This window comes from Saccopteryx bilineata, chromosome 2, assembly GCF_036850765.1.
Source record: "Saccopteryx bilineata isolate mSacBil1 chromosome 2, mSacBil1_pri_phased_curated, whole genome shotgun sequence".
Classification (NCBI taxonomy): Eukaryota; Metazoa; Chordata; class Mammalia; order Chiroptera; family Emballonuridae; genus Saccopteryx; species Saccopteryx bilineata.
The window spans coordinates 50,394,412-50,971,127 of NC_089491.1; the positions used below are offsets into that span (position 1 = coordinate 50,394,412).

Below are 576,716 nucleotides of genomic sequence, written 5' to 3' on the forward strand. Positions count from 1 at the left end.
AATCCTAATCAGTCCACCATGCCCAGGAGTGATCCATCCAGTCGGTGATGAGCAGGGAGACAGGGCCACATACTATGAAAATGACCATGGTGCCCACCTCTAGAGCCAGTGAACAGAAAAAAAAGATATTTGCAGAGAAGTAGAAATCATTGTGAGAGGAGACACAACCAAAAGTATCTATGGGAAAACAGTCCTTTTAAAAAATTGAATTTATTGGGGTGACATTAATCAATAAAATGATATAGCCTAACCAGGCTGTGGCGCAGTGGATAGAGCATCAGACTGGGATGCAGAGGACCTAAGTTTGAGACCCCGAGGTCGCCAGCTTGAGCGCGGGCTCATCTGGCTTGAGCAAAAAGCTCGCCAGCTTGGACCCAAGGTCGCTGGCTCCAGCAAGGAGTTACTCGGTCTGCTGAAGGCCCACAGTCAAGGCACATATGAGAAAGCAAGCAATGAACAACTAAAGTGTCACAACAAAAAACTGATAATTGATGCTTCTCATCTCTCTCCCTTCCTGTCTGTCTGTCCCTATCTACCCCTCTCTCTGTCTCTCTGTCCCTGTAAAACAACAACAACAAAAAACAACTAAGGTGTCGCAACGAAAAACTGATGATTGATGCTTCTCCTCTCTCTCCATTCCTGTCTGTCTGTCCCTATCTATCCTACTCTCTGTCTCTGTAAAAAATAAAAATATAAACTTAAAAAAAATAAGATAGGTTTCAGGGGTACATTCTATAATTCATCAAATGTATATTGTATTGTATTGTGTGTTCACCACACCAAGTCAAGTCTCCTTAAAAATAAAGAAAGACTCCTCTAATGAGGACCTGCCCTTTTAATATTTCAGCACCAAGGATACTCAAAACAGTGACTGGCAAAGATACCATCAACATTTTTTTCTCCATTTAGCTAAGGAGATCATCAGGCTGTGAATTGGCCTGGGAGAGTAGCAATCTGTCATACCCAGGAAAGCCGCCAATACCCTGGCCAAAGGCAGCTGAATGCTAAAGAGCCTTAGAATCATGTACTAGAAGAGAAAATCGGTGACACTCTGTCCAGGGGACCTGTACATCTTCCATATGGCTCTATACAGGTACACTGGTACCCAATGACCAATCTTACAATGGAAATAGGTGTCCCATCCTTTGCACGGGGCACTCGTGGAGAACTAGGGAGGGCTAGTGAGATAAATGGGGCCTTGCACTGGCTCTGCTCACTGCTCTTCCTGTTTCCACACCCATACTATGGGGCAATGAAAGAGCCATTGGAGAACTGGCCAATTTTCCCTCTCTGATTTTGATGCAATAGTAGTAAGCAAGACTGATCCCTTAGATATAGTAAGCACCACGCTTTTGGGGGCTTTGACCTTAGCATGAGGGACTTGGGGAGCAAAGAGTATTTCCTCTCCAGAGGGTTGTCATGTAAAAAAATCTAAATTACTTTGCATACCAAGTATAAAGAAACAGGTCATGTTGATTAGATGGAAATGAATAAGACATTGTCCCAGCCCTCTGGGATTTTACAGTGTTTGGGTGAACACATGTAAACTTAGAGTGCGGAGTTAGATTTTCAGTGTCCTTTCAGTTCTACACTTTTATAATTTCAAGATATGATGCATATTCCCTCTGTATAATGCTTGTTTAGGAGACCAAATGTACAATATAGAGTGCCAAATTTAACAAGCTATTTCATGCCAATGTCAGCAGTCCCTGTAGGATAGAGATTTGAGTATCTACTGATCTATAACATCAACTACCTGATTACGACATCAAACACCAAGTTGGATGACTTAACAACTTATATGAGAAAGTACCTGGCACTTCCAAATGCACAGCTCCAGGCTATGAATCCTGAAGACAGATATCTAATGGGAATAATTGCTCTCATGACCATGTGCAAGTCTGGTGATGATGTTTTATTCTATGGACTAAATTAGTATTTTAATGTCAAACAAAGAGAGATACATGAAAACAAAGTAAACATTAGTGTCACTCCCTGTCTTGTTGGACTGGTCAAGGTCCAGACAGCCACCCCACAACAATGAACATAAATAACAGAGAGGTCAGTATAAACCCATGCATATTAGCATTGAGGCCTGAGTTGGTGTGTTTGCTTTACAGAAAGGACTGGCTTTCTACTTTGGTTACCTGATCCCACTCTAGATTCTCTGAGGGGACTGGGTTCTTAGGAGCCATTCCATGCCATGTGCCTGGGATTGTCTCAAAGTGCCCAGTCTGTCCAGCTTCCTCCCTTAGAAAGTTAACTCTGCCTGACCAGGCAGTGGCTCAGTGAATGGAGCGTCGGACTGGGACATGGAGGACCCAGGTTTGAAACTCAAGATCGCCGACTTGAGCGAGGGCTCATCTGATTAGAGCAAGGTTTACCAGCTTGAGCCCAAGGTTGCTGTCTTGAGCAAGGGGTCACTCGCTTGCTGTAGCCCCCTGGTCAAGGCATATATGAAAAAGCAGTCAATGAACAACTAAGGTACCACAAGGAAAAGTCGATTCTTCTCATCTCTCTTCCTCCCTATCTGACCCTATCTGTCCCTCTCTCTGTCTCTGTCAAAAAAAAAAGAAAAAAAAAGTTAACTCCAAGGCTCATATGATTTCAGCTGATAAACAACGTTTTATTAAAACTCAGAAGCCTCAAGCCTCAGGTACCTAACTATCTTTGAGCCTCTCCAGTTATATTCTACACACCTGAGCAGATCCCTTGGCGTGAGCAAATGTGAATCAAGACTGAATTAGCCACACCACTCTTGAGACTGCTACTACTTGTCCTGATTACTGGTAGAAGAGTCCTCCTCCATCTCAGTTCCAGTGCTGAAGTCTCAACTTGCCTCTGTGTTGTGAAAAGTACCTCTATGTGTGTCTTCACAGAGAACCATAAATATGTTTATAATAAATAAATACCAATGGCATCTTATTTTTCCTTTTCCCCAATGTTGTATCACCAGAAATGATAGCACTCTTAAGGTTTACGCATGTGAGTGTGCTGCCCTGGTTTTTTCTGAGATATTTATTAGAATCTTGAGAAATTAGATGCCTAAATTGTATATGAATTATTTATACAAGTTAGTGAAATTACTTAATCAAAATGTAAAAATGATGAACCAGTAATCTTATCTGAATTACGTTAGAAAATTATCAGCTTGGGAATGTGTAGAGGTTGCTGTCAAACACCATAAATTACCATGCAATGTTAATTTGGGGGTAGTGTGAACTTCTAATATTAAGTCATATTAAACTCTGAAGTCAGATTAAGCAGACCAATCATGCTCCAATATCATCCCTCCCTTCCCTGAAAACGTGGAAACTACTGATCTTTTCACTGTTTTCATAATTTTGTCTTTTCTAGAATGTTATAGACTTAGAATCATATAGTATGTAGAGCCTCTTCAGATTGGCTCTTTCACTTAACAATATGCATTTAACTTTTTTCCATATCTTTTTATGGTTTGATAGCTTATTTCTTTCCATTGTTCGTATGTATCAAAGTTTATTTATACAAGTCTTGGTTTATTCCAAGTTTTCTGTGATCATTCAGTTTTTTGTGTGATTATAAGTTTCCAGCTTATTTGGGCGAATTTTAAGAAACGTAATTGCTGGATTATATGGTTAGAGTATGCTGAGTTTTGTAAGGCACTGCCAAACTAAAATGTCTTCCATTTTGCATTCCCAGAAGCAATGAGTGGCAGCAATGAATAAGAGTCCCTGTTATTCCACATCCATGTCAGCATTTGATATTTTCAGTGTTTTGGATTTTATCCATTCTAATAGGTAGATGGTTGTTTCCCACTGTTGTTTTAAATTTGCAGTTTCTCATGATATCTGATGTTGAGCATCTTTTCATATTCTTTTTTTGGCCACTTATATGTTTTCTTTGATGAAAAGATCTGTTCAGATCTCTTGTTCATTTGCAAATTGGGTTATTTCTTTTCTTTTTGTTTTAAGAGTTCTCTATCAATTTTGGATATCAGTATTTCATCAGATACATGTTTTGTAAATATTTTCTCCCAATATGTGGCTTTTCTTCTCATTCTCTTAACAGTGTCATTCTCAGAGAAGTTTATAAGTTTAATCAAGTTCAACTTTTGCTTTCATGCATCATACTTTTGGTGGTGTATCTAAAAAGTCATTGAGCCTGACCAGGTGGTTTGCAGTGGATAGAGTGTCAACTTGGGATGCTGAGGACCCAGGTTCAAAACACCAAGGTTGTGGTTTGAATGTAGGATCATAGACATGACCCCATGGTTGCTAGCTTGAGCCCGAAAGTCACTGGCTTGAAGCGCAAGGTCATTGGCTTAAGCCCAGGGTTGCTGGCTTGAACAAGTGGTCACTGGCTAGGCTAGAGCCATTCCATCAAGGCACGTCTGAGAAAGCAATTCGGTCCTGGCCAGCTGGCTCAGTGGTAGAGCGTCGGCCTGGCATGTGGATGTTCCAGGTATGATTCCTGGTCAAGGCACAAAGAGAAGCAACCATCTGCTTCTTCACCCCTCTTCTTCCCCTTCCCTCTCTCTCTCATTCTCTCTCTCTTTCTCTCTCTCTCTATCTCTCTCTCCCTCTCCCATAGCCATGGCTTGATTGGTTTGAGCAAGTTGGCCCCTGGCACTGAATATGGCTCCCTAAAGCCTCTGCCTCAGGCACTAAAATTATCTCGGTAGCTGAGCAATTGGCCCTAGATGGGCAGATTTTCCCAAGTAGGGGGCTTGCCAGGTGGATCTCAGTTGGGGTGCATGTGGGAATCAGTCTCTCTATCTCCACTCCTCTCACTTAAAAAAATTAATTAATTAATTCTAAAAAAAGAGAAAGAAATCAATGAACAACTAAAGTGCCCAACTTATCCCTTTCCCTTCCTGTCTGTCTCTCTCTCTCTTGCTAAAAAATTAAATAAATAAATAAAAAGACATTGCAAAATATAAGGACACCTAGATTTTCTAATAATAGTAACTCTCTCTCTCTGGTAAAATATACATACATAAAATTTATCATTTTAACCATTTTTAATTGTATAGTCCAATGGCACACATGAATTCACATCGCTGTATATCTAATAGATGCATTTTAAATATATATATATATATATATATATATATATATATATATATATATTGTATTTTTCCAAAGCTGGAAATGGGGAGGCAGTCAGACAGACTCCCGCATGCTCCCGAAAGGGATCCACCTGGCACACCCACCAGGGGGTGATGCTCTGCCCATCTTGGGGTGTAGCTCTGCCACAATCAGAGCCATTCTAGCACCTGAGGCAGAGGCCATGGAGCCATCCTCAGCGCCTGGGCAGACTTTGCTCCAATGGAGCCTTGGCTGCGGGAGGGAAGAGAGAGACAGAGAGGAAGGAGAGGGGGAGGGGTGGAGAAGCAGATGGGCGCTTCTCCTGTGTGCCCTGGCCGGGAATCGAACCTGAACTCCTGCACACCAGGCTGACGCTCTACCACTGAGTCAACTGGCCAGGGCCAAAAATATATATTTTTTAATTTCAAAAGTAATGTAGGTTATTTTTAAAACTTTAAAAATACAGAAGAACAGAAACTATAAAGTAAAAATTACCCATAATCCCCTTTCCAAGATACAGCTATTGATATTTTGATTATAGCCTTCCAAAACACACACAAATACACACATACTCCCTTTATGTATACATAAAATCTATAAGAAACATGTTTAGGATCATACTGTTCACATTTTATGATAAACTGCTTTTTAATTAACAATGTCTTTTATTTTATTTTATTTTATTTATTTTATTTTTAAGTGAGAGGAGGGGAGATAGTAAGATACTCCCACATGCACCCTGTCCAGGATCCACCGGCAACTCTGTCTGGGGCACACACTCAAATCAATCGAGCTATTTTTTAGTGCCTGAGGCTGATATGCTGGAACCAACTGAGCCATCCTCAGTGCCTGGTGCCAACGCACAAACCAGTCAAGCCACTGGCTGCAGGAGAGGAAGAGGGAAAGGAGGGGGAGAGAAAAAGATGGTCACTTTTCCTGTGTGCCCTGACTGGCAATTGAACCTGGGACATCCAATGCCAGGCCAACACTCTATCCACTGAGCCAACCAGTAAGGGCCTAACAATGTATTTATTTATTTATTTATTTATTTATTTATTTTGTATTTTTCTGAAGCTGGAACCGGGGAGAGACAGTCAGACAGACTCCTGCATGCGCCCGACCGGGATCCACCCGGCATGCCCACCAGGGGCGACGCTCTGCCCACCAGGGGGCGATGCTCTGCCCCTCCAGGGCGTCGCTCTGCCACCACCAGAGCCACTCTAGCGCCTGGGGCAGAGGCCAAGGAGCCATCCCCAGCGCCCGGGCCATCTTTGCTCCAATGGAGCCTTGGCTGCGGGAGAGGAAGAGAGAGACAGAGAGGAAGGGGGGGGGGCGGAGAAGCAAATGGGCGCTTCTCCTATGTGCCCTGGCCAGGAATCGAACCCAGGTCCCCCGCACGCCAGGCCGACGCTCTACCGCTGAGCCAACCGGCCAGGGCTCTAACAATGTATTTTATATTACATTACATTTTCTACTATATTTGGCATTTTTTTATGTAGAGGGTTATTTATTGTTACCTTATATTTCATCATGTGGATATAGCATAATGTAGTTAGCCAATTCCCTAATATTTGACTTGGTTTGATTTCTAGAAATATTCTTACTAGGTCAAAGAATGTACATGTTTTTCAGGCTTTTATTTGTTTCTTTATTTTTTTAAATTTTTTTAGTATCACCAAATGCTGTCCAGAAAAGTGATGAGACAATTTATTTATTTATAAGAGCATGCCCATTTCTTTACACTATCACCAATGCTTGACAATTAACTAAAAAGGAAAACTAAATCTCCACCAAACAAAATGCATCAATTCAGTTTGCAAGATGGGCAAATAGGAGGAGGGGTTATATTCAGCAACCTGAAGTTCAAAATTAAAATAGTCACCTTCTAAAAGCACCAAAAGTGGAGAAAATGTAAAGGCTAAGCTGAGAACATGAAAAGTCATGACAATTTTCTTAAAATAGTAACATATTTTTTAAAAGAAAAACTTTATTGCTTTAGGCTGTTGAAAATATTTAAGTTTGACTTTCTTGACTAGAATTAATCAATATTTAAAAATACCCAATGTTTTAAGCTGTATCTTTTTCTCCAAACCATTTAACTGTTTAAGTCCTGAAGCATGTAAAATGTTAGTTGCTGCATTTTTAACTTGTTGAGGGTCCTAACCACAGCTGAATTCTCAATGATTTGGGTGTCAGGACATAAGAACACACAGGACAAGACTTTACTATCTTCAGTTTTGCAACAGTCACTGTGGGTTGGACGCATCACTATTTTCAACCCTTTCAAGAGTTTTCTTGCCTGACCAGGCAGTGGCGCAGTGGATAGAGCATCGGACAGGGATGTGGAGCACCCATATTCGAAACCTCGAGGTCGCCAGCTTGAGTGTGGGCTCATCTGGTTTGAGCAAGGCTCACCAGCTTGAGCCCAAGGTCGCTAGCTTGAGCAAAGGGTCACTCAGTCTGCTGTAGCCTCCCCTGGTCAAGGCACATATGAGAAAGCAATCAATGAACAACTAAGGTACTGCAACAAAAGAATTGATGCTTCTCATCTCTCTTTCTTCTTGTCTTTCTGTCTCTATCTGTTCCTCTCTCTGTCCCTCTCTCTGTCTCTGTCACACACAAAAAAGAATTTTCTTAAATGATAAAAGGAGTTATTTTTCTAGTACGAATGATATTTTTCATGTGAAAATTATATAAATAATAAACTAAATATTAAATTATGATTTTCTACTTTTGGTCCCATTAGTTGAATTGACCACCAACACATAGAAGACTGCCTCTAAGAGCATTATTTTTTTCTATTCCAAATATTTTAAAGAAATCAATCACCTGACCCATGATGGCGTAGTGAATAAAGCATCAAGCTGGAAAGCTGAGGTCACCAGTTTGAAGCCCTAGGCTTGCCTAGTCAAGGCACATATGGGAGTTGATGCTTCCTGCTCCTTCCCCCTTCTCTTTTTCTCACTCCCCTCTCTCTAAAATGAATAAATAGAGACAGAGGCAGGATCAATGGGTCCAGAGGAAAAGCGGACAGAGGGAAAGGGGATGATAGGAAGGAATCAGAAAAAGGAAAGAGATTGGTGAAGTTATACACACATAACACAACGTTATAGAGAGCAGAAAATCTAATCCTGGAGGGATAGGGGGAGGGCGTTGCAGGGAGGGGGGAAAGGGAGATGTTGTGGGCAACACGGGGGAGGGGGAGATGCATTCGGGGGAACACAAGAATCTATGTAAACACAATAAATTAAAATAAAAAATAAAATGAATCAATAAAAATCTAAAAAAAGAATCAGTCAAAAGTTTTCCTGGAAATACATTATTTTAACATTTTAAATATTCTATAAATGCCTCATATTTTATTTATAATATTTGCATGTTCTCTTGCAAGGAGAGGATTTATAATAGTTCTTGTAGTTGAACATATTCTTTTTTTCATTTTTGCAAAGGGAATAAAACCTTGGAAGGAATCTAAGTTCTAGGGCTCTTCACTGTCAAATATTGTTAAGATGTGCAAGCTCTTAATCCTTGGCATGCAGCTATTTAAGTGATCCCATGCAGACAGAAATTGAACCACATTCTTGTTCAGGTCCTGCACTTCACTAGAATCCATCCACGAATTAAGTGTGGTATTGACTATGAAGCTCGGTTTTATAACTCTAACCTTTCGCGAAGCAGTTAGGAAGCTTGATTTGTAGACTGCATACTGTTAATTAGCAAAAATGTGTAAGTGTTGGAGAATGTTTATAACTCACACATTCTGTATGCGCTGACATGACATTTGCATGGTGCTATAGTAAAAAGAAAAATGACTTCCACAGAATTTACTTGATTATGCCATTCTCCCAGCTTTAAACTGGACAAACTACTTCTTACTTAGAAATCTTTTGGAAAAGCTTATTATGAAGAGAAAAACCACACGCTTTGTTCTTGTTCACTTGAATGTGAAATTAGCATATTCATGAAGCTTCAGAAGATCCTCCCAAATTTGAACTATGTCTGAAATGTACACCTAGCGAGCGCTTCCTTTCCCCTGTCATCTTGCTGGCATCGCTGCTGAAGGTCAGGAATTCTACCCTACACAATAGCAGAGACACAGCAGGTGAGCTAGCAATACTTGGGGGTTGTAAAGAGCCTGGGAAGCTCCTCCAAAAACATATTCATCATTTTGTCATCATCTCCAGAATAAGCTGCTTGGGTGGCATTTTACTTACCTTAAACAAATGTCCTGAAATGTTATCAGATAAACAGGTCTCATGATGTCATTCAGCTCTTTGACATTTGCTACTACATATTTGGATGCTTACAGATGCTTTTTCTCCCAGCATAGCTAAATCATGACAACTTTGGGGACTAGCAATTTGCCACCAACTATCTAAAAGTACAGATTTGAAGAACAGGTAAGGTGACAACCCAGAGAACCTGGACATACTAGAATTCATACTATTTGGTCACGAGCTCAAGGTGCAGCTGTTGCTGAGTTTCAGCGACTACACATCCCCCAGTCTCAGCACCCGCCACGTCTCTGCTGCTCCTTCTCAAGGTCAGTTGGAACAGGACTTCCAGTCTGCTGAAATGTAAGTTCCACCATAGGTTTCAGATAAAAGAGAAGTTAGGACTCCAGGTAAACTGTAATTAAACATCTTGAATCTTCCCTTCCTTCATAGTATTTCCTCTTTAGAACTTAGGTTTGGTTATTATGTATCTGGTGGCCACTGTCAATGCTCACCAAGATTTCTCACCAAATTTCACTACCTCCTGCGAGGCGCATGGTCCCTTGAAGTTAGGCATGGCCATGTGGCTGGCTCTGGCACAGGGAATGTGAGTGGAACCATTCAGTTACTGATGCTGGGCTATCCAGTCCTCTTGCCCCACTGCCACCACCGTGAATGATGCAAATAATGAACTGGGATTTTAGAGTGAGGACAATGTACATTGGAGCCTTCCTGCTGATGTACGTCGAACATGTAGCATGAGAAAGAACTAAAATTATTTTCTTTTAAGCCATTTACATTTAGGATTTTTGTTGTTCTTACTGCAGCAAAACTTAGCTTAATTTTACTGACATACCTTTCCCTAAACGAGATCTATGTTTCAGATCATTTATTCATTTATTCGAGCCTCAAGTCATAACTTTTTCTCATTCCACAAGTATGATTCCAGGCTACTTCCTTGCTTCTGTGTCTAACTCTTGCCACTTCCTGATCTTGCAGACCAGATCCCTGCCTGGCTAACCTTATCAACAGATCTTACGTATACTACCTCCCTACCTAATTCTTCAGTAGCACTCATTTTCTATTCCACACAGCTGGCTCTCTCCACCTACTAGCACTTCTTTCCATAACCCTGAATTGCCACAGCCTCTGCTCGGCCCCGTGGATGCTGTATTCGATCCATAGCTGTGCCTTCTCGGTCAGTTCTAGGCAGAAACAGCTCCTACACTGCACACCTAGTGTCCACCACTAATTCAGGCCTGGGTCTTGGCTTCCTCTGCTCTGTTTGCCCTGCAAGACCAGGTAGCATTCCTTCCAGAGTAAATACCATGTGATCAGTAGCAGCCATGTGGGAGGAACAGACGTGAAGGCTAACAGCATGGTCTGGCAAGTGGTAAGAATGAAGGAGTTTAAGATGAAAGAATAGGATCATCTCTATAGTTTTAAAACATGTCTATAAGAATAGTCGGTAATTTGATCTGCTTCCTCTGTCCCAGTCATGACATTTCTGACTGGGATGGCAATTCAGGAATACTCATAAAGGTTTAGACAAGGATGTCCATGATAGTGCACTTTATAATAGAGGGGGAAAGTCAGTACTTAAACATGCAGCAATGGGAGAAAGGTGAATATAAATTATTAAATGCTCACACGATGAAAGAATATGATGTTATAAAATATGTAAGGATGAGAAAACATATTAGGTTACTAAGTAAAAAAAAAGAGTAGAAATTCAAAATGGGATGTTACCTAATCCTTGTTGTTTTTAAAATTTCATATTTATGTTTGTATAGAAATAGATAAATATATATATTATATATAATGCTAAATTTTATTTTCCTTCATTATACTCATTGTATTTCCTAAATTTTCTATAAAAAGCATGTCATTTTCTAATTAGAAAATAATGTTATGAAATATGAAAAGAAACATGGTTCCTACTTTGAACATGGGCTCAACCATTGCACTGAGACCAGGAGATAACTCTTCCATGTTCTTTCTTTCTTTGCAATTGTGTAGCCTCAGGTTTCATAACAATTTCTTTCTTTCTCTTTCTTTCTTTCCTCTTTCTTTTCTTTCTTTCTTTCTTTCTTTCTTTCTTTCTTTCTTTCTTTCTTTCTTTCTTTCTTTCTCTTTCTTTCTTTCTTTCTTTCATCTTTCCTCCCTTCCCTCCCACCTCCCTCCCTTTCTTCCCTCCCTTTCCTCCCTCCTTTTCCCCTTCCTTCCTTCCTTCCATTTTCCCTTCCCTTCCTTTCTTTTGACTTGCTCTATTTCTCACACACAAAAAATGTTGAACAAAATTACTAACTACTAATAAAATCCATAAAAAAACAGAGGTGTGTGTGTGTGTGTTTGGTACACATCTTATATGATGTTTTGTATATAAAAAGAAAGATTCTGTAAGCATATATAATAAAACAATAAAGGACTTATCTGAGAATGGTGAAAAAAAAATCCATAAAAAATATAAAAGGTCCCAGAAATGATTTTTCTGGGGATGCATAACCAATACTAATACTTTTTAAATCTTGTGTTATTTAAAAAAAAACAAAAAAACTCACCTGTGAATAAAGCTTTAAAACAATATATCAATAGGTTATTTTTCTTTTTAAGTCCAGAAAAATATTTGCAGAATAGATAAATATTATGAATGATTAACTTTGAAGAAATCTGGTTTTTGGAAACTGGTTTTAATGAAATCCAGAACTGAACATCACTGAGCTGATCCTGTTTAAAAAGGGAAAAAAGAATGGTCAAAGGCTGTTCTTACCTACTTCTTTCAAACAGTACATGGGACCATTTGGCAGCAATAGCCCATCCCCAGCTCCCACTGACTTGCTTTTGAGCCCAACTTTTTGGAGATCAGCATCAGGTCACTCTATGATGAAATTCCCTTTGAGGCAATGTACCAGATTTGAGCCCTGCCCCTGATTCTGTTCTGTTAACCTCCCTTGAACCTAATTCCCCAGGGCACTTGGCCTGTTCCAGGAACTAGAGCCAGGTTCCAACCTTCTTGCCTTGAGGCCAATTTTCCTGATCCTCCCTGCCTTGATACAAACTGGGAGTTACACGGATACAGGAATGAATAAAAATGATGAAAAGAATGAATGAAGTTATTTGAACAGTGAGCTCATGCAGCCGTAATCCTTGGACACTGTGCAATATTGAACTGCCTTGGACAGAATTTACAGTCATCAGATTTCAGTGGGCAAACTAGTATAACCCTACCCTCTTGCTGCACAATCATCCCCACCCTATCACCCTAATACCATGCCTGTCAACTCCAGTTCTAAGTCATATCAAGATTGGTCCCCATGGTTAGCTCAAAGAGTTTGAGGTTAAGTCATTCAGTGACATAACAGTAGCCTTTGCAAGACCGTCTATTTTTACCAAATTGACAAATGTGGCCAAAGAATAACTTGAAAAAGATTTATTGAGCCCTGTCTGGGTAGCTTAGTTGGTTAGAGTCAGTCCAAGACTCCAAGGTTGTGAGTTCAATCCCCTGTCAAGGCATGTACAAGAATCAACCAATAAATGCATAAATACTGTATTTCTCCATGTATAAGACACTCCCATTGTTGGGCAGATAAAATATATTATGCTCACTTTGTTAAAGATGGCGCTGCCCATGTGGAGGCCGTTGCCCAGGTGATATTAATGTGTGTCTCTGTGGGCTGTGGGCAGGCAGGATCATTGTAGCCTGGGGCTTGGTTTTAGGACTAAGTCTTTCCCACCCTTTTTGATGTGGGGTGGTGCAATCCCATCATGCCTCAGAGAAGTGACTTTGTATTAGAGACTTCCCTATTTTGTATATTGGATTAAAGGTTTGGGTTTCTACACTATAAAATAGGGGCAGAACAGGAGCTTGCTCTCTTGGTTCCTGAGATTAACATTAGAGAAGAGAGCAGAGCAGAGAGCAGAGAAAGGCCATGTGGAAGAGGCTAGGAGAAGCAGCCAAGATGGCGGAGTGTTGAGTGAGAAGCCAGTTAGTGCAGAGTTTGTGCAGGGAGAAGGAAGGAGATGGGGAACAGAGGTGAATAAGTCTGGTGAGCTAGAAACCTTTGATTCTAGGAAACTCGGATAGGTCAGTAGCTTTGTGAGCACTGTATGTGAGTGGGTTTTGGAGCCCAGTGTGTGTTTTTTGCTTGCCCGCCGGGTGCAAGCTAGGATTAAAGACTATGGCCCACCAGTTTTTGGCTCCATTGTTTCTTTACCGACTGTCCGAATCCAATGCAAACCTGCATGGGCCAGGCGGCTGTGATAGTGGCCCTGGCCTTGGATACTGGCTTTACACCCATGTATAAAAAACACCTTAATTTGGGGGCCCGAAATTTGAAAAAAAAATGTATTACATAAAGTTATTGAGCTCAAGTTTTATTCAACATAAAATTCATACAACTCCTCATCACTGTCAAAACTCCCATCCATTAGCTTGTCCTCCTCCGTGTCTGATGATGAATCATTGTCTTCAACAATGAGTGCAAAAATAAGCATGAAAACACAGGAAATACAAGCAAAAATCTACAAACACTGTATAAGACACACCCAGTTTTTAGACTCCAAATTTTTTGAAAAAAGATGCATCTTATACATGGGGAAATACAGTAAGTAGGACCACAAATTGATGTTTCTTTTTCTCTCTCCTCCATTCCTCCTTCTCTCTCTAAAATCAATAAATAAAAGTTTTTAAACAATGATGTATTAAGGAGATACAAATTATTTTCCTGCCATTTTACCAATATTCTGCCTTCCATATAGTCAGGGCATCAACCATGGGATCAACCTGCCATTGAAGTATTTTTCATGGAGAGGAAAAGGGAGTGACTCTGGAATTCTCAAATAACCTTTCTTGTTCTATTCCTGCCTGGAAGACGTGTAGGATCTGTACTCCTGGAACTGCAGTTAGTGGCATTGGCAGCCTTGGGCCCACCCCTGCGGGAAGACACACACTGGAATAAATACCTTTGGCACAATGTTTGGCTTAGGAGGCGTTTCAGAGCCAACACCAGGCATCTAAGCAATCTGCCATCTCATTGGCATTCCCACATGCCTCAAAATTCTCCAGGCAGGCTGAATAAAAAAACCTCACAAGACATGTACTTCAGGTAAATTCTAACTATAATTTGGGTGCATTTGAGTAACTTCAGATCTTCAGATATTCATCACTTGGCAAGACATAGAGTCTAAGAGAAATGGTGTGTGATGATTTTAAAAAGATTTAAGCGCCTGACCTGTGGTGGTGCAGTGGATAAAGCGTCGACCTGGAAATGCTGAGGTCGCCTGTTCGAAACCCTGGGCTTGCCTGGTCAAGGCACATATGGGAGTTGATGCTTCCAGCTCCTCCCCCTTCTCTCTCACTGTCTCTCTCTCCTCTCTCTCTCTCTTTCTCCTCTCTAAAAATGAATAAATAAAATAAAAATAAAAAGATTTAAGCAGTGAATTGTCTGAAAGAATGCCCATGAAATTGCTCTACCCCTCCTTAATATGGTGCTTAGTTTTTAAAATCAACTGAAATGTATTGATACTTGTAAAGCCAGTAGCAACGACCACCATCACAGCTGCCTGGCCCATGCAGGTTTGCATTAGATTCAGACAGACAGTAATGGAAATAATAGAGCCAAGAACTGGTGGGCCATTAGCTTTAATCCTAGCTTGCACCTGGCGGGCAAGTAAAAACACACACTGGGCTCCAAAACCCACTCATTCAGTGCTCACAAAGCTACCGACTTATCCGAGTTTCCTAGAATCAAAGGTTTCTAGCTCACTAGCCTTATTCACCTGTGTTCCCCATCTCCTTCTCTCTGCACAAACTGGCTTCTCCTTTAGCATTCTGCCATCTTGGCTGCTTCTCCTCTCCTCCACGTGGCCTATATCTGCTCTCCTTTCTCTGCTATCCCCTCTAATGCTAATCTCAGGAACCGAGAGAGCAAGCTCCCACTTTATAGTGTAGAAATCAAAACCTTTAATCCAATATACAAACAAGGAAGTCTCTGATACAAAGTCACTTATCTGAGGCATGATGGGATTCCTCACGAGAGTGCACCACCCCACATCATGCAATCAGTTAAGGGTGTGGGGAAAAGCTTAATCTTAAAACTAAGCCTTAAGCTATAACCACTCTGCCTGTTTACAGTCTGTCCCCACACCCAATGCAGACTATAAGCGAGCAAATATATATATCATATTTAAAAACTTATTTGACCAAAAGTACTATATTTGGAGATTTCCCCCTAAAGGTACAGTAGCAAAAGTGCAGCGTGTAGCCTGTGCCTTGACCAAGTAGATATTAAATGGGACTTCCTATCTTCCTGGGGAGTCTTTGGGTTTTTTTCCTAAGTAATTGGTAACGTCCTTCTCCTGATCCCTGCACAATGTTACTGTTCAGGTCTGGCCCACATGCAACTGAACAAGCCCATCCATCAGCAGGTATCTTGGCTCCCTGTAAAGAAAAGGGCAGTTTTTATTTGCTTTGGGCAAGCTACACCACGAGACACCAAGCAAAAGGGTGTCTCACATCTTCGGAATGCAGTTTGAGAAATACATATGGAACAAACTTAAGATGTAGTCCAACCATGGGTCTTACGGATTTGTGTTAAAAGAAAGCCTGGGATATGTCAGACGTACTACAAAGGAGGCCTTTTACTGAATTCCAGTTTTTATGTATTATTTAAATTCCCTATAACAAAATGACTTTAAACTTTTTAAAAATTAGCTTTATCTATATGGCTTATTATATAATTAAAATGGTGTTTATAATGATTTTTAGATAGAGGCATAGATTTATAAGACTCTCTGAAATTATTAAAGCCTCAGACTAGTTCATAATGATGAAGAAAGAATACAGTTAGAAAACAAAATCACAACATGTATTCTGACCCCAAGTCAATCCCATAATTTTAAAATCAGTACTGTAGTTTAAACAAAGATAGGGAAAGAGACTTTTCATCCATTGCTGGTAAGAATATAAATTGCTACCGACTTTCTACAGAACATTTTAGCACTATATACCAAAGCCTTTAAAAGTGCATGTTCCCTGGGCCAATAATTCTACTCTGTTAAATTTATTCTAGAGACATGGAGGTACACACAAAAATTTGTATACCAGGATTGTTCATTGCAGCATCGTTCATGATAAATGTAAATGTAATTATATACACATAAATATATAAAAATACATATATAAATATATAAATACATATATATTATATATATATATAATATGTATATTTCTGGAAGTCTGCCAAAAGACTATAACATGGGTTGCTCATGGGGAGGTGAGAGGTTGGTAGGCCGTGGGAGAGAGACTGACTTCTTTTGTAAAATTTTGTTGTATTTGAGCATTTTACCCTATGTCTGTATAATAAAAAAAAATTACATACCAGTATGTATTTTGTTATTTTAATTTATAAGTAATTTTGTGTCTGTTCATCTGAATAGAAAGGATACCTAACAAAAAACTGTAAAGAAGAACAAGGCTTATCTTTGGGTGGTAGGATTATGGATAACATTCATTCTCTCCTACATGCTTTTCTGTATTTTCTGCAATCCCCCCACTACCCCTGCCACCTGAACATTCACCATTGAAGGAAAAAAATTTTAATTAATGAGGGGAAAAGGGAAATAAAAGAATATCTAAAGGTCTGATGGGACAATGGTTGGGGGACAAAGCCAGCTCGGTTCTGGTGAGCCCTGAGATTAGTACCGGCCCTGTGTTAAGCAGAAGAGGCCGTACTTCCCAGGGGGAGTAGGTAATTATGGCTCCATTATCTACCTACTGGCTGAGGCCAGCACATATGTAATTAGTTTTATTACTATAACTCAGTTATTCTCAATCTTGCCCGGTTATTGGGATACCTGGAGGCATTAAAAAGAAACCCAAATCTAAAAATATTTTATTTTTTATTTTTTTCATTTTTCTGAAGCTGGAAACAGGGAGATACAGTCAGACAGACTCCCGCATGCGCCCGACCGGGATCCACCCTGCACGCCCACCAGGGGCGAGGCTCTGCCCACCAGGGGGCGATGCTCTGCCCATCCTGGGCGTCGCCATGTTGCGACCAGAGCCACTCTAGCGCCTGAGGCAGAGGCCACAGAGCCATCCCCAGCGCCCGGGCCATCTTTGCTCCAATGGAGCCTTGGTTGCGGGAGGGGAAGAGAGAGACAGAGAGGAAAGCTCGGCGGAGGGGTGGAGAAGCAAATGGGCGCTTCTCCTGTGTGCCCTGGCCGGGAATCGAACCCGGGTCCTCCGCACGCTAGGCCGACGCTCTACCGCTGAGCCAACCGGCCAGGGCCAAATCTAAAAATATAACCAGCCACACTCCAGACCAATTAAATCCAAATATTTGTGGTGAGAATCCAGCACCTACTATTAGTTAAATTCTCCCAGGTGATTTTAATGTGCAGCCAAGAGTCACAACCATACTTTACCCTGGGGCTCTGATCTAGTTGAAAATGCAAATAGTCCTGTTAGGGTGCTGGGACTTATTATCAGGATGTTATGGGCTTCTTGAGAATAGGTAAAAAATTAAAGGAACACATTGACCCTTCCCAAAAAGATGAAAAGTTGTGAGACCAATAAAGCTGGAGTCCCCCCTGGGACTTGTTTAATTTAAAGACAGGGGAAATCAGGAATAAAAACCAAAATGAGAAAACCCAAGTTCTCATATTGCTTTTGCCTTGTGTGGCTGCAGAACCGGAATCAATTTTTCGACTCTCTAGGTATGACCCTGATGGAAAATGTGCCAGTTGGATCAGCTAGGAGGTGTTGAAAGTGGCCTGAAGGCAGAGGAAAGAGGAGGAAGTGTGGCGTCCATGTCAGTCCACCTCATCAGCATACCTGCAACTTTTATAGACAGGCTTTTGAGGACACTTTATTTTTTAAGAAATGTCCTGGATTTACAAGAAATACCTTGGGTCACGTGGCTTCTTAAGTCTCTTTATTCAATAGTCTTTGCTTCTTAATGTAAGCCAAATAGTGAGCTGAAAATATATAATATGCACTTTCCTCATCATTTTGGGGATTTGATTTTCCTGATAGCGTGGGTCTTTGGAGAGGCTGTGGAAACTGCTGCTCAGTGTAGACAATCATTTTAATCCAGTTCTTTTGTTCCAGTTCCACAGGGAGAAATCTTGTATATTTTTAAGTTGTAATGAATAAATAATCGTCCACAGCACATTCGTTTTCTAGAGTGAAACATTCTCCACTTGTATGCCAAGTCCTGTACAACCTCTCCACCAGGGCCAGAATAGGGGAAGGTGAGTGAGGCATTTGCTTTATGTGCAAACTTTGAGGGAGCACCAGGCACCTTAGTAATCAAGATAAATAATATGTTAAGGCAATTAAAAAATAAATTATGCAAAACCCAATGAAAAGCAAATTATCAAATTTTTAAATAAAGGGAAATTAATAGTTTTGTGTGGAGCCATATAGGCGCCTAAGGCAAAAAAATAGTTGTGCCTCACGACTCCCTATTCCAGGCCCCATTTTTTTTTTGTTGTATTTTTCTGAAGTTGGAAACGGGGAGGCAGTCAGACAGACTCCCGCATGCGCCCGACTGGGATCCACCCGGCACGCCCACCAGGGGGGGGTGCTCTGCCCATCCGGGGCATCGCTCTGTTGCAACCAGAGCCATTCTAGTGCCTGAGGCAGAGGCCACAGAGCCATTCTCAGTGCCCAGGCCAACTTTGCTCCAATGGAGCCTTGGCTGCGGGAGGGGAAGAGAGAGACAGAGAGGAAAGAGAGGGGGAGAGGTGGAGAAGCAGATGGGCACTTCTCCTGTGTGCCCTGGCCGGGAATCAAACCCAGGACTCCTGCACGCCAGGCCAACGCTCTACCACTGAGCCAGCAGGCCAGGGCCTCCAGGCCCCATTTTATGTTCCAAAGTTCCCACCCCAAATCTGGTTCTTAAGAATTTGTATAAGGATGAAAAGAAGGGAGAACATTGACAAATTTAAAAGAGGTCTTTGGAAATGTTTGTGGCTCAAATAGACTGTTGTACGCCTACGAGAGAGGAAAGGAAAGAAAAAATAAAATAAAATGAGAGATACCATTATACCTAATTTTGTGGTTAAGAAGAGATATTTTATACTCCTTTTTAAATTGAAAAGCTATTAACTCTCTTAATCTTGATAAAATTTGGAATGGCAGATTGAAAAATTTATAAGGATAGTAACCAATTGAAAGGTTAATAATAAGACAATTTTAATCATTGAGAAGGCAGCACAACAGATATATTAATTACTTATGTATTTTTCATCAACATGTGCTGTTTCATTAATTTATCACACACTGAGCAATTAACTTTGACTATATATTGAGTCATGATCTCAAATATATAACATGCATATTATTTGAAATGAAGTTGTGTCAGGAATATCATCTTACCTATAAAGTTTATTCTGGTGGAATTAATACATGTTTCTAGCTGGGTTTTGAACAAAAATGTTTCATCCCCAGCTTTCTTTTTTTATTTTATTTATTTATTTTTTTTCAGAGACAGAGAGTGAGTCAGAGAGAGGGATAGACAGGAACAGAGAGAGATGAGAAGCATCAATCATTAGTTTTTCATTGTGCGTTGCAACACCTTAGTTGTTCATTGATTGCTTTCTCATATGTGCCTTGACCACAGGCCTTCAGCAAACCGAGTAACCCCTTTCTGGAGCCAGCGATCTTGGGTTCAAGCTGGTGGGCTTTTTTGCTCAAACCAGATGAGCCCGCACTCAAGCTGGTGACCTTGGGGGTCTCGAACCTGGGTCCTCTGCATCCCAGTCCGACGCTTTATCCACTGCGCCACTGCCTGGTCAGGCCCCAGCTTTCTTGATATCCTAGTGATGGCTAATTTTCCTTGGTGAACTCACTTGAGGCAAAAATTTGAAGCATGGGACCAAGGAATGTTTTAGAAAGGGAGCCAATTTGGTGGATACCATCTGTCAGGAAAGAGGGAAAAGAAGCACACTGCCATGTATGACCTCTTTGATTGGAGGATCTCATTTTCATTCATTCAAATATGTTTATTAAGCCTTTACTACATCCCAGGCACTATTCTAAGTGCTGGATTTAGGAGTGAACAAAACAGACCCAAAACTCTGCTCTTATTGAGCTTTACATGAGAAAATTAAAGGGAGATAAATATAATGAGATAAATGATTATTTGATTTAGAAACATGGAAACAAAGAATGGAAAAGAAATCAGTTGCAACTACCTAATTAATTCTAAAATCTAATCTTCGTCCAGCTAATTGCCTCAGAGTGACCACCTGGAATGCTCACAGGTATATCATGTTACTAAATGAGAAGTGTAAGTTGGTCCAGGTCTTACAGCAATGGAGAGTGAATCAGGTGGGGGGAATGGTTGTCAGGTGGGCATATATACCTGGTATTGTGAGATCGTGACAGTAACTGAAATCCCAATTTCTTTGTGACTCTCTCTCTCTTTTTGTCACACATTCAGAGAGAGGGACAGATAGGGACAGAGAGAGACAGGAAGGAAGAGAGATGAGAAGCATTAATTCTTTGTTGTGGCACCTTAGTTGTTCATTGATTGCTTTCTCATATGTGCCTTGACCAGAGGACCACAGCAGACCGAGTGACCACTTGCTCAAGTCAGCGACCTTAGGCTCAAGCTGGTGAGCCTTGCTTAAGCCAGATGAGCCTGTGCTCAAGCTGGTGATCTTGGGGTTTTTGGCGACCTTGGGGTTTTGAACCTGGGTCCTCTGTGTCCCAGTCTGGCGCTCTATCCACTGCACCACAACCTGGTCAGGAGTGAGTCTCTTAATGTTTAAGTTCTAACAGCGAATTCAAAATTTTCAATAGCACCATTGAGTCAAGAGAAACACTTCTGTAGGCCAAAGACCACCAATTTTCACACTTGGTCTTAGGCAGAATCCAGCAAAGGCAGGGAGTCTTGAAGGGCAGGTGGCTCCAACTTATAGTAACTTCAGGGCAGGAAGGAAACTCTTATACTAGCTAAGTTATCCTTGATCCTTTGGATGCAGGAAGGATTTAGATCATAATTTGAGGTGACCTGATACTTCATATCTGATTTAGCACAAATGCATTCATTTGTTCATTCATTCATTCATATTCATTGGTAGCTGAAACACTGGTCTACTTCATTGAAAATTGTTCCCATGTGGCCAGCCTTTTAGGACCTTTCAGTCAGGTGGCACTTGGATGGCCTTTACACTGAGTCCTATGCTTCCTGTGAAAATGCTGACCTTGCATAAGCACTAAATAGGTAAATTTGACTAGTCAGAGGCTCATCTGGATTAATTTCTGAGGGTAATAGAGGAAAGATGTCATTGAGGTACGCTAGACATACTAGTTATGTTTAGAATTACAGTTTGGTGGCTTTGCAGTGTGGGTATTTTCTGTTTCAGAAGAAGGTGTTCTGTTTCATGCCTGGTTTTTCATCTCCACATGTTGACCCTAAAACCCCCTTTTTGAAGAATCATCTTTCTGTTGTCATGAAAACTGTCCTCTAGGTGGTGCCATTTGCAGCTCTCTGAGTTTACCTGGGCCTGCTAGGCCTGCCATCACCACCAGGAAGGCCACTTTATTCTTTGGCCAGACAGCTGTGCCAGCAAGCTCTGCAAAGAGCAGTTCTTTCCCAGCTCTTGTAGGATTTGCAATGCTTCAGGCTGACTTCTAATTGGTCTTTCAGGTTACAGTCATGTGCTTATTCATACTCCTTCTGGTTGCTCTGAAAGGTGGCCTGGATAAACTGCTCCTTCTGAACTCTTAGCAATCCGCTCTCTATCCTGTACAATAGCAGCAAGTGCTTCTCATTCCTCATTATTGTTTATTCTTTTAAGTATGTGGACTGTCTGCCCAAATAAACTATTAAGCCTTTAAGGACTTCACAAGTCACAGGTTTCTAGCACAGTGCACTGCCTGAGACAGGCAGTCACGAGTGTGTTTGTGGTTGATGGAGGTTCTGCTACCTGTTTGTTTATTCATCACTTATTATCTGTTCTAGGATAGGCACTCTTTTAGTTGTCCTGAAAACATTTATGAAAAACAAGTACTCTCAAGCAGCTCCTAATCAAGAGAGAGAGAGAGAGAGAGAGAGAGAGAGAAAATAGATGACTGCAGTGATGCAGTGTGGTATATGTGTGACACAGCCCTGCTAAGTGACACGGGGAACAGGAGCCATACAGGCTTTTCCTTTCCCAGGAGCTCCTTTTATATGAGTGTGACCTTTTCACTCTTTGATTCAAGAATCACTCTTAGTGACTAATCTATGCCTTTGACTGCTTTTCTTTTCCAGATCCCAAAGGACAAGGTAATAAGATCATGGAAATAGCTATCCAGCTCAGGAGACCACAGAAGAAGTGACAGTCTTCTCATGTTCCTCTGGCGTTCAATGCTCCAGCTTCTAAGGCTTTCTCGAATTCTCAAAATGGTTTATCACCTCACTGTCTGTTTGGGGTTATATGGAATGACTGACTTACTTTTTAGTAATATAGATACATATTTATTGAATACCAATTCATTCTTTAAGATGCACCCAAATGTCTTCTTTCCTGTGATGTCTTCTCCAGTTCTCCAGAACAGAATGAATTATTCTTTCCTTTTTATATCTTTAGATTGTTACTTCTATCCTGATTTTAATACAAATGGATTTCATTTTGTCTTTTGTTATAGCTGTTCACAGCCACATATCTCCCTATATACCTATTTAGGGCAAGGACATATTGTATTCATCTTAGTATATCTCTCTTCCTGCACTTTCACCTTATTTACACATCAGAAGCAAAAGACAGATAAGTGTTTGTTGATTTAATGAACTAGGACTTTGTAATATCCATGTTTAGTTGCATATTTTAAAGAGTATTTGCCTCTGGAATATGGTCAACAACTTCAGTAGTTTCTACATGGATTTTGTTTGCTTGATTTATTTGTATGCATATTTGCTTGGCAAATGCTTTCCAGATATATATGCAAAGATTTCTGGATAGATCTCAGCCCAGCCAGACTGGGAATTTTCTTTTCCTGTTTCCTTCTGGACACCATAATGGCTTTATCACTTGTAGAGCTTTGGTTTTCCTTACTTCCTGATTTCTTCCCAACATTTGAAAGAACATTCTATTATTGATTTGTTTTAGCCATTCCAGTATCTACTAAATGCCAAAGAATGTCCTTATGCTGGGGACTCAGGGGTAACAAAACAGACTTTGATTGTATTTCAGTGTATTGAAACAGTTTAACTTATTTCATCAAAAAATAGATCAATTCAGTTAAACTGGGAGGTTGATGGCACAGTCTGAGAGACATACTAAAAAATCTCAGAGGATCCTTCACTAGGAAACCCAAACACTTGAAGTTTCCTAACGGTCATTTGATTTTCTGGTGTTTTCTATGTCTCTGAAACCCATTTATATACATATATTAGAGGATGCAAACTTATAATTCAGTTTTCCCCCTGAATGTATGCACATTGAATTCAATCTTTCCTTTCATTAGTCATTTAATTTTAAATTTTAATATCACAGCAAGTGTAGAGGCTTTCTGGAGCCATTTACATAAAGGGAGTGAAGTTTGTCCTTTCTGCTCTCCTGCCCAAGTGAAATGTAATCATTTTCTAGATTAAATATCCTTTCAAAAAGGAAGCTTAAAATATAGATCTTATGTCTCCATAACTTGTTTGATCTAAATCCTGGCAGAGAGAGAGAGAGAGAGAGAGAGAGAAAGAGAGTGAGTGTGTGTCAAGGGGCGGTGGTAATGGCAAACGAAAGAAGGTAGTCACACATACACCTGTCATCTAAGAACCCTATGTAGGTTCTTGACCTGTAAGCGATAGTACAGGCATGACCTTACTTTACACTCCAGATCAGCAGGTTGCACCAAAGACATCTCAAAGAAAACATGAAATGTGAAAAAGGGATTTTTTTAATAAAGTAAAATTTACTTTCAATATCCCAACTTCCATTAAGGTAGGATGCAATATGAGTTTTACCTCTTCTAGCTATTTGACCAAATAAAATGCGAATGACCAAGGAGATTCGGGTTGTGTGTGTCATTTTTTCAGTCCTGTATCACAGCAAAATATGCTAACAACAATTTTAAGTAAACTTCCCCAGTCAAAAGTGGAAAAACAAAATACTAGAATAAAATTTTGCTGGGCCATCTTGGTTTTCCCATTTATCTATTTTACTCTGTTTCTTTTCTTTGACATTAGTTTGCATTTTCTCAGCAGTCATCCATAATTCAATCTCCATCCAGAAGGGTAAATTCTATTGTTTGGCTGTTAAAACATCCTGTGCCTTTTCAAAACCAAGAGAGCGCCTTAAAACAAAGTAAAACAAAACAACAACAAAATCCACACCCAAACCAACCTCCACGGCATGAAAAGTTGGAAGCTGTCAGGAAGCTCTTGGAAACTTGGGCAGCTTCACTTTTCTGCTCAGGACTTAGATTTCTATGTCCAGTAACTTTGTAAACAGTTTTGCCTATTAATCCTCTCGTTCCCCGCAACCTGTGATAATTGCTTTTCTTCCTCACTCACACTCGACGATTGCGTGTATCTTATTTTCTACGACTAAACTAGGGTCAGAGGTGAGGCGAGATACTTGGTAACTGCACGGCGTTTTAGAAATAGGAAAGGGAACTGAGGAGTGGCTCCGCAAGCAGGTCGGCGCTGCCCTGGGACTCGCGGGGCTGGTGGGCTGAAAGGCAGGCAGAGGCCGCCATATTCCTGCATTACCACTCCCGGGCAGCCCGGCGGCAGCGGCAGGTTGGCTGCGGCCCCGGCTGCGCCTCGGCGACCCGGCCCCGCCCCCCTCCGGGGGCGGCCGTGACCGCTGCGCCCGCAGGCCCCGCAGACGGTTCCGAGCGGGAGGCGCCCGCAGAGCCCAAGGGGCCGACCCAGCCTGGGTGCAGCGCGGGCGAGGCTAGAGCCGCACCGGGAGGCGCGCGCAGCGGCTGCGAGCCCAGGAGAGCCTTCCAGGAGCGGCGGGGCGGCACCGCCTCCCAGCTCCCTCCTCCCGCGCCCGATCCCTCCTCCTCTTCCACCTCCTTCTCCTCCTTCTCCTCCTCCTCCTCCACCTCCTCCTCTCGCCGCCTCCCTCCCGGATCTGTGCTCCAGTTCAGAGAAAGAAGAAAATGTGTGTGTGTGGCGAGGGGGAGGGCGAGCACTGAGCAGCCGCTCCGCGCCAGGCAATCGGGGCCGGGGGTGGGCGCCTGACGGAGGCGGAGGCAGAGGAGCGCGCGGCGGCCGGCGGGCAGTGGGCACGGGCAGGGCCGAAGGCGCCCGGCAGCCGTGTCAGGCGGCGGCGAACAGCGGGCGCGCCGGGCGCGGGGAGCCGTCGGCGGCTGCTCTCTGCGGAGACGCCCCGGTGGATGTGCTCTCGCCGCCCGGCACAGGGCTTAGGGGAGTCTCGGCGGCGACGGGGGCGGCGGCGGCGCGGGGGGCGAGGCGGGCCACCCGTTGCCGGGGAAGGAAGCTTGGGCGCCTGAGCGAGGCCGGGCGCGGCGTTACCCCCGAAAAAGCGCCCGCGGCCGCCTCCCGCGCCCTCCTCGGTCCTGCCCGCGGCCCCAGCCGTTCGTTCCTGCCGCACCCCCGGCCCACCTGGTGGCCTCGTCCCCGGCCGCGGCTTCCGCGGCGGTTCCCGGAGCTCGTCCCGGACTCGCGCCCGGGCGGCAGGGGCTCGGCGGCCACCGCTGCCTCGGGGGAGCGAGGGCGGGAGGGTGTGTGTGCGCGCGTGTGAGGAGGGGGTGCCGGCGGGGCTGCAGCGGAGGCACTTTGGAAGAATGACTCTGGAGTCCATCATGGCGTGCTGCCTGAGCGAGGAGGCCAAGGAAGCTCGGCGGATCAACGACGAGATCGAGCGGCAGCTCCGCAGGGACAAGCGGGACGCCCGCCGGGAGCTCAAGCTGCTGCTGCTCGGTGAGTGTCGCCCTAGCAGTTGCTGCGGGCCTCCCGCCGGGCCTCGGCGCCCCCTACCCGCCACCCCCTTTCCCGCCACTCCTGGTCTCCCGGGGCAGCTGCCCCCAGTGCCCCCGCCCCCGGGAGCCCGCGCCTGGTCATTACCCTTCCCTGGCGCGCCCCCGGGCGCTACCCGCACCCGTTCGGGCGCGCGCGCGCGCGCGCACGCACACACACACACACACACACACACACACACTCACACACGCAGAGGGCTCGGGCTGCCCTGCACAAACACATGCACGCACGCACAAGCAGAGGGGCCTTGGCCTCTGCCTTTGAGTATCCCTGAGGGCTATGCATTTGGGCTGTGCCTTTATCTGCTGTTCATCAGCTAAATGGCAGATCCTTTGGTGCGGGGCAGGTGCGGGGGGTGGGAAGGTGGGCAGAGGGGTTGAACTTCCAGTGTGGTGGCCGCGGCGCCCCGTGGGGTGGTGGAGTGTGGAAGTGTGTGTATGTATGGCGGGGGACCCGGGGGTGCGAACGGAGCCAGGGCACGTTGGGATGGCATGCGACTGGGTGGCCTGTGTGCATCCATTATCAGTGCATTCTGAGGTCCGGAGGGAATGGTGAAACAGTGGACAGACTCGCGACTGGATTCTCCAAGGAGTGATGAGGAAGGAGTTGGCCCCCCATGAAAGGAGGCTTTTATATTCGGGGGGCGGGGAGGCAAACCCAGTTGTGTCATGCAAGTACTGTCCCCTAGCCACCTGACCACCGAAAGGAGGGACCCCCGAAGAGTTTCTTGACCAGTGGATGATGACAGGCGTGTTTCTCGTCTGCATCATTCCTTCCAAATTAAGATGAGGGATAGGGGAGCGCTGTGTTGACAGCGATGGTATCTTTTGTTTAATGAGGCAACCCAGATGTAGGCCTGAATTCACAATAGTTATTACTGAAAACCAGTGCAGCCTCTCAGTTATTCTCATGGAAACAAATAGAAACCTTTTGTTTAAAACGGACAGCATTTTAATATCTTTGGAATCTGGGCTAGAAGGAAAACGGGAAGTGTACAGCAAAAATTTCCCTTTAATCTCTTAAGAAAACAACTCAACATTCTTTCTTAACACTAAGTTAGCAAGAAAATGCTGGTTCTCAATTTGGAATTCTAGAGATTATTATCTCTGAGAGAATGTTCAGAATCAACGATTGGGGTTCACATACAAGCCAGGGCGACATAACTCTGAACTATTGTGGTTGGAAGAGCAAACAGCTTTGCAGTACAAGGCCTGACAAATGCCTGCACTTGTGTCCTGGATATCTGCTTGTATAATAAATATGTTTCTCATACATTTCTGAAAGAAAATAGTGTATTGTCAACTCAGATTTGAGAACCATGCCCTTTCTTATCTTGAGCATTCCATCTCCTGGTTCAAGGAACTAATTGCTTTTTGGACTGAACTGCTTATGTGCTGGATGGTTTACAACCAGGAACAAAATATGATCAGGAATAGTTACAAATGGTTAATAATCAGGAATAGTTACAAATGGTTAATTCACATGCCATGCTTTATGTCTTCATTGTGAAACCAGATTAAATAAATGTGTACATGTTTATAAAAAAGGCAAAATGCTGGATAGAAGAATGGGCTTTAGAAAATGAAGCCAGGGGTGGGGAAATGGAATGGGAAAAATGAAGATCTTTTTAAAATTTTAATTTTCATTTTAGGCTACTGCTGATCCTGAAAACATGTAGTTGAATGTTTTCTGAATTCTTATGGTTGAAAAGAAAATAGGGCAAGAAAAATGTATAGGATGTTTATGTGCAGGATTAAGGGAAAAGGCATGTATTTTAGAGAGACTTGAGAACAGTTTTCTCTTTCCCTGTTTACAGCCTTGACTGTGCATTGGGCGTTTGAGGTCGTTCAAGCCAGTCCTGTTGCCTGAATGTGACAGCTCTGGGTTCCTACCAGCTCAGAATTAGAGCCAGGAGGGTTTGTCTGTCTGAGGGCCTAGGTTTCAGGGTCTGGGAGGACTTTTGGGGATATACACACATGGATGCTTAATTACATAGTGTATATTTGAGTAACATACTGTACTTTAAAGAATGAACATGGAGATAGGAAAATAATTAAAGTAAAACAATTTTACTGCTGAAGTGTTGGTAGTGTGGAGAATTTTTTTGAACTTTTATTAGATATTTGAGTAGAGTTTAACACAACCCCATCCCAGCCCCTAAATAAGGCCTGTTAGAAGTGGTAGAAAAATATGACTTTCATTTATCACTTGCAATTATTAGTAAAGTTACATCTTTCTGTCAGAAATATGATGTCTAGACATCATGTAAGATTTGCTGCAGCTTCATGTTGTAGGTATGCTGCTTTTTAAACATAACTTCCATAATACCTACATTATTTATATAGTAAATGCTATATTCTAAATGTTATTTTGCATGTGTGTGTGGGCACGTGATTGATTTCATGATTTTTTTTTCAGTCCAGGAGAGAAATGATGGTTGATTTGAGCAAGGGATGGTATTGGGGAGGGGTTTCCTTTGAGGAACTCCTGACCTCCTCTTTCATGAGTCTTTCCATTTCTTCTTTTATGATACCTATTCAAAGAAGGTTATAGGATGTGTTGTTTCACAGTGTAAAGAGTCACCAATATTTTTAATTATTGAGGAATCAGACTTATATTTACATAAAATTCCTGACACGATTTTAATAGAAGTTGATTTATTTGGCAGAAGACCCTTGTGTTTATTCACATAAATATTTATTTTACATATTAATGATATCGTGAAATTAGAAGGGAACATAGTTGGTTACTTGCGTAGATGAAAGGATGGAAGTAAAATTTGGCTGTTTTGATTTATATCCAGCAAGTATGCCAGTGTGTTCCAAATTTGGCAGTACTTACATGTTTTTATTCTTTTTAAAAAATAAACCCAGAAACCTACCACCATAAAATATCATATTTAATTCTGAATTCTTGTTTTCCTTTATTCATTCTTTAAATTTATTTTTATTACTGTTTATTTTCTTTGACATGCTTGAAAACTTTGTATTCTACACATCTATGCAAGGGAATACTTGTTTAAAATTTTTATATACCTTCCAGGTATAAAGTATGTGTATTTCCTTTAATTGATTAATATTCATAAATATAAAATAAATATTGCTATTGGTACATGGGCCACACTATATAACATGTCTTTAAGAAGTGGCTTTGAATGTCTGCTTCTAGTCAGATATTCATGTTGAAGTTTTTCCCCATTCCGTGAAGATACATTTTTTCCTATTTATCTGTTCTAATTTTACTTTTTTTTTTTTTTTTTTTTTACAGGGATAGAGAGAGAGTCAGAGAGAGGGATAGACAGGGACAGACAGAAAGGAACGGAGAGAGATGAGAAGCATCAATCATCAGTTTTTCATTGCCACACCCTAGTTGTTCATTGATTGCTTTCTTATATGTGCCTTGACCACGGGCCTTCAGCAGACGGAGTAACCCCTGGCTCAAGCCAGCGACCTTGGGTCCAAGCTGGTGAGCTTTGCTCAAACCAGATGAGCCCGCGCTCAAGCTGGTGACCTCGGGGTCTCGAACCTGGGTCCTCCGCATCCCAGTCCGACGCTCTATCCACTGCGCCACTGCCTGGTCAGGCTGATTTTACATGTTTTTGAAATCTGCATTCTTCAGATCTTAATCTTCAAATAGAAAGGATTACCAAACCTTTTTATTTGTTGGATTACACCTTTTGAAAATAGTTAGCTCAGTCTTAGATGGGAGAATATATGTTTTTGATCTAACTAAATTACATGTGTGATGGTAGATTTTCTTCCTCTTCTAGATTGGATGCTTATGAAGGTAGGGATTGTATCTGTATTGGTCACAATGAAATCCCAGTTTCAGGCACAATTTCTAACTTATAGAATGCTCTCAATAAGTATTTGTTGAATGGGTAAATATATTTATGACCCTCCTGATAGAAATCGGGAACATAAAATAACGAAAGAACTGTTGAGATATAGGGATATGTAATGGTTTTGATCTGTGGTAGATAAATTATGATCTTTTTAAAATAATTTTATGTAACTCTTTGAACCAGTTGAATACAAATGTATTCCAGGATAGGAAGTTTTAATGTAAAATGTAACATCACTTATCAAACCAGTGCTTTACAGTTCTGTGCTGGGTGCATTTGGGAATGATAATAGTCATGCTTTCAGTATGAAAGTTTAAAGGAAAAATAAAACAGAAACCATTCCATGTCTTGATTACTTTTTATCACGTAGAAGCTAGTTTAACTCTGTCATCTTTTTGACGTAAGCTTTTCTCTGTGGTCGACTCATCAGGGGACAGGTGGCGACTGAACAGGTTTTTGAGATGTACTTATCAATTACAGGAGGAGAACCACAATGATTGAATACAAAGTTTTTGGAATTGCAGGTAGAACATTTTATTTATTTATTTTTAAAGACTTTACTTATTCATTTTAGAGAAGCAAGAAAAGGGGGAGAAAGGGAGAGGAACAGGAAGCACCAACTCCCATATGTGCCTTGACTGGGTGAGCCCAGGGTCTCGAGCAGGTGACCTCAGTGTTCCAGGTCGACACCTTATCCATTGCACCACCACAGGTAGGGCACGCAGGTAGAACATTTTAAATATGATAGTTATGCATTTGTACTGAAAACTGTACAGAGCAAGAAGGGGCAGAGAAGGCTGGGAATGCTTGGGCAAATTTAGGCTGAGGGGAGAGTTTATTCACACAGTTCTGGATAAAAACACCCTCCCTGCTACCCCTTTGTAGAGTTCACTGGAGGAGGAAGACTGAGGATGTTGATTGCTGCCAGAGGTTAGCGGCTGTCTAGGGTGGCTACCCAGAACCACAGAATGAATGCACCCCTCTAAGCGGCCCTAATAACGGCGTCTCCCTGGAAATAGCAAAATATGGTGTTTATGGGGCTGCTTTAAGACCTAGCGGTTTTATTTTTTGCTGCCTTTGAGCTTTCAAGTGTTGAAGATGTTTCTAAATGTCAGGATTTATTTGGACTCATTTCCTCTTTTCTTTTTTTTTTTTGAAAAAAGTACTTATAGTTTATATTTGAAGACTGAAGTGGGAGCATCCTTCATACAAATCAGAACCATAGCTGACTTATAACAAAGCCTTTCAGAGTAAGAATTTTGCATTGTACCATGTGACTTCATTGTCTGGAGCTGCCATATTAACTGTCAATCCTGTGCTTATTGTTATTTCTTTATGTGGGAACCTTGGCACAAACTAAACCTACTGAACAGTGAAATTATCTGGTGTATATCTCTTCAAATATTTTTATGTAAGTTTAGAAAGGAGAACCGGAAGAATAATTTAGTAGCCATTTTGTTTACTACAAATAAATTTGATAGCCTCTTTTTCATTGAAGAAGAAACCCAGCTGCACTTTATAAGGATGACTTATGTTCAATTTTTAGAGATGCTTATTAAATGTAGTTATTACTTTTATTGCAGATGAATTTTTAAGAACCTGAACAGTTTTTGCAGTTGGGAGGCTGCATTGCTATTGCTAAACTTAGCAGAAAAAAGGAACCACTTTTTCTTCAGGATCCAGGCAAACTTATACTTGAAATGAAAGGAAGGTGATTTCCGAAAGATGATTTTATTCCCACATTTATATTAATTTTTCTTTAAGGGAAGGTTTTTCACTCTGTCCATATTAATGGAAATGTTGGCTGGGCATTGTAGAGGAAAAGTAGGAAGCTCAAATGGTACGTCTTGGAAGAGAGAGAAGCCATTTTAAGTTTAGGATTGCTTTCTCCCAAGAACAGGGAGGGAATCCATTTCTTCCCAACTCCCTTTAAGTCTTAGGTTGAGGGGAATACAGGTATTTGCGGAAACAGATTTCAAGTCTAATTTCCCAGTTGGAGGGGAGGGCAGCAACATTTTCAAAAGGACACTTTTATCATGGTTTTTAAAGGAATGTTAAGATCTTTGTAGAGGCCCTGGCCGGTTGGCTCAGCGGTAGAGCGTCGGCCTAGCGTGCGGAGGACCCGGGTTCGATTTCTGGCCAGGGCACACAGGAGAAGCGCCCATTTGCTTCTCCACCCCTCCGCCGCGCTTTCCTCTCTGTCTCTCTCTTCCCCTCCCGCAGCCAAGGCTCCATTGGAGCAAAGATGGCCCGGGCGCTGGGGATGGCTCTGTGGCCTCTGCCTCAGGCGCTAGAGTGGCTCTGGTCGCAACATGGCGACGCCCAGGATGGGCAGAGCATCGCCCCCTGGTGGGCAGAGCCTCGCCCCTGGTGGGCGTGCCGGGTGGATCCCGGTTGGGCGCATGCGGGAGTCTGTCTGACTGTCTCTCCCTGTTTCCAGCTTCAGAAAAATGGAAAAAAAAAAAAAAAAAAAAAAAAAAAAAATCCTTGTAGCATTAATCCTAGGGACATGTGAAATAGCAATAGAAGGTAAAATGTGTGGTTGTTGATAATTAAATCTGTGGCAATAACTGACTATAGTAAACAGTGAATGTTTTCTCTTGTTCTGTGAATGGAGAAACATTAAAGAAAGAGCTAGTATTGGGCCCAAACTCTATTTTGTGTGAACAGCTGTTACTAATAAAATTATAGGAAGTTGTTTGACAGTCACCTTTGATTTGCTGCATTACTGAAATGTAAAAATCTGTCTGATTTCTCAGCTAACATGCTGTAAATAGAAAATAAAAAGGACCTAAACGTGCTGTTGGAAGTGAGTTCATAAATCCTAGGTGATCGTGAATCTGGACTCTACAAACAAAAGCACTCATCCCTGTTGTGATGCTGAGAACCAAAGGTTGAATTTTCTAAATAGCTCTGTGGTTGACCTTTAGACCTAGTCATAATTTTGGAAATCAATGCTGAATATTTTATTAAAAACCTGTAATATTCAACTTTAAGAACAAAATGAGTATTATTTAAAAAAACTTCCTGAAGAGATTTCAAATTTATTTATTCAGCAGACACTTGCCCCTTACTGGAAAGTAAACATTTCCTCTATTTTTTTAAAATCAGAAATAAGATTTAAATAAGAAATCTTTGAAATAAGTAAGAACAGCTGCGTACAGAATGCTGGTCAAATGAACAAATATTAAGCACCTATTATGCACAAGATCATGTGCTAGATGAGACACTCCTTATTTCTTACTTGCCAACAGGAAAGGCTACAAGCACTTTTCACATTTCTTATTGTTTGACAGTTGACGCCCTCGGACTGACATGTCCTTCTGAGTATTATTATCCTTCCTGGTTTTTGCTTTTCTATTGGCTCTTAATACAAAGAAAAAGACAAAATAGTCTGAAGGCCATGATAGAAGATTTCCGGGGATTACACAACTGGGGAAAGCAGATGATCTTGAGAATTTGAACTCCTGAGTTATATATGTGTTATTTCCTTGGAGTGTATCACTGTTTTTCCTTTTAACTATGAGAACTTGTTAATGACCACTTGCTCTGCCTTTCTGACTAGATTGGTAGCTCCATGAGGCAAAGGTAGTGGCTCTTGTTTCTTTGTATCTCAATGTAGCACAATGCCTGGCTGGATTTACAAATACTCTGTTGTCAGTAATGGGGGGCAAATGGGCATAGGAGGGTAGGGGCAGGTGGGCAGCTGGATTCCCAAAAGAAAGTAGAGCAGCTGGAAGAAGTGAATTTAAACTTCTTGTTTTCCTCTAATGGATGTCATTCATATGTTCTCCATTTGCCACGTCTGTTGGCTGTTTTGTGGGCCACCTGGGGCACAGTAAAAGGAATTCTGTTTTAAAGATGAAATAGAAATCCTCTTTTTATCCATGCTGGCTTCTCATTCATCTCCAGCAAGAGTGATTCATTTGAACATTATTATATTGTTTCGGGTTGAAAAGCCAGTAGTGTTTATCAAGCAGTTTGAATGGAAATTGTTGCACACACAAGTTCTTTGAAATTTGAAAATTCCATGCACGTTTGTTACAAAATTAATCTTGGATTGTGAGCAATTTGATTGCTTTAGAAAAAAAATAGTTGTTTCAAGGAACTATGCAATGGATTGTACAGTTAGGAACTAGGATGTTATTTAGTGCCATTATATTCCTGACACCTTATAGATGGGAACAATAATTGATTCACAAATTAAAGAAAAAAGAATTGGAGTGAGACTTTTTGTCTCTGTTGCAGGAAGTGAATAGTGATGTTTAGAAACACACATGTCTATTTCTAAGAGATAGACTGGTGTTTTTCCCTTGGGAGAACCAAAATCATGAATTAATCGCCTCTTCCAGAATTTGACTTTTTTTCTGATCACCATAACTTGCTAAAAAAAAAAAATAGACTTTTTCCTTTGCTTCTTTTTTATGTTTTAAAAACGTTTTTTTTTTATCTCTTTTATTTTTGTTTCTTTTTTACGTTTTCTTTTGCTGAAGAGGCAACAGGGTCATAGATGGTATCTTCCACATATTTCCTGGTAACTGTAGCTGACTAGTTGTTTCTAGAGAGAAATGTTTCAGTGTCTTTACCCACCCCGTTATTCAGTCTTCTCTTTAATGCAACCCCCCCCCCCAAAAAAAAAACCCTCTCTATGTTAGTATTATGCACCCATTTACTCTCTCACCGCAGCTTCCTTAAATGCTAGGAAGTGTTCCTTGGATTATCTGAGGTACATATTGCTTTAAGATTTAGAGAACTTCCAAGTTGATGCTTCTTTTAAACATCAGGTGGCTGAGCTGGTGGTAAGAGAGGAAGTTGGAGGCTTTAATACATGAAAAGAAAGACACTTATGAATGTGTTTTGGTTGGATGATTAACTTTTTTTAGCAACACTTTGAACTGCAAAACAAAGTATGTTGTCATTGAATAAAATGTAAAATTCTCCTTTCTTTTCTGTAGGGCAGAGACTTGAGACTGTTGCTGATTACCAGCAGAGATTTAGTGATCCAGTGCTAGATAATCTATGGTGGGCATGATTACCTGCAGAGAGTTAGAACCAGTACAGTACTAGATAATCTATGTGGGCCACTGGGTTTCAAAATAGGATGCAGTATATTTGCTAGAAGGGGAGAAAGTGCTGAAGGCCTGTGTTGAGTAATAATGCGGGTTCCTCATTTAAGGATTTGAAAGTCCCCCTCTCAGTGACTTAAGAGCCTTAAAACATCTAATTGCATTTCCATACTGATCGTTAGGGAGGAAGACATCTGCAGGGGGCCATTGCTGTTTGTTATACCCTGTCAGTCTGAGGAAGTTTTTTGCTTTGTTTTTTTTAATGTAAAGATACAATGATATTTTCTTGCCATGTGAATTGATATTTTAGGACCTAGGCTTTTCAGAGCTTCTGCATTATAGCTTTTTTCTTCTTTGTCTGTAGATGGCAAAGGCAGTTTTTCTCTTGTCCTAAAGAGCTGACCCATTTCCTGTAACTTGTTCTAATAATACAGAATGACTTTAATTCTCATTCCCACTTTACCCTTAAAAGAATGCCAGGGTAGTTGTTAAATGTTCAGCTTTCTCGTCACTGTTGTAATATAGTTATTTTAAAAATTTGTAAATCATGCAAAAACAGTGGCAGACATGCTTTGTGAAAGTTTATTCAAATAAATGATTATATATTCCTTACAGCTCTGCATAGCGGTTTAGGTGTGTAGATTTTCCCTAAAACCTGTACTGAAAGGCAGTCAAGTACATCTGCCCTTCCTTTGTAATGTGAGGTGTTTAGTTAATTCTTTTGTTTCTGTAGAAACTTGCGGAATGAAGAGGTTGGACTGTATCTAAGGGCCATTTGAACTTTGGAACTTTCTCTGCTTCCCCTCTGCAGCTTTGCCCATCTTGGCCAATTTCTGCACAAACTCACCCCTAAACGGGGGGCTTGAGCCCCAGCCCTCTCCTGAAGTATTGGGATGTCCAAGGAGGCATTGCCAGGGCTGGTGGGCTCTTCCTGACCTCCCTCTCACTGTTCTCTGTCCCTTTGGGAATAAGTCCGGTGCCCTGCAGGCAGCTCCCAGCGCCCTGGCGAAGAGCTGTGAGCAGAGCTGGGTGAGGAGCAGGCACCAGCGAGTCTGTCCAGAGTTGCCCCTCCTGCCGCCTGGCATGCTACTGATAGTTTCACTGCCTTCACAGGGAATGGTATCAAACGCCTCCTGTTGTATCAGCATGGGTCTCTTGCTTCCTGCAGGAAGGGCAGCATCCTGGGAGGCACAGACGTGGAGCCTGAGAAGCTCAGTGTTCCAGTGCTGCCCGCTCAGGTCTGGGGGTCTTCTTAGGTACCCTTGGGCAGCTACCTGTGTGTGACTCACCACTACTTTTTATTTTTTATTTTGATTGATTGATTGATTTGCTTCATTGGGCTTTAAGAAAAGATTTACATTTGTTCACAAAGAATCTCTGCTGCCCTGGCTATTTCTTTCTTTTTCTTTTCTTTTTTTTTTTTTCAGAGAGAGAGTCAGAGAGAGGGATAGATAGGGACAGACAGACAGGACCTGAGGGAGATGAGAAGCATCAATCATTAGTTTTTCATTGTGACACCTTAGTTGTTAATTGATTGCTTTCTCATATGTGCCTTGACTGCGGGCCTTCAGCAGACTGAGTAACCCCTTGCTTCAGCCAGCGACCTTGGGTCCAAGCTGGTGAGCTTCTGCTCAAACCAGATGAGCCCGCGCTCAGGCTGGCAACCTTGGGGTCTTGAACCTGGTCCTTCCGATCCCAGTCCGACGCCCTATCCACTGCGCCACCACCTGGTCAGGCATGCCCCGGCTATTTCTGCCAGAAGCAGTGAGAGCAGGTTGGCCATTTGGACCTGTGCACTGTGAGTGCCTCGCGCCTCTTATTGGAACACATCTGGGGACTGCTTTGTATCTGGAGCCAGTAGGACCCTTTTCCAGGGCCTTCTGGGAAAGAGTTAAAATTCAGCCTTGGATGGACAATTTGTGTCCATTTCTTCTCTAATTATTGTGCACATATATTTTTTCCTCGGGACTTTCATTAAAACCAGAAAAACAGATAATGGTAAACATGTACATACCATGAAGTAAGGAATTTTCTTTTTTTGTTGTTTGCAAATCTATATCTGTATTTATGTCTGTGTCTGGATATTTTTTTGCCGCAGCCTCTGAACTGCCCTCAGTTGTCAGGGCCGTGGTCAGAGAAACTTGAAGCAAGCAACCTCCTGTGTCTCCAGTTCATTTTGGAGAAGGGGCTTTATGACCAAAGAAAGAACAGCTGGGCTGTCACCCTGCTCTTTCAGAAAGAGCTACACTGTGACAAGACCCAGTTTACTGGAGGTGCCAGGCAGGTTTTGGCACTCTTCGACCCCTGCTTTGCTCCTGGCACATGGCCTTGTCATTATCTTCTCAGCTGCAGGCTCACTTGCCATGATTGGGATTTGGAGCTGGACAGGTGCGGGGGGAAAAGGAGAATAGGCTCAGGCCAAGGAGAGTCATGGGGATGGAGTGGGGCTGGGCAGAGCAGAGGGCGCGTTCCAGCAGAGTGTGCAGCCAGGTCTGCGCCAGGCTCTGGAGGGAAGGAGAGGGGAGGAAAGGAGTGGCCCTCTGCGCCTTGGCTTGGTGTCTTTGATCAGGAAGAGCCAGGCCGATGCAGCTTCCTCTCGTGAGCGCCGCTGCCCTCCCGCCTCTCTGTATCATCGTCACATCTCCCCTGCCCTTCCTCTCCTTCCTCTCCCAGACTGTGGGCTGGGAGATGAGCCCAGGAGAAGCCTGGGCTGTCAGGGAGTCCTGTTGCGTGCACTCTCCCGTCCGTTCGCTTCTGGAGGTGGTTATTAGGTAGACAAAGCCCAGTTATATCAAGCAGTGTCCTGAAAAAATCCAATCACATATTAAAAAGAAAACTTATAACATGACCGTGTTTATTTCTTTTCCCTCCTGTCAGCTCTTTAAGGTGATAGAAATGTATCTGTTACTGGCTTGAGAATGAGGCTAATTTATGATAGGTTATTAGAATGTCTCTGGAGAGATCCTTGGCTAGGAGGTGTGCTTATACCTGACTGGCTTTCTCCTACTATAGAGCACTTTTCAGTTGCCCAAGGAAGTGAGTGCAGGGGTCTTCTGGTTACAACAGTCTGCAGACACACAATGTTTCAAGTTTATGACGCTCACTCCCATAAAAACTTTAAAAATCGGGACTGGAGTGTTTCGGTCTACGCCATTAGCATCGTACTCACGGACTACGTGGGCCAGCTACAGTATGGTTGCGTGCGCTGGAAGAATGCGCAGTAACACGGCACATGAATGAGGGAGTTGGCACACTCGCTTTTTGTCATTTTTTTCTGTTACTACAGTGCAGTGTACAATATAATATATTTATGTCCTTTTCCTTTTTCTGTGGCTTAGTGGTGTTTTTATGTTATGTTCTAGATTATGATTTTACAACTGTGTGAGGACAGGTAAATGACTTAGGCTACAGTGTGTTTCGACTTACACCAAAGTTTGGGTTACGTCACTGTCGTAGGAACTGGAACTGTGTTGTAACTGGAGGATCCCCTATAGTATTATGGGATATTCTTGCCAAGTGGAGCCATACCCAGGTGGGAATTTGTAGTACAGGCATACTCTGGAGGTATTGTGTGTTTGGGTCCAGGCCGCCGCAGTAAGGGAGTTTTGCTGGCGGAGTGTCTTGCCTTCAGTTTGAAAAAAAAAAAGCAACATCTATGTGAAGCGCAATCAAGCAAAGCACAATAAAATGAGGTATGCCTGTTTAGAAGTGGTAATCATTTTAGCCCTGGCCGGTTGGCTCAGCGGTAGAGCGTCGGCCTAGCGTGCGGAGGACCCGGGTTCGATTCCCGGCCAGGGCACACAGGAGAAGCGCCCATTTGCTTCTCCACCCCCCCCTCCTTCCTCTCTGTCTCTCTCTTCCCCTCCTGCAGCCAAGGCTCCATTGGAGCAAGGATGGCCCGGGCGCTGGGGATGGCTCTGTGGCCTATACCTCAGGCGCTAGAGTGGCTCTGGTCGCAACATGGCGACGCCCAGGATGGGCAGAGCATCGCCCCCTGGTGGGCAGAGCGTAGCCCCTGGTGGGCGTGCCGGGTGGATCCCGGTCGGGCGCATGCGGGAGTCTGTCTGACTGTCTCTCCCTGTTTCCAGCTTCAGAAAGAAAGAAAGAAAAAAAAAAAAAGTGGTAATCATTTTCAGCTGAGAAGGGCCCCTGAGTACTGGTGTGTTCACTTATGAGCTACTGACTTTTTGCGCTATCACACTCAAGCCCAGGGAGTGGACTTTTCTCTTAGATTATTCAAGGTACCCAAAGCCTACCTCTAGCTGTGAATCACATTCAAAATGGACTGCATTTGTCCATGATAGAATTGACCTAAGAAGATTTCTTGACTCATAATGTAGGCAAATATATTTTGAATAATTGGAGAGCAAAGATAGGGAGTACTGAAACAGAAGAAACTAAATCAATCTCTATTTTTATTCCCACACACTTCCTAATGGGCCCAGAACTAATGAATTACCAAAACATTGGCTGCTCTTGGAGCCAAGCTTGGCTCAGACGGATTCTGGAGATGCAAGGGCATTGATTTGTTCAAGGCCTAACAAATGAGATGTCCTGTAAACATTCTAGTTTCTCCTGTTATTCGTTAGGTCACCAAAGGAGTTATCTAGAGCAGATTAGAAGTACCTCAGAAATGTTAGGCACATAATGCATCTTACACTATAATGGTGAGTCCCACAAGTTTCCCATCTTCTGTGAGAAATGATACCTAACCTGAATATTGCTTGATCAGTTTTGGGTAAATAATTTATATTTCCCTAACCATACAATTCTTGGCAAAGGGTTGCATTTTAAGAGAGGAAATCATAGGACTTCATTAATATTTCTTTAGGGAAATCTTGACTCCATGTATATTTTTATGAAAATCATCAACTATATGTCCTTTGAGAAACACTTTTTTTTCTGTAGGGCTTTCCACTCCAGGCCATGCTTACTATGGGAAATGAGATTCTTGTCTAGGGTTTTTCTAAATCCCTGGAGTCTCTCTGTGAATTGCTACTCAAATAACAATGTATCCTTCCCAGAATTAAGTAAGGCATTGTGCATCCCTGTCCTGAATTACAAGATCATATAATGTTTTACTTTTTTCTATTAAAAATCTTCTTCGTTCATATCTAATGTATTTTCAGGCAGCATACTACTGCCTGAATTTATATTGTAGTTTATTCTCTTTTTGGAACGAAATAAGGAAGAGCATTTGACTTACATGTCCTCTGGTAGTATGATTGCTTTCTAAAATAATAAAAATGTTTAATAAAATTGTTGTGTTGAAGCAAGGAGTGTTCATATTCTTCCACTTAAGAATTTTCTTACTCTCAAGAAATATATTGTTTTCCTCTTAGCCTTTGAAAGAATGACAACCTGCTCTGTTAACTACATTTTTTGTGTTTCTTCAGTGATTTTGAAATTTTTACAAATAGTGCAATAGTTTTTTTATACAAAGTTTGAAAAAAGGGATTTAAAACTTATTCATAAATTTATTCAAAATGTACCAATCTAACATAAGAAACATGACTTTTTTGTATGTTCCTTTCTAGTCTCTTATTTTTATATGTTTTTTGCACAATTCTAATTACCCTGTAAAACCTAACATTATATGTTAAGTATTTTCTATTTGGCTATATAAACTTCATGTTAATATTTGGAATTGCTGTATAACGGATCGGGAAACTTTTTGGCTGAGAGAGCCATAAACACCACATATTTTAAAATGTAATTCCGTAAGAGCCATACAATGACCCGTGTACATTACGCATTATCCAATAAAAATTTGATGTTGTCCCGGAGGACAGCTGTGATTGGCTCCAGCCACCTGCAGCCATGAACATGAGTGGTAGGAAATGAATGGACATGAGAATGTTTTATATTTTTAACATTTTTTTTATTAAAGATTTGTCTGCAAGCCAGTTGCAGCCATCAAAAGAGCCACATCTGGCTCGCGAGCCATAGGTTCCCGACCCCTGCTGTATAATATAATTTTAGAGCATATATGTAGGTTTGTTATCTTTTATTGGACATTCAGGTTTGTCTCAGTGTTTCTATTTTCAAAGTAATGCTATGATGTATTTCTTTTTTGTTTTGTTTTGTTTTTATGTTTTGTATTTTTCCGAAGTTAGAAGTGGGGAGGTAGTCAGACAGACTTCCGCATGCACGCTACCGGGCATGCCCACCAGGGGCCGATACTCTGCCCATCTGGGGCATTGGTCTGTTGCCACTGGAGCCATTCTAGTGCCTGAGGTGGAGGGCATGGAGCTGTCCTCAGCGCCCCAGCCAACTTTGCTCCAATGGAGCCTTGGCTGTGGGAGGGGAAGAGAGAGAGAGGAAAAAGAGAGGGAGGGGTGAAGAAGCAGATGGGCGCTTCTCCTGTGTGCCCTGGCCAGGAATCAAACCCGGGGACTTCCACACGCTGGGCTGACACTATTGCTTACTCAACTGGCCAGGTCTGCTATGATATATTTCTTGGTGGAGATAGCATTTTTAAAAACACACACACATTTGTTAGAATAGATTAATAGACATGTTATTACTAGGTCAGAGGATATGAAAAATTTTATGACTTTTGATTGTATATACCTAAAAACTTTTCCAAAATGATTATATACAGTTTGCAACATCATGAGCAATATTGTGCGAGTATCAATCAGTTAGGCAAAAATAGTACACAGTTATAAATTTAATTTTAATTGATCACTAGTGAGAATAATCATTCTCCCATATGTTTGTTTCTAGTTAAATTTCTTATTTTGTAAGTTGTCTTTTCATTTCTTTTGCCTACTTATGAGGTCTGCACATACAAATGAAATTAGCCTTTTTTTTATATTTACTGCCAATAACTTAAACCCAGTCTGTTGTTTTTCTTTTTCTTTGTTTGGTATTATTTAATACAGAAGTTTTTAATTACTTTGAAGCCAAATCATTTGTTGGTCTTTTGTTCTTCTGCTTTAAAATAAAAATCTTTTATCTGCTTTACTGCTCCATGTAAGCATACTATTATTATGGGTAGAACTAGATCGAATATAGTGTGTGCACATCACTATTGTATAATTCTTTTTCTTTCAAAATGAAAATGAAATCCACAAAGAAGGTCACACTCTCACAGATTATATACCACAGACTGTTTTATATGTAATTGGCCTTTTTATTTTTAGCCCAGTAATATGCAATGGATATCTTGTTATATTGATATAAATCTTTTACATCATATTTTTGGCTTTTTATTGTTCGATTTTTTTGTTGTTGTTCTTATGTGTTTTGAATTGTACAGTGTTGTGCTATAGCTAGCTTGCACTTGCTCTTGAAAGCCAGTTGTACACATTTCTTCTCAACTCTGCATTCAGTAACTTCATTTTGGTAGCTTGAAATCAGCCACAATGGGTGTATTTACACCACAGAAATCGGCAAATGCTACAAATCAGGGCTTCCCCTCACCTCAGCCCACAGAACTACTTGTTAAATATTTGCAAGCACTCCTCCATCTATATACCTGTGTGTATAAGCACATCCCCAACTGCTGTATAATATTTAGTTTGATTCCATTAAAAAATTTATAATCAGTGCTATAGCAAATACTAAAGGTGATACATTTTTGTACACTTGTATAATTGCCCCTCCAGTTAAGGTCCTCAGTGTTGGATAATCAACCAAGTGATAGGCTTATTTTAAATTTTAATGCACATCACCACTTTGCCTTTCAGTAAGGTTGTATTGGTGTGTTTTCCCACTTCCAGTTTATGTTAGTGACCTTTTGGGTACATCTCTGCCATCATTTTGGTTTTGTCAGTAAAATGGGGGGAAAAGATCTTGTATTTATATTATATTGAATTAATTTTTATTATATAGTCTACAGTCTTTATTTTCTTTTCTAAACTATTTTTAAAAATAGGTAAAAATGCCTCAATTTATTATTTAGTTAGATGTTTTAAAATCACTTTTACCTTCAATTTTATTAATTTAGACATTTCTAGAAAATTGGTTGTTTTATCTACAGAAGGATCAAGTGTCCTAAGATGAATATATTCAAGAGAAAAAGACTATGGAAAAAGATCATATGACAAGTTTGGCTATGTGCAAAACTGTTCTGAAACACACAAAATTTTTTTTCCTTTTCCAAGTGAGAGGAGGGAAGAGAGACAGACTCCCATGTGTACCCGGCAACCCCGTCTGAGGCTGATGCTTGCAGCCAAGCTATTTTTATTGCCTGAGGTAGAGGCTCCAAGAAGCCATACTCAGTGCCTGGAGCGGATGAACTCAAATCAATCAAACTATGGCTGTGGGAGAGGAAGAGAGAGAGAAAGAAGAAAAGGGGGGAAGGGTAGAGAAGCTGATGGTCACTTCTCCAGTGTGCTCTGACCGGGAATCAAACCCAAGACATTCACATGCCAGGCACACTCTACCACTGAGCCAACTGGCCAGTGGTTAAGCACAACCGGCTGAAACACAAAATTTTTAATTGAGATGAAGTCCAATTTATCTGGGTTTTTTTTTTGTTGTTATTGCTTGCTTTTGGTGTCGTGTATAAGAAACCAAAGGTAAATTCAAGGTCATAAAGATTTGCCTCCATGTTTTTTTCCTAGACTTTGTAGTTTTAGGTCTTATAGCTAGATCAATGATATATTTGGTATTGATTTTTGTCTATGGTGTGAGATAGAGATTTGACTTCATTCTTTTTTTTTTTTTTTGTATTTTTCTGAAGCTGGAAACGGGGAGAGACAGTCAGACAGACTCCCGCATGCGCCCGACTGGGATCCACCCGGCACGCCCACCAGGGGCAACGCTCTGCCCACCAGGGGACGATGCTCTGCCCCTACGAGGCGTCGCTCTGCCGCGACCAGAGCCACTCTAGTGCCTGGGGCAGAGGCCAAGGAGCCATTCCCAGCGCCCGGGCCATCTTTGCTCCAATGGAGCCTCGGCTGCGGGAGGGGAAGAAAGAGACACAGAAGAAGGAGGGGGGGGGGTGTGGAGAAGCAAATGGGCGCTTCTCCTATGTGCACTGGCCGGGAATCGAACCCGGGTCCCCCACACGCCAGGCCGACGCTCTACCGCTGAGCCAACCGGCCAGGGCCTGACTTCATTCTTTTACAAGTGGGTATCTGGTTGTCCCAGCATCATTTATTGAAAAGACATATTCTTTCCCCATTGAATGGTTTTGGCACCTTTATTATTAAATGTTTTTGCCTTTATTATTTTCTTTTTTGCAATTTCTCTAGGTTTATTTGGTTGTACTTTTTCTATTTTCTTGAATTAAAATTCTTAGGTTATGGATTTTAATATTTTCTTGATTTGAATTAAGTTTAAAAAATAAAAGCATTTAAACTTTGAATTTTTCTACTTGTTGCTGTGTAGTACTCATTTATTCTTTTACAGACACTCTAAAATTATGATTTTGATTTTTATCTCTGAGCCAGAGTTGTTTAAGATAGTTTAAAATTTTTCAAGTATGATTTTCTTTTCAACCTTTGTTATTTATTCCTAGTCTTACTTTGATAGGAGAATGTGGTCTGAAATATTTTTACTTTTTAGAATTTATTGTAGTATATACAAGTCTTTTTTATTCTATAGACACATAAATTAAGTATATACATACATATATATATGTAATTAAACAAATAGATATACATTATTTAATTTTATTGCTATATTTGTGGTGAATCTCCTGAAAATTATATTGTGATTCTGTCAAGTGTTGAGAACTGAGCTGAAGTCTTCCATAACTCTAGTGTTTAACACTTTCTCTTATTTCCAGAAATGTTTGTTGTATGTAAGTACTCTTTTGAGGTGCCTAAAAAATGTCCACAAGAATTAAATTTTCGCCTGACCTGTGGTGGCGCAGTGGATAAAGCATCAACCTGGAAATGCTGAGGTCGCCGGTTCAAAGCCCTGGGCTTGCCTGGTCAAGGCACATGTGGGAGTTGATGCTTCCAGCTCCTCCCCCCTTCTCTCTCTCTGTTTCTCTCTCTCCCTCTCTCTCTCCTCTCCAAAAATGAATAAATAAAATTAAAAAAAAAAAAAATTAAATTTTCATCATTATAAAATTATTGTATTTCCTCATGTATAAGACGCACCACCTTCCGAAAAATTTGCGGTTTAAAACCTGACTGCGTCTTAGACAGTGGTTGTGGCATTTCAAATGCCATAGATGGAACTGAAGACAAGGCAATATATGAAGACAGTGATTCTTCATCGGACACAGATGAGGTCAAGCTAATGGATGGGAGTTTTGACAGTGATGAGTTGTATGAATTTTATGATGAATAAAACTTGCATTCAATAACTTTATGTAATTTTTTTTTCAAATTTTGGGCCCCAAAATTAAGGTGCGTCTTATAATGGGAGCGTCTTATACATGGGGAAATATGGTACCTTTTTATATAAGTTAATGCTATTTTATCTGAAATTCAGTTTTGCTAGGTGTTAATATAATTCTTTTGTTTTGATTTGCTTCTCCATGTATTTTTAATTATTCTTTCTTGTGTGTGTGACAGAGACAGAGAGGGACAAACAGGAAGGTAGAGAGAAGCATTAATTTTTCATTGCGGCACCTTATTTGTTAATTGATTGCTTTCTCATATGTGCCTTGACCGGGGGACTATAGCACAGCAAGTGACCTCTTGCTCGAGCCAGTGACCTTGGGCTCAAGCCAGCGACCTGAGCTTCAAGTCAGTGACCTGGGGTCATGTCTATGATCCCACGCTCAAGCTGGTGAGCCCGCGCTCAAGCCGGTGACCTCAGGGTTTTGAACCTGGGTCCTCTGCGTCCCGGTCTAATGCTCTATTCATTGTGCCACTGCACCACTGCGCCACTGCCCTACCTCCTGGTCAGGCAAATGAAGAAACTCTTATAAGAACAACATAAATTTGTCCATGGCTAGGGATATTTTTCTGAAGGTTCAAGTCTGTCCCTGTAACTTATTTATGGTCATTGGAAGATTAAACATATAGAAAACTGAAATGATCTTAGTGTGAATATTAGAAGGATATTGTGTCAGGTGGAATGAGAGTTGTACCTGTTATTCCAGCTTGTTTTCATGCTAGTTGTTTTAACTCGCCTTTTGTCCATTCTGCTCTCCTCAGTACGGCTTCCTGTTCAGATTCTGTGCATGTACTCGCCTTCTGGAATGGTTTGCTTTTCTCCTTCCACGTGCATCCCCCTTCATCAATGTTTTCTGTTCACCTCTGCTAGTGTAATGTTAGCGTTTGGTCTGGCAGCACATGTGATCTTTAACATTTCCAAAATGATTCCATAGTTTTGCAAAGTTCATACATAGAGTTAATTTATTTTCAGACGTTTCAAAACTCTTAATACTTTGATTTCATATTCAATTCCTGGGATAATCACAGGGAATCATTTCTAGGTAAGCCTAAAGAAATTCATTTGAGTGTTATTTTTGTCGTGTTGATTGCTTACTTATTATGCTTTTTTTTCCAGAAATTTTAATACTCGTTTATATTTTGTATCCGCAATTAAAACTACATATTTAGTATTACATAATTCTGTGTTTATATAAATGCCTATCAGATATTTCTTCTCTCAGTTTTAAATGTATCCTTTATTTTCATTTACTTAGGAGTTGATTGGATTAGACCTTCAGATAGATTTTTCACAAAGGGTCCTCAGATGATATATTTTCCTAGTTCTTGTGTGTTTGAGAATATCTTTCTGTGGTGGTCACATATTAACAACATGCGTGGGTTGAGTTCTTGGATTACACCTCTCTTCCATCCACATTGCTTGCCTCATGGTAGTTGTTCCTCCATTGTCTCCTGCATCTAAACTTGATGAGAAGCCTGCCATCTGCCTGAATATTTTTTTCTTTGTGATTTGCTTTTTATATTCAGATATTTATTTGTTTCTTTGGGAAGTTTAATAACTTTACCAGGTTATACTTCAGTGTTTTTGTGTTTTTATTATTTATCTTAAAACACTCTGAAAATATTTCATCTGTATATTTATTCTTTTATTTTAAGAATTTTCCCCAACTTATCTTTGAACATTTATTTTCTCTGTTCCATAAGAATTTCTTTTCCTCTTCAGGCACACCAGTCATTCATATATTGGATTTCTGTTGTTGCTCTGTCAAAGCTGTCAACTTTCCTCTAATTGCTTCATTTCTTTATTCTTTTCCTTGTGTAATTTGCTCCAATTTCTTATCTGCACCATTGATTTGGCAGTGGCTGACATATAAGTGTCAAGTGCTCACGAATAGGTTTTGAATGACTGAGGTGTCTGTCTGCTGTATGTTTTTGATGCATCAGATTGATTTTTTTTTTTTTGTATTTTTCTGAAGCTGGAAATGGGGAGAGACAGTCAGACAGACTCCCGCATGCGCCTGACCGGGATCCACCCGGCACACCCACCAGAGGCGACGCTCTGCCCCTCCAGGGCGTCACTCTGCCGGGACCAGAGCCACTCTAGCGCCTGGGGCAGAGGCCAAGGAGCCATCCCCAGCGCCCGGGCCATCTTTGCTCCAATGGAGCCTTGGCTGCGGGAGGGGAAGAGAGAGACAGAGAGGAAGGAGGGGTGGGGGTGGAGAAGCAAATGGGCGCTTCCCCTATGTACCCTGGCCGGGAATCGAACCCGGGTCTCCCGCACGCCAGGCTGACGCTCTACCGCTGAGCCAGCCGGCCAGGGCCCAGATTGATTTTTAAGCTCTGCTATGTCATTGTTTTTTCTTCTTACTTTCTTGGCTCTGACAGTTTCTTTCTGTCTTATTTTTTATATCCTGTTTTAAACAGTCCACATTTTCTTAAATTTTCTGGGTAATACAAAGCAATTTTACTCTATTCTTCTGTTTCCTAGAGTAAATCTTTCAAAGTTCTCGTCATATTCTTCTTAGCATGTTCTGTGCCTTCTCTTCATTTTTTGCTTAGGAATGTTCCAAAATTTGGCCCTACTGTTTATCCAAAAATAATGTGGGTAGAATCTCTTTGACTTTCTTCCCTATTTGTCTTGGGTCTGTTTGTGTTTTTCTCTTAGCCCTTGAGCTGGTAGGCTGAAGGATGGTCTATATTCTATTTTCAGCTCTTTAGTTGTCTGAGTAGGTTGTAGGGAGGACTCGGTGGCAGTAGGCCGCTTTAGTGCTTTGCTGGTTCTTTTGTTGTCTTTTATGACCAGTTCTGTTTGTTCCTCCCCTTTTGGGTGAGCCAGCTTCTTTGAGGAGAAATTATTCAGAATGGCGCCTCTCTGTTTATGGAATTTTTGTTCTCTGCACCAATTGGGTGTATTACTCTGAATTTTTAGACCACTTTGTGAAATTGATTTGCTTTTAGCCCTCCACCCTGCCTGGGCAGTGGAAAATCCGGGGTTAGTTGGCTGCTTAGTTTCTTTTTAGCCCCTCCACTGCTGATACAGGTCGGAATGGGGGTTCCAAAACAATGTTATTTGTTCTTCAAAGTTGGGGAGCACCAGAGAGTCTTTCAGAGCCTATGGTAATACTGCTAATACTCCTTCCCTAATACTGCACTATTTTACAGACAGGGGAGCTGGGTACAGACCCCCCAGCAGGTTTGCTCTATTTGACCCGTTTGTATTGTTTTTATTCTCTCAGTTCTTTGCTGTATTAATGTAGATAGAGTTTTCTCTCTCTTTTCCTTAATTTTTATACATTTTGAAAGAGAGAAAGGAAGTTGTTGTTTTAGAGCACTTTGCCTTCTTTCCAGGAAGTCTGCTTTATGAGTCTTGATGACTATAATTAACACATGAAGTCTTTGATAGAGAGTTGTAATTATAAAATCTCAGTTAAGAATGTGCTTTAGAGTCCAGGTTTGCACCCTATACTTGAACTGAACCACCTTTATAACATTCCTTTATTTATTTTTTGTTTCTTCCCCCGTCTACATTCAGTAGTGGGAACATCATCCCACAAGGGGAATTAATTCTCTTTATCATCTTTGTTTGTTATTTTTCATATATTGAGCTGAAAAAATTTTTCATAATTTTTCATATATTGGGCTGTAATCTGTCCTGAAACTACTTTCCCTTGGGGACACTGGGACTCTGGAACCACATCTATCTACTTTTACAAATAGCTGAAGTTGTCCTAGTGCCATGCTTGGGGCTTGCTTCCTTTATGTGAAATATTTAAGTTCATCTCTTCTTTTCTCATAAGGCAGGCATAAAATCTTGTTCTTTATCATCCAGCTTGTTTTGTTACTAAAAAAAAAAAAAAAGACCTGTAATGGAACCCAACACTTAAGGTATGGTTTTATGAAGTCACCGTAGATAGTATTTCTGCATCTTCTCTTGAAATGAGATATATGAGACTCCAGAAATCTTTGTCTTAATAAATCATCCCAAGAGATATAGCAGTTCTGAGGGCAAAGGGCTTTTGTAACTTTCTCTACCAGTGCCTTGATTATTATGATTTATTTCCTTTTAATACAGTACTACATTTCTAGGCTTGTTTTTGACCTGTGGTCATCTATGATCTGCATACAGTCCTCTGCATTTTTGTATTTCGCTTTATAGTTTATTTGTGCGGATTTTTTAAATTCAATTGCTGTGATGATTTCCTATTGAATTTCATGCTGATTCTGTGGGAACATCCTTCCAAAGTCCAGATCATTGAAACCTTCTCCCCACCCCCAGCTTCTAGCATTTGTAATCCTACCCAGTTCATTCTCAGAATGAACCTATTTATTACAATAAGATTCCACAGCCCATTATTTAATCTGAATCTTTAATTGATTCCAAGTCTTTTGTTATTCCTTTGTTGTTTAGCTAAAAGGTTATTCCTTTGTTGTTTATCTGAATTTAACCAAAAATATACTACCTGAATTTGACTACAATATTTAATTTGTGTTGGTATAAAAGAGAATAGAGAAATCAGTCAAGAGGAGGTACATCTGCTCTTCCTCAGCTGTGGCCTGGTCTCCTCTCAGAGTGAAATCAGGTTGCTCTAACCCAGTGAGTCTCACATCGCAGCATTTTAGGGGAGGGGATTGGGGTGGTAGCATCCTTGACATTGCACATTGTGGGTGGTCATTAATCTCTCCTTACATCCCCACGTTTAGGTTGCCAACCAGTTTATAATGGCCGTGATCATTAAGGAGGGAAGGAGCTTTTCTTATTCCTTGTGCTCTGTGAGTTCTAGTTCCATGTAGGAAAAAAGGAATATTGTTGGAGACACACATTTCATTTGGTACCTATTTGCTTCATAGCCAAATTGGCTTAATCTCTCTTTTTTCCCCCATTAAGGCAAATGGTTCTTAAGAAGAGAAAACCCACTTTTTATCAATAGAATTCTGTATATTGGTATCTCTTGCTTTTTGAAAGTTTGTGTTACGCCATCTTGCTTTTCTGAAAGACCTACATTAGTACCTGTTTTTGCTAACTGAAAGAAATTCAAGAGGATTTTTGCTTTAATGAAAAAAGGTGAAAAGCAGAAAGAGAGAGTTTAGTGTTTGTTTGTTTGGCAGCCAGCTGAGCCATTGTAGAGACAGCATGCACACTGCCCCCTTCACCTGCCCCAGCTGCTCAGCGGAAGAGTGGACCTGTCAAGCTCCTTGCCTGGAACCATGGTCGGCATCGAGCCCCTATGACTTTGAACTGTGTCTGTGCTTGATCTCCATCTGTTATGTGCATTAATTAGCAAGATGTGTCTTAAGGTCTCAGAGGGGCCTAAGAAAGCTTGTAAGGGTGTGATGCTTAGCATAAAACTGGACATAATTAAACGTTTTGATTATGGTCAGTAGAATAAAGATGTGTGTGCTCTGATTTGGGATTAGGAATGCTCAAAATTTATTCCGCATAAAGGAGTGGTAACTGCTTCTTTGCTTTACACCAGTGGTCCCCAATCTTTTTTGGGCCACGGACCAGTTTAATGTCAGAAAATATTTTCACGGACCGGCCTTTAGGGTGAGATGGATAAATGTATCACGTGACCGAGACAAGTGTCAAGAGTGAGCCTTAGACGGATGTAACAGAGGGAATCTGGTCATTTTTAAAAAATAAAACATCGTACAGACTTAAATATAAATAAAACGGAAATAATTAAGTTATTTATTTTTTCTCTGTGGACTGGTACCAAATGGCCCACAGACCGGTACCGGTCCGCAGCCCGGGGGTTGGGGACCACTGCTTTACACCATTTCAGCTTATGAAAGGTTTCATAGGAATGCTCTACCTTCAGATAGTGGGGGAAATCTGTACTTTATTTTATAGGATTTGACAATCATCCTCACATTTTACCAATTACATTACATATCCTCATTTAGGAAATTTGATCATTGAGTGGAAGTTGTTTATTCAGTATATGTTTGATTATTTAATATGAAATAAAATCAGGACTTCCAGTTCGATGGTGTTGGTTATGGTGAGAGAGGAATTGGTCGTAAATAATTCTGTTTCTTTTGCCATAAATTGAGAAGGGAATCTTGCCCTCTCCTGCCCCCAGTCTCTTAATTGAGTGGCCTGTGCCAACGTAGCTGTTACCCATGAGTAGAAGGCCCTTCTCCACAGTGGGTGAATATTGATTTCTGAACAGTAGTCAGCCAGAGCTATTGCCTTTTTCCAGAACTTTCAACAGAAAAGGTGACTGTGTGAAGATTGGAGTATGTCATCTTTAGAGGGGCATGCTTTCTCCCTGCTCATGTGTGTATAATAGGTCTTTAGGCTGCTCAAATACACTTTAATATCAATGTTTTTATTCTCATTTTGCTGGAAAAATGGACTCATCGCTTGTAAGATGTACTATCAGGAGTAAGATTATTTCTTCATTAATTTTGTAATTTACCAGAATGTGTTCTATTCTAATATCAATTACATAGCCTATTGAAATGCCTGAAGTAATTATTTTAAAAGATTTTATTTACTGATTTTAGAGAGAGGAGAGAGAGAGAAAGGGGTGGAGGAGGAGCAGGAAGCACTAACTAGTATAGTAGCTTCCCCTACGTGCTTTGACCGGGCAAGCCCAGGGCCTCGAACCGGCCACCTCAGCATTCCAGGTTGATGCTTTATGTACTGCGTGACCACAGGTCAGGCTGAGGTCATTTTTGTTTCCTTCTCTCTTACCTATCTGAATTATTCTAAAAAATGTTTTGACTTTTGAACCAATGTTTTAAAATTGTTTTATACCTGGATTTACAACAGGGCACAGAGTCATAAGTCCAGTTATGGTTAACAAAATATTACCTACCTTTCTGAGATTTCAGCCTTGCAAGCCAAGCCTGAGTTTTTAAAAATGTGCTGACTGTGTATGTCTAAACTATGACTGTGTTCCAAGATCCATGGACTCTCCCAATTTAGGGACCCTGGGTAGAAACATCCCCAGTTTACCAGAGTAATGCTTTAGGGGCTGCCCTCCTTGTAAATAAGTATGTTTCTCATGGAATTTCAGTGGTTAAGATTCCTTTTAAGAAAAAAATGTGGTTGTGCTGACATCTACTTTGAGCAAATGAAGCCTGCCAAGTTCATATCTGCAAAACTGAAATTATAGCTGAATGCATGGCTACATGAGTGCTTTCCCAACCGTCTTGTATGTTCTTGCATATAAATTTATGGAACCCATAGTAAATCAGATGGTGCAGAGGCCATTTGATTCTTTTCCCTGTCTCCCCTGTTTTCTAGTGGATGGCTTGCTTGAGCAAGGGAATGCGGGAACATATTTATCAGCATCTAAATCTGTATTTATACCATTATATTATTTCTTGTATTTAAAATTAAATATTTTCTAAAGGTTTTCATTTTCATAAGTGTTCTTAGTTTGCTAAAAAAGTGTTTTGGATTGCTGTATATTATGCTCTCAAGTGTTCGTTTCCAGCTGAAAATGAAAGATAAGGAACAAATATTAGCACTAATTCTTTTATTGGCATATTTTTTCCCTCATGATTGTTTCTTTCCTCTTAGTCCCTGAGTGATGAATAGGTTAGAGGCAAATTTCACTTATCTTGAAAACAAAAAGACTAAGTTTCTGTATTAGGGCTTTTTAAGTACAAACGCAGCCTGGCCTCTGAATATAAAATCAGCCCTGACTGCACAGCAGGGAGAATCTGTCTTGGCTAAGGTACTGCCTTGGCTAGGTACTACCTTGGCTAGGTACTCTGGCAAAGCTGAACAATCCGGATTGCAAAGAATGCTTGGCTCCTCTGTCATTTTCACTGGGAATAATAACATCACACACAGCGCTAAACCTCACTAGCGAAGAACTGAAATTTGCTCCTGGGAGGACAAGAAATGCATTCAGTCACCTTAGGTGATCTTTTACCCCTTCCAGCCAACGCCATATCTCTGAGGTTAAGAAAACTGTATTACATTGCAAAAATCGTCTCCCTGTGAGTTGGAAGAGGAGTCTCAAACTGCCTTTATTTTAGATGGTTTTAAGTTAGAACATATATGTAAACATCTCAACGTCCATCATAACTTTGAAGTAAATTTACAAAAGGCAGATTCCAGGAGACCTTCAGATAAGTGTTGTTTCTGAAAGCATGATAAAGTGAAAGGGGAAGAATACTATCCCAGTGTAAATGATGCTTAGGAGTGTGTTGGCCCCGGGTTTCAGGTGATTTATTGTTTTGGCAGGACCAGTCAGACACATGCTGAGAACGGGGGAAGGAGCAATAGTAGGTTTACTCTTTATTGTCTGGTAAGAGTTTTTCTTCTTAAGATCTTTTAGTGTTTAAAAAGTAATGTTTTTTTTTTTTTTTGGTTGATTCTAGATCTCAGTGGAAGAAGACAGCCCTAATGAATTGGGATCTTATGGGGCCAAGAGTTATAAACAGTGTTTTATTTTTATTGACATACTTGTAGGTAATTAGAAATGTGTAATTATATTTCTTGTTTTTATACACACATAATGAATTTGTTTTATATCGTTCCTGAAACTAGTTGACAGGTTAGAACAAAAATTTTTGAGTAGACCTTGCATAGGTACCTCTATCCTTGTATTTAACATACCCAACTTCTCCAAACTCCCCCAAATACCTATTGGTGATACTTTGCCTTTGCTAAACAGCCGGAGCTTTCTGTCAATAGCATGATTAGAACTCAGGCTCCAGATCGCGCTTGGTACCCTGTGCAGGAAAGAGTTAACATGGCGGGCCTGACTGCTATCCTCAGAAAGTCCTTCTCCCAGGACTGGCCTTTGGCTGGCATCTGGGAACTTGGATTTCCAGAGAGTTCTCACCACTTTCAAAACTGAATAGAGTGGCTCATGGTGCCTGAATTGTTTGTACAAACAATGCAGTTTGTGTTGAATACCTGCTTTCCTTTTGGGAGTCTGGAGTTTTGGAAGGTGTGAGGCAGACGGTGCCTACGTGACTGACCCCGATGGAAACCCTGGACCTCGAGGTTCAGGCGAGTTGTCCTGGCAGACAGTATTTCACAGCTGTTGTCTCAGCCTCTTGCTGGGAGAATTAAGTGCATCCTGTGTGACTCCACCGGGAAGGGGCCCCTGGAAGCCTGTGCCTAGTTTCTTTCAGACTTTGATTTGTTGTAATAATTCCCAGGGATGGCTACTGCATGCTGAGTCCTTCGAGGTCACTAAGTGAATCACTGAACCTGGGGGAGGGGGTGGGGGGCCCGTGACACAGATGCTATCTTCAGTTCCTGAAGGTCTCAACCCGGTTACCATGGAGTGCTCTGGGTCAGGGTGTTTTCGCAGGCTGGCTGTGCACCAGAGCTGCACCCAGGGTGTCGGGAGGAGCTCGGGAGGTGTTTGTGAAAGCTCTTTGAAAACACCAAATCACTGTCCAAATAAATGCACAGCGATACTAGTTTTTTCTTCTTCCATAATCCATTCTGGTCCCTGCTGTGAGTCAGACATTATTTTGTACTCATAGAATACTCAGTCATTTACCCTTCAGGTAATATTAGGTCTGTTTTTCTAAACTGAACCAGGCAAACTCCCACTTCTCCAGGGGCCTGAGCTTGCAAGAGTGACTGACAGATGATGGGGGGCAAGTAGACAAGAACTCCTGCCCTCCTTAAACTTTCCATGTTGCTGTTAGGGTTTTTTTCTTAAATTATATTGTTTATGATTATCTTCTGTTCAAGTTGTTAATTACTCTGATTAGTTGCAAATTAAAGACCAGGTAGCTTCATCTGTCAGTCAGGTATACACTCTCACCCTCCCTTTCTAGCTTTGTTTCTTACAGCTCACCTTCATGTGTCCGATGCGGGCTAAACTCAGGCACCAAGGCTTTTCCTTCCCTACATCTTCACATCTTTGCTCTACTCTTCCTTCGCCTCCCCCCCTCCCCCTCCCCCCTCCCCCCCTCTCCCCTCTTCCCCTCCCCCCTCCTCCCCTCCCCCCTCCCCCCTCCCCCCTCCCCCCTCCTCCCCTCCACCCTCCTCCCCTCCACCCTCCTCCCCTCCACCCTCCTCCCCTCCACCCTCCTCCCCTCCACCCTCCTCCCCTCCACCCTCCTCCCCAGCTCCTGCAGGTTGCCTTTTATCCCTCTATCGCTGCCTATGCAAAACACGTAACAAATGCTACCTCTTTCCTAGCAGTTCTGGTCTCTGTACTAGTTGGAGTCTCTTTTGGGATCCCACGACATCTTAATCTTTGTCAAGTGTCCCCGTTTATTGGGGAAATGCATGGAGCGTCGGTGGGAGAGGCCGCCAATGGGGGTGCATTGTTAAACCAGCCATCACAGGGGCAGGGGGAGCTCAGGCCTGGGAAGAAGCTCTGGGAGATGGTGTGGAGCAGGGCTTCTCAGATTCTAAATTGTAGGAGACTCAGCTGGGGACCACTTCACAGTGCAGAGGTAGACTCATCTGGGCTGAGCCCTGAGGGTCTGCATTTCTCACAAGTTCCTGGGTGACGGTGAGGCGGCTGGCATGGGTCCCCAGCCCACATTTTGGAGAACAGTGATGCTGCAAAGTCCTCGTGAAGGGCGAGGGAGATGAGTATGTATATACTGACTCTGGATGGTCATTAGTTGGGGGGTTCTCCTGCTACCTGGCCTGTCAAGTAGCTGTCCCTGACAGGAAGGAAGCTTCTAGGCAGAGAGGTGCACATTCCTGCAGTTGGAAGCCTGCTTTGGGTGGGTCACAGTGGGCTCCAGTGTGTAATTTGGTTATGTATGCACTTCTCGTGCCCGCTGTCAGCCCCTGAAGGTGGGATCTGCGCCTTGTTTCCTCTCCCAGAAGCACCCAGCACGCATCACGGTTTTGCACAGTGAACTTGTGCAGTGAGTGAGCGGCCTGCTGCTGCGCTGTGCTTGGGCAGGTGCAGTTCATGGTGAAGTCCAGTGGCACAGTCTAGCTAGTAGTCTGTCATTCCTCGTCTGAGGGTCTAAGATAGAGAACCCAGTAAGAGAGCCCCCTTCTCTGGGTCTACATCCCTGAAGGCAACAGTGGCTCTGCCCTTTGTGGGCCAGCGCTGACAGGCTCAGAGAGGAGCGGGCCGTGGAAGAAAGCAAAACTCACTCCTTTAAGGACTTAAACAATTCTAAGGCAGTAACAGAAAGGGGCTGGAGAGAAAGGATTCTGGTGAGAAATTGTAGGGGTAGGTAACTCTACTTCATTTAATCTTCCCTCTTAAAGGTACTGTTCATTGTTTCAGGAATTTTTGTTCTTTCGTTTTATATCTTGCTTCATATTTGAACAAATTTCCTATATGTGGGACAAAAGTTTGTTTTTCTAATCATAAAGGTTAAAACAAATCTTTGACCTGGTTGCTAAATTTTCTCTAAATTGTTAAAGTTGTTTTTCTTATGAATATCTACTCTCAAATTTGATTTTTCTGTTGACTCATAAACTCCAGCATTTAAAAAACTTTCTGATGTTTTATATGTGGTAAACACTAAGGCTGTAAGAGCTTCTGTAAATCTAGGTCTGTGGTTGGTTGAAAAGAAGTACAAGGCTTTCTCCTGGCCTGGAATTTATTCAAGTGAGGATCAAAGACCGTCAATGTGAAAATGATAGAAAACCAATTGTGTTTAGGGCTGTCAGTGACAACTGGATATCTTTGATTTCTTTCCACTGAGTTCTGATTTTATTTATTTCCTTTTGTCATATTGTGTAAATTGTGTGTTCAGATTCCTAGCTGTAAAAGTATAATCCTGTCACATAGAAGAATTTCTCTACGGACTGGCTTGTGTGCTGGCGTGGTTAGGGAATGCCACAGAGGATGTACAGTATTCTGATTGGTCCTTGAAAAGTAGGCTGGCATAGAGGAGACTTCAGGGGGATCAAGGACATGACAGCCATCGTTTTCCTCCATTGCCAAGGGCTGGTTTGTTGTCCAGATGGGGCGCCCAAAGTTGTAGAAGATACTTCTGTCTTTCAGTAAAACCAGCAGCTAAATCAGGATTCTTTATTCTTTCTTGTGTTCTTCTCTTTGACTATGTACATACTTTAAATATTAATTCTATAATCCTGTTGACTCTGGTTCTTTCTGGCCTTTGACCTCTGGTATAACCTCTTTCCACAGATCCTTTCTGTGAGGTGGCTTAGAGGGAGGAGTAAGTGAGAAGGGAGTTGTCTCTCAGTCAGTACGTTTGGGGAGAACGCATGTCTGCCCTCTGACGCATTTGTGTCGCTTACTGAATAGTATATTGAATGGTTGGCTGCTGAAGTAAACAGAATGCAAAGAAAAAAGTGCACATCACTGAAAAATGGAATCAGTTTTTTCCATATTGACAGATCCTTATCTTCTGGATTAATATACAACCATGATGCTTTATGATATCCTTCTACTTGCAGGATTGCATTTAAAACAGACAATTATGATGAAACAAACATATAGTACCCATCTTGAGTGGGTTGCAGAAATTATGTGACCCTGTGGAAGACGGGGTCCTCGGGTTATGACACAGTTTTGTTCCTACAACACTGACTTAACCTGAATTTTGGCGTAAGGTGAAACATACCCTAGCCTAAGTCACTTACCTATCCTAACACAGTTGTAAAGTCATAATCTAGAACATGAAAACACAAGTAAGCCACAGAAATAAAAAACAAACAAACCAAATATACTGTACTGTACACTGTACTGTAGTAACAGAGAAAATATCAAAAAACAAGTGTAAAAAAATTGTTTTACCTTATTCCTGTGTTTGGCTTCCACACTGGGAGGGCCCTTGCAAGGTGGGAGAGACTGACCTATTGGAAGGAGGAAGCTGGAGAGGCAGGAGAACCTGCAGAAGGTGCTGGAGATACAGGGTCAGGTGAGTCAGGATTGCCTAAGGAACATGCAGGAGACACTGGAGATGATTCTACCTGTGCTGCAGGTGTTTCATCTCGAGAAGCAATTTATGTAGAGGGACAGGATCTGTTGCAGGCCTCTCTACCTTCTTAAGGAATTGTTCCAGGCTAGTCTGAAAGGTTGATGATTTCTTTTTCAAAATCTGCCTTAACACTCATGTCTCAATTTTTTTCAAGTGTTTATGGAAGTGAGTGTTATAAACTCAAAACGTTGTATGTCAACGTTTGAGTCATAACCCGAAGACCCCCTGCAGAGTCTTCCAAGTTTGAAATTTAGTCCTGCTATTTGTTATTCATAATGTTGGTTGAGGTCCAAAGGCGTCGGGGCCACATCTCCTTCCTTTGTAAACTAAGTTTAATAATGTCTTTTTCTGTGGGTTGTAAAGAGTTGAAGAGGTGATGAGGTTGAGCAAAAGAGGAGATGTCAGCAACACTGGTTTCCTCTACTCCCTCCCAAGTGTCCAGTGAATAGAAGCAGGGGCCGGAGCAACACTTAGGTCTTCCCTCTCAATCCATTGCTTCCTGAAAACAAAGGTGCAAAGAGGCATGAAAATTCAAAGTAATATTTAGTTTTATAATTCAACTGACTGAGATTTATTCACGATTGCTGATAGCAGTGCTACTTATTAAGTGCATTATAATAATCCCCCCACTATTTGGGGATATTTCTGTTTCTCATCCAAGCCCAAGACTCTTAGTTTCTTGTTTTATAGAAACAGTTGTCAAGACATAAATGCTTTTATTCCATTTCTGTACTTATTTTCTGTATTCTGACAGAGTTAAATGCTCATCTGATACTCAAGTCACAAGGTTGCTGCAGCATTATTGAATTGTCTTCTGTTTTTAACCGTGTTTATTCTGATTGGTTGGTATGCCTGTTCTGATTGGTAGATGTATATTGTTTGTTTTTTTAAATATTTTGGCTCTTCCTAGGGACTACATGCTCTTAAACATTTTTTCCTCTGTAGGGTTCTAGGTTGTGTCTTCTAGGAGAAAAGGTTGTTCTAGTAAATTCTACCAAATTAAAAGATGAATAGTAAGAGTTTGCTGGTTTCTTATCTAAAGCTGTATTAGATCAAACATTTATAATTACTTTCTAGAATATATTTTTTTTTTTTTTTTTTTTTTTTTTTCATTTTTCTGAAGCTGGAAACAGGGAGAGATAGTCAGACAGACTCCCGCATGCGCCTGACCGGGATCCACCCGGCACGCCCACCAGGGGCGGTGCTCTGCCCCCCAGGGGGCGATGCTCTGCCCATCCTGGGCGTCGCCATATTGCGACCAGAGCCACTCTAGCGCCTGAGGCAGAGGCCACAGAGCCATCCCCAGCGCCCGGGCCATCTTTGCTCCAATGGAGCCTTGGCTGCGGGAGGGGAAGAGAGAGACAGAGAAGAAAGCGCGGCGGAGGGGTGGAGAAGCAAATGGGCGCTTCTCCTATGTGCCCTGGCCGGGAATCGAACCTGGGTCCTCCGCACGCTAGGCCGACGCTCTACCGCTGAGCCAACCGGCCAGGGCTAGAATAATTTTTAATGTTAATGGAACTATCTTATCAGTCCCATGTTGGAAGGCTAATTATTAATCTGTAATCTTAGCAAATTATTATGCTTGTTGGTGTAATCCATGTCAGTGAGGTGACCCGTTATAATTAATATATTCCTTTCTGCTTACTCTCCGTCTTCTGCATGTATCATTAAGCAAGCTTTCTTATTAGAGTTATAGTTATTTTAATGGCAACCACTTTCATCTGAATGGACATAAAACCCATCCTCAGCCACATGGTCTTCTTCCCTGTGACATAAATGTGATATAATATCTGCTACATAATCTTTTCTAGTGATATGTATGTAGACCCCTTTTGTGTTCTATGTCTGAACTGTTGGATCATTAGCAGATTGACCAGTGGACTGAGGTGTTTCTCTAAGTTCGATTCACATAAAACGGAGACCCATTTTTCACCTGTCTACGTTAGATTTCCCTGTAAGTTATCCCATAGTTTTCAATCCAGGAACAAAAATGAATGGTTGATGTTAATTAACCTCTTTTTACTTCTCTCAATTGTAATCAAAGGTGCTATGTTAGATTTTGGTTACTAATAGTTTATGCTCTCTATTATTTGAACCTTTGTTAGATAGTTTTCTAAAACAAAAGTGTCTTGTTCCACAAGCAAATTTCTCTGTTAAACATGTGCTTTTTGTACTCTCTAAGCATATTATCTTACTTTTTTCTTAAGTTATGAGTAATTCTGGTGAGGATTAATCAGTTTTGTCTCAAAGAAGGCTAGAGATACACATTTACATTTACTGTTACCTTGTATTAGAGTTTTAATAATCCCTCCCCCCCACTAGGGAACTAATCTACTTATAGGAAGTTGTTCTTTCTTTATTTGTATGTATTGACTTCTGATTTTCCCTATTGTCATTTTTCATTGGGTAATGTATGAAATTTGATTTTAGAGTTGGCTGCAAGTTTCATAAGAACAAATCATTTCTTTGTTACCCCCTTTCATCTCTTTAACCTCAGCTCTTAGCCCAGTGCAAGGCTCAGCACAGACAACTGGTAAATATTTGTTGAAGTAAGTAGCTCCCCAAGGCTTGCTTAGGTCTTTTTGTGTTCAGTCACCTGGCGAGAAAAGGAGGTCTTCAGACCAGTTTTGTCTTTGGAGGCCCAGTTCCTTCGTTCTTGTGCAGATTGGCATCATGTAATCTATTCACCACTGGAGAAAATTTTCTGTGACAGCAGACTCTTGGGTGAGTGAATTTCTCTATCAGCTGTTGAAATACTGAGCTTGGGGCTAGAAAAATACAGAAACAGTTGTCTCTGAAGCCTGAAGAGATTGTTTAGCAGAAGAGAGGGGAAGTACATAAATCAGAAAAATCTACTTTCTATTTCAGATCCTTCCTAGACATCTAGGCTGGCCTTCCCTTCCCGGATGAATTCTTTTGTTAGATGATCGAACTTGTAAGCCAAAATTATTTGCTTGTTGGTTCTGTTTGTATTTCAGGATAGGGATAATGCTAAACATCTACAGGTTGTCCACAGATATGCCAGACTGGTGGCCCTCTATTACAAATTCATATTTTAAGTTTTACTGCAGTGGTTCTTAAATAGAGTTAGTGAACACTTGTCTTTGGTTTCATACAGTACAGAGTCATTCTGATAATTTTACTCAGTAGTGGTTTGGTGAACCTCATTAATACTTTGATTTTTTTTTAATCTCACATGGTATATTCTTTTTTCTTGTGTATGTATACCGCAGAAAATAATTTTTATTTTTTATTTTTGTATCTTCTGAAGCTGGAAAGGGGTAGGCAGTCAGATAGACTCCCGCATGCGCCCGACCAAGATTCACCCGGCATGCCCACCAGGGAGCGATGCTCTGCCCATCCAGGGCGTCGCTCTGTTGCGACCAGAGCCACTCTAGTGCCTGAGGCAAAGGCCATGGAACCATCACCAGTGCCCAGGCCATCCTTGCTCCAATGGAGCCTCGGCTGCGGGAGGGTAAGAGAGAGACAGAGAGGAAGGAGAGGGGGAGTCGTGGAGAAGCAAATGGGCCCTTCTCCTGTGTGCCCTGGCCGGGAATTGAACCTGGGACCTCCGCACGCCAGGCCGACGCTCTACTACTGAGCCAACCGGCCAGGACCTGAAAATAATTTTTTTTTTTTTCATTTTTCTGAACCTGGAAACAGGGAGAGACAGTCAGACTCCCGCATGCGCCCGACCGGGGTCCACCCGGCACGCCCACCAGGGGGCAACGCTCTGCCCACCAGGGGGCGATGCTCTGCCCATCCTGGGCGTCGCCATGTTGCGACCAGAGCCACTCTAGTGCCTGAGGCAGAGGCCACAGAGCCATCCCCAGCGCCCGGGCCATCTTTGCTCCAATGGAGCCTTGGCTGCGGGAGGGGAAGAGAGAGACAGAGAGGAAAGCGCGGCAGAGGGGTGGAAAAGCAAATGGGCGCTTCTCCTGTGTGACCTGGCCGGGAATTGAACCCAGGTCCTCCGCATGCTAGGCCGACGCTCTACCACTGAGCCAACCAGCCAGGGCCTGAAAATAATTTTTAAGTAACTATATTCATCAGAGAATTTGAAGACATTCCCAGAAAGGTAATTGGTACATGTGTATTTTCTATAAAATCATATTCAAATCCAGTGCTCTGCACTTGTGTGACAGGGAGCTGTTTGCAGGGATAGTCCAGATGTGGAAAGCAAAGTGAACGTGGGATACTGTTGTCCCTTTTTTCCTTGGATAGGAACTGTGGTATCGATTTTAGTGATAATCAGAGTGGCGTTCAGCATGAGGCAGTGGTTTAGGCCAGTGATTTTCAACCTTTTTTGAGCCGCGGCACATTTTTTACATTTACAAAATCCTGGGGCACACCACCTACCAAAATGACACAAAATGACACTCTAACACCGTACATATTATACATATAGTTAATAATATAGTTTCTAAATGTATTTGTACTCACTTAGTGTGAAACCTGGGCCTGTTTCGATGAACACAAAAGGGATATCCTGGCAGGAATGGTAGAAAGACACACACGAAGCTCTTCCTCAACAGTTCTCAGTCTCTCTCTGTTTTTAGTTTTTATTGCAGTCAAGCTTGAGAAGCTCAGCTCACATAGACATGTGGTTGAAAACGGGAGCAATGTCAAAATAGCTTTGTTGGCCAGAATGGGGAACTCCTTGGCAACAGATAACCAAAAACTGTCCAAAGGAAGATCAGCAAACTTTAGCTTTAAACCACGATCTTGTTTCAGTTCAATGAGTTCCTCTTGCTCCTTTAAAGTCATGTCCTTTCCATCAATGGATACTGAGCTGTATGGGTCCCTAACCCAGTCAAGGCATTCTGTGAAGGCTGAAGAGAAATAAAATGACAACGTCTTCTCAAGAGTTTTCAAATGTCTGCCAATCACCTCGCACGTTGCAGCAGTGCTGCCATCATGCTGTTTCTCGGTGAGCGGGAACATCTCAAGGTTGCCACGCTGCATATGTTGTTGCCAGAGCTGCACCTTTAAACGGAATCCGTTCATTTTATCAGTGCTTGTAAGCAGGTTTTCATTTCGGCCTTGCATCCATGTGTTCAGTTCATTCAGATAATGAAATATATCAGCCAGGTATGCCAGCTTTGCACACCACTCATCACTTGCAAGCAGCTTTGAGTAATCGGACCTCTCGTTTGTCAGAAATACTTTAAGTTCCTCTCGCAACTCATACACACGGGCCAGCACTTTGCCTCACAACAGCCACCGGACCTCCCTGTGGAGCAATAAGATTTTATGTTCCACTCCCATTTCTTTACACAAAGACGCAAATAAGCGACATCTCAAAGGTCGCGTCTTCACAAAGTTCACTATGCTCACAACATCATCCAACACAGGAGCTAGATCTGCTGGTAAGGTCTTTGCAACAAGGGCCTCACGGTGCAAAAAACAGTGCGTAACAATAACATCTGGGTTTCTTTCTTTGACCCTACTTACGAAGCCTTTGATGCTCCCAACCATGGCTGTGGCTCCATCAGTGCAGACACCTGTGCAGTTTTCCCATGTAAGCCCGCTTTTATCAAGATATTCCGATGTGACCCGAAATATTTCCTCTCCTGTTAATTTTTCTGGCAGTGCCTTGCAAAATACGAAGTTTTCTCTATGGCTTCTCCATCCACAAAATGCACGTTGGCCAAGAGCTGACAATGTCCACTAATATCCGTCGACTCATCAAGTTGCAAGGCAAATTTCTTACTGATGCGCACCTTTTCCAAAACAACAGTTTCAATGTCCGCAGACATGTCATGAATATGTCTGGCAATTGTGTTATCTGAGAGAGGCACTTTAGCTATCTCTTTGGCCGCGGTAGGGCCAAGCATCTCATTTACAATGGCTTTACAAGCTGGCAGTATTAATGTTTCTGCCACAGTGTGGGACTTTTTTGATTTAGCTACGAGTTCAGCAACAAGGTAGCTAGCTTTGAGGGCTCTCTCGTTTACCTTTGTGGTTTTTCTCAAAAATGTTGCCCGTTTCTCATTGTTTGTATGTAAGCGTACAGAATAGTCCATCGGCTTGTTTTGATCGGAAGGATGTTTTGTTTGGAGATGGTGTGTAAGCTTGCTTGGCACCATGATGCTATGAAGCTTCTCACCACACACCAAGCACAGCGGAGTCGGTGCTGTCTCATCCTCAGTGAAAGTAAATCCAAATGAAAGATAGCTTTCGCTGTATTGCCTCGAGCTCACCATCTTGTCTTTTTTTTTTTTGTCGACCACTCATACTAGGGCCTTCATCTGGGTCAGAATTTTGTCCAGGGCCCTGTTCGGCATTTGCATTTTCCCTTCTCAAAAACTTATCCATCACTGTCACTTGCTCGTCTTGCTGAGATCCCAAATTGTCACAAAAGTGAATATGCCTGGCAGAGGTCCTTTAAATAAATTACATTTATTAAAAAAAAAGTTAAGTAAAAAAGGATAACCCCCTCATATATACAGTCCCATGTAACATCCCTCATATACAGTCCCATGTAACATCCCTCATATATACAGTCCCACGTAACATCCCCTTATAAATACAGTCCCACATAACATCCCCTTATATACAGTCCCATGTAACCTCATATATACAGTCCCATATAACCCCTCATATATACAGTCCCATGTATCCCCTCATATATACAGTCCCATGTAACCTCATATATACAGTCCCATTTAACCCCTCATATATACAGTCCCGCTAATAGATACTGGAGCTTTCATCAAGGTTGTGGGTTCAAATCAATTTGGCAAATACTCTCTCTATATAGAGACTAGACAAAATCAATTTTAGAAAATGTTGGGTACTTGTGTTACATCATAAGTCCTCAAAGCATCTCTACTGTCAGATTGAGAAGTTTGCTTTCTAGGTAAGGATTCTGATAAATACTAGAGTTCTCCCTGAGGTTGTGAGTTCAAATCCCATGGTCAGCTGGGTGCAGGGGCCTTGGTTCTGTTTGTTTTGATGGTGTATATAGAGATTTGAGCTCTTTAAGAAGATGACCCTTCAGGAGGCCATATGCAATGTAGATAACATTGTGATGCATTGTATATCACCCTCTGCGGGGGCCTCTTTTAAAAAGAAAAAGGTCAAATATCTATATACACCATCAGGATAGACATAACCAGCTGAGGCTGAGGCTTCATCTAGTGGTGGCAACATTTACCTCCAGTCCTGACCAGGATTAGAAATCGGGACCATGGGGAGGAGTAGCAGCTTCAACTACTCGCTGTGGCCACACAATGACAAGTGTGCGGCAGCCCAGAGCGGGGACCTTCCTGGGTGTGGATGAGAGGCGGCCTACTATTGGTTCATCGCTAGTGGTCGGGATGAATTCTAGAAGGTGATTGGTCAGTGAGCGTTCCCTGTGCCTCCACTCTTCCTGTCGCTGATAGCTGGAGGGATTGTGAGGGGAATGTTTATGTTCGGATGGAGGCGGCTGGCGGTGGGCTGTATCTGGCATGCGGGCCGTAGTTTGGGGACCCATGTTTAATTTCCCCACGGCACACCTGACCATGTCTCGTGGCATACTGGTTGAAAAACACTGGTTTAGGCAGTTCTTGTTCAGGATATTTCATAGAAACCAGATTCTCACTTCAAATCTGCTTTCTACTTAAAGTAGTTAACGTATACATTATTTTTTAAAATGCTGCCGACAAAGAAACGGCAGCTTGAGAGATGCCAGTGCTGTGTTCCTTCCTTTGGCGTCTGGTCCTGCTGGCAAACTGCGGGTGTATGCTTGTTATCAGTGATTGGGAACGCCCAGGGCAGCCTTCAACAGGAAGCCAGGCCTCTTGACCCAGCCTTTCCTTCTCAGTGAGTGGCCACTGGCTTTACACAGGCACCAGGAAGAGGGGCTGGTCTTTTGGTTTTGGGCCCTGGTGTGTGTGTGTGCATGTGCATGAGAGTGAGTGAGAGATTCTTTAATTTTGCTAGCCATTGTCATGTGTCATAAGTCACATGGTGTGGTTCATCTTCTCTTTAAGGAAGTCACTAACCATGTTTATTAACAGTGTAATGATCATGTACAGGAGCCTCTTCAGCTCTCCTCTTGAGAGGCCCTTTGGAATGAAATGGGCTGGGGCCTGGGGACTGCCTTGCTCACAGGGTACTCGTGATTAATGGCTTGGCATGATGACGGTACGAATCTGGGTCTCGAGTGAGGGCGTCGGGGGGGCCTTGACGGGCAGCCTCCTCGGCCAGGCCGTGCCTCTCTAGAGCTGTTACGGCAGACCCCTGCCAAGGCCCTGTGCTGGGGATCAGACACAGCTCTTGGCCACACAAGGGGGACCCTGCGCTGAGCTCTGTTGCCTGGTGAGGTATAGCGCCAAGCTCTGACGGGAAAGGAGCATTGCAGGCCAGACGCAAGAGACAACCCGGAGACAGAGAATTTGGTGGCAGCAGGAAACTGAAGCCGAGGTCACCGAGCTGCTAAGCCCTCAAGAATCTCTGGAAATAGGAGAGGCTGAGGTGGACATGCTAGTTGAATGTCGGAGGGGACCTCAATTTACAATTTATATAGATGAGTGACGGCATAATCTAGAGGCCTTGAGGAGACGCAGACGGGTTCCTTTGATATTACTGTTAGCTGCTCTGATGAGACAACTCACAGACCACCTTTTAGGGTGCCTGGGGTATGTTGGCTAAAGGTACGGGCTCTAGCATTGCCTATCCTGGCTTCGAATCTTAACTTCAGTATTTCTTACCTGTGTGATAAAGGATAAAAGTCACTTTTTCTTTCAAAGTTTCAGTTGCCTCCTCTGTAAAATGGGGGTAATCACAGTGACTGTTGTAAATAACACATAAGATATAATATGTGTTAAATGTTTTGCACAGGGCCTAGCAGTAAATACACAATAAAAATTATTATTAGCTGTTATGACTGTTCCGAAATGGCTATTGTTGATCTATGTCTGACGTATGTCCATAGAAGAAAAGTTGACAATTATTAAGAAAACCATAACAACACATTGCTTATTTGCTAATTTAGTGAGATCAGAACCAAGTGTAGCCTTGAGTCTAGTCTGGGTTCTTCTTGTGAAACAGAAGTGTTACAAAATTAAGTTTCAAGTGTGTAAGCAAAGGAAAGACATCTTCAGATCTTCATTTGACCATTGCTAGTTCCTGAGAACTGGGTACAAGTGACTTCATTGATAGTACTTGTGCTTGCTGTCATGTTTGCAGTGAAAATCAGTGCATTTTCCAGTAAATTGTAAACTTATCAAAAAGAGAATAAAAAAATAAATAAATAAAGGCCTAACCCGTCTCAAGTCCTGGCTCTTTCAGGGGAAGGAGGTAGGAAGTAGTCCTGGGAACAGCGAAGTGTTTGGTGCATACTGAGGACTGTTGTCCAGTCAGTAGCCTCCAAGGCCCCAGACGGCACTTTCCTGGTCTGAATCCACATTCCTGATTGTGTGCTGGTGGACAGAGGAACTGTTAGATAAGCTGATACCTCCTTTATAAGTCAGACATTCTTTAGCCTTCTTTGTATGCATAAGTAGAAAGTGTGGCAGACGGGTCACAAGATTCCTTTGTTGTTTTTTTTTAAAAAATTTATAGCCAGCCTTCTAAATGAAACCATGCTTGTTGTCATTTTATGAAACCAAAGTCTCTAATGATCTCTAGAAAATTCTCTATGGCATAACAAGTTTGTCTTTACATAGAATATCTTGTTCATGATATCTTTCTGCTCCTGGCCTTCCACCACCTTAACTCTATACCCTGGAGATAGATAGATAGATAGATAGATAGATTTATTTATTTATTTATTTATTTATTTATTTATTTATTTATTCTACAGAGACAGGGAGAGAGAGAGAGGGATAGACAGGGACAGACAGACAGGAACGGAGAGAGATGAGAAGCATCAATCATCAGTTTTTCCTTGCGATACCTTAGTTGTTCATTGATTGCTTTCTCATATGTGCCTTGACCGTAGGCCTTCAGCAGACTGAGTAACCCCTTGCTCAAGCCAGTGACCTTGGGTCCAAGCTGGTGAGCTCTGCTCAAACCAGATGAGCCCGCGCTCAAGCTGGAGACCTCAGGGTCTCGAACCTGGGTCCTCCGCATCCTAGTCTGACGCTCTATCCACTGCGTCACCACCTGGTCAGGCTGGAGATTTCTTGATGATACCTTCCCTCATCTTCCGCCCCAATTGTACCACCATTGAGCATATCAATATTCCTTTGAATTATAAAAATCAGAAGAAGTAGCCTAACACTGGGGTTAGGAGCATGGATGCTGGAGCCCTAGAACCAGAGTCTGCACCTGGGTCTGCCACTTTGTAACTGTAGCATCTTGGACAGGCTACAAGGCTTCTGTCTGCCTTGGCTTCCTCATCTGCGACTGGGGGTATTAGTGATACTATCTCATCTGTACTGTCCTTGCTATGAGGATTAAATCGTGAGTTCAGATATGGGGAGGACTTACATTCCTCAGGCACATAGTAAATACTATGTAACCGTTAACCTCTATTTTAGAGTATTGTAACAGTAACATTAGCTGCTGTAACATACTCCATATATCAGTGACTTAATTTAGGAGATTATTTCTCAATTATTTAAAGTCTAAAATGGGTTTTCTTGATTGGTGGAGACTTATCAAACCAAGTAGCACTTATTATTAATAAGGATATTCAAGTGTTAGAGTAGCTTTCTGGAAAGAAGAGAAATATCAGCTAATCCCAGGGTTAGTCGTATGTGGTCCATATTTAAGCCTAGCATCAAGAAACTACTAATAAGGATATATTTATAATATTGGGAATGCCTAGGGTTTTTCAGGTAAGGTTCTATAAAAGTCCTTATAGGAGGTAAGTTAATGATTTGAAAAGGGAGAAGGAAGTAAAAGTAAGCTTGCATGCAGGGAAAGAGAAGTAACTAGTCTAGATGAGAACGTGTGGTTCACGTTATTCATTATATTCATAGGGAGAGATGACTTTTGAGTGAACTGTTGTTAGTGATTAAGGAAGTGGAGCTAGAAACAGGAGTTGGTAAAAATGAAATTAATATAGGTGCTGGAAATGAGTAACAAACACATTTTGAAATAAATGGATCTGAAGTGATATTAGCCCAGGAGGAAGGATGGATAAAATATCCCACACAGTTCTGAAGGGATAGTAACATGAGTCATAGACTTCTTATCATAAAGAGAAAGCAAGCAGAATAATAGGGCTAATTAAGTCCCTGAAGAATATTAACATAGTCCTGGTATCCTGAACTAACTATGGATATACCTTGTCCAAATCTCAGCATATTTGAGTTTACAGAGCAGCAGCAATGCTACAGGAAAATTTATAAGTATTTCCTTTATAAGGATTTTACAGTATTCTTTTTCATACCTTACTAGTTTAAACATGATTTTATGACCCAACTTTAATACTAAATAAATCATTTTACAGTGGTATTTGACAATTATGTGTCCATGTAGCTAGACTAGTCTTGAAATGTAGTTATTTCTGTTGAAAGACAATTTCAAGTCATATTACAAAGATGAATACCTGATAGTGTTATACATTTACCTGCAGTTTTATTTGCTTTTTTCTCATTAGCTCGATACATGCATAAATCAACAGTGTTTATACTCCTTTGTTATTTGCTTTGCTTATACTAAAGATAAATGCTGAAAAATCCAGTATGGTCTATTATATTATATATCAATTGTTATTAGTATTTTATGACAACTAATTAAGCAGATTGAATACCACAGCGTATTTCTCCATTAGTTTTGTAATTTAGAACTTTGGAGTATAGTGAGAGCTAAATTAAGTTGACTTGCATTGAATTTAATGAGCTTCTAATGCAGACAAAGGTGCTCTTAATAAAGCTGCATATTTAACAATATTGGAATGTGTTTTGTTGGAGGATAATGAATGTTTTGAAATTAGAATAGAAAAATAATAAAAATCAATTCCACCTAAAATCATCCTATTTCCTTTTTTGTTTCAAACCTGCTGTTGGCTTTTGAAGAGCTGTAGGGACAATAAATTATTCCCATACTTTTGTAGAGGTTACTTGGATTAAGAATTTTTAGTTTTTAGTTTTTAGGAACTTTTCTTGGACCTTTGGCTATCACATAAAATTCTGAGAGTCTTACAAAATAATTTCAGTGTTTCTTATTCCTTCTGTTCAGAGTAAAACCCATGTCTACCAGGCAAGGTAGCATTTGGTGAGCACAGTCTTGCCAATCCATGGCTAATCTGTATGTGACATCAGTGCCAGAAGCTCAATGGAAAGTTTTTACTTTCTTGTGGAAATTAAAGTAATTGACCCATTATAAGTGTTTCTTCCATGGTTCTACTTTGCAGAGGAAAATGATAGAAAAATGTTCAGGAAAAAGTAAAACAAGGGAAGGGAGTTCTGAGGGGAGTTGAAAAGGCAACGAGCAGTGAAGGTGTGAAGATGGAATATTGAGAGGTGAGTCTGGGTGATTCCGTGTGCTGTGGCTGGTTGGTGCGCTTGTCCCAGCTCAAGACTGTGTGTGTATATATCATATTATTGACATGTTCTTGACTTGAAGCTTTTTCTGGTGTTGGAGGCCATTTCCATTCCACAGTGGTTTCTAACTTGTATAATATCTTTTTGCTGCTGTGGTAGAAACAGCGCTGCAATGGTAAAGCGGAAATAGGTCACCTTTTGGTGTAACAACCCTAGAAGTGGCTGATTTAGCCTGAAGAACCACATAAGCCACCTGAACATCCACATTCCATTTCAAGCCACCTGCTTTGCTTTGAAGGGACCTCTGACTCAGTCCGTGATTAGTCAGCTATAAATGGCAAACATTTTCAGACTCTAGTGGAGAAGCAGTTTTGCCGCCAAGATTTTTTGTTTGTTTCACTTTGTGCAGCTTCTGTTGTGGATACTTGAAAGCAATTTCTGTAGTTTGAGTGTGTAAGTTGCCTTGAAACCTGAAATTAATAGGGCTCTGGTCACTACATTTTGAAGAAAACTCATTTGCCATTGAGATAAGTGACTGCAGTAGAGATTTTTTGTACATGTTAAAAAGGCCAACATGGAGTTATGCAAGGAATGTGTTCTTAGGTCATGTGTGTCTAAGAAAGCAAGCAAATAAACATCTTCTCTTTGTGTGCTGAGAGGGAGGAAGCTCTGTTTATTGGCATATCATAATTACACTCAATTTTTGTGAATCTTTTTTTTGCAGCAAAGCCGTGATTTAATGAAATACTTAGGCAAAATTTTAGATTCCAGCATGTTTTTTATACTTACGTTGTCTCCAAAGAAGAACTGCTAATAATGGTAGATTCTCATATGATGTGCTTGTATGTATACATGCATACAAACACATACCTCATAGGATTCTTGAGACACTTATGCAGGGAAAAGTGTAAAAAGTCTGATGCCTTTGGGAAGGACTCAGGGAAAGGCTCAAAAAGAGACTGTTGTCCAACAACAACAAAACTCTCTGTACTTCCATGAGGCACCAAATTACCTACAGACTAAAAGCAGAGCTCAGAGGTTGCAGTAAATCTTTCTAAACTTCTCGTTAGCAAAATACCCTAAGCATACTTGTGCAGTTTTCATCAGTTTCTGTGAGTAGCCGAACCAGAACACGTGCAAGTTTAATAAATATGGAGATGTTATTTTGTAAATTTCCGATTTATGAGATTGTAAAGTGATTTTAGAAGGGAATATGTATTACACTTATGATGACAAGCAGTAAATCACGGGAGAAGTCATCTGTTTATTCATTTGTACCAGTGTGATGTCATTTATCCAGGTACATTCGACTGTAATCCTGGGTTGAAGGAAAATTAGTAATCATTTATTAAAACAAGCTTTAGCAGGCAGCTGGTAGCAGAAACACCTGATTCTAATTGCTTAGCAAGGAGGAGATTAACCCTTCCGTGTAACGAGCAAGTCCAGAGGTAGGGAGAGCTCCAGCTGTGCCAGCCCTCGGGCCTCTGGCCTCGGGGATCCTTTTGCCTTAGGCAGTTAGCAGACCAGCCACGGGGGGGGGGGGGGGGGGGCTTGCATCTCCATACCCAGAGGCAGCAAAAATAGGTCCCGTTTTTTTTCTCTTTCCTTGTTGGGAGCAGGGCCGATTTCCCCCGAGGTCCTTCTATCACACAGTCACCGCCAGTATTAGTATTTAGTCCTTCCTCCAGTCTCTGAGTCAGACCAGCCTCCAAGGTCAGCTCACTCTCCTGCTAGGGGAACCAGATCCTGGACGCAGTGATGGCCCTATTCAGGGTTCAGGATTCACACCTGAGCTGGAAAGGGCCATCACCATCCCTAGAAGTATGTGTGGGAGCGACTGATGCTTTCACAAAATTGGACCCTGCTAGCACAGTTAAGGAAGAGTGGATGTTAAATAGGCAACCAGAGGTATCTGCCTTTGTAAACAGAAAATGATGAAAAAGAATGGATTTTTTTTTCCTTTTTTTGTGACAGAGACAGAGAGAGGGACAGATAGGGACAGACAGGAAGGGAGAGAGATGAGAAGCATCAGTTCTTCATTGTGGCACCGTAGTTGTTCATTGATTGCTTTCTCCTATGTGCCTTGATGGGGCGGAGTGGGGAGGCTACAGCAGACCAAGTGACCCCTTCCTCCAGCCAGCGACCTCGGGGTTTCAAACCTGGGTCCTCCGTGTCACAGTCTGATGCTCTGTCCATTGCGCCACCACCTGGTCAGGCTAGGAATGGATTTTTTAAAAATATGAAACATGTCTTTTAAATAAAACCTTTGTTTTTTTACGTTACTTTAAAAAATACTTATTCTTTTTTAAAGAGAAGATATGTTTTGCAAAAAAAATAAATTATTTTGAAAATTTTGCCTAACAGCACAATGATCCAGGTATTCTTATGTAGCATTTGGCATAGGGTTGGAATTGAACATTATTTATCTCCATCACCAAGAACAATGGAGTTCTAAGTCCATAGCTTAGACTCACCTTTGATCTTTTTAGTGGAACTATTCTCATCCTTGCTAAATCTCATGAAGTAGTATCCTGACAAAATGCAAGTGTTTAGACTTTCAGCAGGTGTGTGTGTGTGTGTGTGTGTGTGTGTGTGTGTTTCTGAAGTGAGAAGCAGGGAGGCAGAGAGACAGACTCCTGCATGCGCCCAGCCGGGATCTACCTGGCATATCCACCAAGGGGCGATGCTTTGCCCATCTGGGGCGTTGCTTTATTACAACCAGAGCCATTCTGGCACTTGAGGCGGAGGCCATGGAGCCATCCTCAGCGCCCGGGCCAACTCTGCTGCAATGGAGCTTTGGCTGCAGGAGGGGAAGAGAGAGACAGAGAGGAAGGAGAGGGGGAGGGGTGGAGAAACAGGTGGGCACTTCTCCTGTGTGCCCTGGCTGGGAATTGAACCCAGGACTTCCACACGCCGGGCTGATGCTCTACGGCTGAGCCAACTGGCCAGGGCTGCACCAGCTTTTGAAACAGTCTCTGGTATTTGTACTTTAAAGGGGGTTTGGCAGTTAAGATTAGTGAGGAAGATGCTACTATGTCTTCCTAGACCACCTAACAGCATGAGGATTTTTGACAAAGCCTTGGGTTCTCTGATCATCATCACTACAGTGATAGTTCCAACCATCCTTTATTCATCACCTGCATGCTCTGCCAGTCTCCATGTTCAATGGATAGCATGTTGTTCATTGTTTTTTTAAGGAGGAAACAACTTGGCTTATGCTTCACATCCTACAGGCGGAGCAGATGGGAGTTGAAACCAGATCTATCTGAAGCCTGTTTCTGATATACTTCTCCAAAAGGAGGAGGATGAGAAAGCAGAAGTTCAGTCTTCTGGTGTTACAAAGTGGCAGATCAAATCCTTCGGCATATTAATTACTATGCGCCAAAATGCCTTTTGGTCACTGTAGAACAGAAACTATACTATTTCCTGTGTGCAAGTATTAAAGGAAGTTATTTTCTTGCCCTGCTTTTTTCCTAGTGTATGCTTCCCACAGCTGTCAGTTATCCTGTTAAGGCATAAAGCTGCTATATTACTGCTCTGTTGAGAACCACCTGGGAGCCTTTGTTGTCACCCTGAGCAGAAGCTAGTCATAGAAGACCTTCCTACTGGTCCTCTGCTTTCTGTGTTCCTGCTTCCCTCCATCCTCTGACATCGCCTCCTACTCTTCTCTGTCCCGACTCTGTTCCTTGCTCCATCCTCCTTGATGTTTCCTGAACTCACTAGCCTCCCTACCGTTTCTGGGACTTTGCCTTTGAAGTGTATTCATCCTAGACTGCTCCGCCACCTGAAATCCACTTGTGCATATCCTCCGCTCCTGCAAGCCTTTACCCAAGTTGCCTGCACAAGGAAGGACTTCCCTCACCCCAACTCCCTACAGCACATCCTACCTAACCCTTTCCTTTTTCTTCCTGGGAGTTTTCAGTACTATTTTACCTCTTGTACATTTATTTGCTTGGTGTTAGTCTCTGCCTACTAGAAGCTCCACGAGAGATTTTGTGCATGACTAGACCCCAAGTATTGAGAACAGAGCCAGGCACAATGTAGAGGCTTAGTAAATAGGGTGGGGCAAAAGTAGGTTTACAGTTGTTTGTATGGAAAAAATAGCATCATAATTAATAATACAAAAATAAACTCTGTGTTTCGTGTACTCACAACTGTAAACCTACTTTTGCTCCACCCTGTATTGTTGGCCAAATGAATGAGTGAATGACTCATTCGTAGATAGAGCCCTGGCTGAGATCAAGCAGGTGAATGCTGAGACGTTCTCACAAGAACATGGCATTACTAGGTGGGAAAATCTCCTTTAGGTGGTTTTACCTGGTTAATGGTATTCAGTTCTTTTTTCTCACCAAGAGTGAATCAGAGTGTCTGGTTGTGTTTAGCATATTTTACTCTGATATTCCTCCAGACGTGATATCTTGGTATAATTTTCAATTGCAAAAAAAAAAAAAAAAAAAAAGCTTCCCAGCCTTTCTGACTTCAAGCATTTTCCAAGTCTGAAGGCAGTCACTCAGTAATTTCCATGTGCCAGTGACTCTGCAGACCCAGAGAGACACTCAAGATAATATTGACATTTTGTAGTTTGCATGGTGCTGTTTGTAGATGATAAGCCAAGTGAAAGCAGAGCTTCGTGTGGAATTAGTTTCGTTTCTGCTACCCCAACAGCATGATGACAGACAAAGACGAGAAAACTAAGTCAGGCGAACCGACAGGTACTTCAAGAAAGGAGAAACAAGCGCCAGACTGAAGCTGCACGTGGTGACGGCAGTAACCAGCTTTGAGGGACTAGACCAGGCGTCTCCAAACTACGGCCACCACGGACTGCATGCGGCCCCCTAAGGCCATTTATCCAGCCCTCTGCTGCACTTCCGGAAGGGGTACCTTTTTCACTGGTGGTCAGTGAGAGGAGCACTGTATGTGGCGGCCCTCCAACGGTCTGAGGGACAGTGAACTGGCCCCCTGTGTAAAAAGTTTGGGGACCCCTGGACTAGACCTTGCCAACTTTGGTATCGCAAATAATTTTCATCATTCAAAAGAAGTTTCTTTGGTGATATGCCAGGTACTTTGCTCTAAGTACTAGGAATATGGTGACACACAACAGAATAAGGTCATTATCCTCTTAGAACTTCTAGACAAGTAGAAAACAGATATTTTAACTAGTACACACACGGGTAAATGAAAAACCACGATTAAAACTCCAAAGAAAAATAGCACAAAATTAGGCAGTGTGAGAAGGAGTAATGGTGGGAGGGGCCAGGGCAGATCTCTCCTAGAAACTTATACTTAAGGTCTGACCTTTGTGTAGGTGTGAGTCCTGACTTGACTTTAAGGAAATAATTTTGTCATTTCACTAGCAGCAGTCACAGTAAGCCTCAGATGTCAAACCCAGATCTCTGTAACAGAATGCACTGTATTGGTAAGTTCAGTAAGATTCAAAGGTTGCTGAGAAAGAGAATGGCTGTTTATATTAGAGCAAGACTGTTGCTTGGAGCAACAGGACTTTGTTGGATGGAGAGTATGTGTGCAAACAGCAGGTACGACCAGGATGTCAAGGCAGGTGGCGGCGGCTGTAATCTGCATGGCTGAAGAATAAGTAAATATTGCCCTGGTCATACTAGGGAATAGCAGCAGCAGTTGAGGTGGGTTATACTTTTTGGTTAAGGTGTCTGACTGAGCTTCAAATAGAAAGGCTATAAAAAAATCTAACTGTTCAGAAAAATAAATAAATAGAAAAAAACATGTTTATGTTCTTGCCTACTAAGAAGGTCAGAGTTCATTTAAAATTTGAATTGAATGACAGCTGGTTTTTAAAAATCCTGCTTGCATTAATCTAAGCAACACCCAGTCACAGTGTTTTGTGCTGTGAAACTTAATCCTTTGTACTTGTTAATAGTATGTAATATTTTAAATGGCCTGTAACTATACTTTACCCTGTGGAATATGAGTTTCTACAAAAATGACTGCTCACTTTTAGTTTCTTCAGCTTCTTTCATTATATAATGTGATCTGGGTTTCCACAGCAGGAAAACCAAATCAAAACAAAATTCCTCAGGTTCTTTTGAAAGCCATTTCGGAGCAAGTAGTATACGTCCATGCTGTGGAACTGCCGCTTCCCTGCCTAACACTGGGATGCTCAGATGGCAGTTCACGTTAATTTTGTAATTTTCTGCCTTTTCCCCTCAGCTGTTGAGTATCTGAGTATGTTTGAGGATTGCTATATTTTGCCCAAGAACTTGTCTCTTTGTCAATTCCCGTGATTAACCAAGCAGTTTCTCACCCTGGCTCTGCTCTGTGCCCTTCAAAGCAGAGCCTCTCAAAGTGTGGAAGGAACCCCCTGCTTCAGAGCATTTGTACCAGAAGCTTCGGGATGCTTCTGTTAAAACTACACGCTTCTGGCCCTGGCCGGATAGCTTGGTTGGTTAGAGCGCTGTTCTGAAGCATGGAGGTTGTCAGTTTGATCCCCAGTCAGGGCACATACAGGAACAAATGTTCCTGTCTCTCTCCCTTTCTCTCTCTAAAATCAATAAAAAAAACATTAAAACAACAACAAAACTATAGGTTTCTGGGCCCAAGCCCAGAGCTTCTAGACGTATAAACTCTAGGATGGAGATAGGGGTTAGCATTCCAGCTCAGTTCCCACAGGTCCTCAGAACTCCACGCTTATCATGATTCTGTCCCACACATTATTGTGATAATTCTGGACTGGCAGACAGCATCAGAAGTTTAAACAAGTCCACCTTAGGCCTCTAGCCTACACCTACTTATAAATATTACCTAAAAAGTTATTCACACCTGGGTCTTTTATTTTTTTTCTTTTAAATTTTAACTGATTTCTTTTCAGGATAGATTGATAATTTACCTGTGAGTTTTCTGTAGGTCAAGTTGTAGAGACGTTATGTGAAGGGAATTTTTTCATGATGTTTAAAAAAGGATATCTAAGACAGTCAAGGCATATGAATTTGTAAAAGAATTCTAAAGAAAATAGTAATAAAATGACTTTATCCTTTTAGGAATCTTGTATTTTTCCAGACTTGGGTAATTATTTCATCCACTCTGTAAGGCATTTCATCAAAATCAATTTTATGCATAGTTCATCTGAGATTCAACAACTTTGGTGCCCTGCTGGGATGCCTGATCACTTGGCCTAGCTATTTTTTGTGGGTTTTTTTCTTTTTTCTCCAAAATTCTATTTGCTTATACAGCAGTGATCCAGTATGACTTTTGAGGGGAGGGAAATAGTCTTCAGATGAAAGGATAGAAGGTTAGATCTTTTATTTCTGTGTCTCCTGGTGCTGAGCAGAATGACAGATGTGCAGCAGGATCCCGTCAGCCCTGCTGTCCCTGAAGTGTCTCCCCAGGAAAGGATCTCCCTGACTAAGAGTGGAACAGAGTGAATGGTCATTTGAATCACCAACCTCTCCTACTGATGATGCCAAAACCAAGGTCAGCCGTGCCAGGGATGCTGATTTTACTTGTATAGTCACGAATACCTTTTCCAAGTTTCTATAAAATGCAAGAAAAGGAGCATGGATTAGCTGCTCATAAAACAGCCAAACCAAGTACACAGGCAGGAGGGCCTTGAGAGAACAGGTGGAGTGCACAGCCACCAACCCTGGGGAGGCCCAGGCCCACCCTGTTCTCCCAGGGTCCATTGGGGCAGGTTGGAAACTGAGGGGTTATCGGGAGAAGCTGAGGCAACCCAAAGAAAGAATTTGGGAGGGGGGGGAGACACAAGGACACATCCACACGCTCCCTTAGCTTTGTAGCAGTGTGAACTGGCTACTAACAGGTTGACCTTAAAGAACCTTTAAAAAAATGATGCAGCGGCTTCCTGTGAAAATATAATGTTGATACTCGGCCCTCCATAAGTACATACTGTGTACATGGTATTACTGGATGTGAGTTAATGCCGTGATGTGAAACTAGCTGCTAAGTTAAAAACAAAATGCCTGTTTCTCTGTGGGAAGTGTTTGCACAATTTCTGCAGTCTTTTCGCATCAGTACTACAGAGAGCTGGGTAGTGTATTTGAAGAACTCAAGCATTGGTATGTCATATAGGTACCAATTAGAGACCCATCTATTTTTCTTTATGATGCTTCTTCTAAAAACATTTTATCTTGTAACATTATATGGATTTCGGCTTTTTTTTTTAAGCACAGAATCAAACATTGAATCCTGGTAGAGGAGTCAATCATGAGAATATATTTTTCACTAATGTGCAGTGAATATTTAACGGCATATTTTGTTACTCGTAAACACCTTCATAAAAGCTTTTCAGTAAGTTCACATTGCTTCTCAGGAACAGCTAAGTAATGTTTGTCCTTATAGTAACTTGAAGGCATGACCACAGTCTTCCCTCTCCCCCGTGTTGTATATGTCTATCTCATATTTTGTGAACCTCATGAAAAGATGTAGTTTCCCCATGAAAAATTCCTATGGGGTATCAGTGGCCCATAATTGTCTCACCATAATTGATTGGTCTTTAACCTGCCCACTGCTTAGATAAGAGGACACTTGTGTGCGTGCGTGCGCTTGCATTTTGCCAGCGTCAGCAGTCAGATGGTCCCCAGTATGTCAGAAGTGGATTTTGAGCTCATGAAGACCAGAATCATTTCCTTTTTTGAAAACTCTTTCTGAGACTAGTGATACTGCTTTGCTAAAAATGTCCTATAGAAAAGACTTTCTGTAAGCATGTAGGCAAACATGATGCATGTGTATGAAATGCTACGAGTAATAGCTGTCACACTTGGCAGAGGCTGTGTGATCTTTCTGTCAGGAGTGAGCAGTAGGTTTAGGAGTCATAGGACTTGGGTGGTTTAGATGTGGCCCAATCTCCAGGTAGGAACCTGAGTCAAACACCAAGATATTTTCCTTCCTCAGGAGGCCACACACAGAAGCATAGCACTCTCCTCAAACCTACACAGTCAGTTTAATTGTTAGACTCATAATTCAATAATATGTAATCACTTATGGATGGTTAGGCAGTTAACTAGCCATATGGGGGGTGATGTGAGATTATAATCAAGGTAAAATTGAGCAGCGGAGTAAGAATCTAGTGGCTTTCTGGTTCCTGGGCGATAGGAGAAGAGTTTTTGGAGCAATGATGTATACCTGGTTCGCAGGTTCTTGAGAAATGCCCAGTAGCTTTCCATAAGACTGGGAATATGAGAAATGATCATTAAATATGAGAGAAATGAGATTTAAGGTGGGACGAGCAAAAAGATTGAATATTTTCAAAGCACTTTTAGTTGGCTCCAGAACAGAACATATAACCTGAGTGTGGACAGCCAGCCATGAATTTATTTCATTCATAGTAAATGTTGCTTTTGTGTCTTTGTCTTTATAGCTATGACACTGTGACCTGCCCTGGCTTACTGTCACTATCCACCTCCTGCCACCAAGTCCTGGCTGTGCTTTCCTATAGGACAGGGTTTTGTCAGTTGCTTCCTATAGTGGAAGTGCTCAGAATGTATATGTTGAAGAGAATTTCCAAAATAGTTGAAAATATCACCTTCATAAATGAAAGGATGGATTTGGTCCCCCCCCCTTTTACATTGAGGCATAATTGGCATACAACATTGTATTTAGGTGTATGACATAATGCTTCAGTATTTGTATATAGTGTCATGAAATAATCACCATAAGTCTAGTTAGCATCTGTCAACATACATAGCTACAGAATTGTTTTTCTTGTAATGAGAACTTTTAAGATCTAGTCTTTTAGGCAACTTCCAAATATGCAATACACTTGTTACCTGTTGCCATGCTGTACACTAATCCCCATTACTTATTTATTTTATAAATGGAGGTTTATGCCTCTTGATTCCCTTCACCCATTTCATTCACCCTGTATCTGTGAGCTTCTTTAAAATTAAAAAAAATTTTTTTTTTTAAGATTCCACATAAAAGTGAGATATGGTATTAGTCTTTTTCTGTCTGGCGTATTTCACCTAGCATATTTCCCTTAAGGTCCATCCATGTTGTCACATATGGTAAGATTTTGTTCTTTTTTTATGGCTGAATAATATTCTGGTGTGTGTGTGTGTGTGTGTGTGTGTGTGTGTGTGTGTATACATATGTATATATAAGGTCTACCGGAAAGTTCTGTCCGTTTTTGGAATAAAACAAAATACAAATTTTTCTTACCATCAATAAACTTTATTAAATAATATATTTCCACACCAATCCTATCTTCCGAATATGGTCCAAAATGGTTTGCTGAGCTGAATTAATCCTTTCTGCGATCTCCAATGTTGTCAGAAAAGGATCTTGCTCCAACATGGTCTTAACAACGTCATCGATCAAAGATGGTCGCCCAGAACGTGGCTTATCAGAAAGGTCGAAATCACCTGTTTCGAATTTTTCGAACCATCTTCTGCATGTCCTATCAGAAACTGTACCTTCACCAAACACTTTCAATAAATTTCTACATGCTTCTGTAGCATTTCTTCCTTGTTAAAATTTGTATACAATACAGTGGCGTAAATGAACTTTATCAGTAGCCATGGGTACACTATCGCTTCACACATAAGACTGACGTGAATCAACTTTGTTTTAGTTAATTTGCTACGTCAGTATGTATACATTAAGTGATAAAAATAGAGAGGCACACATGCACCAAATAAACATGTGCTTACGCGTTGAAACTTGTTGTGATAGAAACGGACAGAACTTTCCGGTAGACCTTATATTTATACATACATACATACATACATACCTACGTGTACACACACACACACACACACACACACACATACCTATATATGATGGCCATTCTAACAGGGATGAGGTAATCACTCAATGTGGTTTCAATTTGCATTTCCCTGATGAGTAGTAAATGTTGAGGTTTTTCTCATGTACCTGTTGGCCATCTGTGTCTTCTTTGGAAAATGTTTATTTAGAGCCTCTGCCCTTTTCTTCATTGGATTGCTTGTTTGCTATTGACTTGTATGTCCTTTCCCTTCTTTTGCTTGTTAAAAGAGCATTTTAAATGTCTTTCTTCTTCTGTCTTGACTGATTAAAGAAAATATCTGCAGAATATTGACAGTGCATAGAAATACAAAGCAGATTTAAACATTAACCTTATGGAGAAACAGTGAAAGGCCAATGAAATAATTCAAGAAAAGGCTTACTAATAATGTTACATACTAACATAATTAAGTATATATATAAAATATTGTGCATTTAAGTGGTCGTCTAGATTCATCCTAGCACCTCACCAATCAGTTTTAAATAGAAACTATTTTTGTAAGCATATAGGAGTCCAGTAATATCATTTTGGCAAGAACTTATTTTAAATTTACATCACTGCTATAGTATGGATTAAGCAGGTTCAAATAAATTAAAGAAGAGAATATTTAGATTTCAGAGAATAAAATCCACATAACTGTGTGAGGTGGACCTGGAGCTAACTCCATGGTTTTGGGGAAGAAGTTTTAGTGACATGTTTCTGTGTATGATTCTTACCTGTACAACATGTGGAAGTACTTGTCCTGAATTCTAGAATTCAAAATTCTATAATCAATTTATATAGTGATTCATACAAAGCATTTTACTTTTAAAAAATCCCTATAAACTTGAATAAGTTGTGAATTATGGATTTTTATTCTTTTTTATAAGTAAAGAAGTGTCTTTTGTAATGACTTCTTATAAATCATCTTACTATATTAAAGTCTAGTTCAGAATTGTAATCAAAGAAGGGGCCTCTAAAAATTCTCTTCCAGGAATTCTAATTATTGTATATAAAAGATTTTGTAGTAACATTATATTTGACCAAATTTTTGTGTTGCATTACATGTCTTGTCTTCGTTTTGCACACTTCCTTTAGTTTCATGACTAGATTCTTTATAATACCTGCTGGCCACCCCACTCTTCTATTTCTTCTGAATAAATACATCCTGATGCTTGTCTTTATTTATTATAGCTAATTTGAGAGATAGCTGAGCCTGGACATGGAAGGTCTAGTGTTGTTACTAAGCACTGATTTGCAAGCACCAGGGACTGTCCTGGTTGTCTTCTACACATCATCTATTTCATCTTCCTGGGACCTCTCCAGTAGAGGTGGTGTTTTGCCTGGCTACAGATTTGGAATTAGAGGTCCAGAGGCCTTTAACTCTCCCAAACCTAGCAAGGAAAGTCGTTTATCCCGGATTGAAATGGCTTTGTCTTACTTCTAAACCATTGATTGCTTTTTCTGCTGGGCAACATTGCTTTTCCTGTAACTTTGCCTATTTCAGAAATCAGTTTTTCTTGGAACAAGTAATTTACTCTCTGCTAGGTGTTATGATCTGTTGTCTGTTTTGTAACACTGCCAGGTAAGTAATTTAAGACTATATGTGTTTTTAATTATTTATATATTGTTGCTTTTTTTTTTAAAGCAAATAAACAGTAACAAAAATCAGGTAGCCAAGATGCTAAATCACATAACAAGCCTGCAATAGGAAAAAAATAATAATGAAAAAGCAATAAAGTAGCCATGCTAAGTGAGTCTTTTCACCTGGTGTCATATCATGTCTCCCCTTGGACATGTGCCTTTATTGGCTTAATTGTTTAGCTCAGTAACTGTTCCCTTCTGCTTTCATAGTGCTGTGCATTTCTTTATTAGAAAGTGGTGAACACTGCATGGTATTGAGGTCATATTCTATAACGCAGTTTTGATTAAAAAAACCCATATGGACAGAAATATTGACTAAAATTGGTGAATAATTAAATGGTCATTTCACATGTTTTCTGCACATGTGAAAATTAAACTAAGGTGGTATAATTTTGAGCATTTAATGGCATGTAAGAAAAAAGAGGGCTCTGGCTGGTTGGCTTGTGGTAGAGCATCAGCCCAGCATGTGGATGTCCTGGGTTTGATTTCTGGCCAGGGCACATAGGAGAAGTGCTCATCAGCTTCGCCACCCCTCCCCCTCTCGCGCCTCTCTCTCTCTCTCTCTCTCTCTCTCTTTTTCTCCTGTAGCCATGGCTCAATTGGAGTGAGTTGGCCCCGGGTGCTGAGGATGGCTCCGTGGCCTCCACCTCAGGCTCTAAGAAGAGCTCCGTTGGCAATGCCTCAAGTGGGCAGAGCCTAACCCTTGGGCTTGCTGAGTGGATCCCAGTTGGGGCACATGTGGGAGTCTGTTTCTCTGCCTCCCCTCTTCTCACTGAACTTAAAAAAAAGGTAAGAAAAAGAGAAGCCATTTGACCTTGAGGTTCAGCCAGGTTCACGGATAGAGTATTTTATTTCCTTTTCCAGGAGTTGAGCATGCTGTTGGTCTGCAGGAAGTAACATGTACATGATAATAATGTTATAAATGTTGCTAAATAGTTTATAGGTTAATTTCCTTACGAGACAAGGAAGATATAATTATAACAACAGAAAAAAAACAAACCAAGGCTTACAAACCTGGCAATACAGAAAGCAGGGAAGAGCTCATGGAATTCTAAGGTTAGATGGCAGGGGGGAAAGAGACCATAGAGCAGTGTTAGTCAGCCTGGTCCCTACCGCCCACTGGTGGGCGGTAGCAGAGCAACCAAAGTATAAATAAAAAGATAGATTTAACTATAGTAAGTTGTTTTATAAAGATTTATTCTGCCAAACTTAGCAAAAATTCGACATAAAGTACTTGGTAAGTAATTATTATTATATGTTTTAACTTGCTGTAACTCTGCTTTATAAATTTTATAAAGTAAAGTTACTTCCCTACTTATAAATCACCATTACTGTGGAACCGGTGGGCGGTTAGAAAATTTTACTACTAACAGCGATACAAAAGTGGGCGGTAGGTATAAAAAGGTTGACTGTCCCTGCCATGGAGGGCCATGTTGGGGTGCTGTTTTCCTTCTCCTCCCTGGTGGGATGTCAGGAAGTACTGTGTAATGCTGTTGAAGTGAGAAATAGAGTTAACCAATTGAACGACTAAAAATAGCATAATCCAGAAAACTAGGGAAGAATTAGAGGTGAAGGAACTGTGAATGAATGAGTTAGATAGGAGGTTGGCAGGCAGTCATTCAATAGATTCTCTCTGAGGTTGACAAATCAAGAAGAGATACAAGGCTATTATTTGGTTAAACTGATAACCACTCAAGGACTCTGAAAGCAACATTAATGGAAGAGAGTGGAATTGGGGAACATAGGTCTAGAGACACTTGCTCCTTATTACCATCTCTTCAGTTTGTAAAAATTTAAGTACACACACATTATTTTAAAAATAATGTGAGATAAAAGAATTTCAGCAGTGGTGGTGATACACAGTGATAAGAATAACTTTCCACGTGTACTAACTGGCACATTGCTGTTTTACCTGGCCACCAGGCACTGCTGTGGCCAATGGCGGAGAGCTCTAGTTTCCAAGGAATTGAGACAGGAGTAAGTTGGTGGAGGGTAATAAATAACTGATTCCCACAATCCCGTTCAAATTCTCCATTTGCACGATTGAATCCTGATCAAAATGTGGTCCCAAACGCACCACTTTTCCTCAAAGGGGCAAACCAAAAGGCTCTTTTGACTAGAACCTGCCCAGAAAGCCTGCACCCGTGCTCACTAATGCAGTTGCTGCTTCCAGCTCCTGCTTCCTATTCTAGGATGCTGTGGCCATTCTGGAGAGCAGATGCCTGGATGTCTGTGCTGCTTTTGTTTTCTCTGGTCTGAGGAGTGGCTGAACTTCAGGGCACCAACTTCCTTCCAGGAACTTCCTGCAAGGGGAAATTTTGACTTCTCTGCATGAACACTCTAAATCCCTGTGGGTTGAACAATGGCTGCAACAGTTGTTTTTCAAGAAGAGGCTTGGTTTTGGTTTGACCTTGAGAAGGGTGGATTGTTGTGTTTATGGCACCTCCAGGTGGGCGGTCAAGGAAAGGCATCTTGGTGGGGTTGGAGCCCATCTGTGTGGCTCCAGGAACAGCAGTTTAGTGATGGAGTTTGGGTGAGGAATGGAGTCTGGAAAAGGGCTGGGGAAGAAACTTATTAGTGCCAACAGATCAATGATGCACCCTGACTTATAGGACATTTATGCCTTTATCCTTTTTTGCCTCACTCACTAGCCAACTTTTTTCTTTTTTTTTAAGTGAGAGGAGAGGAGACAGACAGATATCTGCATGCGCCCGGACTAGGATTCACACAGTAACCCCCTTCTGGGGTCGATGGCAACTGAGCTATTTTCAGCACCTGAGGCGGGGTCTCCACCGAACCATCCTCAGTGCCCAGGCCAATGAATCAATCGAGCCATGGCTGCAGGAGAGGAAGGGGGGGAGAGGAAGAGGAGGAGAAGCAGAATGTTGCTTCTCCTCTGTGCCCTGACCGGGAATCGAATCTGGGACTTTCACACATCAGGTCCACGCTCTACCACTGAGCCAACCAGTCAGAGCTCTAGCCAACTTTTTAACTAATCCCATCTTTTAAAATAAAGGTGGTAAAAGGGGTCCTCTGCAGTAAAAGGTTTCCCCAGCAGCTGGAAAATCCTGCCTAATAATTGTAGCTGCAGACTTCTTTTTCAGTAATTGATTTGCTGTTGATTTAGTCCAGGCCTCCAAAAGCCAAATGCCATGGTGATTAAGGCAGTTGGTTTTAAAAGAGTGGCACCATCTGGCTGGGGACTCTGGCAAACTAGTCTCATGGCTCATCAAAGTAGTTATTTAGCTTCAAATGTTATGTATAGAGAGCAGGTTTAAAAGGTTTCTAGAGCTTCCAGTGTTTCAAGAAAAACAGGGAAAATGGATTTTTTGTGAAATCTCTTGGATTTTAAATGTTGCCAACTAACTAAAAAAAAATTTAAACTACTGTCCAGACTTCAAATATAAGCCTGTTGGGTCCAGCCCCCTCCCTACCCCGTTTAAGACTTAACTTCTGTCTCCTGATTGTTTTTTTCTGTTTTAATTGTTGAAAAAGAGCTGAACATCTACTAGTCATTTATTTATATCTCACTTTGTCCCCAAAGCATTTTAACGATGCTCTTATTATATATAGTATAGCAGGGGTCCCCAAGCTCCGGCCCCCTGAGGCCATTTATCCGGCCCCCGCCACACTTCTGGAAGGGGCACCTCTTTCATTGGTGGTCAGTGAGAGGAGTATAGTTCCCATTGAAATACTGGTCAGTTTGTTGATTTAAATTTACTTGTTCTTTATTTTAAATATTGTATTTGTTCCTGTTTTGTTTTTGTACTTTAAAATAAGATATGTGCAGTATGCATAGGGATTTGTTCATAGTTTTTTTTATAGTCCGGCCCTCCAACGGTCTGAGGGACAGTGAACTGGCCCCTGTGTAAAAAGTTTGGGGACCCCTGTAGTATAGTATGTAATATGTTAGAATTATGTGAAAAAGCCAAAACAATCATAATAATTATATTTAATTATAATGTATAATTGGATATATATTTATATACTTGTTTAGTAAATGGAACCAGAATGAAACTAGATATACACATATATAACATTTCAGTGGACCTTAAATTGGGCATCAAACTTTATATTTCTGGCAACTTGCCCAACACCTTATGACCTGTATAATTTGTAGTGTTTTTAAGCTGTAACAGAGGCGCCTCTTTCTACTGCTCAGATTAGAAGGATACCTCTCAGATGAGTCTTCGAAGGAACACACCGAATCATATGAGAGGCACGATCCTCATGGCAGTGCGAGTCTTATAGGACCGTTCTTTCTATTGCCCTTCTTTTTTTTTTTTTTTTTTTTTTTGCATTTTTTTTTTTTTTTTTTTTGCATTTTTTTGAAGTTGGAAACAGGGAGAGACAGTCAGACTCCCGCATGCGCCCGACCGGGACCCACCCGGCACGCCCACCAGGGGCGACGCTCTGCCCACCAGGGGGTGATGCTCTGCCCATCCTGGGCGTCGCCATGTTGCGACCCTCCTGGGTGTCGCCATGTTGCGACCAGAGCCACTCTAGCGCCTGGGGCAGAGGCCAAGGAGCCATCCCCAGCGCCCGGGCCATCTTTGCTCCAATGGAGCCTTGGCTGCGGGAGGGGAAGAGAGAGAGAGGAAGGCGCGGCGGAGGGGTGGAGAAGCAAATGGGCGCTTCTCCTATGTGCCCTGGCCGGGAATTATTGCCCTTCTTTAAAAGGTTAGTAATATTGTGCTAAAGTTTAGTTAGAAAATGAGATTCTGAGGGGGTTGAGCTGTAAGTAAAAACTTCTGGGGGTAACTTAGGTGGTAAGGAGGCAGGTGGAGTAGGGTATGGGATAGTTAGGGAGACAAGTGGTTAAGAGCCCAGTCTCTGGAAGCAAAGGGGCTGTATTTCAGTTCTGGCACCATCTCTTTTTATTGGTGGAACCCGAGGTAAGTTCCTTTATTTTTCAAAACCTCAGTTTCCTCATCTATAAAATGGGGATGATGATTATATAATGGGATCACTCATAGGACAGTTGTGTGGCTTCACTGGTTTAGTTTGAATACCGCACTCATTGCAGCTCCTGGTTCCCTGTCAGCATTCCATAAACATGATGAACTGGAGAAAATGCTGGCAGGGGAAGTTAATTGTCAAAATGATTAAATGTGGTTAAGATTTATTTGTAGGATTTAGATGTTTTTTGTTTGTTTGCCACAATAAAAATATTTATTCCATTGTATCCCTGGTAACCAAAACTTTAAGTGCTTTTGTACAAGATATTTTACAAGGTTTTCTAGGATGGCCCCTGCTCTTGGGAAACTTGCATTTTGATTAACAAGATAAATCTGCACGACCAGTACAAGACCAGGCTCACCAAGTGCTCTCCCTGCTAGCTCAGTCATTCAGAGAGGGTTGTCACAGCAGGCCGATACCAAAGTAAGATTTTTCCAGTGATGGCCAACTTTATTGTTTTCAGGATAGATTTTTATAGTTTGAGTAATTCTAAATACTGTATAAGAATATATTCAGCTATATAACAAAGTGCAAAGATTTAACAACAATTAGTCATGCTTTGTAATTTATATTAATTTTATTACCATTGATTGAGGTTGGGCCATTATATGCATACTGTCTCTTTACAGAGAGTGCTTCTAGCTGGCTTTGGGCTGTACAGAGAGATGGAGCTCTGTGTAAGTAGGCAGGGTGCTAGGCGGCCTTGCACCTGGACTGAAAGGACAGGATGGAGCAGAACCTTTTACTGGTCCTTGTGGCCTTCAGAAATTAGGTGGCCTCTCTCTTTGTGCTTCAGTTTTGTCATCTATAAATTGGGGTATGATTGTACATATGTATACTTCATAAGGCATGCTATAAAGATTGTAGGGTCAACTATCTTTGAAGTCTTAAGAACAGTCTGGGAAAGAGTAAGCATACATATGTTAGTTTTTATCATTGGTTCCTCTTGGAATAATCAATATTAAAATTTCAAGGACTGCTGTCTGGTCAGGCTTGGGCATTGAGCCTGTTAGTTTCAGGATAGAATACAGCTAACTGTGCACATGGGATAAAAGCTCATAACTTAGACTCTCTGGACCTCATTAGCTTTGTGGCCGTGGAAAAGGAGCAGGGAGTTGGTAGATCCTTATTTCAGACCCAGATATTGAAAGCTCAGCCCCAGTCTCAGCTGCAGTTCTATTGCTCTGTGATGTATGAAGTTCTCCAGTCTCTTATCTGTAATTGTGAAACAGGCTTAACCTCTTATTCATGTATTCTGAATTTTCAGCCTCTTGGAAAGCACTGGAATGGCAGGGGGAGTCATGTTTGGGAAATTGACAGGTGAATGAGTTATATTCTAAAATGCTTTAAAAATTAAGCAAGAGGTAAATGTAACCACTAAATGTTATTGATTTGATTTCAGGTTTTCATAGGTATCCAAATCCATAGTATTCATCATAGGAGAAAATTAAAATTTTACCATATTATAGTAGCTTAAGAAAGTCTTTCACCTATTGATATATTTTGTGTTTCCTGGAAATCTTTAATATTGAGCATGGAGACCCAGAAAATGTATTCTCACCAGATTCCCCTTTCCCATCAAAGAATTGACTTGAATCTCAGGGTGCTCTTGCCTCCTTTTTTATGAAGTTCTGGTTTGTGCCCGTAGCTGTCTCTCACACACATCTGGCTTCAGAGACCTCCTTTTGGGACAACTTGCTCTGCCATGAGGGGCTACATGGTGGTAAAGCCATGCTCTGGCTGCAGATGAAATGACGTGTCCGTCCCTAGAGCGGCACGGGCAGGACAGGAGAGCCGTCTTACGCGGAGCCAGGCTGCCAGCCCAGTGTGTCTGAGAATGCGTGGATGATATCATGAATCCTTTTGAAGTTCGTGTTTTTCATGAAGAAAAAATGTTGGCTATTTTCACCCATTTATCCTTCAAATGAAATTTAGAATCATTTTGTATTTCTTTTTAATCCCATTGGTGTTTTGAATGTGACTGCACTAAATATGTAATTTTGGAAACATTTACAATCTAGGGACATGGTATGCCTGCCCTTTTTTTTTTAAAGCCTTCTTGTTCTCTTACCTCAGTAAGTGAAGAACGTATTTTATTTTTGCTTATATAGGGTTCCACACATTTCCTGTTAAATTTATTTCTAGATATTTTATGTTTTGTTTTTGATTGCTGTAGTGAATAGACTCTTCTTAAATTATATCTTGTAACTGGTATTTGCTGATTACATAAAAGTATGTAAGTGGGATTATGAAGCCCATGTACTGAATTGCCTGACAATGGAAACTGATGTTACCTGCGTTCATACTGTTTATGAACATACGACAGAAGAGTACGAGGAACTTTTTAAAGAAATTTCTTTTTTCTTTCATTTTCTGTTATGCCCTAAAATGTACGCTGGTTCTATCTTTGTCCATTATTGTATACCTAGTACCTGACTCAGGACTTATCGTGGTATATACTGAATTAATATTTGTGGAATATTATTTTTATTTTTTTAGCAAGAGAGACGGAGGGATAGGCAGGGACGGACAGACAGATAGGAAGGGAGAGAGATGAGAGGCATCAACTTGTTGTTGTGGCACTTTAGTTGTGCATTGATTGCTTTCTCATACTTGACTGGGAGGCTTCAGCTGAGCCAGAGACCCCTTGCTCAAGCCAGTGACGTTGAGCTTCAAGCCAGTGCCTTCGGGCTTTAAACCAGAGACTTTTAGGCTCAAGCTAGCGACCATGGGGTCATGTCTGTGATCCCACGCTCAAGCTGGTGAGCCTATGCTCAAGCCAGATGAACCCACGCTCAAGCTGGCGACCTTGGGGTTTTGAATCTGGGTCCGCAGCATCCCAGGTCGATGCTCTATCCACTGCACCACTGCCTTGTTAGACTGTGGAATATTTCTTAACTTTCTTAATTCTATTACAGAATTTTTAAAGTTGATTCTCTTGTCTTTTTAAAGAAAAGCAATTATATAATCCATAAGTAATAATTTTATCTCCTTTGTAGTATTTGTTTCATTTTAGGTCTAACCTTAATATTTTGGCTAGAAATTCTAGTACAGTGTTTGGTGATATTAAATTATTGCAGGAATCCTTATTTTTGTCTTGAATTTAATGAGAATACCTTTAGTATTTAACTATAGAGAGGTTCAGAAAGATTTTTTAAAATTGCATTAGGAAAGGTACTCTTATCCTTGGTTTATTAGAATTATTTTGTTTTAAAATTAGGAGTAGAGTCAGCATGCATATTGAAATGATTATTTGATTGTCCACCTTTATGGGGTAACTTATTTCTCTATTAAAGTGTGTAAAGGTGTCATTTACCTTTAATGAACACAGATAAACTTATAAAGGGAAATTACCTGCTGGTAGTTTAGCTTGGACCACATAAGGGTTCATCTCCCTGACTTGAATGGATGAAGAAAAACTCTAGCTGTGTAGGCACTGATGTTAACCTGGTTAATCTGATTAACTGCATTGCCCTTAGAATAAGCCTTGGGCATTCAGGGCACAGATGATGCTGGCATCCAGCCAGGCCTCAGAGGCTTTATAGATTAACCCCCAATTCCATCTTCCTGTCTCATTTACCTCTCAAGGCTGTGACCCAGCATGCGTTGTGTCTGCCTTGCCACAATCCCATCTAAAACCTTAGAGCAGCACTTTTAAAATTATTTTATTATTTGCCTGACCTGTGGTGGTACAGTGGATAAAGCATCGACCTGGAAATGCTGAGGTCGCCGGTTCGAAACCCTGGGCTTGCCTGGTCAAGGCACATATGGGAGTTGATGCTTCCAGCTCCTCCCCCCTTCTCTCTACCTCTCTCTCTCCTCTCTAAAAATGAATAAAAAAAAAATTATTTTATTAAAGTAAGATTTGTTTGCCTGACCAGGCGGTGGTGCAGTGGATAGAATGTCAGACTCTGGGACACAGAATACCCAGGTTCAAAACCCTGAGGTTGTCGGCTTGAACCCTGAGGTCGCCAGCTTGAGCACGGTCTCATCTGGCTTGAGTGCAGGGTCGTTGGCTTGAAGCCCAAGGTCGGTGGCTTGAACCTGAGGTCGCTGGCTTGAGCAAGGGATCACATGCTCTGCTGTAGCTCCCTGGTCTAGGCACATATGAGAAAGCAATCAGTGAACAACTAAGGAGCCACAACGAATTGATGCTTCTCATCTTTCTCCTTCCTGTCTGTCTGTCCCTCTCTCTGTTTCTCTTGTCTCTGTCACACAAAAAAAGTAAAATTTGTTTATACACACACACACACACACACACACACACACACACACACACACACACGAAAAGAAGCTCAAGGAATACAAAAGTATATAAAGCAGAGATGAAAATTTTTAATTCCATTTCCAAGAAACAAACTGCCATTTGTAATTTGGTATCTACTGCCATTTGAGGCTCTTGATGGTTAGTGGTTTTCTCTATAGGAACATGAATTAGAAGCAGGTGTCTTCTCTTCTGCCAGTGATAGGGAAACTGACATGAACTGAAAAGGCACCTTACTGTATTAAATTTCACGACACTTCTCCCACTAACATGCTGTTGTACACTTGCTTGAGGTCAGTGGTCTTAAGTGGCAGAGCTGGGATTTGGACCCAAATCTGTTTTCATGATGCTTGTTCCCCTCTTTCAGGGACCAGATCTGTCTGTCTAAATCTGCATTAAGATGGTAGTCATTATGCATAAGTAGCAATTTAAATTTAAATTACTAACAATTAATAAAATTAAAAATTCAGTGTCTCAGTTACACTATGTTTCAAATGCTTGGTAGGCACATGTGGACTGTCATTACTAAAGAACATAGATAATAAAGATCGGATAACATTTGCATCATTGAAGAAAGTTCTGTTAGATGACAAAGATGGAATTACTGAGATCTGGAAAAGCATGAGTGGAGGATTTCTTTTTTATGCTGCACACCGGCACATGTACTAGATTCTAATAGGCTAGATTTCAAAAGATAGCTAAGAGAAACTTGCTTGTTCTCTTAGAAGTCCCACTTGTTCAAGAAGTGTGGGACTAACCTGCTAGGTCCAAAACTTTAAGTGAACTATTGGCCACCTATTATATAGTATTTCTAGCTCTGCTCGGCATGGGATAAACACATTCTAGGAAATGCATTCACTGTGGTTTGGGTGGATCGGAAAGTGGAACATCTGGAACAAGAACATACTTTCCTTTTTATCTTATTGCTTTTCTTGGAAAAAGTGAAGGTGATGTATTTTTTTCTTCCTATATGTCTAGAAAACCAGCAGAGGGGGAGAAGGACCATTCCCTGCCACCACCCCGAGTTTTGACTGTGGCCCACAGCAGCTGCCTTTGAGGGAACCCAGGTGCTTCTCCAAAGGGTGTGTGCGCTGGGGCCTTTCATGGCTGCTTAGTGAATAAAAGTGGGGAAGGAGACTTGTGTTCCGGCAGATGTGGGTTAGCAGTTTGTAAGTAAGTGTGAGGAGAGTAGAAATGAAGGAGGGGTTTGTGACCATCAGTTTTCATAACGAGTTTCAAACCTTTAGCGTCCAGTTGGTCACGAAGAACTTGACACTTGACAGGGCACAGCAGGGGTGCTGGTTCCCTGGGTCTGTGGACTCAGGGCTCCAGACGTGAATGTGCTGCCTTCATGTATTTGAACAAAGAACTGCCTCAGATTTCTTTTGTTGACATGGCTAGAGGGTAAGCTATGTGGTTTTCCCGGGCTCCTGAAACTACTAAAGACCATTCTCCTAGGTGATTTTTAAAATTCTTGGCATATTAATAAAGCTAGTAGTAAATACTGGAGTAGATATATCTGTGTTAGTATTATCCTTTCTTCTACCACTTTTCTCTGTCAGCAAAGGATGGGTTGGACATCTCAGTTATTTATTAATGGACACATAACCTCATTTTATGACTTTTCTGTTTTCCAGGCCTTAATTTTATTTTTCCGTCTCAGGCAGGGTTAAACCAGTGGATCAGACTAATTGTACAGGGAGGCAAGATCTTGGCCAAGAAACAAAACTAATTCTTGGGTTTAAATTGGAAACTGATGGTTGCGTTAACCTTCAGGCCAGCAGAAATTCTTAAATTGCTGCTTTAGGGCCCTGGATGGTAATTCAGGTGTGTTAGGAAATTACGGGGAATCACAGGGTGTGAAATCATCGAGAGCCACAGTTGTATTTCCCACCTGCAGGTGGCAAGGCCGAAGGGAGCACATTTAGGGGTTGAATGAGACTGAACGGCTTGCTTGGCTGCCTTGTGGAGGAATTACTCTATCTCCCAGAGCTTAGAAATAACAGACCTGGGGAGTAGACTAAACGAGTCCATAGAAGTAAATATACTATCATTTCTTCAGGGAAGAAAATGCTGTTCTATCATGATTTTGTCCAAAATATTTTTCTTTGGGGTAAACTCTCGTGCCCTGCGATTATGCGTCACCGGGGAGAAGAATGCTGTCCTCCTGTGGGTGCCTGTGCTGATGGCATAACTTCCCCCAGGCTCTGTGAGTGGAGCAAAGCTGCTCACAGGAGGTGGTGTCCCATGAAGTCCCCACACTTAGGATTACTCACGCAGTCAGCACTGGCTCTGGCTTTCTCCCTGAGTTCTCTGAGAAGCGCAGCATATTAGTGTCTCTGCTTTGGCAAATAGTGTCCTTTCCTTTGGTTTCATAAACTTCGGAAGATTAATTTGGAATGAAATGTAATTGAAGGCCAATTACATTTGATGGTCAGATCTATTAGAACAGAGCCTTGTTGTTGATTAGGAAGTAGAAAGCATTTGAGATAGTGTCTGGGAAATACATTAAATGCATCAAATGTCACTGCCTTGTCTAATAGCCTAATTTAAATGACGTTTTCCTTTGCTATTGCATTAGGTTGTTCCAGATAGACTTCAGAATCCAGGAAGAAGGAAACTGTATGGTAATGAGCACTCAGATATCTTAATACACTTATTATCTTTGGTATAAGAATCGGAAAACACTTAAAGGAAATCTTTAGTTTTTGATTCTTTGCAGAGAAAAAAGGGAAATAATTTACCTTTTCACTGTAGTGGTTCATTTAGCCCATAGGGACTTAATTTTATCTGAAGTAGCCCTAGAATACTTTATTCTTTTTATTATTATTTTTTTATTTTTCTTAAGTGAGAAGCTGGGAGGCAGAGAGATAGACTCACGCATGTGCCTAACCAGGATCCACCTGGCAAGCGCACTAGAGGGCAATGCTCTGCTCATCTGGGGCTATTGCTCTACTGCAACTGGGGCCATTTTAGTGCCTGAGATGAAGGCCATGGTGCCCCCCTCAGTGGCCTAGCCCACTTGCTCCAGTGGAGCCTCGGTTGCTAGAGGGGAAGAGAGAGAGAGAGAGGGAAAGATGGAGAAGCAGATGATTGCTTCTTCTGTGTGCCCTGACCATGAATCGAACCCTGGACATCCACACACTGGGCCAATGCTCTACCACTGAGCCAACTGGCCAGCGCAAATACTTGATTCTAAGTAAACAACATCATTGGTGTCTTTGTGTCTGACTTTCTACACTTTTAGTAATTTGGATATCTTTTTAAAAATGGAGATACAATTTACATAACATAAAATTCACCATTTTAAAATGTGCCGTTCAGTGGTTTTTAGAATAGTCAGAGTTATACAACCATTGCTACTTATTCCAGAATGTCTTCATCAGCCCCAAACAGTCAGTTTCTGTTTCCTCCTCCCCCAGCCCTAGAGAACCACCAGTCTACTTTCTGTGCTTGTGCATTTGCCTGTTCTGGAGTCTTCACATGAATGGATTCATACCGGATTTGGTCATTTGCATCTGCCTTTGTTCACTGAACACAATGTTATTCAGGTTTATCCTTGTCACGGCGTCTATCAGTACTTCTTTCTGTGTTGGTTAAGAAGGGAAACGAGGGACCTGGTGTGTACAGAGGAGGCTGGAACAGACCTGTGCCAACAAGACTGGGACCTAGATTTTGAGGAGAGGGGCTGGTTCTAGGCACAGCAGGTGGCTGAAGCCTAGTAATTGTGCAGGTGACATTCAAATATAAAAAACTGAGACATGGGGATACAGTCCTTTGGTGGTGTGGCGTGATTATGATATAAATAAGATTCTTCCCTATACATGAGAAGCTGTGGTTGAACCACCAGGGCTATCAGGAGACGCCGCTTCCTACTCTGCAACTCTTGTGTTGAATCCCCTATCTATGAAGAGAAAAGCTTGGAAAAGAAGATGAAATAAGAAGAAGAAGAAGTAGGAGAAGGAGGAGGAGGAAGAGAAAGAGGAGGAAAAAAATCCTCTAGGGAGGAGGAATTGTTCAAGGAGGAAGAAAGTGGCAGCTGATGGACTGACTAAGCCCAGACCAGAGAAGGACTTGGCGCAGGAGTCAGTGTTGACCATGGCAAAGGCGGTGGGCAAGCCAGGGAGCTTGGGGGAAGGCAAAGGCCTTTGACCTCTTCTGAGAAGGTGCGTCCAGACACTGAGAAAGAACATAAACTATTGAAGGATGATGGGACCCGCAGTTGAGGGCCAGTACCAGTACTAGTATTGGAAAATGGACATTTCAAGAGGCAATTTGCAGTTACAGGCTGTATATCATTATTTTCCACAAATTCATTACCTCTTCCCCCTCATGGGTCTCTTAACTTTGAAATTCCTGACTTTATGATGAGTAAAGTTTGTTTTAATGTTTGTTATTGCCCTATTTACTTTCCCTCGGGTGAGGTTCTGGCTAGTGATAATATTCGGTGTCTGTGCCATTATGAGGCATTGCTGTAGTAAGCCGTGCCTAAGGAAAATGATTTTATTTCTTTTGGGAACCATAATTACCTTTAAAAAGTTTAAACTGTGCTTTGCAACTTAGTAAAATCCTATTTTTAAAGGAAAACATATATAGCAAAATATTCTGCTTGTATATAATATGATCAGAGTAAAACATAATTTAGGTTTTTATAGTTATATAGTTAGTTTGTTATAACACTTTGTAATGATAACTTTTTGGGGGATATAATTGATATACAGTATGCCATGCATATTTAACCTGTGAAATTTAATAAATTTTGTCATTTGTATACATCGCCATCATCAAGATAATGAACACGTTTACTGTAAACCCAAAAGTTGACTATTTTCTACTGTCCCAGTCCTATAGCCTTTGGGCAACAGCTGATCTGATTTGGGTTACTACAGACTAATTTGCATTTAGTAGAGATTTACAAATACAGGGTTATGCAGTATGACCTGTCTGGCCTTTTTTCCCCACTCAGTATGATTATTTTGAGATTCTTTCATATTGTTGCATATGTCAATAAATTAGTTCCTTTTTTTTTTTTTTCTGAGACATATTATATTGTGTGGATATACTACATTTTCTTTATCCATTCCTCTATTGATGGCTATTTGGATGGTTTGTTGGTTTTGGCTACCACAGTTAAGTTGCTATGAATATTTCTATGCTTTTTTTACCCTCTTGAGTAAAATACCTAAGAGTACATTGGCCGGAACACGTAGTAGGTTTATGTTTAACATTTTAGGAAACAACCAAGCTGTTTTTCAAAGTGGTTGGACCATTTTACATTCTCAGAAGCAGTGTGGGGGGTGGGGTCCCTTTGCTCCACATCCTTGCCAGTACTGGTGTGGTCAGTCCTTTTGATCTTTGTCATTTCAGTAGGTGTGAAGTGGTATCTTACCGTTTTACTTTGTATTTCCCTAATGACTAATATTGTGGAGTAGTTTTTCATGTGCTTATTTGCCATGTTTCTTTGGTGAAGGATGCACATCTTCTGCTTAATATTTTTTTCTTTCTTTTTTATTTTGGATTACTTGTTTTCTTACTGAGTTTTGAGAATTTTAATGTTATTCTAACTATTGATATAAGTTCAGATACATGCATTGTAAATATTTTCTTTTTGTCTGTGGTGTGTCATTTTATTTTAACAGCATCTCTATTTTAAAATTGAATTTGTTGGATGACCTGTGGTGGCGCAGTGGATAAAGCGTCGACCTGGAAATGCTGTGATCGCCGGTTCGAAACCCTGGGCTTGCCTGGTCAAGGCACATATGGGAGTTGATGCTTCCAGCTCCTCCCCCCTTCTCTCTCTCTGTCTCTCTCTTCTCTCTCTCCCTCTCTGTCTCTCTCTCTCCCTCTCTCTCCTCTCTAAAAAAATGAATAAAAAAATATTTAAAATTGAATTTGTTGGGGTGGAACTGGTTAATAAAATCATGTATGTTTCAAGTGTACATTTCTGGGATATATTACCTATACATTGATTGCATCGTGTGCCCGCCAACCAAAGTCAAATCTTCTTCTGTCATGATATATTTGGCTAACAGTTCTTTTGAAAAGCAGTTTTTTTTAATTTTGATGAAATCCATTTTATCAATTTCTTTTTCTTTTATAGACTATGCAATTAGTGTCATAGCTAAGAAATATTTGCCTAACCTAAGGTCATCAGTTCTCTCCAGTGTTTCCTTCTAGATCTAATGTTTGGACTTTGCTTTTCAGTGTTTCTTTCTTAACTTCTGTGGAGTGCTACCCTTCTCCTCTCACATCATTATTGAGCCAAAGATTCAGTGACGTCTCGGTCCTTGATGTGCTCTATAAAACTGCTTCCAGGCAGTTGTCTGGGCCAATCATGACATTCACCTTATTTGTGTCCCCATGTTGCCTATGATCCAACATCTTAAAACCATTGTTTTGTGTATTTTATTAGATTTCCTAGTTGTTTCCCATTGTTTGTTTTTAGTAATGTATAAATTCAACTGTGGTATAATCGATTAGGTTCTGAAAGTATTCATCTTGTCAGTTTAATTTTATATATGAAAATATCACGAGATACTTCTTTTAAATAAAGAGGATTTTATTTTTGTTAGTAGTGCATAGAAGGGAGCAGTACTTTCACGGTTTTGTTAGTTGGATCCTGAACTATATTTCCAATAGTAAAATGTATTAAAGATATTTCAAACAGAGAATGATCTCACATATCTTTTATGAAATGGTTGCTTGTACAAAATGATTTCTAGTCTCTGTACCCATTAGTGTGGCATTAAAAACATAGGCCTGAAAAATGAAGGAAAGAAAGTGAGCTCTTAACGTTTCTTGTTTTTCTACTTGTTCTAAGTGTTAGTGAAGGGATGTTGATGTAATAAGCTGATATAATACTTTGGATTCTCCGTGGTCTTAGTTTAGCTTGGTTATCCCATTCTTTACAAATAATATTTTGTGTTAAATTTATTTTTAAAAAATTTTTGGTATTCTTAATGATCTCCTACCTGGGGTCATGCAGGTCCTGAAGAGACTGCTCTCCCAGGGCTGGCTAATTCCTAGAACTAGCACACCACTCTCTGGTGAGTGTGCTTCTCGCATGAGTACCAACCAGTACATAGCCCATGTGTGCCAATTACCTCCTTTAGTGCTCTCATTGCGTGAGCCCCTATCTTCTTGTCCTGACATCACCCCAGGGCCTGGTACCAGGTAACTACGGGAGGTGCTCCACTCCAGGCCCACATGAAAGTCCCATTTTGTCCACGTCTTCATGTGAAAACAACAGTAGAGACTCTGGCCCATGCCTGCTTGCTCCCTCTGCCTCCTGACCGGCCCTGGTGCTCCCTGTGTGGCCCTACATGCTGTGATGTGGCTCTCCATGGTGTGGCATGGCCCTCCCTCGGAACTCTGAGTGGCAAATGGTCTTTTCAATGGCACTCATCCCCTGATGATGGCCCCATTATACTTGAATAAAAACAAAGCCCTGTGTGTACATTTTAAAACATATGTGAAAATTATATTGAAAAATATTAAGATGTATTTCCTAGAATAATCAAGTTGAATGAGTTAAAATAAAGTTAGGATTTGAGTTGAAAAAGAAAGGGATGCCTATCTTAATTTTTCAGTATCAGTTCTTTTACCCATCTCTTGCTTTTGAGGGGTTTGAAGAGATGGAAATGGAGAGAGGAGACAAAAATAATGAAGGAAAAGAAAGATAAGAAAGGGCAGGATGATTTGAGAGAGCATTTTAAGTAGAATTAAAACTTCCTCGACCCTAGTAATAAAACCAGAGTGTACCCATTCTTTAATGTTCAGAAAACAATAGATAATGACCACATTCGGTTCATTGTTATCTAATAACAATGTACAGAAAATGCTATTGAGTGAAGAGGCAGGGAATCCTGTACCCCCCTTGCCCAGCTTTGGAGGGAGGAGGCTGTCCAGCAGGTCGCACTTGGCCCTCACCTCAGCACCTGTGACCCACGGGACTGGGGCCCAGGCTGGACGGACAGGATTCCTGGGATTGTGGTGTCGCCTTTTCTTTGGGTCTTAATCTTGACAGTCTTTTTTTTTTTTTTTTTGTATTTTTTTTTTTATGAAGCTGGAAACGGGGAGAGACAGTCAGACAGACTCCCACATGCACCGGACCGGGATCCACCCGGCACGCCCACCAGGGAGTGACGCTCTGCCCACCAGGGGGCGATGCTCTGCCCCTCCGGGGCTTCGCTCTGCTGCGAAAAGAGCCACTCTGGCGCCTGGGGCATTGGCCAAGGAGCCATCCCAGTGCCTGGGCCATCTCTGCTCCAATGGAGCCTCGACTGAGGGAGGGGAAGAGAGAGACAGAGAGGAAGGAGAGGGGGGAGGGGTGGAGAAGCAGTTGGGCGCTTCTCCTGTGTGCCCTGGCCAGGAATCGAACCCGGGACTTCTGCACGCCAGGCCGACGCTCCACCACTGAGCCAACCGGCCAGGGCCAGTCTTGACAATCTTAGTTTCTAAGAATCTTGCTATAGAAAAAGTGATTAACATATATGTTAGATTTGTCAGCGATTATTTGGAAAAGATAGAATCCTTTGACTTTTTAAAAATATAACTTCCTTTTTAAAAAAAAAATTATTGATTTTTTTAGAGATAGAGGAAAGCATGGAAAGAGGGAGGGGGGAGGAGAGAGCGAGAGAGAGAGACACATTGATTTGTTGTTTCACTTATTTATATATTCATTGGTTGACTTTTGTATGTGCTCTGACCAGGGATCGAACTTGCAACTTTGACGCATTAAGACGATGCTCTAAAAAAACTGAGCTTATTCGGCCAGGGCAAATATATATATATTTTTGAGTAATTGTGAAATACTAAATCTTGTGGGGACTAGGAAGCTAGAAAAAGTCAGTGATTCTTAGTAATTACAGAGCTAAAAAATCATAGAGGGGCCTGACCAGGCAGTGGCCCCTGGTCAAGCAGTGGATAGAGCGTCGGACTGGGAAAAGGAGGACCCAGGTTCAAGACCCCGAGGTCGCCAGCTTGAGCGAGGGCTCATCTGATTTGAGCAAAGCTCACCAGCTTGAGCCCAAGGTCACTGGCTCGAGCAAGGGGTCACTCAGTCTGCTGTAGCCCCTCCCCCGGTTAAGGAACATATGAGAAAGCAATCAATGAACAACTGAGATGCTGCAACAAAGAATTGATACTTCTCATCTCTCTCCCTTCCTGTCTGTCTGTCCCTATCTGTCTCTCTGACTCTGTCTCTGTCACACACACACACACACACACACACACACACACACACACACACAAATCACGGAGGGGCTGAAGCAGTGAGTGATGAAGATGTGCTGGGTTGTGAGCTTTGGCCAAATATTCACAGCCTACTTATGTCATTTCCTCAGAAACATACTTTCAGGCTAATTATGATTTGCAAGTGGTAGTTTAAAATTTCATGTGCAGAACTGTTTCTATAAAATCCTGATTTGTGTTGGCAGTCTCTATTTTTATGTCAAGATTTATTTGTATTTGTTGGAAATTTTGAGTATCATACATTGAATACTTATAAATTTTATATTATCTCTAAATGTGAAGGATATAATAAGACCTATATAAATAAAAATTGTATCATATATAGAAAGTGAGAGAAAACAGACGATTGCAAACTAATGGTTCTTTGACTTAGAATACACCAGAAAATTAAAAAAACCCCATTTTATTATAGAATGAAAATTGGAAAAGTTGAATGAAGCATGAGACTTGGATATACTAGAACCCAAGAAACAATGTGAATAGAACAGAAAAAAATTTGCAAAATAAATTATTATAGATGGGAGAAGATTCTCTTTCATGTGTGGAGAGTCATCTGGGAAACTTTAAATGTTGACTTCTTTGGGAACTGCATGATTCTGACGCAGGTGTTTGTGTAACACACCTTTTAAAACCCGAAACCTGTATAATTATGTTAACCAGTGTCGCCACAACAAAATTCAATTTAAAAAATAAAAACAGTAACATTGAGGCTCATATAAAACATACAACAGTGTGACCATTTGTTTGTTTCTCTTTTTATTGACCTGTTTAAGCGCTGATAACAATTTGAGTACCTTTGAGTTGGGAAAGGGAAATCATCAAAGAACTGAAAGTTTATCAAGGGTTTAAACTGCTAGTCCATGGGTTGAAATGAACCTTCGGGCATATTTTGTTTTGCATACTTCCATTTGCATCTGTTTGCCTTCAGACAGGCAAACTATCTGTCCCCAGTCCCTGCTACTCCCTGTTGACCTGCACTCATGACTTCCTGTGTTTCCCTCACCTGGCTGGTTGTTACTAGCATTAGATTGTGACTGACCTTTGAGGGACTTAATGTCAAACATCTTGGCTAAGAAATGCTGGCTCAGTTAGAAAACATATCCCTAACTGTAGCAAATAATCAACCTAAGTTGGTTCTTTAAAAATATTTAGTAAATCTAACATATAATCATTCTTGTGTTATTTTTTACATTAGTGAATAGGCCAATTTAATGCACAATATTGCACAATCTGAGAGTTATTTATTGTTGGTTCAGTAGTACATTTTATGACTTGGGGCTATAGATGTACTTTTTAGTTACATTTTGTCAATTGTTCAAGCTAATCTTTATTCTCTTTGAATTGGCAGTAGGGTACAATGAAGGCATAGCCTATAACATGAAAACGGTAGGTCAATTTATAGAATTTTAAATTCTGACTCTTAAAGAGATTTTGAGAAATCAAAACTAAATAGCACAGCTGGCATTGATTAAAAATCTACAGTGCTCCAGATACAAGGCTAAAGACAGTTATTTGTCCTTTTAACTCTATCAACAAGTTTCTCAGTTAATAGCTACTCTGCTATTCCTCCTATAAATATGAAGAAACGGAGGCTCAGAAATATTAATTTGTCCACATTGCTTTTATAAAGGTAAACTTTCTTTTAAAAGACATATTTGTGAGGTTAACCATAGACTAATAACAAAGTGTTTGCTCCTGTAAGAACATGCCTGCCTATATAAGCTGCCACATGATTGACATATCAATCACATAGGCAGCATGGGCAGTGGAAATGTTCAGGTGGCAACAAGCACATGCCTAAACAAATCCTGCCCTCTCATTCTGATTGGACTTTGCTCCCTCTAATGGCTGCAGGACCTAGGTGTACTGTTTCTCTTTCATCCTGATGGAGGGGCCAGCCTAACACAATGTGAAATAAGGTAGGCTCCCTAATGCCTCCAATCTCCTCTTTCCTTACCTCTTTAGCATGCGGATATCTGATCTTTTTTTCATTCAAGTTACTTATGAAATCCCATCGCCGCTTTGAATCTGACCTAGTTGGAAAAAGAACAAGCAAATTCCCCATGCTCTCCTCCACCATCGGAGCATTCACTTCTCATTAGTGCTTCCTGTGTGAGAGTGACTCTGCCCTTCCTGTGTATAGTGCAAATAGTTACATGATGCACACCGGCAGGGACAGGGGCCTTATCTGTTGTGGCTATGATTATTATTATTTTATTTTCACACTGCCAGCATTTATTTTTATCATTCTGTTTCAGCTATACTCTCACAAGATTACTTCATTAGCTGTCTTCCTCATTCCAAGTGCTGCATCAGAACATTATCTTACCTGTCATCAAGTGTCCAACAACTTTATAGGATAATTTTGGACAACTCTAAATCATAAAGTCCACTGAATATTTTAGGCAAAGTTATCACTTCCTTTATTCCTGTACATCTAAAGGTTTAGGCTTAAGGAGCCAGGGAATCTAAATGTTTATCATACCTATAAAAAAAAGTTGAGAATAATCCATAAAATTCATCTACCAAGTCATTTGAAGTAGGCAAATTAAATGACTGTTTTAATCCTTTCATATTTATACTGAACTTTTAACAAATTGATTTAAGCTTTTTGGAATTACGGGGCAAAATTCTTGATAGGTTTACCAAATTTTACATTAATAGAACTTACTGTTATTTATTATTACTTACAGTCCCTCAAATTGTCTTTGCATATCAATAGAAACAAAGTATAACAAATATTTTTCTTTGACTTCGGGAAGGAGTAAATATTATAGATGCCTCCCGCCCCCATATTTATCTTGGAGTAATTGCTGAGAAATTTGACCATTTTCAGCATTGATAGTGTAAAATGTGTCATGCCTGCATCTTCACTGTTTCAGGCTTATTACCTGGCCAGCTCTTACTCTGTAGTTATGCAGGAGAGAACTGCTTTAACAGAAATCATGCATGCATTGGTCAGGACCAATTTAATGAAAATTGAGCATATTACCCAGAGTGCTAATATGGAATTTTCTCTGGACACCACTACTACCTTCCTTACAAGGACTTTATTATTGTGTCAGTGGTTAACACAGGAATGACAGGGTCATTGTATCAGCATAATAGCACTGTGGCAAGAATCAAGAGACCTTGTTACCAGGCTTGGCTCTGCCATTAACTTGTTTTGGATTTAATCTCGTTTCAGTAGCTCTGGGCCTCAGTTTGTATGTCTGCAATAAATGAGGGGTGTGAGGTAGATGATCTTGAAGCCCTTTTGCAACTCTAGGAACCTAATTTTGTGTCCTTTTAACTTTAACAGTTTTTGAAATATGACAAGCTTTTCAGTGCTGATCTGTGTTAATTAGGATGTGATGTTAAACCATCCAGGAAAATCTGAGACACAAGGGAAGTCACACAGTTGGTACGCTCAGTGGTGTTAGTGAGCCTGACTCTTGATGTCATTCTTCTGCTTGATGAAGCATCAGGATGCTTCTGAAACACAAGTCTAAAAATTCAAGTGCTCTCAGTTCTGTTCCTGAAGCCCTATGATGATGGCACGGTGGCCAAGTTGATGATGCATTAGGCATACCTTTCTTTTTGAAACTTACGTAATGAAAAAAAGATGACTTCCTGTTACTGGAATTCTCTAAAACCATGTGGTAAAGCTGAACATATTAGGAAGAAAAAAAGACAAAATAGCTATTACAGGAGAGTGGAAATCTAGTTACTGCGCCTTTTTTGTTGGAAGCCAGCTGAAGTCTGTCTGTGGTGATACTAGCCGTTTTCTGGTATCAGCGATGATGATGATGCAAGCAAAGAAGGAAAGTGAACTTTTCCAGATCACGTGATAAACTAAGGTGATAAGGACATGAAACAGTTTTCATTATGAGCTCTCAAAGACATCTTAAACCTTTTTCTGGAAGAAAGCATAATGTTATCTGCCATTCAGTTAAGTGATATACAAAATATTTATAGCCAGATTTTTGAGTTTAATGAGGATAGCGAATTGAAGAAATATTTGTCACAGTGAGGGATAACACCTGAACTAGTTGTTTCTCTGTGAATATGTGTTTGGGGATGATACATTCCAAGAACCCAAGGTGGTTTTAAGGGAAGGCCTAGCCATCGCAGGTATTGTAATTGCTACTTGGTCTGTCTCGTTGCCAGCCAGCTGTATTCTGTTTACTCCCTTAGTTTTGATAGCCACAGTACTTATTATCTGTTCAAACACAGGCCGATTAAATGCCATAAGAGGATTATTTTACTTCACAAAGCAGTCACACATAAACTACCCGCTTGTATTTTGTTTTTGTTTTTGTTTGAAGAAAGAAGAAAAGGCCTGCCGCTGGGCCTGGGTGTGCAGGGATTCAGTGCCTGGTCGGGCTTGTCGGGAGACAGGCCCTTGCAGCAGTTTCTGCTCCTGCCTCCTCCCTTTCAGATGTGCATCCTGTAGGGCTAGCCAGCCTCCGCCGGATTCCTTCTGGGAAAGGGCAAAGGGGAGACTGCGCCTTTACTCCAGGCAGCTTTCTCGTCTCATTTACACTGACTTTTGGATGTTGCCTTAAAAACACTCAACAATTTTCAAAGCATACAAATATTATTTTTTGTATTACAAACATGGAAATGACAATAAACACCCGTAGATGATTTTGTGGAGAGACAGCAGGGAATAATGAGGGGTTCCTACACTTTGATGCACATCAGAAGCACCTCAAGAACTCGTCAGAGTAGACCCGGCCCTCCACCTCCGGGGATAGGCTCCTTGAACAGCACATCTCAGGCTGAGAGAGTGCCGGCTCATCACCCAGGGTGATCCATCTGGTTGGCTCAGCAGAGGTGATGTTCTCGGGACTCAGCATGACGCAGCTGCTGTCGGAGTGTGTGATTTTGTCCGTAACCTAAGTTACATATATTTTCTCAATGTACTAAAACCTCTCTATAGTGAATTATAATTGTTCATTTTGATAGGGTTCTTGAAAATAGACTTATTTCCCAGCTGTCCCCATTGGAAGTGCCATGATTTCATGTTTTCCCAGTCTCACTCTTGTCTTTTGGTATGAGTCACTAGGACAGCATCTCATATTTTGCTCATTATTTATTAACCAGCTTCTTAGAAATTTACCTATGAATTATTAAGCAGTAGATGGAATGAAACAAGTGTTACATTTTAGTAGTCAAGTGGTATATTTTTGATTTAGCATGGTCAACTCTATTTGGAAAACACTATGTAAGTTAAATGCATACTGCCTAGTTTGTATTGAAATTTAATAAGTAACTTAAAGAATAGCTTTGTAAAATATGAAACTTTTTCTTTTCCCTTTTTGTTTTAGCGAGAGAGACAGACAGGATGAGACAGGCAGGAAGGATCAGACAGACAGGAAGGGAGAGAGATGAGAAGCATCAACTTGTTGCCGCACTTTAGTTGTTCATCGATTGCTTTCTCGTATGTGCCTTGACTGGGGGCTCCAGCTGAGTCAGTGATCCCTTGTTCAAGCCAGCGACCTTGGGCTACAAGCCAGTGACCCTGTGCTCTAGCTGGTGAGCCCGTGCTGGAACCAGGTGAATTCTTGCTCAAGCTAGCGACCTCAGGGTTTTGAACCTGGCTCCTCACAGTCCCAGGTTGATGCTCTATCCACTGCATCACCACCTGGTCAGACTAAAAGGTGAAACTTAATTTTTTCTGCAGTCTTAATTTTTCTTCATTTCCGAACTGTTCTAAGTTAACAATTTGAAAATATAATAAACTTAAGAGTTCATGGGAATAAAAGCATAGCTGATTATTGTAAATATACTTAGTTTATTTTTTTATTATTTGTGTACATCAGTATTTTTGTTGGAGAATGACTAAAAGGTGGGAGATAAGAGAGAGAATTTATTTTTATTATTATGATTATTATTATTTTGTATTTTTCTGAAGTGAGAAGTGGGGAGCCAGAAAGACAGAGACAGACTCCCGCATGCGCCTGACCAGGATCCACCCGGCATGCCCACCAGGGGGCGATGCTCTGCCCATCTGGGGCATTGCTCCGTTGCAACTGGAGCCATTCTGGCACCTAAGTGGAGGCCATGGAGCTATCCTCAGTGCCCGGGCCAACTTTGCTCCAATGGAGCCTTGGCTGCGGAGGGGAAGAGAGAGACAGAGAGGAAGGAGAGGGGGAAGTGTGAAGAAGCAGATGGTCGCTTCTCCTGTGTGCCCTGGCCAGGAATTGAACCCGGGACTCCTGCATGCCAGGCCGACGCTCTACCACTGAGCCAACCAGCCAGGGCCAGAATTTCTTATAAAACAATATCCTGTGTAGTTTTTATTTTTATTTTGGATTTGACATATGCTGGGAAAGTTCTTTGAAAGGTTGATGTTCTTCTCTGTTTTGTAGAATTGTTAGGTCATGTTCTACAAATTTTAGAACAACACCACCACAAGAACTTTTTAAATACAAAAATGAATATATTTATTTATTTTTGCTTTGAATTAACCCTCCTTTACGCATACATTTTTACTTTTTTATGTGGACTAGAGAAATACAAAATGCAGATCTTACCTAATTTCAGCCTTGCCAAGAGGTTACTTACAATAATAAATGGAGGATTTGGCTTATTTGAGTTTTTTGTCTTTCTGTGCACCCATGATTATCCTAATGATCATCAAAAATGCCTTTAGGCAGGTAGTTAGAAGGGATGGGGTGAGCAGCAGAGCTCTTTGTAGTATGAGGGCGGACACCAGCCTGGAATCAATGCCATCCCCTTGGGCCTGCGTCAATAGACCTGCTTTGTGTCATGTTGACTGATCCTTGGGACACAGTGGATACTGAAGAAGCTTATTTAGAAAATTTGGAATGTACACTTTTTTTTTTTTAAGATCATTTAGATCTTTTGGATCTGATGACTTTTCGAGATAAGCCCTTTAAAGGCCTTCTCCACAAACTGATTGTGGAAAGTCATAAAGTTTCATGGCAAAAGGACCTTGGAGTTCATCTTTGCAGCCTCCGCTCCTCAAAGAAACCTTAGTATCCAAGTGAGGGTCATTGCAACCGTGGACTGAGAACAGACTGGGCTTTACATAAAGAGGTTGACTATCTAGATAATAGTATTTTATTTATTTACTTATTTATTCACGTGTGTGTGCTCAAGAGAGAACAACAGGTAGAGGACCGAAGAGAGGAGAGAAGCATCAACTTGTAGTTGTGGTACGTTACTTGTTCATTAATTGCTTCTCATAGGTGCCTTGACGGGGCCGGGGCCGGGGCCGGGGCTCCAGCCAGTGATCTCTGGCTCAAACCAGCAACCTTGGACTCAAGCCTGTGACCTTAGGCTTCAAGCTAGCGACCTTTGGGCTTAAGCCAGTGACTAAGGGATTGTGTGGATGATCCTGTGCTCAAGTTGGATGAGCCTGGCTCAAGCTGCCAACCTGGGGTTTTGAACCTGGGACCTCAGATTCCCAGGTTGACACTCTATCCACTGTGCCACTACCAGTCAGGCTAGATGATATTATTTTAGATAAACAGCTAGGTAAGTAAATGTAAGGCCCAGAGATTAATTGGTTTTATATAACTTGTGAACTAACTCTGAAGGTATTTGTGAAAGGTGATTCCAAACATCTTTAGTAACGGCCCATGGATTAAAATAAGTGAATGAAGATAATTCTGGCCAAGGCTGATTATGTTCAACATTTTTTTTTTTTTTAGGGTTAACATCAAGTTTTATTTTATTTTTTATTTATTTATTTATTTTACAGAGACAGAGAGAGTCAGAGAGAGGGATAGACAGGGACAGACAGACAGGAACAGAGAGATGAGAAGCATCAATCATTAGTTTTTCGTTGCTCATTGCGACACATTAGTTGTTCATTGATTGCTTTCTCATATGTGCATTGACCATGGGCCTTCAGCAGACCGAGTGACCCCTCGCTTGAGCCAGGGACCTTGGGTTCAAGCTAGTGAGCTTTTTGCTCAAACCAGATGAGCCCTTGCTCAAGCTGGCGACCTCAGGGTCTCGAACCTGGGTCCTCGGCATCCCAGTCCGATGCTCTATCCACTGCGCCACCACCTGGTCAGGCCAACATTCTTTTAAAAAAAAAAATTTGTTTTATTAAAAATTTTTTTTAATTAATTAATTTATTTTTTTTAGAGAGGAGAGGGAGAGACAGAGAGAGAGAGAGAGAGAGAGAAGAGACAGAGAGAGAGAAGGGGGGAGGAGCTGGAAGCATCAACTCCCATATGTGCCTTGACCAGGCAAGCCCAGGGTTTTGAACCAGCGACCTCAGCATTTCCAGGTCGACGCTTTATCCACTGCGCCACCACAGGTCAGGCTAAAATTTTTTTTTAAATCTATTGATTTTAGAGAGAGAAGAATGCACTTATTTATGCATTCACTGATTGATTCTTGTGTGCCCTGACTGGGGACTGAACCTGCAACCTTGGTGTATGGAGATGACACTCGAACCAACTGAGCTACCTGGCCAGAGCTATTTATTGATTTTAGAGAGAGAGAAAGGAAGAAAGAAAGCAAGAGAAACATTGATTTGTCGTTCCTCTTATTTATGCATGCATTGGTTGATTTTTTAATTTATTCATTTTTAGAGAGGGGAGAAAAGAGAGAGAGAAGTTGGGGTAGGAGCAGGAAGCACCAACTGCTGTAGGTGCTTTAACCAGACAAGCCCAGGGTTTTGAACCAGCAACCTCAGCATTCCAGGTTGATGCTTTATCCACTGCACCATCATAGGTTAGGCATTGGTTGATTCTTGTATGTGCCCTGGCCAGGGATCAAACACGCAACCTTGGTATATTGGATGACACTCTAAACAACTGAGCTACCTGGTAGGGCTATGTTCAGCACTCTTATTTTATAGATACACCTTACACAGTGTAGATGGATATGAAGATAGAGGATAGAAATCTTGTCCCACAATGCTTTTAATCAATCTTACATAAAAAATGCAGATGATTTTTTTAAATGTAAAAGTTTTACTTTATAACCTGGTTTAAACATATATATATGATATATTGTGATTGTTTTCAATAACAACAAAGTATTTTTCATAGCTACCCAGTTTTGGTTTATAGGTATAATCTGATTTATTGCACCAAGACCCTATTGATTGATTTTAATTTTCACCCTTTTGTACCCCAACCATGAGCACATTGTACATTGTAGTGACTATGCCTATACATACATATATTTGTACAGGTTTACTGGTGCTTTTATAAAAAGTATTAAGTGAAAAATAAGTGCAGTGCGTGCACGTGGTAAAATAGTTCAAATAGCACAGGGATGAGGGGAAGAGGCTGTCTTCCCTTTCCTCATTCCCTCCCTTGAGATAACCACTTCTAAACATTTTCTTGTTTATCTGTACCGATGTTTTTAATACACCAGAAGGCAGATACTGAAATAAGCAGGATGTGAACTAGAGGGTGCAAACGGTGCTGGGAGTGTAGCTGTGTGCCTTGTGGGGAAGGTCTGATGGAGCACATGGCCACTGGTGTGGGTTTCAGAGGTAAAATTTAAATATGTTACAATGTATTTTCCTGGATTTCATAGTGAAAGGCCGCTAATGTGGAGAGATAGGAACAAATCCAGCAAGAATCAGTGTGGAGAAGATGTCAACAAACGTAACCTACTGCAGATAGGGAATGATGTAGTTCCTTGAAACCAGCAATTCCCTTTGTAGGGAACTGAGCAATTGGGGATGAGTTTAGAGCTGATCAACACATGGATATGAGCTTAATGCAATCGTTTATAATTGCTGACCGAAGAGCATCGTTTCAGGAAGGAAACCTGGCGAGAACATTACAGCATGTAGTTTAAACCAGATATGATGACGTTTTTTATAACGGAAGGGTCAGGGCATAATAGGAAGGTCCCTCTGTAAGAAATTAAGTGCAGGAAGGAGCAGTGGTGGGGAGAGAGGCTATTTTACACTAGATGGGGTAAGACTTGGCCACATGAAGCTGGAATCTTTTCTGAGGGTGGTTTCTTCTTACGGTTCAAGACAAAAACCAGACAACAGGAAAGTTGAGAGGGAATGGAGAATAGGATTTTGAGCCACTGTGGAACTTTCTTTGAACTTGAATATGATTAATGATATAGAAAATATAGAAAAGTTTCCTGCCCCCAAAGAGACTTTGCATGCAAGTCTCTTAATGTTTTTCTTTAAAAATATAGCAAAGTTCCCAGCTCTGTTGGACCTGGTATCAGCTCCCCACCTTCCGCACTTCTTGGGTTGTGACCTGGGGTGAGATTCTGGTGGTGGCCCTGCCTGGCCAGCGGCTTTAGACTTAAGAGGCTGGCACTGCTGCTGAGCTGTGGTATGGTCCACGCTGACCGCGGGCTCCTGCCTTGCTCCCTGGTCACTCCTGTGTTTCAGAATTTGAGTTCTGTTTTGGTTCCCACTGAGAGGAATAGTGCCATGACAATCTGCCTCACTCCTTTTGCTGGGCCTGTTTCCTGAGGTTCTAGGCTCAGCTGCTGTGGGATTATTCATTTTAAGGATGGTTAATGAATGAGTTGCCCAAATAAATGGGAGACCTCTTAGGCTGTGCCCAGGATATAAAACTTAACCTTTAGTTTAGGGTCATGATCATGATGAATGGGGTGACTGGGGTCCAATGCACAGTGGATGCTCAGTAAATAGTGACAGTCATAATTCTTTCTGTTCACTGTATTCATTTTACACATTAGCTCCATAGTTATGATAACTTTTTTTTTTTTAAATGATAACTTTTAAAGTACTGGTCCCACATGGGGAAGCACAATGACTAAAGCCCAGGCTCTCAGGACAGATAGATTCGGGCACTGTGACTAGCTGCATGGATTGGGGCAAGTTATCTAACCTCTGCTGTCATTTTCATCATCTGCAAAATGAAGATAAGTATGCCTATCTCAAAGGGTGTTTTTGCAGATAAAACACATGCAAAGCCCCTGACACACTGGTTGCTGCAAAGTAAAATTCTGTAACTGTATAATAGTAAATAAAGCCCAAAGCTCTTCACTAAGTAGCCTCATCTCCTATGTCTGCCCACACATCGCCATATACCCGGCTGCACCATCTCCACACTCCCCCAACAAGCAGTACTCCTTCAGGCCTCCAGCCTGTTTCACTCCTATTCCCATTGGCCCACATGCCCTTCTCTGCCAGGCAAATCTCCCTCATTCTTGTCCTTTAAGTCGGCCAATTCCCTGAGGCCAGTTGGCCATTCTCTTTATGTCTGTTATGTGATTACATTTCGATTACGGTTACTAATGTAACAAGAAAAATTACTTACTGGAATAGGGAGGATTGCAGGGGACAAGGACCAGCCTTTTGGGACTGTTCCCATGAGGCAGTGGCTATCAGCAGAGATCAGGCTGGGTGTCACTTCCCAGGGAGCACAAGCTTTGGGGAGGGTCTCAGAGTGAAAGAAAGGGAGGAAAAGATACAAAAAGCATGACGTGACTCTACCCTGTGCTCGTGATGTCCCCACATTTCTTCTCCAAAGTTACTAAACCTCACAAAAAGACATGATTGAGTTTGTGCCGGCATGTGTGTATGTGTGCGTACACAAAGACGAGACTGAAGTGTGCCATGAGGATGTTTGGGAAGGGTTCGGAAATGCCGAAAGTACTCAACTCACACTGAGGCTGTTTTACCCAGGTGTCAGAACAGCAGGAGGTTTCCATGTACCGTATGAGAGGTGAGTGTTTATATGACCATTTATGTCCTCCATTACACTCACTCCCCCATTAGGAAGTTCTCATGTCCGGGAAATCATAAGGCAGAGTGGTTTAGACTAGTGTTTTTCAGCTGCTGGTCCGCCAGAGATTAAAGAGTTAACCACCCTGATGTTGTATGAAGATTATAGACTCAGTGATCTTAGTTGAATTCCCTTATGCTAGTAACAGTGAACACCAATACAGAGCATGTTCTATTTTTTTGTTTTAGATTTTATTTATTTATTTTTAGAGAGAGGAGAGAAAGAGAGAGAGAGAGAGAAGGGGGGAGGAGCAGCTAGCATCAACTCCCATACGTGCCTCAACCAGGCAAGCCCAGGGTTTCGAACCAGCAACCTCAGCATTCCAGGTCAATGCTTTATTACTTTTATTACTCCGCCACAACAGGTCAGGCCTGAGTATGTTCTATTTTTTTGTTTGTTTGTTTGATTCTCGGTCTGTTGAAGAGACTAGTTTTCCATGAGTCTAGTGGTGGGGTGCATCGATCCTTATGCCCAGGGTTTGTATGCAAGGGTAGGGTTTTTTTTTTTTTTTTTTAATTTTTTTTTTTTAAATTTTTTTTACAGAGGCAGAGATAGACAGGGTTAGACAGACAGGAACGGAGAGAGATGAGAAGCATCAATCATCAGTTTCTCGTTGCGCGTTGCGACTTCTTAGTTGTTCATTGATTGCTTTCTCACATGTGCCTTGACCGCGGGCCTTCAGCAGACCGAGTAACCCCTTGCTGGAGCCTAGGGTCCAAGCTGGTGAGCTCTTTTGCTCAAGCCAGATGAGCCCACGCTCAAGCTGGCGACCTCGGGGTCTTGAACCTGGGTCCTTCCGCATCCCAGTCCGACGCTCTATCCACTGCGCCACCACCTGGTCAGGCGCAAGGGTAGGGTTTTGGCACTCGCCAGCACTGCAACATGGCCCATGTTTGACAGGGTTTCCTTTACTGGGTAATTTTGGGGTTCCCTTAAAATGTGGAATCTTAAGAATAAAACACATGATTCCTAGAGCTACATAGAAGTTTGTTCTGCTTATTCTAAATCCTTTACTGACATAGTGATTATTCTGCTGGCTGGCTGGTTGGTGGTATTATCTTAAGTGATCATTTTCTTCTATTAATAGGTAAATTAGTAATAAGGATATTTTATTCACCTTGAAATTCCTAGAACTTTTGTTTTTCTAGACGCATCAGCCTTAATAAAAATTTTCTAATTGCATTAGATTCTGATGCTTCTCCTTTTATGGAGCATCAGCCAACAGCATGGTTGTCATTCTGCAGTTGGTGATGGTACCACCTAGCAAGGCGTGCTAGCATTTTCTGTTTGGAACCAAGAAGCACATGTAATTCAGAAAGTGTGGCAACCAGATGAGTGCTGAGAAAATTAGTTAGAGGATGTAAACTTCGGCAATTTTTAGCAGACTTTAGTTTCTTCATTTATAAACCAGGAGGCGTAGGTCTGGAGCCTTTAGAAGATGCATTTAAGGATCCCTACCTAAGTGAGGTCTAGAGTTCAGGTATTTAAGAAATTTCACCACCAGTTCTTGGCTGTTTTTATGTTTTATAGGTTTTAACAGTCCTGTAAATTTAACCATAATATCCTTTTTTCCCATTTACAATTTATTAATAGCTTTAATGAATTGTGAATGACAGTTTAATTAGATCATCCATGTATAATTAGGACAAGCATTTTTTTTTCCCTAAGAGCATCTATTTTTCATTTCTGACTATGTAACTTACCTCCACCTAGGTAATTAAGCATTTTCAAAAGTAGGGAAACTTTTTTTTATCTTAATAAACATAAAGATCATTTTGCATTTTCTTGAAAAGCCACATGAATAAAATATGGAGAACAGTTTTGGCTGAGGTTTTGCATGTGGTCATAACCCAGACAAGCGTGACCTAAGGCAGGAGGTTGGTTTAGTTTAGCGGTAACAAAGCAGTGTGGAATTTAAGAAAATCTGGTTTCTGTTTACTCTTTATTTTCCTACTTTTGGTGTAAAGCAACATTACAGCCACTTCTATCTGTTTTGAATGCTAACTTTCAAAGCTGGCAAGTAGATTTTCATTACAGTGTTCTTATCTCTTTTGTGAAGGTGCCATATTAGACATGTAAAAAAAAATTAGCCTTATCTGATGGATGGCCTCCAATTAATAGCCAAGGAACCATTTGTATTTGGCTTTGCAGTGTGTTTTTGTACTTCTCTTTGAGTATGGGTGTGCCTGATATTCTGGGAATTTACAATACTTTAAACAAATAAGGAAGTCCCACTGTGAAGGCAGACTCAGAAGGAACTGGAAAGCTGACAGACAGACCTTTGTGCTTCCCCAGCTGCTGTGCTTCATTCTGGGCCATGGTGGATGGATCTCGACCCTCTGTGTTCTGGGATGAAACACCTCTCCCAAACTGACTGGCTCTCCCTTCTTTTCCCATGCTATCTTTTAAATTTAGGTCCTCCCAGGAATTGGGTGCATAATGGAGTATTTAGATGTTGAATATCTGAATTATTTAGGTATTTTGGTAACTTCAATCATTAACAAGTAATTATGCAATCAGCTAATTTAAAGAGGCAGTGTATCACATTACAGTCACTAAATATGTGACTACACTTTGCATGGTTAATCCCTCTCTGGATAAGCTGGGTCTGCGTCACAATAGCAGACCAACAGAGGTTGGAGCAGTGCTTCAACAGAAGAGGTGGCAGCTGACAAAGTTAATATGGGGTGTCCCTGATGCTCCACTCGCCCCAAACATCTTCCCCTATGACTGGACCAGAAGGGGCCTCAGAGAATGGGTTGCAGAATGGTTAAGTTCAATGGGGAGGCGGGGGGTGGGGGAGAGGCATAGTTTGGTTTCTGATCTAAAAGAGGGTAGATGAGGTGAGGCAGCTTGATGGAGCATGGATTACCAGGGGCCTTGGATTAATGAGGACAACCCATAGACAAAGCTTTATAAAGTAGCCTCTATTTATTGGTGATACATTTGGCCTCTGAATTAATTTAAAAAGATGATGAATGGAGCTCTAGATTACTTTGTTGAGCTGAAGCTTTGTGAGCCCTATTAAAATAATTTAAAATGCTATTTTTATTGTTATAACTTTTGATTTAAAAATACATTCAAGTGTACAAAATTTAGGAAATATGGAGAAGAATAAGAGAAAATTCACTAGTCTTACCACTAGATACTGTATTGTCAATATTACGTGTCTGTTTGTATTCATCTGTATGGCCAGAAGCCACAGCCAACATCACAGCCACCTGGCTCGTGCAGGTTCGCATTTGATTCAGGTAGACGGTAATGAAACAATGGAGCCAAGAACTGGTGGGCCATTACCTTTAATCCTAGCTTGCACCTGCGGGTGAGAAATACACACAGTGGGAAACATTTCCTTTTCCATTTAGGGTTCCCAAAGTCACTGACTTATCCGAGTATTCCTAGAATCAAAAGTTCCTACCTCACCAGCCTTATTTACCTCTGTTCCCCATCTCCTTCTCTCTGCACAAACTCTGCACAAACTGGCTTCTCCTTCAGCATTCTGCCATCTTGGCTGCTTCTCCTCTGCAATGCTAATTTCAGGAACCCAGAAAGAGAGCAAGCCCCCAGTCTGCCCCATTTTATATTATAGAAATCAAAACCTTTAAGCCAATATACAAATAAGGAAGTCTCTGCTACAAAGTCACTTATCTGAGGCATAAATGAGATTCCTCATAAGAGTGCACCACCCCACATCATGCAATAGTCAAGGGTGTGGGGAAAAGCTTAGTTTTGAAAAGATCTTAGTATTAAAAGGGTGGGAAAGGCTTAGTCTTATAACTAAGCCTTAGGCTATAATGACTTTGCCGGCTTATGGGCTGTCTCCCACACCCAATGCAAACTATAAGCAAGCAAACATATATATCATATTTACAAACTTATTTGACCAACAGTAAGTATTAAAGATTTATATTATGATAGAAATAGAAGGCACTTTTGAGTTTTTCTAGTCTGACTCTCTTATTTTATGTACTTAAAGGGAATTATGGCCTATATTTATGTGACCACTTAAGGTTAAACAATTTAATGGCAGAAAAGGGACTAGCCTTCATGGTATTCTTTGCTCATTATATCATATCATACTTGACAGATATGATTCTTTGTATACTCCTCTTTTCTGGACACATTGACATGTGACATATTCTTTTGTGGTTTGTATCTTGGCTTTAAAATGATCTTGAGACTGATTTGACTCATGAACCAAAACCCCTGAAGGGAAGCCATTTCTTTGGTCCTATTGGTTAGAATAATCTTCACATCTTTGTTGGTTTGAGAGCTTACAAAGTCAGAAATGGATTCCGCAGTGCCAAATATCTGCTACTTGAGGTTATTGGGCCTTCTTTGGTAACTAGAACTAGTGGAACTTCTACAAATAACATTTTATTCATAGATAGTATATCTACCCATTGCAAAAAAATCATCACTTTTAAAACATTATCTACTATTGGGCTAGATACTTTAAATGTTCTTAATTAGCAGTCACATGAATTCCAGCCCTTTCCTGGATAAACTTGAAGACCCTGAAACCCAGATGGGTAAGTAGACTTGCTCACAGTTATATAACTAGTGTGTTAGGGAATGGGTCCGAGTGCAGTAGATATTCCTAGGGTTTGCAAAGTCTGCTTAAAATTTAATTTAATGACTGTGCATTTGAAATTTATACAATGAAAAGAAAAAATGGCATTACCTGTATTCTCACAGCACAAACACAATGACTGGTAACATTTTGGTACATTTCAGCGCTTATATTTTAAAATGTTGTATGGGAGAGGAGAAAGTTTCCTCCATACTCACATTCTTTTGGCTTTTCTAATAAAGAGATATGAGGCAGATTAGCAAGAGAAAATAACCAAGTTTAATACATACATGTGTATGGGACTTGCACAAACAGGGAGTCAGAGACTCACATACATGAGAGGTTCAGAAACAAAGGGAAAATGAAGTGCATATAAGACATTCTAAGTTGGGGGCCTCGAAGTGTCATTGCAGAATGATTAAAAAAAATGCCGATGTTTAGTAAATAGAAGTTTGTCCTGCCCTACAGGTCAAACAAGGTTATCTCTGATACTCTCCCATCATGGCCAAGGCCCCTTATTCTAAGTCAGTGGTTCTCAACCTGTGGATCGCGACCCTGGCGGGGGTCGAACGACCAAAACACGGGGGTCGCCTAAAGCCATCGACCCCTGCTGGAGTCGTGACCCGCAGGTTGAGAACCGCTGTTCTAAGTAGTTAAGGGAGGAACAGGAGTTTCTCCTGAGCTCACAGCTCAAAACAGTCCCCATACCACAAACCCCCATAGTTGTATACATGAATCTTTTTTGGGTAAAATAATAATTGATCAACATTTTTACTTTGAACCACTACTGTGTTCAGGGTCCTGAGATCAAGGACTATTATTAATATGATCAATAGGGTTTGATGCACTTTCTATTTTGGGGTGTTTCCTAGGAAATCTATTGACAGAGTCCTGTTATTTTTTTCTTCCTTTGATTAGAACAAGGTCTAATGAAGTGAATGTTAGCCAACCATTTCGCAAATGCATCATGATACTCATAAAGCAGACTGATGGATCATGGCAAAATTAATAAGAAAATCAACCCAATATACCTGTTCTGATAAAGGCTGGCTATCTAGTAGAATTGTTGTTCCTTATATAATACTTGCTCATGCTTTAAGATTTTCTTGCCTATTTTATCTCATTTTTATCCTCAGAAGACAGGGTCTTGGGGAAGTCCAATGAGGTCTCTAAATCACCTCATTTTTTACTTCTGACTTAAAGTTCAGTATTCTTTCAGCTCTGTCACCAATTCTGTTACATCTGTGATGTGAAGTCCTCTGTAAGAGGGTAGAATATATTTATGTCAGTCTCTTTTTAACATCTTTTTTTTACAAAATAATCATTTTATTGAATTTAGAATATAAGTTAGCAAAAAGAAAAAGAGAAAAACTGCTCATGCCATCATGCAGAGCTAATTACTTTTAATATTATTGTAAATCTTTTCACCCTACCCATTCTTTATATATAGTAGATTGTTACCTGAGGTGTTGGTGGTAAAACTGGACTTCAGTTCTTGAGTTTGGCAAAGAAAGAATGCAGAGCCAAAAACTAAAATTAGAAGAGCAAGTTTATTTAGGAAGTCACAGAGGTAGTAGAAGTGAGCCAGCTGGGCAGTGCAGGCTCAGGAAACAAGTTAGGGAAGCAAAAGAAGGGCCTTTGGAGCCTAGGAGAGAGGTAAACGGCACCTGGGCAGGGAAGAGGAGGGGCAAGGGAGAGGCGGCCTGGCTCCTGAGTGGGAGAGCAGTGCTGGTCCTTAGTCCTGAGGGTTGTAAAGTCTGGGGGTCTTAGGGGAGGGACTCAGTAGAATAGTCATAAGCTTGATGCTGATGCACCAAAATGACATTTATTTGCCTGACTTGATCAGTCCGTGAGTGTTGTGGGCACAATTGGCACTAATTGGATTTCTGTTATCTATCTCACTGAGTAGGGTGATGTAAGCTATTTACCCTTTGTCTGAAAGAAGTGTAAACCATTTACTTTTAAGTGTGCTTGATTATGGAAGATAGGATTTTGTGATTTACGAGATGGCTGTAAACTGCTTGGCCATTTAACTGTCTCAGTTTCCCTATTCCACTTTTCCTGGCTTGCTAGCCTGTCCCAGTGTGTGCGCGTGCGCGCATGTGTGTGTGTGTTTTGTGTAAAAGTAAATTTTCAAGAACTGATATGTTTACATATGGATTTGTAATGCAACTTTTTCCATTTCAGTGTTATTTATCATGAACATTTTCATATTTAAATAAAGGTAATAAAATATTATTTTTCCTAGCTACATAGCCTCTCATGGTTTATTTTACTCATCCCCTATAGTTAAATGTTTTAGATTTTAATATTTTTGATTTTTTTTTTTTTTGTATTTTTCTGAAGTTGGAAACGGGGAGGCAGTCAGACAGACTCCGGCATGCGCCTGACCGGGATCCACCTGGCATGCCTACCAGGGGGTGATGCTCTGTCCATCTGGGCGTCGCTCTGTTGCAACCAGAGCCATTCTAGCACCTGAGGCAGAGGCCATAGAGCCATCCTCAGCGCCTGGGCCATCTTTGCTCTAATAGAGCTTTGGCTGCAGGAGGGGAAGAGAGAGACAGAGAGGAAGGAGAGGGGGAGGGGTGGAGAAGCAGATGGGAGCTTCTCCTGTGTGCCCTGGCCGGAAATCAAGCCCGGGACTTCCGCACACGAGGCTGATGCTCTACCACTGAGCCAACCAGCCAGGGCTTTTTTGATATTTTAAACCAATTATGGGATGTGTATCCTATATAGCTAATATTTGCAAAATTCAAAATTACTTCCTTGGGAAAAGTTCCCAAGAATGGAATCACTGGGGCTGAAGTCTATGCAACATTGTAATGATAGCTCTTGCTGAATTCCTCTGAGGAGCTATAGGTATTTGCATTTCCCCCATGTGGATAATTTCAAGTTTTCACCTTTATTTCTTAGTCCTGATTATGACCATTTGTAGGGCCAGTAGCCACTGCTGCCTTCACAGCCGCCTGGCTTTTGCAGATTCACATTTAATTCGAGCAGATCGTAATGAAGCAACAGAGCCAAGAACTGGTGAGCCATTTTCCTTTATTTTAGACTTGTACCAGCCAACGAGGAAGAACCAACACACGGGCACCAAAATCCATTCTTTCCAGTTTTCCTAGAATCAAAGGCCTCACTAGCCTCAGTCCCCTGTGCAAGCCTCTATTTTTGGCTGCCTCCTCCTCTCCAAACACGTGGCCTCTCTGTCCTACAACAACGTGGTCTCTCCTCAAAATGGCCTCCTAGCTCCTCCTTTTCAAACTTTTCAGTGAGAAAGTCCCTTCTCCAGCACACATTACCATAACCAAGCCCCTTCCCAAGCATGAAAGCAATCAGCTGTATCACGTGAGAGCATCATCACATGAGCAGCAGCCATTTTTAACAATAAGAGTGAGCAAAACCAGAAAATACAGATTTTACAACCATTTGCCTAACTCAAATTAAAAACAATCTTTGACAATTTAATAAGTGAAAAACTATTGTTTATTATATAAATTTATCTATCTATATTGTGTGTGTGTGTGTGTATGTGTGTGTGAGTGAGTGTGACAAAGACAGAGAGAGGGACAGATAGGGACAGACAGATAGGAAGGGAGAGAGATGAGAAGCATCAATTCTTCATTGTGGCCCCTTAGTCTCCTTAGTTGTTCATTGATTGCTTTCTCATACGTGCCTTGACTGGGGGCTACAGCAGAGCAATGACCCCTTGCGTAAGCCAGTGACCCCACACTCAAGTTGCATGAGCCTGCACTCAAGTTGGTGACCTCAGGGTTTTGAATATGGGTCCTCTGCGTCTCAGTCTGACACTTTATCCACTATGCCACTGCCTGGTCAGGTGAATTTATATTTTTAATACTGGTGAGGCTAAATTAGTTTTTTTGTTTTTGTATTTTTCTGAAGTGAGAAGCAGGGAGGCAGAGAGACATACTCCTGCATGTGCCTGACCAGGATCCACCCGTCATGCCCACTAGGGAGCAATGCTCTGCCTATCTGGGCCGGTGCTCTGTTGTAACTGGAGCCATTCTAGCACTGGAGGTGGAGGCCATGAAGCCATCCTCAGTGCCTGGGCCAACTTTGCTCCAGTGGAACCTTGGGTGTGGGAGGGGAAGGGAGACAGAGAGAAAGGAGAGGAGGGAGGGTGGAGAAGCAGATGGTCACTTCTCTTGTGTGCCCTGGCCAGGAATTGAACCTGGGACTTCCAGATGCTGGACCGATGCTCTACCGCTGAGCCAACTGACCAGGGCTAAAATTAGTTTTTAGTTGATTAAAGTTTGTTTTGTTAATGCCCATTATTCAGAGATTTTTTTTTAAAATATGATTTGCAAGTGCTTTTTATACATTTTACTGTAAATTCTTTGTAGTTTTTTACAAATATTTTCTCCCAGCATCTTCAATTTTATTTTTAATGCATTGTGTATTATGGAAGTTTATATCCTTTGTAGAATTGCTTCAAAGAGGTAGCACAAAGGAGGTCTCCCATTTCTGTGTGACTGTTTCACTTATTAATACTTTTCTAAAGTCTTGTAAATTTATAAGAAGACCTGATCAGTCATCCAGTATGGAATTAGTATTCTTATTTTCTTTTGTGATCACATAATAAGGAATTCCTTAAAAAAGGGCACAACTCTCTGATGCAAGCCTTTTTCCTGGCTTTCTTTCTAGTATATAAGACAATGGAAGTCCCAGTCTAGAGTGTGAGATTAATGTCACTCTAATATCTCTAGCTCTTGACCCTGTGATATGCAACAGAAGGGTAGTAGGACTTTATGCTAGCACTGACACTCATTTTATTCCATGTTCTATATTCTTCACCTGTTACAGCATCTCTTCAGCCTTTTGATGCTTTGTTGCAACCCTCTTCCATTCTTTTAGTTCCCTTTCTGTAAAATTCAAACTATCCTTGTGCCATGCCTCTGTCTTCTTAATGGATTCCTATGATAGAAACACATGGCCATCAGGCAAAATAAGTTAGAGTGCATTGTCCGACCTGTTGTAGCACAGCAGATAGAGCATTGACCTGGAATGCTGAGGTATCCAGTTTGAAATCCAGGGCTTGCCCAGTCAAGGCACATACGGGAAGCAACTATGAGTTGATGCTTCCTGCTCTCCCTCCTTCTCTCTCTTTCTCTAAAAAAAAATTAATAATAAAATCTTTAAAAATATTATAGTGCAAAATTTAAGTTAACAAAACAAATCAGAGGGCAACTCTTTAATGGACTGGGGGAATTGTCTTGACACCAACTGGAGGGTGCCAGATGTTGCCATGTCTTTGGACAGCACATGTGAATGCCCAGGGTACATCTTTGGATCACTTTGGACTAGTTCAAATCTAAAAATGCAAGGTCACTTCATGACCCTATCCTTAAAGGGCCATGAATACAAAAGTGCTTCTTCGTCCTTGTATTGGTAGATGTTTTAGCTTTTTAAAAACAGCCAAATCTTAAAAATTATTTTTGTTTTATGCTTCCAGGGGAAGTGAAAACCCAAATGATTTCCTAATGCATCTCACTATGGTATATTTGTTGAATCCTCGCAAATTAGCCTTTCGGACATGATTAGTTTTCAGAATTTTTGCTGGGTGATATTCATGCTAATAATGAGACCCTCTGCAGGTGCTGCGGTTTTTGATGAACATCAGCATTTCCTCCCATGAGAGGATTTTAAAAATGTGAACATTGCATACATAGGTTTGACTTGCTTGTATGTGAGTTTTTTTTCATGTTCTTTCTCAGAAAAGGGAAACATTTCTCTGAGTTTAGTTTTCATTTTAATTAAATCTCAGATGCTACAGGAACAGTGAACTAAAAGTCCCTACTAGCTTGCTAACCACTCTGCATGAGCAGACGCACTAATTCTTTTTTATTTTTTTATTTTATTTTTTTCTGAAGCTAGAAACGCGGAGAGACAGACTCCCGCATGCGCCCGACTGGGATCCACCCGACACGCCCACCAGGGGGCGACGCTCTGCCCACCAGGGGGCGGTGCTCTGCCCCTCCGGGGTGTCGCTCTGCTGCGACCAGAGCCACTCTAGTGCCTGGGGCAGAAGCCAAGGAGCCATCCCTAGCGCCCGGGCCATCTTTGCTCCAATGGAGCCTTGGCTGCGGGAGGGGAAGAGAGAGACAGAGAGGAAGGAGAGGGGGAGGGGTGGAGAAGCAGATGGGTGCTTCTCCTGTGTGCCCTGGCCGGAAATCGAACTGGGACTTCTGCATGCCAGGCCGACGCTCTACCACTGAGCCAACCGTCCAGGGCCAGATGCACTAATTCTTGTTTGGTTTTCCGTACCAGTCTCTTCACGATCCTGTCATTGTTTTATGCTTACTGGGCAGACGTAAAACATACAATATACAAGCCCTCCTTAGTATTCCTGATGTCATTATTTGAAAAATTGGGGTGATTTTAACTCACAAAGTGTGCGGTGTTCTGCAGTCTGAATATCCATGTATTTGTGAGGCAGCCCAGATCACAGCTTCTTGTAATTGGAGCAGCACTTACTCCCTCCAGCATCTTAATTCCCCTACCTCAGAAGATAATTATTTTTAGAGGCCCAAAGTAAAGAAGCCACATGAGTACAAGCAAAAAAAAAAAAAAAAAAAAAAAATCTTGACATATTAACCTTGAAAAAAGATTACTACAGTTTTTAGTCAACTCGTTTGAATTAGTGTTTGAATACCTAGTAAATAATAGGTCTTTTTTTTCCTGCCTCATGAGAAAGATAGTGAATGGTTTTTAACAGCATACAGAGAAGGAAAATTATCAGAAAATTTGAAAGCTGCAGGGAACCCTTGAGGTGAACCCCAGGTCAGTTCCCTCATCAGCAGCTCTGAGACCAAGTGACCAGTGCAATCTCTGTCCCCGGTGTGGCTTCAGAGGGTCCCCAGGTCTGCTGATGCACTTCCCACCCTACATAACTGCCTGTAGATCACCTCCTGATGAACACGAAATGAGATTGAAAGTGGCATTTCAGATCTGCCCGGGCCTCTTCCTCCACTGCAGATTTAATCTGTTGTTTTCTCTTAGAGAGGGCCACGTGAACCATTCTGTCCTGCCGAAGTGTGGACTGGTTTACCGAGGCTTTCAGAGTGCTTCCTGAAGCCTTTCACTTCCCACCCAGCGCATTTTTAAAGTATGCAGGTTAGTCGCACACGTAACTAAAAAATCTACAACGCTTATTTTTACATTCATGCTTTTTACTATCTCAAATAATTGATGTTGAAAAACATCTGTGGGTGGATATTTATTCTGAAGGATGATTCTTAACGTCATTATTAAGACGTATTTTTATGGTATGTTTATGCATTCCAAATAGTGTTAAATAAAGGTTCCGGGTTTTTCTAAATAAGTGTACATGTAGCAGAGTTGCCACTTTGTGAATAATTAGGAGTGTGTGTGGAAGTTAGAATCTAAAAAGTTTCATATTGTTTTAACATGAGGAGCTTTACCTTTATCGGAAATGAGATGACAGCCTGGTTTTGCAGTCTGCTCTGACTCATCCATTAGCATAAGGACTGGATCCCTGGCTGTGTCCTTGCTTTTGTTGGAGGCCTGGAGAATGGAGGACGCAAATCGTATCTTCTGTTTCCTGTGCGTCCTCCACATCAATGCACGGGGCCTTGGAGGTGTACAAAAAGTGCTTCTGGTTGAAATCAATAATCATTATAAACTGAACGAAATTCTCTCTACCCAAATCTTTTCATCTACAGGCTTCTCTAAGAATCTACGGCCTCTGTCCATCTAGCTAAGCTAATCAAGCTAAAAATCTAGGAGTTATCCCTGTATCATCTCTTCCCTTTCCACCCACTTCTCATCCATCTCCAGACTAGAACCTGAATGATTCCATTTTTCCCTATTATGTCTTCTGTCATTCTGATCCAAGCTACCATTATATTTTGCTTGGATTACTGAACTATCCTAATAGTTTGTCCTTACAATTCATTCTTTACTTAGTATAAAATCAAACCATTTTATTTCCTTGGTTAAAATTCTCTAAGCTGTTTAGTACACTTAGAATCAGATTCAAACTGGTCTGAAATACACACCCTGTGTGACTTAGCCTCTGCCTCTGTAGCTAACTAAGGCTCCCCTGCATCATCACCCAGGTTTCCCCCACCACCTGAGAAGCCTCGGCCACACTGGCCCCGTGGTACCTCCAACATGCCAGCCAAGCTTGTTCCCACTCTGGCCTCTGTGCAGCACGTTCAGTGCCTGGAATGCTATTCCATTCTAATTTTCTTGTGGCTTGGTATTGAATGTTCAGGTATCAGCATAAATGCATCTTCTTAGAAAGGCTTTCCCTGGCTTCCCAAATTAAAGTTGCTGCTCTGTCTCTCTGTATTTCATTACCCTTTAATTCTTTAAGGCAAGACATTCATTTCCTTCTGATATTTTATTACTCATCTACCTATTTATCTAATGTCATCTGCCTCTCATACTTACATGTGACCTTTGTGAAAGCAAGGACCGTGCCCTGTATCATGTGCCTAGAATAATGTCTGGCAGGGAGTATACGCCCAATAAAACCCTGAATAAACAGTTTAAGCTAAAAGTCTCCAAAAACTATAGCTTTAAGTGTTGAAATAATGGGGATAATTATCCCGTTGATTTTGGTGAATGGAGAATTAGAATCCAGGCTCAGACCGGGGTATGGTGAGTAAGGAACATGCTGTGGATTCAGTATTTAGTACGGCTGCATTAACAATCCTGTCTTTATTTAAAGTTGTGATATTTTGTTCATCATGGATTATATTGGCATTAATTCTGATTTTTAAAAATATTGCATTAAATATCATTGCTCTTAAATATTATTATTAAAAAAATAAGTAACATACAGTAGTATTTCTCTGGATTACTACTGTTTTGCCCTGCCCCCCAGTCCCGTATCAGTCTGTTCTCTCATTTTCCCACTTGAACTTTGTATTGTAAGTTACCGCAAGTATTTACTGAGTACTTCTGTGTGCCAGGCATTGCTCTTTACTTGGATTAACTCAGTGAAAACTCACAGCAGAGCTGTAAAGTGCGTGGTAGTATTCTAGATGAGGAAACAGGCATTGAGAGGACAGGTCACTTACCCAGGTCACTGAGCTGTACGGAGCAGGAACCAGGATAGCCAACATATGCAGAAATAGACTTATAAAGTGGGAGAGAGAATAGGATCTTCAACATCCTGGCATATTTTCTCTACCATTCTTGAGAGGCCTTTAACTGTGCAATGTGCCAGGGAGAGGTTGGTCTGCTAGCTGGGTAGGGAAGTAGAGGAGAAAGAGGAAACAGCGGTAGTATCAGGGAGCTGCTTTTGGAGAGCTGGTATGTTCCCTGTATTCTGTTGACCACCATTTGTGTGCACATCAGGGGACATGAAAAACCATGTGTTTGGATCAAACACTCCATTATATTTGTAGATAAATCTTCCACAGAATAGCTTTAAAGTGTAGAATTACTTGGGGAAAAAAGTTTTGGGGCTATTAAAAAAAATCATTGCACACCATACATAAAAGTATAGATTAGCCCTGGCCGGTTGGCTCAGCGGTAGAGCGTCGGCCTAGCGTGTGGAGGACCCGGGTTCGATTCCCGGCCAGGGCACACAGGAGAAGCGCCCATTTGCTTCTCCACCCCTCCGCCGCGCTTTCCTCTCTGTCTCTCTCTTCCCCTCCTGCAGCTGAGGCTCCATTGGAGCAAGGATGGCCCGGGTGCTGGGGATGGCTCTGTGGCCTCTGCCTCAGGTGCTAGAGTGGCTCTGGTCGCAACATGGTGACGCCCAGGATGGGCAGAGCATCGCCCCATGGTGGGCAGAGCATCGCCCCATGGTGGGCGTGCCGGGTGGATCCCAGTCGGGCGCATGCGGGAGTCTGTCTGACTGTCTCTCCCTGTTTTCAGCTTCAGAAAAATGAAAAAAAAAAAAGTATAGATTAGTTAAATATAAAATAGAAAGCCATAAAAGCCAGAATAAAATCTATTTATGGGGCTTTTTAAAAAACATAAACCAATTAAAGAAATCACATAAGAAAGCACAGATGAATTAAATACAAATTTTAAATTTACGTATCAAATTTTGTCAATAAATGAAAAGAAAATGACAAATAAGGGGCATATTTTTACCCAAGGATTAATTGTTTAAAAACTCAATTCTCGGAGAGCAATAAGAAAGACACTGAGTCCTCAAGTTAGAAAAATAAATAAGCCAGTTCACAGAGGAAATACAAATGACTAAATAGGAAATGAGTTTTATAAGTAAAGAAATAAATTAAAACAAAGATTTGTTTTTATCTGCTAAATTGTAGGTATTTAAAGAAAGTATAGCATTGGTTAAAAGAATGGGATAAAGAAGAGTCTGCTGGGTTTGTCAGCTGGTACAACGGTCTGTGGTCGGACTCCCTGAGCTTATTCACCTAGCTGCACTTCTCTGCTGGTCTTCTGAGGAAGTGGAAACTCAGGCAGAGGTTTTTCTTCAGGGTTGTTGATCACAACATTGTTTATAAATTGAAAACTAGAAATATTAGAAATGCGTTTCAACAGGGAAATTGTTCAGTGATCACACACCTATATGATTGCTTATCAGACAATCATTAACTGTTTCTGAAGAATATAATTAGTATCTTGGAGTAATTATCACAATATGGTAAGTGAAAGATAATAGCATTATTTCCGTTTTAGAACAGAAAAATGCATTTGCCTAGAAGAGTAGATTAGAAAAAAGTATATCAAAATGTTTTAAATTTTAGCAATTTTGAAAATTCTTATGTTTTTCTGAATTTCCCATAATAAATATTTATAACTTTTATGAATTGGAAAAGTATTTTATAAAAAGAAAACTTGTGAAGACAGATTAGGAGGCCTGGACAGACAGGAGACCTTCGTATATTCTAGTTCAGCTCCCTAATTAGTTGTCAACCAGCAGAATCCTGAACAAGTCACTTCCCCTCCTTGTAAAGTAAGTGAGTTCAGGACTTATCAGAAATTTGCTCTAAAACATACCCAGAAGCAGAAGAGTGAGCATTCACTCCTCAGGAAGGCAAAGATGGGGAGAGATTAGGCAGGTTAGCTCACAGTCACCCCCTGAAAAAGCTTTAGTGTGCTAACATAATATAAACTTCCTCTTCTCCAAACTATACTGATGCTGGTTTTAATTGAGATATAATTATTGCACCATAAAATCCATTATTGGAGCCTGACCAGGTGGTGGCGCAGTGGATAGGGCGTTGGACTAGGATGCAGAGGACCCAGGTTCGAAATCCCAAAGTTGTGGCTTGAGCGCGGGCTCATCTGGTTTGAGCAGGGAAGGCACACCAGTTTGAGACCAAGGTTGCTAGCTTGAGCAAGGGGTCACTTGGTCTGTTGTAGTTCCCTGGGTAAGGCAATATGAGAAAGCAATCAATGAACAACTAAGGTGCTACAATGAAGAATTGATGCTTCTCATCTCTCTCCCTTTCTGTCTGTCTGTCCCTATCTGTCCCCCTCTCTGTCACACACACAAAACAATTATTGTAAAGTGTACATTTTAATGGTTTTTGATAAATTTAGAAGATTGTAGAGCCAACCAATACTGTTTGTTTGGTTTTTTTAATTTATTTATTTTTTACAGAGACAGAGAGTGAGTCAGAGAGAGGGGTAGACAGGGACAGAGAGAGATGAGAAGCATCAATCGTTAGTTTTTCATTGTGCGTTGCAACACCTTAGTTGTTCATTGATTGCTTTCTCATATGTGCCTTGACCACAGGCCTTCAGCAGACTGAGTAACCCCTTGCTGGAGCCAGCAACCTTGGGTTCAAGCTGGCGGGCTTCTGCTCAAACCAAATGAGTCCGCGCTCAAGCTGGCGACCTTGGGGTCTCGAACCTGGGTCCTCTGCATCCCAGTCTGACGCTCTATCCACTGCGCCACCGCCTGGTCAGGCCCAATACTGGTTTTTAATACACAGATATTTGCCACGGCAAGATGGGTTTTCCAAGAAAATACTCTTGCACCTTTGCATAACCTTGGAAGCATTATCAGGTACTTTCCCAGGAGGATTTTACCACTTGGTGAGATGCCCAGGACTAGTGATTTTCTAGCTATTTTTAACAAATTGCATTTTCAATGCATTTTGCCTGTCATTCCCTTAAAAACAACTTAACTGGTTGAGTTGTTATTAATAGTCCTGGTTACTACTAACTTACCCATCTCTATTCAGTTTCCATCCACAGTTGGTGAGACTAAATTTAGTTAATATCTATTCTACTTTTAAAAACTGTCTACTACTTTCTGCCAGACGCTTTTGGGGATTAAAACGTAAGTATCCCCGGCCCTGGCCAGTTGGCTCAGTGGTAGAGTATCAGCTTGGTGTGTGGAAGTCCTGGGTTCAATTCCTGGCCAGGGCATACAGGAGAAACACCCATCTGCTTCTCCACCCTTCTCTCTCTCCTTTCTCTCTATCTCTTCCCTTTCTGCAGCCAAGGCTCCATTAGAGCAAAGTTGTCCTGGGCACTGAGGATGACTTCATGGCCTCTGCCTCAGGTGCTAGAATGGCTCTGGTTGCAACGGAGTAATGCCCCAGATGAGCAGAGCATCGCCCCCAGTGGGCTTGCTGTGTGGATCTCAGTTAGGCGCATGTGGGAGTCTGTCTCTCTGCCTCCCCGCTTCTCACTTAAGAAAAATACAAAAAAAAAATAATAATAAGGTTAATATCCCCAACTATCACCCTCAAAGGACAGTCTTTAAAGAAGAGGAAGTTATGGTGTCTTTTGTATTAGAGCCACTCAGTTTGAGGATCAGGTTTCCAGTTTGAGTGTGAGAAAATATGCAGAAGGCAGAATATTATATAGTGTGTAGCCTGAAACGTGGGGAGCACATGGATTGGATTTTGACTCAGTGTTGTTAAATCAGTTTCATCTCAGTGCTATTAATTTTTTGTAGGTATGGGCTAATGATGTGCTTGTGGGTTGAAAATTCCTCACTGAAAATTCTGGTTCTACTATATCCAAGCTTATGTGGATATAGCCCAAGTTCAGCTTTGGTGGTGCTGAGATTCCACGTTTTAGACTCGTGGCCTAAACTAGTGGGCCTTAAAAGTACAGTTACTTGCGTTGTAATTGAGCTCTATGAGACTTGGGTTTGTTCTTTGCTGTTCTTATCTGGGTGCTGGCCAATCCAGAGTGCAGGGCAGAGCCATTTGGCTGGAGCCTTCACATTAATTAAAGGCTTTAGATATGGACTTCTGATGGTTTGACAATATCTCCAAATACAGTCATCAGAGGCACTGGCAGGATGAAACAAGTATATTCATTGTACAGCTTTAAATACTACCATTTTTATAATTCCTTTTTGGTGTTTCTTCTTTTTCTTGGAAGCTTATAAAAAGTAGCAGTGGTGTGAGTCTCTCTGGGCCCATAAGATGATAAAGAGAATGGACCATGAGGACCCTTGAAATCCCTGACAGTGCAGTGATCGGTAATTGCTTTCCAGGGCCCTTGAACGGAAGTTGGGGACACCAGCATTCTTCAGAACAACGACAGTAGTAACTGACACGTTTGGAGGCACTGAGCAATTCTACACAGATTGTGTTTCACTGCTCTGTTGGTAAAAGTGTGGTCCAAGAATCCAAGTTAAGTGGGAGGGAAGGTATCAAAGAGTCCATGGTAGCTTTCAACAGTAAATAACAATTCATTGTCAATTAAGAAGTCAATATATTACTGAATTTAAAACTGCCATTCTTATCGCACTAGGATGTGGAATAAGAGAAACTGTTCTATCTTTAGAGCTTAATTGGACAGAACTATTGACAGATTATAATAGTTGTGCAAATAGGCGGAATAATCAGTGTAAACTCCAGAGATGCTTAGTATGAGCAGGATACATGGAACAAGTATGGATTTGTGGCTGAAGTAGTATGTGGAAATCCTCTTGTGTTGAAAAGATTTTGGCAAAAACTAAAATGGAAGCATCAGATTGTGTGTGTGAGTGTGCATGTCTAGTATGCTGTATTCTAACAGCTTACAAAGTGGTGCGCTCCACAGTAGGATATTAAATTCACATGTGATGTTTGTTCTGATGGAAGGACATGTGAAATGAATTGGGAATTGCTGTCTGTGCTTTATCTTCATCCAATGGGTAGGGAAGGAAAAAAATTAAGTATCCCTCAAAACCAATTATGCATGCCGGATGAAGAGGCTTTTTTAATAGCATGATTCTGACACAGTCTCATTTCTGGGTGTTTTGTTTTTGTTTTTTTTTGTATTTTTCTGAAGCTAGAAACGGGGAGAGACAGTCAGACAGACTCCCGCATGCACCCGACCAGGATCCACCTGGCACGCCCACCAGGGGGCGACACTCTGCCCACCAGGGGGCAATGCTCTGCCCCTCCGGGGCGTCGCTCTGCCGTGACCAGAGCCACTCTAGCACCTGGGGCAGAGGCCAAGGAGCCATCCCCAGCACCCAGGCCATCTTTGCTCCAATGGAGCCTCGGCTGCGGGAGGGGAAGAGAGAGATAGAGAGGAAGGAGAGGGGGAGGGGTGGAGAAGCAGATGGGCGCTTCTCCTGTGTGCCCTGGCCAGGAATCAAACACGGGACTTCTGCACGCCAGGCCGACGCTCTACCACTGAGCCAACCGGCCAGGGCTCATTTCTGGGTGTTTTGATTAGCTGGAATAAGAAAAGGCAGAGTACTTGCCCAAAGGTACAAATGACTTTTCTGGGGAATATTTTCAGTCACGTATACAGAGATTACTAAAGGAGAAAATCGGTTTTATGGGATTCACACCCTGGTCTGTTTTGATATCTTTATTAACATTATTAATTTGGTGGGAGACATAGTCAAAATATCAAGGAATGAGACACCCCTGCCCGCAGTGTGCGCGCGCACACACACACTTTTATATCATGGCTCCTCGCTAGGTTTTATTTTATGTATCTTTGGAAACAGTACATTTCTATTTCTTTAGATAGGTCAAGAGTTATTTGTGCCCTGTACTGTGAAAAGAGATTAGCCATCACTGCCTTGACAAAGCAGCCCACGGGCAAGAGTCTGCTTTCTTTCATTCAGAGTGAAATAATTGTGACGTCTCTCATTATACTTTCATGTGGCCTTAGAAAATAACATCATTTTATATAATTGGGGAATAGCTGTTTTTTTTTTTATAGTACCAAATATGTTTTTCATACTAATCCTGAATAGATTGTTGAAATGTCCATTTCCAACCCCTGAGAATCTTGTATAACTACAAAAATAGGAGAAGTACATGCTCTTTGCATTATACATTTGCTAAGAACAGGCCATTTGTTTCCATGATAGAAGTCTCTATGGAACAAAGAAGCTGAGTTTTTTGCTTGGTTTGTGGTTTAGTTCGTATACTTTCGTTTGGGTCCAATCCAGTATTATAGCAGAATACTATTTTAGTAGACTAGTTTTATCATTCTGCCTACAACATTTGCATCACACAGATTTTTCTCCTAAATGAAGCTTTGGTTTCACTTTGAATTTGCTACGTGATATAATGAAATTATAGTTTGAACATAAAGTTCTTGACTGAACTTTACCTGGGAGGGATAGCCAGTCAATTGGAAGATAGCACTGAGATTCAAAATGGGTCTCCATTAGTAAAGTAGTATTCAGAAATTCAAAATTAGGCTAAATGGATAAAAGTAGGGTATAGTCAAAGCCAGGCTAAGACATTTTTGACTGTGGGCAGTAGCAATTAATTACCCTGTATTTGTGGCAGCTGTGAACAGGTGGCCCTTGAACAACTTGGGTACTTAGGGTGCTGACCTTCCACACAGATTTACAGCTTCCCTTCTTCATACGTCAACCCCAACCACTGAGTTGACCTTTGAACAATGGGGGCTTGAACTGCTCCATTATAAGTGAACCCGCACAGTTCAAACCCATGTTGTTCAGGGGTCAACTGTTGTGACAAACTCAAACTATGCAGCTGAATGCTAGTCTTGAGCATCATGCTGGCCGCTGCCAGTTAGGTCATCCCAGCCACGATGTCTCACCTCTCCAGGGCCTTTTCCTTTGTATGGAATGAGGACGAACGCATCTACCTCACAGATTTTTGAGAGGATAGAATGACTATTTCAAAGTGCCTGGCAAAGCATAAGGGATTGAACACAAATTTCTTTCAGTTTCTTATACAAGGGAGGGTATATTCAGGAAGTGGAAACCACTGTTTCCCCTGCCTATACAGGAGATTGGACTTAGACAGGGGTGGGAGAACACAGGTGGAGGGGTGCACATGGGTGTTCTGGGGGGCAGGTCTGGGTTTATTGTACGTTGCGGGAGAGTCAGGAGCCTGGATTCTGGTTTGGGCTCTATCATTTCATCATGATATAGCCTTCAGAGGAGTGGTAAGAGTGTGAGTTAGTGACTAGAAGCACTTTATAAACTACAGAGCACCTTATCAACAAGATTTATCAAGGAAGGGCAGAGGAAGAAGAGTGTACCCTCCACTGCCTTGCCTTCTCACTCCTTCATCTTATACACTGCTCCGTCTTTCCTTTGGTATTGTAATAGGCAGGGTTGAGCGGAAAACATGGCATACTCCAGCTGGGTGACCGAGGAGAGTTTTATACAGGGACTGTTTACAAAGATGTGGGCCAGGTATAGGTAGCAAGTGAGGGCTGGCGCAGTAACCAGAGCCCCACAGCAGCTGAGCAAGGGCAGGGTGTCATACAGGAACCCGAGTGGATCACTCAGCTGGACTGTGGCCTCTTGAAGGGGACACAGCTTATCTGTGGTGTTCTTACAGGGAGGGAGCTGGAAGAATAAATGCCCCCTGTCCATTCTCCTGCTCTCTCTAGTCCCCTCCTGGTGTCTCCCAATCCCATGGACTAAATCCAAATGGAAGGTCTGACCTGTGGTGGCGCAGTGGATAAAGTATCGACCTGGAATGCTGAGATCGCTGGTTTGAAACCCCGGGCTTGCCCAGTCAAGGCACATATGGGAGTTGATGTTTCCTGCTCCTCCCCCCTTTCTCTCTCTCTCTCTCTCTAATCATTAGAGTCTAATGAATAAATTAAATCTTTTTTAAAAACCCAAGTCGAAGACTCAGGATGAGAGAGCTGTTATGTAATCCTTGCTTGTCAGCCTCCTGGGGCATCAAGCAAGATGAGAAAATGGATAGGGGAACTCTGGATGTGTCTGGGGCAACAGGAAATTATCTTACTTTGGAGTTGGTTTTTGGATTTCTTTTTCTTAACTCTTAATTCCTTCCCATTCATTTACCGATCCCACATGGTCAGAAGTCTGCATTAGTGTTATGCTTAGTGATTAGGTTCAAAGAATTGCCAAAGTGTAGACTGCTCTTGCACGGCTTAAGTGAAACGCTAGCCAGTGTATGATAGTTTATACTTCATCTTGTACTTGCTTTTTTTTTTTTTTTTTGTAGTTGTTGTTTTATTTTGGGGGGGTGAGTACAGAAGCTTGTTGGGTAGCTAGGAGAAGGAGGCCCTGTTGCCTGAGTCCTTTTCTTCTTGTACCATTAAACTCACACGTTAAGATCTCTTCTTATTGTGTAGCTCTCAGCAAGCTTCTGCAGTAGGGATAATACACAAAGAAGCAATCTAGATTTTTTTAAAAAATACTTTGTATTATTTAGGAAAATAAAGGTACTAGTTTCTTTCTGTAAGTTGTTGATTGATAATGAGAAACAATTTTTTAAAAATTTATTTTTTTTTGTTTATTCAGTGAGAGGAGGGGAGGCAGAGACAGATTCCAACATGTACCCCAACCGGGATCCACCTGGCAAGCCCACTAGGGGACAATGGTCTACCCATCTGGAGTGTTCCTCCATTGTTCAGCAACCAAGCTCTTTTTAGCATCTGAGGGGGAGCCCATGGAGCCATCCTCAGTGCCCAGGGCCAACTCGCTCCAATTGAGCCATGGCTGCAGGAGGAGAAGAGAGAGAGAGATAGAAAGCAAGAATTGAGGGCTGGAGAAGTAGATAGGCAATTATCCCATGTGTCCTGACCAGGAATTGAACCTAGAACATCTATACACTGGGCTGATGCTCTACCACTGAGCCAACCTGCCAGGGCTGAAAAACAATTTCATATCTTTGTTTCTATTAGAAGTGCTCCTTTTTAGATACTTTTTTCTTAACCAGTATTCACGGTTGAGATTTCCACTTAGCCAAATAACCTCACTAGATATCAATATAGTTGCTATGCAGAAAGATCTTCATTTTTATTTGGATACTGTACTCCCTGTATACCCCATTTTAAAATAAGAGACAGTATCTAGAAACTTTTAGGCATTTTTCTCTTATCACTGTCTGACTAGCATTTGTGTAAATGCATTGTCATTTCCAAATCCAAATCCTGGCTAAACAACCCCGCCTCCTGGAAGCGGTTCAGATATTTCTCAGGGAAGAAAGCTTTTTCAAGTGTTTATTCAAAAGATGGTGTTTTCATTGTGTTTCTTAGAAGATAGATGGTTACAAAGCACTATCAAAATTCATGCTGAGTGGCTTCCCAAGGAGTGACAGGTTTTTGTTTTTTTTATTCACCTATGCCTCTGATATGGACTCTCATTCTCTGATTTGCCAAGTGTTCACTGTAGGGGGCATGTCCACCTCTGGTGATGCCGCTCTGTTCTCCTCTGAGCAGGCTGTTGGGGGATGTCACGTCCAAGCTGCTGTTTCTATTTTAAGGGGGAAACTGTGGGACGGTATCATGGTCTGATGAGCTCCTGTTATCCATCTTTCAGGGACAGGAGAGAGTGGCAAGAGTACGTTTATCAAGCAGATGAGAATCATCCACGGGTCGGGATACTCGGATGAAGACAAAAGGGGCTTCACCAAACTGGTGTATCAGAACATCTTCACGGCCATGCAGGCTATGATCAGAGCCATGGACACGCTCAAGATCCCCTACAAGTATGAGCACAATAAGGTAGGCATGGCTGCTCACGGAACCCCTGGCCACACCGTCCGCAGCGCGCGTCTGGGATGCCTAGTGGGTTTTTGAAATGTTTGTTTTTCATCTCATCCTACATGAGACTTTTAATGGCTCAATAAATTGTTTTTAAATGTTTATTCTCAGATCTTTAAAGTTATAGCTATAAAAATTGGAGTTGTGTTCTTAGCGATATCAACAAGAGACATATTTGGATGTTCAACGATAACTATGTGTGGGTTTACAGTTGAGGGGCACACATTTCATTGGGAAGACAGTTTGTAAGTTCAAGACAATTGACCAAAGCAAGGAAATTCAGAGAAGAGACCTTGCCTCAGCCTCCCACTCTTCGTGCTTCCTTGAAAAAAAAAAAAAAAAAGAATGAAAATAGCTTAAGACCATTCTGTCTGGTTTAATTTTGGATTTTGTGACTTCCTTTCAGTAGTACCACAGGCTTAATTTTACTTCAAAATGGGCCCATCTGTCACTTGCAATAACCTTTCAAACACGTCTCTCTGCAGTTGTGTTAAAGTCACGGACACTTCTAAAATCATTCGACAAAAGGGAATTTTCAGCATTTTAGAAAATAAGCCAACTTTTCCAATATCCAGCATTATCTCTTAGTTGAAATAGAAAGCTAGGTTTATATTTAGGTGACAACAAATGCTATAATTGCTCATCCTCCAACGACTGGAATAACCAACCCCAAACAAGGCCCGTGCGTGTGACGGTGGCTTCGGGCTTGAGGGACGCTGCAGTTGGCCCACAGGAAGCTCCGCAGCGCCTGCGTTGACACCAGGGAGTGATGTCTGTGCAGAGGCCCCCGCCCTAAGGGAAGGGAATCTGTTTGGAATTTGTAGAAATGTCTTTATATTCTGTTTTTTTTCCTTTTTGTAAATCAGTACTTCCACTGATGAACACAGCCTTGTTCCTTAGGGCTTATAGGTGCTGATCTTTTAGAAAGCTGGTAAAATCTCTATTGTTTTTGACAAAATACTATATTTGCACCTACAGTTATTTTAGGGTCTTTAATCAGAACTTCCATTCCTCCAGAATTTCTGATAATCTACTTGAGGATATTTCCACATTCTAGAATCAGTGGTAAGGGAATAGCAAGCAGTTGGCATGCCCTGTGAGACTCATAAGCTGAGATTTAATGCATAAAAATGAATTATAGGTAAAATAAATGAATTCTGGGTACCTTCACTTATGTTACCATCTAGAAGTTTCTAACTATAGAAATCATATTAAAATCAGGCATTTCTGTTTCTTGAACGACACCTTGAAATTAACTGGCTGTTTCTTATCAGATGCTCCTCATACTTACTTAGTTTTTTGATGGCAACAAGAGTGTTTCTCTGCAGATTACTGAGAGACCCTCCACAAATAACCCTTCCTGCTTCTGTTCTCAAGAGTGAAAAGACCTGGGTAGATTTGTGAGCCAGGGACTATGACACCTGAACCAGGTGACACTGCCTGGATATCCAGTGTGAATTTAAAAGGATAGTGGTCCCCGTGCCCTGCAACAAATCTTGTGTAAGGAATTTCTGAAATAGGCAACATGCTTGTTTTGTTGCAGTTGTAAGACAGTTCTTTAGAAGAAAAATTTTTGTTAATGCCAGTGACTTTTCCAAACAACAATTGGTGGAAAATATGATGACCTGATGAATTTTGGCCAAGTTGGAAAATGTGTGGTATGATTGACATACATTTGTGTGACTACAGACACGTTGCCAGTTTACATCTTACAATAGTCTTCCTAAGTTATACTCCCTCCCCCCCATCATCTTTTTTGGATGCTCCAGAAGAATCCTTCAGAACCTTACCTTAATGTTAGATTTCCATATGAAGATCATTTATCGTAGTCGTATAGATGTAGAAAATGGAGTGGAGTTTATGCTTATTCATAAAATACATGGAAGAATACTTAACAGTGTGTTATTTAAGCCCTTTGTATCAATTCTAATTAAGTAGACTTTTCTGTTGAATACCATTCAGTTGGAAATCAACATCATAACAATCTATTAATACATTTTTCTCAAATATCATAATTATCCCATGAAATTTTCCCATGTCTCTTAGTTACATAACACACTTCCTAAAAAAGTGACATTCGTGTGTGCTGACCTCGGAATTAAACATTCTTTAATATGTTTAATTCCCATTAAGTCAGAATATAAATTACATTTGTTCCGTTTTTTCAACATCTATATTCTAATGCGTCACACTCTCCTTGCTTCGCCCATTAACTTCCCGAGCTCTGCCCACTTCTTGACTTTATTAATGCTTGTTAAGGAATTATGTCTTCTCCTTCCTGTTCCACCCAACTGCAGCTTTCTCCTAGAGTTCTTCTCTACTCTCCCCTGTAGTACTAAGTAATCCCACCTTCCTTTAGCAGAACCTCTAGTGGAGTATACATAATTGTCCAGCTTGTGTTAATTATAACAGATTTTGTATTGATCTGATTTTCTGACTAGACTCTCCTAAGCTGCTTGAAAGTAAATGTTAATGTCAGTTCCATCTTGGTATCCTTCATTGTCCTTGGCATTGTGTCTAGTACATAGTAGAGGCTCAAAAAATTTCTTGTTTTATGAATAGGTAAGTCATTTGTAAGCCTAAATAATTAGAAGTCTTCTCTTTTTGACTCCTAAGTGGTTGAAAAGATTATTTAAATCAACAAATAGCTGTAAAAAATGTTTGTCTATATAAAATAAATGCAGTGTGCTGTCAGGGATGCAGAAAAATTTAATTAGAGTTAGGCAGAAATGTATAATTCAGAGAGAAGCCGGGGAAGAGCTAAGGGAGGGCGCACCTGGCAGGAGGAAGGGTGAAAGGGAATGTTCAGAAAGAGGAATGTACGTGCAGTGTATAAAGGGGCCGGTTTACTTGGAGCAGACTTCTCCTGGAGGAGAACTGGAAAATAAGAACCAAAATACAGTGTAGCATGTGCATGTGAAAGGTTTCAAATCCAGGCTAAGAAAGCTGAGTTTTATTTTCTTGTGTTTATGACATTTATTTAATAATAATATTTTATATTTTGGTTAGAATTTTCTACAGAAGTTTTTGGTTATAATATACTTTATATTTTGTAAATAGTTTAAGGGACTTAGTGTACATTTTATTAGCAATTAATGGAAAGCAGTGCATTGTGATTTATATTATTTTGTGACACTAAACAAATAAAATGATTATTTTGTTTTTTTAAATGTTTCTTTGTACAGCCTGCCACATTGGCCATAATCTATGGTAATAGCATAAATAAAAACAAAGACTTCCCAATATTACCCAGCCTAACTTTATACTTGCTTCTGAGTTTCATATTTTATAAGGTATGGTATAACTTACGATTGATATAGTCTGTTCTAAACTGGAAAACTACTCACAGTTTTGTTTGCTGTGAAAATGGTTCCAGCTTGGAACACCACACCAGAATGTTGGAATTTCTTTTGCTCCTGTGTGTTCTGCATTGAATCAAGAGTCCCTCTGGTTGGCTGGGGGCTGGCTGGTGCACTTGCATTGGTCCAGACCACAATCACTGCCCTATGGCATGTGATGGCATGGCATCATATGACTTTTTGTAGGCCTCACTCAGTGTTCCAGAGATCACCAGTTCAGGAGTGGCTTGTAATAAATTCCAAAATTTTACTGAATAAAGATTTGTTTTTCCCCAAGAGTGTATCTACTATCCTATACTTGATCTGCCTGGCATGTGGAAGTCCCCAGTTCAATTCCCGGCCAGGGCACACAGGAGAAGCGCCCATCTGCTTCTCCACCCCTCCCCCTCTCCTTTCTCTCTCTATCTCTCTCTTCCCCTCCCTCAGCCAAGGCTCCACTGGAGCAAAGGATGACTCCATGGCCTCCGTCTCAGGTGCTAGAATGGCTCCGATTGCAGTGGGTTAACGCCCCAGATGGGCCGAGCATCACCCCCTGGTGGGCATGCCTGGTGGATCCCAGTCGAGTGCATGTGGGAGTCTATCTGTGTCTGTCTGCCTACTCCCCACCCCCTGCTTCTCACTTCGGAAAAATTCAAAAAAACAAAAAAAAGAGATGAACAGTTTCTGTGCTTAATACTTATGGAAGTAGCTAATAAGGTTCTGACCTCCCCCCCCTCTTTTAAAGATTTTATTTATTGATTTTAGAGAGGGGGGAGAGAGAGAAATAGGGACGGAGGAGGAGTGGGAAGCATCAAATCATAGCTCTCGTATGTGCTTTGACTGGGCAAGCCTGGGGTTTCGAACTGGTGACCTCAGCATTCCAGGTCAACACTCTATCCATTGTGCCACCACAGGTCAGGCTGACCCCTGATTTTTATGTACTTACTGTCTATTCCTGGCAATTAGCATTCTTTTTGCATTGGCTGCTGTTTTCCACATGCATGTGCCTTATTTTCTTGGTCAGATTGCAAATTACCTTAGAGTAAGCAAGCTTCTGGTTTTATAATTCGCTGTCTCCTCCACAACATGCCATAAATGTTGTAGGAGCTTTTATTCATTGAGCAGATTATTTGAGATACAGATCCTGGTATCCCTTAATCATTGCTTCATAATTTCTGTGAACTGTTCACACAAGGAATTCTTTTGGCCATTTCAAAGATTTGACAGGCCTCAGGAAGGCCTTTGCCAGTCCCAGGTGGAGAATCCGATGCAGAGCTTCTTCAAGAAGGGAGCTCAAGATGGTTACTGAATAGAATGCAGCTGCAAGCCAAAGTTGGGTGGACAACGTCACCTCTTTTGTTCTAGTTTCTACTTTTAGACTGTTAGTCCTGATAACTGCGGCTCATTTAGCACCTAGGCTGCAGCTGCCTTTGACTACCTAACCAGGAATGTGCAGGCCTGATAGTTTCTTTTTTCTCGTGGTTGCAAAATCCAGGAGGACATGTTGCTACAGTACCTGTTGTCCTCTGGGAAAGTTATTTATTTATTTGAGGAGAAGAGAGAAAGAGAGAGAGAAACATCAATTTGTTCCACTTGTTTATGCATTCACTGGTTGATTGTTGTTTGTGCCCTGACCAGGGATTGATCACCACACTCTGATCAACGGAGCTACCCTGCCAGGGCCTTTTCTGTGAACTCTTCTAAGAAAGGACTTGTCACAGGGAAAGTACCTCATTAAACACATTTACAGCTTTCTGAATTTTCTGTACTTCCTGAGAAATCCCAGATCGCACAAGCCATTTTTTCAGAATAAAAATGTCGACAAGAACATGTCAGTTTATTGCTGGTTTTTATCAGATGAACAAAAAAAATTATCACTTCTTTTGTCACCATAAGGGAATTTTCTTAGTTTACAAAATGCTACGAGCCTGATTTTATTTTAGTATTTCTCACCTGTATGATAAGCACTTAATAAAAGCAGAAATTAATCAGTATGCATTTTAATCAGTTTCTCAGGAGAGTTGTAGCAATCAAGGTTCTGTGCTGGCAAGCAGCCGTAACCAACACTGGTTAACCTAAGGAGACAGAGAACTTGGGGGCCGCTGAGGTTACTGGGAATTGAGGAGAAACTGAAGGACTAGCTCTTGGAAACCAGGGCAGGAACTCATCTGAGGAACTCATCTGTGAGACGGATGAACTCTGACCGTTTTCAGTCTTTCTCACTCCACTCAGGATTCACATTCCTGGGAAAACCTGCCTGGTTGGTCTAGCCTGGATTCTGGGCGCGCTCACTGGACAAGGCTGAGCAATCTGATTGACAGTTCCCGAGGGAAATGTGCATACAATTGGTAGAAGAAGGGGAATGGTACTGGCACATATCACAATTATCCACTGCAAAATCACAGTCAGTTTAGAAAATAAATTGGTACGTGGGTTCTCTGTCGAAGCAAACCCTTCAGTTTTGCTCAGCTTTTGCGAAGCCTGTCCAAAGTACGACTGCTTCTTCTATGCTTGTTCAGGTGGGGAGCAGGAGGGGGTTGAGGCCTTGGCGATTTAGCAACAGTTCCATACGAAGCAGCTGAGTTTGAGCCCAAGCATAGCGAAGCTGAGTTATGTTGGGATTGTCACATCTCCCTATACCTGAATTTCTTTACTCTCTCAGCCTGAACTTCCTCATGTGTAAAATGGGACAGATAAGAATAGCATTGTTTCAAGTGATAAATAGATAATGTGTATGACATTTTTTTACAGATGATTAAGAAAGTTTGGAAGTTATTATAAGGTGAATTGTCATCATGGAGAAAAGGAATAGTACTGATCTTCCATTTTTATTAAGAATAAAACAAATAATTTAAATGGCATGACCAGATTTAGGAGGTTTCTAAGGAAGACTTTCCTCGTAGTGACAGTCATTGAAATGGGATACCAAGGGAGGTAGAGCAATCTCCTTAGCTGGTCGTGTTCAAAAATAGAATGTATTTTTAACATGTGAAATTCTTTAAAGAAATTTTGCTAAAATAAGATAAAAATGATAGGCAACCTCTGGAATCTTTCCCAACACTACTTCTACGTGCTGATTCTTTGGTTCCTTAACTCTAACAGAGATGAAGCTGTTGTTAAAGTGATTGCATTATAATATAAAGCTCCTACCTTTTTTGAACCTTGTCCATTCCAGAGTACTTATAAAATTTTTTTTTCAAAAGACAATAAACAGATTTATTTTGAAAATAGTCTCTACCCAATGGGAGATTTTTCTTTCTTTGTATCTAAATCCCATAAATGATATTAGCAATATTTAGATAACTATTTAGTTTATTAAAAAAAGCAATGTTTAAAGTTCAAAATCAGATGTAGAATGGTGATTATGAGGGAGAAAGGGGGGTCAGGGGAGGTAGGAGAGGGTAAAGTGGAATAAATGCTGCTGGAAGGAGACTTGACTGGGGCAGTAAACACACAATACACCATACAGGTGATGTGTTACAGAATTGTGCCCCTGAAACCTATATAATTTTATTAAAGTGTCACCCTAATCAATTCAATAAAAAAAAAAAAATCAGATGCAGGTTTTGTGGGTATTGTTAGTGGTAGTTATTTTAATTGGATTGTTGGCTACTGGCCACCAAAGACAGCCTGCACTTTTTCACAGGGAAACTTTCTACTCCTGATTCTATAATGTTTTGATGGATTTTTCCCCCCTAATAAATAGTCTAAAGAAATCTAGAGACTTTTAATAACTGACTTGTTCTGTCAGTCACCTTTTTTGCTGAGATGGTTTACCACTTTCTCTTTCCTCTGAGGACTTAAGTCTTTTTTTAAATTTTTACAGAGACAGAGACAGAGAGAGAGAGATAGGGATAGACAGACAGGAAGGGCGAGAGATGAGAAACATCAATTCTTTGTTGCGGTTCCTTAGTTGTTCATTGATTGTTTTCTCATATGTGCCTTGACTGTGGGCCTTCAGCAGACTGAGTAACCCCTTGCTCGAGCCAGCGGCCTTGGGTCCAAGCTGGTGAGCTTTGCTCAAACCAGATGAGCCTGCGCTCAAGCTGGCAACCTTGTTCTTTTTTTTTTTTTTTTCTTTTTTCTGAAGCTGGAAACGGGGAGAGACAGTCAGACAGACTCCCCCATGCGCCCGACCGGGATCCACCCGGCACGCCCACCAGGGTTGATGCTCTGCCCACCAGGGGGCGCAGAGGCCAAGGAGCCATCCCCAGCGCCCGGGCCATCTTTGCTCCAATGGAGCCTTGGCTGCGGGAGGGGAAGAGAGAGACAGAGAGGAAGGAGGGGGGGGTGGAGAAGCAAGTGGACGCTTCTCCTGTGTGCCCTGGCCGGGAATCGAACCCAGGTCTCCCGCACGCCAGGCCGACGCTCTACCACTGAGCCAACCGGCCAGGGCCAACCTCGAAGTCTTGAACCTGTGTCCTGTGCATCCCAGTCCGACGCTCTATCCACTGCACCACCACCTGGTCAGGCTGCTCTGAGGACTTATTGGGAACTGAATCACTGCTGATTCCCTAGTACCTATATCAACTTTCAAAGTCCCTGTGCATACTTTCCTTTCTCTCTTAATATCTTTCAAATACTTCCTAGTCACATTATCTTCTCCTCATTCCTCTGTGTTCCATTACAAGTTTTTAGTCATTGTATAACCATTACAGCCATGTTAAAATAGACAGTGAATATGAGATTTTGTTAATCCCTTTTTCTTGGCTAAAATTAATCTATAATCCTAAGCATGCTATTATTTATCCAGAATAAGCACCTTGAGTTTAGTTTCATCAGAGGAAACTGAAGCAAAGGAAGACTTCAGAAATAAACTAAGGCTGTGTTCTTTTACCTCTTTTTGGTGGGGGATAATTTTTATATACAGGAAAGTACACACATCATCAGGATTGAGTCCATGTATTTTACCATTGCAACCACATTTGCATCTAGAGCCATTGATGTGAATTAACACGACCAGATGTTCAGAAGCCACCTCTTGCTTCCCTTCCAATCAGTACTTCCAACCCCATCCTGACTTCTAATAGATCAGTTTTGTTGTTTTTTGAACTTAGTTTGAATGGAAGCATGCAGTACGTATTCCTTTGTATCTGGTTTGTTTTACTGAACATTACATTTGTGGACTTCACCCTTGTTGTTGCTTGTCTTTGTAATGCATTTATTCCTATTGTTCTGTAATAGCCGTGTCCCCTGGAACTTTATGAAAATGTTTTATGTTTGTGCTATGCAATACAGTAGCCATTTGGCCATTAAGCCTATGAAATGTGGCCAGGGTGACTGAACAACTGAGTTTTTACTTTTATTTAATCTTCTAAATTTATGGATGACTTATGATTACTGTATTGGATAGCACAGTTGTATAATATTCCATTTTATGAATATGCTATAGTTTGTTTATTTGTGCTATTGTTAATATAAATTTGGGTGTTTCTGGCTATTACAAATAATGTCAATATGAACATTCTTGTTCCTGTCTTTTTGTGAACATAAGCATACATTACTTTAGGGCAATGATTCTCAAAGTGTGTGCCAGGGCACACTGGTGCACCGTAGAAGATTTCCAGGTGTGCCCTATGGTATTCCAGAGAAATATGTGCCTGTTGGGGACCAAAAAAACCAACAGGGCTTTTGGAATTTAGATTTTTGGGGGACAGAGGTGTGGGCAATTGGCTATAAGCTAACAGTCTGCCCAACGCCCCACCTCACTTGTCTGATTAGGTTGCAAAAGGCTGTTAAGCTGTGGTGCTGGATTGTTTACACTACCCCCCATGTTCCCCAGAAAGACTGGAGGCAAGTTTCTTCTATCTTTTGTTTGGTGTAAAGTTAAGATGATATGTATGGTGGGGTTTTTCTGCACTCAACACAATTAGAGTAAAAAGAGAGGAATTCTTCAATGTATTGATGAGGAAATGAGAGTTTGCCTTTCAAATATATGCCCAAAGATTGAAGAAATCACTAGGACACACCAGGCTCATGTTTCTCATAAACACAAGAATGAACCTGCCTAATTTACTAAATCTTACTAAGAATGTATTTATATATATATATATATATATATATATATATATAAAACTGTCATTTTTAAATTTTTAAATCTTTTTTATGAATTTTGAAATGCATACTCAAAAAATGTATCATAAAAATGTTTTTTAATGTTAGAATAAATTTAATTTTGTTGTATTTATTTTGTTTAGTTACCATAAAAGCACACTTGGACTTACTATTTTTTCTTTAATATTTGACTTTATTATAACATACTTCTCAGAAATTTGTATATAGTGTGCCCACAATTATTTGTAGGATTTTAAATGCACCCCGACTTCAAAAAGTTCGAGAACCACTGTTTTAGGGTCTGTATCTAGGATTAGGAATTGCTGATTCAGTTTCAATACATACAGGCTACCAATGAATTTTCCAGGATGATTGTACTAATTTACATTCCTACCATCTATAACATGAGCGTTCTAGTTGCCATTATCCTTAACGATACTTAGTATTATTAATCTTTTTATTTTAGCTATTCTAGTGGCTGGATTGTGGTAATTACGTTTTTGTTTTAATTTACATTTATGTGATAAGTAAGCATGATGAGCACCCTTTCATATGTTTAATGGCCATTTGCTTATCCTTTATAAAATAATTTTTACCTTTTTAAAATTGAGTTTTCTGATTTCTTTTTGTAGGAGTTTTTATACAGGATATGAGTCTCTGTAGAGTAAATATATTGCACATATTTTGTCTGTCTTGATATTAATTTTCGTCTTAGTTCTTTTATTGAAATTCTTAATTGTAATAATTCCAGTTTATGAGTTGTTCCCCTTCTGATTATTGCTTTTTGTATCTTTTTATAGTAATCTTTGTCTACTTTAAGATCATGCAGATAATCTGCTATCTTATCTTCTAAACTCTGTTGTTTTGCTTTTACATTTATATCTAAAATCCATTTCATATGAATTGTAGAGTATGGTGTGAGGGGATCCACCCTTTTTCTTCCAATATGGGTATTTAATTAACCCAGCTCATTTGTCAGAAAGACCATCCTTTACCCAGTGCAACATAGTGTCTATCACCTTTGTTACAAATCAAGTAAATATGTATGTGTGAATTTGTTTCTTAACTTTCTATTCTCATCGGTTGGTCTATTTTGCATACCTTTATGTCATCACTACATTTTATTTATGACTAAGCTTTGCAATGTATTTTATATTGTACAGTATAAGACATTGAGCTTTGGTTATTTCCAAGATTTCTTCAAGATTGTACAAGAACTAAATGTATTCACTTTAAATTAAAGGTACCTTTAAGGAAGAACATTTTTTCACTAATGAGTAGATTTGCTAGGTTGAATCCAAATAATAGAATTTTTCTTTATAATGCAAACATCTTTTCTTCCTTGGGCCCTAGTTTATTTCTTTATTCAGTCTATGTTGGCTGTCTAGCTCAGTACACGGATTTTTGCTTTTCCCTAGATTAACAATATGACAATTTTATTAGCAATTGCTTCATTTACAAAGGGTGGTGGAGCTGCTGTGTGGCTTTGTCACTGTTCAGTGGGTTCATGTTCTTTCCCACCTGAGCACTTCCTCGAACAGGAATGGAAGGTGCACTGTGATTGCGAGGGGGTTCTATCAAGTTCTCTTCGCTCGGTACTTTTAGGTTAGCATTGCACTGTGACACCCAAATCTGGCTGGTTTGGCACCAGAATTCCTTCTGATTTCCTATCTTCACTGTTTATTAGAAGGCCTGAACAGGCTCACCTGGCTTTTCTTTATTTGGTTTGTGGTCCCCAACTATTATGGAAATAGACCATCTAGAGTGCCTCAGTGTGAGGGCTATAGTCAGGTAATGCAAACTAGGTTTGCCCTTTTGTTAACAGTATTTTAATCCTACTATGTAATTTTTTTATTCATTTATATCATAAGAAGATATTGGGTAGCAACCCATTTAGGTGAAGTAGGGGAATTAAGCACAGGCAGAACTATAGACATATGTATTCACACACACATATAATACATCTGTGTACTCGTGTGTGATGTGCATTAGAAATGACCTTTGGGCACTATTTATGTATGTGGGATGGAAGTGAAACTGATGGAAAACCAGCATCGTCTCCGTATTGTACATTATAATGGCCGCCTTCAGATAACGTCTCCTGAGCTTACTTCCCCAGTCTGCCTCGTAGCCCATCTCATCTGGAAGTAACTCATCTCATGTGTCTGTGTTCAGTGCAGCTTTTCCACATTGGTTTGAATTTGATGAAAGGAAGAAAATTCACACTTAAGGGCAGAGACAGGGCTTTCATTATTTAAATTATCACAATATTTGGCACATGGTTTTACTCTGTGAAACAAATGAACAAAAGTATCTCCTGTGTGCTAGTCAACATAAACCAATTTGGTTGTTTTTTAAAAAGTGCTTTAAAGAGCATAAGTGATCTGTCCAAACACTGGAGAGCACTGCTTAAGCAATTCCCCTCTAAACCTCTTTCAGCTGCTCAGACCTTGGCTGTCCAGGACCGACAGCCACCGCACAAAGTCCATGTGGCATAGTTTAACACGTTTAGTAGGAAGTGGTGAATCTGGTCATTTGGCTGTTTATAGTTAACTCTTGGCAGAGCATCACATACATACTTTCTTTCTTCTTTTAAACCAAGTAATGCATGATTTTCCCCTTAATTTTAAACCAGTATGTCTCCTTTCAATTAGAGAGGCAGAATGTATTTGTTGAAATCAAGGAAAATGAATGCCTAATGAAGTCTGAAGCAATCTGGTGAGGGTCTGAGAAAGGCTAGCACTTTTTCTTCGCATTCTTACCCCTCTAAAGAAATAATTTCAGTTCTGGGCTTTCTTTTTGCTTTTTTAGACATTTATGGTAGGGCTTGCATAATAGTTGGCAAAGCAACAGTTTTGCTTATCTGAGTCATGTGTATTAAAGCCTAAAATCTTAATTGTTTCTAAGAAACTATACTCTTATTCTCCACTGTATTGTTTTGCCCTAAATCAGTTACGCTTGCTATGTAATTATGCCTTTAAATAGTGTATTGTTAACATACCAATCTTCATAAATATATGTGCTTGTATGTAAACACAAATATCAGCAAACAAATGTATACTTTAAAAAATGACATTTTTGTGTCCTGTTATATAAGGACACCCATCTTTCAAGGGATAAAAAAAAGTATTTCAGCCTGACCTGTGGTGGTGCAGTGGATCAAGTATCAACCTGGAATGCTGAGGTCACCGGTTCCAAACCCCAGGCTTGCCCAGTCAAGGCACATAAGAGAAGCAACTACTAAGAGTTGATGCTTTCTACTCCTTCCCCTTTTCTCTCTTTCTCTCTTTTTCTCTCTCTCTCCTCTCTCTAAAATCAATAAATACAATCCTTTTTAAAAATTATTTAATTAAAAGCTGTGATTACTAATTTTGGATGATAAGTTTATAAATTTATATGTTGAACCCATTTATTTTCCTGATTTTATGTTGCTTGAAGTGAATTTGCTAAGATGATGCCTGTAAGTTGTTGCCACCACTGGTTTGTAAGGTGATTATGCAATTTTCTTACATCTTGTATAATTTGTTCAAAATGAGAAATGAGCTGGAGAAGTGGCATTACTGGCATCTATCAAGAAAGTTGGTATCATTGCTGTGATGAACAGTATTATAGTGGTTGGTAGGTTATATATATACTTCTTTTGATGTACACACATTCTCTGTGGTAAAAAGTCTGAATGGTTTTAAGTTAAAAGGAAGGCTGTGTTGACAGTAGTAGATGTTGGCATGCCTGGGAGGTGGTAAACCATCAGTGATTCTATGGGAGAAGTGCAGTTTTCAGGTGATTGTTTCTGTGCATTCTTGAAGACTATCCTAGTCTTCGTTCTCTTGACCTTTTAAAGCCACCTGCACTGTCTGTTAACAGGTTCTGCCATGGCAAAGGTGGATACGAGTGTGTAGCTATTTGGTTTTAGTACATTGCAGCCAAAAGCCTCACTAAAGTTGGATGTTAAAATACTTTGGATTCTATTATTCTTCAATTGACCTTGATCCTGTAGTCCAGGTTGTAATGAAAAATTTAGTGTTATCAATGGTGTCAGAGTTTTAGGCATTTGGGCTTTACCAACACCAAATGATACCTACTTCATATAGTTGATGTGGGCATCAATGAGAGAATATAGAGAGAATATTTTAAACTTTCAAGATGATAGCATTGGTATAGTAGGTGTCCACTAAGTGGTTGTTGTTGAATTGTTCCCAGAAAGTGCTGGGTCAGGAGAAAAGCATGGGCCTTTGGGCAGAGTGCAGAATGTATTGAGGAGAAAATGCTGATTGTTTAAAGATATTGAAGAGGCTATGACCCCAGGATGAGAAATGGGTTCCCTTTATCAGGTCAGGTACACCAGTGGTTTCCCGAAAGCATTGGCCTGGCCTCGGATAGGACCTGATAGCTGGTCCAGAATGTAAGTCATGGTGGGGAATCTAAGTGAAACGGCTCATTGGACCACATTACCACTGATAACAAGGAGCACTGATAATTCCCTGATAGTCAAGGTAACTTGTTATCTTGACTCCAGGGTATTTGCAACATAGAGGGGGCAGCCAGTCCAGTGAGGAAAAGAGAACGGGGGAGGGAATGGAAAGGGGAGAAAAATAACCTTTGCCCAGTGCTTCTGGGCCTGGTGCAATGTCAGGTATTTAATATGCTCAAAAGTATGAGATGTAGGAAGTGGTATTCTAGTTTCACAGATGAAAATGTTTAAAATGTATTTCCCAAATCACTCAGTTTGTAAGTTTATGGGACTGGATTTTAAAACCAGAGTTTGGCTTAATAAGTCCCAAAAGATAACTCATGTACTTGACTCCATAAACACCTTTGGCGCCAGGACACATACTATTTAATTTCCTTATGAGAGAGAGTACGGGAAATTCTGTGCAGCCGCTGTTTTCCGCCACTTCAGCCAGGGCCGGAGGCAAGACTGCTGTGCTCGCCGATCTGTCCTTGTACCTAGCTCAGTGCCGATCCATAGCCAGGTGCAGCAAATATTATAGAATGGATGAATTGAATTAGAGTCAATGAGAGCTGTCTCTGTGATGCTACTATTATTGTGAGCCTCTTAAATTTAATTCTTATAACCATTCATTTGATTTCTGCTTCCTGATTATATTCTTTTTTTTTTTTTTTTGTATTTTTCTGAAGTTGGAAATGGGGAGGCAGTCAGACAGCATGTGCCCAACCGGGATCCACCCGGCACGCTCACCAGGGGGCGATGCTCTGCCCATCTGGAGCGTCACTCTGTTGCATCCAGAGCCATTGTAGCGCCTGAGGCAGAGGCCACAGAGCCATCCTCAGTGCCCAGGCAAACTTTGCTCCAATGGAGTCTTGGCTGCGGGAGGGGAAGAGAGAGACAGAGAGGAAGGAGAGGGGGGAGGGGTGGAGAAGCAGATGGGCTCTTCTCCTGTGTGCCCTGGCCGGCAATCGAACCCGGGACTCCCACACGGCAGGCTGATGCTCTACCACTGAACCAACCGGCCAGGGCCGATTATATTCTTTTTAAAATGTATTCTTTATATTTTTTTTATTGAAAACATTGCTATTTGTTTGATATCTAGTTAAATTAAAAAAAACACCTAAGCATTTTTTAATTTCTCTTTGGCCTAGAGGAAGTTTCAGACATGTGCTTTGCTTGTAGGGACTTGCAGTCTTATTGGAGGGGCAAAATATACTCAACAAAACTGTTTGTGTAATATTCAGTCAAGACAATGATTTCTACATAAAACGTATGTATTCTTATTTCCTTTTTGTAATTTCCCTTTCTTTGTCCTCCCCTTCTGCCATTCTGGGTATGCATGTTGTGGTGCATCTGGCACTGCTGGGAGTCTGTCGTAGTTCCACATTGCCTATGGAAGGATGTTTTATGGGAGCCAGGGAGGATGTCTGCACTGATTCTGCACTTCTGGTCTGCTACTGAGTCTTCATCTAGACTACTATACATATGGAAGACACAATCCTATGATAAACTTAGTCACAAATTAAGAAAGTGATGGGAAAGCTAATTCAGAAGAAAAATTACTTGGCTATGACGATAATACACACATAGCTATAATATGCAAAATTAAGATATTTGGATGTTTTCATAAGGACTACATCCCCCCCTCCTATTCCCAAATGGAAATATGTTGATTTTTATAAAGATAAAGATAAATGGTCCCATTGTAAAAAGAAAATTAAGATAACATATAAAAGCAAAGGAGGAAACTAAAATTACTTGTAATTTTACCATATGAGGAGGAAGCCATTATGAACATTATGATGTATAAACACACTAAAATTTAACTATGTGTATATATAGTTTCACTGTACCCTGTCCCAAATTCCCTGGGTCAGATTGTTTCTGAATCCAAAGTTTTTCTTTTTAGATTTTTGAAAGGTAATATGAGAAATATATACATACTATATATTTTAGAAAACCCTCATTGAGTAATGGGATAGTTTCCTCAAATATATTGCCATTTCAGCAGCAAAATACATTAATATTTACAATTAGTAGAATAAAGATTGTAAATAGCCTTGCAGCAGGCCATGAATGACAAAGAATAAAATTAAATGGATTACAAAAAAATCTTTCAGTTCTTAGAACTTTTGAGATTTCAGATTGTAGGAAAGGGAGTGTGGACTTGTATATAAATACTGATTGTTTTTATTGGATATATACCACAAATACTTTATTTCTGGTTTGCTTTTTCACTTGTACTGTAGTCAACATCCTTACAGGGTAAACTGCTAGAAATGGAATTGTTGGATTAAAATGTATACATACTTTTAAGGCTTTTGATAAAGATTGCTGAATTGCCATCCATATTATAGTGTAGAGTCTGAATATGCCTGTTTTTTTTACCATATCCTTGCTAATTTTGAGTTTTATTAATGTTTCAAATCTTTCAAATCTATTAAGTGAAAGTGATACTTTAGTTTACTCTTTTTTAATATTAATGATGTTGTTCTTTTTATAATTGTTTGGCCATAGACCTTCTTCTTGATTCTTTCTAGAGAATGAGACATTTTTAAATCATTAAGCTGGGGCTATTATAATTTTTTGGAGATATTAGTTGTATGTCAGGTGTGATCACTTGCATCGGTTATTTCATTTAAAAAGTTTGTTGTGGTGAAGAACAAAGGTCACTGTGGGTGTCAGTGAGCCCTAAGCCTGGTGTGCGTTTAATCCCTGGCTGGCATGTTGTGCCCATTCTCAGACACGGCTTATCATAGTGGCCCCTTGTTTAACATGGACAAGTATAATAGTACATAGGGTGAGGACTCTTTCGAGAATCATTTGGACAGAAATTTTCTGAATTCAGAAGAGGTACTGAATGACATTCACATATGAAGGGTTCAGTTTGAAAACTCTCCAACTTACATCATCAACCTTCGGTGATATTAAGCAAGTCTAGACCCCCAAGCCCTGTGCAGTTACCTCATACAGTTTTCTGACAGATGTAAAATAGTGTGGTCACATTGATCGTTCTAAGCAGGAATTTTAGTGTGTCATTCTTTCATTCTGTAGGTCTGAAAAGAGTTTTCCTAATCTTGAGGCAGTGGTTCCCAGGCATTGGTAAGGTCTGAAATCACCTGTGGAACGTAGTTACCAGGCGGGTACCAGAGCCCCGCCACCCAGCAGACATCTGAGCAGGCAGGTCTTGGACTGCTTTGAGAAAGGTATCCCAGCTCTGATTTTAACTAGATTATTATAACAATAGTATTAACCAGAGAAGTGATTTTATACTTATCAGCATAGGTATTATTATACTAGCAATACAGAGCATCATAAAATTCTTACTAAAGGTACTGTTATGAATGTTGTAAATATATCTGATAACTCAGTATTAGTCAAAGTTCCATTTTAGATGAATGAGGAACTTTTGGATTTGTCATCCTTAATATCTGCTCAAGTTATATTTCCTGGTAAGAGAGAATGAGTACTTGAAATAAAGGCCATTCTTAATTTTTGAACATAGAGGAAACAAATATGCAGTGCATTTTTATGATAAATCATTTTAGGAAGGAGATTAGTTTTCTTTAGTTGAACAATAGAATACTATAGGCAAACTAGAGATTTTTCTGTTGACATTATCTCACTGTTGTGTATTTTATTTCCTTACAGTTTGTGTTGTATGTATCTTTCTTTGTGTGTCTTTTTTTAAAATGAGCCTATATAGAATCTAGCAGCTTTTCGTTAGAGATCCTATCACAAACATTGTTCTAAACAATTGATGCAAGAAAGCAGAGCGAGTTTGTATCCTTTTCCAACATGTTGGTGTATTTTAATGTTCTGGAGTCAAAGAAATCTAAAAGAATGTTAGCCTACACCAACTGTAATTTGGGTCACCCCAAAAGACTTGCTAATTATTTGACCTAAGCACTAATTATTTTATGACCCTTGTTCTTAAAACATAAGCAAGTGTGAACTTCCTTAAGCTCCATCATTCAGATTTCTTTCTGTTCTGGAAATTGATTATTTGTGATCTCTATAGTCAGCTATTGACTAAACTAGAAGCAAAAGTATGCCAAAATGTAATAAGAGAGACTTTCTGTCCCAGTAGAAACAGGATGTATCATTAATCTTCTATGAACTTGCCCCAGCAAATGTTCAACCTAGCAGGGGAAAGGGCTCGGCTCTATCTTAGATCAGCAAGTCTGACCTGGCTTGCCAAATTATCCAAATAGATGCAGAAAGTCGAAAGTCATCCCATCACTGTCTTGTAAGAAATCTACATTTTGCCTTCAATTTCAGAATGATTTGATGGGATTTTTTTTGTTTTGTCTTAGTGTTTCCCTGAAACATGGATGATACATGTTGCCTGGCTGTCAGGTGTGAGGAAACAGAGGCACAGATTTTCAGGTGACCTCCCACAAGTCTTACAACCCTGGAGCTACAGTTAGAAAGATGACAATTCACTTTTGAACATCTGTTTTCTCTCCTTTAAAAATAAGGTGTATTCATTTGTGCTTTAATGATAGGTTTAGACTAGAAAAGCCAGTGTCAGACATTATTTTTCTCTCCACCCCAGCTTCTCCCGGGGCGGGTTACTTGCCTGCCTGCAGACCAGAGAGAGCCGCGTGGCAGCCACTGTAACCTCTGGGGAAAAGGAGTGGAATTAACGTTTAATGAGAGCTTCACTCTTAGCTATTTGTCCCCACCAGGTACCAGATGTCCTAGGACATCTTAGTGTCCCATTTTATCCCTCACACTCCCTGATACTATTCTCTTCCTTCCATAAATAAGGAAACTGAGGCTTTGTGAGGTGAAATAACATTCACGGTTGCAAAGTAGCAACCGTGTGACATCTCCAGATGAGTCTAACCCCAGGCTTTCGTCCGACCGCCATGACTGTCAGCTCCATTCTTGCTGTCCCAGTCCTGTTTCTGTGACCAAGCCTACTTAGGTGAAGTCAGACCTCGGGCTCCTCAGACCTGAATCCTTTACGTCCCGTCTCCTTCTCATCTGTAAGTGCGTGACCCTGCCACCCTGAGTGGACCTTTCTCCGGTGACCTCTGACCCACATTGCTCCTGATCCTTCCAGCCCCTGTCCTGACCAGCTCGGATACTGTCCAGGCCTTCCTGGCCTTGCTCTGACATTTCTTTACCTAGCAGACCATGGTGTCTGCCTGGAGAGTGGTGACAGCTATGGATTTTACTTCCTCCTGTGGTTATGAACTATACATGTTACTGAGGTCTAGGCCAATTTCAAAATGAGTAAAGCAAAAACTCCAAGGTTGCATGTCGAAGTGGTAAGTGACGTAAAACAGCCTGGGAAATAGGTGAATTCAGTTACTGTGGCTCAGAGCTGAGAAGGCTGCTGGCTGACTAGGCAGTGCATGTACCCCCTCGCGCCACCAGGGACACAGCCGGGGAGATTTCGAAGTCTCCGTGCTAATTGATCCTGGTTCATCCAGAAACAAGTGGTATTCATTTTCCTACCCCAGTTTAGATTTTGTAAACCTTATTCTTAAGTCTGAAATCAGAACACATCATGGATAACATTTTGTGGATTATTGATTTTTTAAAAAACAATTTAGATCTCCTGTCCTGTATTTTTTAACATTCTCATTAGCCTTTATTTCTTTTTGCACTTTACTTATTTATGTTTTTATGTTTTTCTGAAGTGAGAAGCAGGGAGACGGACAGACTCCTGCATGCGCCTGACTGGGATCCACCCGGCAAGCCCACCAGGGGGTGATGCTCTGCCCACCAGGGGGCGTTACTCCATTGCAACCGGAGCCATTCTAATGCCTGAGGCAGAGGCCATGGAGCCATTCTCAGTGCCCAGGCCAACTTTGCTCCAATGGAGCCTTGGCTGTGGGAGGGGAAGAGAGAGACAGAGAGGAAGGAGGGGGGGAAGGGCAGAAAAGCAGATGGGCGCTTCTCCTGTGTGCCCTGGCCGGGAATCGAACCTGGGACTTCCACATACCAGGCCAACACTCTACCAGTGAGCCAACTGGCCAGGGCTTCTTTTGCACTTTAAAAGTAAACATTTTAGGTGATGTCAGACCAGATATCTCATGTAGTACTATCATAACCTGTCGCCATATTCCTCTCATCTTTGTGTGCACAGCAAAATTCCCTTGTGGAAGTCTGCAGCGAGGCTGAGATTTTTAATAAAGTGGGAGGTTAATGCTAATAGCCAAGTAATATTATGGAAGAGCATGCTTGGTGAAACTTAAAGATATACCACAAGTATGATAAAAGGGTATTTTTTTCACCAGGCAAATTATATATTATTTAGAAATTGCGATGACAGTAAATAGCAAATAAGTTATTATACTTTTATATATTTGGAACTTGCATTAGGTATAAGAAAAGTCTGAAAGTAGCGTTTTGCTTTACCCAGTGGGTTATAATAAATTTAGTTAAATTTAATTCTAAAAGGTGGGCATTATTAACTCAATTTACAGGTAAAGAAACTGAATTCAGAAAGCTAGGTAACTGGGCTGAAATTGCAAACAGGGAAGATGGATTGAAACCAAGGGTTTTTAGGCCAGCTCTGTGAGGAATACAGGGGCAGGTAAGGTGCAGCCCTGCCCCCAGGGAATGTGTCGTCCAGCGAGGGGCACAGACCCACTCCACATCCAAAGGGAATGGGGAGCAGAGAGACACTGCCTGTGGAGGAGACCAGCTGGTGATATTTGCTCTGGATCCTGAAAGATGCGGAGGGTTCTGACGGAAGCTGGGAGTGGGAGAAGTTGAACAAAGGCACAGAGTGAGAAAGCATAGGGCTTTCCCCGAGCAAGTTTAGTGTGACGGACCAAGACAGCAAGGTGAGGCAAGTTTTGTGGTGGACTGAGAGGCTGGGAAGGTGGAGGGGAGCCAGATTGTGAGGGCCCGCCCAGTCCACCCTCCCGAGGTTGATGTCAGCTTCCTTGGGGGCTGCCCAGAGCCCAGGGCAGGATAAGGAGGCAGTGGGCATCTCTGTTTTCAGGATACAGGTGAGTTGGACACGTGGCACTGTTTGGAAGCGGGAAGGACACCTGGAAGATGGGGGCGATGAGAATTCCAAGCAGGACTGAGGGGATGGATGTGGGAAAGAAATGACAGTTTGAGAGGGCAACCAGAAGCAGAATTCAAACAAGTTTTTTTGTTTAGTCTTTTAACTTAAGGCAAGACCTGAGTGTATGGGTTGGTCAGTGGAAATTTTCTGGTAAAGAGGGAAGCTGTTGACCATAGGAAGAACATAACAAGAAACAGTTCTGGGCACTGGCCAGTTGGCTCAGTGGTAGAGTGTTGGCCCAGCATGTGGAAGTCCTGGGTTCAATTTCCAGTCAGGGCACACAGGAGAAGTGACCATCTGTTTCTCCACCCTCCAGTTCTCACTTCATCCCCCCACCCCACCCCCCAGCCATGGCTTGAATGTTTGGAGCAAAGTTGACCCCGGGTGCTGAGGATGGCTCCGTGGCCTCGCCTCAGGAGCTAAAACAGCTCATTTGCCTCACAACAAAGCAGCAGCCCAGATGGACAGAGCATCACCTGGTAGGGGGCTTGCTGGGTGGATCCCCGTCTGGGCACATGTAGGAGTCTGTCTCTCTGCCTCCCTGCCTCTCACTGAATAAATAAAAGAATGAATGAAAGAAAGAAAGGAGGGAGGGAGGGAGGGAGGGAGGGAGAAAGGGAGGAAGGAAGGAGGGAAGGAGAGAAGGAGGGAAGGAGGGAAGGAGAAGCAGGTGACTCACTGCTTTGAAACTCGTAAGTGAAAAGAGAATAGTTGAAGTTCACAGTTTCCAAGAGAGAAGAAGGCAGCTTTTGGCCGGCAATCCTGGTTAGTTTCATCAGAACTGGTAGGCAGGATTTCTGCAGGGAAAGAGGGGCATGAGTGAAGCAGCGGGATCAGGAATGAATGGCTGGAGGTGCAGATAATTGGGAATTGGTGAAAGGGAGTGAACATGGGAGGAGTTGCTGAGAATTGCTGAGCACCCCGTGTCTAACCATGGGCAGATGTTATCAGCTGCCCTACTGGGTAACGGTTTCCATAGTCATCATTCAGTTTTCCATGATAAGGGAGAACAGGGATGGCATGAATAATTTAAATCTCCAGCCAGGTTCCAAATCTCATGTAGCAATAAATGTGTTTGTTTTTTGCAATAAAACATCTTAGAGTCCCCTGGTGGAGTGTCAGAAGCATCTTTTTTGACTGGTATTTGTATATGTGGTTCTGCCCGATGTGGAGTCTGTGTGTCCCCTCACAGCTCAGTGACCCCAGGATTCCTGATTGACTTAGTAAAAAGAACTATGTTGAGCCAAGGAACCCCACTTCCTGAAGAAATATCTTTGAGAGGAGTCAGCTAACCCAGTGAACAAGTAGGTCCCAGAAAGGCTGAACACACCTCAAAGTGGGCAGTGTGGCAGCATGTAACAGAATTTAAATTATATGTGCTCTTTCACTAGCAGTTCCTCTCAAAAGAATCGACTCTGCTAGAATGAAAGCTGTTGTCCCTGCTGGATCAGCAGCACCTCGCCCAGTTCTTACATGCTGTATATGCTCAGTACGTATTGTTAAGTAAATGTGACCAAAACATCATACAAGTGTGCCGGCACTGTTTTCCGCCAGTGTTCTCTGAGGTCTGGCCAGATAGTCTCTCACCTCTGTGCTTCTGCTGTGAGTCCTCCTGCACTGGGCCTTTGCACATGCCAGCCACCTCCCCATTTTTTCAGATTCTTTTATGAGATGCGCTCATAGAATCGTATCCCTTTCTCTCTGAGCATTTATTCCACTTGTGATTATATTTGTTAATGTGATTCTGTAAAGAATCTTCATTTTCCTGAGAGCAAGTTAGTACTGCTAACCATTATGTCCTAAAGGCCTGGTGAGTACAGTATCTGGTACACAACAGGGTCTGCATGTGTGCACAAACACATGCGCACATATAGACATTAATTGTTAGTTAGGTTCTGTACCACATTGTTTATAATAGTAAAAACTTGGAAATGACCTACCTAAATATGTATCAATAAAGAAATAAATTATCCTATAGCCACTCTTTGGAATTCTATGCAGCTGAAATTAACAATAAAGTAGAACTATATGTACTAAACTGGGAAATCATGTATGAAATTTATTATTTAAAAAAATTGCAAACTAGTATGCATAATATAATCCTTCAAGGTACTTAATAAACACCCTTGTGGCAGGTTCTGGTGCTAAGCATTATATATAACTAACAACTAAGCTGCTCTGGATGCTTAAACTGCTAGCTGAGGCACAAGCAAGGAAGGACGTGGCCAGTTTACAATGTAGTATTATAAGTGTTATCACAGGAAACACTACATCATACCCTGGACAGGCGCTGTGGTCTGGATGGGTGAAGGGGGACTAGGAGGCTCCCTTGCTAAAGCTGCTGTTTATTGAGTGCCTACTGTGTACAGACCTCTGATCTGATTTAAGCACAGTCCCTATCTCCCAGGAACAAACCCATAAACTGTTGGAGAGGGGTGATAGCGAGTGTGTGACGTATTGTGCCTTTTATTAGCACTGAGCGACACAAATGCACAGCATGTGAGATAATAACCTCAGGTTGGAGAGAACGATGGAGAATTATCTAGATTATCCAGTGACAGAACAGTTGGCCTCTTGGCAATTAAGAGTGGCTGTATTTTATTGCTTCTGAAGATATCACCCTCCCATAGATTTAGGGTACATGATAATTCTGGGTAATTTTCCCATCCCACCTTCTTGGCCCTTCCTTCCATTCACTTGCTTTATTCTCAACGAAGCATGTCTTAGATTGCTTTCCCTTCAGAGAATGCCTTCTAAAATGATCACTGAGTTTTTATCATCACGGTCATTTCTGAAATGAGCAGTGGCTCTGCATGAGGGATGAAGGCATGCCCAGGAGCGGGAGAGGAGACCCCCGTGCCTTCCAGCCTCACCCTGCGGCTTGGCCGGCGTGGGCCCTCACCGCAGCCATCCAGATCCTGAGTGGCCTCACTTCATTCACATACACCTTTTATTTGGTGTTTTGGTTCACAGAATATAAACCAGGAGATGACCTTTATGGGACTCTCAGGGCACATACCCACAGGAAGCCTTGCTCAGGACCACGCTTAGGACCACTGTCGGGGCTCATCGGCCTTTGGTTCAAGTCCAGAGCTGAAGGCAAGCTGAGGGCAGATCAGGAAAGAGCTACAGCTGACAAATGCAAATGGCCATTCTGGAGTTGCGATAGGACTGGTGGCTTTACTGACAAAACTGGATTTGGCATTCAGACTTGGCCAAATCTCCCTGTTGGTTTTTTTTTTGTCTACAGACCCTGATAGTCATTACCAGTCAGAAAAGAGCTGGTAAGAAGCTCAGGCTCCCTCGCCCTGCTCTCAGCAAAGATTTAATAGCTGTGCCCTGCTGTAGTGATGTTTCATGTTACTAAGACTTCATTATTATTACAAAACATGCAATGGAGCTTCATCATAAATAATTAAAAACCCCTGACAAAGAAAATGAGCTGAGCACATTCTGTGATAGAGCAAACTGATTTCGCCCTGCATCACAGTTGTCTGTTAGCCTACTAATTCCCCAACTCCATAATTAACAATGGGCAGCTCTGTTCTTGAGAGAATTACCCAGGTTTGGCACTGGTGCCTTCTTTGTAATGGGGCAAAGGGGTGGGTTGGCTGGATTCCTACCAGTCTCTCAGTGTGCTTCCCATTGTAATTAAGGATCCTCGTAATAACAGACGTGTTTAGGCCTTCGTAAAGTAGATAACGCTGGAAGACAAAACACAGCTGCCCCTATGGTGTGTCATATGTAGTTGTTTTCTTTTTTGAAGACAAAAAGTAAGGGAACCAAAAATCTGAATGAGGCTGGAAGGTATCAGTTAGGTCCACTGTGTCCTGCTGGGCTTAGTAATAATTGGGAACATGAAATGAATAAAAATGATTTTAATGGAGCTAGTTTCTTCCTTAAGTTGTTGGCATGATGAAAAGAGGAAATTGAGGAGGAGCTGGTCTAGATTAAAAGGAACAAAATGCAGCGTGTGTCTCTTGTTTGGGTCCTGTTTTGAACAAGTAAAAAAAAAAGTAATTTTTAGATAATTAGTGAAATTTGAAGATAGACCAGGTCTGATAGCAAGAAATTATTCTTAGTTTTGTCAGGCTTGAAAAAGCACATGGTGGTTTTTGAAAATGAATTTTTATAAGCATGTGTATGCAGTTTTAGACATGCATATTAAAGCATGTGGGGATCAGTGACAACGTCGGGACAAAGGGGATTTGCTCTGAAATACTTCAGCAGAACCATTTTTTATTTTATTTTATTTATTAATTTTTAGAGAGAGAGGAGAGAGAGAGAGAGAAGGGGAGGGAGGAGCAGGAAGCATCAACTCCCATATGTGCCTTGACCGGGCAAGCCCAAGGTTTCGAACCGGCAACCTCAGTGTTCCAGGTCGACGCTTTATCCCACTGCGCCACCACAGGTCAGGCAGCAGAACCATTTTTAAGGCTGAAATAAGCGTAGCTAATAGGCTAGTATGATGAAAACTTGATTGTGGAAGGGTTATGGGCATTTATTTTACCATTCTCCAAACATTCATGTGTTTGAAATTTTTTGTAGTGGTCATCTTAAAGTAACTGAATTCTAAGTTCTTTACAAGGAAATAGCTACTGAGGTTTGTTAAATAATTTACAAATGTTCCAATTCAGCTTTATTTATTTTTTTTTTTACAGAGACAGAGAGTCAGAGAGAGGAATAGATAGGGACAGACAGGAACAGAGAGAGATGAGAAGTATCAGTCATCAGTTTTTGTTGTGACACCTTAGTTGTTCATTGATTGCTTCCTCATATATGCCTTGACTGTGGGCCTTCAGCGGACCGAGAGACCCCTTGCTCGAGCCAGCGACCTTGGGTCCAAACTGGTGAACTTTTTGCTCAAACCAGATGAGCCTGCACTCAAGCTGGTGACCTCAGGGTCTCGAACCTGGGTCCTCCGCATCCCAGTCCGATGCTCTATCCACTGTGCCACTGCCAGGTCAGGCCAATTCAGCTTCTTTGGTTGTAAATTCTTATTTTTTAAGTGGAGAAAATTCCTATATTTTTAAGTGGAGAAAATGGGTTTGTTAACTAAAGAAATGCTAATAACTCTTTTGCCCCAAATTTGTATACAAAAGCCGTGGGCAGGCTTCTATTTAAGATGCTTTACTGCCTCCTCAGACCTACTGTTCTGTAACAAATTGCACAACTACAGGTGTTTTCTAATGTAGGGATTTTCTGTATTTGCTCCTTGTCCATCCTCTCTGCTCCTTATCCTCTCCCACAAGGAGGAAGGAAGGGGAGCAGGAGCTCTCACAGAGAGGCTGTGTTGGCCTGCCCCTGCTCTTCTGGGGGCCTGAGACCCGGAGACCAAGGGTCTGGTCTCTGCGGAGTGTCTCCACCTCCCCTCTCGGCTCTGACACCGCCTTTCCCCTTCCCTGCGCATAGTTCGCCCTGGAATGTCAGGTAGCAGTGGTGGGATTCAGCCGGTTTGTACTGGTTCTGCAGAACCGAGACCTAATTTTTTGTTGAGTTCAGCGAACTGATTATTAAAATGGCACCTGTAGTCAGGGTAATCTTTAAGGTGGGTGCTCAGACTACCACCCAATGTGGAAATCACAAATTTACATTCCTTACTCTTTTTTAACATTCATCTGCGCAACAGCATATTCTAAGCGCTTGCAGCAATGTTTATTCCGTCCGTAGGTGAAAAGCATTATAGGATGCCAGTCAAGAAGCAATATGGAAATATCTTAAATAACAGTTTTATTGTTTTTTGTCAGGGATTATTTAATAGTTTTTCATTAATGTTTTTAAAATCTTATAACAAAATCTAGTTTTGTGTACGTCTTTTATTGTTCTTAAGTATTAAATGCATGAAATAATAAACTACCTTTCGGTGTATCATTTTTTTATATTTAAAACAGAGATTAGGGCAGAGAATCAGTTGTTATATTATTTGAATCTCACCACTGTCAGATAGCATATGATGCTCCACTGGTCAGATTCCCCATTGCCTTGACTTGGGTATCAGCACACACATACTCAGGCGAATCAGTCACATTCTCCGTGCTTCAGTTTCCTCCTCTCTTCAAGGGAGAGGATAATAAATAGTTAACTTATGGGGTGACGATGAGATTGGAAGCATGTGGAGCAATCATTCTTTCCACAAAGTACTCAGAAATGTGTGTCACCGTTCTTAAGTTTATTACTAAGTATTTCTGGAAAATGCTTAATGCTTATCTGATCAATGAAAAAAATAATTTGTTATTTCTTCTCCCCATCTTATCACAAAATAATGAAATAATTCTATTCAGTCAGTGTATTACTTACAATACTACTTTTACTGTTTGTTACAGTAAAAATTGACATTTATATAGTATAATTGATATTTAATTGACATACTGATTTTAAGGATTTAGTAACACTCTTATATAGGAGGTACGGTTAATGTAGAAAAATAGCTGTGTAACATGGCATTCTGGGAGAAACAAGAGCTTAGAACCTAGCGTACTTGTATTGGTATTCCAATTTTGTTCCTGTTAGCCAGTTCAGGTATTTCTCGAGGCCATATTATTCTCAACTCTGAAATGGTGAAACGTGAGGCCCACTGAGAGGTCCATTGCGAGGATTAAAAGAGCTGTGAAGCCCTCACACAGTGCCCAGATTGTAGGAGGCGTTCCATAGACGTGTCTGAGGTTATGACAGTTTAGCACAGTGTACTGTGGTGAGAGTGGGGAGGAGGAGGTGACAGACAGGATGAGGAACCCCTGCGGGAGACCACACCACCTCTGCTGAATGCTGAGGCTGTGAAATCTAGTGGCTCAAATGCAAGAATCAGATTTCCTTGTATTCTTCTCAAGGGACCAAATGAACAAGAACCTGTACCTTTACTTAAAGCATGTCCTCTAAGTACTTGTGTGACCATTAGTACTTGTACCACCTCTTTACCTCATGACCCAGCTGGTTTCCAAGCCTCACAGATTATCCATAATGTGGGCAGTTTGCCCTCAAATGATTAGGAATTGGATCGAACAAGAAAGCCGACCTTTCAGTGGAATTTTCTTGTGTACTACATTCAAATATGCACATATTCTGCTTTTTAATTTTTCTCCTATTTGAGAGGTTAAGAATTATAACAAGAGGTTTTTTTTTCTTTACGAAATCTGTATTGTTAACTAAATAACTGTATTATTTCCAGAGGGAATCTTTCAGTGCTTTTAATCCACTCATAGATTCGTATCTAAGCCCTATAAATGAAGAATTGTCTGACAAGAATGGCTACCATGTGTTTGATTTCCACACCAGTAATGTCATAGAACAAACCAGGTCACATTGACTTTCAACGATGCTCTTCAGCTTCAGCTTCAAAACATCGCTCATGACTATTGTTAAAAATTACTCTTTGTAGTGCTGAGGTACTTCATATCACTGAATGGGTGGCAATCACGAAATTCCCTCTTGTGAGATAGAACATCGTATCACTCTGAACACTGTTCATGAAAGTGGGCATGAGCCTGGAACAAACCAGCATGGACGTTATGGCAGCCAGCATTGAGCCTGTGAGTGTATGAGGATGTCCTTCTTCCTGTTCATTTTGCATTTAAGGACCAGTTGTAGTGTAGTGTGACTTGGGCCCACCTCCTGTATTGCCGTGCATCCAGAGTGGCAGAAGGTGCCAGTGATGGGCGGAGTGCTGCAGATGGGCTGGAGAGAGAGCGGAGGTTGTGACTGACTGGAGGCTGGAAGACTGGACTGTAAAGATAAGGTGAGGACAGAGGGCTTGAGTGTATCCAGTAACATTCTGGAGAACTCAGTGGACTTGAAATCTACTTATAAGGCTGGATTTAAGATTCTCTAGATGCCAAAGAAGGACAAGTGAAACCAGAATCCACTAGGTTTTTAAATAACAAATGTGGTGCTCAAAGCACAAAAAGGGCAGGGAGTTTTCTGGGTACAGAACCTTGGCTTCTGAAAAAAGGCTGGGTTTGGTGAAATGAGTAATTAAAGGCTTATTTCTCATCTCATCTCATGCTTGGGGTGGTGACCTGGCTTCAAAGCTCTAGTTCAAAGGGGTTTGTCCATAAGGATCAGTTGCTCAGAGTCTAAAATACGCTTGAAGAAAAAAAGAAAAACCTGGAAAATGAGGGGACAGGAATTGTGGAATCTGCTCCAACCAAATCACATTGGAAGAGCATGTTCTATTAGCATGTTCTATATTGTGGTCATAGAGGCTCCTGTTGGAAGAACTTGTGTGTTTTTAATGCTCTGACCTTAATATTCATGAGAACAAGCAAGGTGGAAAAAGAGTGGGCCCTTCCACACTTGTGGACGAGAGTGGATCTCGCAGACGAGGCAGAGGCGGGGCCCTGAGGCCGCAGCACTGATGGAGGCAGTGAGCAGCAGCACAGAAGAAAGCAGCAGGGGCAGGATGTACTGAGCTTTGCAAAAGGAACTTAAACACGAAATTTTTCTAAATACATACTGAGGTAAGGTGAGTAAACTGCTAGGATTTTAAGATTTAAAATTAAAATGACCATTTCCCTATTGTCTTATATCACTCCCCCATCTGCCCCCCAAAAAAGTTATATTGAGCAACGGAAAGAATATAACGAAAATATACAGGAATTATCTATTTGGAGAAAAGGTAAGAACTGCTGCTATAAAAGATAGCAAGAGATAGAATGTGTGTGGGTTTGGCCAGTGAGGTTGGGCAAGATGAAATGAGTTCCCTGAGAATATGTATGAGGATTAAAAAAATGGCAAAATGGGCCCTGGCCGGTTGGCTCAGCGGTAGAGCGTCGGCCTAGCGTGCGGAGGACCCGGGTTCGATTCCCGGCCAGGGCACACAGGAGAAGCGCCCATTTGCTTCTCCACCCCTCCGCCGCGCTTTCCTCTCTGTCTCTCTCTTCCCCTCCCGCAGCCAAGGCTCCATTGGAGCAAAGATGGCCCGGGCGCTGGGGATGGCTCTGTGGCCTCTGCCTCAGGCGCTAGAGTGGCTCTGGTCGCAACATGGCGACGCCCAGGATGGGCAGAGCGTCGCTCCTGGTGGGCGTGCCGGGTGGATCCCAGTCGGGCGCATGCGGGAGTCTGTCTGACTGTCTCTCCCTGTTTCCAGCTTCAGAAAAATGAAAAAAAAAAAAAAAAAATGTCAAAATGGTTACTGGAAAAAATCAAAATAAGGAAAATTAAAGCTGCTTGTTTTTGCTGAAGCACTGACTTAAGTGCATTTTATCTTTGAACATTTTTTTTTAAACTCATTTATTTACATTTTTGGAGTTTTTTTTCTTAAATTTTAATTTATTATGTTTACATAGATTCTAGTGTCCTCCCAAATGCATTCCCCCTCCTCTGTGTTCCCCACAACATCCCCCTTTCTCCCCTCCCCCCTTCCCTCCAGGATTAGCTTTTCTGCTCTCCATAACGTTGTGTTGTATGTGTATAATTTCACCAGTCTGCCTTTTCTGATCCCTTCCTATCATCCCATTTCCCTCCATCTGCTTTCCCTCTGGACCCATTGATCCCCCTCTGTCTCCATTCTGTTCCTCAGTTCATATTGTTCATTGGATTCCTCAAATGAGTGAGGTCATATGATATTTTTCTTTCTCTGCCTGGTTTATTTAACTTAACATAATAGTTTTCAGGTCCATCCATGTTGTCAAAAAGGTAAGATTTTCTTCTTTTTCACGGCCCCATAGTATTACATTGTGTATATGTACCATTGTTTTTAATCTACTCGTCCACTGACGGACACTTAGGCTGTTTCCATATCTTAGCTATTGTAAACAATGCCGAACATGGGGGTGCATTTCCTCTTTTGAATCATTGATGTGGTGTTCTTGGGGTATATTCCTAAAAGTGGGATGGCTGAGTCAAAAGGCCGTTCCATTTTTAATTTTTTAAAATTAATTTATTGTGTTTATATAGATTCTAATGTCACTCGTGTTCCCCAGTACATCCCCCATGTCTCCCTCCCCATAACGCCCTCCCCCCTTGCCTCCAGAATTTGTTTTTCTGCTCTCATCCCATCCGATCACCCTATCATCCCCTTTCCCTCTGTCCGCTTTCCTTCTGGGTCCTTTGATCCCGCCTCTGTCTTTATTCTGCTTCTTAGTTCATATTGTTCGTTAGATTCCTCATATGAGTGAGGTCATAAGATATTTTTCTTTCTCTGCCTGGCTTATTTCACTTAACATAATAATTTCCAGTTCCATCCATGTTGTCGCAAAAAAATAATATTTCCTTCTTTTTCATGGCCCCATAGTATTCCATTGTGTATATGTACCACTGCTTTTTAATTCAATTGTCCACTGATGGACACTTGGGCTGTTTCCAGACCTTGGCTGTTGTAAACAATGCTGCCATATACATGGGGATGCATTTCTCCTTTTCAAACTGTGCTATAGTATTCTTGGGGTATATTCCTAAAAGTGGGATAGCTGGGTCAAAAGGCAGTTCAATTTTTAATTTTTTGAGGACTCTCCATACTGTTTTCCACAGTGGCTGCACCAGTTTGCATTCCCACCAGCAGTGCGGGAGGGTTCCCTTTTCTCCACATCCCCGCCAGCACTTATTCTGTGTTGTTTTGTTGATGAGTGCCATTCTGACTGGTGTGAGGTGATATCTCATTGTGGTTTTAATTTGAATTTCTCTAATGATTAGTGATGTTGAGCATTTTTCATATGCCTATTGGTCATCTGTATGTCCTCTTTGGAGAAGTGTCTATTCATCTCTATTGCCTATTTTTTGATTGGACTGTTTATCTTCCTAATGTTGAGTTTTACAAGTTCTTTATAAATTTTGGTTATTAACCCCTTATCAGACATATTGTTGAATATGTTCTTCCATTGTGTTGTTTGCTTTTTTATTTTGTTCATATTGTCTTCAGCTGTACAAAACGTTTTTAGTTTGATATAGTTTCATTTGTTTATCCTGTCCTTTATTTCCCTTGCGCATGGAGATAGATCAGCAAATATATTGCTACAAGTGATGTTGGAGAGCTTATTGCTTATGCTTTCTTTAGGATGCTTATGGTTTCATGACTTACATTTAAATCTTTTATCCATTTTGAGTTTATTTTTGTGAATGGTGTTAAGTTGGTGGTCTAGTTTCATTTTTTTGCAGGTAGCTGTCCAATTTTCCCAACACCATTTGTTAAAGAGACTGTCTTTAGTCCTTTGTATGTTATTACCTCCTTTGTCAAATATCAATTGTCCATAAAGGTGCGGGTTTATTTCTGGCTTCTCTGTTCTGTTCCATTGATCTGTATGCCTGTTTTTATGTCAGTATCAAGCTCTTTTGAGTACAGTGGCCTAATAGTATAACTTGATATCTGGAAGTGTGATATCACCCACTTTATTCTTCTTTTTCAAGATTGCTAAGCCTATTCATGGCCTTTTTGGTTCCATATGAATTTTTGGAATATTTTTTCTATATCTTTGCATGTCATTGGTATTTTAATTGGCATTGCATTGAATTTATAAATTGCTTTGGGTAATACAGACATTTTATTTATTTTTACCTTTTTTAATTAAAAAATATTTTTTTTACAAAGACAGAGAGAGTTAGATAGAGACAGACAGACAGGAACAGATAGAGATGAAAAGCATCAATCATCAGTTTTTCGTTGTGAAACCCTAGTTGTTTATTGATTGCTCTCTCACATGTGCCCTGACTGTGGGCCTTCAGCAGACTGAGCAATCCCCTGCTCAAACCAGCGACCTTGGGTCCAAACCGGTGAGCTTTTGCTCAAACCAGATGAGCCCACGCTCAAGCTGGTGACCTCGGGGTCTCAAACCTGGATCCTCCGCATCCCAGTCCAGCGCTCCATCCACTGTGCCACCACCTGGTCAGGCAATACAGACATTTTAATGATGTTTATTCTTCATATCCATGAGCACGCTATATGCTTCCACTTGTTTGTGTCTTCCTTGATTTCTTTTATCAATGTTTTATAATTTTCTGAGTACAAGTCTTTAACCTTGGTTAAATTTACTCCTAGGTACTTTATTTTTTGTTGTTGTTGCCATAGTGAAGGGGATTGTTTTCTTAATTTCTCTTTTAGACAAATCATTGTTGGTGTATAAAATTGCCTCTGATTTCTGAGTATTAATTTTATATCCTGATACCTTGCTGAATTCATTTATCAGGTCCAGTAGTTTCTTGATTGAGACTTTAGTGTTTTCTATGTACAGTATCATATCATCAGCAAATAATGATAGTTTTACTTCTTCTTTTCCAATTTGGATGCTTTTTATTTCTTCTTCTTGTCTGATTGCTGTGGCTAGGACTTCCAGAACTATGTTGAATAAGAGTGGTGGAAGGGGGTACCCCTGCCTTGTTCCTGATTTTAAGGGGTTTGCTTTTAAGTTTTGCCCATTGAGTATGATGTTGGCTGTGGGTTTGTCATAGATGGCCTTTATTATGTTGAGGTATGTTCCTGTATTCCCACTTTGCTGAGAGTTTTGATCATAAATGGGTGCTGGATTTTATCAAATGCTTTTTCTGCATCTTTTGATATTATCATGTAGTTTTTCTCCTTCCTTTTGTTTATGTGATGAATCACAGTGATTGATTTGTGAATATTTTCCCAGCCTTGCCTTCCCAGAATAAATCCCACTTGATTATGATGTATGATTTTTTTCATATATTGCTGGATCCAGTTTGCAATAATTTGTTGAAAATTTTAGCATCTAAATTCTTCAAGGATATTAGTTTTGTTTTCTTTGTGTTATCTTTGCCTGGTTTTGAAATCAGAATTATGCTCATCTCATACAAGGAGCTTGGAAGTCTTCCTTCCTCTTGAATTTTTTGAAATAGCTTGAGAAGGATAGCAGTTAGTTCTTCTTTGAATGTTTGCTGGAATTCGCCTGTAAAGCCATTTGACCCAGGGCTTTTGTTTGTTGGGAGTTTTTTGATAACTGTTTTTGATCTCCTTTGTTGTAATCGGTCTGTTTAGGTTTTCTGATTCTTCCAGATTGATTTTTGAGAGATTATATTTTTTAAGGAATTTGTAAATTTCATCTAGGTTGTCTAATTTTTTGGCATACAGTTCTTCATAGTATTTTCTTACAATCCTTTGTATTTCTGCTCTTCAGTTGTTACTTCTCCACTCTCATTTCTAATTTTATATATTTGTTCTAATTTTATATATTTGAGTCTTCTCTCCTTTTTTCTTGGTGAATCTGGTTAAAGGTTTATCGGTCTTGTTTACCTTTTCAAAGAACCAGCTCTTGGTTTCACTGATCCTGTGTATTGTTTTTTTAGCCTCTATATTATTTCTTTCCACTCTGATCTTGATTATTTTCTTCCTTCTTCTTCCTCTGGGGTTTACTTGCTATTCTTTTTCTAGTTCTTTTAGTTGCCAGGTTAAGTTTTGCTTATTTGAGCCTTTTCTAGCTTCTTAAGGTACGCCTGTACTGCTATGAACTTCCCTCTCACGACTGCTTTTGCTGTGTCTCATAAATTTTGAGTTGTTGTATCCTCATTTTCATTTGTTTGAAGGAATTTTTCGATTTTTTCCTTCATCTCATGTTGATCCATTTGTTATTTAATAACATTCTTTTTCGTTTCCAAGTGTTTGAATGTTTTTCAGTTTTTCTATTGTTGATTTCTAGTTTCATGCCATTGTGGTCAGAGAAGATGCTTGATATGATTTCAATCTTCTTAAATTTGTCGAGGCTCATTTTATGCCCTAACAATATTGTCTATCCTAGAGAATGTACCATGAGCAGTTGAAAAGAATGTATATTCTGCTACTTTAGGGTGAAAGGTTCTGAACATATCTATTAAATCCAGTTGATCTAGTGTGTCCCTTAACACTATTGTTTCTTTGTTAATTTTTTTTTCTTGAAGATTTATCCAGTGATGCTAGTGGGATTCCATTTACGTGCTTGGGATGCAGCTCGGCTGGCTCCTGGCTTCCGCCCCCGCGGAAGGAACCATGCTCTCGAGTCCCACCGCCACCGCCCCCCCCCTCCAGTGAACACTCAGAAGTGTGGGGGTGGCATTGTAGCTTAGACCTCAGCACTCAATACTGTATCTCTTAGGAGCTCCCTGCTTCTAAGGGACTCTGCTCTGACTATAGCAGGAGAGCTTCTGTTTGGCTGGTGACCTGCTTCCCTTTGCTGGTATTGATGGTTCCAGGAAAAATGTTCACTTTAGATTTGGGGGATGATTCAGCCCAGAGGTTAGGGTGGCTATCCCTCAAAGTGTTTCTCGCTATGTCTCCTAGATTACACTCTCTTCCTGCTACTCCGGTCCTCTCCTCTCTCCCCGTCCCCCAGAGCCCCGGGTGACTGGTTCTGATAGAGGTTTCTGTGTGGTCCTTTTAAGACGAATTCTGGGTCTGAGAAGTCTGTCTTTTCCTCCCAAACAGTATCCTGACTTATTTTGCAGCTAAATACTATCCATATGCTTCTTCTAGTCTCCGGGGCTGCAAGGTGGAGCTTCAGTCCTGGGGCCCGGGACCCTCCCCTCTCTGCTAAACTCACTTCCTGCCACACAAATCCTTCTGGGCTGCTGCTCACTCCTGAGAGCTGGGCAGCCCTCTCCGTGGTTCCGCTTTCCCTACCAGTCTCAGTGTGGCTTCTTCGGTGATCTTTGGTTATAGATTTCTTTTGGTTTAGCCCAAAGTTGGTCTTTCCAGATGATTGGAACATCCGCCTACTCTATCACCATCTTGCCGCCCCTCAACACTCAATTATTTATAGCATTCAGAACATGTTACCTTATTCCTTCCATGCCTCCAGATTTTGCACATTCCATTCCATCTGCTCATTAGTGATTCCCACTTGTCACACTTTGCCCCTGATGAAGCTCTCTCCACAATCCACTCAAGTGTTCTCTCTTTGAACATTTTTAATGAACTAGAAAGTTAAACTGAAACAAGGATAAAACAGATTATGGAAATTAAAGCTTCTCTTCTTGTTTATGACTTCTGAATGAGATATTCTTGTTTTACCAGTCTCTGGCTAAATGATTCCCACACAAAGATGTTAGCTCTTTTCAAAACTGAGTATCCTGATCATCTCTCCTCAATACATTTTTGTTCGACTTTTTATTACTACTGAAATGCTATTTTATGACTCATTTCTAATTCTCTTATTTTTCTGCCCCTTATATTTTCAGGTTGAAGTTAGATTATTTAGGAAAGGATGGCTATTAAAACTTTACTAAGCACAGCTTAGCTAATGTGGGGTGTCTTGGGTAAATTCATGAAGTTTTTACCAGTCAAATCACATGACTTAGGAGCTATAAATGATTCTAGAAAGAGTGTTAGTGTTCTGCCTGCCTACCCAAATAACCAATACAAGGATGTGTACAAAGAGGCAACTGAATGTTTATTTCCCTAAGGGGATTGTATGTGTTGGAGAGGGAAAAAAATATGTTGAATGAAAATTTTAGTTAAAAACTAAAGAATAGAGTAGAACGTGTGTCAAGTAAATAAACCAGTATCTATATGGAGGACCCATTTGTATATTTTTAAAGTAGATAAAAGGAACAACTAGTAGTTTTGCTGTTTCAGTTCAGAAGGTAGGTAGGGTTTGGTATGTTATAGAATTTCCGTATGTAAAATTGATACACATTGACTTTGACTGAAATGTTATTTTATAACTTGAAAATTATTTTAAAGGTCAGAACAAAAACTCCAAAATGAGATGACATGGACATTTATTAAAATGTAGTCTATGGTAACTTAAGATCTGGGAGCAAATAGCAAAAGAATAGATATAGAGATGGAAGTTCTTTGGGTAAGAAATAAACAATGATTTATTTTGACAGAAAAAAAGCAAACTAATTTAATACAGCAAGCAGAACTCATTAGAGACTGTGGTAATAAGGGGAAGAGGAAAAAGCAAGAACCATTTCTGCCTAGTGTCAAGGGTCCAGCATAGGCAGCCATTTGGAAATGGAGCTTGCAGCATGACATGGAGTCTGTCCATAAGCCTTAGAGCAATGAGCCCTCTTTGAAAATATTCTGAAAACTTCCGGAATGCCATATTTACAAAGGTGAGATGCTAGTCACAGAACAGAAATGAATAAACAGCCTTATAAAAGATTAGGTAGGATTAAGTACATTTTTGAAATGTTTAATTCAATAAGTATATTTTGACTAAAATGGAAGGAATCAAAAATTGTTAGTGTAAGATATGATACATGGTCTTTTGAAGGAAACCCTGGACTTAAGGAAGTAGAATGACAAAGGGAGATCATGCTTCTAAGCAGAGTATAACATTTTCCTGGTTATTTTTGTTTGATTGTCTACTCCATGCCGAATGAAAGTGGAATCCTGTGCACTCTCCCATTCTCTGTCCTCTCTGAGGGAGCGAATGGCTTTAGTGCTGTGATGCATTAGACACTTAAGAGACTTTGCTGGGCTAATATTTAATGAATGATCTGGGGGCTTCTGCTCTGCTGTTCTGATTTGCAGGAATGATTATTTTCCTCAGCTTTCTCGTAAACCCAGGCCAAAAACTTGTTTACAGAAGGTGACATTCTTCTTAATCAGTATTCCTTGTATAGAATAAGCAGACGATTTTTTTTTTTTTTTAGATTCAGGTACCTTTTTATTTTTTTAAGACTGACAGAACTCCAAACACAAGATAACCAACCCCAAGGAAGTATTTTTTAGGTTTAAATTATAGTCATCTTGCACTGTGTTGTGAGGGGATTAGTGACATTTAAACTATTTTCACTCTTGTAGCTAAACACTTGCCTCCTTCCTGCCTTTGCCTCGCCACCTCCAGTAAAGTTGTTCAGCGGAGCTATTATTACTGTACGTTCTTAATTAGATATTTTCTTTGGGAAAACTTTAAAGGCTAAGTGTTCCAGAAGCTACCCAGAGATTAGATTTCTGAAGTCTTTATGATACTAGGAAGAATTATTGCTAGTTATCCAGAAAGGAGAACCTCAAACTTTTTAGTCTTAATATTTCTTTATGAACTTTTATTTTTATGGGCTGGCTAGATCTATTGGTGTTTACCTTATTAGAAATTAAAATTGAGACACTGTCAAAACATGAGCACACATTCCATTAGCCATTAGAGTAATGGCATCTTTACATGTCTTATAGCCTCTAGAAATCTCTACCACACAGTCAAGAGAGCAGGTGAGCAGTGAAGGCACCACATGCCTTAGTGTTCTTTTTTATTCTTTCTTTTATTCTATTAAGTGAGAGGTGGGAGGCAGAGAGGCAGAGACAGACTCCCGCATGTGTTCCAACCAAGGTCCACCTGACAAGCCTCCTACAGGGTGATTTTCTGCCCATCTGGGGCCACTGTTCTGTTGCTTGGCAAGTGAGCTATTTCAGCGCCTGAGGTGAGACCATGAAGTCATCCTCAGGGCCTGGGGCCAAATTGCTGGAACCATTCAAGCCATGGCTGCAGGAGGGGAGGAGAGAGAGAGAGAAGGGGAGGAGGAGGGGTGGAGAAGCAGATGGTCACATCTCCTGTGAACCCAGGACTTCCACACTCAGGGCTGACACTTTACCACTGAGCCCACCAGCCAGGGCCCGTAGTGTTCTTGTAAAAACTATTAGGCCTCCTCACCTCCTCCAGGGGCTTCAGCAGTCCCCAGGGACTCCCAGACCACACTTTGAGAACTACTGACCTAGAGTAATTGCTAAGACATAAATCATCACATGAGCTAAAGGGCCAATACTTGGATTATAATACATAAGTCTTTAGTAAAAGCTTATTGAAAGGATGTGGATGAAAGGATACTAGTAGTGACGTAAAATTCAGTAAAAGGACAACAGAAGCCCTCAAGAATATTATTAAATGTGTGTATATATCACACTTATATAATTATTATATAATACTAAGTAAATTATATACTAATATATAATACTTTAATATGTATTAATATTCTCTATAATTAGGAATTTATGTAGTATTAAGGATAACAATATAAACATTCTGCTTCAGCTGTGGGAAGACTATGGGATTAAGATCCTGTGAAGCTCAGGCTGTGATGGCTGGCACAGACTAGGAGTGCGCCCTGACTCATGTCCCCAATTTAACTGGCATTCCTCACCTATATGCATGAGCACAAAACTACATACAAAGCTGCAAAACTGGTCTTGTCTTTGCAGACAGAAGTTTAGTAAGTAAAGCAAATGAATAAGAAATAATCTGATGATTTATTTGAAGTCAGTTTATGGCTGAGCCCTAGAAACTTTATTTTACTTGATAAAGGCAAAAAAACCACCCCAATTAAATTCATGTTGGTATTAAATTATAGACTGACAGAATAGGTGAATTTGCTTTAAGCCCTTTATCTTGAAACGTTGGAAATGTCTTCAGTTTTTAGTAACAGTGAATGTATCTACCAGCATTCAGGCATCATGATTAATTTATTTGTTAAAATTATTATGAAGCTCTTTCTTAAACATGAGAGACCTAAATCAGCTTTTCTAGGAAAGGAAAGAGATTCTCAATTATTTTTTGCAGGTGGAGTGGAGTGGAGTGGGGTGGCAGAGAATGGCTGAAGTGGTAGCTTTGCTGAGTGTACCCATGTTTCATTTGGTCAGATTCAAGATTCACAGCACTACTGAAAGTAGCTTCTACAGCTCTTTCTTTGCTGCAGAGCCACAGACTATGTTCAGTTTTCAATCAAGTTTATTTCACATCACTTACTTTTTCATTTGTCTTATAAATACTTTATATCAGATGATATATATTTGGATGCTCCATCAACCAAATCATTCCTGCTAATCAGTCCCCTTTATTTTTAAACCAAGGGAATCCATTTTAAAAAAGAACTCAACATTTATTCCAGGAATCTGTGGAACATCGTTTCTGTGCTGTAGCAATGCATATTGCTCCCACTTTCTGGCAGAAATGGTTGGATTATTAGAAATTAGCTGCTAAGATGCTTTTTTCCCCCCTGAAGAACACAATCACTGTTTTAAAAAATATTCAATATCATTAAATTGTGTAAATATATTTCCTGACAAGTTTTTCCAGATTTATTTGATTTTACAAATAAAAGATGGCACTGCCTTTTTAAATGCCGATGACAGTATATTAGAACACTTTAGTAGGTTACTAATAAGTATTAAAAGTTTAAATCTTAAGGGGAAGATTTTTATGTTCTTTTAATATCAATGATTATTGAATTTGAATTTAGTTTCAACAAAAGACATATTGTCAAGATGGTAATGCCATTTTATTTTGTCCTTAAAGGAAAAACTCTCATTCTTCTCTGTACTCTGCTTTATACTCAATACTTCTTGCCACCAAATGTGGTGATTTCTCCTGCCAAGGAATTCTGGGACACCAGCTGGATGTTCCACAGTTCAATTCAATTCTGACACTATCTATGTGGAGTTAGTGTCAGAATCCCAGGTTAAGGATTCAGTCCCATTAGACTGACCTCCATCTCTACTTCAGATGCCAATCACAAAGTTATTTAGACTTCTGACCAGCTGGCTATAAATCAGAGGTTTTCATAATCTTGTCCTTAAGTTTGACAATTTGCTAGAGCAGCTCACAGAACTCAAAACAAAATTTACTTACTAGATTATCGGCTTATTATAAAAAGGATTACTATCATTTATTATAACGCAAGGCCAGCCGGAGAGATGCAGAGGGCGAGGTGTGTGCACGGGCACAGCGCTTTCCGTGCCCTCCCTTGCCAAGTGTCCAAGGGTGCCGCCTTCCCAGCCCCTCCCGGAAGCTCTCTGAACCCTGTGCTTTTAAGGATTTTTCAGGAGGCTTTACTCAGTGAATATTATCGATCAAATCATTGGCCATTGGTGATCAATTCAGTTGAGGGGCTGAAAATCCCAACCCTTAAATCATGCCATTGGTTCCCTCTAGCAACCAGCCCTCTTCTTAAAGTTGTCTAGGTGCTTTCCAAAATTCATTCATTCACCTGAACTCTGGTTTGGTTCAAAGGGACTTGTTATAAATAACAAAAGACCCCTTTCACCTTTATGGCTTTTACCACTTAGGAAATTCCAAGTTTTTGGAACTTGATGCCAGGAGTAGGGATGAAGGACCAAACATGTATTTCTTATTGTAAATCACAAGATCACAGTCCTCATCCTTTTCTCTTTCTCTCTCTTCCTAGCAGTTCTCTCTTTCACTTTAATTTTAGGGAAATGTAAGTTGTCCAAAATCATGAATGATTTTATGGAGTTTGAAAAGTGGCTTTAATTTGGGGACTTGGTATTTTCAAAATCATAAAGGCAAAGGATAGTCTTTGCAAGCTGTAAATGTAGAATACCGTAGTTCCTGGGAAAGTTTTAAAAAATCTAATTTATACATGTTATGCTTTCTCTTTATGTTTAAGCTCGATTACTAAAACACACTTAAACCCTCAGGAAAGTTGTGTCATAGAGGGAAGACTCTGTTTCTGTTTGTTTTCTTTTCTTTAACCCCTAGAAAGTAGGAGGAAAAAAGTTTATTAAAATGTACTAAGCCCTCAGCAGAGCTCTCTCAGTATTCCAGTTCTTAGGATTTTGTTTTCATCATCGTCTTTATTTTGCTGTGTACATAAGTAGTGCTCAGCCCTGGGAGCCTGATGCCTCCTGAGAAAGCAAAATTTACACTTCTGTCAGTGTATTCATGAGTGTGAGCCCTGGGAGGCTCAGGAAAAGGCCCGACCTTGGGCACATCTCCTCATTTCCTTAGTCCCAGTTTTCTTATAAAATGAAGCAGTGGGACTCCCTGTCTCTAAAAATCCAACCCAACTCTGATGTTAACACTCATATTAAGACAGGTTTAGACAGCTTGTTATGGGCCAGAAATCTATGTGGTATTATTTAGTCTTCAGAAATCCAGCAGATGAGTACCACTATTTCCTCCATTTTGCAGATAAGGTTCGGGGAAGTTAGTGGGTTTTTCCAGAATTGCAGAGCTAATGAGTAGTAGAGCTGGGGTTTCAGTTCATGGCTGTCTGATATCAGTGTTTTCTCCACTATGCTTACTGCTTCCAAAAAAGGGAAAAGTCATTGGCTGCTATTCTTAGGGCTTGCTGTATACCAAGCGGAGTGGTTGACACTGTGTGTATAGCTGTATGATGTTAATATTATGTCAGTTAATAGATACGAAAGTTGGGGTTCAGAAGTAATAAACTTGTCCACCTTAAGGTGATTCTGCTGTAGGATCAAAAGGCTGAGGGCCGCTGCACCAGGGAAGGAGCACTCTCTTCTCTTAGCAGTGTGGCTCGCTACAAGACGAGCATGGGTATAGGGCCAACTTGCCAAAATTGGGTTTTGAAATGTTGCTTTTATCTTTCACTGTTGGACACACAGCATCTCACTGTTCTAACTCAGGGGTTGGGAACCTATGGCTCGTGAGCCAGATGTGGCTCTTTTGATGGCTGCATCTGACTCGCAGACAAATCTTTAATTAAAAAAATAAGAACGTTAAAAATATAAAACATTCTCATGTATTACATACAATCCATTCATTTCCTACCGCTCATGTTCATGGTTGCAGGTGGCTAGAGCCAATTACAGCTGTCCTCCGGGACAACACCAAATTTTTATTAGATAATGTGTAATGTACATGGGTCGTTGTATGGCTCTCACAGAATTATATTTTAAAATATGAGGTGTTCATGGCTCTCTCAGCCAAAAAGGTTCCCGACCCCTGTTTTAACTAAAGAAATTATCTGATTGTAAACCTCCCTTCACTCTTCCAAAATAAGGTCCGTCTTGGTGTGGTATTAAAGTACACAACCTTCAGAGGGCCAGTTCAAGAGTCAGATACCTTGACAGGTGGGTTTATTGAATTCCTCCCATTTAATAAACTTCCTCTCTCTGGAAGCAGCTACCGTGAATTTTGCTGTCTGAACAGCTTAAAAACAGAAATCAATAGCAATCTTTTGCTCTTAAAAAGAAAAACACAACCAAGGGTACAGTATAAATGGTATCCAATGTTAAAAGACAGTGAGCATATAGGGCTTTTTTTATGAAGAATCTTAACAGTCATTTTTCATTGAAGATACAAAGTCCCGAATGACAGAATAACACATCCTCCTTAAAGCTTCCCTCTCTGGACCCCAACCCTTGCTAAGGATTGCTGAATTCTGGCAAGTTTCTTAACAGTGTCCTTGGGACAGCGGTCCTTCCCTAGTAAATGGAGGCATTTACAGTTCAGGGAATGCTGGCAGAAACTTAGGGTGTATTTGCAGGAGAATGAAGTGCCATACATACACCTCAAGACTGAACAGCCACAGCCTGCCCTTGCCGGGAAACGGCGGCCTTTCCTAAGAGTACCAATGGACGGCAGGAGGTATTCGCTCCAGTTTCTGCCTCAATTTGGGAAGTGGCAGTGGGGTGGGGCGAAGAAAATATTCTCCTGGCATCTGTTGTCTTTGCAGCCAGGAAGAACTCAGATTCCTAACTCCTTATTCACCATTATGGAAAGTTTCACTTTTGTGGCAGCTTGCTTCATTCATTGTTTTCTTTCATGCTTTAAATTTTTTCCTCTACTTCAAATAAACCCCCTTTGGGTTTCGTAATCATTTCCCTTCTCTCTTCCTCTGAAGTAGGGCAGAATAGAGATGTTGGGCAAAACGGCCAGCACGCTGATGAGACACAGCTGGGGTGTAGCCTCCTGAAGGCAGCTGGCTCTCCAGGAAGATAAGAGGAGAAAAAGGCTTTATACGCCTTTGGAACTTTCCCAAAACAAGTACAAGAGGAATCACCCGCACAACCTAATGGAGGGAATAGAGAGGGAATATATATATATATTTTTTTCTCTACCCCAGTTCCAACCCTGGGAGTATTTCTGAATGGACAGAAATGGTAGTGGCTTTGAGCGTTTTCTTGGGCTGGCTGCCTCTTTGGCAGCTGCATGATTTGCTTCTCACCTAGAGCAACCACCCATTCAGAGATTTATCGGTCTTCAGGGAAGTCTTCCTCCATGTCTGTTTTGAGAGCATATTGGTAAGTCAAACACATCCTCTTGTCTTCGGCCAGACTCAATTTTCTGAGACACCAGTACCTTGAGAAGAATTTGAGAGCCTATGACAGTGTTAAACTTGGTAGCGCCTGTTTCACAAAGTGTCATAATTATTCTGGTGGGGGTAGGCGGGGAGCAGGAATTGGGCAGTTTGGGATTGAGAGTGAGTTGAGGAAGCAAAGATGGGGGTAGGACTGCATGGGAGGTAAACAAAGTTTCCTGAGAGACTGAACACGGTTCCTGCCTGGGTTCACAAGTGATCCAGAGAAGTGTATTAGACCTAAGTATCAAAAAGAACCAGCTCTTTCTTTCTCTCTATGGCAAGGAACCGCTCTTCCTCCGCCATCTTTAAAAAGCACTCTACCCAATTCTTCATTTCTTTCTGTCAACGAGGGAATGAGAACTCCAGCAGTGAATTCTCCAGGTGTTTAGGTGCTGCTGAAAAGGTCCTCAGACTCCTACACACAGTATAAGGTGGTGTCTTCCCCAGCCACTGCAAAGGCTAGACAAGCACGTTAGGCAGAGGCTGGAGGCACTCTGTGGAGAGAAGCAGGGTAAAGACTGTATTGATACCAAGAAGTTGTCTACGGCCATACCACCCTGAACACGCCTGATCTCGTCTGATACCAAGAGGTGGATATTTGAGGTTATTAATTGTATTTCTGTTAACTAATGGGATTCAGATGGGAAAACATGTCCCCTTCTCTTTCCAACTACTGTTTTATTCCCAGTCACCTAAACATCTTAATTTTACTAATCACCTTCTGTTCTCCTTTACAATAGTTTCTTAGATAAGTAAGCTGTGAACTGAGATGTTTGCATTTTGATTTCATAACTTGCTTTTTTCTCAAAAGGGTGCTAAGTCTATGTTGAGCATGCCTTTGATAACTGTGGATGATAAGATCAGTAAGTAGACTTACTGGATTGAAAATCATTAAATGCTCAGTTTGTTTCACTGTTGACTCAGTCTCATGATCTTATGTATCTCATCTGCAAGCGGACACTTTAAAAACCATTTTTCTTTATTACAAAAATAATTAGAAAATACAGACAAGTGAAAAAGAGGAAAAATTCCTATCAAGTGTCACTTCCCAAGACCATGAATCATGAACACTTGTGGACAAAGGATTTGCAGTCTTTTTTCTTATTTCTTTGCTTTTCTCTTACCAAAAATTGGATCCCAGCATGCCCTTTGGTGAAAGTCATTGTGAATGCCTTCCCATGTCATGTGACCATTTTCTCTAGCCCTGTTAGGGGCTGTGCAGTTTCCCATTGTACGCCTATAAACAGCTTGTACAGCCAAACAGATTGTTAGACATTTATATTGTTTGTAGTCATTCACTAAATAAGCAATGCTACACTGAAATTCTTGAAAACTGTTTGTATTTGCTTGATTGCAACCTTTAGGTAAATTCCTAGAAGGGTTATTTGCTGGGACAGACATTTTGCAAATGCTTTTGCAACATTGTCCTCCAGGATGACTACTTTTCTAGAATTCAGGGTTCATTTTACGTCACTTAAGGTACAAGATGTGGACCAGCATTTCTGCTCTCCCATTTTGTGCATCATTTGGAGAAAGGGAAAAGAATTTCAAATGAATTCATGTCTTAGCAAGGTCTGTTTTTTACAAAACTATGTATAAAGACATGACAATGCATTTAGAATACTATTGAAAATAATTCTTGGTAGCTAATTTGGTCAGCAATTGTTCCCAGAGCATGAATACTCTGTACATCGTTGGTTGGTGTCCATTAAAACTCAAGGAAATACAGTAATTGTGGATAAAATAGGCTGTGAGTGAAAGGGCCAACCATCTATTACATCTGTTAAACATAATCAACTGAAGGGATACCATTCATTTATTTACCAAAGGGATTTTGAGCCTGTCCTACATGCCATGGGATGTTCTGGGTGCCCAGGTACCTCAGATGGCAGCCCCTGCCCTTGTGCAGCTGACATTGTAGTGTGTCTTGTAGTTGTGTGTGTGTGGTGGGGGTGTAGAAAATGCACAGCAGTCTTTTACATAAGTATGTTAGGAGATGAGCAATGTTGTGAACAAAACTGATAGAAATGTGTAAGGGGGATGGGGCATATTGGGCAGATGAAGGAAGATGTTGGCCTGACTGAGATGTTGACATTTGGGCCAGGACCTGCAGGGGGAAGGAAGTGAGCATGCTGAGCCCACAGTGAACCTGGTAGGGACACACCAGCAACAAGACCCCGAGGCAATGGCATGCCCTGGGTCTGGGAGGTCAAGGTCTTTCCTGGCCTTCAAGCTGTTGTTCCACACCATACACACACACTCAGAATGTGTTCCGCCCCAGTCCTTTGGCCCTGTAGAGCAGTGGTCCCCAACCCCCGGGCCGCAGACCGGTACCAGTCCATGGGCCATTTGGTACTGGTCCGTAGAGAAAGAATAACTTACATTATTTCCGTTTTATTTATATTTAAGTCTGAACGATGTTTTATTTTTTTTAAATGACCAGATTCCCTCTGTTAAATTCGTCTAGGACTCAGTCTTGATGCTTGTCTCGGTCACATGATACATTTATCTGTCCCACCGTAAAGGCCAATCCGTGAAAATATTTTCTGACATTAAACTGGTCCGTGGCCCAAAAAAGGTTGGGGACCACTGGTGTAGAGCACTGTCTTCAGCCACAGGCATGTCATGCATGGGCAGACCCTAGGAAGCGTGTTCTTTTCATGGAATGACAAATGTAAAACACACTTGATGTCTACCTGTACCACCAGGGGAAACTAACAGTAAACAGTCCCAGGAGAAACAAAAAGCTCTCCATGATGCATGCCTGTTCTCTGTCACACTCAGCTAAATAAAATTTAGGATGCCATGAAATGAATGGACTAGGCTTTTCAAAATTTAGTAAAATACCTAGGCAATATATATTACAGACAATATATTTACTAAAAATATATATGTATATAGATTATCGGTAATCTAAATTATATACAAAAAGTATAAATGATTCCATTTGGAATTAATTCTGGTGGAACTATAAAAATTATTGTGAATCCCTAAATATGAAAGGATCGTCCAGGATATCTTTGTCAACTCTCTTCCGTTTTACTGCAGAGGGGACTGAGGCACAGTACTGAGGCTGGTGCTCAAGCTGGTGTGAACGAACCATTGTGTTGCTGTGAGCCTCGTTCACAAAGCCGCACTCCCTCTATCCCGCGGCAGGTCACTCCCAGAGCCACAGTGCTTCTGTCAGGCCTCCTTGTTCATTAGAAGGACTGACTGATAAATACATTTCTCAATACCATCAATTATGCAATAATTTCCTCTCCCCTTTCCTTGATGTGATAATCGATTTTCTACTTGTTGATGTGCTGTGTGCCATGCTTGGACACTAAACAGATTACTGATCTTTTTGTATTTTACTTGAAGGAAAATGTAATGCACACATCATGAAAACCAGATGAAGCTGGGAAAATGCCTCTGGCTGGGAGTTCTCAAGTTCAAACTCAGTGAGCTGGTTAAATGAGAATTTTCAGATCTGGTCTGATTCATTTATAGACACAATCTAAATCTTTCTATTAAATCTCAACTCTTTCAGATCTCCTTCGGTGGCTACTTTGCAAGAAAACATTTTTAATCAATTTAAAAAATATTTTATTCCTTGTCTACAAATATCTATTAGATATCAAGTGATTGTTTGTCAAGAAAATGATCATCAAAGCTACGTTTGGTCTGCTAATGAGTCTGAACAGATATTACTCAAAGGCGCAGGTCCAAGAAGAACAATCCAGCATCCAGTAAGAACAACTTAAGAATGACTTTCCATGGGAAAAAGAAAGATAGGCATTTAGTATTACAGATTAAGCTGCAGTCTTTTCCTGTGTCATTTCCAGATTTTTCAGGTGCTCTTCACTTGTCATCACTTTTCAGACTCATTATTTTGTTCATCTTACAGTAACAAAATACTCAAAATCTCATAAACTTAAAAATTTCTATCTCAAATGTTTTGCTTAATGGCACTGTAACAGGCCTTCATTTTTACATTCCTCTTTTTTCAGGAGTTTGTTGTGATTATTTTTTAAAGTTAAATAACTAGAGGTTGGAAAGAGACCCTGGGAAAGGCAAGGAAGTCAACAGATTTAGTGCATTTTATGGCCCAGGAAGTGTGCCAGCATTTTATATACAATACATTTCAGTCCTTTAAATCATATATGTTACGAGCCTCATTTCAGAGATGAAGAACTCAGCCCATGAGGACTAATTGCCCATGTCATGTAGCCTGTAAGGCACGAGGTGACGTCTAGTCTGACTCTTTTGAATTAACAGCACGTAATTTTTCAGCTTTCTCTTTCTTCTTCCTTTTCTGCCATTGCTCTAGCCAAGACACGGCCAACATACGGCACAGCCCGCGTAATGAGTTTATGCGGCCCACGATTAAATTTTTAATATTCTCTGCATGATGCACTGTGGAAATGAAATAAGTGGTGCTTTTAAATTGTTACACGTAAACTATGGTATCTAACCATTGTACAACAATGAAAGTTAAAATCTCAGCTACTCAGAAGCGGAAGCATCTTTGATTATTGGAAATCGAGATATTTAAGAAGATAGTGATACGCGGAAAAGAATTCCGCATGTGACTAATCTAGGGTTAAATTCCAATAATTAGTCGAATGGATTCGCAATACTTCTTTATTTTTTAAGAAAATTCCATTATAAAGATTTTTTTTTGTTAATTTGTTGTACTAAGTTACTTACATTTATTCATAAACAAATTACATAGTAAAATTTTGTTTACTTAAACGAATCATTTTTGTATTTAACATTTTTTAATTTTAATATTTCATCTGGCCTGTGAAAAAAGTCTTCTTTCTAATCTGGCCTGGGGGCAAAAACTGTTGGCCACTCCTGCTCTGGCCGTTATCCCTAGTTTGAATTTAAAAATTTTAAAAATCTTTCATTGCTTTGCATAATTCCTACAAGAGAACCAGAACTGTATCTGTCTAGTGCTTCTGGGAACTGGCAGTTAGGTAGAGACTAAACAAAAGCAGTCATTCACTCAGCAAATATTTATTGATCATATGCCATGTTTGAAAGCTGTGCTAAGTGCTAGAGTTAGAGAGGAGAATGAGACTTCTGCTTCTGTCCTTGTGGAACACCAAGGCTCCTGGGAAAGAATGACATGGCCGTTAAAAGTGTGGTGACCAGAGCCCTGGCCGGTTGGCTCAGTGGTAGAGCGTTGGCCTGGCGTGCAGGAGTCCTGGGTTCAATTCCCGAACAGGGCACACAGGAGAAGCGCCCATCTGCTTCTCCACCCCTCCCCTTCTCCTTCCTCTCTGTCTCTCTCTTCCCCTCCTGCAGCCAAGGCTCTATTGGAGCAGTTGGCCTGGGCGCTGAGGATGGCTCCATGGCCTCTGCCTCAGGCGCTAGAATGGCTCTGGTTGCATTAGAGCAGTGCCCCAGATGGGCAGAGCATCACCCCCTGGTGGGCATGCCGGGTGGATCCCGGTCCAGCGCATGTGGGAGTCTGTCTGACTGCCTCCCCGTTTCCAATTTCAGAAAAAGAAAAAAAAAGTGTGGTGACGAGGGGAAGCAGGTGATTTGTGGGAGAGTGATAGAGAGTAAGCTTTGGTTAGTGGAATGGACTGAAATTGCATTGGACATTCAGGAAGGGGAAAAAGTTGACCCCTGAACAACACTGGGTGAGGGACATCAGCCCTGTGTAGTCAAAAATCCGCTTATAATTTTAGACTCCCCCAAAACTTACGTTCAGTATCTGGGGGTTGGTTCTAGGACCCTTCCTCCCCCTTTCCCCCACCACACACACAGATACTAAAATGTGAGTGCTCAAGTCCTCTATATAAAATGGAGGGGGTCAATTCATACAATTGACGCTCCACATTTGTGGACTCCCAATTGTGGATCGAAAACAGTATAGGTATTTATTGAAAAAAATAACTCTGTGTCTAAGTGGACATGCGCAATTCAATTCTGTGTTGTTTAAGGGTCAGCTGTAGTTGGGACACATGTATTGAAGCTAAAAGAACTTGAACTGCAGGGCAGTAAATAATTACAACAGAGAAATAGGTGTTGTGGTGTGGGAGAGTGTTGCTTGCAGGCAGTTTAAGCCCATTTTCTCCTACCCCCAATGCGAGAGAAATATGTTATTCCTGTTTGATGAGATAAAATGGGACCATAATAGTTTTACATGAAAATTTTAAATTAAAGCAGGTTACTTTAATTATATCCCACCACTTCTGTAACAAGCTTTATTTGAAGAGGATAAACGTTTTTTACTCACCTATGTTTTTTCCCACTTGGCAGATTCCCCTAATTTGAAAAATAATGCAGCAGTTTCTCAACAAATATATAGAATTACAGTTTTCCAAATTGCGAGTGTCCCTTGAAAACACCTGTTGAGTTTCACCCATTTTCATTGTCATACGGGATGTTGGAGGAGACATTCTGTTACGGAGACCATTGTACTTGGTATTTATGATGCTAAAACAAATTTCATGAAAAACTGATAATACGAATAACCTTGATAATGATAGCCTTTGTAAAATGGAATAGGGAATATAAACAAATTATATGAGAGTACAGAAGATTTGAATAGCTACCACAGAATATTCTTTGGAGGAATGCAAGATAAGCATTACAAGCATTATTGGGTAGAGAAAAATGGTACGGGTTAGTTGCTTCTACCCATTCACTGATGCTCTCATTCTTCTTGGGCATGTCAGTACTGAAAACAGTTAATCCCAAGTGCTCCCAAGTATGAGTTTTTTTGGCTAGTATGTTGAAAATAAATTTAGTTGAAAGGATTTATTACCGTTCATTTCATACTATAATAGATGTGAAGATCTATTTCAATTGATTTTTTTTTTTCAGTTACTCTTTGTGGAGAATTTTGGCCTTTTAAGGTTATACTGTGTGGTTAAGAGGTAATGAAAGTCAAGTTGTGGGGATTTGTGTTGTAGATTTCTCACACTCCTACAGCTCTCCACTGTGTTTAATGGCTTTCACAGAGACTAGAGTAGATGCCAGCTCACTGGTTCATTACTGAGTGACCTGGGGCAAGTCCCAGTTTTTTCCTCTGTAAAACGGGGATACTAATAATACTTACCTTATTGCGTTATTGGATGGCTCAAAAGAGATAAGGATCGAATGAGAATTAATGTCCATTGCTTAACGTAATGCCTGGCATTTAGTAAGCAAATTCTTTAATAAACATTAGCTGAAAACATTGGGTTTAGGACAATCCTGTAGAGGAGCTCTGTTCGCCTGTCCTCATTTTAGAGTTAAAACCAACAGCAGCAGTAGCAACAACTATAGTAGATACCTTTTATTGAGCAGGAGAAGTGCTAAGTGCTAGTACAGTATGTCATTGCTCTCTATAACCATTGTGAAAAGGAGGTTTGTGGCCAGTTTGTTGAATAGCGTGATTAAGTAACTTGCATAAACTCATCCTGCGGTTGGTACTTAAAATTTAACTCAGGCCTATCTGAAGAATCCTTTTTCTCAATGGGTAGTTCGTACTGCAGCCCATAGGAGCAGAGCTGCATCTTGGCCCGGTATTCCCTGGGGGAGGTGACTAGCGTCTGCCATCTGTGCCTCTGATCACTGGGGCCCTGTTCTTCGGGTCCCATGCCAGTTCTCCTTCCACTTAAGGGGCTGACTGCTTTAAAAAAAAATCAATAGTGATATTTATGTTTATTGGAAGGTGTATATAGATTATGATATTTGTTCTTCACTTATAGCCACGCTCTAAGGTGTCTTTTAAAAATAATGAAGTAAATAATAATCCAGGTGGGGTTCAGATATGGCAGAAAATTGTATGGGTGTGATGGAAGTGACTGAATTTTAGGAAACTGCTGTATATTATGCACCTTTCTATATGTAGGTTTTTCTCCATTTTTTCTTCCTCTTTTCAGCCAGCCTTCCCCCACCCCCGTACTTCTCCCCCACTGAAGAATAACAATAGTGAGTTGAACTAGTTAGTCTGAGTGTGAGGTGGATATTGGGTGGATTGATTGGGATTAAAGTTATTTTATTTTATTGGGCTTCCATAAATTCTGCTGTCTGTCTATCATGGCCTTTGTGTTTCCTCTCATTTGGAGAGGTTCCTGTTTGCAGGATTGAAGTGTAACGTGATGCCTTCAGCATTGTGGCTTTGGTGATTCTCCTAATAACCAGGAAAAGGGTGATCAGTTTATGAGTTCATCTTCTGAGGCTCTTTATTGGCATTAAAATTGGCTCTGATTTATGAAAGGGGATATTTTCCAAGGCGATTCCCCCATTCCCAAGAGCTCCATGGAGATCACATTTGCAGGAAGTGAATCCATAAAGTAATTAGCAGGAGAGTAGACGGATCTGCCAGCAGTGAATAAATACTCCAGCTCTCGGCCAAGCTTATGGGCTTGGCTGGCGTTCCTGCCTTTGGGGATGGTTAGCACAGGTGATTGTTGCTGAGCCTGGTAAAAGGTTAAATTATATTTATGTTTACACTTACTTTAACAGTGAAGACGTGGGTTAATGTAACCCCCATGCCCTTTGACTGAAGATACTCACTTAGGCTGTGTAAAGGACTTACATGCTAACACAGTGGACATTCTTGGACACAGGTAACCAGCTGGCCATTTTTAGGCTGAGAGATTGTGAGGGACATTGGTTTTCTGCAGCAGTGATGAAGTCATCTCCTCTTCTTTCCTTTGCTGTTTACTCAAGCTGAACCAGAGAGTTTGGTTTTCAGTAATCTCAGCAGGTCAAATAAATCACTCTGAACTGTAAACTTTAGATCCTGAGTGTAAGTAGAAATGGTAGGTACCAAAGTTCAGGGGACTTGGGGAGACAGAGGGAAAGTCCCCTGCCCCAAAGGCTCCCTCCACACTCTTTGAAATGACCTGGTCCTTTCTTTTGAATCTCTGGGTGTCTAGGTTTATCTGCAAAGCCCTGAGCTAGCATATTAATACAGAGCTGATTGAGATGGGGTGGGTCACAGTACAAGGTGATAGGAAGAGCACCTTGGAACCGGGGTCACTGCCCCAAGAGTTCATGCCGAGGCCAGCCAGAAGAGGGAAGTGGGACTGTGAAGAAAAACTCATTTAACCTTTTAATGGACATATTCAAGGCAAGTCTGAGCCCCATATACTGTGTGAAGGGCGTATTGCAGCCTGGCTGTTGTCTGTACTTAAGCAAAAGGAATGATGGCAGGCTTTAGACTCATCAGTGTATGAACCACCCGTGATCCTGATTATCTGAACACCAGTGCAACAGATGCTTTGTTTATGTCCTCAAATCGTTTAATTCCTAGGCACACAACTGCTTTGGAATATTTGCTTCATGTTGCTCCCAGAGCTCAGAAGCAGTGTTTGTGGCTGCCTGTCATTATCTTCCTCCAGACATTTCTTCTTCCCCGGCCCTTCCCACCACTTCCTTATCCTTCTGTCTCAGGAAATGCCACTGAAATAAAAACACCTGCCAACAAAGTCCTAAATGCATTATTTGCAGTAAGAGAAGAGCAGCTTTGTGATTTGATTCCTACATATGCTTTCATTTGGGGGGAAATTTTCAAGTCCTTGGAAGCACTGCAAATAAATATAAAATAAAATAGGCATCTCTGCCATTACCCCTGTTAGTGAATACATAAGCATTTATCTCCCTTGGGGTAAAGTCAAGCCTGCAGAGGATAATGAATATAATAAGGTTCCTTTCCTTTTTGTACCCAATGGGTATCAGCTATTATACCTTGTATGTGAAAGCAGATAAAGCTATTTCATTGTGCTGGCAAACATCTGCTCCACTAGTGTTACTGCAATTCCGTTTTCTATTCTCCAACTGGCTTCAGCTAAGTGGGATGTTGGAGTGTTGTAATGTCCTCAGGATTAGACTCCAAGGAAAGAATACAAAAGCTTTTTCTGTTATACTTCCCAATACGTTCCTTCCTCCAGGGAAGTAAATTTACCTGCTATTCCCTTTCTCCAGGGCCTTTGTGGAAGCATTCTCCTGACTGGAATATCCTCTTACTGTCCTCTAAGCCAGCTCTCCCTTCTGCCAGATTTCACCTGGGAGTTTTGTTCTTTTTGCATTTGTCCATACCCTTGGGAGAGTGTCCAATCAGTGTGCACAACCTTTAGGCGTATTGTGTTGTTTTCTTGTCTCCATAAAACCCCTTTGTGTGTCTGAACATGGTATATTAGAAGAGGCTGGTATCCTGTAAAATGCACAGGACCACGAGTCAGAAATCCCGAGTCTTCATGTGTGTGATCTTGGACTTTGTCTCCATTTCTCGGGGCTTCAGTCTTACCATCTGTGAAATGGAGGATAATTTCTTCCACATCAGTCACACAAAGTTGTTGTCAAGAACTGTGTGTGTGCTGAAGTGGGTTAAAATGTGCTTTGTAATCTGTACCTAATGTGGAATTTTTCTTGTGGTGTGAGTTTCCTAAAGTCAGAAACAGTTTTGTACCTAGTAGGTGTTTGTTGTGCGGCAAGTTCAACTTACAACAGAGCCCCCTCTGAAACTAAGCCTTGGCTTCGATGGCTCCAGGGAAGGGAAAGCTGCAACTGAAATGCTAATAGAAACAAAATAATTTGTTTTTTGGATTCTAAGCTACTCATATTTTAGTAGTTTAAGGATAATTTGACAGTGATTTTTAGGAATTTTCACAGTTAATTTTGATATGTAATTTTTATTTTAAGTGTACACTTTACAACCAAACTACAGTGCATTGGCATTCCATTTCACATAGTTCCAATTATTAACTGAATGTATACTTAAGAAATATTAAGTCATACATAGTATAATATAACATAGAAGGAATTATAAGGCTGAAAACAAGTAATGATATTTGCTATTCAGGACATTTTGGACACTCAAGCTACCTTTTATTTGATTTGGAGAAATTAAAATATATACAGTTTGTATTAACCCTGAAATAAAGTGTAACTTTACATTTAGCATGCATGAGATAATAATTTAGGACACAGCAGTGTTTTGTCCAAACTTTCAGTTTCCATTCCTGCCCCTTGAACATGCCATTTATGTAAACACACACACGCACATCAGGGAAATTTCAGTGGAGATCAGATAAGCAGAACATTCCAAGTTGTTCTATAGTAGTACCTTTGTGTGTGTGTGTGTGTGTGTGTGTGTGGCAGGGAACTAGTCTCTGATGTTAAAGAATCATAGGTTCCCAGTTATCCACTCAGGTAGTAATGTTCTGCAGTTTTATTCGAGATCATAAGAGTAATATTTTTATGGTGGGTGCAGGAGAGAGGGAGCCACCAGGAAGCAGCATTTCAATACCTTCCCTCTGAAGACAACATTACATGGGATCAGAAAAGCCCATGGCTCTTGAAGATCCCTCTGATATTTCTTGAACAAAGTCTCTCTATCCCTTGTTCTTTCTCTTCTTCTTCAGGAACACCTATGATGCGGATGTTATTTCTCTTCATGTTGTCACAGAGCTCTCTAAGAGTTTCCTCAGACTTTTTGAGTCTCTTTTCTTTTTTCTGCTCTGCTTCCGTGCCTTCATTTATTTCGTCCTCTAACTCGCTGATTCGGTTCTCAGCTTCATCCATCCTGCTTTTAATTCCTTCCATTATGTTCTTTATTTCTGATATTGTATTTGTCATTTCTGACTGATTCTTTTTTATTATTTCAATGTCCTTTTCTATATTTGCTATCTCTTTATTTAGGTGTTCGTAATGACCATCTATTGTTGTTCTAATATCTTTGAGCATCCTAACAACTCGTTATTTTAAACTCTGCATCCGGTAATTTGGTTATATCTGACTCATTCAGGTCCTTTTCTGGGGATTTCTCTTGATTCATTTGTGTTGCATTTCTCTGCCTTCCCATTTTGTCTGTGTAAATCCCTCTGATATTTCTTAACAGCTCTTTCCCCTCCAAACTCCTGAAATAAAAAACAAACAAACAAACCCAAATTCTGTTTGTGTTTTAGAGAAATAGGAGAAATTTAAGCCGGTCTCAATGTTTCAAAAATAACTGTTTTTGAGCTCTACATTTAACCCATCTCATCTGAGCAGATCACCTGGCTGGCTGCTCTCACCCCTACTTCCCAAGCATAATGCTGGTAGTGAATAGTGGCTATGATTTGGAAAGAAGCGTACAGTGCTGAGAAAATGGATGTGATTTACTTCCGGGGAACCTAGAGGATCTGTCTACAAAAAAATAGAATGGTATCACAAGAAAAAGGAAACAGAATTGTCTTTTGTCAACTAATTTTTAGTTCCTTAGCTACCATATATATCCTGTACTATGGTACATATTGTAGGCAGCATCATGACTAAGCTTTAAACATTTTTTAAAAACTAACTGTGAGATTATTTACATTTAATAAAATGTACCCATTTCAAGTAGACAGCTTGAGGTTTTATGATGGGGGTAATGTCTGTGCCACTGGTAGGCAGAAAGCTAGCATCCAAAAAAGGCATCAAATTTTCTTTGACATTTTGAACATATGTTTCAAACTGCTTCCTCTAACCTCATTCATATGTAACAAATGTGTTTATCAATATCACATAACTAAATTATTCCCCAAGGAAACTATTCAAAAATTTTCCATTAGCTGATTAAGCTCTTGTGGCCAGATCATATTTTATCCTAGTCTTAAAAACTGTTATATCAGCATATTATCTTCAAGAGTTATTAAAAAGAACCAAGTGATGAATGGAAGTAGTTATTTATTTTGTTCTAGTTGTGTTTCTTTCTTTAATTGAATTATTGGGGTGACATTGGTTAATAAAACTATGTGGGTTTCCCATGTACAATTCCATAGTATATCATCTGTACATCATGTGCTCACCACCCGAGTCAAGTCTCCTTCCTTCCTAGCTGTGTTTCTGGTTGCAGGTGATTCGAAGATCTCAAAGAGAATGTCTCTACTATCGTAATATTACTTAGAAGAAAATCTCTCTATATATATAGATATTTAAATTACAACTATTTTCTATTTAGTTATCTAGTCAATTAGAAATTCTAAATAATTTTAGTGTTCTCCATGGTTTAAGTGGTCAGATAAAGTTAGTGGTAAAGAGGGACCATGTGTTAGGCCTGAGTGAGTGATGGGAACTGGGAAGGGCATTCTGGGAAGGGGATGGGGTGGAGTAGAAATAGGACAGTTAGGTCCATTCAGAGTAGAGTTCATCATGATCCTGCTGAGGAGTAGGGATTCTAAAATAATACAGGTAGGCAGTGGCCAAATTAAGGAGCATTTTATGGGCTACAGAGTGAAGTTTGGATTTTATTCTAGAAGCATTTGAAAGCAGTTCGAAATTTTTCAGCAAGGCAGTGATATCATTAAAGTAGTATTTAAGAAGATTTAATTTCTCTCCTTTTCTCTACACATATATATATGTAGTAAATATGGTTGTTTATCAATTCAGGTGATTAAATTATTCCAAGAGGGAATAACTCAGAATTCTCTATAATTATACTTATTTAGACTTCTTGACCCAAGCTTATGTTCCTATATGTCCAAGCTTCTTTTATAAATATTTTATGTGTTGCTGAAATGCTGTGATGAACACAGGCAACCATGACTTGTTAACTTTATCATTATTTCTTCCATATTTTCTCCTGAAACATTTAGGTTTGGGGCTTATTGATCCCATTGTGAAAGAAAGTGACTTAACATTGAAGAGCAGACAACACAATTTTCTGACTTCATTTAATTTGGCTTGTTTTACAAATTATACAGCTAAATTTCCTTTCCTGAATGTCAATTCTATTTTTTTTTCTATCTAAATGATGATAGAATGAATAATCACTTACTTGATTAGTTTACTTAGAAAGAAAATTTTATATCATTAAATATTGAAAAAGACAGTGGCGAGACAGTTGAAAATAATGTTTATATATTTACCATTAATATTTCTTGAAGAGTTAAATTTCAGGAAATTTCATCATTTGAGAAAAAACTTAATAAACTGTTTCCTTATTAAAGGTAAGTCACTAAATCAAACTATGCCATTAATCATTAAGTATCTTCTGACTCATAATTCATTAAGTTTGGTCTATTTCAGTGAGCTTGGCTTTTTCTTTGAAAAGCATTATTGCAGATGGCAAAAAATAGATGACCATGCACATTGAACACCAAAAACATTCAACTCCTTTTATTGTGGAGAGTGTGGGTTACTTTGAAAAGTATTACCATAGAACTTCTGAGACTGAATTGATTTAGTGACATAATTTGCTAATATTTTCATTACTAAGTAAAATACAGTATATAGGTATTGTCTATTCACATATTATATATTATGATATATACTTACAAAGACAAAAGTATATCAAAACATATGCTGATGCCCAACTGGTGGTGGAACAGTGGATAAAAGCATCAACCTGTGATGCTGAGGTCCCAGGTTCAAACCCCAAGGTTGCTACATTGAGCGCAGGGCTAACCAGCTTGAGCATGGAGTTGCTGGCTTGACCGTGGGATCATGTCACTTCACTGACCTGGAGCCCAAGGTCACACACTTGAGCAAAGGGTCACTGGCTTGGCTGGGGCATTCCCCCCCCCCCGCCCCCTCGCCCTGGTAATGGCACATATGAGAAGCAATCACTGTAGAACTAAAGAGACGCAACTACAAGTTGATGTTTCTCATCACCCCCCTGTAAGCGCTGATGCTTCTTACACCTGTCACAAGAGATCAGGCTATCGATAACTCACTCCTAACTGCTACGCTTAAGCAAAATTGGCTGTGTGAAAGTCTGATATTTATGGTAGGGGCTGGTAACATTTGCATCGCTTTATATCTCAAAGCTAAATTATTGGTTGATAAGTGGTTTGTGTCTATAGCCTACTTCTTGAGTCCATCTTAAGGGGTTTAATGATGATGGAACATTTTAAAAGACTTTATTTATTTGTGCATCTCATAGACCTGTCTCTGGTCATCTTCCATAATACTGCTTAGAAATACTCCAGGTCAGACGAGCCAGCTCTCAATATTATGCAACTTTAATTCATAGCAAGGACTGCAGTTTAGAATCAGGAATATTCTCCGAATGTGTGCTGTTGCATGTGATGTTTCCATACCCAGTTATTGTCAGTCTTTCTCCTATTCACAAAAATAGACTGCCTTTGTCCTTCTGAAGGTCAGTGAGATGGATTTGCTCAATGGGTCTGAGTGTAGGAGGCTCTTCTTCTGCTTCACTTTACTTGTACATTTTAGGGTTTGTTTCAGATGAATATGTAATCTTAAATACAATGATTTGACTGCAACATTTTAAATTAAATCACTCAATTAATAATAATTTATTAATACCCACCATATCTAGGGCACAGTTCTGGTCCTTATTGGGGATCTTTTACTTCTTTGTTTATACTCAGCCTTACTCCAAAGAGGATTTTACAAAGAGTAAAATAACATAAATTGGAAGTCATTTAGAAAAGGAAAACAATATTTGTTATGCAAGGAATTTTGGAATCTGGTACAGGCATCTATTGAATTTTCAGTTTAGTTGAGAGAATGCAAAGGAATAGTTAAATCAACAAATAAAAGTGCTTAGATGTTGAGAGCCCAAATGAGTGGCACAGACAGTTAATGCTATCAGAATGTAGAGTCCAGCCTGACCAGTTGGTGGCGCGGTAGATAGAGTATCTGACTGGGACGCAGAGGACCCAGGTTCGAGACCCCGAGGTCACCAGCTTGAGCGTAGGCTCATCTGGTGTGAGCAAGGCTCGCCAGCTTGAGCCCAAGATTGCTGGCAAGAGGTCACTCGCTCTGCTGTGCCCCCCACCCCCAGTCAAGGCACATATGAGAAAGCAATCAGTGAACAACTAAGGTGCTGCAATGAAGAATTGATGTTTCTTATCTCTCTTTCCTGTCTGTCTGTCCCTCTTTCTGTCTTTCTCTGTTTCTGTCACACGTACACACACAAAAAAAAAAAAAAAAGAAAGAGAAAAAGAAAATGAAAAGAATGTAGAGTCCGTAGGGATGCTCAGGCAGGGGTTTATGGAAGAGGTGGGGTTTGTGCTGGGACTTGAAATGGGGCATGAGCAGGCTGGTAAAAGCTGGCATCTGCACAGGTGGGAGATGCAGAAGGGGTTCAGAATGCACTCCATCTTACCGGAGGAGCTCGGTTTCAGCCGGCACATTCTTCCCGCTCGGTAACTACCTGTTCTAAAATCCGATGTGGAGAATATCTTAATTCTGTTTAAGATGAAAAGCATGAATATATATATTTAAATAAACAATGTGTTGATACTAGAAAATAATAAGTTATAGACAACTATCTTTCAATAAAAAGACAACATAATATGCCTCCACTGTAGTTTTAATTTTAATTTAGATTGAATATTGACTAAACTTTAAGTCAGCTCATTTCTAAGCTTATATTCATTTTTAATTCAAGATGGTAATGCTTAATTTACATTCTAAGAACTATTCAGTTTTTACTTTTATATTCCTTTTATAACTTATTGCTGAATATACCTTTCAGTTACTGTGTGAAATCTCTAAGGGAGTTCTGATTAGACTCCTGGTCCATTCATACGGTGTGTACACTGATAGTAGTGTATACAACTGATAATCTGATAATTTGCTCAGCCATGGCTGCCAGTAAAGATCCACAAGACATCACCACTAACCACTTCGGCTGTGATTTGTTTTTACTTGCTGTTGTTTTTAATCACCGCCCGACTTTGTTTTACCAACTCTAGTGGTAAATAGTTATTACAATGCAGAGCTTATCAAGCATGGCTGCTCCCACCCCTCCAAGTATATTAGAATGAAACACAATTTCCTGTGTCCCCATTGAACCTCGTGTAAACTTCTAATATAACTATTTTAACAATTTAATTTTTTGTTCCTCTTCTAAATAGTAAGCACTTCCAGGGTAAGGATGGGTATCTTATTTATCATTCTGTCCTTAGCCCCTGAAACAGTCCTGGCACAGAGCCAATTTTCAATAACTATTGACCGAATGAGCGAGCCTTGCTAAGGCTAGTCATAATCAGTGTTACTCAGCTCCTCATTATTGTTTTGCAGCCCCTTCTAACTCAGTATTTTATAGAGTCATATGGCATGAGAGCTGGAGTGTTTATTAAAGGAGGTCTGATTTTCTTTATTCTTGATGGAAAAAAGCTGAGATCCAGAGAAAATATTCACTTGCCAAAGGACACAGAGCCAGTGACCGGCAGAGCTGGCCCTAGAACTCTGGGTGCCTTGTGGTCAAGCTTTGAGCCTGTGACACGCCTTGCCACCCCCATTGACCACTCAGCCATCTCTCCCCACAGTGAAATGTTTTTTGTGGCTGGTGATGCTGCTTTTTACATGAACAGTTCCAAGGACTTCTCTCTTTGGTATTTACAGTGTCTAATTAGGTTATCCTGAAATAACACTTTTCTAACCAAGATTGGCACTGCCAGACAGTTCCTAAAGTTTCAGGCTGCAGATTATATATATGAAGCAAATAGCTTTCTTACTATGTAAGTTCCGTAATTTCACAAAAATGCACAGGTGAGAATGAGAGAAGAACTCTTTATTTTCATAATATTGTAAGTCACATGCAGTTTCTTTCTTAAAATGATAGTCTGAAAAGGCGTGTGTCAGGTGTCATCTTTCTGAACTGACTTGATGCCGACTCTGATGGAGGAGTTGCCCAGTGGCCATTCAGACAGCGACGGAAATGTGGAATAGCAAAATGAACAATTTGTTAAGAGAAATAAATTTATAGGCAGATTACTGACAAATGTAGAGGAGTCCTGGGTTTTTTAATAAATTGAGGTGATTTGGAGCTAAGTGTGACAGGAGACTGATTTTCTTGTAGCAGGAAAAAGCCAGTGATGTGAGAGCATATGGCTTTGGGTTCTAACAAGGGCATAATTAGAGTAGGTCGAGTAGGATTTATGTATAAAGAGGCTATTGACAAAGGTATGGGTAGGAGCCACCAAGGAGACTAAGTGATTTGGGCCTGACAGAGAATGAGTCCCTACTAGAACCTGAGGAGAATGTTTTATTCATTTCCTGTTGTAGCTATAACAAGTTACCACCAACTGGCTTAAAGCAACACAGGGCTTCTAGAAATCAGAAGTTAGAAATGGGTTTTGAGGGTCAAAATCAAGGGGCCAGCAGGGCTAATTTCCTGGCTAAGTGCTCTAAAGAAGAATCAGTTTTCTCACCTTTTTCATCTGCTAGACGTCTCCTGTATTCCTTGGCTTGTGGCTCCTGTTTTTGTCTTCATAGCCAGTAGCAGCAGGGGAAGTCCTTCTCATATGGCATCATTTTGACCTCTTCTGCCTCTCTTGTCCACTATTTTTTTTCCTTTTTTAAAATTTTTTTTTTCTGAAGTTGGAAACGGGGAGGCAGTCAGGCCGACTCCTGCATGCGCCCGACCAGAATTCACCCGGCATGCCCACGAGGGGGCGATGCTCTGCCCATCTGGGGCGTCGCTCTGCTGAGACCAGGGCCATTCTAGTGCCTGAGGCAGAGGCCATGGAGCCATCCTCAGCACCCGGGCCAACTTTGCTCCATTGGAGCCTTGGCTGCAGCAGGGGAAGAGAGAGACAGAGAGGAAGGAGAGGGGGAGGGGTGGAGAAGCAGATGGGTGCTTCTCCTGTGTGCCCTGGCTGGGAATCGAACCCGGGACTCCTGCACACCAGGCCAATGCTCTACCACTGAGCCTCTTGTCCACTTTTAAGGACCTGGGTGATTACATTGAGCCCCACCAGATAATCCAGGGAACCTCCCTGTTTTAAGGTCAGGTGCTGAGCAACTGTAATCTCCTTTGCCGTGTAAGGTAACACATTCACAGGTTCTGGGGAGTAGGGCATGGATAGCATTGCAGGCCATTCTGTCTACTGCGGGGAGAGAGGTATGCAAACTTGTTCCCTTCAGTGGAGTCTTGAACCAGTTGGGAACACATCTAGCTTGAGGTGAACTTGATGACAGGAGCCATGGAAATAAATGCTCTTCTTCCCAGTCTCTGGCCAGTGCTTCCTGTTGGCTAAACCCACCTGGAAGCCAGAGGTACAGGAGCACTGCTGACGCAGTGTGTTCCCACTCCCTGCAGAGAGCAAGAGAGAGGGAGGGATGAAGAGCGGCAAGCTGAACCTGGCCCACACAGGAACTCGAGGCGTTCCGGAAGACTCTATCCTGGTAGTTTCTTGAGCAGCCAGTGCTAACGAGGTGGCAGTCCTCAAAGCCAAAAGCTGGGACAGGAGAAGCTGTGTTATGTGTAGTTTCATGTTGTAGCCAGTGTTTCCCTTCTATTCTCAAGTATTTAGTAAAGTCTTTTAATGGCTTAACCTTTTGTTAGCCAGATGCTGTTAATTAAGAAGAGGTTTGTGTATGTTCACTTTGACACCAGTGTTAGTGGAAATTCCTTGCTGGCCCCATCCCACCCCAGCCTACTGATGACATGAATTGGTCAGGTATTCCAAGGTGGTTTCTCTCCCTTCAAACTCCGTCATGCTGCAGTGTTCCTTGCTGGGTGCTGTTACGTGTGGGGCAGGGAAATTCTTTCTTGGGTGAGGACTGCCCAGTGTGCTATAGAACATTGAACTTCCAAATCCCAGCCACTCAATCAATGCCAGTAGCGTCCCATAGTCCTTGTAGCCAGCAGGATACCCCCAGGGGGTACCTCAGCCTCCACTGAGAATCTCTCCTTTGAGAACCAGCGAAATGGAAGTCAAACCAACCTCCATCTTGGCCATGTTACTTACCTTTTCTCAAACTTAGTTTCCTCATCTAGAAATTGAGGATAATATTTGCTTCTCAAGGTCACTGGCAGCATTAGTAATAATGAATGTGAGGTGCTTGCATTGTCAGGCATGGAAACCAGTCACAAAGGTGAGCACCAGGCCTGAGAGCGCTTGGACACCAGACACTAGCCCAGCTCCCTAACCCAGCCTGCCGCCTGCAGCTGCCGCTAGGGCTAGGGCCAGGGGCTGTGCTACTGAGAAATAGTGATTCCGCTCAGGGCAACCTTGACAGGAGATCTCAGCCCAGGAATGTTTATGGCTTTCTGCTCAATGTGGAAGAGTAGAAAGTCAGCCTCCTTTGAAAATTTTTGCAAGAAACCACACTTAACTTAATCATTCCTCTCCTAGCCTTCCTAATATAGAGGACAAATTATAGATGTCTGTGCATTTATTTAGGGATTTTTTTTCTTTGCTCAAGCAATTAAATGTTTTTACCATTGCATACTTTACTAAATCCAGCATAAAAAGTTATAATTTTGCTAGCTCACAAGTGGCTTCCTGAGGCCAGTGAGAGCTTCTCTCTTTTAAGACCCAGAATGGCTGCAAGGTGGGTTTGTGCAGTTTCCCTTCATCCTGCGGAGTCAGCCTCATACTCGTTGCATTCTGTATGGCTGGTGCCCACCTAACAATTTAAAAACATCATTTTAAAATCTTGCCTTCCATCGAAAAAGTGCTGTTGTACAGTTGGTTGAAATCTATAAACATGAAAAGCTGAATAGAGCTAATTTTCTTGAGCTTTGGGCTTAGAGTAGCTGTCTTTATGTTAAAAGGCAGCTGGTGCTTTTTTACTTGAAGCAGAATTTCCAAATTATACAAATGGAGATGATTTTTAAATCATGTTTTCCAGTTTTATACTAATGGCTTTATAAACTTGATAGGCTTTTTATTATATGCAGTATAGCCAGAGAGATAGGTGGATCAATGTGTGAGATTAATTCAATTACATAATTAAATTAGTATTTCACATCTACCTTCTTCTGTAGTAAAAGCAAAACAAGCCAGCTCATGGAGGGAATTCTGGATATACTGCAAGAATATACCCTCGGAGCTCTTAGCTCCTGGGCTTCCCTTTGTTACTCACAGGAAGTGTCACCATTGTGTTACAGAATACTAATGGCAAGAAGAGAAGCCATGTGTTGAAAGGGGACTGAAGAAAACTTCTAGGATTTAGCCTTAAAGCAGGTGTGGGCACTCACACAGCTGGTATGAGATTAGGGATGTCAAAACGGGAGACTACCCCGGGGAGAAAGAGGCGGGATTCTGTTACTGTGGTTGTTGTGTAGGGCAAAGGGGCAGAACTGGGCCAGGGAACTGAGATTTGTAGCTGGTGTAAAGAGACCCAAGGGTAGAGATGCTAATACAGTTGCAGAAACAGGGAAATCAGGAGGAGGCCAAGGGAAGGTGTTATTTGATGTGCCCCACTGTCCTTATCAGGTCAGAGGAACTAAAACACCCACGGGCTGTTACAGAGCAGGTTCGGGAGCTTTCCAGAAGAAAGGGCTGGAGATGTGAGACCTGAGTGTGAACCTGCAGGCAGGTGGTATCTGCAGCTCGAGGAATGCCCTAGATAGTCGGGGTAGAAAGGAACACCCTGGGCTTGTAGAGAATTCTCGGGGAGAGAGTGCGCATAGGGGTCAGCCAGAAGAGAGGCCAGGCCAAGGAAAGAAAGGAGGCCTGGCTAGAGGGGTTGACAGAGAACCTGAAGCAGTTTCAAGAAGGAAGAGGAGACTAATGGTGTCACCTGTTACAAGGAGGATAAGGACTGAGACAAGGCCACATATAGATAAGCCTTCGGATACCTGAGAGAGCCCTGTCAGCTGCCCACTGAGAGTAGAAGATGGACTGAGAGAAAGATGAAGGAATGAACAGTGAGAAGTAAAAACATCAAGCCTTGATCTGACGGTAAAAAGGAGGTAGTTCTGGTAGTTGTGGTCATGCCAAGTGACTGAAGGGGACTGATTTTTAGCAGCAGAATGCCCTGCCTTCTTTGATTTCACTCATTACTATGAGTTTAGAGCAATTGCTCTCAAGTGGGACAGGCTATGGATTGTGTTGGAAAGCTCTCCCAGGTTATATTGGCCAGTTCGCGTGTCTCTGGAATGAGCTCTCCATGCTGGAGGCGGAAGCAGAGAACCCACCCTAGTGTTGGGGCTGACTACTTAATCCTGTGAGCTGCAAACCACCCCCTCTGCTCCCTCCCCCAATCTTCCCTGCTCCCTTACCTGCCACCTGCCAGAACTGGGGTGAGAAGAGAGCCCCACTTTGGAAAGCAGCCAAGGGGAGATTCCTGCTCACAGGTTCAAAAGCAGGATTGGGTGGAAATGCTATAAAAACTTTTCGACTTGGTACTTGCTCTCATCCTTGGGCTCTTTGTAAATCAGAGACTAGAACAAACAGAGCTGACAGTTCTGTTTAAAAAAGCTTTTGGGGAGTTTGTAAGGAAATAAAAAGAAGCATAATGCTATGCGAAACATGTAACCTAAAATCAAAACCAACAACAAAAAAAACTTTATTAAGCCTTCTCAACATGCTTTATCTATAAACTTTTTTTAAAAAATTAAGTTAAACAGCAGAAAATAAAGTGGTCTTTAAAAAATAGTATAAAGTTCCTTCCTTTTATTATTAACAGGTATTAACATTCAGGGCAGGAACTGAAGTAGATGGCTGTCTCCTCCCCCTCCGTTGGGTTAGAATACAGAGGATCTGGATTCCTGCAGGGTAAACAGAGGTCTGGAGAAGAAGCGTGATATTGTTAAAAATGGTTATTTCAAGGAACGGTACACCTCTGATCTCACACAGCCAGGATATGTGGGTCAAGTTCTAGATGCCTATTGAAAGTGATTGAATTTCACAATAGAGAATTCCATGTTTGGTAAAGAAAAGGGCCTGAGATAGCAAGATGCTAATGCCCAGCCAATTCTATGTTTGGGTTTTTCACACCGCTTGAACCTGGCTTCGTCTGAATTTCGTTCTCTTGCTTTGCCCTGCTTAACTTTTCAACTTTTCTGTGGTTTTAGAGGTGGTGGTGGTGGCCATATCACCAAGAAGGTCAGCTCTCGCTTTTCCATGATGATGGAAGGGAGGAGGGCTTAGTGACACAGAGACTTTGGAAGAGGTATGGGTCTAGTAGATACTAACACCTCTTGATTCCACAGATTATTTCAACCTTTTTCACAAAATTCTCTTTCAATTAAATATTTAAAAGAACTGGTGGTTAAAAGTTATGTTTTAAATCTTTATTTCATGTTAATGGTTTACAAAGTAAAATAATGAAAAAGTAACAAGGCTTAATTGATACACAACCTGATTATTCCAGAAATAATTTTTAATTGCCTGCTAAGCAGACCCATTTGGGAAGTACTCACAGTAGATATCGTAAAACTAACTTAAAGTCATTATATAAGGAACTGTTCTTAATTTTTATTGTCTTTCTTTGTCCCTTCCCTTCTGCCGTAAACATGTTGAGAGTTTGATTTGTGTTTCTAAAGTGATCTTAGGATACCGTATAAGTGGAAGTTTGGGGTACAGTCTAGCCTTTTCAAGGTGTTCTTCATCAGAAAAGAATCACTTAGCTTTTACATGCTACCAAATATAAATTATTTGTGTATGAATACTAATATTATTCATTTCAAAAAAAATCCACGTTTCCAATTTGTTAGAAGTTTGAGATAATTTACTTACTTACTTGTTAGTAATTGTGTATATGTGTTTCTAAATCCCCCAATTCTTTATAATGCAACACATCAATCTCTCGAATACAAAATGTACATCTCCCCTGCCCTGGGCTATGGCACTTGGCTTTCATGGGGAGAAGGTCCATCTGCAGTCACAGCCTATGCCCCTAGGTATTCCTTCAGTTACTCCAGAGTTGGAGGGTCACTATACAGGAAACCGTATTCTTAAATCACAGCCTCTGCCCACATCAGTCAGAGAACAGAAATTTTTGTGTAGGCTCAGGAATGCTTTTCACTGAAAAGCAGGTAATTACCATGCCCAAATGTAAAGGAACCATAAATGATATTTAGATTATTTACTCATTCAAGAAATATTTGGTGCCTGTCCTGTGGTGGCGCAGTGGATAAAGCGTTGACCTGGAAATGCTGAGGTCGCCGGTTCGAAACCCTGGGCTTGCCTGGTCAAGGCACATATGGGAGTTGATGCTTCCAGCTCCTCCCCCTTCTCTCTCTCTGTCTCTCCTCTCTCTCTCTCTATGTCTCTCCCTATCCTCTCTAAAATGAATAAATAAAAAATAAAAAAAATAAAAAAAAAGAAATATTTGGTAAACAAGACCCATGAGCCAAGCCCTATGCCAAGAATTAAACTATAGTTTGTGTTATTTTCCCATTCTTATGACTGGAAGGCTTATTGTTTATGTATTTTGATGAAAGTATGTATTAAATATAAGAACTGAAAGGTTTTTCTGTGTTTAAATATCAGTGGATGCTACTGGTTGATTCACCTGTTTTTAGATCTCATATAGCTAGTCATGACATTTATAGCAAATAAGAGTTCATTGTATTGTATATTTTAAAAAGATTTATTTATTGATTTGAGAGAGAGAGAGAAGAGGGGAGGAGCCAAAAGCATCAAGTGATATGTATAGTAGTTGCTTCTTCTCTGTGACTTGACTGGGCAAGCCCTGCGTTTCAAACTGAGCATTCCAGGTCATTGCTTTATCCACTGCGCCACCATAGGTCAGGCTGTGTTGTCTTTTCTATTGGTAGGTGGTGGAACTGACTTTCACAAGGGAATTAAAACTTAGCCTCTTTCCCTTAAATGCTTTAATAAATTAACATTACCAAGGGTGGCATTGTTTTCTGGCTGTGGATAATTGTGTTTGTTTCTGCATGTTTAATTTGTGATTTTAATCCCAATAATAGTCATAGTCTGTGTTTTCTTAAAAATAGACCATTTCAGCCAACAAAGAGAAAAAAAACAACAACTGGTGAGATAATAAGCTTGTCTTATGGGTACACCAAGCATCATCAAAAGAGAAACCTAGAAAGTCAGTTTTGGGGGTTGTGATTGAAAAACAGCATACATCTCTAGCCAAGAAGCCATGATAGTTTGCTTTCATTAATTTTTATTTTTTATGAAAGGGGACTTTTACAATTAAAAAAAATCCTTGTTCATTATTCTTTAAAAAGGTTATGTTTCTTTTCATTTATTTGTATTCTCTGTAATTACTTTTGTTCTGCTGATCCTATTTTTTCCTCTTTTCCCCTCATTATACAGAAATTTTGTACCTCTTGTTTTCCTTCTGTATTTCCATTTGTATTTTCAGAGAAGTTTCTTCATTAAGATGCCAACTGACCATTCTTAGGATATAAGTCTGTGTAATTTCTTTTGGGCTGCAACAAAGGCACAATGCTACTTTTATAATACGCCTCTGAAGTCATTTCTGGGAAAAAGGCAATAATCAGGAACTGTTTGTAGAGCTTTATCAAATACTTGCTTATCCTATTTTTGAAGTATCCATTTCCCAGAAAGACTGGTTGTTCTTTGAAAATATAGGGTATTTTTTTTCAATTAAACTAAAACTTTTATTTCAAAACATTGAGCTTCTAGGTGAGTAAATCTTACCTGTTGAAATTATACTCTCTTAATAGAAAAGCGAAATTGATACATTACCGTGCATACTGTGCCAACCTATGAATTATACCATCTGCACCTTGTGCCGGTCGATTGCATTAGGTGCTCTGCTCTAGCAGAGCTCACGACTTAATATACAGAGAGGAAGAACACTTGCCTTGGCCTCATCCCCTGAGAAGACTTTCAGACTTTTGTTCATGAATGAGTAGGGCTGTCCAGCGCAAAGAAATAAGATGTTTCCACATCTTGCTGATTTGTTTCTGGCTTTTGGGGGCCATTTAAAAAGGAGTAGCAAAAAACAAACAAAAAGAAATGAAGGAGAAGCATGGAGGCACTGACCCTGAGGCAGGGAGTGACCAGATAACTCCCAGTCGTGTGTGTCACTGCGGCCGCATGAAAGATCTTCCCTGTTTTTGTTCTTTTTGATTACTTCTTAATATATTCCATAGGAAGTATTTCCAGAATTTTGATGTTAAAAATCGATATGACTAGGAATTCTTAAGAAATAAGTGGGGACTGCCCGTCCAGTTGCATTATGTCTCACCATGGAGTTGATCAGTTCTTATTTCTCATGAGACAGTGTTCTTTGGCCATTGTGTTTTATAACATCTCAAATATGTTCATCTCCAGTGGTTGGCAAACTCATTAGTCAACAGAGCCAAATTACCAACAGTACAACGATTGAAATTTCTTTTGAGAGCCAAATTTTTTAAACTTAAACTATATAGGTAGGTACATTCCTTATCGAGGTAGCGCCCGCACGTGGTATTTTGTGGAAGAGCCACACTCAAAGAGCTGAAGAGCCGCATGTGGGTGGCAAGCCTCAGTTTGCCAACCAGGGACTAAACTGAGTTGAGTACTTTTCCAGAAGCTAACTCAACAGTCCCGAATATGATGTACTTATGGGTTTAAGTCAGAGCTGTAATTGGATACAGGATGTAAGGGAAACTTGTGATCCATATGAAACAGTGGTTTTCTATTTGGATTTCAGGATAAAAGTCAGAAAATGAGTTCCAGTTTAGGTTCAAAAGTTTGAATCCTTAACTCATGTTTTACCCTTATAGCAATGACTTGTGATTATATCAACAAATCTTCAGCCAGCTCAGTCCTCTTGCCTGGAGGCACTCCAAAATTCATTTAGGTGGTTTATGTAATAGTGGAAAAGATTCTTAGAAATGGGACAGGGTGGATATAAGGTAATTGCTTTTTTCTAATGAAATAGTGCCTTGGTTTTTTTGTCGTAATTTTACAAAGATTCTAAATTGAAATTTAATGGAATAATAGGGCACTCAGGAGTAGTGCAGTGCGCTGGTCTGCATTTGATCTGGCATGCCTGTCTCTGTGACTTATGGTTGTGCATATTATAGGTTCATTTCAAACTGCCAGTTGATCAAGATTTCTCAGGGCTTGAGAGAGGCCCTACTGTATTATTAGAACGATTGCCATGTCCTTGGTCAAGAGAATGGCTGTAGTGGTTTGCTTTCATGGTAAGTGGTTTTGAAAATAAAATGATATGCAGTCAGGATCTGCTGTTATTCATCCAGTAGTGTGCCTAATAATAATAATTAACCTAATTATTTGCCTCATCCTAGGCCCTGTTAACACTATTTATGTGTATCATTTCATGTAATTACCATAGCATCCTTTGGAGATGACCACCCAATCTTCGTTTTCGGGAACTAAGAGCTTTAAAATATGCTCAGAGCTATACAGTAGTATACTTCAGCTCAGATCTGCCTCCTAACAGCTACTGACAAAAATCTCTGTTTTTCTGGGTGGAAAGACCATAAAGTAGGAAAGTGACATGCAGTGTGCTCTTCTAAAATGTTCTTCCTGTTGGCGTCATTTGGTTGATAACAACTCTTACCTACTTTTGTCTTTCTCTTTCTTTTCTAAAGTACCATCAATTTTTATAGAAGAAGACAAGGGACAATATATAGCCTACTGAAAGGTCTTTTCTGTGCCTACACATGCTTGAAGCTGTATGCTAAAAGAACTATGATTTTGAGAGCCTCACCACTGATGGCCAGCGTGTAGGTTCCTTTATTTTATTCTTTCTCAGTTTTCCCACTGGTTAAAAAAATGGAGATGAAATCACCATCAAAGTCTTAATGAGGGGTTGGTATCAAGTTCTTTCAACTCCTTATAGAAAACATCATTGTAAATTCAAGGCCAGAGATATCATTCAGATATAAACCTGTGAGGTTTCCTCACTAGATATTAAGATCCCTGGGTAGCTAGCAAAAGATGCTACGTTTTGAAGGACAAAGGAGAAGAGTAAGAGAAAGAGCACTGTGCCGGGAGTCTTTCCAAAGCCCCAAAGTTGAGCGGTGATGCTTCCTAGAGATGACATACATATGCCCGGGAAGAGGGTATAACTTCACATGGCATTGAAGGGCTAGAGAGCCAAGCACTTGAATACTGCTGGTGACAGAGGGTGTGAGAGCCAGGAGCAGCACACTCTGTTCAGCGGGCATGGGGCTCCCGGGGCTTGGCAGGGCAGAGCAGGTTGGGAAACATGGCTGCTGTGGTTATTCTGCCCTAGCACCAGTTCGCACAGTTCCACGCTGTCCTTGTTCCTTGTAGCTCTGCCAGAGCACTTGTGCTTGGAGCTCCAAGTCCAGGCAAAGGAGGCACTGTCCTAAGTGGGTGAAGTGGTCAGGTGGCACAAAGGACACTGGCAATCCATTGAAATGAGGGCAGGGCAGAATGGAGTGTTTCCTTCCCTGGGTTTACAGACCTGAGCGTTCTTCCAGCTACATGTAGAAACTGTCAGTTGTACGAAAGTATGGACGTTACCTGACCACTTCGGTGCAGGCAGACCGGCCCTGCACCCTGCGTGACATTTGGGCTCTTTCCCCTTTCTGCTCTTTTTCACAAAGTGTGAATTCCTGGTTCTATGTTGGCAGGGCGGTAGAGCCCCATGACAAATAATCTTCAACAAAATCTTGTTTTCCATATCCTATTGACTCTGGCACCTGCTCTGTTTACTTAAGCACTCAGTTGATAAGAACAGGAATCTTTGCTGATTTTTCAGCCAGAGCTGGAAGACAAAGCTTATTAAGCCAAAAAAATAACCTTCTATTGAAACAATACATTGAAGGGGAGATGCCAGGGCAGTTGGTGTTGGGTGAACATTACCTAAGGCCGGAAATATGGAGTGGAGAGTAAGGGGTTTTTGTAGCAAGTGGAGGTAGGGCAGCAACAGTTAAAGAAGGCGGAGCAAGCTTCCCACTACAGACTGCTACCAGTATTTGTAATAACCTCCAGGGTGGGATGGGACTGGGAGAGTTACCAAACTGGAAACTGATGGCGCTGGGGGGAACCAGGCAGGGACACAGTTACTAAGTTAATGCTTAGAGAGCAAAACAGAAGACTAACACTTAGAACAGTGATGTTAAGATTGGCTTGATGTCCTTTACCTGTAGTACTGAATTAGGGTCTTTATCAGTGACCTCTATATATAGGCATGAATGACCTGAGAACTTAAGTCCTATATCCTTTCTAGGGAAGCACAGATCTTGGTTCCCCGCACAAAAATACCCAGAATTCCCTGCTAATGATTCATATCTGAAGACTTATCATTGAGCATTTACAACTTTGTGGCAGGGAGAGGAGGCATGTCCTACACAATAAAACATGCTGTTTTGTGGGAGGTTTGTTACAGCAACTTTTTGTCGATCATAGAGGAAAAATATGTGTCTTTTATCTGAAAACCTGGGTATTTGAATCTTTACCTCTCTGCTTGTAGGCAAGCCATACAACGTTGCTTCTCTTTCCCGGCTGTGGGGTGAAATAAACATCTGTGTACATAACAAACACAGGGCCGCATGGAAGGAAGGGCTAGGAAATCACACACACCAGTAAAGGTCTAGGAAAGCATGACATCCTCATTGTTTTTCCAGGAAAAAGTTATTGATGGTTACAAGGTGCCGGGCACCTGATTTGGGAGCTGCGGAGGAGAGAAGTGGGAGCCTCTGTCCCGAGGGCACCCCTAGAACTGTGTGAGACAGACGGGGCATGCAGAAGCACATTCACATGCGGACAGATGCACATTCACTGTGCAAGTGAGGTGACAGGAGAGAGTGCGAGGGGATGAGCACAAGGATGGTCTGGAAAGCCTTCAGAAAAAAAGGAGGCGTTTGCTTTGGGTCGTGAAGGATAAGAGACGGTTTGTAAGGATGGGTGATGGCATGTAAGACAAAGAGAACCTCAAGAGAGAAAGCATGGCAGTGTGAGGGGACTTGCCAGGTTTGGGGGACTGGAAGGAGGTCCACTTGGCTAAGATGGAAGGTGCCGAGGGGAGGTGGGGAGACCAGGGAGGATTTTAAGCAGGTGCATGCTGCGGTTGGGTTTGTGTTCAGGAGGAATCATTTGATAGCAGTATGGAGAATGGATTTGAAAGAGAGCTTCCTGAATGCAGGAAGACAAGGGTAGAAGCTCTTGCTGTGGTCCAAATAGGAGAGATCGAGGTTCAGACTGAAGGCAGTGCACGTGGAGACAGAGAGGAGGTGAGCAGTATGAGAGATGCAGGTAAAAAGAAGGTGGAATAATGCTCAGTGACTAATTAGAAGTGGGGGATTCAAGAGACAGGGAGGAGCCAACCTTGTCCAGAGTTTCTGCCTGAGCTGACTAGGTAAATAACCTGACAGATAAAGAAGAAGAAGGCCAGCTTTGGGGGCTTGGGCAAAGCAGACAGGGAATGTGTTTGGGGCATGTTGGAATAGAAGGTGCATGTGACATCAGGCAGAGGACCTGGCAGACATTTGGAAATACTGATCTGAGGCACAGGTGAAAAGCTAGACTGGAAAGGGAAGCTGCTCCTAGTATTATAGAAAAAGGAGAATGCAGTACCAGAAAATCACAAAAGAACACAATTTCAGAAAGAGTGGTCACTATCAGCAAATACTGAAAGGAAGACAGATGAGAGAAGACCTGAAAAGGGGTCCTTAACAGTTGATCCTCGTGACGGGCACAGTGTCAGTGGAGCAGTGGAGGGGGCGGGAGAGACAGCAAGCCGGGAGCAGAGCTGCAGGAGCCCGTGAAAAGCCAGTACGAGGGATCATTTTAATTCAGAGAGAAAACAGAAAGAACTGACAGGTGAGTGTCCGGGGGGACAGAGTTAAACCAAATTTTTCTTTTTAGACTCCTTACACTGCTAACTGAACTCCTGACCCCATCCCAACATCAGAGTTTTGTTGTTAATTTAGGAATAGGGATCCTCTCTGAAGCCTGTAAAAATCTTTTGTAAAGAACTGTTCCTTATCTCTAAATAATTATATTTTTTGTTTTTATTTTTTAAAATGGTTTATTGGTAACTGAGAATGCAAAGTATTTTGTTTTTAAACTTCTAAGTTTGAAAACAAGACAGCCTATGTTAAATAATATAGTTTCCCAAAACTTAATGTGCTCCTTTGGAGCTCAGTTTTTCAGCTTGAAGCACAAAATTAACTTTCTAAAACTCCTAGGCAGGAACACTCCTGTTTTGATGATCTCTGATTAGATGAACTGATCAATCTCAGTTGATAACATCTCTTCTTTCCCCATTGGTAAGGTTTTAAAAAATTCTACAACAGATGCATTTTTTCTAGTCTTACACTGACAGTTTCATTTCACATGTCTCCTCAGAGTTATATACCATATACAGGAGTCTGTCTTCACCCTTCTCGCTTTCATACACTTCCAAAATTGGTATGGACATGCTCACCACGCTGTGCCCATTCAGTAACAGGAAGAAGTCTTGATGAACATTGAGCTGTAAGCAGTTTTAAATTATCTTGATGAGTTCACTCATGTTAACATGATCAGGTACAAGAAACTTGGTTTTATTCAGAGCAGGAAGCTGTTTCTCACCCTTGTATCATTCTGTTATCACTGGGATTTTAGTCAATGATCTTAGGTAAGTCGGACATGTTCTTACTCCTTTATTTTATTTCTTTTGAAGATTTTATTTATTGATTTTATAGAGAGGAGAGAGAGAGAAAAGGGTGGGGAGAAGGAGGAAGCATCATCTCGTATTTGCTTCCTCCACGTGCCTTGAGCAGGCAAGCCCACAACCTCACCATTTCAGGTCAACACTTTATCCACTGCACCACCACAGGTCAGGCTACTCTTTTGTTGTTGTTAAATTTTTTATTGATTGATTGATTTTAGAGAGAGATGAAAGGAGAGAGAGAGAAACATCAATTTGATGTTCCACCCATTTTTGCATTTACTGGTTGTCTCTGACCGGGAATCAAACACAGACATCTACTCAAAGAGGAGATGCTTGAAGGTCTTCTCCATCATTATGGCATGGGAGGCTGAGAGGGGGTGTCGAAGCAGAGGGTCCTGACTTTAGGTGGCAGTGGATCTGACTATGGTGACAGTGACTTCCTTAGTCAATTCTGTTTTTTAAATAGTTTTAGGACGCTTGTTTTGAGAGCCATGCTTTAATTCACCCATCCCTGCGATGAGATATTGTGTTCCTTTCTGGAGAGCCCTTGGGAGTCATCCGTTATCCTCTTCTACAGTTAAATAAGTGATGCCCTTTGCTATTGGCTCAAGTCAGGGGGGTGCTATCCTGTGACTCATGCATTCTCATTCACAGCATGTTAAGCAATGCAGTTGGTACGAGAGCCTAATAAAGCCTGCTGAGGATGTCCTCACTGAGCTCCAGTTTTCCTCAATGAGGCTGGATTCCTGTCACCACACAATCTTTGCATGCCACGCTCTGAGGCACTTCTCAATGAAACATTTGTCCTTTAATTATATGTGTAGAATAGTGCTCTCTAACATACAATTGCTTTTTGCAGCTGAATATTTGTCTCTGTTTTTGAGTAGTATTTTTAATGTCACCAGTGTTGCCCCCCCCATGAAGTCCTTGGAATGTTTTCTATCCCTGTGCCCCTGTAGACTGCCTCATGGGAGGCCAGAAGCTGTCCCTAGCGCATCTTGTAATGCAGACGTTGGCTCTTAGAGAGGCCAATGCCACAGCCTTCAGAAGGGCAAATGCTCAGCTCCCTGGATAGACTGCTTCTTGTTCCCACCACACTAATTAATTGTCATCTCAGATGGCAATGAGACCATTTGTTCCGGCGTGGCCCCGGCCAAGCCGACTCTGGAAGAGGTACGGCTGTGCCAGCTCTTCTGCACTTGGCCAGGAATCTGTGTCTCAGCAGTCTGTCTGGGGAAACAAGCCAATTTGGGGTTCAAGTTGTGATTCTCTGCCTCAGCGTTACAAGCAAAGGAGCCACTTATTAAGAATGTTCCAGTGAAATGAGTTGTGGGCCTGTGAGAGTGGTCAGAATTCAGACACATGGAGGAAGTGTGTGATTTGCTTGGAAAATGGAAGTTGCCCTATTAAAGTTGGCCTGTGGCCTTTTGCCACTTAGCACATCATTGAACTTATGGTCTTCATTCTTTTATTGACTTTGAACTTAAATGAGGAGGAAGGCGGTGATGTGGACATACAGGAAGGCACTATGGAAGACGCTTCTGGACACATTGAAAAAAGAAGTGTGATTAAACTTTTGGCAGTGGCGTCACAGTGGCTCAAAGGAGACAGAGCAGGTGGGGCTGTGCTCATCATGTTAGCTAGAGAAAGTAAAGCAGAAAATTGGTGGCCTGATTTGTAGGCAGCTCCATGGAGCCGGCATACAAGTCTAGAATACCCAGTGTGACCATGTTGCTTGACTTGTGAAATGACATGGATTCAGAGGGCCAGGAGCTGAAATGGACAGACCTTTACTTAGACTCAGGGCTGCTGCCAGGACATAGCATGCCTTTGAGCACATGGAAAAGGGCATCTGATTATAAAAAGGTGCTTTTTCCTGGCTGAACAAAGCACCCAACCTGGTGAGCAGAATGCCGAAGGGGTTTCAGGGCCCAGATTGACTCACTGCGCTCACCTTTGTACGAGGCACAAAACATACAACTGGATGCGGGAGTATCTGCCCAGGCTTGTCTCAGGAAAAGGCTAGTTCACATGCTTTGCGGCAATTGAGCAAAATCTGTATCTCCCCTTCACTTCATTCCCAACCTGAAAACAAAAAGGTTCATTTGTTACAGAATTGTAAGTGACCTGCCTAAGCAGTGCTCATTAGCAACTCCATTCCTTATACTCTGTTTCTCTCCCTGCAAATTACACTGCCCGCCCTTCCTTTCTGATAGCTGCTGTAACAAATGGTAAGGCCACCATCTGCCCACAGGACGTGGTCTTTAAAGGAGTCATTTCCTCACCCATCTCCTCCAGGCCACTCTGGGCGTGTTTTTGGTGGCACTGGCAACAGGAAGGCACATTGAATAGCAGCGCTGAAAAGGCACTTTGTTGTTTATGTTATTCCTGTGGGTTTGTCTCTGCCTAATAATTAGCGTTTCCGGCCTTCTGACTTTATTTGCCAAAATATTTGCAGGGCTTTCGTGAACAAATAAGGGATGGTTCTAGACATAACTGACCACTGCCTTGCAGGCGGAGCACTCTCCTGGCAGTCTGAGCTTTAGAAGACATTTGCTCAGGGAAAGATGATCCTAGTAAGAGAACAAACCTCCTAAATCCCTAGCTTGTGCTGTCGTTATCTGAGCCACCACAGTTCAGGGCAGGTTGAAGTGGTCCTGTGTTTCTTGCAGGACAGTCGAGGTCCTGTCTGAGGAGTGGTGAGGCTCTGGGTTGGAGTTGCAAAAGACCAGTTCTAATTCCATCAAAGTTCCTAAGCCTCCATGTCCTCCTCTATAGCAGGCAATAATTCTGTTTGCCTAGAGTAGCAAGCAAAATTGTGGTTGAGGGGTCATGAAAGTGCTTTGTTAAATCTACAGCATAATAAAAAGTTTGTATTAGGTAAGCTTTAAGGATGTGGTTGTCCACAGGATTAGCCAAGGGGAGAGCCTTGTTCACAATATTTATGTTAACGGGGGGATATGGGCTTTACTCTGCTGCATTTTCTCATACAGAAAATAAGATGTTAAGTAGTCCAATAATCTCTCTGCTCCCTAGATGACTTGGCCTTCTAAGTAGTTCTCTTCATGCCTTATTCCTGAAGAGGTCTTTTGGCTGTCCCAGGATTGCCCAGGCCTCCAGCCCGGAAAATTCATGACCCTTGAAAGGGGCAGCTGCACCTCAGCTTCCAGAAACTCTTGCTTTGTGGAATTGTGGGTCCTGACTGGCCATGTATCTCCTCTAATTTTTCAAGAGGAGGTGGAAATTAGGATTTTTATGTGAAACTTTCCCATTTTTATCTTTTTTTTTAAATAATTTTATTTTTTTAAGGGGGGACATCAATAAATCAGGATACATATATTCAAAGATAACATGTCCAGGTTATCTTGTCATTCAATTATGTTGCATACCCATCACCCAAAGTCAGATTGTCCTCTGTCACCTTCTATCTAGTTTTCTTTGTGCCCCTCCCCCTCCCCTCCCCCTCCCCCTCTCCCTCTCCCCCCTCTCCCCTTCCCCCTCCCCCCATAACCACCACACTCTTATCAATGTCTCTTAGTCTCACTTTTATGTCCCACCTACGTATGGAATAATGCAGTTCCTGAAACTTTCCCATTTTTAATATTGGAAGCTATTTCAATATTTTAAAATACTATTTTGCACATCAACAGAATGTGGACAAAAACACATTTTCAAGGTGTGCTTTGCTGGTCAGCTGGTTTAGGACCTTCCCTAGGTCTCTGAGCACATTGTGACGTGGGCCTCCTTCCCTAAGGAACAATATGCACGATGCGATCATTCTCAGCTAGAGCATCAGCCGCCTTCCTGCCCCTGCCCCTGCACAGTGCCACTGAACCACTTTCTCTTTGATCTGCTACAATGTGGCTCCCACTCCGGCAAGCCGGCTTCCACTCCTTGACAATGACATTCTTTTCAGACCTGTTTGTCTCCAGTCTAGGCCTTTTTGCTCCTGGGTTTCCCATGCTAGGCCTTCCAAGATACTGCTCTTTCTTCAAGTGGGATTACTTCTCAGACCTCTCACATTTCATCCACTTCAAATTACTGATACCTTGTAAAAGGCTATATAGTCTTTGCTTCCTTTGGTGTTCCTGGATGCAGAGGCCATTTTTATAGAGCGACGGCTGTGTGACTGTGAGGGAAGGATTCCTGCAGGGGTAGATACAAGCCTTGTAATTATGTGGTAAACTTGAAATTATTTCCCTTAAGTAACTTTGGGGGTTCATATGAGGACATAACCCTGCTCAGATGAAACTGCTTTTTAAAATAATGTCCACAAAGGAACTCGATAAACTTTCTAATGTTTCCTGTATTTGCCAATTTAACCTTCATACCTCTCTCTGTCTCTCTCTCTCTCCTTAATGCCAGATGGCATTGTAAGGATTTCCATGGTTCCATCTTAAGTTTATCATGAAATAGTACGCTGAAGACATTTACCACCAGAGAATTTTGTTTAAGAAAGGAAGGCTCAGGTCCAACTCAAGTTCAGCAATTGCTTCTGACTCTTGCCACTGGCTTATTAAAAGAAGCAAACAGGAGACATAACCAAGGGAAAGTGAAATGCATTTCAGTTTTTCTGACAAGAAGTAGAACCAAGAACTAATGCAAAAAATGGATTGTTTAAAAATCTTTAGTTCTTTTGAGTTATATTCCCAACTAATTACATACAGTCTTGGAGTGCTAAAAAACAATTTCACATTAGAGTAGCATTTTGCAATTTAGCAACACTTTTATAGGTGGTATCCCACTTAATCTGCACAGCTTCATGATGAGGTAGGTAAAATAGTTTTTTAAAAGATTGCTAATTTTACTTTATAGGTAAAAAATAGAGTCATAGGATCTCTTCCAAGAGCACTTAGAGAGCAGTTGGTATATTGAGATTCAAATTTTCATCTTCCATTTTTCATTTCTAACTACAATTTGTGATTTGCAGAATATTAAGGATTCATCGTACACTCAGCTTCTGGTTGAAGCCTGAAAGTTTCCCCTTAGAATTTATTCTGATGGTTAATTTTATTCCTGTGCATTTGTCTCTAGTTAAAACACGTCCTTTGGAGAAATAATATAAAGAATAATATAAACATCCATCCAGTCAGTTGACTGGTTCTTTTTTCCCCTATACTTTATTTTAATGAAGGAAGGAGGGGGTTAGAGGATGTTGGGGAAGAGGTTGAGGAGCTCTTTTACTACTTCTTCCAGTTTGCCTCGATCTTGTCCTCCTGCCCAGATGTGGAATTGGTATTTTTATTGTTTTCTGCTAGGGAAAGGCTTATTGGGGTCCATTTGGGCAGTGAGATCTGCTGGGGAACAGGTTGTCATGGCAACCTGAAGTTGGTATTCTCTTTTATCCCTCAGGCATGGCTGTAATAGAAATTGTGGTCAGTGTGGTATCTTTAATAATGGGTATCATTGCACTGAGTTTGCATATAGAATTCTGGGAGCCTTGGAAAAGATGTATATATTCACCAGAGTATCCCGGGGAGCCCCAAAGTCAGCTCAGCTTTCTTAGGTCATAGACCTGGAGGTCTCCAAGGCAGCAGAGGGGCTGTCCTGCCAAGACTGAGGGAATTCCAAGGCCCAGGAGTCAGTAGCATATGGGGAACCAGGTAAATGTCTCAGTGTCTTAGCACCCCAGCCTTGGCAAACATCCTGAAAGCATGGTGACTTGTATCTTTCAACTTTTCTATCTCTCTAGGCAGTCTTCAACAAAACATCTTCAAAACGCAGCAGATAGAAATGAGAATTAAGGAAAACCTCTTTTCTACAAAACAAGGTGGTTTTCTATCACCAAATATTAATCGGTGTCTTCCTACATTCCACCCAAATAGCGTGCCTGAACTGGTTTTGATGAAAACAGGATCCATTTTGTTAGCCAGGGAACGTTGTTTGTTGAATCTGTGCCCTTCTGCTGACATGGTTCCATCAGGATTGATCAGGCCGTAAAGAGGGTGTTCATTTGATGGTTTTAATCCAGCTGTCCTCCCCACAATCAGAGCCCTGGAGTCTGAGTTGGAGCTGCATCCAGGTTGCGTTAGGAGAGGCTGCCATTCCTCCCTAAGAACAGTTGAGGACAGAGCTGAAGATATAGCCAGGGTAGGCCTGGTGATGTTACAGCTCCCTTGTTTAATTATGATGACATTTGTCTGGGGAGTGGGGAAAGATAGTCAAGGAGTTAATATCATTTGTTATGGCATAGCAGTTCCCCTGAGGAGGGCATTTGATTTATTGAAAATGAAACTCCTTGATCAAATAGTCTTTAAGGGATAGCTAAGCTACATCCTTGTGGATGAGTCAAAGGCTATTCTTATTTTTAATGATTTTGCATATATTTTGCAGAGCTTTCTGAATAACATAACTGAAGCCATGGTTTTGGGCAATAAAGAGCACTCCCAACTTGAAAACACAGAATAGAATTCTTCACCTCCCCAAGAAATCACCATGCTAAGAAGTTGCCTCTGACTCCATTTTCCTTGTATTTTAAAATAAAATCTCAACCAATGTGAAGGATGGTGCCTAGTCAGTTACTCACATGATGAAGGCAATGTCAGAGGACATTTATCAATGCCAGACCATCTTTGAAAAAGTTGGCATGATTTACATATGGCTTGTTTCACTTCATTTTATTTATGTATATAATTATTTATTAATAATTGACACAACCTTTGATAAATCTAAAACAAATAAATAATTACTATTGTAGGTTCCTTTTCAATAAAAATTCTAGAATGCAGTTAGTCAATGGCAAGGAGGAAAAAGAAACATTAGAATAAAATTTAATGCCTAGTCTGAGAAATATACCTGAAAGAATACTTATACCAAATTGCAGTGATTTTGCCTAATTTATTGTGAAAATTGCAGAATGAAGACTGTCCCATTGCCAGTCACTCCTCTGTGGCCGTGCTGTTTTAAATGTGTGCTGAAGGCTTTGGGCTGCTTTCCTCCCGTTTGCCCTTGCAGGAAATGTCAATGCGAAATCTGACTTCACTGTGAGATGCTGGATAATTTTTTACTTAAATGCACCCAGTGTCTATTTTTAATGCCACTCTCACCACAAAGCAGTTAAGAAAGGTTCACTAATAAATGTGTTATGTGTATGGAGATTATTTTTCCTTTATAGGTCAGCATAAACTCCCATGGGGAATGGGAAATATTATTGGAAATTCTTTGTGTCTATGTATGTGTGTCTCGGCTTCATTCCGTTTCAGTCAGGCTAAGTTTTTAAAAACATGCATGCAGAGGCATGATGTGTGGGGGTGCACGACTAACAGGATGGGGATGGGGCTCAACCGCCCCTGCGGAGAGAGTGGTGTTACCTCCGCTCGTGCCTCCCTGGAGTCCAGTTGGTATGCCTTCGCAATGCTGGGTAGTAGCCAGTTCTGACCTGTTCGGTCTGCTTGCCACCTTCTGCCCTTCTCTCTCCACTGCTGTCCTAAAAGGGAAGGAAGAGTCTGAATTGTGACCTTGGGCTCAAAGATAAAGGGACTGCCCCTGCCAACTCAAGGAGAGTGAACCAATAATCTCCCTTCCACCCCTTCCCTGAGACTGGCACATTGACCTGACCTGGACTCTGACATTAATGGTGAAGGCTGATCCTTCACTCATTCACTTTTTGCTTTTCAAATATTTGATTTAGACATAAGACTTACATAACGTATAAATTATAAAACATAATGAAGTGAAATGCACACATCTGCACCAAACACCCAATCCAAGAATGAGAACAGAGGTAATAACTTGCACCTAAATTACATGCTAATCCATTCATGTATTTTTTTAAAAGGAGGAAATGTTCTATTTAAAATTATATGAATTACTTCATGTCACCAGACTATGTATTTTTTTAAAATCATTATTCAATCAACCATTTACTGAGTGAAGTATGCATCCAAAAGGGCAGAGGAAGAAATCTAACATTTTCTTTTAAAAAATGCAACATGTACTTCTTGAGCATCTGCAGAGAAAAAATGTCCAGGTTCCCAGACAGGAAAAATGAATTAAAGATGAACTACTGAGTCATTTGGAAAGACTGTCCTCACCAGTTGCTGGTAAAGAAAATAAAACAGACAGTCAAAAGTCGAACTTGGCTCTCTCAGAAATCTCAGCAGTGTTAAAAAACATAGCTTTGTGTTATCGTAAATTGGGCAGAGGAAGGCTAAAGTATTGGGGAATGCATTTTGTGCTTAATGTTCTAACTAAATACATAGTTCTTGTGTATTTTTTAGCTTTCTTATCAGAAAGGTGAAAGTAACATGCAGGTTTATAACCCACAACACAGAGTAAGGTGGTTATTTTTAAATAGAAAAATTTTTGCCACCTCCAAATCTAATCAGGGGTTTCCTCTGAGTAAAGGAGAGCCCACTCTCAACATTGCAACTGTATTTCCCTTTCCTTCTGGTTCTTGTCAGTTCACTGAGCATGATTTCGGTTGTGGCACAAGTGATGCTTCGGGTCGGCGGCAGCTGTGTGAGTCCCCTGCCATCCCTGGCGGTCCTAGGATGGTTTCAACAACTCTGTGGCAGCACATGCTAGATAGTGAAATATAATCTTTCTGGGGAAACCTGTATTTAAAATACAATTAAATGAGGTGTCCTAAGCAGTTTGGTACATGTATGAAGGCTATTATTTGGAAGTGTCAAATTCCAGTGCCTCCTTTTCCATGCTCAGCCAGGACTTTGTGCATCTTGCAAGCTCATCATTCCTGGGTCATATTGAATGGTGTAATGATTTATGGGGAGCATATTTCAGTCCATTCAGAAATCATTCTTTAAATCCTTCTTTAGTTATCTTCAGCCCAAATAAGCTAATGAAGGATTGTCTGAAATAAAGCAATGTTGGAATGGCCATCTCATTTTACTGCAAAAATTGAGGCTCTTGATGAGTCCTTATGGTTTTGACCAATTAAGTCTGACTTCTAGTTTAGGTTAACACCTGGTTAAAAAACTTCACCTGCTATAACATAGTTCTGTTCATCAGAGGAGGCCTGGAGGGGAAAGAAACAGAGAGGCCTGAGAACCAGAAATGGAAGTTCTAGAGCAACAAAGACAGGAGAAGGGCAGTCTCTGACCCAGTCAGTATGTACCCCAAAGACGACAGTTGTAAAGAGGACACCATCTAAGCTCAGACCACAATCTCTTATAAAGTCAGCTCTCAGAAAAGAAAACTTTCTTTCACCGTCAATTTTTTTTATTGTTAGAATGATAAGTCTTATCTAGAAATTATCTTCTTTTCAGAATTTCCATTTAAAATGTTACCTATACCCCAGTAAAAATGATCAGGGTTGTATTTTTAATGCATACATTTATTTATATCAAATTGCATGAGAGATGTTGTTCTTTGTAGAAAAATCAGGAAAGGCTGGTAAAGATCAATTTTAAAATTAAAACCACTCATATCCCACTGGGTATAATCACCCTTCCTATTTTGTTCTATTTCTTCTGGGAATTTATTTTATGCATGTGGATTTTAAAAATAAAAATGGTGTTTTACTATGTTATAATCTACTTTTTAGTTCTAATATTATATTTTTAGCATCTTTGCATGCCAATTAATATATTTAGAAATCATTTTGATGCTTTTTAGAATAATTTTATTCCTTTTTGAAAAATGAAATGATATACTTTTTTAAAACATCAATCATTATGAAGAAACAACTTCAAACAGTCAGAATCCTACCCTTGAGCAACAGCTGTTGTCAACATTTGGTGAGCATCATTTCAGATGCATCAAGAGAAAAACTGGTTGACTTATGTCTTTCTATATTGTATATAATTATTTAACTTAATTCTACTTGAACAAAGAAGTAGTAGAAATAAATAAATAAGACGTAGAGAAAAAAAAGTCTCTTAATTTCAGGTAAACATTTCTTTACAAAGGAAAATAGTAAAATATCCCCTTAATTTTTGTGAGCAGTTATACTTCCTCCTATAACTACAAGTGGAAGACTATAAAACAACATCATAATTTTGAAATCATTAGACTTTTTAAAACTGCACACCTAACGTAGACCTCATCTGTTTTCTCACAGCTGTGGTAAGAGATTAGAAACTGTGTCCTGCCCCTCCGTCAACCACCTTTCAGTATGTGAAGGTTGTAGTATCATGTTTACTGCGTCAGGATGAATAATATTCACAGTGTGGTCTGTAAATATAAATCCCAGAATTTAACTTAATTTTGTAGGCTTAATAGATACATGATTTACTACGTGTTCTTTTCTCAAGTTGGCTGAATTTATACCTCTTGTAGTTTTGTTTTTATTATTCCAAGAACTGTTGATGGGTACTGAAAATTGATATCCCTCTCCCAGTTCTTTAAATCACTAGATTTGAAGTACTGCATTTCCTCTCCTCACTGGTCACTTCTAGTCTGAAGATTATGTAAACATATTGTTTATTTTGTTTTTGGTAGAGATTAACAACTAAAAAGTAGAACTATATCACCCAGCAATGTTACTTTGCTAATCTGAAGTTGAAAACTCAAATAACTAATACCACGACAGAACTTGCCTATGTAGTAGTACTCTTAAAATTCAATCAGTTCAAGGCCCTGGAAGTAGATCTTCCTTATTCTAATCTCCCAAGTCAAGTTTTTTTTTTTGTTTGTTTTTTTAAATTATTGATTTTACAGAAGGGGAGGGTGGAGCGAGAAGTATTAACTCATAGTTGCTTCACTTTAGTTGTTCATTGATTACTTGCTGTATGTGCCTTGACCGGGCAAGCCCAGGGTTTTGAACCAGTGACCTCATCATTCCAGGTCAAAGTTTTATCTGCTGTGCCACCACAGGTCAGGCCTCCCTAGACAGGTTTTTAAAAAGCAGATTGGAGGTGAGTTTTTTATTTTGTCCTTTCGAGAAACTACTACCAAATGTCACAAGTCACAGCCTTTCCAGCACCTGTGACATCTTCAAAGCAACTCCGTGTCCTGCCTGCATGTATGCCAGGAATCAGATGCCTCAGGTCATTTTAAACAAATGTGGGCCAGGCTTTGTTCTCAAAGGAAGGTTTGTAATTCCTTCTAAACCCAATCAGAGTTTCAGAATATGGTGCATTAGTGTTGGCTAATGACGTAGAGGTCCACAGTGTTATGAAAAAACATAAAAAATAAAAAGTGGAGTCATCGTGTATTTAAAAAATTCTTTACCAAAGGCCATTCAAGCCATGGACTCTCAATTTTAGTTAACCTAAAAGCATAAAATTAGATCTAATAAAATTTGCAAACCTTAAACAAATGAGTCAGAAAGCATTATATCACATTTACTTAACAGTTCATAATGTATGCCATAAATAATTTCTCAATAGCCAGTATTTACCGAAAGTGGTTGAAAATTACAGGGGAGTAAAACAAGGAAGTGGGAAGTAACTAAGCTCTGTCCATCGCAGCTCACCTACTATGCATTTAAGAGCTAAGACAAAAAATCTCAAACTTTCTCACTACAGTGTGTCCGTAAAGGCATGGTACACTTTTGACCGGTCATAGGAAAGCAACAAAAGACAATAGAAATGTGAAATCTGCACCAAATAAAAGGAAAACCCTCCCAGTTTCTGTAGGATGATGTGGCAGCATGTGTGCATGCGCAGATGATGATGTAACACCGTGTATACAGCGGAGCAGCCCACGGCCATGCCAGTCGAGATATGGATGGTACAGAGGAAAGTTCAGTGTGTTCTGTGGCTCGCTAAATTCGAATCCGTGACCAAAGTGCAACGTGAATATCGGCACGTTTATAACGAAGCACCACCACGTAGGAATAACATTACTCGGTGGGATAAGCAGTTGAAGGAAACCGGCAGTTTGGTGGAGAAACCCCGTTCTGGTAGGCCATCAGTCAGTGACGAGTCTGTAGAGGCTATACAGGATAGCTACCTAAGGAGCTCTAAAAAATCTGTGCGTGAGCCCTCATCGAACTGCACTGAATAGGTATGAAACTGGGAGAGTTTTCCTTTTATTTGATGCAGATTTCACATTTCTATCGTCTTTTGTTGCTTTCCTGTGACTGGTCAAAAGTGCACCATGACTTTAAGGACACACTGTATTTCAGCAGGGACAATTGCATGGTTGTAGTGTGACACTAAATCATTATGTGCAACTGTTATTACTTATTTTCTGTTTTAACATTGAGAGAATTTCTACACTCAATTTCGAAATGATAGTATTCATTTATACCTAGTACCTGAGTCCTAAACATATTATTACATATTTTAAAATGTTTCCTATGTAAACAAACAAAAAACACTCAACACCATTTTCCATGTGGTTTTAATTTTATCAGACTGTAGGAATTTTGGAAACTGTCTTTGCCTAGATGTTGGAAGAAAATGTTTTTTCTACAACAGCCAAGTCTTTCATACTTTAGCTATTGGATCAGCCTCTCCTGATGTAGAGCCTTTTCTACAAAAGAAAGAGTGGCAGATGTATGATCCACATAAAACATTTGCAGTTTGCCTTATTGAGCAAACTGCCTGCTTAGCGATAGAATCCAGGATTAAAATAGGTGTGTCTCAGACCAGACCCAATGCTTAAAGAGGAAATGGGGCTTGCTGGATTCCTTGTTCTCCAAAGCCACTTTTATATCATGTGAGAAATAGTCCCAGCAAAGCTACTCAGTTCCTAACTTTTCCTCAGCATGAGCATCTGAGGATTTAAATAAAATCAGTTAATAAATAATTAAATAAAGTTGAGAAACTTCACCTTTACGCCCAGGATGTACACCTGTCTTTTCAAGAGTGGTTTCTTGTCTCTGTGTGGCTACATGCAGAAGTATAAGCTAGGTAACCCGAGACAGCAATGAGGTGTTCTTACCACACACCCCGGAGAATTGTCTGTCATTAACGTAAACTGGCTGGGACCAGCCCACTAATTAGTTGTTGGCTCTACTTCTGGTCCAAACAGGTACCAGAAACATATAAATTCAGGACCAACTTAGCAACTAAGGGAGTTGAACTGCCCAAAGGAGAGACATGCTACTAACCCATTGGGGAAAGTCTGTTTAGGGAGATGATACTTAAAAATATAAAATAAAGCAAGAAGAGCACCCAGCAGTGTGTGTGTGTGTGTGTGTGTGTGTGTGTGTGTGGCTGTTAAATTATATAGCATGAGCCATAAATGCTACTTAGAGGCAAAGAAGAGAAATATCTATGAGCTGATATGGTTGGCAGCATTCCTACAGGGTTGACTTTATCTGAGCAGTGCCTTCATGTGACCTGCAGGAGGTGGCCCTGTGCGTGGACACTGCGCCTGGCCAGCAGCATCTGGCGGGCTGCAGTTCCCACCACCCTCTTGGCTGAGGGCCTCGGGCTGTTAATAGCAGCTGGACAAGATAACTGTGCTCATCATACTCAGCTTAGCCTTCTGGGGCAGCGCAGATTGAGTGTAAGGCTGGACATGTGAGGAGCTCCCAGGAACATCTGCATTTTTCCTGATGTGCATCTGGGGAGGACCTTTTATGAACCCAGCATTGTCTGCATTCTTCTCCTGGTTCCTTCCTTTTATTATTTGTCTTCATATTTGTCTCACTATTAGTTTGCATATTTGTATCTTTTAAAGTGTGCTGTGCACAAAGCCGGTGCTTAGATATTAAATAAAGTATTTCCCACATATCCTGTAAATGATGGGAGGAATAATGTTAAAGGTAAAATAGTCTTGAAGGACTGGGAAATGAGTATTCTGTTAACCTTAACCAAAAGGGGAACAGGGGACACCTTTTATAGACTTGATCGGGTACTGCCAAGATCTTGTTTTTTGGGTTTCCTAGGTGCTTCTCTAAATATGTATTTTAATATTAACTTTATGGATGCTGTGGTTACTCACGCACCTAAATAACATGTCTTGTTACCGTGCGCTCGGACTCCAGGCATCTCCTGCCAGAATCCTCCTCCAGGTGCACCGTATCCATTTCTGCACACCCTCTGTGCTGCACCGCAGTGTGTCCAGTCTGTGTCATAACCTTCAAACCAGGTAATGTTGTGCATAGGTGAAACAAGAGCATTGTTATTGGGCATCTGGCTTTAAGGAAAAAGGCAATGTCCTGATCGGTGAGACGTAGCATGGATTTACTTTGTTCCTTTCCCAGCTCCTCTCCATTATGAATCAGCAAGCAGGAAGCAAAAGGCACTCCCTGTAAAATGAGTAGACAGTTGCCTGTGATGATACTACATGGAAAATGTTAGGAAGCTTGAGATTTTTGTGCCGTTTTGAAAAATAGAAAAGCAAAGAAAGAGGGGAGACGTGGTGCTCTAAATGCTGCTTGGGGGTGTGGGATGGGTTTAATCTCTGCAAATGATGTCTTTGACCTACATGTGCTATCTCCTCAGTTACCCAGAGCAGAGGCACCTCAGGTGAGAGAAGCACGTGACTTGGAGCCAGTGGAGGATTCTTCTGCTAGTTAATGCGTTCCGAGAGGCAAGCTGGTGAGGGCCATTGCATGCAACTAGTTTAGGCCACAGGAGACCCTGGCGCTGTATGAAAGCCAAAGGGGAGTTGTAGGAGTACATAAAAATGTTCATGAATACTTACTGCCTGTAGTTAATCCATTTCCTTAAAGATTTGCTTTTCAGGATACTACTTCACAAAAGCGGAAACTGTGTTTCTGTGATTATCTGAGATGTAATCTCTACATAACAGTTTCCATTATGTCACACGGGCATTTTTAGAGGCACAGTAATATTAAGATCAAGATATTTAATGATTCCAGCAATTAAACCAAATATTAATACATGGAATGTGAAACAGATAAGTGTAACAGATTGAAAGTGGGTGTCTTCTGGGGCTCAGAGCACTGTGGTGTAGTTTTCCACAGTACTATATTTAACAGAGGCTTTTTATAATTCAGTAATACTAATTAATAATTTTTCCACTTCCCCGTGGCTGACCATTGTAGATATTCTATCAGCAGAACACACGATCAGTTATAAGATTGGTGATTTTATGTTGCATTAGTGGAAGTGGATCCTATTGCTACACTGCTGAGTTTTTGTACAGTGTTTGTTTTTTTTTTTTAACAAAAAATAATTGGCTATTGTCAACAGCATCTATTGAGCACCCAGCATATAAAATCCTAGTGTAAGACACTGAGAGAATAAAAATAGGAGTCACAGTTTCTCCCCAGGTTCATGGATCTGGGGAAAGGGCTACTTGCCTGCCAGAGTAATTATGCTTGATATGCTTGATTGCTAAACCAATCTTTAGCAGAGTTCCAGAAGTTATTTCATGTCTCACTCTTTGGGATAGAGCCCCTAATTTTTTCTTACCTCTGTCTTGGATACTGCCAACCCAGCAGCTAACCAGCGTCTGCAGTATTCAGTGCAAACATCCTCTCTCGATTCACGTCTCTGATTTTGGGAGTGGCTGAATGAATACACAGAGTATGGGCTAAACTTTTTTGATCATGTACCCCATCAGTATAATAGAATTTTGCATCCTCTGTAATGTGAAACATTTTAAGTTTGTTTGTTTTAATTTGATTAATTCTGTGTGACAGCGACTTAGTGGTCTGGTTCAAAGTTCAGTTTAATACTTATTTTTAATGTCTGATAAGTAGAAGGCTATCACACAAGATATGTAGTTGTAAATGGAAGGAATTGTATCACTGGCTGTGCTTACTAGGCCATAGTGCTCATTTTCAGTCTCATCCACCAAACATGCAACACGTTTTAACAGCAGTTTTGGTGGTAAATTTTCATCTTCACTGATATATGCCAGCTCTTATTTCAAACTAATTGAAAGGCGTTACATTATTCATCTTTAACAAATGGGTTAAAACCCCCACTGAAACTCTTTCCTTAGAAGATTTTTTCCTGTGTTTTTTAAGTTTATACATGTGACAGTTTTCTTTTTCCTAGTGTCACACCTTAGATCGCTTTTGACAGCAAAACCACATCACGATGGAAACATTTCCAGATGTCCATTTCAACACGCTCTTTCTCAGCACGGCTCTCCTAGCGATTTCTCTCTCATTCTTGTTAACTGCTCTTTGGCCTTGAAAAGATAGATTAAATATGTTTATGTTTGCTAAAATAGCTTCACCTCCTTGTCATAACACACACAGACACACACACAGACACACTCTGCGTATTTGAAACACTTGTCACTTTGTAAAAGAAAAAAATATGCAATCCATCTTTAAGTAATACAGTACTCATAAATGGTTTACCGTCACATAATTAGGAAACCTTTCATAGCTCAAAATGTTTTCCTGATTATTCCTCGTCTCATTGTAAACTTGTCAGGATTCTACTCTTTTAGATAAGAGAATCTATAAATTGCTAACTGGGGACACATTAATGGAGCTATGTAGCAACACACTGAAAGTGAATGGAAAAAGGATTCCTCAGGAACTTCCTGCCTTTCCCTCGAGACTCCTGGACACCACACACTGTCAGATGATTAAGGGTGTCATTGTATTTCCTCCATTAAATACAATTAAAACTTATTATCTTTCTTCTTTTCAGATTAAATACATAGGTTTAATAGTTCATCTTGTGCCCCTGTGGGTGATTATGTGTCCCCTACTCTGGAGACCACAAGGTGTCCACCATTGTTTCCCAACTCTGGCTGTATATTAGACCACCTAGAAGCATTGACAAACCTTGGCCAGCTAGTACCATTAAGTAACACTTCTTAACACTTAGTATACGGGTCCATCAGCTCTCCCCACTGTTGGCTGTATCATCCTCTCGGGTTCTCCAGGCTGCTGGTGCACCTAGCTGTGGCTGTATTCAGAGGGGCCACAGGTTCTTAGACGGGTGCATGTCACAGGGAATTTTATTGTGAACAAAAAAGTAACACTTCCCTATCTACAGAACCAAGGGAGTAGGTAGGTCTGTTCTTGACTTTCTGCTTTATTTATTGAGCAGAGCAGGGAGCATAGCAGGATTTGAGTTTCTCATTGCAAGATAATCTACTGCTATTGTGGAGAAGCAGGAGTTAAAGAATGGCTACCTCCAAAAAACTTGGAGTACTAAGTATAGGGGAGGAGCAGAATCAAAAAGATACATTATCAATAGTGTTGGTAGAAATTTGAGTTTGCATTTTATTGCCAGTTCTGTAAGCAGTTCTACACCAACAATGAGAATAATGTTTGACTAAAGTTAATATATTTATGACTCAAAGATATTGCCTGTAGGCTGAGTTGCTATTCGGCTCTTACCCATTGCCCTGCCTTTACCCTGAGGTGCTCCTGGCCTCTCTGCTGCCTACCAGGTAAAAGGTTGATGTGAGAGGCGTGGCAAGAAAAGTCCAGGCCCTGCTCTGTTCTGTCTGGTCAGTGCCCTTGCCATACCGCCGGTTAAATACTTTCATTCCACCCCAGCTTTTGTTTGAGTGTGTAATTACTAGGGTAAGACATCTCAGCCATTCTCCAATCCAATAGCTCACTTACAGAATCAATACTGTCTTGACTTTGGGTGATGAGTATACAACATAATCAGCAGTTCAAATGCTATAGAAATGTCTACCTGAAACCTATGTACTCTTATTGATCAATATCATCCTGTTAAATTTAATTTTCTAAGTAAAATTAAAGAATAAAAAAGTCAGCACTTAACTGATAAAGTCTAGGAGACTATACCAATATCATTCTAGAGACCCAAGCTGGCCTCCCAACTTTGGGACTGCTTCCTCTGTCCAATGCTGGTCATTATTCCTTCTTATTCACAGTTTTGTTAAATTGGATTTCTGGACATATATATCACAAAGTAGACAATTCTGTTCCATTGTAGAAGTATTTATTGAGTAGCCCTACCGTTGTGCTAGAATATAAGAAATAATCGACAGTTCCTGCCCTAAAGTAATTTACAGTATTGTTGGAAATTTAGTGTAAACAACCATGGAGAGTTAAATAGTAGTGCCAGCAATATATCCTTTGTGCCCAACAAATGGCTTATGAAGATTATGAATGTCCCAAAAAGATTAGGAAAGGTTTAAAGCAGGCGTCTCCAAACTACGGCCCATGGGCCGCAGTGCGGCCCCCTGAGTCCATTTATCCGGACCCCACCACACTTCCAGAAGGGGCACCTCTTTCATTGGTGGTCAGTGAGAGGAGCACTGTATGTGGCGGCCCTCCAACAGTCTGAGGGACAGTGAACTTGGCCCCTTGTGTAAAAAGTTTGGGGACCCCTGGTTTAAAGGGAAGGGGGATAGAATTCTTGAAAGTCTGAGACTTTGTTATACATCCTTTCTTTACCAGACCTGTTGCTTAGCTTTTTAATTAGGGACTACACACTGCCCTTTGTGACTAATGACTTTCTTCATAAATGTACAACATTGGACTATTTTACTGCCACCTGTAATTTGAATATATTGCTTAAAGTTTTCCCTTCATACCCCCAATTTTTTTCTTCCCCATTAAGTGAGAGGCATGGAGGTAAACAGATAGACTCCTGCATGCACCCCGACTGGGATCCTCCTGGAAAGCCCCTTCTGGGCAATGCTCTTTCCATCTGGGGCCACTGCTCAGCAACTGAGCTATTTTAGCACCTGAAGAGAGACCATGGAGCCATCCTCAGTGCCCAGGGCCAACTTATTCAAACCATTCAAGCCATGGCTGTAGAAGGAGGAGAGAGAGAGAGAGAGAGAGAGAGAGAGAGAAAGAGAGAAAGAGAGAAGGGGAAGGGAGAGGTAGAAAAGCAGATGATCACTTCTCCTGTGTGCCCTGACTGGAAATTGAACCTGGGACTTCCACACACGCGGGGCAGATACTCTACTGCTGAGCCGACTTGCCAGGGCCCATACACCCAAATTTTTACCTTTGTATAATTTATCTTTCTTAAGTCTGATATTAATGAATGGTAAAATAAAGAGAAGAACATTTTCATAGAATGGTAATTAACCCAGGTAGACGATTCTGAAATCTCTTATCAATAGGAGTACCATTGCTTTTAACCCATTCTAGCACACCAAGTCTCTCTTTACTGCCCCTTCTTATTGTTTTCTCTTCCCCTCTACCTCCTGCCTCAGCTGAAAAGAGATGAATATCTTTAACTCAGATTTTCCTAGTGATAGATCTGTTTAATAAAAGATGGCGGCCCTGGCCGGTTGGCTCAGCGGTAGAGCGTCGGCCTAGCGTGCGGAAGACCCGGGTTCGATTCCCGGCCAGGGCACACAGGAGAAGCGCCCATTTGCTTCTCCACCCCTCCGCCGCCCTTTCCTCTCTGTCTCTCTCTTCCCCTCCCGCAGCCAAGGCTCCATTGGAGCAAAGATGGCCCGGGCGCTGGGGATGGCTCTGTGGCCTCTGCCTCAGGCGCTAGAGTGGCTCTGGTCGCAACATGGCGACACCCAGGATGGGCAGAGCATCGCCCCCTGGTGGGCAGAGCGTCGCCCCATGGTGGGCGTGCCAGGTGTATCCCGGTCGGGCGCATGCGGGAGTCTGTCTGACTGTCTCTCCCTGTTTCCAGCTTCAGAAAAATGAAAAAGAAAAAAAAAAAAAAAAAAAAGATGGCAAAGCTCTAGAAAGGTTGACATTTCCTACCACCAACTAAAGGGAATTTTAAAATACTATTGAAAATATATGTAGCTGGTGCCCATAGAAATTGGATACGGGAAGGGTCATCTTGTACTATCCACAAGCACAGAAGAGGTTCGTGAAAGGTTATCTTCCTTCTCAGAGTAAGTCTCCCTCCCTCCCCCCCCATATATATATTCATTCATTCATTCCTTGGAATGACGACCAGAATGTTATCAGTGACGGACTCTAGCTCAGATGGCACAGTAAAAAGGAAGTAGGAGCTAAATTTAGAACTTACATGAAACCTTTTCAAAAATAGATATATGGCTAAGAATGTATAAAAGAGTCAGTATGCATTTTTATCTTCCTGAGAAAAAGCAGTGCAATTTGCTAAGTCTTTTTGAATTAGAAAGAGATGGATTTGATTTCATGACCCATGCTACATTGCCAGTCACTTTAGTTTTCCCTGGGAAGCTCCTCAATTCAAGGGGATGAGCGAGTCTGGATGTACAATCTCTAGTAAAATCTTCACGTACAGTTATTTGGAAATGTATTTCCAAATGTATTTGTTTTAATCACGTTGTTTTGAAAATGTGATGTTGAAATAAATGCAGAAGAATGAGATTTGGGCTTTCTGATGGGGAAAAGAAACTTACATGTTCCTTAAAAGTCAACATGATTCTAGCTGAAAAACCATTGTAATTATAAAATAATCACCAGTGGTCACTTTAATTATTGTATATAACCCATAATTTAAGTAAGTTTCTTTTTTATCTTTTTCTTTATAGGGACAGAGAGAGAGTCAGAGAGAGGGATAGATAGGGACAGACAGACAGGAACAGAGAGAGATGAGAAGCATCAATCATTAGTTTTTTGTTGTCACACCTTAGCTGTTCATTGATTGCTTTCTCATATGTGCCTTGACCATGGGGCTACAGCAGACCGAGTAACCTCTTGCTCGAGCCAGCGACCTTAGGTCCAAGCTGGTGAGCTTTTTTATTTTTTTGCTCAAGCCAGATGAGCCCACGCTCAAGCTGGCGACCTCGGGGTCTTGAACCTGGGTCCTCGGCATCCCAGTCTGACACTCGATCCACTGAGCCACTGCCTGGTCAGGCAATTTAAGTAAGTTTAGAACAGCATTTCCTTAAGATATAAAACTGATGGTCCTACATAGTAGATTGGGAGGAATCATAGAAATTATTTTAAATTTTTGGAGCAGATTTCCAAGTTGCAGTCCCCCAAAGTGTTGATTGACTGAATATAAGAAAAGGGCTAAGTGAGGATATTTCACTGTCATTTCCGTTGGATCGTATCTGAAGTACAAACTTGTTTGCTTCTGATTACTGAACCACTAGTGTATGTTTGTTCCTCTGCTGTTTTATGTAACAATATTACATTTAATCTTTATAAAATACTGTGATAACGGCATCATTATCTCTGTATAGGACTAAGAAAACTGAGGCTTGGAATGGCCCAAAGCATGTAAAGGGGGGTTATTACAACTCAGTGTTTAACTGCGAAGCCACAGGTGCTTAGCCAGTGTGCATTGTAACTTGAGGTAGTCATGACCCCTAGCAACCCAGATCGTGTAGAACCATTGGTATGCAATGCATGCCCTGGTTCCCTTGGTGGACTGAAACTTAAAACACACACACACACATACACACACACACGCAGTTGAAATTCAGTGTAACCACAGCTCTAGGGTATAAATTATGGGGCTGGGGAGGGAAAAACATCGGATGATCCCATGTGCACATTATTTTTTAATGGATCCTGAGCAGGAAGCTGAGGAAATTTCCACTGGTTGGAGTCGTATTCGGTGTAATTCTCAATTCCTCGTATGCAGAGTGCACACAAAGGACAGAAGAATTACACAAACTCTACAGGGAGTTGAGGGTGAGGTGTGGGTTGCAGAATCAGATTACTTCAGGGCCAGGCAGGCAGTGTGAAGCCAGCCAGGTTTTATTCTTTGAGTTAGTTAGTTTTGGCATTTTAAGACATATGATATTCTTCATTTCCATGAAGTGAAGTGTTCCATTATTATCAACAATAATGAGGGGCAAATGGTAGCCTACTTGGCTGCGGCCTCTTATCCTTTTGGAATATGGCACAGTCTTGCTGGATCTTCCGTGTGTCCAAAGAAATAGGAAATTGTTTGTTTGTTTGTTTACTGGGAAAGCACTCAGTTTTAGATGTTGACCTCATTAAAAAAATTTTTTTGTGCTCATCTAAATAGGTCTGTAGACTGCCAGCTTATTCTAGGCTTCTCGATTGCTCTATCCCAAATCTTCCCCAGACACAGGTTGCTTCTAAGTCCTGTTTTACCCAGGACACTTGTGGTTTAACCTTGTTGTCCTAGCATCCCACCAGTTTAGCACTTGCTCCAGTTTTTCAGTTTTTAAATGAAGCATTCTTACTAATAGCTGCACCAAAAAGCCCAGGCTAGATTTGGAAGACTTTCATTCTGCTATCCAGATTTTGCCCATGCAGTTGAACAGATTTCTCACTTTAACACTTGATTAAATCTGAAAAATGTTCTACCTCTTTTCCAGATCCTCCGCAGATGCAGTGTATCTCTATCTCCCTTTCAGAGACAGCACGTGGGCACTCACTGCTAATTTACAGTAAGCTCGGACAAGGGTGACTAGGGACGGTCAAGGCTTTTCAGTCTCTAGGGTGGTAGAGGATGTAGTGCTGCTGCCTTTGCCATCTGTTTGCTGTTGTTAGCCAGTCATGCTGGGCTTTGGCCTCTAGTCTGTGAGGTCGCCTAAGACACCAGTCCATCACTGAGCAGAATCAGCAGGAAATTATGTTAGGTGCATGTGGAAAATCAACACGGGCAACAAGTCTTACCATGTGGTCTGAAAGCTTTTGCTTCAGTGGCTTTATCATTTATTTTTGGGGGCATAAATCTATTATTATTTGTTTTATTGATTGATCATGCTTTTATTTTGTAATAAGTCATTATGACCATAATAAACTTAAAAAACTCTGAAAATGCATGTTTAACAAAAAATTAAATACTGAATTTTTATTTCTCAAGAAAGTCAACAATAATGGGTAACTTGTACAAAATCATTTGTCAGTATGTAACATCTACCTTTGTAGCCATAGTTATATCATCACCCACACAAAATCCTATGGTAAATGCTTTTGCTTCCTTAAAAACATTGAAGGCAGAAGTATTTTGTGATAATGATATGAATATAGTGCTTGACGGTGCAGGGTGTTATGTTAAAATAATGATTAAATTAAACCTATAGAGCAGAAATATATACTTGGAATTAGTTATGACTCATTCGTAAGTCATAATTGTGTCCAAATAATCTTTGATAATCTATCAATTATGAGTTTTATCTCTTAAAAGTATTTCTGAAAGAATAATATTATGAACTGATAGGAAAAAACTAATGAAAATATTTGAACTAAAATGTTTACATATTTGCATTTGAAAAAATAATAGTTCTTTTGCATGTGGCTTTCCAATTTTCCCAGTACCATTTATTGAAGAGACTTTCTTTTCTCCATTGTGTATTTTTGGATTCTTTATCAAAGATGATCTGACCATATATTTGTGGTTTAAAAATAATGTAATTTGACTATAGTTTGTCTCCTTGCACAAAAATTACTTCAAAATTGATCAAAGACCTAAATATAAGATCTGAAACAATAAATTACATAGAAGAAAACATAGGTACTAAACTCATGGACCTTGGCTGGAGAGAACATTTTATGAATTTGACCCCAAAGACAAGGAAAGTAAAGGCAAAGAGAAACGAATGGGACTACATCAAACTAAGAAGCTTCTGCACAGCAGAAGAAACAGTCAACAAAACAAATAGCCAACTAAATGGAAGATGGTATTTTCAAACAATAGCTCAGATAAGGGGCTAATATCTAAAATGTATATATAAAGAACTCACAAAACTCAGCAACAAACAAGCAAATAATCCAGTAAAAAAAATGGGGAGAGGGCATGAACAGCCACTTCTCCCAAGAATAAATACAAATGGCCAACAGATACATGAAAAAATGCTCATCTTCACTAGCTATTAGAGAAATACAAATCAAAACTACAATGAGATTTCACCTCACACCTGTTAGATTAGCTATTATCAACAAGACAGGTAATAACAAGTGCTGGAGAGGCTGGAGAGAAAAAGGATCCCCATTGTTGGTAGGAATGTAAATTGTTGCAGCCATTATGGAAGAATGTAGGTGGTTCCTCAAAAAATTAAGAATAGAACTACCATATGACCCAGCAGTCCCTCTACTGAGTATATACCCACAAAACTTGAAAACATGGGTACATAAAGACACATGCAGCTCCATGTTCATTGCAGCACTGTTCACGGTGTCCAAGACATGGAAACAGCCAAAAAGCCCTTCAATAGATGACTGGATAAAGAAGAAGTGGTACATATATACTATGAATTACTACTCAGCCATTAGAAATGATGACATACTATCATTTACAACAACATGGATGGACCTTGATAACATTATACTGAGTGAAATAAGTAAATCAGAAAAAGCCAAGAACTGTATAATTCCATACATAGGTGGGACACAAAATTGAGACTCATGGACATAGATAAAAGTGCATTGGTCACCAGGGGGAGGGGAAGAGAGGAGAGGGAGGGGGTTGGGGGTAAGGGGAGGTGCTTAAAGAGAAACAAAATATAGGGTGACAGAAGATGATTTGACTTTGGGTGATGGGTATACAGCTTAATCGACTGTCCAAATGATGTGGAGATGTTTTCTCTAAATCTGTGTACTCTGGTTGACCAATGTCACCCTGTTAAATTTAACTGTCTAAATAAATTAATTAAAAAAATAAAAAATAATAGTTAAGAATACCTTCCTTTAGCAGAATTTGTTCATCGCTTCACAGGTGTTTCAGCCCTTAAAAGACAGAGTATTTCTGAATTTAAAATATTAAGGTCTACAGGGAAGGACCCAATTGAAATTGTTAAAGTGTTTCAGATTTATTAACCTAAAATGCTTAATGCAATTTAGAAGAATATTACAGGTATTTTAATGAAATATTTAAATACAGAACCTGTTTATATTGAAAAAAATATATAGTCTTCTGAAAACTGTCAAGGACAGGATGTTAGGAACAGATATGGCTAAGAACATGACTAAAGTAAATGAATGTACCAAGAAAAATTCTACTCACGTTTTAAAAAATGTTTTACTTTATACAGATATGTGAATGTTTTACTTTCTAGGAAGAATTTTACATTTGAGACAATTTTAATAATACTAATATAATAAACCTGATTTGTTGGTCAATAAACATTTCAAAGATATATAGCATTAACTTTTAATAATTTAATTTCAGTCATCATTTTCATACTCAAAAGTGTCATGTGTAGATTATAAACTTTATCATCATACTCTCACTAGAAAGTTGCAGGTGTCTCAACACTGATTCAAATAAATTTCTACAATGGATTCTTATCTGTAATCTTAATGAAATTTGGGTCCTTTCTCAAAGTGACATTATATAGCTTGTTTTACTTTCCCCCCTCCACATTTAATTTACAGGGAACAAAAATTCCTAGTGAGATGTGGGGTTTTCTTTATTTCCCTTCCCTTTTTGCTCCCCGGATTTTAAATGGATTTTCACTACTTCATCAGACAGGTTGGCACCGTGCCATTCTTTCTTTTTTACATTCTTACTATTGGAACCTTTCTTGATCTCGGAGGTAAAGGGGTAATAAGTAAGTGTTCTCAGTCGCGCCTTTCCTTCTGGGAGATTTGGAGACCGCGAGCCTTTCTCATTTTTAGTTTTCCTCAACAAAAGATCTGAAGCCGCAGTGGTCAGGTTTCGCATTGGATGTCCCAGGAACAATCCCAGGAACATCTGGACCACCATTCATTAAGGAGCTGGCTCTTTTTATTTTTTCCAGCTTTTTTGAGAGTCTATCAAGCTGAACAGGGGAATCATCTTTCTCTGTTTTTCCTGTTGTCAAACAAAATAAAATCCCAAACCAGCAGCAGCATGCTCTTCTGGAGAAAAACTGCTATGACCAAACAAGTTTGAGAAATACAGTATTGTCTCCAACCCCACTATGTGCTCATGGATTCCTGGCACCATTACCTTATCCAAGGTTCTGAGTTCTGCAGTACGAACACAGACTTAACTTTTTTATAACCATCATCTCCACAGTTATCTGATTTTGATTTTATAATGCATTTTTCATACATGCAGCTATTAAAGTCCCAGGTAACTAACATTCCTCAAATATTCTTTGAAGGCAACCATATAGGCATACCTAATTTATTTTGAATCTTTATGAATATGCATATCTGTAAAAGAGTCTCCTTTTCTAATTTCCTTATCACTGTGGCTTTGTATAAGTTCTTTGAAAATAAATTTTTATAGTATTTATTATACATATTTATATCTTATGATAGCATCATCATAATTATGAAGGTAATGAGTAACATTTCAAAGAGTACAACATTTTATATTGTGTCCCAAGGTTTTATAGAGCTGAGGGCAAGAGTGTATGTAATGGAGCGGTGTGTTTACATCAGTCAGTAGACTCCAGAACTGTTTGCCATTCTGCATCAGGCATTGGACCCACATGTTATTTTTTTTTCCCCACATGTTATTGATACTGGGCTTTATGACATGGCAGACGCACATGAAGAAGGAAAATGATAAGCAAAGAATTAAATAGGAGAATATTTTACATGGAGAATTATAGTGGTAGGGCCAAAAAAAAAAGAGATTGATTTATTTAGAAGAAAATGGAGTATTTTAAACAAACAAACAAAAAATGGACTATTTCTTTCTCCCAAGAAGGAATCCATTGTGTGTTATAATAAGCAAAAGTAGCCAAAAGTGGAGCAAAGGGAGAAATATATTTTCCACAGATGTTTTTTGGGAAAGGCGGTATGCCTATAGTCATTGATTGCCTTGGCAAATACCATAATAGAGATTAAAAATAAAAATCTAATGATGGAAGAACAAATTTAATAATGAGATAATAAATCTGTTTGTAAGATCATAATAAACATAGAATAATATGTGATAGTTTGGTGAACTTCCTTATCTAATATTTTGCTCTCTTCAACTTTTTTTAGAGTTTTTGTGTTGACATGGTTTCAATGTCCCACTCAATATAACACCCTCTACACACTGCTCATGCCCTGCCCGTGTCCCACGCAGTCTCTTTCTACCCCTTTCTCCCCTTTGCACCTTTCCCCCTACTTTCACCTTCCCCAGAACATTTTATTTAACATAAATTCTCAGCTTTATCAGTTTCTGGTGTTTTGCCTGACACATGGTAGATAAATATTTGTTGAAATAATTAATACTTATTAATGGTAATTTTGAGGTAACTCACAATTTCATAACATAATATTGTTTTAAGCATTTTACTCACAACTCTTTTTATTTTCCTAACAGCCCTACAATACATAATTTCCCCCATTTTATAGATGAGGAAGCTGAGGTTCAGGAAGGTTGACTGACCTGCCTAAGGGCACAGGGCTGGAGTGTGACCGAGTTATGATTGAAACCTCAAACTCTTATTCAGTCTTCCTCCTCTCTTCTCTGGTTCTCTGGATTTCTCATGGAGAGATTCAATGGTCCCCTTCTGATACCTGGGTCATGAGGGACATGAGGGCTTAGGAAAAGGGTATTAGCAGATCCCTAGCTCTGAAAGATTCCAAATGCAGGATATACAATCTTCATCACGGATTCCAAAACGCTGTGTCAGGTAGTAATTTGTAGTTTTGCTGAGCCACGAGTTGAATTATAAGTGTGGAGAGACTATTCCGGGGGAATGAATCACTTGCTATGTGAATCCAGTCAGCAGCAGCTCAGTGGGACCTTGCTGTTTGTCATTTATGCAGTAATGCTCATTAAAAAAATGCATCAACTGTCGCTCTGTGTGTAATGCATTTTAATGAAGATCAGCTGTTCAAATTGTGAAGAAATTAGAGACGGTGAGGTGATCTAAGAAAGGACAGTTCTTATCTAAGTTTTCTGTAGCAAATTTTATGCTAAGAAGTGCTTGTAAATGTGAGGAGTCGGAGATCCCATATCCAGTATGACCTCTAGAATGTTATTTTCCCTTTGAGCACATTTAGGTTTGGGTGCCTTGCCAAGGTCTCAAAAACTAATAGCTGTGTACACCATGGCTTATGTTTTCTGTGTTGTTTTCCTTTTGTTTTTTAAACAACTAGTAGCTTTAGGTGTTAGGCTCTGTCTTTAAATGTTGAGCATGCATTCTGTACTTGAACTCTCTATATAAGTGCTATTATTGCCCCCATCTCACAGATTAGGAAACAGAGGTTTAGAGAGGTTAAATACCTTGCCCAAGGTCATGCTCAATTTGTACAGAGTGGAGGTGGAGTTATAACACAGCAATCTGATCTCATATTCCATCATTTTATTTTGTACTTACTTTGAGCTGAAGAAAAAAAAAAAAGCTTGGTTTTTTTTTTCCAGTTTATTTAAGGGTCTGAATTTTTTTCTCTAGAATTAATGCCAAAATGAAAATAAGCACCAAGGAAAAAGAATGAGACATTGTGAGTCTTGGTTCAGAATTAAAATATCTTCAGCAGTGGTTTGGAACTTTTCTAAATTAGAGGTCTTATGTGTGTTGGGCATCCCTTCCAACAGAGCAGACCTAATGAGCTGAGTTTTTGTAGCTAAGAGCTTCAACAAATGTGGAAGTTACCATTTGCTTTTCTACTTCTGGAGTATAGGAACTGGAATAGGTGTGACATTCCAGCCTAAAGCCACCATGAGGTGTTAATGAGTTTTTGAAAATCTTTCCAAAGTGACTATAAGATCCTATTTGTTTCATCTGAAGGCTTGGTCTTCTGTGGGCAGGGTAACCTACTCTGGTGGAAACACAGTTCTCCCTCCCTCTACCTAAGCAACCATGGAAACATCAGCACAGCTAAGAGTTACCTGAACTTTATGATCACTGAGTCACTAAAACAAGACGTGACCACATTGGCACATCTTGTGGTTTCTATGTGGTCTTTTCCTCGAATTCTGCCAGTCTTTAAGAGCAGCTACTGAGTTCCCTCTAATGCTTGCCACCAGCTCACAAAAAATTCTGAAAGCTAGCATTCACCATTAAATATTCCATCCTGCATGCTCAAGTCTAACTTAAAATGAAACAATTATATTTTGCATAGTGTTTATATAATTAGCTCACACCTGTTTTTGCTTTTCTCTGAACAATGTTCACAGTAAAAAGGACAGTCAATTGTAATTGATTGTTATTTATAATATTATTAGCAATTACTTCTTTTCATCATAGTTTTGTTTTTAATTGTTTACTTTCATATAATTACTTGTGATTTCTACTACTATTCACATTTGACATGTGGGCAAATAGAAAAGGGTCAAATTTATCTTTTTACTCTGGCACACTAAAAAACATTCTTTCCACATACAGAGTATGTTTTACCAAAAAAATTAAAGTATTGAACTTCCACTGGGATCATGTAATAGGCAGTTTTAAAATTCAGTGTGTATTTTATAAAATGCTGTCATACTTTATAACAACTTAGAGAACTTCAGTTGAAAGCTCTTACATAAATGCAAATTACTATTGATTATATTTGAATGTCATTTTCCAAAACAGCAAGGATGGAATTAAACAACAAAGTTTAGGAGGCAGTAAAAATGACTTAGAAACTCTGACCTGGACGAAGGCAGAGTGGTAGTCTGTGTGTAATTGAGGGCAGTATACTCTCGTGGATGCTGTAGGTTAACTTCTCAGAGTTACGGCCCAGAGCTGCTACAATTCATATTATAGCTTTCACCATGGAGGTCAATTTGAACTAACAGGTAGTACAAAACTCACTAGACCAGGGCTCTCAAACTCAACTCAGCATGTGGGCCGCAGAGCAAGATCACAGCCTTTCGGCGGGCCGCACTAGGTCTACAAAAGGCAACTGTTACGCAACGCTTTTCTCACTGCAGTTGAAAACAAAAAAAATCAGTACAACAAGCACAATCGTACATGCAGTTTACTGCGGGCCGCGAGTTTGAGACCCCTGCACTAGATCGTTTTTTCCCCCCACAGTTTAAAGGAAATGCCATTTTTATTTTGTTAAGTGAACCTTCATCAGCCTGTTTCTCCTCCTTGGAAACATTATGCATCTTCATCTCCACCTGCCAGGCAAATCCTGTCTTCTCTCTGGCACCTTGTTTGGACTCCTTTGTTCATATTGAGTTCTACTTGCTCAGTCCATATGTGGCATTACTCATGTACAGACTTAACTATGATTTTCCCTGTATCGTTAAGTACTATTGGAAATAGTGAAGTCTTATTTTAATAAATAATATGTGTGCTCAGAGAGGAACAGTGTCAAACTCCTTCATCCCCTATGCATTGTAGATGTCTTTATTGTATGTTTGTAATTATACAGTTTATGGTTAGATGGAGCTTATAATTTGCTCCAAGTGCATCATATTATGGACAAGAAAAATGAAGTTATAAAGATATAAAGTAATTTCTCCTAAGGGTTATAGCTACTGTTCGAGGTAAAGCCAGGATTAGAAGTTAGATATCCTGATTTCTAATTTAATGCAATTCCCACTTTTCCTTCCTTGCATTCTTCATTCAACAAATATTTATCAAGCCCTGGCCAGTTGGCTCAGCGGTAGAGCGTCGGCCTAGCGTGCGGAGGACCCGGGTTCGATTCCCGGCCAGGGCACACAGGAGAAGCGCCCATTTGCTTCTCCACCCCTCCGCCGCGCTTTCCTCTCTGTCTCTCTCTTCCCCTCCCGCAGCCAAGGCTCCATTGGAGCAAAGATGGCCCGGGCGCTGGGGATGGCTCTGTGGCCTCTGCCTCAGGCGCTAGAGTGGCTCTGGTCGCAACATGGCGATGCCCAGGATGGGCAGAGCATCGTCCCCTGGTGGGCAGAGCATCGCCCCATGGTGGGTGTGCCGGGTGGATCCTGGTCGGGCGCATGCGGGAGTCTGTCTGACTGTCTCTCCCTGTTTCCAGCTTCAGAAAAATGCAAAAAACAAACAAACAAACAAAAAAAAAACACACCAAATATTTATCAAGCATCTACCAGGTAGCTGGCATTCTGCTGGGCCCTGATGTTGCAGTGTTGAGCCTGTTTTGGAACTTAACACTGTGATTAGAGAAGAAGATGTTAACAAATCTCATACCAATACCAGTACAGCAGCTACTGAGATGAGTGCTGTTAAGGATTGCGTAGTGCTTTGAGGATAAGTAATGGATGAAGAGCTCCTCAGGAAATTGACTTTGACTTATGGGACTTGGCATTGTATTTATGTATTTTAAAATGCCATTAAGTCAGACAGATATTTGTTCACTTACTCTGTGTTGGGTCCCCAAAAGAAATTAGAGTCAGTAACTATAGTCCCTTCTCTCAACGTGTAGTCCTACAAGAAGGATAAGTAAAGTAAAATGTAAAAGTTTAATGGTTCAGTGGATGCAAAGATCACATTTTAGGGAAGAGGAGAAGAATCAGAGAGATGGCACACGATATAGCCCCAGAACAAAAGCTAAAGCAGGTCCAGAAAAGAAGAGGGAAACCATTACAGCTGTAAGAAAGAGCAAGCAGAGAGAGACCAACAGAGGAAATTACAGGAGTTTTCTGGCAATAGAGAGTAGTCTCATTTTACGGGAGCGGGCTCTCAACGGAAAGTTACAATACACTGTTGAGACTGTTGTCTTTATTTAAATACCCTTACAGTCAACTGAAATTAAGGATGGAAATGTAAGAACTCCCCCTTGTTCCTACTCCTGGATCACATAAGCCTGTGCTTTGTTTGCCATCTATATGGATTGCTCCCCCCATGGGAACTATGTCCAGTTCTCTCATTGCTCTATTACCTAGCATCTCAGGGGGGCCCAGTAAGCATTTAATCCTAATGGTGAAAAGTGTCTGGTGTGTTGATACTGTTTTCTCTGGCAGAAGCCAACTTCTGTAGAAACAGAAACAGAACTTCTTGCGAATTGCTTGGCTGGCCTAGTGTAGTGAGTATCAAATTCATTTTTAAATAATGCCTACACTAACCTATGTCACCATGTAGCTTCAGCCAAGTCAGAGAAAGAGTACAACCATTTGTTCCTATGGATAGTATAATAGTTTGTCTAAATATTATTGTAGGAAAGTTCTGAAATTTTGTACTCTTTAGCATGTACTAACCAGTGGCCAGCTACTGTGTTCTAGTTTCTACGGAGGGCACGGTGTTATTGGTCAAACTTATTAGGGAAGCAAAAGAAGAAGAATCTTTTCAAACGGATGCTGCAAATGAGTGGCCCTCAGTCAAACTCGGGCACAGAAATGCTTTATTTATATTTTATAGGGTTGCCAAGATTTAAATTTAGAGGTATTTCATAGAAAAAACTCCCATAGATATTTCACAAAAAATAAGAGATTTTTGGCTTTCCTTGAAAAATTGGAAGATCTGGCAACAATGGACAGGCATTCTCAGTGACAGCAATAGGTTGGAGCTAAATAGCAGGTGCCCTTTTTAATGAGTAAGTGTATTTCTCAGTGTGCCACAATCCCCATCACTCCTGTTGTATACATCCAGCCTGGTTCACTTAATTTCACGGCTTCCTGGCCCTTATGAACATCTCTTAAAGACCCCTGCTTTGCAGTGGCTGCTGCCTCTGTGGGCCTCTTCTTTTTAGCTTCCCACAGCAATTCTGTGGCCCAGCCTTATTTCTAGAGTTTCTGATTCCAAAGGTTTGAGGTGGGACTAGAGGATTTGCAGCTCTATTATATTCCCAGATGCTGCTGCTGGTGTTTGGCCCACCTTTTGAGAATCACTGATCCCACATGAGGTTAATGGGGCAGTATGTTCCCCACTGGAAATAACATTTGGAAAGATTGAGCAGTTTACCTGGGGTCAATTTACCTGGGGTTATGAGAAGCAGAGTTAGTTAGGTTCAAAATGCTTTCTTTAGAGTATATCCCACAAGAAACGATCCTGTGCCCCTAGCTGCCCTCCAAGATCCGCTGAATCCTCCAGGGAACCCTAGAATACAGATGTAATTTAGGAGTACAGCAAGGGTGATCATTGTCATGTCACAGGACACAAAGAGTTAGAGCTGGATTGTATTCTTTATTGTGTTTGGTGAGCAAGGGCAGAAAGGCATTCTGCGTACCGGCTGGGCAGGGTGGAGGAGGCCCCTACTCTCAGTGTTTTATGCTTGGAGGAGGTCCAGTTCAGCTGGCTAAAGGCAGAGAAGATAAATCCAGTACATACTCTTTGATATCAAAAGAGAAAAAAAAGAGCTAAGTGGAGCATGACTTTGGGGATTCATTGGGAAACTAGTGAGAATTGTTTTCAAAAAGTGAATCTGGTGGGGAACTATGACTGAGTTAGGCCCACCTGGAGTGGGGCTCAGGAGCAGGACCCCAAGCTGTCAGGACTGCTGGTGGTTTGACAAGGCAGAGTGCCTGGAGAGGGACTAGGTGCAGAAAGCAACTACAGGGATCTGTTTTCCAAGATTGAGGTCCAGCACGGAGCTGGGGCTTTTCTATTACTAGATCTGACTGTCAAGGTCAGAGCACAACTACCAAGAACAGTGGTTTCTTCAATCTTAACATGCTGGGCTTCTTAAAATCTTACTAAAGTCAGGATTAGTCTAATGACATAAGGGCCTTCTCACTTATGGGCTCTTTTTTTGTGTGTGTTGATATAAAAGAGTCTATACTGGATTTATCTTCTCTGCCTTTAAAGGTTGGGAACTAGGCCCGCGGGCCACATGCGGCCCCCTGAGGCCATTTATCCGGCCCTCGCAGCACTTCCGGAAGGGGCACCTCTTTCATTGGTGGTCAGTGAGAGGAGCATAGTTCCCATTGAAATACTGGTCAGTTTGTTGATTTAAATTTACTTGTTCTTTATTTTAAATATTGTATTTGTTCCCGTTTTATTTTTTACTTTAAAATAAGATATGTGCAGTGTGCATAGGGATTTGTTCATAGTTGTTTTTTTTTATAGTCCGGCCCTACAATGGTCTGAGGGACAGTGAACTGGCCCCCTGTGTAAAAAGTTTGGGGACCCCTGAACTAGACACAGCCTGACATGGATTAAATTTTGGGGGGGCATTTTTCCGAAGCTGGAAACAGGGAGGCAGTGAGACAGACTCCCGCATGCGCCCAACTGGGATCCACCCGGCATGCCCACCAAGGGGCGATGCTCTGCCCAACAGGGGGCGATGCTCTGTTGCATCCAGAGCCATTCTAGCACCTGAGGCAGAGGCCACAGAGCCATCCTCAGCGCCCGGGCCATCTTTGCTCCAGTGGAGCCTCGGCTGCGGAAGGGGAAGAGAGAGACAGAGAGGAAGGAGGGTGAAGGGGTGGAAAAGCAGATGGGCGCTTCTCCTGTGTGCTCTGGCCAGGAATCGAACCCGGGACTCCTGCACGCCAGGCCAACGCTCTACCACTGAGCCAACCGGCGAGGGCCATGGATTAAATTTATTACAATTCTTTCCACTTAAAACTCTGTGAAATTAATAAGTAGGTCATCATGTGATCATGATAGCCATTCACTAACCTAGTTCAGAAGTTTGTACTTTTGTACAAAAACAAGACTGAATAAATTATCAGCCATCGGCCTTCAGTTTCTAGGGTAATTAGTTATTATATTTGTTTATTTGCATATTCATGTGTATGTATAATTTACATACATATTACATCGTTGAAACCTATTTTAATTGGGATTGTAAAGCAACGGTATATTCTGGTTAATTTGGAGTTGACCATACAACATTTTTATTTCAATCTTATTGAAGAAAATTTTCTTTATCTCCTTACCTCTTTTTTGGTAAATGTTATATGATGAAATAACAGAGTCCTTTTCGTTTGTTGAAAAATTGAATGAGGTCTTCAATCTGATCATGTAGGTAAAGCAGATATAAAATAAAAATTATAGAAGTTGGGGTATGTGGGAATGGTTTCTGTTGTTCAAATGAAATCATTACTATTAACTGTTGTTCTTGTGGTTTTACACTCTGTGAACTGTAGAAACTAGTCCTGATTCGTTTAAGAGTCTGAGTTTCTGCTAAGACATAACACCCATGGGCTAGGTGTATCATGTGCTTAATTACAATAAACTATACAGGAGATAATTGTACCTGTCTATTTTCTCTTTAATATTAATTGCTTTAGGGTTATGATTATCACCTAAAACTAGACATCCTCATTGTTGTTATGGGAGCCAAACATTCCACTTTCCTTTGGTCAATTTTAAGTAGCCTCAAGGTTTACTCTACAGGGAAGGATTTAGGACCAGGCTCTCTCTTGGAAAAAGGAATGAAGCATTATTTTATTATAAACCAGTTTGAATATCAGTATATGAAGGAAGAGCTCAGTTGTGCTCATTGTAATGTGTGAAGCAAAGGCAACATTCAGTGATGGAAAGGAGATTAAAATTGCTATTTTTTTTTAACAGGCTCATGCACAGTTAGTTCGAGAAGTTGATGTGGAGAAGGTGTCTGCTTTTGAAAATCCATACGTAGATGCAATAAAGAGTTTATGGAATGATCCTGGAATCCAGGAATGCTATGATAGACGACGAGAATATCAATTGTCTGACTCTACCAAATAGTGAGTATTCACCCAAGAGACCCTGTGTATCTCTCTCTCCCTTACTTTCACGTGCAGGTGCTGTCCGATAACTTCTGCAGTCTGTCCTTTGTGTATAGTATCTGATTCAAACTTCAAAGTTAGGTACAGATATTAAACTTGTGCCCATCTCATAAGGAACTGGCATCATGACTTAGGGAGAGTGTTTCTTTTCCTGTTTTTTGTTTGAAAAACCAACTGAAGACTCTAGGAATCTGAATTCACCAACCCATCTCTTCTCCCAAATTGCATACCAGCAATTCTCAAATACATAACCCATTGTGATTTGAAACCTTATAACAGGAATTTCTAATATAAACTTATAACCTTATTCATGTGCTAGAAAAAACCTACACACAGTAAGAACTGCAAACAAGTATGTTTGATTGTGGCTTCTAAAACATCAGACTTTTTAGTTTCCAGTTTCCAGACACAGAGTTCTCGCTGCTTTCTTGGAGCCAAACTTACGTTGATGGATAGGTTTATCTTTGAATGGAAATTGTGTGTGAGTCTAATTTTGCATGCATGCCGAAGTTATTTTGTGAGCTGTCAATCAAAATTGTGTGCTGGGAGAGATGTGCATCCTTGAGAAATTTGTGAGTTCTCTAGATTAAATCTGGACTAACAGAAAGAAAGTAAAGATTTGGCCCTATTGGATTAGTGCAATCAATGCTGTCAGCAATCTGGATAATCAGGCGCCTGAAAAATGGATTTTTTTGTAGTATTTAGCCAGATTTCTGTCTACATTAATTACATTAACCAGCATGTGCCTCTTGTGTTGGTTCTGGGCAGACAGAAGAATGGGTGGGAAATATGCAGCTGCCTCAGGTCAGTTCATATGATGAAATGACCCTCTGGGTGAAAGCAGGACTATGGGGGGAAAAGGAGCCCCACAGGCTGACTGGCTTCACTCAGTTCATAGAAGATCCAAGAGCTGTTCAGCTTTGTTTTTCCTATAAAGTTGGTCATATTTTTTCCCTAGCTCTAAGCATTTGTATAAGATAAGTTACGATACAGGCCAGCCACAGAAATACTGCCTGGTCAAAAACAGTTCTGTTATTTTTAAAGTAATTTGAATTCCATAATTCTGGAATGTGACATAGAATGTTCCTGAGAACTGAGTCAATCACATTATATTCAATATTAACCCCTTTGTGTTCTTTACTCGTTTCTTATTTTCTTTTTCCTTCTTCACATCACTCTTCCTCTTCTCAGCCTCTTGTCTGCCATCTGACTGCCTTCCCTCCTTCCCTCCCTCCCTCTCTCCTCCCTCCTTCTTTTCCTTTCTCCTGATTACTGTATAAGATTCAGTGAGTACAGAGATGAAAAAGATGCATTCCGCCATTGTCTGTTCCGTCTTCTGCCCTTTTAATCTTTGACTAGCTTTTACTTTTGTCCCCTCTGTCCTTCTGTTTTCTTTACCATTTCAACTGTCATCTCCCTCCCCTGTTGTTGTGCTTTATCCCCCGTTCCCTGTCCCTGCTCACGTCTCCTATCTGCATGTTTACTCCTCGCCCATATCATTAACCCTGCTTTAACTCCTCTTCCCTCTCCCTCCACTGCTGTGATGTCTCTCCTAGCCCTTCCTGATGATTAAATCCTCCATTACAAAGGTGTATCTTTATAAATAAATTTTCCACCTCTCATCATTTCTCACCTTTATCTTCTTGCCTTCTTCATAAGTCTTACCTCTCCTCCTCTTCACCTGGTCTGTTCTTTACCTGCCATATATCCTTTTTCCCTATAGAGAGGTCTTGCTATTTGGAGCATCAGAACACCAGTGTCTAATAATAATGTGCTTTCCGGGGTTAGGGCTCCCCCTTAGCAAACTGCTTTACCTCCTTCTCCCTGGATAGACCTGAGAGATTCCTGTTTGCGCTTGAGGACACCTGTGCTCATTACTGGGGTTGTTTTTGATACAAGGCTCCACACCACCTGTCTGGTGACATTCCTTTGGTTTAGATTTTTGGATTTCTGGACAGGTACCCATTAGTTACTATGAAAATTGGATATTGCAACATCTACTTGCTTTAGGGTCAACAGCTTTCCCTCTAAGACAGTTTCTCCAGGCCCTGCTGGCGCTGTGATTCTGGGAAAGCCCCCATCTCAGCATTCTGGCGTGCAGTCTGCAGCCACATAAACCTGCTTGCTCTTGGAGCTCATCCCTCGTGCTGGAGCTAAAGAGGTTGGGGCACCGCGGCAGGCTGATCTAACTCCCTTCCAGTGATTATTCCTTAAACAGTTCTTTCTCCTAACAGGTATATAGAGAAATTACTTTTCTAACTTTACATCGGTGTGTGTATGTGTGTGTACATACACCTAATGCATTTTTAATCATATCTTTAGGTAGACTTAAAAAAGTAAATTATAACATGTCCTTATATCCACATTTGAGTATGCATCTCTTTAAAAAGGGGGCATTTTTCTACCTAGTGAATAATTCCATATTATGCCCAAAATAAAATTTTTTAAATTTTATTTATAAAATTAAATTAATCACAGTTCAATACCCACAGGTCATATTCAGATTTCTCACATTCTTCCAAAATGAACTTCAGAGCTGGACAATTACAAGACTACACATTGTGTCTGATTTTTATGTTCCTTACGTCTCCTTTAATCTAGGAAAGCCCTGTTTTGCATTTCACTGGCATGTTGAAGAGGCTGGCCTGGATTGACCACCTCATAGCATGATTTTACTTTCTCCTCTGTCTCTTGGATTTTCTATAAACTGGAAGATAATTTGAAGACTTGAGTAGATTCAAGATAAACATTGTGAGTAGAGTGCAAAACTGATGTCATGCCCTGGTTTACCCATCATTGATGAAGTTCATGGCCACTACAACCTCAGGACACTGATACACTCCATTATAAAGTTTTAATTTTCCTCCAGCCACTACAAGCAGTCAATGCGATGTCACTAAGAAATCTTCAGTTCCCCATCAACTCTTCACCTAATAGTTTTAATTCCAAATTGATAATTCTTCTCTGATTTAGTAACTCTATTAGGATTTGTAAAAGAATGCTTTTCTACTTTTATCAGTTGGTCTCTGTTGGCATCCTTCTGTGAAGCAGAAGATTTTCTCCTCAACTTTGATTATCCTAAAGTACATTTTCTGGCATTGGCTGGTTGGCTCAGTGGTAGAGCATTGGCCCACCATGTGGAAGTCCTGGGTTTGATTCCCAGTCAGGACACACAGGAGAAGCGACCATCTGCTTCTGCACTCCTCCGCCACTCCCTCCTTCCTCTCCCACTGCCATGGTTCAAATGGTTTGAGCAAGTTGGCCTAAAGTACGGAGGATGGCACCATGGCCTTGCCTCAGGCCTCAGGAGCTAAAAATAACTCAGTTGCTGAGCAACGGAGCAGCAGCCCCAGATGGTCAGTGTTGTCTGGTAGGGGACTTGCCAGGTGAATCCTGGTAAGTGCACATGTGGGAGTCTGTCTCTGCCTCCTCTCTGCCTCTCACTTAAAAAAAAAAAAGAGAGAAATACATTTTCTGCTGAAAGGTGTATATTTTAATCATTTTGTTCTAGTGATTGGTTACATAGACTGAATAGATGGTTACATAGACTGAATAGATGGTGACTGTATTATTTTGTCATCCAAACCAGGACATTTTGAGAAGGCAGAGGGTTGCTATTAATACTTACGATGAAATAGCGCATAAACTAGGAATCTCCTGGTCAAGCAGGGACGTTTTGGTCACCCTTGCTAAATGAAATGAAACCTAGGGAGGTGTTTTGTTTTTTTCTTTCCCCCATTCCCCTTCATTTTCTCTAAAAGACTCTGCTTGCTTTAAGGAGAATTAAACCAATTTCTTCATGCCAGTTAGGTAAGGAGCGGTGTGGCAACCCGAGGTACTGGCTCCACATCCAGTCTCTCCCTGGGATGGTTCAGCACTCTGTAGATCAGTGCCGGAGCAGCTGGCGGCCTGTCTTCAATCACATTATGCCCGGAGGCCCAAGTGTTAGGATCACGTATTCTTCCCCATCTTCCCCATCTTAGTCCCGGGCACTTTTCCTTTCCCTAAGCCAGGAAAACCCTGCCAGCACAAAGACAGGACAGTTGGCTTTTTGTATTCATCTAATTACTGCTGTGTTCCACATGTTTTTCCAGTGTAGTCAGCACATGTTCTGTGAACTATAGGGATAGCACTGATGAGGATGCAAGGCCCATATCTTGAGCATCACTGATTCCTAATACTGAATTCATTTGCACAGAATAACTCAAAATAATTCCTTTCTCTGTACTTGAGGTAATTATGCCTTTTCCTTTTTGACTTTTTTGTGTGCGTGCTCTTCAATATTTTATCTTGACTCCTTTACCTCATGTGGGATTCCTTTGTTGTTTTGTCTTTATAATTAAAATAAAAAATTCTTCATTGATATAGACTACTTTCTTGTACAGTGTCATCCCCTTACAGAAATCTTTCTGATTGCCCTGGCCAGTTGGCTCAGCGGTAGAGCATCGGCCTGGCGTGCGGGGGACCCGGATTCGATTCCCGGCCAGGGCACATAGGAGAAGCACCCATTTGCTTCTCCACCCCCCCCCCTCCTTCCTCTCTGTCTCTCTTTTCCCCTCCCGCAGCCAAGGCTCCATTGGAGCAAAGATGGCCCGGGCGCTGGGGATGGCTCCTTGGCCTCTGCCCCAGGCGCTAGAGTGGCTCTGGTTGTGGCAGAGCGATGCCCCAGAGGGGCAGAGCATCGCCCTCTGGTAGGCAGAGCGTTGCCCCTGGTGGGCGTGCCGGGTGGATCCCGGTCGGGCGCATGCGGGAGTCTGTCTGACTGTCTCTCCCTGTTTCAGCTTCAGAAAAATACAAAAAAAAAGAAAAAAAATAATTAAAAAAAAATCTTTCTGATTGAGGACCAACTTCTCTGAGTACTGTCTCTAGTTGTGGTTCTTCTCCGAGTTTTCTTAACCCCAACAAACCTACTCCAAGGCACATCATAATGAAATTGGCACAAACCAATGGCAAAGAAAAAATTCTCAAGGCAGCCAGGGAAAAGAAGAATACAACATATAAAGGAAGGCCCATTAGACTATCATCAGATTTCTCAGCAGAAACCCTACAAGCTAGAAGAGAGTGGACCCCAATATTTAAAGTCCTGAAAGAGAGGAACTTTCAGCCACGAATACTATACCCATCAAAGCTATCCTTCAAATATGAAGGAGAAATAAAAACATTCACAGATACAGAAAAGATGAGGGAATTTATCATCAGAAAACCCCCACTCCAGGAATTACTAAAGGGGGTTCTCCAATCAGATACAAAGAACAAAAAAAAATAAAGCCACAAGTAAAAGCTCCAAGAAGAACACAATAAAACCAAATTTAAACTGTGACAACAACAAAAAGAAAGGGGGGAGAGGATGGAGATTAACAGTAGCAAAGGACGATGGAGTGCAAAGTACTTACAAAATAGTGTGCTACAATGAACAGGGTCGGAACCCTTTTCATTACCTAAAGGTAACCACCATTGAAAAAACCACCACAGAAGCACATGAGATAAAAAAGATAGCAACAGTGGAAAGATGTATGGAATACAACCAAATAAAAAAAAAAAAAAAAAGAGAAGGATCAAACAAGACACAAAACTAACAGAAAGCAATCTATAAAATGGCAATAGGGAACTCACAAGTGTCAATAATTACACTAAATGTAAACGGATTAAACTCACCAATAAAAAGACACAGAGTAGCAGAATGGATTAAAAAAGAAAATCCAACTGTATGCTGCCTACAGGAAACGCATCTAAGTAACAAGGATAAAAACAAACTCAAAGTGAAAGGCTGGAAAACAATACTCCAAGCAAATAACATCCAAAAAAAAGCAGGCGTAGCAATACTCATATCTAATAATGCTGACTACAAGACAGAAAAAGTACTCAGAGACAAAAATGGCCATTTCATAATGGCTAAGGGGACACTGAATCAAGAAGACATAACAATTCTTAATATATATGCACCAAACCAAGGAGCACCAAAATATATAAGACAGCTACTTATTGACCTTTAAACAAAAACTGACAAAAATACAATCATACTTGGAGACCTCAATACACCGCTGACGGCTCTAGATCGGTCATCCAAACAGAGAATCAACAAAGATATAGTGGCCTTAAACAAAACACTAGAGCACCTGGATATGATAGACATCTACAGGACATTTCATCCCAAAGTGACTGAGTATACATTTTTCTCCAGTGTACATGGATCATTCTCAAGAATTGACCATATGTTGGGCCACAAAAACAACATCAGCAAATTCAGAAAAATCAAAGTTGTACCAAGCATATTTTCTGATCATAAAGCCTCGAAACTAGAATTCAACTGCAAAAAGGAGGAAAAAAATCCCACAAAAATGTGGAAACTAAACAACATACTTTTAAAAAATGAATGGGTCAAAGAAGAAATAAGTGCAGAGATCAAAAGATATATACAGACTAATGAAAATGACAATACGACATATCAGAATCTATGGGATGCAGCAAAAGCAGTGATAAGAGGGAAGTTCATATCACTTCAGGCATATATGAACAAACAAGAGACAGCCCAAGTGAACCACTTAACTTCACACCTTAAGGAACTAGAAAAAGAAGAACAAAAACAACCCAAAACTAGCCGAAGAAAGGAGATAATAAAAATCAGAGCAGAAATAAATGAAATAGAGAACAGTAAAACTATAGAAAAAATTAATAGAACAAAGACTGGTTCTTTGAAAAGATCAATAAAATTGACAAACCCTTGGCAAGACTTACCAAGGAAAAAAGAGAAAGAATTCATATAAACAAAATACAAAATGAAAGAGGAGAAATCACCACGGACACCGTAGATATACAAAGAATTATTGTAGAATACTATGAAAAACTTTATGCCACTAAATTCAACAATCTAGAAGAAATGGATAAATTCCTAGAACAATACAACCTTCCTAGACTGAGTCAAGAAGAAGCAGAAAGCCTAAACAGACCTATTAGTAGAGAAGAAATAGAAAAAAACATTAAAAACCTCCCCAAAAATAAAAGTCCAGGACCTGACGGCTATACCAACGAATTTTATCAAACATTCAAAGAAGACTTGGTTCCTATTCTACTGAAAGTCTTCTAGTTGCGGTTCTTCAATTTAGACCTGGGAATATGTAGATCTCTAATCTCTAGCAGTGTGAGAATTGGGGCCTGCCAAGCACATATGCTTAAAGTTGCATCGAGCAGTTACTCTTTCACTCCTTCCATGGACCCTGCTGGTTGTGAGAATCAGCACAGGCCACTCACCGGGAATGGGGGGAGCAGAGGCCAAGCATGCCTCTCTTCTTTTCTGTTTGGTGAACTCCTTTTCATCCTGCAAATTCCAATTCACAAACCACACCCACTGAAAGTCTTGGCCAATAACCAGTCACCATGCCATTGATCTTAATACTTTGTACATACATCTTCTGTATCTGTTATCATGTTTGCTAAAGTCTCTCTCTCTCTTCTTCTCTCAGTGCCTAACAGTGACAGCTTATGTTTGGCCTTCACAAATGAATGTTCCATGAAATAATAGATGGGTAGTTTCCACTATTTTAGTGACCACGTAGGCACTTTCTGTGGCCAGTGTAAATGAAGTATGATGTTTTAGAGCTGAAAGCATTCAATTCAAGTCTTTTTTTCTGCTGCTCTTGAAGGCCTGGAATCTGAAAACTCTATTATTAAAAACAACAATAGCTGCTATTTACTATATGTTAGATTCTGTGCTTAGTCATTTACGTGCATTATTTTGTTTAATCCTCAAAGCCATCCAAAGTGGTAGATACTTCTTATCATCTCCATCTAGTAGAGGAAGAAAGCTGGTCTCTGAGAGAGGTTGAGTAACTTGTTCAAGGTCACAAAATTAGTAAGGGATAGGAGTAGGAGTTGAATTTAGATGTGCTGCCTCTAAACCCCAAGTTTGTAACTACTGTGAAATACCGCCTCACAGGGGATGGAAAGATGGATGGATGGGATTTAGCTGGACAAGTAGGTAGGTAGGTAGGTAGGTAGATAGACTAATAGATAAATATCTATGATTAGATAAATTATTTACCATGAATGGTATAAGTTATTTATTAATCTTTATCAGTGTTGCCTATAGGTAATCTCACAAGTATAAAGTCAAGACAAAAAATTATATCAAATTTACTGATAAACAGATCCAGCAGGGTTTTGATTATCATCCAGAAAACTTAGCCGTGTTTAACAAGGCATCAGTTATTCATACAACATGGAAGAGGTTCTGAGTCACAGAAAATTTCAAAATATTATTTCTTTATTTTAGCCTACAGTCTTAACCTCTCACCTCAGCACTCCATGCAATAATGTTTTTGCTGTAGTCAAAATAAATCCGGTAAGAAAGACACAGTAAAATGACTTGAGCTTCCATTTTTTGTTTTGATTAGCCAGCTTGCTGATCATAAGCAGTCAGATGGCTGAAAGGGCAGGCAGCGCTGGTAGAAACAAGGAGGTGAGAAATTCCAGACGATGGATAAGCAGTTTGGGATAAGTTAACAGTTGGTTTTCATTTGGTGCATTCTTCCAATTCTATTTAATGCAAGAATAAAAGCATTTTAAAACTGAAGGGTTTTGCAAATTCCTTTATTAACTTTTTTATTGATTTTAAAAAGCCTCAGGGTTCTGACTATCCTTTGATAAAGAAGAAAATAAACAGATGGCTGTAGGTTTACTTTTTTTCTGGGGTTTGCCACCTGCTTTAATATACTGAGACAAGGTCAAATGAGTTCAGTGCCTACCGTACCGAAAGCTCCCTAACATTAGCCAGAGAACACAAACTTCAATCACACTGGCATGTAGTGAGAAAAGTCCTTATTCTGCAGGCTTTTGGCAAAAGACTCCTCTGACCGTGTACACCTTATGAAATCAAAGAATTCCTAATCTTGCTCACTGAAGTTCCCTTCCAAGAAGTTTAGTAGATCAGACACCTTTTTTTTTAATTTTTAAAACTCTTTCGATTACATTTTATATTTAATACAATTTTGTGTTGGTTTTAGGTTTATACCATCATGGTTAGACAGTCACATACTTTACAAAGTGTTCTTCCTGATATTTCCAGTTCCCAGTTGGCACCATACATAAATATTAGAATATTACTATTTTTCCTACGCTATACTATATATTCTCTTGACTATTTTGTAACTACCAATCTGTTCTTCTCAGCCCCTTCACCTTTCCACCCAGTCTCCCAGCCCCTCGTCCCCCCTGGCAACCATCAGTCTGTTGTCTGTATCTGTGAATTAGCTCCTTGAACTTATGGTCCAGGGCCCATAAGTCTAATGTACATAAATGAATTGCCTTTTGGGCATAAGTAAGCACTGGAGTTTATTTCTAACTTCATTCTTAGATTTTTAAATGCACTGGTAATTTGAATGTTGAATTTAAAAAGCAAAAGGAATTTCAGAGCTAGGTTGGCACACTCACCTGATTTAGGGCCAAGCCCTTCTTGAAGAGATACCTTGCTAGATGATCCAAATCCTTGAACTCCAGGATATTGTTGGCTCTGTCTGTCATAGCCATCCTCACCTTGTTTTTGAGGTGATGTTGAGAAAGAAGTGTAAGCCTACTGCAGGCTTCTGGAGGCAGACGAGACCATTGTATGGTAAAAATATTGGGTCGGGTCTAGCTGTCGAACTTCCTTTGTCACCTCTGGGGCACTGATTAAGTAGAAGCCTCACTTGCCTCAGAAATAGGTCTACTAATCTCCTTGAAGGGGACTTCAGTAAAGAAAGATTATGAATTCATTGATCTCATAAGGTGTACACAGACAGAGCAGTATTTTGCCAAGCGCCTGAAATCTGACATCTGAAAATTCTTTCCTAAATTCTGAAGTCCTGTGACTCTGTGCCAGTGCACTACCTTTAACTGAGACACCATTATCCTGTGCAGTCAGTCTAGCACCCCCAAATTCACCCGGAAATGCAATGAGCAGGAAAATTACTCTCTACATAGTTCAATGACTAAAAATATTACCTCAGACTCAGAAGAGGGCAGAGATCTTGGATATGTTTACTCTTTTTAAAGAGTGAGGATAATAACATAGCATATCACTTGTTTTTCATTTAAATGACATATTTACTTATTGTTTTGTTATCTAATGACCTAAATAAACTTTTGCAAGAGTAAACAAACAAAACAAGCAAAAACCTTTTATTTGTCATTCACAATGAATGAACTCTGATGATTATAAGGTCTTAATTATCCCTTTTCGGAATGCTTGGAGCACTTAGAGATGATAACATAAGGCTGAGATATGCTTAGCCACCCTCCAGCCTTCATAACAGAGCCTTGTAGGGAAAGGGCTTGCATTGGCACCTGTGTGCCCATGCATTCTCTCTGCCTCAAGGGCACAGTCGGTGTGGGGGAGACACTTCACTTGGTCACATTTCGTCAGTTGCACCTTCAGTAGTTTGGTCACCTCCTTCCAGTCCTTTCCATTGTCTACTCAGGATGACTTTGCACCCAGTTGAAACTAGGGTGCTGTTACTATAGAACAGGGATTGGCGAATTAGCAGGTCAAATTCAGCCTGCTGCGAGATTTTATAAATAAAGTTGATTGGAACACAGCCAAGCTTGTTGGTTTATGTGTTGTTTGTAGCTGGTTTTGCACCCAACAGCAGAGTTGAACAGTTGTGACATGGCCCACCGAAATATTTACTATCTGATTTTTAAAAATTTAGAGCTCTCCTGTAAAAGATTGAATGTTGAAAGGCCACTAGTACTCTGCTTCTTCCATTATTTAGATAGAACCTAGCTTAGGGCTCGTGCTCTGAGTTAACTCAGAATCACGGTTTAGAACTCTGAGAGAATGGGTGGCCGGCATTTCTTCAGCAGTACTCATAAATGTTGCTTTGCACAGCAAAATTTTTGATAGGAAGTAAGTATCAGAAAGCTCTAGATTATATTCCCTGTCAGTGCTTCTAAATGCCATGCAAAGAATGTCTGGTACTAACCATGGCATGAATGACCAGAAATGTTTATTGAGTTGACTTGGCTCTGAGAACAAGGATGGAGTCTCATGTGTCCTAGCTTTTGACTCATTGTAGTGTCTGCTGCAGCTGGTTAAGGAGAGTATGATAGGATTTCATCAACTGAACCAAAAGTGAGGACTGACAGGCTTTCGTTAAGGGGCCTGATAGAACCAGAGCTGACTAGGAGACAGTCCTACCTGTGGTCACAGGTGAGCCCAGGAACCTTGTTATGGTCACGAAAACCTTTAGGTCATTTGGGTTCCTTTATTCTTAGTCCCTGCCTCCCAAGCAGCCTCTGTACCCTGACTGGCCAACCCGAGTGTTCTTCATTATCACTATGGCTTCTTGATTAAGAGTTATGAATTGAATTTTGATCTATAATTAGTTCAGTAAGGTTAGTTAGCAAGACTAGCTCCTCAGACCTCATCATACATGTCAAAACTAAACTTCTGATTCTACAGAATTAGTATCCAAGTTAAGGTCACATGATAATCTGAAACCTTTTGCTCATTCATGGCTGACACTTGGCTATAATCACTGGAACCTCTGTTATGACCCACATTTTCGTGGTAGTATGGTTATATATAGCTTTTGTGTGTGTGTGTGACAGAGAGAGGGACAGATAGGGACAGACAGACAGGAAGGGGGAGAGATGAAAAGCATCAATTCTTTGTTGCAGCACCTTAGTTGCTCATTGATTGCTTTCTCATATGTGCCTTACCGGGGGTCTACAGCAGACTGAGTGACCCCTTGCTCAAGCCAGCAACTTTGGGCTCAAGCTGGTGAGCCTTGCTCAAACCAGATGAGCCTGCACTCAAGCAGGCGATCTTGGAGTTTCGAACCTGGGTCCTCCGTGTCTCGGTCTGACGATCTATGCACGGCACCACTGCCTGGTCAGGGTATATATAGCATTTTTATTTCCACTAACTATAAGCTCCTTGAGGATAGGACTCATGTCCTTTTTTTCTTTGTGCGTCCCACTCAGTGCTAAGCACAGGGCCTCGCTTTCAGTATAGGCTTTCTGTGAAAGTTGTCAAATGAATAATTAATAAAAGAGTAAGTAAATTTTGTCTTTGCTAAAATTTCTGCTCATCTCTCTCCTCTCTTCTTGTCTGCATGGTATAACTCACCCCCACTTCCTTGCTACACTGTTCCCTAGTGACTGGAACTCATCATCATCTTTTCCTTCTTGCTGCATTCATAGTTAGCAGCACACAATTTGGCACTTAATTATTTCTTAATTGATTCATCTGTGCTATCTTTGCTTCTCAGGTAGCCTGTTGTCCCAAAGGCAAAGAAAATACACACACACACACACACACACACATTTTAAGTATTTTGTGCCAACTCTCTGTGCCAATCCCCAATGCACACAAGTGCATTAGAATTTAACTTATAACAGATTTTTAGTAAATATATGTAAATTGACTGAATTAAGCACTACCATTACATTTCAAGACAGGCAGACTAGAATAAAAAGCAGTTGGGTGTTGTTTCTGATGCTCTGGAAATATAAAAATCGTCTCAAATTATTCAACAACTTTGAAAGTTATCGTATTTTAAAAAAAGAAACTTATCACATAAAAGGTGAACAAATAAACAGAGCCACATAGGCAAATTGAAAAAGGCATTTTCTTTCTTCCTCCTTTCCCTTATCTATCTGTCTATTCATCCATCATCCGTCCATCCATCCATCTGTCCATCCATGCATCCATCCATCCATGCGTCTGTCCATACATCCATCCGTCCATTTGTCCACCCATACATCCTTCCATCCACCCATCCATCCATCCATCCATCCATCCATCCATCCATCCATCCATCCATCCATCTGTCTTGCGCGCGCTCTCTCTCTCTCTCACTGTTGTTGTTTTGTTCTGTTTGTAATTACAGGGCCAGTTTATTTGTTAGAGCAATAGGCCTGAGACTATCTGTGACCCACGCCTGTGCCTACCCCTGGCACTGGTGTCCATATGACACCCCATTCCCCATTTGATACCAGTGAGCTCGTATAGACATTGGGTCAACTATCCATATGTAAGATGTATAAGATACCGAAACTGTTTGCCAAATGCAGTGATAGGATCTTTTTATGAGATATTTAATTTAGTTTTAAAAATCTGATTCTTCTTGATTAACTTATTAGTTATTTGAAAAAGAAAAATTGAAATGCATGATCTCTTGGGCTTCTCTTTTATCCCACAGAATATTCTCCCTTGAGTATTGTTTATGAACTGTGAGCTTGTCACCTACCTCTAGCCACTGGATGATCTTTATTTTAAACCTGGAATTTTGTATTGAAAACAAATAGTTTCTTGCCCTGGCCAGATAGCTCGATTGGTTAGAGCACCGTCCTGAAGCCCAGAGGTTGACAGTTCGATCCCCAGTTGGGGCACATATGGGAACTGCTCAGTGTTTCTGTTTCTCTCTTGACCTCTCTCACTAAATGAATAAATAAAAAGAAAAAGAAAACAAATAACTTCTTATGAACAAAATATCTGTAGTAAATACTGCACCACCTTGAATGCTAATCATGGTGTGCCAGCTGTTAAAGAGGAGTTGATTTGCCCTCCACAAAATGAGCTCTGCAAGAGATGAAAGTGTATATTGAGTAATCCCATGCAGCCTCCCAGCCTCAACCAGTTCCAGGCAGGCTTGCTTCAGCAACAGGGTCTGCCAGATGAGGGAGGGACTTGGGTAGGTCTTAGTACCAAAACCTGTACTTGATTCTCCCCTCAGGATAGCAGTTTTGCAGAACTGTTACTTTAAAGCCATTTTTTTTATTTATTCATTTTTAGAGAGGAGAGAGACAGGGAGAGAGAGAGACAGGGAGAGAGAGGAGAGAGAGACAGAGAGAGAGAAGGGGGAGGAGCTTGAAGCATCAACTCCCATATGTGCCTTGACCAGGCAAGCCCAGGGTTTCGAACTGGCGACCTCAGCATTTCCAGGTCGACGCTTTATCCACTGCGCCACCACAGGTCAGGCCTAAAGCCATTTTTCTTAAAGTTCACTTTGATCATTTCTTTTTCTTTTTCTTTTTTTTTTCTTTTTGGAATCCTGTGGTCACATAGCAACTCTTCAATCATTATGTGTTCCTGGTTTCTCCTTAGCTGTCTCTGCTTTAGACAGTGTCAAGTAAGATTTCATAGCATGATCTAGCTTTCAAGTCCCCCAAGACTGCCCCTCTTACAATGAGGTCTTCTTAATTTTTTTAATGAAGTCGGCCTAGTTTTTCTAACCTTCTTTTCAATAATTAAAAATGTGCAATTCTAGAGTCATTTTCTGTGCTAGAACTTCATCTTAATATCTGACTTCAACTACAAATCTGTTACAAATATCACCTCTGGATAGGAGGCCCTAACACAGGAGTTGAAGAACCCAACACACACCCCACAACATGCTACATGAATGCCCCAAGATGCTATTTTCATGGTCTTACTATGTTTGGTTGGACTTATACTAAATGTCAGAGATTTCTTTTTCCACTTACCACCCACAGATACTTTCTCCTTTTTGGTATAGTTGCTGAGGGTTGCATGTCTGTAACTTTTATTAATTTTTTTAACCCCAGCTGTAATGTGATATAGATTGCCAAATTATGTTTCATTCATGTGCCTTCATTTAAAAAAACAAAACCACTTGAATTTCTAATTTCTGTGCTGTACTTGGTTTAGATTTCAATTACCTTTCTAGTCATAGGTAATGGGGTGTTTTTTTTTTAATTATGATTTAAAAAAATATATTCTCATCACATGTCAAATTGGAGTATGAGTTAAATGTGAAGGTTAATTTAAAAATGTTGTAGACAAACTATTATCAAAACTAAGGAACAATTGGCATGTCTTTTAAAAACATTCTAGAGAGAAAATGCCATATTTAATTTGATTTGAGCATATTGTTTGTGATGTTTAAGCTCCTTTTTTATGTTTCTAATCATTTAAATAATGGGTTATTCCACTTCTAAATTTTGTATTTTTCCTGCAGCTAAAGATGATCCTGATGTTAAATGTATAAAGAAATGAGCAGTTACAAGGTGTAATTATAAATTAATGTGTTTGATTTCCTCAAGTCTTTCATTCAAATCAGCCATGCCACAAAAAGATGCTTTGTAGATAATCACCAAGGATTAGAGACAGTTCACACAGGTTGCCAGAAAATGACTGTCCACAGTAGACAAATGTTTATTTCATCCTCATGAAACCCCATTTCTCTTCTTCATTAAACCCTCTTCTTCCCACAAGTTGGTAAACTTTTGCAGGCAGGGATCACATACTGGGAATCTTTACACTCTTAGCACCTACTAGAATGTCATGGTCGAAATGTGTTGTTCAATTTCAGATGACACTGCATGTTTCTCATATAGTAGGAAAGGAACCATTGAAAGTATACTTCATGAGTTTCTTTGTTGCTTTGCTTTTCACTGAAAACTGTCAGAAACCTATTTCTTTCATTAAAGAGATTGAATCAGAGCTGTTAATAAGGTGCCACTCACTGCCTCCATGTGCCCTGGATGAGAGTGGGTTCCAAGGCCTAAAAGTGATATTAAGCAGCATAAAACAGATGTACAAATTCTGTCATTTTGTGACCAGGACCTAAAGAAGAGCCGAAGCATATCTACTAAATACATTAAGCAAATGCTGCTGGTACTTTCTGTTGTCTGTACATTCATCAGAGGCATTTTAATTCAGAATTTCATCTTTACATAATACAGGTCAGTAATAGCCCAGAGAAAGAGGCTATTATATAAAGATGGGCAGTTAACAACCCCTCCCCTTTGTTTTCTTCTAAAAGGTATAACAACCTGTCTAATAACAGCAGCATTTTTCATAAAATCGTTTTAATGTGGGTCACAGGTTGAGCACCTGCTGTGTTCCAGGCCCTTGGCTAAGTGTTGGCGACCCACATGGACAATGGGAGTCACGGTCCCTGACTCCACAGAGTGTGAGAGCCCTAACGAGGCAAACCTGTGTGGGAAATTGTGAGGTTTTTTTCTAACCAATTATGAAATGATCAATTATTAATGTCTAAAAGCAATGGCAGAGTCGTTACATCCCCATAAATGGATTGGAGTGAGCTTAATCAATTAAACCTCCCATTTTCTAGCACAGGCCTACACATGTCTCCTAGACAGTTAAATACGTGTCATGTACACCATGGGAGCTTTCTCTCCCTGACACCAGGAGACAGCTACTGCCAGCCACTTGTTAAACATACATTGCCTTGGAAATGTACCTTGTGCCTGTCACTATAGCAACACCCTGAGAATGACCTCAGCAGCCACTCAGAATCATTTCTCCAAAACAAATTATAGCTATAATTAACTCTCTGAATTTACACTGCACTGTAAATTTGTTCAGACCTTGGTGTTTCTTTGTAAAAGGTTAAATGAATGGAATAATCCAACACGAACCCATCCCCCAACCCCCAATATGCCATCAGCGTTTCCCTCAGAATGAGGTGATGCTTCAGTGGAAAAAACAGTTCAGTTAAGAGATTATTCTATTACATTTTCTCAGAGTGTGACAAGACTCAACAAAGGAGGAGGCTCTGGTCTTATTGTGCCAGAACTCTATTTCTAAGGGAATAGAGTAGGTTTTTCCCCCCAAGCAAACGTAAGAGGCAGGGAGTGCTGGGTTCCTCCCATGCCCTGTAAGATCAGAATGAGGGGCACATGGGGTTGGGATTTCCACAGGCAGCCGCCCTCTGCACTGGCCTCCCTTGGCAGTGAAAAGTGCAGGTCTGTGTTGCCTGCAGGTTGAACCTGCTTCACAAATTATTTGCAACGTATCTTCAACCTTGAAGTAGCCTCTGAACTGCCCAGACCTTCCTCTAGGAGAAAGTAGTTTGTATCTTTTGTTTGTAGGGTTTGCTGCTTTGTTTTGTTTTTCTTGCTCTGTTTATGGTGTTTGGGTTTGGTTTGGTTTTGGTTCCAGATATATGTTGCATCTAGCAGGCCCTGTCACAGTTCCTTTCAGTTTCTGTTGTTAAACTAGATAAGTTTTTTTCTCAAAGTAAAGGGAACCTTTCTCGGCACCATCCAACTGAGGGAAAGCAAAAAAGAAAGCCAAGCAAGAACTGCAGTTCGGTTTCAAGTGAATCGGAAATGTATGGGACACCTTTAAATGTTCATTGCTTTGCCATAATCTGTGTTCAATACCTGGGCAAGGAACAGACCAAACAGCGCCTGGCAAGCAGCCAGCACTCAGTAGAATTTCATTGTTGTTGTTGCTCCCTGTGGACAATACTGATATTGAAAAGGAACAAAAGAAAGATGAAGAGGAAAAAATATTCTCCCAAGAGCCAATGATTCAGGCATTCAGCGGATGTCTCAGTGATGCCCGGTTCACAGAGAAACACCGCTGACCAGATTTTTAGGGCAGCCTCTACATCCTTGTAAGTGGTTTTGAAATCACAGGTGTGTGCCCCAATTTTATCTTACTTGAGCATGCTTTTCAGGGAGTTCAGTTCACTCCTCTGAATTGGAAAGAGGCTAGCCAGGTTCCTACTATGCAGAGAGACAGGTATTTTCCCATTGCGTGTGCTGGTTCTTTAAATTCTCCTGTGCAAATACATGTTTAAAAATAGAGTTGCAACAAGTAGGCCCTGGCCAGTTGGCTCAGTGGTAGAGTGTCGGCCTGGCGTGCAGGAGTCCCGGGTTTGATTCCTGGCCAGGGCACACAGGAGAAGCGCCCATCTGCTTCTCCACCCCTCCCCCTCTCCTTCCTCTCTGTCTCTCTCTTCCCCTCCCGCAGCCGAGGCTCCATTGACCCGAGCAAAGTTGACCCGGGCACTGAGGATGGCTCCATGGCCTCTGCCTCAGGCACTAGAATGGCTCTGGTTGCAATAGAGCAACGTCCCAGATGAGCAGAGCATTGCCCCCTGGTGGGCATGCCGGGTGGATCCCGGTCGGGTGCATGCGGGAGTCTGTCTGACTGCCTCCCTGTTTCCAACTTCAGAAAAATTTTAAAAAAATTAAAAAATAGAGTTCCAACAAGTAGTCGGTTTAGTTCATCTTTGAGAACAGAAAGCCATGATTTTTCTTCATCACAGGAACACGACAGCACCTTGTGTACAAGAATTAGCCACCCTCTGTTCTGACCTGCTGAGTATTGGGTTAAGGAAGTAGAAATGGTTTACTGGGCAGCATATTTCTGAGGAAGTTTGCCAGTGTAAATGAGAAGTTCTCTGATTCCTCTGAATTAAATTTGTATACATAGTAGTTAAATAAAAGGTGACCTTGTAGGTTTAAAATTGTATGTTCATTTCAAGTTTTTCAAATCGAGGAGCTGATAAATCAAGAACATCCATCTACATAAAGTAGCCACTTGATTTTTGGCATTGATGGAGTGCTGAGCTGATTTATCTGTAGAATGAGATACATACCAACTCCTAGAACATGGGCTTGTTAATTGCATCAGACAACTCCAAGACTATGACTAAAATTTTGGATCCAATACATAGTTGTATTTCCTTCCTGCCTCTCATGCCAATATATTCTCCCAGCCTCTCTCCCTTCTCTCCTCCAGCCAGTGGTATAATAATTAAAGAGGACAGGCTGGTTCGATCAGTCAGTGGAGAGCTGATTGCCAACTAGGGAATCAGGATGTGTTTGGGATAAGGCCATTGCAATTCTAATTAGTTGCTTTGGTGTAGCAATTTCTAGGCTGATACATTTTTATCTTAAAGGATTGGTGTACCTCTAAAAAGGCAATGGTTTAATTCTTTGTTAAAGTCAGACTTGGTGCTACTCTTTTATGATCCTGTTAATCTTAGAGACTTAATGTAACATTTCTTTTCCACACCCAGTTTCAAATTTAATAATATCATTAATATAAAAACATCACTAGTACTAATGGTATTTAAATAATGCTAAAACTAAATCCCAACATAGGCAACCCATTCATCCAGCCAGCCAACAAATACTAAGTAGCATTTGCCAGGCACTCTTCAGGTACTATGATGGGTGAGACGAAGTCCTTACCTCAGGTCACATCAACTGAGTGTCTGTACTTAATGAGTTGGAACACGCTCTGCCCTGGACATTCCCTGTTACACATCTCAGAACTCACTGTTTCTTACTTGTGGGCATAGTGGTATTGCAGATCTAACCCCTTTCTCTTCTGTTAATGGCTCCATCTTTTCTTCCAATCTTATTCATACATTAATTACATTGTGTCTACACTTTGTAATTCTGTTCTGAAACCATATCTGTGCTCCATTCTCCCCAGGGCCAAGGGGAGCATTTTGACTCTGAAATCATGAAGATGCCACGTTGAACAGTCATTCTCTAGTTTGCAAATAATTTTTTGTGCTTTAAGAGAATGAAAAATGAAGGGAATATAATACTTTTTAAGTGCCAAATTATACTGATGGAGAACATATGAGTTGCCAGTAGTTAGGCACAGGATGGGGAGCACAGGACAATTCCTTTGTGGTAATAGAACAATTTTATACCCTGGACACGGTAATGATTGCAGTGAATCTCTGCATATGATAAAATTTCTTACAGCCATACATCCCCAAAATGTGTGTGTGTGCACGCATGCATGCACGTGTACATAAAAACTGGTAAAACCTAAATAAGGTCTGTAGTTTAGTTAATAATACTAAATCAAGGTCAGTTTCCTAGTTTTGATAATGTACTGTGGTTACATGAGGTATTACCACTTCAGGGAGCTGGGTCAAGATTATAGGGGATTTCTCTATAATATTTTTGCAATGTCTCTGAGTCTAAAATATTTCAAAATTAAGTTTCTTTTTCTCTCCAAAAAAATAGAAAAATATAAGCTAATAAATTTAAAGTTTAGGTGTGGTGACCCTAAACACTGGGAATATCTGACGTTGACATTGTTACCTCAGTAACTAGAAATCCCATAACTGCACCTTAATCATGAATGACTTAGACCAGGGGTCGGGAACCTTTTTGGCTGAGAGAGCCATGAACACCACATATTTTAAAATGTAATTCCATGAGAGCCATACAACGACCCGTGTACGTTAAGCATTATCCAATAAACATTTGGTGTTGTCCCAGAGGACAGCTGTGATTGGCTCCAGCCATCTGCAACCATGAACATGAGCGGTAGGAAATGAATGGATTGTAATACATGAGAATGTTTTATATTTTTAACGTTCTTATTTTTTTTATTAAAGATTTGTCTGCGAGCCAGATGCAGCCACCAAAAGAGCCACATCTGGCTCACGAGCCATAGATTCCCGACCCCTGATTTAGACTTTGGGTGAAATTTAGGATTTGGTATCCTGGTCCTCTCTTAAGAAATTAAGGAGATACATTCCAGGAAGAAGCTCTGATGTTATACAAAAGGGGAAAAAAATGCATTCTGACCTTATATGTGACTCTTATCTGTTTATTTATATAAACATTATTTGTATAAATATTTCAAAAACTATTTGCTTTAAATTCCTGTTTTATCCACTGGACCTACTAAACAAGTGAAGCATAGAAGAACTTATTTGATTTCTTTTCTTCCTCTTTACTCTTGTATGGGTTCTAATTGATTGTAAGAGACGAAATGAGGCCCTGGCTGGTTGGCTCAGTGGTAGAGCGTCAGCCTGGCGTGCAGAAGTCCCGGGTTTGATTCCCGGCCAGGGCACACAGGAGAAGCGCCCATCTGCTTCTCCACCCCTCCCCCTCTCCTTCCTCTCTGTCTCTCTCTCCCCTCCCGCAGCCGAGGCTCCATTGGAGCAAAGATGGCCCGGGCGCTGGGGATGGCTCCTTGGCCTCTGCCTCGGGCGCTAGAGTGGCTCTGGTCGCAACAGAGCGACGCCCTGGAGGGGCAGAGCATCGCCCCCTGGTGGGCAGAGCTTCGCCCCCTGGTGGGCGTGCCGGGTGGATCCCGGATGCATGCGGGAGTCTGTCTGACTGTCTCTCCCCGTTTCCAGCTTCAGAAAAATACAAAAAAAAAAAAAAAAAAAAAAAGAGACGAAATGAGAAATACAGTGAACCAGGTAATCCATGGAGGGGTAACCTTACTCTGTCCAATGGAAGGTGACTTGATCTTTGAGTTCTCAGTCATCTTTGACACTTTCTGATATCATTCTTTTTTTTTTTCCACTTATGCTTATGATTCATTTTTGTCCTTCTCTTTCCATAGGCAGGGGTGATGTGATGATGTCACTGATGTTCTCATTGTGTCTTCTCTCCTCTAGCTATCTTAATGACTTGGACCGTGTCGCCGACCCTGCCTACCTGCCTACGCAACAAGATGTGCTTAGAGTCCGAGTCCCCACCACAGGGATCATCGAATACCCCTTTGACTTACAGAGTGTCATTTTCAGGTAGTTACTCAGTCCATACAACCCACTTCTGAGCTCTGATACCTTGAGTACATTTGATGAACTCTAGAAATAGTGAAATCATGTGTAGGCTTTAAAACAATATCACGTTTATACCGATTATCATCATTAAATACACAGAGGAAATAATATGTCCCTGAAAGAGGAAGCAGAGGAAAGACATATGGGCAGGTTTCTCATTTCAGATCAAATCACCAGGAAATCAGTGAAATCTTAGTTTGCTCATGGTTGAACAAAATCAGTTACTCAAACATTAATCCTGATTTAAAATTTGGAGGAGTCATTTTACCTGTGGAGTTAATAGATATATATTTAGATTTATATAAGACATGAATGATCTTATGACCTGATTAATAATAGAAATTATATGTTGGCCACGTGCCTCTGATGAGCAGGCCTCTGACATCCCCTGCCAAAGCACTGTGTTTTATTCTAATCAGTCTCTGCACCTGTGCTTGCATCTGGCTGCCATATACGACTCTAATAGGCATATCCAAAAGTGGGTGACATTTTGGAAATAATTCTGAGCTTCATACTTTCACCTATATAATGGTTGCATTAGATGATCATCCAGGTTCCTTTATAGCTTCAACATCTGGATTACATAAAGTTTGAGTTCATAGCATTTAAAGATCTTTAATTTGAGACACCCAAATTTCCTTCCTCTTATAAACCATATTACAGAATATTTTCTGAAAATAGCATTTCATGGAGATTTTCATCTCCTTATTGTTTTATTAATAGTGACTTCTGAAACCAAGTTACCATTATATCTTATTTTTTCTACATTGTATGCGCTAGCATTTAAAGGACATTTTTGCCCACTACAATAATAGTAGTTACTTAGAAAGATATTTCCTGCCACCATCAAAAGCATGTTATGGAAATTAGTCTGACAGGATTTAATGGAATGTGGGTTTAATGTAAATGAGAAGCGTGCTATTTACTCAGGATCAGGAAAGAGCTGACATTTCAATTTTTCTAAAAACATAATAATTCTAGTTTTGATGTCCATAGTTCATAAGTCTCCCTGAGTGTACTGTTTTGCCTCTCAGATACCTCTTCCATGCCTTAGAAAACTTTTAGAAAGAACTAGAAGAACTTTGATTTCTTAGTTTAGGTTTAATGCTTAGAGGCAGGAGAACACTTGGAGGCAGGAACAACTGCAGTTTTTAGCAAATGCGTACAGAGCCATAGTTTCAAATTTTTATACCTAAAACTCATTTTATGAAAATATCCTGCAAACATTGTGCACGTTTTTGTTGAAATATGGAACAGCAGTTTGAAGAAATTTGGATTCAGTGCTAAATATTTTTCTCTATATATTATCACTAAAATTAACTGATGTCAATGTTGGTTCCTGAACCAGTAACTCAGCACAGAATTGAAGTGTAAAAACTAAATCCTTGAAATAGTTAAAATGATGGCCTCTTGTAGTTTATATTTATGGCTGGTTAAAGCTGTTTTGTGCATAAGGCTAGTTGCACTATTTTACCCAATATGAGTGGACCTGTCCCAAATTATTGTTAATATTGGAAGGAAAAACCTATCCAAATGCTCCTGCTATATAGTTAGAGGGTCAGGAGAGCTGTGTCTGGATCTAGTGAAGGCGTCACACACACCGCAGTGACATGTACGGCGCCTCCGTCCTCTCAGTGGGTTTGCGGTCAGTTCTTGCATCCTTGAGAAATATTTGAGGATCTTCATCCTCAGTTTACAGGAAAATAAACTGAAGTCGGTATTTGCCATTAGAGCTTAGTACAAATAAAACTCATTTTGTTTCTTACTCTTCAATGTTTGATTAAAAAAACACCCTTTTGCTTGGCTTGGCACAGGATTATATTTTACAAAGTTATAATTTTTGTATACATCTGGTACCTGTCTGATAACCACAATTTTTTTTACCAGAATGCCTTGATGTTGATTGTTCAATAACTGTCTATTGTATTTATTTGGATGTCCATTCTCTTTAGAGTATTTTTCCTAAGTTTGTAAGTAAAGTTATATTTATATTGAATTTTTTTCTTTATATGCTATTAATATAAACATTGTTAACTTTGCAGAATGGTCGATGTAGGGGGCCAAAGGTCAGAGAGAAGAAAATGGATACACTGCTTTGAAAATGTCACCTCTATCATGTTTCTAGTAGCGCTTAGTGAATATGATCAAGTTCTCGTGGAATCAGACAATGAGGTGAGTGCTCGTTGGACAGGTGGTGGGTCATCATCTTATATCTGATGTAAATAAATGATAGGAAGTACGGTGTGGGGTATGGAGTAAACTGACTTTGTCGCTTTCTTGACTTGATTTGGGGATTTTAAAAATAACCAAAAATAACTTTATGGTACCCATGGTACACTCAGTAAAGTAAGCTCTTTTGTCATATGTATGAGCAGGTGTGTTCAGAGCTAATTAGATGCAATTTGATACTTTTATCACTATGCACAGGCTTTGAAAATGAAAATAACACAAATCTTAGGCCAATTATCCGCTCGTTCTATAGCCCTTTTCCTTCAGGCTGGAGTCGGGGGGTGTTGGAATGAGTCAGCCTGTTGTGTTTTCATTTTGTCTAAATCATTGTTTGGGTGGTGGTTTCTGAGTACTAAAAAGTACTCAGATCTTAAAACCTCTCTTGGAAAATGTGAGTGACTTTGCAGCTGACTCTAAACCAATTGTGGCGCTGGGAGGTACCTTGGTGAGGTAGCTGTTCTGCTCTTATAGAACTCTATAGACTGTGGCACAGTTTTGCCTCTGCTAAGCAGTAAGTGAGTGAAAAAGTATCCTGGTGTGCCCATCCAGAGAACTGATTGAGTAATTGAAGTTCCTCCCCATTACATGAAAATGTAACAGGTATAAATACGTATTTTGAGGATAATAAAGGTTTGATGATGTGTCAGAGTTGGTTATAGAGTATAATTAAAGGGCATAAAAAACTGAATTTGAGCTGGAATTCAGTGTGTGTGCTGGAAGAATGGAGAAGATGCAGTTGATATCTTGATAGGGGCAAAGATTGCGATTGACACGCCAATAGTAAGTATGAAATATCCTCCTAATAGGGTAGAAAATATCCTCCTAATAGGGTAGAAAATAAAGAAAACGAAGTGAGATATCTCCAATAGCTGATTAAAATAAGCTCTGGCACATTAAAATACACTTTTAATGCTGTACATCTGTTAAGTGTACAAGCATTCTGGATTCTTGGTCCTTTTTAGTTTTTTATTTTTCTGTAAGTATTGATATCTTCATTAACATACTCATCCATAGCATTTCTTTTGTATGTAGGATTAATAAAGAGTTCATGAACCATTTTTTTTTATAGAACTGAGAATTATCTATTCATGTATTTTAGAATCTTTCTTGGGTGCAAGTGTGTGGGCCTTTCAATCAGTCAAAGCCCTTCTTTTTAAGAATAGGGTTTGTCAGCCATTTGCCCTCGGTAGCTATAATGCAAATATCAGTTATCAGAATTTAAGTCAATTGCCATCAGAATCTTAGCTATGACATCTCTCTGCAATAGTCTCCCCTTATTCATGGTTTCACTTTCTGTGGTTGCAGTTACCTGCATTTAACTGAGATCCAGAGATAGTAATTGGAAAATTCCAGAAATAGACAATTTAGTAAACAGTTCATAAATCATTACTTGTGTACCATCGTGAGTGGCTTGGTGAAATCTTGCACTGTCCCATCCGGGCCATGGCTCATCCCTTCGTCCAGCCTGTTCACACTGTAAACGTTCTCCACGCCCTCGTCACTTAGTAGCCAGCTACCCTGGTTATCAGATCAGCTCCTGCAATATCACAGTGTTTGTGTTAAGGTCACTCTTTTTTACTTAATAATGACCCCAAAGCACCAGAGTAGTGATGCTGGCATTCAGACATGCCAAAGAGAAGCCATCAAGTGCTTCTTAAAGGAAAAGGTGAAAGTTCTCGACTTAATATGGGAGTCCACAATCATATGGCTTTTATTGCATTATTATTATAATTCTTTTATTTTTAGTTATTGCTAATCTATTACTGTGCCTAATTTATAAACTAAACTTTATCATAGGTATGTATGTATAGAAGAAAACATGGTCTGGTCCGGGGTTGGTCCTGTCGTAGTCTCAGGCATCCACCTGGAACGGGTTCCCTGCAGGTGTGGGCGGGGGACTACTCTCTGCATTTCTATCTTTATCTCTATCTGTTTTGGGTTTTGGTTCCATCATCCTTGGTTGTCATATTTTGAACATACTGCATATTTCAGAAGCAAACATTGATAAGATTTCTGATGTCTTTAAATGTTGAATCAAGACAAAAAGTATTTGGATATGCCTGTTCAAAACTTGCTAGGGATCAAGGAATCTAGATATACAAAAATAAAAAAATAATAAAAAAATCAACTTTGCCCTGAAAGGCTTCATAAAAGAGAGATGGTTTTGTAAGATTTAAGAAACACACATAATTTTAATTCTTATATTTCTGTTTACATTATAGCCTAACGTAAAATAGTTTACATTAAAGGGAAAAATGTATTTAGCAATATACATTGTATATTAAGGTAATGCATTGTATCTATAAAGAAACACGTTGCCTGACCAGGCGGTGGCGCAGTGGATAGAGCGTCGGACTGGGATGCAGAGGACCCAGGTTCGAGACTCCGAGGTCGCCAGCTTGAGCGCAGGCTCATCTGGTGTGAGCAAAAGCTCACCACTTGGACCCAAGGTCGCTGGCTCCAGCAAGGGGTTACTCGGTCTGCTGAAGGCCCGCAGTCAGGGCACATATGAGAAAGCAATCAATGAACAACTAAGGTGTTGCAACGAAAAACTGATGATTGATGCTTCTCATCTCTCCATTCCTGTCTGTTTGTCCCTGTCTATCCATCTCTGACTCTCTCTCTGTCTCTGTTAAAAAAAAAATTATAAAGAAACATGTTGTGATTTAATGCTAGCAATTTACTACTTTAAAATTTTCAAAATAGCATAATACAATTATAATAATCTATTATTTTTCCATTAGGACTCCCTAATCTCTTGCGAATAATTTTAATGCCTGACCTGTAATTCTGTCAGCTAAGAGTCATTTTTGTGTTGTTCGTTGTTCAGACCTCAGGTCACTCCTGATAGCAGATTGCAGATAATCTTAAGCATACAAGAAAAATACTGCTTCTTAATTACTTCATCCATGTTAGCAATAGCCATCACTGTTGGCACTGTTGGTAATTAGGAAACACTGTCTAAGTTATTTTAATGTTGGGATGTGGTCACATTACATTTTTTCCAGTTGTACTAATATATGAAACCATCATTGCCTCTCTATTTTCTTAAATCATTAAGGATATTTGGAACTATGGCATTCTGCTTTCCTTAAATTTTATGTTTTTGGTGAGACAAAACTGAAATAAGTCCCCTGAAAAAAAAAATTGTTCTTGTTTTGAAATCTGAAGTTATAACTTTAATTCAAAGCAGACTTTGTTTTGTCTCCCTTGGTATATTTGTGAGAAAAATCTAGGAATGGGTACTGAGAGCCTTCCTTTCTGTCCTGGGAAATTGTGGAAAATGCATTGCAGAGCATTAGCCAAAGCTACTATGGGAAGTATTGTAGATTATTGCTTTTACTTTTAATATTCCTAAAACTATGTATTAATCTTTAAAATTGATGTCGATCTGCTTTGTCTGTCTAAATTCTCAGCCTTGCTTGAGTTTAGGGAATACATTTCTTTTGTTTTTTTTCTTCAAAGAAAGACGTACATTATCAAATAGTGGGCAGAATAGGCAGGGTTTCAGAGCTGTGTTGATTCGCATACCCCCTTTGTTGTCTGATTTTCTCGGTGGTAACACAGTAGCATGGAGCCAACTATCATATTTTGCTGTAATCTTTTCATGCATATATTACTTCACTGCCTCCAAAAAGCCCAGAGCACGCACTAAAGCATTTACATGACATATTTCAGTTTATCAATGTGCATCTAAACTCTGTCTTTTTATTTTTCTGGTTTTCTGTTACATGAATATCTGAGCACTAATGTAAAGATGCTTTCTTGAACTCGGGTCTATCTTACAAACCAGTTGCTTTACATAATCTTAAAGACTTAGACGTTATTTTTGAATGTGTCCTTCTAACTTTACTTAATCCTTTTGAAATGGTCATAACCAGCTGTGTTTTAGTTTTGTCAAAATATCAAAAAAAATTCTCAGACCCCAAGTGCCCCATTGAACCAAGATAGAATCTCCAACATTGGTTCTCATAACCATTTATCCTTCAAACTTGATTCTTGAACATGCTTACTATATTATATATAGTAAAAGAAAAGTAGACATTTATAATACCTCAAGCACTTTGTGCCTGTTCAAAACTTGCTTAAACCATTATTCATCTGAATCTCACCAGCTGACCTCCCTGTGAAGTTAGACCCAGGTTCACTGGTATGCATTAGAACAGTGAGGATACAGAATGGAGAGATCAAGACTCATAGTCCAGGTCTCCCAGGCCTCTGTCCCCTGCCATTCTAGACCAGCTTTCTTTCCCCTGCTTCACAGTGTCTTCCAGAAATTAGAGACAAACTCAGAGGAAAAGCATGAGGAGCTATTAAATGTGACCAAGAGCATGGACGTAGAATGAAAATTCTGCCCTTTAAGAAGGAATTGAGTTACCTCTCCTCTACCCCTGAGTTCTTATTATGCTCATTGGTAACAGCAGACTTTGCCGATAATTCAGAGTTCCTGTATTGTTTGTTTCATTTCAAACTATCCTAAAACAAATAGTCTAAAGTATGCATTCTTTTCAGAAATTTTCCTCGACTTGGTTTTTAAATGAAGCCATTTTGAAGTAATTCAACTACAACCAAAGTTTGAACATTTTCTTTAAAAGTGTGAAACGTACTTTATTCTGCTCTAAAAACTTCCAAGTGAGCTTTGGAAAATTTTTCAGATAAAATTCAGCTTTGAGGGAAGAACTGACTAAAAATTGAGGAGGAAAAAAATGTTGAATTCCAAAGGAAATGGCTGAAGGAAACTTTTAAGTAGTAATTAAAAGTAAGAGCTTAGGTTAAGATATCTGATTAGACTAATTAGACTGACTCTAACCCTCTTTTATTGACTCTTAATCAGATTATGAAATCAGAAACCCCATCTTGTTTCTCAGCGTTTGGTATACTTGTCTTGGCTTCATGGCCTGATTAGCAAGAATATTCCTGAAAGATGCCCTACTTTTTATTTTAACCCCTTTCCCATTTTCTCATTCCTTTGTTCATTCAGGTCTTGTCCTTATTGAAAAGTCCTTTCCTCCATTATTTTTGCTCCTTCTCAATTTCTTTGTTGGTCTTGCTCAAAGGAAGCTAGAAGGAAGTTTTCTGATAACCATTTGTGAGTTTGAACCAGAGACCTTAGTGCTGGCAAAGCAGGCACACATGGACACTTTTTGTGTGAATGTGTAGTAGAAATCTTTTAAAGGCTTTACATTGGACCCATATGGTATAGTATGTGCAATAGTTCTTTTTAAAAAGATGAATTATGTTACATGAAAAATACAGATTATAAAATTTAACTTAATATAATCTTATTTCTGTAATCACAACTAATTACCTATAATAGAATTATTATAGGGAAGGTTATTAGCCCCCAAAAGAAAAGAATTTAGAAGATTTTATATCAAGACAAAAGTATAAATGGTGATTGTCATTATTGCTAAGTCATAGCATTACAAATAACTGAAATTATAATTATATTTTTAAGTAAACAAAGGAAGACGACATTGGAATTGTAGCTTTGCTCTTTACCAACAACTTTGTCCATTTTTCTTCTGATTTCTCTTTTTTGTGTGTGTATTTTTCCGAAGCTGGAAACGGGGAGGCAGTCAGACAGACTCCCGCATGCACCTGACCAGGATCCACCCGGCATGCCCACCAGGGGGCAATGCTCTGCCCATCTTGAGGCGTCGCTCTGCCGCAATCAGAGCCATTCTAGCGCCTGAGGCAGAGGCCACAGAGCCATCCTCAGCACCCGGGCCAACTCTGCTCCAGTGGAGCCTTGGCTGCGGGAGGGGAAGAGAGAGAGAGGAAGGAGAGGGGGAGGGGTGGAGAAGCAGATGGGCGTTTCTCCTGTGTGCCCTGGCCGGGAATCGAACCCGGGACTCCTGCACGCCAGGCCGATGCTCTACCACTAAGCCAACCTGCCAGGGCTGATTTCTCTTTTTTGTACTGATTTGTAGGAGTTTCTTATATTCTTGAATGTGAGCCTTGTATCATATGTATTGCAAACATTTTCCACTTTGTAGCTTGGCATTTATTCTCTTTATATTGTCTTTTGATCAACAGAAGTAGTAAGTTTATATAATATAAAATCTATCAAAATTTTCTTTTATGGTTGTATGTTAGTATATAGTTTATATAACTACACACACACTGAAAAATCTGGATGAAAGGGTATTAAGGATGGGAGGGTAAAAGGTAAGATTTACAAGTGCAAATACAAATCACACAGCCAGGTACCTTTTCTAGCAATAGTCCCAAATTTAGTCAAGCCTCTCTTAGCAACCAATAAAAGGAGGTAATAATCATGGTCAGTTAGAAGATTCACTGTGTTTCATAAAAAGGTCAACGTCTCCTGGTACTGAGCCTGAGTGACTCCTGCAACTTTATAAAGAGATGCTGTGGGAGGTAGTAAATTATATTCACAGTAATATCCCTCCAGGACACCAAATATTAGAATTCATACGGGCTGTTGTTTAAGCTTCCCGCAGTATAAATTGGTGCATAATATCAGTTTGTGATGGGCCAGTACCACATGGTCTAAACACGCAGCTTGATGTCAGAATAAAACAGACTAGCTAAGAAGGTGGATGTTGTTTACTTCTGCCTTTATAAACTGTCTCAGTGCCTGTTCTCCCGCTTACACTAACTCCCAACCAAGTTGTGTTGTTGTTTTTTTTAATTAATATAGATACAACTTTAAAATTCTGGTTATTATTACTTTCTGGTTATACATATATAAATTAGCTTTCAGTGGGTGGCTTATCTTTTCACTTAATATTACAAAACAGTTTTAATCTTAGTGTAGTCAACTCACTCATTTCCTCTTTTAGTTTATTATTGTATTTTCTTCGAGAACATTTTTATTTTCACCAAGAATATGAAGCTAGATCCTTTCCTTCCTTCCTCCCTCCCTCCCTCCCTCCCTCCCTCCCTCCCTCCCTTTCTTTTAAATGAGAGACAGACAGACAAACAGATAAGACAGACAGAAAGGGAGAGGAGAAGCATCAGTTTGTAGTTGCATCACTTTAGCTATTCATTGGTTGCTTCTAATTTGTGCCTTGACCAGTGGGCTCCAATCAAACCAGTGACCCCTGGGCTTCAATCCAGTGCCTTTTGGGCTCAAGCCAGTGACCATGGGATCATGTCTATGATCCTACACTCAAGCCGGCAACCCCATACTCAAGGTGTTGAGTCTGTATTCGAGGCACATGAGCCCGTACTCAAGCCAGCGACCTAGGGTTTCAAACCTGGGACCTCAGTGTACCAGGTTGAGATTCTATGCACTATGCCATCACTAGTCAGGCTAGATCCTTTATTTTCTATTAATAGTTACAAGGTTTTGCTTTTCATAGGCTTTCTATATACCTATACTTGATTTTTATATGTGATAGGAGGTAAGGATTTATATTTTTTGCCATATTTCTGTTCATTTGTCCCAGTACTGTCTATTAAATCTATCATTCATCTCCACTGATAGTTTTGCAGCTTTTTAAATTATGAAGTATATACTAACACCTAAGGAAAAGTACACAAATAAGAAATGTACAGCACACTGACATCCCAGAGTATGTGTGTCCAACACCCTTGTCAAGAAACAGGACATTGCCAAGACCACTGGGGCCCTGCTCGTGGCCCTCCAGCAGGTAGCTGTAATCACTTCTTTGCTATTCTTTTTAATTTTAATACTTAAATATGCATCCCTGCACACTATAATTTAGTTTTTACTTGTTGTGTTTAACTATTATACAAAGGGATTCAAATAGTGTGTTTTTTAAAATTTTGTCTAATCAGTATACTACTTTGAACTTACATAAACTTTTGTATCTGTCTTCTTTTACTCAACATTATCTTTGTAAGGTAGATATAGTCTATATTCTATATAATTCACTTATTTACATTGCCATCTAGTATTCAACTACATAAAAATATCACAATGTGTTTATCCATTCTACTATATATGGACTCTAGGTATGTTTCTACTATGGGGATATCACAGATAATGCTACTGTGAATAATCAAGGAAATGTCCCTTAGTACACATGGGTAATCTTTCCTGTGGGATATATATCTAGCAGTAGAATCATGGGCACATAGGGAATATATATGTTTACCTTCATTAGATAGGGCAAAAGTATTTTCCAAAGTGCAAGTACCAATTTATACTCCCACCAGCAATGTCTGAAAGTTTCTTTCATTTCCCATCTTTGCCAACCCATGGTATTGTCAGTGTTTTTTATTTTTTTCCTGTTTGGTGGCTGAGAACTGAGCTGTAGTCCCTGACTGTGCCTGTTTGCTTGAGATGACGCTCACTCCCAGGGCATATAGCCCTGGTGCAAAGCAGTGATGGTTCACTAGGGTCCCATCCCCTCAGCCTCTCAGCTGCTACCTCCAGAATCAGCAGATGCCTCCTTGGGAAAAAGTGGCCCAAATATAGGCTCACTTTCTAGCTGTGTCCTTTCTCAGATTCTGGCCTGGTAACTCTTTATTACTCTTTAGCTCTTTGAGGCCTTTAAGGAACTCTATTTTTTATTTGTTCTTCTGAATGTCCTCCTTCCCACTGATGAAAATGACACGTGATTGTGTCAGGTTTTATTACATATGGTGGGTCTTTCTCTGGGCTCTTTGTTTGACTGATTTGCTACTCTTGTACCAATATAAAAGTTATCAAATCACTAGTTTTATAGTCATATTGACATCTAGTACATCAAATGTATCTGCCTTGTTGTTTTTCAGAATATTCTTGGCTACTCTTTGTCCTTTACCTTCTTTCTATTTGAATTTTCAGCTTAAGCTTATCACATTCCAAAACACAAATTTGACTGTGTAGCAGTATTGCAGATAATCTTAAGTATAACAAGAAAAATACTGCTGCTTAATTCCTTCATCCATGTTAGCAATAGCCATCAGTGTTGGCACTGTTGGTATATACGTAGATAAATTTAAGGTTCTTTTTTCAGCTGCACAGTATTGAGTTTTACCATCCATAAATATAACATGGTATAGCTCACCATTTATCATTTAGAACATATGTAGTTAGTTTTATAAATGTGCCATGGGTGCTTGAAATCGTGATTTTATATTTTTGGGTGGGTGCAAGGTTCTACGATATGTCTATTAGAACAAACTTGTTAATTGAAATATTCAAATATTTTGTAGCCTTACTAATTTCTTGTCTGCTTGATCAGTTAGTTTTTAAAAATATTTTTATTGATATATATACATATAGGAAAGTATATAAATTGTAAGTGTTCAGTTTAATGAATTATCACAAAGGAAAAAATGTCCTTTTACTTATGGGGGGAAAATAATACAGCCATCTGAAAAATAATATGTGGCTGTTTTTGTTCCTCCTCACTGACTGTTTTTTTTTTTTTTTTAAATCTCTCATTTTGGTTGTAAACTTGTCTTTTTTTTTTTTAATTACATACGTCTGATTTTTATATTTGAGACTTTATTATTATATACTACATTATAAGTTCAAAATTTGTATATGTTTCTGATGAATTGTTCTCTTTGCTGTCAAGAAGATTTCTTGTTTTTTGTTTTAAGTCAGAAGTGCTAAAATAAAACAATTATGTAAGAAGCAAACCAGAAGTAATAGTGTCCTACCTTTTGGTCTGGGGGAGGCCACAGAAAAGGCAGAAAAAGCAGGAGGAAGGCAGTTGGTGGCAGCAGCAGGGCGAGGGTGGAGTGGGCAGATCACGTGTGCAGGAGGTAAGTTGACTAGGTCACAACTACTTGGGAAGGAACGAGTATTTCAGAAGCATAGTGACAAAGTCTAACCATATAGGAAGTAGCAAAGAGTAAGATGAGCTTTTTTTATTTTTTTTTATTTTTTTTATTTTTCTGGAATGAGAAGCAGGGAGGCAGAGAGACAGACTCCTGCATGCACCCGACTGGGATCCATCCAGCAAGCCCACTAGGGAGTGATGCTCTGCCCATCTGGGGCATTGTTCTGTTGCAACCGGAGCCATTCTAGCACCTGAAGCAGAGTCCATGGAGCCATCCACAGCACCCGGGCCACCTTTGCTCCATTGGAGCTTTGGCTGCAGGAGGAGAAGAGAGAGACAGAGAGAAAGGAGAGGGGGAGGGGTGAAGAAGCAGATGGGCGCTTCTCCTGTGTGCCCTGGCCAGGAACCGAACCCGGGACTTCCACATGCTGGGCCGACACTCTACCACAGAGCCAACTGGCCAGGGCCTGAGCTTTTTAATTAACAGTTTATTGAGATATAACTCATATGCCATCAGATTTACCCTTTTAAAGTATCCACTTCAATGGATTTTATTATGTTCACAGAATTATACAAACAGCACCACTGATTTTATACACACACGCATACACACACACACACACACACACACACACACTTGACCCTTGAATAATGCAGGGGTTAGGCGTGTTGACCCCTGTGCAGTTGTAAATTTGTGTATAACTTTTGAATCCGCCAAACTTAATTACTGGTAACCAGAGGAAGCCGTGACCCATAACATAAGCAGTCGATTAACACATTTTTTATGTTATATGTGTTATATGCTATATTCTTCCAATAAAATAAGCTAGAGAAAAGGGAATGTTATTATGAAAGTCATAAGGAAAATACATTAACAGTACTGTACATATTTATTGAAGAAAATCCATGTATTAAGTGGAACCATTCAGTTCTAAGAAGAGTTGTTGATTTTTCATTTAGTTCACCTTTTTGCTTGTTGATAGGGTGAAGTGACAACTTCAGGCTCCCTACATGCTACATAGGAAACAGGAACTCACTACTCTTTAATTTGAGGACATTTTTTTACCTCAAAATGGTAACCTGTCCTTGTTATCAGTCACTCTCCTTCTACCCCCTGCCTTAGGCAACCTTCGATTTACTTTTTCTCCATGGATCTGCCTATTCTGAACAATTTATACAAATCAAATCATGTAAAATGTAGCCTTTTGTTCTCATCTGTGTGGTAACATGTCTCAGTACTTCCTTTTTATTGCAAAATAATATCCCTTTTTATGGATGTGCCATATTTTATCTATCCATTCATCAGTTGATGGCTTCTTGGATTGATCACACTGTTTGGCTCTTACAAATACTGCTGCCATGAACATTCATGAATGGTTTTTCTGTGAACATATATTTTCTCTTCTCTTGGATATTTCCAGGAGTATAATTTCTCAGTCATTTGGTAATTTATGTTTACCTTTTGAAGAACTGCCAAACTGTTTTCAGTGTGGCTGCACCATTTTGCATTCCCTCCAGTAATACATTAGGATTTTAATTTCTCTGTATCCTAGCCAACACTTTCTATTGTCTGCCTTTTTTTTCTAGCCGTCCTAGTAGTTATAAAATGGTATCATATTGTGGTTTTTATTTCCCCAATGATGATGATGTTTGCATTTGCTTATTAGACTTTTGTATAAAATCTTTTGAGAAATAACTATTCAGATCATTCCCCTGTTTTTAAATAGGCTTATTTGTCTTTTTATTGTTGAGTTATAGGAACTTTTTATGTATAATGGATACTAGAAATATGATTTACAAGTATATTCTCTTATATTGTGGTTTCTTTTCACTTTCTTGAAAGTACCTTGTGATACACAAAAATTTTTAATTTTAATAAAGTTTAATTTATCTACTTTTTTTTTTTGGTTGCTTATTGTATAGGTATTGTAACTAAGAAACTTGCCTAATTTAAGGTTACAAAGATTTACGTCTATGTTTTATTCTAAGAGTTTTGTGGGTTTTGTGCTCACATTTTATTTTATTTTATGATCTATTTTAGGTAGAGGGCCAACTTTATTTGTTTTCTATGTGTATATTCAGTTGTCCCCACACCATTTGTTGGAAGACTGTTCTTTCCCTTGAATTGTCTTGGCATTCTTGTCAAAAATCAGTTGACTGAAACATAAGGATTTATTTCTGGATTATATCCATTCCATTGGTAGACATGTCTGTCTTTCAGCTTGTACCATGCTATCTTGATTATTGTAGCTTTGTTGTAAGCTTTGAAATTGGAAAGTACAATTCTTTTGTTCTTTTTCAAGATTGCTTTGGCTATTTTGGGTCCCTTGCATTTCCATATAAACTGTAGGATCAGCTTGCTAGGTTCAGTTGGAATTTTATAGGGGTGATGTTTAATATGTATATCAATTTGGGGACTGAACACTTGAGAAGAATGTGAATTCTGCTGCTGCCGGGTCAAGTGTCTGTTGATATGTGTTAGGTCTAGCTGGTTTGTAGCATTGTTCAGATCTTTTTATTTGTGGATCTTCTGCCTCATTGTTCCATCCATTATGAAAAGTAAGGTATTGATGTCTCAGACTGTTGTTTCCTTGTTTACTTCTTCCTTTAATTTTGTCCATTTCTGTTTCATGTGTTTGTGGGCTCTATTTTTCAGTGCATATATTTATAATTATTTGGTTATCTCAATGGACGTAACCTTTATCATTATAAAGTAGCCTTCTTTGGCCCTGGCTGGGTTGCTCTGTTGGTTAGGGCGTCATCCCAACATGCCTAGGTGTGGTGGCTTTAATCCCAGTTAGGGCACCAGTGATGGTTTGAATAAGCAGAACAACAAGTCACTGTTTCTCTCTCCCTCTATCTCCCTTCCTCTCTCTTTAAAAATCAATAAATAAAAATAAAATAAAATAAAATGTCCTTCTTTGTTTCTAGTAACAATTTTTGTCCTAAAGTCTGTTTTGTCTGATATTAGTGTGGTCATGCCAGTTTTCTTTTGGCTACTTTTGCATGGTGCGTCTTTTTCTATCCTTTGACTTTCAATCTGTTTGTGTTTTTGAATATAAGTTGGGTCTCTTATGGCCATTATATAGTTGGATCATGATTTTGGGGGGATTTTTTTTCATTCTGACAGTCTCTGCCTATTGACTAGAGTGTTTTAGTTCGTTTACATTTAATATTACTGCTGGTTTTTACAGCTGCTGTGGCTGAGAAGCTGTTGGTTTTCAAGACTACTTGCATTATTCCCAAAACACCATAAAACTCACTGTTCTCACCCAGATTCAGCTATTTTTCTTAAGTAATTGCTCTTTAAATTATTACAAGCCTTTGAGTAACTTTAAAAGTTCAGGAAAAGTTGTTATAATTTTTGCCAGTTTTCTCTTTACTTTTGAGGAAGAGTGATTTGTGGAGGTCCTTGCTCCATTTATACGTACTTCTCTTCATTGAATTTTAAAGGTATATGGAACCATTCCATAATCACAGACACAATCACAGAACACAATGATTTTATGAAAGTGCCTTTTTACCTATTAGAATGAAAAAGATTAATAATAAAGGCAGATATAGAGAAATAGATATTCTAATATGCTCCTAGTAGAAGGATAAATTGGTATAATCTGCCAATCATATAGTAATTTGTAAAATCCTTCAAGGTGCTTATACCCTTTAATCCAGTAATTCCACTTAAAAGGATTATACTAATTGTTTAATTGGCTACATGTCTCAAAGATGTGTAGAGGATAGTACATTACAGCATTTATGTAGTTGTGAATAATTGAAAACAACTATAAAGTATTCAATGGTAGGAAATTGATTTAAAAATCAGAGTACATCTAAAAAATAAAATATTTTCTAAAATAATATGGATGTATAATATTAGAGAGTTGTTCATTATTTATTGAGGTAAAGAAATAATTTCAAAGTAACAGCATGCATCTAATTTTTAAAGATGTGTATCAGAGATATTTATTATTAACATATATAAAAAGTCTGGAAGGTTAAAGCAAAACTATTAGCAGGGATTATCTCAGAATGGTTGGACTAAGGGCAACTTTGTTTTTATTTTTCATTTATTTTACTTATTTTCTATTTTTTTTTCCTGTGAACATACATATACCAGGTGGATTAAAGAAATGATAGATATTTTAGATGTTAAGAAATCTCTTAAAAGTGTTTACCAGGAAAAATCTGTTTAATAAAAATGAGATTTTTAGACTGCTTTCTGTCTTCTTAATTGCTTTTAGAAGGCTAAGATCGAGATACAAGTGAACAAAGAAATCAGTGCACATGCCTAGTCAAAGAAGCTTAGCAGTATTAGAAAACATCCATTTTCCGGCAGTTTGCTCAAAATGCCTTCAAAACTAAGACAGCCTGGCCTGTTGAATTAACAGAAACTAAGGAGTGATTGAAACGAGGAGACAGTTTTATGAGGTCAGGATTTATCTCAGCCCTTGTTTGTTCATCTTAGATAGGGCGGATGCAGAGGGTTTAAAGCTCAAAGTAAATGCAAGCTCTGCGCTGTAGACAAATGAGAATGCGGCAGGCTCAAAGCAGTGGAATCTGGACCACTTCAATGGCCAGCTCTAACCAGCTGGGGTCTTTCTTGAGTACCATCTGATTCTCCCTTTTTTTTTTTATAAGAAAACATAAAAGTGAAAAATATAAGAGTTTGCCGTTTAGTGGGGCATTTACATTTTTATAAACTTAAGATCGTTACCTGGGGCTTTTGTTAATAGTACATTTGGTGGAACTGCAGGCTCAGTGTTTAATAGGAAGGAGGTCCAGATTGCATGAAGTTTTTTCAGAGAGATTAGATTAAAATTCAGGGGCACGAATAACTGCCGTTCTGTAGGTTTCTTCTGCTGCCCCAGTTCAGTCTGCTGCGTGGCTTTCTCCAACATGTCTCCACACGTGAGCCTGTGAAGAAATGAATAAACGCAATATAGTTTTTGGATTGTCAATTTCTTTAATGTGAATTGTTGTTTTAAAAAAACAAATAAGAGAACAGGGATCTCTTTTAAAACACGGGGCCACTGTGATATATGACTTCAAGACTGTCTCTGAAGAGGCAACAGGGAAATTAGAGTCCTGGTTTGACTCACATCTACACCCATTTCGAGCTGGATGATCTTGAACAAAATATCCCTGTGCCTCCCTTTTGATGTGCAAAATGAGAATATCATTTGTCTCAAAGTGTTATGAGGCTTAATAGGATGATAACATGTAAACTTATTGGAGCACAGAGACATTCAGTAAATGATAGTTCATAGTACCAATAATCTTAACAGTGAAACCAGCGCTGTGATAACTTTCATTTCTAAACAACATCATCTTTAAGAGAACTCTTTGATTTGACATTTATGCTTTCCAGCCAAAGTAATAGGCTTAACTGATATTTGTATAATAAGATTAGATGTGAGGAAAACTGCTATTCATGCAAATGCTAAAACACAAGAAAACTTTTGTTTAAGAAAATTCGTTTTGGAATAACAGAGGAAAAGGTTTTAAAATACAAAGAAAGAAACTGAAATCAGTATGGCTTTTAAGATGCAGCTACTCTAATATTCATAACAGATTTGTTATGTGCTTACATGTTTTATTTATCATAGTGTTTATATTAGTCATGACTTTCTGGTTGAAAAAGATAAAACTTCTCACAAACTAAAATACAGAGTAGCTCAGAAAACCAGGAAGCTGACCGGTGGCTCCTTGAACCAGGAATTTAGTTGGGCATCTCTTTCTTTCTCTCCTCACACCTTGAATCACATCTTCCCAGTGTAGCAACCCAAAAGAAAGGGAGTTTCCACTCTAACTTCAAATTGAAAATCTTGGGGACAGGGATGTAGTGAGTTGACTGTCTCCATGTTATTACAGTTACACTGACTAGTGGTCAGAGGCAACTTGGGTTTCCAGAAGACGGGGTTCTGGAGGACAGCACATGTGGCAGAGAAAAGCAGTAGCCACTGTAATGGTCTTTCCAAATTGTGTGTTTCAGCAGTGAGCTGGAGCCATTATTGGGTTTTGAATTCCATATGGTAGGTCATGAACAGAATAGTTTAAAAAATAAAACACAAGAGATTTAAATAAAAGTGAACAGATAATATCAAAGGGAATCACAGTCCATTGGAATTAGCGTTTTATTAAACTTTTGTTTCCATTGTGTGTGTGTGTGTGTGTGTGTGTGTATGTGTGATATGTGTCAGTGGTGGGATTCAAATAATTTAACAACCGGTTCTCTGCCCTAATGACTGTTTTAAGTATAAAAAAATGATATACCAAAAGGTAGTTTATTATTTTATGTATTTAATACTTAAATAAGAACAATAAAAGAGATATACAAAACTAGATTGTTATAAGAGTTTTAAAATATTAATAAAAAATACTAAATGCCTAACCAAAATAAATAAATAAAACTGTTATTTAAGATACTTCCATATTGCTTCTTTATTGGCATCCTCACTTGCTATTTTTTTCACCTATGAATGGAATGAACATCACTACGGGCGCAGTTGTACAAATGAACATTAAAAAAAGAGTAAGGAATGTAAAATTGCAGCCGCCCACCTTAGAGAGAGCCCTGATTACAAGTGCCATTTTAACAACCAGTTCGCTGAACTCAACAAAAAATTAGGTATCAGGTCTGCCGAACTGGTGCGAACCGGCTGAATCCCTCCACTGGTGTGTATGCTAAATACAATCTAAAATACATTTGTTAATGTGGATCACAATTTAGAAAGGTTCCAGGTCTACATTGCATAATGATGGTCCCTGGTAAGTGACTGCCATCAGTGGGACTGGGGTCTGCCCTCAGCATTGGGAAGAAGAGTGAGTGTGGGGTAGACCGCAGCAGCAGATGGGAAAGCTTGCACCCTCTGCCAACAGGGTATTTGGTTTATGAGGGGGTTTTGTTTGTTTTTGGTTTTTGGTTATAGAATCTGGAGGGCAGTTTTCTTTTTTCTTTCTGTGACTTACCGTACTTTTCACTCTATAAGATGCACTTTCCCCCAAAAAAAGTGGAGGGGAAAATGCCTGTGTGTCCTATGGAGTGAAAAATACGGTAATTTAAGATAAAAGTAATTATCAGAATCAGCTAGAGCCATACGTTTCACTGAGTTTGTATGTTTTAATATACAAGACCTTCCCCTAAAAGGGCCAACTGCACGGGCATACAATCTTGTGCAACTGCGCAGGGCCCACATTTGGTTTAATTATTCTCTGATGTCGCCACCTTAATAATTTTTGAATAAGGGCTTCACAGTTTTATTTTGCATGAGGCCTGTGCAGTGTGTAGCCAGTCCTGTCCACTACACACTACACTGAGGGATCTGTGGTTAGAATAATTTTTGCCTCACCCAGAGAGCTGTGCACATCCTTAGTGCTCACCTCTGCTCCAGATAATACTCACAAGGATAATATATTTTTAATTCTCTGTTAAATTTAGTATCACCTGATGCCTCTTAGTTTGAATTTCCTCTTTAAAAAAATGACACTAAACAGTGTTCCTCCTGATTGATGTGCAGCATGTTGATACATCCTATAATTACCAGCTGATCTCTTTCCTCGCTTCCCCAGTGGTACCAGGCTGACATGCCCAGTGAGGTCAGTCAGAAATTAATCATTGAAGTCTCAGCAGTCCAAACTTATGTTTAATGCATGTCCCACCTCTCCCCATCCTCTCACTGCCCTCGTATCCCTTAAATAGGCTGTCAGTTCACTAAAAGGGAAGAGACAGCATCGAATGTAAAAGCTTGCACTCAGGTTATGTATTCATTAAACTGAGTTTCTAACACAGAATGTTCACATGCAGGTGCCTCCCTCTCGGCTCCACTTGGAGTTGCCCACTGGACTGGAGCAATGGATAGGCTTACTCCCCTCCCCACCCCACTCCCCAACTAAGTATAAGAACTATGGACCAACCCAGTAAAGCAGTGTTTTACTTTTCATAACGTAAAAAAAAATCTTCAAACGGTTTTATCTTTGCTTTGTGATTCAATTTCCAGGTTGACCTGTGCTCATTAAGAGTTCTCTTGGCACAGCTACAAAACATATATAATCTTTTGTTTTACTTCATATTCTCTAAAATGACCAGAGTTTCTGTTGCTGTTGAGTTCTTCTCGCCCTGAGCAGAGAGATCTTGAGAGGTCTTGCTGTGGGACTTGTCAAACCAGAGGAAGAGCTCCTCAGCTATTGTAGCTGGATTTAGGGCGGTCTGAGCCAGCCGGGGACATGATTCACAAGTTGGAATTTCAGATGCCAGCTCCCACAGAAGTAGAGATCTTTCCAAAGGGAAGGACAGTAATAAAAAACACCCAGGGAGGAGGTTTTCTGACAAAGGCCTTTTGTTGACACTGATAATAAGCTCCCTGTCTTTCTGAGGCTGACAGGCTCTGGTCCCTGGTTGCAGTTGAGATCGGGGTTTTTTTGGGTCTTGGAAAGGGAAGTGTTTACCTGCCTTTCCACAGATCCTCCAGGCATTGAGCACATCATAAAGAAACCACCCTCTAACTGGATCAAAACCATTCTACTCATTCTAGACAATGAATGAGCGTTCATCAGTTGGTATGGCTTCCTTCGTTTCCTCTCATCAACAGACTGCCTTTAAAAAAAAAAGAAAGATAAAATTTAATCTTGTGGAATGATATATATCATTTTAAATACTGAAATGAATGTAGAATTCTTAATATGCCAGACCATATGCTAAAATCTAACACTAACCTGAAATTTCTCAAGTTGTACCAACTATTTTGCTAATTACTCAGTCCCACTAACCAGTATGCCTGCCATGAGGAGAAACCAGTGCTTGTAGCTATTTCTTTAACTAAGTTCACAGTCCTCACTAGATTCTGCTTATCTTTTATACCAAGAGAATAGGCAATTCTTATTGGAATTATTGCAATCTGTGTTCTTCTTTTAAGTAAGTATAGTCTCAGTAGATAAGAAACCCATGTGTCCTTATCAAACCTGCCTACCTGTGATATAGAGCGATGTGAACATTTGAGGGGCATCTGCAATTCCTGTTTCTTCTCTCCAGCAGCTGTGCCCCTTTCTTTGCTGTTTGACAGATTTGTTCCTGTAACAGTTGCTTAGCTGTTTGAAATAGGGCATTACTCAAGGAACAAAACTAAGTTCACTCTGTATTCAGGACAATTCACACTCTTGTTTTATCGGTGTCTGCACATCACCGGCCAGAGTTAAAGGATTCTCTGGGTTAGTTATCTCATTCCACTTAGTTATCATCGGAGTAGGTTTATCCAGAAGTCACTATTGACTCAAAACACCACTGAGAGCATTATTAGACTCTAGTGTTAGGGGAGAAGACATCTTTCTGATGCCAAATATCAGTTTAAGACTGCTATCTGAAGTTCTCCATGGCTTTTAAAATCTCCCAGGTTGATTTAGACTCCTCTGAGTGTTTGGCTATGTTAAAGTAGAACCTGAAGAACTGATTTGTTAACTGAAAATCCTGAGAGAAATTTCTTCAGAAATCACTTCTCCATACAAAGGAATACCTCGAAGAAAAAGTATGAATTGCTATTCTACTTGACATTCAAATTAACCAGTCCATTGTCTCATAGTGAAACTGAAGAGTAGGTGGATCTCATGGGGGAAGGGGAGAACCTTTGAACTCACGTCTTCAAGTCTCAAGATCAGTGTTAATTCCACAACACCATGCTTGACTCTCAAGCTGTGGTGGGGACATCCTTGTGTCTCAGTTGAAGATCTCATGGCAGAAAATTCCAGGCCTAAATATTTATTGAACATCTACAGTTAGTTGAGAGAATTGAGGCCTAAAGACATCTCAGTATCCTGGGTTGTTCAGAGTTAACTTCTCATGAGCAATTTTTTTTTTTTAGTTGCTAAGCTTTATTTTTTTAATAAATTTTTATTAATGTTAGTGGGGTGACATTAATAAATCAGGGTACATATATTCAAAGAAAACATGTCCAGGTTATCTTGTCATTCAATTACATTGCATACCCATGAGCAATTATAACAGAAGTGCTTATTGTGTTCAAGAGGATTTGGACCCCAGGCCTGCTACTTCCTCACTATTTGACCTGGGTGCTCTCAGGACCTCCGTGTATTTTAGGGACACTAACAGTACTTTCTCAAGAGTGTGAGGGTTCTGGTAAGGATTCAGTGATTACATATATGTAAAGTATACAGACTAGTCCCCGACACACAGTAAAGGCTGTAAAAGAGTTTATTATAATGATGATGATGGTGATGATTCCTAATCCAGTAGTCTAAAAATATTCCCTTTGGAAATTTGCTACTTGCTAGGCATAGAGTATAAAAGCTACAACTTCAAAACATTAAAACTCAATAAATTCTCTACATTTGGAGAATATTTTAGGGCTGTTCCCTTGCAGACAGAGCAAGTGTGGAGAGGAGCACCCCGACTTCAAGATTTAACATTCTTGATTAAATGTCTGGATGGGCTGAGGAGAGGTAAAGAAGATGAAAGAGTTTGTATGTGAAATCCCTGAAAACAGGCCAATTTGAGATCTATATTGTTCCTCCTCTTCTGTTCAGTTTTGTCAATAAAGAAAAAGAGACTTCTCTTTAGATATTGATATTAATATTCTCATTCTGTTTCATCAAATTGCACTGAAGGCTTCTAGTGGAATTCTGACAAGTTACTGTTAAATTGTTTGCATTTCCGAGCACTTATTCTTACATCCTGACTTGTATTATTTTCTAATAGTTTCGGTGTAAATCAGAATTCCTTAGTGAGAGTATAAACTCCTTGGCAAGAATAGCTAGTGATAAATATTGGTAGAGCAACTGGTGGTATGTTCAGGACAGTGGTTCTCAACAAGGCTGGGGGAGGCTAATTTGCCCCCCAGGGAACAACAAAGGGCCAGTGTCTGGAGACTTTTGGGGGATCTCACAGTTGGAGGGGTGCTTCTGGCATCTAGTTGGAGAGGTCAGGGTTCCTGCTAAACATCCTACAATGCACAGGACAGCCCCTACAATGAAGAATTGTTCTGCCCAAAATATCAGTAGTGTGGAAGTTGGAAACCCTGCGTTAGAAGAACCAAGAGCATTGCTATAACTTCCCCTCATCCTTCCCCTTGTCAGCAGACTGACATCAAGAATTCTGAAGTTAGAGGGCCCTGTGTTTGGTTTTTGTCAGACCCTGTTAAAATGCCCATACACAGTAAGTTTCCCCTGGCATTTATATGTAAGGGAAATTTTGTTTGTCCAGTATGTCTTTCCAAAGGTGGATTCTGTGGAGATGGATTAAGTGCAGGAATGCAGAGAGTATTTCGGAAAGGAGACACTAGAAAGGGCTTACTATAACCTAAATTAACTCCATTAACTTTTACTAAGAGCAGCCATACTTTCTGTAGGTCCCCAGAGAGGCCCCACGCAGCCTCCTCTTGAAAACAAGAGCAAAGGGCATTCACTCACTCAGGCATTCCTGACAGAGTTCCAGTCCCCTCCATCAAAGGCAGCTCCAGCTGTCACTAGTTTTTACCCATTCTTGGGCTACACATTGTGGCAGAAAACGCACATGGCAGCACTCCAGGCATCTGAATGCCGTGCCACCCTCTGATTCTTCTGCTCCCTGTGCCGATCCCTGGGGTGGAGCGAACATTTTCACATTTAGCACCCCTTTCTTCCAGATCAATCTCAAGAAAATCAGAGACACCCAGAAGTCTCATCAAATGTGCATTATTACTTAAAAATCACAAGGGACTATGTTTATTTTGTTTCTTCTGGATTCTGAGAAGTACACACATTCCCCTTCTGAAAGTGTTTCAACAGTCTTCAAAAACCAATTCACCCTTCTAGTACATATGCATTAGATGGTATATTATGAACTCTAAACCACTAAAAAGTAACTAAGGAATGTTTAAAAGAAAAGCTTTTTCTTCTCTAAGAACAGACTTCATTTTTCACTATTCACTGACACCAATTTTTTTATTGTAGTAAAATATACATAAAATGTACCAATTTACATGTGCAGTGCAGTGGTATTAAGAATATTCACATTGTGCAGTCACCACCATCTATCTCCAGAATTTTTTTAACCTTTGTAAACTGAAATTCAGAGCCTATTAAGCAGTAACTCCCCACTCTCCCTTCCCCCAGCTTCTGACAAACTATTCTACTGTCTGTCCTGTGAATCTGACTACTCTAGGTATCACATATAAGTGGACTCATACAATATTTGTCTTTTTAAGACTGGCTTGTTTTACTTAGCATAGTTTTCAAGTTTTATTTGTATAGCAGGTATCACAATTTCCTTTTTAAGGCTCAGTCATATTCCAGTGTATGAATAAGCCACATTTTATTTATTCATTTATTCACTGATGGACACATGAGTTGCTTCTGCATTTTGGCTATTTAAATAACACTGCTATGAAAACAGGAAGATAGGTATTTGTTCAAGTTTCCGCTTTCAGTTCTTTTGAGTTCCTGCTTTCAATTCTTTCTTCTACAAAGAAGTAGAATAGCTGGATTATGTGGTATCTGTTTTTAATTTTTTGAGGAACTGCCATGTTATTTTTTATAGTGGCCTATACCATTTTCTATTCTTTCCAGCAATGTATAAAGATTTGAATTTCTCTACATCCTTGTCTAGCACTTACTATTTTTTGGCTTTGTTTTGTTTCAGGGAACAAAGTTATCATTATTTTTCTTTTTTTCTCTTTTCAACTTATTTTTGGGGTGACATTGGTTAATAACACTACACAGTTTTCAGGTGTACCATTCCATAATACATCACTGATACACAGCACTGTGCGTTCCCCACTCCAAGTCATCTTCTTCCATTACCACTGATCCCCTCTTACCCTGTTCTACCTCCCTCCACCCCCCTTGCCCTCCCATAATCACCACACTGTGGTCTGTGTCTGTATTTATTTTCTTTGCTTAATCCCGTCGCCTTTTTCACCCAGCCCCCAACACCCTTTCACTCTGGAAGCTGTCAGTCCATTCTCTGTATCTATGAGTCTGTTTCTATTTTGTTAGTTTATTTTGTTCATTAGATTTCACACATAAGCAGTGGTGGGATTCAGCCGGTTCACTCCGTTTTTGGCAGAACCAATACCTAACTTTTTTGTTGAGTTTGGCAAACTAGTTGTTAAAATGGCTCTTGTAATCAGGGTTCTCTCTAAGGTGGGCACTTGGGCAGCTGCCCAATGTGGAAATCCCAAATTTACATTCTTTACTCTTTTTTAATGTTCATCTGTGCAATAGTATATTCTAACAGCCCGTAGTAATTCTGTCCATAGGCGAAAAAAATTGCAAGTGAGGAGGTCAATCAAAAAGCAATATGGAAATACCGTAAATAAGTTTTATTGGGTTTTTTCGTCAGGAATTTAATATTTTTTCATTAATATTTTAAACCTCTTATAACAATCTAGTTTTGTATACCTCTTTTATTGTTTTATTTAAGTATTAAATGCATGAAATGATAAACTACCTTTCAGTACATCATTTTTTTATATTTAAAACAGTCATTAGGGCAGAGAACCAGTTGTTAAATTATTTGAATCCCACCACTGCATATAGTGAAATCATACGGTTCCTGTATTTCTTTGACTGGCTTATTTCACTTAGTATAATGCTCTGTAGGTCCATCCCTGCAATCGCAAAGGGTTAATATCTCCTTTTTTACAGCTGAATAGTATTCCACTGTGTAAATGTGCCACCGCTTTTTTATCCACTCATCTACTGGTGGGCGCTTGGGCTTCTTCCAAGTCTTGGTTCTTGTAAGTAATGCTGCAGTGAACATGGGTGCATATATTCTTTTTGAATTAGTGTTTTGGGTTTCTTCAGAAGTGGAATCACTGAGTCATAAGGCAGTTTTGTCTTTAATTTTTTTGAGGAAACTCCACACTGCTTTCCACAGTGGCTGTACCAATCTATTCCCACCAGCAATGCACGAGGGTTCCTTTTTCTTCAGATCCTCGCCAACAGTTGTTGTTTGTGCATTTATTGATGAGCGCCATTCTGACAGATGTGAGGTGATATCTCACTGTGGTTTTAATTTGCATTTATCTGATGACTAGTGATGTTGAGCATCTTTTCACATGTCTATTAGCCATTTGTATATCCTCTTTGGAGAAGTGTCTATTTGGGTCCTTTACCCATTTCTTAATTGGATTGTTTGGGTATTTTTGGTGTTGAGTTTTATAGGTTCCTTATCAATTTTTGATATTCAGCCCTTCTCAGATGTATCAGCAAATTTGTCTCTGGTTTTGTTTATTTTATAATAATCATCTTAATGGATATAAAGTAGTATCTCATTATGATTTTGACTTTCCTAATGATTAGTGGTGGTGAGCATCTTTTCATGTGCTTATTGGCCATTTGCATCTCTTCTGTGGAGAAAAGTCTTCAATTCCTTTGCCCACTTTTTGAATCAGGTATTTCATTGTTGATGTTAAGTTGTAAGAGTTGTTTATGTGGTCTGGATATTAAAATCTTATCAGATATATGCCGTGCAAATATTTTCTCTTATTCCATAGGTGATATCAGGTACTTGAAGATACTGTTTTTATAGCATGCCAAACAGTGGTACTCAGTCACTTTGGTAAATAAGTAGATTCTCAGATGTCAAAGATAGTTATTTTTCATCTCTCCTAAAGTCAGGGATAATGAGTTATATGACCTTTAGATGTCCTTTCAATCCTTTGGGGTTTTTTGGTTGGGTTTTTTGTTGTTGTTGTTGTTGTTTTTTGTAATAGATAAAAGTTTTCTCTAGCACTTATGTAAACTGAAATGTTAATTCTTGGCTAGTCAAGTAAGCCAGATGTCCACTAGGTGGTACTCTAACTGCAGCACAAAGTATTTGCATAAAGCTGAAGGTAAATTTCAAAGTTGTCCCTACAAAGACTTATTGCTACACAGAAATATGGGATTTATTTTAATTTGAACAAATAAATCATATTTATAAAATGTTAGCACTGAAGGTTTGAGTTCATGTATTTCAACTTTCTCCTTTTAAATAAGAAAATTGGGATTCAGTGAGGTTAAGTGACTTACCCAAGGTCACATGCACTGTTAGTTACGCATAAAGCCAGATTTTATTCTCCTAATCTGGTACTAAATCTTATTCGCCATGTTGCCACTGCTTACTATATAAAAGTCTTCCCTGAGTGTCCTTAGAGTATGCTAGAGCCCAGGTTAGTGTGACTTCTTCCACGAGTAAGGGAAACTATGGATGTGAGCAAGATGCTATATGTTGCTCTTGTGAAAGATCTTGAACTACAGACAAAGAAAACAAAATTCCACTAATTTACCTGTTAATCTTGGGAAAATTATTTAATATCCAACTCTTGGTACCCTTATATTAAAGAGGTTGTATTAAATGTATGCAGATTATCCTCAAGTATGTATTGTGTTAAAATTTAGTCTGAGACTGGCACTCTGATTCTGGAAGCCTGATATTTCCCTAACTAAATCTTACTTCATTTGAGAGCATAGCTTTGTATTTTTCTACCATAAAATGATGGAAATTCCTGTTTACCTTTTCTTGTGACATTGGATGAAATCTGGGTACCAGCTAACCACTTTTTAACTTTTTGCAACTTTCTCTAGGGTTGGTCCTAAACATTACCAATGATACATAAACCTGCAATAAAATCAGAACGACTAACAAAATACAACTATTTTATAGCACTGTATTGCAGAAAGTACACAAATAGCACTTATGTGGAACATTTATATAGGCTTCCCAGAGCAGCTGGTGATGCTCAAGGCCACTAATCATTCACAGATTGTCACACACTGCTTCTCACCTGTCTTTTTCCCTAAGGGCATTGCCTACATTCGCCATTGTGCTTAAGCTTTTCACTCCATGTCTGTCTGTTTACTGAATCATCCTGCCACACAGGACATTTTCGACTCTGTGTTTGTACAGCTCAGTCATGTAGAGTAACACTTCTTATTTACCCTTGTAATGAGTGGAAATGCTATCTCCGCACATTCGGTCAGTCGCAGTGCAGTAATCCCTCACCAAAGTCAGAGTTACCTTCCTGGAAAGTACAGCAATTAGCGACCTCACAACACGTAACATCATTGCGTCACAGGAAAACAGGGGTGGGAGAAAACAGTGTAAATGGATTTACACGGGAGAATATTATTATCATAGCACATAATAGTCCTAGAAGGCAAAATGAGGAGAAAACCCTGCTCCCTTTCAGTGGATTACCTTATCCAGTACCATGTTGCTGTCTTGAGCTTTTTTTTACATTGTTCAACTTTTCCAAAGAGCTCCTGTGCCTCTGTCACTAGCCTTTTCCTTTTTCATTCATCCTTCAGATATTAACAAAAAGTCGCTGTCATTGTGTGGCCTTTTTCAAGTTATCCCGAGTTTGAGGGCCTGGTTTCCTGGGTTGTGTATTGAAGGGAGGGAGCATGCATCAGTCCGGCCACCACACTGTCCCCAGACCTGCCTCACTGTCTGTCACAGAGGGAACTGGAACCGAACCAGTCCTGCAGGTGTTCGTTAAAGAAGTTAAACTGAACATGGGCTTTTAAATATTTGGCATATAAGTAGAAAAGCGTGTCCTTTCAGAACTCTGATTGGCAAGGGACTATCTCATTCTTGGTTTTTGAAAAACACCTAATGAAAAGAGTTCACTTCTGTTATGATGGAATTTAGCAGAAATATAAGAAAAGATTTTGGATTTGTTATATTTATTCAGCATCCAGATGTTTTTGAATTATTAATAAAAATCCCCAAAATAATGATTTACTAAAATATTTAAGGCTTTTAGAGAGCTATGAAATTATGACTTTTGCTCTGTACATAATGGCATTAGGTTCAGATCAATATTGATAAAGTTGGCATGATATTGTTTGGAATACCATACATTGATCTACGAAATCTGAAATATGTATTTTCATTGGGGATCTGCAGAATTTTGCCAAGAAAGTATGTCTTTAGAAGCTTTACACATATCCAAATTGTTTCATATCCTAAGGACACTCTGTTGAGTCCTTTTATTTATTTTTATCTGTGTATTTATTTTAATGGGCTTTTTAGTCTTTACAAACAAGGTGATTTGTTTTTTAAATTAAACATACAGCAGTCTCTTTTGAAAGCATTTCTGGATATCGTTCCAAATGTAAAATGTATATGTCCTTTGTCTCAGCACTTTTACTTATTTGTGCACGCTTGTACAAAAACTTACGTGCAGAGATTGAAAACTGGGGAAAAAACTAAATATCAAGATGACTGCTTCAGAAAATTATTCAAGCTCTTTCAGAAATATATAAGCTACATTTACATAGGCTGATGTGGAATAGTCTCAAAAGCATACTATTAAGAGAAAGAAAAGGAAAACATAGATAATACGTATAGTATACTTTCATTCATCTAAAATTATGCATAAATACATATTAAGAGTTTGTACATAAAATTCTTCTGAAATAATACAGAAGAACACAGAGAGGTAACAAGAATTAGAGTGAAAGGAATTCCTATTTTTCTTTCTATATTTGTTAAAATTTTTTATCATGTATATGTAATTTTTATTTTAAAAGCTAGCAATTAAGTTTAGAAATTAATACTTGATGTTTAATAATCATCAAAATACAGTAGTACTTAATTATTTGTGTCATCTAAATATACATGTGTTTTTTCTTTATATAATGTTTCTTGAATGTATTCCTTGATATTGTGTCTTAAAACATTTATAATGTTGTTCAGGTCTTTTAATTTAGTTGTTGCTTTAACTCTTACATGATAATACCAGAGGTAAATAATCTTAAGGAAAATCACATCAAACATACATGCAACCCATATTAGAGGAAAGAGCTATTATTACAAAGTGTAATCTGAGGAAAGTGGATAATTTGAGAATGGGTAACATTAGAATTCTGAATGCAGATATAGGGCAAATGTCCTCGCATAGCAATGCACACAAATAATCAAAGAGAGCCCCCCTGCTGGAAAGAAATCATCTTTTGTACTTGACATTTCCAGGTAAACTTTCCTTTGACTTTGAGTTGGCTTAAATTTGCATAATATTTAATCAAGAAAAATATATTATAATTGGGATGATTGATATCTGTAGCTTTCAGAATTTTGCTTTTAACTTTAGGATATACTTGGATTCTGCAGGCTTAGAAATTTCCAAAACAGTTCAAATGTGCGTGATATTTGTATGTTAGGGAGCTATACGTTGATTGGGAAATTGTAAAAGGGCTTTCTAGTCCTACTGGACTAAGATACTGGACTACTAGATGTTGAGAAAACAATTGGTATGCCATGGGAGATTGTGTGCAGCAAATGAAATTGAAGAATATTTGTTTTGCCAGTGAATTGACAGAGCTGAGAGAGGCCGAAATGAAGTTAAGGTTGACATTCTTATACAAGTTGGTATTCAAGACATAGCAAGGGCTCTGTAGCAATAGTTAATGGCTTGGTAGCAGTGGTAGAAAATATTATAGTAGGTATTTTCTATGCTGGTAAAGAGACCTGAGCCAGAAAGCACAGACACTGGGCTCTAAGACATACAGATGTGAAAGTCACATTAACAGTAATACCAAGTATTACGAATAATAGTTAAAAGTAATAGGAAGTATTTATGAGCTGGAAAGGGAGAAAAAATGATTTAGTGGATGTGGAGGTTGTTGTAGAAAGTTGATCATTATTTGCAGGTCTGGTGAAGGGTAACTAGTCATGACAGAAATTATGTACTCCTGGGTCATTGAGGATGGTTCCTTTGCTGGTTTCAAAGGGGGGGGGGGGCTGACCAGGCTGTGGCGCAGTGGATAGAGCATCGGACTGGGATGCAGACGTCCCAGGTTTGAGACCCCGAGGTCGCCAGCTTGAGCACGGGCTCATCTGGTTTGAGCAAAGCTCACCAGCTTGGACCCAAGGTCACTGGCTTGAGCAAGGGGTTACTCAGTCTGCTGAAGGTCCACGGTCAAGGCACATATGAGAAAGCAATCAATGAACAACTAAGGTGTCGCAACGAAAAACTGATGATTGATGCTTCTCATCTCTCTTCGTTTCTGTCTGTCCGTATCTATCCCTCTCTCTGACTCTCTGTCTCTGTAAAAAAAAAAGAAGGGGCTGGATTGTAGCATTTGTGGGGCTAGGCTCTCGTCTGTTGGAGAACAGTTATAACAAATTTTCAGCATGTTTATGTTCTAATATAAGCAGAGCTTAACTTGAAGGTTCCATTTCACTAGAATCATTTCATGGACAGCCTTTGCCTTTCCAAAATTTTATCAACTCCAGTTGGTCCCCGAATTTTTAAATAGGAGCTCAATCCTTGAATTTAAGTCTTTGATCCTTGGCAAATGGCAAATGCTCCACATTGAGATAGCAGGCTGTTATCAGGGTCGGTGAAGCTGTGAACAGGCTCCATTCACAGCACAGGGAAGGTGAACTTGAGGGAGCAGGGTGTGTAATGGGCACATTGGAGAGGTCTCACGGGAATGAGCATAGGGCTGAATCATAGCGTCTCAGAGCCAGCAGGGATTTCAGTTACCCTTCTCATTTCACAGATAAGGGCATGTGAAGCTCGGAAATGTGAAGGGGAGAGGAGGCCACCATCTTCTGATTCAAATTTTTCCTTAGAGAATTCATTCATTATTTCGGGGAAAGCTCAGCAGCTCTACCAAAGAGACCTGAAAATACGGTGGCTCAAAGCAGCAATTTCCTACTGGTGTGCTGCAGAATTTTAGGAATTAGTTTGTGTGTGCCACGAGATGAAAAAGGTTGACAATTGCTGGCTTAACAGAGAGACATTCACTCTTCTTTTAGGGAAGCACCCCAGTTCAGCAGGGCAGCTCTGCTCCTCGTGGCGGGTCAGGAGCACGGTTCCCTCAGGCCACCCCTGCCCATTCCCTAGGGCACAGTGATTGTGTGAGCAGTTCAGTCCAAGGCCCTGCCACATCAGTGACAGTCAGCTGAAAGCAGAGGACAGCATGGCAGAGGTATACCTGCTGTTTGAAGACCCAGGCACAGAGTGGCACACATCACTGTGTTCATGTTTCACTTGTAAGAACTTAGTCATTTGGTCCCATAGAACTTCAAGAAATGCTTAGATGTGGAGTCGAGGCTTGGATGTGGTCTAGCTGGGAAGTCATTTCTCTGACAGCACTTCCATTGGTATGAAAGGGGAGAAACCCGTTTGCATGGATAGTGAATAGCCTCTACCATGGGGCAGCCCAGGCTCTTGTTGCTGGCTGTAGTTTTGGCTTTTCAGAAATCCACAAATATATACCACATGGTTTCCATTCAGGTTGTAACGTGCCCTTGAAGTAGGTCTCCTAATATGACATACTTGGCAGGTCTTGGAATTTGTCTTTCCTGTTAATGACTGCTACTGATCCCCAAATTCTGTGCAGGACATATAGCAAGAAGCATCACTTACCTGGTCATAACATCTCAACTGCCCGGGATCACATGCTATCTACCATCAAGGCCCTGTTATTCTATCCAAGGCTGGGAAACAGGGGAACTCTGCAGCTCAAGTCATGTTTGTTTTGTTTGTTTTTGTTTGGTTTTTTTGTTTTGTTTTTTTTGTTTTGCTTTTTTTACTGGGATGATTAAAATAAAATGCTATTATGACTTGGGAACTTGTTTTGAGTGTTAAATGAGGTAATCCATGTAAAATACTTATTCATTTTGTCAAGAAATATTTATGGATGTCCCAGAGATTGTGTGAGGTGCTCAGGATGCTATAGTCTATAAGATACATGGATCCCGTCCTTAAGCAGCTCCCAGCCCAGTGGAGGAGGCACTCACGTCAGAGGGCAGTGAGGTGGTGTGGCAGTGCTGCATTCCAGAGCAGGATGTCTCAGTGCTACAGCAATAGAAACGAAAGGCAGCTAACCCTGCCTTGGAGCACTCGGCGCTGAGAGGAAGCATGCCTCGGCTGAGGGCTAACAGGGATGAGGTCCTCAGCAAAGGGATACTTTTCATTTGGCCTCTTCACACTCTTTCTGTGTTACTTACTGCTCAACACTCCACCCTCAGGATTATGGGGAAAAGATCGAGATTTTGCTTTCAAGAAAAATCTTTTTCCTTGAGGTTGGCACTGTGAAATCGATTCCCATACAAAAGAAAGGGAAGTGATTTGACAAAGATACTATCATGACATAGAGTCCTGGGAACTTCTGCTTTACTGTTTCAAATTAGGAAATAGCTGCATTTAGTAAGTATATAGAGTAATTTAACATTGTTATGTATCCCACTGGCTCATGAACTTTTTAATTAACTCAGATATATTGGTTTTTGAAAGGAAAATATCCAGTGCCTTTTCTATCATTCATATTATGCAATAATGATTTTAGGAAGCATACTAAAGAATCATACACACAATCATCAGACAAATACCAGATTGGTACTTCTGTACATCTCTAGGGGAAAAAGTAGTTTTATCTATGTCATGAACATTGTTTAAATTACCAGACTATACTTCCTCTCCCTATCAGCCCTGATCATATCACCACATTCCCAAGAACCATCCCAAAACAAGTTTACATTTATTATTGGAGTTGGAGTCTGGCTGACTGCAGGCATCTTTTAATTTATGAAAGCTTATTAGTTCTCCAATTAAAGAGACACACCTGGCCTTAGCTCTCACTATTCTGAAGGCAAAGGTGTTTACATACAACCATCCATTATCAAAGTGGGCATTCCTGACAGTTCCACAAAAGGGACTGCTGATCATCTTAAAGGAAAAAAAAATGACTTACAAAGTGAATGTGGAGATATACTTTCTGCAGCTATTTTACATTGTAACCTGAAATGTTTTCCTTCAAGGTTTGTGTGTGTGTGTGTGTGTGTGTGTGTGTGTGTGTGTGTATGAGAGAGAGAGAGAGAGAGAGAGAGAAGAGAATGTGAGTGAGTATACCACCTCCCGATAATCACACTGAAAAACAGGTGTCTCAAGTATGTGTCTGAGCAGTGTGACTTCAAAACTGAACTTAAGTTCCTACTACCCATTCCTGAAACAAATCCTCAGTGAAGACCACTAAATTTCCATCTATAAGAAAGTTAATTTTGAAATTGCCCTCAATTTAAAATCACTTGGGAGAAAGTAAGACAAAAGTTGTAGGCAGTATGGCTACTGTAGGAACCCAGCGAGTTTGCACAGGTAATTCAGGATTACAAGGTTTAACAGCAGACAGAGACAGCTCTATATAGCAGTGATCTTCAACCTTTTCTGTCTTGTGGCACACATAAACTAATTATTTAAATTCTGCAGCATACCAAAAAAATATATTTTTTGCTGACCTGACAAAAAAATAGGTATAATTTTTACTCTTTCACACTGATGGCTATTATTGTGTTGGCTGTTGTCATTTTTTTATTTGACAATCTCAGGGAAAAGGGGGTCAGTTCCCCTGAGGTCAGGTACTGCATGTTATAAAAAATCGTGCCACAAACCAGCTGAAAATCGCTGCCATATAGCAAAACAAGGAAGCACAGAACAGTACTCTTCAGGGTGAGAAAACTGAGTTCTTGTCTTGGCTTTACCAGAAATGCTTTGTGGGTTTTGGAGCAAGTTCCTCAACCTCTGCAGGTTGCACTGGATCTGTGTAAGCAGAGGAGATTGGATCTGGATGAACCCACTGTTCCCTTCCACTTGCTCCTAATGCTTGAGGGGGAGCGTAAAAGCACATTCACAGCGATCCTGTCAGAACTTCCCTCAGCCTGACTGCCAGTTCCATTGATGAGCTAACACTTAACGAGCTGCCCGATGCATCAATGAAGCACTCCACAGTATCAAATAGTCACTTTCTATTAAGGCTCCTAGTGAACCTTTGGAACACTTTCTTCATCCTAAATTTTTCATGCTTCCGCCATTTTCACTGAGGTCCATTAACTGCAGTTTTGCCTAGGGACTTCACCACACCATGTTTATTTTGTTTTGTTACCTGTTTGACAATTCAGCAGCACAAACACTTGCCAGAGTGATTAACTTACAAGTGACTACAGATTTTTAAAAATGAGGTTTCTCTTCCCACTGTGTGCCTGAGAAGAGCTCGAGAAAGTTCTTTCGTCATCTATACCAGGAAAGTGTTTACAAGGTCCTTTGATATGTCTCTCACCTGGACCTGGGCTGCCGACCGTCATATTTCAGGACAGCGGCGCCTCATTTCAAATTCATTTTTGCATTACCCTTGGCAGGGCCCCTATTCTTGTTAGAATTAATATTAATAAAATAAATTCACTTCGGTGTCCTAGATTTTTTTTTCCTTTTTCTTTTGGAGGTCTCTCTGTTCCTTGCCTCATTTCCTAGTTGTCCTGGCAACAGCCATCAAATTGAAATTACAGGAAGTGAAAGGTCTTCCTTGTTTATTACTGAGAAGTGAGAGCTGTTTACTCAGATACAGGTTCAGACCCTTGGTATCCACAGGGTGGCAGCATTGCTTTGAGTGAGGTCACTGTTCTATTGACCCTCTGTTCCCGACCCACCCAGCCCCCATTATCAAATTTCTACCTACTTCTAGGCTAACCACACTTACTCATATTGTTTCTTTATGGGGCTTTATGAAACACACTCGACAATAACAAAGTGCATATAAGTTGCTTAAGTGAAGATTGCAATACCTGTTTCCCCATGTTTCTGGTTACGTGCCAGGCTTCCCTGGAGTCAGTTCTCAGTCCGAGATGATCGGGCTTGCATATTCAATCTGGGAAGCCACTCAGGCCACTCTAGAATGCTCCTTTTCTTTTGGCAATACCTTCACAGATCATGTGGAATTATTGCAGACCTAGCAAGGCAAGACTACAAAGAAAGCTGAACTAGCTCTTCCAAAATCAAGGTGTTAAGTAGTCGAGGCTTGGGGGAAAAGGTAGGATATTACTGATTCCCATGCCTGGAATAATATTGAAAGCAGATGCCTAATAGCTCCCTTAATCACCTTTAATTGCTAGATGGGATTCCAGTGACTACACATGATACATGCTATTTAAACCATTAAAGGGGAGCAGATGTGTAAAGGAATGTTTTAAAAGGGGAAAGTTTGGAAAGACAAAGCATCATTGATTCTCCCTTTATTAGACTCTTGAATCCGTATTTAAATCACTTTAGAGTAGCATTAAATACATGTTTCTCCACAGCTTTAGATATATGACATTTTTCATCCCTGTTCAAAATGTCTCCTCACCCAGTCCCCGCCACGACAGCTTACGTTTGAGTGTTGGGAAAGTGTAGAAGTAGTCAGACACAGTCTTCACCTTCAAGCTGCTCCCAGTCTGTCAGGGCTGATAGGACATTTACATGAATAATTGTAACAAAAAGTCAAGGGGGTTAATACCACAGGTTAGGTCAACAAACCCTGTGTAATTTCAGAAAATTTTTTCCAGTTTGATGACCGGGGAGGCTTCACAAGAGTTGGTTTTTCAGCTGAGACTCAAAATAGGCATTTTTTTCAAAAGAGAATGGTAAGGATGAAGGGTATTCCAATCGAAGAGAAGAGTAGAAATAAAGTCATTAAAGCCAAAGAACATACACATTTTCAGAGAAGGTTGAATGCTCCCTTTAGCTGGAGAAGAGAGGACACGGGGGCAGCCTCCGTGTGCCATCTTGGAAATGACCGACTCAGATGATCGATGATCTGTTTTTCTAAATTATGTAATCACAACAGCCTGATAACTACTGACTGGCTTATATTATCATAAAAACCTCTTTACATTTAAAATATTCTTGTTATGGCCCCATCTGTATTTACTAATTAAGTAAAACTGCATTATGAGTAACAGTGCTGGGGAGAGGCAGGATTGTTTGCCGCTTCCTTGTTTTGCATATTTTACATTTAAATAAACCTAAGTGACCAAAGATTGAGTGTCCAAAACATCTGTTCTTAATAATTCTATAACAAATACAAAGGTCAATATAATTGAAGTTGTTAGTTCGTACATTAGGAATCCCTTCATATTGATGGAAAAGAATTGTATGATTTGGCATTTATAAAAGGAAATTTTGCAGCTGATTTTCAATGGAGATAATATTTTTAAGGATGTACTAGATGTGACTGATATTATTTTGCCAGTCAGGGTTTCTGCCACAAAATTGCAAAACTGTATTCATTTGGCCATTGAGGCTTTTTGGCCCAATCTTGCAAAATATTTGTGATCATAGCATGATGGAAGAGAAGACTTTCTAACTTGATGAATAAATACAGAATATCCACCATACTTTTCTTCAGCACTCCAGAGCCATTACTGGGTAAAAAATGAATTTAGTGGGTCTTATTCCGCACTTATATTTAAAATAAAAGTGGCTGGAATAGCACAGGGAGGATAAAGTGCAACTGAGTAGAATAGAGTACATACATTGCATGTTAAAGGAAAACTATTGTTTCACAAAACTTTAGTTTTAGCTTTGTGTTTATATGTGTGTCTTACTGAACTGCTTTGTGAAGTATATTTCATACTGTGGTAGTGATTGGTGGTTTATTTTTCCGCATCCCAGTCCGACGCTCTATCCACTGCGCCACCGCCTGGTCAAGGGGTTTATTTTTAAATGGGAGGAGAGGAGATAAGAGAGATGGACTCCCACATGCACTCCAACCAGGATCCATCCAGTAGCCTCTGTCTGGGGCCAATGCTTGGACCAACCAAGCTATCCTCAGCACCCGGCCCGATGCTCAAACCAGTAGAAACTTTGGCTGCAAAAGGGGGAGAGAGTGGAGAAGAGAAGCAGAAGGTTGTTTCTCCTGTGTGCCCTGACTGGGGATTGAACCCAGCATGCCGACACTCTCCATTGAGCCAACCGGCCAGGGCCATGACTGGAAGTTGAGAAACATTTTTTTAAAAGGAAATGCCAGTTTATTTCTCCCAAATGTGTATACAGTAAGTGGAATTACAAGAACAGCTGTTGGCGTAGAAGACCCATCCAAGTCCTAGTATTAGTGACTAGAGAACAATCGTCTTCACTTAACATATTTATGGAAGTGAATGCATCTAAAGTGCCTTAGTTCTTATCAGAAGCTTATCCCATATATACACATTCCTGAGAAATCTAGACAAAGAGACAAGGAAAGAGGAAAAGGATTTACTAACATATATGTAAAGCTTTCTGCCTGTTTTCCTTGAAAATGTTCTGTTACCTGGTTAAGAGAGTTTTAACAAGGGGTACATTGGAGTGAATGCCCAGTGCACTTACTTCATGAAGGTCTAGTTGGCATCAGCTCATTGTTCCTATACAGGGGAGCCTCGTTCCCCATAAGGGTCTGATGCCAGTCTCATGTTCTGACTGGGGCAACTAGGAAGGAGAAAATGTCACAGCCAGGGACAATACTGAAAGCCTGGGGACAGAGTGGAAAATGCGGAACCCCATGTCCTTTCCAAATGAGGCTGAGAACACAGAGATAGAGAGGCTAGGAAGTGGATACAGCCCAACCAGTGGAAGTTCAGAAGGCAGGGTCCAAGCAGGAAACACACCCTCCTCTCATGCTTTCTCCTAACCTGCTTGCACCTGACTCCCCCATCCCTGTGCACAGCCTTTTCACCCTGGTAGAATCTGACTGTAACAACAGAAGTTCTAATAGAGCACCTAGAACTGCCTCAGGGGTGGTTCTGGGCCACATGGTACACTTGACTCGCACACCAGTGAACCAATCAATATCCACATATTAATACTTGTCTTTTATATTTACTTTGTATCCTACTAAAATTTTGTCATATGCAAAGAGAAACAAAATAGAGGGTGACAGAAGATGATTTGACTTTGGGTGATGGGTATACAGCATAATCGACTGCCTAAATGATGTGGAGATGTTTTCTCAAAATCTGTGTACTCTGGTTGACCAATATCACCCTGTTAAATTTGTCTAAATTTTAAAAATAACAAAAAAATTTTGTCATATGCGTGTTGTGCTACTTATTCCCATATGTTTTTTATTGCTTTATTTTATTTTAATTTTTAGTGATTTTAATTTATTGTGTTTACATAGATTCAAGTGTCCTATTGAATATATCTCCCCCCACCTCCATGTTCCCCTCGAAACCTCCCTTGCCCTCTCTCCCCAATGCCTTCCCCCCAGGATTTGCTGTCCTGCTCTCTGTAACACTGTTGTAATATATATATATATATATATAATTTCACTAATCTCTTTCCCTTCTCTGATCCCATCCTCTCATCCCCTTCCCCTCTGTCCACTTTCCCTCTGGTCCCTTTGATCCCACCTCTGCCTCTATTCTGTTCCTCAGTTCCCATTGTTCATTAGATTCCTCAAATGAGTGAGGTCATATGATATTTTTCTTTCTCTGCCTGCTTATTTCACTTAACATAATAGTTTCCAGGTCCATCCATGTTGTTGCAAAAGGTAAGATTTCCTTCTCCCTCATGGCCACGTAGTATTCCACTGTGTATATGTACCACTGCTTTTTAATCCACTCGTCCACTGATGGACACTTGGGCTGTTTCCAGATCTTAGCTATTGTGAACAATGCTGCCATATCATGGGGTGCATATCTTATTTTGAATCAGTGATATGGTGTTCTTAGGATATATTCCTAAAAGTGGGATAACTGGGTCAAAAGACAGTTCCATTTTTAATTTTTTGAGGAATCTTCACACTGTTTTCCATAGTGGCTGCACCAGTCTGCATTCCCACCAGCAGTGCAGGAGGGTTCCTTTTCACCACATCCTCGCCAGCACTTATTCTGTGTTGTTTTGTTAATGAGCGCCATTCTGCCTGGTGTGAGGTGGTAAAAAAAAAAAAAATGTCATCTGCATGCTGTGCTATTGATTCCCATATGTTTTGACAAGAGCAGTTGACATTTCTTGAACTATGAAATTTCAGCAGAGAAGGGTTAAGTTTTCCTATTACACAGAACTTTCAAAGAAGCCCAGCCCTGGAGTGATGGATTTTACTACTTAGCCTACTGGGCCGGGCTGTTGTTTGAAACTGATCCCTCCATAGTGCTTAATGGGAAGCAATTAATGCCCCACCTTTACTGTAGTGCCTACTTAAGGCATCAGGCTCTACAGAGCTTTATGCTTGTCTTTCAAAGTTATTGGGAGGATCTGGGGGTGAGTACTAAGGAACAGCTCTTTCCATTTTCCAGGACGATAGTGAATCCTTTGATCTTTCCAGAGTATTTTAGGAGAACCTCAGTCATTTGTATCCTTTTATTGCCTAAGTTTTAGTTCTTTAGTACCTTGAAATGACAGCTTTTGATTTTTTTTTTAAAAAGATATTGTTTGAAGTGCAATGAGATATAGATTTTAAAGAGAAAGGTGACTGTTGAAGTAATCCATTTAAAAGTAATAGCTGAAAATATTTATCTTATTAGTTTGTTCTGCTGGGTTTTATTTCATCTCTGGATTAGGAAACTGAAGCCTGGAGAGGTGAAAAGACTTCTCCAGAAGTGGTTGTGGGGACGAGGGTCAGAACTAAGCTCTCCTGATCACCCACGTTGTCCTGCTGAAATGAGCGTGAGGATGTTCACCAGCGTCTTAAATGTGTTGCTTTTTCTGAATGAGAATATTTTTTTTAATTGTTCACCAATTGATATCATCTAATAGCTTAGTAGAAAAAACCATGGACTTTTTAGACCGGGCAATTCAAAATTAAACCACAACGCTCATCATCTATACCAGGCGTGGCCAACAGTTTTTGCCCCCAGGCCAGATTAGAAAGAAAACTTTTTTCACAGGCCAGATGAAATATTAAAATTAAAAAATGTTAAATACAAAAAGGATTTGTTTAAGTAAAGAAAATTTTGGCCTGACCTGTGGTGGCGCAGTGGATAAAGCATCAACCTGGAAACACTGAGGTTGCCGGTTCAAAACCCTGGCTTGCCTGGTCAAGGCACATATGGGAGTTGATGCTTCCTGCTCCTCCCCCTTTCTCTCTCTCTCTCTCTCTCTCTCTCCCTCTCTCTCCCCCCCCTCTCTAAAATGAATAAATTAAAAAAATTAATTAAAAAAAAGAAAATTTTATTATATAATTTGTTTATGAATACATGTGAGCGAAAAAAAATTTAATATACAATATTATTTTAATAAAAATATTTTTTAATAAAAAATATAATTACATACCGTATAAATATCCAAACTGTATTGCAATCAGTCGAAACAATATTTAAGAGAATGAGCTTGAAGGAGTTATATCTCAAATAAAACAATTATTTTGTTTTACAAACAGTCTGGACACGTTTTCAGTTATCAACTGCAGCTATTGTCTATGCTATTGTACAATGCCACTTGATTCAGCATGCTTGACCACAAAAATAATGAACTGTTTGACCTTGGGTGCGTACTGGCAAACTCTGCCTAAAAGAATGTGGGTTTCACATCGCTGCTAAATGTCAAACAATTCATATCTAGTATAGACAAGTACAAAAGTTGTAAATCTTGGCCCTGGCCGGTTGGCTCAGTGGTAGAGCGTTGGCCTGGCGTGCAGAAGTCCCGGGTTCAATTCCCGGCCAGGGCACACAGGAGAAGCGCCCATCTGCTTCTCCACCCCTCCCCCTCTCCTTCCTCTCTGTCTCTCCCTTCCCCTCCCGCAGCCAAGGCTCCATTGGAGCAAGGATGGCCCGGGCGCTGGGGATGGCTGCTTGGCCTCTGCCCCAGGCGCTAGAGTGGCTCTGGTGGTGGCAGAGTGACGCCCGGAGGGGCAGAGCATCGCCCCTGGTGGGCAGAGCGTCACCCCTGGTGGGCGTGCTGGGTGGATCCCGGTCGGGCGCATGCGGGAGTCTGACTGTCTCTCCCCGTTTCTAGCTTCAGAAAAATACAAAAAAAAAAAAAAAGGTTGTAAATCTTTATAAATGATTTTTTTTTAAAAAATAAAGAAGTATAGCGAATCCATTCAACCAATTATTGGAAGTTAATCCTAGATTAGTCACACGCGGAATTCTTTTCCACGTATCACTATCTTCTTAAATATCTTGATTTCCAATAATCAAAGATGCTTCCGCTTCTGAGTAGCTGAGATTTTAAAGTAGCGGAGAATATTAAAAATTTAATTGCAGGCCGCATAAACTCATTACGCGGGCTGGATGCGGCCTGCAGGCCGTATGTTGGCCATGCCTGATCTGTACAGTAGGAGACATGAATACTTTATCTCACAAGTTGCATGAATTATTTGAACTGACACATCCTCCACCTAGCACAGAGCAGATGCTCAAGAATTAAGTTCCCATGCAGGTATTACAAGCTTTGGACACATCCTAGATTTAGCAACATTGATCCCTAATGCCTTCTTACCTACTCTTGCTTTTGTCTGTGAGGTGCTATTAGATAGGTTCAGGTCGTCCTTAGAATACCTTAAGTTTTTCCAAATACAGTGTGGACAGACTTCTTCCATGCACCATCCCATTCTGTTCCCGTTTCCCATTAATATTCAGGATCTTTGGACCCATTTCCTGCTGGCTTTGTTAATCAGATAGACAAAAATGGTAATAACTAAATGTTCACAAAATGGTAATAATTAAAGTTAGATTGATGTGTTGACTTAGAATGCCTTGATATCATTTAGAGAGCAATTAGGGTGGCTTCTTATAATCTCCTTACCAATCTTATTTTCTTCTTATTGATCTTCTCTTTAACTTTTTCACTATGAACAGTCTCCTTGACAGAGTCGGGAACAAAGTAAGAGTTAGGTTTTCTATGTGACATTTGTCAGCCCTGCACCATGTATCGCTCCCAGTAGTAGGCTTGTCTTTTCCTGGAATGCCTTGCCTTTTGATTTTTATAATTTTTGATATAAAATAAATACATTGTTAGTTTCTTAAAATATATTAGTTTTATCATTTTGATGACCAAGAAAATACATATTCATTATTAAAAACTATAAATCTAAAGAAGGCTGCATAGAAGAGAGTAAAAATTCCTTCATACTCTTGCTCTTTCTCTCCCATTCCCAAATGTGGGTACCTACTGCCAGCAATTTTGTGTGTGTCTTCCTAGAACTTTATTTTTGCCCATGAGGAACTAATCTTTTTTTAAGTAGAAAAATTTGTACTTTTAAATCAAATAATGGAATATAAAGATGAATAAAAGCTACACACTTTTTAAAATGGCACTCCCTCAACTGCCACCCCTCCATGATGCTGGTTATCAGAGACACTACCCACGACTCTTATCTCTGGTTTCTATTATTTTCTTTATGTCTATAAACATGTTTATCATGCTATTTTTTGATTTGTCAAGTGTCTTGTCCTTATGGTGGATAAAGATCATGGTGTTTTTATATTGTCACCCATTTCTTCTTCCCTTGTTCTTTCAAGATAGTTATATCACAGTTTTTTCTGTAATTCAGTTATTTATTTATTTATTTATTTATTTATTTATTTATTTATTTTTGCATTTTTCTGAAGCTGGAAACAGGGAGAGACAGTCAGACAGACTCCCGCATGCGCCCGACCGGGATCCACCTGGCACGCCCACCATGGGGCGATGCTCTGCCCATCCTGGGCGTTGCCATGTTGCGACCAGAGCCACTCTAGCACCTGGGGCAGAGGCCAAGGAGCCATCCCCAGCGCCCAGGCCATCTTTGCTCCATGGAGCCTTGGCTGCGGGAGGGGAAGAGAGAGACAGAGAGGAAGGCGCGGCGGAGGGGTGGAAAAGCAAATGGGCGCTTCTCCTGTGTGCTCTGGCCGGGAATCGAACCCAGTCCTCCGCATGCTAGGCCGACGCTCTACCGCTGAGCCAACCAGCCAGGGCCCTGTAATTCAGTTTTTACACTATAAGGCAGTATAAATGTTGTCCATTGATTAAACAGTAAATTATTATTTCAGTCATTGTTTCGGTCAACTTTTTTCTGTAGTTAATAATTGTCACAAGCAAACGTGTGTGTTGCTGATTCTTCTCTAATCCATCAACAGATCTGAAATCTTTCAAAACACAATGTTGCAGATAATATATCAATTCCTTTGTCTTCTTTATTGGAGATCCTCCTTCTAGAATCCTTTGTCTTTTCTAATCTTTTGCATCTTATACATTAGTTATGCTGGGATTTTGTTTCACCATTATCCTGGGAGTTAAGTTTTTCCTGTATTAAATTCCATGTTTCTGGATCCAGTGTTGTCTTAGTTCTTGGTTTATTTTTTGGTTTTTCTGAGACATATCCTCCTGTAGCTTTCTGAGTAAGGAATCAAAGGAGAAAGAGTTTTAAATTTTCACTTATGTCTAAAAATGTCCATATTCTGCCCTCAAACTTAACTGATATTTTGGCTGGGTATAGAATCCTCAGATATAAATAATTCTGAAAGTGTTATTCCATTTCTGCCAATGTTCTCTTTCAAAAATCTTGGTTCTTCTGCTTCTTTATTCTTCATCTGTGACCCTATTTTCTGTTAGAAACTTTTGTTTATTTTGGATTTACTCGAATTTAATAGAGAATCTGTTTGATGTAGATTTTTTTTCTCCTACCCTTTCCAGAGCCATTTAAGCTAGGGATTTAATTATAAGAAGTTTTAATTTTGTATTCCTTTGAAATTTTTCTCCTCTCCATTTTCTCTTGCTATAACTTCTTTTGGTGGGGAAGGCTACCTTGATTACTTTTTTCTTTTTTTTTTCAATGATTTTTTATTTCTTCTTGCTACTGGAGAAACTTTTTTTCTTTCTTTCTCTTTTTTCTTTCTTTTTTCTCCCTTCCTTCCTTCCTTCCTTCCTTCCTTCCTTCCTTCCTTCCTTCCTTCCTGCCTGCCTGCCTGCCTGCCTTCCTTCCCTTTTTTATTTTAGCGAGAGAGAAAGGGACAGTTGGAGCAGACAGACAAGAAGGGAAAGAGATAAGAAACATCAACTCATGGTTGCAGCACCTTAGTTGTTCACTGATTGTTGTCTCATATATGCCTTGATCAGGGGGCTCCAGCTGAGCCAGTAACCTTTGGGCTCAAGCCAGCAACCATGAGGTTCATGTCTATGATCCCACTCTCAAGCTGGTGAACCCACACTCAAGCCAATGACCTTGGGGTTTCAAACCTGAGTCATCAGCATCACAGTCCAACAATATCTATTGCATCACCAGGCTACCCAAGAAATTTCTTAAAGTTAACTTTCAACTGTTTTTTTTTTTTTTTTTTGGCTTTTATAGATTTTTTTCTTTTCTTTTTTTTAATCTAAGGGCTCTTTTTATTCTTCTGATAGTCCCTTTTTATGTCAGTATCCTGGTTTTTTTCAAGGATATCTTTTGAGGACAGTTTTTTTTCTTTTCATTTATTTCTTTATTAATTTACTTTTAGGTGAGAGGAGGGGAGATAGTGAGACAGACTCCTGCATGTACCCTGACCAGGATCAACCCAGCAACCCAATCTGGGGCCAGTGCTTGAGTACTGAGCTATTTTTAGTACCTGAGGCTGATGTCCTCAGACCAACCAAGCTATCCTCAGTGCCCCCTCCCCCTCGTACCACATTCGAAACAATTGAACCACTGGCTGCAGGAGGGGAAGAGGGAGACAATGGGAAGAGAGAGGGAGAGAGGGAGAAGCAGATGGTCACTTTTGTGTTTCCTGACTGGGAATCGAACCCAGGATATTCATATGCTGTGCCAATTCTCTATCCACTGAGCCACCAGCCAGGACCTTTTTATTTCTTTCAAAGTATTCTCAGTTTTCTATATTCATCTCTTTCCTCTGATTTGTTTTCTTAGGTTTTTTTGTTTTCATGCTAGACATTTTCTTCAAAGGTTTGGAATTCCTGTTTATTTTGTGGTAGTAAAGCACTAAACAGCTTTCTTTTCCCTGCCTCCTGTCCAGGCAGTTCCCTCGGTTAAGAGTCCAGGTTTAGGAGAGTATAAAGATGGCCTAACCCAGCTGTTCCTGTCATCAGACCTGCTTCCTGTACAGCCATGAGTTATGGAACTAGACCTTTACTATGCTCTTCCTCAGCCATTCCAAGGACCATTTCATACCGCCAGTCCTCTGTTTTCTGAGTGAAAGACTGTCACACGAGTGTGTCTGTGACCTACATTTACACACACAAATCTCAGCCTGACTGAATTATGGAAAGGTGTTTAATGGCTTTCAACAGCCATTCTGGGTCAGTGTAAATATCTCATATATGGCAGAAATTCTTCCACACCTGTGGTTGGAGTTGTTTCCAGTTTACTCATGAGGTTTTATTGTTTCATCTTTTTGGGAGTCACACGGAATCTAATAGAGTAAATATGCTTTTCTTGGAAGTTTCTGAAAATTTCTGTTAAATCCAAGATGTTCTTGGCATTTTTAAGGGTTTGAGTTATTACCAGTTTTTAACCTTCATTTATAGTACGTAACAATTTTTGAGCACCCACTAAGCCTAGAACCTGGTGGTAATTCTTTCAAGTCTTTACATTACCTAAGTATGTTTGATTATATGATTTTATTCATAGTTCCTCCCCAGCCCCCATTTTGTCCTTTCAAAAGTTTAGGTCAGAGGATGTTTCCTTTGCATCAATAATGGTTTTGGAAGTTTCTTTTCACCATCATCAGAGTACATCCGCTAAGTGGTCCAAATCTCCAAATCTTATCTTTGAGAGTGTCTCAATGTTTTAGGGTCAGTGTCACTTTTAAAGACACATGCTGTGGAGTTACATAGTAGAGTCACATCAAAAGTGGATTTATGAAAATGTAGTTATAAATGTTCAGCACCTCAGAAGGGAAAAGGAAGAAGAGAGAGAGAAAAAAAATAAGTTATACAGAGCCTTGAAAGTATGTAGTAAAACGTGAGATGGAGAAAAGGAACCAGTTGTTCCATCATTTGGTCTCAGTTCCTACACGCCTCACCTAGTGTGAGCAGCTCACAGTACGGAGTGGAGCCTGGTGTGATACTGCAGTGACACTTAGTCTTTGTTCACCTGCAGACCCTAACCTACGCTTCATCTGGTGCTTGCTAAAAGAACCATAACCTTTTCTACTGCTGGGGGATGGCAGATTGTGATGGACATACGGCATGGCAAGACGGTCTTGAGGCCATCGGGGATACATTCAAAAACACGTTTAACAGTAGACTCTATGTGAATGTGATTTTCATCTTCTGCTCTGATCTTAGTTGTTACTAAATCACGTTCCAAAAACCAGCAGGAATATATGTAAGACTTGTGCTCCTTTTCTATTATCACAGCCATTGAGAGCACATGGTCACTGTCACCCAAAAGTCCTTCCTCTTTCAATGTCTGAGCTTCCACTGGTAGTCCAGCATTGGATAAGGAGCAGCAGCTCCTTAATCCTCTACTTGCCTCTAAAGATGAAAATGTGGGTGGGGGTGGAAAGGACAGACTGGGGACTTCACGTGCTCTTCTTAAAGTTGAATGAAACTTACAGTTTATAATTTACAAAAACTTAGAAACACACTAAACATTTAACAAATATGGCACAGCTACCAATCCATCAGAAAAGGCCATCAGCCAGAGTGGACCTCCGCCATAAACTAAGTATTCGCTGGCTCACAACACACCTCTCTCCTCAGTGAGTGAACGGTTGGCTGCCTCACCCTGCCACTGTCAGTTTTGAGATCTGCGATGTCCATTTCCCTCCTCTGTTCTATTTCAGCAGTAGATTAGTTCTGGTCCCTTCTCCTTGTATCTTTATGCAAATATTCTCATCTCTAGCACATTTGATTTGGTGAATTCATTAATTTTCCAACACATTCATATTGTCTGGATACTTGAAGAGTTACTTCACCTCAGAGGCTTCCGATTGGACTTAGTCTTTCGAGGCTCTGTACTGTCTTCTGCTTACTCTCTGATAAAACGTGATCGAGTCTAGTGGCCCATGGCTCTGACTGCCACAGGCTGTTCCTGTGAGTTACTGGCGTTGGCGCCTGTGCTGATCTTCCGAGTCTTCCTTCAAGTCTTTCCATGTTTTCTGCTCTTTTTGTCATGATGCCTGAATTGTCCACGTACACACACCAATTCCATAGTTATCTTTAAAGTTGTTTGTTTGTGTTCCACTTACCTCTGATCCCACTTGGTTATTAGCTTCCGGAAGAGATCTTTTATTTCCTGCATAACGCCCAGAGTACAATTTTCTGTACTGAGTGGAACATTAATACTTAAAAAAATTTTTTTGTCTGACTACCCAATTTAGTAATGTTATTTTGCAAGTGTTTTATAAAAAAAAAAAATTTTTATTTGAAATATTTAAAAATCATCTGGCAGATTTTTATCAGAGTAAAGAGCAAAGAGAAGGAGAAAACTCTTCTCTAGCAAATAGTGAAACTTCCCATCTTAACACTTCACAGCCAATTCTTGGTTTTTCATTGGGGTGGTTAATACTTTTTTGTTGAAAAAATAATACTTAGTCTCTTTGTAGGTGTTATAATGCCCTTGCACTTTGCATATTAATTACTGTCATGTACACGTTCTACAGAATGCTGGAGTTTAAAAACAGCCCGGGGAAGCCCATTGTTTCTCAAAGCTTATTAGTCCAAAGCCTGTGTCAGCACCTAAGAGTTTTCCAAGGTGAGATCATTTGGATCAGTCCTCAGATATGCAGGTGAATTCTTTGTACCTACCAATAAGTCATTCAAGATAGGGATACTGATTTTTTTAAGCCGACAGTAAACATTGCTCTTTTTTTAAAAAAATTTTTATTTATTTATTTTAGAGAGGAGAGGGAGAGACAGAGAGAGAGAGAGGAGGGGGGAGGAGCTGGAAACATCAACTCCCATATGTACCTAGAACAGGCAAGCCCAGGGTTTCGAACCGGCGACCTCAGCATTTCCAGGTAGACACTTTATCCACTGCGCCACCACAGGTCAGGCCTAAACATTGCTCTTAAAAGGTGCTAGGACTTTGTTCTAGTGTGCACTGTAAAATAAAACCACTGGTAATAGAACAAGGGTCAAATAAATCACTGAAAACTGCAGATAACACAACAGAATTTTTGCCAAAAGTTGACCCCAACACTCAGGTTTAAAACCCCGAGGTTGCCGGCTTGAGTGTGAGCTTACCAGCTTGAGCGCAAGGGTCGCTGGCTTGAGCATGGGATCATAGACATGGCCACATGGTCGCTGGCTCGAGCCCAAAGGTCACTGGCTTGAGCAAGAGGTTATTGACTCAGCTAGAGCCCCCTGTCAAGACACTTACAAGAAAGCAATCAATAAACTAAAGTGCTGCAACTATGAGTTGATGCTTCTCATCTCTCTCCCTTCCTGTCTGTCCCTGTCTGTATCCCTTTTTCTCTCCCTTTCCTTCTCCCTTTCCCTCTCCCTCTTGCTCTCTCTCCCTTAAAAAAAATTAACATGGAAAAAAATACTTCAGAGTTGAAAAGTTTCATGAGATATTGTTCTTGAACATAAGACTGAAAAGAAAAAAAATCTATTAAATGACAATTCATTGTTTAAAAATATAAAAATGGGCCCTGGCCGGTTGGCTCAGCGGTAGAGCGTCAGCCTGGCGTGCGGGGGACCCGGGTTCAATTCCCGGCCAGGGCACATAGAAGCGCCCATTTGCTTTTCCACCCCCCCCTCCTTCCTCTCTGTCTCTCTCTTCCCCTCCCGCAGCCAAGGCTCCATTGGAGCAAAGATGGCCAGGGCGCTGGGGATGGCTCCTTGGCCTCTGCCCCAGGCGCTAGAGTGGCTCTGGTCGCGGCAGAGCGACGCCCCGGAGGGGCAGAGCATCGCCCCCTGGTGGGCAGAGTATCGCCCCTGGTGGGCGTGCCGGATGGATCCCGGTCGGGCCCATGCGGGAGTCTGTCTGACTGTCTCTCCCCGTTTCCAGCTTCAGAATTTTTTTAAAAAAAGAAAAAATATATATATATAAATGGCCTGACCTGTGGTGGCGCAGTGGATAAAGTGTCAACCTGGAAATGCTGAGGTTGCCGGTTCAAAACCCTGGGCTTGCCTGGTCAAGGCACATATGGGAGTTGATGCTTCCTGCTCCTCCCCCCTTCTCTCTCTCTCTCTCTCCCCCCTCTTTATAATGAATAAATAAAATCTTTAAAAAAAATGTAAAAATGCCTTAGGAGTATAATGTAATAACACCTGACTCATTTAACAAGGACTTATTTTTAGAATATTTTACACACAGGGGTTGACAAAAGTAGGTTTACAGTTGTTAGTATACAAAATACAGAGTTTTTATTCTTGTGTTATTATTTATTATTTTCCATACAAATAGCTGTAAACCTACTTTTTTTTTTACTCACTCCTGATTTTTTATGAGAAAACTTTCAAGTCAACAGGTTATACCTCCTCCTTAATATTCTTGTCATATCCATTTTTCTGCTCACTCCAATTTTATCTACTGTCTGATCCTCCTCAGTGGAAATTCTAGCCAAATGCCCGCAATCTTTGGAGAGTTAAAAAGAGAAGAGTAAAGAGGTGCCAAGAGTTAATGACAAGAACTTTGGTGTGTCTGTGATCATGGTCAGGTCAGGTCAAGTGGAGCCTCACTGGACTGAGCCTCAAAAGGCAATCCATACACGCCCTTTGAGTTTATCTCTTTGGACACATGTAAACCAAGAATTAATGGCAAATTTTGGGGCCAAACTGACCCATCCATTTGAAAAAGTTTTTTGAGGCAATAACAAACTATAGAAATGATCCCTGAAAGTATAGTCTTGTTTTTTGAGTCAATAAAAGAAATATTTCACTGAATTGCCTTAGCTATTTTATTTTAATTCCATGCCTATTTTCCCCAGACTTAGACTTTCCTTGCAAGACACACCAAGAATTTGCTCAGATTCAGTGAAGTGTGCTGATGTATAAGTGATTGGTTTGTGTAGACAGACCTTTTTAGGCTATGCAGGGTTTCCAGACTCAGCTGTACTATCAAGTTTGTTTTCTTTTTAATCCTTACCTCTAGATCCCCACAATCTATTTCTAGATTTTTTTATCCACAGTCTTTAGCAGTTTGGCCAAGTCACTATTCATCAACTGTGCAATCAGAAAGTGAACAGCCAAGGCCTTGGCCTCGTGGCTCTGTGGACAGAGTGTCATCTCTATGTGCCAAGGTCATGGGTTCAATCCCCAGCCAGGGCACATATGAGAAGCAACCAATGAGTGTACAACTAAATGAAACAACTAAGTGGAACAATCAGTTGACACTCTTCTCTCTCTTTCTCTCTTTTTCTCTTTCTCTCTCTCCCCTCCCCTCAAATCAATGGAAAAATTATTTTTAAAATTTTTTAAAAAGAAAGTGGACAAACGAAACAAAGCTGACATTCAAACATACTTTGCTTTTTGCTAACAGCTCTGATACAATTTGCAAAATACTTTTTTAGGTTAAGTAATGGCTTGTGTGCACCATGCTGGCTAATACCAAAAACCAAGTGGCTTTAAGGAAAAGTTCCCCACTGGGAAACTGAAATTTGATTTTCATAATAAAGTAGATCTGTTCTAAGTTGGAACTACTGAAGCTATTTAATTTAATTTCAAACATGTTCCAGAAAACTTCTCTGAATACCCAAAATTCAGTATCTGACAAAAAGAAAAACTAAAATGATGGTTAATAACTTTAGTGTGTAATGAGTTCACACAAATCTATAACTAAACATCAAGAGCAAAAAAAATGTGTGCAGACAATTTTCATTGGCAAAGTCATGAGCAGACAATTTGCAATGGCAAAGTCATGAGCAGATAATTCACAAAAAAAGAGAGAATACAACAGGTTAGCATGTCTATTGTGAAATGTTTAGCTTCACTGATATTAAAAAAATCAAAGACAGCGAGTTACCATTTTTCTTCATGCTGTGTGTCATTTGATGTTTCATCTCATGTTTCGTAATTGGATATGAAAATATTTTGAAAGGATAGAACTCTCTTCTTGGAAGGGAACTGTAAAATGTGCCAACCCACACATGACTAAGGTTGCATATGTTACATCAACCCCTCTAGAAAGCTATTCGATGGTCTGTTATCAAGAGCCTTAGATTTTGCAATGTGCTTTGATATGCTATTACAAAGAAAAATTTAACTACAAAAATCTTTCTACAGAAAGTTGTAAATTATAGTGCTGTTTATAATAATACAAACATACCTCTTATGATAGGGATTTAATTAAGCTCACTATAACAATGAAACAATTCAAAATATTTATGGATTATAAAAGAAAAATCTTAGAATGTCATGTTGAGCAAAATACAAGATAAAATTTTATATACAACATAATCACAGTCCTTTAAAACTGCACTAGTATAATAACTGCAGGTCACATGTGACTGTTTACATTAAAAATAATTTCTCGGGTACATTAACCAACATTCAGTTATTCAGTAGCCATATGTAGCTACTAAATTGGACAGCATAGGTACAAAAAATGATTTTCTGTTATCTCAAAGTTCTTTAATTTTTTCATTGTTTTAAACTATTTTTTTAAAATTTATTTTAGAGAGAGGAGGGAGAGAAAGAGAGAAGAGAAGAGAGGCAGGAGCAGGAAGCATCAACTCCCATATGTGCTTTGACCAGGCAAGCCCAGGGTTTCAAACCAGCAACCTCAGCATTAGAAAGTTCTTTTAGATAGCACTGATATACAATAACCTCCAAATCTATACATAGTTCAAAACCAGGAAGAAAATAAAAGCAAACAAAAAAAAATAGTTTTATGTGGGAGATTTAATTGGAATTTTTTTCTTCCTTTTCTTTTTTTGTTTTTAAATTTTCTTTTCATAACCATATATAGTGTGTCCGTAAAGTCCTGTTGCACTTTTGACCAGTCACAGGAAAGCAACAAAAGATGATAGAAATGTGAAATCTGCACCAAATAAAAGGAAAACCCTCCCAGTTTCTGTAGGATGATGTGGCAGCATGTGCACATGAGCAGATGATGACATAATACCATGTATACAGCAGAGCAGCCCACGGCCATGCCAGTCCAGATGTGGATGGTACAGAGGAAAGTTCAGTGTGTTCTGTGGCTCGCTAAATTCAAATCCGTGACCAAAGTGCAACGTGAATATCGGCGCGTTTATAATGAAGCGCTACCACATAGGAATAACATTACTCGGTGGGATAAGCAGTTGAAGGAAACCGGCAGTTTGGTGGAGAAACCCCGTTCTGGTAGGCCATCAGTCAGTGACGAGTCTGTAGAGGGATATGGGATAGCTACCTAAGGAGCCCTAAAAAATCTGTGCGTGAGCCCACTTCAAACTGCACTGAATAGGTATGAAACTGGGAGAGTTTTCCTTTTATTTGGTGCAGATTTCACATTTCTATCCTCTTTTGTTGCTTTCTTGTGACCGGTCATTAGTGCACGACTTTACGGAAACAGTGTATTAATTTTATAATGGAAAGAATAACTAAACTTTATTTTAAATACTAAAAATGTATAGAAAATGAATACAAGTACAGCTTGGGAAAGCCAGCTAAAATTTACTCTATAGAGTTGAGGGTTTTCTTGTTTTTTGTTGTTGTTTTTTTTGTTTGTTTGTTTTGCTGCATTCAGGTCAGATCAAAATTTCAGAAGTCAGGTCCTGAGGAAATGGGGGCCATGAATAGTATTCCGTTTGGGAGGAGTTTGCATGTAACTGTAAATCAGAGTAACTCTTCCCCCACTTCTTCTGTTGACTGTTTTTCAAATTCCAGACAAATGGGTTGAAAGTGGAGTTTTGGGCCCTTTTTCCCTGAAGTCATTAAATGAAGTACATTAAGTGTTGACTGTTTGTTACCAGTGACACTCAGGAAAAGAAGGATCACTTGTGGCTCCAGAAATAATCTATATTTTCCTCTTCATTCATTTTACATTAATTTATGTTCAGTTCTGGCTAAATCTAGCAAAAAAAAAATACTAAGTGGACCTCAGTGAATGAGCTTTTGATACAATGACCTCAATTCAATGGGAACATGCTTATTCAGCCAAGTTGTGTCTTTGAACTCTTGACATGGTGCCGATGGGCCCACCCACTTGTGTATCAGCTACCTTCTGTAGATCTGTCGTTTTCCTGGTTCTTTTGATGGTGGCTCAGTTCTTGGCCACCTGGTTGGCTGTTGCTAAAATATTTCACATGATTGGGGACAGAGGAACTTACAATAGGCTAGAATGCTAAATAAGTTACTATTCTCTCTAAACTCTGAGTATAAATCTGTATCTACATTATATAAAAATTTATCCATCTTTTCCAGTTAGTTCCACTGGTAACAAATTATAGCCATCCACTTAGATACGCTTGAAATATGTGAGAAACTGGTCCTTTTGAAATTCAAGCTGGAAGAAATGTCTGATATACCAGTTTAAGGAAATTCTCCAGTGTCTGGATATTTAGTGGAAAGAGGGGAGTTACAATGAAAGTGACAGCTCATGGGATTTAAGTTTGCAGTGCAGTGGGGCAATTTAAAAGGCAGGGCCCGAGTAGAGTCAGGGTGGACAGTTGCTCTTAGCCACAAGATATGTCATAAAGCAAGAAGGTGCTGATCTCTCTTGAGCCTCTAATGGAACTGCCCCAAGATGATGACACAGAATAACAGGTGTGAATGGAACACAGGAAAGATGGAGGAAGACCAGTAAATTGAAAAGTCAATGGTGTGACTACTCAAGGCCTGAGGAGTGTTATGAGCAGAAAGAAGTTCATGTATATAAGGGTAGACTTTGACTCAGTTGCATATAAGCATAAAATTAGTAGGATATGTAGAATAGGGTAATTCTTAAGTAGAAAAATCAATGTGTTATAAAATAGTCTTTGAAAGGAGGTTGCTACTTGATTACTTGACTAAAATAAAATACTAGAAAGTATTTAAGGAAGTAGTCCCTTCTTCTCTAACTTCTAGGACAGTGGGCTTCCGCATCACAGAGGGTCACCCATTTGTCATATTTCCTCACTCATGTTGAGGCTCTCCACTCTGCTCGGTCTGAGGGTGTGTGACAGCCTCTCCTGGACCCTTCCCCCAGTCTCTTTCTCTGCCATCCTCTTTTCCTCCTCACTCCTCCTACCACACACGCTGGTGTGCACTAGTTTACTGTACAAGGGCCTGCTCTGTGATCTCATCTCACTGCCAAGAGACTGTAGGCCTGGAGATAAAGGCAAATATGTTCTATCTCTTTGCTTCTCTAAACATCCCATACAGGTAGAATACATTGATTCATATGCAGGAATTACAGTATTAGAATCTTCAGGAGCTCTATTTAAGCCTAGACAGTATGCCAGTTTGATCTCAAATAATCACTTGCAAAAATTTGCAAAGACTAAGTAAATCATGGAGGAAATAATACCTGTCCAGCTGAGTTTGGTATCCTTATTATTTCCATCCCTGTTGTCTGATTTGGATAGCACAAGTGGGATGGCTAGGGAGTATATTTAATTATTTCCCATTGCAACAGCTTCATTTATATATTATATCAGTTGTTTTCTTGGTTTGCTCTGGGGTTGAGAGTTTAGAACATTTTTAGAGATTTTTAAGATACTTGAAGAAACATTCAGGTATTAAATCAAAAGAACAAAATTGGCAAAATCTAAATGATTTTCCAGATTTTCATAAATTAGATATGTCTGGGCTTGAAATCATGAATAGGTTAACAGTGTACAATTCCAGTAAATAGGAAGATTGCACTGGATTTATAGTTTGGCCAGAGATTTGAGATAAGTGCATTGTCTAACCAAGAGGTTCTTATGTAGCTATTTTGTCATCTCTGATGGTAGCCACCAGTGAAAGTTATTGCCAGTGTATTGCGGTCGTAGCTAAGCCCTTTGGTGCATTTTGTTTCATTCTGTCCTCCCGTATCCTGGGGATAGAAGGAAACTGAGTTTCAGTCACTTGCGCAAGGTCACACGGAGTATTTAAGACAGAACCTTTGTTTCAAAGCAGAGTCTCTAGTTCACAGCTTTGACCCCTCCGTTCACCCCCTTTCGTCCAACAACAGGATCTTGGCACAGAATTTGTTTTGAATTCTGGTAGTGTTGACACCAGACAGGACATATAACAATGTGATCCTGTTGGAGATACAAAGTCAAATACACCAAGCTTTTTCCTAAATAATTGAGGGAGGAAACCCATATGCAGAAGACCTTGACTTGCAAATTTATTTTCATAAGGCTTTGAAGTAATTTTTCTTTTGGGTCATTGCATTTATTTACCCAGTTGACATATGTAAATGAAATAATTACCTAAGAAAATATGTTCCTAAGTCACTAACATCCATGTTAAGGATGCATGAATTTTTAAAGTATTCAAATTTGGTAAACAACAAATGATCATTTTGAGTTCAGTTTTACATGATCATGAGTTAGTACATAAAAAAGTCAACTAGCCCTGGCCGGTTGGCTCAGCGGTAGAGCGTCGGCCTAGCGTGCGGAGGACCCGGGTTCGATTCCCGGCCAGGGCACACAGGAGAAGCGCACATTTGCTTCTCCACCCCTCCACCGTGCTTTCCTCTCTGTCTCTCTCTTCCCCTCCCGCAGCCAAGGCTCCATTGGAGCAAAGATGGCCCGGGCGCTGGGGATGGCTCTGTGGCCTCTGCCCCAGGCGCTAGAGTGGCTCTGGTCGCAACATGGCGATGCCCAGGATGGGCAGAGCATCGCCCCTGGTGGGCGTGCCGGGTGGATCCCGGTCGGGCGCATGCGGGAGTCTGTCTGACTGTCTCTCCCTGTTTCCAGCTTCAGAAAAATGGAAAAAAAAAAAAAGTCAACTAGTCTTGATCTTTTAAGACAGCTGTTCTCAACCTGTGGGTCGCGACCCCGGTAGGGGTTGAACGACCAAAACACAGGGGTCGCCTAAAACCATTGGAAATACATATTTTATTTAAAAATGTATTGTATAATAAATATGTATTTTCCAATTTAAAAATGTATAATAAATATGTATTTTCCGATTTTAAAATGTATTGTATAATAAATGTATTTTCCGATTTAAAAATGTATTGTATAATAAATATGTATTTCCGATGGCTTTAGGCGACCCCTGTGTTTTGGTCGTTCGACTCCCGCCGGGGTCGTGACCCACAGGTTGAGAACCGCTGTTTTAAGATAATAACCTTTAATAAGGTAATTCATGAGGCAGTCTCAACGAGTATGTCTGTGAGGACATACCGAATCAGCATTTTCACAGATCTCTTTACTGGGTGTGTTTCAATTCTCCTCTGCTTTGCTTTTCTCCTTCCCTCCTTGTAATCTCTCCATTTATCAAGGTTCACCTCAAAATTACATTTAAATCAAATCTTTCCTTCTTGTGTGACCCCCACTCTTTTGTTGGCCGTCAGGTGGAACTGGAATTACACATTGACACTTCTGTCTTCTTTAGGCCTCCGGGACACAGACACCATCTCCAACATGTCATTCCCAGCTTCTAACAAACCTGCAGTGTGTGCTGAACGATGGGCAGACAAGGGCTAGGACAGTGTGTGCTGGGGGTGAGGAAGGAGCCAGCCCAGCACGGGCCCAGGAAAGGGTTTCTCAGGATGTCAGGTTGATCTGGGCCTTGAAGGGTTAGCAGTGAGGATAGCATTACAGGTCACAGGTCAAGAAAGTTCAGTCATGCTTGTGTGACAGTGACAACATTGAGTCCGTTTACGTGGAGGTGAGAGCCCTTGTATAGGGGTTCAGACTGAAGGTGTGTGCTGGGGTCCAGCCATGCTCCACTGTGGTGCCAGGCTGAGGAATCTGGGCTTTCACCCTGTAGGCAGCATTAATCATGTGTTAGTAGGGGATTATAGAAAACAGCAATGATCAGTTAGAGGTGTGAGCTCTTTCATGGGTGGCTTGAACAGGATTTTTCTGATGACAGGGGAAGTCAGTCTGCAGGCCATTGTGGTTACCCAGTGGGGAGCGGGTAGCCTGTCCTCCAGAGGCCAGGGATCAGGGTGAATGCTTCCCAGATCACTGGTTCCAGCCCATGGGAGGAGGGTTATCTGACCAGCACTGCCTTGATTCATTTAGGCTGCTGTATCAAAATACCATAGACTGGGTGGGTTATAAGCAACAAACGTTTATTTCTTATAGTTCTGGAGGCTGAGAAGCCCAATGTCAAGGTGCAGGCAGTTTTGGTGTCTGGGGAAGGCCTACTTCCTGGTTCATAGGTGGTTGGCTGTCTCTTTCTCCCTCCTCACATGGAGGACAGGTAAGGGAGCTCTCTGAGGTTGTTCCTAGTAGGATGATAATCCCAGTCACCTCCTAATGACTCTGCCTCCTAATACCATCACAATGGGGGTTAGGACTGCAACATGTAACATTCAGTCCACAGCAAGTATACTCTGCGTTAAGATGGACATTTCTGTGGCCACGTTCGCTCCAGGCAAGGTGACTGAGTGGAGACCAGCCAGGCTACTGTGCCCACTTGCTCATGGCCTGACTTCAGGTATTGTGGCCACTTTGCTCTTCCCATGCCCTTCTCTGTGTTGGGGCACAGACCAGGCAGGGCATACTTCTGGAAGGACCATCTAGTCTCTGCTACCTCTTTTCCAACATCCTCACCTGCATTGTAGACAAATGAATGGCCACCCTTTATTGAGAGAGACATTTGCTTTCAGTCCAAAAGATGTGGTAGCAGGGGTGGCGGGTGGCGACAGGAAACCCGAAGCCTGCGGGGGCCTCAGGCACAGGCCTGGCCTACCCAGGTAGCAGGGAGCCCTCTGTTTAGGATAGTAAAACCTTCATCATCAGCTATGCCTGTGTCTCATACCTTACTCTTTTCTCCCCTCCGCCCGTCCCCGTAACCCTGTGCTCTGCAAAGTGACTGAACAGCCAGCGCCATGAAGTCTCCTGGGACCCACTGTTCCCTCAAGATTGCAATTTCTACTGAGCCAAGTGGATTATGCTTCATGCTCTGTACACCACATTACTTTGTGAGATGAGGCATTGTGAAAATCTCATTTAGTCCATTTAAGATCTAGTCCAGGGGCTTTGATGTGGAGCACGTCAGTTTGTAAATATTCTCAATTGAGGGTGGCGGGGGGAGGCATAAGGAATTCTCACTGTGGAGGGAAAAAACCCAACTCATACAGCATCATGTCACAACCTCCACTCACGTTCGTTGGGACAGGGAAAAGAACAAAGCCAGCGAGGCCAGTTTCATCGCAGGACTTTGCTCTTGGCTGGATGTAGCACTCACACTTCTTATCCCAACGGTGGGCGAGAGTGTAGCCCTCCGAGTGTGACTTGAGTGTGATTTGCAAGCCGACAGCATTGCCCTCACTTGAGAGCTCATTTGGGAGGGAGATGTAGCCAGCTAGATCCACTACAAGTATTCAATATATTAAGAAACAAAAATATGCATCAAAGTAGCTTAAAAACTAAAATACTTATTGGCTGATATTAGTAAAAAGTCTAGAAATGTACCAAATTTAGGCATGGGAATTTTTCATTTATTTTTTGTTTTAATTTGTTTTTCAGTTACAGTTGACATACAATATTATCTTAGTTTCAGGTATACAACATAGTGCTTAGACATTTATGTGCCTTATAAGTGACCACCCCGATAAGTCTAGTACCCATCTGATACCATGCATAGTTATTAATAATATAATTGACTGTATTCTCTGTGCTGTAATTTATGTTCCCATGACTATTTTTATGACTGTCAATTTGTACTTCTTATCCCTTTCACCTTTCTTACCCATCCCACAAACCCTCCACCCATCTGACAACCATCAAAATCTTCTCTGGATCTGTGAGTCAGTTTCTGTTTTGTTTTTTACATTTCATGTATAAGGAAAAACATATGGCATTTGTCCTTCTCTGTCTGACTTATTTCACTTAGTATAATACCCTCTAGATCCATTCATGTTACCTCAAGTGGCAAAATTTTATTCTTTTTATGGCTGAGTACTAGTCCATTACATGTATGTACCACATCTTGATTCATTTGTCTATCAATGGACACTTAAGTTGCTTCCATATCTTGGCTATTGTAAATAGTACTGCAGTTAATATGAGGGAGAATATATCTTTCCAAATTAGTGTTTTGGATTTCTTTGGCTAAATACCCAGAAGTACAATTGCTGGGTCATAAGGTAGTTCTTTTTTTTGACTTTTTGAGGAATCTCCATACTGTTTCTAGTAGTGCCTATACCAACTTACAGTCCCACCTACAGTGCATGACCAAGCAGTTAAAACTAGGTGAACAGGACCTGGTTTCTTTTCCTGTTTCAAAATGGCTGCTAGCAGCTCCTGAAGCTACATGTCTCCTCTTTAACATTCTTAAAGGAAAGCACGCGTCTCTCTTCCAGAGTTCCCAACAAAAGTCTTGGACTAATTAAACCAATTTAGCTATTTAACTGAACTGAAGATTATACAGCAGGGTAGAGATGTGCTGAGTGCGTTTGGCCTAGATTGACCGGGTCCAGCCAACCAGGGTACCAGGGCAACATGATGTTCTAGCGTAAACCCTTGAACCTCCTATGAGCAGCAGAGGTGTGCTCGGTCACAGGCAGGCTTTTCATTGCCTGGAACTCAGTCATAACACATGGAACTAAATACATCGGGTTTGGAAAGTGTCGTATGTGTGTCTAGGAAGAAGCATGCCCATGCGCCACAGCATTTATATTCTTAGGGAAGGGGGATTCCCAACTCTGCTGCCTTTGTTTGTGACCCTAGGGTAGGAATTATTTAGAGGTGGGTGTGGCCGTGGGAGGAAGAACTGAGAAGGAGGTGTGGATGAAGCTCTCTGACTTTGGGCTGATGAGTGCATTTTTTAGAGGAGCTATTTGACTCAGGAGTAGCCTTGATTAGGATCTTCTTTATAGAGCAAGCTGACTAATTCTTTGAGAATCCATTGAGGTTTTATGTTACCAAAGTTGGTTTGGTAGTCTAGTTTCAGGTAAGAAAACCTTCTCAGAAATGCTGAAGGTTAGAAATGTTACATTTGTATCTCCGGGTAATTCTGTAGTCTCCATATAATCTCTGCAATCCTGTGTGAAAATTATAGTGAAACACAGGGAGAAAGTGTGCTCCAAATAATAGGAAATGTATGATCTAAAAATATTTTTCTACGTGTTTTCTTATCAGGGTGGGTGTGTATGTGTATACGTGGGTGTGTGTGGGTATGTGTGTGTAGAGAGAAGAGAGATGAAAGAGTAATAATTGTAGAAATAGGTGCACTTTGGGCAAAGAAGTAACTTTGTTTTCATTGTTTAAAAATAGAGGTAATTCTGATGCTCCAAACTAAACACAGCTTAAGAAACCCAAAAAATGAAACCTAGTATTTAACTCTTAATTCAAATCGTAAGTATTTGGTCATGAACAGATAATCTTTGGTTAAAATTTATGTCAGTTTCTCAGCTACAACATGATTCTCTAGGCTTTTAACTGATTCCTCTTAAGGTTGAAGGAGTTATCTCAACAGATTTATTATTATTCTCTTCTACTTGTCAACCTGAGAGTTTACAAAATGAAAACAGCCCTTATGTGCCCTGAGCCATTTGCATGTAAATCCTAATAAAAGTTAGAACGGCTCAGGTCAAGGCTACAAAAATCAGGTGCATACAGAAGACAAGCTGGACTTCCGAAATAAACACAGTTCACGGATTGAGTAATCAAGTAATTCACGCCTGTGTTTCTGATGATTTTTTTCAGAACCGAATGGAGGAAAGCAAAGCACTCTTTAGGACAATTATCACATATCCCTGGTTCCAGAACTCCTCGGTTATTCTGTTCTTAAACAAGAAAGATCTTCTAGAGGAGAAAATTATGTATTCCCACCTAGTTGACTACTTCCCGGAATATGATGGTAAGTCAGCACTGTCCAGCCCGCCCGGAGCTGGGGAGGTGTTTCCCAGCGCGAGAGCTGATACATTGTGGTGCACCCTTGTTGCCTTTGCCCTCGGCAGTGTGCATGTTGTGACTAAGGAAGGACGGATTTTTGTGTGCTCTATCTTTTAATGACATGAAACGTTTCTTTCCCTAACAATGCTGAAAGTTTATTTCAAAAGGGAACAACTTCTTGTATGTTTTGAAATAAGTGTATCAGAAGAGGGAACAATCCAGCAGTGTTGACCAGTTGTGTGTCAACCATTTTAATTCCCTTTCATCCCCCTTTCATTTGGTGGCAGTCTGCCTCTGCCTCTCTCTAGAGAGAGAGCACAGTTTTTCGTCAGCCCATGCTCTGAAGTCAGTCTGTCCAGGTTCAGATCCATATACCTTTTTATAAGACCACAATCAAGTCACTTAATTTCTTAGGACCAAATTCATGGGATTATTTTGTAGACTATAGTAGATAATATATGTGTGACATTTTAGCATGATGACTGTCACATAGTGAATATTCAGGAAATATTTAATTCTGGGAGGTTTCATGGGCCAGTGAAGTAACCATCCTTCTTAGGAAAGGTACCCATCCTTTCATCTCTTCCTTTAGCACAAGGGTCGGGAACCTATGGCTCGCGAGCCAGATGTGGCTCTTTTGATGGCTGCATCTGGCTCACAGACAAATCTTTAATAAAAATAATAATGTTAAAAATATAAAACATTCACAGGTATTACAGTCCATTCATTTCCTCCCGCTCTTGTTCATGGTTGCGGGTGGCTAGAGCCAATCACAGCTGTCCTCCAGGACAACACCAAATTTTTATCGGATAATGCATAATGTACACGGGTCGTTGTATGGCTCTCACAGAATTACATTTTAAAATATGTGGCGTTCATGGCTCTCTCAGCCAAAAAGGTTCCTGACCCCTGCTCTAGCATTTAGAGTCAATAGCACTCACTTCAGTCTTCATATGGCTTTGCATTACTACTTAAAGAGATTGTGCCTTCCCAAGTAGACTATAAGATCCTGAACATGACATCCAGCCTATTCTCAGAAATACTTGATCAGTTGACGACAAAATGCATCCATCCCCAGCCACTCTAAAACAAGTGAGTCACAGCTGCTGCCCCATAAAGTTTTATTGAAACAGCCATGCTCATTCATTGAGGCTCTGTCTGTGACTGCTTTCATGCTGCAACAGCAAAATTAAGTAGTCATGACAGAGATCCAATACCTAAGCTTTGACTCCCACCGAGTTCCAGCCCTGCCACGTACTGGCGATGATGCCTTAAACAAGTGATTCAACCACTCACCTTCTTCCTAAGAAAAGACTTGAACGGGATCATATAGTTAAGTCATGTAGCACAGTGCCTGCCACAGAGGAGCACAATCCCGAAGGACCTATTTTAGAGGGTGCTGGCAGCAAGAGAACAGGCTATTTTTAAAAATATTTCATCAACATGATACCTGGGCTGGCTATCAGTTCAACAGTATTTCTGGACTTCTATAAGGTCCCTCAGAAAGATGATTACTTCAAAAAACTAAGATTCAGTTTTGCGTCAAAATGCACTTGGTCCAGGGCTGCTGCGGAACAGAGTCGCTACATGTTTAAAGAACTGAAGTCCTCTCCCAAAGACATGAGGTCCTGAAGGATGGTGAGCTGAGAGAAGCATCGTTTGTGGGTGTCATCAGGAGTTAGAGATATTGCTGCTGTTGTTAGTGGTGTGTTCCCAGCCCCTCTCCGTGCACATTGTTCTTTGTGGGCACTTTCCCAGCCTGCATGGTGTTTTTACTTTTACCCTTTTTAATTTGCCACTAGCCTGCCACCAAGTCATTAATGCTCAAGACTGTGTTCCTCAGTCTCCCTGAGAAAACTACGGAAGGAACTGACTTCACGTGCAGTTAACATGTTCTCCCACAGCAAAAGGCTAGTTCTTTAAACAGAACATCTGCCCACATAAGATGTGTCCAAAGCCTCTGGCTTACACTGAAATACACATGCTTGTCTCACAGTCCTGGAAAGAGAGACTCATAATTTTTCTCCGAGCTTGGTGGGAATCAGCAGATGGGAAATGACCTCTCTCTCCGTACACAGCATCCCCCTGGAGGCCAGCATGTCTTCATGGCGGGCTCGCGTGGGGGTGACAGAGGGTTGATAATGGCACACCTGCCCCTCAGGAGCTCAAGCTGCTCTCTACAGCACACATGGCCACATCACACATTAGTTGTATTTTTCTGTGATAAAAGCCTTCTCTCTCTCTCTCTCTCTCTCTCTTTCAATTCCCAGTCCATGGACCAGTCCACCAGAAATGTTGTGCCACTCCGCCAAAGAGTTAACCACCCTGATGTTGTATGAAGATGACAGACCAGTGTTCTTAGTCAAATTGGCTTATGCTCAGGGTGATTTCTGCCTTAGCAGTCTCCAAAATAATTCTATTATCATCGGTTCTCAAGTGTAAAAAGGTTGAAAGCCATTGCTGATGCAACATCTTCCTGAACTCTTTACACATCTGCTTTGTCATATTTTCCTCAGATTCGCCATCACTATGAGTATTTTCCTTCCAATGTGTGCCTGTTGTGAAAACCTGAAGATGGTGTTACGGATAGTCTCCCCCAGTATACACACAACGCACATAGGAAACTTGGCCGTGGCAAAAAGGCACTTTGTTATTCACAAAGCAAATGCAGCTGTCATTTCAGAGACTCAAAGCCCTTGTGAGATGAGCTAAGACTGGAAAAACTGGAGATCCACTCTGCAGTGATGTTTTTATAATAAACATGTTTATAGTATTATAAATTTCACACTTCCACATTTCTGCACTTACAAGGTCTTAATTATAATAAATGCCATTTCTGCATTTCTCCTTAAGAAGGGAAATTATCATTTCCATATGGACTTGAATTGCAAAATTGTTCAAAGACTGGAATTCTGTTCCTCCTGTGATGGCTATAATGATTTCTTTGTAGTTTGTTTATTCAGATAACATCATTTATTCTTAAAAACATGACATAGGCCAAGTGCTCTTTAATGAACTTCAGTCTAGTTCTGATATTCTTTAGAATAAAAGGAAAAAATAAGTGTAGACTCATTTTGCCAAATAGGGGAAGAGCAAAATCATTTGGAAGTTCATTCATTCACAAGGTAAAAAGATAGTGTTCTTTTATGAAAAAAAGAAAGTTCCCCAACTCAATCTATTAGTTTTAGTTGTGTTTTTTATTGTTGCTATGGAGTTAGCAACTTGACTGTAATGTATTGAAAGAGATAGGAAAGTAAATAATTTTATGTATTTAAAATATTGTTTTTAGGCTTTGGCTGGTTGGCTCAGTGGTAGAGCGTCAGCCTGGCATGCGGAAGTCCTAGGTTTGATTCCCGGCCAGGACACACAGGAGAAGCACCCATCTGCTTCTCCACCCCTCCCCCTTTCCTTCCTCTGTCTCTCTCTTCCCCTCCCGCAGCCAAGGCTCCATTGGAGCAAAGATGGCCCGGGCACTGGGGATGGCTCTGTGGCCTCTGCCTCAGGTGCTAGAGTGGCTCTGGTCGCAACAGAGCGATGCCCCGGATGGGCAGAGCATCGCCCCCTGGTGGGCGTGCCGGGTGGATCCCAGTCAGGCGCATGCGGGAATCTGTCTGACTGCCTCCCCGTTTCCAGCTTCAGAAAAATACAAAAAAAAAAAAAAATATATATATATATATATACACACACACACACACACACACACACACACACACACACACCTTTCCACCCAATATAATACCAGCCTTCTTAATCATTTTTCAAAATCTCAATTCTAAGTACCTTATATAAGTGGAATCATGTCATATTTGTTCTTTTGTGTTTGGCTTCTCTTATTTGGCTTTACATTTTTAAGGTTCATGTATGTTATGAAATCCATCAGAACTTCATTTGTGTATACTACCGTTTGTTTATCCATTTCTCTGTTGTTGGACATTTTGGCTGGTCTGAATACTGCAGCAGTGAATATTGCTTTACAATATTGAAGTATCTGTTAAAGTTCCTATTTTCAATTCCTTTGGATATACAGGTGAGGCAAAAGTAGGTTTACAGTTTTTCATATGGAAAATAATACAATAATTAATCAATATAATACAAGAATAAACTGTGTTTCCCATACTCATAACTATAAACCTACTTTTGCTCCATGCTTTATATATAGGAATAGAATTGCTGGGTCATGTGGTAACTCTGTGCAGCTTTTTGGGGAACCACCAAACTGTTTCCCACAAGACTGTACCATTTTCATTCCCACCAACAATACACAAGGGTTCTAATTTCTCCACATCCTTGTCAACACTTATTTTCTACTTTTTTGATTATAGCCATTCTAGTAGACAGAAAGTGGTATCTCAGTATGGTTTGATTTGCATTTCCCTAATGATTAATGATGTTGAGCATCTTTTCATGTATTTATTGCCCATTTTATATCTTCTTTGGAGAAATACATATATTCTTTATATATAGTTTTATATGAACCCCTTACTATGTTATTTGCAAATATTTTTTCACATTCTGTAAGTTGTTTTTACTTTCCTGATAATATCATTGATACACAAAGTTTTTAATTGTGATGAAGTCCAGTGGATCTATTTATTCTTTTGTTGCTTCTGATTCTGGGGTCATATCTAACAATCCATTACAAAATTATTAGTTAAGTTTTTAATATATCCTGATAAAGCTATCACAGTCTTTCTTCAAAGCATCTAGAACAGTGCTTGGCACATACAAGACCCTGAAAAAAATGTGTGAAAATATAAACCAACTTTTTTTATCATTACACATAATGAATTGGTTTATAAATGTGGTGTGCTCAAAAACACCAGAAGTCTGCAGAGTACGGCTGTAGTTGGACCTGATACTAAGGCACAGGTGTTCTATTCTGACAGAGATTTCAGTCTTGAGAATGTAAACTCATCCATAACAGGGGGACCTCGGGAGGGGGGGCAGACTGACAGGAGAGCCTGAGGCAGCTATATGATCTGTGTGCACATTATATAGCTGAGAGCAGCACAATTAACTCAGTCCAATAGACGTGAGCTGTCATCCCCCTACTAAAGAGCCTGCAGTGGCTCCCTATCACCCAAGGAATCAAAGCAAAACAGCCTGGCCTTTAAGCCAACAGTCTGTTTTCACCTAACATTTTTTGGATGGATGTATGTGCAAGATAAAGTGACAAAGAGAAGCAAATACACATGGTAGTGTTGGAGAAGATGATTATAACCAATCAAATCTGCATGCAGAACTTAACACCCAAAAAACAAACAATCCAATTAAAAAATGGGCAGAGGACCTAAAGAGGACATACAGATGGCCAACAAAGATGCTCAACATCACCAGTCATCAGGAAAAGTAAATTAAAAGCACAGTGAGAGTGCCTGACCAGGTGGTGGCTCAATGGATAGAGTGTCAGACTGGGATGCAGAGGACTCGGTTTCGAAACCCTGAGATCACCAGCTTGAGTGTGGGCTTATCCTCCTTGAGCACGGGCTCACTAGCTTGAGCCCAGGGTGCTGGCTTGAGCATGAGATCACAGACATGACCCCATGGTTGCTGGCTTGAGTTCAAAGTTCACTGGCTTGCAACCCAAAGTTGCTAGCTTGAAGCCCAAGGTTGTTGGCTTGAGCCCAGGGTTGCTGGCTTGAGCAAGGGGTCACTCACTCTGCTGTAGCCCCCGGTCAAGGCACATATGAGAAAGCCATCAATGAACAACTAAAAGTGCTGCAACAAAGATTGATGCTTCTCATCTCTCTCCTTTCCTGTCTGTCTGTTCCTATCTGTCCCTCTATCTGTCTGTCATACACACACAAAAACAAACAAAAAACAGTGAGATATCAACTCACACCTGTCAAGAGTATCATCAAAAAATCAAGTGTTGTTGAGGAAATGAGGAAATGGAGAAAAGGGAACCCTCGTGCACTGTTGGTGGGATTGTAAACTGGTACAACCACTATGGAAAAACAGTAAGGAGCTTCCTCAAAAAATTGAAAATAGAACTATCATTTGATGTAGCAATTCTGATCAGATATTCATCCAAAGAAATCCAAAAAGACATATTCACCCCATGTTCATTGCAGCACTATTTACAATAGCCAAGATATGGAAGCAACCTGAGTGTCCATTGATAAACAAATGAATAAAGATTAAGTACATATATACAATAGACTATTACTCAGCCCTAAAAAGAATGAAATTTTGCCACTTGAGACAACATGAATTGACCTAGGGGGTATTATGCTAAGTGAAATAAGTCAGACAGAGAAAGACAAATACCATATGATTTTGCTTATATGTAGAATCTAAAAAAAAATAAAACAAACTCATAGAGACATAAAATAAGCTGATGGTTGCCAAATGGGAGGGGGTTGGAGGCTGGTGGAAAAGGTGAACAGATTAAGAAGTACTAATTGCCAGTTATAAAACAGTCCCAAGGATATTAAATGCAGCATTGGGAATATAGTCAGTAATATTACAATAATTATGAATGGTGTCAGATGATGGGCACTAGACTTATCAGGGTGACCACTTCATGAGTTATACAAATGTTGAATCACTATGTTGTACACCTGAAACTAATAAAATATGTGAACTGGAATTGAAAACATATATATGGGTACCTTATTTTTAAAAGGTTGTAGGATAGATATCATCTTTATGAGCATTGACCCATTCAGTACAAATTATTGAGCGAACACATTAATGCATCAACTAACAAACTGTCCCTCTCCTCCCTTGGCCAACAGGACCCCAGAGAGATGCCCAGGCAGCTCGAGAATTCATCCTGAAGATGTTCGTGGACCTGAACCCAGACAGTGACAAAATTATCTACTCCCACTTCACATGCGCCACAGACACCGAGAACATCCGCTTTGTCTTCGCTGCCGTCAAGGACACCATCCTCCAGTTGAACCTGAAGGAGTACAATCTGGTCTAATTGTGCCTCCTCGACACCGCCCTTCCCTTCCTTGGTGGGCTATCGAAGCTATACAAGAGGGACTGTATTTCTGTGGAAAACAATTTGCATAATACTAATTTATTGCCGTCCTGGACTCTGTGAGCGTGTCCACAGAGTTTGTAGTAAATATTATGATTTTATTTAAACTATTCAGAGGAAAAACAGGATGCTGAAGTACAGTCCCAGCACATTTCCTCTCTTTTTTTTAGGCAAAACCTCGTGACTCAATGTATTTTAAATTCTCAGTCATGCACTCACAAAGATAAGAGTTGTTCCTCTCTCTCTCTCTCTCTCTCTTTCTTTCTTTTCTATTGAGCAAAGCAAAGTTGATTTCCTTTTTCCTAACCCATACGTCCCTCCTGATTTTTCCTGGGTTACAATGGCCTTTATTCCAGTTCCATTCTTGGTCAGGAATGGCTGCTTTTTCTCTCAAATGAAGCAGTCAGGACCCTGTCATTCAATTTAAGCCATCAACATCAGCTTTATTTAACAGTTTGTGGTTTTTGCTGAAGGATTATAAGTATTAATACTATGGTTTTAAATGTATTGCTCTGGATACACATGCAGAGTTTTTATATAAATATATCGTCTTGCCTCACTTTGGGCTGGATGCCCGTGTAATGGTTGTCATTTCTTTAGGAGTTCTGCTTTCAGCCGATCACTCCTTGATCACTCAGAGAAGTGTGCAGAAGTCAGTAAGACAAGGGCAGAGACCCACAGAAGGAATCCTTTCTTTTGAAATGCCATGTGCCATTTTCCTTCCTCCCTTCCTTGCTTTTTTCATTTTTCACCCTCTCTTCTTTAAATTACAGATGCCAAAAAAATATGCCAATAGACACTACATTACCCAATGGCTGCTACCCAGAGCCTTTTCATAGGTTGCTCTTCATATTTTTCTCCCTTGGTTAAGATTTTTCCTCCCTTTTTTTCTTAGTGTTTGGGCCACAATTTTTAGATGACTTTTATTATGGATATGTGTTGCCAAAGCTGGCTTTTTGTAAAACAGCATAAGAACTTAAAAGCCAGTATCTTAAAATGAAAGAGACTGTGAAGCCTAAAATGATTGGCTGAGAATGAACCTGAAACACCAATTGCCAAACAGTTGGTAACTGTAAATTTGATTCTCATGGTCCATTCTTGTCTTTGACCTTAAATTGCATTGTTTTGTCTCCGTGTTCCATGTTGAATGTCCAAATTGGAAGTGTGGAAAAGTGTCCTCTGTGATACGACATGAAAATTGCTTGTGTCTATTCATTTGCAGCCAGTTTTACTCTCTTTTATGTTCTTTAAGGTTGAGTAGGTCTGCCAAGAACATTGATAGTATTACTCTGACACCTTTACTTTGCAAAATAAGAAGCTACTGCTAGTTTACCACCTATGAACCTTTTTCAACTGGTGACTGGTTAAGCTAAACTTAAGGAAGATGTGAACGTAACTCAAACTTAACCTCTCATTGTTCTGTAGAACATGTATTTATGTAACCGAACCTGCTAAGAGAGATGTTTGGAGTTCCCTATGTGCAGTTTTCAACAAATGCAAAAAGTATAGCACATGCATTGATGAGCTATCTGCCGAGCGGCTTGTGTTGAAATATGATTTAAGAAAATAAATCATGATTTTTTTAAACCTGCTGGGAAGTTAGAATTAGGCCATGACACTGGTCTCATTTTAACTAGTAATACTATTTGGCATGAGTCTAAACTTCCATATAAACCACTCCCTTGGAACAACAAAGGGGAGGGAGAAAGTCAATGGCTTATTACATGAGTACCAGAGTTACTAAATAGTAATGAAATGTTCTCATTCTCGACTCTCCTGGCCTCAAACAACACAGGTTACTTTTTTCCTTGCTCAGAAGCACCTATGATTTAATTAAGAACAGACTCCTGTAGGTATAGTGCAATTATGAATGCTCGAATCATTGTACATACATCTTTCTCTTGATATTGCAGCATCCATACTGGCTTTGTGGTCATTAATTTTTTTGGCAGATTGAATGTGCTGTATTGATATGTATCTATGTAATTGTATGTCTTATAGCTAATTCACATTTTGAATAATGTTATTTTATTTACTTTTTTAAGAGAGGAGAATGTAAATTTGTCAGTTTATTTCTGACTAGGGATATTTTTTTTTCCATTTAGAAAAGAAGAAAAAAAAACCTTACTATCGTACAGAGCGGTACTAGCATCGTGCTGTATAAAATCATTTGCACATTCCTGAGTAGAGGTATACTGACTATAAGACCCAAAGGTAATTTCATAGCAAAACACATCAAATCAGTCAGAGCTTTTATACAAACATGGAAACCAACTTTGTAGAACTTTTGCCATTTGACCTAGGATTGGAATATGAGCTTTTATACAATTCATATTCTTATTTGGCAAATGCACAGTTTAGTATTACCTCTCTGATGGCCTTTATTAGAAAGGCAGTTTTAGAAGCTATTGTGATCCATTAAGGAAATGTTTTAACAGCTAGAGACCACTGCTTGCCTGAAAGGGCGATCTTAAATTTGGTGCAGCAAAAAAAAAAGAAAAAAAGAAAAAAAAAGAAAAGAAAAAAGTAAACATTTGAAGGCCTACAGTATGTATAGAAAAAACCTCATCACAAGATCATAAGTGTTACAGTTGTAGGGAATCAAGATACTCTATTTAATAGACCTATAGTAGATTGTAGTCGATTAAACCTGATTCAAAGCTCAGAAGAAGCTGAGCAAAACAGGGAAGATTGTTATATTTGTCTTTAGGAAATTGGGATGGAATTGCTATGCAGAACTGAGGTTTGTGGACTCACTGTTCCTCTTAGGGTGCATGACAAGATCCCTTCTCTTGAGAAAGGAAAAAATTGATCACCCTAGTGCAGTGAGGCCTCCCAGCCTAATTGTATCCACACTAGTCAATTGAAGCTAAAGGATTTTCTCTTTTGTTTCTTTGTTTGGGGTTTTATTGAAGGGGATAGGGGAGGGAAGGGATTCTTTTCAGTTTTGTATAAAAACAAAGTTTACTCATGCTTTATATTATATTGTGATTGCAGGCGTTATAAGCGTGTGCCACTGGACTCCTATTTATGCTCTAGGTAACAGAGGCCTGTGGCGAGTTTTATGGTGATTTGGGCATGTCTTAGAAACAAAAACAACAAAAACACCTTTCTTCAGTGTACCAAGGCAAGCAGCCATTTCATGACTCACCTAACACATTGCAGTGTGCCAGTTTACAGATGATTTCTCCCTTCTTTGCATGACATGGCAGTTCCGACCCACAGAGAATTCCTTATTTGTAAATTGGAGGTTTGTATTATGCCTTACAGAGCCTAAATTCAGAAGTCTGTGCCTCATATCTGAAACAAAGGGAAACAACACGTCCATGCAACAGTAACTACATCCCTTCTAGGTTTTTTTTTCTTTCTTCAATATTTCCATATAAAGAGCTCTGTTGAATGTCATGAACAGACTGGGGGGGTGGTCTTCTTAGGAACCTGCATATTTGTTTAGCCGATGACATCTACAAAAGGTATTTGAAGAACACCTGAAACTTGTAATTTTTTGTAGATTAACTAGCAGGTCTAATATTTTAAAAAGGTAAATCAGCTAAAGGACAATTTACTTTTTGTACTTCAGACTATCTTGATTGTTAAGGTGTACGAACTGTAATCTTAAAATTTTTACTGCCACATGATTGTAAATTTTAGTTGTCTTAAGTTAGGAATCGGTGAAATGCTATTTATGCTGGATTTGGGTCAAACTGACTTATTTGCAAAAAAAAATAAAAATAAAAAATAATGGGAAGAAAGGGCTGCATAATGAAATGCTGCAAGACTCAGATATTGGTTGGAAATAACCTTCAAATTACCTTCAATTTCCCTTTGTTTTCAATTTCTCTAAAAAGAACGAATGAAACGAAATATAGCAGAATGTTAACCCATATAAAAATAAAGTGTACCCAAATATTATAATGTATATTGCTGCTCTTCTTAAAATTAAATAAGGGTTTAAAACCACTTAATTGGTAATTGACAACATCTCAGTTGATACAAATAAGGTATGCTTGGTATACACATTAATATTTTCTTCCAAAGATACATATCTTTGGTTAGAAACACACAGAAATTAAAATGAATAATATCATATGTTTATCTCTCTCTACAGATTTCCAGCATATGTAGCGTTAATAGATCTGTCCTGGTAACTATGTCTTTGGGATTTCATCTTGGTTCCATCAAATTAGAAAAAGAAAATGGCCTACTTGTATATGATTAGCTAGAGATTTTTGGAGCCAGACACCTGCTGTTTAGTAGCTACTTAATACAGAGTCTCAACTTGTCATTTGTTTTTCTCACAGAATAATAAACCATTTCCTGCCTTCTCCCCAACTACCAACGCCCTTTCAATAACACTCTTGCCTCTAGAATCATCTGTTCCAAGTATGCATACACACCTAGCACATAATAGGTGCTCAAATATTAATTTCCTTCTGACCTCCCTTCTCGATCATGTACCTCCATTTCCCCACATGATTCCAACCCGATAGTAAATGACATTTACATGTTATTAAAACACCTATTGGGTAAAATTGGATCTTACATGGATAAAGGAATTCTGATTTTCATATAAGCTGTGTGTGGTAAACAGGAAAGAAAATATCAGGGAGGAAGATATTCAGTAGAATATTTTTTAAGTTTTAGAAGAAAGAGAAAAATTAGCATGTAACTTTGTTCAAGTTACTTTGACGGAAATGTGCAGGTGGATTTCTTTTCCTCAAAGAACTCTAAATGCAACAGCCTCTTGCTGGATGCCTCACCTGTCATCACTGGAAACCCTTACCAGACCTATGTATTTAGGGAGTTTTGTCAGAAAACATTTTTAACTTGCAGTATTTAAAAGAATCATATTTACTGTTCTTAAAATGTCATTCAAATGCATGTATTGTCTATTGTTTGGGGACGGGAACTAGTTTTGCAAAAAACACCTAATGTTGTATAATAATGCCCCACTGATCTTGCTGGTTAAAAATACAGTATTTTTGGCCATAATTTTGTACTACAGTATTCTTCATTTTTGAGTTTTGCTTCTCTTGAAGTTGCCCAAGCTTTTCCCAGAGTGTTTTTTTATTATTAGCTATATTAGAATAAATCTTTTCTTCCTTAAAACACTTCATACTGTACATGCATTTCCCAAAGGAGACAGGTTCAGTAGGATCTAAACCAACCAAAAAATGTCTTACCCCTTCTGTATATAATCAGAATATTCAGAATATTCAGTCTCCTTTAGTAGGAATATCTGTATTGATAGTATTGATCAAGTTAGTTTTTGTTTAAAAAAAAACAAACTTGCCCTGATTTAGGGTTGCAAGCAACTGTAAAAATAAATGTATGTAGCTGCTCAATAAAGACTTACAAGGGCCCTGTTTTCAGCCTGCAGCAGTCTCCTAACAAGAAAGAACACAGGCCAGAGGGGGCGGTGCTTGCCTTCTTTAGAGTTTTCCGCTTCAACAGTGCAGTGAGTGGGTGCACTCCATGGGGGCACAAGGACTGTGTCTGTGACGTTTAGAAGCACTCATCTAGGCTTTTGAGATCAGCGTAAAAAAAAAAAGAAGTAGCTTTTCTTTTGCTAGCAAATTTGTAAAGTTGGTGACACGTGTTGTTCCAGAGACCTGGAGCCTGTGTAGGGACTTCAAACCCTGACAAAAGCAAAGCCGGTTCCTGCTCGCTGTGAGCGGGTCTCAGCGCTTGACAGCCCAGCCCTTGCTGAGGGAATCTGGTATTGCAGAACACAGTTCCGTCAAAGTACTTTAGAGAAGAAAGTCATTTTTACCAAGACGCCTTTGGTTTAAGGCTCTCTTCTCCCATTCTTGCATGTTTTAGAGACCGTTTCCAATAGATGGTGTTCCCCTTCTCTAGGTCTTAACTATTAAGGGAATGGTGTGACTGGGAACTGGCATTTAGTACAGGCCTGGAGCGATCAGTTCCCGCAGCCTTTGCTGAGAAAGCAGGGAGTCGAGCAGCCCCCAGCTCTCCCCACTCAGTGGCCCTCTAACCCCGTTAGACCATTCAGAGCTGGCTCCACCTACATCATCCTCTTGAAGACCCTCTCTGTCCCCAGGAAAACCATGAAGTCGCTGAACATTATTTGATCAAACCCCAGTTATTTTAACTGGACCTTTGATTCATAGAGCAAGCCTGCCTAGTCCCAATTTTTTTTTTTTTTTTTTTTTGTCATATTCTTTTGGAAGCAATAAAAAAGGCAATGGATCTGAAAGCTTTGCCTGGCTCTTCATCTTCCCTGCCTCCTCCCCTTTTTCTTAGTTTGTGATAGCCTGAGTGCTGCCTCTTAGAAGCAGTTAAACCATAGCAAACATTGGGGGCAGAGCTTGATGCTAAGACATAGCAGTGATTCCTGGATAATGTGTACAGAGCAATTTCTGATGGTAAGTTAGACAGTGGATTTCCTCTTTAATGTTGAGTCATTAAAATGCTCTTCCGTTCCTCCATGATTAAAGCTCTGATTGAAATTTTGATCAGGGTTGGAGGGTGGGAGGCAATGGTTAAGAGTGGGTGTATGGCCAGTAGTCGTGGCCATCACAGCCACGGCCAGGCAGGTGCAGGTTCCCATGAGATTTGGACTGATGGTAATGAAACTGCGGAGCCAAAAACTGGTGGCCCTTGCCTTTTATTTTAGCCTTGCAACCGGCCAGTGAGTAAAAACACACAGGGCACCAAAACCTGCTCACACATTCTCCGGTTCCACAACCAGGAGAATCTTTTCCAGGTTTTTCTAGAATCAAAGGCCCCCCCACCAGCTTCAGTCCCTCTGGTCCCCCATTTCCTTCTCTCTGCACAAACTGCAAAAACATGGCCTCCTTCCTCCTCCTCCTTTCTTCTTAAAACTTTTTGGCGTGAAACCCCTCCTCTAGCACACATTAGCATAACAAAGCCCCCTCCCAAGCAGGAAGGTAATTAGCAGTTTCACAGGTCACATATTGGGGCAGCAGCCATTTTTGACAATAAAAGTGGGCAAAATCAAATAACAAATTTTACAAACTTATTTGCCCAACAGTGGGCTTCGAGTTAGTTCATTTTGTTTCAAGTTATCTATGCATTACCATTGTCCCTTTGTCTTACTCCCTGGGCTAATTAAAACAGGTATCCAGTTATTTGCAAGGAACAGAACAGTGTATTTTACAGAAGTTTCCTAGGTCCCTGCAAAACAAGACCTTGGTTATAAAATATAGGTCTCTTTAAAATCTAAGATTCTGAAGATTCTTTTTTCTTTAAATTCTTATACTTCAAGACCTGACCTCTGATCTGTTTTGATTTTCTCTCTTAGAGAAACATCCTATTTCTCTAAGAATGTGCAAAGGTATTTTACTGTTCCATTAGCCTGTGGTACAATAAGACAACTTGCCCTCTTTGAGGAAGAGGGTAATTAAACCAAATGATAACGAAGAGCTGCTGGCAGGAATCCCATGGTGCGGCCTTCTTCAGCCCTGTTCAAGCATCCCTGACCCTGAAGGAGGTGCTTTTGCACCTTAGAGGATTGTGGGCCTGTCCATCGAGATGGACCGCAAACAGAAGGGCCCCTGGGACTTGCCCTCTGTTCTTTGTTTGCCCATATACTTACACGGTGGATATTTTTTGTATTTTTCTGAAGCTGGAAACGGGGAGAGACAGTCAGACAGATTCCCACATGCGCCCGACCGGGATCCACCCGGCACGCCCACCAGGGGCACGCTCTGCCCACCAGGGGGCAATGCTCTGCCCCTCCGGGGGGTCGCTCCGCTGCGACCAGAGCCACTAGCGCCTGGGGCAGAGGCCAAGGAGCCATCCCCAGCGCCCGGGCCATCTTTGCTCCAATGGAGCCTTGGCTGCGGGAGGGGAAGAGAGAGACAGAGAGGAAAGCGCGGCGGAGGGGTGGAGAAGCAAATGGGCGCTTCTCCTATGTGCCCTGGCCGGGAATCGAACCCGGGTCCCCCGCACGCAAGGCCGACGCTCTACCGCTGAGCCAACCGGCCAGGGCCCTTACACGGTGGATATTTAAAGCATCTTAGAAATGAGGGGACCAGGAAAAGACTGACTGGCAAATGGGGTTCGGCAAACCCTAGAAATCTGCAGTTGGGAATTCCACACCGTGCACCCAGCCGCCGGGAAGCAAACACAGCCGCTGACCGGACCGTGTCTGTGTCTACTCTGGGGTACGCCTCCCCTAGGATGCCAGGCCTGCTGGAGTGGGAACCCATGCTGCCTGCCACTCTGACCAGGAGATGCAAGGCCCACGTCAGGCATTAGAGCAACAGTGATTATATTTCTGGGATCACAGCAGCATTAGCAAAAAGGCCCTGCTTTCTTTTTGTGGAATAGGAAAGGGCCCACCCAGAGGTATCCTGGTAGATGGCTAACAGTGGGGAGAGGGTGGCAGTGCTGGATGGAGGCACTGGTTGATAGGGGCTGCTTATTCCCGCTGTGTACATAAATGCCTCCACCGTGCCTAGGTTTAAACTACTGACTGGTGATGTCACTGAACTCAGAGTTGGGAAGAGATTCTGACAATGGGTGCTCTCAAACTGCACTACCCAGCACCCTAAGTCTTCTAAGGCAATTTTCTGTAAACCTGGGTAAATGGCAGCGAGACATGACTACCTGGCCACTGCATCCAGGGCATATGCATTCCTGCTCCTTGTGACCTGGGGCCGAGTACCAGATGCTCCTGCTGGGCTCAGGCGAACAGCAGCCTGGCCAGAAATACGAACTACTTAAACTCTCAAAGGGAATGGATAGCCTGGAAGCTGGGAGCTAAGAATGCAAAACCAATTTGAATATCAGATTTATGTAACACTTTGTGAGTTTGAGCATGTGTGTGTGCGTGTGCGTGCGTGTGTGTGTGTTCGTGAACTGTCCCCACATCTCCAGGCAGGTCAACTGATGCTAAACACAGAAAAAGCCTGTACAAATGTTCCTGTCAGTTGGGTGACAACACGAATCCTAAATGTTTTTAAAAACTAATCCTATGCATGTATGAGGTACATGTAGAATTTTAAAACGCTTTGATCTTGTTGAAGTTGTGTACACAGATACATCTACAAATTTACATGACTGTGTGCAGTCCGACTGCTTATCTCTTGACTCTTATTGATAGCAGCATTTTAACTCGCAGAAATAATTCATATTGACATGATGAAGACAGAAAAGATTATAAAACCCATAGTTAATATTTTCCTAAAAAAATCTTTTTTTCTTTTGCTAGTCTTTCCAGGTGCCATCTTTAAAGAGCTCTGCCTGTTTGTTCTATGAAAAAATACCTAATTATGGCAAATTAATACTGTTATTTTAAAGGGATGTGAACCTAGGCTGGGGCGTTGATGTCTCTGAATGATGAGGGGCTATATTTCTAGCAAAGAGCAGGGGGGAGGGTCCCCTGGAAAGTGGGGAAGCTGGGTGTAATTGTGTCTAGATTGCAAAGACCGGGCCTGTAGGGTTCAGTGCACAGTAACTGTCGGAGTTATTGTTCCCATGTCTGAGTTGTCTTCCCTGTGCAGACTGCTCGCTTCCCATGAAGGATGACGAACTCCCAGAACCTCGGGCTCATACCGCACAAATGCCTACACAGAACCACAGACCCAGCACCGTGGGGTATGGGGCTGTACTCTATGTCACTATTCCCAGACTGGCTGAGGGTGACCCCTTTCCATGATGCCTGATTCTCACGAGGGTTACTACAGACAGACAGACAGTTCTCTTCCAGATCAAGAGCTCCGTGCATCCTTCCAGCATTTTCTGGCCACAGACCAGAAACCAGAAGTCAACATCTCAAGAGTGATACACAACTAATGAGGGACAGGAGTTGGTGGGTACACACTGCAGTTTCTGGCCCTCAGTGGACAAACCCAATGTTTTCTTGTTCTACACACCCTTTCAGAGGGTCCTCAGTGGACCTGAACCCACTTGCTATTGCTGGAAATTGCTCATTCAAGCAACTTTTACTGGTTTTTCTTTCTCCCCTGCCTCACTTTTCCTGTGCTTTCTGGGGTCACCTCTCAAAGAAACAACTTGCACCAAAATCCTTTATACAGATCTCCGGTAGGGGAAAGCCCAGTAAAGACAATACGGCCATCTGGGCGTGGCTTTTAGGTGGGGAAGCGCCCAAAGGGGCTTGTCGGGAATCGGTCACAACTAAGACTTACAGCCCTTTGATTTCAATGGACTCCTAACTGCAGCTGATAGCTGATGTTCAAGATTAGCACCTGGAACCCTAGTATGAAATGAATTTGCTACAAAGCCCACAGTGAGAGACTATATATATCATAATATATTTATGGAAAAAAATCCCACTTTTTCCTGGAAGCTACCACTAGAGCAGGGATCCCCAAACTTTTTACACAGGGGGCCAGTTCACTGTCCCTCAGACTGTTGGAGGGCCGGACTATAAAAAAAACTATGAACAAATCCCTATGCACACTGCACGTATCTTATTTTAAAGTAAAAAACAAAACGGGAATAAATACAATATTTAAAATAAAGAACAAGTAAATTTAAATCAACAAACTGACCAATATTTCAATGGAAACTATGGGCCTGCTTTTGGCCAATGAGATGGTCAATGTCCGGTTCCATATTTGTCACTGTTAGCTGTGACAGGTGATATGATGCTCTTCCAGAGCCATGATGTGTGCATCTCGCATCACTGGAAGTAGTACTGTACATGAGCGACACTGCACTTTGCATCCGCATCCTGTGCTCCTCTCACTGACCACCAATGAAAGAGGTGCCCCTTCCGGAAGTGCTGCGGGGGCCAGATAAATGGCCTCAGGGGGCCGCATGCGGCCCGTGGGCTGTAGTTTGAGGACCCCTTCACTAGAGCGTTTTTAAAGATAATCAATTTTAACCCTGGCCAGGTAGCTCAGTTGCTTAGAGCAGTGGTCCCCAATCTTTTTTGGGCCACAGACTGGTTTAATGTCAGAAAATATTTTCACAGACCGGCCTTTAGGGTGGGATGGATAAATGTACCACATGACCAAGACAAGCATCAAGAGTGAGTCTTAGACGGATGTAACAGGGAATCTGGTCATTTAAAAAAAATAAAACATCATTCAGACTTAAATATAAATAAAACGGAAATAATGTAAGTTATTTATTCTTTCTCTACGGACCAGTACCAAATGGCCCACGGCCCGGGGTTTGGGAACCACTGGCTTAGTGCATCCTCCCTATATGCCAAGGTTGCAGGTTCAATTTCCAGTCAGGGCACATGCAAGAATCAACCAATGGCAGCATAAATAGGTGGAACAACAAATCATCGTTATCTCTCCCCCTTCCTCTCTATAAAATAAATTAATTTTAAAAAATCAACCAATGAATGCATAATTAAGTCAATGTTTCTCTAAAATAGTATATTTTTAAAAAGATAATCATTTTTAATTGTTGAAGAAAAGTGGTGCAGACATTTCAACCTTGTCATTCTGTGTGGAGAACTTGACTCTTTTCCTCCACCTGCCCAGCCCTGCCCTTTGCCTCCAGGATGAGCCTCACACCAGCCCAGACGCATGGATTCCAGATATGTCCGGTTAGCTGCCTCCTAGGAGACGGGACACTTTTGCCTGGCTTTCCCTGTCAGTGGATGGCGCTAATGTAATTAGAGGCAGAGAGAAAAACAAAAAGAGTATTCCATCAGAGAATTGGCATATATAGTGATATTTAATTTGGGGGAGAAAAATTAGAGAAGATGGAACATATATTGAAAACTATAATAGTAAAGGAACATTAGACCATGTTCTGAAAGAGAGTGTCTGCCTTCTTTAAAAAAATAAGAAGTTTCACCTGACCAGTCGGTGGCTCAGTGGATAGAGCGTCGGACTGGGAAGTGGAAAGACCCGGGTTTGAGACCCCAAGGTCGCCAGCTTGAGTGCAGGCTCACCTGGCTTGAGCAAAAAGCTCACCAGCTTGGACCCAAGATTTCTGGCTCAAGCAAGGGGTTACTCGGTCTGCTGAAGGCCCGCAGTCAAGGCACATATGAGAGAGCAATCAGTGAACAACTAAGGTGTCACAACAAAAAACTGATGATTGTTGCTTCTCATCTCTCTCCGTTCCTGTCTGCCTATCTGACTCTCTCTCTGTCCCTGTAAAAATAAAAAAGAAGAAGAAGAAGAAGTTTCTCTAATTTATGACTGTTGATAAAGGTATATCCTTAGGAAAAAAATAATTAAAGAAACTACCTTTTAAATTTTGATGAATCAGGACTTTAAATGAGAGGCTCACTGCCAATACAAAAACTGTTATGTCAGTTTTGTTAGTACTGATGTTTGAATATATTTTTCTAAAATATGTTGAACTATACTTAAATTGTATTTAGCTATATAATTGCTTTATTAAGTAAGTCCTTAGACTAGATTGTAAAGGAATGAGTTTTGGGGTAGGGAGTATATGCCTATAAATTTTGAGATGGTTCAAAGCCAAATAAAATTGTATTCAAAATCAAATGCAATTACTTTTTTAGAAGGCACAGTCAGAATTTCAAATTATTTCATAAAACTAGGTTTTATTTACCCAAACACTTTTGCTGGGCATAATTCTCTAAAGAGTTAGAAGATATTTCCAGAAAGAAAACAACACCACCAAAATGATGGCTTAATATAGTTAAGATAAAAATTATTCAAAGACATCCATATAAAAAATATGTGCCAGTGTGTCTGGAACTTGGAAGGAAATTCAGGGGGAAAACTTTAGGGTAAACGGTAAATGGACTGTTTTTGTGGATTTAGACACCAAGAGACCAATTTAATAGTTTGAAATATGAGTGATTTGCGAAAATCTCTAGTAAGGTCGACTTCTCCCATTCTAACCAGCCACCAGAAATATGTTATAATTTCTTTTTCCCCATCATTGATTTAATTTTTAAGTTTGCCCCCATTGCAATTATTCAGAAATGATGTCAGTATGGGACCTCTTCCTAGCTTCTTACCCTTTGATTTTACTGTTACTCATTAGCCTTTCCAAGAGAGACTCAGACACCTCCAGGATTGCCAGGACTAGGGGCACCCACAGAACCACTGAGAAATGAGATTGTTTTTCCTTTTTGACATCCTTTCAGAGTTAGATTTATTACTTTAAATGGGACATATCTTCATAAACTCACTTGTGAACCTATTGCTGTTAAATATTAATGTTAGGGATAAATTTACTGTGAGTACTATCTATTGTATCATACACAATCCACCAAACATAGAATAGACTAGGAAGAAAGTGATCTATCTATTCCTATTGTTTTAGTCCTGGGCATTTTGACCTGAAATCTGTACTCTTGCTTAGTTGAGGGAGGTCACTGGGCTAACCAGTATGGTATGAACTGAAGGGCACACTTTTGACTGACAGAAGAAGCCAATTTATTACTATGAACTGATATCTTTGAGCTTATACCTGCTATGTACTGTATATCTTAAGAGTTTTGGGAGATAAGAGTCGGCCAAAGTGACTTCAACAGATCAGCTTTCTCTTCCACATATCATGAAGTCCAGAGTAAGTGCTTCTTACTCTTTGAGGACTCAGCTACAACTGAGTTGCTGATATCTTAAGGTATTCAGACCATTTCTTCATGGTCACAAGATGGCTGCTGCAGTTCCAACCATCACTACTACACACAATGGAAGACAGAAGAAAGAGATGGGGTACCTGGGTCAAGAACTTTTCCAGACACTCCATAGCAAATTTCTGCTCACATCTCATTGGCCAGATACGTATTATATGTTTAACCCTAGAAAGAGAAAGTTCTGAATGAGAGTTGAGTCATTCATTCATCAGGCTCTTGCATTATGAGTCCAGGTTTTTAAAATCATTAAAACAAACTCATGTACTAAATATGCCTAGGTCTTTTTTAGATTGAATTTCATTGGGGTGACACTGATTAACATAATTTTACAGGTTTCAGGTATCCAGTTCTACAACACAGCTCTGTATACTGTATTGTGTATTGTATACTGTATGCCCTTAACTACCCCCAAATCAAGTCTTCAGAGTAGATCTTTGAGTAAAAGAACACAAACCACATCAGATGGTATGACTGGACCATTTAAGAGAACATAGGGATTTATAAAGGCTTTGCAAAATTCTGATCCATGTTCTAGAAAATAAGCATGCCTGGTTCCCTGCTAGTTCCCACCACTTACTAACTTCTGCTGGCATTACCTGGGTGGCCTCAGCAGCTCTATGAATAACCCACTTGGCAGACTGGATTCGGGATCTTCTACAGTCTCATCTCCAGTGATTAATTCCTCTGTTCCACCCAGCCACCCATTCCCATGATCACTCATTGAATCTGTAACTTCTCTACCTACAAAACACTAACTCTAACATCTGACAACAATTACCCTTCCTAAATGTTTTTTCAATTATTTCCACTCAGTTGTCCTGAATTCTAAGGGTTTTCTTCAGGATTTTTACCATTTTACTTCCTCCAAATTTACCTTCTCTTTTCTCCACTTTTCCTCTTACCCAGGTTAGATTTCATATTCCTTTTGAAATTTATTTATATATTCATTTTAGGGGGGGGGAGAGAGAGAAGGGGGAAAGAGCCAGAAGCATCAATTCCCATAGGTGCCTTGACCAGGCAAGCCCAGGGTTTCAAACTGGTGACCTCAACATTCCATGTCAAAGCTTAATCCATTGTGCTACCGCAAGTCAAACAGATTTCATATTCCTGAACTCAATAACAAACTTGGAAACACTTGGTTGTATACATGAAGCCAGCTAACTTATTTCTCCGTGCCTGCACACATGATGCTGAAGAAAGCCGGCAAGAATGACCAAACAGAACAGATTAGGTCCACTACAAATTCAACCTCAACTTGGCCCTTAGACATTTATTTCTTAGAGTAGCAGAGTAGATAATTCAGACCAATCACCCTAACAAGGTAATTTAGAAGAGTTAGATAAAATATTAAAAACAGCTTACTAAAGGCATGGACAAGCTGACAAGATAGTGAACAATTACTGGACCAGCACACAGAGGAAGACAAAAACCCAGAAGAGTGAGTCTCGTGTTTGGGTTCATTTTTCCTCTGGCATTTATAAGTCCCAGAAATGGCAGTGGACAAACTGAGAAGCAATGTGATGTTTTTTGGCCTTTTCAGTTAAAAGGACAGGTGATCGAGCGTAGTGACTATTAGGCAGTATGGCTCAGGTGAACTATCTCACCTTGAGAGTCATTGGAAAGAGACCTAGAAATTACAGATGATGAAATTAGCAGAAAAATATTTTAGGATAGGTATTATAAATATACTCAAGGATTTAAATAAAAATGATCACATTCTTATCAAATGAACATGGAATATTCTCTAGGATAGACCATATGTTGGGCCAGAAAATTAGTCTTAACAAATCTAAGAAGATTGAAACATTTCAAGAATCCTATCAAATTTTCTGACTATAATGGTATGAAACCAGAATAAATCACAAGAAAAAAACTGAAAAGAGTCATAAATGTGTAGAGATTAAACAACATGCTATTGAACAACTAATTGGTCAATAAAGAAATACAAAGAGAAATTTAAAAATATCTTGAGACAATTAAAAACAGAAATACAAAATACTAAAATGTATGGGATGCAACAAAAGCAAGAAGTTCATGATAAATGCCAGAAACAAGAAAAATCTCAAATAAACAACCTAACTTTACACCTCAAGGAACTAGAAAATAAGAACAAGCAGAGGCCAAAGTTAGTAAAAGGAAGGAAATAAAGATCAGAGGAGAAATAAATGACAGGGATTGCATTAAATCTATAGATTGCTTTTATATATTTTTCATATAAAAATATGAAACTTTTAACAATGTTAAATTTATTGTGGTGCTTATTTCCCAATATATGCAAATATTAAAAAAATTATATTGTCATCTAAAAGTAGTACAATGTTATATGTCAATTAGACATCAATTTAAAAAATAGAATCAAGTTGAAGACAGCACCTCCCACCCGGCCTGAGCCTTGCTGGCCCCTCCCCCAGGAGACCCGTGAGCCGGGCCAGCCCCGGCTACACTGACTCCACGCGCCAGCTCAAGGTGGTGATCAACAATGCCGTGTTAAAAGGCATCCATATCGGAAAAGAAGAAGTAAGGTATCACTTTTTGCAGATGATATGATCCTATACATCGAAAACCCCAAAGAATCCACAAAAAGACTACTAGAAACAATAAGCCAATACAGTAAGGTCGCAGGATACAAAATTAACATACAGAAGTCAATAGCCTTTCTATATGCCAACAATGAAACATTTGAGAATGAACTCAAAAGAATAATCCCCTTCACGATTGCAACAAAAAAAATAAAATACCTAGGAATAAACATAACAAAGAATGTAAAGGACTTATGAAATGAAAACTATAAACCATTGTTAAGGGAAATCGAAAAAGATATTATGAGATGGAAGAATATTCCTTGTTCTTGGTTAGGTAGAATAAATATAATCAAGATGGCCATATTACCCAAAGCAATATACAAATTTAATGCAATTCCCATCAAAATTCCAATGACATTTTTTAAAGAAATGGAGCAAAAAATAATCAGATTTATATGGAACTATAAAAAGCCCCGAATAGCCAAAGCAATCCTAAAGAAAAGGAATGAAGCTGGGGGCATTACAATACCTGACTTCAAACTCTATTATAGGGCCACGACAATCAAAACAACATGGTACTGGCAGAAAAATAGACACTCAGACCAATGGAACAGAATAGAAAGCCCAGAAATAAAACCACATATATATAGTCAAAAAATTTTTGATAAAGGGGCCAACAACACACAATGGAGAAAAGAAAGCCTCTTCAACAAATGGTGCTGGGAAAACTGGAAAGCCACATGCAAAAGAATGAAGCTGGACTACAGTTTGTCCCCCTGTACTAAAATTAACTCAAAATGGATCAAAGATCTAAACATAAGACCTGAAACAATAAAGTACATAAAAGAAGACATAGGTACTAAACTCATGGATCTGGGCTTTAAAGAGCATTTTATGACTTTGACTCCACAGGCAAGAGAAGTGAAAGCAAAAATTAATGAATGGGACTACATCAGACTAAGAAGTTTTTGCTCAGCAAGAGAAACTGATAACAAGATAGACAGACAGCCAACTAATTGGGAGATGATATTTTTAAACACCTGCTCAGATAAGGGCCTAATATCCAAAATATACAAAGAACTCATAAAACTCAACGACAAACAAACAAACAATCCAATAAAAAAATGGGAAGAGGATATGAACAGACACTTCTCCCAGGAAGAAATACAAATGGCCAACAGATATATGAAAAGATGCTCATCTTCTTTAGCTATTAGAGAAATGCAATCAAAACTGCAATGAGATACCACCTCACACCTGTTAGATTAGCTATTATTAGCAAGACAGGTAATAGCAAATGTTGGAGAGGTTGTGGAGAAAAAGGAACCCTCATCCACTGTTGGTGGGAATGTAAAGTAGTACAACCATTATGGAAGAAAGTATGGTGGTTCCTCAAAAAACTGAAAATAGAACTACCTTATGACCCAGCAATCCCTCTACTGGGTATATACCCCAAAAACTCAGAAACATTGACTTGTAAAGACACATGCAACCCCATGTTCATTGCAGCATTGTTCACAGTGGCCAGGACATGGAAACAACCAAAAAGCCCATCAATAGATGACTGGATAAAGAAGATGTGGCACATATACACTATGGAATACTACTCAGCCATAAGAAATGATGACATCGGATCATTTATAGCAAAATGGTGGGATCTTGACAACATTATACAAAGTGAAATAAGTAAATCAGAAAAAAACCAGGAACTGCATTATTCCATATGTAGATGGGACATAAAAGTAAGACCAAGAGACATTGATAAGAGTGTGGTGGTTACGGGGGCAGGGGGGAGAGGGAAAGGGAAGGGGGAGGGGGAGGGGCACAAAGAGAACTAGATAGAGGGTGACAGAGGACAATCTGACTTTGGGTGATGGGTATGCAACATAATTGAACGACAAGATAACCTGGACATGTTATCTTTGAATATATGTATCTTGATTTACTGATGTCACCCCATTAAAAAAAAATAATAATAATAATAAAAAACAAAAAAAAACAATGCCGTGTTGCATCTGGGTGAAATCTAGGCTACTTGTCTTTAAAGAAAGACGATTTTATAAGAAAGACTTATTTCACTTAGCATAATGCCCTCTGGATCCATCTCATGCTGACACAAACGATAAGATTTTATTCTTTCTAAAAAAAGCAAAAGCAAAACAGAAACAAACCCATAGGTACAGAGAACTGACAGTTGCCAGATGGGAGGGGGTTTGGGTGATTGGGTGAAAAAGATAAAGGGATTGCAAAGTACAAATTGGCAGTTACAAAATAGTCACAGGGATGTAAAGTACGGCATAGGGAATACAGTCAATAATATTGTGATAACTATGGATGGTGCCAGGTGGGTACTTGAAATATCGGGGAGACCACTCTGTAAAGTGTATGACACTCTATCTACTATGCTGTACACCTGAAACTAATACAAAATAATACTGAATGTACTGTAATTGAAAAATAAAACAAAAATGGTTATTATGTTGGAAGGGATGCAACAGGACCTGGTGGAGTGTGCTACTCAGGCACTGAAGGACTGTAACATAGAGAAGGACATTGCGGCCCTTATTAAAGGAGTTTGACAGGAAGCACAACCCCACCTGGCACTGCATCATGGGGAGGAACTAATAGTTACAGGACACGTGAAACCAAACATTTCATCCTTTGCTATCTGGGCCAAGTGGCCATTCTTCTGTTCAAACCTTATTAAAGCATGGACTGTGCCACATACACAGTGATCCATCCAAAAACAAGGACTGCAGCCTGGATTCCAGATGCCAGAGACAGAAATCTCAGCCTTGTGGAAAGGGAACACCTTGATCTTTGAACCTTAATTGTGTTGTTTTGTACAAAGAGTTCTCCGTGCTCATTGATGTGGTTATAAAAAATTAGCAAAATAGCTTACATGGGTGTTATTTTCTATTTCCTACTTCTCAGCTTCATTTTTTTTCTTCTCAAAAATCCACTTCTTTTTTCCCCAAAAAAACCTGTTATAAAAGTGAAAAAACAATCCTTGAAGCAATGAGGGAAAAATGGAAGAATCAAATGAAACTATTAGAAATGAAAAATATGATACCTGAAGTTAAACATTCAGTTAGAGCAAATTGATATAACTGGGTTTCCAGAATAGGACAGGGGCTGAGGAAAGGGGGCGCTGTGGGGAGAGAAAATAAAATATTTTGGGAGAAATCATGGAATTTTTAAAATTTTATGAATACTGTATACCCAGAGTAATAAAATTTCAGCAAACCCAAGAATGATAAACACAAAATCACACTAAGGCCCTGACCGGTTGGCTCAGCGGTAGAGCATCGGCCTGGCGTGCGGGGGACCCGGGTTCGATTCCCGGACAGGGCACATAGGAGAAGCACCCATTTGCTTCTCCACCCCCCCCCCTTCCTCTCTGTCTCTCTCTTCCCCTCCCGCAGCCAAGGCTCCATTGGAGCAAAGATGGCCCGGGTGCTGGGGATGGCTCCTTGGCCTCTGCCCCAAGGCGCTAGAGTGGCTCTGGTGGCGGCAGAGCGACGCCCCAGAGGGGCAGAGCATCGCCCCTGGTGGGCGTGCCGGGTGGATCCTGGTCAGGCGCATGCGGGAGTTTGTCTGACTGTCTCTCCCCGTTTCCAGCATCAGAAAAATACAAAAAAAAAAAAAAAAAAAAAAAAAAAAAAAAAAAAAAAAAAAAAATCACACTAAGATCCATCATAATCAAGTTACTGGAAACCAGTGATATTAGGGGAAAAAAAGATTTTAATGTAGTCTAAGAAATGAGACACGTCATATTCAGAGGAACCAAGATATAAATAAAGAGAGACGTCTTAACTCAAAGTATTATAACAGTGGAATGCTCTGTTTAAAGTGTTTGAAGTAAAAAAAAAGGTCAGTCTAGATATTGATATCCAATAGGGAAAAATCTTTCAAAAATTAAAGAAACATACTTTTTGGAGGGAAAATTGCTTAGAGAATGTGCTACTGTCGACCTGCACTGTAATAAATGTTAGAGGAACTGCTTCTGACAAAAGACATATATCAGAGGACCACTTGGATCTCTTTCTCACAAAGAAATAAAAAAACAAAAACAAAAAAACAGAAGGTGAATATGTGAATATGTGAGGAAACACAGATTTTTTCTCATTTAGTTTCTTTAGAAGATAATTAACTGAAAAACAAAAAGAATAATATATTGCAGAATTTATAGCTTATGTAGAATTAAAAGGTATGACAGCAATAATAAAAAGACAGGAGCCTGACCAGTGGTGGTGTGGTGGATAGAGCACCGGCCCAGAACACTGAGTTCCCAGGTTTGAAACCCCGAGGTCGCTGGCTTGAGTACAGGCTCATCAACATAATTCCTAAGTTGCTGACTTGAGCCCATAGGTTGCTGGCTTGAAGCCCAAGGTCTCTAGCTTGAGACTGAGGTCACTGGCTTGAGCAAGGGGTTACTGGCTCTGCTTGAGCCGCCCACTTGCCCCACCATCAAGGCACGTATAAAAAAGCAATCAGTTAAAAAAAACTAAAGTGAAACAACTACAAGTTGATACTTTTCATCTCTCTCACCTCCCTCTTTCTCTCCCTTCCTGTCTCTTTCTCTAAAATCAATTAGAAAATAAAAATATAAAAGAAAGGAAAGTGGAAGTACATTCTTTTAAGATTCTTACAAGTGATGGCCCTGGCTGGCCGGCTCAGTGATGAAGCAGTGGCTCAGCATGTGAATGTCCTGGGTTTGATTCCCAATCAGGACACACAGGAGAAGCAACCATCTGCTTCTCCAGCCCTCCCCCCCCCACCCCCCGACCCCCCCCCTCTCTCTCGGCCGTCCACATCCACAGCTCCATTGGTTCAAGCTCATCAGCCAGGACACTGAGGATGGCTCTGTGGAGCCTCCACCACAGGCACTAAAAATAGCTGTCAAAAGCATGGCCCCAGATGTGCAGAGTATGGGTCCCAGATGGGGGTTGCCAGGGTTGCCAGGTGGACCTGGATGAGGGCACAAACAAGAGTCTCTCTCTATCTCCCCTCCTCTCATTTAAAATAAATAAATAAGTAAATACAATTAAAATTAAAATAATAGGAAACATATCATGTAAATAATAAATTTTTAAAAGCGTTTGTATTAGAAGGTAAAAAGTAGACTTCAGGGATACAGGGGGTCTTTGGGTTACAACAGTCTTGATATATGACGTTTTGAGTTTACTATGCTCACTCCCATAAAAACCTTAAAAAATTGAGACATGAGTATTTCGGCTTACACCGTTAGAATTGTACAGCGATGACAGATTCAGTAAGGTCTACAGAGCTGTTATGGATGCCTCGAAATGCTATAGGCAGATTTTGAAAGAGAAGAAGTTATCAGCCTTCCAGACTAGCCTAGAACAATTCTTTAAGAAGGTAGAGAGGCCTGCAACAGATCCTGTACCCTCTACATCAGCTGCTACTCAAGATGAACACCTGTAGTACAGGTAGAATCATCTCCAGCATCTCCTGCGTGTTCCTTAGGCAATCCTGACTCACCTGACCCTATATCTCCAGCACCTTCTGCAGGTTCTCCTGCCTCTCCAGCTTCCTCCTCCCAATAGGTCACTCTCTCCTTGCAATGCCCCTTCCAGTGTGCCAGCCAACCACAGGAATAAAAGTAAGAAATTTCTTTTGCACTCATTTTTTTGGTCATTTAAAAAAAAATTTTTTTTTTTAATTCATTTTAGAAAGGAGAGAGAGAGAGAAGGCGGAAGAGCAGGAAGCATCAACTCCCATATGTGCCTTGACCAGGCAAGTCCAGGGTTTTTTGAACCGGCGACCTCAGCATTTCCAGGTCGACGCTTTATCCACTGCGCCACCACAGGTCAGGCTTTTTGGTCATTTTTTCTGTTACCATAGTACAGTGTACAGTATATTTATGTCCTTTTCCTTTTGCTGTGGCTTAGTTGTGTTTTTATGTTCTAGATAATGATTTTACAACTGTGTTAGGATAGGTAAATGACTTAGGCTAGGGTGTATGTTGACTTACACTAAAATTCAAGTTATGTCACTGTCATAGGAACAGAACTGTCATACCCCAACGACCCGCTGTGTTACTAGATATAAATAGAAGTATGGTATGATGATAAAGAAATCAATTCATCAGGAAGGCATCATTATCCTTAAATATGTCTGTATCTAATAACAGAGCTTCAAAATACATGAAGCAAAAACTGATGGAATTAAAAGAAAAAATAGAAAGATAAAAAACAGTTGTTGGAGATTTCAATACCCCTCAGTAACTGGTAGAAGAAATAAACAGAAAATAAGTCAGAGATATGGAGGACTGCACACACCACCACCAACCTAATCTAATTCATATGAGACCCTTCAGTTTCCTCCAGTGACCACCCTTTTCTCTCCAGAACCATCACTCAGATGAACTGTCAGTATTCTTTATTTCCATTCCTGCTCTCCCCCACTCCTCACGCTGCTCTATCAGTGCTTTGAAAGAGCTCTCGCTGAGCTCAGCAGTGATCATGGTGTCACCACTCCCAGAAGATACTCTTCAGGCCTTACTTAATTAGCTCACATTTCAGAAGTATTAATGCCATGGACTACAATTGGCTTCTTGAATTAAACTCTTCTGTTATAAAACTTTCCCTGCTTTTCTTGTTTCCTTCTCTTATTGTTCTTTTTTGCAGGTTCACCAAGGCATTAAATGTTGGAGAACCTTGGGCTTACTCCTAGCCCTTTCTCTTTCCACTCTCTGAGGAGAATGCAATTACCACCTATGTGCCAGTGGTTCCTAGATCAATACCTATAAGGCTCACTTCAGAATCATATGTTCGTGACCCATCAGAAGAAGAAAGACAGGTCACAGTTAAGTGCATAACCTACTCTTGTTCTTCTGCCCACTGTTCTTCATATCATCTCTCTCCCACATTAACTAAATCTAATCCATCACCATGTCACCAGGATTTTACCTGCTAAATATCTCCTTTTATATAAAGATTTCACTTATTGATCTTTTTTTTTTGTATTTTTCTGAAGCTGGAAATGGGGAGAGACAGTCAGACAGACTCCCGCATGCGCCGGACCGGGATCCACCCGGCACGCCCACCAGGGGCAACGCTCTGCCCACCAGGGGGCGATGCTCTGCCCCTCTGGGGCGTCGCTCTGCCCGACCACAGCCACTCTAGCGCCTGGGGCAGAGGCCAAGGAGCCATCCCCAGCGCCCGGGCCATCTTTGCTTCAATGGAGCCTCGGCTGCGGGAGGGGAATCACTTATTGATTTTACAGAGTGAATAGAGAGTGAGAGAAAGAAGGAGAGAGAGAGAGGGAAGAAGAGAGAGAGAAAGGCAGTGGGGAAGGAGCGAGAAGCATCAACTCACAGCTGCTTCTAGCATGTATCTTGACTGTCAAGCCTGGGGCCCAGATCTGCAACCCCAACATTTCACGTTGATGCCCGATCCACTGCGTCTCCACAGGTCAGGCCTAAATGTTTTTTTAATGCACATCTCTATCATTACTACCCTGATTTAAGATACTGAGATTTCTTACCTGTATTATGGCAACACCTCCTAACTGGTCTGCATTGACCAACTTTTAAATGGCTTCTTAGGATAAAGGCAAAGCCTTTAACATAGTCTACAATGGCCAGGTTTTTCTGACAACAGGCTTACCTAATTTCTTTGTGTTCCTGTCGTATTAGGCTTTTTTACATCCCTTGTCCTGCTACAGGAAGGACCTTTGCACATGCTAGCCCCCTCTACCCAAGTATTCTTTTTTTACTGACATCATCAAATTAACTCACTTTGAGCTTCAAATCTCAAGTTTATTTCTTTTCTTTTCTTGTGGAAGTCTTCCCCAGCTCTCTGGGTGGCTCTATTCCGCTTATCATGGTCTTCTGTGGTGCTACATACTTCTTTATCGTAACACTGAACATAAGCCTCACATTTTTGCCCACCAATGCATTTCTAGAATTAATCACATTTTCAGGCACATGGCAGGCAGTCAATAAATACTCATTGACTAAAAAGGATGCATACATTTGAGTAACTGGAAGGCCCTCATAAACAGACATTCAGGAGAGAGAGAGAGAGGAATATTAAATGGCTCCTATACGTGCCCTGACTGGGGAATCGAACTGGCGACCTCTGTGCTCCAGGATGACGCTCCAACAGGAAGCAACCAAAGAATGCACAACTGAGTTCTTATTTTCTTATTCCCTTCTCTCATTAGTGCTACCTTCCTTTCTGAAATGAACTAGGACTTGTGTGATACATTATGCCCAGAATATCAAGCATCAGAAACAAAACCATCTATCCCACAGGAAGGAATTTCTTCTAAAGCTCCAAGTAAAGCAGAAGAGCCAGACAATGATAAAGAGGTAGTTTAGGAAATCAAACTAGACTGTTAGGGATAACTCAGGAGGGTTTATCAGGTTGAAAACACAGCTATAGGACCTGGCTGGTTGGCTCAGTGGTAGAGCATCGGCTCGGCGTGCAGGAGTCCTGGGTTCAATTCCCGGCCAGGGCACACAGGAGAAGCACCCATTTGCTTCTCCACCCCTCCCCTTCTCCTTCCTCTCTGTCTCTCGCTTCCCCTCCCGCAGCCAAGGCTCCATTGGAGCAAAGTTGGCCCGGGCGCTGAGGATGGCTCTGTGGCCTCTGCCTCCAGTGCTAGAATGGCTCTGGTTGCAACAGAGCGATGCCCCAGATGGGCAGAGCATCGCCCCCTGGTGGGCATGCCGGGTGGATCCTGGTCAGGTGCATGCAGGAGTCTGTCTGACTGCCTCCCTGTTTCCAACTTCAGAAAAATACAACCCCCCCCCAAAAAAAAACCCCACAGCTATAAACTACTACAGCAACAAGAACCTCCAAGGACAGCAAGGTCACAATAGGGGTAAGGCCAGGGGCCGCCACCATCACAGCCAGGCACGTGCAGTTCCCATTTGATTCAGTCAGATGGTAAAGAAACAGTTGAACCAAAAACTAGTGGGCCATTCCTTTATTCTAGCCTCGCAACTGCTGGTGAGTAAACACAAACCCACAAGGCACGAAAACTTTCTCACACATTCTCCAGTTCCACAACCAGGAGAATCTTTCCCAGTTTTTCCTGGAATCAAAGGCCCCCCCTCAGCCTCAGTCCCCTCTGTTTCCCCAACTCCTTCTCTCTGCACAAACTGCCTTCTCCTTCAGCACCCTGCCATCTTGGCTGCCTTCTCTGCAAAAAATATGCCCTCTTTCCTCTCCTTTCTCCTCTTTTCTTCTTCTTAAAACATTTTGGTGTGAAACACACCTCCTCCAGCACATATTAGCATAACAAAGCCCCTTCCCAAGCAGAAAGGTAATTAGCCATTTCACGTGGGCAGCAGCCATTTTTAACAATAAAAGTGAGCAAAATCAAATAACACAAATTTTACAAACTTATTTGCCCAACAATAGGTATTATATAATAACACCCTCCCCCAAAGATGTCTAAAACCTAATCTCCAGAACCTGTGAAGATGTTATATTACATGCAATGGGGAATTAAGGTTGTAGATTAAATGAAGTCTGTTAATCAGATGACTTTAGGATAGGGAGATTATTCTGGATTATCTGAGTGGGACCAATGTAATCACAAGTGTCCTTAAATTGGAACTAGAGGCAGAAGATTTGTCAGTGTTGCAATGATATAATGATATGAGATGAACTCTAGTGGCCATTGCCAGCTTTGAAGGTGGGAGAGGACCATGGGCCAAGGGAAGCAGGCAGCCTTTAGAAGCTGGAAAAGGCAAGAAAACAGATTTTTCCCTACAGGCTTCAAAAAGGAATAAATAGAACCCTGCCCACACCTTGATTAGCCTAATGAGAGCTGCACCAGCCTCTGACCTTCAGACTGCCAGATACTACATTTGCATTGTTTTAAGCCACCAGATTCGTGCTAATTTGTTATAGCAGTAACAGGAAGCTAATACAGGATCAAAAAGTCTTTTCAAATTAGCAGGGTTGGCTACAGCTTGAAAATACCATCTGGTGAGACCTCTCTCAATACAGTGATGGCACTAATCAGTCAGGGTTTTGTCACATGTCAAATGCCTCTTAGAGCCTTCCAGATAATTCCTGACTGAAGATCTTATTATAAGAATGTGTCATTAAGGAAACCTCCAAGTTCAGGGGCATTAATACATACTTTTCAGTACTCCTTGCCTCCTACTGTGCCCTGACCTTCACATTCTTTCAGTCAGACATTCTTTCAAGCTAAAAGTTCACAAGCAGAGCTGGCCTTGAGGCTTCTCCCAAATGCTACACTGACAGCCCCCTCCCCTTTCTCATAGTCCAGTGTGCATGCAACCGGGTGGTTGACCCAACAGTTGATCACTCCATCCTTGAGGTCACTTGGCATAGTGCCAGTCAGAACTTTGAGAACAGGAACTGTGCCTTAGCCTAAATCTTCTGCAGATGAAGTCATGGATGCTAATGAGCTCAACACTTTACAAAAGTAAAAGCTGGAAGCCATGAATTCTCCAAGAGATAGATGTGTTTGGGAAAAATAAAATGATGTGGAAAGCTAAATACATGAAGCGCATTATTTAAGCATTCGTGCATTTGAACAATAATGAAACACCAGCAGGACTGAGTGTACACTCAATTTATCCTATTGGCACAGGCCTCGCTTATGGTTCACTCTTATAGCTGCCCTTATAACTCTTTCCTTCCTGGTGTCAGTGAGTGAATAAAATAAAACTCAAGTGGATAGCAGAATTAATACTTTCTTGAGCATATTGCTTCTATTCTGTTTGCCTCTTAAAATCAGTCACCTTGAATGCAAAATATTAAAAATTTTCTTTCTAGACCATTCCCTAACACAACCAACAATCTAGATCTTTGAGAAGGAGAGTTTAGCCTCACCAACCAACTTTTTCAAGCTTTCCTAGCCTCCTACTGAGGATAAAGTTGGACTTTGATTATTGTAAAATGTGCATTAAACATGTGTTCCCCATATGCAACTTAAACATCAGCTTCCCAAACTGGGCCTAATCCAGGGGCATAGAGAGGCGAGGCATAAGACAGAGAAGGAATCAGGGATATTTATGGTGATGGCAAGAGGTCACTCTTCATCGTAACCCCTTTTTTGCCAGTGGGATTCAGCTACTGTGAACAGAGGTCTCCATGGCAGTGAAGACTTTCAGGGATGAGAGCACAAAGACTAATGGAGAATCTGGGAACGAGACATAGAGATGCTTCCTTCCTGTCCCAAACAAACCCATCCCATATTTGTTTCACTTAGATTACATCTTCAAAGTCATATGCCTCTCTCCTTGTGAGTACAAAATGTAAGAGATTAAATGAACTTGTGGTTAGAATTCCTTCTAATAATCAATTTTGCTGCATTTAGAGAACTTAAGGGAACATTATAATCCCTTCAGTCCACACATTAAATCAAGTATTCTTGTGAGTGAATATTGGGAAGCAATTTGTGCTATATATCACTTTTCTCTGCCATCTAAGCTGGTACAAATTCCACAACATACAGAGGAGAGGGGGTGGACAGAGAGCAAGATCTCTTCCTTTTCTCCAAAGGCCACTAATGCCATTATAAAGGCTTCACTCATGTGACTTAATCTAACACTAATTCCCTCCCAAATGTCCGATCTCCAAATGCCATCACTTTAGGGGTTAGGGCTTCAGCATGTGAATTTGGGGTGTGTAAGGCACAAACATTCAAGCCACAGCAATATGGATACAAAATTCCTTAACAAAATGCTCTTTTAAATCAGCAATATATAGAAAGAATCATGTACCATGAGCCAATGCGGTTTATTCCAGGGTTTCAAAACTATATTAATGTTTGAATGTCAACCAGTCTATCTAACCCATCATATTCACAGGTTAAAAAAAGAAAAATTACATGATTACATCAACCAATGCATAAAACACTTGACAAAATTTTACATTTATTCATGGCAAAAGGTCTCTGAAAAACAGGAACAGAGAACTTCAGCTTTATGAGGTATATATGAAAACACATACAGCTAGCATTATATTTTTCCTAGATTGAAAAAAAGTCAAATATGTTCATTCTCACCACTCTTTTTTTTTTTTTTTTTTTTCATCTTTTCTGAAGCTGGAAACAGGGAGAGACAGTCAGACAGACTCCCGCATGTGCCCGACCGGGATCCACCCGGCACGCCCACCAGGGGGCGATGCTCTGCCCATCCTGGGCGTCGCCATGTTGCGACCCTCCTGGGTGTCGCCATATTGCGACCAGAGCCACTCTAGCGCCTGGGGCAGAGGCCACAGAGCCATCCCCAGCGCCCGGGCCATCTTTTGCTCCAATGGAGCCTTGGCTGCGGGAGGGGAAGAGAGAGACAGAGAGGAAGGCGCGGCGGAGGGGTGGAGAAGCAAATGGGCGCTTCTCCTATGTGCCCTGGCCGGGAATCGAACCCGGGTCCTCCGCACGCTAGGCCGACGCTCTACCGCTGAGCCAACCAGCCAGGGCCCCTCACCACTCTTTTTAACCACAGTCCTGGAAATTCTAGCCAATGCAATGCTACAAGGAAATAAAAATATGCATTGGAAAGTAAGAAATAAAACTGTCCCTACTGCCAATAATGACTGCTTTTTGAAAATCCCAAGAAGTCTATAAAAATCTCCTTGTCTAATAAATAAATTAATCAAAATCACAGGATACAAGAGATAAACATAAAAAATCAATTGCATTTCTATATACTAGAAATGGGCACAAAAATTTTAAATAGAATACCATTTATAATTGTTTAATAATACTTAGGTGTAAATCTAACAGCATATGTAACAAATTCATATGCTAAAAACTACAAAATGCTGATGAAAGTAATCAAATTTGATACAAAAGTAGAATCATACTGTGTTCTTGGGTTGGAATGCTCAACACAGTAAAGATGATAATTCTCCCCAAATTGATATACAGATTTAACATGGTTCATACCAAAATCTAAAAGAGACTTTTTTGTGGATATAGATAGAATTATTCCATACAGAATGAAAGAATAACAAAGAAAATGGAATACCTTAAACACTTTTGAAAAAATAAGGTGAGAAGAGTCAGTCTAAAGATTTCAAGACTTAATATATAGCTATGCTAATTAAGATCATGTGGTATAGATTAGGGTAGATATATAGATCAATGGGTCAGAATAGAGAACCCAGAAATAGACCTACCTAAATATGCCCAACTAATATTTGACAAAGATTCAAAAGCAAATCAATGAAGAAAATATAGCCCTTTCAATAAATGGATCTGTAGCAATTGGATATCCATGGGCAAAAATAAATTAATAAACAGATCTCCAGCTTTAAGTCTCATACATCATGCAAATATTAACTCAAAATAAATCACAGACTCAAATGTAAGCTGGAAAACTATAAGAAAATCCCCAGGATGTAGGGTTAGGCAAGAATTTCTTAGGATCAACAACAACAAAAAATAAAATTTAAAAACTTGATAAATTAGACTTCATCAAAATTTAAAACTTTAGCTTAAAAAAAGTCTGTAATAAGAGCATGATAAGACTTGAATATTTGCAAACCATATATCTCACAAAAGACATATCAATAGAGAATTTAAAACTCGACACTAAAAATACAAACAGAATACAGTATAGGCAAAAGTCATGAAGAGAAATTTCACCACAGAAAATATATAGATGGAAAATAAACATGTGAAAAGATATTCAGCATCATTAGTCATTAGGAAAATGCAAATTAATCAGGATGAAATACCACTCAATATCTATTAGAATGGCTTAAATAAAAAATAGTGACACCACCAAATGCTGAGGAAAATGTGGAGGAACTGGATCACTTATACATTGCTGATGGGAATGCAAAATGGTACAGTGTCTCTGGAAGACAGGTTGAGTCGTTTCTTAGAAGTTAAGCAGGCAATTACCATATGTTCCAGAAAGTACACTCCTGGGGATTTATCCCAAATAAATGATAACTTAAGTTCACACAAAAACCTATACATGAATGTTTATAGCAGCTTTATTTGTAATAGCCCCAAACTGGAAACAACCTAGATGTCTTTTCTCATGGGTGAATGGTTAAACAAAATGTGATACATCCAGACCATGAAATACTACTCAGCAATAAAAAGGAATGGATTGTTGATACGTGCAATAAACTGGATGAATTTCTGGGGAATTCATACAGTATAATCCCATTTATATAATATCCCTGAAATGACAAATTTATAGAAATGAAGAACAGTGTTGTGGTTGCCAGGGTTACCGAGACTGAGGGGAGGACCAGGGTATTGGGTGTGACACTAGAAGTGCAACAAGAAGGCTCATTGTGATGATGAAAATGTTCTGTTTCTTGACAATGTCAATATCCTGGTTGTGAGATTATATTCTAAATTTGCAAGAAGTTTTCATTGGGAAAACTTAGTAAAGCATACAAGAAATCTCTATGTTTTATTTCTTAAAACGGCATGTGAATCTACAATTATTTCAAAATAAATATTTTAATTAAAATTATTGATTTAAGTTCTTGAAAATATGATATTTAAAGGCAGTATTATCCAACAGGCATATCAAACAAACATGAGCCTTTATATTTTCTAGTTAGCAAAGTAAACTAAAAAAGTTTAAATTAATTTAAAATTACATATTTTATCTAAACCAACATATCCAAAATATTATCTCAACATGTACTCAATATATATAGATTCTCAGTCAGATATTTTACCTTCTGTCTCAGTCAGCTCATGTTGACAGAGCAAAAATATCATAGACCAGGTAGGTGACTAGAACAACAAACAATTACTTCTCAACATCTTGGAGGCTGTGAAGTCAAGATCAAGATGTCTGCAGAGTTGGTGTCTGGCGAGGCCCTGCGTGCTGGCTCACAGACAGCTGGCTTTTCACTGTGTCTTTATGTGCTGGACAGGGTAAGTTCTAGTCTCTTTCTTTTCTTAAAACGACATGAATTGTGTCATAGGGGCCCAACCCACAAGACTTCGCATGAACCTAATTACCAGTAATTCTGAAATTCCCCACGTGTTGATATCATTCCCATTGGTATCACATGTCCATGTTAAAGCTGGAAATAAAATCAACTCCACCCAAAACACCTGTGCTGACAGTAAAGAAGGAGGCATTTCTCAAGGGGAAACCACAGTCGATTTTGTGCAAAGATGGTAGGACCATTCCTCTATTGCTCCTCTGTAGTGTGACTACGCTGCTTCTTCCATCAACAAGTAGAGTCTATTTCCCCTGTTGAATCTGGGTTAGAGTGAAGTTTCTGGGAAAATCCAGGTTTTCTGAGAAACAGAAGCCAAGGCAAGACTAAATGTGCAAGAATTTTATTAGGAGAAGCACCTGTGCGAAGGAAATTCTGGAGAGAAAGTTGAGAGAGGGCTTCATACCTAATGTAAGTCTGATTTTGAGTGAAGGAGAAAGGGAGACACTGTTGGGTAAAAGTGTCCAAGAAATATTTGGCAAAGCTGTTGGGGGATCCTTGAGGTGTAGTTGATTGGCTAAAAAAGGAATCCCAGGTCTCCCAGCAATGGGTCTGACTTAATATTGAGCCTGTGGCCTCTGCACAAATTCAGCAATGGATTTCAAAGCACTGTCGCTGAAGCCCTCAGTCAATTAGATTTCCTGTAGAGGGAGGTCTGCAAGATACATTCTCTGGGCCACTCACTAGCCTTGCTTTGACCAATGAAATGCACTGTAAGTGAAGTGATGCAATTTCCAAACTTGCTCGTGAGATCTTGTCGTTCCACCTTTATCCTCTTGGAATGCTGACCTGGAACACCATGTAAACTAGGAGCCCTGACCAATAGCCAACACCAACTGCGGGTATGTGTGAGGCTTTCTGGGGTCTGTCTGCCCAGCCCACTCTCCAGCTGAAAGCAACTATGTGATTGGACCCTAGCAAAGTCAGTGGAGGGATCACCCAACCACCCCACAGAATCTCACGAAGTAATAGTCATTGCTGTTTTAAACCACTAAGTGTTTGTGTGATTGCTTCCATGGCAGTAGTTAATTGGGAAAAAATTAAGGTGGTCAATACTTGGGTGACCCAAACTCAGCACATGTCCAATGTCACTGGGTTATGACGAACAAAGAACATCAACTGTATGAGGGGATACTGCCTCATTTCTGATGGCAGTACTTAAACTTTAGAGAAGAAAGCGGAATGTCAGCCTCAAGAATTTAAGGATAAACTACACCTGCATTCTTCTGATAGGATGATACTGGATTTATCAAGAGCAGCTATTCTCAATTTTGCACATACATTGAGACCACCTTGAAAACATACTACTGAAATTGGTTTGGGGTGCAGCTTGGGGATCCAGTTTTGAAAAGCTCCCAGTGACACAGAAGTAGAGCGAAGGGACAGAGCCACTGACCCAAAGGCCCCTTTGATCTTTTGATACAGGCACACCTCGTTTTATTGTGCTTCACAGGCTTTGTGCTTCCTTTACAAATTCAAGGCAAAACGCTCCACCAGCAAAAAGATTATGACTCACTTTGTTGTGATTCTTGCTTTACCGTGTGTCTGGAACAGAATCCACAATCTCACCTGGGTATGGCTGTATTTTCTAGAATTTTATCTTTTGAGGGACAAAGTGGTGGCCGACATGTGGACTGGAGTCCAGCAGACCTTGTAGCTACCTGGCCTGCTCCTTGTTCCCTCTCTGCCACTCTGGGAACACAGCCAGGCCTTCTTTTTCAGTCCCCTCTTCCCCACTGTGAGTATTTTTTTTTTTCTGAAGCTGGAAACGGGGAGAGACAGACTCCCGCATACGCCCGACTAGGATCCACCCGGCATGCCCACCAGGGGCGACGCTCTGCCCACCAGGGGGCGATGCTCTGCCCCTCCGGGGCATCGCTCTGCGGCAACCAGAGCCACTCCAGCGCCTGGGGCAGAGGCCAAGGAGCCATCCCCAGCGCCCAGGCTATCTTTGCTCCAATGGAGCCTTGGCTGCGGGAGGGGAAGAGAGAGACAGAGTGGAAGGAGGGGGTGGGGGTGGAGAAGCAAATGGGCGCTTCTCCTATGTGCCCTGGCCGGGAATCGAACCCGGGTCCCCCGCACGCCAGGCCGACGCTCTACCGCTGAGCCAGTCGGCCAGGGTCCCCACTGTGAGTATTTAACACACTTTCCTCCCTTCATTATCCATGGCCCTGCACAGACGCATATACCAGTGGTTTGAGCGTCCATCTGCTCTAGATGGCATGAAAGACCAAGTTGCCTCCACATGGGCATCTAGTGAATAATCACAGTCAAATATGATGCCCCCTTGTGGGAAAAACAGCTGTGTTTGGCTTGCTCATGGGTTTACCGACTGCAAGCACTTTGACTGTTGAGTGTGTGAGCACGAGGCAGTGCCATGTGTGTATGGCCTATAGAAAGCTATGGGCGCTTACCCTTGGGAGTGATTCTCCCAGATCGCTCTCCCGCCACTGTGAGGTGCGGTTTTCTGGTTCCTTTGCTCTTCACTGCGAAAAGCAGGTTTTCCTTTGTTTATTGACTTTTTTCATTTTTTTGTTTATGTGCTCACCTGTCTTTGGGAGCCTCCAATAAACAGGTAATGGCCCAGTGCTGTCTGGCTCCGCAGTTCCTCTACCGTCTGCCCAAATTCAGTGGGAACATGCCTGGCCTCAGACACCAGCATTACTCCCCTCCACAGACTCCCCTCAACTCTTGATCTCCGTGCCTTAGACAAGTCACTTTACCACTCTTGGCTTCAGTTTCCTCATCTCTAAAATAAAAGTGCTCCACACTTTTGTAATTCCATCCGTTTCCCCTGGTCATTTTTTTGGCAATTACTCTGGTTACCAAGTTTGTTTGGCTTTATAGGCACAGCAGAGAACCATAGTCAGCTTCACAACATTCTAGAGGAGTATTAAACACATCCCTGCTTGAATTTACTGTCAACCTCAGTGAACAACTGGGAATTGCCCAGTGAGAGGGGAACGTATATGGAAAAGCAATCGTGTGGGATGTCTGCTCGAAACACTCTGTTCTCAGAGTCTCTCCATCATCAATTTGCAAGTGATTTTCACCTTCAAAGAGCATCAGATCTGTTGTAGTCTTATAATTACTCGTATACATCAAAAATAGCCATTATTTAACTCATTGGAACATGTAATTCCAGGGGATAAACAGCATAGTGCTTATCTGTCTACAGTGTTTTCAAGAAGTCATGCTTGTGCAGAAATATGTTAGGGAATAAGGGGTAGGAAGTATATGCATGAATTGTCCCTCTGGAAAGATTCATTAGGCAAAATAGACAGTTGAATAGAAAAGATTCAATAGGTCAAGTGGTGGGAGGGGCTGCTATACAATGACAGCAAAGATATCAAACTGTTCCTAGCTACCCGCCCCCATACACACCACTTCTCAAATCTTTGGCTTAGCAACTAGTGCAAGAATGAGTGTTCTTTATTCAGCAGCCCCCGAGTGGCTTACACTTGAAACGTGTCCTCATTAGTAGACACTGGCTGAGTCTTCCCCTAGTCTTGGGCACTAATGTGAACGCTGTATTTTTAAACAAGCTCATGAGTTCCTTTTGTTTATTTATTTTCCTAGTTCACCTTTCTCTTTGTTCTCCTCCTCTCCTATGACAGGGAAGTGGATTACTGGCCAGCAATGAGACAATGAAAAAGATTCGCGGCGTGTATACAGGAAGGACGGAGCCCCTCGGAGTCTGAACAATCTGTAGACAGACAAATGAGGACGCTGGCACTGAAAAGTGTCAAGTGGTGTTTCTAAACTCTGGCGGAGAATTACAGTGAGAGTTTCTGGCGCATTTTTAGCAGTGTTTGGTGGTTGAAGTTCAAGGAAGACAGTTTGAAACAGTCCAAATAATCCTTCTTGAGTTTATATTACAGGGAAAAAGGACCAGCTGAAATATATCTAGAAAATGCAACTGGAAATTAGCTGAAGGAAAGAGAGAACTTCATTGCCAAATATGGGAAGATTAAGACAGATTTTACATTCTGCCAAACAGAACCCCTTATGTCCTGTAAACCCAAGCCTATATGTTGCAGAAAGACAACGATAACCAGCACATTTAAATGTCCACTGTAGGGGAGCCTCTCTAGTGATTTCCAAGAGTGCTAATCTTGGAAACACAGGGCAACCTTGAGTTTTTCATGTAGCCAGAGGCTGGACAAAGTGTCCACTCAACGAGGCCTTGAGAGCACAGTTTTATCTCTACTAAATGCCCAGAGCTATGAGCTCACAGACCCAAAAGTTTTCATATAAAAACCCCAGATCACTGAATTAAGTGTTAAAAAAAGAAAAGTAAAAGACTGACAGGTGCAGGGGAAGTTGTATCATTTTATCCCTTTGGTCTCTTGTGAAATGCCACAGCCATTTTGCCTCCCACAAAGAGAACCATTCATAAAGTAGTGATAGGAGGCATGGTAAAAACTGCTTCATTAAGGCATGCATTTCAGGAACCAGGAAGTGTCTGCCCGTTTCGGTAAATAACCTTTTACCATACATACCGTAACAACAAAAGCAAAACAAATAAAGACTAAACCAAAAATTTAAGCCCAGATAGATCTGGATTTAAGCCCCAGGGTACAACCTTCTAGGTAGAAATGCAACAATAAGCAAATGATATAATCTCTTGGGGCCTCAGTTTCTTCATCTGTACAATGGGATAATAATAATGTTTGCCTAATAGTATTGTTGGGATAATTAAATAATGTGATGACTGGCACATTGCCAATATTAAATAAAAGTTATTTGTGTTTCCCATCAACAGTAAGAACAGTTATGAAACAGAACACTAATGGTTCTATGAGTTGTTTTTTCTTTTCAACAGCTTTATTGACATATAATTTACAAGGCATTAAATTCACAGTTTAAAGTACACAATTCACAATTCAGTGGAGTTTTTTCTTTTCCTAGTATATTTACGGAGTTGTGCAATCATCACCCTAATCTCATTCTAGAACATTCTATAACCTCCAAAAGAAGCCTGTAGCTGTCAGCTGTCACTCCTCCTCCTGCCTTTCCCCAGCCCCTGGCAAGCATTAAGCTACTTTCTGTCACTTTGGATTCACCTGTTCTGGACCTTTCACACTAATGAAATCATACCGTACTGTGTGGGCTTTTGTAACCGGTGTTATGGCTTGTCCTTGATTTATGTTTACATGAATAGTAGCAAGTGAAAATCAAAACGATTCTGTTAAATTACCTCATTAGTTGAATTTTAAAAGATTAACACAAGATTTGAGAAGAAGGGAATGGTTAAATGCCATATTCTTTTTCAGCAACCATTAACAAATAAATCATGCCGTTTGATCACATTAATACATAACAGCCTTTCCTTGTTCATTTGTTTTCTCTGGATCCAGTCCTCAGTATTTGGCTGCATCATAAGAAACTCCTTCCATCATTGAGTGTCCTTGACTTCGACCAAGGCCTGACCCATTTGTTCCTACAGCAAAGCCTACTGTTGCACCAGACAGCTTCCTCCATGAGGCTGTGCAACATGACAAAAGGGGGCTTTATGAATGCAAGAGATCTGGTGCCAGCCCTCCCTACGCCACCACCTCAAGTGCTGAGAATGAAAGGATATAATGTACATGAAAGGGCTTTGGAAAATGTTTATGTATCTGTCAGTACTCTTGAGTTGTATGGGTGAAACTGCTAGGTGCTAAGGCAATTTAATGTTTAACTTTCTGAGAAACTGCCAACTCGGTTGACTTAGTGGTTGCACCATTTTACATTTCCACCAGCAATGCACAAGGGTTCCAACTTCTCCACAGCCTCACGAACACTTATTTTCCTTTTATTTTATTTATTTATTTTTTTCATTTTTCCGAAGCTGGAAACGGGGAGGCAGTCAGACAGACTCCCACATGTGCCCAACCGGGATCCACCTGGCATGCCCACCAGGGGCGAAGCTCTGCCCATCAGGGGCGTCGCTCTGTTGCATCCAGAGCCATTCTAGTGCCTGAGGCAGAGGCCACAGAGCCATCCCCAGCACCCAGGCCATCTTTGCTCCAATGGAGCCTCGGCTGCGGGAGGGGAAGAGAGAGACAGAGAGGAAGGAGAGGGGGAGGGGTGGAGAAGTAGATGGGCGCCTCTCCTGTGTGCCCTGGCCAGGAATCGAACCCGGGACTCCTGCACGCCAGGCCAACGCTCTACCGCTGAGCCAACCGGCCAGGGCCCACTTATTTTCCTTTTAAAAAAAATATTATACCCGTCTTGGTAGACGTGAGATGGTATCTCATTGTGGTTTTAATTTGCATTTCCCTAGTGACTAATGATGTTAAGCATCTTTTCAGGTGCATGTTGGCCACTTATATATATTATCTTTGGAGATATGTTGATTTAAGTCTTTTGCTCATTTAAAAATTCTAATTGGACTTATTTGTCTTTTTGTTGTTGGCTTGTAGTAGCTCTTCATATATTCTGGATATTAAACACTTATATCCAGAAGTGTTTAATATCCAAATATTTTCTCCCATTCTGTAGGTTACCTTTTTTACTTTCTTAATAATTTCCTTTGATACATAAAAAGCCTTCAATACTGGTGATATTCAATTTATCTATTATATTCTTTTGTTACTCCTGCTTTTGGTGTTAAATCTAAGAGACTATGGCATAATCTGAAGTCATGAAGAAGTACACCTATATTTTCTTTGAATAATTTTATAGTTTTAGCTCTTACACTTCAATCTTTGATTCACGTTGAGCTGATTTCTTTAATGATGTGAGAAGTAAGGGTAGGTTTTACATTTTTAAGTGGTTATATTTTAAATTGTTATATATAAGTGCTTACATAATATATTCACTTTTGCCCATTGACTCATAAAACCTAAAATACTTCATGTTTGGCCTTTTACAAAAATGGTTGTCAAACCCTGTGGCCAGGTGCAGTCCTTGTAAATATAGAGCTTAAAATACGTTCAACAAATAGATTCACTAAACAAATATTTAACTCTTCTACTGAGTACAAGGCACTTACCAACATATTATGGGGTAGAGGAGGGGTTTCAAACATGAGTGAGAACTCATTAAATCCAAACAGGAATTAATTATACCTCTCTATGAAGAAGCCAAGTACTAGAGATGAAGAACTCTTCTGTGTGAAGCTCAGTCCTGAATAGTGATGAAAGCTGACATGTAAGAATGATCTCCAAGTCTTTTTAGAACAAGATGCAGAAAATTTGAAAAAATACATGCCTTGTGCACGTGCACACTAGTGCACACGTGAATTTCCTCTTCTTTGGTAAAGTCTAAAGAAATGAACAGATAGCCACCAAAGGGGACTGAGATTGCTGTCATATGAGAAAGAAAAAAGTTGCAACATAGGGTGAGTTTTTGTTAACCCTTTTTTGTTAACAGAAAATAGTCTTCACCAATTATTGACTCTCTGTGGATCCAAGAATTTAAATGAATAAGCTTTTACAGCAGGAATCTGTCTCCCTTATAACAGCCCTCTGGAGATGGTCCAGCTGTTCCTGTTCACAGGCACAAAAGGAATACATTTCATATTACAGTCTCTCTTAATGGACAAAAATCATAAACAAAGGAAAAAAATCCCACCAAGAAAGTGTCAGCCTCCCTTCATATTTATATCAGTGGTTTCCCATACTCTACTGTCAAGAAATCCTTTAAACAGTGTATCAGTTAAGGATTGAGTTTGACTATGAATAACAGAAAACTCAGTGACTTAAACAAGAAGCTTCATTTTACCTGCACAAAAGAAGTATGGAGGTAGACAGTTCAGGGCTCTTTAGGGCTCTTGCCACACAGCCATCCTTCATATGTGATTTAATGCCTCAGTGTCACAAGTAGTATCTCCTCCTCTACTTTATATTCATGGACAAAGAAAAAAGAAGGGGAAGAGCAAATTGTGTGCATCAGGTAATCTGTGCTCTTTCCTTAAATCTTCCCTTGGTGACTTTTAGTTCTATCTTATTAGCCAGAACTGTGTCACATAGCAACTTCTAACTTTGAGAAGTTTGAAATGTAGCTTTACAGCTAGTTATAAAATTTTCTTGTTAGTTAGGAAAAAGAGGAAATAGGTAATATGTCCCAAGAATGACTACCAAAAATAACCGCTTTGATTTGGAAAACCCAGTATGTCAGACATTCATCCTCTAGTTAGAATCTTGAATGTTACTTCTTAAACTTTAACATTAACCTGGCAATATTCTTAAAATGCAGATCTTTATTTAGTACATCTAGGGAGGAATCTGAATTTTGAATTTCTAAGGTCAGCTGACCATACTTTGAATAGTAAGGTTTTAAATCACTGGATCATCTTATCAGAAAAGAAATGGACTGTTTTCTTGTTTTTGATTTGTTTTAATGTATACATTTAAAGTTTAAATCATATTCCCAGCTCTGGCCAGTTGGCTCACTGGTAGAGTTTTAGCCCAGCATATAGATGTCCCTGGTTTAATTCCCAGTCAGGGCACATAGGAGAAGCAACCATCTACTTTTCCACTCCTCCTCCTTTCCCTTCTCTCTATCTCTCTCTCCTCCCACAGCCATGACTCAGTTGGAGCAAGTTGGCTCTGGCCACTGAGGATGGCTCCATGCCTCATCTCAGGTGCTAAAAATAGCTCAGTTGCCAAGAAATAAAGCAACAGTTCCAGATGGGCAGAACATCACCCCATAGGGGGCTTGCCAGGTGGATCCTGGTCAGGACACATGCAGGAGTCTGTCTCTCTGCCTCCCTGCTTCTCACTTAAGAAAAATAAAAAATAAATAATTTTCCCACTACATGGCTAATAATATAATGAAATAATAACTATCTAAATGGCCTTTAGTATTATTGACTATGTTTTTAAACTATAAAAAACCATAAAAAATTGAAACTGTAGGACATTCTACAAATGACCTTAACTTGTTAAAAATATAGTAGTATAAAAAGCAACAAAAGACAGGAGGAGGGTTCTAGATTATCAAATTGTTACACTTGGTGGTATAACCATTCTGGGTTTCTGTAGCAAAATGTTTTATTCTTAGGCAACATAGTTGAAATGTTTAGGGGAGAAGGGCTATGATGTTTGCAACTTACTTACAAATAATTCAGCAAACACATATTTTGAGAAAGTAAGAAAGAATATAAAAGAATATGGAAGGGGGTAGGTGAAGAGTTTACAGGTACAGTCGTCCCTTGCCATATCATGGTTCACTTTTCCGGTCTCACTGTATCATGGATTTTAAAAATGTACATATCTAATTTTGTATCATGAATTTTTTGCTATATCGTGGGATTTTACAGTATATAGGTATTTTAATATATTTATTATTTTAATTATTTTTTGTGCTAAAATAAGCAAAATAAGTGTGGGAAATATTTATAAGAGTGTGGGGAGAGTTTATAAAGCCTTAAAATATATATAAATAATAAAATAAATATAAGGTCACTGCTTCATGGGTTTTCTCCTATCGCAGGGGGTTCTGGAACCTAACCCCTGCAATATACGAGGGAACACTGTATCTCGCTTTCAAATTTTATGTACATTTTGAAATTTTCCAAATAAAAATATAGGGAAACTTTAGTCATATTATAGTTATATAGCACATTGTAATGCAGTGGCTGAGGCCAAGCAGGTCTCCGTTGGATTTGAGCAGATAGTAGAGAAACTGTGGAGCCAGAAAGCATTGGGCCATTCCCGTTTACTAGAGTCTTGCAATGGAGGAAGAGCACACAGGCAAGGGAAAACCACTTCTCAGGCAAACAGCAAAATGGCTCCTCACAGTGGCAGGTGGGCAGGCAATCCACAATCCACCCTCTGCTGCCCTGAGCCTTAGATTATACACACGTGGTATGGCCACATGCTCATGCACTAATCAGGCAAAGTACTTACAGCAGGTAAGCCAGCAAGCAAGCCTAACACAGCTGTTTTCCCAACACACATAGCGCTCAGAATTGATTTTTTATTTTATGTAGAAGTATTCTCAAAAATAACCATATCCAAAGAAGGGGTTACATTAGCATACTCATGAAAAACACTTTTGTAATAGAGAAAATATTCTCTATACCCAGAAGTTCCCCTCCTCAGTAATCCCAGATCCTGGGATACACATTTAAGTACTTTTAGGGTGTGTGGTAAATGTATTGGTAGATCTGTCTCCCTTACAGGACTAGAAATTCCATCAAAAAAGAGATAGAATCTAATGGGGGGGGGGGAAGAATCACTTCATAAGTTACAATAAATGTCTATGCACTATCAATACATTTACCACAGACCCTCAATGATTTTTATGAGCCAGGCCATAGACCCCAATAAACATGTGAAAGAAGGAAAGGAGGCATGGATTGACTGACAGCCTGTCTCAGGGTAGTTTGGAAGATAGCCTTGAAGCCAAATTCAGGATTGGAATCAGAAACAAGCACAGACTTGGTTGCATGCCACTGGAGAAGAGCCTGTGCCTGGCTGGTTGAGTCCCTTCTTTGCACAGTGGAGTCAATAAACTTGTCAGTTGGGTTTGCATACCATTTGAAACCAGTTCCTTCCAAGGCACTTACGGACCTCAGGACCTCAGAATCCAAGGAAGCACATGGCAAACACAATGAATAAGGCACCAAATAAAATGAAGACAGTAGCTGGAGGGAAACTATGTCACTCTTAAATAATCAAACAGAAACCAAAACCACTCGGACTGAAGAGAAGTCTTTTAGATTGATTATGTAATTCTTTCTTTTTTCTTTCTTTTTCCCCCCTCCCTTCCTCTTCTTTCTTTCTTTCTTTCTTTCTTTCTTTCTTTCTTTCTTTCTTTCTTTCTTTCTTTCTTTCTTTCTTTCAGAGACAAAGAGAGGGACAGATAAGGATAGACGGACAGAAAGGGAGAGAGATAAGAAGCATCAATTCTTCATTGTTGCTCCTTAGTCCCCTTAGTTGTACATTAATTGCTTTCTCATATGTGCCTTGACCTGGGGACTACAGCAGAGTGAATGACCCCTTGCTCAAGCCAGTGACCTTCGGCTTCAAGCCAATGACCTTTGGGCTCAAGCCAATGACCATGGGGTCATGTTTATAATCCCACACTGAAGCCAGTGACCCTGCACTCATGCTGGTGAGCTTGTGCTCAAGCTGGATGAGCCCAGGCTCAAGGTGGTGACCTTGGGGTTTTGAACCTGGGTCCTCTGTGTCCCAGTCCGATGCTCTATCCACTGTGCCACCTTTCTTTCTTTCTTTCTTTCTTTCTTTCTTTCTTTCTTTCTTTCTTTCTTTCTTTCTTTCTTTCTTCCTTCCTTCCTTCCTTCCTTCCTTCCTTCCTTTTATTCTTAGGTGAGAAGATAGAAAACAGTAAGGCAGACTCCTGCATGTACCCCAACCAGGATCTACCTAGCAACCCCACCTGGGGCCAATGCTTGAGTACCAAGCTATTTTTAGCACCTGAGGCTGATGCACTCTAATAGAGCTATCCTTAGTGCCAGGGGCCTCACTTGAACCAATTGAGCCACTGGCTGCAGAAGGGGAAGAGAGAGAGAAGGGGGAGAGGGAATGGGAGAAGCAGATGGTCGCTTCTTCTGTGTGCACTGATTAGGAATTGAACCCAGGACATCCATATGCTTGTCTGATGCTCTATCCACTGAGCCACTGCCCAGGGCCTGATTATGTAATTATTGAACAGGATTCCTTTGCTCTACAGTGCAAGTGCTAGACAGACAGGTCTTATATAGCAATACCCTTATTTCTTTTATTTCTTCAGATTAAACTAAATAATCTTGATACAGGTTCAGGAGAAATTTATTTCTTCACATTAAACTAAAGAATGCAGATACAGGTTCAGGAGAAATTTAACAGATAAAGATTCTTCTACATATTCAGAAAATTTTGTAAATTTGCTGCACCTGCATCCAAAAAGTTTATTAACACATGCATTAAAACAAAAACAAAAAACTATCTGACCACAGATCCTTAAGTAGTAATCAAAGGCACAATCAAGAAAGAAATTTTGGGGCCCTGGCCGGTTGGCTCAGTAGTAGAGCATCGGCCTGGCGTGCAAGGGGTCCAGGGTTCAATTCCTGGCCAGGGCACACAGGAGAAGCGCCCATCTGCTTCTCCACCCCTCCCCCTCTCCTTCCTCTCTGTCTCTCTCTTTCCCTCCCGCAGCGAGACTCCATTCGAGCAAAGATGGCCCAGGCGCTGGGGACGGCTCCTTGGCCTCTGCCCCAGGCGCTAGAGTGGCTCTGGTCGCGACAGAGTGACGCCCCGGAGGGGCAGAGCATGCCCCTGGTGGGCAGAGCGTCGCCCCTGGTGGGTGTGCTGGGTGGATCCCGGTCAGGCGCATGCGGGAGTCTGTCTGACTGTCTCTCCCCATTTCCAGCTTCGGAAAAAAAAATACAAAAAAAAAAATAATAATAAAGTAAATTTGGGCCCTGGCCAGTTGGCTCAGCGGTAAAGTGTCAGCCCAGCATGTGGAAGTCCTGGGTTCAATTTCCGGTCAGGCCACACAGGAGAAGCGACCATCTGCTTCTTCACTCTTCCTCCTTTTCCCTCCTCTTTCTCTCTCTCTCTCATCCTTTTCTGCAGCTATGGCTTGGATGAGCAAGTTGGCCCCAGGCTCTGAGGATGGCTCGTGGCCTCACCTCAGGTGCTGAAATAACTCGGTTGCTGAGCAATGGAGCAGCGGCCCCAGGTGGGCAGAGCATCACCCTAGAGAGCTTGCCAGGTGGACCCTAGTTGAGGCACATGCGGAAGTTTGTCTCTGCCTCCTGCCTCCCCACCTCTCAATAAGTAGAAAGAAAGTTTGGTAGAATACTAAACCAAAACACAATCCCAGACCAGCTCTGAAAAGACCTATTTGCTCATTTATATTGTCTATGTTCTGGTCCATTTTCAGTTTATTTGTGTGACAAAGTAGAAAGAATCCGATGGCCATTTACTATTTGTCTTACAGAAAGTAATAAAGTAGGTACTAAAATATTAGGGCACTGTAAAATAATCATTAATGGAAACCAAAGTATTCAATTTTTCTTGCCCACTAACACCTACCTCTTCATTTCTAATAGGTCAGGTACATTGGCCATGATTGTTTTGGTTGCCGGTGATAAAAACAGTTTATCCTGGCTTAAATAAACAAGGACACTTACTGGTGCAGGTAACTGCACATCTGGGTCCAGCAGTTCAGATCATAGGAGGATTCTCTTTCTATCTATTGGCTTGCTTTCTGTCTATGTTGGCATTATACTCAAGTGGAGAGGTTTGTGACTTTGCAAAGATGACCACCAGGGACTCCAGGTTGTTTCATATTTTCAAACTAGTTATCTAGAGAAAGGGGAACTTTCAGATTGCTCAGGGATGTTTCAGGAAGAATCCAGTTTAGTATCCCCCAAACCAATCTCTGTGGTTAAAAGATGTGCATTCTCACTGGCCAGACTTGGGTCACATGACACCTCTGAACCAACTTATTGGTTAAGGAGATGGAGTGCTCTGATAGGCCAGACCTGGACCATGTGCTCATCTATGGAGCAAGCAATGTTAGTCCTGTGTAAACCACAAGGAGGGGACTGAATGTTCATAGAGTGGTGAATGATTATCTCTCAAAAGAATGCTGAGCATACCTATCCGTCACTCAGAACAGACCTTCCTACATTTTCTAGGACTGAAAGCATGCTACAAACAATGGTGAAACAGTGTTCAATGCACCCTCAAAGTTGTGATTTGACAACCCAGCATTATTGCTAGAAAAATAATGTGAATCTATTTTAAACACACAGAGTTCAGGCATGTCGACTCCAGTGAAAAAGTGAAGTACATGCTAAGAAAGCAGAAGGATGAGGAGGTTATCACCTCAGTTTATTTGCCTTAGTTCCCATCTCAGCCTGGGGTGAAACTTCCTTTGAGGGGGGAGGGAATGAAAGAAGGAACATACGAGGGTGGCGGGGCCTCAGCGTCTGGGCCAGACTCAGCCTACTGTTGGACTTGCTGCACTGAGATAGGACTTAGTTGCCTCAGCTACCATAGAAAAGATACGATGTGCAGCTCCAGGGCCTGCCTTCCCTTCCATGATAGGTTTACTCTACTGTAGAAGAAACTTGCTTTTCTTTGACCACATGCTTATCAAAAAATCTCAGAGTGGCCTAATCCAGGGTTACTCAACCTCGGTGCTAGACATTTTGTGTTGGATAATCCTTTTTTGTGGGGAGGCTATCCTATGTACTGTAGAATTTCTTTTCTTTTTTCTTTTTTGACAGAGACAGAGAGAGGGACAAACAGGGACAGACAGACAGACAGACAGGGAGAGAGATGAGAAGCATCAATTCTTTGTTGTGGCACCTTAGTTGCTCATTGATTGCTTTCTCATATGTGCCTTGAACTGGGAAGTTACAGCAGACTGAGTGACCCCTTGCTCAAGCCAGCGACCTTGGGCTCAGGCTAGTGGGCCTTACTCAAACAAGATGAGCCTGTGCTCAAGGCAGTGATCTCAGGGTTTTGAACCTGGGTTCTCTGAGTCCCAGTCCGACACTCTATCCACTGCACCACCGCCTGGTCAGGCACATTGTAGGATGTTTAATGTGACAAGTGGTGAGTGTCTGGGAAGGCCTAGGACGTTACTGTACAAGCCACAGACTTTATAAATACAGCCCCATGAATCTTCCCCTGCTTCCTTCTGACAGACTGGGAAATGGAACAGTGAAGCAGCCAAGGCTGCTATCGGAACAGGGATGAGGGCTGGACCGATTGGGAACACCCAGGAGAAACTGGCAAGGTAAGGCACAGATCAGCCTAACAGTGACCATCAAGGAGTGAGAAGTAGCCCGTGGGCCAATAGAAATAAAAAAATCAAGATGGAGAGGTAGAGAAACGTGGGGGATTGTCATGGCAATGTGGTTTTGGCTATTGTGTGGTGGAGCAGTGATCAGACCAAAGAACTTTGTGGTTCATAAACAAGGAGGATGCTTAATATGAAAAGGGTATAGAACTGAGGATTCAATATTCTGACCTTGGAAATTGTTTTTGGGCCCATTGACTTCATTGGGCACAAAGTGTTCTCTCTGGCACTGAATTGATGAAAGAAGTAAAACTTATCTATGATTCATATCATTGCAACCTGAAAATATGTCCAAAATACAGGGACAGACTGGCTTCACACGACTACTGAAGTGGCAGTGGCACGTGGCACTTAACACTTGTTAATGTAGACCCTATGGACCTGTGTCCTGTACAGGATCTTAGGTCCTCAACAGAGAACTTACAGCAATGTACTCTGAAGACCACCAAGCTATATCTGGGAAGGCTCTTGTGCTCTCTGACTGCGTAGCCCTGAGGGGACAGGCTCCTCTATGCTGAGACAGGCCAGGCTGAATGACTGGGATGTAATCTGTGCACTCAAAATTGAGGTGCTGTGAGTGAGAGGGAATCTATTGCTGAGCCCCACAGATATTAATCTCATCAGAGAAAATACATTCTTCCTGAACCACAGATCCTTCCATTTCTAACAGGAGATTCAGCGCCATTATAATTGTATGGGATGACCATCATGTGTTTGGCCCGCCATTGACTTAAGTGTTACGTGTGGTTTGACTGTAATTCTAGACTTTTCAGTGGAAGCTATATAAAGAACAGTTTCTGGTCTTTAGGCAGAGAATATTTTAGAGCAACATGGTAACATGTTGATTGCCTTAGAAAAATAGGTGTTGAATAAATACAATTATCCACCAGCTACCATTATTACCCCTTCATCTAAACATCCATCACTACTCTGTCAACTCATCCAAAGTCTACCATAGGCACACAATAGACAGATATCTCTAACTTACCATGGTCAACCAAAACTGGAGATGATGAAATGGGAACTGATGGGAAGTGGTGAATGGGGAGAAGAACTCAAAACATTATAGAGAACACGCTAGGCTCAGAAAATTGAACGAAAATTTGGGAATCACTTAGTCCCATCTATTTAGGATAAGAACAGGCAAACCTCCAAGGATGACTGATATGCTTAATAGTTGATACTCATGTATACAACTGAAACAAAAGTTTCATGAAAAAATAATACATGCAACATATTTTGATATCTTCTATCTATATTCTATTCTTTTTCTTAAAAATAAAAAAAGGCTACAACCCAGGAATGGGTCACAACTGCAGTTTGAAAAACCCTGCCATAGAGCAGCATAGGTACATTAGCATTAGTGCTCTTTTAGCTTTGTGAATTTCAGGGTCATATTCTTACTTTATGTTACTTGTTAAAATTCCAAGACGGTACATTTGTCAAAGAGAACGGCATCTTTCCAGCCCTCGACTTGTACATTGCCTTGGAGTTGTGAATTAGAAACTGGGCAGTCACTTCCTCTAAGGGGGCAAAGTAGAGACACAAGTCGTCTTTCCTAAATCATACATTGATTAGCCATGGACTTTTGGTTTCTCAGTCTTCCACCACAAGAACCTCCTTTCCTGTCTTCTACTTTCTTTCTCTTATCTCTAATGAATTCTTCTTGTTTTTAATATTATTTAGTCAACTAAATTTTATTTAGAAATGCCAGGATAAACATGCCCCCTGTAACTAATGGCTCAGGAGAGGAAACAGGTGAAACAGAGTGAGCTGTTACAAAGAGGAACACAGGGAGTGTGCAGGCAGCAGGGAAAGACGGGTGTAACTGATGAGGGGTGGCGATGGTTTTCCAGAAGAGATGCATTTGGGAAGGAAAGTACCTAACTTTGCCTGGGTGAGCAATGGTGGTCCTGGAGGAGGGCACAGCAAGCACCAAGACATAGAGGTGGGAAGAATATGTACTTACATTTGTCTGGAGTTGCAGCAGAGTGACAGGGAATGAGGCTCAGCTAAAGGGCCCACTGTACAAATTTGTAGGCTGTGGAGAGCCACCTAGGTGACTCTGAGCTCTCAGTCTGCTCCCTGCTTGCTGGGAGAAGCGGGAATGGATGGGTTCAGATTTCGGGGTCTCAGTCTTACTTCTCTCTATGACTAGAGCCCACCAAAAGTCTGGAAGGTCTTACCGTCTAAATCCTGAGTGCCTGGTACAGGGCCTGGCATGAGTTCAAAGGACATTCAGAGGAACATCAGATGATTAGTTCACCTCCAAGGCCCAGCACGGGGCAGGTGTTTGAAACACATGTCCAGGCTGTTCTCTGATCTTCAAGAGAAATGAAATGGAATTGTAGTGCTTTGGGAATAACCTAGGAAAACATTCTCTTTCACTAAGACTTCTCTTCAAAACTACCCCTTCCTGGTAAGATGTTGCAAATGAATTAGTAACCGAAAATTATTCTCATCCCACCCCCAGATCCTGAAGAAAATTGGAGACATAAATAAAAAATAGCAGTATAAAAATAATTGACCTGTGATATCCTAGTTTTATACTTCTCACTAACTACCAGTGCTCAATAACAACTTCAGGTTTATGATTATTTTTAATACTCTTATATAGGTGTGAAAATCATCAAAAAGAAAATTGACTGTTACAGTTGGGAGATCCCTATGAACTCAATCTGGTTCACCCCTCTCACTTTACAGTTGAGGAAAGTGGGCTGGATGACTTGCATAGAGCTGCCCCAAATACCTTCATAGCAGAGAATTCAACCAACCAACAATCCATGACTCAGAGAAACTTACTTTGTTAGTTTATGTCCTTTTGATCTCTTAGACATGTGTATATGTGTTCCCATAATAAAATTTGTCATACTGTTTATATTTTTGTACTATGCCTTTCTCACTAAATGATTTTGAGGTCCCCCCTCAATCTTTAACTGTTATCACAAATTTGTCACTCACACATTCACATAGTGACTACAGAATATCTCATTATATGGATATACCATAATTTATTTGACTTATTGCCTGTTGTTGGGCATTTAGATTATTTTGCATTATTGTTGTTATTAGAAATAAAACCTTTACATCTAAATCATGGCTTCTCTCTGATTGTTTCTTAAAGGGAGAAATACCAGTTTGGTCAAAAGGGATGGATACATTTAAGGCTTCTGATACATACTTACTATTGAGCTGAGTTTCACAGATTTACTATAAGCAATATATTTTATACCTTTTTTGAAACCTTAGCAAATTTGGACCAATTCTTCCAGATAATGTGGAGTTCAAATTTGCCCTAATTTTAATCATTTAAAATACAAATGATTATGATGCAACTATTAGTTTGAGAACTTAAGAGGTCTTATTATCAAACTGTAAATGAATCTATAGGGCTAAAGGAGAAATGTATGACAAATGGCCAACGATTGAATAGGACATGTCCAGGAGTTTTCCTGTAGGGGTCACTGTTACTGTCAATTTAGGCCTGCAAGGAAATGAAAATAAAGTCGTGCATTTAAGAATGTACACACACTCATTTTTAATGCCTGATTGGTCTACATTCTCTAAATAAAAAAATAAGTAAGATCTTCAGTCAGATAGCATCACAATGCCAAGTTCTTTATATAATGACCCCACTCTCCCAACTCAATGTACTCCTCCATTTGATCAAATAAATGTATGCTACGCATATGAGAGGCACTGCTGTTTGCTCTTAATAGAGGAAGCATTAGCTAATTACCTAACGCCATAAAGTGGCTTAAGTGGCATATGATGGCTTGAAGAAGAGAAGGGAAAAAACAAAAACAAAACCATTCATTGCTGTGGACGACAAGATCCCCTGTCTCCACCGTTCCTTTTCTGCTTTTCTCGTGAATCTCTTTGGGCTCTGTCCCGAAATCTACACAGAAGACAAAGCCAGATGTAATCTGCATTTTATAATGCCATTTGAGTACAAAAAGGTGCTTTTCAATCTTTTTTTTTTCCAATGCAGGTTGAGCATGCTCCCGACGTGCCGGGAGCCGGGCCAGCGTGGCCGTGCGGATGGACACACCTTTACTAAGCGGCTGTCCAGGACTCAGGGCTGGGACAGGAAACAAGCCAGGTGTTACTGGAAACCTATCAGCTCTCTTTACAAAGCAGCCTTTCCCACCATAAAATGCAAAGTAGCCAGCCCGGCCCTTTCCCATTCCCTCCATCCCCAGCCCTTCTCGTCCGGTGGGGTAGGAAGGGACTGCAGGATATTTACTCTCCGCCCTTAGATTGCTCTTATTTAATGAACCCAGCGGAGCCGCTTCTCTGAGCGCAGCGCCAGGGGCTCAGGTCTAGCCGCACCTTGCAAGTAGGCTGTCGAGCTGACCCAGGGTATCGACTAAACTGGAGCTGAGCTGGGGCATCCGGGAAGCCGAGGAAGCCCTTTAAGAAAAGCAGGGTGTGCGCTGCGGTGAGGTTGGTGCTCCAGTCTCAGCGTCAGGTCAGGTAGAGCGCGCAGCCTCGTCCCCGGCGTGCTGTGCCCCTCGGCGGCCGCTGGGCTTCCCTCCACTCCTGCCGCTGGGAGGAGTTGAGGCTGGGAGTTGGTGAAACTCGCTCACCTGTCGGAACCCGGATCTGGGGAGGGAGCAAGGCTTGGCGGCCAGAGCGCGCTGGTCACAGCAACCTGGACAGGCGGCCCACCCTGCGCCGCGACGCCACAGCCGGGCAGGCAGGTGTGGGGCTGCTCCCGAAGACTCTCTCGGCCCCCCGGCTCCGCATCTCAGCCCCCTGGGCGCCCCTTTCGCCCTCGGGCGCCATCAGCCCCGTGTGCCCCAAGGCCCAGTCCGCCAGACTCCAGGGTTGCAGGTTCGAGACGCCCCGCCTCCTCTGGCACTGAGCGCCCTAAGCGCCAGCGGGAACCTTTTCACTGGGTTTTGGTCTGCGGTCACTGCTGAGGTTTTCGGAACTGTCCAGGCCAAGGCCAGCCAGGACCTTCGTCTCTAACCGACGCCGTGCCTGCAGCCTGCCTGAAATACCCCGCGATCTGCGAGGGTCCGTTTTTCTCCGGGGACCGACGCCCCAACTTTTAACGCGCGGCCTGCGCCCCCCGACTGGGTGTCCGGCTTCCGTGCCAAGGGGCACACATTGCTCGGGGGCCGTCAACGCTCCCAGCTGCACTCGGCTCACCCCCTTTTCCCTCGAGCGAGTGCGAGCTGCTTGAGCCCGGACCCCGGGTGCACCTGACCGGCCCCAGAGCTCGGGGGTCGCTCCCGCCGCGGACCCCGCCAGCGAGGAGGGACTGAGCCCCGGAGGTCCGGGCGTCTGACTCAGAAACAAGTCGGCCCCGCCGTTTCTTGCCGAACCCGGTGCCCGTCGCGGGTCGGCCCAGCCAGCAGCCCGTCGGCGGCCGCGCGCGCCATGGCCGGCTGCTGCTGCCTGTCCGCGGAGGAGAAGGAGTCGCAGCGCATCAGTGCGGAGATCGAGCGGCAGCTGCGCCGGGACAAGAAGGATGCGCGCCGGGAGCTCAAGCTGCTGCTGCTGGGTGAGTGACACCTTCCCTCCCGGCCACTTCCCCCGCCCGGGTCCCCGCCGGGCCTCGACCCGGGCCCGGTGCTGCGTGGCTGCCTCCTTCCCAATCCCCGGGGCTCACAGACGCCTCAGACGCTTGTCCTTTTCATTGCCAACCGGGCGACTTTCGATTACCCCTAAACAGGTTTAAGACCGAACCCTTGACCTCTGTGTGCCTTCCCCCCTCCGTTCTGGTTTGCCTCGGTCCCTAGAGCCTCGACCTCCCCACCCCTGCGCCCCTGGCGCGCACAGATTCCACAGAACCGCATCTTGGATGTCTGGGTCGGTGGTGGGGAGCTGCCTGGTCCACGGCTTGGGTTCGGCTCTGGCTCTGGCCCCTGCGCTCTCAGTTCTGAACAGGTACGTTTGAGCGCTGACCACGTGCCGGACTGCAAAATTCTAATGGACATCACCGCCACTAGATGCGGGCAGATAAGAATCCCATTTTAGAGGATGAAAAATGGAGGCCCAGAAAGTTGGAGAATTTGCCTTGACCGAGAAAAGAAAAGCAGACACCAGGCCAATCGTGGGGTCGAAGCCGGGTCTTGGCCGCTCCCCGCCCTGTGACCCTCTCCGCTTGCCACCCGTGGCTCTGTGGGAGGCTTTTCTTTTTGAAGCAGACCCCAAACTCCCTTTCCCAGTTGACTCAGCGCGAGGTGGTTCCTTGGATCCTGACGTTGTGGCCCCAGGTGCTTTGGCTAATTCTTCATTTGGCTCTTTGGGTCTCCCTGCTCTAAGTAGGACACTCATTTTCAGAAATAGAAACGTTTAAGATTTGCCCAATGTGTGCCCTAGGACAAGGACTCCACCTTCTGACTTTCTAGAACCCTGTTCTATCCATTTGCTGTTTGAGGAATATTTACCTACTCTTTTTTCAGACCAGGATATCAGCTGTCAAGTCTTTCTAGAGCAGCCAAAAGAACTTCAACTTTTTTCTTTCAACCTTTCCGGACAGGAATTCTCTCCTATACCAGTTTATTTGTCTTCAATATAAGGAGTCTTCCTCCAAAAAGCATTTCGGAAAGAAGTCAATCTAGCTAGAATAAACTAGAGAAGGCTTTTAGTTAGTGTCGCCTCAGACCTGGGAAAGTATAAGGAAACCCCTTACACTTAGAGGACAGGCTCTGACCTTCCCCAGGCTGTGCCCCACCCACTGAACTAAGTGTCTGCAGATGAAGGGGACTGCCCACCCCAGGCCCCTCTTATCTTCAAGCCCCAGACACCAACGGAACCCCCTAACCAAGGTTCCCAAGCTTGTTTTCAGGGCCTTTGCAAGCAGAGAGAGAGCAGACTCCATCCCTGAGTGCCCAAAGGGGGAGCTCTGCAGAGTTGTGGACTAGCTTGGAGACGTGGGCTGAGGGTCCACAGGTGTGCCCGTGAGTGAGGCCTCCCCGGGGAGAGAAGGCACCTGGGTGGGGAGGAGAAGGGATTCTGTTAATTGGCTAGGACTGCTCTTCCCTGTCTGTCCTGGAACTCTGAGAAGTCTGAGCATTCTAATTGTACCTGGTCTCCTGGTGGTTGTAAAGTTACATTCCTCAAAAAAAGAGGATTATGTGACAGTTTGCTAGCTTGATTAGCACTTTATGTGGGCCTCCGTTTGTACTCTTGCCCTGAGGCTCACAGATAACAGAGATCACCTGGCTTTAGCTGCAGACTTTGTCTTGTCCAGAGCAGGTTGAACTGTCATTTTGAAATACTTTGATTTGTGTCAGTGTATGAAGTACAGACAGTGTCTGGAATATACCAGGAGCTTGGAGAATGCTGGCTCTTTGTATGAAAACGAAGCAGTAAGCTGAGCTATACTGTATAGGTAATAAACCTATTTGAAGTAAGATGCTTCCATTTATGCTCACACTAGGGCAGGAACGCTCGCAGACACACTGTTTGCCCTGGTTATTAATTAGTCAAATTTAATCCCGGTGTGACTAGACTCCTTCTTCATCTCTCCAGTTCCTTGTCCCAACCCTCGTCCTGTCGCTTCAAAGCAGGACTGCCTGACCTCCCAAGACCACCATTTTCATCAGGCCCAGCTGTGACCAGCTCCTGGTGCCGGTCACTCAGAAACTGCTAGAAATAGTTTCCAGACCACATGGAGCTGTCCAGAACCCTAAAGGATGGACTTCAAAACCTCTGATTTCTTTCAGTCTTTAAGGTAGCAGGGCACGCTTCATTCTTTCTCAGAATAAAGGCAGAATGGATGACTCAGAAAATCCAGGAAGCAGGGAAGGGTCTCTGCTGTTTTGTCTGAAGTCAGACAGTGTGATCGCAAAGTACATTCATCCAAGTCTCTGTAGTTGGTGGATTAGATCAGTGGGCCCCAACCTTTTTTGGGCCACGGACTGGTTTAATTTCAGAAAATATTTTCACGCACCGGCCTTTAGGGTGGGACGGATAAATGCACAAAATAAAATTATGCGACCAGCATAAAAACTGTGGTATTTTAAAATATAATTGTCGAATTTATGAGACAAGCGTCAAGAGTGAGTCTTAGATGAATGTAACAGAGGGAATCTGGTCATTTTTTAAAAACAAAACATTGTTCAGACTTAAATATAAATAAAACAGAAATAATGTAAATTATTTGTTCTTTCTCTGCGGACTGGTACCAAATGGCCCATGGACTGGTACTGGTCCATGGCCCGGGGGTTGGAGACCACTGGATTAGATGATGCACTGCTCAGATGCCTCAAGTGAAAGCTACACTTTGCAAAGGGGAGCTCAGAATCCTCTGTGGAGCATGGACTGACCTGAAAAGCCACTAACACTTTCAAAAGAAAGCATGCTTTTGCAACATCATGGTCTGAGGGTGTTTCTGAAGCGCATCGATGGTTCAGTCCATATCCTGTTTGTGCTTAATAACAGTATTGGTCAGTGTCTGTGGGAGAGATAAAAGCTGTTGTCTGTTTAGGCCTAGTAATTGCAAGATGGCAGCTCAATGATGCTCTCTCAGAGTTAGGAGGTCCGGAATAAAGACCCTCAGCGTCAGAAGAAAGAACATTCCTATTTCCTCAGATAAGAGGAGGACAAAGAGGAGTTCTGATAAGAACCCCGACTAAGTACTCTGCAGTGTAGGAAGAAAGTGTCTGGACAATAGCAATTAAATGAGGAGAAATGTGATCTTTCATTGATTTTTAATATTAAATGAGACTTGATGATGTGTTTTTAATCAGGTTGAGTCTTAATTTTGGGTGCTGACCTCATGTTGGAACTGTATGGAAGGCATGTTTACCGGGGAATCGAAATTGAACTTAGGTTGGTATGAGAGTTGAAAATGGAGGTTCTTAGGCCAGACTGCTTGTGTTCAAACCCTGGCTCTCCCCTTTCCTTGCTGTGGACTAGCTTCTCACGGCTTTGTGTGGCACTGAGCGCGTGGTACGTGCCAGCTCTCATTACTGCGATTTCAGCATTTCAGGCAGCGGGCAGTGTCCCTTTCCAATTTAGTGGGTCGCTTGTAGGTGGCACAGCAGTGTTTGAGCAGTCCTGGTAGTACCTTGAAGGCATGTCTTGCTTGAAGTCTCCGTTACTGTTGTTTTTGTTTGTTTGGTTGTTTGAGCCATAAGCTCATTTTAAAGTTTCTCTTTTTCCTTGCACCAAAGAATTGAAGATCTGAATCCCAGAAAGTTTTATTGCATTGGTTATAGCAAAATCCCATTTTAGAGCTGTCATGTTTCTATGGTGGAAATCTGTTACAGAAAATGGCATAAATGTATGAGTTTCTCAATAGAAGGTGACAGAATTTTCTGGCTCTGTGAGGAGGAAAGAAACAAAATAGCAAGTATGTCTCTTCCCCTTCACTTAGTTTAATCCAAAAGGCTTTTCCAGAGTGCCAGGCGTGGTGCACAGGGCTGAGGATTATTTTCAAATTGAGTTGAAGTTGCTTTTTCACAGGTGACTGTCATGAGGGAAATGGTAGGGTCTTGAAGGGTGGGGAGGGTAGGAGGCTGGTGCCCTCCACAGGCGGGCTAGAGTGGGACTCAGGCAAACCTCCCTGCCCACCAGGAGAGACCAAGGACAGTGAGTGCTGTCCTGAGGATCTGGGATAATATGAAGGACCCCTTGGAGGCAGATTTTATTGAGTTTTGGTGTTTTTAATCTTAACTATTTATGTGAATATCATGTTCACTACAAAATGTTAATGCAGAAATGCTTACTTTTTTGTGCCATAATGTGCTGCAGGTCCTGGCTGGGTGACTCAGTGGGTATTGTCCCGGCACACCGAGGTCATGGGATCGATCCCTGGTCAAGGCATGTAGGAGAAGCAATCAATGAGTGCACAACTAAATGGAACAACTAACTGGAACAAGTTGATGCTTCCTCTCCCTCTCCCCCTCTTTACTCCATCTCCCTCCCTCTTTCCCCCTTTCTTTCTTTCTCTCTTCCTCCCTCTTCCCCTCCCTCTTCCCCTCTTTCTCCCTCTTCCCCTCTCTTCTCCTTCCCCTCTCTTTCTCCCTCTTCCCTTCTCTCCCCTTCTTTCTCTCAAATCAACAGCCACATTATACATACAGGTGTGTCAGAAAGGAGACCATGATACTTATCTGTGGTTTATGTCCACCATGGCTGAAATAAACCAATCTTACCAGATAGCCTGCTTCCAGCCATGACCCAATAGTCTCCACCCTTCAAGAGACTGATGCAAACCCTTCCTCTTCTTTCTGCTTTAAAACAAATACAGGACCTTTTAGATAATGGGTTTTTACCCTTTTTACCCTTTCAAATAAGGCATAATTTATATACAATAAAAGACCAATTTTTAGCATGCAATTTGATTTGATTTGACAGCTGTGAGCAGTTGTGTAAGCATTAGCACAATCATGATATAAAACATTGTCCGCATCCCCCCACAAACTTCCCTGTGCTCCTCTATAGTCAATCTTCTCCCCTCAAATCATTAAAAGTTTTTTTTTCCATTTGGAAACAATCTGTAAGAATAAGAATAGTACAAAAAAACCGTACGTATACCTTTTTCCCAATTGACCTATTTTGACATTTTACTCTTTTTCCTTCTCATGTGTATGTTCCCTTCAGTTTTTCTGAAATGTTTGAGGGTAGGTTATATGTATCAGTTCTCACGTATATATTTTAGTTTCCTTTAATCTGAAACACTTCCACAGGCTCTTGTTGCTTTTGTGACTACATTTTTGAAGAATATAGTCCCCTCTTCCTTTTTTTTTTTTTTAAATTAAATCCTCCCCCTTTTCAGTAGAACATTCTTCATTTGGGAATTGTCTAATGATTTTCCTCATGATTAAAGATTCCAACTTTACATCCTTGGCTGGAAGTTGGGGTAGGTGATGTGTCCTTCCCAGAGGGTCACTTCTAGAGGCACCCTGTGACCCTCTGTCCTTCACTGGTGCTCAGTTTGATCACCTGCTTGTTTTCTACCCTAACAATTTTATGGGGAGATACTTTCTAAGACCATGCAAATATTCTGCTCATCAAAATATCCCTCTGGATTTTGTATGAATATATGATTCCTGAGCCAATCTATAACTGGATAGCTACAAAATGATGATTTTCCAATTCCAGCAGTATCTCCACATTTACCAGTTGGCATTGGACACTCTACTATGGCAACCTTCCCTTTGTCCCTATTTATTTGTTTACTTATTACCCATACAAACTCATGAACCCCTAGGGTTTTGTTTTTTTTTTTAAACCAATGGTTTTTACTTCATTACTGTATTTAATCATTTTGGTGCTCAAATTGTACCTGATTTGCACAATGAGATCCCCTTCAAGCTGGTTCCTATGTTATCATGACACAGGCCCATCATTTTTTTGCGTACTTCCTTACTTTCAGGAGAAACTAGTTACTCCAGGCTCATCTTATACCACCCTTCCCAGTCTGGGAATCAGCTATTTCTCTACAGGGCCTTGGTTACTTTTGTTTTTTTAATTTTTTTTTTATTAAGTGAGAGGTGGGGAGGCAGAGACAGACTTCCACATGTGCCCCAACTGGGATCCACCCTGCAAGCCCCCCACCAGGCAATGCTCTGCCCGGCTGGGCTGCTGCCCTGTTGCTCAGCAACCAAGCTACTTTAGTGCCTGAGGTGAGGCCATGGAGCCATCATCAGCACCTGGGGCCAACTTTGCTTGAACCACTTGAACCATGACTGTGGAAGGGCAGAGGAAGAGAGAGAGAGAAAGAGATGAAGAAGTAGATGGTCGCTTCTCCTGTGTGCCCTGACTGGGAATTGAACTCGGGACTTACACACTCTACCACTGAGCCAACAGGCCAGGGCCCTTGCTTTGGTTACTTTTAATAGAGAACTGCACCTTTTCTTTTAAGATGCTTAAGCCACTTGAAACAAGATATCATGTCCACTAAAACAACCAGTATCTCAGTACCCAAAGGACCACATTTCTAAAGCATGGAAGTTGAGGGTGAAAGTTTTGAGGCTGTGAGCAGAAAAATTATGACAGCAGTGTTTTTATAAAAAACAATGTAAAAGCATATCTTTTTTTTTTTTTAATGGGGTGACATCAATAAATCAGGATACATATATTCAAAGATAACAAGTCCAGGTTATCTTGTCGTTCAATTATGTTGCATACCCATCACCCAAAGTCAGATTGTCCTCTGTCACCTTCTATCTAGTTTTCTTTGTGCCCCTCCCCCTCCCCCTTTCCCTCTCCCATTCCCCCCTCCCCCCTGTAACCACCACACTCTTATCAATGTCTCTTAGTTTCACTTTTATGTCCCACCTACGTATGGAATAATGCAGTTCCTGGTTTTTTCTGATTTACTTATTTCGCTTCGTATCATGTTATCAAGATCCCACCATTTTGCTGTAAATGTTCCGATGTCATCATTTCTTATGGCTGAGTAGTATTCCATAGTGTATATGTGCCACATCTTCTTTATCCAGTCATCTATTGACGGGCTTTTTGGTTGTTTCCATGTCCTGGCCACTGTGAACAATGCTGCAATAAACATGGGGCTGCATGTGTCTTTACGTATCAATGTTTCTGAGTTTTTGGGGTATATACCCAGTAGAGGGATTGCTGGGTCATAAGGTAGTTCTATTTTCAGTTTTTTGAGGAACCACCATACTTTCTTCCATAATGGTTGTACTACTTTACATTCCCACCAACAGTGTATGAGGGTTCCTGTAAAAGTATATCTTAACCCTTAGGAAGCTCTTTTTCTTCTTTAAAGATGACTGCTAGTCTAGATCACCATTTGTTTTCTCTTTTCCCATGATGCCTGAATCACAAGAGAAAAGCTCTCCTTGTAAGAAGTACCAGGTGTGGAATTGCAGGGAGAGAGAAAGAGAGAGAGAGAGAGAGAGAGAGAGAGAGAGAGGTAACTAGATTGAGAATCGGGGGGGGGGGGGTCAGTGAGTCAGGGTACTGAAGACGAAGGTTGAAAGTCAGGCCCAAAGGGGACTTTATTGGAAGAATTCTCACCAGGGCATCTCATCAAATTAAAGGAATTGAGTAATAAGGACTGGGAAAGAGCAAGTGCCAGGGCAGTTCTGGGGCACAGCCAACAGCATAACATGGCTCTACTCTTCCAAGCTTCAGGGTCCTCTGGGCATTCCTTGCCTCTCTGAGAGCCTAAGGCCTGCTGTGGATCAGGGTGAACTCCTGGATTAATCACTTCTGGCTAAGGGACATACATTATAGACATGGCCTGGGGTGGGCCGACCTGGGAGTCAAGTAGCCTGCTGCAAACATTATCAAAGGAATTGAAGTGCATCAGAGGAAATGTAAGAGTTCTGAAGGTGGACGTCCCTGCGGGAGCCCTAACTTTTGTTAGGAACAGTTGACTCTCTGCTGATGAGTAAATTAATGGGCCATAATGTTGGCCAAGGTTCTTGGTTGCACACCACTTAAGCAGAACAGTTTATTGGAGGGGAAGCAGGATGCACACAGAGTCAATGGAAGTTGCAGAGCAGGCTCAGCCAGAGGGCAGGATCCAAGGGAATCTTGACACTGGGGTCCAACCACACTGCCAAGGACACAGCCAGGGACTCTGCCGCCCTGACAGTCACTGAGCCTGCCCTGGATGCTTACCTCTACAGCAGCATTGCAAGTACACTGTGCCCATCTCCTGCATCCTTGTGTCACTTTTCAAAATCTCTGGCCCTCCGTTCGTGCCCAGCTAGTAGGAAGCTGGCGGAGAGGCAACATGGCATAGTGGTGAGAACATGTTCTCTGAGTATGAAATCTAGGCAAGAAGTAGTTCCTATTGTGCTGCCCGCCCCCTGTCTGGGCTCAGGATACCTACCTACTGCTACAAGGTCACTGACAGAGCTAGCTTGTAGTTCCCAGAGGGACATGTGGGTAGAAGGGTCAATAGCATGATGTCTCTTCTGGTGCCCCTTTGCAGTGATCAGGGTCATGACATGTGGCCATAGCAGAATCCTGAAGTGCAATTGCATTGAGGCCCAAGTTTCTTCTTTTGGTGTGTGTGTGGGTGCCTCTGAGTCCTGGATATATGACCATGAGCAAGACATTTCCTTTGAGCCTCAGGGTCCTCACTTTTAAAATTAGAGGTTTGGATTAGGTGACTTCTGAGTTCTTCCCAGTTCTGTCATCAGATGTTTTATGTCAGTGGTTCTCCCAGGGTGTTTCTAGGACCAGTAATAGCAGCATCTCCCAGGAACTTGTTAGACATGCAAAGTCTCAGGCCCTCTGGATCGGAAATGCTGGAGTGGGCCAGTCATCAGTATTAACAAGCCCTGTGGGGATCCTGACACCTGCTCAGGTGGAGAACCTGTTTGGTAGCATTGGCCTGCAGCTCAGGACAGGACAGCTGCTGATCGTCACTGTAGGCTCTAAGACAGACATCTTAACTTTCAGCAGTTGTCCAGGACGCCCTTGGGACTGACCTGCCTATGGAATGCTCAGTTTCTTGAAGCATGCTCTTCTTCAACTAGATGAAGGATCTTCAGAGTCTGAGCTGAGTAATTTGTAGGGGTCTTTGAGCCTTGTCTCCAAATTGGTGGACAAAGAGGAAGAGCAAGCACATGCATATGATTTATTATGGCCAGAGCCCTTACCAAAGAAGCCAGCAGTCACATCTACGTTCACTCTCGCACTGGGATGTAGAAGTTGTGCTCCTTAAATTGCAATGGCTTTGTGGCTAATAACCATTCCATGAGTTATCTCTCTATGATGATCTAAGTGGTGTGGAAGAAAGCATATTCTAGTAAGAGCTCTCATATATCAGTCGTCTCTTTAAAAATTCACCCTCCATTAAACATTGGCTTGTATATCCAGCCAAAAGGTAATATTCTGGGTTATCAAATTTTTTTAAGTAACTGGTAAATTTTTATATTTTTTACTTTTTTAATGAGTAAGAGAAAAATTAATCTTTTATTATTCTGCCTGAAAGGCATCTTCTGTATTGTTAGCTGTCAGGGCCCCATGCTACTGCTGTCTCAGACCTGCCATAAACATCACCTTCCTTTTGAGTAGCTCATTCTCAGAACTTTTGCTTCTCCTGCTCAGCTGCTAGGTGATTGGAGAATATAAGCTAATTGTATTAGTAGGCAAAGTCAAATTAAAGAAGGTTATAAATGATTTGTAGAGTCATCTTCTAATCCTAGTGTCTAAGTCAGTGCCTCTCAAAATACAGTGTTGGGCCCAGGCCAGTCTGTTCACACAAGACAAGCATAGAAATTGAGAGTAAGCATCTAGAAATTTTTATCACAATTTAAAATTGCTGTGCCATTGAAGGGTATTTTTATTGTATTTCATAAATGTATCAGTCTTCTACTGAAGGGAAAGTTTTAAAAATCGGTCCCTTACTACAAGGGTATGAGGAACACAATTGCAAAACTTCATTTTATGGATGGGACACAGAAGGCGTGAAGAGCCCCGATGTCACGATGCTCGGGGCAGAAGCTAATGGGCAGTAGAACCAAGACTAGAAGTCCAGTTTCTGAGTTGCTAACCCTTCTTTAAGTCAATCTGAGTCTTCACATTGAATTCTGTTGTTCCTGAAGCAACCCTGATTGTAAGACTTGCCATTGATTTGAAAACAGCCTTTTCAGGAAACCAAACACCATTGTAATAAATGTACACTTCAGTGCAAAGGCCTTTCGACCTTAAAAATGTTCATTTGTGTAGCAATGAATCTTGGAATCAAGGATACAAGGGAATTTATTTCTTTTTTCCCCTAATCAGATAGTATATATTTAAAATAAAGCAAAACTGTTCCAGTTATTGACGGTGTGTTTCATTTCGTGAGACTGATTTCCATGCTAAATTAGATTAGGGAAGAAACCCCTTTGTAATGCCATTAGCCCACAGGGTTCTATTTTGAGTTATGATGTGAATCTTTGAAAAGGTTTGCTTCCTGGATCAGAGGGACTATCATATACAAAGAAGGTTAAGAAAAAAAATAAGAGCAACCAAATGTTGTGAAAGTGCCAATGTCTGCCTAACTGTGGATGGGCCACATCCAGGTAATTGATAAGTTTAGGAAGAGTTTCAAATGAGACCTTGAACTCCATAAGGGCTTTGTTCACCACTGATCCCACAGTGTTGGGCACAGAGCTAAGCTCAAATACTGGTCGAATAGTATGTGTGTCATTCTTTATACAGTGGTTTACATGAAATACTGGATGAGAAGCATAAACAGTTTCTTAGAGGAGATGGAGATCTTTGTTGTTTGGGTTCATGAAAGGGAGATAGTCCCAGGCTGCTTCTTTAAGAAAGGCAATTAGAAAATCCCAGAATTGATTTTTAAAAATGTTCAATACCTTGGCTACTCATTTTGAATATATGTTTATACCTAGATTAGTGGTTTCAAATTATGAAAATTGAGCCTGGGTCCCAGGACTGAAATGCTAATTGGAAAATAGTTATTGTATTTCCATGAAGTCTTTTCCGAGTAACTGTACGGGATAAAACTTAAACATGTAACTGTAACCGTAGTTGAGAAATTTGTCAGTTCTTCTCTATTGCTTTTCTGCAATAAGTTTTAAAAAATCATAATTAATCATGGTCTTTATGTAACTTTTTAAAATATGAATAGCTCTGTCTATAAAATCAAGGAGTTAGACCTCATGGTTTTAGAGGGCCATCTCACACTTAATTTTATGAATAAGAAATTTGGAAGCTCTAAAAGGGGAAATGGTAATTGCAAGGATTTAAATCCTCTGATGTTTAAGACCTAGTTTGGAGTGTTAAAATTCATACTGTTACCTGAGCAAATTTCATATGAAATTGGCCTCTTTGTGACGGGTAGCAGAACTAATAATCTTATATTGCACTAAGTGAGGATATTTGAAGTGATATGACATTATGTGTTCCACATATAAATATGTTGCATTTGTTGATATAAATCTTTGTAATCAATGTTATCATTTAAAATGGTGGTATTCATATTTTATTTTATTTTGAGTTTGTTCAAAAAAATGGTAAAGGAAACAAAATGGGACTATCCATTTAAAAAATTTTCCGAGTAAGAAGGTTAAACATATTTTAATATATTCAGCTAAAAAACTAGAAAAAAAAGTGATTATCAACTTTTTTCCTAAAATATTCAAAATTGAACACATTGAACAAAATTGAGGCATTTTTCCTTCTTCTCTCCCCAGATCATGTGTTTCCATGTATCTTTCTTATCTCAGTAGAAGGTACCATATACCACCAGGTTCCCAGACCAGAATCCAGGGTCTTTCTTGACTCTGTCTTCTGTATCTAATACTAGAAATGAAATGATAATAGTAACATTATTCTAGTCACTTTTAACGAATGATCTTACTTATTATTCACCATGTTTTGAGGTGCAGTTAGTATTACCCTCTCCATTCCACAGAGGGAAACTGAGGCTGCAAGGCCAGGTTTACCAGCCAGGGTAGACCTAGGGTTTGAACTCAGGCAGTCAGACTCCAGAGCCCTGGTTCTTAATCATGGTCCCGCTTCTGTCTCCCGTAGCCAACATCTCACCGGATTCTACCCCAAGAGACCCGGTCTCTACTGTTCCCAGTTCCTGCCATCCTGTTTGCCATCCTGCTTTCCTCTTATCTCTTGTCTGGATTCCTCCGTCATCCACGACTCCCTAGCCTTGAGCCCATTCTCCACAGGACAGCCAGAGTGATAAGATAAACAGGAAAATCTGATTATTTTCCTGCTCAAACCTTGCTATGTTTTCTCATTGCCCTTGGATGTAAATCTAAAATCTGTGTATGGCCCATGGGCCCCTCAGTCTGTCTCTCCTGACACTCACTCTCCTGCTGTTCCCTGTGACCACTCATTTCTGCCCACGGGGCCTTCTTTTAGGACTGCAAATGTGCCAAGTCATTCTTCTTAGGCCTCTGCGCTGATCTGTTTTCCTACAACACGCTTCCTTACCAGTCTTCTAGCTAACTGCTGCTCATTTTCAAACTGTATCTTAAATATTCCAGACTCCCAATTCAAAGTCTCTCCAGGACATTCTCCCATAGCCCCTTCTACATTTTGTTTTTGAAATAGTGCTCCACCTAGTTTGATACTCTCTTTCTGCTACTGTATTTACTATCTGTCTTACCTGCTGGTCTCCAGATTTGCTGGGTGTAGGGACGATTAGAACCAGTAAATCCTTGGTATATCTTGTATAGTGCCTGGGCGTTTCAGAAACAGTTTTGATTGACCAAATATATTGCCAAAATATAAGTATCAACATTATTGTGCAAAAGAAAGGATATTTTAACTTCAAAAAGTAAAAAGAGCTTAGTCTTAATAAAGGATAACACTTTAAATTGAATAAAGGTGCTTTTGCGACTAACTCACTTTGCCCTCGAAGCTGCTGCTCTGGAACCCAGGGTTTATTTCAGGCATCTTATTTGTTTCCTAAGTGTCCAGATTTTCTTATGCACAAAAATGAATACTCAATATACTTTTTATTCTTTTACTCAAAAAATGGCATATTTGTAGCAGAGACCACTACTAGTCTTCTGAATATTTTTTCTTTCCTCTTATAATACCAGAAGTTTCTTTCTGGACACATGGACAGCACCTAAAGACTATATTTCTCAGCTTGTCTGTGCTGGGTGTGGCCATTTGACTAACTCATAGCCGGTGGGATGTAAGCTTGTAGTAATATAGGTAATTTCTTAGTCCTGCCCTTTAAAAGAAATGGAGCTTTCTTCTCTTCTAGAGAAGGATGCTGACTTTGGTGGTAGGAGTGAAAGCAACCACCTTTTACAAGAGATACAAGTCAGATTTAAGGATGAAGAAGCAACAAGGTAGAAAAGGCCTGGGTCCCTAATTCCATGAAGCTGCCATATCACCCCTGAACTAGGAATGATGGGACCCCTTTTAATAGCAGCTAAACTGGTATCCTAGTTAATAAAATGTTATACATTCTGTTTTACATTTATCTTTTTAATACTCAGCAATATGTCTAGGAATCTTTTCCAAAGCATTTGCAGAAAAATCAGAATGTGATGTGGGGGGGGGGGTCTAATGTGATGCTGTCACTGCCAGTGTGTGGGCAATGCTGCATGTGCGTCTCTCATTCTTGCACCGTCATCAACACTGTGAGATATGACATACTCTCCTGTATTTTCTGTAACTGAGTTTGCAAATATTTGATAGGGGCTTTTCTGGGAGCAAATAAACATTTTTTGTATGTTTTTTAGATTTTATTTATTCAATTTTAGAGAGAAAGGAGAGAGAGAGGGCAAGAGAGAGAGAGAGAGAAAGGGGGGAGGAGCAGGAAGCATCAACTCCAGTATGTGCCTTAACTGGGCAAGACCAGGGTTCCAAATTGGCGACCTCAGCATTCCAGGTGGACGCTTTATCCACTGTGCCACCACAGGTCAGGCCACGAATAAACATTTAAAGCTGCTTGTTTTCATTGATACTGTCTATTCAAGTTGAAAAGAGAAAAAAAAAACAGTTTTGCTAAGCCTTTAATGTTCATTTTATTTTTTTAAACTCTAGCAATTTTTGTATAAAAATAGCAATGCATTTTATTCTTTGATTACTTTTAAATTTACTACTAAACTAACTCCATTTATTAATTCAGTGAATAAAATGATTAGATTTCCCTTAAACATTTTAAAACATATTTACATGTACTAGAAACCTCAGTATCCTCAAATTTTCAAACCCCTGAGAAAGCTGGCAAAAGCCAAGCATTTAAGAGACTTCACTAGACCTCATAAACCTAAAGTTATAAATTAAATTAATCTTATTCTTTTAAATAGTCAAATACTGTCTTTAAATGTAATAAAATAAAATACTCTTTAAATTTATCACAACTCTAATTGATTAATATCAGATTGAAATAGCTTAAATAACAACTGTATCAAAAAATTAATGCTGACTCCTGATTATTATACTTATTCTTAAATTTAACTCAATGTTATTACAATGTGTATGATTTAGGTATTCTTAATTCTTAGTGAAATGAGGCTTGTAAAGTTCAGCTCAACTAAGAAAAGATTTATAGTCTTGACTTAAGGGTTAGAATGATTTTCCAAGTCCCTACAATTTCTTGCAACCCAAAGCATCACTTCTTATTCCTTTATTCCAGTTTTTACTACTTAAAAAAAACAAATTTTTTGTTGCCTCCATAATTGATTGGGTACAGAACCTGCCTTGGCAGCTAGTTTCTTCATTACATAATTTGTGTTTGAAGAGATTCTATTCTTTTAAAACCCTTTTAGCTGTTTCATGACCATCATTTCTAATTCTTTCACAACCACTTATTTAAAGAAGAAAAACTTAGATCTCAGATTCAAGAAATGAGAGATATGAGGTCATTTCTTACTGCTTGTCTGTATTCTGCTCTATATAACCTGTGTTTGAACACACCTAATCAGTCTAATATTGTTCACACATTTCTTCTCTTTCAATGGAAACATTAAGCAATTTGAGAATGAATGAAAGAACAAGGTAAAATAGAGTGAATTAAATATAAAAGCCTAATCTCAAACCCTAAGCCTCCTGAAAACTCTGCCAGCTGCAAGCCTTTAAAGCAAGCATTTGAGTTTAAATTGAAATGCTTCTCTATTCTAAAATGTCTAAAAGTTGGCTGAATCACTCCCTTTAACACCTTCTCTCTGCCTTTATATTTGTCACTCTGGAGTTGCATATTGTCTATAGGTAGCTCATGCATGAGGAAACTGCTTGAACTTTCCCTGACCACTTTCAAATTACCATCCACTTAGGGCAATGAGGAAGTCTTTCTCCCTTGCTTGATCATTTCATTTGTGTCTGCATTGGGGATGGGCAGGTGGAGGAAATGAGGAGGTGTTGGCTTATTTGACATAAGCTCGTTAAGAAAAGATTGGACACTAAAGTTAGTGGCAATCAAATAAACATGGCCCCAACGAAGCCAATTTATCCTATGTGGTTTTACGTGTGCACATACACAAACACATACCACCATTACCACCAGATAATTTGAAATCAGTTAGCACTTACAAAGCAACCTGAATTTTCCATTAGGATAGTTAAACCGATTCTATCTACAATGGAGTATCTTGGTGCAAAACAGAAAATGGCCAGAAAGCTTATATCCTAGAAAAGTATTTAGTTAAAGCGTTCATCTTGGGCACCTAAAATTTCTGTTTAAAGTCAATTTTGTCTTTAAGAAGAATCATATTAGCCTGACCGGGTGGTGGTGCAGTGGATAGAGTGTCGGACTGGGATGTGGAGGACCCAGGTTCCAGACTCCGAGGTTGCCAGCTTGAGCGCGGGCCCATCTGGTTTGAGCAAGGCTCACCAGCTTGGACCCAAGGTCGCTGGCTCGAGCAAGGGGTTACTTAGTCTGAAGGCCCATGGTCAAGGCACATATGAGAAAGCAATCAATGAACAACTAAGGTGTCGCAACAAAAAAACTAATGATTGACGCTTCTCATCTCTCTCCGTTCCTGTCTATCCCTATCTACCCCTCTCTCTGACTCTTATCTCTAAAAAAAAAAAAATCATATTGGCCAAAACAGAATGGGTTTGGTTTGTAATTACTATTTTGAATAAGGAAACTTAAAGAATACCTTAATTGATATTATGGTATCTGCTAGAGCTATAGTTAGAAATACTATTTCAAATTTGCATTTTTCCCCCAAATTTGAAACATTTCTTATTACACTTGCTGCATCACCTATTCAGTGAATTGCTTTTCCTTGGAATACTTTTAAATTTTCAACTACATGAAAAAGCTGGATGCTGTTTAAAGCCTTGTTGATGCAGTGCCAGAAGTCTCTGGTATGAGTCCCAGAATGGCTTCTAATTTGAAGTGTGACCTTGGGCAGTTACAAAGTCATGGAGGCTCCTTATCAGTCAAATGAGGAGGCTGGATTCAACAGTCTCCAACTTCTTCTAGCTCTGGGTTTCCATGGCTACTCTTTAGCCATAGTAGAAGTGTTAGTGACCTTGACTGCTTAGGGTAGAAAAGGACCGTGTGTGTGTGACTGCAGTACACCTGAAGAAATAGAGTTCTTCATATTCCTTTGTTTTCTGTGTTTGTGAGTTTTCATGGAATATGAGACTTTACACATGTAATAATCTCAATGTACCAGAACAGGTTTGTCAGGGACAGAAATGTATTGAATTGGTAATCTGGCACTTCTCATTGTAGAAACATCTATTGACATAAAAAGGACTCCTGAACTAACACTATTTGTCATTAGATAAAAACCTTCTAGCCTTCAATTTACTTGAAAGCATATGAACATATAATAATAATAGTAAACATATAATACTGACTTTATGCCAGATATGACTCTAAAGGTTTTATAATTGTTAATTTATGTATTTCATCCTTGAAATATGAAATATACCTTTTCAGTTTGATGAGGAAACTGAGTTAAGGAAAGATGAAATTAACTTCCCAAAGTCACAAACTACTAGATGTGGAGCTGGGTTTTGACTGACTAGTAGTTTGGTTCTAGGGATTCCTTGTTCTTACAGCTTTTCTCTGCCCCGGTAAAAAACAAACGACCGACTGTCCGGCATCCACTGCTAGGTTGGGCAGTGGGAAGGAGTCTGATGGAGGAGAAGGTCCGGCATGTGCTCCTGTGACTTCTGCTACAGTGCGGTGGGACTTTGGGCAAGTCTTTTACTTTCCCCAAAACCAGTGTTGTCCAATGGAAATGGAATGTGAGCGCAAATGTGAGCCACATGTGTAATTTAAAGTATTGAAGTCTCATTTAAAAAACAATAGAAAGAAATAGGTGAAATTCTTGAGAACACTATATTGAGTGAAATAAGTAACTCAGAAAAAGCTAAGAACTATATGATTTCACACATAGGTGGGATATAAAACTGAGAGACTCAGGGACATAGATAAAAGTGAAGTATTACCAGTGGGAAAGAGGTGTGGGGGAGGGGAACACGGGAGAGGATTAAAGAGGGACAAGTATACAGTAACAGAAAATAATATGACTTTGGGTAATGGGTACACAACACAATCAACAATTCAAATGCTATAGAGATGTTCACCTGAAACCTGTGTACTTTATTGATCAATGTCACTCCATTAAATTGAATTTTCTAAATAAAATTTAAAAAAGAAATAGATAAAATTTTAATAATAGAATTTAAGACACCATATCAAAATATTCAACATATATTGATAATTGATAATAAAACTTATCAATGAAATATCTTTTTCATATTAAATCTTTGAAACCTGGTATGTTTTTTATACTCACAGAACATTTCAATTCAGATTATCTATACTCTCAGTGTTTAGTGGCCCCATGTGGCTAGTGGTTACCATAATAGATGGCATAGCTCTCACTTGAGAGACCATGATGATGGGTGATCACTAAAACCTCAGCTCTGAAATTCTAGGAATCTGTGATGAGAAGCACCTGCTCTCTTCAACTGCTTTCCCATGAGATTGTTTCTTCTCTGCTTAAGTAGCATGATGAATGCATTCAAAAATAAGAATTCAACAATGAAATGATCACAAAAGCAATGGAATGCCAATGTAAGAGTGCATACTAGAGAAGGATTTTTAGAAAGTGACCATGCTTTAGTGGGTTAAAAAAATCATTCCTTCCATAAATATCCAAAAGCTGACTGGTGTTTTCACTGTAGTGTGACAGTAAATAGGTGTGTAAGATGATTTTAGGTTAGGCAAGTACTATGAAGAAAAATACAACTGAGTAAGGGGCTAGCAAGTGGAGACTAGAGACCAGGGGATTGGTGAGCCTGGTTTCAATAGGAAGACGTGTTTGAAGAGGTGACTGTTGAAGGGAGGTTGGGTGGAGAGAGGAGACAAGATACATGAAGACACAGGGGATAGTATGCCACAGAGTGATACAGTGTGCCAGGCTGGGGAGACAGGCTGAGGGTCAGTGGGTTTCAGGAGGAGCTAAAGGCACTGTGTTGAGGGAAGAGAGATGATAGAAGGCATGGTTGTAGAAGTAGGAGTTTGGATTTCAATTTAAGTGCTGCTGGAAACCAACGGGGAGCAATGACTCAATTCTAGCAGGAAACTTAGGCTGCTGGACAGAGAATAGATTGTATTTGGTAAGACTGGAAGCAGGAAGAGCAAGATGCTATGTAATTGTCTAGGTGACCGGTCTTGGTGTCTTGGACTAGCAAAGGAATTATGGAGGTGACTGAATTGGTTAGATTTGGTAAATATTGAAGGTGAGTTGACAATATGTGTTGATTTAAGCAAGGATAGAATCAGGATGATCCTGCAGTTTTGGCTTGAGCAACTAATTAAGGTCATTTCTGAGATGGGTGAGAGTGAAGGGAAGGGGACAGAGAATCAACAGTTCTGTTTTTAAACATTTTCAGATCAATATATCTATAAGGGTGGACACCAAGACTGAAATTGGGATATTTAGGGAGGGGACTTTGCTGTGACTTAGAGAGCTGGAAATAGAGGTATGGTTTCATCTGGACACTGACTCACATTGTTTTCTCAGGATAACATCCCTTTATGATGCTTAGCTTTGAATAGTGATATAGGTCACAGGGCCCGACATCATCACTTAGTTAAATAAGTTATTTTCCCTCTTCCTGCTACCTGGTCTTAGTTCTGTGCTTGGGAAAAAGCTATCACCAGGGCTGGTAATCAGCTGGTGAGCATCAACATGCCTGTACTAAGCATTAAATATTGAAACCTTCTTGTGTCAATTGGCAAGTTGCCATTAGCCTGAGTGCCCTGTTGCTCCCAGGCTAGCCAGTAGGGCCTCATTTCCGGAATACGTCAGCTCTCCTACTTAGCAACTAATAAGTAATGCTTCCCACTGCAGCCAGCTTCCTTGTCTCCAGTCCAGCCACTGTAAGCATCTGCTCTGGTTGATCAGTGTCCATGCCACACCATAAACATTGTTAAATCTTTTGAGTATCACCGTGGTGCCACCCCTGGGTAAGCCATGACCAAGCCATGTGAGCTTAGGAAGAATCACCTTCACGGCCCAGTCACTTGAAAATAATCCAGAATGCTGACGTCCTTGACCCGTTGCATGAATTATGTTCCCATACTATTGGACCGTTCCGCGAACAGTGGGTGCACAGCTTGTTTTACAATGGCCAGTGTCTGGGTTGATAAGACTGTACAGGCTTTATTTGTATCCCAGCATAAATAGCACAGGTTGGCTGCACCCCTCCCTACTCTATGGCTAAAAACTGTGACATTTCAGACAGATTTTTTTATTCCTTTATTCTACATTTCTGCCATACACTATGGCTCCAAGACACAGATATGAAAAAATTAAGTTGCTCTTATGAAACAAGATCTTGCTTTCACCCTTTGATTCCATGTTCTCTCTGATAAAAGATGGGTTCTCTCTGATAAAAGCAAAGAAAAACAAACCAAAAGAACTGATGATTCTATAGTACTTTGATGACCTACATGCAAAGTGAAGGTGGGTATGGTAAAATTCTTCATTTGTTATTTTAATATATATATAATATATTATATATATAATATGAAATTATACACATAATTCTATATACATCATTTTCAACCACTAACATTGAATATGGGATGTCCGAAGTACAGACTGTGTATGATAATAAACCGGCTGGCGAAGGGACAATAGGCTTGGGACCTGTGTAGGGGAGAGTATGGACCAAGCTCTTGCTTGGTCATTCTGCTCTGACAAAGAGTCTCTTGTCCTTTGGGTGGGACGCAAACACTGAGTGGTGATGCACAGCGGGATGGAGCACATGCTAGATGCCTAACAAGGGCAGAACAGAATGTGCGGTGTTTTGACAGCTGAGGCTAGGAAAACGTTCCTGTAGGTGAGAACTGATCAGGACCTTGCCAACTTGGTGCTACTCAAGGAGAACAAGAGGGCCCTTCTGATATTCTAGAGCAGGGGTTTTCAACCTTTCTACACTTGTGGACCAGTAGAAATCAGAGAATTATTTCAGGAACCTCTAAGGCAGAAATCACCCTGAGCTTAAGTGAGTTCGGCTAAGCTTATTGGGTCTGAATCTTCATACAACATCAGCGTTGTTAACTCTTTTGCAGACCAGCACAACATTTCTGGTGGACCAGTTTGAGGACCAGTGGTTGAAAAACACTGTTCTTAAGATTGATTTCCGTTTAATGTCTTAACAACATTCTCTCCTCATGTCCCAATTAATTTGGGAAAATTTCTGAGAAAGGTGAGGTGAGCTTATTCTCTAAAAAGTTGATGACTACTTTGGAGACTGATGGAATCAAGTGGCCAGTGACATTTCTTCCTGTGTAAAGGTTCTGTGACGGTGTTCCTGTCACATTTGTTTCACTCTCAGAACCATTTATCTTTATTCCATGGACACTTGAGAACTTTCTCCATGCCAAGAACTGTGGGTTCAGAGAAGAGTGAGACTGACAAATGTAAATGGATTTTTGGTTAAATTGGACTCTCAAGCCCCCTGATCTTTCCAGGCTCATAACCCTTTAGGGGGCAAACTGGCTTCTGCTGCTTTAAATACTCTTGGCATTTGCAATAAATTATGATCGTGGGAGTATTTGCAATTAACCACTCCTGATGATCTGTAAGGACAAGATTCTGGGTCTCCTGAGAGCTCTCTACAGGACGGATTAGGCAGTGGGCAATGCAGAGAGAATGCAAAAGGGGTGAGGGAGGCCAGCTTGATCTATAATATAGACATGCAGCAGGGAAGAGGAAGGAGAGAAGAGAATGGGCTGTCAGGGCTTTTTTAGAGGGACTGTTGAGAGTAGGAGCATTTCAGGGAACATTTTCTCTCTGTGTGGAAGATATGGAGAACAGTGATCAGTAGAGAACATTGTGAAGATACGTGCTGAAAATTAAGAATACACCTCTTATTTGGCATTTTGTAAAGATTGAGAAAGAATGGAGAATTAACTACATGTGAGCAGCCTTACTGTGTTTATTTAAAGGGAATACATTGTCAAATTGAGCCACATGAGGCCCCAGGCTTTACTGAGGAAATACACTAAAAATACTAAGATATGAGGACTCTGACCCAGACAGCCCAAGGACTGAGGACCTAGAATAGTTTGGTTGACCCTGAGTGGCAGGCAATAAGATGAGAGGCGCATGTGTCCAGTTTTGGTCATTACAATGTGGGTGTACCATTTGCATTTATTCACTGGGACATCAGGAGAGAATGGTTTTTGAGCCATTAAAGGGAAATAAGTCTTAAGGGACATTTACTGACAGCCTAGAACATCGGAAGTGACTTCCTTCTTTTTCTACTTAGAGTAAGTGCCACCTATTTGGCAGTAATAAATCCGGCCCATGATAAGTCTCCCATTCACGATCCTCTTCATCTCCTTCTGTAGTCATCTGAGGCCATTAGCTAGAGAGGGCAGAGCCATGGGGTAGTGCCTTGGGGTTTGAGTCACCACTTGGTGGAAAACTGCCCAACCATGAATACATGTGTTAGACTTTATATGTGTAAATGAAAAATAAATCCTCATTGTGCTACATCCCTGAGATATTGGAATTTATTTGTTACTGGAACAGAACCTAGCCTAATTTGACTAATACACTTTATTTCCAAACAAGAAATGTAGCGATAACCTCTCTGCTACTCTCCCTGCCTCGCTGCTGTTTCTTCTCTTAGACTGTGGGAGAAACGGCTGCTAAGCCTTAGTGAACATGTCCCTCTCACATCTGGCATGTTTTCCAACAGAACTGAAACACTTTCAAAACCTTTAAAACATTTTTCAGTTATAGTTTACACTCGATATTATTTCTATTAGTTTCAGGTATACAGCATAGTGGTTAGACAACTGTATACTTTATAAAGTATTCCCCACAACATTTCCAATACCTACCTGGCACCCTACACACTTAATACAGTTTTATTGCCTCTATTCCCTATGCTGCACTTTATATGCCCATGACTATTCTGTAACTAACTACCAATTTGTCCTTATTGATCCCTTCACCTTTTTCACCCATTCTCCCCAACCCCCTGCCCTCTGGGGGGTTGTACTTAGTATCTGTGAGTCTGTTTCAATTTTGTTTGTTCAGGTATTTGTTCTTTAAATCCACATAGGAAAATCATAGGATTTTTGCCTCTTTCTGACTGACTTGTTTTACTTACCATAATACCCTCTAGGTCAGTGATTTCCAACCGCAGGTCTGCCGACTGGCCTTCCAGAAATTTCTGCTGGTCCGTAAAAGAGTAAACCATCCTGATGTTCTAGGAAGATTGGTTGAAAACCACTGCTCTACATCCATCCATACCCGACAGGATTAAATCTGTTATTGATGTTGCTTTGGCAAAGAGAAGTGGAGATAAAGTATCACGAGCGATTTAGTGGCAAATGATCAGCACATATTAAATTCCAGCAGAATTTCCTTGAAGCCAGTTCATATTCTACAAGTTTAGCTTACGAGTGAGTCTTTTGTCTTCCTTCCTTTTGCCTTGTGTCTTTGTATTTGTTTGCATTTTAGGTCTTGGCATTTGCTTTCCACGTTTCCTAATTTGTTACACACTTTGCCTGGTTTCAGACGCAAAGCGCATGAGCACCCTCAGGGAGATGTGTGGCCGTGCTAGACACAGACTGTGTTTGGAACTCCCTTCATGCCAGGTTGGCAGGAGTGTCTGAACAGGATCTCGGGGGGAAATTTTCCCCTGGTTGGCTCACTTTGGTTACCTGATAGCCTGATCTTTGGTGAGAATATGGATTTTGGTTCTTTGGGTGGGTATGATAATACTTTTTCTTTCTTGTGAGAGGCAAACTGGTACACTGTGTAAGAGCTCAGTTTTTGCACCTACATTCCAACTGTCATTTAGTGTCTGTATGACTCTTGATGAGTAACTCAATTTCTTTAGGCCTCTACTTATTTGTAAAATCAAGTAAGATTGTGTGTGTGTGTGTGTGTGTCTTTAACATATATATGTCTCTTTCATATAACTTATGGCTTATTATAACCATTCAGTAATAACTCTTTTGTTGATGCGGTCATGCGCCACTTAATGATGGCAATCCATTCTGAGAAATGCATTCTTAGGAGAGCTCCTAGTTGCATGAGCATCACAGAGTGCACTCATACAAACCTAGATGGTGTAGCCTACCAAGCACTAGGCTATATGGTACAGCCTATTGTTCCTAGGCTATAGACCTGTACATCAAATTGTAACACACTGGTTTTTGTGTATCTAAACATAAAGTACAGTAAAATATGATATAAAAGATAAAAAATGGTATACTGTATAGGACACTTACCACGAACGGAGCCTGCAGGGCTGGAAGGTGCTCTGGGGGAGTCAGCGAGAGGGCGGCGAGTGCATGTGGAGACCTAGGACATCACTGTACACTACTGTCGACTTCATAACCACTGTACCCTTAGGCTACACTAAATTTATAAAATAAAAACATGAGATTAAATCATGCACAAGAGAAAATGATGTAATCAAAGACTTGGTAAGCATGAGATAGATAAGGCTACTGCTGGTGTAACACGACATACTTTTTTATAGTAATTTTTTTATGAGCAGAAAGAGTACTGAAATACTAAGAAGTATAGTAGAATAATACATAAACTAGGAACATTGTTGTTTATTATCATTATCAAGTATTATGTACCAAATATATTTGTATATGCTATATGTCTATATGATTGGCAAAGCAGTAGGTTTGTTCACAACAACATCACCACAAACGTCAGGACTGTATTGTACTACAATGGTTACAGTGTCGCTAGGTGATAGGAATTTTTCAGCTCAATTTAATCTTATGAGACCATCGTATATACTGTTTGTGGTTGATGGAAATATTATGTGGCACATTGGCTATATTATTACTATTAGTAACAGTGTTACCAGTTTTTTCCTGTTTAGTTTTTTCTTATGCTAATGTGTTTTAAGTTGCGTATTGATCATGGGTCTTCATACTGTGCATTTGGAGTGCACCTGAAGTTTAGAAACTTCCAGATCATGAGAGAATTCTAAATAGATTTGTGCCTATAAGGGCAGCTCAGTGTAGCAATCAAGGCTAAATGCTGTTTGGATCAATGAGAATAGTGTTTTCCATCTTTAACTTTGGTGTCAGGCTGTGGTGGGTGCAAGAAGGACAAGTCACTCCAATCCACCAGTAGCAGAACAATAAGTGATCATTGTCATTGCCTTTGCTTTGCTTCCTTCTTCCTGGAGAACACGTGTACAAGAAAAGGGCTGGAAGCAGGGGCAGTACAAAAGGAGGATGGTTAAAACCAAGACAGAGCATTGTCTGACATCTCTACTTTCACCTTTATAGTTGAGAGGTCATTCTGCAGGGACCACTCATGTTTCTGCATGTCTTAGAAATGAGGCACAAACTATCCTTTTCCTGGACTTTCTCTTCAAGGATCCTTATAAAATAAACAGTCTTGAGAGATAGAGACAGTGTCTTTCGCTGGAGTAAAGGGCAGACATGTTTACAACCCACTATAGAAGATTCAAGTTTCCTGAGCTCCGAGTTCCTCTCCTGCAGTGCAACCACAGAGCACTCGGGCAACCATCTGAGCCTGCTCGCTTAGTTCCCTTGGGATTTCAGGGCAGGGCAACTGATGCAAGTATGCTGATGCTCATGCTTCTTTCTATGTTATGAGTAATAAAGTTCTTTGTTTCTGACCTTTGGAATCTCATGTCTTCCTCCAGCATCCATGAAAACTGTGTGGCAGGCTAACTTATTAGCTTTCAAGTAGGGTTAAATCTTGGACCCTTCTTAGTTCTTGGCAGCACCAACTTAGTCTAGCTGCCCTAGAACCACATGAGAATAAGGCAGGGTAAGACAAATGTAACAGGGTTGAAGTCATGAACCGTGTGGTCCAGTCTCAGAGTGTGTCTTTATTCACTTCATATTCTTCTACTTTTCCTCTCCTCCTGATTCTGCATTGTTAAAGTTCCAGTTCAACGAGAGCAAAATCATCCTTGAGGTAGAGGAGAGGTGAAAATGTCTTAAGAAATGAAACCACAATCCTTTCTAATACAAGTGAGAGGGGGAAAATTGGTAGCATTCATAATGAGTCCTCTCTGAAGCAAGACTTGAGTCTTCTTACATTTTACAAATATGTCCAATATAGGAGTTTTGCTCTTTTTTCCCCTTTGCTCTGGTCTATAACATTACAACAGAAATGAATAACAGAAGCAGATTTGATTGCCTGCATTTTATCAAACTGGTATAGATATTGGCATTAATGAATAATGACTTGTTTAGCTTTAGTTTGTGAGTGTAGAGGAACATGTTATGGATTGAATGATTGTGTCCCTCCCAAATTCATAAGGTGGAGTCCTAATCCCCAATATGAGGGTATTTGGAGGTAAGCCGTTGTGAGGTAAATGGGTTTAGATGAGGTCATGAGAGTGGGTCCCTGGTACAGTGAGATTAGTGCCCTTATAAAGAGACACCAGATCTCATTCCAACTCCCTCTTTTTACCTCCTCCCCACATAAAGATACCGTGCAAAGGTGGGCATCTTCAAGCCAGGAGGAGTGCTCTTACCAGGAACGGAATTGACCAGCACCGTGATCTTGGACTTCCCAGCCTCCAGTAGTGTGAGAAAAAATTCCTATTGTTTAAGCCATCCAGTCTGTGGTATTTGGTTATAGCCACCCTAAGAAACTAATACAGACCAGCACACAGGCAACAAGGAAACATTCAGCAATCAGAAACATTTGTGAGGATCTAGGGAGTTGGTCTTTATGAGAAATCTTTTGGTTTCATATCCATTTTTCTTTTAATATCAGGCTCAGGTGTGTTGAGGCGAAGATGACGTTAATCTTCATAAGACATGTCTGAACATGTTTGACCAAGCATGGGAGCCATACCAGCTCGCATACATGCTTACTGGAATCATCTGCCTTAAAATAGTGGTTCCATCAAGTCATTGTCCCTGCTTATTGATTATAATGGCTTCTGTTTTCAGAATTCATCAGCAATCATTCTGATTTTCTTGTGCTTTCTCAGTGTGTCACTTGATATCTCTGTCTGTATGAGCCAGTGACTAATGTGAAATTCTCTTACTCTACTCTGTTGTAATCTCTCCTGACTTTTATTATCATCGACTGTTGAAGTTTGAATCATCATTTGAAATTATTCCATGCAAATCCATTATTACTTTGATAAGGAAAGGGAGGTATCTTAGCTTGAGACTGTAACAAAATAGCATAGATCAGGTGGCTTAAACAATAGACATTTATTTCTCATGGTTCTGGAGGCTGGAAAGTTCAAGGTCATTGTAAGGCTGGTGGCCATGGCCATGCACATTCATGCTGGATTCAGGCAGATGGTAAAGGAACTGTGAAGCCCGAAAATGGTGGGCCATTCCATTCATTAGAGTGTTGCAAGGTCGGATGAGCAAGCAGGTGGGGAAAACCACTTCCCTCTCTCAGGGCTGATGGGCAAACAGGCCGGGTGAAGGGAACCCCTTCTCCAGCAAACAATAGCAAAACGGCCCTTCCTAATGGTGACTGGCAATCCAAAATCTGCAATCTGCCACCCTCAGGGCAAGCACCTGCAGCCATACATAGACTATACACACGTGGTGCTGCCCCATGCTCATGCACCAACTAGGCAAAGTATAAGTCAGCAAGCCTAACACACTTGTTTGCCCAACAGTCATGGTGCCAGCATGGTTGAACTCTGGTAAGGGCATCTTCCTAGCTTGTAGATAGTTTTCTTCATATGTCCTCACATGGAGAGAGGAAGCTCTGGCGTCTCTTCCTCTTCTTAGAAGAGCACTGATCCTCTTGTGGAGGTTCTACCTACATGATCTCACCTAAACCTAACAATTACCTTTCAAAGACCTTACATTCTAATATTATATTGGGGTTTAGGGATTCAATGTATGGATTTTGGAGGACACAGATAGTGCAAAGCAGAAGGCTTAGCAAAGTTGAAGCTTTTGAGCTATATAACATTTTTTCTTTCACAACATCTACCCAGAAAATGACAACCCATGAAATCCGAGTGATGAAACCCTTCATGGCCCATCTCTTGATGGCTTGAAAGCACCAATTCTCCTTTTAGCCTTTGCTAAGACAGAGTGTGTGTGAAGGAGACATAGCATCTGAAAGGAGAGATCTCAGTGTTGATATCTATTATACTTGTTTTAATGATAATGGCCATTCACCTCCTGAAAAGATGGGGACTATACCCATTAATAAAGAAAATATCCAAGAGGCTCAGATTCTGGTTTTGTAATGTTCATTAACTAGCTGTTCCAAAAGTAACAACCAACTGAATAGACTTGTAGGGAGAAATATTGCTGGACTTCAAAGAGATTTGTATATACTGGCGCTAGAATGAAGTTTTTTATTCTAGTAACTGGAAAATTACCTTCTAAGAATTTAATGTTTTGGTAAGAGATAGTTCTTTTTTTCCTTTTTAGAAAATAGTAACTATTAATTTCTGGTATTTTTTCCCCAGATCAATTAGCTTGCCTTCTCCTAGGTCCAGGCCTTAAAAGGAAGGAGTCGTTTCTTCCTTTTGGGAGAGTAATAAAGCACTTACAATGTTTCTGTTTCATTCCACAGCTGCTCACTTAAGAATCTAGTTCATCTTGCTCTGGCAAACATTTCCTGAATTACTTCATTGTTTGAATGGCTCCCTCCCATTGACAGGAAAGGGAGATGTCTTTCAACAGAATATATTAAACTTATCAAGAATTACTCTTTGCCAATGGATAGTTGTTGTTTTTTTTTCTAATCTAGTTCTGTTTTGAAATGGAAAAATAATGCTAGTTATAATAGGATCTTAGAACATGAAAGGAACTTAGAAATCATATAGTTCAACCTCATTATTTCAGGCTGAGGTAACTAGAACCCAGAGAAGAAACTTGCTGATTAGTAAAGAATCAGAACTAGAATCGAAGCTCCTTGGCATCCAGATTGGTGAAGCTTCCGACCCATGTTCCTGGCCCCCTTTCTCATTGGCTGGCGCTTTGTCAGCATGGTTTATCCTTATCCATGGTGAATGATAGAAACATAACAGATCTCATGGCAGCATTCGGGCAACAATTCTTCAAGCCACTCAGAAATGTATGAAACATGTCTCCAGAAAACAGGGATCCTGACCTCTTGAGAATTTCCACAAAACTTATTGAGCATTTCTGGGTTCCAGACACTGTAGGTCCTAGGGTCAAACCGACATTTACATAGCAGTCAGTGGCTATCATGTGAACATTCTTGCTTAGATTCTTCTTGGAACAAAAATTACAAAAGAGGATTAGCAGGGGCCTACTGTAGTGTAAGGTCCCTGCTAGTGCAGTGGGAATATGGTAGGAACTTATATGCTTCAAAATGCAGGGATCCAGAATATGAAAGGAGAGAAACACAAGTGACTCTTAAGCTACTCACTGGGTTGTTCTTGCTCTTTGAGTTAGCCCAAGGGAGGTTTCCCTGGGGTTTCCAGCCGCTGCCCCCATCAGCCTTTCACCTTCCATCTAGTCTTCCCTCTCTGGGCTCTGGAGGGGCTCTCCCACGCTAGCTGCTTGCCCATATTTGTGCAGGAAGGCTCCATTGCTGTGCATTGGCAGTTTAGTGTGAATTTACATCAATTATTCTTGTTTACCAGAGCTAATTATTTTTTAATCATTATTTCTAGAATTTGTGGAATGAAAACCTTTTTTAATGAAAAGGTAGAGACCCAGGCCTTTAAAAATCTCGAGTTTCGAGGATGTCCTCTCTACACCAACATCTTATTCTGAGCACTTAGCAGTCACCATGAGGAATCTTTCCACCCAAGGATTGGGATTGGTAATCTACAGTATGTCCGTAAAGTCATGGTGCACTTTTGACTGGTCACAGGAAAGCAACAAAAGACGATAAAAATGTGAAATCTGCACCAAATAAAAGGAAAACTCTCCCAGTTTCGTATCTATTCAGTGCAGTTCGATGTGGGCTCACGCACAGATTTTTTAGGGCTCCTTAGGTAGCTATCCCGTATAGCCTCTACAGACTCGTCACTGACTGATGGCCTACCAGAACGGGGTTTCTCCACCAAACTGCCGGTTTCCTTCAACTGCTTATCCCACTGAGTAATGTTATTCCTATGTGGTGGTGCTTCGTTATAAACGTGCCGATATTCACTTTGGTCACGCATTCGAATTTAGCCAGCCACAGAACACACTGAACTTTCCTCTGTACCATCCACATCTGGACTGGCATGGCCGTGGGCTGCTCCGCTGTATACACGGTGTTACGTCATCATCTGCGCATGCGCACATGCTGCCACATCATCATCCTACAGAAACTGGGAGGGTTTTCCTTTTATTTGGTGCAGATTTCACATTTCTATCATCTTTTGTTGCTTTCCTGTGGCCAGTCAAAAGTGCACCATGACTTTACGGACACACTGTATTTGATCAATGCAGCTGAGGTGCAGGGTAGGCTCTTTCTTATGAAGTTTTAACACATTTGTGGACAATAAAGGGACATGGTTTCCTTTAGTCACCATAGCCCAGGTGGATTTTCAATTTAAATATTTTAATTAAAAGAATAATGTTGAGGTACTTAGGTCATTTTTACATAGTTAAGTACCAGTTACTATAAGGTTAAGTTGGATTGTTGGACAATGCTAAAATCAATGAGAAGGGTAGAAAAAATGGTATAGTAATTGTCAGAACCTTGCAGTGTACATAGCGCTGTCCTCTATTTAATTTGATGCTTATAATGACCCCGTGGGTAGTCAGGTGGTCTTTTTATTTTCCCATTGCAGAAACTCAGACACATTTACCAGTGGTGGAACCACAACTTGATTCTGGACTTTTGGGCTCTGCGTTATGTTTTTTTTTTTGTTGTTTCATGTCATTCTGCTTCCTGGTAAGATTTATAAGGTGAACCAGCAGATCTGTCACGCGGCTAGTTTTGAGAAAGAAGCCAGAGGCGATTTATTTTGCCATGTTTTCAGACAGTATCCATAGATTTGAGATAATAACGGCTTGAAAGCATGATCAGCTGGTCCTGTTGTCCACGCGGCCAGATGGGCCTTAGTGATGGCATGTGGAACGCATAGCGCCAGCCGGAATCCCACCCTGCTCTGCTGACTTTGGACTTCCACTTAGGGTTTTACCAAAAGGAGGGCGCTTCGGGCTTTGTCTTTACCAGATGCTTGTTTTCCTTTAAATACAAACCATGGGACTGTCATCCTGTGAGTGAGACCTTGTCATATTTGTGGTTCTTGGTATAGCAGAAAAGAACATTGGAAACTTTTTCATCCAAGTATCCTTAATAGCAGAGGAGAGTGGAGGAGGAACCTTGGGCATTTCAGTATAAGCTTAAGCAGCAGTATCTCAGCAGGAAGTATCTCTAACATCTTATATTTACAAAAATTAATGGGGATTTTACATTAAGCTCTACAATATTTGTTCCCATATTAAAGATAATGCTCCAGATTAATTACACTGAGTACTATCTACTCTCTAGATATTTCCTCTGTGGCTTTGTGTACTCAGCACATTGCCAGCTGCCCTTAGGTTTCTTTTCTTTAGTTTAAGAAGCACAAACCCAGGCTAGTACTCGAGTTCCCCCTGTTTCTCCTGGGACTGTAGTAATCTGGGGTCATTCCTGAGAGTCAATAGGTGTGGTTGGGGTCTGCATTAGTGACTCTTACACATTTGCAATCACCAGACCAAAATGTTTCACACTGTACCCACTTTTCATTTCCACACACAAAAACACCCTTATCTGCAGTCTCACTTTCTGTGGTTTCAGTTATTGCCATCAACTGCACTCCAAAAGTATTAAATGGAAAATTCATGAAATAAACAATTCATAAGTTTTAAATTGTACTTTGTTCTGAGTAGCAGGATGAAATCTTGCGCCATCCCACCTGGAACGTTCAACATCCCTTTTTGTCTAGCATGTCCACACTGTATATGCTGTCTACCCATTGGTCGTTGAGTAGCTACGGGGTTGTCAAATCAACTATTGAGTTAACCCTGTGCTTGGATGCAAATAACCCTACTAGTAGCCTAATGCTCTGTCACAATGCCTACACCATTTACCTCACTTTATCTCAGCACATAGGCATTGAATCACCTCACATCATCATAAGGAAAAGGGTGAGGATGGTACAGTAAGATAATTTGAGAGAGAGAAAGACCCCATTCATTTAATTTTTTTTTTTTCATTTTTCTGAAGCTGGAAACAGGGAGAGAGTCAGACAGACTCCCGCATGCGCCAGACCAGGATCCACCCGGCACGCCCACCAGGGGCGACGCTCTGCCCACCAGGGGGCGATAATCTGCCCATCCTGGGCGTCGCCATGTTGCGACCAGAGCCACTCTAGCGCCTGGGGCAGAGGCCACAGAGCCATGCCCAGCGCCCGGGCCATCTTTGCTCCAATGGAGCCTTGGCTGCGGGAGGGGAAGAGAGAGACAGAGAGGAAAGCGCGGCGGAGGGGTGGAGAAGCAAATGGGCGCTTCTCCTGTGTGCCCTGGCCGGGAATCAAACCCGGGTCCTCCGCTCGCTAGGCCGACGCTCTACCACTGAGCCAACCGGCCAGGGCTCATTTAATTTTTATTACATTATATTATTATCATTGTTCTGTTTTATTATCATTGATAACCTCTTGCTGTTTCTCATTTATAAGTATGTGTGTATAGAAAAAAAACATTTAGGGCTTGATATCTATGGTTTCAGGCATCCATCAAGGATCTTGAGATATACCTTTGTAGATAAGGGGGATACTCTATAGCTAGGAGGAAGGACAGAGCTTTTGTAACAATAGAAAGTGATGTCTGGTTTTAATACAAATTGATTTGTTCATGGAAGAAGAGTATAAGCATGCCCATATTACAGATACCAGTATGAGCCTAGCAACTGTGAGAAGAGCTTTGTGGGCCAAACTTTGACAACCATTGATTTGTTGGGAGCCTGGTGTGACCAGATGTTTGCCTTCTTTTAAAGAGGCAATAAAGAGCTGGCAGCGTGGAAATACGACCCAGGACATGTAAGACATTTATGAGTTGGGTGGCAGGTTAAATAATGTTCAGGACTGGCTGCATAATTTGCGAGCCAGGGCAAAATGAAAATGGGTCCTTTGTGCAGACATTAGGAAGCCTGTCAGGATGGCAGCAGCAGAGCATTGGACCAAGCACAGAGCCCTTCTAAGCATGAAGCCCTGTGCAGTTGCACAACTCACATACCCACATGACTGGCCCTGATAAAGTTTCTTAAATGGAGAAAAGTCTTTCTATGTAGAACAAAGCCCTGTTGTTACATGAATGTGTTGTTTTCTCATTTGAAAATATTGGGAATCCTAATTCCTTAAACATATTACATGTAGAACCAGAGAGTTTTATTCAAGTAATGTTTATTTCATCAGAATAAATGAGGGTTCTGTCTGTGACCACTGATGTTAGTGACTGATTAATTTTGAATGAAAAAGATTCTTCCTTTGACTTCTCTTCCTTTGCTAAAAATCCCTAGATCTGTTTATCACTCACACTCTGTTTTTCACACTGCCGTTTCTCGTCTAACTCTCTGGACTCTCCGAGCCTCTCAAGGGGAACTGCCTGAGTGTGTTTGAGTAACTCCAAGGTGCCATGTGACAACCATTAGTGCATTTGCACATTTTGAGCCCTCAAGGGAGAAATTGGAGGCCACAGATGTTCCAGTTGTGTCAAGAAGAACCCTCACATGTACCTGTATACTCCAAGTAGTCATTAAAGGATAAATCAATTGCTCTCAAAAGTTCCTAAGAAAAAAAGAGTTAAAAAAATCAGTTTTACTGGCAAAAGCTCTTTCTTGATAAGCTTGCTTGAGCTTGATTGTCAGGGTAGGGGCTTGACCATCATCACATCTTACTGCTTTGAATTGCCAGGATGGAAAGAAATGCCTCTCAGCTGTCCTCTCTTCTTTTCCCTCATTAGTCAACTATAGTTTGGGCATCACAATAAAATCTGAACCTCCAATATTTAAAAAAAATCTAGACAGCTATGAAAAGGCCCCCAAATATGAGCATCATGACTATTAATAGCTGAATTTTAATTAAAACAGAAATGGAAGTGTTGTTACCTCACTGTTGAGATACTTTATGATGCAACACGTACAGTTTTTTGTTAGGCTAGCGTTTTAAATGTAATTTTCTTCATTTCTGTCACCAGCCACCATGTCTTAACCTTGATGTTACTTGGGATGGTGGGAGATGGAAGAGATGTCTCCCCAGGAGAAATGCCTAAGACTGAAGGGGGCCAGGTGACAGCTGTCAGCTCACGGTCCAGCACACCCTGACCAGTCCATCTGAACTTGACTAACCCGATGTTAGCAATAGACCACAACAGGCTTCTCCAGGGTTAGCAGATGCCGTGCCCTCAGGGCCAAGCTTACCTAAATTATAAAGTCGTGGCATTTGTCCCGCTCACCTCGTTTTCTTCATGGTGATCAGATTTTGTTTACCCACGGAGCCACAATTAGCTGAGCTAGTGCCTTTGTGGGAATTAGGAAAAGGTTACCTCTCAGAGCAGAGCCCTTGGACTAGCTAGATTCAGCCCTGACTTTGTGTGCAGTGTGACCTCTCCGCACTTACAGAGATGCTTGGTATTTCAGCAAAGGGGTCTAGCCTTTCCCCTGTCCCTTACTCAAAGCTTCTCTGTTGTGTGGCTTTTTCTTCTAGGGCCTTCATTTTAAAGAATGACCTAATTATGCAATGAATAAATTCAAACCAAGATGTTAATAGCAGTGGTTGTTCTTGGCATGTATTATAATGCCAGTGCTGGTTTCATTGTCCAGAATACTGTTTCATGACTTATTCACTTTCTAACTCTAATACCTATCACTCTGTGAAAAGAACTCCTAACGCTCTGAACTGATAGTTATTTCCTTTTCTGAATAGTTGTAGTACTGGGTGTGTTCATCTGTGTTCAGATTTCTTACATTGTTTAATAAGTATTTACACATTAGCTCCCCTAATGGGAGGCCCCAGGAGATCAGAGGCAGTGTTAGTCATTTTTATGTCCCTGGCTCATGGTTCATTATTTAGACATGAATAGGTGTCTAACAACTAAATAATGAATGACGATGCTGAACTGGTCAGCCAGACTTTGGACCCACCATGGTGCTTTTCACTTAAATGGGAAACACCCAGAGACTACTCCTTAGATCAGCTGGTCAAAGCAAAGACAGAAGGACTGACGCCCCTTGGTCTTTGCCTGGAGCCCAGTTGGTATTTTGTATTTAGTTCATGGTTGGATCAGGAATTAGTAGACCTCTAGAAGGAGTGATCCCCCCCCCCCATTCCTTGTTTTCATCTGAGTCTCATGAACAATGGGATTTGATGGATTTGTGGCATATTTACAGCTTATGTTTGTTCAGCAGTGTTATTAAACAGAAAGCGCTGTCTGTGAGGTAACATGTACTCTAAGGAGATAAACACATAAAGCAATCAACTACACAGAAATCACCACCATCTTTGATTTTTTTTCTGTACTTTCTACCAAGAAGCTCACTGAAGCTGGACTGCCAGGTGAGACAGATATTTTGGACACTTGCTGAGAAAGATGGGTCAGGAACAGGGTCTGGAATCAAGGCAGAGGATGTTCATCAAGTTCATCAACATGTTTGGGTTTGATGCTATTGGTTTTGTTTTTAAAACTAGGTTTTGTCTTTAAAGTTATGCTGTGCCCATTCAAGGCCCCTTATTTACAGCCATTTCTGTAAAACCTGTTTATCAGTTTTCCAGGGAAGTTCAGGCCATGAGGCCCACAGGGGTTGTAGGCGGTACAAATGTATTCTCTTTAGAATGTGGGCAAGCTGTTCGGTGTGTCGGTGTGTCGGGCAGTTCTGAAGGGTCTAATTAGGTCCTAAGGAATGTTGTTCTTCTGAAGTGCTGCCAGTAGCTATAAAATCATCCTTCAACAGATTCAACCAGGCTAGGAATTAAAACTTGAAGTAAGATAGTAAAATGACCAAACTTCTTTTTTCTCCCTTTTGGAATATGTTGGGATCAGCTTAATGTCTTATTCCTATTTCTTTCCCTCTGATGTTACCACCTGAAGTATAATATATCTCAAGGAGCATTAAATCTATAGTGTATCACACGACAGCATCAAAAGCACTCATTATGGGATGTGGAGAGAAGGTGGAGGAGAAGGCAAGAACCTTGGTTAAAAGGGAACCTCAATGATTTCTTGGTCCGATCTTTATTTTTAATGCTTGGTAAAAACAGTTAACAAGTATCAATTGTGTTCTATAGAACAAAGTATCTTTGGCCAGAAAGAAAGAAAGAAATGTAAAACACTATGGCCCTTTCAAAGTTTCTCTAATCATCTTAATGATTGTGGCTTAATTTCAATCATTAAGAAAATATCTTTTCATCAATCCTGACGTTTACATTTATACTTGATGCAGTGAATGACATCTGTTTAGTGACACTGTCTCTGGATGATGAGCTGAGGTGTAGTGGCATTAGAAGAGAAGCTTGTCATAGTGCAGAAGGACGAGAAGTGACTCTGAACTTTTCTGCTCTGAAGGCTTTGTGGTGCTGAATATTTTCACACAGTGCACTTTGCAATGCCTTCGTATGTGGACTCCTGGCCTGCAGGGGGGAATAGCAGCTCCCTCCCTGTGGGTCTGAGGGCACCCCAGTGTGCCATTTCCACTCTCCCAGTCCTAGAAAATAAACACGGCCCTGCCTTTGGCAATCTTCCAAAAGACGCATATCTTGTCTTTGTTAAAGAAAGAAAAAGAAAGCCCAAACTCAGCCCCATCCGTAAAGAGGCACTTGTCTTTTGAAAACATCCCTAAAAGCCCTGAGTGCTTCTTTCCTATCTCTTGCTTGTCAAATGGTTGCAATTTGGATTTCACCACAGTAGAATTCATTTCCTGTCTGCGATGCTGTCCAGATTTACTTTATCATACTCATCTGCCCGTCAAGTGAGAGCGTGGGCTGGCTGAGAGCAGCCGGAAGCCACACGCAATGAGAAGTGCAGTGTTGTTTAATCACACAGCGGCATCTCGCTTTAGGAACAACGGTTCGGAACGGAGCCGTAGGATGGGCTGGATGAAAACAGGAGCTCTGAGGTTAAATCACACTGCTGCCCCTTCTGAACTGTGTGAGCTCAGGCTCAGAGAAGTCACAAGCTACTGATTTTACCCTCTGCAAGATAGGGTGCAGTGGTGTGTGTGAGGTGTGTGTTATATTCTGCGTGGTATCTGTACACAGAAAGCCCTGATGGATGATGGTGTTATCATTAACATGAATAAAGAGCTAGGAAGAAGCACTGATGGCGTTTGTCACCAAGAATCCTCCACTGTGCTCCTGAGCTGTGCTAGCCTACTTGGGGTAGGAAAGGCACATTCACATCTGTAATTTATTAATTTTGTTCCTCCAATCCTTGGTGAGCAAAGCCAAGGAATAAATCCAGACAGTAATTTAGCAAACAGTCATCAAGCATTAGCCATATACTTGTGGATCTTGCCAAGCAGTGTGGAGAGTGCAAATATGAAAGATGTGGCAACAGTGGCAGACGTCCCCACGGGGGTGGGGAACTCGGCACACAGCTACATCATAGGGCCGGCCTACTGCTGCATGATGGGTGCAAAGCGTTCAGTAGTTTGGAAATAGTCAGAGAAGATTTCTTGCAAAAGGGGACATTGGAGCCAGGCATTGAAGAATGGTGGAAATTCTGGAGAATGGCATTTAAGGCAGAAGGTTTAGTCCCTCATCTTGCACAAAATGCTGCTCACTTATTTTCTGTTCCCAAGGGCCTGTGGTATTCTTTATTTTTATATTATTAGTATCTTCTTGCTTCAAGCAAAAACCAGAGTTATTTGCAGTGGACACGGACTTGGGGAATACAGCCAGATCTCCCCCATGCATGAGGTAGGCACCATTGTTGAAATTTGAGCAAACCTGACAGGGACAAGGTCAAGCCCAGGGTCTTTCATTCTGAGAAAGGGTTGCTAGTTACAAAATCAGTTATAACGCTGGAGAGGATTTCTCATGATAGGTGATGAGTTCTTTAATTTCTTGCATATTTTATAGACATCAGCCAAAGTATTAAGTTTTCTTTTTTTTTAATCCACTGAGAAGAGGGAAGACAGAGACAGACTCCTGCCTGCACCTCAACCAGGATCCACCCAGCAAGCTCACTAGGGGCAATGTTCTGCTCATCTGGGGCATTGCTGGGGTTGCTCAGCAACTGAGCTCTTCTTAGCACCTGAGGCAGAGGCCATGGAACCATCCTCAGCTCCCGGGGCCAACTTGTTCCAATCGAGCCATGGTTGCAGGAGGGGAAGGGAGAGAGAGAGAAACAAGAGGGGGAGGATTGAAGAAGCAGATGATGGCTTCTCCTATGTACCCCAACTGGGAATCAAACCTGGGGCATCCATACTCTGGGCCAATGCTCTACCACTGAACCAACTGCCAGAGCCCAAAATATTAAGTTTTCTATGTGTGTCTGGGGCCCTTTTCAAAATGGAGAGACTAGGAAAGAGGACATTTAACCAAGACTGACTTTTAACCAAGACTGTTCTATAGCTGTGGTGTCAGCTCAGGTTCTTCAGAACCCAATGATCTACCTATGGACACCAAAACTTTGAGTGTAAAACATGTGATTTGGTTTTAGTTCTTATTCTTTTTAGGGCCAGCTGGACCCAGAGCAGTGAGATGACCCATGGAAAGATACCTCTCTACACTGGCCGTGGGCCAGTGTAGAGAGCGTTAAGGGTGCTGGTACACTTCTGAAAGTCTGACCTACCTTTTTCAGTAGAGCAGACACACTCTCTGTCTTGGACTAGAAGAACTGAATATGTAACAAAACATAAGCCTAGGTTCAAGGAATAGGCCTGCCCCAGTCTCTAGAGTGTGAGTTCTTATATTCTGGCTCTTTTTGAGTCTGTTGTTCAGCATGTTGCTGCTGAATTATTTCTTTATCTCTGTAACTGTTTCTAATTTATTTAGTCTTGGCAGTGATATAATCTTCCCCTCCCCAACTCCTAACAAATGAGGCCTTTCTGGTGAAAGGGTTTTTTAGATTCTGAGGCATTAGATAAAAAGGAAGTAGGTCTATGAATTGCTTTCTAATCATTGAACAACTGAACAATATAAGGTAGTTTCAGCATTATCAGACCTTCTCATGTGCTCACTAGGCAGGAAGAGTAAAAAACTACCTTAAAGCAAACTTTTAAAACTATGTACATATTTGACCTGGATTTTTTTTTTTCACCCTTTCTCTGCTTTGCCAATACGCAGCTGAACAGTTCAGTTGAAAAGGAGAAATTGTAGACAAGAGAGTGATTGTGATTCTTTGCAGGATGTGTTCTGACAGCGCCGATTAGAGCTCAGAGGATGCAGACAGACACATTGCCCTCAGCTCAGACAGCCGCGTGCCTGCTGCTCTGCCCTGCACAGGTCTTCACATCACCGCAGTCTTCAGAAGTCAGGAGCTGTTAGTGAGCGTGTTTTGTTCATGCAAAGTGCAGCTTTGCCTTTCACCTCTGTAATTGGGGGTCTTCGCACTGCCTCGAGACCTCACGGTTTTTATGTGATTCTAGAGTACTAGTGTCTGTAGCAATACACAGAACAAAAGAAAGTGCTAACCAGATAAAGAATCCTAACTCATCACTCATTGAAGAGTTTAAGGAATGTTTTTTTCCTACGAATGAATATAAGACAAAGTCTGAAATTGCACACCAGGCCTATAATTGCGACTTCCTCTCCTTGTCCGGTGGACCTCTGTCCCTCTTCCTGTCATCTCCCTGCCACACGCACACCAGCTCCCTAATAATTTCCCTACTTTCCATTGAAACTAAGTGCAGCCCAGGGAGGACATTCTTATGCTTTGTGAGCTCTGACTTTCTCATGATTGAATAGTTTCTGTTCAACTAAAATTAGTAATCAAGTACCTGCTTGTATCTGGTGCTAAGCGAGGCGCAGTCTGGTTATGGGCTCTGTCTAAAGAGGCTTGCATTCCAGGCAGGGCAAGAGAGCAAGAACACGAGTATTAAGACACAGTATGCTGCAGTGTTAGTGTGACCGCAGTGACACGTACCTTACCAAATACAACCGTGGGAGCTGAAAAAGAAGAAGAAAAATATTTTGAATACAGTAAAGGAAGAATTTATGAAGAGCATAAAATGGGTAAGGTGTACAGATCAGGGATTGCAACTGAAATGCCATCAGAGGCCCAAGCAGGTAACCTGATGAGCAATACTGTAGGGCATGGTAGTCACTGGGGTTCACTGGGAAAGGCTCATCTCTCCCAAAGGGGTTGCAATTTCAGACCAAGCCAGTGACTGCAACCTGGGCATATAGGCTCGAAGTGGCGAGATGTTGTATTTCATAAGAATGCAGAAATGTACTCCTTTAGGTGAAACATGCTAATTTTGATAATTAAGAAACAAGCTAAGCCTGACTTTTGGTGGTGCAGTGGATAAAGCATTGACCTGGAACGCTGAGGTCACCGGTTCGAAACCCTGGACTTTCCTGGTCAAGGCACATATGGGAGTTGATGCTTCCTGCTCCTCCCCCTCTTCTCTCTCTGTCTCTAAAAATGGATAAAATCTTTAAAAAAACCCACAAACAAACAAACTAAGGTTTCAAGAGAGTGAACATGTGCATGCTTACACACATACACGCATGCACATATGTCACAACTTCCAGGTAAAATGTTAGGGGATGGATTCAAGCACTCGAGGCATAGAGAGGAAGATGCTGGTTATGAACAAGGAACTCAAGTGGTTCCCATAAAACAAGAACACTGAATACATGAAGGGCTTGGAAAGCAGGTCGGAGGACCTTGAATGCCAGATAACAAGTTTGAACCTTATCTTCTCAGAATGGGGAGTCAATAAATGTTTGTGAGCTAGGGAGTGAATTTATTGGATGGAAGAATAATCTGACCCACTATAAGAGAAGCATTAAATCAGGGAGACCTAGGCACTATGCTACTGTATTACATGCAAACCAAGCTACATGTTCTACACAAACCAATTTACCCTAACAGACTAAGGTAGAGGTAGGTATTCTTAAGTATGTTTACTTAACATACTTAAGAACATTTGAGAAATGGAGGCTTCTGGGATTTCCTCAAGACCAAACAGCTAGGGAGTGAGGGGCCACGATTTGAATCTGGGGATATTTTATTTTATTTATTAAGTGAGAGGAGGGGAGATAGACTCCTGCATGCATCCATCAGGATTTACCTGGCAACCTCTGTCTGGAGCCAATGCTTGAATCAGCCAAGCTATCCTCAGCACCTGGGGCCGATGCTCAAACCAATTGAGCCACTGGCTGCAACAGGGTAAGAGAGAGAAGGGGGAGAAGGAGGGGAAGAGAAGCAAATGGTTGCTTCTCATGTGTGTGCTGACCAGGGATTGAACCCAGATTGTCTGGCATGCTGGAAGGACACTCTATCCACTGAGCCAATCGGCCAGGGCCACTGTTGACTTTAGTGCTCTGATAATTAACCACTCCTGTGTATGCAGATATTTTTAAGAGAGAGGGAGAAGTTTATTATTTCTTTCAATGTAGTAACTATCATCTGTAATTTCATCTTATATTCAAATACCTGAGGGCAAGGATGGAGTGATCAGTTCCGCCAGGAGGTTTTATGTTAGAAAGCAACTTAATTTAGGGTAGGGGGAAGAGCAGTGGCTGTCGGAAGGGTAGGACCAGTACAGTTGTGCTTGGATGCAGTGGTGACTATCCTGAAATGACAGTATTCTGGTGCGACTGCAGTCTTCCTGGAGGGCGAGGCTCATCTCTGAGAGTATGTCAGCATTGTCATTCATTGTCTGTCACTGAACATGAGATGACTAAGGTTACTGATTCTGTTAGGGCTGTGACCTGTGTCTCCTTATTGCTCAGGAAGAATGTAGCCTCTCTCACCCCAACGCCAAGTCAGACATATTGCCTACTCTCCTGACCTGTGCCAGTAGCCATTTTAAATATGTCAAAAATGCCTAATGTATTCAACATGCTATTCTTACTTTTTTGGATACTTGACCTTGTAATTTTCTAATCGGAAAGTGAATAAGATAATGTCTAAGATCTGTTTTAAGTTTTGGAATTTTAGTTCTTTGAAAATGAGCAAATAAGTGGGGGATACTTGTGTTAAGTATCTTATGACTTTATGCATAATCTTTTTTTTTTTTAATGTGTGCGTCAGGAGTTATCTTTCCTTGTTCCAGTGAGGGAATGGACTAAAAAAGGTGACTTCCCTTGCCCCATGCTGTGCTACATCTACCCATCATTCTGGCATAGAAACTAGCTCACATGGTTGGAGTTGGACAAACGTCAGTACACCTGTGGGGCTGTAGGACAGAGTAAATAAAATCAGGCTGTCGTGGAAAATGTGGGCTCTCTGGCCACCCGCTATGACCTTTCCCCAGCAGAGAGGCAAAGAGGAGGGGCTGCTCATGGCCCACCAAAATGTGACAGTGTGCTTCCACGTGTCCTTAGGTCACACTGGTTTTGTTGTGAATCTTGTGGGAGCCTCCCAAGCATGTGCACACACCAGTTTCCTTTAGTTACAAAGCATATGCCAGAAAATCTATTTTGCAGGGAGAAGAAATCTCTTAAGAATTGATTACAAAGGGTTAGAAAAATGATTGGGAAGTTGGTTCAATTTAAAACTAACATTGTATTGGTTTCTTTCTCCTTTTGTACTGGCTTCTTTCTCATCTTTTGGGGGGAGAAGAGGCATAATTATACAGTTGAACCTTGAATGACACAGGTTTGAACTGTGCTGGTCCATTTTGTACGCACATCACATTTTTTTTCCTGTAAATATAGAGTCAGCCCTCCATATCCCTGGGTTTCACATTCCATCCACAGCAGATCGAAAACAGTATATTTGATATGTTTGAGAGCCCACAGATGTAGGTACGCATTGCTCTGTGCCATTTTACATAAAACCCTTGAGCATCACAAATCTGGGTATCTGCAGGGGTCCTGGGACCAATCTCCTGTGGATACCAAGGGACTGTTATTAAGTTAAGTTTGGGGGAAATCAAAAGTTATACATGGATTTTTGACTGCTCAAGGGGTTGGTGCCCCAGACCCCCCACATTGTTCAAGGGTAAACTATACTCTTATTGAATGTTTTCCTGACTATAAAAGATTTGTGTTGCAAAGCAATGTCTTAGGAGGTCAGGTTCTCGGCCCTGAGGGCAATAACTCTGATGGTCATAATTAAAATCCTAGAGCCTGCCTTTGCAGGCAACTCCCAGCTGTCTGTGTCGCGTTAGGTAACCTGGTTTACCCAGTGTGTACCGACTAAGGGTCATCACCCAAGCAGAGAGGAAGAAGGCAATCTCCCGCCATCCTCACTGCGTTCTCCACCCTGGCTGAACAAACACTCCCGCCCCTCCCAGCAAACACATGTCTGTAAGGCCGAGCTGACTCATGGGCTTTTCAGAATGAAATACAAGTGATGCCCGAACCCCCAAAATGATATATTGAACAAAGAGTGTTCTTTGCTCTTCCAGGAACCCTGACTTCCTAATTTAAAAAAAAAAAAAAAAGGCTTAGTTTGTTTTGCCTGAATAACATTTCTAGGTCAAAGTCAAATAAATTGGCTATACTAACAGTTTGTTTAAGGCAGACAGTCAAATAACTCTGCCCTAAAAAGGCTCAAGGAAATGAAGTGGCCTGCCCTGCCAGACGGTTAGACTGTCCCCACAATTGATTATTTGCTTACCAGGCCGGCGGAGCTTGCCAAGAAGTGTACCTGTGAAAATCAATGGCAGGTTCTGGTAAACTGGTCTGAAAAGTTAGAGAACTAAATAGATTCCTGAGGCTCTTAAAGGTTCTGTGATTCCAAGCTTGATTTTGCAGAGATGTTGCAGGATCTGTATACAAGTGAAATAAAAATAAAGATGCCTTTAACTGCTAATATCTAAAACAAACAACTCTCCTTTTGGGCTCTGCTGACGCTTTCTTTTCTTAATGCAGCTAACGTGTGACCCCCCCCCACACACACACACACTTTTAGCCAGTGGCCAACTGGACACTGAAGATGTTCCCTCATCTGAAGAACTGTCTGTGACTCTGACAGTTCAGAGCAGCATGGAAAATACTCAGTCCGTATTTGTGGAGTGGAGAAAGCTATTAATTCTGTCCGGGGACAGCAGGACTTTGTGGGGCTGTGACCTCTGACTCAGGTTAAGGCTTAACAGGAGGAAGGTGTCAACCCCGTAAAGAAGGGTGGGTAGCAATGTTCATGCTGTGTGTGCTAAAGCGCGCTCTCACTTAGGTTGTATATGAATCTTTTTTTCTGTTTCCCGACTCGTCTCAGTGCAGACTCACCCTTGTTTCTGCAGCTCCTGATTAAGAGCTTTTGTTCAGCTTGCCACATTTTGCTCTCATCCTTCTGCTCATTCAGCCCTCAGACACTTGTTAAGCATCTGCTCGTCTTGCTTCCTTGTTCCGGGGGAAAGCACTGTGCCAAACATAAAATTCCTACAGAGTTCCTTAGTCATACTTCCGCTGTGTCAAGAAATCATGAAGTCCAGCCTGCTGCTTTCCTGGGCCCCATTCATTCAAAATGCTGGAAAATATGATATAATGCATTTTATTGGTTGAGGTTCTGTGGTTACAAGAATCAGACACTTGCTAAAAATGTAAGCAAGGAAAAGAAGTCATCAAAGAGCTTAGAGTCTGGTTGAAAGAAAATGACCTTGCAAAGATGTCCACATTCTAAACCCCAAAACCTGGGGCGACATCACCTTACCTGGCAAAAGGGACGTTGCAAATGGAGTAAGGATCTTGAGATGGGGAGAGTAGCCTGGATTACTCAGGTGGGCCCAATGTAATCACAGGGTGCACATGGTAGGGTCACTCAGAGGAGATGCGATGACAGAAGCTAAGGTCAGAGGGATGGATGGCTTTGCTGGAAGGAGGCCATAAGCCAAGGAATGCAAGTAGCCTTTAGACGCTGGAAAAGACAAGGTATGAATTCTTCTCTAAAGCCTCTGGAAGAAATACAGACCCGTCAAATCCCCTTGATATTTAGGATTTCCGACCTCTAGAACTGTGGGGTAGTAAATGTGTGTGTGTGTGTGTGTGTGCGCGCACACACTGCATGTATGTCTTTATTAACATGAAATTTACAAAACATAAAATTAACCACATTAAAGTGAACAAATCAGTGGTGTAAAGCCAGTAGCTGCGGCCACCATCACAGCCGCCCGGCCCATGCAGGTTCGCATTGGATTCGGACAGTCGGTAAAGAAACAACGGAGCCAAAAACTGGTGGGCCATCATCTTTAATCCTAGCTTGCACCTGGCGGGCAAGTAAAAAACACACACTGGGCTCCAAAACCCACTCACATTCAGTGCTCACAAAGCTACTGACTTATCTGAGTTTCCTAGAATCAAAGGTTTCTAGCTCAACAGATTTTATTCACCTCTGTTCCCCATCTCCTTCCTTCTCCCTGCACAAACTCTGCACAAACTGGCTTCTCACTCAACACTCCACTATCTTGGCTGCTTCTCCTGGCCTCCTCCACGTGGCCTTTCTCTGCTCTCTTCTGCTCTCTCCTCTAATATTAATCTCAGGAACCAAGAGAGCAAGCTCCTATTCTGCCCCTATTTTATAGTGTAGAAATCCAAACCTTTAATCCAATATACAAAATAGGGAAGTCTCTAATACAAAGTCACTTCTCTGAGGCATGATGGGATTGTACCGCCCCACATCAAAAAGGGTGGGAAAGGCTTAATCCTAAAACCAAGCCCCAGGCTACAAGGATCCTGTCTGCCCACAGCCCATAGAGACACACATTAATATCACCTGGGCAACGGCCTCCACGTGGGCAGCGCCATCTTTAACAAAGTGAGCATAATATATTTTATCTGCCCATCAAGTGGCTTTTAGTACATTCTCAAAGCAAAGCAAACATCACTCTGGCTACTTCCAAAACATTTTTATCACCCAAAAAGAAAACCTTGTATTTGTTAAGCAGTTGCTTCTCTTTCCTTTATTCCTCCCCCTGGTAACCACCAAGTTGTGTTCTGTCTTCATGGATTTACCTGTTCTGGGTATTTCATATAAATAGAATCATACAGTATGTGACCTTTTGTGTGTGACTTCTTTCATTTGCATAATGTTTTTAAGGTTCATTCAGGCTGTAGCATAGATCAGTATTGCATTCCTTTTTACGGCTGAATAACATTCCATTGCATGGATAGACAGTAGTTTGTTTATCCATTGATGGGCGTGTGGGCTGTGTTGACCTTTTGGCTGTTGTGACTAGTGCTGCTCTGAACATGCATGTGCATGTATTGTACTTGAGTATCTGTTTTCACTTCTTTGGGGTATACTGCATTCTTAGGAGTGAAATTGCTGGATCATGTGGTAACTCTATAGCTTTTTGATGAAATGCTAGACTATTTTCCTTAGCATTTGAACCATTTTATATTCCCATCAGCAATATACAAGGATTCCAATTTCTCCATATCCTGTCAACATTTATTTTCTCTCTCTTTTTTTTTTTTTAAAAAAATAGCTATTTTAGTAGGATCTCACTAGTGGGTTTTGGTTTGTATGTCTCTGACTAATGATGTTGACCATCAAATTTAATATATATATCTTATGTGTAGACTGGTATATTCAAGTCCTTTACCCATTTTTAAATCAGTTTTTGTCTTTTTGTTGACTTTACCTACTCTGGATGCTAGACCCCTAGTTTGTGTTGTTTTAAGGCACTGAGTTTGTGGTGATTTGTTATAGCAGCAATAAAAAGCAAATACAGAGAAAGTCACAGAATTCAAGGAAATGTATAATCAAGCTCTGGGAAAGATGCTCTGGGATTCTGGGTAGCAGGAATTCATGAATGATCCATGAGAGACATTTCTTTTAAGATGTATCTATCTATATTCTAGTTGCTTTCAATTCTTGTGCTCCTGAGGTACGAGGGCAGAGTGGCCGGTCTAGCCTGGGTAATGTTCGGTTGCTAGGTCAGAGGCTGCAGATGTCCTCGATTACTAGTACCACTGAGACTGCATATCATCCAAATAGAAGGGCAAATGGATGCCGGAACAGCAAAAGCAAAAGAAATCACCAAGGCATGCTAAGAAGGTAATGCTACAGAATAACAAAATAAAGCTAGTGTGGTAGACTTAAAGGCTCGGGCAGTTTCAGAGATAAATCTGGAACTATAAGATGGGGAAGGTGTAGCAGAAGACAAACACCAGCGGGGCTCCATGGATAGACATCACAGATTCCATCCATAGAGGCATCCCACCTGGGAAAGGGTGATGATTTTATTTTGTTCTGTACTAGTCATAACCAACTTCAGATGAAGGATTCTGTTTTGCTCCCCACCTTGAGAGTCATGCAGGCAAAATAGAGCATGTTCAGAGATGAGAGACCAGGAGAATGAAATCATGCCGTTAGAGACATGGTCAAGAAAATGGGCTGTTGCCTGACCTGTGGTGGCGCAGTGGATCAAGCATCGACCTGGAACACTGAGGTCGCTGGTTCAAAACCCTGGGCTTGCCTGGTCAAGGCACGTGTGGGAGTTGATGCTTCTTGCTCCTCCCCCTTCTCTCTCTCTCACTCTCTCTCTCTCTCTGTCTCCTCTAAAATGAATAAATAAAAAAAATAATTAAAAAAAAAGAAAGTGGGCTGTTAAACTGAAGAAGGAAAGATTCTGAGCAAGAGGAGGTAGACTGTGATAAGTGTACCCAGAGTGGGGAGGATTAAGACCAAGGTAGCTGAATGAAATAGAAGTGTCTTTCTCACTCAGGTTATAATCCTAGTAGGTCTGGGGTGGTGAGAGCTAAATTTAGCTTCCTTTGAATTATATGGTTCCAAGTTCTACCAGACCTTCTTTATGCATTAAAGGATGAAAGAAAGAGAGAGAGTTCTTCTTGACCAGGCGGTGGCACAGTGAATAGAGTGTTGGACTGGTATACAGAGGATCCAGGTTCAAAACCCCGAGGTTGATGGCTTGAGTGTGAGGTCACTGGCTTGAGTGTGGGATCATAGATGTGACCCCATGGTCACTGGCTTAAGCCCAAAGATTGCTAGCTTGAAGCCCAAGGTTTCTTGCTTAAGCAAGGGGTCACTCGCTCTGCTGTAGCCCCCTGGTCAATACACATATGAGAAAGCAATCAGTGAACAAACAACTGAGGAGCTGCAACAAAGGATTGATGCTTTGGCATCTCTCTCCTTTCCTGTCTGTCTGTCCCTATCTATCCCTCTCTCTGTCTCTGTCACACACACAAAAAAGAGTGAAGATTCTGCATGCAATACTGCCTGAAGACCATGCATAGTGAGCCCACAATTCTGGGGAAGTGAGATTAATTAATGAATTCTTGACCTGAGGAAGCATACAAGAATCTCTGCCTTCGCTCTTTTGTTCTCATTAGCCTGGCCTCTTCTTCTTGCTTTTTCATGCATTTCTGTCTCTTTTTGTTCCCCTTCACAGAATTTAGCTTTGTTTTGACTCTGACTTCATGGCTTATGAACTTTGCTCTTCATATCCTGCCTCTCTTTTTATTAATCATGATTATATGGCTTCAGTTAAAAGTTTTATACACAGTGGGTAGAGCGGACTGATGGCTCATGGTCCAAATGTCTTGGTAAATTCACATGTGTGTGTGCACATGTGTGTGTGCATGTGTATATGTACCTATGTTTAAATATTGTGTGATATCCAGTAGAATTCCAGATGTTTGTTTTCCTTGAAATATTAAATATGGGGCAGCTCTGGGTCTGCATGCCATATGGGCAAAGAACAACAAGAACAGAATAGACGCATTCTTCATATTGGCAGAGTCTCTGCTACTCCCTATTGTCTTCTCAGTGCTGAGACCTAAAAATCAGTTTCCACTTATTATTTTTTCTTTGTGCTATCATTTTTTTCTTTGTGCGCACATGTGTGTGTGTGTGTGTGTGTGCGCGCGCGCGCTATCAGTTTTTAAAACACTGTTCTCTATAAATTTTTATATCCTCTTTCACTGTTGTAGGCATTTCAGTATGGAATCATTGGCTTTTCCTACAGCAGCTGAAACACTGGTTGGAATGGAGAGCTGGGGGTGTCAAAGCACTGAAGATTAGGTAGGTTCGAGGCGGAAGACTGACCATAGGGTGCCAGGTTGTTTATTCCATGGTACAAGGGAGGCCAACTGGTAGTATGAGCAGTGGTCTCCAAACCTTGATTGTGGTCCTCATCAATAAAATAATTTTTGCATATGTGCTCCTGTTGGGCAGATAAAATGTATTATGCTCACTTTGTTAAAGATAACACGAGGAGGCCGTCTCGTCCAGGTGATATTAATGTGTGTTGGGGTGGGCTAAAGGCAGGCAGAATCCTTGTAGCCTGGGGCTTGGTTTTGGGATTAAGCCTTTCCTACCCTTTTTGATGTGGGGTGGTACAATCCAATCATGCCTCAGAGAAGTGACTTTGTATTAGAGACTTCCCTATTTTGTATATTGGATTAAGGGTTTGGATTTCTACACTATAAAATGGGGACGGAGCAGGAGCTTGGTCTCTTGGTTCCTGGGATGACTAGCATGAGAGAGCAGAGGGAGCAGAGCAGAGAGCAGAAAGAGGCCATGTGGCCAGGAGAAGCAGCCAAGATGGCAGAGTGCTGAGTGAGATGCCAGTTTGTATAGTGTTTGTATCTGGGATAAGAAAGGAGATGGGGAACTGAGGAGAATAAGTCTGGTGAGCTAGAAACCTTTGATTCTAGGAAACTCGGATAAATCAGTAGCTTTGTGAGCACTGAATGTGATTGGGTTTTGGAACCCAGTGTGTGTTTTTTACTTGCCCGCCGGGTGCAAGCTAGGATTAAAGATGACAGCCCATCTGCTTTTGGCTCCTTTGTTTCTTTACCGACTGTCCGAATCCAATGCGAACCTGCATGGACCGGGTGGCTGTGATGGTGGCCCTGGCTGCTGGCTTTACAGCTCCTCAAAGTAAGAATTATTACTTAAGAATTATATGTACATGCTGCTATTATTTCCAGATGCAATATACTCTCAAGGTCATAATGAAAGATGACTATAAGTCCGTATTTCAAATAATCTTCATTATAGGTTTGGATTTCTGGACCAACATCTTAGTTGGCAGATGCAGATTCTTAATGTTATCTTTAATTGGCAGCTTCATGGCATTATTTAATCCTCTTATACATTTCGTGAGGGTTGGTTTAAATGAAAGCATATAATGTGTCCCATAAATTCTGGGACAATACACATTTCAGCCTATTGCTGTAAGTTGCATGGGTGTGAACAAGTAGGTACACCTTGTACAGCCCTCTGAGTTGCAGAATTTTATTTCCACCCTTTCTAATGATTCTTTCACACAGCCTGAAAGGCCAAGTGAAGGTACCTGTGTTTGTTTAGATTTAAGTGTTTTAGATAAAAATAACATAAATAGAAGTTAAATACTTTCTTCATGTGGATCAATGGAGTATCTCGTTTGTTCCCTGATAACCCACTTTGGGTCCAGTGGTGGAGGGTTAAAGCCTTGCTACTCAGGAAATAGCTCTTAAACCAGCATTGGCATCATCTGGGGCATGCTAGAAATACAGATTCCAGATCACACCTCAGACCCACTGAGTCAAAATCTGCATTTTAATGAGAACGCAGGAAGATTTTTATGCACAGAAAAGTTTTAGAACCACTAATGAAAAAGCCAACCAAGGATATTTGGTGGGGGGGAAGAGTAAGGGGGTGGAGAGCAGGAAACACAAAGAAGAGACCTTGGGATGTCATCATGACCCTGTAGACTCTAGATGCAGCAGTTAGGGCATTCTGCATGTGCCCAGACGTTTGAAGCCAATAGAACTAGGCTGAAACAATTTTTAAAAATCCCAACACTTTGACCAACAAGAAGATCAAACAAAAACAATTGAAATGCCAAACAAAGATTTATTATTAGGGTTTCATGAATTGTTTTGGAATCTGCAGTGAGAATAGTCCAGGTTCCTTGAATGAGGTTTTTGTTGCCAGAGCTTTTCCACATTTTCCAGCTGCTTGCAATTTATCTGCCTTCTTAGCTGAAGCCTAATGACTTCAGGCATAAATTTAATGTGTTCTTGTCTCCCTTGATTGTTTTCTTTCTTCCTGTCCCTTCAAACCTGAACTCTGTCTTTAAGGCCTTGCCTTCATTTCCTGAGCAGATTCACAAGACAAAGGCTTTGCTGTCTCTTAATTTGTTTGGGAATTGGGCCAAGCGGAGATGGACTGAAAGTTTTGCATATCCCAAAACATCTAGGTCTTGCGGCCCATGAAGGCTGCTGAGAAATCTCTGTGTGTCCTTCTAAATTTGTTGGACCAAAACAAATTTCAAAAAGTGAGAAGACATAAAGCCAAAGGGGAAGGGAACTGGGAGACTGAGTGAAGAAGGTGAAGAGATTAGGAAGTACAAACTAGGAGTGACAATACTGTCATAGAGATGTGAAGTACAGCATAGAGTCAATAACATAGTAGTAACTATGTATGATGCCAGGTGGGTACTGGAAATATCAGGGGATCACTTTGTATAGTATATGACTGTAACCACTATGCTGTACACCTGAAACTAATACAAATTAATGTTGAAAGTAAAAAAATAAAATAAAATCTTAAATGGAAAAAACAAAAAAAAACAAATTTCAGAGGCTAGCCCTGCAGAAGTCAGTGGTGAACCTACTTTAACATGGCTGAGTAGAGGTGTGAAAACCGAGCCCTGCCAGCCAGAGGGGGGCTTTCCACCAAGGCAATGGTTCTAATACCCCCAGGGTCCTGCTCGGTGCCCTGATCATCAAAGAGAAGCAAGACCAAGCTTCTGAGCTTATAGAGTCCAGTGTCTTCTGGCAGTTATAGATTTGTAGACAGATATTTCAGTAACCACAGATACATTGTACAACAACCAAAATATGAAGGGGGTGGCAAGTGATAAGAGTGGAGTGAATGATTAAATTTTGTGGCTGCTGAGCTGATTGGGCAAAGGGGGCTGTGTTTAAAAGTCAAATAATATTTGTCTTGTGGACTGGAGTGAATAAAAAGAAATCCAGATAGATAGAACAGCCAATACAAGATGGCTGTGTTGAATTGCTGTTGAGTGTTGGCCAACTGCAAGGCCAAGGTGATGGGCAGGATCTCAGGAGAGGCAGATGGACGGTGACTCGGGAGTCTGGATTTTATCCGGGTGGACAGTGTCTACTGGGGTGCAAAACAGTACGGGAGGAGTGAGCCCACAAACAGAGGAGGGGAGGGAAAGATTGGTAAAGCTGTGGAGGGCAGCGATGAAGGTGGGCATTGAGCGAAGTGGAGGGAAAACCCCACTCTGAGGGCCCGCTGACATCCTGAGCTAGAACTGAGCAGCCCACAGCTCAGCGGTTTGTTCAGGTTCTCTGGGGCTTCCATGGGCAGAGGAGGATCAGAGCAGGGCTGGAGCTTTGGGTGCTGTGGCTGGAAAAACACTGGGAAGGGAAAGTCAAGTGTCGGTGAAAGGGCATGAAAATGATAGAACCATCAGAATTCTTTCGAAAAATGATGGAACCACTCGATCAAGACTGTGTAAAAAAGGAAGTGAAGCCGGAAGAGAATAATTTGAGGAAAAATGGGGGCTTCAAGGAAGCCCAGTATTTATGAGCTCCAGAAAACAGGCTGATCTGAAGTTGTGATCAGGGTGTAAGATGTTAGAATTTAGTATTTCACAAGTGGAAGGTTCCAATGATGTCAAGATCTAGGGTGCCAGAGTTCCCCTGTCCCTCTTCCTCTGTGAATTAAGCTGGGCCTGTCCCCCTGTGTCTATCTAAGATGGTGGGGAGATCCACCAACAGATGAGGTTGGGTGATGGGCAGTCATAAGGGTCCACAGGAATGTGGGATCAAGGCTGATTTTGGGGGGAGATCAGGAACAATGGGGTAAGGATTCTGTGGCTTGTCTGAACTTTGTGAACAGGAGCTTTCTGTCACTTGAGATTCAACTTTGGTGACCTGCCTAGTTCATCAAACATTTATTATTTTAAAAGAGAGAATCTGATCAGGTTGATTCTGCCAATGGTCAAACAAAATTTTTGTATCAAATCTTTAAAAGTAGATCTTCGTTGTGCTGGGCCAAAATGTATATGACCAGGATCTGGATCTACAGTGATGGGTTTATGGCAAAAAACTCTTTCTAACAGTAAGCACAGCTACACGGACATATGTTATCTTCATAGCAACCTCATGACATAGGTAGTGTATTGTCTTCACTTTACATTCAAGGAAATGGAGGCACAGAGAGATTAAATGACTTGCCCATGTGTTCATGGCTAGGAAATGTCTGGCTGTGCAGTCTTTGTTCTCAGCCTCCCTAGGTGGCTGACTGCTTCTGAAAAGGAAAAGAAAACTCAAAAAACAAAACACAATTACCAATGTGTTTCTTAAAAGGTAGCAGCAGGCTCCCTCACCAGGTGGCATATTGGATAGAGCATTGGACTGGAATTTGGAAGACCCAGGTTTGAAATCCTGAGGACGCTGGCTTGAGCGCGGGCTCACCAGTTTGAGCATGGGATTGTAGACATGACTCTATGGCCACTGGCTTAAAACCCAGGGTCTCTGGCTTGAAACCCAAGGTCGCTGGCTTGAGCCCAAGGTTGCTGGCTTGAGCAAGGGGTCCCTCACTCTGCTGTAATCCTCTGGTCCAGGCACATATGAGAAAGCAGTCAGTGAAAAAGTAAGGTGCTGCAACAAAGAATGAATGCTTCTCATCTCTCTCCCTTCCTGTCTGTCTGTTCCTATCTGTTCCTCTCTCTCTCTTTCTCTCTGTCTCTGTCACACATAAAAAAAGATAGCAGGCTTTATGGTGTCCTCCCATAGCCTGCCACAGACTAGTAAATAAGGTTTTGTGAGGCCCCTATAAATGTGGGTCCTTCTGCCTCCACACCCTGAAAACCCTACCCCAGCCTATGAGAACACCAGGTAGATCTAGTTAGCAATAGGGTGACAATATAATTTATCAGTCAAACTGGCACAGAGAGTGATGTGGGCACCATTAATTATGCCGGCACAATAGGCACCAACTAGGGCTTTCCAGGCAAAGCAGGACATGTGCTTCCCTCAGTCGTGTGTTCTATACTAGGTGAGAACTGAAAGAAGCCCCAGGTGGACCTGTCATATTTCCAACCTGCCATGGAGGGACAAAAATCCCCAAATCTCACATTCTGAAAAGCCTGGTTTAATAGATGTTGAAGGACTAAATGAGAGTTTCAGTGTATCCTAAAGAGGCGTGTGGGGAAGGCTAAGAAAGAATCGCTGGGAGCACAGCAGGGGGATGGCTGGTGTCAATGTAAGAAATGTCCAAACCTGAGAGAACTGTTATAAGACTTAATTTGAGCCAAACTGATGGCTCAAATGCTCCCTAGAAGTGGCATTTTGCAGCTTCTTTTATGTAAAGAAAGTCATATGGAGGTGGGAGAAAGCCAGGTGGGATTGGGTTACAGGGTAATGAACAGGAGTCTGTGTTCTCTCAGAGTGGCTTCTGGGGGCCTGAAAAGAGGCATTTCAAAGGTGTGAACCTAGAGGCACAAAACAATGGACAGGGCTTGATTAGGGCAAAGACAAACCTTTACTAAAAAGTTGGATGCTGGGGGCGTGGTTACCCACCACGACCTACCTGCCCATTTAATATGTAATTTATGATCAGATCACCCTGTGAAGCTTCTTTCCATAGAACCCCTTTTTATCCACCCTGGAAAGCGCAAACAGGCCACTCTGCAATAATTTTGTCCAAGCAGTTCACAGTGAACAAGTTAATACTTGCCATTGACTTAAAGAAATTAGTCAGCAGACTCAAAGAAAACTGAAGAAATCCAGTTCTTTTTTGCTTCTCTTAGAGTGTATCACTGAAATGTATCTGGGAGGGAGTCTGGGGGTCCACACAGCATTTTCTGCTGTGGAAAGGGACATTAAATGACTAAAGGAGGAATAATAGGTCTTTGAAAAACCCAAGACTAGGGACTGCAGGAATCAAAGTTTCCTTTGAATTTGCAAAGCTAACATCACTTCACAAAACTGGAGAAACTTGATTCTTGGGAAATTGAAAGAATGTGCCCCAGGGTCACCAAGCTGTCATGAAACCTGAACCAGTACCAGCTTAAACAAGCAGCTGGTCTTTGGTTCCAAAGTTTTGTCTTTGTCTTTGCCCTCCTGGGGGAAGGGCAGGATTTAGGGCACCCCCTACCCTGAACTTCTTGTCCCAGTAGTATTTGGGCTTGGGGAAACTGTTGAGGTATGTGTGTGAGAGAGAATTGTTTGTGTTGGCCCAAAGTGTTGTGACCTAAAGACAACCATCAACCTACCTGCTCTGCTCCTCTGCATTCTCTTGTACTCAGCCTTGGAATGAAGACCCTTAATTTGTTCAGATGCCTGAGGGCCACCTGCATGACGTGGTACTCCAACATCATAGGAGTGCTATAGCATGTGACTGTTGTCATCTCAGAGCTCCTGATGTGGGGAATGGGCAATTTCCTCTTTTTCCTCATAGTTCTGGCTGGCCTAAGAATTATGTTATCATGAGACAGATTAATAGGAGAAAATAATCAAATTGAATTATGTAGGTACATTTGGGGTTCCATAAGAATATAGGACCTGGGGACAAATTGGCAGATAAGGCTTTTATACAATCTTGAGCTAAGAAGAAGGGGGGGGGTCTGCACATCAAAGGGGAGGAAGGCAGTTGACATGGAGATGGAAAGCAAATGTTCGGTAACCAACTGTGTGCAGGGCCATCTTTAACAATGGGACACAGTGGGGACTATGATCAAACAGGCCTTGCCTGGTTCCTCCCTGTTGGTCACACCTAGATCATATTAAACTATAGTTATCTATGGTGACAGCTTTCTGCCTAGAGCAGGTCCTCTATATAAATTCTTCTAGGTAGTGAGGGGAAAGGTCAAAGATTCTTTCTGAGTCTTTTGTTTCTTAAAAATAACCAGCTTAAAATAATCAATATCCCCCCTGAAAGGCATTTTGGGGTGGCCAAGTCTGCTCCTCCTCACTGGGTACTGGCATTCCCTGCCTCCCAGGGCTGGATGGGCCAGAGGCAGTGACTCAGCAGTTGCCCAGACATCTTGACCAGTGTCATCCTGTCATCTGAGATAAGGTATGCCCATGAGACTGTGTTTTGGATGAGAGACAGTTTGGAAGGATTTATTACATAGGAAAACTATGGATCTCTGTTTTAGTGGACCAATTTAGGTGGCCTTCCAGTCTCTGTACCTCTCACTCAACTGGTCTGTCCGCTTTCCTGGTAATGAATCCTCTTGTGTTTAAAGCGTCATTCTTCATAAGGACAAATTCGTGCAGAAATGAAATGCTTAAGGGTTTCTACTAAACTACAATATGTGAAACTAAACAAGGATAAAATTTTAAGTTAGGTAAGTGTTGGGAGAGCAGTGATCACTGTTTAAGCTGAAGATTTGGATATACTTGCCTGAAAATATTTTTTTCACTCATTCAATCTTTTAAATTTTGTGAGTTTTAAAAATTCTATCCTTTAGAAAATTTTCAATTACAGTTGACATAAAATATTATATTAGTTTCAGGTGTACAATATAGTGATTAGACATTTTATATACCTTACACAGTGATCGCCCTGTTAAGTTTAGTATCCACCCAACACCATAAATAGTTATTATAATATTATTGACTATATACATTTTGTGAGTTTTAAGGCAGCCCATGTTAATCTATGTCTTAAAACTGTACCTACACGTGATCAAATTTGTTCTTTTCTTATTATAGATGGATATTTTTCACCATCGTACCTATTCCAATAGTTGAGTCATATTGGAAACACAATGCAGAACAAGTTCTAAACAAGTTTTTCAAGTGTTATAAAACTGTCACTGGCCTTAGAAATAATAGGTTTTTCTAGAATTATGTGAGATACCAAAACCACAGAGCCACTGATGCAGGATAGTCCGAAAGGTCCTCAGATAGAAATGAGGCAAGACTTAATCTTGTTGCCATGACCATTCATTGATTCACTCTGTCACCCTTGGCCTACTGTTTGTGACTTCTGATGATGAATGTCCTGACACTACTGTGATCTTAACTTGTAATGGTGAGAGAGGAGTATTTATGATTTCTTTGTTTACTTCCATAAAGAAACATGATTCCTTGGAGAACAAGTTTTGAGTTCATTTCATGGAGAAAAAACAAGTTTATTGCAGAGAGCTGAGTAAGTGGCAAAAGCAGACAGTAGGGTGCTGGGATATGTCAGAGCCTGGTGAAGTTATGAGTTTACCATTAAAACAGCCCCCCAGAGCCCTGATAATGTGACCAGTATTTCAAAGTACGTCCTTCTAACTCTTTTTCTGTCTTCCTGCTTTTAGTTTCTAAAGAGCCCTCCTTGAAAGTGGTCAATGAATAGGCAGGTTCTCAGAGTGTTTAATTTATCTATAAGAAATATCAAAAATTTAAGGAGGCTATAAAAATGTGATTTAAATTGTGTTGGTGGTAAACTAGCTCCCTCCTGAAAATCCTTTGAGACACACGAGTCTTATCTGATTGATGACAGCCTTGGGGGAGAGGGGTGCCCCACCACTGGAAGATAGGGGGACATGTGTTTTTTTTTTAAGTAAAATGATTTGAATCGACTTAAAGGCTGTGCCTACTATACCCACTAATTAAATATTTGAATAAGTGAAGAATTAGCTATGGTCAAGGTCTGAGAACTACACTCCATTTTATTGTTATACTAATCAAATTGGCAAAGCTCTGAACTTCCATTTAGGAAAAAGTGGAATTTATATGAAATTCTTCCTTTGAAGTGTGGAATGTCTAAAAACGTATGGGGCAGATACTCCTCTTATCCAAAAAGCAGTAAATCCAGGTGTTCAAGTTTATATTGCCTGGTAATAATGAAAATGAGTTCTTGAGTGATTTTAGTTTAAGATGAAGTATTTCCCCCCCTGTTAACTCTTCAAACATCAATGGATCTGCATTAATATGTGCAAGTACTTTGGTGTCTAGCCTAAAGTCCTTACTTGACAATTTCTTTTAGAGAGCTAGGAATATAACTGTTTTAGAGAATACTGCTATGTGATTTACTAGATTTCTAGGCATGCACATACCACTGCTGTCTGGAAAATGCTAGAATTTAGAAGGGAAGAGAATAAGGTCTGAGCTATTGGCTTATTAGTAGGGTTCAGATGTTTGGCATTTTTAGGGTAGCAGATGAGGCTCATATTTTCATAATGTCATTTATGCTGAAAACATTTTCTCTGTTTCTGAGAACAGTCAGAAATTGGGGGGAGATTTAAGTGTTCATCTAAAACTTTTGTTCCTGAGTTGTTGTTAAATGAAGTTATGGAAAATCTCCATAGAAGTTTAAGGGAATGAGTGTAGATTTTTGGACAATGGAGAAAATAAGAAATTACTGACTTGGCAACTCAATTGTGATAATAATGTAAGGAATGTGGAGAGAAAGGTGAGAAACATTAACCTTTAAGATATATCTAATTTTGAGGCTAGTAACACCATGTTAACTCATTTTTTATAAAGCTACATACATATATCAACGAGAAATTTTCAGTGGTAGGATCATGAAATAGTATAAGATGAAGAAATTAATCTGTGAAAATAGGCTCTATCTCAAACTGTCATGTTCATCTTCTTAAGGAGAAAAATAAAAGCTATATATTTTATGCTTTCAAGCTTTACATAGGAAGTATTTTATATTTTCTAAAAATTCTGATAATTTAAACTTAAAAAAATATTCAAGATACTATCATCAGCTGAAAACAAAAACACGTTGATTCTAAGAGACCATCCATCATAATTAATTTAATCTATGCCTTGTTCTCTGGATAAACAACAAAACATTTTAACATCTTTCTCAAATGCTTATCCACCACTCACTAAAACCTTCACTCTCTCTCCCCTAACAAGCCATAATGTAGACTGAAAAACCCATAGAAAAGTAGTTCTGTGCTTAGCAAATACTTCATATTTCTCAATTTTAAAATATGCAACAGTAGCCTGACCTGCTGCAGTGAAGCAGTGGATGAAGCATCGACCTGGGACTCTGAGATGGCTGGTTAGAAAGCCTGGGCTTGCCCGGTCAAGGAACATATAGGAGTTGAAGCTTCCTGCTCCTCCCCCTTCTCTCTTTCTCACTCTTCGCTCTAAAATGAATAGATAAAATAATGAAAAAATAAAATATGCAACAGGAAGGTTTTATTTTATCATCTTAATAATAAATACTGACCGCCCCACCAATACAAAATTCACTGCAGTGACATTTCAGCACCACGGACAGCACCACCCAGTGCCGCTTCCCCCTCCCCAGTTTTAGTCTTGCCACCTCTGGTCTGACTAGAGGGGGTTACAAATGGCTTTGTTGATATAACATGGCAGTTCTTACAAAATTAACTAAGTATTAAATTTACCTGAAGAACTTTATCCCAAAGTCCGTCCCCCACCATCCTGACCAGTTAAACCAGAATATGCGGGGTGGGTCCCAAGCATTAATGCTTCTTAAAGATTCCCAGCCTTAACACCAATAGAAAGTGGTCATTTCTAGATAAGGTGAGTTTCCTCTAAAATAGAGGCTCTCAAACCTAACTGCCTCTTAGAATTAGCCAGATTGCTTAACAATAAAATCATTACCCAAGTATGTCCCTAGCCATTGCAACTCAATTGTCCTGAGTAAGATGCCTAAACATCAATAGTTTTGTTTGTTTTTTTAACGTCAGGTGATTATAATTGACAGAGGATGATCAACAGTACTCTCAGACCTGGAATTAATTTTTATTTCATGTGAAAAGTTTCAGAAACTTTGATTTCTCAATAGGAGCACCTAGAAGAAAGAAATGTGTAGTTTTTATGACATTGGACTAGAAGTTGAGATACTGGGATTCTAGTCCCATTTGATTTCAAGAGCTACCTTCTGCTGGCATGAAGTGTGAAATCATAACCCACCAACTTGTCCACAAGCATTACCTTCTGTCTCCAGCTAACATTGGAGATTTCAAACTGTCCTCTAGGGAAGTTAAAAATTTTCATTAGCAACCTTATTTACTTTCCTCACCATGGGGCATATCTCTGGCTGATCACTCTTCCTTAATAAGTTGGGCAGACATCAGTTAGTGTTCAGGAAATATTTTGCCTGCCCCTTTGCATTTTTACTTTTCCTTCAGTTATATTGGAGCCATGTGACTCTGAGCAGAGAGTCCTTTCTGGGACAATGCAGGTAAGAGCTCAGATGTCTCCCCCTTTTTTTCCTCCTTTGCTGCCTCAGGGTTGGATGGACCATCTGTTGTAGATAGCATAGCTTCATCATGGAGATTGGCTTCCTGCCTGCATGATATTGAGTGTAAATAAACAAGCTACTAAAATCATATATCAGAGCTTGTCCAATGTGATGGCTCCTCTTGAATATATATCACAAGACACTCACAAAGATTAATGAATATTCCTCAGACCTGGAATTAATTTTTATTTCATGTGAAAAGTTTAGGAAACTTTGATTTCTCAATAGGAGCACCACAATCTAGAAGAAAGAAATGTCTAGTTTTTATGACATTGGACTAGAAGTTGAGAAACTTGGATTCTAGTCAGCTGATGACAATTCTTATGTTCCCGCCCATTTTAAAATGAGAGGAGAAAATGTGTGTGTATATTAATCCTTATATTCCCACCTATTCGAACTAGGGGGAGAAACAGTATATATAATATATGAACTCCAGATTATATAAATGTTTTCTTCTTTTATTGATCATTAGCTGTAGTACTAACGCATGTGTATAACCACCTTTTCATATTTGTGGTAACCTGGGGAAAATCCATGTATTTCACCTGAAATTGCCAAAATTCTTTGATTCATAAGTAAGGCATTGAAAGTCATTATTTCTGTCAACCTTACCTTGCCTTTTTCTTCATACCTGAAATACCCTTAAGGGAAAACTGATTTTTTTTGTTTGTTTGTTTCTGAGACTGGTTTTAACACCATGCCCTTGTTTGTGTTCAGTGGTAAGTTGTTCCTCTGTGTGTCCTGTGAGTTTTCTTTGCTAAGCTGAGGGTGCACTGTATTCCTGCCTGGTTCCCTTCTTCCCTCAGCTGGAGCTAGTAGCATGCTCACTCAAAAATTTACCCCAGCCTTGGGTCTAATAAACACAGAGAAGCATATATGTTAAAGCAAAACAAACAATGGTACCTAAATGGTAGAAAAAGTCTAGTTCTTGGCCATTGACTGTCTTTGAACTGTAATGGTTCTTGACCTGATGTCAAGCATCCTGCTCTCTAGAGGTTTTGATGAAAGGTCTTCCTCATTCTACTGCTCATTTCTTGCTTTTCGACTAAAACCTAGATCTTCACTATTAATGGTCTTCTTTCCTGTAATCCCAACATCGTTTATGCAGAAAAAAAATCTATTTAGATTATTCTCTGGAAATTTTTAACATTTTGAAAGAAAGTAATTTTCAAGCAGGGTATTAAAGTAACCTATAATCTAATTTTAGCTGAAACAGCATCACTGAGTATTTACTTAACACTCACTTTATATCTGCAATTCCTGATTGCTTAGTTCTATAGACCCATGCTTGTCTACCTGCAATATTGTCTCCATGAAGCTACCAGTGGAATATTTAGCAAATGACCCCAAGTCATTTAGAAACATCCCTGTGCTCATTTTTCTAATTGGATCTGGCCTAACCTCATTTCAAAATGTGCAGAGCCCCTAGGAGACACAGCCAGCCAGTATTTGCAATATTTTCAAGGCATGAGATGCCTTCAGGCTAATTATTGTTTTAAAATATTTAATTGCTTTGATAGAGTCCATTACCTTGACTAATTCAAATTAATTTTATTTTTTCTTTGTAGCTAGTTAATTTCAGTTTTTAATTACATATTGTGATTCTGATATAAATATTTTTAAAAATTGTGGCTCACAGGTCACAGACTAGTTCATTGCACATTGAAACAAAACTGCCTCTTCTAAGATATCTTTTGGGGTGAATTTAGAATTAGTGTCTCATTACATATTCTGTAGACTTAAGTTATATGTATGTTTTCATTTTTGAAAAGAAAGAGAGGTAGAAAGAGAAAAATGCCAAAAGGTAGGACTTATCTGAGATAGGGAAAAAGATGTAAGATTTGTCTGGATTTTTTTTTATATTATTTCCCAGTCTAAACACTTTCACAGACGCATTTTATAATCTTTACTTCTCCCAGTCTGATATTTTTTTTCTTGTGAAATATTCTGTTGTCATTATCATTGTTTCTTTTTTAATTCCGTATCACTTGTTGGACAGATATCACCCCCTGCCAGTGAAGACCAACTGTTGTTTCCCAGATGAGCTGATTTCTCTGTTTAACCTATATATTATAGTTTCCGTGGGTTGCACAGTTCCCTCTGCTCAGAGTTCCCCGCTAAGGTCTTTGGCCTCATCCAGCTTGCTGTCTCAGTTGCTCCTCATTGTTGCTAGACACCAACACTCTCCAAGTGAAAACACATTCTCCTATCATTTGATACCTGACATTAAAGTCAAGCACTCCTGACCGTCTTCAGTTCATCTGCGACCTTCCTGCAGGCTCTGAAGGAAGGCCAATGACTATTTTCTTGGCTTTAAGCAGAGGCCTCCAACTCACCTAATTTGAATTTTTAGGATTAAGGTGTAGTTTCAGGTTCAATAACATGTGCATTCTAGATTTTCTTCCTCTTTCATATTCTCCATATGCTCATCCTCCAGAACCTGGCATATTACAGGAACACCAGAAAGAGTAAATGAATGAATGAATGATGAAATTGAAAAGCAGAAGGTTGAAGGAAAATAGTTGGTATATCGCATTTTTTTGTGTGACAGAGACAAAGAGAGACAGAGAGAGGGACAGATAGGGACAGTCGGGCAGGAAGGGAGAGAGATGAGAAGCACCAACTCTATTGTTGCGGCACTTTATGTGTTCATTGATTGCTTTCTCATATGTGCCTTGACCAGGGGGCTACAGCAGATCGAGTGACCCCTTGCTCAAGCCAGTGACCTTGGGCTCAAGCTGGTGATCCCTGCTCAACCTAGATGATGAGCCCATGCTTAAGCTGGTGACCTTGGGGTTTTGAACCTGGTTCTTCTGCGTCCCAGTCCAAGGTATATTACTTTTAATAATTCTGTCTTTTCCTACTCATAAACTGATGTGACTCTTAGCATTTACGTAAACCACTACACTGTTGAGTATAAATATAAGTGGACAAATGGGTATATCTTCTCATTTTACTATTAACTGTTTGAAAATATGTAAGCACAGCATGCTGGTCTTTGCCCTGTGCTGTATTTTGGGGGTTAGCCTCTGCCTGGTTTCCCAGTCTGTCTCTCTAGTTTTGTTCCACTTTTCTTCATTCCCATTCTAGTCTTGGCAGGGCTTCACTTTGACATTTTATGGGTATATTTTTGTACCTAGAACTGGATCGCCCTGGGTCACCTGGGTGTTGGGGCCACTCCTGAGATGGTGTTTATGGGAGTCCGATGTCATCCTGGCCCTCCCAGCTGCTCAACACTGTTCGTGGGCCCTCCTTTATCTTAATCCAACAGCAACAGGACCAAACCTTCTTCCAAGTCCTCAGCCACCTCTGCCCCTTTCTCAAATAGATCTGTGGCCTTAAGGAGTATCACTCTGAGCCTCTGCTGGATGTCAGCCCTGTTACCTTTTCAGAGGCTCCGCCTGTGATTATCATCATCCCCTAAACCTGCTCCTTCATTGGCCCTGCTTCTCGTCTTGATCTTTAGAGTCACTCTTCTGTCTGACATCTTCTGAATGACTCTTGCTGCTACAAAGAAGTTCCTTTGACCTGCTTCTCTCTTCAAGCAGCCAACAGTCCACCTCTCCAGTTTACTTCTGAAACATTCAGAGAAGTCCATGTTTGCCATCTGTTGCTTTCTTCTGTTCCAGCCATTGTGCTGATACTGCTTTTGGAGGCTTGGGGTAATGGCCCAGTGACCAAAAACGCCGTCTCATCCTTGTCTATTCCATTTCTGCTCAGCGTTCGGCACCACTGGTCCTCCCTTCCATCTTGACACTGATGCTACTTAACTCACCAGGCAGCCCCATCTCCCAGTTTTCCTGCCCTCTTCCTTTACGAGATCCTACAGTGGCTCCTTGTCCTTTACCAACTTCTCTTTTTCAAGCTTCCATCCTTGCCTCTATTGGGAGGAGCTTTTTCTAGTGTCACTTTTATGCACATGCTTCCATTTATGTGCAGGGCAGTCACCTGGATGTTATATTTGATCCATCATATTTATGAGTTTGAGGTTGTTCTTGATCTTTAATTTTAATAATATATTTTATTTAACCCAATATATTTAAAGATTATCATTTCACCATATACTTAGTATGAACATTATTAATGTATGTATACTATCTTACATTTTTTATAAGTGTTTGAAATCCAGTGTGTATCTACAGCACCTCCAATATGAACCAGCCACATTTCACATGCTCAGTAGCCACATGCGGCTTAGTGGCTTCCATATTAGAAGGCACAGTCTTACAGCATTGATATCAGATGTGTAAGGTATTTTTCCCCGCCGAGAAGGAAGGAACGGGGCTGGAGCCACAAAGTGTGGAAATAATAAACAGCTTTATTGAGTACAGAGCCCACATCCCGCCCGGCAAGGTTCCCTGACCCCGAGGAAAGAAAGATGGAGGCTAGGGAAGTTGCACGGATTAAACCGCATGGGAGATATTTAAAAGGTCCCTCTAGGGAAGTGGAGCTACTATGATGTGGTAAAATTTCACTGGCTGGCGGACGATGGCTTCTTTCCAAATGGTTCCTGGGAAGCTTCCTTTGGCGGGCTTGATTGTGGGCCGTCCTAGACAAAGTGGGTGGGTCTGAGTTCCCCACATGACTATCCCTCTATCCACCGACCTTACAAGATGGTCAACCCATACCTGCCAAGCAAAGCCCACCTGAAATCCCACGTATCCCAAAATGTTTTTCAAAATTCCCTCCATTGAAATTCAGCTCTTCCCCCTTAGAGTACTTTAAGATGGTGAACTCATAAAAAGTACATATTACTCCTTACTCATCTTTGCAAAGCAGCATGAAAATATAGAATAAAATTGGACGTTGGCAGAAAACTCTGCAGTGGTGGCTGTGTAATTATGGCCCATTTTTGAACCCTAGTTTTCTCGTCTATAAATTAAGGTAATACCTCTATCACAGAGTCAATGAGCATTAAAGTAGGTATGCTCCGTATTTAGTTGGAGCTCAGTAAATAACTTATTAAGTTTCTGATATTCTAGATGCCACTAATTTAAGGTGTAGTATTAATTTAATAACAAGAAGCTATTAAAGAATGTAAGAGGAGATGACTATATTAAATACCCATGTAGGTTATACATTGTATCCTTACTTCAGAAACATTAAAATTTGAGGGCTCATATATTGCCAGTGGAAATGTAAAGTGATAGTCACTTTAGAAAACCTCTTGCCAGTTATACAAATGATTAAACATAGAGCTATCATCTGACTGAGCCGATGTACTTCAAGGTGTCCATCCAGGGGAATTGAAACCTAGGTCCACGTAAAACTTGTCTCTGAATGTTTATAGAAATATTACTCATAACAGCCAGGAGGTAGAAACAATGCAAATTTATATCAACTGGTGAATAATAAACAAAATGTGGTGTATCCATACAGTAGAATATTACTTGGCAATACAAAGTACTGACACATGCCACAACCTGGATGAACTTCAAGATACTTTATGCTTAAATGAAGGAAGCCAGTCACTGAATACCATGTATTGCAGGGTCTCACACTGAAACGTCCAGAATAGGCTGGTCTGTAGAGACAGAAGATAGGTTTATGTGGTTGTCTGAGCTTGGGTGGTGAGGATGGGAAAAACTTCTACTGGGTACAGAGTTTCTTTTGAAAATGATAGAAGTGTTTTATAAGGACATTATGGTTATGATTGCACAACTCAGTAAATACACTAAGCCATTAAATTATACACATTAAATGGATAGGCTTTGTAGTATTAGATTTCAACAAAGCTATTAAAAATTTGGGAGGTAATTGGTTTAGAATTAAGGGCATATATATTTATTTGTCTGCCTTAAAGAAAGAGAAACAACTTCCTCCAAACAAACAAACAATAGCAACAAACAAAAGTTTATTAGTATAAAATTCTCAGTCCTAAAATTCATGGATATTTTTCCTTTGTGATTTATGCGAAAAAAAAAAACCCCATATATTTTCCCCCAACGGTTGTCTCTACTTCCAGTCCGACTTCTTTCAGGGCTAGACAGAGACCTTCAAAGCCAGTGAACCCAGGGGAGAAACCCAAGTCCGAACATAGCCTTGGTCCTTTCTTCTTCCTGCCTTCAACCCTCCCTGGACTGACCCCCAGCGTCTATGCTGAGTGATGTCCTGGTGAGTTATCACTTCCTCACTGTTCTCTAAGCTCATAGGAAGCAGGGGCCATGTCCATCTTGTTCGCAGCCATTCTATAGGAACATGTAGTAGGTGCTCAGGAAACCTGTTACGCAGGACAATTCTTGCCCCCCCAGCACTGGACAGAAGTTTCTAAAACACCCGTACCTTACTTCCAGGCTCTGTCTGCTAACAGGTGTTTCCCTTTCTGAGTTGTGCCATCTTAGAAGTCCAAATGCCAATAATCTCTGTGCCACTGTGCTGACAGGACCATGATCCTCTTGGCCTCTCTTATTAGTTACCACCTCATGGCCAAGATCCAGGAAAGAGCGTGCCTGGAACATGTTTCAGTAGATGCTATTAGCAAGAGTAAGATCAAGCCACCTTCCGCAGGGAAGAAACTTTATTTTTCTACTCCATTTTTAAATAAGAATTCAAAGAGATACATTAGGTTGATTGAGTATTCAGTTTAAAATGCATCTGGAGCAGTAGAGCCCTTTCACAGAAAGGTAGGCCTGTGTATGGGACTTGGGTTTCTCATCGTGGCTCGGCTAAGCAGAAGGTTCTTTCTGCCTGAGCATTGGCCAACTCATCTGATTTGGAGTTCCCCCTGAAACTGTCAGGTTGCCGAGAGAACCTTGCTGATCTCAGAAGTGCTATGACATTTCTTCCACAAATTGAATCCCATTAGGGATTCCTGAAGGGTAAGTCTGATGCTTCAGTTGCATCTTTGCTACCTTCCCTAGGCCAGCCAAGGCATTTGCTAGGGGCAGCCAGGTTTGTCGTGCCACCTGCTGCAGATCACGAGTGGGCACTGCACAGGACAGTCTCTGAGAGACTCTACCTGCCGCCCTTCCCTGCAGTTTCCTCCTCAGGGTGATTGCTGACAGGCATTCTGCCCACCTCCCACCAGCCCCTCCAGTGTGCACAACTCTGCCAGGTCCTCATTTGTGCCTCTGAACCGAAAATACAGGTCTAACCTGTAGGCTTTTATACATCTCACACTCTTTAAACAAGTATTTGAATTACGCTGGACGTTCTAGGACATGTGCTAGGAGCTGTGGATGGAATGATAAACAGGAAAGACTAGATTCTCTTTCATCGGGGAGTTTACAGTTTAGCCTCTCCTTTTTCTTCCTCCTCTTTTTTCTCTCTTTCCTCCATACCTTCTTTTATTATCTAGAATCTTTTAGGGTCAATATATGAAAGTCAATACATATTAGTTTAGAGCAAGACATGGTGAAGGTTATCACAGCTCTTGTTATGATGGCCATAATTTGAATACTTTTACTCTGGCAACTGCCCCACAAAACATTTTTAAAACGTGGGGGGGAGGGTGCGGGGGATGGTGACTAGTCACAGTGAATCATAATCGTTTCTGCATTCACCTCGTTTCACATTCTCTCACACCAACAGTGGATTTGTGGTTCAAAATCTCTGCAGGAAAAAAAGTTAAAATTAGTTCTTTATTAGGAATTCATATTCAACAGAGGAAGCACATATAGTCATGATTTTCCTAAAAAGCTTTATGGCTATAGAGTACCTTACATTTGACTTATGTAAAAAAACTGGAAACATGAATCATATTTGCTACAATTTGCATTTTTGTAAATATAAAAATTGAAAATTGGAGAAGGTAAATAGTCCTATTTCCTTAAAAAAATTTTTAGGTAACATGCAAAAATGGGAACAATGCATTTCATATAAATATTACCCCTGGATTTGCATAACAGATTTAGATCTATAATCTATGTCTCTTGCTGATTTATTTGGCAGGATCATCTCTAAACAATAAATATACAGTATGTTTTAGAACAAACATCTGCCCCTGGCACATGACTTGTATTATCAGTTGCTTACACATGAAGGTCATTCCAAGGGCATCCTTTACTGAGAAAACAGATAGTGCTGTAGATAAACACATGTAATTTAAAAAAATTGGCACAGTGTTTAAGACTTGTAGCTCAGTCTCCTAAGATTCAAATTTTGGCCACAGTTGAAAAACAGAGAGATATATTAATTATATAGTTAGTTAAAAATTAACAGTGTCTGGCCCTGGCTGGTTTGCTCAGTGGTAGAGCATTGGCCCAGCATATGGATGCCTGGGATGGATTCCCAGTCAGGGCACACAGGAGAAATGACCATCTGCTTCTCCATCCCTTTCCCTCTCACTTCTCTCTCTTCTCCTTCTGCAGCCATAGCTCTATTGGAGCAAGTTGGCCTTGGCCACAGAGGATGGCTCTATGGCTTCTGCCTCAGGCACTAAAAAGAGCTTGGTTGCTGAGTAATGGAGCAATGCCCCAGATGGGCAGAACATCACCCTCTAGTGGTCTTGCCAGTTGGATCCTACTTGGGGTGCATGCGTGAGTCTGTCTCTGCCTCCCCACCCCACTGAAAAAAAATTAACAGTATTTGAACCCCAAGTGAATTATGTTCTGAGATGAAAGAAGATAGTTTTTAGAATGATAAGAAAGATTAAACTTCCAAATATTTTACTTAAAACTCTGGGATCTAAAGTTATATTGTCACTCTTGTTGATTGTAAGAATTCAGACTAGTTCTTATATGCTGAGACCTTTTGAATTTTTCCAGGCTGTATTTATTTGTTCTTTAATAATTAATTTGAATATTCTCATGTATGGTCAATGGGAGAGGAAACAGGCCTGTCCACTCTGGTGGGAAATTTGGAGGTGTCTATAAAAATTTCAGCAGCACAGGCAATTTTATGACATCTGAGCTATCTCTGAGAAACGCTCCCACATGTGGAAAGAAATTCATGCATCACTGGGTTTCTCCACCTCACTGTTTTGACATTTCTGGTCAGACAGTTCTTTGCTGTGGAGGCTGCTCTGTGCATTGTAGGATGTTTAGCAGCATCCCTAGTCTCTACCTAGTAGGTGCCAGTAGCATCCCAAGTTGTGACATCCAACAATGTGTCCAGATATTGCCAAATATCTCCTGTGTGTGTGTGTGTGTGTGTGTGTGTGTGTGCAAAAATTGCCCCCTATTGAGAACCACTGATGTGTAATAATGTCCACTAGGGCATTTTTTTTTTTGGTCATGTCAAATGAAATACAAATATCCTAAGTGTTCATCATTTAGTATACAGCCATTTAATAGCAATATAATATATACATATATAATATATTAATCATTGCATTATAAAAGTAAAAAGGAACAAGTGAAATTGATTGTAATGTTGTATTTTATTTAATCCAGTATACCCAACATATTATCATTTCAACATGTAATCAATATAAAAATTGAGGTATTTAATATTTTTCTTAGTAGTAAATATTCTACTGTAGTGTATCTCTGTTCATACCAGTCTCACTGAAGTATTCACTAGCTGCATGTAGCTACTGGCTACCATATTGTTTATATATATATATAAACAATCCCAACCACCCTCTGGATGCTTATGGTTCTCAACCTGGGGAATAACCAGGGAGCAACCTGGACCTACCTTGGACAAATTGAATCAAAATTATATATATATATATATATATATATATATATATATATATATATATATAAAATTTTTGAGAGAGAGTGAGAGATACAGGAAGGAAGAGAGAGAAGTTGAGAGAGGGTAAGAAGCATAAACTCAAAGTTGCTTTCACTTAAGTTGTACTGAGTTTCTCCTATGTGTCTTGACTGGGGCTGTGCCAGTGTTCCCTTGCTCAAGCCAGTGACCTTGAACTTTTCATGCTAGCAACCTTCGGACTCAAGCTGATGAGCTTTGGGATTGTGTGGGCGATTCCTCTGCTCAAGTCAGCGACCCCGTACTGATGAGCCTGTGCTCAGAGCCAACAACCTTAGGGTTTCAAACCAATGACCTCAGCATTCCAGGTCACTTTATCCACTGTGCCACCACCAGTCAGGCTGTGGTTACCATATGAGATTGAATAGATTTAGAGAAATAGCCTTTGAAATAACTGTGGCATGTTCATACTATGCATCAGTTAAAAATAATGAGGCAGTGAAATGCTTCATTGGAAGATTCAAGACATATAAAGTGAAAACAGCAGAACAACCTGCATGGTATGCCATTAAAAATTATTTTGAAAACTGAAACATCATGTATTTTATATATATGTATTTTCACTGATCTAGCAGTGCAAATACATATGTATGTAAATAAATGGAAAAATTTCTGGAAGAGCACCTGTCATTAAGAGAAAACTGGAGTTGTGTCAGTGGAGGTGGCTGAGGCAAAATTTAACTTAATGTCTTAACAAAGATAAATGTACTCATGTATGACTTGTATAATAATAAATGCTTTTTAAAGTGAGCTCATTAGTTCTAACCATGTCACGGAGACAGTGACTTCTTGGAGACCAGCTAGAGTGCACCGAGGGGCCTAGGGGAGACCTCTCACAATCCTCTATACAGGTTTCATGAGAAGGCCCGCCCCCCAGTCCTTATGGGTATTTATTGATACACACAGATAGAAGCAGGGACAAGAATGAGGAAGTCAGGAAGCAAAGAAGAGAATGAGGAAATCAGGAAAGGGAACTTGTTTAGAGCAGACAAAAGGGCAAGCAAAATAGCTAAATATCCCCACCTATTGATTAATCAGAATTGCTAATTCTATCCCTATGTGCTGTGTTCTGCACAGTACTGCATTCAGTACTTTTGTCAGTAAAGCCACTGTGGTTTTTGCCTCAGGGCACTGAACTCTGTTCCTGTTGTATTTTCCTATTCAGGGCCTCTACAGAACCATCCCAACCACCACTGGATGCTTATGGTTCTCAACCTGGGGAATAACCAGGGAGCAACCTGGACCCACCTTGGACAAATTGAATCAAAATCCTGAGGGTCTGTCTTAAGCTCCTCAGATAATTCTAAAGTGTGGCCAGAATTGAGAACCATAAACATGGAAGAAGGGGTAGACTGTGTCCCAAAGCAATTATCCATGGGCATGTCTCAGACAACAAATTTGATAAGGATCTAATGAAAGGTCCTTTGAGGCATTTTGTGCTGGTGAGGGGTTTCTGTTGTTGAAGAAGGACCAATCTATATTTCAAAGTTAAAATAGATAAAATGAGTTGAAGGATGCATTTGTCATTATTTTGTGAAAATTGACTTGTCTGACAAGAGTCATTCTAATCCATGGCCATACAACTTCATGTCAATTTTGCTCAAAAGAGTCTGTTGAAGTAGTGCTGGTTTTCTTTAAAGCAATTCTAAATAAACTGTAATGACATATGTGACAGCAGGATCCAAAGTTTTACTCCATAGAAAATTGCCTATTAGATAGGTCATAAAAGAAAGAATTATAGACTTTAAAAGTTATTCCCTTAGATTCATGAGCACATCATCACTATTTGGAGACATGAGATTAACCATCCTTGATATTTAGAAAGTACCACTTCAACTGGACTGATAAGAAAAATCTCCTTTAAGAAACATTTTTCTATTGCTGTTTTCTGCCTGAATGCATGGCAGTCACAATGTCAGTGCCATTCTGGATGAAACTAATATAATTTCATTTGACAAGATAAGCCCCTTTGAGAATCAGGCATATTTTACACTTGGTCTGGGATCAATATTAGTTGAGGAGGCAGTTCATTTACATTTCTCCATCATTGGCTTCCTCTGGCTTAGAAATGAGACAAATCAATGTTTGGCAAGAATTACACCCATTATCTGTCCTTTCCTAGGCTTTGACAATACCCAGAAATTGCCTGGTTTACTGAACGGGCCATTCATTTGTCCTGGAGTTTAAAGGCACATGCTCATGTCACCATGGAAACACTCACATCCTAAGGAAACAGATTCAATACCTCCCGCCTAATGATAATACACAGTTTGAGCTGTGAAGAGAACAGGGGATCTATGTTAGGCTCCCTTGCTGAGATGACGGCGTTTCCTAGCTCCATAAATCTCTTCCTCAGTTGGCTGTAGTCCCTGGGTTTACATTTGCTAGGCAGTAGAAAGAACATGGTGAGAGGTTTGATGCTTTAATCCCTTGCCACTGAGTAACTGTATTTATGTGAACAACACATACCAGATCTGTTTCTTATGGATTCTGAAGTTGCTGAACATTTCCAGCAGGAACCTATATTTGCTTCTAGAAGCCTAGAAGTCTGTTATTGGGATCTAACTCTAGCTGGGGCTGCTGGTTTGTTAGGAAAGGCTCAATGACCTGAAGATGATCAATTCAGGGAAAAGTCTACTTAAAGTGAGCCCGCTAAGAGTGGGGCCCAATATTTCAGATTATTTACTGGAAGTGGGGAGTGGATTAATTGGGGTTTCATTTTGAAAACTTAGACAACAATTATAAACAAAGTTATCTGATCTTATGTTTTGAAAAGTTTAGGTTATACTGGCAAGAATGGTTGGAAATATAGGTTGAATTGGACATAAAACAAGTATTGCATTTTTTGTTATAAAATTTCAAGCACAGTTAATAGCTAATGTGTGCTTTCCTACACCTGAGCCTTTTGCCACACACCAGCAGCCCCTTTTAATCACTCAGACCATGACCTCTTCACCATCCACTAGGTTCAGCCTCCCCATTCAATGTTACTGTCTCCTATCTAGACTCATCCTTTACTCTCTCGGTGACTCCCTTCTACGCCCTCCCCCTACCTCACATCTGAGAGTGGTAATAACACTTCTGTATTCTAGATTATCCAATTTATATTCAAACATCCTCACTTAAGAATAACTTTTTAGAAATGAGTTTCCTAAGAAATGCCTCAGAGACTGGGAAAGTGAAGCAGATTTCAGAGGGTGGGGAATTGTGAAGAAAAATGAAGTACCAGGCAGAACATATGAGACTTGGCTCTGGAGCCCTGGGTTGTAGTTTTAAACTGCAAGGAGGCCCCAGGGAAGACATTTAACTTTCTGAGCTTATTGGAAAAATGAAGGGGCTGGGTAAGATAACTCCTAAGGTCCTATCTGATTCCCTACTCAAAAATATTATAAATTGTTAATGTAAAAATATGCAAATTGCCCTGGCCGGTTAGCTCAGTGGTGGAGTGTCGGCTTGGCGTGCGGAGTCCCGGGTTCGATTCCCAGCCAGGGCACACAGGAGAGGTGCCCATCTGCTTCTCCACCCCTCCCCCTCTCCTTCCTCTATGTCTCTCTCTTCCCCTCCCGCAGCCAAGGCTCCATTGGAGCAAAGATGGCCTGGGCACTGAGGATGACTCTGTGGCCTCTGCCTCAGGTGCTGGAATGGCTCTGGTTGCAACAGAGCGATGCCCCAGAGGGGTAGAGCATCGCCCCCTGGTGGGCATGCCAGGTGGATCCCGGTTGGGTGCATGCGGGAGTCTGTCTGACTGCTTCCCCATTTCCAACTTAAGAAAAATACAAAAAAATAAAAATAAATAAAAAATAAAAATATGCAAATGATACCCAGGATTTTGTTTGTTTTTGCCTCTATTCTTTTTTTCTAATATTAATTTGAATAATTTTTATTGACCTGTAAATTGATGTCCTATTTTTTTCTAGAATTTCTGTTTGATTCTTTTTAAAATGTCCATTTTTCTGATAAAATTTTTCATGTGTTCAAACATATTTTCTACCTTTTTCCTAGATTCTTTAACATATTCTTCATAATTTGTTTAAAAGCCCTGCCAAGTAATTCAATATTGTGGTCATCACTAATTCTGCTTCTAATGAATGATTCTATTCTTGACAATTGATTGCTTGTTTGCCTCACGTATTTATTTTTATTTAGAATTACTACTTCTGTTGAAGATGAATAAAGTAACAACATAATGTCATTCCCATTTTAGCAATAAGAAGAGATGAATAATTTATAAAAGCAAAGTTTGTGTTTGTTTGTTTTTCTCTTAATTCATCAGACAGGTTAAAACAGAAAGAAATCAAAATGAATACCATAGACTGTGTGGCTTATGAACAATAAATTTATTTCTCACTGTTCTGGAAGCTGGGAAGTCTGAGATCAAGGTGCCAGAAGATTCTGTGTCTGGTCCGAGCCTGCTTCCTGGTTTTTACTATGTCCTCACATGGCAGAAGGGGAGTCAAGCTCTCTGGGTCTCTTTATAAGGATACTACTCATAACCTGTTTCACCCTCATGACCTAAGTACCTCCGAAAGGCCCTACTTCTTAATACTATCACCTTAGGGATTATATTGATTATATTTTAAGATATTAATTGGGGGAGCAGGGACACAAATATTCCATCTACAGCATTCTTACTCTTAGATAGATAGATAGATAGATAGATAGATAGATAGACATATGTATATATACATATATATCAATACATACACCTACATGCCTATATGTGTATTTAAGTTTTTTAAATGAATATTTAAAAATTTTAGACCTCACCCCTAAACATTCCATTATCGATCTCCTAATAACAAGGTCATTTTCTTATATAACCACAAAACAGTGATCACAGCTAAGAAAATTAAATAATAATCCTATAGTGTTATATAATACCAACCTAGACTAGGCATTTTTTATTCTAAAAAAAATACTAAGTCTTTCCAAGGCATCTGCATTCCCTTATTGTTCCCAAAAGCAATGCATGAAAATTTTAACTTCCCCACACATTCACCAACATTTTGTTATTATCTGACTTTAATTTTTGCTAGTCAGATGGATAAAAGCATCACTTTTACATTTGCATTAAAAAAAAGAAAAGTCAGCCACAAAACATGTAATTGGAGTTCAAGATTTTATCTTTAATTGTTGAAGTATAAATGAGATCCCAAGTTGGCTTACAGCACAGGATAATAAGCTCCATATCTGTGAGCAATTTAGAGCACGACGCTTATATTTCTGTGAAAATTTAGGAAGGAAAAATAATGCAGCTCAATTCTTTGCTTTATAAACATAAAATGTTTTGACACAATTATCTTGGGGATCTGAAATTTTTTCAGTAAAGTATCAACAGTTAATGTCATTTTAAAATTCATTTAAAATGGATAACCTTATACTAGAATAAGAGCCTACAGGATATGAAGCTCTGATGCTGAGACTAGGGAGGAAATAGAACAGACTGTATTCCTGTTCCTAGTCACAGTATAACTCATACTAAACCTTTAAAAGGAATTTAGCCAAAACTCTTAGTTTTAAACTTGCGCAACTAATAGATATGACATGCTTTGAACCAAATGGGCATGAAATTTTATTTACCTGTTTATGCATAAGTAATAAAAACAAACACTCTATCCCTGCCACCCAGTGATTACCACTATTACTATTTCATGACTACTGTTTAACTAAAGTGTGTGTGTGTGTGTGTGTGTGTGTGTGTTTATTCAGGCATAAAATAATCCAGATCAGTTTCACCTTAAAGTGACAGTAACACTATTGAATGTTTACTATGGGCTAAGTACTGATATAAGTGCTTGTTCTGTAATCATTCCCATTTTCCAGAGGAAGCCATTGACGTTCAAGGTTAGGCAGCAGGAGTGACAGACCTGGAATTTGAGCACAGAGTCTTGACATTTACTATACTCCCTGCTAGCAATGTAGGGTTTAGGCATGACTTTTTCAGGTACTGTACTAGAAACATCATTCCATGACAGTAAGTACTCATCTGCATCAATCTTCTTGGCCATATAATATTTTCATTGTATGGAGTCAACATAACTGATTGATTTCATCTTCTACCATTGTATGATATATTTAATTTTATTTATTTATGTATTGTGTATAAAATGGTGACCACAGTCTCTTTGCATATGTCTTAAACCTGTCCAATAACTTCTTTTGGTTATATAGCCTAGAATTGGAATTTCTGGATAACATAATATCACACTTTAAATGATGTTGATCCAAGCTGTCACATTATCTTTCCTACTGCTGTGCACAGGTGCTTCAGGAATAAATTGGGATGGTTCTCTGTTTTTTTACATAGTCACAAACACTGGAATTTGTCAGCCTTGCTCCTTTCATGTACAAAATACTCTGATCATTTTAATTGCACTTTTTCATCACAGTGAGGACAAATATTTTTCCTGTGCCAACCTGTATTTTCTTTTAGTGAATTGTCGTTTTTTCTTCTATTGATGTCTTTTAAAGATCGATTTGCAATAGCTCTTTAAATGAAGAATATACATTTTTTTTGTTAGAATAGTTTTTCCTAAGTGAGGTCTTTGTTTTTGATGGATTTTTTTTTTTTTTTTTTTTTTTTTTGCATTTTTCTGAAGCTGGTAACAGGGAGAGACAGTCAGACAGACTCCCGCATGCGCCCGACCGGGATCCACCCGGCACGCCCACCAGGGGGCGACACTCTGCCCACCAGGGGGCGATGCTCTGCCCATCCTGGGCGTCGCCATGTTGCGACCAGAGCCACTCTAGCGCCTGGGGCAGAGGCCACAGAGCCATCCCCAGCGCCCGGGCCATCTTTGCTCCAATGGAGCCTTGGCTGCGGGAGGGGAAGAGAGAGACAGAGAGGAAAGCACGGTGGAGGGGTGGAGAAGCAAATGTGCGCTTCTCCTGTGTGCCCTGGCCGGGAATCGAACCCGGGTCCTCCGCACGCTAGGCCGACGCTCTACCGCTGAGCCAACCGGCCAGGGCTTGATGGGTTTTTTAAATGATGTGTTTTACATTCGTTTACAGCAAAATAGTCTGAGTTTCCCCAATGCAATATTAGACAAATATTCATCTTTACTTTCTTGAAGTATAGCGATCATTTAAATGTTTTTGCATGTAAATCTTTAATTCATCTGTGATTAATTTTACAGATGTTTTTATTTTTCTCTATGGTTAGAATCTAGTCCCAACACTATTTATTGAGATACCATTTATAAAATGTCAGGAGTGGTCCCTGGCACAGTTTTCTGGTGAATAACCCTTGCCTTACTCTCACCTGGTGTCTGTCCCTTGTCTTGTCTTAGAGAGACCAAGTCATGTGCTTGCCGAATCCAAGAGTTGGTTTGGAGGAGGCGAAACAATGAGCAGAATGAATAATTGAGGTCCCCATTTCATTAATGCGGCTGCTATGAATGATGTGTGAGAATTGTTGGCTTACTGAAAGCTTTTTTCCTGGGACTTGCTTTTCCAGCCGGCCATGTGATCACTAGGGAAATGGGAGGTTTGCTCATCTCTCTACTTCTCAAAGCCACCATCTTTCTTCCACCTTTCACCACCAATTCCCCCCAGAATAAGCCCCATGCCAAACAACCATGTAAATAAATGATCCCTCAGAATCTAGCTATTATAGGTTCTATTTTATTTTAGAACCTTTTGGGAAAAACTGACAGCTTGTGTGGAAATTCTTAATATAAAGGCTGTATTGCAAATATTACCACTCTAAAATTACTGCAGCTATTCTCTACCAGATCAGCCAAGAAAATAAAAATGATTTTTTTTTTAAAGACAAACAAAGAGCATGCCACCAACCCCCTTTTCTTTTATTTTTATTTTTTATTTATTCATTTTAGAAAGGAGAGAGAGAGGGGGAGAGAGAGAGAGAAGAAAGAGAAGGGGGGAGGAGCAGGAAGCATCAACTCCCATATGTGCCTTGACCAGGCAAGCCCAGGGTTTCGAACCAGCGACCTCAGCATTTTCAGGTCGACGCTTTATCCACTGCACCACCACAGGTCAGGCCCCAACCCCCTTTTCTTACTGTTTCTTGTTTTCCCAAAGGGGCTGTTCAGATCTAGTAGGAGAACACTCCTTTCCTCCATTCTCCACTGGATTCTCCCCAGTGGGGCCGGCGGGGACCAGACTGAGGAGCAGGGGAGGGTCCGCGAGAGAAGGCTGCAGCTCCAGTCTGGAGAGGGCTTCAGTACCTGACGGCCTTGCGACTTGGGGGTCACTTGAGAGAATGGGTGGGTGAGAGTGTGTATGTGTCTCTGATGAGATCCCAGTTGTTCTAGTCTCTCGACTAGTGTCTGCCCTGCGTGTACTTCATCGATGAAGGGGGCAGGCTGGGTGGACAGAGGTGAGTTGATGTCAGCCAGTGGTTGCCAGATATCACAATCCAGATGAAGAAAAGGAAAGACTCTGCTATCTGAGGACGGAGTTTGGATTGTAAACTTTATCAGTGGATGAGTAGAAATGGAATTTTCCAGGAATATGAGAAGATTCAGAATTTGAAATAGAATGAGGAGGAAGAGGAGGAAAAGAACAGCTAGAGAAGGCACAGCCAACTGTGTCAAAGAACACTGGCCAAGAATTCTCGATTTGGGTTCTGGCTGATTTGCAGGCACATTAAGTTCTGCTGCCACAGAGGCTGAATATTTTTTCCTTAAATCTACAATGGAAAAAAAAAGTCATCCACATATGTTGTGGGTGGGATAGGAGCAGTGGGAGACTAACACTCTACATAGAAATATTTACTGTCTTCATCAGGAAAATTAGAACTCAGCTTTCATTTTCTTGCAGGATTTAAAACGGGGACTAGATCCCTGGTATCATAACCAGTAAGGGAAAATCAGAATCTGATCTTGAGACCTAATGGAACTAGATTTCCAGTGTATGAGAGTGAATATAAACGTGGCCATTTAAATAAGTGTACTGCAGCCTGTAACCAGTCGGGTTTCTCCTGTGGACAGTCAGACCTTGGCAAAATCCTTCCAAGGCCATCCACTTCCAGCTCCCATCAGATTCTGTTTGGATTTCAAAGTGTAGATAACAGTTGGATTATAGCAGAATATATCAAATGTGATTTAATGGCTCCTTTGAAGAGATTTTTAAATGCATTTTTAAGTGGTATTATCAAATTGATTTCACACTGTAGTGCCGAACTTAAATTCATTTTATCATAATGCATGTGTTTGGAAGCTAGATGTGCACCATGATGATGGTTATTCAGGGTGGGTATTGAATTAATGGTATCATATGACATCATGCCCAATTGTCCTGAGTCTAGAAATACTGGCTACCTTAGAAGAATCTTCACATATTTAGCCAATAACATGAACCATTCTTTTATTATTATTATTATTTTATTTTTAGAGAGGAGAGAGAGACAGAGACAGAGAGAGAGAGAGAGAGAGAGAGAGAGAGGAAAGAGAGACAGAGAGAAGGAGGAGGAGCTGGAAGCATCAACTCCCATATGTGCCTTGACCAGGCAAGCCCAGGGTTTCAAACCGGCGACCTCAGCATTTCCAGGTCGACGCTTTATCCACTGCGCCACCACAGGTCAGGCTACACGAACCATTCTTACATGCTTTCAAAGTTTTCTTCAGTTCTTAAAGACCCTGGGTGAAAATCAGTTCTCTCTGTTTTAGTCTGTCATCCTTTCAAAAAAATATAAGTCAGATGTTTCTCTACTGGGTTGTAGAGCTATATACCAAATATACCTGGGCTAGGAATGTACATTCTTGGTAAACAGGAGAAATAAGATCATTTTTTAATTAAGATTGGTCTCTTTAACCTTGAGTTTATATCAAGCCATGGAGACACTTAACAAGGCCATGACACAGCCCAGAATACAAATAGAAACCCCTGGCTGATGTCCCCTTGCCACGACCAGCTCGCCCACAATGCAGAGGGTTTTACATGCACTCGAGCCATCACATCCAAGCTTTGTCCATACCCCCTCACAAACATCTGCGTCTTCAGGCCTGGGGATGTGTACACAGTTGAGATGTTGCCTCTCATAAGGATGATTGGGAAAGGGCCCACACAGGCCCTGGAAGTGGGCTTGGGGCCTTTGGGCAGTGAAATTCCAGGGTCTTGAGTGTCTGGAGAATGGTCTTGAAGCTGGGGAGAGGACATGCACTACCAATGGGTGTGTCCACTTGGCCCTGTGGCCTCACTGCTCCTTTGGGGGGAGAAAGGTAACAGAGGGCCAGAATGAGGTTGAAGCTCCTTGTCCAAATCTGAGGGTGGCTGTGTATCCAGCTCTGGAAAATGGGAATAACTGTAGGAAGTTGTCTCATTGGACCTTTTGTCTTTATCCAACACACACTTGAATGTCTGCTCTGTGCCGTTTGTTAGGCTAGGTATTATAGGAGGATACAAAATACAAAGCTATACTCTTGTTTCTCTTCATATCGTATAAATCTTTCACCTTTTACAAAATACAAAGCCTTTTTTAATTTAGTTGTATGAGAGACAAAAGCTGAACCAAGTATAATTATAAAATAACTGATTAATATGGAAACATGGTTGGCTCAGAATTGTTGAGTAGGGGAATTTGGGGTGAAATGAAGATACGGTGGCTGGAAGAGGAGGGCCCGTTTCAGGGTCCTAGGGCTCTAGAAGTCACAGAGTTCACCCGGCATACTCATGTCTCAGGGCTTCAGCAGGAGCCATAACTGTGTGCCTGGACCTGGTATAAGACAGTGGGGACTGGGGATAGAATGGGGGAGGATTTGTGCAAAATCAGTGAATCAGCCAATTTCAATGAAAAATGAAAACGTTGGATAATATACCATGTTTCCCCATGTATAAGATGCACCTTAATTTTGGGGCCCAAATTTTGAAAAAAAAAGTATTTACATTCTAAGAAAATATATTTTATTGATGCTGTAATTTTATACACCCTAACAGATAATGTCTAAAAACGCTCAAGAGAAACAGACTTTTCTTTCTTTCTTTCTTTCTTTTTTTGGTATTTTTCTGAAGTTGGAAATGGGGAGGCAGTCAGACAGACTCCCGCATGCGCCCGACCAGGATCCACCTGGCATGCCCACCAGGGGGCGATGCTCTGCCCATCTGGAGCATTGCTCTGTTGCAACCAGAGCCATTCTAGCGCCTGAGGCAGAGGCCACAGAGCCATTCTCAGCACCCGGGCCAACTTTGCTCCAATGGAGCCTTGGCTGCGGGAGGGGAAGAGAGAGACAGAGAGGAAGGAGAGGGTGGAAGGGTGGAGAAGCAGATGGGTGCTTCTCCTGTGTGCCCTGGCCGGGAATGGAATCGGGATTCCAGCACGCCAGGCCAATGTTCTACTACTGAGCCAACCGGCCAGAGCTAGGAAAAAAAAAATGTATTACATAAAGTTGTTCAACTCAAGTTTTATTCATCATTAAATTCATACAACTCCTGGCCCTGGCTGGTTGGCTCAGCGGTAGAGTGTCAGCCTGTTGTGCAGGGGACCCGGGTTTGATTCCCGGCCAGGGCACATAGGAGAAGCGCCCATTTACTTCTCCACCCCCCCCTTCCTCTCTGTCTCTCTCTTCCCCTCCCGCAGCGAGGCACCATTGGAGCAAAGATGGCCCAGGCACTGGGGATGGCTCCTTGGCCTCTGCCCCAGGCGCTAAAGTGGCTCTGGTCACGGCAGAGCGACACGCTGGAGGGGCAGAGCATTGCCCCCTGGTGGGCAGAGCGTCGCCCCTGGTGGGCATGCCGGTGGATCCCGGTTGGGCGCATGTGGGAGTCTGTCTGACTGTCTCACCCTGTTTCCAGCTTCAGAAAAATATAAAAAATAAATAAATAAAATAAAAAAATTCATACAACTCCTTATCACTGTCAAAACTCCCATCCATTAGCTTGTTCTCCTCTGTGTCTGATGACAAATCACTGTCTTCAACAATGAGTGCAAAAACAAGAGCAAAAAAGCGGGAGATGCAAGTAAACAACCCCCCTACAACCTCTGTATAAGACGCACCCAGTTTTTAGACCCCAAATTTTCCAAAAAAATGTGCAACTTATACATGGGGAAACATGGTACTGACCACCTAAAATGCGAATGGGATCCTTGAGTCCAAACTTTTGTGCTTGTTGCTAATGAAATTAAACTGATGTTGCCATGTTGATGCAGGAACTTAATTGCTCACCCCCATTTACTTCTGAAAAAGTCACTTTATTTTTTCTAAGATCTTTTTATTTTTCAATTACAGCTAACGTACCTTATTGTACGTACAACACAGTGATTAGACATTTATATAACTTACAAAGTGATCACCACCTCGATGTCAGGGGTAGCACCCACCTGACACCAGAGTTACCACAATATTATTGACTATATTCCTTACATAAAGTCACTTTATTTAAGGAAGTTTCTTCACATAGAAAATATGAGGGGGAAAGTTCTAAAGAGAAAAATTTTTAGCATCCTAGAAACAATCCAAATGGTGAGCAAGACAAATGGAAAGTGAAGCACCTTGTCCTTCAACCCTGGTTGGAGCTTTGAAAAGTTTGCCACACAGGTAGTCCCTGAGTTTCAAACAAAATAGGCTCTGAAAGGTTTGAAAATGTTTAAGTATTTATATGCACAGAAAGGTAAAAATAAAGACTATGTTAAGATATACATTTAAGTTGCATTTAATAGGTACATGTACCTGTTCCAATTTACATACAAATTCAACTTCAGCACAAACCTACAAAACCTGTCTCATTCATAACCTGGGGACTGTCTGTATTTGGAAAATGTGTAGAAATCTCCTATTATTCTTTTCATTTCTATAAAGTCCTGTAACAATCAGCTGCCTTTCTCAAGAAGGCCCAACACTAGGTTGAGAGAGAGTGCCCCCCAATTCATGATGAATTTGGAGTCTGTAAAAGTAAGCTTATTGGGAAATAGGGTCTTTGCAGATGTAATCAAATCAAGATGTGGTCCTTTTGGAGTAGAGCAGGCCTTGAATCCAATATGACTGGTGTCCTCATGAGATGAGTGGAATTTGGACCCAGACACACTCAGAGGAAGGATGGCCCTGTGAAGACAAAGGCACAGATCAGAGTCACGTTGTCACCCACTAGCGAGTGCCAAGGACTGCCAGCAGCCACCAGGAGCTAGGAAAGAAGCAAGAGACAGATCCTCCCTCAGAGCCTCAGTGAGAGGCTAACTATAACTTCTATTGTGTTAAGCCACGCAGTCTGTGGTACTTTAATATAGCAGCCTAGGAAACAAGCACTGGCACTCTTCCTAATGTCCCCATTATTGTTAGAAATGCCCCACGTTCCTGACCTCAAATGTTGTAATTCCAGTTGCTAATCTTGTCCCTCTAACTGCATTCAGTCTTCCCAACCATTCCACTCCCTTCTCCTCTCCATTCCCAGTTTTCTCCCTTTCACTTGTAATAACAATTAATATTTAAATACCGCTTTCTCAAATTGCAGTGGTTTCAATCCTCATGACAAATGATGACGGGACTGGTATTACTCTGCTTACTTAGTTGATGAGGAAACTGAGGCTCAGAGAGTTTAAATAATTTTTCTGAGGCCACACAGTTAACTTGTATGTTAAAGATCTGGGATTCTGATAAGAATAAGCCCTTTAGCTCTGACAAAAAAATACTAAACCCCAATTGGAGTTCCGGAGTATAGTTGTCTGTGTATTACCTTCTCCATTGTTTCAAAGAAAAGGCCATAATGCATGTCTATCTCATCAGGGTAAAGTGAGAATAATTCTCAAATCATTCTTCTTTGCTTCCCCACAGCTTTGGGGACCAACCCTGTTCCCATCACATCAAAAGCATCCCACTATTGATAGAACAAGAAAAGAGAGAGCTTATTTGCCTCTTTTTATTTGTTAAAGCATCAGAATTTTTTTATATGTTTAATTACAGCCTTAGGGGAGACTTCCAATGGCTTCTGGTAGAAAGTTTTTCCTATAAGTTGGCCATGGGAGCTCTAATTAATAGAGATAATAACTATCTCATACACAGATTTTCTTTTAGTTGAAATGACCTCTGTTGAGTACGTTTTCTCACTGCCAATAACAAAGCAGCTAGTTGGGTTCTCCTGTTCAGCTGGTTTTATAGCAAGGTCAAAAGTACATCCTCCCAATATAAGAAACATGTTAGTAACTCTCATAATTGTTTTATTGAAAAGCTGGCCTTTTTTCTTTTTATTAAGGTGAAGGTTACGGATTTTCTTATCTTGGGCTGTATGTTTAAGCAATAAAATAGAGTTGTAAGGCTGTAAGTTCTCTTCCAACCCCAACCTGGCAGTTATACTGAGGGTGCCTGTAAGATTTATTTGCTAAACCAGGACACTTTTGAGAATTAAAAAGATACTATTAATAATTACCTGAAGACAATAGGTATAAACTAGGGCTCGTACTGGGCCACTGGAAGATGAGGTCACTCTAATTCACCCTGCAGAAAGGAGTCCAACCACAGAGAGAGGGAGCTTGATGAGTGGGATTGGAGATGATTATTAGTTATGAATCATTACATTGGTTTTGAAAATTAGGCCCTGGCCGGTTGGCTCAGTGGTAGAGCGTCGGCCTGGCGTGCAGAAGTCCCGGGTTCGATTCCCGGCCAGGGCACAGAAGAAGCGCCCATCTGCTTCTCTGCCCTTCCCCCTCTCCTTCCTCTCTGTCTCTCTCTTCCCCTCCTGCAGCCGAGGCTCCATTGGAGCAAAGATGGCCCGGGCGCTGGGGATGGCTCCTTGGCCTCTGCCCCAGGTGCTAGAGTGGCTCTGGTCACAACAGAGCGACGCCCCAGAGGGCCAGAGCATCGCCCCCTGGTGGGAAGAGCGTCGCCCCCTGGTGGGCGTGCCGGGTGGATCCCGGTCAGGCACATGCGGGAGTCTGTCTGTCTCTCCCCGTTTCCAGCTTCAGAAAAATACAAAAAATTAAAAAAAAAAAAATATATATATATATATACTTAAGGAAATCTTTTGGTTATCTATAAGAGTAAGAGAAACATTGGAAAATTCTTACCCAAATCTTTTGGTCTTAGTCATTTGGAAGCTCATGCTTAGGGGAGGAAGGTTCAAAGGGACGTTGGCCTGGAGGACAGGAAACCAGGGAGTTGTGCTTGCCCACTTAGGTAATGATGCCAGCTCTAGCACTAATGCCCCACTTAGGCACTCAGTATATGCTCAGTAACTAATCATTGGAATGCTCCTGGCTGGTTGGCTCAGTGGTAGAGCATCAGCCTGGAGTGGGATGTCCTGGGTTTGATTCCCCGGTCAGGGCACACAGGAAAAGTGACTACCCCTCCCCCTTCTCTCTTTCTCTCTCTCTTCCCACAGCTTGATTGGTTCGATTAGTTCAAGCACACTGGTCCTGGGCACTGAGGATGGCTCTGTGGAGCCTCCACCTCAGGTGCTAAAAATACCTTAGTTGTGAGCATGGCCCCAGGTAGGAGTTGCCAGGTGGATCCCAGGTGGGGCGTGTGCAGGAGTCTATCTCCCCTCCTCTCACTTGGAAAAGAACAACAACAATAAATAAATAATAATGATTGGAATGAAAAAGCACATTGTGCTTTGGATTTTAAATTACTGATTCCCAGTACAACGGGAATTTCTTTCAGTGGATGAAGCCATAATGAAGACCAATTGATGAAAACTCTAGAGTTGAGTAAACACAAATTTGTTGATTTGGGGGCTGAGAGGAGAACGAAAGAGGGAGAACATATTTCATTTACTTTGAGAAAGACTCCCCTGAATTTAAATGGTAGGAAAGATTCCCAGGCTGCACGTTAATTGGATGGGGAGCTCTAAGGAAAGTGGTATCAGGTAATTCTTCCAATATTCAGACATTTATTGAGCACCAACTCTGTGGCAGGTGTTGGCCAAGGTGCTGGGGTTCAAGGTAGAGAAGAGAGTTTCTGATCTAAGGGAAATCACAGCCTAGTGAAAAGACAAATAAACATATAAATATCATGAAAAATGTAAAAATATTACTGTGTAAAGATCTAGCAGCAACAGGAAGAAACTGAGTCTTCTACCTGGGAATTCAGGGAGATTCATCAAAAAAAATGAGGCTGGAGCTGTGTCTGGAGCTGACTGGGGGGTCAGCAGGCCTACTGAGGCAGAGAAAGGAAAGCAGAAGTTATACGGCCTGAATTTTCAGTGGTTGATACAATCTTGCTGATTATCTTGCTATGACTTAAACTGAACCATTCAAGAGTAAAGTTACACATTTTGATGACATTGGTGGGCTGGACAACACTATATACCTATTTGTGTATATACTTAAATCTGAATAAAACAAATTTCATATTCTGTAGAGTCACAAGCTGGACTTCAGGAGAATGGTTTGTAACTATCCACGGTGGACAGGTGACAGTGCCTTGTATTTTCAAAGCCTACAGTTTCAAGTCCCCATGCTTTCAGCCTTTCCCTGATCCCACATTTAATGGCGCTGAAAGTTACTTTTGTTTAATATTTATTCTCATTTCAATGTATCTTTGCAGGTGGAGGAGTGTGGATAGAGAATGAGTCAAGTTCTCTGTAGTTGCTGGTGTTTCAGCAAAATGCTTCCGGGTTTCAAATGGTGCCTTGTCTTGTTGCCTGCACTTATTGAGGCTTAAGGATTTTAAGTCATTGTCTCTCTTTCGAGTTTCTGTGTTTAAGACATTTTTAATTGTCTCTCTCTTCCTTTTCCAACATGAACAAAGTCAAACTGTTAGTCCTAACTAGAGCAAAAACAACTTCTGATTTTAGACTCGTTCTTGTGTTTACTATTCTAGGGTTAAAGGTCAAAGTCTTGCCAGTGCCCTGGTGTTATGATTTCTTGATGAACAACACTTCTATAAGAATGGGCAAGTATTCATTTTTAGGAAGGGCACTGAACTGTGGAATATTCTAAAACCATTTATGAAAATGCTTCCTATTTGTCTTTTTGGAAAGTAAAACAAGTTTAAGACAGAGTCAACGAGCAGAAAGTGATCTCATGACCTTCCTTATGTGTAAAATGAGTTGTACTCTTAATGGAATCACTGATATTTTAGCTGGAAACCATAAAGCTTGTTTGAATAGTTTATCCTCTGTGTGGTTTATTCATGTGAAGGGAAAAGTAATTGATGTTCAGGGCATTTTCCAAAATAGAGCTTTGACATTGACAAGCACTTGATTCTTACGATTCTGTGTACTTGTCTACTCTTTACAGAAGGGTCAGAATAACACTTGGCAAGTAGCAAAGATTTCTGGATCATGTGACTATATACAAGAAAAGCATATTGTTCAATGACAACTGCTTCCTGATGTTAAGCAGTTAGTACTCAGCTAAATATTTTTATTGATTTTTTTTATTGTGTAGGTAAATAGCTTCAAATTAATTTAGAGTGAAAATTAGCCTTGTTGTATTGCATTTGAACTTTTAAATATGCTTCTGGCAAATATGAGAAGTACATTATTTTTGGTACTTCCAATTAGAAAAACAATTATTCAAAAATTCTTTGTGATCAAAAATTGTTAACGTGACCTTCTGGCTTTGCCTGATATCAGAAATTAAGTTTGGACTTGAAAATACTTTCTTGACCAAAATGAGGCCCAAAGATTACAGAAAGTGAAGGGAAATACTTAGAATTGCTATTGTTATTGGTTAGTTAATAAAGATGATTCTGCAGATTAATGAAATAAGGAAACTGTCAAATATAATACAGTATCTTTTGAATTTTGCTTCATTGTTCTATTGTTAGTTTTTTTTTAAAATCTCATACTGTCTATTGAGCCTTATCACTTAATTTTTTTCAGCTTTCTCTCTCTCTTTTTTTTTTTGTGTGTATTTTTCTGAAGCTGGAAACCGGGAGAGACAGTCAGACAGACCCTTGCATGCGCCCGACCGGGATCCACCCGGCACGCCCACAAGGGGGCGACGCTCTGCCCACCAGAGGGCGATGCTCTGCCCCTCTGGGGCGTCGCTCTGCCGCAACCATAGCCACTCTGGTGCCTGGGGCAGAGGCCAAGGAGCCATCCTCAGCGCCCGGGCCATCTTTGCTCCAATGGAGCCTCGGCTGTGGGAGGGGAAGAGAGACAGAGAGGAAGGAGAGGAGAAGGGGTAGAGAGGCAGATGGGCGCCTCTCCTGTGTGCCCTGGCCGGGAATCGAACTCGGGACTTCTGCACACCAGGCCGATGCTCTACCACTGAGCCAACCAGCCAGGGCCAGCTTTCTCTTTTTGATTCAAAAGCTTTGTATTCATCACTCTTATTGAGAGAGCAACCATAAACCCTATCTTCAATTATTTTCAGATCTGTGTTGCCTAGGACATTGCTCCTTCTTCTTTTATGGTGAAAAATTGCACCTCCTCTATTTGCAATCACAGAAGCTAGGGAAGGTGACATGGTCATGATGTGATAATAAGGCCAGGCAGAAGGAGGGCTGACTTGAATAAGTAAATCTTTATGACACTTTAAAAATATTTTTCCTTTGGAATTGGAAAACCTGAGCTTACACAGGATATTTTATTCATGCAAAGTGAAATTAGAGCTTGTTATAGGGCCAGTCAGACTTGAACTGAGAATGACCCAGGAATCTGCATTTTTATTGAATATCATCCCTCCACTGGATTGCACTTGGGTCGGTATCTCAATCCATCAGGCTGTGGTAACAAAATACCACCGACTGTTGCTCAGCAGTGCCCAACCTTGGTGGTACCTGACTTCCACTTTCAGCCTCCAGACTGCAGGAAATAAATTTCTGTTGTTTATTGTACTTTTCACAGTCTGCATACTGAGAGTTGCAGACTTTCAGGTGCCACCAAGGTTGGGTTCTGATGAGTCCTCCCTTTCAGATTGTGAACTTCTCCATGTATTCTCACGTGGTGGAAGGGGCAAGGGAGCTGTCTGGGTTCTCTCTTATTACGGCACTAATCCCGTTTGTGAGGGCTCCATCCTTATGACCTAATCTCTTTCCAGAGGCCCTTAAGTTTTCAGTTCATTAGGTTAAATTTGGGGGAAGGGGACACATATAAACATTCAGACTATAGCAGCAGCGAATCACTTAGAATTTTCCCCACTGTTAGCCAGATTCTCTTATCATTTAGTGTCTTTAGAATAATAAGTTCCAAGATTGCAGCTCTCACACTACAGAAACTCTCACTACATGGGAGTGCACGTTAATGGGGGCCAAACAGAGTACCCCAAAATCTCATCACCATCAGTTCTCTGTGCTGCTGAGAACATGCCTGTTTAAACAAGCCAAAAGGATTTTTTTTTAAACTTATCTATCTCTACTACCAGGAAACCCTGAAGCAGAATCTGAGCTTATCTCTCTGCGTGGCTGTCATTGGGTCTGAGTGTCCTCATCAGAAAGGGCAAGTGGCCAGGCTACCTGCTTCTGTGGGAGACAGCTTTGTATACTTTGATTTATCCATTCAATTTCGAGCCTTCCTTTAGCTAGGAAAATCCACTTCCTATTGCTTTCCAAAACAGTAATTATCCCGGTGGTCTTAGTCAACAAATACCCACCCAAGAATATTTATGAGGCTCCTACTACGTGCTCTGTATTAGGCTCCAAATATTCCAGGGAGAAAGAGAAATAAAGCCCTGTGCTTATAGAGCTGATTTGGGGGTCACATCAGTATGTCCAGACCTTCTTTTAAGCCCATCGACCTCACAGATCATTAGACCTTGTGACCAATGTCCAGATTTGTGTTCTTATTTTTATTCTGCTTTGCATTTTGTTCTGTTTATATTCTGTAAAGCTGAGCCCAAAAGGAATGACCTCTGAAAATGGTTTTAGAAAACATCACCGCCGATTGAAGATGGCTCTGCTCATCTCAGAAGCTCTGTCAGCTCCTGGCCTGGGCTCTCGTGGGGGGGGGGGGGGGCATCTCTACCAAACATGGTAGGGTGAACTGGAGAAGTCAGCTTTCCTTTTAGGTGTCCTTGGTCTAGCACTTGGAAAGGACTTATTTTGCTTTGGCCTCTGTTCCCTCCTGGCTCCTAAAAAAGCAACTTTTTTTTTTTTTCTTCATGAGCCTTTCTGTGTATTTAAAATTAAGCTGAAATTTGAACCTCATATTACTTTCTCAAATCTCCAAAAGAATTTAGAACGTTAGAGCAAAGACGTTTTGTTGGCCCTTTTTCAATTGCATGAGTTTCAATGAGTCTTTTCAAATCTGAGTGAGGTCATAGGTAGGTTCAAGAAGCCTCTAGATCAGGGGTCCCCAAATTTTTTACACAGGGGGGCTAGTTCACTGTCCCTCAGACCATTGGAGGGCTGGAGTATAAAAAAAACTATGAACAAATTCCTATGCACACTGCACATACCTTATTTTAAAGTAAAAAAAACAAAATGGGAACAAATACAATATTTAAAATAAAGAACAAGTAAATTTATTATTCTTTTTTCAACTTTTTAAATAATTTTATTTTTTTAATGGGGTGACATCAATAAATCAGGATACATATATTCAAAGATAACAAGTCCAGGTTACCTTGTCATTCAATTATGTTGCATACCCATCACCCAAAGTCAGATTGTCCTCTGTCACCTTCTATCTAGTTTTCTTTGTGCCCCTCCCCTTCCCCCTTTCCCTCTCCCTCTCCCCCTCCCCCCTCCCCGCGTAACCACCACACTCTTATCAATGTCTCTTAGTCTCACTTTTATGTCCCACCTACATATGGAATAATGCAGTTCCTGTTTTTTTCTGATTTACTTATTTCACTTCGTATAATGTTATCAAGATCCCACCATTTTGCTGTAAATGATCTGATGTCATCATTTCTTATGGCTGAGTAGTATTCCATAGTGTATATGTGCCACATCTTCTTTATCCAGTCATCTATTGATGGGCTTTTTGGTTGTTTCCATGTCCTGGCCACTGTGAACAATGCTGCAATGAACACGGGGCTGCATGTGTCTTTATGTATCAATGTTTCTGAGTTTTTGGGGTATATACCCAGTAGAGGGATTGCTGTGTCATAAGGTAGTTCTATTTTCAGTTTTTTGAGGAACCACCATACTTTCTTCCATAATGGTTGTACTACTTTACATTCCCACCAACAGTGTATGAGGGTTCCTTTTTCTCCACAGCCTCTCCAACATTTGCTATTACCTGTCTTAGAACAAGCAAATTTAAATCAACAAACTGACCAGTATTTCAATGGGAACTATGCTCCTCTCACTGACCACCAATGAAAGAGGTGCCCCTTCCAGAAGTGCGGCAGGGGCCGGATAAATGGCCTCAGGGGGCCGCATGCAGCCCGCGGGCCGTAGTTTGGGGACCCCTGCTCTAGATGGAAAAGGGGCAAAGTCCCTTTTAGGGATGGAATGTAGAAGGGTAAATTTTATGTAAAGAGGGCAGCAAAATGTGTGTGTTGTTTTCCAAGTATGATACCAAGATCACTAGTGATAGGCAAGATGTTTTTAGCTGAAATATTGCCAAAGTCTTATTTACTTTAGGATAATACATTTAATGTGTTTAATCATGGCAGATGATACGGGATTTTTATTTATGACGTTTATGTTTCCTTTCATAGCAAGCTTATTTAAATAAAAGGATGTCAACCATACAGGTGGCATATAAATATGAGAAAAATCACAAGGTCGGTACATAACAACGGAGTTTGGGGAAACACCAATGCCAGAACCCAGGGTCCCTTGGGAAAGCCCCCAGACCCACCAGGTCAAAGGCGCACAGGCATCCCGACAGAAGGCAGGAAGCTGGTGGACCTGAACTTTAAGTTAAAATAGGACACACGTTATTGACATATGCCAACCACACCAGAGTAGCAGCGGCACATGTTCAACTCAAGGAAAGAAGCCACACTTAAGGGGCTGGAGGAGGCAGAGGCTCCCGGGCCACGCTGTGCGGTGAGAGACGCGGGAGAGATTCCAGACTCCCCTGAGAAGCAGACTGGGTGCCCGCCAGGAGGCCAGAGTGCTGACCCAGAACTCACCAGCTGCTGTTATTCGGAGGATAGTGCGGCAGGATGGTGCTAAGCAAGAAGAACGTCAGGTGGAACAGGCTCTTAATGAAAGCTTAAAGGTACTTATGGCCATTGTTGGTTTTTTCCCCCAAAATACAAAAACCATGAAGCAAAAACTAAATGGAGGAGAGCCATTTACCTTATTTATATTTGCAACACAATCTAGAAACAAAATTGTAATTACATTCCTTTCTGCATCTGTTTTAATAGCTTTATGTCCAAGAGCAAAAGTCCTTCTCGCCGCTGTTCTCCCCGCCCTTCCATCCTCCCACCCGTCCCCACCCTGCCTGGTGGCCTCCCGATGAGTCTATCAGCACCTGACAGCAGAGTTCACCTTCCAAGCTGCTCGCAGGTTCAGGGCCCTGCAGTTGTTCTGGCCCTGGAAGAGTCCCCACCACCATGCTGATTTGGTGGGGCAGCAAGTGAGAAAGTCCTCACAAAAAGACAAGAAACAGAATCAAGTGGACCCAGGCTACTGACCCAAACCACGTTTTCTAACACGTAATTAGGGAGAATGTAAAAGCTCAGTGGCCTAATTCGCCAATTACCAATAATCGCTACTCCGAAAAGTTGTATCCTTTAGTTTTTCTTTTACTTGTACAGGACAAATGGTTATGACTGGGGTCCAAGTATTGACTTTCTGTTTAGAAACAGTGAGGAAACTCAACTCGGATCTTCAGCTTGAGTTTCTTGGTCCCCATGGTCACAGCTGTCATTGCAGAGAGATCCTCGTCTCCTGCCCCTTCTCTCCTCCACCCCCATCTGCTGCCAGAACCATCTGAAGGATAAAAGATAACGTCCCCAGTGTTAGAATCTCAGTACCAGATGAAGACGGTGCTTCAGCCAGTGAGGGTGTGACTTGGACATTTATTTGGGGGAAAGAGAGTAAAACCAGCACATGGTGTTGTCATGGGGAGCGCACGTACCAGCATAGACCTGGAGTTAGACCCAAGACCCAACCCTTCCAAGTGGGTGACCTTGGACAAACTTACACCTTGGACAAAGATGAAGTAAACTGTTTGATCTTTTTGATTTTCAGTTCCCTTTCTTGAGAAGAAGACATTAATTGGGTCAAGGCTTAAATGAGAGCAAGAGAACCTCCCAGACAGAGCCTGCTCTGTTGACCTCCACCCCCAGTGGTGTGCTCTTACACGATCTTCACCTTTAACCTGTCCTTTTTTTGTTCTATGTTTGGTTTTTTATTCTTCAAATAACCAATATATAGAACTGAAAAAATACTTTAAAATATTGGTATTAATCAAATACATTTGCATATTCTTTATTAATCTTTAAACACATTTTCTTTTTAAAATGTTCCCTGTCCAAAAGCAAAAATGAATGACATTTTAGAAATGTGTATATATTTGTGGCAAGTGGTAGGGCTAGCTTTAACCTTTTGTAAATGAATGCCTTTATAACTAAAAGGAGTCTCTACCTATGTGTCTGGGCTGAGTCACGAGTGATTTCTTTTTGTTTTGTTTTGTTTCAGGGCCAACATTGTAGTTTTCCTTGAGTTAGTCACACAGTCTCTCTGTGCATGTTAGCATTGTGGTATATAGAATGTAAAAGTGAGTGTTAAGGCTTGGTTGGGGCAAGGTTGTGCTGGACCAGAGGTCAGCCTTGCTGGGAACGGAAGTTACAGGGACCCCAAGATTCTGCAAGAGCAGAGATCTGATCTGATCAGGGACTTTGGATCAAGCCCTGGTAGTGTAGGGTCTTCCCACAAGTCCTTGTGTTATCATATGGGGTTGAAGCAGCCAAGTGTCATCACAATCATCTTTAGATAATTTATATCACAATTTTCTGTAATTATTCACGATATGAGACCTATGGAGGAAAGCTGTGACTTCTCATGTTGGTTCCAGTTATGCCTTCATGTAGCCATTCTTTGAGAGCTGGTTATATAGCAGGCTCAGTGTTTGTGGTACCCAAGTGATCCTTACTGAACCAAGGGTGTGGTGAGAGAACTCGAACAAGTAGTTGGGGCTGAGCTCCACTGCATGTACACAGACCCTTTGAGAGTTCAGAGGGGGCAGGCCCAGCTGTTGGGGATTGGAGGGGAAGAAACTCCTGCAAGGGAGGTGATGTTTGTGGTGAACCTGGAAGGCCAAGGTGGTGGTGGCCCGGCTTCTAGCCCCAGCTCTGTTTGCAGCAGTGTTCCCTTGTTCGCTGACATGCAGCTAGGCGCCTCACCTCTGTCGTGGGAAGACGGCCGCCACCTTTCCCGCTACTGGAGTTGTGAGTGAGCTAACAGTGAGACTGCTTCTGTGGATGCTCACCTGTATGAACGTTCTCCCTCGTGGCCCCATAGTGCATGCCTATAGGACGGTGGGTCTGTCTGACTGGAGGTGGTCAGTGGATAGAGCATTGGCCTGGGATGCTGAGTTCCCAGGTTCAAAACCCCGAGGTCGCTAGCTTGAGCATGTGCTTGAGCACAGGTTTAACAACTTGAGTATGATGTTGTTGGCTTGAGTGTGGGATCATCAATTTGGTCTCAAGAGCGCTGGCTTGGGCCCAAGGTTTTTGGCTTGAGCAAAGGCTCACTGGCTCTGCTGAACACCCCCCCCCTCCCCGCAGTCAAGGTAGACACATGAGAAGCAATCAGTGAATAACTCAAATGACACAGCTGTGGTTTAATGCTTCTTATCTCTCTCCTTTCCTGTCTGTCTGTCTTTCAAAAAAAAAAAAAAAAGTGAGATAGTGGTTCTGCCGGGACTTAGGGTTCAGTGTGTGGCTGTGAACTTCAGAATTGTCCTCATTAGAATAGTATAACCATGTCCTTCTGGTCATAACCCAACTTTCTTCCCTGACAAAGGTTGTCAGTATTCTGATTGCCCTGAAATCCTCATCTTTTCTCTTGAAAGCTGTGTGACCTTGCAGAGGTAAGAGTCCCAGGTTTCTCATCTTTAAAGGAAAGATAATGATAATAGTATATATCTTGTAGGTTGGCCATGCGGATTAAGGGTGATAATTTGTGTAGAGTACTTAGTACATAGTGACTACTCTTTTATTCACTGTTACTGGGACTGGGAGAGTCACCTAGGAAAGGTCACAGAGATTCAGGACAAGGCTCCTGCTTGGCCACTTTTTGTGATGGTTCTTGCCGTGGTTGAAGTCACCTGCTACCCACATAGCAAACAGAGTAGCTGCGAGAGAATTACCCACTCCATATTCCTGATTTTCGGATAGTAGGACTTAAGGCTAGATGAATTCTTTATCACTGTGATGTATTCAAAATACTGGAATATTATTCAAGCCTTAAAAAGGGGGGAAATTCCAGCATATGCCACAATATGGATGAACGTTGAAGACATTAAGTTAAATATGCCAGTCACAGAAAGACAAGTACTGCATGATTCCACTTAAATGGAGCATCAAGGGTGGTCAGATTTCTAGAGACAGGGAGCCGAATGGTGGTTGCCCCAGGAAGGGAGGAACGGGGACTTGTTTAACGGGTGTGGAGCTTCAGTTCTGCAGGACGTAAAGTGCTCTGGAGATTGGTTGCACAATATGAATGGACTTAATACTACAGAGCTGTACACTTAAAAATGATTAACATGGTAAATTTTGTCTATTTTACCACAATTTTTAAAAAGCTTATTAAGCATATGCTAGTGTTAGACAATATCCCTGACTCCAGGAGAGAGTATGAGTCAAACAAATGTGGCCCCCTTTCCCCTTACAGAACATGCAGGCTGGGAGGGGAGACAGGAGAATGACATGGACAAAAAAGTATAGGAGCAAATGTTGCAAAGATAAGTTCATGGTACCATGAGAACCTAGAACACAAAGACTTGACCTTGACAGGGAGGCCAGGCCAAGAGCAACAGTGAGTAGAACAAAGAAAGACCATTGTAAGATGTGCAAAGCATGTGCCAAGGTCGCAAGAAGGCAGGATATGAAAGTGTGGCTGCAGTGAGGACAGTAGATGAAACTGTGTTGTGAGAAGTGGCTGTGAGGACGGAGGGGCCAGACCACACAGCCTGTTGGCCACGCTAAGTTTTGTCTGTCTGTCTGTCTGAACAGAGTGGGAAGCTGTTGAGGGTTTTGAGCTGAGGATAGGGACACAGACAGAAAAGCAGATGTGTGTTTTAAAAAAAATCGATCTGAAGGAACATTTTTTTCTTACAATGAGAAATCTTATCAAATACTAACAGTTGTGTCAATTATCAACATGGAAAAAATAAGAGTCCCTTAATTGTTTCTTGGGGTCTTGATTTGAGTATAAATGGTGACCCCTGTCCTATAAGTCATAATAGTTATAGGTTGTAATAAAGCTAACAAACTGTTATCAATACGTTCTTTTTCCCTACCCTGAAAAACATATAACTAAAATGTCAAAAAAAGAAAGAAAGAAAGAAAGAAAGAAAGAAAGAAAGAAAGAAAGAAAGAAAACTATATACAGGCTGTGGCTGAGTATCTCATTAGTTAGAGCATTGTTTCATTACCAATCAGAGCGCTTAAAAGAATCAACCAATGAATGCATAAATAAATAGAATAACAAAAAAATCCATGTTTCTTTCTATATATCTCTCTAAAAATCAATCAATAAAATTTTAATGGTATGTGCAACTATGATTTTTTATGACTAAGAGTTGACAAAGTGTCAAAGGCAATTGAACTTAACTATAAATGCATTATCTAGGCATTCTGTTGTATCAGTGAGTCGTTTGATTAATAACATAAAGACTTTATAATTATTTCCTATTTCATGTTTGTCTTCTTTATAGAAAAAAATCACTAATTATGTTGTTTTGATTAAGATTTTTATATAGTTTTGTGTTTTTTTGACAGAAATACCAAGTTAGACAATTTTTCAACTTTTCAACAGCTTTATTGAAATATAATTTGCATGTCACACAATTCACATATTTGAAGTGTGTAGCTTTTCTTGAGTCCTTTTAGTTCTGAGAGATAATGTCTCAATCATTTGAATTTGAAGAAACTTTGTGCTCCGAAAAGCATGTCAACTTGAATTGTTAACAAAATTGGTAAAGCAGAATTTAGATTTGAAAATAAACCCTATATATAACATACCATGTTCCAGACATGGCAGTAGGTCTTCATATCATAAATATTCTTCACCACAGAAAATATTTGAATTCCTTCATATAAATCTTTATCACTTATATAACAACTTTACTGTCTTTTCAAGCAATATCTCAATATTAAGGCAAAGCATCATATATCACACATGTCTGGACAACTATACAAAATTAAGAGCAATAGAAATGATCTGATGCTCTTAACTGTCCTGAGCTGCTAGGGGTGAGGGTGAGAGGACCTCCTGAACTACAAATTGGAATGTGAGAAGGAGCAAGGACACAGACACTTGGTCCAATGGGGCTGGTGCTTCCTGCTGCTCACATCCTCCCTGCACCCTGAAGCAGCTTCCATTATGCCACTGACCTGTTAGCAGTGGGGAACCCTCAAGCGTCTGGCTGCCAATTGCTTTGAAGACTTAGGGCAAGGGATGTGGAGGAGCAGTTTCCTGGGGCCTAAACAGTATTAATCACAAGAGCTGATAAATTTAAGATTACTCCAAGTGACACAGACACTCATGTGTCCTTAATAAATTGTGTGTGAGTGAGAGAGAGAGAGAAAGAGAGAGAGAGAGGGAGGTTAGGGAGGGAGAAAGGCTGATTGACTGATTGATTTGAGACCTTCTAAAGCACAGTGTCCAGGGTAAAGACCCCTCTGCCCTCTGCCCAGGGCTTAGGATGCTGCTTGCCTGCCTTGGCATTTGACAGTCCTTATCCAAGTTCACCCAACAAACTGGTTAATTACGATATGAACTGGCAGTGCTGAGAGGTCCTATCTTTCTGAATGTGTTCTTTTAGAAGACTGCTGACTGTGTTTTTTCCTTGTTTTGTCTCATTAGGTACTGGTGAAAGTGGCAAAAGCACCTTTATCAAGCAAATGAGAATTATCCATGGGTCTGGTTACAGCGATGAAGACAGAAAGGGGTTCACGAAGCTGGTTTACCAAAACATCTTCACGGCCATGCAAGCCATGATCAAAGCCATGGACACCCTGAGGATCCAGTATGTGTGTGAGCAGAACAAGGTAAAGCGCTTGAGGGGCGTTGGCCCCGTTTGTGCTTGCATGCTTTCCCGCTCTGGTTAGCAGATGTTTGCAAGCAAGATTTAAAGAATACTTTGGTCAGAGGCCAAAAGAAGCTCTTGAGCTCAGAGTCCAGAGCAGTGTGATGAATTGAGTCAGCCCTGTGGTCTCATTTATGCGGGAGCTCTATCACAGTGGTAGTGTGGGCTACCTGCGTCAAGGGATTCTGCAGTGTGGGTCTTTGTTTAGTTTGCTTATTTCAAGCACTGAGAAAAGGGAGACATACACATTTTCTATTTCAGCTTAAATACCCGGTTAGTTTGTCATTGCAGCAAAGGAGACCTTGGGTTTAGAATGGTCAACTTTTTAAGAATTTCCAGTCTTAGGAAATATGTTCACAAATACCCTGAAGATTATTCAGAGAAAGCAGTGGGCTCTGTTTATTTCTTTTGAGAGCTAGTCCTTGGGAATTCAGTGACAGCTTATGAGAGAGCAATGCTTATATCCCAACTAACAATGGACTGATAAAGTAATGGTATCGAGTCAGCATTGACTTTCCTAACATAGCTGGTTATTTAAAATATAAATTTGTTTAAGACCAGAGGAGATAATGAGGCAGGATGGTGGGAGGAGGCAAGTAAAATTTTATGTGATATATTGAAATGCAAGTCCATTGGAATATACCACATCTGAATTTATTAGGAATCTGGATTAGAAATAGAGTTTATTTAAAATAATACCAAGTTACAACAGGACATGATGATAAAGAGAAAAATTCTGTCTGAGATGAGTCTCTTGTGGACCTATTGAAAAGAAATATAGCTACTAAAAAGCCAGCAATTACATGGGCTTCGATCTAGACCCCAGGGACAACTTTATCATGAATTTGCAGCACCTGTATTCATGTGTGTGTATATGTATATATACATACACATATATATATATACATATATACTATACAAAGGCTTCCAAAGCAAGTAATCTAAATTCTTTATTTCTCAGTGACTGGATTACACAGAATAATAATATGCACCAAATTTTAGACTTACCTTTAAATTGTGTCTGCAAATTGGTATCTACCACCATTTGCTTGCTGTTTTGAAGAAATGAACGAATGTATTTTGCCTATAGCTTCAACTTTCATCAGTGTTATACCAAGAAGTGTGTGTGTGTTGGCTTTTAATGTAGCTGGCGCCAAGTAATGTGAGAGGCGCACCCTGAGCCATGGGGCAATTCCGGAAGTGATACTTATGATTCTTGTGCATTGGTATTGAGTACACACACGGTATCTTTTGAACCTGTGTCATTCTTTTTTAATCACCCTATGCAAGGTATTTTAAAAATTAGTCCATCTGTGAAAATTTAGGATTAAAATAAGAGGTACGTCAGGACCATCTTGTTGTTCGGTGAATCTGCTTCTCTCTGTTGTATTAATAAAATGCATTTGGTTTCACAGTTATAGCAGGGTGACCGCTGGGAAGAGCTTGGAATTTAGGGGTGGATCGGTAAACAGACCTACGGGGAAGAAAATGCTTAAGTGGAAGTCAGTTCTGCTTGGTGCCACGTTTGTAAAACCCGATCAGTTTTGGTAATCAAGGGCTCTGGGTTTTTGTTTTGCTTTGTTTTCCCTTGAGTTCTCCGAGAGGTACTCTGAGTTTATATTGTTAACCAAAAGGTTTTATGGAGTTTGACTTCTACCACTTTCTCCTTTTCTTTTGATCTGAATTCTTTGTCATCAGGCCGTGTTCACCTACCCACTAATCTAGTTCAGTTTCCTGCAGCTGCTGTTGCAAAGGACCTCAGAGTGATTTAAAAGAAATGTATGCGGGAACAGTTCTGAAGGCTAGAAATCTGAAATTAAGGTTTATTGCTTCCAACTGAAATCTCTGAGGGACACTGTTCAGTGCTTCTTTACAGGCTTCTGGTCCCTGATGACGATCTCTGACGTCCTTTCCAGTCTCTGCCTCTGTCTTCACATAGAGTCCTCCCTGTGGGTCTCCGTGTTCACATGGTATTCTTTTCTCTGTGTCCAAATTTTCTTCTTCTTATAAGGATGCTAGTCATTGAATAGGGCCCACCCTAATCCAGGATGACCTCATTGTAACTTGATTATATCTAAAAAGACCCCACTTCCAAATATAGTTACTTTCTGAGGTTGGGATTTGCATGAATATCAGGGGGATGCTATTTAACTCAGTATAGTCTGCCCCCAACTTCATGGCCATCCCACAAGCAATATAAATCACCGCCTTTCGATATTCCATGAAGTCTTAATCCATTCCAGCATCAACTCTGTCTCATATCTATTCTAGATATCAACTCAGTCAGTCCCAAAGTTCATCATTTAACACATCTAAATCAGGTATGGATGAGATTCGGGATTTGGTCCATGCTAGAGCAGAATCTCTCTTCTTCCACAGACCTGTGAAACTAGGAGACAAGTCAGTTATACCTCCCGTCTCCTCCTTATTTATTGTATCTGGTTCCATCCTCAATGCCTTCTTTCTTATTTCAAGAACCTACTTTCATGCTTCCTAAACCTCCTTTTATCCCTTGGACAGTGCCTGGGATGAACCACATGCTGAAATGGCTTAAGGAAAGGCAAAGATTGTGGGGAAAGAACATTGGATTCATTCCTAAAAATATGAACTCTGCTCATGATTCCCCGGTGGGTCTCAGGCAGGAGTCAGCAAAACTTTTCTGTAAATGGCCAGAAGGAAATATTTTTGACTCTGAGGGTTAAACAGTCTCCGTGTTCAGCTCTGCTGTTGTAGTGCAAATGCAGCCAGAGGCAATGTATAAGTGAATGGGACTCTCTTGTAAACTCTATTAGCAAAATGTAAATGCTACTCTTAACTCATGGTCCATACAGAAACAGGCCTCAAGTGGATTAAACCCACAGGCTGTGATTGTCCACCTACTCCTAGGGGAGGCCAGATAACCTCTCTGGTCTTACATTTCTCCATCCTTCAATGTAGCCCGCACATGCTCTACTTCCTAAGCCAACACAAGCAAAAGGAAGTACTTTACACATTAAATGGCATTCAAGAAATATAAGATTATTATAGGGGCAAGTTCAAGAATGAAAAATGGACTCATTGTTTCTTCTGTTACTTCTTTAGGTCATTTTCATCTATTCCTTCTTGTTGTCTGAATAACTTTCTTTGTGGACTAAAATTGATTTTTTAAAATTACTTTTTATTTTTTAAGTGAGAGGAGGAGAGATAGACAGATTCCTGAATGTGCCCTGACTGGGTTCACCCCTCCCCTGGCAACCCTCTGTCTGGAGCTGATGCTCACAACCTAGCTATTTTTAGTGCCTGAGGTGGAGGCTCGTCGGAGTCATCCTCAGCACCTAGGGGGATGTGTTTGAATCAATCAAGCCATGGCTGCAGGAGGGGAGGAGAGAGAGAGAGAAAGAGAGAGAAAAAGGGAAGGGGAGGGGTAGGGGTGAAAAGCCAATGGTCGCCTCTCCTGTGTACCCTGACCGGGAATCGAACCCTGGACTTCCAGATGCTGGGTCGATGCTCTACTGCTGAGCCAACCAGCCAGGGCCTAAAATTGATTTCTAAACATGATACTGTAACAAAGTACCATACTCACTTAAGTCATAAAATGATAAAATAATTACTGTCCCAATAGTATTAAATAATTAAAAAAACATGATATATACTGTATTATCTTCTTTACAAAGTATTGTATCACTTAAAACAGTTGGTTAGTGAAGACAGGGATGAATGAAGCCTTGGTATATTACTTCCCTCAATTCTTTTTTGCTAAATATTTAGTTTGATTATCTTACTTTTTTTCAGAGCTGGGAACACTTTCTTAAAAGTATGTATATGGAAGTGAAAAGTGACTTTACATATTTTAAATTGTAAATGTTAGCAAGATTATACTTAATTATGATTTTTTTTAAAATTTACTTATTTATTACAGAGACAGAGAGTGAGTCAGAGAGAGGGATAGACAGGGACAGAGAGATGAGAAGCATCAATCATTAGTTTTTCATTGCGCATTGTAACACCTTAGTTGTTCATTGATTGCTTTCTCATATGTGCCTTGACCGCGGGCCTTCAGCAGACCGAGTAACCCCTTGCTGGAGCCAGCAACCTTGGGTTCAAACTGGTGGGCTTTTGCTCAAACCAGATGAGCCCGTGCTCAAGCTGGTGACCTCGGGGTCTCGAACCCAGGTCCTCTGCATCCCAGTCCGACGCTCTATCCACTGCGCCACCGCCTGGTCAGGCTGATTGTTGAAAACTTTTATCTATCACAGACAGGCTGCTTATGAAAGAAAAATTATCAGAAATTTAGTTCAGCATTTTTTTTTCTTTTAGATTTTATTCATTGACATTACAGAGAGGGGAGGGACAACTGACAGTTGCTTCATTTTAATTGTTCATTGTTTGTCTATTGCTTGTTGTATGTGTCTTGACCCAGCAAGCCCGGGGTTTCGAACTGGCAATTTCAGCACTCCAGGTCAACACTCCATCCACTGTACCACCACTTCCAGGCGGCATCTGGTTTTTAACCAACATGTATTTTTTCCAATTAAAGTATGGCCTTGAAGAATATTTTCTTCCACCTTGTCTGCTTTTATTTTTAAAGAAATAATTCATATGTCTTAGCTCACTCTGTTGATAAACCTTAATTTTTATGAATGTCTCTCAAGAGGGTCGTATGAGCACATATTAGAATTTATGACTTCTTGAGTAAATATTACAAAGGTGTTTGCTCAGTGGCAGGCCTCCTAAATTTTAGTTAGCCTCTAACTCATGTTTACTGGTGATGATTTCATTGAAGGCCAAAGAGCTTCATATTTTTTGCTGTTCGTAGTATCTCCAATTTGAAAACTCTCATTCTAGGCCTGTCTTAGAAGCAAATCTTTCTGATCCCCTCAAAGGTGCTGTAGAATCTGCTTGGATAAATTTGGTAGAGAATTCCCCAAGGGCGAAGGACAGCCTGCCTGACTTCTCAGAAACCTTCTAGGACTATGTTTAGGGGCCCCTGGAGAAAGAATCAGGTCTATGAGCTCTCTCGGCAGCAGACTCCAGCTTCTTCCCCAACCCCTTGCTTTTAGGAGCTCTTTACAACCCTGGGGTCACGTCATATTTGCATGTAAGTTACACAAATTTGATTGCAAGGGCTCCTCACAAAAACAACATTTTTAAAAGGAAAGTTAATAATTAAATAATTATTTGCCTGCCATTCCATTTTAAATACCCAATTTAGAATTTGTGTTTCTAGAAGTGAGTGCTCCCACATTCCCTTCAAAGAGCAGCTTACTCCATTAGAAGCTTTCACTGAATTTTAAGTCCCAGTTCAGGTGGTGGGCGTGGGCCATCTAGCCAATCACACTGCTCAAACCAAAGGTTGGGCATTGAATGGACACACAAGGATGGACTCCGCGAGATGTGTTTGAATTTAGGCAGATTCTACATTTGGACAAACAGATGGCTTTGTCATCAGTTCCCTGTAGAGGCTTGAGTTTCAGCCTCCTGGAGTTCCCCTCACCTGACTGCTGAGTTTATTAGGCCATAGGATATCTGAAGCAGTGGTTGGTTTGCGGTCCTGACTGCACAGTGGAATCACTAGGGGTTCTTTGCTGCTGCTGCCCGGGTACCACCCCCAGGTGTCAGAGCTAAATATTCTTGGGAAGCAATCTTAAGATTTTGGGTTGACTTTTAGAAGCTGTGATTCTGGTTAGGCAGCCAAGCTTTAGAACCCCTGATATACATATCTCAATATTATTCAGAGGTGTTCAATGTATCAATATATTCGGCTTTCCTATCAATCTTTCCATAGTGGAAGGGAGACTTTGGGTGATCCTTTCTATGGAATGAACTGAGTGGTCTCCACCCGAAGCTAAGTTGAGAGGCCAGCAGTGAGGATGTCTGTTTGTTCATCACGCTGGCTGTGTTGCTGAGATTAGGTGATGGTATGCTTGACAGCATCTTCAGGGGTCAGTTTTGAATTCAGGTCAGATTTTGTGTTGGTTTCATTTTAGTCTCTCAGGGGCCCAGCACCGCATCAAGCCTAGAGCTTTAGGGCTGGGTGGGGTCCAGGGGAAGGAGAGGGCTGCATCTCATTCTCTGGAGGTCACATTAGTGGCTCCTTCTTGCCCACTTTTCCAACTTGTTATGTGGAAATTATAATATTTTTTTTTTGTTCAGTAAAGAATCAGGGATAGATATTATGTTGATAACATGCTCAAGGTGTAGATTTTGTTTATACTAAAAGTAGCTTACAGTTGTGTTATGTGAGTAATTAGAGACCTGACACATTAGAAAATTAAGCAATTACATAATGTTTACTCACTGTTAATAGATATTTTTGTTGGTTGAGGTGGTAACTTACCAGGTATGAAACTTAAACATCAAATATACAACTTTAAAAAAGTCTAGTGTTTATGGGGCAGGATCATAGAAGATGACATATTTTTAACAGCAAAAAGAGCTTTGATAACGTCTCATCTGTGTGTCTGTAACTCTTCCAGCTTAACTTTTCGTTCTAAGACAGCAAGAGGCTAAAGTTCCGGAAGGGTCTATCAGAGACTCATGTGAGGAAATCAGGCCCATTTAAGTGACAAGGGTCAACTGATGTCACTTTTTGTAGAAGAGTTTCTCAGGGCTTGAAGTATTTTAAGACCCTCTTATTTTCTAATTTTTTAAACATCTGTTTAAATGTATTTTCAGTCCTCCTTCCTCAGCCACTTTGAGAAGTCGGGTTCTGCATGAGCCTCCGGGAATAGGGAGGCCCAGGAGCAGACTTTGGCTGCAGCCCAGGGCTGCTGGCTCTCTGGCAAATGGTCAATTTAGGCTCTTTCTTCCCATGTCTTGTTGGATATTAAAAATTGTCTGGGACATTTTACTTCTTACTAAGAACTTAGAGTTCCAGCTAGTGTAACAACAACAAAAATTCTCCACCCAAACCCTAGCCTGTAGCTTATTTATTTATCCCAATGGTTCTCTGATTAATCACTGTTGACTTTAGTGTAAAAATTGCCATATCAGAGCTTAAAATGTAAGGTTTGGGAAATACCAAAGAATGTCATGGAGAAAGAACTGGTTTTCTCTTTAATCTCCATCAGAAGGAAATCAGACCATTGAAATATAATATTAATTTCTCCTCCTTCCTCAGGGCTAGCACCTCCTACCATATCCAAAACATGCTTTTGAAAATCTGATGAAAAGGGGAAATTTCACAAAATTACAAACTATCCAGACTATTTGAACATCTATCTATCTGTCCCATGTATATGAAATATTTGCCTTAAATCTTTTAAATTGCTTCCTTTTTTGTTGCTATCTTGCACTCTCATGATTCCAAACTCTTTAATAAAAACTAGAATCATAATCAGTGATGCTAATAAAGTTCTTGTGAGATCTGAAGTCCTTTACAACTTGCTTTCTCCTCCTGGCAAAACTGTACTCTCCTTTTCTGAGGGCAGAGAGGTGACAGATGTGTTAATGCTGCTGTCCCCTTAGCCCTGCCTTCTCTGAACACCTAGATACCTCACTGATGAACGGATTCCATAAACTTGTGTCAAAACATAAATTATACTCTGGGTATATTTTGGAGTCCTGCCAAGGGAATCATGCATTCATCTGGTATTACTGAATTTAGAGGCAGATGTTCTTATTCACTGGTTAGTAAGTTCTGCAGTATTATCTGAGGCAGAACATTATAGGAAGTGTTCTTTCTGTATCAAAAGATTTTTTTAAAGGTGAGGGGCTCAAATGGGATATAGTAACTAACCCAACAGAAGCAAATTGTTAAAAGGTTTTGTATGTGTTTGTATGCCTGCCTCTGCATGCACACACAATGGGTGTGTTTATCAGTAATCTACCTTTAGAGTAAAACCATAATCATTAGAAGCCAGAACACTAAGCTATTTTTTTTTCCATTGATGCTTCTTTTCAGAAGCTCAAATGTTTTCAGGGATCTTTGAGACATTGTGTCTCATGTATTTTATCTTGATTTCTGACACTTAACACTCATCAGGTTTAATTAAGAATGATCTAAGTTAATGTGAACTAGCTTCCACATTGATATTATTGCTTTGTATTTTCCCTAACTTTAATTTTAAAATATTTTGGCAGTTTCTATCTGTAATTGGAAGTCAAGATTTGTTTAAGTTGACCTATTATAAGACCTGGTTAGGAAATTGTTTGCTTTTGTGGATGATTGTGTAATTTATTAAGGGTAGAAAGATCTACAAAGTTTTTCTAAATTCTCTTTAAAAATAAAAGATACTTCTAGTCTTTTAATCATTTCAATAGTTAAGGTGGGTTAGTCGCAAAAAGTTTGAAGATGATAGAAATGCCTGTCCTTGTATGTTAGCCTTTAAGCTCTCTCCCTTCCCTTTACACTGAGAGCGGTGGAAGTGGTTGAATGATGGCATGTGAGGGAGACCGTCGTGGTTGACCAGTAGCTGCCAGTTCACTCCAAGGCTCTGAGCTCCTGCCCCTCCTGTTGTATCTCTGCTTTGTGTTGACATGGAATGTCTTCCCTGTTAAGTTGTATGCAGGCTTCACTTTGGGGTTTTATCATCATCACCATCATAAGCATCATGGTTTGGATCAGTTAATGTATAGAGCCCTAACCATTTAACGCTTTTTTCAAATAAGAAAGTATTTCTCTCCAAGGTCAAGTTAGCTTTAGGTATACTACAGTGAGACAAGAACTGACAAAATTGAATTCCTTCCCTGCCTGTCAAGTACATCCTTCATAACCTTGGGCAAATTACCAAAGCTCTTTCCTCAGTTAAGGGCTGTTAGCTTCTAGTGATAATACAAAATTAAACATACGTGTAACCTACCTTCAGAAGCAAAAAAATCATATTCTGCTATGTTCTGAACAGGTTGCTTTTTCATCAAAATTTTAAGTATATATTACTTTATCTTATTAACTTCCCAGTTAATAAAATTCATCATCAAGTATAATGTAATATATAATATAAGGTCTACCAGAAAGTTCTGTCCATTTCTATCACAACAAGTTTTGACACGTAAGCACATGTTTATTTGGCGCATGTGTGCCTCTCTATTTTTATCACTTAATATATACATACTGACGTAGCAAATTAACTAAAACAAAGTTGATTCATGTTAGTCTTATGTGTGAAGCGATAGTGTACCCATGGCTACTGATAAAGTTCATTTACGCCACTGTAATTTTTACGAATTTCAACAAGGAGGAAATGCTACAGAAGCATGTAGAAATTTATTGAAAGTGTTTGGTGAAGGAATAATACCGACTATCACTTGTTTTTGTCCTCACAAAATTTTTTGAAGGGCAAAAAATTCAAAAATGAAGAAGATATCAAACAAGCACTGGTTCAATTTTTCGCATCAAAAGATAAAACATTTTTCAAAAATGGGATATAGCCTGACCAAGCGGTGGCGCAGTGGATAGAGCATCAGACTGGGATGCGGAAGACCCAGGTTCGAGACCCCGAGGTCGCCAGCTTGAGCACGAGCTCATCTGGGTTGAGCAAAAAAAGCTCACCAGCTCGGACCTAAGGTCCCTGAGCAAGAGGTCACTTGGTCTGCTGAAGGCCCACAGTCAAGGCACATATGAGAAAGCAATCAATGAACAACTAAGGTGTCGCAACGAGCAACTGATGATTGGTGCTTCTCATCTCTCTCCGTTCCTGTCTGTCTGTCCCTGTCTATCCCTCTCTCTGACTCTCTCTGTCCCTGTAAAAAAAAAAAAAAGGGATATACAAATTGCCCTCACAGTGGCAAGAAATTATTAATAATAATGGCAATTATATTATTTAATAAAGTTTATTGATGATAAGAAAAATTTGTATTTTGTTTTATTCCAAAAACGAACAGAACTTTCCGGTAGACCTTATATGTCAGCATAGGCTATTTAATTCATATAATCTAAAAGTTCTTCTTCAATACAGTAAAATGGACCAAAATCAAAACCAGAAAGACACACATACCCGACTTGCAGTGAGGAAATTCATGTTCCAGAGTGTGTGTGGTCTGCAGATGCAGCCTCCCCTTCCCTAAAGATAATACCATTTTCAAGGTGTTTTTTATTAGATGATTGGATTAGTATTTATTGGTATGATTCAGACCTACTACGCAAAGATACTCATTCTAAGGAACTTATTTTGTCTTCAATCCTGAAAAAGAGATTGACTGACTGACTATATTCTTTCTAATAGTTGCATAACTTTTCATATGATCATACTTTTCAAAGGGTTAGCCTTTGCCTTATTCTCTTACACACTCTTTTACTAATTGATTTTAATTTATTGTGTTTTCATAGATTCAAGTGTCCCATCGAATATATCTCCCTCTCCCCCCACCCCCGTGTTCCCCTTGATAACCCTTTTGCCCCCTCCCCCCAAGGCCGAAGGGATTTGCTGTCCTGCTCTCTTTGTCTCTGTGTTATGTATACATAATTTCACTAATCCCCTTCCCCTCTCTGATCCCATCCTCTCTTCTCCTTTCCCTCTGTTCTCTTTGACCCCACCAATGCCTCTATTTCATTCCTTAGTTCACATTGTTTATTAGATTTCTCATATGAGTGAGGTCATACGATATTTTTCGTTCTCTGCCTGGCTTATTTCACTTAGCATAATATTCTCCAGGTCCATCCATGTTGTCGCAAAAGGTAAGATTTCCTTTTTTCACAGCTACATACTATTCCATTGTGTATATTATATGTACCACAGTTTTTTAATCCACTCATGCACTGATGGGCACTTGGGCTGTATCCAGATCTTGGCTTTTATAAACAATGCTGCGATAAACATTGGGGTGCCTGTCTTCTTTTGAATCAGTGATTTGATATTCTTAGGGTATATTCCTAAAAGTGGAATAGTTGGGTCAAACGGTGGATCCATTTTTAATTTTTTGATGAAACTCTATACTGTTTTCCACAGTGGCTATACAAGTCTGCATTCCCACCAGCAGTGCAGGAGGATTCCCTTTTCTCCACACCCTCATCAGCACTTACTCTGTGTTGTTTTGTTAATGAGCGCCATTCTGACAGGTGTGAGGTGATATCTCATTGTGGTTTTAATTTGCATTTCTCTGATGATTAGTAATGTTGAGCATTTTTTCATATGCCTATTGGCTATCTGTATGTCCTCTTTGGAGAAATGTTTATTCATTTCTTTTGCCCATTTTTTGATTAGATTTTACCTTTGCAGTGTTGAGTTTTACAAATTTTTTATAAATTTTGGTTATTAACCCCTTATCATATGTATTGTTGAATATGTTCTCCCATTGTGTGGTTTGTCTTTTTATTTTGTTCATAGTGTCTTTAGCTGTGCAAAAGCTTTTTAGCTTGATATAGTCCCATTTGTTCATCCTACCCTTTATTTCACTTGCCCTTGGAGATAAAGCAGCAAATATATTGCTGTGAGAGATGTTGGAGAGCTTACTGCTTATGATTTCTTCTAAGATGTTTATGGTTTCACAACTTACATTCAAGTCTTTTATCCATTTTGAGTTTATTTTTGTGAATGGTGTAAGTTGGTGGTCTAGTTTCATTTTTTTGCAGGTAGCTGTCCAATTTTCCCAACACCATTTGTTAAAGAGACTGTCTTTACTCCATTGTATGCTCTTACCTCCTTTGTCAAATATCAATTGTCCATAAAGGTATGGGTTTATTTCTGGGTTCTCTGTTCTGTTCCATTGATCTGTATGCCTATTCTTATGCCAATACCAAGCTGTTTTGAGTACAATGACCTTGTATTATAACATGATATCAGGAAGTGTATGATGCCTCCCACTTTATTCTTCTTTTTCAAGATTGCTGAGGCTATTCGTGTTCTTTCTTTTTTGGTTCCATATAAACTTTTAGAATATTTGTTCTATATCTTTGAAGTACGCCATTGGTAGTTTAATAGGGATTGCATTGAATTTATAGATTGCTTTGGGTAATATAGACATTTTAATGGTGTTTATTCTTCCTATCCATGAACACAGTATACGCTTCCACTTGTTTGTATCTTCCTTGATTTCTTTTATCAATGTTTTATAATTTTTCAAGTACAAGTCTTTAACCTCCTTGGTTAAATATACTCCTAAGTACTTTATTTATTTTTGTTGCAATAGTGAAGGGGATTGTTTCCTTAATTTCTCTTTCAGACTGGTCATTGTTGGTGTATAAAAATGCCACTGATTTCTGAATATTGATTTTATATCCTGCCACCTTGCTGAGTTCATTTATCAGGTCCAGTAGTTTTTTGACTGAGACCAAAATAAAAACCAGAAAGACACACATACCCGACTTGCAGTAAGGAAATTCATGTTCCAGAGTGTGTGTGGTCTGCAGATGCAGCCTCCTCTTTCCTAAAGATAATACCATTATTTAAGGCTTTTAATACCTGTTTTCAAATGAGTAAATGAATGAATGAATGGCACCCTTTGTGCAGATGCTGGCATCTGCATCTTCTGTGGCTCTCACATCATCACCACGAGATTAAGCATCTATGGGCAAGGACGCCTCTCACAGAAATCTTGGGTCTAAATGGCAGAAAAATGAGGCAGAGTCTATGTAGTGTCTTTGCTTGATTTCTTTAACATTTTTTTCAAATGATGAGGTTAAAGGATTGGTAAAAGAATCTTCTCTAACAAGTGATTTCTTTTCTTTCTTTTTAAAAATTTTTATTTATTGATTTTAGTGAGAAAGGCAGGGAGAGAGTGAGACAGAAACATCGATCTGCTCCTGTATGTACCTTCACCAGGAATTGAACTAGCAACCTCTGTATTTCAGGATGATACGCTTAAACAATCGAGCTATCTGACCAGGGCAGTATCTGGTGATGTCTTAATTCCCACCGTCAAACAGAAAGGTCCAGTTCAGATCAGGCAGTTGGCTGTTCCAGCTATCTACATGTCTGAGCGTACACAGACAATAGGCTTTGTTTCAAGGGAAACAAGAGCTTGCCTTTTAAATCATGCTCTCCACTTTTTTAACTACAAGGGACAAATGATCATCCCTGTAGTTAAAGTGGTTTGTTTTTATTCTATTTGGCTAGGGATGATCTTTATTACTATAGCAAAGATATGACTTGATGTTCTTCCTAATCCTGCAAAGTCAAGTTTTCCCTTAATTTGGTTATAAAAACCCACTTATGATGGTTTTGCTTCCTTACTTGTGGGTGGGTGGCATTTCTGCCACTAGAAGTTAGTGTGAATGGCTGACAATGCCTAATAGTCATTTCCACCTAGAAAACTTAGAGGTGAAGAGCCAACCCATAGCAATAGTAGTCACACGATACATACTTGTTTTAGGAATTAAACAAATGGCACAAGCTAAACATTCTTTCTAAATAAAAATTTGAGCCCAAGAGAAGATAAAATAGACAACTATTTTAAATCCTAGAGCTTCAAGGATATACTAATGGTCTCTTTGTTTCCCTGGAAGAAGGGTCCAGTGAGTGAAGGTCTCCTCAGGGACTCTCTCTGTAGGGTTCCCAGGACACGTGCTGCATGCCCGTTAGTGCTTGTCTTTCCTGATGTAAAGCTGTTACATGGCCGTCTCACCCAGCTCCCTCTCCCTCTGAGTTCCTCAAAGGCAATACAGTATTCATGTCTGTTTCTTCCACCTCTCAGACAACAGTGATGCTCCCCACCACAAAAAAAAAAAAAAAAAAAAAAAAAAGACTGCTTCCAGGTGGAAAACATCAGAAATCTCGAGTTTTGGCATTAAAAACAAAACATAATGCACCCGGTAATACAGACCAGACAGGCCTTGTTCCACACAGCAGGCTCATAGCCGGCAGCATCCCCACCACTCTGCTGCTTGCTCATTTGCCTCCAACCACAGTGACCTCCTCTCTTTTGGCCTCAGTATCCACAACGCTCTTTCAAGCCCAGGACTCTGCGCATGGTCTTCTCTCTGCTCTTCCGTTCTCTCTTTGCCAGCCAGGTATTTCTAGGCCTCAGGTCTGTGAAGGCCAAGGACATCTCTGCTTTCACGCACCTTTGTAGCTTCAGTGCCTGAGAAGAATGCAGGCTAGTTTGCCAAAAGCCTATCCAGCAAAGAACCAATTTCTGAGAGACGAAAGAATCTGATCACCACACAGGTGACCTCAGGGCCATATGTGGCCTTTCCTGAACTTGTCTCTGACAAACTGTCCGGCCTCATGTGTTCTCCCAGTTGGGTTGTGGTTTCTGGCACACCCCATGTTTCTCTGATTGCTCATGTTTTCCGTCCATTAGAATATCCTGACACCCATTCCCTCTGCACTCATAAATAGCTAACTTCATTTATTTATCTTGAGTAAGAAATTCAATACTGTAGCAGACTTTTCTGACAACCTCCCTCTTCCATCATCCCTGGGGTTAGGCATTCTTTTCAGCATACCTATAATACTTTGCATTAATCATATTACATTATAATTCTTTATGTATCACTCCCACTTCAGACTAGGAGTTCTCTGAGATTGGAAATTATGTCCTGTTCATCTCTTTATCCCTTTGCTCAATAATTGTTAGTGAAGTACATTAAAATGTTGTGTGAAAATAACATCCTAAATTCAAAGCTGTTTGGAGCTATGTCTTGGGGTGATAGCCACAATCTTGGAGGAGGATGAGCTGTTCTTTCACATGATATGTTTTTGTATCCTTACCTTTGGGATTGTGACACCAGGCAAAAAGGAACAGAGAGTCTACATGGCCCTGTTTTTTTTTCTCCAAGGAAATATTTGGAAATTGGAAAGACTGCTTTTGAGTTGCAAGATAATGAAGAAGGCTTGCGCAGTCAGGGGGCTCAAAATCCAGTGTAGGATGCTTGGGATTGGCTGTGTCCGGCTCTTGGGATGTGTTTGGTGAACAGTAATGCACTCCACCTGTGAAAGCTGTCAGCAGGATGACCCTTTTTACGCTGTCACCAGGCAGCTGCTTTGAAATCCCACAAGGCCAAAATATGGTGCTGTCAGGAAGAATGGCTTGGTTATTAGTTAGAAGAGACTCAGTGAATTACTTTACAACTCAGCAACCTTGTTGTGGAGTAATTGAGAAATAAGACAAAGAAGTTATATGGTGACCAAATTATCATGTCTGTTCATCTAGTGCGAATGGTAGAGAATGTGGCTCATAACTAAGTCATGTGACCTTTCTAATTATTACTTAGAATATGACAGACTTACCCGTCAGGTCATCCTGAGGTCTGGCAGACCCCAGATTCCCCTCCCAGGGGCAGTGCTTTGATAGTATATGAGAGGAGGGGCAGAGGTTAGGCATGTCACTCTGTTGCATGTCTCCCGTGGAGACTGTGGTGCGCTATAGCACATCTCATGGGCCAGCTCTGCCCATGCTGATAGCTCCTTAAGGATGGCCACTGAAAGGAGTGTGAATCTGTGGCAGACCTTACTGAAGGGACACTATCCACACTGAAGACTGGTTGAGGATGAAATGCTATCAGCATATAGAAACTGATATGGAAACAAGGTTTACTGGGTTTAAATAACTTCCCCAAGACCAGACAGGTATTGCATAGCAGAGCTGGAAACTGACCCCAGGGGCCTGACTTCCCAGCCCAGCTGTTAGCCCCTGTGCTCCACGTTTCTCTATGGGTGAGATAAGTCATGTGTCATGCGAGAGGTCTTGGATCTTCCTTTGAAAGTTTAACTATAGAAGCAGTAAATTATATGAAAGAAAGTTTCGCTTTCGCAAAATCTCTGTTCCTGGCCACTTTCAAATGGTTTTCTCCCTGATTGGGATCCAACCTGCTCACACAACTGTCAGCATTATCTCCATCAATATTTACCCAAACGAGCCATGCAATGAAAGAAAAACAGAAATATCAGGATTGTGCATCTGTTGGATGAAGTCTGAGGATTGAAGACCTTTGATTTAAGTGGATTTGAAACAGTCATATGGAGAATATTTAAAATTATTTCCCAGCCAGAGTGATTACAAAATAATTTTACAAACTGAAACAAACAAAAGCTGACAGTGACCTTCGAATTAGTGCCAGAGTCAGGAAAGACCAAATAAAACCTGAAAACTATATTCTGATGATGGTGTAAGTGGGACTCATTTTAGCTTTGATATTCTGCCTGGATTACGTTTGAAGTAGAATTATAAGTTTTAACTAGTTTCACCCCCAATTTACTCAGACTTCCAGATGCTCATGAGTTTGGTTTAATTCAGCTGGGAAAAACAAGCCGAAAGAAGAGGTGAACACGGTCTCTCCCACCTATACACATGTACTTCAGGCTCTCTCAGTGAGCTGGTGCAAGGGACCCCTATGCAGAATGTTGTATCTTCTGTTTTCTGCATACTGTTAGAAGCGCTTTGGCTGGCAGTCTTGGGATCTAAGAGTAAGGTCTGTTCTGGTGAGCAAAGCAGGGCCTGGAACAGTGCCTTAGGGGCTAATGAGCTGGATAACCGGCACAAGTTACTGGCCCTCTCTGAACCTGCGTCCTTGTTTGTAAAGTGAGGAAACTGAACTAAGTGACTTTTAAATTTCTGAACTATAGAGAAATGAAGGACCTATCTTAGAATTGGAAAATAATAATATGAGGACATTCTGGAATTTCTTAAGATCTTGGTCATCTTGGAAAGGGTTTTTTTTTTCCCCCTTTTAACCTGTACTCTCTCCTGACCTAAAAATAATAACTTTTTTTTTTTTTTGATATGATAAAATGTCTGGTGCCATGGGATCTTCAGCCATGAGATTCAAATCTACCAGGCTATTCTAACATCTAACATGGAGACAGTTTGGCCCCTTCTTGACTTTGGCAAGTTCTGACAGTATCTGCCCTTGCTCCAAAGGGCTGGTTGGACTACTTCATCATTTATCAAGTAATCTTAGAATCCTAGAACATCTCCAGGCAAGATGCCTCCTCACTCCTCTCCCTCTTCTCTTCCCGGACACTTTTCAACCTAACTCCGTACACATCTGTTCTGAGAGCTGCCTCCTAATTATATCCTAGGAGCCTGATATAGAAAGGGCCGAGGGGAACATTCCACGGCTGTCTGTCTCCCTGGCTGTCCCAGGGGCATCGTGGGTCATGGATGAGGCTTGCTCCTTGGTGAGATACCCAGAGGCCACTGACTGGGAACCAAACCTCAATGTGCAGCAGGACCCATCTGGATCCTTTGCTGTGGCAGAAGGACTGCGGGATATTCCCACCGTGTCCAGGCATATCTTTTTAAATGTGGTTAATGATTCTTGATTAGTATTGAAATAAGTCACTCACTCCATCTTACATTCTGTGACATAAAGCCCCAGTGAGAATATATTCAAAGAGAGATTAATCCAAAATCCCACTCAAAAAGTAGAGTTATAGAGGAGTAGGATTTCAGAGCTCAAAGGAACACTTAAGTATCTTTTAGGTTAACCCAGATCTTTCCATGATTTAGATAACTGCAGCCTAAAATGGTCAAATGATGTGCCCCAGGCAAGTTAGAAAGGCTAGAAAGAATCTCAGTCAAGCTCTGTTTCATGTCAATCTAGCATGGATCTAAACAGGAGTCTTAAGTGAGGTTCTGAGGTTTTTTTTTTCTCTTTCCAAGTGAGAAGAGGAGAGATGGAGATACAGGCTCTTGCATACACCCTGACAGGAACCGCCTGGCAACCCCCATCTGGAGCCAATGTTCTGCCTATCTGGGGTTATGCTCACTAAACACAGCTATTTTTAGCATCTGAAGTGGAGGCTCCACAGAGCCATCCTTAGCACTCAGGTCCAATGTGCTTGAACCAACTGAGCCATGGCTGGAGGAGGGGAAGAGAGAGAAAAAGAGAGACAGAGAAAAGAGGGAGGGGGAGGGGTAGAGAAACAGATGGTTGCTTCTTCTGTGTGCCTTGACTGGAAATCTAACCCAGGATATCCACACACTGGGCCAACGCTCTACCACTGAGCCAACAGCCAGGGCCAGATTCTGAGTTTTTTTAAACATCAGCCCCTCAGAAGTTGAGATCATAAATTGAGGAAGCATCTCAAAAGTTCTCTCCCCACTTCTTCCACATTTTAATTATGCTTTCTGCCTGACCAGGCAGTGGTACACTGAATAGAACATCAGCCTGGGACACAAAGGACCCAGTTGAAATCCCCAAGGTCGCTGGCTTGAGCACAGGCTCACCAGCTTGAGCGTGGGATCAAAGACATGACCCTATGATTGCTGGCTTGAGCCCAAAGGTCACTGGGTTGAAGCCCAAGGTAGCTGGCTTGAGCAAGGGGTCAATCGCTCTGCTGTAGCCCCCTGTCAAGGCACATATGAGAAAGCAATCAATGAACAACTAAGGTGCCGCAACAAAGAATTGATGCTTCTCATCTCTCTCCCTTCCTGTCTTTCCCTACCTGTCTCTGTCTCTGTCGCTTTAAAAATAAACCATGCTTTCTATAGGTTAGAAATCTTTTGGTTTCTGTTGTTCTTCAAATAACTTTTCCTCTCAACTTTTTCAAAGAAAAATTTCACAACTAGAAAAACATCTTAAAAGAATAGAACAATGAACCCTCACATACCCTCAGCCAACTGGTAACATTATGTGATGCTTTCTATCTCTACCTCCCCTCTTTTTGCATGTGGACACTCACACACTCACACTCACACTCTTTTTCTTTGTGTAAGTAAAAGTCAGCTGCAGGCATCTTGATGTCACCCTTACATACTTCAGGGAGTGTCTCCTTAGAACCAGGGCATTCTCCTATAGTACCATTAACACACCCAGGAAAGTTTACTTTGTAGCTATAATATTTATATGATATAAAATGCTAGTTCAAATGTCTCCATGTGCCCCTCATATGTCCTTTATAGTTTCTTTTTTTTTTAAATATCCAAGAACAAATCAAGTATCCCATAATATAAATACATTTAATTTTTATCCTTATTCACCTTTAAATTATACCATCCCCCTTTACCTTTTTATGTTTGTTTCTAGTGACATTGACATTTTTGAAGGCTACAGGCCAGTTGTCTTATAAAATACCCCACAAAAAGGATTTCTATTTTTGTTTTCTCCTTAGATTTAAACATTCGGCAGAAATAGTTTCTAGAGGAAAGCTCCTACTCTGCACACTGAATGTAAGTGGTGTAGCCACTTTGGAGAAGAGCCAGGAAACTGCTTGAAAGGTTATAACAGAGTTCCAGAAACCCCAACAGTTCCTCTCCTGGTTCCTTACCCGAGAGAAGTGAAAATATGTCCACAAGAAAATGTGTAAATGAATGTTTATAGCAGCATTATTTATAATAGAAAAAAAGTGGAGAAAACACTAATGTCCTTTGACTGATGAATGGATAAAATGTGGCATATTTATATAATGGAGTATTATTTGGCAACGAAAAGGAATGAAGTATTGATTCATGCTACAACATGCATGAAAACATTAGGCTCAATAACTGAAGCCAGTCTCAAGGGGTCCAACATTTTATAATTCCATTTATATGGAATTTCCAAAAATAGGCAAATCCAGGGAAAGCGAGAAGTTGATGGTTGTTTAGGGTTGGAGGAGTGGGGGAAATGGGCAGTGAGTACTAATGGGTGTATATTTTCTTTGGGGTGGTGAAAATGCTCTAATATTGTTGTACTGATGGTTGCACAATTCCGTGAACATACTAAAACAACATTGAATTGTGCACTTCGAGCGGTAAAGGTATGTGCATGGTATGTGAATTATATCTTAATAAAACTATTATTAGAGAATAAAGAATACTATGTGGTGGTGTGTCCTCCTCACTGGGCACTTTTAAGAGACACTCAATGCCAGTTTGTCCTACTATTGTTGATGCTAAAGTTTGACCACTTGGATAACATGGTTCCTGCCAGATCTCGCCATTGTAAAAGTTCCTTTCTCTCTGTGATTTAATAAGTAATGTGAAGGGTAAAACTTGCCATGGTGTAAACATCCTGTTATCCACCACCCCCCTTTTTTTAAGTGAGAGGAGGGGAGATAGTGAGACAGCCTCCCACCTGCACTTTGACCGTGATCCATCTGGCAACCCCTGTCTTGGGCTAATGTTTGAATCAACCGAGCCATCCTCAATGCCTTAGGCTGATGTTTGGACCAACCAAACTATCCACAGTGCCCAAGGTTGATGCTTGAACCAACCGAGCCACTGGCTGTGGGAGGGGAAGAGGGAGAGAAGCAGATGGTTGCTTCTCCTGTGTGCCCTGAGTGGGAATTGAACATGGGATGTCTATACACTGGGCTGATGTTCTATTCCTGAGCCAACCAGCCAGGGCCTTCTCCACCCTTTAGCATCCACTGATGATCGTTGTCTGTAATATCTATTACATACATGGGGAGAATGATGGTTTTGATGGTCAAATTTTTTATACTTATTAATGATTAATTTTCTTTCTTCTTCAAAACTCACTAGGCCTCAAAAGATTAAACATACAGTTATCATTTGACTCTGCAATTCCATTTCTTGGTATACACCCCAAATAATTGAAAGCAGATACTCAAACAGATATTTGTATACACGTGTCCATAGCAGCATTATTCACAATAGCCAATGAGAACAACTCACATGTCCATTGACAGATGGGCATATGAACAAAATGCAGTACTGTATATATAATGGAATAGTATTCAGCCTTAAAAAGAAATAAAATTCTGACACATGCTACAATATGGATGAACCTTGAAGATACTATGTTGGGTGAAATAAACTAGACGCAAAAGATTGAATATTTCTCCTTATACAAGATTCCTAGTATAGTCAAATTCATAGGGGCAGAGAGTAGAATGTGGTTGTCAGGGTTTGGGAGAATAGGGAATGGGAAGTTATTGTTTAATAACTTCAGTTTATTCAGAACGGGATTTCAGTTTGCAAAGATGAAAAAGTTCTGGAGCTAGATGAAGGTGATGGTCGCACAACAACATGAATGCCCTTAATGCCACTGAACTGTACACTGAAAAATGATTACGGTGAAGGATGTTATGCTGTTTGTATTTACCACCAAAAAATGCCACATTAGATTCTTATTCATTGCTTCTTATTTCAATGTATTACCCTCTTTTTGATTCTAGAAATTGACCACAAGAGGTCCCTTCAAGCTGCTTCTAGGTCACTTTTTCCTCTTTGAGTATTCTTTCAGGCTCACTTTTATGTCCCCTGTCCCAGTCTTAGACTCAGCCATTTCTCCAAGGATACATGGTTCCATTAATAGGGGAACTGTTGTCAGAAACCAAGGTCTAGAAGCTAGGTGAGCTCTTTGCTACCTGGTTGTCATGCACTTCTTACCCTTTCAGTGGACAATATATACATTTACATATAAACATATGCCTACATTTAATATATATATATATAAGATATATATATATAAGATATATATATATATATGCACATACATACACACAAATACATACAGGCAGGTCAATCATTAGTCTCCAATTTAAATCTAACATCATATTTTCCCTACCTCGCCTCAATCCATATTTATCTCTCTTCTCCCATAAAACAACTCTGGTTCCTGTCTGACCAGATGGTGGCACAGTGGATAGAGCATTGAACTGGGATGCAGACGACCCACGTTTGAAGCCCCAAGGTCACCTACTGGAGCGCAGGCTCATCCGGCTTGAGCATGGGGATACAGGCTTGAGCGTGGGATCATAGACATGACCCCATGGGCACTGGCTTGAGCCCAAAAGTTGCTGGCTTGAAGCCCAAGGTTGCTGGCTTGAGCAATGGGTCAATGGCTCCACAGCAGCTTCCCAGTCAAGGCACATATGAGAAAGTAATCAATGCACAACTAAGGTGTGCAATGAAGAATTGACGCTTTTCATCTCTTTCCTTTCCTCTCTGTTTGTCCCTATCTGTCCCTCTCTCTGTGTCTCTCTCTCTGTCTCTGCCTAAAAAACAAACAACAAAAAAAAACTCTGGTTCCAAAGAATTCCAAAATATTTATTTATCTGCTCTATCCTTCAGTTACCAAAATAAATTCAGATTTATCACACCAATAACACCAGCCATTCCAAAAACTAAAAATAAAATTCACATCTTCTGATTCTTAGCAGTGCTAAATGCATTTGATGGACCTATTTTCCTTCTGGGGGTGGGGAGGTGAGGTTGAGGCGATGGTGGTATTGGTTGTAACAGCAGGGGAGAATTACAAAGACAGGAAGGGAGGCGAGGGGAGGGGAATGGAGGGAGGAGGCAGAGAATGAAAGATTTTCTGACATTGAAAACTTCCACATGACTAAACTCAGTAAAAATGAGGTACATAAGAGGTAAGAATTGGGAAGAGAGAAGCCAAATGAAAACTATTTTTTTAAAGAAGAATCTGGTTTTCTGACTTTTGTAGTAAGGGCTTTTTCTGTTTACTTAACCAAGAAATAGTACATAAGGTTAGACTCAGTGAAAATAGAGAAAGACAGCTGTTTTTTATGAATTCCGATAAGATTTTTATCCTGTTTGGGGGGTTCACTTGCTGTACTTGGCTTTGATGGTGACATTTTCTCAGACGTGACATTTGATCCAGCATGCATGTTCTACATGGCTGTTCTTAAAATGAAAAATTGATTTATTTTTAAAGGTTCTCCTGCCTTTGGAAGAGAACCAAGTATGTCTTTCAAGTTGGGGAAATAACTTCCTTTTGAGACCTAACCTCATAGTCACCCCAGAGAGCCGTTTGGCCTTTTGTGTAGGAGTTGAGTAAGCATATTGAAACAAGAGGTTCTTTTTCTTCATTACTTAACTCTGAAAAGCTGTTTTCCCTGCTAGGACGTACTCTGGTTTCTAAGAGATGGTCGGATAAAAGTAAAGTGTTTTAGTTATGGCCTGAGACTTAACTGGCCATATGGCAATAGATACCTCACATCTCTGACTGCAACTCGACAGCTGGGAGATGGGGATGAAACCTGCTTTGTTTTTGTTTGTTTGTTCGTTTTTCATTTAGAATGGGTGCCCTACACATTTTCCAAAAATATTTCAGGTAAACTAAAAGAAACGATGCATCTCTAACCAGTCTGATAATGTCTGGATAAATAATTGTCACAGGATGGGGCAGGGGTGGTGGAAGGGAGGCAATAAATGACACCAGAAATCCAAACAAAAAATAGTTGCTGCAGCTAAACACAAAATACATTTCTAACCCTTGCTGTCCAGTGTGGTAGCCACTAACCCTATGTGGCCAATTGAATTTTTGAAATATAGCTAGTTTAAATCAAGGTGTGCTATAACTATAAAACAGACACTGACTTCTTTTTTTTTTTTTTTTTTTGAGACAGAGAGAGGGACAGAAAGGGACAGACAGACAGGAAGGAAGAGAGATGAGAAGCATCAGTTTTTGTTGCGGCGCCTTAGTTGTTCATTGATTGCTTTCTCATATGTGCCTTGATGGGGGGTGGGGAGGGTTCCAGCCGAGCCAGTGACCCCTTGGTCAAGCCAGCAACCTTGAGTTCAAGTCAGCGACCGTGTGGTCATGGCTATGATCCCATGCTCAAGCTGTGACCTTAGGGTTTCAAAACTTGGTCCTCTGTGTCCCGGTCCGATGCTCTATCCACTGCGCCACTGCCTGGTCAGGCTAGATGCTGAATTTTAAACTGGCAAAATCACAATAATTTTTTTACATTGATTTATGTTGTAAAGATGTTTTGGATGTATTGAGTTTAAAACTGTTAAAATGGATCAAAGATCTAAACATAAGACCTGAAACAATAAAGTACATAGAAGAAGACATAGGCACCAAACTCATGGACCTGGGCTTTAAAGAGCATTTTATGAATTTGACACCACAGGCAAGAGAAGTGAAAGCAAAAATTAATGAATGGGACTACATCAGACTAAGAAGTTTTTGTTCAGCAAGAGAAATTGATAACAAGATAAACAGACAGCCAACTAATTGGGAAATGATATTTTTAAACACCTGCTCAGATAAGGGCCTAATATCCAAAATATACAAAGAACTCATAAAACTCAACGACAAACAAACAAGCAATCCAATAAAAAAATGGGAAGAGGATATGAACAGACACTTCTCCCAGGAAGAAATACAAATGGCCAACAGATATATGAAAAGATGCTCATCTTCTTTAGTTATTAGAGAAATGCAAATCAAAACTGCAATGAGATATCACCTCACACCTGTTAGACTAGCTATTATTAACAAGACAGGTAATAGCAAATGTTGGAGAGGTTGTGGAGAAAAAGGAACCCTCATCCACTGTTGGTGGGAATGTAAAGTAGTACAACCATTATGGAAGAAAGTATGGTGGTTCCTCAAAAAACTGAAAATAGAACTACCTTATGACCCAGCAATCCCTCTACTGGGTATATACCCCAAAAACTCAGAAACATTGACTTGTAAAGACACATGCAGCCCCATGTTCATTGCAGCATTGTTCACAGTGGCCAGGACATGGAAACAACCAAAAAGCCCATCAATAGATGACTGGATAAAGAAGATGTGGCACATATACACTATGGAATACTACTCAGCCATAAGAAATGATGACATCGGATCATTTATAGCAAAATGGTGGGATCTTGACAACATTATACGGAGTGAAATAAGTAAATCAGAAAAAACCAGGAACTGCATTTTTCCATACGTAGATGGGACATAAAACTGAGACCAAGAGACATTGACAAGAGTGTGGTGGTTACGGGGGGAGGGGGGAGAGGGAGAGGGAAGGGGGGAGGGGGAGGGGCACAAAGAGAACTAGATAGAGGGTGACAGGACAATCTGACTTTGGGTGATGGGTATGCAACATAATTGAACTTTAAGATAACCTGGACATATTACCTTTGAATATATGTATCTTGATTTACTGATGTCACTCCATTAAAAATAAATAAAGAAAAAAAAAAAAGAAAAAAAAACTGTTAAAAATTTTTTTTTCTTTTTGTATTTTTAATGACTTCTTGAAAATTTTTAATTTTGTGAGAGACATTAACATTATGTATACATTACATTTCTCTCTGGGCTGTTCTAACCTATTTTCATCTGAGGCCAAAAAAAAAAAAAAAGACAAAAGATGTTTTGTCAATGTGCCATTATTCATATAGGGCTGAAGACATCAAAGTTTTATACAAAAATAAGACAAATGGTGATGCCTTGCTACAATGGTAGTCCTCCTCTCTGTTGGAAAATGAACCGAGTCAGTGCATGGCCCTCTTGGTCATTTATGGGAATTTCTGACTAGCAAATAGGTGACTCAAAATCTGCTAATTTATTTTTTGTTGACTCACTCACTCATTCAAGCATTCACTTATTTATTTCATGAGTTTTATTCAGACACTATAGGGCGTCCTCATAGTACAAAGAAGAATTATGACTCAGTCTTGCCTTTAATAATTCCCGGTCGTCAGGGAGACAGAAAAGGAGAGAGATGGTCTTGTTGACTAGTAATTTACAATACAGCAGTGCAAACACTGATCTGGAACTCCATGCAAAATGCAACTGGAAAGGGAGAAAGGTGACCAAGATTTGACTTGGCTTTGAGTAATTTATAATTTTATTATTTAGGCTGTTATTTAAAGAGGCTCTGCCAAATTTATTTAGAGATTAAAAGATAGCAAATACAAGGGTTAAAATAGTTTCTTCTTAGCCTACACTTTCAAAAGATCCTCATTATAAATATATAGTCCTTATTCATCAGACTGGGTCTACTTATGCTCTCATATTTAGTCTGTGCACTAAACTGTCTCCTTGGTCAAACTTTTTCTCTGTAAAAAGCATACATGGGTGACTGATTTATCAGAAGCCTCTTTATCATCGGGGTAGATGATAAAGTTGAGATTCCCATTTGGACTCATCTACTTAATTCTGCATCCTCTCAGGGAGGGATGAATACAATTGATCAGGGACTTTTAACTTGAGAGGACCCAGTGAATTAGAATTTTAAGTTGACCAGATGACCAACAGAGCTATCACCTTCCTCAGCAGAGGATATTGTTAGTTGGATTGAATGTGGGTTTGTTTCCAATTTTTAATAAGTCTTCTAAAGAGCTTTTTTTCTTTTTAAACATTTCTGACTTTTGGCCTTCAGGAGAGAGCTCTGTGTGGTCTCAAAAAGGTTGCCCTACAGGCTGAAGGCTTAGGAGAACCATGTTCCCTGTGAAAGCCTGCCTCATGAATTAAAGATCTGGTTTCTACACTCTTGAACAAGTGATCAAATATTCAAGACTTTAAGAAATATAACAGTGTTGCCCTGGCTGGTTGGCTCAGTGGTAGAGCATCGGCCCGGTGTGTGGAATTTCTGGGTTCCCAGCCCAGGCACACAGGAGAAGGGCCCAGCTGCTTCTCCACCCTTCTCCCTCTCCTTTCTCTCTCTCTCTCTCTCTTCCCCTCCTGTAGCTAAGGCTCCACTGGAGCAAAGTTGGCCTGGGTGCTGAGGACAGCTCCATGGCCTCCTCCACCTCAGCCGCTAGAATGGCTCCAATTGCAGTGGAGCAATGCCCCAGATGGACAGAGCATCACCCCCTGGTGGGTTTGCTAGGTGGATCCCAGTCGGGCGCATGCGGGAGTCTGTCTCTCTGCCTCCCTGCTTCAAACTTCAGAAAAATACAAAAAAAAAAAAAGAAAGAAAAAAAGAAGACAGTGTTTATAAGGGCCCTTGAAAAGAATTTCTGGTGGGAAATTGTGAAAAAGATTTGTTTTCATTACTCATCGCTTAAGTTGGCTGTGATGAAAGTTTAAATCCTCACTTCTCAGATGGAAACTTAACAAAAGTGGGTTATGGAGACTGTTGGAATGGGTGTTTGGGGCCAGAATAAATAGGGAGATGATAGGGTCTCGCTGGAGGTGACTTTGTGTGCTTGTTTTTATATACATCCTGTCCATTGCTTTCTGTGTTAGAATCCTGGTATTCTGGCCTATATGGGATATAAATAACTTTATGTACTTACTCAGTCAAGTATTTGATACATTTCCACAGAACATTTTTAGACATTAATACAAACTCATAGCTCATATCTAGAGGAATGGGGAAATAGGGAGGAACATTAATAACATGTATTTCCTAAAGTCATTTTTCATTTAGCAAGCACTTTTATATTTCTATGAAAATTCAGTGGAAGCTTTTGAAATCACTGACACTTGTACAGAAATGGATTGTATGGTGCAGACACATTTATCAGGTGCCTGCTATGTAGGCTCCTTACCTTTTACATCTTCATTTCTCCCTAAAACTCTTTGTGGATCAACCATGAGGACTGATATTCATCACACCCCAATGGGCACAGTTGGCCAACCATGAGGACTGGTGTTTGGAAGAGCTGCTGTCATATTTGTGCATTAAAAAGAAATGAGAGGCCCTGGCCAGTTGGCTCAGTGGTAGAGCATCAGCCTGGTGTGCAGGAGTCCCGGGTTCAATTCCCAGCCAGGGCACACAGGAGAAGCAACCATCTGCTTCTCCACCCCTCCCCCTCTCCTTTCTCTCTGTCTCTCTCTTCCCCTCCTGCAGCAGAGGCTCCATTGGAGCAAGGTTGGCCCGGGTGCTGAGGATGGCTCCACGGCCTCTGCCTCAGGTGCTAGGGTGGCTCTGGTTGCAGCGGAGCGGCGCCCCAGATGGGCGGAGCATCGCCCCCTGGTGGGCATGCTAGGTGGATCCTGGTCGGGCGCATGTGGGAGTCTGTCTGACTGCCTCCCCGTTTCCAGCTTCAGAAAAATACAAAATATAAAAAAAATAAAATAAAAAAAAAGAAAGAAATGAGGACTTCTCCTTCCAGAAAGATAGAGTGGACATACTTTCCCCCTAGTCCTCTTGGTAAGTACCATGGACATTATATGTGAAACAAATACAAGGAGGAGAAAAGAATACAGACCAGCAGAGACCACAGGACCTAAGAAAGAACACGGTAGGGAGTTCTCTGGGTTTCTGTATTGCCTTACATACTCCACACGTGGGGTTGAAGATGTCAGTAACTTGGAAATACAATGGGAACAGACCAAAAAGTCCCTCAACCAAGGCCTGCTCGTTTAGCTGAAGGACTAGGTAAAGACGGCCTAACAAGACAGAACTTGAAGCAATAGTCACTCTATTCCAGCCAAACACCATAAAAAACAAAGACAAACCAAAACAAAAAAGCTGTGGCTTATCCCACCCATGCCAGTAAAGGCCCAGAAGGGAACCAAGACGTCCATCCTCACCAGGCTGTAACAAGATGCCCAACACTGCAGAGCTGTGCCAGAGAGACCTGGGATTTATATCCCACCCAGAGGTAAGAAGAGGTCCACCCTCTCCCACTTGGTTGATCTCCAAGGAGGCCAAGCAGAGAGTCAGGACTTTCACCACCGCCAACATGGTTTGAGCATACCCAGGATTTGTTTTAAACAGGCATGGTGAGACATGCAGACCTAGAAATGACTGTAAGAAGGAAGAAGTATATTGACAGTTCCCTAGAAACAGGCACAGCACACCATGCAGGATCACACAGGGAAGAACCAGAACGGGCTAGAATGAAGAAGGACCAGGGGGAAATATGGGCAATAGCCTTTACATTAGGGTTTCCAGGAGAAGGAACAGGTGAGACAGGGTACGCGGGTTAGGATTAGCTAATTCGAAGAATTTCATCAGGTCTAAGCTGGCAACAAATCCATGTTTCTCTCTTTCTCTTCTTCTCTCCCTCTAAAATCAATATATAAAAATTAAAAATAAAAATCAGAGATTTGCATAGAGATCCCAGGTCCTAAATACTCAGCAGGAGAACTATTAAATTGTGTCACAACCACGTGTTTAAATACTGTATCGTAGCAAGAACCACATTGTAAGATGTAATGCTTTCTTTATTCTTATTTTTAAATGTACAAATATTTTATACAGTCCTTTTGTATGCATACCTTACTTTATAGTAGACTAAAATTAAAAATTTTAAGTTTATTTCATAACATGGTAAGAGGTACACAGTCTAGATCAGTGGTAGTCAACCTGGTCCCTACTGCCCACTAGTGGGCGTTCCAGCTTTCATGGTGGGCGGTAGTGGAGCAACCAAAGTATAAATAAAAAAATAGATTTAACTATACTGTAGTAAGTTGTTTTATAAAGATTTATTCTGCCAAACTTAGCGAAAACCAACATAAAGTACTTGCTAAGTAATTATTATTATATGCTTTAACTTGCTGCAACTCTGCTTTATAAATTTTATAAAGTAAAATTACTTCCCTACTTTATAAATCACTATTACTGTGGAATTGGTGGGCGGATAGAAAATTTTACTACTAATAGAGATAAAAAAGTGGGAAGTAGGTATAAAATGGTTGACTACCCCTGGTCTAAATTAAAAAAAAAACCAATATACTTAGTTTTTCAAAATATGGTCATGATTCTTTTTTTAAGTGATAAATTATAAAATACTGAAGGAGATTTATCAAAATGGTAACTGAGTATCTCTGGTAATGGTTAAGGTTACCATATTTCATAAGCATTCTTCTGGTAGTTTCCAGATTTTTACAAGGAACTTTATTAATTATGAAAAATGAATGAGCTTTTGAAATCAGGAAAATACGCAAACTTTACTTAAGAAAGCATGGTCTGAAGTGGTGCTTAAAGGTGCTAAGACTCAAGGGCCTGCGTTAACCCCTTGCTAAATATTCTCCCTTTTCCTAATACCATCTTATGTTTCCAATATGTCATGTTAGGAATTCCCCCATAGTAGCGTTTGCCTGTTTTTCTCCTCAAGCTAATACATATTTGACATTCACTCCCCTCACATCAGACTAAAGTGCCAGAAAATTCCACTCATGCAACTCCTCACAGCTGTTAGCATTTCTCCATCAGTTTGTGGATTTTTGTATGTATTGTCCAGCTTGCTGGGTACTTGTGTGCCCGGGAACCTTAATGAAATGGGGCAAAGGGTGGAGGTGAGGGAGTGTGAGGACAGACCCCACTCACTGCCTGTGGCCTGTCATCATGGGATCCTAGGAACTGCACCACATAACGTCAGGAGTACCAGACACCTGCCAGTGCCTCTGACATGGGTCACTGGTCTGTGGGGAAAGCTATGCTCATGGCATCCCTCAGTGTGCAGAAATCTGAGGGCCATGAGGCCAAGATCAAGATTCTTCCCTTAGAGCCATGAACCCTTCATCAAAACCATATTTTAAAGAACTACCAAGTGTATTCTGTGTTCACTATGTATGCTGAGCACTTCCAGGCTCATTTAATCACATCCCTATGATGGCCCTAGGAGTTGGGTCTTAGGACCCATTTAATCAAGAACTATATTATAGATTGACTTCCTACTATGAGCCCAGTCCTATTTGAGGTGTGTTTTTAGATTCATGAATAAAATAAACCCAAGTCCTTGCCCTGGTTCAGATTGTTTTCATTTGGGTTAATTTAAAAATGAGAAATTAAGAAGCAAAGAGGTCAAGTAATTTGCCATGACAAGTAAGTGGCAGCGCCTGGATTTGCTCCTCGACCGCCCAGTAGCAGAGGCTGAGGGCTCGGTCATTATCACAGGAGCATTTCCAGGCACAGCAGTCCGAGTATCCATGCTCAGATGGCGTAGCACTGGTTACCGGTGTCATTTGTGCTAATTTGTGGTTGCCAAGTAAGAATTACATCTGGTAATTGATTGTATGCTTTCTAGATCATAAATATATGTGTATAAATGTGTTATATTTAAATATATTTGATCAGTTTAAGTGACCCAGTATTTATTGAACACCTATTGCATGTTAAACACATGATTCCCACTCTCAAAAAGTTCACAATTCAGTGAAGGGAAGTAAGTCAGTGATTATGATACAGTTGTGAAATGCTCTAACAGAGGTTAAGTTCAAGGTACCAAGAAGGCATGCCTAAGGCACATAGGCATATAGCTCAGGTATGTGCTGTCTTTGTTTTATAGGTAAATAAATGGACTCAGAGAAGCTAAGTGCCCTGTCCATGTTTCACATTTCTAGGGGCTGGAGGAGCTATGATTTGAAACCAGAATTTCCAACTGTTGGTCCAGTGTGGTCTTTGTCTCCCCAGATGTGGTTTCTGGAGTGTGCACTTCAGACCCAGATTAGCTTCTGGACAGATGAGAAGCCAAAGGGTAGATCAGACCACCTCTTAGGTTCTAAGCCTCTGGAAAGAGCTGAGTTACAGGCAAGGTCAGTAGGTTTTATGATTCATGACAACTTCAATTAGTGGAGTCTGGGTGGAGAACTGTTCTAAGGTTCATGGGAAAGAATTAATAACCCGTTAGTAGCATCTGCCATGGAGGGAGAATTACAAAGCAGAGGATACATATTCCAAATTAGGGAAACGAGAGTGTTACCTCTGGAAAGAGAAGAATATGAAATGGAGGGCTACATAGGACATCAAGACCTAAAGCAAAATACCATACAATATTACGATTTGACAAAGCAGAATAGCGGATGCAAAAACATTTGTTATATTATTTTTTATGCTTTCTGTTTACTCCAAATATTCCATTAAATATACAAAGCATACCAGGATTGGATTGATCCCACACTAAGCACTTTATTGATTTTCAATAACCTTGACCTTTCCTGAACAAGTGTGCTGCTACTCTGAGGTCTAGTTCAGATGTCACTTCCTCTGTGAAAACATCTCTGATTCCCCTTTGTGGCTGAAAGTATGTGCCCGTGAATTTCTGCCATACAATTAGTGCCTCTTTCTCGGCAGACCTGGGTCACATCTTTCCTGCTACCCTGTCTTGTTGAACTTGGTGCTCCTGGAAACCCACAGTCCCAGGCATTGCTCAGAGAGCTCTCCGTCAGCACTGGTTAAAAGGAAAAACAAACCTCTGATGCTCCAGGTAGAAGCCAGGTGGTCAATAATTTTAGTCTGAGAGTTTCAAATTTCCCTTCCTTGACTGGGTCATTCCAGCTGAGTGTTGTCAATATATTGATAAATTGTGAATTCATGGGAGGAAAATGTACTAAGAACACCATCCCAACATAAGCAGTGAGGTCAAAGGAACCTGTGTAGTCAAGGGCACCGATGCTCTGAGAGATGTGCTTTTGATGGAATATTTCAATCAAACAGAAAGGAATAAACAATAATGTAACAAATATTTTTGTACCTGTTACCCTTATTGTATGGTATCTGCCTTAGGTCATATCACTACCCTTCATTCACAGCCACTTCTATGCCCAGACCACAGAGGGTGCTTAGGGTCCTCTCAGGAGGTTTGTGTGTGTCTGAGCTCTGAATAGGGCATTCTAGGACAAAGCGCTTCTTAAAATGACTCTGTGAAGAGTAGTTAAGGAACTGCAATGGTATGTTCTGTGAGAGCTTGACTGTCAGATCTGGGGCTTTAGATGAATCATTTAGGGGAAAATAACGTAGCGGTGTTCATGAAAGCAGATTACACAAAAGTTTCCTAAAAGTCAACTGTTTCAGAAACAGTATTTTTCCACTATCATGATTCGAAATGTCATTATTTGACAAAGGAAGGAAAAACAGTAAATTCCTTCCCTATTTACTCATCTTCAGAGGAGACAATAAAAGATTCCAAGAACAATGTAGATGGTGCTACCTCTTCCAGAGCACTTGCCCAAGCGGAAGGAATCGTGGCCATCACTCCTGCTTGCAGTGGGGTCCCGTCCTCACAGAACAAGTCCAGGGTCTCCCTGGAACCCTGTGCATTCTTTATTCCTTTCATGAAGCATTATTCTTCTGGGAAGAAGGCCAACTCATTAAGAAATATAATTTTTAACTGTTTCCTAGAGCAAGTCACTTTTCTTTTGTTTGACTACGTCGCCTCAGAACAACTTGTTTTTAAAGAAATAGTGAATTAAAACACAGTTGAAGCCCCTGGTGTATACTTTTCCTTCCCCACTTGCTTCCCGTTTTCAAACTTCAGTGAACTTCTCAGTGCCTAAAGGTGTGGAGTATCCTGGTTTTTCAGTTATTATGATATATTCTAAGTATGTAGCAAACAGTTTGTCAAAACCTTTTAGCCATATTTGCTATGTAGTCAGGGTAAGTGTTATTAGCTGTTGTAACAGACAACACAAACCTCAGTATCTCAATACAGTAGAGGTTTATTTCTTGTTCATAAAATGTCCATGTACCTTGTCAGGCAACTTTCTGCCAAGCAGTGACTCAGGGATCCAGGCTACTTCATACTGTGCTTCTGCCTGCCATCTTCAACATATTATCTCCAAGTCATATGACACAGAGGGCTTATTAGCCAAGAAGTGGTTTCCCTACAACTCTCTACTGTGATGGGTAAGAAGAATTTGTTTTTGGCTAAATAGCTAACATTGACACATTTTTTTTAGGTGAGAGCAGGGGAGATAGTAAGGCAGACTCCCATGTGCACCCCGACCAGGATCTACCTGGTAACCCTGTCTGGGACTGATGCTTGAGTACTAGCTATTTTTAACATCTGAGGCTGACTCCCAATGCTCTTGCCCTTGCCTCCTTACACTGTTATAAAACAATTTGGGATAAAAATTATTGTCATTTTTATGATTGTATATGTATCATTCACAGTTGAGCCATTTCTTTACTAGGTTTTTTTTCAAACACATTTTAGGTTTTTTCAAGCAGATTGTTTTATGTGCCTCTCATCAATTCCTCTTAATGTAATAAGACAAGCTATATTATCTATTAATTCCATTTTCCTCCCTTGGATATATTTCACTGGAAGCCCTTCATCTTCCTACTGAATTGACTATTCTCCTGGTCAGCTAACACCGCTGATCATCAGACTTCTCTTTACCTCTTACTGTATTGCAAGTGTTATTCCTTCTTTTTTCTGGTTTACTCCTTGTTTATCTGGAGCACATCCTTCAATAACCTCCTAAGAAAAGGGATATAGGAGTAATTTCTTTCACAATTAAGGCATGTGTCTTTCTTCTACCCTTACACTGGATCAGTATTAGTCTGGGTACTGAATTCTATGTTGAATGTTATTAGCACCCAAATTTTGAAGGCATAGCTCTACAGTCTTCTAGCTTGCACTTGTGTCTTAAAAAATCTAATCCCATGCTCATTCTTCATTCTTTATATATAATCTCTCTCAAAGAATTTCGTATTTTCTTTGATTGCTGTTATTGAGGCAGGTATTTTCCAACATTGTACTGGGTCCTGTAGAGCCTGTTCAGGGTGAAGATTTATGTGTTTTAGTTCTGGGAATTTTCTTTTCTTTTTTTTGACAGAGGCAGACAGAGTCAGAGAGAAGGACAGATAAGGACAAACAGGAAGGGAGAGAGGTGAGAAGCATCAGTTCTTCATTGAAGTTCCTTAGTTGTTCAGTGATTGCTTTTTCATATGTGCCTTGACCAGGGGGCTACAGCAGAGCTAGTCACCCCTTGCTCAAGCCAGCGACTATGGGGTTTGAACCTGGATCCTCTGGATCCCAGTCTGACACTCTATCCACTGTGCCACTTCCTGGTCAGGCGGTTCTGGGAATTTTCATATAAGATTCCTTTGAAAAAGTTCTGGGAATTTTCATATAAGATTCCTTCATTTTTCTCTATTTTTGCTTCCTCAATTCCTATTTAGGTAGATGTTAGCATGGATGATTTTCTAAATTTCTTATTTTATATATCTTTATCATTTTATTCTATATTTGAGGGCATTTCTTCTTCAGTTTTTCCTCCTTTGTTATAGAATTTTTTAAATGTTCTGTTTGTTTTTTTATAACTCTCTATTCTTATTTCAAATGCTTTTATTTCTAAGGGTATTAATTATTACAAACTATAGAAATTATCCCTGAAAGTATAGTCTTTAATTATTATAAGATTTTATCAAATTGGCCATCTGTTTTCTGCATTGTCTCTGTTTCCTCCGAATTGCTTCATTCTCTTTATATCTTTCTGTTTTGTGTTAGAGGTTGTCTTTAGCTGTTAATCCTTGGCTATTTTTCTTGTTTAAGAGGGAAGCACTCTAAAAGATGAAGGAAGTTCTGTATTATGGATGGGTGATTAGATGGTAGACTGAGTTTTTTGTTATGGGATTCCAAATGTCTGTAATTATAGGTTTTTTCTCCCAGGCAGACCTGCTTTCCCAGAGCGGAACGAATGTTCTGAGTAAGAGAACGAGGCTGGAGGGCTCACCATTCAGCACACAGACTTTTACTTAGCATACATGTTTTCAAAATGCACCCATTCCTCAAATTATGCTTTGTGCCCATGTTCTCTGGCTAAGGGAGCACACCTAGAATCCTGACTAAGTAGGATAACTGTGGAGGACAGAAACCCTAGCCGTTATTCATGCAGACTTTTTATTGGCCAGCCCACTGCCTTTGGAGCACCTCCTTTCTAAATGGTGGGCCTCTCAACTCAAGAGCATCTATGATGCACTTAGGTTTGAATCCACTAGCTTCTCTCAGTTGTCTCAGTGGGTAGAAAAATTTCAGTTTTCTTTGTTAAGTGCTTAACACACTCATCTGCCATGTCTTTTCATTTCCCTAAATATTCTTGTTACCTCTCCACAGCATCTCCAATACATTTGTTCTGTTAGATTGACAGGGTTTTCTTTCTTTTCTTTTTTAATTATTATGCTATCATTTTAATAAGATTTTAGAAGAGGGCATATGACCTGAGTTTATTGAGTATTATGATCTGGGTTCATAACTGAGTATATTATTCATAATGGAATCCCTCCCACATTTGTGTGTTGAAGCCATACCTCTAAAGTGACTATATTTGGAGGCAGGGCCTTTAAGAGATTACTAAGGCTGAATGAGGTCATAAGGCTAGGACCCCAAACCAACAGGATGGGTGTCCTTATCAGAAGAAGAGACACCATAGGGATGCACACAGAGGAAAGGCCCTGTGAGGGCACAGCAAGAAGGCAGCCACCTGCAAGCCAAGAAGAGAGGCCTTACAAGAAACCAAACCTCTGATGATGACATCTTGACCTTGGACTTCCAACCTCTGGAACTGTGAAAAATGTAAATTTCTGTTTAAGCCGCCCAGTCTGTGATACTGTGTTAGAATGGCCTGAACAGACTAGTACACCCAGCTTAATGGGCAGTCAGTCTAGCCTCGTTCTTGACACAAACGTTCTTGGTTTGTACAGCTAATGTGTCCTCTCCACATGTGAAATTCTTCATACAGTGTGTTTGAACTTCATTATTCTTTGTGTCAACTATTATTTGGGTTTTGTCCATTCAAGCAGTGACCTGGGGCTGCTCAGAGATGAGTAAGACATTTTCCGCTCTCAAAGAGACTCCTCATTTACTACGATCCTTCAGGATCCTGATTTTCCTACGCTGTTTTAAAGTACCAAAATAGGTATTTTTGTTGATATAGTTTTTGTCATTTCAGTGTTTTTAAAAAAGTCTAAAATCTGAATCATTTCCCCAGGAAGTTGGATGCTACATTAAGCAACAGATTCTTTCATTTCTAAAGCATTCTGACCACATCCCTCCCCTGCTTAAGCCCTTCTAAGCTAAATTGTTTGAATTCCCATTCCCCAAATTACTCATGAGGTGAAGCATCTCTTGTTACATTTTGTCATCATGTGTATTTCTGCCAAACCAATTTAATTCCCAAAGAGTCGAGCATGTGAGAGGGCCCCACTTGGGCCCCCTTCTGCAAGGACTGTAAGGGGCTGAATAGGACATGCCCACCTGGAACCTGCACCCTAATCTAGACCATCTCTAGTACCTGGAACCCCAGAATCCTCGGCCCAACAGCACTAAGTGGCTGCCAGGGCCTGTGTGGGTCTCTTCTCCAGGTGCCTCTAGTGAACAAGACAAGCACACACCATCCTGGGCCCAGTGGGTTTGTGCAGGTGCCGAGAGGGTATGCCATGTCTCCTTTAATTGTGTGCCCTTATGTTCCACTTGGCTCAGCCTGGTCCTGCTAGGAAAAAAATGAGGAGTGGTGAGAATTAGAGGAGGAGGGCAGAGAGGAGAGTATGTTCTCAGCTCTTCACCTGGAGCCAGACCACTCACTAACCTAACCCATAGCCAGATTCCTTCCTCTCCCTCCACTCTTTTAGTGAAGGACCAGCACTGCCCTCCTACGCCCTGAGCTCCCCAGTCCCAGCATACATTTTAGGTGATGCGAAATAAATACTTAAGTAACGGGTATCGTCATGTGGCTTCAATATAGCAAGAACTGTCATCTAGTAAGCCTTTTCAAATTCTGGTCTTAGTGGCCAGAATTTTCTTAATGAGAGCAACATGTTTCTGGTTATCTTTAAAATAACCAAACCTGAATATAGATGAGGGTGATTATCAGATGAGCAAATTCCCTTGCAGAGCCATGCTGGCAAAGAGGGTTTCTATCAGTACTTCATCTTCCAGCTCAGACTCTGTTTAAGTTTTGTTTTTCCATTATTATAGTGTGACTTTCCACCACTCAGTGATGGTAAGCAGTGCAGGTGAATTGTTTCTCCCTTGCTTCTGGTTTACATCAGAACTAAGAGCTGCCTGGTGACCCTTTTGGAGTACAGCAGTGGTTCCTAAACTGGGCTCTGCTCGTCACCTGCAGCACTGATAATAACATAGATTGCTGGATTCTACCCTTAGAGGTTCTGATTCTAGAGATAGGGGTTGGGCAGGAGAACTTGATTTTCCAACAGGTTCCTAGGTGATATAAATGTTGCTGGCATGAGGTGTACCTGGAGAACTACAGGAGTAGAGTGGTCATTCTGACTCGTGCCTTGAATTCAGACCTGGGTAACTGAGAGGGGAAGAATGTACACAACTGAGCATCGTCATTAAGCAGCCTTTCCCCGGGTCCAAATGCCAGATCGCTGTATCTTCTCTCTCTTCTTACACCTCTTTCTAAACTACCATTTATCCATTGTATGCCTTTATTGAGATATACTGTATTGTACATAACATGCAGTTCACCCCTCTCAAGTGTATAATTCAGCCCTAGCCAGATAGCTTGGTTGGTTAGAGCCTCATCCTGAAGCACAGAGGTTGAACGGTTCGATCCTTGGTCAGGACACATACAGAAACAGATTGACATTCCTGACTCCCTTTCTTTTTCTCTCCCTTCCTCTCTCCAAAAATCAGTAAAATAAACATTTTTTAAGTGAATAATTCAATGTTTTTAAAAACCTTTTCTGTCCCCCCATAAAAGAAACTTTGTATCCATTAAATGGTCACCCCTCATTCTCCTCACCACCTTCCAGCCCTAGGCAGCTACTTTCTGATTCTATAGATTTGCTTATTTGGACATTTTATTTAAATAGAGTCATGTAGTAGATGGCCTGTTGTGACTGGCTTCTTTCACTTAGCATAATGTTTTCAAGATTTATCCATGATATATATACACACACACACACACACACACACACACACACACACACACACAGAGTGTGTCCATAAAGTCATGGTGCACTTTCGACCGGTAACAGGAAAGCAACAAAAGACGATAGAAATGTGAAATCTGCACCAAATAAAAGGAAAACCCTCCCAGTTTCTGTAGGATATGTGTCAGCATGTGCGTATGTGCAGATGACGATGTAACACTGTGTATACAGCGGAGCAGCCCACGGCCATGCCAGTCGAGATGTGGACAGTACAGAGGAAAGTTCAGTGTGTTCTGTGGCTTGCTAAATTCTAATCCGTGACCAAAGTGCGACATGAATATCGGTGTGTTTATAACGAAGCGCCACCACATAGGAATAACGTTCCTCGGTGGGATAAGCAGTTGAAGGAACCGGCAGTTTGGTGGAGAAACCCCGTTCTGGTAGGCCATCAGTCAGTGACGAGTCTGTAGAGGGATATGGGATAGCTACCTAAGGAGCCCTAAAAAACCTGTGCGTGAGCCCACATAGAACTGCACTGAATAGGTATGAAACTGGGAGAGTTTTCCTTTTATTTGGTGCAGATTTCACATTTCTATTGTCTTTTGTTGCTTTCCTATGACCGATCAAAAGTGCACCATGTCTTTACAGACACATTGTACACACACACACACACACACACACACACACATACACACACACGATGTTTTGTTTATCCTTTCATCAGTTTGTGGGTATTTTGGGTTGTTTTCACTATTTAGTCATTGTGAATAATGCTGCTATGAATATTCATAATAGGTGTTTATGTGGACATATATCTCATGTTCTCTTGTGTATAGATCTAAGAGTAGAATTGCTAGGTTGTAGAATAACTCTGTATTTGGCTGGTTGAGGAAATGTCAAGCTGGTACTTAAAGTGGCTGCATGATTTGCAGGCTCACCAACAACGTATGAGGGTTACTATTTCCCTACATCCTTGCCAATATTTGTTACCTGTCTTTTTGAATATTGCAATCCTTGCGTATATAAGTAGTGTCTCTATGGTTTTGATTTGTATTTCTCTGATGGCTAATGATATTGAACATCTTTTTAATGTGTTTTCCAGTTATTTGTATTTTTTCTTTGCAGAAATGTCTATTCAAATTCTATGTTTATCTTTAATTGAGTTATTCATTTTTATTACTGAGTTGTTAAGGATACTTTACTCTGAATGGAAGTCCCTTATCAGATATATGATTTTCAAATATTTTGTTTCTTACATGGGCTGTTTTTTTTTCTCACTTTCTTGATAGTGTCTTTTAAAGCACAAAATTTTTTAATTTTTATGTAGTCTAGTTTGCCTAATTTTTTCTTTTATTGCTTTGCTTTTGGTGTCACATTTCAGAGTTCATTGCCTAATAAAGGGTCATAAAGATTTACTCTTATGCTTTCTGCTAAATATTATATTTTATAGGTTTAGCTTTTACATTTAGGTCAATGATGCATTTTAGTTATTTTTTGTACATTCGGTGAGATAAGGATCTAGCTTTATTCCCATGTACGTGATATCCAGTTGTCCCAACACAATTTTTTGAATAGATGTTCTTTCCCCATTGAATCGTCTTGGTACCCTTGTAAAACTAACAATTGACCATAAATATAAGGATTTATTTCTGAACTTTCAGTCTATGCCATTAATATGTATATCTAGCCTCATGCCAGTACTGTACTATCTTGCTTGCTGTAACTTTTTAGAACATTTTGAAATTGGGGGCCCTGGCTGGTTGGCTCAGTGGTAGAGCATCAGCCCAGCATGTGGATGTGCTAGGTTCAATTCCTGATCAGGGCACACAGGAGAAGAGACCATCTACTTCTTTACTCCTCCTTCTCCTCTTTTTCTCTCTCTCCCTCTCCCTCTCCTTCTCTCTCTCTTCTTCTCCTGCAGCCATGGCTCGATTGGTTTGAACACATCAGTCCAAGGCATTGAGGATGATTCTCTGGAGCCTCTGCCTTAAGGGACTTAATTGCCCAGTTGTGAGCATGGCCCCCATGGGCAGAGCATGGGCCCCAGACAAGGGTTTCCAGGTAGATCCTGGTCAGAGTGCATGCAGGAGTCTATCTCTCTATTTCCTCTCGTCTCACTTGGGAAAGAAGAAGAAGAAGAAAAAAAAGAAATTGGGAACTGTGAGTCCTCTAACTCTGTTCTTTTTCAACATTATTATGGTGATTTTGGGTCTCTTGAACTTCTACATGAATTTGAGGATTAATTCATCAGTTTCTTCAAAAAAGAAAAAGAGGCAGCTGGGATTCTGGTAGGGATTAAAATGAATACATAAATCAGTTTGGGGAGTATTGCTATCTTAAAAATATTGTCTACAGACCCATGAACATTAGATGTTTTCCCATTCATTTAGATCTTTAATCTCTTCCAACAATCTTTTATAGTTTTTGGCATATAAATCTTGCACTTTTTTTTTAGAGGTATAATGCTTTATTAAACATGAATAATTGATGCTCCCTCTATTCCTATTCTTTTTTTTCTGACCCATTTCTTTTATTATTATTATTATTAATTTTAATGGGGTGACATTGATAAATCAGGGTACATATGTTCAGAGAAAACATCTCCAGGTTATTTTGACATTTGATTATGCTGCATACCCATCACCCAAAGTCAAATTGTCTTCTGTCACCTTCTATCTGGTTTTCTTTGTGCCCCTCCCTTCACCCAACCCCCCCTCCCCCATAACCACCACCATCTTGTCCATGTCTCTGAGTCTCATTTTTATGTCCCACCTATGTATGGAATTATATAGTTTTTAGTTTTTTCTGATTTACTTATTTCACTCCGTATAATGTTATCAAGGTCCATCCATGTTGTAAATGATCCGATGTCGTCATTTCTTATGGCTGAGTAGTATTCCATAGTATATATGTACCAAAGCTTTTTAATCCACTCGTCCACTGATGGACACTTGGGCTGTTTCCAGATCTTCACTACTGTGAACAATGCTGCCATAAACATGGGGTTGCATTTCTCCTTTTGAAACAGTGCTATGGTATTCTTGGGGTATATTCCTAAAAGTGGGATAGCTGGGTCAAAGGGCAGTTCCATTTTTAATTTTTTGAGGAATCTCCATACTGTTTTCCACAGTGGCTGCACCAGTCTGCATTTCCACCAGCAGTGCAGGAGGGTTCCCTTTTCTCTATATCCTCACCAGCACTTATTCTGTGTTGTTTTGTTGATAAGCGCCATTTTGACTGGTGTGAGGTGATATCGCATTGTGGTTTTAATTTGCATTTCTCTAATGCTTAGTGATGTTGAGCATTTTTTCATATGCCTATTGGCCATCTGTACGTCTTCTTTGCAGAAATGTCATTTCATTTCTTTTGCCCATTTTTTTATTGGATTGTGTCTTCCTGGTGTTGAGTTTTACAAGTTCTTTATAAATTTTGGTTATTAACCCCTTATCAGATGTATTGTCGAATATGTTCTCCCATTGTATAGTTTGTCTTTTTATTCTGTTCTTATTGTCTTTAGCTGTGCAAAAGCTTTTTAGTCTGATGTAGTCCCATCTGTTTACCCTGTCTTTTATTTCACTTGCCCGTGGAGATAAATCGGAAATTACATTGCTGCGAGAGATGTCTGAGAGCTTAGTGGCTATGTTTACTTCTAAGATGCTTATGGTTTCATGGCTTACATTTAAGTCTTTTATCCATTTTGAGTTTACTTTTATGAATGCTGAAAGCTGGTGGTCTAGTTTCATTTTTTTACAGGTAGCTGTCCAATTTTCCCAACACCATTTGTTAAAGAGGCTATCTTTACTCCATTGTATGCTCTTACCTTCTTTGTCAAATATCAGTTGTCCATAGAGCTGTGGGTTTATTTCTGGGTTCTCTGTTCTGTTCCACTGATCTATATGCCTATTCTTATGCCAGTACCAGGCTGTTTTGAGTACAATGGCCTTGTAGTATAACTTGATATCAGGAAGTGTGTGATGTCTCCCACTTTATTTTTCCTTTTCAAGATTGCTGAGGCTATTCGTATTCTCTTTTGGTTCCATATAAATTTTTGGGATCTGTGTTCTGTATCTTTGAAGTATGTCATTGGTATTTTAATTGGCATTGCATTGAATTTATAAATTGCTTTGGGTAATATAGGCATTTTAATGATGTTTATTCTTCCTAACCATGAGCACGGTATATGCTTCCACTTGTTTGTATCTTCCTTGATTTCTGTTATCAATGTTTTATAATTTTTTGAGTACAAGTCTTTAATCTCCTTGGTTAAATTTACTCCTAGGTACTTTATTTTTTTGGTTGCAATAGTGAAGGGAATTGTTTCCTTAATTTCTCTTTCTGACAGTTCATTGTTGGTGTATAAAAATGCCTCTGATTTCTGAGTATTAATTTTATATCCTGATACCTTGCTGAATTCATTTATCAGGTCCAGTAGTTTTTTAACTGAGACTTTAGGGTTTTCTATATACAATATCATATCATCTGCAAATAATGATAGTTTTACTTCTTTTCCAATTTCGATGCCTTTTATTTCTTCTTCTTGTCTGATTGCTGTGGCTAGGACTTCCAGAACTATGTTGAATAAGAATGGTGAAAGGGGGCACCCTTGTCTTGTTCCTGATCTTAAGGGGATTGCTTTTAATTTTTGCCCATTGACTACATCAGACTAAGAAGTTTTTGCTCAGCAAGAGAAACTGATAACAAAATAAACAGACAGCCAACTAAATGGGAAATGATATTTTCAAACAACAGCTCAGATAAGGGCCTAATATCCAAAATATACAAAGAACTCATAAAACTCAACAACAAACAAACAAACAATCCAATAAAAAAATGGGAGAAGAGGACATGAACAGGACACTTCTCCAGAAGAAATACAAATGGCCAACAGATATATGAAAAGATGCTCATCTTCTTTAGCTATTAGAGAAATGCAAATCAAAACTGCGATGAGATACCACCTCACACCTGTTAGATTAGCTATTATTAACAAGACAGGTAATAGCAAATGTTGGAGAGGCTGTAGAGAAAAAGGAACCCTCATTCACTGTTGGTGGGAATGTAAAGTAGTACAACCATTATGGAAGAAAGTATGATGGTTCCTCAAAAAACTGAAAATAGAATTATCTTATGACACTGCAATCCCTCTACTGGGTATATACCCCCAAAACTCAGAAACATTGATACGTAAAGACACATGCAGCCCCATGTTCATTGCAGCATTGTTCACAGTGGCCAGAACATGGAAACAACCAAAAAGCCCATCAATAGATGACTGGATAAAGAAGATGTGGCACATATACACTATGAAATACTACTCAGCCATAAAAAATGATGAAATCGGATCATTTACAGCAAAATGGTGGGATCTTGATAACATTATACGAAGTGAAATAAGTAAATCAGAAAAAACCAGGAACTGCATTATTCCATATGTAGGTGGGACATAAAAGTGAAACTAAGAGACATTGATAAGTGTGGTGGTTACGGGGGCAGGGGGGAGAGGGAGAGGGACAGGGGGAGGGGGAGGGGCACAAAGAAAACTAGATAGAAGGTGACAGAGGACAATCTGACTTTGGGTGATGGGTATGCAACATAAGTGAACGACAAGATAAACTGGACTTGTTATCTTTGAATATATGTATCCTGATTTATTGATGTCGCCTCATTAAAAATAAAATTATTAAAAAAAATTTTTTTTTGCCCATTAGTATGATGTTGGCTGTGAGTTTGTCATAGAGCTCTTTTATCATGTTGAGGTATGTTTCCTGTATTCCCACTTTGCTGAGAGTTTTGGTCATGAATGGATGCTGGATTTTATCAAATGCTTTTTCTGCATCCATAGAAATTATCTTGTGGTTTTTCTCCTTCCTTTTGTTTATGTGATGAATCACATTGATTGATTTACGAATATTGTACCAGCCTTGCCTCCCCAGAATAAACCCCTCCTGGTAAATATATGATTTTCTTCATATATTGCTGGATCTGATTTGCTAATATAATATTTCGTTGAGGATTTTAGCATCTAAATTCATCAGGGATATTGGCCTATAATTGTCTTTCTTTGTTTTGTCTTTGCCTGGTTTTGGAATCAGAATTATGCTCGCCTCATAAAAGGAGCTTGGAAGTGTTCCTTCCTCTTGAATTTTTTGAAATAGCTTGAGAAGGATAGGAGTTAGTTCTTCTTTGAATATTTGGTAGAATTCACTTGTGAAGCCATCAGGCCCAGGACTTTTCTTTGTTGGGAGTTTTTTGATAACTGTTTCGATCTCATTTGTTGTAATCAGTCTGTTTAGGTTTTCTAACTCTTCCAGATTAATTTTTGGAAGATTATATGTTTCAAGAAATTTGTCCATTTCATCTAGGTTGTCTAGTTTTTTGGCATACAGTTCTTCATAGTATTTTCTTACAATATTTTGTATTTCTGTTGTGTCAGCTGTTACTTTTCCACTCTCTTTTCTAATTTTATTTATTTGAGTGTTCTCTCTTCTTTTCTTGGTGAGTATGGTTAAAGATTCATCAATCGTGTTTATGTTTTCAAAGAACCAGCTCCTGATTTCATTGATCCTCTGTATTGTTTCTTTAGCCTCTATGTCATTTATTTCCACTCTGATCTTTATTATTTCCTTCCTTCTACTACCTCTGGGCTTTACTTGCCATTCTTTTTCTAGTTATTTTAAATGCAGGGTCAAGTTGTTTATTTGAGCTTTTTCTAGCTTCTAAAGTGTGCCTGTAGTGCTGTGAACTTCCCTCTCAGGACTGCTTTTGCTGTGTCCCATAAATTTTGAGTTGTTTTATGCTCATTATCATTCGTTTCTAGAAATTTTTTTATTTCTTCTTTGATCTCATTGTTAACTCATTCCTTATTTAACAACCTGCTATTTAGTTTCCAAGTGTTTGAGTATTTTTCAGTTTTTCTGTTGTGGTTTATTTCTAGTTTCATGCCATTGTGATCAGAGAAAATGCTTGATATGATTTCAATATTCTTAAATTTGTTGAGAACACTTTTGTGTCCTAACATGTGGTCTATCCTAGAGAATGTACCATGAGCACTTGAAAAAAATGTATATTCTGCTGCTTTGGGGTGAAAGGTTCTGAAGATATCCATTAAATCGAGTTGATTTAGTGTGCCCTTTAAGTCTGCTGTTTCTTTGTTAATTTTCTTTCTTGAGGATCTATCTAGTGATCTTAGTGGGGTATTGAAATCCCCTACTGTTATTGTATTGCTGTTGATCTCTCCCTTTATATCCATCAAAGTCTGCTTTATATATTTAGGTGCTCCTATAATAGGTGCATAGATATTTATAATGGTTATATCTTCCTGTTGGATTGCTCCCTTTATCATTATGTAGTGACCTTCTTTATCCCTTACTATAGCCTTTGTTTTAAAGTCCATTTTGTCTGATATAAGTATTGCTACCCCAGCTTTTTTTTTCATTTCCATTTGCATAAAATATTTTTTTCCATCCTTTTATCTTTATTCTGTGTGCATCTTTTGTTTTAAGGTGTGTCTCTTGTAGACAGCATATGTATGGGTCCTGTTCTCTTATCCATGCAGCTACCCTACGTCTTTTGATCAGATCATTTAATCAATTTACATTTAAGGTTATTATTGAAATGTAGCTGTTTATTGCTATTTTATTTTTTAAAGCTGTATTTCTCTTTTGCTATATTCTTTTTCCCCTTTGATCTGTTTACAACAGTCCCCTTAGCATTTCTTGCAGCAATGGTTTGTTTGCAGTGAATTCCTTGAGTTTTTTTTTTTTTTTTTTTGTCTGGAAAGCTTTATTTCTCTTTCAATTTTAAATGATAGCCTTGCTGGATAAAGTAGTCTTGGTTGTAGGCTCTTGTTCTGCATTACTTTGAATATTTCTTGCCATTCCCTTCTGGCCTCAAGTGTTTCTGTTGAGAAGTCGGATATCATCCTTATGGGGGCTCCTTTGTAGGTGATAGCCTTTTTTTCTCTAGCAGCTTTTAATATTTTCTTTTTATCACTTAGCTTTGGTATTTTAATTATGATGTGTCTTGGTATAGATTTCTTTGGGTTTCTCTTTAATGGAGTTCTCTGTGCTTCTTGAATTTGTGAGAGTTTTTCCTGCTGTGATATGATTGAATAATGTCTCTATCCCTTGTTCTTTCTCTTCTTCTTCAAGAACCTCTATGATGCGGATGTTATTTCTCTTCATGTTGTCACAGAGCTCTCTTAGAGTTTCCTCAGACTTTTTGAGTCTCTTTTCTTTTTTTCTGCTCTGCTTCCATACCTTCATTTATCTTGTCCTCTAACTCACTCATTCGATCCTCAGCTTCATCCATCCTGCTTTTAATTCCTTCCTTTGTGGTCTTAATTTCTGACACTGTATTTGTCATTTCTGACTGATTCTTTTTTATTATTTAAATGTCCTTTTTTATATTTGCTATGTCTTTAGGTGTTCATAATGACCATCTATTGTTCTAAAATCTTTGAGCATCCTAGCAATCATTATTTTATACTCTGCATCTGGTAATTTGGTTATATCTGACTCATTCAGGTCCTTTCCTGGGGATTTTCTTTGATTCATTTGTGTTGCATTTCTCTACCTTCTCATTTTGTCTGTGTATAAGAAAGTTTTGGCCACTGGAGTCCAGTGGTTGTGGCCTCTGTGTTCCCTAGGTGTGGTCTGTGTGCAGCCCGACAACCCCTCTGCTACTGCTACCTAGGTTGTTCGGAGATGGGTGTTGCCGGTGCCAGCCCGCTGGAGCTATTGCTGCAGTTTCTGCCTCTCCTTCATGGGAGGTGCTGTGATCACGTGCCTGGGTCTACAAGCCTCCGCAGCCTTGGCCTTCACCCTGCCCCCACAGGTGTGGTTATACGCCATGCCTGGGGCCACAGCCCTCGGCACCACAGGCAGGAGTGAGCACCCTTGCTCAGCTGCTGGTCTCCACTTGTTTCCGGGCTTTTGCCTCGCTCCTGCTGGAGGAGCGCACTCACCAGTTGGCTGTAAGACTCGGTTTGGCAGGCAGGGCGGAGCTGTGCACCCATGCTCAGTTGCGGGACTCTGTCTGTTCTGGGCTTTCACCCCACCCCTGCAGGAGGAGCTGGCTCATGCGGCGAGGCACAAGTCTCGGTTCCACAGGGCAGGCAAGGCTGTGTGCCAGCATGCCCTTGCTCAGTGGCTGGTCTCTGCCCCTTCCGGGGCTCCTGCCCTTTTCCCACAGGCTGGATTGCAGGTGGGCCCGCATTTGGGCCTGACCACTTTTGCGCATCCCCTCTGCCCCCGCTGGGCAAGACTGAGCTACCCAGGCCTCAGTTGTGGCTGGCCAGCTTCTGCCCTTGATGACAGAATCATGCTTCCACGTCCCGCCACCGCCTGCCCTCGGGGGAGCCCTCAGCCATGTGAGTGGGGGTGCTGCAGCTCAGACCCTAACACTCAATACTGTAGTCCCAAAAGCTCCCTTCTCTAAGCAACTCTGCTCTGAGTGCTGCGGGAGAGCTTGTTTGGCTAGTGTCCTGCTTTCCTTTGCTGGTATTGCTGTTTCCAGGGGAAATATTCACTTCAGATTTGGGGAATGACTCATCCCAGGGTTTAGGGTGGCTGTCCTTCAAAGTGTTTCTCCCTGTGCCTCCTAGCTTACACTCTCTTCCCGCTGCTCTGGTCCTCTTCTCTCTCCTGTTCCCTGGAGCCCCGGGTGGGTGGTTGTGAGAAAGGTTTCTGTGTGGTCCCTTTAAAAAGAATCCTTGGTCTGAGAAATCTGTCTCTTTCTCACAAACAGTATCCTAACTTGTTTAACAGCTAAATACTGTCCATATGCCTTTTCTAGTTTCTGGGGTTGCAGGCTGGGGCTTTTCTCCTGGGATTCAGGACCCTCCCCTCTCTGCTAAACTCACTTTCCACCATGTGAGTCTCTCCCAGCTGCCATTCGCTCCTGGGAGCTGGGCAGCCCTCTCTGCGTTTCCACTTTTCCTATCAGTCTCGGTATGGCTTCTTCAGTGTTCCTTGATTAAAGAGTCCTCTTAGTTTAGTCCAAAGTTGGTTTTTCCAGATGATGGTTCTTAAAATTAAGTTGTAATCCACTTTGGTTCTGGGAGGTGGAAGTTGGTATGTCCGCCTACTCCATCGCCATCTTGCCTCTCCCTCTCTTCCTATTCTTGAATTAAAGATAGCCACCCTTTCAAGCTTCTCCAGCTTTATGCAAATCTCTGAACAGAAAGCCCCCTAAGGGGCTACCCTGAGGTGGAGGCAACTCATCTGCAATGGCCTAATTTTTGGCCAACCAATTTCCATTGTGTCAATCTTGCACTTTTAAAATTAACTTTATTAAGTATTTTATTCTGATGCTGTCACAAAGCAAATGGAATTGCTTTCCTAATTGCAGTTTTGAAATGTAAATTACTAATGTATAAAAATACAATTGATTTTTTTATATTGCTCTCATATTCTGCATTCTTGATTAACATTTATTAGTTCTAATATTTTTAATATATACCCTGGGGTTTACTACATGCAAGATCATGTCTGGCCCTGGCCAGTTGGCTCAGCGGAGAGCGTCGGCCTGGCGTGCGGGCGACCCGGGTTCGATTCCCGGCCAGGGCACATAGGAGAAACGCCCATTTGCTTCTTCACCCCCCCTTCCTCTCTGTCTCTCTCTTCCCCTCCCGCAGCCAAGGCTCCATTGGAGCAAAGATGGCCCAGGTGCTGGGATGGCTCCTTGGCCTCTGCCCCAGGCACTAGAGTGGCTCTGGTCGTGGCAGAGTGACGCCCTGGAGGTGCAGAGCATCGCCCCCTGGTGGGCAGAGCATCGCCCCTGGTGGGCGTGTCAGGTGGATCCCGGTCGGGCACATGCGGGAGTCTGTCTGACGTGACTGTCTCTCCCCATTTCCAGCTTCAGAAGAAGAATAAAAAAAAAAAAGATCATGTCATCTCGTAATAGAGATAGTTTTACTTTTCTCCTCACAATCTGGATGCCTTTTATTTTTTTTAATTGCCTAATTTTCCTGGCCAGGAGTCTAGCATACTATGTCTGTTGGAAGGTAAGGACCCAGAGATGCAGTCTTCCATCTCTGTGATTGAGGCCATGCCATGGAAGATCCAGTGAACAGAGATGTGCTTTGGGAAACTGATAACATGTTTGCTTAACACACATTCCTGTGATGAGATTTCAAAATATCTTAACAACAGAAAATACTAATATACTGTTATCTGAGTTGTAATGCACAGATTAGCAAAGGTATTTTATCTGTAAATAATATTGTAGGGCAAGGGGCTGGGCAACTGTGCTGATGTCAAGCCACAGGGAGTTGAGTTCACTTGCATAACCACTGCCAGATTCAGCACTTTGTCAAATGCCAGAAGAAGACAAGTCTAACTCTAAGAGCATAGGTCAGTACTAATACTTTTATAAATGACTGATCCCATGGGAAAAAAGATCTCCCAATAACTAATAGACTATATTTTACTGATGCAGTTAGTGCGTGATTACCTTTTATGCATTTGTTTTTTACTTATAATAATTTTCTGGGTGTGTGCTTTTTTCATCATACTGAAGAATAGAGACCTTTGTAACTACCTTTTCAAGTCCTGAAGACCTGGAATGGTACAGTGCACAGCCTGCATGGATAGTTCATCCACCTCATGCACTACTGTAGTCAATGAGTTTAGTGACTGACTTGCCAGTCTTAGGACCAGCCCTCACTTTTCTCCTGTGCTCTCATCTTCCCTTTGAACATCTCCCCTAAACTGTTTCCCTAGCACCTCAAACACAATCTGTAGTGAACGGATCCTACTGCCAATTTAGGACTTTCGTCTTCTCAACAGATACTATTATACTTCTTGTCTGCTTCCCTTGTTGACACCTTTTCTGTCTTGCCTCTTTATCTAGTCTTGAATGGGTCACGTTGAGTCCACCTGTTTGGTTTTTAACAACTGCATTCCTACTTCTTTTCACCTACGTTCTAAGGGCTCTCCACTTACAGAGAGTGGCCTTGACTCTTAAGGGAACCTCTATTCATCTCTTTCTTCAAGGGTAATTTGTTGTAAGACGAGCCTTTTAGCACTGTTTTGATCACATCTCTTTTCTGCTTGTACAACCTCTGTGGCTTCCCACTACATGTAAAATCAGGCCAAATTCCATGAACATGCAAAGTTTTTCATGAAGTGGCCCCAACATCTCATTTTCATCAAATCTCTTCCTGGCCACACTTTAACATCTGCCATTTGTGTTCCTTTGCTGTCTTACTGGCAGATCTTAGCTTTGTCTCGCCAGCTTTGAATGCTTTTCCCCAACTCAGCATTTTTCTTATTGTGCTCTTATAACTCACCTCAAATGTACCTTTTCTTTGAAATCTTTCCTGATCTCTGCAATTACTAGTAATTTCCTGTCCTTTCTGAACCCCTGTTATACTTCAGCTGTAGGTTTCTTAGGCATTTGTCACTTTCTATCTTATCAGTTAGTTATGTTTGCAGAGGTGTGAATACCTTAATCTCCTAAATGCTGTGGAAATGGACACTGACTGAATCCATCACAGAATGTTTTACAGCCACCATGGTTGACACTGACACCAGACAGGATCAGACCCTGACATTTCTCACCTGTGCTTTATACTCACTTGTGTTTATCTTTCAGTCTCCCAGTCTTCTCTTTCTGGTTTTTTCTGACTGAAAATATTACCCCAAATCAACCAATCGGGCACTTCCCTTCCTAGGATGATTTGATGCCACCCCATGTCCTCAGGGCTCACTCTAGGATGCTCACCCCTCCCAGCCTCTGTCTCCCCATCCGCTCCCTCACATACATACTCACGGGCTCGTTGGAGATCCTGAACTGCCATGCATATTCTGAGCATTCTCCCCTTTTCCAGATTGTTTGGGGTCCTGGTAAGTCCTTTCTGTCCTCCAAAATACAAATATTTCTCCTTTAACCTATTTTGTATTCTTCTCTTTCCCTGCCACCATGAGTCCAAGAAACCCACATCCTCTGCATAGCTGGAATAGCCCTCTGAACATACCAATGCACAGTTTTGTTTGTTTACACAATTATGTGTGGGCATGTCTGTCTCCCCCCAAAGGCTATGAACTTCCTAAAGAGCAGAGACTTTCTTTTCATCTTTATAACATCAGCATCTAGTCAGCTGTCATTCAATAAATGCTTGAATGAATGAAAACAAAAATCCAGGAATGCTTTTTCATTCCAAAGATGAAACTGATGAGCGAACCACAACCAATCAAGCCAACACGGTCCCTTTGGAGCCTCCTGAGAAAGAAGAAATGTCAAACTGGGTCTGCAGCAGAACTTTCTGCATGATGTAATCCTCAGCCTCCTCCTGGGAAATATTTTGCATTCCTGATTAAGTGCTTGAGCAATTCTCTGATACCCCTAAGTGATTCAGAACTTCTGGGAAGTTAGAGTTGTCTGCCCAGCTGACTGACTGACCTAATAATCTTTAACCAGACTTCTCTTTTTCTTGCTGTCAGTCTTTCCCTGCTGAGAGATTGAAATAAAACTTTGACACAAACTTGTAAGCAATTATTCTAGAAAGCTTTTAAAAAGGAGTTTATCTTACGACTATTTCTGGGCCCACCTTCTTTCACAGTGGCTTATATGCACATGCAGTGTTTTGTTCATTCTCTCTCCACCCCACCTTCCGCTCCCAGCCTCTCTGTGGAAGATGGCGCACATTGAGTCTGGAAAGATGGATGGTAGTATCATGTGAAGGAAGGGAGAAGCAGGTGGTATATGTTGGGGGTGGGAGCCTCATGCGGTTACATACAAGAGAGGAAGTAAGGGGGAGGTAGAGCATCTTTAAAGAGCTGTGACCAACAAATTGGCAGGGCACAAACAGGGAGCACTTTGTAGACTTGCTAAGTAAGAGGCTAGGATTACATACATATACCGAACTATAAAAATGACCCTAACAAGTATCTTATGAAATTCATAAAAATGCACTGCATATGATAGAAGTTTTAAGAAGAATGTTTTTAAGTTGGTATAGTCTAACAGGCGTCCCCAAACTACGGCCCGCGGGCCGCATGCAGCCCCCTGAGGCCATTTTTCTGCCCCCACCCCCTGCACTTCCAGAAGGGGCACCTCTTTTATTGGTGGTCAGTGAGAGGAACACTATATGTGGTGGCCCTCCAACGGTCTGAGGGACAGTGAACTGGCCCCCTGTGTAAAAAGTTTGGGGACCCCTGGATATGCTGCAGAAACAATTTCCAAATTTCAATGGCTTAGGACATCCAAGATTTATTTCTGGCTCCTACCATGTGTCCAACCAGAGGAGTGAAGGCTCTGCTTTACACAGCTATCATTCAAGACCCAGGACAATAGAGGCTTCTCAATTTTATGATGCTGTCATCACAAAGCTCCAGGATTTGTGGCAACAAAGAAGAAAAACTAGAAAAGCATACAGAAGCAATCAAACAATTCCAAGCAAATGAGTTTTCTTGGAAGCGGCAAACTTCTCACATTTCATTGACCAAAGAAGAGAGAAGTCACACCTAACTTCACTAAGGGCAAGAAAAGAGAATCTTTTCATATTCCTGGAAGGAGAAAGCACCTGCAATATTTCTGAATACTAGAAATGTCTATACTACATAACAAACATGGTATAAAGTCAGAATAGTCACTTCAGATCTTGGAGAGTGTTTTAGATTGTGGTGGAAAATTTGCTTGACCTCTGTAAATCTGAATATAGGAGAGGATTTCAGATTTTAGAATGGTGGTGTGAGGAGCTTGGTAGATCCTGGTAAATTCTTTTAACTGATGAAAATTATAACAACTATTTAAGGTTCCTAGGAATTGTTCTAAGAGCATACACCAAATGGAGAAACATTTATTCAAGAAAATTTGTAGTTTAGTAGAAACATCTAGAGTTGGTAGCATGTGAGTGGTAACCTGTTCTCATGTGCCTTCCCCAGTTCCATGTGGTGGAAGCTCTGATCCAGGAGGATGTGGCTGAGAAGATAGGACCACAGTTATTAGTCTTCTTCTCAACTCCTAGTCCAGGGCTGTGGTTTCACTCTGGGATGGACATGCTGCAGTTGTGTCTCATCCTCTTCAGCCATGTGTGTGGAAGTGCATCCCAGGCAAGTCTGGTCGAAAGGTCTGGGCTCCCATTTCCCACTCAGCTCTTACTCATAGGTCAGGGCTCTGTCCGAGCCATGAATGGTGCCTCTACTTCTTCACCCAAGCCTGCTTGTAAGTTAAAGAGTCCGTGTCAGGAGGGCCAAGAAAAGGAGACGAAGGATTATCAACTCCCCCTTCCCAACACACAGTGCCCACTTCTAGAGCAGCGGTTTCACTCCAGGAGAAGGGGCTGTTGTCCTCACCCCCAGCTCTGGCACAGGGTTCTGTCCCGAGAAAGAGGCAGGATGTAAACATGGCCTTTCTACCAGGAGGACTAACTTTACTTGGAATACAGCATGAAAACGTTCATGCCTAAGATCATTGTCAAAAACAAAGGAAATCTTGTCGGTGGGCAATTAAGAAGGGGCTGGTAGCTTGATAGTACTAGTAGGAGCAAGCAAAATGGCAGAATGAAGACAACCAAGAATAACTGTCCTGAGATCACACTCACTCCAGGGGCTCAAAGGGGAAAAACTGCCAACTAATAATTCTATATAGCAAAGCCTTCATCTCAAAAATGAAGGCAACCCTCATACGTTGCTGGTGGGAATTAAAAAAAATGGTGGAACTGCTTTGGAAAACAGTTTAACAGTTCCTCAGAAAGTTAAACATAGAGTTACCCCATAATTCCACTCCTGGGTATACACCCTAGATAAATAAAAACACATGTCCACACAAAAACTTGTACACAAATGCTCATGGAAGCATTATTCATAATAGCCCCAAAGTGTAAAAGATCCAAATGTCCATCAACTGATGAATGGTTAAGTTTAGTACATACATATAATAGACTATGAGACAATGAAAGAGATGAGGAATTGATACATGCTACAACATGGAAGAACCTTTACAACTTTATGCTAAGTGAGAGAAGTCGGTCATAAAGGACTACAGTGTATTATATGGTTCCACTTTCATAAAATTTCCAGAATAGGCAATCCCAGAGAGAGGAAGAGTGGACTGCTGGATGCTGAGAGCCGGACAGTGTGGAGGGAAGGAGGAGCGACTGTGCACTGGTTTCCCAGCACTGCTGTATCAAAGTGCCATGAAGCTGGGTGGCATGAAAATGAAACAACAGAAATTCAGTCTCTCATAGTTCTGGAGGCTAGAGGCCAAAATCAAGGTGTTGGTAGGGCCGTGCTCCCTTCAAGCCTCTAGGCGAAGGTCCTTCCTTGCCTCTTCCAGCTTCTGTGGCCCCAGGCATTTCTTCACTGGTGGCCGCATCACGCCAATGTGGCCTCCATCTTCCCTCTGTGTCTGTGTCTGGCTTCCCGTGGCTTCACATTCCCCTCTTTGTGTCTGTGTCCAGTTTCTCTTCTTATACGGATATTGGTCAAACACAGTAATGGCCTTGTCTTAACTTGATTACTTCTAGAAACCTTACTTTCAAATAAAATCACTTTCATAGCTACCAGGGGTTAATACTTCAACATAGTGTTTTGGGGGATAGAGTTCAGCCTATAACTAACTTCATAGGTACACGGTTTCTTTTGGGGTGATAAAAATGTTCTAAAATTGTTTATGGTAATGATTGTAGAGCTCCTTGATTACTCTAAAAATCATTGAATTGTACATTTTCAGTGGGCGAATTCTATCGGCATGTGAATTATATCTGAATACAGTTGGCTTAAAAATAAAAGACAAATATAGACATTCCCAAGTTAAAAAAAAATGAAGAGAATTTGTGGCTACCAGGTCTTCCTTAAAAAATACTAAAGGAAGTTCTTCAAGCTGAAGGTAGGAACACAGTAATTCAAATCCATGTGAGGAAAAAAAAAAGAGTTTCAATAAAGATAATTTGGTGGCATATTTCTTTCTCTTTGCTGATATAAAAATCAATTGTAACCTGACCAGGCGGTAGTGCAGTGGATGGAGCATCAACCTGGGATGCTGAGGACCCAGGTTCCAAAGTACAAGGTCACTGGCTTGAGCACGGGCTTAGTGGCTAGAGTGCGGGTTGAGTGTGGGTTGCTTGCTTGAGCATGGGATCATAGACATAATCCCATGGTTGCTGGCTTGAGCCCAGAGATCACTGGCTTGAAGTCCAAGGTCACTGGCTTTAGCAAGGGGTCACTGGCTCAGCTGGAGTCCCCCCCCCCAGTCAAGGCATGTATGAGAAGTAATCAATAAACAAAGTGCCGCAACAAGTTGATGCTTTTCATCTCTCTCCCTTCCTGTCTGTTTGTCGCTGTCTGTGTCTCTCAAACAAACAAACAAAAAAAAACCAAAACAATTGTATAAAAGAGAAATCTATATATACACTTTGACCACCATGAAGCCAGAATGACCCCAGCGTTTCCCCGATGTTTTAGCTATTCCTTTATTCTGGTTCTTTTCAGCTTCCAAGATGCTCCCTGATCCTGAGGTCTGCTGGCCTCGTTCAAGGCTCACGGAGTACTAGCCTATTAAATCTGGCATTATTCTACCACCACCCACTCTTGAAATGGGGGCCAAATAATCATTTTTGAGACATTTCTGGTTGCTTTTGATATTGGTTAAGAAACTATGTATAGTCTCTGTTGAAGGGAAAATAAAACTATCTAAAAGCTAATCATACTTTCTAAATGACAGAAATGTTTGGCTGCAGTGAAAAACTAAAGGTTAAGGATAAAGGTCCATCTTCTCCATTTTAATCCCCTTGGCCAGGATCCTGCTCTAGGCCACAAGGGAGATTTTCTAAATGTAAAGGTCAGCATTTGTCTTAGAACTGACCATTCCACCCCTATAATGTAACCCTTTTAAAAAATGACCTTAACTGTTTCCAAACTGTTTTCATTACCAGCCCTGCCTGGGTTTTGGGTGTCTCTAGTGGAGAATCACTGGCTTTTGCCCAAATTGTGGCAGCTGTTTTGGGTGCACTGCTGCTGTGCCTGACTCTGATGGGGAGTTGTCCTGTCTTTTCTCATCCAAGGAGCAAATGAATCTACAGGTTGTATGAGAGCTTTGTGACTTGCTGTTCTATTGCCTTTTGCTCTAAAATCTAGAGGAGAGCCAATTTAACTCTGTGTTCCGAAATGGCATGCTTTGTGTTAACTGCCGAGGAGCAAGATAAGAGCTTGATCTGCCAAACTCCTCTCTCACCCCGTGCTGCCACCTGCTTGCCTCTCCTGGCTCCCGATGGCCTCCGGCGAGCCTTGGCACTCCTTGGCTTGTGGACACATCACTCTACTCTCTGCCCCCATCTTCACACTGCCTTCTTCGCTGTCTCAATGTCCTTTTCTGTCTGTCTCATTGCATTTAGGGCCACACTAATCCTGTATGATTTCATCTTGATCCTTACCTTAATTACATCTGCAAAGACACAGTTTCCAAATAAGGCCACATTCTGAAGTAGACATAACTTTGGTGGAGACATTAATCAACTCACTTGAGTTTGGAAGAGCTTTCTGACAAGTTTGTAGGGTGAGGAACTGTAACAGGACAAAGCAGAGAAGAAATGAGTTTGTTCGGAGGTGCGGGAGGGTCTCTGTGTGACTCACTGATGGCTTCCCAGGACCACAGACAGCTTAGTGGGCAGGACCCCTCAGCCAAGGCCACTGTGAGGTCAGGAGAAAGACAGAGCGTGGAGACATCTGGCAGCCAGCAGCCGTGAAACACCAAGAGGATAAAAAGGCACTTGTGGGCCCCTTGGGTTGTGAGAAAGCTTTTGTATCTGTAAGTCGTGGGAGTTTGGGGTTGAATGAGGACACGTTATTATGCTTGGCTACTGAATAGCTGATTTGACATTTGGAAAAAAGTAAATGAAAATTGTTGAGATGGGGCATTGCTAATATTCCATAATATAGGTAAACACGGCCTCCCCTGCAAGTCAGGTGGAAGGGGGAGAGCTCAGGAAGGAGTCTGTGAGGGGACCTTGGAGGGGAGTGGCTGAGGGCCATGTGGTTTCCTCTGGCAGGAGGAGGGGTGTGAGGCCATCTGTGGGGGCGAGACACCTGGGGACAGACACATCATGGTAGCAAGAAAGACCATGGATTTGCAGGTAGGTGAAGTAAGGAGCACGCTCGTGGGGGCAAACGGTAGGTCGTGAGGCCAGACATCACTGTGAGCAAGTTCTGCAGGCGGGAGGGCACCGGGCCTGAGGGGCTGGGGCTGCACTGGGGGCCTCTCACAGTGAGAGCCCTCTGTTCCTTACTTTTTCCCCCTTAATCGTTGTAAAATATACATAACATGAAATCTATCATTATAACTATTTTTAGTGCACAGCTTAGAGGAGTTAATTAAGTACATTCATAATGTTGTGCATATCCCTTCATATCATGGGGGAGGGACGGTGGGTGGGTGGGGGAGTACTTTATGTTGGTGGCAGAAGGTGACCCATGAGGAGGTGGGCCTGGAGGCTGGGTTAGGGGGGAAAGCTGGTCCTCTCCCGCTTGTGATACAGATAATTTTGTTCTACAGTTAAGTGGCCTTCTGGGACACTGGGAAGCAGAGCAGAGACGCCATTCAGATATAAATGGGCACTGATTTTTGTCTTCTCCCATCTAGGAGACTATAGTTAGTAATACTGTGATAAGTTTACACAGTGAGAAATAATTACTAGAATTAGTGGGTGATCACATGGTAAGGTATAAAAATGTCAAATCACTGAAACTAATAGAACCAATATAAGATTGTATACCAATTATACTTCAAAACAAATTATAAAACAAAAAGAGAAGATAGCACAAGTTCATTTCGAAAGCATGGGGCATCCTTATATTAAAAGACAATTTGTTGTGTATCTGAGAATCAAACGTAACCAGGTGTCCTCTATTTTTATTTAGTAGTCATATTCTGATGAAACTGATATCAGGGCTCATTAAATCCAGGGCTTAATTATAGGGGGGTCTGTCTTCACCAATCTGTGACCCATTGGAAACACCACAGGCTCGAGCACGTGGGGTGAGCCCACCCCTAACCCCTTGTTCTGCTCTGTCACAAGTGCATCCATGGCTCCCACATACCCCTCGGGCCACATGGAGTTTCTGGGAGACCCTATTTCCCCCTTCAAAGCTGCGCACTCGGACCTGGTGTCACTTACAGTGGGTAATGACTGAGAGAGCACTATGGGCCAGCCCAACGCCCCCTAGATGCAGTCGGTTCTCTTCCATAATCCTGTCTAGAGAGAGCCCAGGACATCCGCTCTGAAGATTGCAGGATGGGTCTGACTTATTTCACTTAGCGTAATAAACTTAGTGTAATATCCTCTAGCTCCATCCATGTTGTCACCATCAGCGAGCTCTTATTCTTTTAATGACTGAGTGATATTCCATTGGATATACATATCACACCTTTTTCTGCTTATCTATTGATGGTCACTTAGGTCACTTCCCTGTCTTGGCTATTGTAACTAATGCTGTGATGAACGTTGGGGTGCAGATATCTTTTCAAATTGGTGTTTTGGGTTTCTTTAACTAATATATATAATATTGTATGTCAACTGTAATTGAAAAATAAAAAGATATTTAAAAAACCACTGTAGGGTGAGAGGTGCAGAATGGCTTCCCCCAGGAAGGAGCCTCTGGGGACGGGGGGGTGCGGGGGGGGCGCCCTCCTGGTGCTGCTCGCAGGCCAGCATGCCTGTGGGTTCTCACTGCCAAAGGAAAACAACAACCAAATGTGCATCCAGGATGAAAACCACCATTTCGAAAGCACATCATTAAAGCAAGCTGTGACCCAGATATTTGTTGTGATGTGCTGAAGAGTTTTTCCATCTATTGAAAAGAATGGAAAAAGTGAAACAACAACAACAAAAAAAAAGGGGGGGGGACAAGAGTAAGAAATGTTGTTGGACGAGTCTCTCAAAGTTGTGTGGCAATGATGCTGTTTTCAGAAACACAGGCTTCAGTGTGGAAGGGGAACTGCAGCATCATGGTGAGGTGAGGGTGGAGCATCTGTAGCCCTGATGGACATTCGTTTGAAAGGAAAGGCACACCAAGTGGGAACTGAGGGCACCTGAAACACGGTGTTAAATTTGGTGTAAACAGTAGCACAACTTCATGTGGCACCTTGTATGCAGGGAAAACTGGCTGCCTGTTCGGGTGTCTTTTCACACTCTGGTAGGGCCTTGCGTGTCAGCCAAGCAGACTTGGCTGCTACAACATCGAGGAGGTTGTTTGGACAGCTTACAGACACGGACAGTCGGGCTCAACCCCTTCCCATTCATTTGCTTTACGACTAGTGGAGCAACTTAACCCTTCTTGTCAAATATTATATACTTCAAAAGGACACGCCAATAAAAGTTGAATGCATAGGTCACTGTCCTCCACGTGGTTAATATTCAGCCAGCCTTAGATGTAACAGCAAAGAGCAATGATAATACCTTCCACTAAATACTTAACTCCTGATCTCTTACTCTCACTTTCTTTCTCTCAAAGAGTGAGAATGTCTCAGTCCTTACCCAGACATTATTAACTCTGAGATAGACTTAGGATAAAATCCAGACAATGTTATTCTGGCTAAGACTCTACAGGAGGTTATAAAGCAAGGACCTCAAGAGACTTGCCATTGTCAGGGGACTTGCAATCAGGGAAGTAGTCACTAGGTGGCGCCATGAGTCAGAGTGGTGTGAACCATATGGTCAGGCTCTCCCCAGTTATGGCTATTGATGGGACTACTAAATATGTGAACTAATTAGTGTTGCTTTTTTTTTTATATAAACATCACACTTTATTGATATTTATATAAAACACCAACAACAACTGATTTTAAGAATTTTTATATAAATGATATTCTTTAGGGTAAGGATTAAAGAATACATGGATTGGCATCGGTAGCGAGCCCTCCGAATGTGCATTTGTAACTCTGGTTTTTGTACCGTATTTTTTTTTCCGTACTGTATTTTAAGAACACATTTTACTCCTTATTGCGTAGTGTATACCTGAACATCTTCTGTATGGAAAGCCACGTCCTGCTTGGGGCTTGGTGCCAGATGTTCTCTTTCACCTGTTTGCAAACCACTTGGAAATGCTTATTTCCAAGTCCTTCTTTTATCTCTGAAGGCCTCTTTCCACCTTTATTTTGAGATGAACCTAGCTGTCGAGTTCTGTATCCCAAATAACTTCATTTTAGGTTGTTGACGAGCACTTGGCAGGCAAAGTATGCAGAAAACAATAGTTTTGGCTCTCATGTATGATGATATTGTCCTAGTCTGGAGGGTTTGATAGGCAGCCACTATCCCTGCTCCTTCCTCCTGTTAAAATGTAGATGTGTTAACAGCAGCTGAGCGTGGTGGTTAACTGCACAGCCTCTTGTCTTGCACACCTGGGCTTGAATGGCTGCTCCACCTTCACTACCTCTTCTCTCTAAGCCTCAGTTTCCTTATTTATTAAATCAGGATATTCAAAGTATCTAATTTCATAAATTGTAATTGCTCGAATGATCAATTGTAAATGATCAAATGAGATAACATTTATGCAAGGCGGTCACATAATGGCTCAGTTTCTACTAGCCATTATTTTTACTGTGTTAGTTTATTTGTATTTATACCCTATTTTTAAAAAGCTACTTATAAGAAAATCTACCTTTAAAAAAACAAACTCAGTGCTAGAAAAATTTTGAATGAAGATAAAAGAATGAAGCTGGAGGAAAACCAGAACACAGGCATTGTAGGCACTCAGAAACGTGCCGAGTTCCTGAGTCCCGGCCGCATACTGGCTTCTGAGCTTCCTGCCAGCTTAACGGAAAAGAGAATCGAGTCCACTTATAGGATTCTTATGGCCCACAAGGCAAAACCTACTCCTCCCTCAAGGAAGCATAATTGTTCTTGGTTCTTCAAAAATATATAGATTTCTGCCTTGGCCGGTTGGCTCAGTGGTAGAGTGTCGGCCTGGTGTGCAGGAGTCCCATGTTCGATTCCTGGCCAGGGCACACAGGAGAAGCGCCCATCTGCTTCTCCACCCCTCCCCCTCTCCTTCCTCTCTGTCTCTCTCTTCCCCTCCCGCAGCCGAGGCTCCATTGGAGCAAAGATGGCACCGGTGCTGAGGATGGCTCTGTGGCCTCTGCCTCAGGCACTAGGATGGCTCTGGATGCAACAGACCGACACCCCAGAGGGGCAGAGCATCGCCCCCTGGTGGGCATGCCGGATGGATCCTGGCCGGGCACATGCGGGAGTCTGTCTGACTGCCTCCCCGTTTCCAGCTTCGGAAAAATGAAAAAAAAAATAGATTTCTTACATGGGGAGTTATACAGCAAATGCTAGCTGATGTAAGACAGTAACCCCAATAACCAGCCTACATGAGGTATCATAGGCACTCCTTTATTATAAGCCAGGGGAAAGTAACGGTAGTTATGCTCCCTAGAACTCCAAATAAGACTATGTGGTAGGCAGAGTTCTGAGACTCCCCGCAGGATGCACACACCCCGCCAATGCGCATGCCTTTCATATTCCCCTCCCCTCAAGTGTGTGCAGGACCATGAGGCCACTCCTGCAATTAGATTACATGATAAGCAGAGACAGAGGGGTTTTCTAGATATAATTAAAGTTCCTAGTCACTTGACTTTATCCTGTAAGGGGTGTGTGTGACTTAATCAGACCATTAGAGGAAGTTCTAGAGTAGCTATTTTCAACTAGTGTGCTATAATAATTTTTAAGACATTCAACACCTGACTCTCTAGTCTGGAGCACTGACCTCTGTTCCTTTAGATTGTCAAATAAAAAAATGACAACAGCCAACACAACAATAGCCATCCAATGTGAATGAATCAAAATTATACCTTGTTTTTGGTCACATCAGCAAAAATATATTTTTTGGTGTGCTATAGAATTTTAGTAATTAGTTTGTGTGCCGTGAGATGAGAGATTGAACATCACTGGTGTAGAGGTAGGGAGATTTGCTTGCTGGTCTTGAAGAAGCAGCTGCCATGTTGTGAGAGGGCTACGCATGCCTAGAGGGACCTGAGGGCAGCCTCTAGGAGCTGTGAGTCTTTTGGTGACAGTCACTGGAGAAACCAGGACCTGAGTCCTACAGCTCCGTCGTTGGCAGAGCTGAAAGCTCGGGGAGGACCCTGAGCTCCAGCTGACAGCGCAGCTCAGCAGACACCTCCATTTCAGTTCTGGTGAGACCCTGAGCAGATAATTAACTCCACTGCACCATGCTTGGCCTTCTGACCTAAAGAAACTGTCAGATAGTGAAAGAAGACTGTGCTAAGCTGCTAGGTTTGTGGCAATTTGTTGTAAAACAATAGGAAACTAATCCAGATAATTTGGCTGAAGTCCACAGCCTTGGGATAAATTCAGAAGTTAAGCCTCATACATCTATAGCATGTTCCAAAGTATATTTCCTATAATGTGAATGTTGGGAAATGTTCATAGATGTGTCTTGAAAAAAGAAAACTTTTGGCCCTGGCCGGTTGGCTCAGCGGTAGAGCGTCGGCCTGGCGTGCGGGGGACCAGGGTTCGATTCCCGGCCAGGGCACATAGGAGAAACGCCCATTTGCTTCTCCACCCCCACCCCCTCCTTCCTCTCTGTCTCTCTCTTCCCCTCCCGCAACCAAGGCTCCATTGGAGCAAAGATGGCCCGGGCGCTGGGGATGGCTCCTTGGCCTCTGCCCCAGGCGCTAGAGTGGCTCTGGTCGTGGCAGAGTGATGCCCCGGAGGGGCAGAGCATCGCCCCCTGGTGGGCAGAGCGTAGCCCCTGGTGGGCGTGCCGGGTGGATCCTGGTCGGGCGCATGCAGGAGTCTGTCTGACTGTCTCTCCCCGTTTCCAGCTTCAGAAAAATACAAAAAAAAAAAAAGAAAACTTTTATTGCAGAACCTGACTGTTTCTATTTGTTCTACTGCTGGGGCAAGGAATCAGGTTGTTTTATTTTTACTTTTCTGTAACCAACAGAAATAAGCTGGATAACGCATGTAGAAGAGAGTTTATGCAGAGGCTATAGTGGAGGTCATGGAAACAAGGTGAAGGCTGAAGAAACAGTCTCAGAATGGACAGGCTCCTGGAAATTCCTGGGGTCTCACTACCAAGAGAAACCTTGATGGCTGCATTGCCATCAAAACAACAGCATTTCGGCCCTGGCTGGTTGGCTCAGCGGTAGAGCATCGGCCTGGCATGCGGGGGACCCGGGTTCGATTCCCGGCCAGGGCACATAGGAGAAGCGCCCATTTGCTTCTCCATCCCCCCCCTCCTTCATCTCTGTCTCTCTCTTCCCCTCCCGCAGCCAAGGCTCCATTGGAGCAAAGGTGGCCCAGGCGCTGGGGATGGCTCCTTGGCCTCTGCCCCAGGCGCTAGAGTGGCTCTGGTTGCGGCAGAGCAACGCCCTGGAGGGGCAGAGCATCGCCCCCTGGTGGGAAGAGCTTCGCCCCTGGTGGGTGTGCCCGGTGGATCCTGGTCGGGCTCATGTGGGAGTCTGTCTGACTGTCTTTCCCCGTTTCCAGCTTAAAAAAGAAAAACAAAACAAAACAACAGCATTTCATCTGTTCCTTTCCCCCATGCCCGCCCGCTGTTATCACGTTAACTCGTTAACTCTGCTCAGGGTTCACAGTCTCAGCTGTGACTGGCCTGACATGTAGCCATGGGGCAGCAGGGCACCTGAATGAACAGACCTTCTGAGATCCACCAGCTAGTTCCCCCATGGCTGACTGTAACCAGAGGTGGGAAAATGGGCGGTGGGCCGCCCAAAGCGGAGGAGGCCCACAAAAGTGGGACGGGTTTGTAAGTCTGGGGTATTATCTGAGCACTTCTCTCCTTTATCTGAGTGACAGGGGAAGGGCAGATTACTATTAGAAAAGATGAAGAACTGGGAACACTGAAAGGCCAAAGCTTCAGGAGAGAGGGCTGAGGAGGTAGAGAGATGGAGGTGGGGTTGGAACTGCCGAGATGGTAAAGGCTGTGCCATGTGATCTTCCCTTGTGAAACCCAAGATTGTGAGCAGACTGGGTGCCTTCTGTAAGGGATGGAGAGGTTGAGATCTGTACCTGTGCAAATGAGTGCAGATACTGAACTATGGAGGTTTAAGCCCTGGGAATTACCGGGAATTACAGAAGGGCTTCTGACTTTCACAAGTGATGGACTCGACTGAGATCTGAGCCAGTTAGACCTAAGGAGAAAACGGGGCCCCAGCTGCCACTTAAGCTGCATGAGTTTAGCAGGCAGTGTAATTGAATGGAAACGTAAAATGAGCATATTAGAGGTTTTGTGCTCTGTTTGGGCATCCTCGCTTAATGTTCTGTTTGTCGTGGTGGCTGCAGGCTCAGTTCAGTAAGTCATCACCAGGTGCCGCACTTACCGAGGGAGTTCTGTGGTAGTTCCAGGGTTTATTGTCTATCACCCATCTGCGCATTCTCACTGTAAGTGATTGAATGTTTAAGAATTTGTTGTACACACTTAAACACATTTTCATGAACCAATAAATAGCCTATTAATGCACATTCTCCCTTGATTTAATATATTTTATCCAAATTGACTAAAAATAAAGAGTTTCAAGTAACATTGGTTGACTGACTGATTGATTGATTGATTCATTCATTCATTCATATTGACATGCCAGCTACCAGTCTAGGCACTTGGGGCGCATCAATAGAGAAAAGAGATAAAAACCCCTGCCCCCCTGGGGTACACGTCCTGCATGTGCGCATGCGCTTGTACGCACACTCACACACAAAACTGCCAAGTCCAAAAAAAAAACAAACAAACTGCCAAGTCCAACAGTTAAAAAAATATGGAATTGTTTTGACCTTGTCATAAATGTATTTGGACCAAGAACTTTTTTTTCAGTATACTTACAACATTTTGTAGAATTGTATTCTCCCATCGTATAGCAATTTGGGAAATGCTGACAAAGGTTTAGCTGGCCTATGTGTACTTCAGAAAAAAATAATACCCATAAATATCATTTGTTCCAACCTGTGATAAGTCAGACAGCAGAGAGATTACTGCTAAATTCTCTGCCAGGGTCTGGAGGGCAGGTGCTCTGTTGCCACTTACAGGGGAGTTCAGATGCTTCCCCTGTCCAATGAGCAGGTGACTTCAGTGACTCCCGAGGCCTCACCGGAGACTGCTACTTGACTAGATGTCAATGCCACATCTGCGGATCAGACCAGGATATTTCTAAGGGATTCTGGGCCAAAAACTGTTGCAATCAGATCTACAATGGTCTTTGTCTGTGACTGGATTGTCACTCTCTTAAGTCAAGCTCCATGGATTATATTAGATCTACTTCCCCAGGGACCTAGCATGACCTAGCAAGTAGGTAGTATGATGCAGTCCCTTCTGTTAGACTCTGGGGACTTTAAGAAACCACATCCGGTTCTTTATACAAATACCTGGTAGGTAGCACCTACTTGGGTTCAGTTGATTGCCTGGTCAGGATTTTTTTGACAGAAAGTATGAAACTTGATTAAATGTTTGCACAACTTTGAAATGCTTGAGGAGAAAATCACTTCACACCAATCCCAACAGGTTTCCTTGCTTGCCTGGTCACCTCGGAGAGCCCATGCTGCCGTGTGAAGAGCGGCTGGTGACTCTGCGTCATGTTGACCGGCCCGTTCCATCTGAGCTGCGGTGACCTGAGGGCTAGAGCGATGAGTGAATTGTGATGAGAAAAGGAAGAGAGTTTGGGGTGACCTCACCTCTGGGGGGTTACTGCCTGTGACTTAGTCTTCTGGCTATTTTTTTTTTTTTTTTTTTTTTTTTTTACAGAGGCAGAGATAGACAGGGACAGACAGACAGGAACGGAGAGAGATGAGAAGCATCAATCATCAGTTTCTCGTTGCGCGTTGCGACTTCTTAGTTGTTCATTGATTGCTTTCTCACATGTGCCTTGACCGTGGGCCTTCAGCAGATCGAGTAACCCCCTGCTGGAGCCAGCGACCTTGGGTCCAAGCTGGTGAGCTCTTTGCTCAAGCCAGATGAGCCCGCGTTCAAGCTGGCGACCTCGGGGTCTTGAACCTGGGTCCTTCCGCATCCCAGTCCGACGCTCTATCCACTGCGCCACCACCTGGTCAGGCGTCTTCTGGCTATTTTGAGGTTAGATGAAGCACAGGAGAGAGATGGGCTGACACTCTGATCGTGGTAACAATCTTTAGGGCCAACACAAGAGCCTTTACCCTGGGTCCCAGGAGCAGAAACAGCTCCTGTCCTTTGTGGCTCTGTGCTGTGTGTTCCTGTTCTTTGATGGGGGCAATCTCTTTCATCCACAAGTAGGTGTAATTCATTCCTCCTCACTCGGAAGTTCTGAAGATTGCTTTTGATTTTGCCAGAACGACTGATTATGGTGGGTGTGTTTTCCTTTATACTGTGAAAGAAGGGTGTCCACTAGACTAAATGTTTATGAAGTCTAACAATGTAAGAATACATTCTTCAGCACTATAGAATGCTCATGCAGAAAAGATCACCCCTGCTACCCCCACTTTGTTTTACCAATGAGGAAACTGAGGGCCGAGGGTCCGACAGATTTAGCCATCGTTCTTTATTGGTGAATGAGCTACAGTTATATCCTGAGGTCCCTCATGCCTGAAGGAAGCATCTCTAGCAAGGGTACTCTCTCCGCAAGGCCCGTCTCCGCCGCCTTGTGCTTAGGATCACAGCACATCAGCACTGAGCTGGGGGTCCCTTTTAAACAGCAGAAATCAAGAAAAAGCACAAAAATGCCAAACCATGACACTAATGAGACCGTAAAGAGGACATGTGTTTACAGTGTGAGAGCTGAGACCAGGAGGCAGAGCCTCACCGTGTCCCGCCAAGGCTGGGAGCCCGAGCAGCAGGCAGCTCAGGTTTATTGCTGCTCCATGCATGCCCGTAAGTGGCCGTAACGGTGCTATAAACTTTGATTTGGGGGTTACAGATTTTAGCAAGTGGGTGAATTTGCAAAGACGCAATCCATGAATACTGTGGACTTACTTATTTCAAGGTGATACATACACACTGGGCCTTCAGGAAGGCATTTACTGGGTAGCTGGCACTTTATATCTGCTGGGCTGACCATAGCCCCATGAACTGGCTGACTTTCTGAGCGGGGTGAGGAGTGCCTCCTCTTGCCCTGATGTGTACCATCTTGTAAATCAAGACTCAACAGTACTGAGCATGAGGAGTCCTGCGTGGAGACATAATGGGCAGTGCATTTAATCTGATCAGCTGGGCCCTGGGATTCCAAAGTCCCAGAATCTTGCTGTCCCTGGGACAAGTGCCCTGAGGGTGCAAGAGGGACCATGGAATCCCAAATGTCCCTGTGCCCTACCCCAGCTTCCGGTTTGTCTGAGGCCACCCAGTACAACTGATTTTCCATGTTCTCTGCTGTTTCTCATCTTCATGTTTGGCAAGGAAGGAGAGGAGGAACACACATGATTTTCTAGAACTACGCCTGGGCCTGAGACGGCCTTGAGCAAGAGGGCTCAAGGGGAGGGCTCGATTTCTTAGTGTTTGTCCTTCAGCTCAGCCTTGGGTGTACCAGCCTGGAGGGTGTTACTGAACTAACTCTTAAATCCTGCATTTCCTTCACTTGAAGGAAAACCTGTGTTGCTTGAATAGAAAACCTGTCTTCCAGGAGTGCATGAAAGGATTTTCTCTTGGGGTCGCCTTAAAGAGTCTCCCCCTATTCCAGTGGCTTCTCTTGAATGCCTGTAGTGCCCCAGAAAGACTATGGGACCGCTTACCCACTCCAGGGACAGCCCGAGGTCTGGGATTTCAGGGTGTTTGGGAACGTCGGGTCTTGGTCCCCAGTTGGTGACACAGCACAGACCATATGAAAACAAATGGTGCAGTATTCCACCTTAGGAAACAAGGACATACTAAAATGGCCTGCTTACGGAAGCAAAGATGGAGAAAAGGAGTTGGGAACATTTGTAAAATTTTGTGAAAAGGAATCTGAATCAGAAACAATTCCAGCTTCTTCCACTGGGTGGTGGTTTTGTTTAATTTTATTATATGCTTCTAGTCACCGGGCAGGTCCACAACCCAGGTTAGTTCCAGGCACTGCTCTTTGAAAATTCTGAAGAATTGAGGAGATACACTTAGGTAGAATTCTCTTGCTTATTACACTAATTGAATCACTTTAAGAAGATTCTTTTCTACACTCTATAAGCCTTTCATCATCATTTCCATAAAGACTGAACACTTGAGCATGAAGACAAAGATTCTTTTCATAGCCATCATCTTGTACCTAGCATTGTGCCTGGCCATAGCGCTTCATACTGACATGCCCACTGAGTCAATGAATGAGGACGTTAAAGACACAACAGTTTATACTTGGGCTACTTGATTAGAAAATATCTACACCAGGGCTCAGCATACGTTTTCTGTAAAGGGTCAGAGTATTCTAGGCTCTGTGGACCATACTGGCTCTGTTCCAACAACTGGCTGTTGTTGTAGTTGTGAGGTCAGCCAGACAGTATGGCCGGGTGTGGCCGCGCTGTAGAACTTCACTTACAGAGCCGTACGGGCAGTGAGCGGGACTTGGCCCAGGCTGTAATGTTCGCCCGTCTGTACGAAAGCACGCATAGGCCCTGTATGCACCTTAGAGATCCCTCTGGCGAACAGAAAAGACTTTGAGAATCTGTGAGTGGCGGAGACAATGCTAGATGCTCTCCAAGTCCCGTCGTGCTTTCCACCCGAGCACAGGAAGACCACATTTCCCAGCTTCCTTTGCAGGTGGTAGCATCTTGAAACTAGCTCCGGTCAATGAACTGGGTGTCCAGAAGGGAAGTCCACCCTGTTCCGACCTGTAAAACGTGCAGCCCACTGCTCCATACTCTCCTCCTTCACCAGCCAACTGGGCGAAGAGAATACAGGCGGGGACTCCGGGGCTCTGGGAGGCGACGGGACCCTTGATGGGGGGGGGGGGTGCCTGGGTGGCTGGATAACTGTGTGGAGCAGAGTCTGCCCCACCCCGACCCCTGACTAGTATCGGACTGAGGAGTGTAACATACACCTGTGTCTATCGTCAAGGCACTGAAATTTGGGGGTCATTAGCCTGTCCTCTCTAACAGTTTGGGCTTAGATATATATGCTATAAAGGAAAGACACTAAAAGATAAGAGGAGCAGGGAGCCATTCCCTCCTGCCTGGCAAAGCTGTGGCTTTGATTAGGGGAAGGGGACGAGGACACTGGGTGCTCACACTCTTGGCCAGTGTGTGCACAGGAAGTAGTACTGCAGTTGGGGTCTGAGAAACTGGGACTTGGAAAAGAGAGCCACTGGGAGGTAGGAACGGGGTGGGGGATAGCAGAAACGAGGACACCAGAGATAAGTGGCTTTTTAAAAAATTGTACATGAGCCCTGGCCGGTTGGCTCAGCGGTAGAGCGTCGGCCTAGCGTGCGGAGGACCCGGGTTCGATTTCCGGTCAGGGCACACAGGAGAGGCGCCCATTTGCTTCTCCACCCCTCCGCCGCGCCTTCCTCTCTGTCTCTCTCTTCCCCTCCCGCAGCCAAGGCTCCATTGGAGCAAAGATGGCCCGGGCGCTGGGGATGGCTCTGTGGCCTCTGCCCCAGGCGCTAGAGTGGCTCTGGTCGCAATATGGCGACGCCCAGGATGGGCAGAGCATCGCCCCCTGGTGGGCAGAGCATTGCCCCTGGTGGGCGTGCCGGGTGGATCCCGGTCGGGCGCATGCGGGAGTCTGTCTGACTGTCTCTCCCTGTTTCCAGCTTCAGAAAAAAAAAAAAAAAGAAAAAAAAAATTGTACATGAACCACACTAACCCCTGTACCCAGGAGGGGCCTGGTGCCTTCAGCCGGTTCATAGCTGTGCCGGCTAAAATGGGTTTCTTTGAGCTAGCTTAGGACCTCCTAACATCGTTTCTCTCTCTCTCTCTCTCTCTCTCTCTCTCTCTCTCTCTCTCTCTCTCTCTGGGTGTATAAAGTAAAATTTGATAGCGTCTATACTCAACACCGAAACTTCAGTGGCTTAGCACAACCTCTCTCAGCCACATCCATCCCAAGCCAATATGAGACGGGGGTGGTGTGCTGAGCTCACGCCATCCTCGAGGGATCCAGTTCTTTTCAGCTCGAGGCTGCCCTCCTCTTGGCCCTCACTGCCTTCTCCTTCCTGCTGAGAACTGGGAAAAGAAAGCGTGGAGGAGGGTTGCATGGGAGGTTTTGAAGGCCAGGCCTGTTAGTGGTGTGCATCACTCAGCCATGGTGCTGAACTCAGCTACAAGGTCCCATCTGACGGCTAGGGTGGCCAGGAAACACAGCACACCTGCGAGCCCAGAGGACGCTGCGGCCCGGCTGGAGGGACCCACAGCAGTCTCTGTCTTAATGGGAAAACATGTTGAGCTTCTAACAGCCGACTTTATAAATAAATATTTGGAACCAAACTGTTCGTGAAATGAGACCTTGCCAGTGTTTTAGTATATGTGCTGCCGAAGCGAACACAATTGCCAGTGTTTTTTTTTTTTATAACTATAAGCCTTTAATTATAAGGATTCATTGTCTGGAAGGGCACAGACATAATCCAATACCATAGAGAGAACAATTCTTGCAGCTGATTGTGATGCTACAGGAAGCCAACAGGGGACACAAAGCCTTCATTTCCTTCCCCATGAAGCGGAGGGGGAGGATATCCTTTGGTCTAAGACCTCCCCCCAGCCCTGCCCCAGCCTCTGGCCTCTCTCCTTTTTCTGCTCCTCTGCTTTTCCTTGCAGGTCCTGCCTGCTCAGTGTCAGGGCCCTGCAGTTGTTCTGTAGGCACAAGGGAGACAGATCCTTCCCTTGCTAATTTTGAACTGTCTTCCATGACACAGTTTTGATGGGCTAAATAGAACTCTTATTTAGGAGCAAGTGGGGAGATGGAAGGAAAGTCCCATCTTGCTCTATCACATGACCACTTCTATGGCCTCTGCACACATGGCTCAAAACAAATAATATTTTAAAGTGAGAGTGAGAGAGAAAGAGGGACAGACAGGAAGGAAGAGAGATGAGACACATCAACTCACAGCTGAGGCACCTTAGTTGTTCATTGATTGCTTTTTCATTTGTGCCTTGACCTGGGGTATCCAGCCAAGCCAGTGACCCCTTGCTCAAGCCAGCGACCATGGAGTCTTGTCTACGACCCCACATTCAAGCTGGTGAATGTGCACTCAAGCCGACAACCTCAAGGTTTTGAACCGGTATCCTCAGCGTTCCAGGCTCTATCCACCGTGCCATCACCTGGTCAGACAACAAATGATTTTTTGATAGGCAACTTGTATTGGTCAAATATACTCATTACTTTTGGGGGCGGATACCCATGGGGGGCTATTGGGTGCTGTTGGTAGATTACATCCTGAATATGTTCAGCTACCCTGAGATCCAAAGGAGTTTAGGTGCTTTCCAAAGCAACTCAGGGCAGGAATATAAGTGACAGGTCATATAGCAAAGAGCCAGTCTGGTCCCCAGCCTTTCACATGGCCACCTTTGTCAAGTACAGCCAGATGTCCACATTCATGACTGTGGGGGGGGGGGGGTGCAGCCCACTTCTTATAAACATCAAGCCACCTCTGGTGGGAAATCTGAGTCCACCTTCTCCCTCATCCCCAACCTAAATCTCTCTCTCTTTCTTTGCTGTCAGCATTTGTGGGTAGATCTGATGCAATTCCCACCAAATGCACAGTTGTCATTCTGAAGCCCTCGGGCAGGGCCTCAGTCCTATATCTAGCAGGGAGCAGGTCTGAGAGACCATGTACTGAATGGTGATTGAGTCTGGCTGCCAGTGCCCAGCTGAGTTTGGGACATTTAGGTCACTCCAACTGCGGCCTAAGCTGCTACTACCAGCTGGGTCTAAAATTATAGGGGATTTTGCCCCCAGATAGAATAGAATGGACCAGAATGAAGGTCCTATGTATCAGTTTGGGCTAGGTCAGGAATCAGAGTTGCTTAGAGTGATATGGAGTAATGGATTTACTGTGGGGATTGTGCTGTCTATACCTGTGGGAGAGGGGAGGGTTGGAAGGCTGTTGCCTCTCTGTAGCTGGTGGTTGGTCAGTAGGGCTGGCAGTTGGGAGAAAGCTGGATGTGAAGCAGAACAGAGTCAAACCTGAAGAGACAAACCAGAGCCCACGGGGACTAAGGGAAGCCTGCATGCATCCCTCACCACCTCCATGTTGACAGTGCAGGTGACCTGTGGAAGAAGCGGACATCTTTGGCCATGGTGCTGCATGTGTGTCTGCCCCAGGACATGGAGAAACTGCCCCAGGATTTGGGGACTGAAGGAGGAGATGTGAGCAGATGGGGGCACTGAGGGCCTGCACCATGGAGGTTAACCAGATCAGCCACAGTGTGCGCCAAAGCAGAGCTCTGACCTTCAGAGTGTAACAACCATTTTTTCACCTCTGATTCCCAAATCTCTTTTAAATTTCTCTTGTGTGAAAAGGGAGATGTTAGCTGAACCCACTGTACCCATGTCACAATACATATAAATCTAACCATCACACTGTATGCCTAATGTATAAAGTTTATGATATACAATTCAATTTTTTCTCAGTAAGACTGGGGGAAAATAAAAAATGTGAAAAAAAATTCCCTAAATGTAATAAAATTGTTTCTCTTGTTGCCAACCCTCGCCAGAACCGTGCAGGGAGAGCAGTTCTGGGAAATGCCATTACAGCTCTGTCAGGTCGACACTGCAAAGCGATGTCCCATCTCTCAACTGCGTTATTAACCCTCATGGTAGCTGCAGGGGTTAGTGTCAAAGACATTTCTTGCTGCAACTTTGGAAAGAACCCTTTTAGTGAAGCTGCAGGGGTTAGTGTCAAAGACATTTCTTGCTGCAACTTTGGAAAGAACCCTTTTAGTGAAACTGGCTGACGTTCTAACTGACAGGAAAAGATAAAGTAAGTTGGACTTTCATGCTAACACATTGTGGCCAGCAAATTCTGTTACTTTTTGTTGGAGAAAAGATGAGAAAGAGGACAAATATTGGAGAAGAAGTAAAGATTTCTTTTGAACCCTGAATTGGGTTAGAAAAGCCTACTTTCCCTGTTCAGTGTAGTGGAAGATTGCTTCCTATCAGGAGAAATCCACATGGCTTTAGACTAGCAGTTAAGTATCCAAATGCTTGCAACAGGGAGTGAGTGAGGTGGGCTGGTGACATGGTAGCTAATGGCAAGTGTGAAGAAGCTGGAATTTCATCAGAAAAAGCTGGAAGACCGCCTGACCAGGTGGTGGTGCAATGGATAGAATGTCGGACTGGGATGTGGAGGACCCAGGTTCAAGACCCCGAGGTTGCCAGCTTGAGTGCAGGCTCATCTGGTTTGAGCACCAGCTTGGACCCAAGGTCGCTGGCTCGAGCAAGGGGTTACTCGGTCTGCTGTAACCCCATGGTCAAGGCACATATGAGAAAGCAATCAGTGAACAACCTAGGTATTGCAATGAGCAACAAAAAACTAATGATTGATGCTTCTCATCTCTCCGTTCCTGTCTGTCTGTCCCTGTCTATCCCTCTCTCTGACTCTCTGTCTCTGTAAGAAAAAAGAAAACTGGAAGACCACATTTTTAATGTGAAATCTTAATAAATGGCCATTTTTGTAATCATTCTAGACATGCTTGAAAACAGGACATATTCTACAGTTATTTTGAATATTGGGCTCTACATGTGTCCACCAGGTACAGTTTACTGAGAATGATGTTTGAATTGTTTAGATCTTCACTAAATTTTTTGTTTATCAGTTACTGAAAGGGATACATTAACATTTCTTATAAGAGGAAGATTTGTCTATTTTGCCATTTAGGTCCAAGAACTTTTGCTTTCTACATTTTGAGCCTATGTTATTAACTGTGTAGAACTTTAGTTATGTTTTTCTGAACCTTTTAATCCCTATCTCTAGTTGTGAGTTTAACCTTCAAGTTTACTTTTTTCAGGTATTACTGATTAATAAATCTCCAAGTCCACTTTTATATTAATAGACTCCAGCTCCCTTGGGTTTGCATGGTATATCTTTTCCATCTTTTTTACCTGTTGCTGTTTTTTTGGAGTTGTCTTTTCTTCTTGTGCTTAGTTATTTTTGTTGATGTGCTGGACACTCATGACAAAATTTGAGGGCAAGGATGATGTTATCTTCCAAACTCCAAAAAAGGAATTTCCTTTTCTTATGCCAGGTGTCTGTGGATAGTCAGTCCAGAGATTATGATGATTCCAAGATGAGTTTCAACCCCCAAAGGGCTGCCCTCTGGGATCCCACCCCAGGCCATCGCCTCGCCTATGATTCTGAAAGAGGAGCTGTCCATCCAGTGTCACAACTGTCCTTCCAGAATAAGCAGAAGCCACAGGAAAAAACCTCCAAACACTGGGTTTACCTCCTTGCATGCGGCCTTCCTTATATTCCAGCCCAACAATTCTTTTTTTTTAATTTTCTGATTTTTTAAAACGTATTCTTGAAAATTTTTCTCCCACCATTCCTAGCTGTTCTTAGTGGAAGAGTTGATGTAAATTTTCCAGTTTTCCTTTACCGGGAGAAGTTCCTCACGTATTTTCTACAGGAAAAACTCCTCTCCCCAGCATAGCTGGCCTTCTAGTAGTTGGGATGTTTTAAAAGCTGATGGCTATGGAGCACTGCAATTTACTTCATAATTTTCATTTAATAGGATATGTTGTGTAATTCTGGATCTTGATGTAGATGCTAAAACCAGTAAAGGATATTGTACAAAAGTTAGAAATACTGTTAGAGAACTTTCATTTTTAATCATGTATTTTATATTAATTTCACTTGTCTTCATAAAGCTTGTGAGGTTCATAGGTACTATATATGACAGTAGACACTTGAAATATTAGGCTTTCATATGTTAATGAATATAGATGTTAATGACCATGCTTAAATATCTGATGCAAGGACAAGAATTCTGGCTTCTGCACGTGGGGAAGAATCTCCCATAGTCAGTGAGAACGTCAGTCCTGCAGAGAGAGCTCTGGGCCCAGCAGCCCTGGGCAGTTAATGGTGTTGGGGGCTTTCCCAGGGAGGATCCGGTGAAGAACTGAGCCGCTCGCTGGGCTCTGGATTCCAGCCAGAGGGGCTTGCTGGGCGTGACAGGGTCTGTCACCCAGGCAACCATGGGTCCCTGTGAAACCAGCAGACGCCACTCCGTTAGCAGCTCCTTCACTGTCACCCTGGGAATTTCCCAGCGAAACACACATGTAGGACATCTGTTCTCCATGTCCCTCCTTTAGAGCAGTGGATGTGGTGGTTTTGTTTGAGAAAGGAGAAGAGGAAAAGCTAGATATGAGCTCACTGTTTGAGAAACAGGTCATGTTTCTGTTGTATCTGCTGAATTTGCTCCTGTAATATTTACTCCTTTATGATTTTTCTTTCTTTTCAATAAAATGAAAGTGTTAGGCAATTTTAATTCAATCTGCTCCTCTAGCCCAGACCTCTCCCAGGAACTACAGGCCCATTTTAATCCCGTGTCCTGGACATCTCCATGCTGATGGTGGCTGCCTCGGGCTCAGCATGGTCGTACCCAGGTCACATTTCCCTAAACCTGTTCCTCTTCCCACCTTTCTCCCCTTCTTCCATGAGATGAAGAAGCCAGTTTTTTATAATTGATTTTAAAGAGAAAGAAACATTAATTTGTTGTTCCACTTACTTATGCATTCATTGGTTGATTTTTCAGGCCACTCTTCCTCTCGTTAATCCCATCCCTTCATAGTATTTGCCCCTGGAATATTCTATGGGTCTTGGCTGTGCCACACTCTCTCTGCCAGCCATCCTCATGATGACGTGACTATAGAATATATCCCAGTCAGACCATTCTTGATTAGAGTGACAGAAGTGACTTCTCTGACTGCAGAACCCTTCCGGATAAATGAAGACTAAAGAGACAAAGGCACTGTGACCCTAGACTGGGCAGATTAAGAACATTAATGGCATAACTGGCAAATTTTGGCTAAGGTCTGAAGATTAGGTTACAATTATATATCAATGCTAATATCCTGATTTTGATCATCATCCTGTGATTATATATGCAAATGTCCTTGTTTTTTTTTTTTAGGAAACCACATTTAAGGCTTCAGAGATAAAGAGGCATTATGTCTGCAACTTCCTCAGACACTTCAGGGAATAAGTGTGCCTGTGTGTGTGCACACAGGGGAGGGAAAGGCAGTGAACGGTGAAGCCAGGCAGCCATCCTCAGCACTGGGCAATCGGGAGAGGCATGGACGGGCTCTCGTACTGTTTTCCTGATGTTTGTGCAAGTCACATTATTTCAAAATCAGATGTTTAAAGAAATAATGACCCTGACAGGTGGGAGAACTAACCAGGAGGAGACCTCTAAATTTGGAATATTTCTGAGCCTTTTGAGTTCAGTCTGTTCCAAACCGAACCCCATTGTTGGGTTTGTAAACACTGAGTTCTCCTCTTCCTTCTTGTCAGATTTCCACCTGACCTGTGGTGGCGCAGTGGATAAAGCACTGACCTGGAATGCTGAGGTTGCTGGTTTGAAACCCCAGGCTTGCCCGGTCAAGGCACATATGAGAAGCAGTCAATGAACATCTTGTCAGATTTCCCCCGAATTCACTTATCTGAACAGACAAGTGTTTTCTTCTCCTGGCTGAGCTCCCTTGGTTACTTGAAAGCTCAGGTCTATGTCTTTCCCCAAATTCCTGTGTTCCCCGTTGACATGTGATACACTTTCTCTCTCTACTGGAAGAACCAAGTGCTGGGTGTATCCATTGCAACATGTGTCGGTAAGTACTGAGCGAGTTCTGCTGCAGTAACAAGTCATCCAAAGTTCAGTGTACTCAATGCAGTGTTTTTAAGTTGATTTATCACTCATCCTACACGTGTGATATGGTGTGTTAGGGTGGGGGTGGGGGGTCTCTGCAGCTTCCACCAGCCAGGCTTCCCAAGTGACTGAAGTTTCTTCCTTAAAGAGACAAATGCTCCCACTGATATTTTCTTCACCATGAAGAACAATCCTACATTGTGTCTGTGAGAAGAGGAAGAAATATTTGTAATGTCCCCGATGATCCTCACAGTACTACCTCTTAGCAGTTCTGCAGAGTGAGAGGCAATGGCCAGCAGTCACAGAGCACTTCCTCCTCTGAGAGGTCCCTGTCCTCTAGCTCCCTGTGCCCCCGCAGTGACCTGCGGTGGCTTCCATCCTGCGCTAGCGTCCTTTTGCTGCTATATCCCTGTGGCTTTCTGTTACACATTTTTGTGAATGTCACACACTGGTGTTGAGTGCCTGCATCAAGAGGGCACCTGTTATTTTCCAGACACTTCCCTGCTTTCTCAGATACAAGAACCAGTAAGACATTGACTCTGCCTTCATGGCATTTTCTGACTTGTGGAGGCAGAGAGGAAAACAAGATACTTTCAATGTAGAGGGTGAGGAGAGACCATGTGATTCTTTTGGGAAGAGAGGAGGTGGAGAGAGGAGGGGAGGAAATGGGAGGCAGCCCTTCTGTTCAGTACAAACCCTGTCCAGGTTCTCCGTTTGCCGTCTGCTCTGGCTGAGAATAGAGCAGGTGGTGCCACATGTGCCAGTGGGTGGGGTTAGAAGCGTCATTTAAGGGCTTTCAATGTGTCCTGTTTCGCAAACAAGAACTATTCATCAGGTGTCGGCTGTAACAATAAGACTAATTCTACTTATATTTGGGTGATACTTCATAAATCAGGTTCCCCTGAAAATCACTGGCTCCTTTACAAACAAGGATGCTGAGGCACAGAGCTTCTCAGGGTCCTTAAAAGTCCCACCTGCACTACTTAAAACCCAGGGTCCCGATTCCCCATCCGAGGCACTTCCCATTGACTCATCCTGCTGTGACCTTGTTTGAAACATTACGGGCCTGAGGACCCCTCCGTCTAGCAGAACTTATATCTGCTCTTATGAAGGATGCGGTGCAATGTCATGTTGATTTCATCACAGCCCTCAGTTGTGCTGAGCCAGGTGAATCCAGACGATCTCCTGCTCTCAGGCTTCCTGTTGGACTATTAATGAGAATGAGCAATGCAAGATAAGAGCAACTTTTCCAGGGGTTCCATATATACTCGAGATCACAGCTGCCTGATGGATGCGTGCTGACTCACAGCTGCCCGTGAATAGCCAACTCTGCATGGTGTAATTGCCCTGGGATTCTGCAAGACGGCTATGCTCCTGTCTCTCTGGGCCGAATTCTCTTGTCTGCTGCAACTTGCAGCCGAGGATGGATGCTGAGTCTCCGGAACCAGCACATGGACGTGTTGTGGATGCAGGCCAACCTTACCGTTTTCATTTGCTAAGGTCTGGAAAACTTTCTGGTTTTGTGTCTCCCACTGATTAAATGAGATAATGTATGTAGAATCCCTGGCACATAGTAAGTGGGCAATAAATGGTAAGTGCTGTAATAGTAATAATTGCAGTAATGATTTAATTACTGAAATAATAGGACAATAGTAGTAGAGCAATAACTATTTAATAATGATGGTAATATACATAATAACAGTGTAGCAGTCAGGGGCGCGGCGTGGGGGGGTTGCCGTGGGAGTTGTTCTCCCAGTGGGAGTTTTCTCAGTGACACGTAATAAAAAGCAGATTCCGCGGAGAACTCTCTGTACTTTCCGCCTCACTTTTGCTGTGAACCTAAAACGCTTCTAACAAATAAGGTAAATTAATTTTTTTTAAAAAAAAGAGGAAAAAGAGTAGACTGGTGATTAGTTGGTGTTCCTGACGCTTTTCAGTTCTCTAACAACGTGCCCCCTTGCTGCCCCCACTAACTTCTACCAGCCCACGTGGTAGGCCACTGACAATCATGATGGTTATCTTTAAATTGCTCCATTAGATATGCAGATATTCAAATAAGTAGCACGTTAATGAGGCAGTAAGTTTGTTACTGGTCCAGTGTTTCTCTATTCATGACTGGATGCTGAATGCTGGTGAAACTGGCCTCCGAGGACTGCTGGGACCGAAAGCCACAGGGGCTGGGTTCTGTGGTGCTCTCCACGGACCGGCGTGGCTGTGAGGAGCCCCTTCCAGAGCACCAAGGGAGGACTTCTCTAATCCATGAACCAGGGCAGGTCTTGTCCCTAGGTCCCCAATGAGCTGGCTTCCTTTCCTTTGCTTAATGAAAGGTTCTCTTTCCTTTGAGTAGGAAAATGCCCAGCTCATCAGAGACGTGGAAGTGGACAGGGTCTCCGCGCTCTCCTGGGACCAGGTGCAGGCCATCAAGCAGCTCTGGCTGGACCCAGGAATCCAGGAGTGTTATGACAGAAGGAGGGAGTACCAGCTGTCAGACTCTGCCAAATAGTGAGTACAGAGCCTCGGCAGCAGCCCAGGGGCCGCCGGCCAGCGCTGCTCTAGCTCAGCACAACACTACCTCTTCTAGCTTGTCTGTATCCGCCTTTACTTTGTGGTAGGTCTCTCCCCACTTCCTAAAACCTTCAGTCACCCTGTGGAACCCAGATTTCTCTTTTTGCCCCCGTGTTCTGAACTCTGGCCTTTTCAATGAGGCTAAGTCAAATATGGGATTCTCTTGGTGGAACTGATCTCATTTGGGGTGCTGAAACGATCTGATTTAAATAAGAACTGTATCTGCTTCTGGATTCTGCTTTCTGCTTCCTCCTCTCCATATCCCTTTGCCTCTGGTTTCCTGATCAGTAGACACCCCCCCTCTCCCGCCCCGGTCCAATAACCCTAAAATTTAAAATCAGGGTTTACTCAATGCTATAGGCCTGGCAGTGGCTGATCTCGTGCTGCCCTCTAGTGGGCAACATAGGCTCTGCGGGTCTAGCACACCAAGGAAGTGCAGTCCTGAAGCCCTTTGTTTATGAACTTGTAAAAGCCTACACACTGTGTTTTGGATGTGTAAAGTTTTAGTTTTAAATCTCATCCTTAGGGTTAAAAAATCCCAAAACATTGATAGTCCTGCATGCAAACTATCTCAGTGAGATCACAGAATTTCATTTCCTTAGTATCTTCCTGAGGCAATGCCTCGGTCAACCAGATCACTGGGCAAATGTCAAGGAACATACAGTCTGGTGGAACAAACAAGTGAAAAATCACACATATGAAAGTCAATGATGATCAGCCTTAGGGTCATGTGTGGGGCACAGCAGGCTGCCTGAGTGGTTTGCTCCCTGTGCTGAGGGCTGCACGGTGAACAGTGTCAGTTTGTCACCACGTGGCTCGGGGTCCTGCCAGCTGCTCAGAGCTAGGTGGGCTCCGCCTGTGTAGGAAGAAGGCAGGGCCAGCCTCAGATTGCAGGGGGCGCAGAATCAACAACTCTGTCATTGGCCAGGGCCCAAGTTAGTTATTTTACTTAAAGATACCTTTCATAAGAGCTTTAAAAAGAACTTAAAGTGTCCTCTTGTTTTACCACAGAAAAGTGATGTTTTAAGCTCAGGTCTTTAATATATGGCAAAAAATAATTCAAGAGAAGTTTCGGTTTATTTTAGCTGTTTAATTTCCCAGCATAACAGGAAAACCTTTTGTTGTTACTTTGAAAGAATTTCTTGGTGGCCAGTTTTATGCCTTTATCTTTTATTAGAAACTAATTCATTGAGCAAAGCATTTGAGAGCAGCACCTGCATTCTATAATGTTCCTGGGTGAGGGGGAGTGTGGCAGCAGGAAGGCCCTTTCGAAGGCGGAGGACAGATTTCAGCATCCTCTTCCTGCCGGCCCTGCTGTCTCCCCGGCCAGACAGTGATGGAGCTTAGAACGGGGAGGAAGTGATGGAATGGTCTGCAGATTTCCCGAAAGGCTCAAGAGAAGCCTTCTGATCCGTAGTCTCTCCAAAACCAGTTGTAGGAGGGCTGGCTCTCAAAGTCACTGATGGAACCCATGAATCTGAGTGGGGGTTACTCTGAGCCGGGGTGACTTCCCTAGTGGGGGATGGATACTTTTTCTTTCTCTAAAATGAGTCTCAGCGCCTTGTTCTCTAATATCAGTTACCTGGCTGACATTGACCGGATCGCCATGACCTCATACGTGCCAACGCAGCAAGACGTGCTTCGTGTTCGAGTGCCCACAACTGGCATCATTGAGTATCCATTTGACTTGGAAAACATCATCTTTAGGTAAGAATGTCTCCCCAATGTGGCTCATTAAGATTTTTTTCTGTGTAGGCTTGGAAGTCTCCCAAAAGGAATCTTAAATGTTATTCCTAAAAGGGGTTACATCTTTCAAGGCAATAAGCCCTCTCCATCACAGGGTATTTAGAATTGTGGTAGGTCTCAGGTCCTAAAACGGAGAGGAGCCCACCCTTCTACTCCCCTTGGAGATGAAGAGTCTGACATGACTCTTATGTGTACCCCCTTACACAGATGCATACTTCTGTAACCCACACATCGAATATACTCATGTCTTTTCCATGAAGTTGAAAATTATCTTTTCCCTTTTATTCCCTTCTCCAAGATTTATCCTTACAAAAAAAAGGTCGTGGGTTTGATCCCTGTTCAGGGCACATATGAGAAGCAACCATTAAGTTCACAGCTAAGTGGAACAATGAGTTGATGCTTCTCTTTTTCTCCCTCCCTCTCCCTTTCTCTCTCTCAAATCAATGGGAAAATTAAAAAAAAAAAAATACATAGGATAATACATAAACTATTTTACAGCTGGGTAAGAATTTCCACACATTCGAAGTACTTTTAGAATAATTTAAGTAGATCTTCTTTGCATTTTAATTATGGAAAAATATGAATGATAATGGTACATATGCACAACAATGCAAATTTCAAAGCACTTTCTATTCATTAGTTCCCCTGTTCCTACTAATAGTCATTTTACACCTTTTTCTCTCTGAGAGGACGGAGGCCAGGTCCTGCCTGTGAACCCCAGTACCTCGCAGTGCTTCCGGAGCGCGGGGGAGCCCTGCGGCAAGCCCTCGGCAAAGCTGCATCTCCGAGCGTCCCGTGCTGTGTGCCATGCAGTGACCTCAGCTTTTTCAGCCTCCGTGTTGCTGGCAACTTCCAAACCTGTATCTGGTCCACAGATGGATTCTCTTTGGCTTACATGGTGTTTTAAAAAACTTTTGAGCCAATAGTTAAAAAGCGGGCTGTTTGACTTAAGACATTTGGTATCTAGTTTCCCTTGAAAAGCTGGAGGATCTGGTAGTGGGCAGCTCGCATTCCTGCCCACAGCAGTTGGCTTCAGCGGTGTAGCGGTCATCCCTTTAGACAGGGCCCAGCACTGCCCAAGGGCCTGCTCCACTGGGCAGAGGCCCGCTTGACTGTTTTCATCCCCTGCCTGACCCCTGCAGCAGTCCAGCTTGGGGCTGATCCTTTGGCTATAAGTCCCTGCAGTCTTTCCCACAGACACTTTGGATGACCATACTGGAAAAAGGGCACTTGCACATTGTTATAGGGAAGGAGCAGCAGCCACCTAATGTAAGAAGGATTTGTAGATAAATGGCAGCCAGGAAACCAGAAGGGGCAAAGGCCTGGAGAGCCGAGCGTAGCTGAAAGACTGCCTGCCTTCCCGTTGTGGCTGGGTCCTGGCACGCCAGTGGGGGGCGCAAAGCTAGGCGATGCCTGTGCTTTCTGCCCGGATGACTGCAGCTGCCTAACCAGCGTCCCCAAGCAGGCTCCCCCGTGTCTTCTACATCTGTTTCCAGTTCCTATACTTGCATTCTGTCCTCCTTTGCCACGAAGCCTCCAGGGAGTGGTTCCTCATTGCCTAAAGCAGTCATGCTCAAACATTTCAATTTTAGGACCTCTTTTCATTCTTGAAGATTATTGAGGAACCTAGAAAGTACTGGTTTGCATGGTATAATGATTCATACCATTTTTCTCCAAAGAGTCTTGTATTCCAACCTTTGTGAGATCTGTGTTTCTGTTGTACAGGATGGTGGATGTTGGTGGCCAGCGATCTGAAAGACGGAAATGGATTCACTGCTTCGAGAGTGTCACCTCCATTATTTTTTTGGTGGCTCTGAGTGAATATGACCAGGTCCTGGCTGAGTCTGACAATGAGGTATGCTGGGTGGGATGTTTGGTTAGTTGTGGAACACACTTATTTTTGCAGTTTGCAAGAAAAAACCAGCCAGCTCTGCTGTTGGACTCCATTCCTGAGGTTAGATTGTCTTGTAGTTCAAAGTGAAGTGCACGGACTGGCAGTTTCAGATGTCTCCTGGGTGTTCACTGGAAATGTAGACCTAGTAAATCAACCCAGACCGAATAAATCAGAATCAACAGCATTTTTAACAAGTTCCCAGGTAATTCACACAAACACACAAGTTTGAGAATCACTGACGTGGAAACTAGAATTCCGCGGGGACCTGAGAGGAAAACCTGGCCCCTGGATTCACCGAGACTCGGATGGGACTGGTGTGTGTGTGGCCGGAGCCTGGGATCTACCCCAACGAGCCGCCGGCGTGCATGCAGTCTCTCTCAACACTGGCTCTCAGCCTTGGCAGCACATTGACATCCTTGGGGAGTTTTGAAAATATACCATCTTTTGGACCCCACAGTAGAGAGAGTCATATTGCTGGGTTTGAGGTGGGGGTATCTTTTCTACGTCCCCTATGGATGCTAATTCATGTACAGCCCAACGTGAACAGGACTATTTCTCATGAAGTTTACCTGTGAACAGGTCCCCGACCTCCACAGCCCTCCCACATTGGTCCCTAGCTGAGCTGGCAGGGGGCGGGCCCCCAGGACTGCATTTGCCCTTCACTCCCTCTGGGAGGGACTAGCTCAGGGCTAGTGCATGTGGGAACCTGTTGGTCTGCCTCTCCGCCTCTCAAAAAAAAAAAAAAAAAAAAAAAAAAAGAAAAGAAAAGAAAGAAAGAAAGAAAGAAAAAGAAAGAAAGAAATTCTACTGTCTTTCTGCATGATTTCTACTAGATCCTACTATTATATGGTCTTGGGAAAGTATTGAACTATTATGAGTGACAGCATGCCCATCCATAAATCAGGGACTGTACTCCCTTGCAGAGCACCGGGTATGACCTGCACATGCAGCAGAACACCTGCTCTCCAGTGCCCAGCATTTCTTTTCTTTTTTTTTTTAATTAATTAATTTTTTTACAGAGACAGAGAGAGAGCCAGAGAGAGGGGTAGACAGGGACAGACAGACAGGAATGGAGAGAGATGAGAAGCATCAATCATCAGCCCTTCATTGCGCATTGCAACACCCTAGTTGTTCATCGACTGCTCTCTCATATGTGCCTTGACCGCGGGCCTTCAGCAGACTGAGTAACCCCTTGCTGGAGCCAGCGACCCTGGGTTCAAGCTGGTGAGCTTTCGCTCAAACCAGATGAGCCCACGCTCAAGCTGGCGAGCTCAGGGTCCCGAACCTGGGTCCTCGGCATCCCAGTCCAGCACTCCATCCACTGCACCACCGCCTGGTCAGGCCAGTGCCCAGCATTTCGAAGGGCGGTTGCCCTGCTGGAAGAGTACATCTTTCTCATCGTCCCGTGACTCCTGACACAGTTTGGAGGCCATACCCAGTAAAATGAGTATCTCAGGTCTGAAGCCATGAACTTTCCCCACTTGGTAATACCAATAATGACATGAAAAACCTTTGGAAAATATGGGTTCTTTTTTCATGTTGCACAAAAGTCTTTTTCAATCCTTACATGATTAGTTGAGTGCTTCAGGACAGCCAGAGTGGTGCTTGCTGAGGGTGGGGAGGGGGAATGGCATGGTGTCCTGAGGGCCTTCCCCGCCCCGTGTTTGCCAGCTTCAGCAAGGACAGTGACCCCTAGACTGCAGCAGGGTGAGAGCACAGATGGATGGAACCAGCAATTTGGCATTTTGTTTCCAAAGCACTGCTTTTCTTCCTAGTTAACACTAAGTGCCTTTTTTCTCACTTAGAACCGCATGGAAGAGAGCAGAGCCTTATTTAAAACCATTATCACCTACCCCTGGTTTCTGAACTCATCTGTGATTTTGTTCTTAAATAAGAAGGATCTTTTGGAAGAGAAGATCATGTACTCTCATCTAATTAGCTATTTCCCAGAATACACAGGTAAGTGTCCGTCTTGTTGGCCTTGCTGACATCAGTCCAGTGATCTTACCATGGCTCACAGGGGCCTCCCTGACCTGCCTCTAACAGCCTTTCTCACCGTTCCTCACCTTTGAACAAAACTCGAGTTGCATCACTATGTTTCACCTCCACACATGCCTCTCCAAATGCCCGACATACACCTGCCAACTCCTTTTGCTACCTCCACTTTGTCTGCCAAGACCCAGCTGAGGCAGCCCCTCCTTGGAGTCCTCCCACCCTCAGCCCACCCCGTCCCCAGCAGGCAGCTCCTTGGGCTCCCCTGCAGCCTGGGCTCACCTTGCTGTCTCTCTAGTCAGCTCCTGACGGCAGAGATTGTGCTCACAATGCCTTTGCATGCCTAGTGTGGGTCAGAGCACCTGACTCTTCTTATGTGTAGATCAAGGGCAGATACTGGGGTTCTTTGTGTACATGATTGATCTAAAGCAGGAGAGTTCATGCCCTGTTGCTGATTATTTCTGGTACCAGAAGTCTCAGAGCTCCTCTAAGTGAGACATTGCTAGTTAAAGAAGTGATGTGTCAGCCTTCTCCTTGTTTTTTTTTTTTTTTTTTTTTTTTTTTTTTTAACTGGTTGGCCATGCAGTATAGAGCCCACAAGCTTTAAAATCAGACTTGGGTGCCTAATGTTAGTTCCCATATTCTTTCTCTCCCTTCTCCTAGCCCACTTCTGTCTACCTGAGTTAATAAGAATCACCTCTCTTCAGAAAAGGTCCAAGACAGAAAGTTCAACTGGGTCACTTTTTTTTTGTTAGCAAATTGCCTTAAAGTACAATTTTTAGATACCAGCAGACACTTTAAAATACTCTTTTTCAGGTTCATGAGATATAAAATAACGCCACAAGTAAACTATTCTCTAGAAATGAGGTAGCTTAAAGAAGGATCCCGAACAAGAACACGCTGGCATTAATTTGGGGGCGTACTTGATAATGAGTTGGTATCTTTCTTCTTTATTCCCCGGATTGCCCTCATGAGCAGGACCAAAGCAGGATGTCAAGGCTGCCAGAGACTTTATCCTGAAGCTTTATCAAGATCAGAATCCTGACAAAGAGAAAGTCATCTATTCCCATTTCACATGCGCTACGGACACGGAGAACATCCGCTTTGTGTTCGCTGCTGTGAAGGACACGATCCTACAGCTGAACCTGAGGGAATTCAACCTGGTGTAGAAGCCCTGCCCACTCCTTGCCGGAACCAGAAGGCAGGATTCGCAAGCCCGTGTGTTCTACTCCCGAGTGCGCGTGCGTCTGCCGTGGGCGGCCTGGCCACTGGGCGGGGCGGCACGCCTGCCCTGCAGACCCAGGGACGGAGATGGGAATGGAACATGGAAGATAGTTGAGTTTAACAACTTTTTAAAAGTCTGTATTCCAAAATTGTTTTTATATTTCTTTTCTTGACTTTTGGCTCTTAAGATTTTATGTACTTTTTGAATTTGAGGTTTTATAGAATTTTTAAAAGCCATTGTGATTCACTGTTCTTTTTTTAAAAATTAAATTTAAGTGTACTTAACAGCCATTTAAAAAAATCACGTAATGGGAGGGGGAGCTGTTCATTTAGAGGTCATGCCTTGATACCTACAGAATTAATTTGGGTGACTTTGTTTGTTTTTTAAGTTGCGTTTTAAGCATTTTATTAAATCCTGTAATTTTGAGGCATTTTTAAGTTTCTCTCTTTATACTGAAAGGGATGATGCCTTTAACATACCACCAAAGATTTTTTTTTTAAACGGTTTGTTTTTTTGTATTAATTTTCTAAGTCAAATTGATGACTACGTAAGCACATCTGATTTGCCACAGTTTTGATGACCATGAGGCCAAAGCTGAGACAACGTGAATGAGCTCCCGGTCGCATGTGTTACCCTGGCGAGAGCGTGTGTGCACCTGTATTCCAGTGTATGTGGCCAGGCCTTAGACACTTATCAACAGGCTAAAATGTCTCACACGTGTATGTAACCCCTGCCGATGATCTGCGGGCACCACAGCCCTGCTGTTTGAACCGTGTATGCTATGCCTTTCTGGGGAGGCTGAGAATATACCATTCTACAATTAGTACTGTACACTGTGTTTCTTTGAGCTCGGGGTTGGTTAAGGTTCTGCTCCTAAAAAGAAAAATGCTATACCTTTAACACTTAACTACTTAGAAACTTTCTAAATGTCCTTATAGGAAAGGAAAAATAATTTTACCCGTCTTCTCAGTTTGCGGCTGAGAACTGTTCCGGTAATATGAGAAATTAACAGGAGAAAAACAGAAGTTTAATAACATGCATTTGTCCTGTATCCATAGCAGATACCCAGGAAAACTAACTCCCTGAAAGTAGACGAAGCGTCCCCTTGGTTTGGGGCTGGGAAAGGCCCTTAAGGGAGGTTACCAAAAGTGCACTGAACGAGGGTAGGGTTTTTTCCCAGATTTGAGTTTGAACCTTCTCCATGATAAGACTTTTTGAAAGTGAGAACCATCCTCTTCCAGGCAGAGAGAGGGAAGCACCCTTACAAATAAAGAATTCTCTTATAACTGTAACTTTCCCTTACAAAAGGGTCACTACTTCTACATTTGAGAACTTTTCCTGAGTCTGCTGTTTCTTAAAAACAATCAGCTTAAAAAATTCTTAGGGCAAAGAGGCATATTTTGGGGTGGTCTTCTGCTCTCTTCCAGTCTTACCTTTGAAACTTCAAAGCAGATGGTTGCTTCTCATATATACTCTGGGAATTGAACCTGGACATCCATATGCCAAGCCAACACTCTATCCATTGAACCACTGGCCAGGGCCACAATAACTTCTATAACAAAAGACTTAAATTGCCTATGGTTAAAGAGTTCATAATACTTCATTATAATGCAAATGTCATGTAAATTTACTTTTGTGACATTTTAAGATAACTAGAATTACAAGTGATAATATACAAGGACATATCAAATTTCTAGAAATTTCTTCTTAGTATTTCCAAGTCAAAAGAATGGAAAAGAAAATTGGAAACATTAGTTAGAAGAATTGCAGGCACGTAATTTGAGGAAAACAGAAGAATTCAGGATCAAGTCCAGAATATAGGTCAAAAACGAAAACTCAGACGATGAACAGGACTAGAATCAGATATCCTCAAGGTGCATAATAGTGTCTATGGAAGCATCATTTATTCTCTCTATAGTCATCCCATTTTTACTAAAGGTAATTACAGTAACACTAATTTGTAAAATAAATCTAGTCTCAATAAATTTGGCCTGATTTATTTATATAAGTGCAGCAAGAACAATGATTGACCAGATATAGGCACTTTATAATGTGCTTTGCTGGAACTTTTCACAAGGAATCTTGGGTTGGACTTTTTAATAGCCACTCAAGGCTAGGAAGGTCAAGGCTAGTCAAGGTCTTGCCCTCAAACTCAGCTTGCAATACCTATACATCTGGGTTACTGCCTCTCTTCTCAAGGTCCTCAATATGTCCTGAGGTTCCTGCACCTTCCAGGAAGTGACCTTCCTTACTCACCTTATAGGGCTTCCAGAAACAAGCCAAGTACCAGATGGCTTTTCCAAGGGGCTTCATTAAAACTCCTTAAAACTGACTAGTCATAAATGATTCTTTGCACATTTTTTTAGGTGAGAGGAGGGGAGATAGTGAGGCAGACTCCTACATGTGCCCCAAATGGGATCCACCCGGCAACCCTGTCTGGGGCAGATGTTTGAAATCAACCAAGCTATCCTCAGCACCAGGGCCGATGCTTGAACCAGTTGAGCAACTGGCTGCAGGATGGGAAGAGGGAGAGAGGCGAATGGTTGTGTGTCCAGACTGGGGATCAAACCCAGGACATCTATATGCCAGGCCAATGCTCTATCTACTGAGCCAACTGGCCAGGGCTGCACATTCTCAAATGTGACTTTTCAGTCAGTCTTGGTAATATAACCATTATTTTCAGTTGTGTCCTTTAACAAGAGCAGATTCTTACTGATTTATGCAAATAACTATGTTGTCATGAAAACAAGAATACTCAGAATTTCCAAATTCTGGATGAATCAAGTAGGGAGAAGAGTAATTGTTTCATTTTGTTCACAAAGGTTATTAACCAAAAGGCTGTAAGTCATAGATAGTTTAAAAGAAAAAAAATAGTTTCCTAAATCTGGAAAAATAAAACATTAAAGTTATATAAATAATAATCATCCTTATTATTTATTTCATATAGCCCCAGATAATAAATCTTGTTGATCTTTTGTTAGCAGTTTCATGAATACATTTTTTCCCCCTTAGAATTTTCCTGGTTAATTCTTATCCTGTCCAGTGGTATGATCAGAAAGTTACCAGAAACCTGTACATTTCAGAGTCCTTTCCATGAATCTTCCTGAAGGTGAAATGCTTTTGCAAAAATAAAACAACAATTTCTGACAAAAGAGTCAAAAAATGGTCATGGTTAAAGATCTGATGTGAGTTTATTTTAATGCAATCAACAAGAACACTTAGAGCTCAGGCCGTAGTTTTCAAACACCAGTCTGCCAGAAATTTTGTGCCAGTACGTGAAAGAGTTAACCACCCTGATGTTCTATGAAGATTACAGTCTATAGTCATTGGGCCTATCTTCATACAGCATACAGCATCAGGGTGGGTAACTTTCGTGGACCCGTGGTTGAAAACCACTGGGTTAGAACTTTGTCCCCATACTCCGAGGTTGAGGGTTCATCCCCAGTCAGAGCACATGTAGGAATCACCAATGAATGTATAGAAATAGGTGGAACACCGCCTGACCAGGCGGTGGCGCAGTGGATAGAGCGTCGGACTGGGATGCAGAGGACCCAGGTTCGAGACCCTGAGGTCACCAGCTTGAGCGTGGGCCCATCTGGTTAGAGCAAAAAGTGTCACAATGTGCAACAAAAAACTAATGATTGATGCTTCTCATCTCTCTCCGTTCCTGTCTGTCTGTCCCTGTCCATCCCTCTGACTCACTCTCTGTCTCTGTAAAAAAATAAACAAATTAAAAAAAAAAAAAAAAAGAAATAGGTGGAACACCAAGCTGATGTCTCTCCCTTGCTCTCTGTCTTTTTCTTTGTCCCTCTCCCCCCACCCCCTTCTCTCTCTAAAATCAATGAATTAAAAACACACACACACACACAAGGACATTTGGTTGTTTCTGTGACATACATTTTAAGGTAGTAACTAGAGTTACAGGTGGTAACATTATACTAGGAAATATCAAATTTCCAGGAACCTTATACAATTTCTGGAATGCATATTACCAACATGTATCCATACAAATATAACCTAAAACATTTTTGTATTACTTGACACCCCTTCCCATGTAATATAACAAACTAATTAGTATAGTATCTCTTTTTACCCAGAGAAATCTTGAGATGTTCTAGGAGGCCCTCTGAAATATTCTAAGTTAGTTCAAGGTCAGAAAGAATTTAGAATTTGATTTTCAGAGGTTTTCCCAAAATATCAAAAGCTTTGGACATTTGACAAAATAGGATCACAGATCATTATGAAACAATATTTAATTACTTATTTAACCCAAGTAACAATAAAATATTTTAAAACAGATACAGAAAGTTACCAGTTTTAAAACCTGGCTCTTAATATTGAGAAGACTTGGTTTTCTTAAGTATTAAGACCTGACGATAAAGTTAACATGCAGCACACCATTATTTTAGTAAAACACAAATTCTTTGCTTTCTAGACAGATGACTTAAAAGTGTAAAGAAAGCCTTTCACAATCTTTTATCAGCAGCTGACCAACAGTCCAAGAAAATCCTGTTAACAAATGAAAGAAAATGAAGTTTCAGTTTTACCTAAATACACTGTTGATATTAAAGCTCATTCTTAAACCCTTACAATAAACCCATTCCATTTTAGTCACCTTAACTACAGAAGGTTCCCTCTCTTTCTCACTTCCCAACTTTCTACATCCATGACTTTGTCCTTTATTCTCCTCTTCACAATTTTGAAACAACTGGTTGTACACTTCAGGAAAAAAATTATTCTCTTTCCCTTAACAAAAATGCATATCCATACCTCATACCTTTTCCTACCAAAAACACATCTCTCAATGCAGTTTTAATTGCATACAATAATTAGAATTCTCAACCTAATTTCTAGTGAAAACTAAGAGGTAAGCGATTCTGAAGTGCTCCACACCAGCATTATGTCGATTGGCAAATTTCTTACTACATTTCATAATTTCTAGAAGCATATGCTTCTTTGTAGTAGTTTTTAATGTAGCACAAGACGTGTTTACTAACATAGCCATGTAGGTTCATTTCCTTTGTAATAAGAACTATATGCAGTAATTCATGTTTCAGTATTTTATCTTATTTGAAAATGATCTAACTATCCAATGAATTTCCATCATTTAACCTAGAAAAATTTTAAGGTTTCAAGTTACCAAAAAGATTTGGAAGTTGTTTTAAAGTAGACATGTTATAAAACTTCATAATTGTTTAAAAGTTCACTGCACTTACATCTATTCAACTCACTTGTTCTTAAAAATCATATTTAGATTACTCCTGAAAATTTCATGAGACATTCAAGTTAACCAGCATCCTGTTATTTTTCTTGCTGATAGCTTTTGTAAGAGAGATAATGCAAACCTATCTGACTAATAAACCCTGGTAAAATAAAAGTTGTATGTCTGCATTCTATCCAATTCTGACAACTTTGAACACATGCCTATTTTGATTAAATCAACTTAAACTAGCTTTTATTTACTGAATATTTCCCCAGATCATGTGAACTTAGGAAACATTTGGGTTAGTTTCCATATTTCTGAAAGTCTAGAAATACTTATTTTATATAACTGCACATTTTTTAGCCAATTGAATAGAGCTCTTT

At 41.1% G+C, this 576,716-nt stretch overlaps 2 protein-coding genes and 2 non-coding genes across 4 annotated transcripts; 3 read left to right on the top strand and 1 right to left on the bottom strand.

Annotated features, from left to right (window-relative positions):
• Positions 1–26,033: 26,033 nt before the first annotated feature.
• Positions 26,034–340,279, top strand: LOC136324327 (guanine nucleotide-binding protein G(q) subunit alpha). The gene is made up of 7 exons (XM_066257045.1): positions 26,034–26,169; positions 136,526–136,710; positions 246,614–246,768; positions 267,954–268,082; positions 270,164–270,293; positions 329,358–329,511; positions 336,287–340,279. The coding sequence occupies exons 1-7, from the start codon at positions 26,034–26,036 to the stop codon at positions 336,475–336,477; spliced, it is 1,080 nt and encodes a 359-aa protein (XP_066113142.1). The 3' UTR covers positions 336,478–340,279.
• A 4,157-nt stretch (positions 340,280–344,436) lies between these two features.
• TRNAA-UGC (transfer RNA alanine (anticodon UGC)) lies at positions 344,437–344,512 on the bottom strand. The gene has a single exon. It is a non-coding gene; the product is annotated as a tRNA-Ala (tRNA).
• A 42,149-nt stretch (positions 344,513–386,661) lies between these two features.
• GNA14 (G protein subunit alpha 14) lies at positions 386,662–571,954 on the top strand. The gene is made up of 7 exons (XM_066257046.1): positions 386,662–387,801; positions 484,773–484,957; positions 564,056–564,210; positions 565,852–565,980; positions 567,745–567,874; positions 569,719–569,872; positions 570,884–571,954. Exons 1-7 carry the CDS (start codon positions 387,678–387,680, stop codon positions 571,072–571,074), a joined length of 1,068 nt encoding a protein of 355 aa, XP_066113143.1. The 5' UTR covers positions 386,662–387,677; the 3' UTR covers positions 571,075–571,954.
• TRNAN-GUU (transfer RNA asparagine (anticodon GUU)) lies at positions 468,388–468,463 on the top strand. Its single transcript has one exon. It is a non-coding gene; the product is annotated as a tRNA-Asn (tRNA).
• Positions 571,955–576,716: the final 4,762 nt, after the last annotated feature.

Coding starts and splice junctions, on each gene's coding strand:
- LOC136324327 (XM_066257045.1), top strand. CDS start 26,034: ATGACTCTGGAGTCCATCATGGCGTGCTGCCTGAGCGAGGAGGCCAAG. Junction 136,711..246,613: donor ACAAGTATGAGCACAATAAG/GTAGGCATGGCT, acceptor TTTTTTTAACAG/GCTCATGCACAGTTAGTTCG. Junction 246,769..267,953: donor TTGTCTGACTCTACCAAATA/GTGAGTATTCAC, acceptor TCTCTCCTCTAG/CTATCTTAATGACTTGGACC.
- GNA14 (XM_066257046.1), top strand. CDS start 387,678: ATGGCCGGCTGCTGCTGCCTGTCCGCGGAGGAGAAGGAGTCGCAGCGC. Junction 564,211..565,851: donor CTGTCAGACTCTGCCAAATA/GTGAGTACAGAG, acceptor CTCTAATATCAG/TTACCTGGCTGACATTGACC. Junction 569,873..570,883: donor CTATTTCCCAGAATACACAG/GTAAGTGTCCGT, acceptor CCTCATGAGCAG/GACCAAAGCAGGATGTCAAG.